Genomic DNA, 466,942 nt, shown 5'->3' on the forward strand with positions numbered 1-466,942 from the left:
TTTTTATAATATGAGAAAAGTAAATTCCAAAGACATATGGAAACAATGGGATTTACAGATTATGGGGGAAGGAATATATTTTAAAAAGGATGGAAGGCTTGATCAAGGGGGGGCCGTGTAAGATCTAAAAGATATACCTTGTGAAACAGACTTGGGGAAACAGCTTCTAGCCTGCTGTTCCAGTAACCAAAGTTGTGTTCAAAGGCCTTTGGAATTCCACTGTTGAGTGAGTGCTGTGGTAACCTTGCTGAATTGCCTCTCTACATTTAAAATCTATTTTGGACTGTTGCCTTAAAGGGGTTGTATCATTGGGAGTCAGGTTAATTAGGAATTTTGAGATTTGTTGTAATATTAAGTAATGGTGTAACTGCAATCTTGTATATGTGTTTTAATTCCTTCCTTTTGCTAATAAATGTTTTAATTTTATTTAAAATCACTAAAGGTGTTAGTGGACTCATTACTTCTGAATGCAATGCACAAAACTTCTCGTAATAAATACAAATTGCAAAACCATTGTAATAGCATGGCCAAGTTTCTCTTGTGGATTTGGTCAGCCTGGCAAATACCACCTGCCACATCATAATAAAATTGACATCTCAAATTGATGGAAAATTATTCTTGCAGATAATATGAACATGAACACATTCATATTGAAAACAGCTGAGAATTTAACTGCTTTGCTGCTGCCCTTAAATGTGCAGTCCTACTGCATCAACATAAAAGTGACTTTAACTGAGCACAGCAAATTTCTGAGGTAAAGACACATTCAGGTCACCCCACACTGAATCCAATATAAAATGAGCCAGTGGGGGAGTGCAGAGGCATAATCTAGTTTCTGTTTAATACTGTTGCTACAGATTTCATTATTCAGTATTGTTGGACTTTCATCCAGATTAGTGCTGATTTGCAGAAAGCTGTGATTTGGAATATCATGAAGTGAAGCAATTATACCTGGGCGAAAAGAGCTGAAATCCACATATGAGGTGAGAATGACTGTGACAAGTGCGCATTAAATCAAGTGTGGCATCAACGAGCTCAAGTAAAATTGAACTCAAGTGGGAATTGGGGGAGAACTCTCCAGTAGCTGGAGTCATAGCTAGCACAAAGGAGTACGGCTGTGGTTATTGGAGGTCAAGCACCCAAGTCCCAGGACATCGCTGCAAGAGTTCCTCAGGGTAGTGTCCTAGACACATATCTTCAGCTGCTTCATTGGTGACCTCTCTATTGTAAAGTCAGAAGTGGAGTTGTTCACCTATGATTTCAGTGTTTGGCTCCATTCACAATTCCTCCATTAATGAAGCAGTCCATAATCATGTGCAACAAGACCTGAACCATATTCAAACTTGTGGTGATAAGTGGCAAGGAACATCTGTGCCACACAAGTGGTGGGCAATGACCATCTCCAACAAGAGTGAGTCTAACCATCTCCTTTTGACATTCAAAGATATTGACATCAACAAATCCTTGACCAGTAACATCACGAGGGTCACCATTGACCCAAAATTTAACTGGACCAGCCACATAAAAACTGTAGCTTTGAGGACATCAGAGGCTGGGAATTCTGCAGCAAGTGAGTCACCTCCTGACTCTCCAAAGCCTGTCCATTATCTACAAGTGTGATGGAATGCTCGGCACTTACTTTGAAGAGTGTAGCTCCAACATCACGCAAAAAGCTTGACACAATCAAGGACAAAGCAGCCCACTTGGTCAGCATCCCATCTACGACCTTAATCATTCACTCCCGCCACCACCGGTGTGACTTGGTCATAGTGTGCATTATCTGCAGTAGGATGCACTGCAGTATCTTACCATGGGTGCTGCAACAGCACTTCTCAAATCATGGCCAGAATTTTATGTCCCGCGGGCGGACATGCGCCCGACCCGAATGGGCGCAAAATCGCGCGAGATGACGTTGGGCGAGCATCCCGACGTCATTGCGCACTCACGCAATAATTCGCTTAGCGGGCAAGTGCGGCAGTTGGAAGAGCGTCCATCGATAACTATGCGGGCGATTAAGCTCATTAATGGCGCTATTGTCAGTGATTTTTCGTGGTCCGTCCAACATTACGGTTGGCGGACAGGCCAGTCGGCCAGGCGGCCTTTACATTTTTGATGAAATCTCATCCAAGGGTAGGATGAAATCTCCGTTAGGATATAAAATAAAAAGAAATATCTGGGGACAGCATTTTTTTGAGGTATGCTTTCAGGTGCTTGATTATGCTACATGGACATTTTTCACAGCATTTTTGTGTTTTTTTTCATTATTTGGAGATCTGCAGCTCCCTGAGGCAGCTGTCTGCCTTCAGAGAGCTCAGTGGAAGTGCTCACCAGCACCCGCGGTGACATTGGCACCCACCCTCTTCCTGCCCCCACCGGCAGTGCTGAGCCATTCTAAGGGAGTGTTTCACGCTGGCTGGCCGTTAATTGGCCATCCAGTGTGAAATCACGGTTAGGGGCTGATCGCTGACCGGGACCATTTCCCCTCCGCTCCCAGGCCCGCCGATCATGCATGCCCAACGAGAGCAAACTTCAGGCCCATAACTTTTATCACTTAGAAGAGAGAGGGCAGCAGGAGCATGGGAACACCACCACCTCCAATTTTCTCTCCAGGTCATTCACCATCCTGACTTGCAAATATATTGTCATTCCCTCATCGTTGCCAGGTCAAAATCCTGGAGTTCCCCGCCTAACCGTATTGTGCCAGTACCTTCACTTCATGGACTACAGAAGGTCAAGAAGACAGCTCACCAGCACCTTCTCAAGAACTATTAAAGATGGACAATAAATGCTGACCTTGCCAGCAATATCCACATCCTGTGAATGAATAAATAAAAAAAAGTAACAATGTAATTATGTTTACATAATATATTTAACACCAGCAGTTAGGGGATTACAAAACATTTACTGGTTTAACCTGAATGATTTGTTCACCACTATCTTGGCTGATGATTTTCAAATAACTCCAGAAAGAGAACTGTTCTGTGCAATTGAAACTATTTTCCCCCTAGATGCCTTTTATTATGTCACTTAAAAATGCAATATGCATCCATCCAGTAAACCAATTGTAATATGGTTCAAGATATGAATAACTACTTTTTATTTTATTTGCCTCTTTACCACTCACATAGTTGATGAAGTTCCCTACATTTCAATAGAGATTCATAATCAGGTCTGGCAGCATCGGCGGAGAAGAAATCTAACTATGCTTCAGTTCTGCCGAAGGGCCATGAAGGCTCGAAATGTTAACTGATTTCTTCTCCGCCGATGCTGCCAGACCTGCTGAGTTTTTCCAGGTAATTCTGTTTTTGTTTTGGATTTCCAGCATCCGCAGTAGCTTTTAGCTTTTTGTTTTTATCTTTGAGATTCATAATCATTTTGGATTGGATTGATGTAGAATCTGTGTGGGTAGAGTTGAGGAACCGCAAAGGTAAAAAAACCATAATGGGAGTTATGTACAGGCCTCCAAACAGTAGTCAGGATGTGGTGCACAAGATACACCAGGAGATAGAAAAGGTGTGTAAGAAAGGCAAGGTTACAGTGATCATGGGGGATTTCAATATGCAGGTAGACTGGGAAAATCAGGTTGGTAGTGGATCCCAAGAAAAGGAATTTGTGGAATGTCTACGAGATGGCTTTTTGGAGCAGCTTGTGGTGGAGCCCACTAAGGAACAGGCAATTCTAGATTTAGTGATGTGTAATGAGGCAGATTTGATAAGGGAGCTTAAGGTGAAGGAACCCTTAGGAGGAAGTGACCATAATATGATAGAATTTACCCTGCAATTTGAAAGGAAAAATCTGGAACCAGGTGTAACGGTATTACAGTTGAATAAAGGCAACTACAGAGCATGAGGGAGGAGCTGGCCAGAATTGATTGGGAGATAAGCCTAGCAGGAAACACAGTGGAACAGCAATGGCAGGACTTTCTGGGAGCAATTTGGGAGACACAGCAAAAATTTATCCCTAGGAAGAAGAAGCATACTAAAGGGAGGACAAGGCAACCAGGGCTGACAAGGGAAGTCGGACAGCATAAAAGCTAAAGAGAAAACATACAATGCGGCGAAGAGCAGTGGGAAAGCAGGGGATTGGGAAGCCTACAAAGACCAACAGAGGACAACTAAAAAAGAAATAAGGAGGGAGAAGATTAAATATGAGGTAAACTAGCCAGCAATATAAAAGAAGATTGCAAGAGTTTTTTTAGATATATAAAGGGTAAGAGAGAGGCAAAAGTGGACATTGAGCCGCTGGAAAATGACGCTGGAGAAGTAGTAGTGGGGAACAAAGAAATGGCAGAGGAACTGAATAGGTACTTTGCGTCAGTCTTCACGGTGGAAGACACGAGTGACATCCCCAAAGTTCAAGAGAGTCGGGGGCAGAGGTGAGTATGGTGGCCATTACCAAGGAGAAAGTGCTAGGAAAACTGAAAGGTCTGAAGGTGGATAAATCACCTGGACCAGATGGATTACACCCCAGAGTTCTGAAGGAGATAGCTGAAGAGATAGTGGAGGCGTTAGTGGCGATCTTTCAGGAATCAGTGGAGTTAGGGAGGGTCCCAGAGGACTGGAAAATCGCTAATGTAACCCCCCTGTTTAAGAAGGGAGTGAGGCAAAAGACGGGAAATTACAGGCCGATTAGCCTGACCTCGGTTGTTGGTAAGATTTTAGAGTTCATTATTAAGGATGGGATTTCAGAATATTTGGAAGTGCATAGTAAAATAGGGCAAAGTCAGCATGGTTTCATCAAGGGGAGGTCATGCCTGACAAATCTGTTAGAATTCTTTGAGGAGGTAATGAGTAGGTTAGACAAAGGAGAGCCAATGGATGTTATCTACTTGGACTTCCAGAAGGCCTTTGACAAGGTGCTGCATAGGAGGCTGCTTAGTAAGATAAGAGCCCATGGTGTTAGAGGCAAGGTACTAGCATGAATAGAAGATTGGCTGTCTGGCAGGAGGCAGAAAGTGGGGATAAGGGGGTCCTTCTCAGGATGGCGGCCAGTGACTAGTGCAGTTCCGTAGGGGTCAGTGTTGGGACCACAACTTTTCACTTTATACGTTAATGATCTAGATGAAGGAACTGAGGGCATCCTGGCTAAGTTTGCAGATGATACAAAGATAGGTGGAGGGACAGGTAGTATTGAGGAGGTGGGGAGGCTGCAGAAGGATTTGGACAGGTTAGGAGAATGGGCAAAGAAGTGGCAGATGGAATACAACGTGGGGAAGTGTGAGGTCATGCACTTTGGTAGGAAGAATAGAGGCATAGACAATTTTCTAAATGGGGAGAGAATTCAGAAATCTGGAGTGCAAAGGGACTTGGGAGTCCTAGTCCAGGATTCTCTTAAGGTTAACTTGCAGGTTGAGTCGGTAGTTAGGAAGGCAAATGCAATGTTGGCATTTATTTCGAGGGGCCTAGAATATAAAAGCAGGGACGTGCTGCTGAGGCTTTATAAGGCTCTGGTCAGACCACATTTAGAATATTGTGAGCAATTTTGGGCCCCGTATCTCAGGAAGGATGTGCTGGCCCTGGAGAGAGTCCAGAGGAGGTTCACATGAATGATCCCAGGAATGAAAGGCTTAACATATGAGGAACGTTTGAGGACTCTGGGTCTATACTCAATGGAGTTTAGAAGGATGAGGGGGATCTGATTGAAACTTACAGAATACTGAAAGGCCTGGATAGAGTGGACGTGGGGAAGATGTTTCCATTAGTAGGAGAGACTAGGACCCGAGGGCACAGCCTCAGAGTAAAGGGAAGACCTTTTAGAACAGAGATGAGGAGAAACTTCTTTAGCCAGAGAGTGCTGAATCTATGGAATTCATTGCCACAGAAGGCTGTGGAGGCCAGGTCATTGAATGTATTTAAGACCGAGATAAATAGGTTCTTGATTGGTAAGGGAAACAAAGGTTACGGGGAGAAGGCGGGAGAATGGGGTTGAGAAATTTATCAGCCATGATTGAATAGCAGAGCAGACTCGTTGGGCCGAATGGCCTAATTTATGCTCCTATGTGTTGTGGTCTTAAGGCCTTATGTTTTAACTGATGAAAGGGAGAATTGATATTTTAAATATCTGATTATCTATAATCCTGGAATAGAGCTAAAATTTGGACAATACTTGTTATTATCACAAGGCAATCATGTTAACTAGTATTTTTCCCTTCCTTATCCATGTAAAATGTGGCCCTGCAGAGCTTTATGAAGGCCCTACTAAAATAGATATGAACATAAACTCTTCACTTTAATTAACAACAAGCATACTTAAAATTATTATACCATAATTACTGTTACCCTAATTTTGATGTCGTATTATCAATGTGGTGTACTTTGTGAGTGCTCAATGCATGACAAAACAAAAGGACCTTGTTAATAAACAAACATATTAACTCAAAGGTTAAATTAGGCTTCAAACTCGCTATCTGACAAAGACATCTAACACCTAAAAGGTGTTGATTTTTCCGCTACTTCACAGGTCAGTAATTACTGTCATTCTAAGACTAAAAGGATAAACAATAGTTTCATTATGGTATTAATAAAGGCATATTATGTATATATTATACAATGTATAGACTTGTATATAACCAATGTAAGACCTCATACATGCCCATGCTTTATTCAATATCAGCCCTTATTATTTTCTTTAATTTATTTATTTTATTTATTTAATTTGTTTATTCCAGAAATGGTAAAACAGTTGTTAATCATTTTTAAATAAATCTATTCCATTTTGTAGTACATATAATCAATTGTTAAAAAGAGTTGTGAATAATGATTACAACTATTGTATTGATAACTATATGAAGTTCTTAACCATTCAATATTATAAATGAATAATAATGCAATAAAATGTAGATATTTAGGCATGGGAAATGGTATGGATAGAATTAAGGAATAACGAAGGATGCAATACTCTGGTAGGATTTGTCTAAAGACCTTTTAATAGCAATGTAGTGGGAAAATGTATAAATATGGAGATTATGGAAGCATATAGCAAAAACAATATGGCTATTATTATGATATTTCAATTTTCAGTGAGATTGAAAGAACCTGAACAGCTTTAGTATTAAAGAGATGAATTTCTAAAATATATTCCAGGCAGTTTTCTGGAATAATATTATTCAGAACTGATAAGTGAACAGGCAGTACTAAATTTAGGGATGAATGACAGACCAGAATTAGTCATTAATCTAATGGTAAGGAGATATTAGGAACAGATCGCAGCTGATCACGTACCTCTTACACCATTTTTCCTCACTAACCCCATTTCTAAAGCAGCTAATGGATTGCAAAGTCCTTTGAGATGATATGACAGTGTGCTATAAAATGCCATTTTCTAATTGGAGAGCAGAATTGGATATATTTGAAGGATTTATTGACATCACTGTATCGTGGGTATAATGACCAGATTATGATTGAATTTGATGTTATATTTAAGAGGGAAAGGGAAAGTTAAAGCATGTCTTAAGTTTAAATAAGAAATGAGAAATGCATTGAGCCCTGTGATCTGAGCCGAATTGTTAATGGGTAAGTCTATGAACAAAGAGTGGAGATATTCAAAGAAGTACTTGGAATGAAAACTAGTACATGCATTAACTTATGTAGTTAAACAACCACAGAGTACAAACAAGGGATACTATTAAGCAAAGAGAAATGCAATGCTGCCTCAGGGAGATTTGAAGCGCTGTTTAAAAAAGATATTGAAGAGAGTAAAAATTTAATAAAACACATCCCCTCCTGTGACTCTGTCACATGAGCTGGGGCATGTTTTTAATTCAAAAATAAAGTTTTTATTTAATGTTTATTTGCTTTAGGAAACCTCATTCTGCTCATGGATGAGGTTTACTAAAAAATGTAAAGGCCGCTTGGCCTTTTTACCTGCCCGCCAACCGTGAGGTTGGATGGGCAGCGTCAATTTGAATTTAAATTAGATTGTTCATGGCCTTAATAGGCCTTTTAAGTATCAGCGGGTGGGCAGCCGACTCCGGCACGCGGCCACCGAACAAAATATCGCGATGACGTCGGGATGTACGCCCGACATCATCATGCTTCATTTTATGCTCGGGCATGTCGTAATATTCTGCCCCATGTTGCCAGAACCCTGTAGGAATTCAAAACATCCAACAGACACTACAAGTGCTCTTAAAGTAGTCTGAGCAGCCAAAACGTACAATGTAATAGTAACAGAATGCCACCCCAAATTTTCCAGTGATTTACTCGCGAGCAGCTGAGGAACCTGTTATATACTGCTGAGTAAGGCCTCTCAGCTTTACTGTCTTTGGATCGTGGGAGGGGTGAGGAAGCAGCATGGGTGGGGGTGAAAATGGTGTCAGGGCCCTGGCAATATAATTTGACCCTGATTATAATATATTTATTAGATTATTGGCTGTGTTTTGGGCAGGGGCACCCAAAAATTGGAAAGCATAAACCTCAAGCAGAATGTTGGCACTGTTCAATTTTAAATTCATCCTGGTACTACCCCAAATTGTGCTTAAAATCAGGACATAGTGAAACAATAAGCAGCTGCCATAAATTTACAATAGAGGAAGAGATTAGAAGAAATGCTTTTATGTAGAGGGTTTTTAAGGCATGAAATGCTCCTACCAGGAACAGGAGTGGAAGTAAGATCTATAATAGCTTTCAAATGGGAAGTTAATAACTATTTGAAACAGTAATCACACAGTTGAATTGGACTAAATTGATTTCTCTTTGGTACAGGCAGTAAAGTTCTGCAAAGCTCAGGGAGAATTTTCCGGTTGGCGAGCAGGGGCAGCGCCCGCTCACCAATGCGTAAAATGATGCACAGTGACATCGGGCGGGCGTCCCGACATCACCACACGTCATTTAGATTTTCAGCTCGGCGGGCGTGCAGCCAAATCGGTTGCACACCTGCCAAACTGTCAAAGGCCTATTAAAGCCTGTTTAAAACTAATTAAATCAATTAAATGAGCTGCCTGTCCAACCTTAAGGTTGGTGGGCAGGCAAAGAGCCCAGGCAGCCTTCGCATTTTTCATGGAACCTCATCCACAGGCGGGATGAGGTTTCATGAAGTGCTTATAAATTTTAAAAATGTTTTAATTAATGTCCCTTGACACGTTCCAGCTCATGTGACACTGTCACATGAGGGGACATGTCTTAAAATATTTTTAATTCTTTATTTACATACTTGAAACTTAAACAAATAAAAAAAAAGCGCAAGAGCTCAGGCCTGGACTCAAGGAATCCCCTCCACCCCCGCCCGCACAGGGAGCGCTCAGTGCTTCCGGGCGAGCGTCATGCTGGGCGGGCCTTAATTGGCCTGCTCACGTAAAATGGCGACACGCACCCGACTGGGGGCACCGATCAGGTTCGCGCTCACTCCCGCCTGCCCCTGCACACACACACACACACCCCCCCCCCACCCCACCCCCAATCGGGGGGGAAAATTCAGCCCTATGATTCTATAAGTGTGTATCATGAATCGCTAATCATTACAAACATTAAAATGATTTCATCCCACCAGAAGTCTGCCTGCATAAAAATAAACCTCCTACCTGATCCAAAAAAATAGCTTGGGGCTCACATTAGAGTCAAGGTAATGGGTGGACGTTTTGCCCTGACGATTAAATTCAACCAGGATGAAAGTCCAGCCCTAAATATCATTACATTGTCTACAATGTCAGCCAGATAGCCATTACTCACTAAGCACCATCCCATGGAGAAATGAACCGAGAAATTTCAGCTGTCCTGTTGCACCGCCAGAATTATTGTGGGTCAGGAGTTTTGCTTTCTGGTCTGTCCTCCCCAGGACTCCAACTCAAACCCAAGGACAGGGTCATTTATACTTTAGGGTTGGGAGCCCATGACTGTACCGGCATTACTCAAGTGACCATCTCATAGGGCTGGTCAGATATTGAAGTGACTCCTGTCATTCCGTGTGGAACAGGGCTGGAAGGGGGGCCAGTCCTATCCGGCTGGAGAGTTGCTTGTTTCCAAAATGCTGTGCTAATCCTTCCATGCACAAGAGCCGTGCATGACTCTTGGAATGATTCCAATAGTATTGTGGGACTCACAGCTGACCTTGCATAGTAAATTGATCAGATTGGAGATCTAAGTCACCAGGGATGACCTGGAATCCCACTGGATGCTTATCCAAAAATGAGCTTGGGATGGAGTTTAAGTGTACAAGAAGATGAGCCCACACCCCATCCACCAAAAGATAGCATGAGATTGGTAAAGGATGGCAGTCCAGCAGTGACGGATTCTTCCCCAATTTCCTTGTCCTACACTGCCACAATACCGGAAAGTCAGTTCACAAAAAAGTGGGACTTTTGGCTATGGTTGTCAATTCTGGGCACACAAGGATGAGTTAGGGGTATGATTCCAAATGAAAGCTATAACGGATATGTCAAAGTAAGCCCATTGATTTGCTTAATCAAACAATGTTTATCAGTGTTAAAAATTTGACTAATGGCCATTTTAAACAATAATTATGTCAACTATGCTTTTGGTGTCATTTTGGAATGTTTTCCAGACATTGGGTGGAATTTTCCCAGAATTGCACTAAGTGTGGAAGCTGGCAGGTAAAATGGAGTCCTACCTGCAAATGAAAATGGCAGGTCTTAATGCCGTATCATTCCAAACCCGCCTCATTATTTATTCACTCCTGGGAAACTCGCCATTTCCATGGTGAGCGGGCTCTCATTCACCTGCCAGCCATCACCCCGCTGTTGCACCATGCCGGCTGCCATCTTTAAAAGGCAGCCACCTTGTGTTCATCGCCACCAGCCCACCACCACTGCCTGGGAGACATGGCCAGCAAAGGCAAAAAGACTGCAGCCCCCCCACTTCAACAAGAGGTCCCTTGAGCAACTGCTGGACACCGTGGAGGCCCGCTGGGATGTGCTCTACCCCCACTCTGGGCGCAGGATGGGCAGCAATGTCACCAACCCGGCTTGGGAGGCAGTGGCAGCGGTGGTCAGTGCGAACGCCCTGCAGAGGAGGACAGTCACCCAGTGCCGCAAAAGGATGAATGATCTCCTCTGTACCGCCAGGGTAAGTCACCCTTCTTATCACTCCCAACTCACACACTCACAAACCCATCACACATCCACAGGGCCCTCAACCACTGCCAGTGCAGTGGACATCACCATTCACTCTCTCACACACACCTTCATTGTTCTCATCCCATCCATGGGACCACTCACCACCCACACAGGCCAGGTATACTTATCATCTGGCCCGGCAGGCATCCTGGTACACCCTCCCGATCTCTATCCATACAGGACAAACTGGCAACCAAGAGAAGGGAATGGTCACAGACAGATGGAGGGATGCTGGAGATCAAAGTTCTGACAGAATTCGAAAACAGAGCCATCCAGCTGGCTGGCGATGACTGAGACTGGTCCTGTGCTGACGATGAGGTCAGCGCTTCTCTACCATGTGAGGATCCAGCAGCTCAACATCCATCAGACAACCATGCTGTGAGTGATGTGTCCTCTTTCACAGGCCACTGCCATGCACTAATTATCTCCCCTTGCTTTTGCAGGCCCATCTGCCAAACGGCCGACAGAGTCCATGACCCAGGGCCTCCAATCAGGCCCCAAAGAAACCTCTGAAGAGGAATCTGGAGGCATCCTCCCTGAAGTCCCATCAGAGCGCTCACCCACACCCTCCACCAGCGCAGAGACACACACCTCGGTGGGACCTAGCTTTAGAGTAGCCTCAGGATCACAATCTGGTGAGCACATCACACTTTCTGATCCACAGCAGGTGGAGGCAGGGAGGACTGCTGGAGACCAGAAAGTTGCTGAGTCCAAGTCAGATGATGAGTCTCTGGACTCGGTCAGGTCACAGTTGCTGGACCTGCAAAGGCAAGCTTGGGAATATCAGGAAGGGATGTCCGCTGCACTCCTCAGATTGCAAGGCACGATGGAGGAGCCCATCGGCCTTCAGGCTGAGGTGATAGCGCCGGCATGTCAGCGCACTGAGGTCAACACTGGCAGGTGGCGGCCGCCATGGAGACCTTGGTCCAGGACGTCACTCCTGCACTGCTGCGCTGGCTTAACTCCATCACTGATGCCATAGTTGACCTCCAACAGTGCGTACTGGAGAGGGGCCCTGGGCAGCTTGATCGCACTCCAGCTAATCCTTCCGCTCACGGAGTCAGCCAGGGGCCCTCGGGCACCCATGGGGAGGAAGATCAGCAGGTGCACACTCCAGGGCCATCCACCCAGGTGACTCTGGGTGTCCGGCCCATCCGAATCCCCTCTTCGGGTGCCCCCCGCAGCTCCAGCTTCACAGGCCGAGGAGGGTGCCACTGCCACACAGCAGGACCCCAAAAGCAGGCCGGGGCCCTCCAAGTCTTGAATCTCTAGAGGGCGCCTGCCAAAGTCATCACAGACAGGGCATCGCAGTCAGCAGGCTGCCTCCACCTCCACTGTGGATGTCCGGGGAGTACCAAGACATAACAGCAGGGTTAGGAAAGTTAGGTAAAAGTAGTTGCACAGCCTAACCATGGGTGTTGATCACTTGTACATACTGTTCACTATTGTCAATAAACTCCCCAGAATGTCTCCCTGCCTATGGCTCCTTGTTCTGATGAGCAGTGTTCTTGTCACTCAGATGTGAAACCTTTCTGCACAAGATAAAGGCAGGTGTCTCGGACCAGGACCTTTTTCCTGTGCGCTGTGCAGCCTTCAGACCACAGTGATGGTCCAGCCTCACACTCCCTGGAAACATTACTGATGTCTGCACCTTGGCAGTGCTGGTCATTGCTGCCAGAATGTAGCAAGCAGGCGTCACAGAGTTCTCTCATTCTCTATGTGCTCTCAGCACCTTTAAGGTGGGGCTGGCCCCCCTCACACCAACATCTGCGACCAGTGACGCTGTGCACCAGCTCCTGAAGAGCTGAGGTGCTGAAGGCAGACACAGCATAAGAGGCGTCTAAAGTTTCATGGCTGCATCTCTGAGATGGCCCTCATCATGGAGCGCAAGCGAGCTGCCCTCATCCAAACAGGAGTCAGACATTCTCAGAGGCCGTGTGAAGAGCTATGGAGTGTCCTCATTGCATGTTGTCATCATCCCTCTGCAATTGGGAGACTATTAAGGCCTCCACTGCGTCTTCATGACAGAAGCATTGTCACAAAGGGCATTGGCGCTGCCATAAGCCAGACTGGAGTCAAACATTCATAACTGCGATGTGAGGATCTATGGTGTCACCTCATTGTATGTCGCCATCATCCTCCACAAATCTAGCAGCTACGAGGGCCTCCCAAGCACGCCTGCCTCATCTAGCAAGTGCAAGAGCGTCATCCCCATCATCATCACCACCTCACCTTCATCCCCGCCAGAGTCCTCCGCATTGAAGGAGACGTGCAACTCCTCCATCTCCTCCTCATTCAGCTCGTCTCCCCATTGCAGCGCCACCAGACCAGTCAGGCACTGGAACCTCATCTTCAACATCCTGATGGTCTGCTCCACCAAGTTGCGAGTTGCAGCATGAGCCTCATTATAGCATCGCTCTGCTGCAGTCTGAGGCCGCCGCATGGGAATCATCAGCCATGGCTTCTGTGGGTAGCCCTTGTCCCCGAGGAGCCATCTCTGCAGCTTCTGTTGACTCTGGAAGACATCAGGAATCTGCAAGCAACTCAGGATGTAGGCGTCATGCACACTCCCTGGAAACCGTGCGCACACCTGCAGGATGTGTTTCTGGTGGTCGCATACCAGCTGCATGTTCAGTGAGCGGAAGCCCTTGAGGTTGATGAAGTCCATTGAGTGTAGCGATGGAGACCTGAGCGCCTCATCGGTGCAGTCAATCACACCCTGCATCTGTGAGAACCCTGAGATCAGGGCGAATCAAATGGCCCTTGCATCCTGGCTGTCCCATTCCCAGGTGAAATGCACAAAGTTGTGTGCCATGGAGAAGATGGCATCTATGACCTCATGGATGCATTTGTGGGTGGCGGCTTGTGAAATCCCACAGAGGTCACCTGTGGATCCCTGAAAGGAGCCACTGGCATAGAAATTGAGCGCTGCAGTGACTTTCACAGCCATTGGCAGTGGATGCCCTCCATGTCCCCTTTGCGCCAAGTCCTACAGTAAGTGGTAGATGTGGGCAACCAGGTCCCTAGACCAGTCGTCGGCGACAGTAGTTCTCATTCATCTGCAGGAATGGCAGGCAGCGTCTATAGGCCCTGGGCACTGACCAGCCATAGCTCACTGTCGCTCCTGGGCAGCATGCGCAGGAACCCCTGCTGCCCCTGAGGTTGCTGTTCCTGTCTTTGCATGACCCTCAGTCGCTCTCTCTCCTCCATCTTCTATGGTTTCTGTAGGCCATCAGGCACACAGCTAGGTCACCAGGATCCATGATCCTGACGTGGTCCTTCTGCAGCATGAAAGAGAGAGAAACGTGGTTATCAATGCTGCCTTTCGCAACTTTCCTGGTCCTGTGTGATTGCCCTCTTACGCTTCCTGGACAGTGCTGGTCACCCCTCGGATGGCCAGAGATGAGTGCGCTGCATGGCTGCCCTGTCAACCTGTGACATGGGGGACTCTGGTCCAAACCGGAATGCTGAGATTACAAGGGGCTGTGAGCACCTCCAGCAGTGACTGCTACATGGCCAGCGTTGGTGAGGAGATTGTACAACGTGTGCAGCCCAACTGCTCCACGGTCCAATAAAGTGGTGGCGGACTCGAAGTTTGTGTGGGGGCGGTGGGGGAGGGGTGGCAGTGGCTGGGAGGCAAGGTATGGAGCACTTGGTGGCCCTTTGGTGTCTCCACGTTGTTTGCATGGGCAGACAGGCCAGGAGCCTGACCCCAATCATATCACTGTGGCTGCACCTGATCTGTCTCAGTTGCAGAGGCATGGTCAGTTTATACAGGTGTCCCTACTGCGTGGCCATTTCCCTCACTTACCCTGCCACCCACCTGGATTGCCCATGCACGGGATGCAGGGCCAGGGCAGTCCTTGCCACCACCCCCCTCCCCCCATCCCCCCCAATGACAATGGTCGCCTCCGAGGCTGACCAGCACTTGTCCCCGGACAACAATGCCCACACCCCAGCAGTCGCCTCCGAAGCTGGCCAGTACTTGCTCCTGAATGCCTCCCCCCCTCAGCAGTTGCCTCCGAAGCTGGCCAGCAATTGCCCCTGGACACTCCACCCCCCCCACCCCCGGCCTCCCTTAGCAGTTGCCTCCAGAGCCAGGCATCAGGTCCCCCCCCCGGCCCCCCCCTCCCCCCCCCCCCCCCCCCCGGGCACCCTTGAGTAAACAATAGGCGAGCTGTGGAGAACGCTGCTGCTCACTCACCTCAGTTCCCCCAAAGTGAAGGTCGCCAAGTGCTGCGCGCTGTTGTGAAACATGTCGATGTGCTTTCCCGCTAACGTGAACAGACGATACGGCAGGGTTCCAAGGGCCTGGCGGAATGGCCTTTTAATTTTATGCTGATGTATTACAATTAGCCCCCTGCTGACCAATGGTGGGAAACGCGGCCCGCCGTCAGTGGGCTGAGCAGACAATCATGGCCTGCCTTCATGTCACCGTGAAGCAGGTCCCGCCATATTTTCCGCACACGCCACCTATCAAACCCACCTCCAGCAGGCGCGGAAAATTCTGCCCATTGAAACACATCACAAAGCAATATGAAAGATTTTCCTTCCTTCTTGATTATCAAACCAGTTATTATAAGAAGCTTTCACATTAATTCCATAATCGTGAAATTAGTGCTAAATTCCCTCTCTGCAATTCCCATTCAAAACTCCTGAGTGCCACTGCTGGTGCTCACAATAAAGGTAATCTGATTAGTAGTGTTACGAGCAGGTAAGGAGGGGTTTTCTCCCTCCTCGTTTGGCTGCAAAAGTTCTTTTTAAATTTTCAAATGGATATACTTGCCAATTTGGTGAATTCTTAACTGTTGACATGTTATGATTGCAAAAGAACCAATTGGACAGGTTTTCTTGAGTTTAACAAAGAAAGAGGTTAGCTTTATTATACTTAAACCAAGCTAAGTAAAATAATAAACTTCGCTCTGACATTTGTACACACACACTCAAAGTTCACACACACACAAATACAGATTACAGAGTAGGGGAGGATAGGTTTGCTAAATTAGAGTCCATAAAAAGTGAAAGGAATATATGGTCTGTAGTTTGGTGACTCAGCTGCTTCAGGCTGAATTGGTGATCTTACAACTTTCCTTCAGCGGTCCTGAACCTTCGGATTTAAAGAGGTAGACGGCTGAGTTTGCTGTTCTGGAGATTATAGTGCTGAGTTGAATTCATTTAACAAATCTCTGTCTGCAGCTGTGGCATCCCTGGATGGTCACAGTCGGCAAACAGGGCTCAAAGCTTGCCAGAACATTTGAAGAGAGAGAGAGAGGCAGGAGGGACCCCATTTGGGTCTTCTCTCTCAGTGCCTCAGCTACTTGTCCTGAGTCCTGCAGAGAAAACATGTGCTTAAAATATACAAAGGGTTGTCAATGGAATGAGCAAACTTTGTGGTTCAGTGAACATTTGTTCATATGACCTTCCATCTGCAACTGTCCATTTGTCTGTGTATTCCAAGGGCCATTTGATTAGATCATGTCTGGGAAGCTATCGTAGCCAGGGTCCCTTTGTCCAAGGCTTAATGGTTCAACTCCAACAGTCGAATACCTCAGGTGATTGCCTTAATGCCCTGTTAATGGGGCAGGTGTTTCACATTCCCCAGGTGATCATTGTCTTTGGTGGGTTTTACAGACATGCTGCCTCCATTCCAATGAATTGTAGTGTGGGATGTACAGTAATGAAAATTGGGGTAGCCATCTTGGACTGTGATCTCAAGTTACATTTAGACTCTCTGTTTTAAAAAAGTCTGTTCTTATAAGTTCAATTCATGTTTCCAGCCAGTGGGTTAAACATCATTATTTGACATAAAGCACATCTTCATGACAGAATGAAGTTTTGAATAATTATATCTTGAATCAATATTTTCACCATTAGTCAAAAGAATGAGCAAACTTTGTGGTCAGTGAACATTTGTTCATGTCCATTCTGACACTATTTGGGTCTTATTCAAATTTGACAAGTACTGGTCTATTGTAGGTTATGCAGTAATATTAGTTTTACAATACTGGATGGCTGATCTTTCAAATATATTCAATTCAGGGGGATCCAGTAGGTCAAAAGGTTGAGCGCTTGACTCCAAATCTGGCTTTTACAAATGCAAATACTGTCACTGCATCTTATTTAGCTCGGTTGCCTGGTGGCTTTCGGAAGCACCACGTGACCACCAGATGGTCCATCTGAAGGAAAAGGAAACAAGAATCAGTCAACCTGTTTGAATTACACCCTGCTGCTGCACAATTATGGTATTGATGACTACAAAAATACAGCAATACCCAACAGAACATCACAACCTCCCAGCTACAAGAGAATTCAGAATGAGGGGGGAAAAAGTGTGCGAATCTAAGAGATGAAATATCCTTTTTAAAACTTCCGTCATTCCATGGTAGGTATGTGCATTGTGATGTGTTGTAAGTAAGAGAATAAAATCAAGGTTTCTTTATCCAATATGCAAAGCTTGAGTGCATTTTTTCTTCGTTTAGTAAAGAGATCAGATTACTAGTGTTTGCTGCGAGTAAACCCGTTATCTCATAGCGCGAGACCGATAAGAAGTTTATTCTGTCGACTCCTGAAAGAAAACATTTCACATAACACACCCACTGAAAAATTCAAATGTTGTCAGATGTACAAACACGCGTAAAGATTTTACTCACTCTTGATCAAACTCTTAATCGCTTCTTTTTGCTAGCTGCCCTTAATCACAAATTTTTCACTTTCCCTCATAATCACAAACCTTTCTTTAAGTTTGAACATTCCTGTGAATTTTATTCACTAGCTAAGCTTACAAACATCAATATCTTGTGACAAATGTGAACTCAAAGATATACGTATGTGTTTTAATCTGCAAGTGAAATATTTGAAAGCAACTGTATATTTTTTAAAATGCAAACTAGAAAGGAAAGAACATCCTCAAAATCTATAGCTAAACGGGAGAAGGGAATGTTTACAATCGTATCCTCCGAGGTCAGAAAATTGAGTTACTTTGTTCTTTGGAATTGTCTAAAATAAAGACGATAATAGTCATTTTAACAATTATGAAAATTGCAGTAAACAAATCTCAAATTTCCAACATCTGCAATATTTTGCTTGTCTTATAATTACACTGATGTAATTCCTTTTACATTAACTTTCTTCAGTGGGGAACTCGTACGCATTCTTATCTGACGTTTCTGATGTGTAAACTGTACCGCTATGTATTCTTCCGACGCGCATTTTTCCTTTTAAATTATTAGTTTCTTTTCACCTTAAACTAAATAAATACAGACTGGATCACATAAAATTATTCTAATATTAAAGGGGCAATATTGCAGTATTAGCTCATTTTGGCTTGGTTCCCTTCCTCAGACTATGGAACCTCGACAGTTAATGCTGTGGAAAGTTAATAGAGTGACAGTCTTTGTGAAACCTTTTCAGCGTGGGTCAACTTTTTTAATGCACAAAACATCAAAGGATACTTTGATTAATACCCAACTTCGATTAATACCTCAGCCCCCTGTCAAGATGTAATGCAACTTCAATCTTCTACTCCCCAAATTCACTGCTGTTAATTAAAACTAAGCTAAAAATATATAGAATCAGAGGTAATTGGGAATGTTATGTTATGTTATGTTGTGTTATCAACTGTTGTGCCATTCCATCCTCTTTATAAACATGGTAAAGTATGCAAGACAGTTATTGCCTACAATTACAGAGCAGTAAACGGGTGATGTAATTAAGTAATAATGAACAACCATTACATTCAATTTGGAAATGATTGATAGACAGGTCCGTTTCAAAGGCAGGGCAGATCATTCAGTTCTACAAGTGGCTTGTAGCCCTGAGTTCCATTGTATGGTACAGGTCGTAGGATTGCTAAACTTCCAGGTTTGGCCATGAGTCTCCAGGGATTAAAGAAGAATGTCCAGGACACTGTTGTGAGCAACCTAGAAGAAAAATCATTGGATTATTTAAAAAAAACATTGTATGTCACTTACATTATCTTTGCGATTTTTCAATGATTATTTGTAAGAAAAATAATGGAGTTGGCAATAACAGGCTGTTTGACAGAGAGTCAAGAAACATTCAATTGAGTAATAAACAGGTTGATTTTTAATTCAAAAGAAATGTGTAGGTTTTGATTGGGTGGGAAATTAAAATGTAAAAACCTGAAACCTCTCCCCAACTGGTCTCAAACCCACTCACTTTTGGTTTCAGTGAGGTGGGACAGGGGTGTGAGTGACAATCCCACTCCAGCAGATGGGTTGGTCATTTAAATATTTTAATAAGGCTGTGCTTCTTAGCATTTATCTTTCTTCCAACTGACTGTGTATACCTGGCTTCAGGAAACCCGACAACTAAAGGGAGGCAAGAATTCCTGTGCAGGACAGATAAGTGTTTCTCCAGCATTACTCGTAAGCAAGGATGAGCAGCAGTGCTCCCCCAGTCCTCCAAATTCCACATGGTCAGACCCCTTGCCATGAACTGCCACTTGCCTCCCCAGCACCACCATGATCACTGAACAGTATGATCACTGGCCCCTGACGTCCCCCTCGCCCAGTCTCTGCCTGACTTTCCACAATCACCCCTCCCCCAACTCTCCAAACCATGCTGCCTGCACTGTCACCACCCTCACTGCTTCCACCACCTCCCCCCTGCCCCCTGCTCCCACCCACCTTACATGCCCACAGGCAATCTCTGCTCCAAGCAACAGGAATTTTCCTGCTCCTGGGCTGTGACTCCTTCTGGATTGTTTCCAACATCACCACACGCACGCACCCCTCCCCCACCCCCCCCCCCCCCACCCCACTACCCCCTCCAGCTCTCTGATAGGAGCCAAGCCCATCAATCAGGCCGTCTTCCTTAAACTTGTTTAAAAACACATACGCATACCACCTGGAGTTATAAGTCCACAGCATTCGTGACCAGAATTCCACCCACCTCCACTTGGACATTCTGCCCCAGTAAATATCAAGGTCAAAAGGTCCCTTAAGGTTACACTTGAATATAGGAGGGTGGTGAGTTCCAAGGACAGACATGTTGGGCAACCAGTGGTGGAAGTATGGGGACAGGGCCATTGAAGGCAAGAGATCATAGAGTATGTCCAATCAGATTTGGCAACTTTAAGTGCAGGATCAGTCCAATATTCAATCACAGGTTTGTTCTTTTAGTCTTCTAACTTTGAAAACTTATCACCCAGGCTTAAACAGTATCAGAGAACTCTATTACCATTCATAAGGTAGCGGTGGATTGACATCCTAGCACAGGTCAGGGTGCACCTTTAGGCTTGCATCTGATTATCCTCATGTGTGTTTACATGGGCAACATTCTGCCACCCAGAATGCTGTACTCTCAGACACTATTATTGAATAGCAGATTATGACTGTAAGTAATGTTGAAAGCAATGTTTGTGTCACCACACAGTAACAAGCAGCAGCACAGAGCAGAATTTAAGAAAGAAAAGTCAGCCAAAAATGAATACAACTTGTTTGCACGTATGGTCCTGGTTATATTCCAAACTGGCAACAAAAGGGTTCAAGGCTTGTTTGCTCAGTACAATGGTTGAGTATAAGGAGGAAGCAAGATCCACTGGCACTCCTCTATATTTTACACTCTCATAAACCATTGTGTTTGACACAAAAATTTTGATACAAAAAAGGATTAGGGATCACTTTAGGTTTGACCTTCTGCCTTCAGGGACAAGTTCTTTGATGTGGCATTTGGTCCATGCCAATAATTTTGTACTTTTTAAAATTATATGTTGCTAATTAGAGGTCAGCCTTTTTTCACCAAACAGTATTACTTTGAAATATCTCCAACAGGCTTCTTTACAGTATCTTGTTTCTTCACCTGAAGGAAGGTGGTTCAAGCCATTCCTATTAAAACCAGTAGAAAGAATACTTATAACTTGTTTGAGGCCGAGAGCCAGGTTCTGGCTACCTTAATCCAGCCCCCTATTCTGGCTTGAAATTTTTTTTACACAAATTCAGAGGCAGAATTAACTTGGCATGTAGGAACATTGAAGCAATGGTGCCTCAACATTCATTATCATCTGTTTCCAGAACATTTCAATTGTGCATTCGAAGTAGCCCTAAAAGTAGCCACTTGGTTGCTGATTCCTATCATGATATAGCAATTTTCAATCACTTCTACTTACTTTGCCTCCACTGGAAGAATTTAGCAAGTTTTCTATTCGGGTGGGAAGCAGCATGTCTCAAAGAAAAAAAGCGTTCCTTGTCAGGTGAACTTTACAAGGTTTAGCTCACCCACTTAAATGCTATTTCCTGGTGGCTGATATTGGAAGTCAGGGGCTGCCCTTTCCCACAAGGCTTCAGGGGTGCAGGAGGTGGGAAAACCAACAGGATAGAGAAAAAAAGAAGAAAACATAAATATGAAAACCGTATTTAATATGATTTTTTATTTATTTATTGATGTGAGGGTCGCTGGCAAGGGGAACATTTATTGCCCATCCCTGGTTGCCCTTGAGAAGGGAATGGTGAGCTGCCTTCTTGAACCGCTGCAGTCCATGTGGTGTAGGTACAACCACAGTGCTGTTAGGAAGAGAGTTCCAGGATTTTGACCCAGCGACGGTGAAGGAACAGTGACATATTTCCGGTGTCCTCGTACGCCAGTCACTGAAGGTAAGCATGCAGGTGCAGCAGGCAGCAAAGAAGGCAAATGGTATGTTGGCCTTCATAGCGAGAGGATTCGAGTACAGGAGCAGGGATGTCTTGCGACAATTATACAGGGTCTTGGTGAGACCACACCTGGAATATTGTGTGCAGTTTTGGTCTCCTTATCTGTGGAAGGATGTACATGCTATAGAGGGAGTGCAGCGAAGGTTTACCAGACTGATTCCTGGGATGGCGGGACTGACATATGAGGAGAGATTGAGTCAGCTAGGATTACCTTCATTGGAGTTCAGAAGAATGAGGGGGGATCTCATAGAATCCTATAAACTTCTAACTGGACTAGACAGGGTAGATGCAGGAAGGATGTTCCCTATGGTGGGGGAGTCCAGAACCAGGGATCACAGACTAAGGATACGAGGTAGACCATTTAGGACTGAGATGAGGAGAAATTTCTTCACCAAGAGAGTGGTGAGCCTGTGGAATTTGCTACCACAGAAAGTAGTTGAGGCCGAAACATTGTATGTTTTCAAGAAGGAGTTAGATATAGCTCTTGGGGCGAAAGGGATCAAAGGGTATGGGGAGAAAGCGGGAGCAGGCTATTGAGTTGGATGATTAGCCATGATCATAATGAATGGTGGAGCAGGCTCAAAGGGCCGAATGGCCTGCTCCTGCTCCTATTTTCTATGTCTCTATGCAAGTCAGGATGGTGAGTGACTTGGCAGAGAACTTGCAGGTGGTGGTGGGCCCATGCACCAGCTGCCCTTGTTTTTCTAGGTGGTTGAGTTCGCTGGTTCGGAAGTTGCTGTCAAAGGAGCCATGCTGAGTTGCCACAGTAAATTTTGCAGATGATGTTCACAGCTGCCACCATGAGCCAGTGTTGGAGGGAATAAATGTTACAGGTTTTGTTGGAGCTGCACTCATCCAGGCAGTGGAAAGTATTCCATTACAGTCCTGACTTGTGCCTTGTAGGTGGGGGACAGGTTTTGGGGAGTCCCTGACTCTGACCTGCTCTTGTAGCCACAGGGTGGAATTTTACGGCCCTGTCATGGCATGGGCGGTGCCATAAAATGTGGTGAACTGTTCAAAAGTCCAGTGACTTCAGCGGGACCGTAAAATCCCACCAACAGGAGGGTCCGTAAAATTCCGTCAACAGTATTTATGTAGTTTCTCTAATTAGGTTTCTAATCAATGGCAACTCCCAGGAATTTGATGGTAGGGATTCAGCGATGGTAATACCATTGAATGTCAAACTGAAATGGTTAGATTCTCTCTTGTTGGAGATAGTCATTGCCTGACACTTGTCTGGCATGAATGTTACTTGCCACTTATCAGCCCAAGCCCTATTGCATGCAAGTATGGACTGCTTCATTGTCTGAGGATTTGTGAATGGAATGATTACTACTCAATCATCAGCAAACCACACCTCTGACCTTTTGGTGGAGGGAAGATCATTGAAAAGCAGCTGAAGGTGTCTGGACCTAGGATACTATGCTGATGAACTCCTGGGACTGGGATGATTGACCTCAACCACAACCATCTTCCTTTGTGCTAAGTATCAATCCAACCAGTGGAAAGTTTTCCACAATTCCCATTGATTTCAATTTTGCTTGGGCTCTTTGATGCCACACTCAGTCAAATGCTGCCTTGTTTTCACCTCATCTCTTTTGTTCATCTTTTTTGTCAGTGTTTGGACCAAGGCTGTAATGAGATCAGAAGCTGAGTGTCCCTGGCAGAATCCAAACTGAATGTCAGTGAACAGGTTATTGCTGTGTATGTTCTGCTTGATAGACTTTCAACAACACCTACCATCACTTTGATGATTGAGAGTAGACTGACAGGAAGGTAATTGTCCAGAATGTATTTGTCCTGCTTCTTGTGGACAGGACATACCTGGACAATTTTTCACTTTGTCATATCAATGCCAGTGTTGTCACTGTACTAGCGCAGCTTTGTTAGGAGTAAGGCCATTTCTGGAACACAAATCTTCAGTGCTACAGCTCCGATGCTATCAGGGCACATAGCCTTTTCTGCATCCAGTGCGTGAAGCCATTTTTTGATATCACATGGACTGAATTGAGTTAGCTGGGTATCTGTGATGCTGGGGACATCAAGAGGAGGCCAAGGTGGATTATTCACTTGGTATTTCTGGCTGAAGATGGTTGCGAATGCTCCAGCCTTGTCCCTTGCATTGATGTGTTGGGCTCTTCCACCACTGAGGATGGGAATGTTCATGGAGCCTACTACTCCTGTTTAGTTGGTTAATTGTCCACCACCATTCATGGCTAGATGTGGTAGCACTGCAGAACTTTGATATGAGATGCTGGTTGTGGGATTGCTGAACTCTGTCTAAAAACTTGCTTTTATGTACTACCTTTCTGAGGAGGTCCAAAAGTGCTTTAGACCCAATGAAGTACTTTTGAGGTGTAGTAATGTAAAAAACACGGCAGCCTAATAACACATAACAAGCTCTCACAAGTATTAATGTGATAATGATCAGATAATCAGTTATCATAGTGCTTTTGGTTGTGGAATCATGGTCAGGACACTAAGAACTCCTCTGCTCTTCTTTGAATAGTACCATGGGATCCTTTCTATAAGAAATGGGAGCTGGAGAAGGCCACTTGACCCTTTGAGCCTGCTCCACCATTCAACAAGATCATGGCTGATCTTTTACCTCAGCACCATCTTTCTGCACTACCCACCTGAGAGGGTAGAAGGGGCTTTAGTTTAATGCATGTCTGAAAGAGAGTACTTTGGACTGTGTAGCACTCCCTCAGTATTATACTGAAGTGACAGCGTAGATTTTATGCTTTTGTGATACTTGAACCCACAATCCTTCTAACTCAGAGACGAGAATGCTACTGTTGAACCATGGCAACGGCTAGGTACAAAACATCCACAGATTTATATAATTATTATATATTATATATATAATTATATATATATTATTATATATAATTATATATATAATTATTGGCATGAAAAGCTGAACGAGCAAGAGATTTTCAAAAGCTATGGAAAAGTGCTATTTACATTTTCACAAATATGTTTTAAACATATATGACCTCTGGTTTCTGAGGCTGTGGAGGAGCAGCTTGGTTCCTGTATAAAATCCATCACAGAGAAGAAAACAACGATGATGCACTGCTAGGTGTTTCTACAGTTTTTTTATGGACAACATTGTTCAAATGTGAAAATGGGCTAAATTAGTACTCAACAGTGGGGATAAATAGTTGTTTATTGCATTTCTAAAAGGACAGTCAAATTGACTTGAAATTTGACTGAAGAATTTGAACATTTGCACAAACTGAGTTGTTAAACATCCAGGCCCTGAATTTTCCCTGGACCTGTAGTGCCATGTGGGGATGAAACAAGCAGAAGAGGCCAAGTGGGAACAGAAAATCATACACAGCCCATAAAAGTCTGATTTCTGCTCGGGGTAACAGCCAAGCTGAGTTTCCACTGGGATCTCAAGCAGGCAGAAGTTAGATAAATCCTCCCCAGAAAAGCCTATGGCATCACAAAGAGGCTGTGGGGACCAATGTCAGTCCTGTCTTACTTTACATTTGGTGACCTGGACACTGGAAAGAAACTAGACCTTGTAGGGTTGGAAATGGGAGCCATGGGGTCACCAAGCCAAGGTAATGATTTGGAGGCTCCCAGAAATCACTTCCTAATTTTGTTATATCAACTGTCTCACAAATGAGGCCAACCGCTTGGCATTTGGTAGAATCTTGCCAACCTCAATGCTGTAAAGGGTTAACTCTAATGATAGCTACTGAGCATGTGCATAAGGAGCTATGTAACAGTGATGTCACTCACTAAAGGACAATGACAGAGTATCTTAAGAAAGTATCTATGAGCTATGCCTCATTCTTGTTTAACCTTTGTAAATAGTTACTATGTGAATAAATGGGTTTTCAACAAAAAACCATCGCCTCCAATAAGATCCCTTCTCGATTAAGAAGCTAATGAATCCCACCAGAGATTTTACCTTTAAAAGAAGAGACTTTGGAGGGAGGTGTTGTAGGGAAATGTGTATATAATAGTATGGGGATAAAGACTCGGGGGAGATGTAGAGTAAAGGGTTAACTGCATGCGCTTAAGTTGCTGTGTCACATTGATGTCACTTACTGGGAGAAGATGACTGAGAAGCTTCTTAGAGAATAGTTCCAACTATCCCTTCTCCTTGTTTAACTTTTGTAAATAGCTAGTATGTAAATAAATGTGTTTTCAACAAAAGGCCATTGCCCCCAGCAAAATCCCTTCTAGTGTAAAGTAGTTAATGAATCCTGAGATAAAACCATGATAACAGAATTAACACCCAACCAATCCCCACTCCAGCAGCAGTAGGTTCCCAAAAAGTGTCCATAGTGATCCGAGAGTCCAGTAAAAATGCCTTACCCTATTGTCAGCTTGATACTTTGGGAAGGTCAGGAGCAGGATTCCCACTCTGCTAGAGTTATGGAGCACAATGGGTCCAGGGATTTTTCAGCCCCCTCTTAATTAAATACATTAATGTGCTGTCATAGAAAGAAAGCTACAAAATGTGAATAAAGCAGTTGCATTATTATGTATTTAGAAAACCAAAAGCTACAAAGAATTATCAACATTTTTTTGTTTTTGCTATTTTGGTGGTCTTTTAAAAGTTATTTAAGATTGAGTGTTTATGGTATCATGGGGGTCATAAGCATTGTGAGGGAGCTGCAGTGGCATAAAGTATTGCTGAATCATCTCTGGGTTTCTGACCATAATTCAGCTCTTTCCTAGTTGGGTTCAATAGTTCCTTCAAGACAGTATATTCTGTAATGTTATTAGTTTACTGCTTAAATAAAGAATGATCAAAACTTGATAGCGATAGATTGAAAAGGATGTTAATGTTAATCAAAAACAGAATTACCTGGAAAAACTCAGCAGGTCTGGCAGCATCGGTGGAGAAGAAAAGAGCTGACGTTTCGAGTCCTCATGACCCTTCAACAGAACTGAAGTATAGTTAGGAGAGAGGTGAAATATAAGCTGGTTTAAGGTGGGGGGTGGGGGGAGAGAAGTTAGGGATGGGGGGGTGGTTGTAGGGACAAGCAAGCAGTGATAGGAGTAAGTAATCAAAAGATGTCACAGACAAAAGGAACAAACGGGTGTTGAAGGTGGTGATATTATCTAAGAAAATGTGCTAATTAAGAATGGATGGCAGGATACTCAAGGTACAGCTCTAGTGGGGGTGGGGTGGAAAGACTAACAGGGTATTAGTTGTAGATTTAAAATAATGGAAATAGGTGGGAAAAGAAGAATCTATATAAATTTTTTTTAATAAGGGGCGGGAGGGAAGAAACGGGATGGGGATGGGGGGAGGGGGAGTTTAAGATCTAAAGTTGTTGAATTCAATATTCAGCCCGGAAGGCTGTAAAGTGCCTAGTCGGAAGATGAGGTGCTGTTCCTCTAGTTTGCGTTGGGCTTCACTGGAACAATGCAGCAAGCCAAGGACAGACATGTGGGCAAGAGAGCAGGGTGGAGTGTTAAAATGGCAAGCGACAGGGAGGTTTGGGTCTTTCTTGCGGACAGACCGCAGGTGTTCTGCAAAGCGGTCGCCCAGTTTGCGTTTGGTCTCTCCAATGTAGAGGAGACCGCATTGGGAGCAACGAATGCAGTAGACTAAGTTAGGGGAAATGCAAGTGAAATGCTGCTTCACCTGAAAGGAGTGTTTGGGCCCTTGGATGGTGAGGAGAGAGGAAGTGAAGGGGCAGGTGTTGCATCTTCTGCGTGGGCATGGGGAGGTGCCATAGGTGGGGGTTGAGGAGTAGGGGGTGATGGAGGAGTGGACCAGGGTGTCACGGAGGGAACGATCCCTACGGAATGCCGCCAGGGGGGGTGAAGGGAAGATGTGTTTGGTGGTGGCATCATGCTGGAGTTGACGGAAATGGCGGAGGATGATCCTTTGAATGCGGAGGCCGGTGGGGTGATAAGTGAGGACAAGGGGGACCCTATCATGTTTCTGGGAGGGAGGAGAAGGCGTGAGGGCGGATGCGCGGGATATGGGCCGGACACAGTTGAGGGCCCTGTCAACGACCGTGGATGGAAAACCTCGGTTAAGGAAGAAGGAGGACATGTCAGAGGAACTGTTTTTGAAGGTAGCGTCATCAGAACAGATGCGACAGAGGCAGAGGAACTGAGAGAATGGGATGGAGTCCTTACAGGAAGCGGGGTATGAGGAGCTGTAGTCGAGGTAGCTGTGGGAGTCGGTAGGCTTGTAATGGATATTGGTGGACAGTCTATCATCAGAAATTGAGACAGAGAGGTCAAGGAAGGGAAGAGAAGTGTCAGAGATGGACCATGTGAAAATGATGGAGGGGTGGAGATTGGAAGCAAAATTAATAAATTTTTCCAGGTCCCGACGAGAGCATGAAGCAGCACCGAAGTAATCATCAATGTACCGGAGAAAGAGTTGTGGGAGGGGGCCGGAGTAGGACTGGAACAAGGAATGTTCCACATACCCCATAAAGAGACAGGCATAGCTGGGGCCCATGCGGGTACCCATAGCCACACCTTTTATTTGGAGGAAGTGAGAGGAGTTAAAGGAGAAATTGTTCAGTGTGAGAACAAGTTCAGCCAGACGGAGGAGAGTAGTGGTGGATGGGGATTGTTTGGGCCTCTGTTCAAGGAAGAAGCTAAGGGCCCTCAGACCATCCTGGTGGGGGATGGAGGTGTAGAGGGATTGGACATCCATGGTGAAGAGGAGGCGGTTGGGGCCAGGGAACTGGAAATTGTTGATGTGACGTAAGGTGTCAGAGGAATCACGGATGTAGGTGGGAAGGGACTGGACAAGGGGAGAGAGAAGGGAGTCAAGATAACGAGAAATGAGTTCCGTGGGGCAGGAACAGGCTGACACGATCGGTCTGCAGGACAGTTCTGTTTGTGGATTTTGGGTAGGAGGTAGAAGCGGGCCGTCTGAGGTTGGGCGACTATCAGGTTGGAAGCTGTGGGAGGAAGATCTCCAGAGGAGATGAGGTCAGTGACAGTCCTGGAAACAATGGCTTGATGTTCTGTGGTGGGGTCATGGTCCAGGGAGAGGTAGGAGGAAGTGTCTGCGAGTTGACACTCAGCCTCCGCGAGGTAGAGGTCAGTGCGCCAGACAACAACAGCACCACCCTTGTCAGCGAGTTTGATGACAATGTTGGGGTTGGACCTGAGAGAACAGAGTGCAGTAAGTTCAGAGAGAGACAGATTAGAATGGGTGAGAGGAGCAGAGAAATTGAGACGGCTAATGTCACGCCGACAGTTCTCAATGAAAAGATCAAGAGAAGGTAAGGATTCAGAGGGAGGGGTCCAGGTTGAGGGAGAATATTGGAGGTGGGTAAAAGGATCCGTTGAACGGGGAGAGGACTCCTGCCCAAAGAAGTGAGCACGGAGACGAAGACGGCGGAAGAAGAGTTCAACATCATGCCGAGCCCGAAATTCATTGAGATGAGGGCGTAAGGGTATGAAACTAAGTCCTTTGCTGAGCACTGAACGTTCAGCATCGGAGAGGGGAAGGTCAGGGGGTATAGTGAATACGCGGCTGGGGCTTATCACCCCACCAGCCTCCGCATTCAAAGGATCATCCTCCGCCATTTCCGCCAACTCCAGCATGATGCCACCACCAAACACATCTTCCCTTCACCCCCCCTGGCGGCATTCCGTAGGGATCGTTCCCTCCGGGACACCCTGGTCCACTCCTCCATCACCCCCTACTCCTCAACCCCCACCTATGGCACCTCCCCATGCCCACGCAGAAGATGCAACACCTGCCCCTTCACTTCCTCTCTCCTCACCATCCAAGGGCCCAAACACTCCTTTCAGGTGAAGCAGCATTTCACTTGCATTTCCCCTAACTTAGTCTACTGCATTCGTTGCTCCCAATGCGGTCTCCTCTACATTGGAGAGACCAAACGCAAACTGGGCGACCGCTTTGCAGAACACCTGCGGTCTGTCCGCAAGAAAGACCCAAACCTCCCTGTCGCTTGCCATTTTAACACTCCACCCTGCTCTCTTGCCCACATGTCTGTCCTTGGCTTGCTGCATTGTTCCAGTGAAGCCCAACGCAAACTAGAGGAACAGCACCTCATCTTCCGACTAGGCACTTTACAGCCTTCTGGGCTGAATATTGAATTCAACAACTTTAGATCTTAAACTCCCCCTCCCCCCATCCCCATCCCGTTTCTTCCCTCCCGCCCCTTATTAAAAAAAATTTATATAGATTCTTCTTTTCCCACCTATTTCCATTATTTTAAATCTACAACTAATACCCTGTTAGTCTTTCCACCCCACCCCCACTAGAGCTGTACCTTGAGTATCCTGCCATCCATTCTTAATTAGCACATTTTCTTAGATAATATCACCACCTTCAACACCCGTTTGTTCCTTTTGTCTGTGACATCTTTTGATTACTTACTCCTATCACTGCTTGCTTGTCCCTACAACCACCCCACCCCCCCAACTTCTCTCCCCCCACCACCCACCTTAAACCAGCTTATATTTCACCTCTCTCCTAACTATACTTCAGTTCTGTTGAAGGGTCATGAGGACTTGAAACGTCAGCTCTTTTCTTCTCCACCGATGCTGCCAGACCTGCTGAGTTTTTCCAGGTAATTCTGTTTTTGTTTTGGATTTCCAGCATCCGCAGTAGCTTTTAGCTTTTTGTTAATGTTAATCCTTTTTTGTCTGCATGTTTTGTCTTAAATGGAAGCAACCTTCACCTAATCGGGGAAGAGAGAGTGAGAGGGCGATGAAACATTAGGCCGTGGTGGGCTGGGGGGAGGGGGAGGTGGCAACACTGGGGAGTGCGGGTGTTGGCGGGGAGACATTGGTCCATGTCATTTTAATGTGGAGTCGGGAGGAACACTCAGGTCAGCGAGGGAGCATTCCTGCCAGTTAGCACCACGTGGTGCTGTGGGAGTTCAGCATGTGACGAGTGAACCGGAAGGACGATTAAAAATTACAAATGAGTCCTGTAAGATTGTTCTGCACTTTAAATATCATCAATGTGCTCTCTTGCTGTCAGCGCATCTACCTTATCAAATATTGCAGGTGACAGACTTCCAGATGAAACCATGCTTACGGTTCCTGCTCATCATTTTAGGAGTCTAGTAGGCCATTTATTCTAGAGAAGAGGCACTTAATGGCCAAACGTCTAGGCCACTGATCTTACATTTTCCTACTGACGTTTTCAGCGGGGTCTAATACTCTTATACCTTCTCTCACACTGCTCCTAGGGCCACTTCACTGTGTTTGAAACTCTGCAGTTTTCTGTCTTGTTAAATGCCTCTTCACACAGGGCTGTTTTGTTTTCCAAAATTTATCTACAGTACCACACAGCCTCTGCCCACCTCATCATCACGGTACAAAAGGAAAATACACCAGATGCTGGACATATTAAATAAAAGTTAAAAAATGCTGGAAATACTCAGCCGGTCAGGCAGAATCTCTGGAGAAAGAAAATGAGTTAACAGGCATTATTTAATGGTTGCAATGGTGGGCCCGTCCACCAGCTGGTAAGCTAGTGGCAACCAAAATACATGAAGGCCGTGGGCGAATTTGCCTTTGAAAGTGCGAAAAAATCAATGACGGAGGCGAGAATTGAGAGAAGAGTCGTCCCCATATATGCGAGAGACAGAAACTATAAGAAGTTGCTCCTCCAGTCACAGGTTCTGTTCCTGCCACGCTCACTGCTTTGGCTTCTCCAATAACAGGATCCTTTCCTCCCACCCTTGCTGATCCTCAAGAGTCAGAATCTATGACTTGAGGAGCAGCAATAGCTGGAGGGAGGGAACCAATGATTAGAGAAGCTGGAGCAGTTATTCTGACCAGTTCTGCTGCCACCATCACCAATCACATTGAGAGGAGGCCATTTTGAATGGAGTTAAGAAATGGTTTCTGCCCACCAAAACCTGCACCTGGACCCTCAGATGCACATCCCCAAAACCCTCACTTGGGTGGGAGAAGACAGAGAGTGGTAGTGGATGATTGCTTCTCAGACTGGAGGTCTGTGACTAGTGATGTGTCTCAGGGATCTGTGCTGGGACCATTGTTATTTGTTGTCTATATCAATGATTTGGATGATAATGTGGTGAATTGGATCAGCAAGTTTGCTGATGACACTAAGATTGGAGGCGTTGTGGACAGCGAGGAAGGCTTTCAAAGCTTGCAGAGAGATCTCGACCAACTGGAAAAATGGGCCAGAAAATGGCAGATGGAATTTAATGTGGAAAAGTGTGAGGTGTTGCATTTTGGAAGGTCAAACCAAGGTAGGACATACACAGTAAATGGTAGAGAACTGAGGAGTGTGGAGGAACAAAGGGATCTGGGAATTCAGATACATAGTTCCCTGAAAGTGGCGTCACAGGTAGACAGGGTTGTAAAGAAAGCTTTTGGCATACTGGCCTTCATAAATCAAAGTATTGAGTATAGGAGTTGGGATGTTATGGTGAGGTTGTATAAGACATTGGTGAGGCCAACTTTGGAGTATTGTATGCAGTTCTGGTCGCCTAACTACAGGAAGGATATCAGTAAGATTGAGAGAGTGCAGAGAAGATTTACTAGGATGTTGCCGGGTCTTAAGGAGTTGAGTTACAGGGAAAGATTAAACAGGTTAGGACTTTATTCCTTGGAGCGTGGAAGAATGAGGGGAGATTTGATAGAAGTTTACAAAATTATGAGGGGTATAGACAGAGTAAATGCGAGTAGGCTCTTTCCACTTAGATTAGGAGAGATAAACACGAGAGGGCATGGCTTTAGGGTGAAAGGGGAAAGGTTTAGGGGGAACATTAGGGGGAACTTCTTCACTCAGAGAGTGGTGAGAGTGTGGAACGAGCTACCATCTGACATGGTAAATGCGGGCTCACTCTTAAGTTTTAAGAATAAATTGGATAGATACATGGATGGGAGAGGTCTGGAGGGTTATGGACTAGGTGCAGGTCAATGGGACTAGCGGAATAATATTTCGGCACAGACTAGAAGGGCCGAATGGCCTGTTTTCTGTGCTGTAGTGTTCTATGGTTCTATGGATACCCATAATCCAGCCGCTAATCTCCAAAGCCCCAATATGGGACAACCAAAACTCAGGCATCTCTAAATCATGGATGCTGATCATGCTAAAACCCTGACCGAACCCCAGAAAATCTAGACTCCAAACCCACAAAACACATACCCAGACTCTCCACAGCCTGGACCTAAACTTGGATACGGAGCACAGAAGATCCAGACCTGGATGCCACAAAAGCTGGACCTGAGTGCCCAAAAGACCAGCATGGATCATCTGAAACATGGAACTGAACCACCCAAAACACAGAATGCCAAAACAAGGACCAGGAACCTCCAAAACCCAGATCCCAAACCACCAGATCCTGAATGTCCAAACCAGGACCTCCAAAACCAATTCATAGACTACCTAAAACTGAATCCAGACCATCCAAAACCCAGGCTCCAAAAGCTGGTCCCCCTAAACCCTGGACCTGGTGTCCCCAAATCTAGATCTCCTAAAACCTGGACACAGACACACCAAAACCCAAATCCAGAGCAGCCAAAAACCACAGCACCACAAATCTGAACTAGCCAAACACAGACCCGGATTTTGACCTAGACTCATTGAAACTGGGATTCAGGCCTTCAAATCCCACACGTAGGTCCAGACCCAAAATATCCAACAACCCAAAACCTGGACCTGACCCTCAAAACCCAGTCCCACCAAAACCGAGAACCCCCCAGAACACAAATCCACATGTCATGCTGGGGAAATTTATTAACGATATTTCAGACAGACAATATACCTCTGCCTGTTTCGAGATTTCAATGTCCATTATAAAAAGCATGGCATTGGAGGATACAGTTATTGAGTTAACGATCCCTATCAAGTGGTATGTGTCTTTAATGTAACTATGGTGCTCCTGTGCTAAGGGGTTCCAATCTATGTCTCATTAAAGCACAGATGATCATGTGAAGAGCTGCTTTAGCTCAGAAAAAAATCACTGAAATTTGAAGTATATATAAATTAAACCATTAATTTAAAAACAGCTTGGTGTTGCACTGTTGGACCTTTGGAAGTCAGTATCCTGATGTGTTTGTCAGCACTCAGTTTAAACAGAAGTTTTAAGGGGAAAGAAACCTGAAATTGGCACAACAAAACCGAAGAATGTTGGAGAGTGCTAACTGCTTGCAATTATTTTTTTAAAGAGGCCAGAGATGTGAGGCTCAATCCCAATAAGCTGCCTATGCCAATTAGAATGTTCATTTTGGAAATGGAGTATGGGAGATTTATTTCTAATAAATTAATAAAAACACCTTATTTATAGATTCCAAGATTTAATTTATGTATATGATATATTATATATATATTATATATATATACAGCCTTCACTATTTGTGCTACCTTAACTATCTAAAGAAGGAAACCTTTAAAAAATACAAATTCAAAAGGTTATGTTACAACATGACTTCAGCATCTAATGAAGGAGTTGGTGAGAATGAAAGAGACAGCCCTGAAAATCAAAAAGTGGCCCCCCAAAATGAAAAGGTAACCCTCAAGAAAATCTCAAGAACGGCCCTCGAACAAAACAATATTTTGACCCCTGCTGGCAACCCCACCACAGCCATTCCTAGGAGCCCCTTCCGAATTAAACCCCAATTAGGCATCCTGCTGGCTGCTGTCGGGGTTCCTGGCTCCACCAGGGGCAACTTTCTGATGTGTGGCGGTTGCCTCGCCTTCGAGAGCTGCTGACCAATCAGAGACTGACAACTCCCCAGTCCTGGCTGTGCCACTGGGAGTGGTGGCCGCTGCTGGCATTGCAGGAGGCCCGAGGCCGAAGCCCCCAGATGAATGTGAGCCAGTCATGGAGGGGGGTCCTGGCGAGAGGGGGAGAAAGGTCAATGCAAAGAGCAGGGGTGGTGTCTTTCCCTGGGTCGCTCACTTGCCACCAGTGGATCATGGTTGGCACCGAATGTCCGATAAGCGATAAGGAGCACCACCCCCCACCACCCACACACCAAGCCGCAGACATACCTGCCAGGGTTTACATAGTGGTCTTCTTACATGGCGTGGCCCCGTCCACCACTGGTTGAATACCAGCAGTGGCTGGAATGAGGCCCTTAAGTGGACACTTAATGGCTTTATGGGCTTCAATTGGCCTACAAGTGGGAAGGTGACCCTCATCCCTTCTCATCCCAGACTTAATTGGGGAGAGCCAGAAACGTGACAGGGTCTCCACTCCGTACCTTCTTGCCCCATTATTTATGCCCCCTCACCAACCCTGCCACCTCCCAGCTGGGGGAAACATTAAATTCTGCCCAACATTTCAGGACTGATTAAAGGAAAGCGACCTGAAATATTAACTTTGTTTCTCTCTCCACAGATGCTATCCAGCTGGCTGAGTATTTCTAGTGTCATGCCAATAAAGGCATGTCATATTCATAACTTTTAAAATATGAACTTATCTCAGTGTGGAATTTTTTGGATTCAACTTTTCTTTTAAAATGGACTACATGTGCTGCAAAAGGTGCCTTCTGGGGGTCAGATGACCTGATCTGTGTGTTCAAGAATGAACTCACAGTCTGACTACACCCTAAAGACAGACAGAGAGGCATTCCAAGCTAAAAGGTGTTAATTACACATATTACACCTAATACATCTTCCCTTCACCCACCCCTGTTGCCATTCCATAGGGACCATTCCCTCCGGGACACCCTGATTCACTCCTCCATCACCCCACTACACCTCAACCCCCTCCCACGGCACCTTCCCATGCAACCGCAGAAGGTGCAACACCTGCCCCTTTACTTCCCCCCTCCTCACCGTCCAAGGGCCCAAACACTCCTTTCAAGTGAAGCAGCACTTCACTTGCACTTCCCTCAATTTAATCTACTGCATTCACTGCTCCCAATGTGGTTTCCTCTACATTGGAGAGACCAAACGCAGACTGAGTGACCGCTTTGCGGAGCACCTTCGGTCTGTCCGCAAGCATGACCCAGACCTCCCTGTCACTTGCCATTTCAACACTCCACCCTGCTCTCATGCCCACATATCCGTCCTTGGCCTGCTGCATTGCTCCAGTGAAGCTCAACGCAAACTGGAGGAACAGCATCTCATCTTCTGATTAGGCACTTTACAGCCTTCTGGACTTAACATTGAGTTCAACAACTTCAGATCATGAACTCTCTCCTCCATCCCCACCCCCTTTCCGATCCCCCTTTTTCCAATAATTTATAATTTTAAAAATATATATTTTTTTTAATATATTTTTTTCTTTTCCCACCTATTTCCATTATTTTAAAATTTATTTCCACCCATTGTTTTATCTCCACCTTTTAGCCTATTTTGATCCCTTCCCCCCACCCCACCCCCACTAGGGCTATCTGTACCTTGCTTGTCCTGCTTTCTACCCTTAATGTCACCATTAGCACATTCCTTAGCTAATATCGCCACCATCAACATCCCTTTGTCCTTTTGGCTGTGACATCTTTGGCAATCTCTTCTTTGCCTCCATCTATCACTGGCCCTCTATCTAGCTCTACCTGTCTCACCACCCCCTCAACCAGCTTATATTTCACCTCATTTCTATTTTTCCTTAGTTCTGATGAAGAGTCATACGGACTCGAAACGTTAACTGTATTCCTCTCCGCATATACTGTCAGATCTGCTGAGTTTTTTCAGCTATTTTTGTTTTTGTTTCAGATTTCCAGCATCTGCAGTATTTTGCTTTTATTTTAATTACACATATCCTACAGTCCATCAGAAGACATTCCTTAATTGAATGGGTCTTTTTGAAACAAAGAAGGTGATTGTCTTAACCCCCTCAGGATAAATGTCTTCAAACAATAAACCAGGATGTGGTTAATATCACCATATTTGGGAAAGGAACTGTGAGAAGTCAAATGGTAAGGCAGCCATGTTTGTCCCTTTGTAATTTTAAAAATGCAGACTGTAGAAAGTAAGACACAGCAGCAGCAGAAAGGGCAGTAATATCTATGCCTTAAGAACCGGAGGCTGTAACATCACAAGGCCTTCAAGCCTATTCCTTTTCAGGTCCACCAATACAGCAAAGTGACCTCCTGGTTAAGAACCTACTAGCAACTATATTTGTAAACTGCAGAAAGTCCATCCCTTCAAAAGAACCCTGAACCGACTTTGGCATTCAACTTCAGCTGTTTAATTCACCTAAATTACCCTTCAGGAGTGAAAATACCTTCTTCATCGGGCCTGCAACGTATGTTTTCCAAAACAAGACAATCGTGTGAATTATGAACTACTCTTTTTGCTTTTAACCTGTAAAAGTGCACTAATCTCTTCAACTGTACTTTCCTTGAGTGTGTTTGTGTGTGTGACTTTGTGCGTTTGATGAAACCTATACTTCCTTGTTGGGTTCCTGACAAACCTTAGGCCTTTCACGGATGTATTGGCTGGGAACTGGCCTCACATGCACAATTCGGTTATTTTACTTTCTTCAGGCTGAGGACTGGCCCTGAGCACCTGCACAGAAGAGAGAAAGAATGATGGCCTGAAAAACCCAGCTTTGATGATCTGGTACAGTGTGCCATTGTTGAGTGAGTGCCCCAGGGAACGGGACACAGGAGGGAGATAGGGAGAGATCCCAAACCAGAGAGGGAGACAGGGAGAGGTCCCAAAAAGAAGTCCCAGGTAAGAGATAAAGACAGGGGCAGAAGTAGGTCACCCCATTAATTTAGACTAAAAGAAAGGAGCAGAGAAATAGGCCCCAACTTTAAAAAAGTGCTGCAGGGAGCAGACTTTAAACGAAGTGAGCTCCAGAGAAGCGCTGAAGATCCAAGGAGGCAGCCGAAGGTTGTTAAATCTGTGCTGCAGGCCATTGGGGCAAAGGTACCGCTTTAGAGCAGTGGTGTTCTGCTTGGCAGATCCGAAGATCTGAAATTGTGCGTGGAAGATGAGGTTTGAGTGTACTCTGATATCCAGGGGAAAGGAATCTAGTAAGGTGAGGTTGAAACCTTGAGCGGGAGTCGGAGCTGCGCCCGCCATCAATTATGAGGCCAGTTAAGGCCAATAAAAAGGCAATTAAACTGTATTTTTCATTGCCCATGCAATTTTGCACTCATCGCACGGGCAAATTGGGCAGGTGGGCAGCCGACAATTTCAAAAACCCCATCCAAGGGTGGGTTAAAAAGGGTCAGCAGCATTGCCGGTGTGAGTAGTGAGGAGTTTAGGAGATAGTTTGCTGCTGGTTGCTTACTGGTACTTGACAACTTCATCTCTGTTCGGGACTTCAGTCTTAGCATTTCCAGGCCTCATTTCAGGAATTATTGGTGTCTCCAAGGCCCCTGGAGGATTCAGACCGTGTGAACCATTCCAGGTTTCAAACAGCCTCTGTTACCCTGGTAATGGGGATTCTTGTTTCCGCTGAGGAGGAAGAGAGGGGCAGAAGGGAGAGGAGGCCAGATGCCCCAATGCAGCCTCCAGGGGAGGGACCTGTGGGAAGAGGCACTAGGGGCGCAGGGCCAGCAGGAAGGCCAAGGTGGAAGGGGCCACAGAAGGTGCCACTATCCTGCTGCCAGGGTTTATAGGCGGCGATACAGCTACTTCAATATGTCTGAGGTGCAATGCCGAAGGAGAATCCGCTTCTCCAGGGAGACAGTGACCTCCATTTGTCAGATGATTAGGCCTGAGATCAGCTCCAACTGTGTGGATGGGTACCCATGCCAGTGGCACTGAAGCTCACAGTGGCCCTCAACTTCTATGCCTCCAGCTCTTTCCAGAGGCCGGTGGGGGATCTGTGTGGAGTCTCCCAATCAGCTGTCCACAGTTGCATCAAGCTGGTGACAGAAGCTCTGTTCAGGCGGGTATTGACCTTTATTCTTTACTGTACGGATGAAGCCAGCCAGGCTGAGCAAGCCAGAGGCTTCGCAGCCATTGCTGGCTTCCCCTGCATCCAGGGTGCAATAGGCTGTACACATGTGGCCATCAAGGCGCCAGCAGGTGAGCCCGGTGCCTTCGTCAACAGGAAGGGCTTCCACTCCATGAACGTGCGATCACGGGATGCAGATTCTGCAAGTTTGTGCAAGGTACCCAGGCAGCTCCCATGATGATTATATCCTGAGACACTCCCAGGTGCCGAGGCTCTTCAGTGCTCCAACCCGACTGGATAGATGGCTGCTGGGTAACAAGGCCTATCCATTGAAGAGGTGGCTCATGTTGCCTCTCTGCCACCCAAGAACAAAGTCAGAGCAGCATTCACATGCCTCCACAAAGGCGGTGGGAGAGAGGACCATAGGTTTGCTCAAGATGTGCTTCTGATGCCTGGATGATTCAGGGGGAGCACTACAATACCCCCCAGAGCAAGTGTCATTGATAGTGGTTGCATGCTGCACTCTCCACAATCTGGCACTGGCAAGGGGGACGCACTGGAGGAAGAGGATCTTGACGCAACTCCACAGACCACAGAGGATGAATCTAGTGGTGAACCAGAAGAGGAGCACGGTGAGGAGAACGCTGAGGGTATGGAGGCAGACCTCTGGATCCTTCAGGGAGGCAGGGACACCATGGACACCTTGATCCAATGCTCCTTCAGCTAGGCTACCAAAGATCAGCTTCAACCTCATGCCAGGGCTCAACCAGATGTCTGAAATGAGCCTTTCATTTGCACCCAAAGTCCGCTCAATGCCTGTGCAATAAACTATCCAGTCACTCACGTCCAGCACGGCATACTGGCCTACTCTGCACCAAAAAGAAAAAGGTGAAGCATACTCAGGCCATCAGAACCAAAGTAAATTTAATGTTACCGTCACCTCTATTGAAAGCATAATGATATTACCATTACTGATGTTGATGTCCACACCAGCAGACGTATAAACCAAACATAAATGAACGGAAAATCACTCATAAACCATCCCTCTTGTGCTCATGGTGCCTTTAGCTTAAGTTTCTGAGTGCTAAGCCTTGGTGCCCCCCACCCCGACCCCCAACCCCTCGCTGGCACCAGCATTGGAGGCAGCCTGCTCCCTGCTCCCTTTTTGGCCTTGATGACTTGGCAGTTGTCCTCTGGCCAGTGGAGCCTGTGCTGGCCCCGCCTGGGAGGGAGTGGCCAGTGCCACAGCTAGTATCTCCCCAGTCATCGCAGCCTCATCAGATGCTACGGTCATTGGTGGAGGGTCAGAGGAGCTGCTGCTGTCACCCTGAGAGGACCCTGCAGAGACAACAAGCAGCTCGTGTGCCCTGGACTTCCCTGCTCATCATTGATGGCCAGGCACCTAGCTGGGGTACTGGGTGCCTCATCCATCTCTCACACTGGCACTGACCACCTGAGGTCATTACCTGTGTGAGGGCTTGCAGGTCCGAGTGCAACCCCAGGAACCCCTGATTCTGTCCCTGGAGATGCCTCCCCATGAGAGTCGCCACCCTCTCAGTGGAGGAGGCAGTGCGCTCGGCCATGACGGTCAACGCAGTGCTCATGCTCCGCATGGGCTCCTCCACGACGGAGACCATGGCACACAGACCCTCATGGATCTCTGCCAGATCCTCTCCCACATCCCGCTGGACATCCAGCATCTGTAGCCTAATGGACGATTCCAGAGGCCCATCATCAGCCTTCGACTGAGCATCGTCCTGGTCTCCAGCAGTCCTCAGACTGCCAGCGTCCTGGGCTGGCTGCTTCTGCCTGCTCCTCAAGCGAGTGTGAGGTGCCCTCACCAATGTGTACCGATATTCTAGCTGTCGGTCTAATGCCCACCGAAATGCTGGTATCTGCGCTGGTGCCTGGTTCAGAGAGTGGATGTGGCACAGGTGCAAATGAAGTCCAGTGGTATTCTGGCATCAGGGGTCCAGAGAGCAACTGCGTACTGGTGAATCTATGTCATCAGTTAAAGTCATCACACTGTCACTGTGCATGCCAGGCACCCTGCTGAGACAATGGAGATCTGCATCATGGTGCCAGTGTCTTTCAATGATCAATGGGGAGTCCAGGTTTGAGGCTGCCATCAATGAAGAGACTACACTAGAATGTTTGCACAATCTGAAACTCTCACCTCTGTGCACTGTGGTCTTACCTTCGTCTGGTACCCATGCCGGGTTGCACGTGGAGCATGCTGGCTCTCCAGCTCAAAGGCGTCCTGCTTGAACCTGGTGAGCAGCAACAGGTTGGGCGGGTCTCCGCCTGTACGTCACCTCTCCAATTGGTTATGGCTAGTCTTCTCCTGAAAGGACAGAGGAGCATGGATTAGTCCACTCTCCACCTGCAGCAACATTGCAGCCTGGCCAACCCCAGCTGAGGAACACCTGGCAGGGCACATCCGAGTCGTGGCCTTTGAGCCGCAAGGCACTCAGTCCAAGCAGCCAAGGGCGCACCCATTTGGCCATCTCCGGCATCACTGACAGTTGGCACTCAGACTCTAGCACCCCGGAGGTCCATGGGGTATGGCCATGCCTTAACACTTCTGCACACTGACCCATGCCAACATGGTGCTCACCATTCCTGAGCGCCAGGAGGCCGTTGAACCTCTTCTGCCACTGTACCCATGTGCGCCCCACCACGTCATGGCTGCTAACCAGCGCTGCAACCTCCTCCCATGCCCTCTTTGTGAGGTGCGGTGGCCTCCTCTTCCCATCTTTGGAGACAACGGTGTCCCTCCTGGCAGCCACCTTCTCCAGGAGGACCGCGAGGCACTCATCCAAAAAGCGGGGGCCGAGTGCCCACCCGACTTTCCCTCCCGCCTGCCGTGTCCAGCTGCACTTGACTCCATAACTTGAATGGGGAAGACGCAGAGGAGACGTCCTTCCATTTTTAAATTGGCTGCCGGGTCGCCATTGGACTTGGCGGCTGACAGGCACCTGCCCCCGGCTGCCCCTTTCCGACCAGTGAGGAGCCGCGTTTCACGCTGAATGGGCCTTAATTGGCCAGCCAGTGTGAAATCACAGTTGGGGGCTGATCACAGGGGGCGGGCTGTTTCCCAGCCGCTTCTGGGCCCACCGACCACACCCGCCCACCAACCTCAAAATTCTGGCCCCAGTGTGCGCACAAGTCAGAATAAGTCAAAGGATAGTCCAGAAACAATTTAATTGCTTTCATACTTTTTGCTGTTCACACATGTCTGCTTACAGGAAAATATACAGACAAGGGAGGCAGAAAATGCAGCAAAATTGTATGACGTTCAGAAAATATCTGTTCAGGATTTGGGAGCGTTAGTGGAAATAACCATGTAACAAGACTAATGTGGCCACATCTTAATAGAGGGGATGTTATTCTTTAGTGTAGACTTGTAGAAGTTAGCACTAGTAAAAATCAAAGATTCCACTTACAAACCATTCATCTTCATTGGATTAACTCTCATGAATTATTTCATTTAATAGTAAACGTGGCCTTTAATTTCCATGCATAAATGATCAGTTAGCGAGAGACTTTCATCCTGTCAGCCTGCCCTGGATTTGAACCCTAGCACCAGAGCTGAAAGATACGGGCAACATTTTAACTGATCCACAGGATTAGCATCCACCTCTGGGTTTCTTCGTCAGTCAGAGTGGGTGGGAAGACACTGCGAATCTGTCAAAGGAAGGATTTCTAACTAAAGGGACCCCCAGCAAGGTTCACAATGGCTGAACTGGGAAAGGATTACTGAGGCTGCAGAAACCACAGGAATGGAGAGGAGATTGGGGAATTTTCCCCCCTTGGGTTCTCTCACCCTTACCTGCATTCCTGCTGCAGGTTCTAAGGGACTGCGGTAAGGTAACATTTGCCAAGGACCAGAGGAAGGGGCCAGGTGTGCATGGAAGAGGCGGAGTTTGCGAGTGGCAGGTGTGTGGTCCATCCAACCTGGAGACAGTGCACGAAGAGTATTCAGGACCTCAGGAGGCGTGAGGGGTGAGTAACATAACACTTTCAGGTGCCAAGTCACACACTCCTACTTTCCCATGATTTCACTGCACAGCACTCCTCGTTGCAGCTCCACTCATTTATCTCTCCAGGGCCTCACATCCCTGCCTGGACAGCCAACACTCACATTCACCCTCATATTTGTTTCACCTCACACCCATACTTCACAGTTACCTTCCACAAATGTTGCCCTTGCCTCCTCTTCACAGAAGCCATTTCCCAACTCAAAATTCTTTGCTTTCTCTACTTGCAGAAGAAGAGTGTACATAATTTTGGGAAGAAGCAGAGACCCTGGGGGAGCGGGTTGCCCCTCCAGTCACATTCACTTTGAAGGCCCCTGGCAATGCATGCCCACCTGGTCCACTGGGAAGGAGGTCTTGTTTCAGGAGGCTGTATATGTCAACAAAAACCTCTCGTGACAGCCTGAGCCTCCTGAGGGATTAAGGAAGGGAGAAGGAAGCAATACTGCTCTTCCAGACTCCACATTCATTCAAGTATATTTTTTAAATGTACCTTTCAGTAGTGGTCTCCAGTCGTCCACTTAGGCAATCTTTTACACAACTGACCTACTGTCTGCTACATTCAGGGTAAAACCATTTGATTCGGATTATTTAATAAGCATTAATTTCCATTGCCGGAATTTTACAGCCCGGTCATGGTGAGAAACGAGCCATTAAATGTGGCAAGCCATTCTAAACTCCATTGACTGCGGCCATAAAAATTCCACCCATATTTGTATTCTCAATGACACTCTGCAGTGGCACATCTTTGGAATTCATCCAGCTTGGAATGAAGAAGGCCCAGATTCTTGCGGGACAGGATTTGACCATAAAAAATGTGATGTGTGGATTGGTTTTGAGCAGTTTTGGAACACCTCAATTCAGTATTGGTTGACAGAACCTAGCAAGCATGTGCCTTTATTAAGTAAATGTGTTATCTCTATTCCAGACATCAGATTATGCTAATTCTGCCCCGCCTGATGTGTCACTTGCCATATCATGCCTGAGGACGTAGAGGTGGGAGGAGGAGTCAGTCAGTGTGGAGAAACTGTTGTGCCAAGCTGTCAGACACGGAGTGTCATCATCTCCTAAACTCCAAGCCTATTCCTAACAACAACTTTGAACTGAGGTTGGGGTTGAAAGAACTGAACAAGTATAAAAGGGAAAGGTGAAAAGAAGGGCATGTTGTTGGAAAATGAAATGGCATTTCTCAGTGTAGGAGGAACCTCTTGGTTATATTTCACCACATTTCTATTTCTCTTTCGTTCTGATAAAGACTCGAAACGTTAACTCTGTCTTCCTCTCCATAGATGCTGTCAGACCTGCTGAGTTTTTCCAGCGATTTTTGTTTTTGTTTCAGATTTCCAGCATCCGCAGTATTTTGCTTTTACTCTTGGTTCGATGGCTGGTTGACATTAAAGAATCAGTATTGTAGATGTGCTGCGACAAACTGCTCCATTTTTTGTAGCCATTACCAAAAACTTGAAAGACACGTTTCTGTGATTTTGTTAGTCATTTATTAGTTCAAATTTGGCAAACAAAATATTGAGCTGCCGTTTCCTAAAATACAGATACATATTTTCAGTTTTGATACATTGATGCCTCATTCAAAATGAGTATCCATAAAATGTTGCTGTTCACCGCTGGGAATCGCTATCAGTTGTAATGATTCATTGAGTTGCTTTAGGTTACCAGACAATAGGTGGACCTGGTCAGTTTTGATTTAATGATTTAATTAGTGTTAGTGATTAGCACTAGGAAATTAAAGGGAAAATGTTTGTAGTCAGCATGTATTTTAATCATGAGTTTTCAAAGGCATTGCTGTAATTAATGCTGAAAAACCAACAAGATGAGCAATAAGATTACTGTAGAAGTAGCTTTGTTGATGCATTACTGTGTATACTTCACTCACTGCTCCCATTAATATAGGCATCCTGCAAAACAAAATCAATGAAGGTTCTGCAACATAGTATTAAATGTTCTTTTAATATTTATATACCAACCATAGAAGTCTGCCTATGGATAAAAATCCTCTCTAAGCTTGTTAAGTTAAAACTATATATATAAATCTGCAACGGAAACAGTATATGTTAGAAATATGTAACAGCTCACTCATTTTCTGTAAAGGAAAAAGCAGAATAATATTTCAGGTGTAAAACCCTGTTGTACATTTGGATTTGTTTTCCCTTTTTTACTCTTGATACTGTTGGCTTCTGTGTTTCAGGCTACATTTACAACTGAATCTTAGTTTCCTTCATCCTCCAAAGTGCTTCCACTCCCCCATTATCATTAAATAGGATACTTTTTTAGATTTCTTTTGGTACCGTTAAATACAAAACAAATGCATTAGGCAGTATCAGAACAAAAGAATAATAACAGAACTATAATGCATACACAGTGTCTCAAATGCGTCTATCCAAAAACTGGCAATGTCCAAAAATCAGACTTTTTTAAACTGTCAAGCATGAATTTTAATTATTATTAGATGAGCAAAATGACTGACCGGCTTGTTGGACGAGGTGCTGCATTAGCACTGTAGCGAGCCCACTAGCTATTGGTTTGGCATGCCTGCTTTTCCCATGGTCTGAGTGGTCTGAGCTACCCTTGATGCCACCTGACTTGACCCAAACCACCAGAACCGAACCACCCGACTTGAAAACCAGCAAAATGCAAAATCTGGCATGGACTCAGTCCTGAGTTTGTTGGTTTTGAGAAATTGTACCTGTGTTTACATTGACTGTTAAATTTTACTACCTCCTATAATATAAATAGCCTGCAACACTAATGCTAAAGTTATGACTAAGCATACTTTTTTTTGCATGTAATTGCTCTTTAATTTTGACCTTATCAAATGTAGAAGTCATTTGGCTTACCTTGTTCTTTTCAGATGGGTTTTCCGGTCACATAGTCTCTCAGTACAGTCTGCAGATCAAACTGAAATATTTAAGTAGAAACAGTTTGAAAATATATCTACAGCTGGGCAGATTTTAAATGACTGTTCTTTTAACCTCAATATTTGAAAAGCACCCGGAGCATTGTGACATTTCAATCTCCCAAAGTTTATTTAAACAAGACCATTTCAGGGCTCTTCCTAATGGTTTCATTGCTAAATGCACTACCCTTTTCTAGAACTGAGCCATACATTTAAGAAAAATACTAAATCAGATCCGTTCTGCAAATTTCTTCAATGCTACTGGGTTAGGAAAGAAATAAATTAGCCAAGATCACTACTTATGTCCACACTGGAGTCATCTCTGCCAGAAAGTACATTTTGCTGAGGATAATCAGCTGTCATGTCCACATGGGCAAATAACCAGTTAATGCTCACATTTTAAGTTCACAAATGAAGAACAACCAGAAATAATTCACCTGATACCTCAGTTAGAAAAGACAGCTGACCTCAACGAATCGTGAAGGTCATGGGTTCAATGGTCTGTTCTGCCTCAGCTGATTTGATTACAGTCAGAGTGGGGGCACTGTAATTGGCTTTACTGTCCCCTTAGTTAGGAAAGGAGATAATGAGACTGGGGGCAGAATCTTTCTGTGGTGTCAAGGGCCATGAGAGCGGGACTGGAAGTGCACAGCATTTCTGCTCATAGGTGGGATGGCTTGCCACGCACGATCACATGGCAGCCAACCAATTAGATAGTCATGTTCAAGGAGCCCAGCCAATCATGTGGTGGGGGTGGGAAGGAAGTCAATGGCCCCACTGTTACCTCACAGGATCAAAGGTCCAGGCACCATATTTAATGGGCACCTGGACAGGCATTAATTCCCTGCAAACCAGCAACATCAGTGTGGCTGGTATGTGTATATCAGTATGAGTGGACACATTTAGACTACAGCTTCTGCTACCATCTGATCATCTTTCTCCTCCTGGATAATCTCAACAGTTGCTCCTCCCTCAATCACCTTTGACCTTCTCTCCATAACCCTCACTCCATCCACTCTTGCCCTGCCTTCAGTGACCCACATGCAATCTCCCATCACTCTTGACCAACTACCATTCACCCTAGTGTTTCCCTCTGTCACTATCAGTCAGTCCCCCTGGTGTACTGGAGCTGCCCCCTTACCCTCGATCTGCCATCCATCATCCACAACCCTCCCTCTGTCATCATTGACCTTCCCATTGTTGCCCTCGAATTTCAGGACCTCACCATTGACCTTCCATCTATAATTGTTGATCTCCCCATAATCATGCTTGACGTACCACCTTTAGACATTGACCTTCCCTATATAGTTCTGTTTCCTCCCTCTGCCTCCCATGAGACTTCATAGGCTGCCACCTTCTTCCCTCCCTCCCTCACTCAGTCAGCCATGCCCTGTTCCTCTTGCACAGCTGCCACCTGATCTCAATGCATCAAAGCCTCCTCTTCCCTGGTTCAACAAAGCTCTCCATACAAGAAAAAGCAGCTCCTACTCAGCCCAAATCCACCAGGAAGACTATCTCGCCTGTCGCATGCCAAGTTTACACAGTTGCGAATCTAAAGCTACGTCATTCTCGTTTGTTCATTACTTAATTCAAAATGTACACAAAATTCTGGCAAGGGTGTGTCTTAATGAGCATGCGTGACATGCTAATATATTAAAAAGAGGCTCCCAGTGCTTGCTGCCAGGTAGCTCGATCCATTCTCAATCTGCCACCAACTTTCATCTGGCTGCTGGGAAGCTGACATTTTGCTTTCTGCTCAATTAAGTGCCCCCCACTGGCCTCATTTCCTGCTTTCAGGAGCTTCACAAGATTCTGCCCTTGGTTTCCAATGTTGATTGCTTTCCAATGGTGGTCATCTCCAGGCTTCAGATGAGGGAAGGATTAGGCTTAGCTGCAATAATCTTTCACCTGAAAAACTTTTAAACTCTCACTATCCAGGCTAAGACATAAAGAATGACGCCTCAGCAGAGGTGGCTGGAGTCACCAAAATGCACCCAAGCGTAGATCAGCAATTCCTAGAGAAGAAAAAGGTGAAAAATAAAGAATAAAATAAATAAAACTGTGTATATTTAATACAAAAATACTGTGGTAATTTTGAGTATCAATATATCATAGGAGGCACCACCAAATCATCATGTGGGCTGTGGTCAGTGATCATTATTCATGCATTTCAGCACAGCAGATGCATCTATTCAGTCCATCTTATAGTGCCATGCATTGCTGAAGCACTGAAAATGGTTAGACAAACATAAATTGGAACAAATTCAATAGGAGGCACTTTAAATGTCAGTTGCCTGTATTGTGATGTATTTTCCCATACTGAAGTGGGCCTGAATCACGCAGCCAGAATTTAAAATGGCTGGCGTGACCCGAACCTGGGATTCCCATCCCATACCTGCATCAGCAACACAGGAGAAGAAGGTGGGTCATGTGTCCACATGTAGCTGTCACATTGTTGCCAGTAGAAGGGGGCATTTCAGCTCTTCCACAACTTTCTTTGAGTCAGGCCAGTTTTGGAAGGCAACATGTTTCACACCAGCACAGAGGTGTTGTGAACCATGAGGGAACTATGGTTTGGAGGTGGGAACTATACGAAAGATAAGGACCAAAGGTGTTGCCAGCTTCACGTCATAATGAAGTAACTGTATCATGACTTATATATGTTTGTAATAGAGTGAGTGATAATAGGGCTATGTTTTGAAAATGTAGGTGATCATTAAATGATGCATTTATCAAGTTGTTACTTCAGACATCTGGTAAGCTGTGAAGGCAATGGACAATATTGTGAAAGTGGAAAAGTCTTCAAATGCATTACGGTACATTATCCACTGAATAAAGTGCTGTTCTGCAATTTACAATTGTGAAATCCAGAGATGGTGGTGTGAAATGATCCCAGGGCCTTGATTATTTACCTGGAGGTTCGGTTCAAGTCATTTGTTTGGCTATTTCAAAGCTTTGGCAGATGGCAGGCTGCAAAGGCTTTTGTGTATTCAGCTGAAGTTGTTATGAGGATTATTGGTTTTAAGTGGATATTCGGGTAAAGTTTGTTTATTTTGACAGATTTATAAGCTTCTCAAAGACCTCCCAATTTTATTATGGGGCCTGTGAGTTCTGTTTATAGTAGATACTGGGTGATGCGAGTGGTGGGTATGGATGGTGAGGGACGTATGGAAGTGTGCGGGTGCAGGAGGTGAAGAGGAGATGAGTGTTGGTGTGGGGGGTAAGGTTAGGTGGGAGGGCATAGGCTGTGAGGGGGAGAGGGGAAACATTGGGGCTGAGGCGGGTATATGGCACCTCACATTCATTTCCAGAGCTCAGCCGATGTCTCAGAGAACAGAGGCCAACCTTTAACCCTGGCCACGTTATCATTGGCCTGCCTCCGTCTCGGCCTCAGGCCTGCTGCCAGAGGAGGCTGGCCCAACTCCAGCCTGTGTCCCCCCTCTATGTCATGAAAATATCATGGTGGTTGGGGGTGGGGTACTACTGGACAGCTAGTCAGGAGGCAGGATCACAACATCAGGAAATCTCCTGACTCTGATACCCACCTCCAAGATGACAATCTGGTCCATTGTGTAGAATGCTCGTTAATGATATGTAGTACTGTTACAGGACTTTTGTTGTAAATTTACATCAGTTCTTTTTTGGAATACAATGACATGACAACCTCATCATGCAACAAATTTACATGGTAATCAATATTCTCAGAAAAATTATAGGCATATTTGGCCACTTGGAGTCAGGGAAGGTTTTCCACACAATTTAACTTTGATGCTTTAAAAATTGATTTTTCCTCTCCAATTTTCCCTTCTGATTTTCTCCGCTCCACCTCCCTGCCCACCCCCCACTCCTCCCCACCCCCAACACTCAGTAGTTGTCCTCCAGTACATTGTCCAACTGCCATAATCATGTATGATCTTCTACAGTGATGGTAGGCAGTTATGTGCTTATAAAGGACATTGCAGCTAAGTTTGATCCTGTCCTTATACAACATCCACACTCACTCAGGGTTTCCACTCGGGCTCGTTGTATGGTCCTGTGAAGAAAGAACTGGGCCTAATTGTCATGCCTCTAACCCCGTCCCATGTGAGTGCCACTAACCCAGCACACATTGAACATTAAACCAGGGACCTCACTAGTCTATGGAAAGGGACAGCAACTCTGTACTTAGTCATCAGGGCAACTCATTAAATTTTACTTCAATGAATGAGGTATGTGCAGTATCCCTAGCGTCCAGAAGATAGGCTTCAATTTAGTAAACAATTTGCACCGAATTAGTGCAGGAACCTGACATAGAAAATTGTACATTTACATTACTTCCACCCATTCACCCATGCATTGGCATCTCACTAGGGTCTCATTCATGATATGTAGGCAAATTTCAGACAAGTGTAAAAGTAATAGGGTAGTAATAGTGGGGGATTTCAACTTCCCCAACATTAACAGGTTAGTCAAAGTGTGATAGGTTTAGAGGGAATAGAATTCTTAAAATGCATCCAGGAGAGCTTTTTAAGCCTGTACGCAGAAGGTCCTACAAGAGAGGGGGCAGTCCTGGACTTATTTTTAAGGAATGAAATCGGGCAAGTGGTAGAGGTATCAATGGGGGAGCATTTTGCAGATAGTGATCATAACTCCGTTAGATTCAAGGTTGTTATGGAAAAAGACAAGGATGGGCCAGAAATCAGAGTTCTAAATTGGGCGATTTTAATAAGATCAGATATGATGTGGCCAAATTGGACTGGGAGCAGCTGCTTTTAGGTAAATCTGTGTCAGACCAGAGGGACTCATTCAAGAAGGAAATACGAAGAGTACAGGGCCAACATATTCCAGTAAAGATAAAGGGTGGGACCAACAAATCCAGGGAACCCTGGATGTCGAGAGATGTACAGGATTGGATAAAGAGAAAAAGGGAGGCTTATGGCAGATACCGAGGGCTCAAAACAGCGGAAGCCCTAGAGGAGTATAGAATGTGCAGGAGGGAACTTAAAAAGGAAATTAGGAGAGCAAATAGGGGGCATGAAAAAACATTGGCAGGTAAAATAAAGGAAAATCCAAAGTTATTTTACAAGTATATTAAGAGTAAGAGGATAACCAGGGAAAGAGTAGGGCCCAATAAGGACCATAGTAGTAATTTGTGTGTGGAGCCGGAAGACCCAGGTAGGGTCCTAAATGAATACTTTGTGTCGGTGTTTACAAGTGAGAGGGATGACGTGGGTATGGTAATCAGGCAGAAGGACTGTGATATAATTAAAGAAATTAGCATGGAGAAGTAGGAGGTTCTAAATGGCCTGGCAGGCTTAAAAGTAGATAAATCTCCAGGCCTGGATGACATGTATCCCAGGCTGTTGCGTGAGGCAAGGGAGGAGATAGCAGGGCGCTGGCAATAATTTTCAATACCTTTCTGGCCACAGGAGAGGTGCCAGAGGAGTGGAGGACAGCCAATGTGGTACCATTATTCAAGAAGGGAGTAAGGGATAAACCAGGGAACTACAGGCCAGTCGGTCTAACCTCAGTGGCGGGGAAACTATTGGAAGCAATTCTGAGGGACAGAATTAATCTACACCTGGAGAGGCAGGGATTAATCAAGGACAGTCAGCATGGCTCTGTTAAGGGGAGGTCATGTCTGACCAATTTGATTGAATTTTTTGAAGTGGTGACCAGGCATGTAGATGAGGACAATGCATTTGACGTAGTCTACTTGGACTTCAGCAAGGCTTTTGATAAAGTCGCACATGGGAGACTGATTACAAAGGTAAGAGCCCATGGGATCCAAGGCAATTTGGCAAATAGGATCCAGAATTGGCTGAGTGGCAGGAAGCAGAGAGTGATGGTGGAGGGGTGTTTTTGTGACTGGATGCCTGTGTCCAGTGGGATTCCACAGGGATCAGTGTTGGGTCCCTTGCTGTTTGTGGTATATATAAATGATTTAGACTTGAATGTCGTTGACAGGGCCCTCAACCGTGTCCGGCCCATATCCCGCGCATCCTCCCTCACGCCTTCTCCTCCTTCCCAGAAACATGATAGGGTCCCCCTTGTCCTCACTTATCACCCCACCAACCTTCGCATTCAAAGGATCATCCTCCACCATTTCCGCCAACTCCAGCATGATGCCACCACCAAACACATCTTCCCTTCACCCCCCTTGACGGCATTCCGTAGGGATCGTTCCCTCCGGGACACCCTGGTCCACTCCTCCATCACCCCCTACTCCTCAACCCCCACTTATGGCACCTCCCCATGCCCACGCAGAAGATGCAACACCTGCCCCTTCACTTCCTCTCTCCTCACCGTCCAAGGGCCCAAACACTCCTTTCAAGTGAAGCAGCATTTCACTTGCATTTCCCCTAACTTAGTCTACTGCATTCATTGCTCCCAATGCGGTCTCCTCTACATTGGAGAGACCAAACGCAAACTGGGAGACCGTTTTGCGGAACACCTGCGGTCTGTCCGCAAGAAAGACCCAAACCTCCCTGTCGCTTGCCATTTTAACACTCCACCCTGTTCTCTTGCCAACATGTCTGTCCTTGGCTTGCTGCATTGTTCCAGTGAAGCCCAACGCAAACTGGAGGAACAGCACCTCATCTTCCGACTAGGCACTTTACAGCCTTCCGGGCTGAATATTGAATTCAACAACTTTAGATCTTAAACTCCCCCTCCCACCATCCCCACCCCGTTTCTTCCACCCCCCCCCCCACTTTTTTTTTTCCAATAATTTATATAGATTCTTCTTTCCCCACCTATTTCCATTATTTTTAAATCTAAAACTAAAACCTTTAGTCTTTCCACCCCACCCCCACTAGAGCTGTACTTTGAATATCCTGTCTTCCATTCTTAATTAGCACTTTTCTCAGACAAAGACCACCACCTTCAACACCTCTTTGACCCTTTTGTCTGTGACATCCTTTGATTATCTGCTCATCTCCACAATCATCACACCACACCCTCAATGTGTCTCTTCCCCCCACCCCCCACCTTAAACCAATTTATATTTCTCCCTTGTTGAAACTATGCTGCAGTTCTGCCGAAGGGCCATGAGGGCTCGAAACGTTAACTGATTTCTTCTCTGCCAATGCTGCCAGACTTGCTGAGTTTTTCCAGGTAATTCTGTTTTTGTTTTGGATTTCCAGCATCCGCAGTAGCTTTTAGCTTTTTGTTTTTATCCTTGAATGTAGGAGGGTTGATCAGTAAGTTCACAGATGACATGAAAATTGGTGGGGTGGTAAATAGTGAGGAGGATAGCCTTAGATTACAGAAGGATACAGATGGGCTGGTCAGATGGGCTGATCAGTGACAAATTGAATTTAACCCAGATGAGTGTGAGGTGATGCGTTTGGGCAGGACAAACAAGGCACCGGAATACACGATAAATGGTAGGATCCTAGGAAGTACTGAGGATCAGAGGGACCTTGGTGTGCATGTCCACCAGTCCCTTAAGGTAGCAGGACAGGTAGATAAAGTGGTTAAGAAGGCATATGGGATACTTGCCTTTATTAGCCGAGGCATAGAATATAAGAGCAGGGAGGTTATGCTAGAACTGTATAAAATGCTGGTTAGGCCACAGCTAGGGTATTGTGTGCAGTTCTGGAATCGGCATTATAGGAAGGATGTGATTGCACTAGAGAGAGTGCAGAGGAGATTTACCAGGATGTTGCCTGGGATGGAGAGTTTTAGTTATGAGAAGAGATTGGATAGACTGGGGTTATTTTCCTTGAAGCAGAGGAGATTGAGTGGGGACATGATTGAAGTGTATAAAATTATGAGGGGCATAGATAGGGTGGACAGGAAGGAACTTTTCCCCTTGATGGAGGGATCAATAACCAGGGGGCATAGATTTAAGGTAAGGGGCAGGAGGTTTAGAGGGGATGTGAGGAAGATTTTTTTTCACCCAGAGGGTGGTGGGAATCTGGAACTCACTGCCTGAAAGTATGGTAGAGGCAGAAACCCCCCTAACATTTAAGAAGTATTTGGATGTGCACTTGTGATTCCATGGCATACAAGGCTATGGGCCTGGTGCTGGAAAATGGGATTAGAATAGTTAGGGACTTGTTTGACTGGCGCAGACTCGATGGGCTGAAGGGCCTTTTTCTGTGCTGTAGCCCTCTATGACTCTATGACATACTGGTAATATGCATTACTATGGGCTTTTAACAATAAATGATAAGCAGCCAATACTCACAGTACTGTTTTCCTTAAGAACCCACACCCTTGCTAACACAAATAGGAAATTCTGGCCTAAAATCTCCATAAAGTATTTAATCCAATTGCATGTAATGTGAACAGAGGCTCTGAGTTGTGCATTGGGTTTGCAATTTAGCCTTTCTCCTCTGGAACCTGGGTTGAAATGCAGCCCTGGTCGAGCCTCCTCTGCTGACTGTAAGCATCCTTTGTGAAAGGAGTTTACACAATCTCAATCTAGCTCCTAGTGCGCATGGACCTACTCATTTGGCTTTATATGAAAACGTAACTCAGTAAAACTACTGTACAAAATGGAAAAACAATCTCTCTACGATAGTAAAGGGTATTCTTTTTTTTCCTGAGGGATACTGTTAGGCCGGAGTAGAGGAATGTTTGAAGCTGATATTTGGGGGAATTTCTCCTTTTTGATCCTGATTTTGATGATTTTTTTTTTCTCTCATGGTGGAGAATAAAGAAAAGTTCAGCCCGGGAGACCTCTTGCTGCTTCACTGGGCTGACTGGCATTTTTGTCCCTTCTGCCCCTGTCACTGGTAGTCATTTTCTCCATGCTTGCTGCTCGCAGGAAGATCCTGGGTCCCTGGAGAATTTCCTTTCAGTCCACTCAACTTTCTGGCACGTTCTGGGGCCCCCACATGGACGTTGATGGTATTCCCAGAAAAGTGATGCTAAAGGCCTTGCTATTCTGGCCCCCCACAAATGGAAAGGGCTTCTCGAGGCCTTGTCTCCCTGCAGTCAAACCCATAGTCAGATATTGGATGGGCTGCTTGCTATGCACACCACTGTTATCCTGGCTATTAACTTAATTGGAAAGAAAATCGGACCGGGTGTACAACAGGCGGATGATCCAATACCGCCAGTTACCCACCCTTCTCCCTGGAGTCGAAAGTTACTGACAAAGCTTGTCAGTGACCTGATGAAAAGTGTGAATTTTCAGCAATTTTTCACAAGTTGCCATGGGAAGGGAAAATATCAGTGAACAAATCAGCACATGCACTACAAATAGGGTTCAAGCCTATACACATGGACCAAGATTTCACCTTGATAGATTTTGGCATTCCCAGGACTGTGAACAGGACTCAAGCTATGCACATGAATCAGAATTTGATCTTGATAATTTGTGGCACTCCCAATTAGAGAGGGAACAGTGCAGTGCTGACCTTCGCTTAAATGTGAAAGCTGCACAACTATACATAAAAAGAAACCTTTTGATTGAGGGACATGAAAATAGCTGACAGTTTTACTTTGGAATCCCAGGGAGGTTGGATTCTCCCAACTCTCTGTAAACCACCACTGGCGGCTGTGCATTTAGCCATCTAAACCCTAAACTTTAGAATTCCATCAGTAAACACCTCTGCTTCTTGACATTGCTCTTTTCATTTGACCCCCCCTTATAACCCACTCTGACTAAACTTTTAGTCACTTCCTCCTAATATCTCTTTGACGAACCATCGATTTTTGTCTGGCTACACTTCTGTGAAGCAGCTCAGGACGTTTTTCTACACTGAAGTCAGTGAAAGAGAAAATTGGATGGGTGTATAACCGGCAGTCAATCCATTGGTGCCACCTTCTGTCCCACTGAAGTTAGAAATTACCCCTATAGGATCCAGGCATAAGAGTATGCTAATGCTATCCTGGTCTTGGGAGATGTCTCTTTCAGAAGTCCAACTAAATTCAATCCTGTAATATGCAGGACAGAAAGGTACTTATGTAACCCTATTCATTATATGGTTCAGGTCCTCAATGAAGCGCCTAAATGATAAAATTCATATGTGCTTCAGTGCCTGTAATGTAGGAATAGTTTATCGGTTTGTAATTTTAATATAATTTTAATTCAACATTACCCTTCTTTTAGTATCCAGTCCACCACTTCACTCTCACATGCTGAATTTGTTTTTTTTATTTTTGTTGCTATATGATTGTTAAATGCTTGCATGTTTTAATCTGATTACTTGGTTTACATGTGAATTTTTCCATCGAAGTTGCACTGCGATTCAGCCTTCAGGCTGCAAACATGTTTCTTGAATAAAATGCCATTATTAATTAATGGAGGGAGGTGGCTGACCAATGAGAACATCAGGTTCCTTTGTACCTGGCTGGAAATGGGGAAGATATTTGCTAGGAGAAGGAGAAAAACAACATGTCTCCTTACTTTTAGTCACATATTTTGTGAGGTCCTACGGCACAAGCCAAATTTGGAAATTCCTGCTGCCTGTAGGAATTACAACTTCAAACAATGTGCAAACTATTGCCCATTTGCACACACTCTTTAATGTTTCCCAAGCTCCATGGAAAAATGTTCTTAAAGGTGGAAGTGGGACATATGAGGCATTCAAGCTGACATGCTCCTCTGCTGTTAGAAGTGTCAGCACTTGTGGATGCAGCAGATATCTCTGTTGTCCTAACAGCAATCTGTCAAATGTTTATTCTCCTTCAGATAACGCATGTGTTACGATCCCCGTAGAAACCTATAACTTTTAAAAAGAGATATGAATTTCCTAGTGACCGACTCAGAGGTTCACGTGACAAGATTTCAATTTTAAAACCTTTACTGTAACAAACACATTAAAATAAACATAGACTGAATGCTACTAGGCAATTAATATGCTAAACTATAGGAAAGGTGTTTCCTCGTAACTTCTTAACACAACTGAAAACCCCACAGCGCATTTATGTATTACTTTGCACTCTCTGCAGACATGTAGTCTTGAGTTTAAAGTCCAAAGCTCCTCTTGGCTCTAACAGGATCTCTTCTCCCTACTTCACCATGTGAATCTTCCAGTGCCCTTTCAAACAAAGTGCCCTTCACCCAACCCTATGGGCATAATCAAATGGACTTCCCATTGCAAGGTACCCTCTAGTGATTCCATGGCCTTTAATTCTTCACAATCCTTGTTTCCTCGAACAAGTGTTCCGCCCTCACCATCCCTCCTCTTGGTTGTTGCCCCAAAAGCAACCCTTTTCTTCTGCCTGGCATAGCAGCACCTGTTGTGGGTCTTCTTCTCCAAAACTCTTGGGCTAACTAACCCTAGAGAGTCAGTGAGTCTGGGCAGCAGTCAGGCTAGTTGCTTCTTCCTTTAAGTCCAGGAGGTAAAACTTGTACCTGATTTTTTACCAATTTTGATTTGAATTTCTGTCTCCATAGTAAGCAGGTCATGCGAGGTTGTCTCCAGGGGGACATAGTATGAAGACACATGGTATTATCTCCAGGCAGAATTAGGAGGAGGTCCCATCCCTCACTATCCCATTTTACCTTGAATTAAAGGAGACAGTTTAAAACATAACGATCTTTAACGTCCAGCAATCCTAACATGTGTCACTGTGGAATGCGCCATGGAATATCACAAATTGAACCAGAATTTGCTGATGTAGAGCATCTAATAGCTTCAGCAATTGGTTAGACTTGCCCTGCACCTTTAGGCTCAAAATATTTTTTCCCAAAAAGCTGCTGGAAGTGTGAGCTGATATCAGGACAGGTGAGGGACAAAGCATATCTGAGACCTAAGTAAACAGGGCAATGAGTAGGGTGGCTACATAACCAATCAGACTGATGGACTGGGAAATAAACAGTGGAAGAACTGAGAAGGAGGGTGAATAAAAAGGGGTGAATTCAATAATGAAAGAATTTATATTTATATTGCGCCTTTAACATAATGAAACGTCCCAGGGCACTTAACAGGGACTTTAAATGTCAAATCAGTTACAGAAATAAAAATAAAGAAAGAACGATTGGATCAAAAGAAAGGGAAAAAACAGACAGAAAGGAAAAGTATAAAAGAGATTAAAATTTAAAACTTGGGATTTTTAAACTTTCCCTGGAAAATTCAAAACCTGAAGGAAAGATCCACATTTGTAATAATTAATTTTCCATACCAGAGACATTGATTTGCAATCATCAACAAGTAACATGTCATTAAAAAGCAGCTGAATCACAGCCTTTCCCGCTTCTCGTAATATCCTGTGGCAGCGGGAAGATGCTGACACCTTCCACTGCCTTTTACCACACCTCCCACATCCCAGTACATCTCCAGAGGATTGGTAAAACCCTGGCCTGCCAATATACTACACAGTGTAGTATTGATCCATAGAGACCAGTGATGTCCGAGACTCCAATCACTGGTTGATGCTGAGTTCAGAAAAGCACTGGTGGAATGGCATTGCTACAATTGGATAGCAATTCTTTTTAACCAGAAGGCATTTATGTTATAAAATGACTTAACATAGAAGGCAATTGAATCAAGCAGTATTGGATTCAGAGACCATGAGATATTCTTGAGAGATAAAGGACTAAGAGATATAGCAAGAAGACAAGTAGGTGGGATTGATCTGTGAAAAGAGGCAGACTTGTTTAGATCTATGGCCCTCTTGGCTCCTAAATACCACAATATATTCATTAGCAGCCCTGGGAGACTGTTTATCTCTTAATGTCTCTTAATATGCCATTCATTATCTTCATTCTGACTTTGTTGGCAGTCAACTGCAAAATCTAATGGCCATTTGGGTGGTTCAATGAAGTTGGTGCTGTAACTTCAGAAAACAGTAGAGATGGATTTACTCAGTACAGCCACTGATTTATTATCAGCTTGGTTCATTTGCCAGCACATTTGCCTCTGGTTATTTGAAAGAGCAGAGCATTCTCTTAGTCTTCTGGACAAACCATTCTGCCTTCAATCAAACATTACCAAAAACAAATGAACTTTAAACATCCTTAATGTCCTTTAGCTATTGTCTGACGATTAGTATGCTCTTTACTAGCAGATTGAAATATTGAACATAGGCAGAAGCTCAGTTGTAACATCTAATTTAAAGGACAGTGCAGCAGTTTCCTCAGTATTGCACTGATATGCTATCCAAGATTATGGATGGGAATGTCCTTGGAGCTATAGTCACTCCACTGCTGTAACCTCAATGTGGTGGAACCTCATTAATATGCATAAACTGGATTTCTGTTGAATTTACACAGGAGGCAGCTATGAGGAATTTCCCACTCCACGTGACAAGGCCTGGAGTGAGTCTTGAACATGTAACCTATTGGCTCAGAAATGCATATGCTACCATTTGAGCAAAACGCAAATTCTTTCTTATCTTTCAGGTTTTTATATTCTTTCGTGGGATATGAGTGTTGCTAGTAAGGAAGCAATTGTTGCCCAACCCTAATTGCCCTTAAGAAAGTGGGTGGTGACCTGTCTTCTTCAACTGCTGCACTCCTTTCTTTTATTCTTTCTGGGGTAAGAGCATTGCTGGCAAGGCTAGCGTTAGTTGCCTATCCCTAATGTGGTGTAGGTACACAGACAGTGCTGCTAGGAAGAGAGGTCCAGGTTTTTGACACAGTGACAGTGAAGGAATGTCAATATATTTCCAAGTCAGAGTGTTGTGTTGTGGTGGGGTTCCCATGCTTCAGCTCATTCTCCACTGTTAATATGTATAAATTAATTATTCATTTCTAAAAGTGAGTTAATATTGACTTCTGGTTTCCTCCTTCACAAAATGGTTGTAAGAAGTTTAATATGATAACTGAGGAAAGTTTGACCCTTCTATTAAGTTTCACAGATGAAATTTACAAAAGATGATTTAAAGGATGCCCACAATGCAATGGTCAGACTTTGACAGATTTCAAAAGATGAACGGTCATTCCATGGAGGAATATATCATGGACTTTAACAGTCTGTATAGAAGATTGCAGAAATTCAATTTGAATATTCCATGTCCAGTGCTTGCCTTTAAATTACTGGATTGTGCTAAGGTGTCACATATGCACAGGTTCCTGGTCTTAATTGGGGCTTGGTTCTCAGAAAGAGGTTCCCTTTTGGAGCAGATGCCTGCTGCCCTGAAAAAATCATTGGGAAGCCATCATTTCCAGCAGCCTTGATGGCACAAATGGGACATTCCGCAGTGTCACAAAGATTGGTGGACTCTATGATCAGGGCATTTCCAGATATTAGACACAGGTGCCAGTATTAAGGGAGAGCTACAGACAGAAGGAATGAGGATGACAGCATTCTTAGCAGATCTGGATACCACAAAATGCTACAGATAACAGGTTTGAAATAGTAATATTAGGCGAACAAACCCCAGGAATGCCCAGGGAATTGTTAACAGGCTGTTCATGTGTGACTCAAAATATCATTATGTGATGAACTGCCTAAAGCCAAACAGCAGGAATCTTGAACTAACACATCATACAAAGAATTTTGAGGATGAAGATAATGATAATGATCAGAACTGAATTGTACTAGTCACAAAAAGCTTTAGAAGGGTGAAGAGTGTTGCAAATTCATTTAACTGCAGTATTAGAGAATTGTTGCACCTCAACATTGTTTGGAACTGATTGGCTAAATTGTTATCTAGTTTCATTCAGTAGTGAAGATTGATGTAAGATCAGGGAGAATGAAAGTTCTATTTGTTTTGGGTTCAGGGATGACAATATCTTGTGGTCACTCAAAGGAGTGGTGATTCCATGCAAAATAGCTGGAGTAAACCACTTTATTAGTTTTGGTGTAGTCTCCAGTGAGATATCTTTGCTGTTATGTAAGCCTTCCATGAAAAAGGCACAAGTGCAACTGGATATGGAGCACAATAAAGCAATTATTTTTGGAAAGTCAGTGGATCTGCAGTTTACCCAATCAGGGCATTAACAGAATCTGATGTTTCTATCAGAATGTTAGAAAAGTATTAATGGAATCAGGTGATTGGAATCAGACAGACAAAAAGCAAATTGTCTTAAAGCTGCACAGATAATTTGCTTATCCTTCTTCTCAAAGATTAAAAATCCTGCTGAAGGATGTTGGTATGGCTGATGAGGAGTATACAAGGCTCATTGAAGAGATTAGTGCAAAGTGTGAATATGTAAAAAGTATCGGAGGACACCACCACATCCTATTGTAAGCCTCCCATTGGCATGTGACTTTAATGTGGTAGTTGTCATGGATCTAAAGGTATGGGATAAAGACAGAAATATTTTCATTTTCATCCAATGTTAGAGCAAAAAGAAAATCTCTAAGATCAAAGAGGTTGATGCAAGTCATCAATTATCTGATTGTTTCACAAAAAGGATTGCTTATACCAAAAGACTACTGGGGATCCTAGAAGTCTTGTAATTAACTACTTTATAGAAAATATGGAAAGTATTTTTTTCTTCAATTTGTTTTGAAATATTGCATGTGAATATTATTTAAATGTTATTTTTTAAGAAGAGAAAAGGAACCTGTTAATTGTATAAATTAAAGTTAAGTCTATACAGGTGGTGGGCACTCATTGGATAGTTACTTGTGTACATCCAGTGACTGAGGAGCATTGTTTCTATAGTGCAGTGGTTATCATGTTTGATCTACATGTGATAAGTTCTGCAGTTTGAAAACAGCCAGACCATTATCAAAGCTTGCTCATGTAAGTGTTTCATGTAAAAGTTCCAGTGAGTGAAACGGAGCAGCTTTAGTGGATACTCTGCATTTCTGTAAATCAACTGACTGAAAATTTAGTTGAGAATTGCTGCTTGCGTGTGGAAGAGCAGATTTATTTATTTCTCGGTTCGGGGATCATTATTTTCCAACAACAGGCGCTCTGGACTAGCTGGAGCACAGCTGACTACATTTATTCACCAATACCCGAAGGCAAGGCCAAACATTGCTGCTGCTGCTGTCTAGAATCTGAGGCCTGGAGCCTAAGGGGAGAGAGAGGGACAGGTATTAACCTATTTGCCTCTCCAAAGGGAGTGGGCTGCTGGAGGAGAAGACAGCAACCCCAGAAAGAACATCTGCTGAAGGAGGAAGGAAGCAGGAAACAAGAAGGGCATTTTAAAATCTAGAGATGGGCACTTTGTGCACTTTGATATCAAAGACTTTTGTAACAAGAAAGGAGGTAAATTATAACATCTTGAGGGAGGGAGTGTGTGAGTGACTATATTGCTGCTACCTAACCTAACTGCTGGACTAATTAAGGATCCTTCCCTCCCTCATTGCCTGGCCTGGGACAGCTGGAGCTGCCAGGCTGAAGATTAAACTGATTTAACCTATAAAGGCTTTGTGGAGCGTTGTGTACTGGGCAATTCCAACTGCCCCTGATGAAGACATCTCCTCCCTTAAAGGAAGAGCAATGACTGACTAACATCGACAGTGCACTTGTGCAAGTCCAGAGCACCCACCCAGCTTTTGACCTTCTTCCCTCCCTCCCTTTTCTCTGTGTGCCTCTTTCTCTATTTTGAGGAGAGATCCAGTTCCTTCCTAAGGGAGTGGTCCTTATTCCTTATGCCTTTCTGTACGGTCCGAGGTTGTCAAACCAGGCGCTAGGGGTGGGTGTGGCTCTTTTAAAACCCAATGGCGACACCATCTTCACTGGTGACAGGGTCTCCAAAGACCCATGTGGGAGTGGCTGCATCTTCTGCTGCCGTGGCCCTGTCACCTTTCAAATTAATAACTAAGAAATATGGGGTAAAGAGCTACATCCATGCCAGCATGACCATCGAGGCGTGCGTTAAAGCCCTGGCTGGGGTAGTTGGCCCTTCAGCCATCAACGCAACCTCAAACGTACAGAAAGGCCATATTTTCCCTGAGTACCAAGCAGGCGATGCACCTGGCCCTTGAAAGGGGGCTCACAGTGGGTAGGGAATTCCTGCTGGTGGACCCTAGAGGCCGATGCACAGCAGGTCACCTTGTCAAATGTCCCACCCTTCATTTTCAGTGAGCTCCTCCTCCCCCACCTCCATCAACTGGGGTAGGTGGGGTCGGAGGTAGTGCTGATCCACTCAGCCTCAGGAGACAGGCCTATGTCATCTGTACTTCTTCCGGCACCAGGTTTTTAGCGAGGTTGCCCAGGAGGAGTGCACAGAAGGAGGTTTTAATGTCAAACACAAGGGGGGTATCTACCCTTTACATCTCCTGGACATTGGACGGTATACGGTGCCATAACTGTAGGGAGGTGGGGCATATTAGAAAAAAACTGCCTTGCCTCCAAGGCTACCAAATCTATCCAAGGACCAAGGCTGGCACTGCCACACCTCCCCCCACCACCCCATCCCAAACCCCGTAAGGGGTGTCAATTCTGATGGATAATAACGCCGCAGCTGCCAGCATGGAGGGCAGAGGACATCTATGTGGAAAGAAGGGGCAGCACAAGAGCAGGAACATCAAGGCGAACCCCCTGTAAATAACCCTGTGCCCACGAGCAAGCCCAAACGTGATCCCATGCCCATTAGTGACCCATGATCGCGCATGACCCTGTGCGTATGGAGGAGTCCTTGTGTCCCTCTGCACCTGCGGGTAATCCCCTTGCTACCGCACCTGAGCCTGAGGCCATGCCCGCTCCAGCGGGAGCTATTCCTCCTGAGGCCATGCCCGCTCCAGCGGGAGCTATTCCTCCTGAGGCCATGCCCGCTCCGGCGGGAGCTATTCCTCCTGAGGCCATGCCCACTTCGGCGGGAGCTATTCCTCCTGAGGCCGGACGCAGGTACGGAAGCACAGAAGAGCAGGAAGGTGTAAAGCATCTGGCCTCTGATGAAATGGAGGTCGCCCTCCCTCCAAGAAAAGGAGGAGGTGCCGCTCCTCTGAAGCGGAGGAGGGCAGTGATAAGATTGGGCCCTCCGTGGAAGAGGTGCTGGCACACCTACCCCCTGCCCCTAGACCCTTCACCCTGCTCCAATGGGGCAGAGGGTCCGTCAGCTTCACCATGATTACCTGTAACTGGGTTGGGCGCCCCGAAGGCTGAAGCGGATGATGTCTTCGTGCTTGAACTAGCCCGACAACAGCTTAACATCCCTGAGGTCCTGCCCAACCCGGCCAGGGACATGGTGACTATGCTTCATAAACGGAGTCACTGGGCGGTGGTAGGGAAGGCTCCCTCACTCTCTTAGCCTTTTTGCGGCAGGCACATTGGTTTTCAGTTCTGACCTCTTTCCAGAGATGCCATGTGACACACAGCCAGAGGCAGAGCTGGTTCCCCAGTGCTCTGGCGGGGGCTATTTCTCCTGAGGCCAGAGCCCATAGAGGACCCCAGAGAGGACCCCTCTATTATTGATCCTGGGGGGGGTGGAATCATGGCAGAGTTAGGGCTGGTTGGTGGGTCCGGGCCACCCGCTGCACCCGGTGTGGTGGGGCTACTGGGAAGCTGACCATGACGACCTGGAGGAAGATGGAGGCTCAATGGAGGGCATTGGGGATGATTTTAAGCCTGTTTCCAGTGAGGCAATGGTGCCCTCATGCCAACAACTGAGTCTCCCCTCATTCTTCCCAGGGTAACTCTGGGAATTCCTCGCCAAGTTTTTGGGTCGCCCTGAAAGAGTCCAGTTGACCCTTGACCATTGGTTGGAGCTGGTGCTGCTCATCTGGTCTGTCCACTTCACCCTAAAAGCCCTGGGCATGAGCCGGAGTGAGCAGCGCCAGCTGAAGTTTTTCCTCACTGGGCTCCTGAGGGAGTGGAGAGCTACTTATGTCTTTGCTCCCTCTGCACATTAAGAGTGATGGCGGGTGATGGCTTCACAATGCTTTTGTCATGAAGATAACCTCACGCTCCTCAGTGCCATTAATGCGAGCGAGTGCATTTTCCTTAGGGGGAGTTTCAACTGCACCCGTGATGGGAGGGACCATGCCAGTGCCCTGCACCACTTGGCATTGGTGGGGAAGTTGCAGTACCTGATCAGGTCCTTCAACTTGTGGACGTCTGATGAAATCTTTGTCCTGACTCTAGTGTTTTCACGCTTGTGAAGCCTGGAGTTGGAGCATTCAGAATCAACCATCTTTATACCTCCAAGGCGTTTGTGCCCTGTGTTCTGGTGGCTTCAGTGCAGCAGACGCCATGCTCGGACCACCATCTGGGTGGCTCGTCTTCCAGCCAGCTGCTGGAAGACAAGTGGTTCCGGGACTCTTCCATCGTTTCTGGGCTGGCTAGAGAAGGAAGCAGGGAGGCTTATACGAACACATGAACATAACGAATTAGGAGGAGGAGTAGGCTACTCAGCCCCTCAAGCCTGCTCCGCCATTCAATAAGATCATGGCTGATCTGAATGTAACCTCAACCCCACATTCCTACCTACCCCCGATAACCTTTCACCCCCTTGCTTATCAAGAATCTATCTAGCTCTGCCTTAAAAATATTCCAAGACTCTGCTTCCACTGCCGTTTGAGGAAGATAGTTCTAAAGACTCACGACCCTCTGAGAGAAAAAAATGACTCCTCATCTCTGTCTTAAATGAGCGAGCCCTTATTTTTAAACAGTGACCCCCTAGTTCTAGATTCTCCCACAAGAGGATACATCCTCTCCAAATCCACCCTGTCAAGATCCCTCAGGACCTTAAAAGTTTCAATTAAGTCCCTCTTACTGTTCTAAATTCCATTGGATACAAGCCTAACCTGTCCAGTCTTTCTTCATTGGACAACCCACCCATTCCTGGTATTAGCCTAGTAAACCTCCTCTGAACTGCTTCGAATACATTTACATCTTTCTTTAAATAAGGAGACCAGTACTGTACATAGTACTCCAGATGTGGTCTCACCAATGCCCTGTACAACTGAAGCATAACTTCCCTACTTTTGTATTCAATTCCCCTCACAATAAACGTTAACATTCTATTAGCTTTCCTAATTACCTGCTGTACCTGTATACTAACCTTTTGTGATTCATGCACTAAGACACCCAAATCTCTCTGAATCTCAGAGCTCTGCAATATCTCATCATTTAGATAATAAGCTTCCTTTTTATTCTTCCTGCCAAAATGAACAATTTCACATTTGCCCACCTTAAATTCCATTTGCAGATCATTGCCCACTCACTTGACCTATCCATGACACTTTGTAGCCTCCTTAAGTCTTCTTCGCAATTTACTTCCCTACCTGTCTTTGTGGCAGCAGCAAATTTAGCAACCATTCCTTCACTTCCTTCATCCAAGTCATTTATATAAATTGTAAAGAGTTGAGGCCCTAGCACTGATCCCTGTGGCACACCACTCATCACATTCTGCCAACCAGAAAAAGACCCATTTATGCCCACTCTCTGCTTCTTATTAGTCAGCCAATCTTCTATCCATGCCAGTTTGTTAACCCCTACACCATGAGCTTTTATTTTCTGCAATAACCTGATGTGGCACTTTATCAAATGCCTTCTGGAAATCTAAGTACAGTATATCTACCGGTTCCCCTTTATCCATAGCACGTGACCCCTTCGAAGAACTCCAATAAATTAGTTAAACATGATTTCCCTTTTACAAAGCCATGTTGACTCTGCCTGATTGCCTTGAATTTTTCTAAGTGCCCTGCTATAACATCTTTAATAATAGCTTCTAACATTTTCCCTATGACAGACGTTAAGCTAACTGGCTTATAGTTTCCTGCTTTCTGTCTCCCTCCTTTTTAAATAAAGGAGTTATATTTGCTATTTTCCAATCTAATGGAACCTTCCTGGAATCTAGGGAATTTTGGAAAATTAAAACCAGTACACTAAATATCTCATTAACCACTTCTTTCAAGTCCTTAGGGTGAAATCCATCCGGATCTAGGGATTTGTCAGCCTGCAGCCCCAACAATTTGCTCAATACCATTTCCCCTCCTTGACGCTATGATGGGATGTGGGCATAGCTCACATCCGCTCCTTCCGCCAGGACTACACAAAGGGGTTGAAAAAAAGATGGAAGTCCAGTGTTGAGAGGTTGGAGTAGGAGTTACTCCACCAAGAATCCCGTCTCGATCAGGCCGTCGAGGACCCAGCCCTGTGGAAGGTGTATGCAGAGAAGAAGAGCGTGTTGACAGACCTGCAACTCATCAGGTCCTGGATCTGGTTCCTTCAGCTCCCCCTTATTTTACTCGGTGGAAAAAAAGCCAGGGGGTCCATAAGCAGCTCTTTACACTGTCAGCCAACAACAACGGATCCCTTGTCTCGGATCTGGGGGGTATCAGGGCTCAGATCCAAGCATTTTATAGGGCCCTGTTCTCTCCAGATAGGTCCAGCGAGGATGCTCGCAGAGTTTTGTGGAGGGCCTGCTGTAGGTCAGCCCAGAGGGCGCTGAGAAGCATGATGCTCAGCTCAGCTCATCTGGGCTGAGCTCACTGGCACCCTCAACAACCTCTCGTGGGGCAAGTTCCTGAGGCTGGACAGGCTGACCATTGCGTTCTATAGGGCATTGTGGGACATCCTGGGGAATGAATACATGCAGGTACTGGAGGAAAGTCTAGTTACTGCGGAGATGCCCCTCTCATGGTGCAGGGCTGTCATTGTCCTGCTGCCTAAGAGGGGGAATCTCCAACTCCTTAAGAGCTGGCTCCTGGTCTCCCTCCTCAGCACGGATTATAATGTCCCTGCCAGAGCTATCGTGCTGGACCAGTGATCCACCCCAATCAGTCCTACATAGTCCCCGGCTGGGCTACCACTGGTCTGGGGCATGATCCATCATTCCCAGAGGTCTGGTCTGTTGATCATCTTCCTGCTCCTTGGTCAGGAGAAGATGTTCTACCAGGTGGATCACAAACATTTATTTGGGATTCTGTGAACATTAGAGTTCGGGATGCATTTTATGACTGAGCATATGTGTGTGGGAGTGAGAGTGGGTGACTGAGTGTGTGTGGGATTAAGAATGAGTGACTGAGTGAGTGTGTGGGGGGAGTGCGAGAGACTGAGACTGAGTGTGAGTATGTGGGGGGAGTGCGAGAGACTGAGACTGAGTGTGAGTATGTGGGGGGAGTGCGAGAGACTGAGTATGTGTGGGGGGAGTGCAATTTTCATGTTGGCCAGATGTAATGAGTGGAGTGCCAGAGGAATCAGTACTGGGGCCTCAGCTATTTACATTTTATATCAATGATTTGGATGAAGGGGCCAAATGTATAGTTGCTAAATTTGCTGATGACACAAAGATAGGTAGGAAGGTAAGTCGTGAAGAGGACATAAGGGGTCTGCAAAGGGATATAGATAGCTTAAATGAGTGGGGAAAAAATTGAGATGGAGTATAACGTGGGAAAATATGAACTTGTCCAATTTGGTGGGAAGAATAAAAAAACAGCATATTATCTAAATGGAGAGAGATTGCAGAACTCTGCAGCACAGAATGACCTGGGTGTCCTGGTACCTGAATCACAAACAGTTAGTATGAAGGCACAGCAAGTGATTAGGAAGGCAAATGGAATGTTGTCATTTATTGCAAGGGGAATGGAATATAAAAGTAGGAAAGTTTTGCTGCAGTTATACAGGGCATTGGTGTGACCACATTGAGAGTACTGTGTAAAGTTTATTTCAGAAAGGACATAATTGCATTAGAAGCAGTTCAGAGAAGGTTCACTTGACTTATTCCTGGGATGAGGGGCTTATCTTATGAGGAAAGGTTGGACAGGCTGGGCCTGTATCCATTGGAGTTTAGAAGAATGAGAGGTGACCTTATTGAAACATATATGATCCTGAAGGGGCTTGACAGAGTGGATGCTGAAGGGATGTTTCCCATTGTGGGAAAGACCAGAACTAGGGGGACACAGTTTAAGATTAAGGGGTCTCCCATTTAAGATAGAGATGAGGAGAATTTTTTTTCTGAGGGTCATGAGACTTTGGATTTCTCTTCCTCAGAGATTGGTAGAGGCGGGGTGGTTGAATATTTTTAAGGCAGAGGTAAATAGATTCTTGGTTAACAAGGGAGCTGAAGGGTATTGGGGATAGGCAGAAAAGTGAAGTTGAGGCCTCAATCAGATCAGCCATGATCTTGTTGAATGGTGGGGCAGGCTCGAAGGGCTGAAAGGCCTACTCCTGCTCCTAATTCGTATATCTGTATGTATGTTCATAGGTCTCTGTTATAGCCACATGGCTATCTGCACCTGTAACTCTCCAATCTTATTTACCACACTCAGTGCATTCACACTCCTGCACAGTAACACTGACTTAGACTTTAATTTTTTCTCCCTTATCTGGCCCTACCTACTAAATTACTGTTCCTATATAGTGCTATCTATCTCTCCCACTTTGCTAATTCTCTCAGATATTACCCCCTGGTTCCCACATCCCTGCCGAGTTAGTTCAAACCCTCCCCGATTGCATTAGCAAAACACCCCGCAAAGAACTCAGGCCTGGCTCTATTTCAGTGCAACCCATCCCACCTGTTCAGGTCCTACCTCCCCCAGAGTCAGTCCCAATGTCCCAAGAATCTAAAGCCCTCCCTCCTGCACCTTCTCTCCAGCCACACATTCATCAGCTTTATCCCCCTACTTCTGCACTCACTTACGCATGGTACTGGGAGTAATCTGGAGATTACGACTTTTGAAATCTTACTTGTTAATTTTCTACCTAGCTCCCTAAATTCTGACTGCAGGGCCACATTCCTCTTTCTACCTATGTCATTGGTACCGATGTGGACCACGACTGCTGGCTGTTCACCTTCCCCCATCAGGGTGCTCTGCCACCGCTCAGTGATATCCTTGACCCTGGCACCAGGGAGGCAACATGCTATCCTGGATTCATGTTTGTGGCTGCAGCAATGCCTATCTATTTACCTAACTATTGAATCACCTACCACTATTGCTCTGCTAGTCTTCCCTGTAGCCCCCTGTACAGCTGAACCAGCCGTGGTGCCATGGACTTGGCTCCGGCTGCACTCCCCAGATGAACTATCACTCCAATCAGTATTAATACTGGATGGAGAGTGAGGTGCACTCACTGCCTATTCCTTTTGATTGCTTAGTAGCCACCCATTCCTTCTCTCCCTGTATACTCATAAGGTGTGGAGTGCTCACATAAATGTGTCATCCATGGACGCACCAACCTCAACCTCATGGATGCACCACAGTGACACCAGCTGCTGCTCCAGTTCTGAAATCCAGAGCTTGAGCTGCTGCAATTGAAGACACTTCCTGAGCAAATGGTTACCAGGACACAGAAAACATCCTCACGTTTCCATACATCATGGGATGTGCACTCTCAAGGTTGGAGCAGCCCTGCCATTCATTTCTTTTAGTTAACCGCACGACTACTAAAAAACCTCACCAATACTAATAAACATTAGAAATATTATAAGCCTCACGAATACTGATAAATCCTACCACCACAGCACAACTTACGAGCAGTAATAAACCTTACTTAAAATTAAACATGAGGTAATGTTCACCAGCTATTCGCTCATTACTTATTATTACTACTTATTATTTTTCATTGGTTTTAATTTCCCATTTGTTTAGAATCAGACAGCTCTCACTGAACTCTCGCAGCTTTTCTCTCTCTCTCTCACTAAACTCTCATTGCTTCTCTCTCTCTCTCCCTGAACTCTCGCTGCTTTTTTCTCTCTCCCTGAACTCTCGCTGCGTTTCTCTCTCTCTCTGAACTCTCGCTGCTTTTCTTTCTCTCACTGAACTTCTGCTGCATTTCTCTCTCTCTCACTGAACTCTTGTTACTTTTCTTTCTCTCACTGAACTCTCGCTACTTTTCTCTCTCACTGAACTCTCGCTACTTTTCTTTCTCTCACTGAACCCTCGCTGCTTTTCCCTCTCACACTGAACTCTCGCTGCATTTCTCTCTCTCTCACTGAACTCTCGCTGCTGTTCTCTCTCTCACTGAACTCTCGCTGCTTTTCTTTCTCTCACTGAACTCTCGCTACTTTTCTCTCTCACTGAACTCTCGCTACTTTTCTTTCTCTCACTGAACTCTCGCTACTTTTCTTTCTCTCACTGAACTCTCGCTGCTTTTCCCTCTCACACTGAACTCTCGCTGCATTTCTCTCTCTCACTGAACTCTCACTGCTGTTCTCTCTCTCACTGAACTCTCGCTGCTTTTCTTTCTTTCACAGAACTCTCGCTACTTTTCTTTCTCTCACTGAACTCTCGCTGCTGTTCTCTCTCACTGAACTCTCGCTGCTTTTCTCTCTCACTGAACTCTTGCTGCTTTTCCCTGTCTCACTGAACTCTTGTTGCTTTTCTCTCTTTCACTGAACTCTCGTTGCTTTTCTCTCCCTCACTGAACTCTCGCTGCTTTTCTCTCTCACTGAACTCTTGCTGCTTTTCCCTGTCTCACTGAACTCTTGTTGCTTTTCTCTCTCTCACTGAACTCTCGTTGCTTTTCTCTCCCTCACTGAACTCTTGCTGCTTTTCTCTCTCACTGAACTCTTGCTGCTTTTCCCTGTCTCACTGAACTCTTGTTGCTTTTCTCTCTCTCACTGAACTCTTGCTGCTTTTCTCTCTCACTGAACTCTCGCTGCTGTTCTCTCTCTCACTGAACTCTCATTGCTTTTCTCTCTCTCACTGAACTCTCATTGCTTTACTCTCTCTCACTGAACTCTTGCTGCTTTTCTCTCTTTCACTGAAATCTTGCTGCTTTTCTTTCTCGCTCGTTGAAGTCTCACTCCTTTTCTCCTCGCTGATCTCACTCCACTTTTAATGTATTCCTTTCCATCTAGCCTTAGGATCAACTTGGGATATTATTCTGCACTCCTGTTCAGTCTGTGGTGAAAGGAGTTCCTCCTGGAGGTGATCTGGCCTTTTACCCAGAGGATCACTTATCTCCTCTACTTGGCAGAGGGTTTATCCTGACCTTGCTGAGGGATTCTGGCTGACAGAACTGGCAAGAAGCGCATCAACTTCTTCTGGTACAAAGGGATGCACTGAAAGTGAAAGTCACCATAGTTCCAGAGGACCGTAGGCTGCTCTCCTATTAGAGAGACACGACTGGTGGCGAGTTTAGCCTGAGGGCCACCACACCTCATATGAGGGGCGAGGTTGAGAATGCATGGCCTTCATGGATGACACCAGCTGTCCAATCAACTGAGCTATCTGACCCCTAAAGAGATGCACTGAGCCTCTGCTGAGGTACTGAGTCTCCCACTTCGGGACAGCAGTCAGGTACTGGTATGCCTTCACACCCAGAGGATGACTTTCCACCTTCAGACCCTGCAGAGGTACTTGTACATCAAGGCCCCTCACAGGTAGTGTTCACTGGTGACGTATTTGTTCCACCAGGTGCATGGCCTCCGTTACAGCTTGCAACTCCAGTTCGCAGACCTGAGTGGTCTCCGTCACTCTTTGAGAGAGATGCTCGTCTTTTACCAGAACCTGATCAAAGTTTGGAACATGGTTGCCTCCCGCCAGCTTCTCTCCCTTCAGGAGTAGTGGCTGTCATCAGAAAGCCATTATTCAGGAATCCGCACCTACTCCAATTTGGATTCACGTGGCTAGAGGACGAGAGGGCTTAGGCTGCTGGGGTGACCAGAGTCAGGGATGTGCTGAATGGCAGAGGAGCAAGCTGGATGATGCCAATAGAACTTGGGCATTGTGCATCAGTGTACATCAAGCTCGCTGCCAAATCTATCCACGGCGTTAAAACTGTAGTGCTCGTCCCCGACAGCACTTATGGTGTCGAGGCGGCTCAAGTGTGCGGAGCACTCTGTCCGACCTGACCCCTGTTCGGATGGAATTTCTCATTGGCCCCAGGTCCTGAAACCTCCCTCAGGATCCTCAGCCCCATAATTTGAGCTGCCTCACGGAAATCCCCTTTGTGCCATTCCACTCTGCATAGAGGGGTTTCCTGTATGTGCTGATGCGGCACACCTTCCTCTTCCTCATCCTTGTTGACCAGTCTAGACACACTGTGATCCTCCAGCCTACCATCCGGAGGAGGTGGGAGCCCCCAGTGGAGGACCCTGTACATGGGAGTCCTCCCCTTTTCCATCAGAGATTTGGTGTGGAGGGTCTTTGCATGCAGCAAGTCTGTGCAACCGTAGATTACGTCAATTCACAAACTCCCAGGTTGCTTCTAATTTCTGTGGCCTTGATCAGTCTATGTTTCATGTCTTCACTGGATGTATGAAGTTTTATTATTTGGAGGGGCTGCTCCTCAGATTTTGTTTGCAGTTCAACCCCATGCTCCGGATCTTTGGCCACCCATTGCAGAATAAGGCAGACAGATCGGAAGACCTCCTGGTTAGCCTGCTCCTGGGCCTAGCCAAGGTGGCCATTAACAAGCCCAATACATTAGGTGGTTGAGGGGGTTATTAGATCCAATTGCCTGCCTCTCTTTCATGATCACATCCATGCCCAGTTATCCTTGGAGAGGGAGCACACAGTGTCCATTGTTACACTTGGGGCCTTCTGTGACCAGTGGGCACCTGAGGGGCTGGGGTACATCGTTAGCCCCAAAAATGTTTGAAAAGTTTCCTTTAAAGTTTTGTTTTTATGTTACAGGGCACCAAGGGGGCTGTCAACTAGTTAATTAGTTTATTTGTTATTTGTTGCCAAAAGAGTATAATGAGACACTTATTGACACTGGCCGTGGGTTGTAGAGTTAGGAGCTATAAGTTTGTCATGTCTCACTTTGTGAATGAAACTCAAATTGAGTAAAGATTGACTTCTGCTCTCCTCCTTCCCCAACTGGCTATAAGAAGTTTAACACTCTTGTCCTTCCCTCTAGGCACTAGATGTCATGGGTTGGAAGGTGCTGTTGAAGGAGGCTTGGTGAGTTGCTGCAGTAGATCCTACAGGCGGTGCACCCTGTTGACACTGTGTGCTGGTGGTGGAGGGAGTGACTGTTCCGCCATATTAAGGTAAGCACATGGCACAATTGTGACATTGGCATCCCAAATGGTAGACAGATTAGGTGAGGATACCAGCTTGAATGGCAAAACCGATAACCCAGATTGTCTGCTATCTTCCCTTCTATCCTTTTCATGATGTTTACATCATACACCATTGACCAGCAATCCTACTCCTCTGACTAGTTAAATAGGTCGCTCTTTGTAAAACTCTCTGATTCATAAATTCTTCTGTTATTCACCTCTTGCTCACAGCCATATTCCAGTGTTACACATAGGTCACCGGATAAATGCACCGATAATTCCACTACTTTCTTTTAAATGATCCAAGGATGAGTATTAAAGCCAATCAGAGCTTATTTTTTAATGTTTCCTTATCCTAAAGGTTGCCAGCAGGTTATAACATTTATAGTGCTAGCATGTTATTATGGGTTTTAAACATGTACACGCATCCTTCTTTATTGCTTATGTCTGCACCTTTTGCAGACTTTCACAGCCAGTTACACAACAGTTTATGTGAATCAAACTGCATTGGGCGTGGGGAATGAAGTCACTAACGAGAGTAGTGCATCAAGCTCTGACAAGAAATGGAAAAACATTTCAAAGAAGTGATTTCAAACCACTTTTCACACTGATAATGGACTGGTGCAAAGTTATCTACAAAAAAACCCCCTAAATAAACAAAATTGGAAAATGCTGCAAACGCTTTGCAGGTCAGTCAGCATTTGTGGAGAGAACAGAGTTAAGATTTCAGCAATGGACCCACATCGGAACTGGTTCAATGAAAGGTCCACACTTGGTACATTAACTCCTATGCTCTTTCCACAGTTACTGACTGTCCTATTAAATATTTTGAGCATTTTTTGTTTCAGTTCTTTGCTTTTTATTAATCTTTGAACGTGAAAACGTTCCAGGCAGGAAACCGCACCTCACATTAAAGGGCACATTTTTATCTTTAATACTTCCAGTGCATAACTGCACATTCTGGGAGCAAATATTGGAAACCAGGGCAAGCACCACTCATGATATCTGCCTGTAAAAGAATGGAAAGAAAATATTGGGTGATGTGCAGACAGCTTCCCGATAGGCACCCCAGTAAACCTGGAAAGACTAGGGGCTGCATTTTGTGTGTTCTTGCCACATGTGTTTCCAGCAGGGGGGCACATAAAATAGGGTGGGTGTCCACTCAACCACCTTCCCACCCACCCCCGAGCTCGCCCCCATAATACAGGGGGCGGTGGTGGGCTGGTGCCGAAATCAGCAGCCCACCAATCATATTTAAATAAGTAATCAAGGGTCAATTAGGCTTGTTACCAAGTCAATTGACACTGATAATATGCTGCCCATGCCATAAAAAGTTTGGTGTGGGCAGCCAAGCGGGAGCAGGTAGCCTGATTTTTTTTAAATGGAATCTTCAAAGGATGGTTCAATCTTCAATCTTTGGGGGTGCCCTTTGCAGATTGGGGGCGGCCCCTTTAAAATCAAACCCCTCCCTTTCTTCCTAATCCACACCACCCCCAGCCTTCAACCCCCTCCCCCAGCCCCCTCCATGACCAAGAGCCCTTACATATTGGATTCAGGGAGCCCTCGGCCTTCTCCGCCTTCTTCTTGCAGTCTTGGCAGTGGCCACTAACGCACACTTGGCACTGCAGGGATTGACGGAGCCACCGGCCAATCAGATTGGCTGACAGCTCCAAGGGCAGGGCTTCCTCCCCACTGAGGGGTCAAACTCCCACTTGGCCCTTGTTAAGCCCGCCTACAGTGCATTATGGCTGTGGAGCAGGTCGGCTGGATGCCAACTTTATTTCCAGGAGTGTGAGTCATCTGACCCCCCCCACCCCCCCCCGCCCCATATTATTCAGCCCTAGCATTATACAGCACCTTTCATGAAATTTGGCTGTAAAGCAGTCGTTTGGTAGCACAGAACTTGAGTATCACTGAAAAAAGACATATGCCAAAGCTTTTCATCTTGCACTCATCATGACATTCACAAGAATACCAAATGTAAAGGGAACAACAATTTATACTTCATGAGAAGAGAGTGCTGATTGGTTGGCAAGTGAACTCTGGCTGGTGGAGGCTTTGCCATGGAGAATGCACCAGTTAACTGCCCAGCTTTGTTCAAATTCAAACCGAGTTCTTTGACTCTGATTGGTCAAGGCATTGCCCTGGGGAATGAACCACAGGATGGCTCTCGCCTATTTTGTTCATTTGAAACAGGTGCAATGTGAGTACATGTTCTTCCTGACTGCAAATCTGACAATCAATTTGTGAACAGCAAGCCTCCATGAACAGCAGTGTGACAATGACCAGATAATAAACATTGGCTAAGACAGAGGAAGAACTACCTTAAAACAGAGGGGTTACTGTTGACCAGAAACTGAACTGTACCAGCCATATAAATACTCTGGCTACAAGAGCAGATCAGAGGCTAGGAATCTTGTGGTGAGTAACTCAGCTCCTGACTCCCCAAAGCCTGTCCACCATCTACAAGGCACAAGTCAGGAGTATGATGGAAAACTCTCCACTTGCCTGGATAAGTGCGGCTCTAACAACACTCAAGAAGCTTGACATCATCCGGGACAAAGCAGACTGTTTGATTGGCACACCATCCACACCTTAAACATTCACTCCCTCCACAACCGACGCACAGTGGCAGCAGTGTGTACCATCTACGAGATGCGCTGCAGCAACTTACTAAGGCTCCTTCAATAGCACCTTCCAAACCCGTGACCTCTACCACCTAGGACAGGGGCACAGATGCATGGGAACATCCCTACCTACAAGTTCCTCATCCAAGCTACTCACCATCCTAACTTGGAACTATATTGTCATTCCTTTGCTGTCATTGGGTCAAAATCCTGGAACTCCCTCCCTAACAGTACTGTGAGTGCACCTACACTACATGGACTACAGCGGGTTCAAGAAGGCTGCTCACTACCATCTTCTCAAGGGCAATTAGGGATGGGCAATAAATGCTGCCCTAGCCAGCAATACCCATACCCCCCTCAAAGAATTTTTTAAAATGCAAAGAAAAGGAAACAAAATAGGGCGACAGAGATTGCAGTCTGAAATTGTTGAACTCAGTGTTGAGTCTGGAAGACTCAAGTGAAAGTGCCTAATCAAAAGATGAGGTGCTATTTCTCAAGTCTATGTTGAGTTTCACAGGAACATGCAGCAGGCCAAGGACAGAGATGTCAGTGTGAGAACAAGATGGAGAATTAAAATGACAGGTAATCTGAAGCTCGGGGTCAGGCTTGTGGACTGAACTGAGGTGTTCTGCAAAGCGGTCACCGAATTGATGTCCCCAGTTTTGAGGAGACCATATTGTGAGCAGCAAATTTAAAGTAGTACACATAAATTGTTGCTTCACCTGGAAGAAGTGTTTGGAGCCTTGGACAGTGAGGAGAGAGAAGGTAAAAGGGCAGATGTTACATCAATGGCGCCTGTATGGAAAGGTGCCATAGGAAGGGATTGGAGGTGATTGAGGAAACTCTGGATTTTGCGGGGTGCCATATTCAGCACCCACGACTAAAATGTTGGTTGGGAGCCAGCCACCAAAAAGCCAGCTGTCGTACAGCCGTTTTACATTATGTTAATTGGCTAAGGGCAAGGCTTTCACTTCCATCCAGGGAGGAAGTCCCGCCTCAGAGAGCTGACAGCCAATCAGATTGGCCAGCAGCTCTGTAATCCCAGGAGCGCCAGATTCAAGCGCTGGCCACTACTGGGACAACAGCCAGTCCCCGATGGAGGCCGGACTTCAGCTAAATCCACAATATTGGCAGGGCCTGGCTGGCAGACCCCAGCAAAGGGTTAAGGGGTAGGGGAGTCAGGTTTGAGAGAATGGGGAGGAGGGTTAAAGGTGGGGAGTATGTTCTTGGGTGGGAAGGATGCCTTCGTTGGGCAAAGGGGACTCTCAAAGGAGCTTCACCCCCTTGCCTGACACTAGCTCACTCAGTAAAAGCTGTCGGACTACCTGCTTAGTGTGAGCCTCCCTTTGTCATGTAAAATAGAGGCGGAGTGGGATGAGGCATTTAAGTGGCCTTAATTGGCCCCCACCGCAACACCCCCCTTTAAAATGGGAGACAGATCAGGGCAGGCAGGAATGCAGTTTGCAAGCCTTGCATTTCATTTTACAAGCTCCCCCCTCCTTCAAGCACACTGGCAGGGGCTCCCCACTCCTTCAAGCACACTGGCAGGGGCTCCCCACTCCTTCAAGCACACTGGCAGGGGCTCCCCACTCCTTCAAGCACACTGGCAGGGGCTCCCCACTCCTTCAAGCACACTGGCAGGGGCTCCCCCCTCCTTCAAGCACACTGGCAGGGGCTCCCCACTCCTTCAAGCACACTGGCAGGGGCTCCCCACTCCTTCAAGCACACTGGCAGGGGCTCCCCCCTCCTTCAAGCACACTGGCAGGGGCTCCCCCCTCCTTCAAGCACACTGGCAGGGGCTCCCCCCTCCTTCAAGCACACTGGCAGGGGCTCCCCCCTCCTTCAAGCACACTGGCAGGGGCTCCCCCCTCCTTCAAGCACACTGGCAGGGGCTCCCCCCTCCTTCAAGCACACTGGCAGGGGCTCCCCCCTCCTTCAAGCACACTGGCAGGGGCTCCCCCCTCCTTCAAGCACACTGGCAGGGGCTCCCCCCTCCTTCAAGCACACTGGCAGGGGCTCCCCCCTCCTTCAAGCACACTGGCAGGGGCTCCCCCCTCCTTCAAGCACACTGGCAGGGGCTCCCCCCTCCTTCAAGGACACTGGCAGGGGCTCCCCCCTCCTTCAAGGACACTGGCAGGGGAGGTGGCTTTAAAATCCAGCCCTACATCGCCATTTCTCCACTGTCACTGGGTCAAAATCCTGGAACTCCCTTCATAACAGGGTGTAACCACTCCAGATGGATTGCAGTTTTTCAAGAAGGTGGTTCACCACCGCCTTCTTTGGGGCAATTAGGGATGGGAAACAAATGCTGGCCTAGCCAGCAACTTTCACATTCCATGAATGAATTAAAGGATTCAGCTTGGTTCTCACTGTTATATACCAACCCTACGTCTGTCATTCCCACCCCTTTTTCTGCTTCATCAACTCTCTGGGCAAGAATTTCAGCCCCCACAGGGGCCAGGAATGGAGGTAGATGGGAGCTAAAAATAGCCTGGCTGGCCAGCATGCCAATTCCCCAGCTGCATCCTGCCTCTGGGCCACTTTTGTGGCAGGTAGCCAACTCAGGTCACCAAGGGCCACTTTAAGTCAAATTAAAGCAGGCCGACTGGGATTTTTCAGTTGACCTGCGGGTTCCCATAGGCAGTGAGGGTCAATTTATGCACCTGGAGATGTCCTTTCGGTGGCAGACCAAATAACTTATGTCCTTGACTCCTCCGGAGCATTGTCTCTTTTCAGCACTGTAATATTATCCACCCTGCCTCCCTTCCTCTCCCCTATCTTTGCTGAACACCTTATATCTAGGAATATTTAGTAACCAGTCTTGCCCATTTTTGAGCCAGGTTTCCATTATCAGCCCAACATCAAATTCCCATATGGTTATTTGCCCCTGCAGCTCACCAACCTTATTACCATGATTTTTGTATTTATATATATGCACTCTAAACCTAAGTCAGACCTTATGACATTTCCTCTTGGTCTGACATAAGATTATATTGGGTAAATAGCACAGAAACTGGCCATTTGGCACAGCCAGTCAATGCAGGCAGTTATGCTCCACTCAAGCCTCCTCATCTTTTTTCATCTAAGCCTACCATCGTAACCCTCTATCTCCCATCTCCCTCAAATGCTTTTCTAGCTTCCCCTTAAATGCATAAATGCTGTAATATTTGCTTCAATCACTCCCTGTGTTAGTAAGTTCCACATGTCCTGCCTCCAGTAGCCTACACAAGGAAGGTTTCCTGCAGCTATTCTGGCCTCTGCCAGGACCCCTTTAGATGGAGAGCCTTCATTCATACAACGCAGGTCATCATCACGCCTGCACTCTGTAATTGGTCGGGAAACTCAGAAGTGCATACAAACGCCTTGGCTGAGTTAAAGAGCCAAAATCCACTGCCAGAACAAAACTTCTGCTATCAGCCTCTCCACTGCTTGTGAGTCTGTCAATATAAAATTCAGCCTTATTGTTTCTGTAAATACCCCTCTATGTATAGCTGGAAGGCAACATCTACCAGCTATTTGCTGAATGTCGCTTTGCTCTGAAGAAGGATCATATGGACTCAAAATGTTAACTTTGTTTTTCTCTCTCCACAGATGCTGTCAGACCTGCTGAGTTTTTCCAGCATTTTCTGTTCCTGTTTCTTCCCAACACAACTGGGATGAGATGTTCTCTCAATTACCAGAACAAGCTAATAAATTACTTCCCATTTCCAGTCTTTGGGGAAAGCTATTGGTATTACCTTTCACCCAGCTGTATTTCCTCACTTGCGTGTTTTTGCTTTAAATGCAACAGTTAAAGGTAACTTTTTTCTTCAAACCCTCTTTGTGAAAAATATGTCAAAAGACCCTGAAACATGACATGTTTGTTGCAGTGTATGTGGGTAAGTGAATGAGTAATTGAGTAAATAAATGGAGGAAGAATAACAAGAAAATTATGAGACAACTCTTTTTTTGGTGAATCCTCCAGCTTGCCCACTATCTCTACATACTTAAATACAACCAGGTATAATGTAGACTGCTCACATGGGCCTAAAATTAGGAGCTCCCTCTACCTGGAAAGTATTTCCACATTTGTACGTGGTTTTGCCAAACAATCTGAAATGTAGTGCTACACTGTAAGAAGGTTGGAGAGCACACTGACATGTGAAAACCAAATGGCCACCCTATGTTGCACTTTGCTTGTGACTAACTGAGCGTGCATCTTGCAGGTGAGGTATGTATTAAACGTTTGTGAAAACCTAATTTCAAATGGTCAAATTACGAGGGTTGCAGTTTTAAAGTGACAGTGATAGCGTATGTTTTGATGCAGTGGAGGAAGGCATGCAAAGCGTTAAAAAAAACCTCTTCTGAGGAGCTTCAGTCACGGAGTAATAGAGTTAAAAAGAAACTATCAGTGCCCTAGAAATTTTGTCCATCTACTTGATATGGTGAAATACTGGCTAGTATTACCTTGGTAAACTTCCTCAGACTAGTATCTTATATTTGTCATCCGATTCCAGTTTCTCTGGCCATTGAAATTTGCTCTACCCAGCACGCTAAACATCATGCACCTTTGTTTGCTGAGCAAAGTACAACAGAATAGTAAAGAGGACCACACTTTTTCATGACACATCTACAGAAAACTCAGATTTGCACTAGAAAAGGGGAATGACCTGTCATTTCTTCCTTTACTGTTTGGCAAATATCTATCACCTCTTTAAATAACAGCTGCAGCCTTTATGAGATGTTACTATGGACTATTTCCTTAAGCCCACACTCTCTTCCTCCCCCCACCCTCCACACCCCCAACCCTATGTCATTGAGCTACCAGCAATTACCTTGCTCTGAACGTTTAACAGGCTGTCTCTTGAGCAAATTTCAGGGTACTTCCAGCAAACTATCGGTTCACCACTCCAAAGCCTCTCTGCTTCAACACCCCGAGTGGAAAATTCTCTTAAGATCCTTATGAGCCTGATGTGTGTGAAATGTGCACAGTTGCACAAGTAACTAGATCCTGGAAAGTCCCTGTCTCAATGCTATTAGAGAGTCATGTGTTGGAAAGCCCCCTCTGGAATGCCCATACACTAGATCGTGTACATGTAGCTCTGGAAAACCCCTCAAGCCAGACAATGCTTTGTATAGAGGGTGAAGATAAAAAGAACATCGAGAGAACAGAAGGAGCCAGAGTGCATCATTTGCCACAATGGTGCATGGGAAAGAAAAAAAAGTGGTCAGGGCCCATGCCCGAAACTCGTGTTAGGGTTTTTGCATGTACAAAGAACGCATATTTGCTCAGATTACAAAACATTGAGAGCTGTAATACAAGTTCTCCCTTCTCTTCCTACAGGTGTACCAGAGAAAGCACAGTCAAGTCCCAGTGGCTCACAAGAGTTCAGCACATCACAGCACCCTGCATCACCCAGTTCTTCTGGTACCACACAGGTACGTTCACCCAAGGAAGGAGAGATAGAGAATTACAGGCAGGTGATACACAGAGCCTGAGTGAGAAGAAGCAGTGGAGGAGGGATTGCTCCGCGCCATTCTTAATCCTTTTGCGTTGCACAATCTTAGAAAATCAACTCCAGCCTGCAGAGAAGAAATCCTAGATAGAAGACGGCAGATAATTTTAGTCTTGGCTGAATTTGTGTGAATCATTTGGCAGCACTGAAGGTGATTCATCATTTGTGAAACAGCCTTATCCTGAATAAACAATTGTTTTGGCCAGATACTCTGGTCGTTGGTTGGGTGGTATGCATTTGTATGTGATGTCATGGGGGAAAGAGTCTGTAAAGGCAGAAATCATTAAAGCACTGCTGTGTACAAAACACATGTTGTATAAAATTCTAGTAGGATCTTTTCACCCTGGACGGCAATCTGATACTACCTGAACCCACTTTATATAAAATACACTGAAGGAAAGCCTCATCTGCTATAAAAAATAAAACTTGGAAAATATCAGAAATTAAGGTAATGAGGAAATAGTATTCAAGTTATTTCTTAATTACTTCAGTATAGTATTTAAAAATTACATTAGCAGTTTGTGATATTCCTATACTTGGAGTGATTCTGGTTTTCTAGATAAGAAACAGTGAAACAGGGACACTTGAAACTTGTCTTAATAACCAGTGCACCACCTAGAGGTTGAGCTCTAGTTGCAGTTACTGAACAAATTAGAGACAAGGATAATCTGAGCATAGGGATTACTGCCTGCAATATTAACACAAAACTGCTTAATATATTTGTACGACATTCTTCTGTCAACCATTTTGTGGAGCATAAATCTGTGTCTTATAAATGGGCTAATTCAGCTCTAAGGGCTGTTCCCAGGGATTCACACCAAGGCAAACATCAACTGCTGCTGGAGGACCATCAACTTGGTGAAAGATGCTCCTTGATCTGCCCAGAACTTTCCGGTCTACCAGTGCAAAGAGCTATCGGTGACAGACTGCTGCAGACTGGCACATTCCAAGGCCCAGGCCTATGTACTGAGGGATGCGCTAAAGTTTGGGGCAGCCACTGCAAACACTCAATGGGGAAAAGCCACAGTCTAAGGCCCTCCTGCCATAAGATACCAAGGGATTGGAAACTTTGTAAAACCTGTAAGGCTTTATGGTTGACATGGAATGTATATTGTAAATATAATCTGTAATTATATGTGCAGTGAGGCACCTCAGAGTGCCACATACCATATTGGAAGAAACTGATCCGTGTTGCATTTTATGTAATGTCAAATCTGAACTGTTATGTATTGAATTTTTAAAAATTTATGAATAAAGTATATTTTTGAAAAAAGAGACTGGAGAAAACTGAGAACTTCCAATTCTGTCTGGTTTAGTGGAACATTAAGCATTACATGTTGAATTGCTGAGGTAACTTATTTATTTTAATATTTTACTTTATGAACACACAACAAAATTCAACAACAACTTGGGGAGCTGAAAGAATAAATATTCAATGGAAAAACTATTGTGGATTATTGTCATCTATCCCTGATATGTCAGTAGTGGCTCAGTGGTAGCATTCCTGCCTCTGAATCAGAAGCTGTTGAGTTCATAGTCCCTGTTCAGAGGCTTGAGTACAACAATCTAGGCAGTACTGGAAGTGCCAACTTTTGAAAGTGACACTAAACTGAGATCACAGCTGTCTCTCAGATGGATGTAAAAGGTCCCATGGGACTATTTGAAGAAGAGCAGGGAGTTATCCCTCATGTTCTAGTCAATATTTGTCTCCCAATCAACTCAACTAAAATAGATTGGGTGTGAAGTGCATTCGTCCTGATTTTTGGGCGTGGGAGCCACAATGTGACATGTGCCACCTCCCATTGAAAATGAGATGGTACAACACAAAATTCATCTACTCAGCTCATTTCCACGGTTGTAGCATGGCCATGAGTGGTTCTCATTAGCCCCCAACTCCATTTCTGTGTTGATCTCCTCTGTAAACTCCAGGGGGCTGAATAGCATTGTGAAGAAACGATGTGCTCCAGACAGCCTTCCCTTCTTAAAGGTGCAGTCCTTGTTGAACTGCATGTTATAGATGCATTTATGGGGAAACTGGACAAACATGCAAGGGGGAAAGGAATAGAGGGTTACAATGATAGATTTAGATGTGGAAAGATGGGAGGAGGCTCAATTGGAGCATAAATGCCAGCATGTTGGCCTGAACAGTACGTTTCTGTGCCCTATATCCTATGTAATCTTATGTATAAAAGGTTTTTTTTTAATCATTCGGGGACAAAGTAGGGCACATCAGGGAAAGGAGAGAACTCCCTGGTTTAGTGCTTCTGCCCTGGATGCACTGTGTCAGAGGTCAAGTCCAGGAAGGGAGCCTTGTTTCTGTTGAGTGGGGCAGGAAGTCCTCAAGAATAAGCCTAAGAATAAGAATAAGTGAATGGAAGCAGGTGACGAGGGTGGTCAATGTCCAGGGCATGCCTCCATGAATCTAGCAGCAGTTCCACAGAAACCTAAATGACCTCACTCAGGTGATCAAGGTGGGTGAATCACGGGCAAATCGCATCATGGACCGAGCACAGCACCCATCCTGCTCAATGGACCACACCCTCACCATTCACCCATCAGCTCACCCTGGCACTCAGGACTCACACCTAACACCTTTCTACTTAAACCTCACCCACACACACCGACCTCCAATGCTGCCAGCTGCACACGCATCCCTCACTGCTTTCACCAGCTATTCAATTTTGGCAGCTACATCAGCCAAACACACTGGCACACAGTCACTGACATTCTGCCCTCTCATTGCAGGAGAAGGTCAGATGACCAACGGAGGATCACCATGAATCCATCCCCTCAGCGGCCTCGAGCTGATGGTCCTGTGGATCAAGGGCACCAGTGCCAATGGCACCCGACATGCAGTGGCCATCCTGAATGATAGTAAACATAGAAACATATAAAACAGGAGCAGGAGTAGCTCATTTGGCCCTTCGAGCCTGCTCCGCCATTCAATATGATCATGGCTGATCCTCTATCTCAACACCAAATTCTTGCGCTCTCCCCTTCTACCTTATGCATCCTCTCCACTCACTCCTCATCCTCACTGAAAATTGCAATGAAATGGTAACTGTTGATGGAGTGTGTGTGGACCTTCTCCCATCCTCCCGCACCCCCCTCCCCCTTGCTTTACCCCTTATACTTTTCTGCTTTCGGATAGTCAAGAGCTGCTGGCTGCTCCCTCCCTGCAGTCTCAGGCAGCAGTGTAAGAGGAGGAAGGGAGCTCTGAGGAAAAAGCAACAATACTCCACATAACACAGGCAGCAGCTCAGATACTGGCAATTCGAGGCTAGTTTAGAGTTGGGATCTGCATGTGGTGCATGAAGGCCAGCGAGATGACCCTCTGTCTCAACGCTATATTCCTGCACTCTCCCCATACCCCTTGACGCCTTTAGAGTTCAGAAATCTACCTATTTCCTTCTTAAATATATTCAGTGACTTGGCCTCCATAGCCTTCTGTGGTAGAGAATTCCACAGGTTCACCACCCTCTGATTGAAGAAGTTTCTCCTCATCTCAGTTCTAAATGGTCTACTCCGTACCCTGAGACTGTGACCCCTTGTTCTAGACCCCTGCCCCCCACAGCCAGAGGAAACATCATCCCTGCATCCAGTCTGTCCATCCCTGTAGGGATTTTATACGTTTCAATGAGATCCCCTCTCATTCTTCTAAACTCCAGTGAATACAGACCTAGTCGGCCCAATCTCTCCTCATACAACAATCCTGCCATCCCAGGAATCAGTCTGGTGAACCTTCGCCACAGTCCCCATATGGCAAGTATATCCTTTCTTAGGTAAGGAGGCCAAAACTGCACACAATACTCTAGATGTGGTCTCACCAAGGCCCTGTACAGCTGCAGTAAGACATCCTTGCTCCTGTACTCAAGTTCTCTCACAATGAAGGCCAACATACCATGTGCCTCCTTAACTGCTTGCTGCACCAGCATGCTTGCTTTCAGTGATTGGTGTACAAGGACAACCAGGTTCCTTTGTACATCAACATTTCCCAATCTTTTACCTTTTAAATAATATTCTGCCATTACGTTTTTCCTACCTAAGTGGATAACTTCACACTTATCCACATTACACTGCATCTGCCATGTATTTTCCCACTCACTCAACCTGTCCATATCACCTTGAAGCCTCTTAAGACCCTCCTCGTCACTCACATTCCCACCAAGTTTTGTGTTGTCAGCAAACTTGGAAATATTACATTTGGTTCCCTCATCCAAATAATTGATATAAATTGTGAATAGCTGAGGCTCAAGCACTGATCCCTGCGGTACCCCACTAGTCACTGCCTGCCACTCCGAAATAGACCCATTTATCCCTACTCTTGTTTCCTGTCTGCTAACCAATTCTCAATCTATGCCAATATATTACCCCCAATCCCATGTACTTTAATTTTACGCACACACCTCTTATGTGGGACTTTATGAAAAGCTTTCTGAAAATCCAAATACACCACATCCACTGGTTCTCCCTTATCTATTCTGCTAGTTGTGTCCTCAAAGAACTCCAGTAGGTTTGTCAAACATGATTTCCCTTTCATAAATCTATGTTGACTTTGTCTATTGATATTTCCTAATGTCCTGTTATTACATCCTTTATAATAGACTCTAGCATCTCTACCACTGATGTTAAGCTAACCGGTCTGTAATTCGCTGTTTTCTCTCTCCCTCCTTTTTTATATAGTGCGGTTACATTTGCCACCCTCCCGAATCTATAGAATTTTATAACGCATCCACTATTTCCATGGCCACCTCCTTTAGTATCCTAGGATGTAGATTATCGGGCCTTGGGGATTTATTGGCTTTCAGTTCCATTAATTTCTCCAGTACTATTGTTTTATTAATACTAATTTCCTCCAATTCTTCCTTCTCATTAGACCCTTGGTTCCCTAGCATTTCTGGGAAGTTATTTGTGTCTTCCTCTGTGAAGACAGGACTAAAGTTGTTTAATTGCTCTGCCATTTCCTTGTTTTCTATTATAAATCCTCCCATTTCAGACTGTAAGAGACCTACAAAATAAAAACAGAATTACCTGGAAAAACTCAGCAAGTCTGGCAGCATCGGCGGAGAAGAAATCAGTCAACGTTTCGAGCCCTCATGGCCCTTCAGCAGAACTGAAGCATAGTTTCAACAAGGGAGAAATATAAATTGGTTTAAGGTGGGTGGGGGGGAAGAGACACATTGAGGGTGTGGTGTGAGCAGATAATCAAAAGATGTCAGAGACAAAAGGGTCAAAGAGGTGTTGAAGGTGGCGGTCTTTGTCTGAGAAAAGTGCTAATTAAGAATGCAAGACAGGATATTCAAAGTACAGCTCTAGTGGGGGTGGGGTGGAAAGACTAAAGGTTTTAGTTTTAGATTTAAAAATAATGGAAATAGGTGGGGAAAGAAGAATCTATATAAATTATTGAAAAAAAAGGCGGGTGGGGGGGGAAAAAGAAACGGGGTGGGGATGGGGGGAGGGGGGTTTAAGATCTAAAGTTGTTGAATTCAATATTCAGCCCAGAAGGCTGTAAAGTGCCTAGTCGGAAGATGAGGTGCTGTTCCTCCAGTTTGCGTTGGGCTTCACTGGAACAATGCAGCAAGCCAAGGACAGACATGTGGGCAAGAGAACAGGGTGGAGTGTTAAAATGGCAAGCGACAGGGAGGTTTGGGTCTTTTTTGCGGACAGACCGCAGGTGTTCCGCAAAACGGTCGCCCAGTTTGCGTTTGGTCTCTCCAATGTAGAGGAGACCGCATTGGGAGCAACGAATGCAGTAGACTAAGTTAGGGGAAATGCAAGTGAAATGCTGCTTCACTTGAAAGGAGTGTTTGGGCCCTTGGACGGTGAGGAGAGAGGAAGTGAAGGGGCAGGTGTTGCATCTTCTGCGTGGGCATGGGGAGGTGCCATAAGTGGGGGTTGAGGAGTAGGGGGTGATGGAGGAGTGGACCAGGGTGTCCCGGAGGGAACGATCCCTACGGAATGCCGTCAAGGGGGGTGAAGGGAAGATGTGTTTGGTGGTGGCATCATGCTGGAGTTGGCGGAAATGGCGGAGGATGATCCTTTGAATGCGGAGGCTGGTGGGGTGATAAGTGAGGACAAGGGGGACCCTATCATGTTTCTGGGAAGGAGGAGAAGGCGTGAGGGAGGATGCGCGGGATATGGGCCGGACACGGTTGAGGGCCCTGTCAACGACCGTGGATGGAAAACCTCGGTTAAGGAAGAAGGAGGACATGTCAGAGGAGCTGTTTTTGAAGGTAGCGTCATCAGAACAGATGCGACGGAGGCGAAGGAACTGAGAGAATGGGATGGAGTCTTTACAGGAAGCGGGGTGTGAGGAGCTGTAGTCGAGGTAGCTGTGGGAGTCGGTAGGCTTGTAATGGATATTGGTGGACAGTCTATCATCAGAAATTGAGACAGAGAGGTCAAGGAAGGGAAGAGAAGTGTCAGAGATGGACCATGTGAAGATGATGGAGGGGTGGAGATTGGAAGCAAAATTAATAAATTTTTCCAGGTCCCGACGAGAGCATGAAGCAGCACCGAAGTAATCATCGATGTACCGGAGAAAGAGTTGTGGGAGGGGGCCGGAGTAGGACTGGAACAAGGAATGTTCCACATACCCCATAAAGAGACAGGCATAGCTGGGGCCCATGCGGGTACCCATAGCCACACCTTTTATTTGGAGGAAGTGAGAGGAGTTAAAGGAGAAATTGTTCAGTGTGAGAACAAGTTCAGCCAAACGGAGGAGAGTAGTGGTGGATGGGGATTGTTGGGGCCTCTGTTCAAGGAAGAAGCTAAGGGCCCTCAGACCATCCTGGTGGGGGATGGAGGTGTAGAGGGATTGGACATCCATGGTGAAGAGGAAGCGGTTGGGGCCAGGGAACTGGAAATTGTTGATGTGACGTAAGGTGTCAGAGGAATCACGGATGTAGGTGGGAAGGGACTGGACAAGGGGAGAGAGAAGGGAGTCAAGATAACGAGAAATGAGTTCCGTGGGGCAGGAACAGGCTGACACGATCGGTCTGCCAGGACAGTTCTGTTTGTGGATTTTGGGTAGGAGGTAGAAGCGGGCCGTCCGAGGTTGGGCGACTATCAAGTTGGAAGCTGTGGGAGGAAGATCTCCAGAGGAGATGAGGTCAGTGACAGTCCTGGAAACAATGGCTTGATGTTCTGTGGTGGGGTCATGGTCCAGGGAGAGGTAGGAGGAAACGTCTGCGAGTTGACGCTCAGCCTCCGCGAGGTAGAGGTCAATGCGCCAGACAACAACAGTACCACCCTTGTCAGCGGGTTTGATGACAATGTTGGTTGCATCAAACCCGCTGACAAGGGTGGTACTGTTGTTGTCTGGCGCATTGACCTCTACCTCGCGGAGGCTGAGCGTCAACTCGCAGACGTTTCCTCCTACCTCTCCCTGGACCATGACCCCACCACAGAACATCAAGCCATTGTTTCCAGGACTGTCACTGACCTCATCTCCTCTGGAGATCTTCCTCCCACAGCTTCCAACTTGATAGTCGCCCAACCTCGGACGGCCCGCTTCTACCTCCTACCCAAAATCCACAAACAGAACTGTCCTGGCAGACCGATCGTGTCAGCCTGTTCCTGCCCCACGGAACTCATTTCTCGTTATCTTGACTCCCTTCTCTCTCCCCTTGTCCAGTCCCTTCCCACCTACATCCGTGATTCCTCTGACACCTTACGTCACATCAACAATTTCCAGTTCCCTGGCCCCAACCGCTTCCTCTTCACCATGGATGTCCAATCCCTCTACACCTCCATCCCCCACCAGGATGGTCTGAGGGCCCTTAGCTTCTTCCTTGAACAGAGGCCCCAACAATCCCCATCCACCACTACTCTCCTCCGTTTGGCTGAACTTGTTCTCACACTGAACAATTTTTCCTTTAACTCCTCTCACTTCCTCCAAATAAAAGGTGTGGCTATGGGTACCCGCATGGGCCCCAGCTATGCCTGTCTCTTTATGGGGTATGTGGAACATTCCTTGTTCCAGTCCTACTCCGGCCCCCTCCCACAACTCTTTCTCCGGTACATCGATGATTACTTCGGTGCTGCTTCATGCTCTCGTCGGGACCTGGAAAAATTTATTAATTTTGCTTCCAATCTCCACCCCTCCATCATCTTCACATGGTCCATCTCTGACACTTCTCTTCCCTTCCTTGACCTCTCTGTCTCAATTTCTGATGATAGACTGTCCACCAATATCCATTACAAGCCTACCGACTCCCACAGCTACCTCGACTACAGCTCCTCACACCCCGCTTCCTGTAAAGACTCCATCCCATTCTCTCAGTTCCTTCGCCTCCGTCGCATCTGTTCTGATGACGCTACCTTCAAAAACAGCTCCTCTGACATGTCCTCCTTCTTCCTTAACCGAGGTTTTCCATCCACGGTCGTTGACAGGGCCCTCAACCGTGTCCGGCCCATATCCCGCGCATCCTCCCTCACGCCTTCTCCTCCTTCCCAGAAACATGATAGGGTCCCCCTTGTCCTCACTTATCACCCCACCAGCCTCCGCATTCAAAGGATCATCCTCCGCCATTTCCGCCAACTCCAGCATGATGCCACCACCAAACACATCTTCCCTTCACCCCCCTTGACGGCATTCCGTAGGGATCGTTCCCTCCGGGACACCCTGGTCCACTCCTCCATCACCCCCTACTCCTCAACCCCCACTTATGGCACCTCCCCATGCCCACGCAGAAGATGCAACACCTGCCCCTTCACTTCCTCTCTCCTCACCGTCCAAGGGCCCAAACACTCCTTTCAAGTGAAGCAGCATTTCACTTGCATTTCCCCTAACTTAGTCTACTGCATTCGTTGCTCCCAATGCGGTCTCCTCTACATTGGAGAGACCAAACGCAAACTGGGCGACCGTTTTGCGGAACACCTGCGGTCTGTCCGCAAAAAAGACCCAAACCTCCCTGTCGCTTGCCATTTTAACACTCCACCCTGTTCTCTTGCCCACATGTCTGTCCTTGGCTTGCTGCATTGTTCCAGTGAAGCCCAACGCAAACTGGAGGAACAGCACCTCATCTTCCGACTAGGCACTTTACAGCCTTCTGGGCTGAATATTGAATTCAACAACTTTAGATCTTAAACCCCCCTCCCCCCATCCCCACCCCGTTTCTTTTTCCCCCCCCACCCGCCTTTTTTTTCAATAATTTATATAGATTCTTCTTTCCCCACCTATTTCCATTATTTTTAAATCTAAAACTAAAACCTTTAGTCTTTCCACCCCACCCCCACTAGAGCTGTACTTTGAATATCCTGTCTTGCATTCTTAATTAGCACTTTTCTCAGACAAAGACCGCCACCTTCAACACCTCTTTGACCCTTTTGTCTCTGACATCTTTTGATTATCTGCTCACACCACACCCTCAATGTGTCTCTTCCCCCCCACCCACCTTAAACCAATTTATATTTCTCCCTTGTTGAAACTATGCTTCAGTTCTGCTGAAGGGCCATGAGGGCTCGAAACGTTGACTGATTTCTTCTCCGCCGATGCTGCCAGACTTGCTGAGTTTTTCCAGGTAATTCTGTTTTTATTTTGTTTTGGATTTCCAGCATCCGCAGTAGCTTTTAGCTTTTTGTTTTTATCTTTGTGTAAGAGACCTACATTTGTCTTCACTAATCTTTTTCTTTTTACATACTTATAAAAGCTTTTACAGCCTGCTTTTATGTTCCTTGCAAGTTTACTCTCATACTCTATTTTCCCCTCTTAATCAATCTTAGTCCTCCTTTGCTGAATTCTAAACTGCTCCCAATCCTAAGGCTTGCTATTTTTTCTAGCAACTTAATGTTACTCCTCTTTGGATCTAATGCTTTCCTTAATTTATTTTGTTGGCCATGGTTAGGCCCCTTTCCCTGTTGTTTTTTGCGCCAGAAAGGAATGTATAACTGTTGCAATGCATACATTCATTTCTCAAATATTAGCCATTGCCTATCCACCTTTTAATGAAGTTAAATTGCCTTTTAATGAAGTTCCCCAATCTATCTTAACTAACTCATACCTCATACCTTCGTAGTTTCCTTTGTTAATATTTAGGACCCTAGTTGCAAATTGGACTACTTCACTTTCCCACCTAATGAAGAATTCTATCATGTCATGGCCACTGTTCCCTGAAGGACCCCGCTCAACAGGATTATTAATTAAAACCTTCTCATTGCACAATACCAAATCAAGGATAGCCTGTTCCCTAGTTGGTTCCTTGATATACTGGTCTAAAAAACCATCTCGTGCACACTCCAGGGATTCATTTGCCACAGTATTATTGCTAATTTGGTTTGCCCAGTCTATATGTAGATTAAAGTCACCCATGATTACTGTGGCACCCTTGTTATACGCATCTCTAATTTCCTGTTTAATGCCGTTCCCTTACCTTACCATTACTGTTTGGAGGCCTATAGACAACTCCCACTAACATTTTCTGCCCTTTGTTGCTTTTTAGCTCCACCCAGGTTGATTCTACATCTAGATTTTCTAAGCCAATATCCTCTCTCACTATCGCGCTGATTTCATCCTTAGCTAACAGCGCCACCTCCTTTTCCTTTTTGCCTGTCCGTCCTAAATATCAAGTACCCTTGGATATTCAGTTCCCAGCCTTGGTCACCCTGCAGCCATGTCTCCGCAATCACAATCAGATTGTACCCGTTTGCATCTATTTGTGCTGTTAATTCGTCTACCTTATTGCAAATGCCCCATGCCTTCAGATGCAGTGCCTTTAGACTTGTCTTTTTAACACTTTATACACATTTCTGTAGTACTATGGCCCTATTTGCTGCTACCCCTTGTTTCTTCTGCCTTCCACGTTTGCTTTCTACTTATCTGTCTTTCATTCCTATCTTTGTTTCCCTCTCTTGTGTCTCCACACTCAGGTTCCCATCCCCGCCAATCTAGTTTAAACCCTCTCCCACAGAACTAGGGAATACCCCTGCAAGGATATTGGCCCTGGTCCTGCTGGGGTGCAACCCGTCCAGGTCCCTGTACAGGTCACATCTTCCCCAGAATTGGTCCCAATACCTCGGGAATCTAAATTCTCTTATACCATCTCTCCAGCCACGCATTCATCCAGTCTATTCTCCTATTCCTGACCTTGCTGACACGTGGCACTGAGAGTAATCCTGAGATTATTACCTTTGAGATCCTGCTTTTTAATTTATTTCCTAGCTCCCCATATTCTGCTTTCAGGACCTCATCCCTTTTTTTACATATTTTGTTGGTACCAGTATGGACCACAACCTCTGGCTGTTCACCCTCCCCCTTCAGGATGCCCTGCAGCCGCTCACTGACATCCTTGACCTTGACACTAGTGAGGCACCATATCATCCTGGTGTCACATCTGCGACCGCAGGAACATCTATCTGTTCCCCTTATGATAGAATCACTTATCACTATTGTTCTCCCACTCTTTTTCCCCCACTTTGTGTAGCTGAGCCACTCGTGCCACAGACTTGGCTCGTGTTGCATTCCCCTGAGAAATCATCCCCCCCAGTAGTATCCAAAATGGAAAATCTGTTTGAGAGGGAGGTGGACCCAGGGGACTCTGGCACTACTTGCGTAGTGCTTTTACTCTATTTGGCGGTCACCCATTCCCGTTCTGCACTCTTTACCTGCAGTGTGCCCACCTCACTGTACGTGCTATCCACGAAGATCTCATCCTTGTGGATGCTCCAGAGTGACTACAGGCACAGCTCCAGCTCCAAAACATGGATTTCAAGTAGCTACAACTACATGGTACATGTCATCTCCTCCCTTTCTCCTCCTGCTCTCCCTCCCAAAGTAGCCTCTGGATTCCACGAGATAGGGACTGGCTTTCATAATTGCAAGGCTCCGGAGGACGCAGCCCACCACCACAAACATGGAGACCTTCTCAGGGCTGTCCTGCAGAGAAACCCCTGAGTGAACTCAATGGCGAACTCTCTGCTTGAAGAGGCCAATGCCTTGGTCCATGGTGTTGTGAGCCACTTCAGGGCTCAGGTTGAAAATTCCCTGACCTCGCGTGGTGGCATGACAGAAGAAGATCATGGACCATGTGTAGTGGGAGTGTCCCATGTCACTGTGCAGCCATTTTGTTGGCTGTCTTGGAAGCCCAAAGATGGTGGGAATTGCTGAGTGTCGTAAGATCAAAGCATCCTAGGTGCTGCCAAGATAGTGGGCATTCTCAGGGCTGAATTTCTTGGTGTGGTTACACAGGCGTTGCATGTTCACAGAGTAGTAGCCCTAGCAACTGTGGTATTGGTCCATGTTGACATGTGGGCTTGCAAAGCTGTGTGTGTGCAATCATTGGTAATCTGCACCATTCGGGAATCCCACTATCCTGGCAAGGTGCCAAGGAAGGTGCCCTTTCATCCTGCTGTTCCTATGTCAGGGAGAACAGAATGATGTCCCCTCTCCTCCTGTAGAACACATCTGTCACCTCCTGAACAAAAACAGAAACAGAAATACCTGGAAAAACTGGCAGCATCGGCAGAGGAGAACACAGATGACGGTTCAAGTCCTCATGACCCTTCAACAGAACTAAGTAAAAATAGGAAAGGGGTGAAATATAAGCTGGTTTAAAGTGGGGGGCGTTGTTGGGACAAGCAGCCAGTGATCGGTGGAGATAACCAAAAGCTGTCACAGACAAAAGTGCAAAGAGGTGTTGAAGGTGGTGATATTATCTAAAGGAATGTGCTAATTAAGAGTAGAAGGCAGGACAGATAAGGTACAGATAGCTCAAGTGGGGGTGGGGGAATACTAAAGGTAGAAATAAACAATAGGTGGAAATATATTTAAAAATAATGAAAATAGGTGGGAAAAGAAAAATCTATATAAATTATTGGAAAAAACAAAAAGGAGGGGGGAGAAACGGGAAGGGAGTGGGGATGGAGGAGGGAGTTCAAGATCTAAAATTGTTGAACTCAATATTCAGTCCGGAAGGCTGTAAAGTGCCTAGTCGGAAGATGAGGTGCTGTTCCTCCAGTTTGCGTTGAGCTTCACTGGAACAATGCAGCAAGCCAAGGACAGACATATGGGCAAGAGAGCAGGGTGGAGTGTTGAAATGGCAAGCGACAGGGAGGTCTGGGTCATGCTTGCGGACAGACCGAAGGTGTTCCGCAAAGCGGTCACCCAGTCTGCGTTTGGTCTCTCCAATGTAGAGGAAACCACATTGGGAGCAACGAATGCAGTAGACTAAGTTGAGGGAAGTGCAAGTGAAAAGCTGCTTCACTTGAAAGGAGTGTTTGGGCCCTTGGACGGTGAGGAGAGAGGAAATAAAGGGGCAGGTGTTGCATCTTCTGCGGTCGCATGGGAGGGTGCCGTGGGAGGGGGTTGAGGAGTAGGGGGTGATGGAGGAGTGGACTAGGGTGTCATGGAGGGAACGATCCCTACGGAATGCCACCGGGGGGGGGATGGGAAGATGTGTTTGGTGGTGGCATCATGCTGGAGTTGGCGGAAATGGCGGAGGATGATCCTTTGAATGCGGAGGCTGGTGGGGTGATAAGTGAGGACAAGGGGGACCCTATCATGCTTCTGGGAGGGAGGAGAAGGCGTGAGGGCGGATGCGCGGGAGATGGGCCGGACACGGTTGAGGGCCCTGTCAAACACCGTGGGTAGAAAACCTCAGTTAAGGAAGAAGGAGGACATGTCAGAGGAACAGTTTTTGAAAGTGGCATCATCAGAACAGATGCGACGGAGGCGAAGGAACTGAGAGAATGGGATGGAGTCCTTACAGGAAGCGGGCTGTGAGGAGCTGTAGTCGAGGTAGCTGTGGGAGTCGGTAGGCTTGTAATGGATATTGGTGGACAGTCTATCATCAGAAATTGAGACAGAGAGATCAAGGAAGGGAAGGGGAGTGTCAGAGATGGACCATGTGAAAATGATGGAGGGGTGGAGATTGGAAGCAAAATTAATAAATTTTTCCAGGTCCCGACGAGAGCATGAAGCAGCACCAAAGTAATCATCGATGCACTGGAGAAAGAGTTGTGGGAGGGGGCCGGAGTAGGACTGGAACAAGGAATGTTCCACATACCCCATAAAGAGACAGGCATAGCTGGGGCCCATGCGAGTACCCATTGCCACACCTTTTATTTGGAGGAAGTGAGAGGAGTTAAAGGAAAAATTGTTCAGTGTGAGAACAAGTTCAGCCAGACGGAGGAGAGTAGTGGTGGATGGGGATTGTTTGGGCCTCTGTTCGAGGAAGAAGCGGAGAACCCTCAGACCATCCTGGAGGGGGATGGAGGTGTAGAGGGATTGGACGTCCATGGTGAAGAGGAGGCGGTTGGGGCCAGGGAACTGGAAATTGTTGATGTGACGTAAGGTGTCAGAGGAATCACGGATGTAGGTGGGAAGGGACTGGACAAGGGGAGAGAGAAGGGAGTCAAGATAGCGAGAAATCAGTTCTGTGAGGCACCAACAGGTGACACGATCGGTCTGCCGGGACAGTTCTGTTTGTGGATTTTGGGTAGGAGGTAGAAGCGGGCCGTCCGAGGTTGGGCGACTATCAGGTTGGAAGCTGTGGAAGGAAGATCTCCAGTTGAGATGAGGTCAGTGACAGTCCTGGAAACAATGGCTTGATGTTCAGTGGTGGGGTCATGGTCCAGGGAGAGGTAGGAGGAAGTGTCTGCGAGTTGACGCTCAGCCTCCGCGAGGTAGAGGTCAGTGCGCCAGACAACAACAGCACCACCCTTGTCAGCGGGTTTGATGACAATGTTGGGGTTGGACCTGAGAGAACGGAGTGCAGTGAGTTCAGAGAGAGACAGATTAGAATGGGTGAGAGGAGCAGAGAAATTGAGACGGCTAATGTCACGCCGACAGTTCTCAATGAAAAGATCAAGAGAAGGAAAGAATCCAGAGGGAGGGGTCTAGGTGGAGGGAGAATATTGGAAGTGGGTAAAAGGATCCGTTGAACAGGGAGAGGACTCCTGCCCAAAGAAGTGAGCACGGAGACGAAGGCGGCGGAAGAAGAGTTCAGCATCGTGCCGAGCCCGAAATTCATTGAGATGAGGGCGTAAGGGTATGAAACTAAGTCCTTTGCTGAGCACTGAACGTTCAGCGTTGGAGAGGGGAATGTCAGGGGGTATAGTGAACACACGGCCGGGGCTGGGATTGGAAGACAGAGGGACAGGCAGGGGTGGTGGGTCCTGGATGGGTGTTGGTGTCGATCCGTTCCTTAGCACTTGAGAGAAAGAGAAAAAGTTTCTTGTTGAGGCGTCGGATGAGACAAAGAATAAAATGAAACTGGGGGCACGCACAGCTTTGAAAAAGGGTGCGGCGGTGCTGCTGGAGGGAGAGGTCGAGTGTGTTCATATGGCGGCGCATGGCACTGAGTGTGAATCTCAGTACACGACAGGAACAGCAGTCCGAAGAACGTTGTATGTCCTGGAGATACCTGTAATCCTGGGTGGGTTCGAAACATGAGGGATGGAATTTCAGTTGAAATCCACGTGAGGTAAGTCGGAGACGGAGAAAGTCACTGAGAAAGGAAATATGGCTGTGAAAGCGGGTTTTAGTAAACAGTAAAATGTTCCCGTCGCATTCTGAGATCCACACTCAGTGCCATGCGCCGTCATATGAACACACTCGACCTCTCCCTCCAGCAGCACCGCCGCACCCTTTTTCAAAGCTGCGCGTGCCCCCAGTTTCATTTTATTCTTCGTCTCATCCGACACCTCAACAAGAAACTTTTTCTCTTTCTCTCAAGTGCTAAGGAACGCAAGCTCCAACAACTCATGGACACCAACACCCGTCTGGGACCCTCCACCCCTGCCTGTCCCTCTGTCCCCATCCCGTCTTCCAATCCCAGCCCCGGCCATGTATTCACTATACCCCCTGACGTTCCCCTCTCCGACGCTGAATGTTCAGTGCTCACCAAAGGACTTAGTTTCATACCCTTACGCCCTCATCTCAATGAATTTCAGGCTCGGCACGATGCTGAACTCTTCTTCCGCCGCCTTCATCTCCATGCTCACTTCTTTGGGCAGGAGTCCTCTCCCCGTTCAACGGATCCTTTTATCCACCTCCAATATTCTCCCTCCACCTGGACCCCTCCCTCTTGATTCTTACCTTCTCTTGATCTTTTCATTGAGAACTGTCGGCGTGACATTAGTCGTCTCAATTTCTGCTCCTCTCACCCATTCTAATCTGTCTCTCTCTGAACTCACTGCACTCTGTTCTCTCAGGTCCAACCCCAACATTGTCATCAAACCCGCTGACAAGGGTGGTGCTGTTGTTGTCTGGCGCACTGACCTCTACCTCGCGGAGGCTGAGCGTCAACTCGCAGACACTTCCTCCTACCTCTCCCTGGACCATGACCCCACCACTGAACATCAAGCCATTGTTTCCAGGACTGTCACTGACCTCATCTCAACTGGAGATCTTCCTTCCACAGCTTCCAACCTGATAGTCGCCCAACCTCGGACGGCCCGCTTCTACTCCTACCCAAAATCCACAAACAGAACTGTCCCGGCAGACCGATCGTGTCACCTGTTGGTGCCCCACAGAACTCATTTCTCGTTATCTTGACTCCCTTCTCTCTCCCCTTGTCCAGTCCCTTCCCACCTACATCTGTGATTCCTCTGACACCTTACGTCACATCAACAATTTCCAGTTCCCTGGCCCCATCCGCCTCCTCTTCACCATGGACGTCCAATCCCTCTACACCTCCATCCCACTCCAGGATGGTCTGAGGGTTCTCCGCTTCTTCCTCAAACAGAGGCCCAAACAATCCCCATCCACCACTACTCTCCTCCGTCTGGCTGAACTTGTTATCACACTGAACAATTTCTCCTTTAACTCCTCTCACTTTCTCCAAATAAAAGGTGTGGCTATGGGTACTCGCATGGGCCCCAGCTATGCCTGTCTCTTTATGGGGGATATGGAACATTCCTTGTTCCAGTCCTACTCCGGCACCCTCCCACAACTCTTTCTCCGGTACATCAATGATTACTTTGGTGCTGCTTCATGCTCTCGTCGGGACCTGGAAAAATTTATTAACTTTGCTTCCAATCTCCACCCCTCCATCATTTTCACATGGTCCATCTCTGACACTCCCCTTCCCTTCCCTGACCTCTCTGTCTCAATTTCTGGTGATAGACTGTCCACCAATATCCATTACAAGCCTACCGACTCCCACAGCTACCTCGACTACAGCTCCTCACACCCCGCTTCCTGTAAGGACTCCATCCCATTCTTTCAGTTCCTTCGCCTCCGTCACATCTGTTCTGATGATGCCACTTTCAAAAGCAGTTCCTCTGACATGTCCTCCTTCTTCCTTAACTGAGGTTTTCCACCCACGGTGGTTGACAGGACCCTCAACTGTGTCCGGCCCATATCCCGCGCATCCGCCCTCACGCCTTCTCCTCCCTCCCAGAAACATGATAGGGTCACCCTTGTCCTCACTTATCACCCCACCAGCCTCCGCATTCAAAGGATCATCCTCCGCCATTTCCGCCAACTCCAGCATGATGCCACCACCAAACACATCTCCCCTTCAGCCTCCCTGGTGGCATTCCGTAGGGATTGTTCCCTCCATGACACCCTGGTCCACTCCTCCATCACCCCCTACTCCACAACCCCCTCCCATGGCACCCTCCCATGCGACCGCAGAAGATGCAACACCTGCCCCTTTATTTCCTCTCTCCTCACCGTCCAAGGGCCCAAACACTCCTTTCAAGTGAAGCAGCTTTTCACTTGCACTTCCCTCAACTTAGTCTACTGCATTCGTTGCTCCCAATGCGGTTTCCTCCACATTGGAGAGACCAAACGCAGACTGGGTGACCGCTTTGCACAACACCTTCGGTCTGTCCGCAAGCATTACGCAGACCTCTCTGTCGCTTGCCATTTCAACATTCCACCCTGCTCTCTTGCCCATATGTCTGTCCTTGGCTTGCTGCATTGTTCCAGTGAAGCTCAACGCAAACTGGAGGAACAGCACCTCATCTTCCGACTAGGCACTTTACAGCCTTCCGGACTGAATATTGAGTTTAACAATTTTAGATCTTGAACTCCCTCCTCCATCCCCACTCCCTTCCCATTTCTTCCCCCTCCTTTTTTTTCCCCAATAATTTATATAGATTTTTCTTTTCCGACCTATTTCCATTATTTTTAAATATATTTCCACCCATTGTTTATTTCTACCTTTTAGTATTCCCCCACCCCTACTAGAGCTATCTGTACCTTATCTGTCCTGCCTTCTACTCTTAATTAGTACATTCCTTTAGCTAATATCACCACCTTCAACACCTCTTTGCACTTTTGTCTGTGACATTTTTTGGTTATCTCCACCTATCATTGGCTGCTTGTCCCAACAACCCTGCCGCCCTCCCCCCCGCCGTAAACCAGCTTATATTTCACCCCTTTCCTATTTTTACTTAGTTCTGTTGAAGTGTCCTGAGGACTCGAAACGTCAACTGTGCTCTCCTCCGCCGATGCTGCCAGACCCGCTGAGTTTTTCCAGGTATTTCTGTTTCTGTTTTTGTTTTGGATTTCCAGCATCCGCAGTTTTTTGCTTTTATCCCTGTCACCTCCTGGATACTTCTGCGGGTGCTAAACTGCATCACGTTGCTGATGTCACCAGCTGCAGGCTGGAAGGATCTTATTGTGCAGAAAGAAAGAGCAATGGTGATCGTCACAGCCACTGGGAAGGGCATCCTCGCCCTGGTTTGAGGATCCAGGTCATTGTGAAGGAGGTGACACAACTCTGTCACTACCTCCTTTTCAAAGCGAAACCTCCTGAAGCATCTACTGCACCGCAACTTAATGACATCAAGGGACATGGAGATAGAGCAGGAAAGTAGCATTCAGGTAGATGAACTGAATGGCGGAGCAGGCTCGACGGGCTGAATGGGCTACTCCTGTTCCTATTTTCCTTTCACAGTCGTGTGTCTGGAAGGCCTCTCAGTGCAGGGCCTTGACAAAACCTCCCTCCTTCTCCTGTCTCCTCATAGAAGTTCCCTTTTCAGCCTCACCCTCTGCATGCCCTGCTCATGTTGCACAAGCGGCACTTAAACTGCTGCTTCCATACCTATGCAAGACAACCTTTCTGTGATCAGCAGAAACCTCCAAACTCCTCCAGCAACTCACCACAGTGCTTTCACTAACATTGCCCTGGGTTCAAGTAAGTCACAGGCACCTCAGCTGCAACTAGTGGACTGGCCCTTTAATTAGTGCCACAACAGGGCCCATCATGTTTCCTGGTACATATTGTTTGAGAAGTGATAAAGGTGTTGCCTGCAGGGTTGTTGGCCGATTTTGATATTCTTGTGTTACAACAGCCTGTTGATGTCATGATCATGCATGTTTAGTGATTTTGGGCATGTGCATGTGCCGCTCCAGGTGACTCGCGCTGTGCAGGAAGCAGCCAGTGACACTTTTTGTGCTACCACTCTGCAGTTAGGCCTGCGTAGCTCTGCTCGTAGCAGCATTACACAAATGAATTTCACGCCCTTTACTGCTCATTATCATATTGCTATTTGTGGGAGCTTGCTGTGTGCAAATTGGCTGCTGCATTTCCAGCATTACAACAGTGTCTGTATCTCAGATGCACCTCATTGGCTGTAAAGAGCTTTGGGACATTATGACGTTATATAGATGCAAGATTTTCTTTTTGTTCTTTATAATTCCCATTTAAAAATCTGTATGATGATCATTTTTAAATTCACAAACATGATCAAATACACAAATCTACAATGGGAGTCATGAGACAAGAATGATGCCCAGCTCATCAGGCTCATTTCCTTCTTTGAAATAAACAAATAGAAATAAAAGTTTCCCAAACTTTTTCAAACAGACTGAGCTCCTTTAAATCAAAGAATGTAAAATGTAGTTTGATTCAAAAGTAAAACAAATATCTACATTTTGTTTCATCCAACTCTTTTGAATTTGATTACTCTGGATAATCTGTAATCAATTCTGTCTTTTCCATTTCACTTCAAATGATACGTCAAAGAATGATACAGTTCTTGGCAATCTAAGGATTGTCATTGTGCTACACAGCGCAGTTTTAAGGCAAGTCTTTTACAATAAAATGCACAGCAAGTCCTCTACATTGTCACTTTGTTATAACTGTAACTAATTTGTGTTGAAGTGGCCAAATCTGAAAAATTGCTTATCAATAATAGACAATTGCAGTACTTACGAGCAAGCAATCCTAGCAGTATATATACTCAGTGCTGCTCTCTGCTGGCAGCATTGTAAATGAGTCCACATACTTCCACAAAGTAAACATCTTGGGGTAATTTCTCTGGGGTTTCCACTGATCTTCTTTCAAAGTCACAGTGAACAATGTGGAGAATTCCCCTCGCCCTGTAAATTCCAGGCAGCTATCCATACATAGTTAGTAAGGGAATAGGAATTTTTCTTAGATATACATCCACGTGTGAGTTACTTGTATGTATTTCAATCTGCGACTCAGCCTGGTTTTAATTTTTTGTGGTTGTAACATATGAACATAAGAAATAAGAGCAGGAGTAGGCCAAATATCCCCTTGAGCTTGCTGTACCATTAATAGGATCATGGGACTCAAAGGATACAGGTTTAAGGCAGGAAAGTGGAGTTTAGGACAAAGATCAGTCACAATCCTTTTGACAATGCAGCAGGCTCAAGGGCTCCCCATAATTCTGAGCATTGAAGACTAAAGCCGACTCCTCATATTTTGCCAAGTGTGGCCTAATATGATGGATAGCATGTTGGCAGCTCATGCAACATTACTGCACTGGACTCATTTAGCCCAAATGGGGCTTGAATGGTTGATTGGTTTTCCAGGCCTTGAGCGTGGCCACAGAAGAAGAAACTCAATTCAAAGGAAAATTCCCAGGTGGCTGTGATTTTGCGCCAACCTCTTTCCTGTTTTGTTGATTTCAAAAGACCTTTTCTCTCTGGCTCAGGCTTTTCCGTCTTCCTCAAAAAACATTTCTTCTTTAAACATTGACTTCAATGGAAATAAAAACTGAGGGAGATGTATCATGGCCTGCTGACTTACTATCACATGTATTGCACTATTGCACAAAGTAAAGATCTACCTCAATCAGTTCTACAACCCAGTGCAGCCTCTAGCAGACTTTGATTAGTGTTACTTAATGCCATTATCTTCCTATGTTCCAAATTCATGAAGACTTTAAGGAATAAATGGCTATCTGTCTAAAGTAGATCATACCAGGAGAAACTCCACTTTCCTGCCTTAAACCTGTATCCTTTGAGTCCCATGATCCTATTAATGGTACAGCAAGCTTAAGGGGATATTTGGCCTACTCATGCTCTTATTTCTTATGTTCATATGTTACAACCATAACCAGGGTGTAATATAACAAATTTCAATGTAATGAGGACATTTCTTTATCCACAGGACGCGTTTGACCGTATTTCATTAATGAGCTAATTGCCGAAGGTTGTGTTGCACTTTCATTAAAATAATGTTGAAAATTAAGATCATCCATTGTATGGAAGTGACTCAGCAGCATTTTTAGAGAAATGAAAATATAAGATGATATCACATGATATACAATATTTGTACAGCGTGGCTTCCTTCAAAAATGGATTGGGGCAATAAGGTGAAATCGTGCTGTCGAATGTAATTGTCCTTCTACCATTAAATTTAATGGGCAACAGAGTAAGACAAGAGTTCATTACCATTGCCCTGTTAAACTAAGGCTTAGATTTTGTGGCCAGCAGAGAAGCAAAAGCACTCATCGCTGACCTTAAAGAAAGCTACTCACAAAGATCTAGTGATCTCTGGCGCAAATGTCCCCTTTCCAAGTTTAAACCTGGCACCAAGTCAAGAGCGCTTCAAGTTGCGCAGCTGCAGTGATATCATCAAGCAGGGTAAGCAACCAACCACATTGAAGCATTCTCACAGAAGCGAACCAGGGAATTAAAAGCACTGAATCCTTTCAGTTTTAGTCTAAATTTTTAGCTAACAAAATAAATGATAAAATTATTGGATTAAACTAGAAGCTAAACTAAAGATAAATAAACTTTAAAAAATTAAAATTTGGCTTTTTTTTATAATGGAGAAATTTGACATTTCACAGATTTCTTGTTAGCTTTTCAGCGCCAGTGAGCGTGTTTGGTAGCAATTATAGAGTTAGCATGCCGTTAAAAACTAGGTATACGTCATTCAACAAGTGTAACTTTTTCAAGGGTTTTTACAGTGGGAGGAACAATGTAAAAGAGGATGTTTTCATCAGTTCACTGAGTGCTTACAGATTGTACTCTGGAGGACCACAACAGTGCACCTCTGGAAGGTTATAGAATCACTGACAGCTACTTCTAGATTTCCCCATTATTCTGCACATATGTCGACTCCTAAAGTTGCTGTCACTTTCAGGGAGTAATAACTGAACTCTGGCAGTTTCAGCACGGCCATGTAAAAGACATCTCCTTAAAGTGGTCCCTGAGCTAAGAATTCGTATGTATGAATGTAGCCCCTTTTTAATTTCACTTAAAAATAACCCAGCAGATACATTTTAGTCTTAAACAAGATAAAAGTTAGTTTATTACAAAAACTACTGCTGGAAGTTACTTAGGTAAAAGTGATAAAATTATGAACTAAAAAATACAGATACAAAGGTTAAAAGCAGATAAAGATAAAAAAGATACTTAAAGATGAGATTTCAAGTCAGTCTCTGTGAGATATCATTGCAGGTCCATTGCTTGAGTTCCTGAAGTGAAGGGGTTGAAACTTGAGATTTAGTTCAGCAACTGCGATGGCATCTGTAGTCAACCAGTCGGTGTTTGCCTTTTTCAGGTAGACTCAGCATGCTTTTGGGAGAGAGAGAAGGTTTCCTATTCCTCACTAATTCTGCGGTTACAGCACTTGCAGGTTGCCTGGATTATTATGGCAGAAGCAGCAGTTGGTTTCTTGATACCTTTTATCTTTGTTCTCCCTTGGCCAAGAGCCCTTTCTGAAGTTATTCCTCAGAATTCTTCTGGGGCTGTGCACACAAAATGGTTATGTGCAGCCTGTCCTTATAAAGTTCAAAAGCTTAAAATGGTTGCTATCATGTAATCTGGGCAAAATGCCAAGTCATCTTCCAACGAAGGCAAGTGGTAATCCCATTTAGGAATCTGATATCCCCTTATCAGCTGCAGTGTTCAAAAGGAGCCAAGGTTTTCAAACCTCCAGGGAAAGCCATTGTTTGAGGGCCCATTGAATTTCAGAAGTCTTTTTGTTTCTGGGTGTGTCTGTCTGCAATCCACTTACAGCTTTCTGGAAACTTGACCACCCTGCAGTTGAAAAGATCAGGTGACTTTTGCAGCCACCTTTAATGTTTCTTGTGTCCATTTAAAAAGGAAGATTAGTTTTTTTTTCCAAAACCTATAATATTGCAGCTACAGATTCATGACATCATCATTACTACCCGATAATCTAGGCCTTAGGTCTATGGTAGAAGAAGTAATACAACCAAGAAGGGATAACTTATACTTTCACACTTTTGGCAAAATGCCTTGCCTGCTGGTAACACGATATGAAAGTTCAGTCATACAATGCAAATGGTTTTCTGACCATGGCTTTCTGTCATAGAATTTTAGAATCATACAGCACAGAAGGAGGCCATTCAGCCCCTCATGTCTGTGAAAGTTCTTTGAAAGAGCTAGCCAATTAGGCCCATTTCCCTGTTCCTTTCCCATGCCCTGTCTATTTTTCCTTTTCAAGTATATATACAGGTTGGTGACATGGGCGGACAAGTGGCAGATGAAAATTAATGCAGAGAAGCATGAAGTGATTAATTTTGGTAGGAATAATGCAGATAGACAATATAAAACAAAGGGGCTGCAGGAGCAAAGAAAACTGGGTATATGCATAATATCATTGAAGGTGGCAGGAAGGGAAGAGAGAGTGCTTAATAAAACATATGGAGTCCTGGGCTTCATAAATAAGGAAACCAAATACAAAAGCAAGGAAGCAATGTTAAACCTATATAAAACACTGGTTTGGCCTCAACTAAAGTATTGCGCCCAGTTCTGGGCACCACACTTTAGGAAGGATGTGACGGCATTAGTGAGGGCACAGAAAAGATTCACGAAAATGGTTCCAGGAGTGAGAAACTTCAGTTATGCAGATCGATTGGAGATACTGGGACTGTAAGGCCCCTTCTATGTGAGTGTCAAGACAGGAATTTATCCTCTTAGTGCATGCTTTCAGGATTGAACTTTGTAATGTGTTACAGTGTCTAACTTGTGCATTATCCTGTAACAGACACAAATAGAACAGCAAGGGAATGAAATTGCTCTACAGTAGCAGTGCGAAACATACTCAAAGTGAATTGGCAACCAAGTTTTCACAGCAGTAGTTTTTATTTTCCATTGACTTAAAAAATATCGTCAAGATTTAAAATTTCAAGCCTAGTAAAAGTGACAGTGAAATGAGGAAATCAGTCCCCAACAAGAATTTGAACTATTGTTCAAATATTGGGATTCAGTGGAAAGAGGATTGGGCATGGTGCAAACTTGGCAGCCCATTCCCTATGCACCCATCTCATGATGCTGGTAAAGACCAATTTCACCCTAAATCTTAATAATGTTCACTCACAATGGCATTTTTAAATAAGAATGCAAGGGCATGCAAATTGTTGTTAATACTTTACTATATAACAAGTAAGTTCAAAAAAACTTCAGGAGCACACGGGCCTTGGCCTGATAATGCAAATGAGATTGCCAGTGGCACTTCCATACAAGAGGCCTTACAATCCCAATATCTCCAATCTATCTACGTAACTGAAGTTTCTCATCCCTGGACCCATTTTTGTGAATCTTTTCTGCACCCTCATAATTATAGGTGTAAATTTCAATGGCATTGGCAGGTTTGATTTTCTTTCGCAAAATAATTTTCTTTATATTGTTGCACCTTGACCTTCCTGAGCCAGGATCACTGGTGTTTCCCATTGCAGCTTGCTTCCTTCCCCCACCCCACCGAATTCTCGTGAGGTCATGCAAGGCGGCAGCGGGTCATGTGAAAGCAATGGCTTTTGTAGAATGGAGATCTTTTTACCCAGCATGCATGACAGTAGAGAAACCGCTCTATCTCTGGAACTGAATGCTTGCCCAGCTCTATCCCAGGGATAGAATGATTTTTCAGTGACTACAGATGCTGGATAAAAATTTCCCCATTTTTCTGAAACCTTTGGCTCACCACTACCTACTCAAGGGCAATTAGGGATGGGCAACAAATGTTGGCTTCACCAGTAATGCCCACCTCCAATGAAAGAATAAAAAAACATACAACGAGCATTTTGAAACTAAGGACACCCACGAAAACAGCACAGCTGTTGTCAGTCCCTAAGGTGTCCATAATTTACAGGTTTAGCTGTAGAGCACACTTTAAATAAGGAGCAGAGTAAAGTCCCCTCTACTCTAATACAACAATGTGCCTTAACGATAACCTCTCCAGTACCATTTTCCACATTAACTATCCTTATGGTCAATGCTGTAACTTTTGCTCCAATTTGTGCCAAAATGAAAACAGTTTTGTGCCCAGCAAAGGAAACAATTGCATTGATTATTGATGGAATAAATAAGAGTGCAGAAAATCATTGTGGGGTAATGTTAAGGGATCTTGTCAGGGTAGGCTAGCCTGAAAATGAATGCCTAGGACCCTTATCTAAAAGAGCTTGCTCACTGAGTCATTGTAAATACTTTTAGATGTCAAGTTATAGTTGGGCAGCATGCAAATTAAACACATTGATAAATGCATTGAATACTAATTGTATTGAAGCACCTCAGAGTGCAACATGATGTATGTTGATAACTTCAATACCATTGTCTGATTGTCTGTAATGACCATATTGAAATGATTGTAATAGTCATTGATTGTATTGAAGCACCTCGTGATCCATGTGTAAAAGTTGAATCTGATTGCACTTTTTGTGTTGGTGATTTAGAAATGTTTTGTAATGTTCTTCCAGATATTTTATGAATAAAGTATATTTTTCCCAAAAAAAGCATGCAAATTAAACGCTTGAATTTTTGCAGCCTTGAGACATTGGTCTGACTCAGCTCTGAAGCAGAAAGTGATGGATTGAAGTCCAACTCTAGGACTTGAGTATGTAATTTTAGGTAACACAACAGTGTAATACTGAGGGAGTGCTGCACTGTTGGACATGCTGTGCTGGACTTAATGCAGCCTGTTGTGGCGGAAACCATGGTGGCCGGGCCTACTTAATCGCGGGAGAGGCTCTACATCAGCCTTCCAGCAGCAGGAGAACCTCCCCCAATTAAGTCAGAGGGTGCAAGAGGCAGACACAGAATTCCCGGCCACCGGTGGTGAGATGTCAATTAGGCTATTTAATGAGCCAATTGATACCCATTATCTCTAAACCCACTGCAGGTTAGTGGTGCCTCAGGAATTTAATGAGAGCCACATTTGGCTTTCCCGTACTCTTGGAAGGCCACCCGACAAACTCTACTGGGTTTTCCAGCGACCTCCTGGGAGGGGGGTTCCATTTGGGTCACCCGGCATCCGGACGGGGAAGGGCCAGTGAAAGCCAACCCCTTTCCCTTGTCTCCGACCCCACCCTGCAACTCCCATCCCAGCTTCACTCCACTTAGGGTCCCATGACGTTCCTGGACCTCTGCTGGGTGCAGTTGCTGTCAGCACAGCACTCCCACTGGTGCTGGCTGTGACAAGCAGTTGCTGGCCTCTGATTGGCTGGCAGCTCTCGGTGGATGGGAGTTCTCAATCACGGGGCCTCTTAAGTGCCTGAAAGGCACTTGATTGTGCTTGGCCTCCCCCACATAACTGAGGGGACTTCCCCACCGGTTCTCCAACAAGTGGGCAAGAACTCCAACAACCCCACAAAATCCAGTCCCCCTCTTTTGTATGAGAAATTAAACTGAGATCTCTCATACCCACTTAAGGTGGGCTGAATAGACACAAAAAGAGCAAGGAGTTTTACAGGTGGTCTGGCCAATATTTATCCCTCAAACAACATCACAAAAAAGAGTATAAGTGACGATTTATCTCATTGCTGATTTTGAGACCTTGCTGTGCACAAACTGGCTGCCCCATCTTCCTACTTTACATCAGTAACAATACTTCAAAGTAGTACTTTGGTTCTGAAGGGATTTGGGACATCCTGAGGTCATGAAATTCGCTATATAAATGTAATTCTTCCTACCCTAAAGTGACATGAGGTTGATTTGAGTGGATGATCTAGGTACGGTTTTTAGAGAAGCAGAACTAAATAAGATAGAGGAAGGTAGTTGAGTAGGTGCATGTAGAAGTCTAAGTTAGTAGAGGACCAAAGTGAGACCAGAAGACTAAGCTGGGGGTCAGCTTAAAGCCAATAGTGGAGAAAGATTCAGGCCACCAAAGAATTCAAGTTTGGTTCACCAACAAGTATATTAACTATTTTTATTGATTTACTACCAAGTAACTGCACTAAACAAAACCCCTTTATTGTATTTTTGAAAACTTTGGAACAGCTCAGTATACACTTCAGAGCATACACACCCTAGATATGGAGGCTAAAATCATGCAACTAACCCCCATACCTAAATTATCCTTCATGTACTCCAGCAAGGGACCAGGAAGTGCAGCAATGCCTCATAACTGTGTTGATGTTATTGGTATGAGGAGAGACCTTCTTTCTGCTGAATGTCCCGTTCAGTCCTCCCCTCATCTGGTGCAGTCGAAAGCACTCGGCCATGCTTTCTGTGAATGGATTCAGAACTGGAATGGATAGGTTCCTTCAATACAAATTCAAATTTTGATTTCCAGTCAAGTGCAAATGCAGGAAGTAAACTTTATGTAATGTTATGTAAGCTAAATTTGTAATCTTAAAATCAAGACATATGGAAAAACTGAGTTGAAATGGATGATATGATATGAAAAAAGTGTTTAAGGCATTAAAGAGTTGGGGAATTGTAAATAAATTGAAGGACAGGAAGAAAAAGGAAATTGTGAAGTTAGTAAAAGCAATTGCAGGTCTACACTGTTTTGTTATTAATTAACTTTCCTGTAAAGTAACATTTTCCACAGTCAATTCAATGGAATGGGCATAACTTCAATTATATTAGGACTTTGTTGCAACCACATTTCCAGCTGGACCACAGCAGGAGTAACCAGTGTGAAAAATAAAAAGATCGCACTAATGCAACAGGGGATCCTCATCTAATACATTGTGGGGGTTGGGGTGGGGGTTGGTCAGTTGCGGGAACTTTGCTTGGCTTTCAAACACCTTTTCATCACCTGAAAGACATTGATACTAACACTTGAGTACACAAAATGGGAAAGCACTGTCACCTTAACAAGTAAGAAAAAAAAGCAGAATTCTTAAAACCAAGAATGTGGTTGGTTTGAGGAAGCACTCTGCATGAAGTTGCGACAACTGATGTGGAGCTGGTAAATTTCAGGAAATACAAACATATCTTGTACATTATATTATCACCCATGATGAAATTTTTAACACTACCAACACTCCAGATCAGTCTATGGGGGAAATAACTTGGCAAAAACTGTGCAGTCCTTGTTCTGGATGCACTGCCAAGACCAATGCACAAAGGATTCAAGACCAGATCATTATATTCTCAGAATGCCTCTCCCAGCATATAGTACATAGGACACAGGAAGTGCACTGAGTTCATGAGGCAGGATTTCAGGCACTCAATACCTGGAGTGCTCTGTGACAAACCAGGTAGAATATTAACTAATAAAAACTAATGGCGGAATCATCCCAGATTTGCACTAAGTGCAGTAGCTGGTGGGAAAAAAAAGCGTTTTTCCTGTTGGCTGCAATGGTGGGTTTTTGAGCATTTCATCCCAATCCAGCCTCATTAATCATGCATTCCCAGGAAATACGCCACCCCATCACCTCGCCACTTGTGAGAATCTGCATCACATCATCCCTCTCTCAATGCAAATGTGAGTGCTCTCTCTCCTGCTTTTGACTCTTTTGACATGCGCTAACTATCTCTACTTTGGTTCACTCCATCACGGAGTGGGTGAGTTCCTGCAGTAGAGACACAAGAGGGAAACAGGGCACTTTGATGTCCCCCTATGTGCTCCTTCCCCTCAAAGAGTCAAGCCGGGACCATCCGACACCCGAGGGGAGGAGGAGCGGCAGCTGAACACCTCTGGGCCCTCCACTCAGGAATCTCAGAGGCTGTCCTCTCCCTCTGAGTCCCCTTTGCCTGTGACCCCCTCGACCTCATCCTCTGTCAATGCAGAGGGAGCAGCTGGCCCACAGAAGGACAGTCAAGCGACCGACACCTTCAGCCAGCCAGTCCCTCAGCTTCATTCACATCCTCATCTCCAGCCAAGAGGACACCTCCTCCATTGAAGGGCTGAAAATAAGCAGCCTGCAAAACCCATCACAGTGCTTACCCACGCCCCCCACCAGCGCAGAGACACACACCTCAGTGGGACCTAGATCTAGAGCTGGCTCGGGTTCACAATCTGGTGTCCATCACAACATGGACATGCGTCCGCAGCAGGAGGAGTCAGGTTCAGTCAAGCTCCCTGGCACACGGAGGACTGCTGGGGAAGAGGTCAATGCAGAGGGAGCACCTGGCCCACAGGAGGTCAGCCAAAGCAAGCCGGGGCCTTCAAGGCTTCAACTCTCCAGAGGACCCATGCCAAAGTCATCAGGGGCAACAGGGCCAACCATTGCACTGGCTGTCTCCACCCCTGCTGCGAATGTCAGGGCAGGACCTGGAGGTCTAAGGTGTTCAAAAGTTAAGAAATTCTGATCACAGTTGGCTGCACAGGGGAACACATTTTATACAATCTGCAATTATAATCACTTTCACTGAACAATGTTTAATGGTGTCTTTCGGCTTCATTAACAGGCCTCACGAGTCCACCCACTGCATAACCCCCCACCAGCAGTTCAGCTGCATGCAGCCGGTCCACAAGTGATTCTGGAGGGAGAAGTGTGTATGTGGCAGGGCCTTTCAGAGCCTCGTACGAGCACTCTCCCATGCACGCAGATCCTTCCTGCATCACACTCATCTCAATATCCTGAGCATTTTCAATGCTGCCTGCTGGGTTTCACTTTCAGTTGTCCATCTGAGCTGAGCTGCATCTACGCCCACCCACTGATCACACTCACATGTAACACCTGTGCCCGTCCAACACGACTCTCGTTTCATTTTTGGATTTGCAAGCGTGGTGCATTTAATATGCACCATCAGCTCCCCCGTCCTTTCCCCTTCCCCAGTCACCCATGTTCTTTCCCCATCGACCTGCCTGACATCACCTTCCACCTCCCCACCACCACCTTTTATTTTGGGGATGTCCAGGTGTACATGCATACTCCCTTCCTTCCCGAAAATCTCACCCCCATCCACATTAACCTCCCCAACCTCCTCCCTCCCAACTCCAAGGCCCGTGTCTGCCTCCAAGTCCCTACCAACCACCCTCGCCATCCCTTCTACTGATACCATTGCACCCTCACCCTCCCACCCTACCATCTTAATCTGCCCTTGGTCATTCTCACCATTTTCTCCTACCAGGCCCACCCTCAGTTCACCCTCCAGGAGGCAGCCATGGACTCAACAGAACCATTCCTTGCAAGTTCACCTGGACATTCCCCCTCTCCTGACTCTTTCCCCTCTTGGAACTCCTCCCCCTCTTAGAACTCCTTACCCTCCCCACCTCTTGACTCCTTCCCCCCTTGGATTCCCCTTTGCCCCCCACAGACTCCCCCCTCACCACTTAACCCTTTTCCTTTCCTGACTCCTTCCTCCACCCTTACTCCTTCTTCTCTCTGGACTCCTTCCTCACCCCACTCCCCCTGGACTCCTTCATTCCCCACCGTGCCCCCCAGACTCCTTCCTTCCCACCCCCAACTCCTCCCTCCCTCCTTTGGACTCCTTCCTTCCTTCCCCTGGACTCTTTCCCCCCTCCGAACTCCTTCCCCTATGCCTTCCTCCAACCTTACACCTATCTCCCTAGTTGCCATGTTCTCCCCCATTATCCTCTACTCTCCCCGTAGTCCCTCCCCCCTCCCAACGTCAACCCCCCCAACACCTTCGTTCTCCCACCAACCTCTCCTCTCCCCTGACCCCTTTGCTCCCCACCTCCCAATCTCACACCTCCCCAACACACCTGCCTCTCTCAGTTGATCCTAGGCCTTCCTCTCCCACCCCTGGTAGATCTCCCTCTCCCAAACACAGCTGGACCTCCCTCTCCACCCTTTCGATGATCATCCATTGTGAGCAGACCCTCACGGTGACTTTCCACCTTCCGTGAGCTGCTTCGAGGCGGAGCCATGTCCATGAGAATTCACCCGGCATGCGATGGATGTTCCTCCAGGATCCCGTTGCTGTTGGGCTCCAGCACTTTCTGATGTCCGCGATGTGAGCAAAGCCCTGACAGCAAGTCCCAGCTTCTGCACGTCACACTTGTGAAGACGTGTTCCACACCGATGTGCAATGACACCAACGTGGATGGACGATCCAGCAGCGGGGGCGGGGATGATTCCGGTGGACTGGGCTTATAATAATATGCAGATGTATTACACTGAGGTTCCTGATGTCCGACGGCGAGAAATGGGGCCCGCCATTGAATGCCAGAGCAGGTGATTGCAACCTGGTTTCACGACATTGTGAAACCGATTTTTGGTCTTCTTGCCATATTGTCCGCTCATGCCACTGAACACACTCAACGTCAGCGGGCACGGAAAATTCCACCCTAAGTTTTTTGTCGTGGAAAATTATTAAAACCTATTCATTTTTTCCAGGTTTTAGACGGTTTAACCCACTGAATGAAAATTGCAAGCAAAGTGCATATTGTATTTCCACAGGTATAGAATGAAAGCTCCACATCTAGGCAGCACTCCTTTTCCCTCACTGGAGGTAAAGATTAAAGGAAAAAGATATGCAATGTAAGTAACTGGGACTAAGGGAATTTAGCAAGGGAAGAGCAAAGCTATTTGCATCTTAAGCAAGCTTTCTAGAGGGGTGTTTATGTAACATTACAAATACTATAGCTTTGAAATTATTCAGTGTTGATTTCCGGTGGTTGGAGGGATATGCTTTTGGACAGAAACCAGATGAACGACTTTCTACGTCTCATTAGAAGTGGAGGGCACTTCCTTTGCTTGCTACTAATAAGCCAAGTTTGGCCTACATCTGCTGAAAGAAGGCATAGATTCCCCTGTCGGCCTACCGAAGAACCCAACAATGTGCTTCATGGTTCAAGCCTAAAGAAGGAGATATTTAAAAAGTGGTTTAATCAAAGAGATGGTTTTAAAGAAGTGGCTTAAATAGAGGTGGATGGTGAAGGGAATTCCAGATCATGGGGCCTTCATGGCTGAAGGAACAGCCTCCCTTGTGGGCAAAGCAGGAGTGGGCAAACGGGTTGTACAATGTGAAGAAACAGAGAATAAGGAAATGAGGTTGGGGTAGGTTACAGGGATGGGGGAGGGAGGGGGGGTGAGTGCTAGCATATTAAAGGATTTAAATACATGAGGCGTTGGTGGGGCTGGAAGCCAATAAAGATCATTAAAGACAGGAGCTATAGGTCTTAGAGTGAGATAGGATACAGGCTGCAAGAATTTTGGAGCAGCAGCAGGTTATGGAAGGTGGAGAATTGGAGACTAGGCAAAATAGCATTGAAAAAATGAGTGGATATGGCAAAGACAAGGTTGAAGTTTCCATCAGCAGATGGCCTGAGGCAAGGCAGTGGCAGGCAAGGTTATAGCTCAGTTTGGATAAGGCACAAAAGTTGCAAAGAGTCTGGGTCAACCTGAGAGGACAGCTCGGGAGAGAGATGGAATCGGTGGCAATGTGGGTGGCAAAGAAGGTGGCTTCAGTTTCCTAATGGAAGACTGTGGCTCATCCAAGACTGGAAGTCAGGCAGGCAGTCTGAGAACATGGAGGCAGTTAAGGAGTTGAGAGAGCTAAGGGAGAGGTAGACCTATGTGTTGTTAGCGCACATATTGAAGCTGGCCCCATGCCTGTGGATGATGTTGCTGAAAGGCTACATGTAGATGAAGGAGAGAAGGGGACCAAGGTTAGATTCTTGGGAAAACTCTGAAGGTAACTGTGTAAGGACAAGAAGAAAAGTCATCACTGGAGATGCCTCCTCCCAACCCTGTATTTAGTGTGCATTAAGCCAGTCCTATCATTCATTTATATATAAAAACAAAAAACTGCGGATACTGGAAATCCAAAACAAAAACAGAAATACCTGGAAAAACTTAGCAGATCTGGCAGCATCGGCAGAGAAGAGCAAAGTTGACGCTTCGAGTCTTCATGACCCTTCAACAGGACTAAGTAAAAATAGGAAAGGGGTGAAATATAAGCTGGTTTAAGTTGGGGGAGGGTGGGGGGGAGAAGGGGGAGGTTGTTGGGATAAGCAAGCAGTGATGGGAGGAGATAACCAAAAGATATCACAGACAAAAGAACAAAGAGGTGTTGAAGGCGGTGGTGTTATCTAAAAGAATGTGCTAATTAAGAGTGGAGAGCAGGACAAGCAAGGAAGCTCTAGTGGGGGTGGGGCGGAATACATGTAAAAATAATGGAAATAGGTGGGAAAGAAAAATCTATATAAATTATTGGAAAAAACAAAAAGGAGGGGAAGAAACGGAAAGGGGGTGGGGATGGAGGAGGGAGTTCAAGATCTAAAATTGTTGAACTCAATATTCAGTCCGGAAGGCTGTAAAGTGCCTAGTCGGAAGATGAGGTGCTGTTCCTCCAGTTTGCGTTGAGCTTCACTGGAACAATGCAGCAAGCCAAGGACAGACATGTGGGCAAGAGAGCAGGGTGGAGTGTTAAAATGGCAAGCGACAGGGAGGTCTAGGTCATGCTTGCGGACAGACCGAAGGTGTTCTGCAAAGCAGTCACCCAGTCTGCGTTTAGTCTCTCCAGTGTAGAGGAAACCGCATTGGGAGCAGCGAATGCAGTAGACTAAATTGAGGGAAGTGCTAGTGAAATGCTGCTTCACTTGAAAGGAGTGTTTGGGCCCTTGGATGGTGTGGAGAGAGGAAGTGAAGGGGCAGGTGTTGCATATTCTGCGTTTACATGGGGAGGTGTTGTAGGAGGGGGTTGAGGAGTAGGGGGTGATGGAGCAGTGGACCAGGGTGTCATGGAAGGAACGATCCCTACGGAATGCCACCAGGGGGGTGAAGGGAAGATGTGTTTGGTGGTGGCATCATGCTGGAGTTGGCGGAAATGGCGGAGGATGATCCTTTGAATGCGGAGGCTGGTGGGGTGATAAGTGAAGACAAGGGGGGCCCTATCATGTTTCTGGGAGGGAGGAGAAGGCGTGAAGGCTGATGCATGGGAGATGGGCCGGACACGGTTCTACCGTGGGTGGAAAACCTCAGTTAAGGAAGAAGGAGGACATGTCAGAGGAACTGTTTTTGAAGGTAGCATCATCAGAACAGATGCGACGGAGGCGAAGGAACTGAGAGAATGGGATGGAGTCCTTACAGGAAGCGGGCTGTGAGGAGCTGTAGTCGAGGTAGCTGTGGGAGTCGGTAGGCTTGTAATGGATATTGGTGGATAGTCTATCACCAGAAATTGAGACAGAGAGGTCAAGGAAGGGAAGAGGAGTGTCAGAGATGGACCATATGAAAATGATGGAGGGGTGCAGATTGGAAGCAAAGTTAATAAATTTTTCCAGGTCCCAACGAGAGCATGAAGCAGCACCAAAGTAATCATCGATGTACCAGAGAAAGAGTTGTGGGAGGGGGCTGGAGTAGGACTGGAACAAGGAATGTTCCACATACCCCATAAAGAGACAGGCATAGCTAGGGCCCATGCGGGTACCCATAGCCACACCTTTTATTTGGAGGAAGTGAGAGGAGTTAAAGGAGAAATTGTTCAGTGTGAGAACAAGTTCAGCCAGACGGAGGAGAGTAGTGGTGGACGGGGATTGTTTGGGCCTCTGTTCGAGGAAGAAGCGGAGAGCCGCCAGACCATCCTGGTGGGGGATGGAGGTGTAGAGGGATTGGACGTCCATGGTGAAGAGGAGGCAGTTGGGGCCAGGGAACTGAAAATTGTTGATGTGACGTAAGGTGTCAGAGGAATCACGGATGTAGGTGGGAAGGGACTGGACAAAGGGAGAGAGAAGGGAGTCAAGATAGCAAGAAATGAACAGGCTGACATGATCGGTCTGCCGGGACAGTCCTCTTTGTGGATTTTGGGTAGGAAGTAGAAGCGGGCCATCCGAGGTTGGGCGACTATCAGGTTGGAAGCTGTGAAAGGAAGATCTCCAGTTGAGATGAGGTCAGTGACAGTCCTGGAAACAATGGCTTGATGTTCAGTGGTGGGGTCATGGTCCAGGGAGAGGTAGGAGGAAGTGTCTGCGAGTTGACGCTCAGCCTCCGCGAGGTAGAGGTCAGTGCGCCAGACAACAACAGCACCACCCTTGTCAGCGGGTTTGATGACAATGTTAGGGTTGGACCTGAGAGAACGGAGTGCAGTAAGTTCAGAGAGAGACAGGTTAGAATGGGTGAGAGGAGCAGAGAAATTGAGACGGCTAATGTCACGCCGACAGTTCTCAATGAAAAGATCAAGAGAAGGTAAGAATCCAGAGGGAGGGGTCCAGGTGGAGGGAGAATATTGGAGGTGGGTAAAAGGATCCGTTGAACAGGGAGAGGACTCCTGCCCAAAGAAGTGAGCACGGAGATGAAGGCGGCGGAAGAAGAGTTCAGCATCGTGCCGAGCCCGAAATTCATTGAGATAAGGGCGTAAGGGTATGAAACTAAGTCCTTTGCTGAGCACTGAACGTTCAGTGTCGGAGCCTTTTGGCAGCTATCATGAAACTGCAGCTTTCAGTTAGTTACCTTGTTATCTCAAAGCTCCTGTGAATGTTTGTGTGGTAGGGGCCCAATATATAACTTTCTCCTATTCTACAGAAGTCTCGTATATAGTTCTATTATGTCAGCTGTAGGGATTTTACATTTTCCACTTTATCTGTCTAACATAAATATTCCCTACTGTTTTTATACAAAAAAATCCAAAACAAAAAAGCAATGCAAAAATGGAACAGAAGTGAAATGATAGGAGCTCCATCATATATTGAGTTTCCTTTATACTAATGCCAAAAAGGCAGCAGAACACACAGTGCAATCCCATCCTAAAGAGATGGGAAATTGCACTGTCTTAATTTAAATTAATTCTAATATTTAAAGTAAACTTACGTGTGTTTAGTGCAAGGACTTTAGATTCCTGGGACATTGGGACCAGCTCTGGGGGAGCTGAACAGATCAGGCCTGTTGTACCTAAACAAAGCCGGGACCAACATTTACTTGTGGAAATATTTTTTAGCACTATTGTGGAGGTTTAAACTAACTTGGCAGGGTTGTGGGAACCAGGAGGTAATATCAGAGAGGAACACCAACGTGCACAGAATACTGGGAGAGAGAGATAATATTGAATAAGAAATAAGTTATTGGGTGGGTTCAGAGTAAGGCAGAAAGTAATAAAGTCTAAATTAGGGTTACTGTGCATGTATGTGAATGTGCAGGAGTGGTAGGATTGGTGAGTTACAGTTGCAGATTGTGTTATGATCCCAGCTGATGGGCTGAATTTTGCATTTGTCAGGCGGGCGGGCCCGACTGAATCGGCGGCAGGCGGAGAGCTGATCGCCGCCGCTGAAATGGGCCGCACCGCCATTTTGCGTGGGCAGGCCAATTAAGACCCACCCAGTGTGTTTCAGACTCCCGTGTTCAGCGGGAAAATTAAATCGGCATCGGGCGTGTTCAGATCGCTGGTTCCAATGGGGAACTGGCAGTCTGTATAAAGAATGGCCAGGCAGCCACATTTAGGCTGTTCACCATGGCCAGTCACCGGGCAGCACAGGAGGTGAAGGCAGAGGAGGAGGAGGGGGGCAGGCTGCAGGGTAGGCCAGCAGGGGGCCACTGTGCCCCTCGGTTCTCCGATGCCTGCCTTGCTGTCCTCCTGGAAGAAGTGTCAAACCATCGGAGGATGGGAGGAGGAGGGCCCCCCACGTGACCAGGCAGGCGTGGCAGGAGGTGGCAGAGGCTGTAATCTCTCAAGATGCTGTGCGGCGCACAGGGACCCAGCATACTCAGAACTCCAACATATGTCTTATTGATGGTGTTGAGATGGTGGAAGGGGAGCCTCAAGGTGTCGTGGCCAAGAGCCATCTGCTGGCCTCGGCGCCACACCCAGTTGCGCCTCCTTGCCATGGGCGCTAAGACCAGTGTGTTATTCAAAGTGATGGACGCCGAATGTGTCCAAGGCGGCCGTTGGGGGAGGGGGTTGGGAGCAGCCGTACTATCTTCTGGGGACTGATCACCAGTAGTGTGGACAGGAGCCGCTGGAGGCCTCAGATGGGCCACTGTGGTTGGGGTGCAGCATGCGCGTGCAGAGTACATGAGCGATCACCCCCAATAAATGCCCTTCTCTGTTCTGCAGACAAAAACTGAGAGCAATATCCAGGACCATCAGCGGACTGGTGGTGGGCACGCCATGCTGCAGCACCTCACCACATATGAGGAGCAGGCCATGGAGCTGGGGAGGAGGCAGGCGGCCAGGTCGGCAGGTGTCAGCGAGGCTGGGGCACAGCGGCCAGGTATTTGAGGGCCACAGTCCCATCCACTCTGTCTCCCCACCATCCAAAGCACTGATGGTTGCTGCAATCGTTAACGCAGCAACACTGCTCATTCACAGACTGATAGTCAGGCATGTGGGTCATACACAAAGCTTCCTCAGCCCCTTGAGGATGCGTGTCTCTAGTACCTTCCAAAGTCACCTTATCCCATTTGTGGCCACTATCCCCAAGGCCTAACATGCCATGGCATCGCTGCTGCACAACCAAAGACTTATTGCATCTTAGGAGGGTTTGTACCTCCACCACCCTTTCAGCCAGTGGGTCCCACATTACTCTGTCCAAAAGGTCCTCAGCACCTCACCTGTCAGCCTCATGGCACTCAACTTAAATAAATGCCACCACGTTAATCATCCCTGCGCCAAGGGGAAATGTTGCCTTCTGCCCACCCGTTCTATGCCCCTCATAACGGTATGAAGGTCAATAATGTGACCTGTCAATCTCCTGTGCTCCACGGCAAATGTCGCAAGTGTTTGCAATGTTTCCTCATAACTCCAACTCTCCAGGCCAGCATGCGTCCAGGTCAGGAACCTCTGCACTCTCCCCACTCCAATGCCATCCCTCCCATGAAGCGCAGGTCACAACTGGATGCAGAAGTGCAGATGTGGCCTCGACAGCGTTTTCTGCACTTGCAACATGACTTCCCTTTTCCTACATTCTGTTCCTCGGCTAATGAAGGCAAGTCTGGCTTCGGCCTTGTTAAACGCCTTATGTTCCTGTTCTGCTACCTTAATGGGTCTGCCCAGCAAGGTCCCGGTAATCGTCCTGACTTCCCACGGTCCTACCATTACTCATGTATTCCCGTATCTTGCTTGTCTTGCCCAAGTGCTTAACCGCACACATTCCATGTGGCATTCCTTAGGCCATCTGACCAGCCTGTCTGTATGCGCGTGTAATGGTTGGGCCTCCTCATGACTATATACCACCCCACCAATGTTCGTCTCCTTAGGTTCTTGAAGGGTGAGCGACTTATGAGGCTGGGGGGGAAAGGGATGAAAGGTGTGACTGACTGAACGCCAACTGATGCACTGTCCTTGTTAATTTCAGCATCACCACCGCATGGTCGCCACCAACAAGTCCAGAGCCCCCCCTCCACACCTGAAGGCCAACACTTGCAACTTGCGTCGCATCCTTTCAGCGCAGCGACAAACACTTCGGTGGGGATTATGACGTCGGCTAGTGTCCCGGGGCACAGTGGAGAGGACACTTCACAATCGCTGGAGGAGATGGCACGGACAGAGAATGCCGAGGGCGCCAGCAGCTGGAGGACTGCAGGGGACCAGGCACATGCTGAGTCAGGCAGTGATGATGGGCCTCTGGAGATGTGAGCCATGCAGCAGCTGCAGGACAAGCGGCCAGGTGCGCGGAAGCATCTGGCAGGGTTGCATGAGGGTGTGCTTCACTTGGTCTCTGTGGTGGAGGCGTCCAGGCAGAGTGTAAGTGAAGGCATGAACCTCAGGACAAAGCTTCAGGCTTCCTCCACTGAGAGGTTGGTGACTCTCATGGAGAGGGGCTTCGATCGGATTGAGAGTCTTCTGATTGGGTTATGCTCTGACCTGCAAGCCCTCACAGCTTGGTGATCATTCACAATGTGGGAGATGTTCTGGGCACCAAGTGTCCCAGCTCGGTGCCCATTCATCTGCGGTGAGCAGGGAGGTCCAATGTGACCTCATGTCGGTGCAGCAGCTGCCTGTCGTCGCTGCGGGCTCCTCTCAGGGCGCTCCGGATCAGGGCAGCAACTCCTCCGCCCCTCTGCCAGTGACCGTTGCATCCGTTGAGGCTGCGACAACCAGGGAGGTGCCAGTTCTGGAACTGGCCACTCCCTCCCAGGCGGGGCCATCATAGGCTCCACGGACCAGAGGACGCCCAGCAAGGTCATCGAGGCCAACAGGACAGCAGAGTCAGCAGGGGGTCTCACAAGCCACTCCGAGCGATGGGGCGGCACCTAGACGTAGCACCCGCAAACGTAAGCATAAAGCACGTTAGGCACTCCACGGGTTTGTCACCGGCCAGGCCAGGTAAGCGAACCAGATGGGTTTTTATAACAATTGGCAATGGTTTCATGGTCATCGCCAGACATTTTTAATTCTAGATTTTTATTGAATTCAAATGTCACTGTCTGCTGTGGTGTGATTCAAACCCGGGACCACAGGGCGTTATCTTGGTTCTCTGGAATACTAGTCTCGTGATAATACCACATGCCACCACCTCCCCTTGATATCTCCCTTGAGATCAAGAACTCACATGACATTCACTGTTACTTTAACTTTAGAGTGACTCATCTAAGATTCTTAGACTTATTTCCCTCAGCAGTCTGCCAGTATGTCAGCTGGAGAGAGACTTAAACTGCTCCATTCAACTTACAGCATAACGAGCAACTGAACTTAAACTGCTTTTGATTTTAGTTTTTTCTGTGTGTGTGTGTGTGTGGGGCCTCCCTCTCTGGACCCCTGTTACTAGGCAACAGCACAGTTTTTCTACTCTTGTTTGCTTGAACTCTCCTTCAAGAGTCATAAAAACCTCACTAGAAATGCAAACATCTTTTAAAGTGAAACTAAAACTCAACTTCTCTTCTTAAGAGACAAATACAGAAATACCAATCAAACTTAAACATTAAAGATATACCTTATTCTTAATACCCCCAAATACACATATAATTTATTTAAACTATCTCTATTTGCTAACAATTGCAAGGTGGAAATCTGGTGGTGTGGCTATAACAGAGATCTGGCTCAAAGAAGGGCAGGACTGGGTATCAAAGAAAGGGCAGGACTGGGTATTAAATACTTCTGGCTACAAGGTGCTCAGGAAAGAAAGGAAAGGAAGAAAAGGGGCAGGGTTGGCACTATTCAGTAAGGAGAACATTGCTGTGCTGGGGAGAGATGTCCCTGATAAGCCAAGGGCAGAATCTATTTGGCTAGAGCTAAGGGACCAATCACATTGTTCAATTAGTCTGTCGGCCACCAACTCGTGGGAAAGATGAAGAGGAACAAATTAGCAAGGAAATTGCAGAGAGGTGCAAGAATTATAGTGTAGCTATAATGGGGGACTGTAATTACCCATAGACGGGCATAGTAGTGGTGTAAAGGGCAGAGAGAAGCAAGAGTTTCTAGAGTGTATTCAGGAAAATTTTCTACTGCAGTATGCTTCCAGTCCAACAAGAACGGAGACAATGCTAGACTCGATTTTTGGGAAGGAGGTGGGCCAAGTGGATCAAGTATAGTAGAACATTTAGGGGACAATGATCATTGTAACATATAAGGTTTAGGTTGGCTCTGGAAAAGGACACGGAACAATTCAGAGTAAGAATAATTAACTGGGGGAAAGCCAACTTTGATGGGGTAAAAAGGATCTGACCCAGATAAAATGGAATCATAGATTGGCAGGCAAATCTGTAACTGAAGAGTGAGCTGCCATTAAAGAAGATATAATTCTGGTACAATCAAGGCATATCCCATGAAGGGGAAAGGTAGGGCAAACAAAACTAGAGCTCCCTGGGAGAAAACAGATGTACAGGTTAAGAAGAAGAAAAAGAATGTGCTGCTGACAGATATCAGGTGGACAATAGAGCCAAGAACCAAGCTGAATATTGAAGGTGCAGAGGGGAATTGAAAATGCAAACATGAGAAGCAAAGAGGCAGTATTTAAAGATCTGGAAACTAACACAAAACAGAATCCAAAGGTCTTCTATAGGCATATAAATAGTAAAACGGTGGTAAAAGGAGGAGAAGGGCCGATTAGGGACCAAAAAAGGGATTTACGCATGGAGCCGGAGGCATGGCTGAGGTATTAAATGAACACTTTGCATCTGTTTTTACCAAGGAAGAAGATGCTGTGCAGGCTATGGTGAATGAGGAGGCAATTCAGACCCTTGAAGATTTTAAAATCAGTAAGGAGGAGGTACTGGATAGGCTGTCTGTACTTAAAGTTGATAAGACACTGGGACTGGGTGAGATGCATCCAAAGATACTGAAGGAAGTGAGATTGGAAATTGCATAGGCGCTGGCCATAATTTTCCAGTCTTCCTTAAACTCAGGGGTGATGCCAGAGGAGTGGAGATTTGCAAATGTTACATACTTGTTCAAAAAGTGGTGTAAAGATAAGCCCAGCAACTACAGGCCAACCAGTTTAACCTGGGTGGTGGGGAAACTTCTAGAAATGAAAATTCGGTTCAAAATTAACAGTCACCTGGGCAAATGTGGGTTATTTAAGGGAAGCCAACATGGATTTGTTAAGGGAAAACTGTGTTTAACTAACTTGCTGGAGCTTTTAATTGAGGTATCAGAGACGTTTGATGAAGGTAATGCTGTTGATGTGGTGTACAAGGACTTCCAAAAGACATTTAGTGAAGTGCCGCACAACAGACTTGTGAGCAAAGTTAGAGCTCATGGAATAAAAGGGATATGAGCAACACGAATACGGAATGGGCTCAGTGACAGAAGCAGAAGTAATAGTTAATGGATGTTTTTCGGACTGGAGGAAGGTTTATTGTGGAGTTCCCCAGGGCGTCAGGAACCCTGCTTTTCCTGTTATTTATTGACAACCTAGACAGGCCTCAATTTCAAAATTTGTAGACAATGCAAAATTTGGAAGTATTGTGAGCTGTGAGGAGGATAGTGTAGAACTTCAAAAGGACATGGACAGATTGGTGAAAGGATGGCCAAGCGGTAGATGAAATTTAATGCAGAGAAGTGTGAAGTGATTCAGTTTGGTAGGAAGAATGTGAAGAGACAGTATAAAATAAAGGGAACAATTCTAAAGGAAGTGCAGAGGAACCTGGGTGTATATGTGCATAAATCATTGAAAGGCTGAGAGAGTGGTTTGTAAAGCATTCAGTATCCTAGGCTTTATTAATAGGAGCAGAGGGTACAAAAGCGAGGAGATTATGTTAAACTTGTATAAAACACTGGTTCAGCCTCAACTGGAGTATTACATCCAGTTCTGGGCACCTAACTTCAGGAAAGATGTGAAAACAGAGAGAGTGCAGAAAAGACATCCAGCCCACAAAAATGATTACAAGCCTTACTTCCAGCTACAACTCACAAGGCTACAGATCATTCCACTGAGCATATAACATGCTGAATCACTCATGCTGCTGGCCTGCAATGCATTTATATAATTATTTTAAGAGGTTACCCTGAACAGTGGATTCCCATTATTCAGGGCATCCATTTGTAAGCAGTCTTTCATTGGTATCATCTTGCTAGGCCTAACAAGAGCTGCATTATCCAAGTAGATCTAACACCCAGCATCACCTGCTTGCACTGCGTGTGTGCCAGTTGTTGTAACAGACTTTGATACCCAGGCCCATGTAAATGATGACAAATGATGTGCAGAATAAAACATTTAGAATTGTCACACAATCACTACATGTTTATCTAGTCTCAATCCTTGCCTTAGCCCATCTAACCCTGCTGTAACCCTTTGTTATCTCCAGTAGCAATTCGACTATTTCAACGCTATCCTGGCTGGTCTCTCATCTTCCACCTTCTATAAACATTAGCTCATCCATAGCTCTGCTGCTCATATACTGACTCACACCAAGTCCAGTTCACCCATCCCCACTGTGCTCACATTGGCACCCTGTTCGGCAGCACCTCAAATTTAAAATCCCCACCCTAGAGTTCAAAGTCCTCCATGGCCTTGCCCTCCCTATCTCTGTAAACTCCTCAAGCCCTACAACCCACCAAGGACACTGTGCTCCTTCAATTCTGGCTTCTTGTGCACTCCCCGATTTTTGTTGGGGGCTGCGCCTACAGCTGCTTAGCCCCTAACCTCTGGAATTTCCTCTTTAAATCTCTCCGCCTCTTTACCTCTCTCTTAAATGCTCCTTAAAACCTACCTCTTTAACCTAGCTTTTGGTCATCTTTCCTGATATCTCCTTTTGTGGCACGGTGTCAAGTTTCTCTAATTACATATCTAGGAAGCACCTTGGGTTGTCTTACTACATTAATGGCCTATATAAATGCAAGTGATTGCCATTGTCATAATAATCAATAGTTAAGAATATGGAAATAACGATCAATGAGTTTCTCTCCGTAACATTGCGCATGTTAAATCATAGAATATGGTCTCTGCTGACTTCATGTTGCTGTTTTCTGTCTCTCTGTTTCTGTTTCTCTCTCGTTCCATTTCCCTTTGTTCCTCTCTCCTTAACCTTTTTGTCCTTTCACTGTTCTCCCCTATGTCCCTGTCTGTATTTCTTTTCTTTCCTTTAGGCGAGCAGTGCTGTGCAATGTAGCATAGAATATCAGGAAAGTAGCAGCAATGGCTAGAGGCTGCTTAAGGGTGAGATTTGTGAGGAAACTGTGTCTCTCAGTTGCATCCATCCCATTTACTCCCCAATAACTTGTGCTTCCCCAACACATTCACTCCTTTTGTGTTTCCTTCTTTTCCCACTACTCCATCCCCTTTTCAATAATCTCTCACTCACATCTGTACCCCTCCCTCTTCCTCTTCAAACTACCTGTTCAACCCTTGTCTGAACCTCTGGACCTGTTACTGACATAGCTCTTAACCTTCCATCCACTGTCCCTTCCCATTCAACACTCCATGGATAGGTGGCAAGGTGGCTAAAGACCCAACATACTCAACCTGCTTCTCTCCCCTCCTCTTCTCCTGCCATTCCTTTTTAATTGTTTCCTTCAAAGAGACTTTGCTTGCTTACAAAATTCAATTTTAAAAAAATTAAAATTAAGAATGCACTCTCTGTATTTCCGCTCTCTCTCTCCTTCCCTCTCTGCATGCCTCTAACTCTTGATAGTTTTTACTTGTGTGAAAGCAGCTCGATGAACAATTCCATTTTCTCAGTCAACAAAACATTAACACTCAGTTAATGTCAAAATTCAACTGGAGAATCTTTTGGAAAATTGAACCAACATTAGCGTGAGCAGATATTTTCTCAGTTTAACATGCTTTGTTCAGTTTACAGAGAACAAAATAAAGGCTACAAGTGGTGCAGAATCAATATAATATCATTTTTCTCACTTTCCAACACAATGAAAACACACAAATGCACAGGGCCTGTCTGTTTTAAAGTAACACACTCAGGAGAACATTACCTGAACATAGCTTTAGAAATTTATCCTATAGCTTTTCTTCAGATTATTTTGAGAAGCAACTGATCAGAAACGATCAGAAAGAAAACGATTCCACCAGTACAGCTGATTGAACTGTAACAACGTAACCCTCGACAAAGGGTTACACTGCATGGTGCAAATTTAGCTCACACTGACACTACTGTGGGTTAAACCTAAACCGTAACTTCCAAGCTCCAGGGCAGTGTAACTGGGGGAGGACCCAGGGATATGCTGGGGAAACCCCCTTCCCCAACCCTGCGGAAGTTCCCAGGTAAGAGTTGCATGGCAATTGCCCGGAAAGTGCAAACTTCTGACACTGGGAACCATCTGAAAATGCAATTCAAATCGCAAACTTTTAATGGTTCCAACTGAGTTACATCAATAGTCACGCAGAAACAGTTAGAAGAATTGAAACCACTTCTGGTTGTTGGGTAACTATTGTACAGACACACAATGACACCCCAAGGAACTCCCCCACCATCACCACCCCGAACCCCCAGGGGACACCCCCACCCCCCACGGAACTGCTCCCAACCCCCAAACCCCCAGGGGCTCCCCACCGCCCCTGAGTAACCCACCCCAACCATGGTACTTCGCCCCCCCCCCCCCCACCCCCATAGGATTCACCTAGGATTCCTCAAAGTCCTCCCCTGCCATGGGACTCCCCCCAACCCCCAAACTCCCAGTGGACTCCCACCACACCCTGACTACCCTCCACACGGGAGCCCCCCCAGGACTTCCCCCAAACCCCCAAGGGATACACTCCCCGACTACCCCACCATGGGACAGCCCCTGGCAGCTCCCCCAACTCCCAACAACACCTCCCTGCCCTGACTCAACCCAACATACCCACATCGACTGCCCAACTTGCTCCTCCGCCAATTGCCCGCCCCTCCCCTCTCTACCTGACTGTCCACCCCCCAACACCTCCAGGCTGTTGGCCCCATCCCCCAACTGTCAGCCCTCCCTCACCGACTGTCCGACCCCCTTCCCCGACTGTCCGGCCCCCTCTGACTGTTGACACCCCCTGACTGTTGAAGCCCCCAGACTGTTGTCCCCCTTACCCCCAAATGTCCCACAACCCCCCGACTGTCCGATCCCCCCACCGACTGTCCAATGCCCCCCCCCGCTCCCCCCCCCCACCCACGACTTTCCAACAAACCCCTTCCCAAAAAATCCTCACCACTTATGTGACAAACTTACCTTCTCCCTTGCTTGAAAGTGGCGGCTGTACCTTTAAAGTAACCTGATTTATGGCAGCCAGTGCCAGAAAAAAAGGGAGTGCTGTCTCATTCCATCCGATTCTACAGCATTTGACTGAAGGCCTCAGGAGCACGTTGCCCTGCGCGGTTCTGACCCGGCCTGAGTCAAAAGGTCGGGCAAGACAGGATCGAGAAGGTGTCCAGCTAAGAAAGTAGGAGCAGAGTGGCAATCCCACTCTGATCGCCACTGCGCGGAAGTTCAGGCCCAATCCAAGCCCAGCTTTTTGGAAGAAGCTGAAATATTCAAGTGAAAACTTTAATGATGGCATTAAAAATACTTGATTGGTCATTGTGAAATTTTCCTTTTTTCATGTTTTAAGGTTTTATTTATACCCTTACTTTTAATTTTAGAAAATCAGTCACTGGGCAAAACGTGGTGATGAAAATTTCTTCAGAACACATTTTGACATAACTTGTGGGGAAAAGACAGATATGAGCACCCAGGGCAGATATGATAACTTTAATATTGAAAATATTATGATAATGTGACATACAGAGTTAACAAGTAATTGCAGGAAAATGAGGGCTTTTTCAATGAAATTTTCAATAAGAGCAGGTTTACATAGGGGTTTTCAATTGAACACAAATCCCATACACTGGCGTTACTATAAATGAGCATATGGTGCATCCTCCGCATATCAGCACAGGTTTTTTTATTCATTCATGGAATGTGGGTGTCACTGGCTAGGTCATCATTAATTACCCATCCCTAATTACACTTGAGAAAGTGGTGGTGGTGAGCTGCCTTCTTGAACACCCATAGTGCTGTTAGGGAGGGAGTTCCAGGATTTTGACCCAGTGACAGTGATATATTTCCAAGTCAGGATGGTGAGTGGCTTGGAGGGGAACTTCCAGGTGGTGGTGTTCTCATCTATTTGCTATCCTTGTCCTTCTAGATGATAATGGTCATGGGTTTGGAAGGTGCTACCTCAGGAGGCTTGGTGAATTCCTGCAGTGCATCTTGTAGATGGTACACACTGCTGTTATTGTGTGTCGGTGGTGGAGGGAGTGAATGGTTGTGGATGTGGTGCCAATCAAGTGGGCTGCTTTGTCCTGGACGGTGTCAAACCTCTTGAGTGTTGTTGGGTGGAGGAGAGCTTCCCTCTTTGTACGTGAATCATGGAAATTGGCAGAAAATTTCCAAGTTTCAGGCTTTATTTTACAGCAAAATCCTAGGGTTAGGATTGAAGACAAGTGCAATACAAAGAACAAACTAAATAACCAACTGTAATAGATTAAGAAGTCTGACATCCACTAATGCTCCAGCCATGTCTTTTGTTACTTGTATAGTACTTATTTTTAATCTGATTCACGCACTCATATTATAAACTTGGTCGAGTTTTCATTTCAAATGGAAGTCTGAAAACAAAATGTCAGGACTGAACCAAACTGGTCTGCCGCCCTGCTTCAAAGATACGAAAATGACAGGCAGAGAAAAACCAACTGGTCCATCAACCCTACCTGCAGTCATGATCCCTGGAGAATAATGCAGACACTTTCTGCACTGCTTCCCCCAACCCCCTTAGTCCTTCATCCCACAGCCATGTAATCTCCTGGGAAAGATCTTAAAAAGGGGAATAAATATGGCCGATAAGGGGGGGGAACTCTGGAAAATTCACCTCTGATCCCTTCAGGTAAGCGTAAACATCCAAGGACATAACATGGACTAGAAAGATGTTACAAAAACAGAAAATGCTGGAAAAACTCAGCAGGTCTGGCAGCACCTGTGGAGAGAGAAACCGAGTTAAGTTTTCAAGTCCATATGAAGAAGAGTCACTCTGTTTCTCTCTCTGCAGATGCTGTCAGACCTGCTGAGCTTTTCCAGCATTTTCTGTTTTTGCTTCAGATTTCCAGCATCCGCAGTATTTTGCTTTTATCTACAAAGATGCTGTCTGTTAATCCACTCAATTTGTACGTGATGCCATCTCCGCCTTGAGCCAAGGGCCAGTCCAGCTCCCTCTTGGAAGCAGCCGGACGGCGCATTGCAGCGGTCACTACTTTCTGGGGAAAAAGGTCCAGGCTATTCCTATTTCTGTTAAAATGCCTGTCCCCACGTCCTCCCCAAGCTGTCAAAACTGAAAGAATCTATCAGCCAGGGAAACCGGCCCTTCCATTTTTTTACACACTTCTACCAAGACACTATCTACTGCTCTAAAATTAGCAGTGCCTCTTCTTCTGAGCAACGAAGGCTGTTTAAGCTGCACATCTACCTTATAGCTCTTCTCTGAACTGTCTGCAAGGCTAGTGTATCACCCGTGTCACCACATTGACGTTTTACTTTCTGTCAAAATACAGCTGTGCTTAGCGTTTAATAAATTATTTTTTTTTAAAAGCAAAGTATTATCCATTTCCAAACAAACCGCATGCCCTTATCAAAACAAATCTGGTTTGCAGCAGCGGTTGTTTGAAAATATCTCTTTCAGATGAACGCTAGGTGCTTTTTGCCCTTTCGTTATTTCCTGAGTGAGTGTGTACTTTTAGAAATCAGCCGCGCCTCAAGAAATTGCTAGAGCTCTTGTCCAGAAACAAGACGCTCTCCATACATGGGAGTCCTGACGTCAGGCTTCCTGAGAAGCGTGGGCTGCTTTAACTTCCTCAGAAGCCTCTGTGGAGAGAGCTGACTTTAAAGTGGAGACTGCTGAAATCCGAACTTAGCCCACAAATGCCTGGGAACAAGGGATCGGCCAAGGAGCCCGCCCACATCAGGTAAATAAGCACCCGTTTGCCTGACCCTCCGTTGCTGGTGGCTCGAAATGCCACATCTCCGATCTTTGTTGCTTCGTTGCTGACTGGCAGAGGGACATTGGCGGCGGGGACATGGGGTTGATCCGCTGTGGAAATGTCAGTAACACGCTTCCTGTCACTGACGAGATCAGGAAAAGGGAGCAGGGCAGATACAAACAAAGGAAGGCGCAGCAGGGGCGCCGGGGTTGCGAGGGTTCGAGCGGGCTCATCGTTGCAAAAAGTCGCAGGCGAGCAAACTACTGCAGATGCTGGAAATCTGAAATATAAACAGAAGATGTTGGAAGTAATCAGCAGGTCAGGCAACATCTGTGGGGTGAAACGTTTCAGTTCCTCAGGTCTGATGAGCTGATGAAAGATCCCTTTTAAAAAGTGCCAATTTCACAGGAATGGGAATAAAATATCGTAGAAAGTTGGAAGATAGAAATACTTGTATCCGGCTAGCATTTTACCACATGCCTCATTCACTCATGAATTATTTTGAAATATGTAAACAAATTTAACAATTATTTAGTGCACTGGGAGGTCCCACAAGCAGCAATGAGATGTTCAGATAATGCTAGTTAGTGCTAGATAATGCTGGGCGGTGGGGGGTGGAATGTTGGTCATTTGGATAAATCCTTGTTCTGCTTCAGATATTGCCACAGGAGATTTAATGTCCATCTGAAGGACAGGTAGATGCAGACTATGGTGACCAAGTGTTCCTGACAATTGCAGCTTTCCCCTCTTGACATGAACCATATCAGGGATTTCTGTCAGCGTTTCACTTTTTCGCACAGTATCACTGCCTCTTCACTTCTTTTCTCTTCCCCTTCACCTCGTGCTTCATTTACTAACGGAAAAACCAAAAAACAAGCTTGTTGGCTGCATCCTGCCAATTGGAATATCACCCACTCACCGACCATTAACAGCCATACCGGCATGCTCCCATATGCTCCAAAATCCTCCGAGCCAATGCCAGGGACAGGTTTCTTTCCCCCAAAATATACTGGTTCTCAATGGGACAGCTTTTCCCTGCCCTGGTTGGTTCGTCTTTCAATGCCCTAATTGACCATTCCATCAGAACATTCTGATTGGCCAGTCAGGGATTCCATGGAGGAAGCCAATGGGTTCAGAGAGTGGGAGAGCCGGAAGCCAGTGTGGGAGAGCTGGAAGCCAGTGGGGTGAAGTGTGAGAGAGTCAGTGGCCAGTGGAGGAGAGTGTGGGAGAGCCGGAAGCCAGTGGGGTAGAGTGCGGAAGAGCCTGAAGCCAGTGAGGGAGAGTGTCGGAGAGTCAGAGGCCAGTGGAGGAGACTGAGGGAGAGCCGGAAGCCAGTGGGGGAGAGTGCGGAAGAACCGGAAGCCAGTGGGGGAGAGTGTGGGATAGCCGGAAGCCAGTATGGGAGTGCTGGAGCCAGTGGGGCAGAATCTGGGAGAGCCGGAAACCAGTGGGGCAGAGTGTGGGAGTGCTGGAGCCAGTGGGGCAGAATGCAGGAGATCCGGAAGCCAGTGAGGGAGAGTGTGGGAGAGCCGGAAGCCAGTGGTGGAGAGTGTGGGAGAGCTACAAGCCAGTGGGGGAGAGTGTGGGAAAGCCAGGAGCCAGTGGGGGAGAGTGTGGGAGAGCCAGAAGCCATTAGGGAGAGTGTGGGAGTGCCGGAAGCCAGTGGGGGAGTGCCGGAAGCCAGTGGGGTAGAGTGTGGGAGAGCCGGAAGCCAATGGGGGAGAGTGTGGGAGAGTCAGAGGCCAGTGGGGGAGACTGTAGGAGAGCAGGAAGCCAGTGCAGGAGAGTGTGGGAGAGCAGGAAGCCAGTGCAGGAGAGTGTGGGAGAGCCGGAAGCCAGTGGGGGAGTGTATGGGAGAGCCGGAAGCCAGCGGGAGAGAGTGTGGGAGAGCTGGAAGTCAGTGGGGGAGTGTATGGAAGAGCCGGAGGCCAGTAGGGAGAGGGTGGGAAAGCCAGAAGGCAATGGGGTAGAGTGTGGGAGAGCAGGAAGCCAGTAGGGAGAGTGTGGGAGAGCCGAAGGCCAGTAGAGTGAGTGTGCATGAGCGGTGGCCAGTGGGGAAGGCATTGATTTATAGGAGGCACTGGGGTTAATTTCATAGAAGTTACTGGTGGTGATGGGGGTAATTTACCCCCATGACCACGTAGATAATAGCCCTATGAGCACCTGGGAGCCAGGAAGGAATCAGCCTCTGGTTGGTGACAGAAGGTTGAAAGCAGTATCAAGTCACAGTTGAAGAGTTGTCAGATAGTGCCCATCAGTAAACCACCAATCAGCGTTGAAGAAGGTGGCAGGCAAGTTTTTGGCATGTTCAACCAAGCTTCTCATTGAAGGATTGCCTGCTTTCCTGCTTGCAGCTCCTGTGCAAAGAAAATCGCCCACACTTGAGGCATATTCGCTGGTTTAAATCCAGCTTCTGGCTGAAAATGTCTATTGTTAGAACCCAGTGTGCAAATGAAAATGAACAAGGCTTTTACATGAGGATTGGCCTTACCATTGTGCATTTGCACAGTAAAGGTGGAGTGGATTAGAGGATTCTGCCTGGGAGCTTGTGACAAACAAAGCCTTGGTTCAGTATTTTTGAGAATCTGGAGCAGAAATGTCATTGAAACAGAAAGCTGGTTTGTAACCGTTGTCTTCAATAATTGTGTATCTTAATAGGATTGCCAATTCCAGTTGGACATATCCTGGGAGTTGTCATCAAATGACCTCCTCTCTTCAACTGCCCATCCCCCAGACTCCTGCCATTGGTCACCCAACATATCAATCATCACAGAGCCCCGCTTTCCCAACACTTTTCAGTGTGTCCCAGTTTTGACTTCTGAAAATCTGGTCACCCAAATGGAGACTCAAGTTAACATCGGCCAAAGGCAAAAATATCACACTAAACTATCACCTAAATTATATATCCTGGAGCAAATTTTGAATTCCCAGCCTTACAGTTTAGAGGGAACATGTGCATACGAACTAGGAGCAGGAATAGGCCACTTGACCCTTCAAGCCTGCTCCGCCTTTCATTAAGATCATGGCTGAGCTGAATGTAACCCACATTCCTGCCTAACCCCAATAATCTTTCATCTCCTTGCTTATGAAGAATTTATCTAGCTCTGCCTGAAAAATATTCAAAGACTCTGCTTCTACCGCCTTTTGAGGAAGAGAGTTCCAAAAACTCACCGCCCCCTGAGAGAAAAAAATTCTCCTCATCTCTGCCTTAAATGAGTGACCCCTTATTTTTAAACAGTGACCCTTGTCATGATGTTAGTTGATTGTGTTAGTGGACTCCAGTATTAGATACTATACGGTACTCTGTACTAAATAGAGGGTCACCTGACCTGGGGGCTGAAGATCAGATAGCACATGTTGGAGCCTATCTAGATAGAATTCAGTCACTGCAGATATGTGTCCATATTAGAGCTCAGCTACAATGTCACTGGCCTGTGTGCATCTACAATGTCACTGGCCTGTGTGCATCATTGAAACAAAAAACAAGACATGGTGTCAGAAGTAAACTAAACGCAACAATGGAGGTTCTGAAACCACTGACAGAGCTCAGTTTGGAGGAAAATCTCGCCAAAAACTGGAGGAGGTTCCAGCAGCGACTCGAGCTGCACCTCACAGCGACTGGCAATGATAAAAAAGACTCTCAGGCACAGTCTTCTATCTTTCATCACATAGCAGGGGAAGCAGCCCTATAAGTCTATAACACATTCAGGTTTGAAAGTGATGAGAAACAAAATGACTTGAAAGAAATAATGGAAAAATTCGAAGCCTACTGCAGCCCTAAGAAAAACATCACATATGAAAGATACCGATTTTTTATGTGCATGCAAGGCAGTGACAACATTAGTCAGCAGTAACTGAGCTGAGAAAATGAGCTAAATCGTGTGAATTTGGCAAGCTTGAAGAATCACTCATCCAAAATAGAATAATTTGCGAAATCGCAAATGACACTCTGAGAGAACGGTTTTTGAGAGAAATTGATCTCACGCTGGAGAAAGCAATAAATATCTGCAGAGCGGCAGAGACAACAAAATGCCAGAGAAATGACAGGAGATGATAAGCCACACACGGTCAAGCAGTTAGATACAGTTAAACAGAAACCGCCTCAGGAAAGAACAAATAGACAGTCTGAACATAAAAAGAACAAAACTGCTATTAAAACATTTAAATACAGTCGATGTGGAACAGAGCATTTACCACGTAGTTGTCCAGCCTATGGAAAGCATTGTAAGAACTGTGATAAACTAAATCAGCTCGCTAAGATGTGGAAATCGAAGAAAGTGCACATGATTGACACAGATGCTGAAACTGTGCTTCTCGTTGGTGCAGTAACAACAAATTTCAAAAAAGATGAATGGAAGGTTGATTTAAAAATTGCCAACATGACGGTGAATTTCAAACTTGACACAGGTGCACAAACAAATGTCATTCCCATAAGCCTGTATCATAAGATAAGCAAAGAAAAACAGCTAACTAAAATAAAAGTGAAGCTGTCTACTTATACAGGTGAAAAAATTGCAGTAGAAGGCAAGTGCACACTTAAAGTGAACTACAAAAAACAGTCTCAAGCACTTTCATTCATAATGGTGAAAACTAATGCAAAACCCATTCTTGGAATCAAAGCTTGTGAAAATCTCAATCCAGAGAATAATGATTATCACCACTGATGACATCCTGAGCGAGTATAAAGATGTGTTCCAGGGGATTGGTTGCCTAAAAGGAGAACACACCATCAAGATTGATGAAACTGTGACACCCAAAATACACCCACCCAGGAAAATGCCAGTAATGCTGAGAGACCAACCGAAAGCAGAGTTGGACCGAATGGAGAAACTTGACATCATCAAGAAAATTGAAGAACTGACAAGTCCAATTGTAACTGTAAAAAAATCAGATGGGAATCTGCAAGTCTGGATCCCAGAGACCTAAACCAGGCAGTACAAAGAGAGCAATACCAGCTGCCCACAGTAGAAGAGATCATGTGTAAGCTAGCTGATGCTAAGTACTATTCAGTCTTGGATGCGAGTTCAGGTTTTTGGCAGGTCAAGCTGGATGAACGCAGCTCCTATCTCTGTACCTTCAACACACCGTACGGGCAATACGGGTTTTACGCTTACTTTTGGTATTTATTCGACTCCGGAGGTGTTCCACAGAACAGTGAGGCAGCTGTTTGAAGGGTTAGAGGGTGTGGAAACCTATATTGATGATGTGCCGGTCTGGGGAGCCTCATGAGAAGAACACGACCACAAACTGAGGCAGGTGCTGGCCGGAGCTAGAGAAAAGAACCCCAAGTTGAAAAAGGAAAATTGCAAAATAGGTCTTCATGAAATCAAGTATTTGGGACATGTGCTAACAAGCGAGGGACTGAAGCCGGACCTGAGTAAAATCGAAACAGTCGTGAACATGCCACCCCTAGAATGTAAGAAAGACTTGGAGAGGCTTTTGGGAATGGTGACCTATCTTTGGAAATTCATTCTGAACATGTCAGACTTGACAGCACCTCTCAGAGAACTTCTACAAAATGACGTGGAATGGCACAGGGAACAAAGTCACCAGGAAACTCTGACAAGTCTAAAGAGAACACTGACCCAGGCACTATTTTTAATGGTGTTTAATGGTGTTTACATGTTTAAGTATTACGATGTCAGTCAACATCTCAGTGGATGCTTCAAAAACTGGCCTGGGAGTTGTCCTCCTGCAAAATGAGGCACCAGTGGCATACGGTTCAAAGGCAATGACTGAAACACAGCAGCGGTATGTCCAAATAGAGAAAGAAATGCTAGCATTTGGGTTTGGCCTAGAACGTTTCCACCAGTTTGTCTATGGCAAAGACGAAGAGGTAGAGTCTGATCATAAGGCTTTGGAAGCTACACTTAAAAAGTGCCTGAACTATGTCCCATCAAGAATCTAAAGATTACTAATGCGTCTGCAGAAGTACCAGGTCAGAGTTAAATACAAACCAGGCAAGGAAATGTACATTACAGACACTTTGTCACATGCATATCTACCCATCACAGAGGAAGAGGATAAAGAAGCGGAAGTACAGCTTCCCATGCTGACAAAGAACTTACCTGTGGCTGTAACCAAACTGAATGAGATCAGGGAAGCTTACCAAGAATGATGCCATCCTGATAAAACTTCAGCAGGTTGTGCAAACTGGCTGGCCCACACATCGGAGCGGCAAGTACTAGAGCTTTCGTGAGGAACTTCATGTAGCAGAAGGAATACTTTTCAAGGGAGAAAAGATCATAATTCCTGAGGAGAGAAATGCTGCAGCACATACATGGAAGTCACCTCGGCTTAGAAACATGCAGGAGAAAAGCTCGAGATGTAATATATTGACCTGGAACGGGAGCACAAATCGGGAAATGGTGAATGCGTGTGCAGTGTGTTAAAAGTACAGTAACTCGCAACAAAAAGAACCACTTCAACCACACACTCTTCCAGAGAGGCTGTGACAGAAAATTGGAGTGCATCTGTTCACATTTGACAACAGTGAGTACCCACTAGTTGTAGATTATTACTCTGTGCTGCTGAGAAATGATAGTAAAAGCATCACTGTAATAAATCATTTAAAATCAATTTTTGCTCACCACTGCATACTTGAAGTGCTCATCTCAGATAACGGTCCATAATTCTCAGGCACTGAGTTTCGCAGATTTGCACAGCACTGGGAGTTTTGCCACACTACGTCAAGTCCCAAATATCCACAATCCAACAGAATGGTGGAACGTGCTGTACAGACCCTAAAACACCTGCTCAAGAAGGCAAAGGTGGACAGAAGAGACCCCTACCTGGCTCTGCTGGATTTCAGGAATACTCCATTAGAAAGCATTGGATAATCTCCAGCACAGCTCCTGATGGGGAGAAGACTAAGAGCTAAGCTTCCAACTGCAGCCCAACTGTTATTTCCACAGCCAGTGAGCTACAGCGTGCAGGACCTGCTCAAACTGAGACAGCAGAAGCAGAAACAGCAGTTTGATCGAGGTGCCTGACCTCTGCCTGACCTGAACATGGGCGAGACAGTGAGGATTCAGCATGAAGGGATCTGGAATCCTGCTTTTGTCACAGGAATCAAAGGAGAACCAAGGCCTTACATAGTGCAGACTCCAAACAGACAACAGTACAGGAGAAATCAGAAATTCTTACGGAAAACAAATGAAACGCAACCCTGCTCTGGACCAGAAAGTATAGTTGAAGACCAAAAACAGAATGCACCAGTGAAGCAACAGATAACCAGACAAAGCCTGAGAGTCCTGAAATCTATCCAAAGGGTGATAGTGACTCTGAGCTGGAGAAGGCCCCTTGTCCTTCAAATTCACCTCTGTCACCATTCAAAACATCCAAAATTGTGAAAAAAACCACAGAGATACTTGGATAAGTAAAAGACAAAACACACTGATCAAAACAGAGTGAAAAAGAATACATAAGAGACTTTGTGAACTTGAGTTGCACAGAAGTTTTTTTTTAAAAGGGAAATGTCATGATAATAGTTGATTGTGGTAGTGAGCTCCAGTATTAGATACTATACTGTACTCTGTACAAGATAGAGGGTCACCTGAACTGGGGGGTTGAAGGGTCAGATAGCATATGTTGAAGCCTGTCTTGATAGAACTCAGTTGCTGCAGATATGTGTTCATGTTAGGAAAATGTGTTATCAATAAAGTTAGCTCAGCTACAATGTCGACGGCCTGTGTGCATCTTTGAAACAAAAAACAAGACAACTCCTAGTTCCAGATTCTCCCACAAGAGGAAATGTCTCTCCACATCCACCCTGCCAAGACCCCTCAGGATCTTAAAGGTTTCAATTAAGTCGCCTCTTATTCTTCTAATTTCCAATGGATACAAGCCTAACCTGTCCAGCCTTTCCTCATAAGACAACCCACCCATTCCTGGTATTAGCTTAGTGAACCTTCTCTGAACTGCTTCTGCTGCATTTATATCTTTTTTTAAAGAAGGAGACCAGTACTGTACACAATACTCCAGGTGTGGTCTCACATGCCCTGTACAACTGAAGCATAACCTCCCTACTTTTATAATCAATTCCCCTCACAATAAATGAGAACATTCTATTAGCTTTCCTAATTACCTGCTGTACCTGCATACTAGCCTTTTGTGATTCATGCACTAGGACACGCAGATCCTTCTGAATCTCAGAGCTCTGCAATCCTCACCATTTAGGTAATAAGCTTCTCTTTTATTCTTAATGCCAAAATGAACAATTTCACATTTTCCCACATTATATACCATTTGCCAGATCATTGCCCACTCACTTAACCTATCTATGACACTTTGTAGCCTCCTTATGTCCTCTTCACAATTTACTTTCCTACCTGTCTTTGTGGCAGCAGCAAATTTAGCAACCATTCCTTTGGTCCCTTCATCCAAGTCATTTATATAAATTGTGAAGAGTTGAGGCCCCAGCACTGATTCCTGTGGCACACCACTCGTCATATCCTGCCAACCAGAAAAAGACCCATTTATGCCAACTCTCTGCTTCCTGTTAGCTTGCCAATCTTCTGCCCATGCCAAAATGTTAGCCCCTATACCATGAGCTTTTTATTTTACGCAATAACCTCTGATGTAGCACTTTATCAAATGCCTTCTGGAAATCTAAGTACAGTACATTCACCAGTTCCCCTCTATCCACAGCACATGGGACTCCTTCAAAGAATTCCAATTAATTGGTTAAACATGATTTCCCTTTTACAAAACTATGTTAACTCGGCTTGATTGCCTTGAGTTTTTCTAAGTGCCCTGCTATAACATCTTTAATAATGGCTTCTAACATTTTCCCTATGACAGATTTTAAGCTAACTGGTCTATAGTTTCCTGCTTTCTGTCTCCCTCCCTTTTTGAATAAAGGAGTTATATTTGTTATTTTCCAATCTAATGGAACCTTCCCTGAATCTAGGGAGCTTTTGAAAATTAAAACCAGTGCAGCAACTATCTCACTAGCCACTTCTTTCAAGACCTTAGGGTGAAGTCTATTTGGACCTGGGGATTTATCAGCCAGCAGCCCCAACTATTTGCTCAATACCACTCCTCTGGTGACTGTAATTTTACTGAGTTCCTCCCTCCCTTCCATTTCCTGATTTACAGCTATTTCCGGGATGTTACTTGTGTCCTCTATTGTGAAGACCGTAGAAAAATATCTGTTTAATTCATCCGCCATCTCCCTACTTTCCATTATCAATTCCCCAGATGCACATTCTATAGAACCAACGCTCACTTTGTTAACTATTCTTATTTAAATATCTACAGAAACGCTTACTATCCGTCTTTAGCTAGCTTTCTCTCATACTCTAATTTTCCCTCCTTATTAATCTTTTCATCATTCTTCGCAGTTCTTTATATTCTTTCCCATCTTCTGACCTGCCACCCGTCTTTGCATAATTATATGCATTTTCTTTAAGTTTGATTCTGTCTTTAACTTTTTTCGTTAACCACGGATGGTGGGCCCTCCCCTTGGAATTTTTCTTTCTCATTGGAATGTATATGTTCTGTGTATTCTGAAATATCCCTTTAAATGTCTGCCACTGAACTTCTATTGACATATCCCTTAACCTCATTTACCAGTTCACTCTAGCTAGCTCTGCTTTCATGCCCTCATAACTGCCCTTATTTAACTTTAAAATACTAATCTTGGACACACTCATTTCTCCCTCAAAATTAATGTAAAATTCAATCATATTATGATTGCTGCTACCTAGGGTTGTCAATTAATCGTACCTCGTTGCTCAGTAACCGGTCTAGTATAGCATGCTCTCTGGTTGGCTCCAGAATGTGTTGTTCTAAGAAACTATCCCGAAAACACTCTATTGAACACCTCCTCTACGCTACCTTTGCCCATCTGATTTTTCCAGTGTGTATGTAGGTTAAAATCTTTCATGATTCTGGCAAGCTCCCATTATCTCTTTTATATTCTGTCCTACTGCGTAGTTACAATTAGGGAACCTGTACTCCACTCCCACAAGTGACTTCTTGCCTTTATCATTCCTCATCTCAACCCAAACCGCTTCTACATCCTGGTTTCCTGAACTTCGATCTTCCCTCGCTAATGTGCTAATACCATTATTAATTAACAGAGCCAGGCTATGCTTGTATGTACAGGAGTTTAGAAGAGTAAGAGGCGACTTGATTGAAACATATAAGATCCTGAGGGGTCTTGACAGGGTGGATGTGGAAAAGATATTTCATCTTGTGGGAGAATCTAGAACTAAGAGTCACTGTTTAAAAATAAGGGTCGCCCATTTAAGACAGAGATGAGGAGAAATTTTTTCACTCTGAGAGTTGTGGGTCTTTGGAACCCTTGTCCTCAAAAGGCGGTGGAAGCAGAGTCTTTGAATATTTTTAAGAGAAAGGTGGATAGATTCTTGATAAGCAAGAGGGTGAAAGGTTATCGGGGGTAGGCGGGTATGTGGAGTTGAGGTTACAATCAGATCAGCCATGCTCTTATTGAATGGCGGAGCAGACTCGAGGGGCCAAGTGGCCTACTCCTAATTTGTATGTTTGTATGTCATGTGTTCATATGTTCATGGTAAGTAGCTGAAAAGGGGGTGCAAGCGAATTTCTATCCCATCAAATATATTTGCTTTAAGGTCACAGATGTATATGCAGTGAAGTTGAGAGGTCAGTTGATTACAGCAGCATTCTAAGAAAGGAAGAGATTGACAGTAGCTTTACATTTGGTCCATTTTGCAACACACGTCAGGTGTATTGAGAATCACTGGGGGAACAATGCACTAAAGTTGGAAGATGATATATTCTTGAATATGTCAAAGTTTGATTCTTAGCAAATAAGCAGTGCACTGGTAAGACTACCTCCTGGAGTGGGTTTGAATACAAATCTGTCTGATGCAATGGAAATGTTTTCTTCCTGCTGACCATAGAACTTTCTGTTCAGTATCCTCTGGTATTGTCCCTCTTCAAATCCACTGACATCATCTCCTTTCCTCAAAAAACCTACTCTGACCTCTCTATCCTTGGAAACTACTGTCCATCTCCAACCTCCCTTTCCCCTCCAAACTAATTGAACATGTTGCTCCCTCCCAAATTCATGCCTACGTTTCCTGCAATTCTATGTGTGAACCCCTTTAATAAGGTTTCTGCATGTCACAGTACTGAAACAACCCTATCAAAGTCACAAATTATGTACTATGTGACTATGACCATGGTAAAATAACCTCCTTTGTCCTTATTAACCCATCTACAGCCTTTGACATGGGCTTAGTGGCTTTCCTTTGTCATCCAGCTGTGTGGGTTTGCCCTGCCCTGGGTCCATTCCTATCTATTTAGTTCTTTCCAGAGAATCACCTCCAATACCTTCTCTTCTCTCTTCCACCAAGTTATCTCTGGTGACCCCAAAGTACCTATCCTTGCCCCACTTCTGTTTCTCATCTACAAGCTGGCCCTGGGCAACAACATCCAAAAGCACAATGTCAGCTTCCACATGTACACTGATGACATCCAACATTAGCTCACCACCTTTCTTAACCTATCCACTGTCCCTGATGTGCCACGTTGCTTGTCTGCCATCCAGCGTTAGATGAACCAAAGCTTTTTCCATTTAACTTTCGAGAAGACTAAAGCCGTTGTCTTCAGACCTTATCACAAAGTCTGTTGGCTAGCCACTGACTCTATCCCTCTGCCTGTTCAATGGCTGAGGTTGAACCAGACTGCTCACAAACTTGTTATCCTATTTGACTCTGAGCTGAGTCTGATCCCATATCCTCCCCATCAATAAGAAAACCTACTTCCACCCTTCTCTGCTCCAGCCTCAGCACATCTGCTGCTGAAACCCATATGCCTGCCTTTTATTACCTTTAGACTTAACTATTCCTTTGCTGGCCTTCCAACCTACACCCTCTGTAAACTTGGACGGAATTTTACGGCTCCTCCTTCCAGCGGGATCTTCCAGTCCTGCCGAAGTCAATGGACTTCTGAATGGCTTGCCACATTTCCTGGCATCCCCACCACCTACAGGGCCATAAAATTCTGCCCTTGGGATCATCCAAAACTCTGCCGCCTGCAACCTAAATTACCCTGAGTCCTATTCACCCATCATCCCTGTGCTCACTAATGAACATCAGCTGCTGATTATGCATTGTCTCCTTTTTAGAATTTTCATCTTTATTTTCAAATTCCTCTATGATCTCACTCCTCCCTACCCCAGTAACATCCTCTAATTTTACAACCCTCTGAAATCTCCTTCAATTCTGGCCTGTTGCATTTTCCAATTTTCTTTTCCAAAAATATACTTTATTCGTAACATTTATAAAAGTACATTACATGACATTCAAAGTTGACATTATGTAAAGTGCAAACCAAATCAGTTTCTTCCAATAATGTATGTTATCCACTATATTTACAATTACAGTTAATTGTTCTTGTTCCACCATTGGCAGCTGTGCCTTCAGCTGCCTGGGCCCTGAGCTGTGGAATTTGTTCCCTAAGCCTTTCCGCCTTTACCTCTTTCTCCTCCTTTAAGGTACTCCTTCAAACCTACCTCCTTGGCCAAGCTTCAAGTCTCTCCTATTAACTCTTCATGTGGTGTAGTTTCAAATTTTGTTTCATAATTCTCCCGTGTGGTGCATTGAGATGTTTTACCATGTTAAAAGCACATATAAATGCAAGCTGTTGTTATCAGGGTCCAAGGCATAATAGCCCATCCACTCTCAAACCATTTTTGGTTGGAGCAAATCTACAGCGTAAGAAACTGCCTATAATGTGACACAAATTGGTAACCCCAAAGAGGCCAAAAACAAGGTTGCTATGAGAAAGAGAAATGCAACAAAGATAATTAGGATTGCTGCACTTAACCTTGGTTTAAGAGACCGGTGTAACTTGAAGTTCTATTATCAGTGGAAAACAGCCAATAGCAAATTGGTCATCTGCTTCACACCTTGCCTGATTTTCTTTTCTACAGAATTAAAAGAAAAAAATTAGGCAGAATGTAAAATGGGTGACCGATTCACCATCATCTGTTCTTTGCCCAACAATTAAAGTTAAAGTTACCCCAACATGGTGAAGATCTCCTGTGTTTGAATTTGTAGTGAAATTGTAAATATGGATATAAAGAATGTGTTTATTACTTCACTTCAAATAACAGACAATGGAAATGTTTCCCGATTGTCGAGGTAGTATAGAGGGAGTTTTATCCTCCATCTAAATCATGCAGTGTCTGAGCTGGGAGCACTTGGTGTTGACCTAGAATAATTGTTGTACTTACCATTAGTGGGGCCTGTTTTGATGAATACAATATATACTTTTTAATTTAAAGAAGTGCAATTTATGGAAAGTCTTTAGCTGCTACTTATGAATTCTAAAAGTACTTAGCTTCTTTCAGAACTCAGGATATATTTACCTTAAGTCATGATCACTGCAATCCTCATGTTATCTTAATGAATGCACAGCAACTACTTGCCAATGCTTTACCGGATACAGCTCCCATAACCATGACGTCTACCACCTAGAAGGACAGGGGTAGCAGGCACAGGGGAAGATCACTACCTGCAGTTTCCCTTCTGAGTGACACAACATTCTGCCTTGAAATATATTGTTATTCCTCCTTCTTCGCTGGTTTGATGCCTGATACAATTCCCTGTGTGAGTACTTTCACCACATGGACTCCAGGGGTTTATGAAAGTGGCTTGCCACCACTTGTCTTCTCAAGAGCAATTAGGGATGGGCAATCAACGCTGGCTTTGCCAGAGATGCCCACATCTCAAGAATGAATTAAGAAGTATAATTTTATCATCAATTTGATTTAATGATTTTAAAGGGACAAAACTGAGCCAAGCTGAAACAATGTGAGGGTAAAGTAATAATACAATCAAAAACTGGTAGATTAATGGGTTATCACTTCAGAATTGGTGGTAGTAAAAGTTTGAAAAAGCTTTGAATTGGTCCTACTTCAGATGTGACATTTCAAACTTTGTTATAAAAACAGAACAATATATGAAGAAAAGAAAGCCAATCAGCTTCTACTGTGTCTTCTGACCTTGAAGAAGAGCCAGGAATTTACAAACAGATATCAAACCTCAAAGCCCCCTAACTGACTTCAGGATATACTTGTTTACGGTTATTAGACCTTTGGCCTGAAGGGAGAATGTATCCTATCTTAATTCAACATGCTCACCCTGCAGTGTTCCTTGGCTGCCGCTTAACTGTATTTCTATTTTTGATAGATTGATAAAGAGGAACTAGTAGTTTAAAGAAGTATAGCTTTGGAAGTTTCAGAGTTTTCCTGTCAGTTACAAGACTAAAGCAACATGAACTATTCACTGATTAACCCTTGCAATGTGGAACTGCTGCGGTCAAAAGCGGCACTAAATACCCTGCTGTACCTTATAAAGAGATTATCATAGAAACTTCCGAAAGATTTACAGCACAGAATGAGGCTGTTCATCCCATCATGTTCTTGCTTGTTGACAAAGGGACATCCAGCCTATTCCCACTTTCCAGCTCTTGGTCTGCAGCCCTGTAGGTTATGGCACTGCAAGTGCATATCCAAGTGTGTTTAGTCATCTTATAAAATGTTTTATGTTCAGCTGATCTTATAAATCAGAAAGATTTTTTTTGCCAGGGCAAGCTGTTGAGAAATGTATACCTTCCAGGGTCTTTGACACAAAGCCCTGTGGAGCATTGGAACAGATAGTTAAGCAATCTTACAACACTAGGAATGGTTACATTTCGCTTATTCCACTTGTTATGGGGGTCAAAGGTTAAGGGCAGAATTTCAGAAGAAAAGTAGCTATATACTCCATGAAATTAGTGGGGATGCGTTAGTGGAGACAGCGGCAAGGTTAATGTTTGCTGTTATTATGTGTAAATGGTACAGCAACTTCAGCAAGGGGCAGGTGCATGGTTAAACTCAAAACTTGAAGTTGCTGACTATGGCACATGACTATGCTGCTCCTCCATTACCTTTGCATAAACAGCATCATGCTGTCTGCTTCCCTAAAGTTATTGCATATGTATGGTAGATACAAACTAAATTTGCCAAAGGAAGACAAGTCTTGCCACTTCCCTTCTAAGTACCCTTTTTTTCCCTTTATTCTTTCATGGGGTGTGGGCATCTCTGGCTCAGCCAGTATTTATTGCTCATCCCTAATTGCCTTTGACAAGGTGATGGTGAGCCACCTTCTTGAACCACTGCAGGCCTTGTGGAGTAGGGGAGTAGGTACACACACAGGGAAGAATTTTCCCATCGGCGAGCGGGGGCAGGGCCCGCTCGCCGACGCGTAAAGGGCGCGCGGTGACGTCGGATGGGTGTCCTGACATCATCGCGCGTCATTTAGATTATCAGTTTGGCGGACGCGCAGCCACATCAGTTGCGCGCCCGCCAAACTGTCAAAGGCCTATTAAGGCCATTAACAAAGTCATTAAAGCTGTTAAGAATGCTGCCCGTCCGACCTTAAGGTTGGTGGGCAGGCGAAGAGCCCAGGCGGCCTTCGCATTTTTCATGAAACCTCATTAACGGGCGGGATGAGGTTTTGTGAAGGGTTCATTAATTAAATAAAATTTTTTCAAAAATTTAATGGACATGTCCCAGCTCATGTGACAGTTTCACATGAAGGGACATGTCCTTAAAATTTTTTTCACCTTTATTTCATTTTTCAAGACTTAAACTAATTTCCCTGAAGCACCTCTGTGCCTCAGGGAGATTTCTGCACTCTTTCACGCGCATGTGCGAAAGAGCTTAGGGCCCCGACTCAGGGAATCCCCCCCGCCCGCACAGGGAGCACAGTGCTTACAGATGTGTGTCACGCTGGCAGGCCTTAATTGGCCCGTCCACGTAAAATGGAAGCGCACACCCAATTGGGGGCGCCGATCGGGTTCGTGCTTGCACAACCCCGCCCCCCCCCACAACGGGGGGAAAATTCAGCCCACAGTGTACCTACTGTGCTGTTAGGAAGTTCCAGGATTTTGACCATAGTTAATGATGTGATAACTGTTAATTACTGCCAATCCACTATTCTGACACTGAAAATTACTATTAAAAATTTAGAGTCTTATTCCTTCAGGTTTTGATCATTGTCGGAGATTTCAAAATTGTCAAAGTTAAAATTGAGATGTTTATTTTCCTTTTCTTTTCTGTCTCTTTTTCTATATATCATATTTCAGTCCTTCCCTCTCTTTATTTTCAATTATGCACCTGATTTTACATTGAGTTCATGCTCTCTAATTTAACTTCCTTCTCAGTCGTTGCACTGTTAATTTCACAATCCTCCAATCTTATTGGTTAAGGAGATACAAAGTTTCTTACCCTGTTCGCTCAGGCCCCATTTCCATGGTTTCCAACTCGCCATGCAACAAATTTAAAAATCTAAATGTGCAATGGAAGTCTAAATAATGGCACATGCTTTTAGATGCCCTGCCATTACAAAATATGGCCAATTAACTATATGTTCAAATCCCTATAGGACAATTGAATAACATTTTGTAGGAGGTTTGTGAAGAGCCTAATAACAAACCTTCACAAACCTAAGAACCCTTGCCTGAATGGAATCATTAACCAGGTAAACAGCCTGCAGGCGCCGATACAGTAATCACAGCACAGAATAAGGCCATTGGTCTACAGTGCCTCTACTTGTGTTGTTATTGGGTCCATATCAGAGTTGCCTACTCTCATCTCATTCCGTGTATCCTTTAATATTTTTCACTTGCAAGTGCTTATCTAACTTTGTCTTAAATGTCATGTGTGAGTTGGCTGCAGTAGTCGTCCACTCAGCTTCAGTAGCCATAGAAACACTCCAGTGATTCTAAAGGCCATTGGAGCAATGCACACCGGCAGCTATAATGTTAGCAATTCGGTACCTTTGCTTAGGAAGAGCTCTGAAACCCAATTCACCTTTGTCCAAATGTTAATTAAATATCCAAATGTTAAAATTTGACTGTCTGCTTTCAAAAACTTTTTAAAATGAAGATCAGAAAGTCCTAGGCTTAAGTGTCACCGCCCTACAGAGGCAATCATACTGCAGCTGTTGCGATCGTACTGATGACAAACTCTCCTCGGAAGCTGGTCTGATGCTACTTTCTTGAATTCAATGCATTGTCAGATTTTATGCCACAATTCCCCAATTACATGGCAGTTTTTGTATTTTCCGACTTTATTTGGGTCATATTATTTGTAGTGGAAGCGGTAGCAGAGTGGTAAGGTTACTGGATTTATAATCCCGAGGTTAATGTTCTGGGAGCACGGGCTCAAATCCCGCAGCAGCTGGTGGAATTTAAATTCAATTAATGAATCTGGAATTAAAACCTTGTTTCAGTAATGGTGACCATGAAACCAATGTCAATCATTGTAAAGACCCATCTGCTTCACTGGTGTCCTGTAGGGAAGGCAACTTGCCATCCTTGTCTGGTCTCCAGACCTGACTCTTAACTGCCCTCTGAAATGGCCCAGCAAGCCACTCAGTTGTATCAAAACACTATGAAGTCTCAAGCTGGATGGACCACCCAGTGTCTAACTAAGCACTGGAAATCACAACAGCAAACCCAGCCCAGTCCAACTCTGCAAAGTCCTCCTTACTAACAACTGGGGCTAGTGTCAATATTGGGAGAGCTGTTCCATAGACTAGTCAAGCAGCAGCCTGACAGTCAGACTCACGGAATCATATATTAAAGACTGTGTCCCAGACACCACCATCACCATCCCTAGGTATGTCCTGTCTCAAGCAGGACAGACCCAGCAGAGGTGGCGGAACAGTGGTATACAGTTGGGAGGGAGTAGCCCTGGGAGTCCCCAGCGTTGACTCCAGGACCCATGAAGTCTCATGGCATCAGGTCAAACATGGGCAAGGAAACCACTTACCACACCACTCCCCCTATCCCCCCATCAGCTAATGAATCAGTGCTCCTCCATGTGGAACACCACTTGTGGGCATAGAGTGTAATCTGGGTGGCAGACTTAAATGTCCATCACCAAGAGTGGCTCAGTTGCACCTATTCATCAAGTTGGTGGGTCCTAAAGTACCTAGCTGCTAGACTGGGTCTGTGGCAGATGGTAGGGCAGCCAACAAGAGGGAAAAATCTACTTGAACTTGTCCTCACCAATCTACCTGTCGTAGATGCATCAGTCCACGAGAGCATTGGTAGGAGTGACGACTGCGCAGTTTTTGTGCAGATGAAGTCCCATATTCACATTGAGGATACTCTCCATCGTGTTGTGTGGCACTACAGCCATGCTAAATGGGATAGGTTTCAAACAGATCTAGAAACTCAAAGCTCACATCCATGTGGCACCGAGGGCCATCAGCAGCAGCAGCAGAATTGTACTCAACTACAATCTGTAACCTCATGGCCCGGCATATCCCCCACTCTACCATTACTATCAACCCGAGGGATCAACACTGGTTTAATAAGGAGCGCAGGAAGGCATACCAGGAGCAACACCTGGCATGCCTAAAAATGAGATGTCAACCTGGTGAAGCTATAACACAGGACTACTTGCATGCCAAACAGCATAAGCAGCAAGTGATAGACAGAGCTAAGCGATCCCACAATCAATGAATCAGATCTAAACTCTGCAGTTCTGCCACATCCAGTCATGAATGGTGGTGGACAATTAAACAACTCACTGGAGGAGGAGGCTTCACAACTATCCCCATCCTCAATGATGGGGGAGCCCAGCATATCAGTGCAAAAGAGAAGGCTGAAGCATTTGCAACCATCTTCACGATAATCCACCTCGGCCTCCTCCAGAGGTCTCCAGCATCACAGATGCCAGTCTTCAGCCAATTTGATTCACACCACATGATATCAAGAAACAGCTGAACGTACTGGATAGTGCAAAGGCTATGGGCCCTGACAACATTCTGGCAATAGTGCTGAAGACTTGTGCTCCAGAACTAGCCACGCCCTTAGCCAAGCTGTTCCAGTACAGCTACAACATTAACATCTACCCAACTATGTGGAAAATTGCCCAGGCATGTCCTGTCCACAAAAAGCAGGACAATTCCAACCCAGCCAATTATCTCTCCATCAGTCTAATCTCAATCATCAGCAAAGTGATGGAAGGGGTTGTGGACAGAAATAAACCTGCTGGCTGATGCTCAGTTTGGGTTCCATCAGGGCCACTCAGCTCCTGATCTCAATACATGGACAAAAGAACTGAACTCAAGAGGTGAGTTAAGAGAGACTGCCCTTGACATCAAGGCAACATTTGACCACATGTGGCATCAAGAAGCCCTAGCAAAACTGGAGTCAGTGGGAATCAGGGGAAAACTCTCCACTGGTTGGGGTCATACCTAGCACAAAGGAAGATGGTTGTGGTTGTTGGAGGTCAGTCATCCCTGTTCCAGGGCATCACTGCAGGAGTTCCTCAGGGTAGTGTCCTAGGCCCAATCACATTCAGCTGCTTCATCAATGACCTTCCTTCCATCATAAGGTCAGAAGTGGGGAAGTTTTCTGATGATTGCACAATGTTCAGCACCATTTGCAACTTCTTAGATACTGAAACTGTCAGTATCTAAATACAGCAAGGCCTGGGCAACACTCAGGGTTGGGCTGATAAGTGGCAAGTAACATTCACACCACACGAATGTCAGGCAATGACCATCTCCAACAAGAGAGAATCCAACCATTGCCCCTTGATAAATACTGTGGCTACAAGACCAGGTCAGAGGCTAGGATTTCTGAGGTGAGTAATTCACTTCCTGACTCTCCAAAGTCTGTCCACCATCTACAAAGTACAAGTCCGGAGCGTGATGGAATACTCTCCATTTGCTTGGATGAGCGCAGCTCCAACAACTCTCATGAAGCTCAATGCCATCCAGGACAAAACAACCTGTTTGATTGGCACCCTCTCCACCACCTTAAACATTCATTTCTTCACCACCAATGTACAGTGGCAGCAGTGTGTACAATCTACAAGATACACTGCAGCAACTCATCAAGGCCCCTTCAACAGCATCTTCCAAACCCCTGACCTCTACCACTAGAAGGACAAGAGCAGCAGATACATGGGAAGATCACCACCTGCAAGTTCCCCTCCAAGCCACACACCATCCTGACATGGAACTATGTTCCCGTTCCTTCACTGTTGCTGGGCCAAATCCTGGAACTCCTTCCTAACAGCACTGTGGGTGTACCTACACCACATGGACTGCAGGGGTTCAAGAAGGCTGCTCACTACCACCTTCTCACAGGCAGCAATCAATGCTGGCCTAGCCAACGATGCCCACATCCCGTGAAAAGAATTTTAAAAAGTTCACTGGCGGCATAGTAAAAAAAAAATCTTCTTTGAAAGTACCATTTCACATTGGAAATAAATGATGTTATGATTTTTTTTAAGCAAAATCACGGGGCAGAATTTTTAGGTCACCATGCGGGCGCGCCTCTGACCTGATTGGACGCGCAATCGCTCGCGATATGTCAGTCGGCGAGTGCACGTGAGTGTCAGAAGCGCGCCCACCGACAATTAAGAAGACAAGTAAAGCTGCTGAAGTTCCAACTGTCCCCAATTTTTTGTGGTCCATCCAACCTTATGGTTGGCAGTTGAGCAAATCTGCCAGGCGGACTTTGCATTTTTGATGAAACCTCATCCAAGGGCGGGATGAGGTTTCTGTTATTAAATAAAAGAAAAAGAAAAATCTATGGACAAAGTTTTTAACATGCATATGTTCAGGCAACTGATTGTGATGCTTGGATTTTTTTTTTGTGATTTTAAAACCTTTAACTTTTGCCCACATTATGTCAGCGCCCGCCCTCTTCCTGCCCCCACCTTGGCAGCGCTGAGCTTCTCAGCGTGCCTTTCACACTGGCCAGCCAACGCAAAATCGTGGTTGGGGGCTGATCGCGGTCGGCAGTCCGTTCCCCAGCTGCTCCCGGGCCTGCCGATCGCACCCGCCCGCCGACATAAAAATCCTGCCCATAGAATTACACAACACTGACAGAGGCCATTCAGCCCTTTGTGTCCGTGCCAGCTCTCTGCAACTTAATACCCCCACTTCCCTGCCTTTACCCTGTAGCCCTGCAAATCTTTTCTCTTCAGATAATTATCCAATTCCCTCTTGAAAGCCACCATTGATCCTGCCTCCACCAAACTCTCAGGCAGTGCATTCTAGATCCTAACCATCCACTGTGTAAAGAAGTTAGTCTCATGTCACCTCTGGTTCTTTCGCCATTCACATTAAGTCGGTGTCCTTTGGTTCTCAACCCTTCTGACAATGGGAACTGATTCTCTCTATCTGCTCTATTCAGCCTCCTCATGATTTTGAAGACCTCTCAACCGCCTCTTCTCTCAGGAGAGTAGCTCCAGCTTCTGCACTCTGTCCATGTCACTGAAGTCTCTCATCCACGGAACCACTTATTTTAAATCTTTTCTGCAGTCTCTCCAGGGCTGTCATATCCTTTCTAAAGTGTGCTGCTCAGAATTGGACGCAGTACTTCAGTTGAGGCCGAACCAGTGTTTTATAAAGGTTCACCTTTGTACTCTCTGCCTCTATTTATAAATAGAGAGGGTTACCATTTAGCAGAAACTGAACTGGACCAGCCATATAGGGCAGAATCTTCGGGTAGTGGCAAAGTTGGCGGCAGCGGGACAGGAAGTGCACAACCCTTCCGCTTGGGGGTGGAATGGCTGGCCATACAGTATCATGCAGCGACCAGCCAATTGGCTGTGGACTGGTGAGGACCGCAGTGAGTCATGCGGTGGGGTGGGCAAGAAGTCAACTGCCCGACCATTACCTCACAGAATTGAAGGTCCAGGCATCATATTTAAAGGGTCCCCGGAAACTCATTCACTCCCTGCACGCCAGGGGCACTCTGACTCTCTGAGTGGGCACCTGCAGTAAAATCTGCTGGTCCTTCCCCCTCCCCTTCCCCCCTGGGTAACCTCAATGGCTAGCTTCTTTCAGGAATGGTGTCACACAGAAGTCAAAGAGTGGCCCCACGGTTCAGCAATGCCTCGCTGCAGGGTCCCCTTCAGGCCCTCCAGGAAAAGTGGGCGGTTCTGTCTCGCTGGGGAGCAGCAGGAGGTCCTCCCGTCTGATCAAGGCAGCCTGGACGGAGGTTGCAGCATGGGTTAGCTCCCATGGGGGCCAACTCTAGAACCTGGGTGCATCACAGGAAGAGGGTAAACAATCTGCTGCGCTCCCGCCAAGGTAAGTGGCACCGTAGAGTCATTGCAAGGCAACACTCAAAAGGGCAACAAGCAGTGTAAGTGTGAGAATGCAGAGGGATGTCAGATAAGAGTTTGTGCTGCAGGCCTCACTATCAAATGGAACATGCGGAGTGTGTGGGAGCCACTTCATGCTGTGAAGTTGCAGGGCATGTGGGTGTCAAACACTTACTGAAGAGGGCTCAGCTACTGTCATAGGCATGCATGCTCATAAAGTGGTCATGCAGCCATTGAGATGAGATTCAATCATCCTGTCTGTCTGCAGGAAAAAAATATTCATAATACAGGGGAGTGTTCTAAGACTGGAGGAGGAGTCCCAGACATCCGAATCCTGACCCCAGCTGAGGAGAAGGTCGCAAAACTTGCCAGGAAGGACAGAGACAGAGCATGTGCTGATGGAAAGACCGGAGTTTCTCAACCTTCCAGTGAGGTTGCATACAGTCCAGTGTTGACAAATGGACATACAGGAGTAACGCCTGAAACGTAGTTGAGAAAAGGGATTGTGCATAACTATCAGCTAATTCTTTTTGCTCTCACTGCAGGTTCTCATAAGCAAGTCAAATTCCAGGATGAGAAGACAGCCTTCCCCCAGCTCCACCTCCACCTCCTGCTCCACCTCCACCTCAAGCACCACCTCTAAGGATATGGCACCGAACCCTCAGAAGATGCACCGCCACGACTTTCCCCGGCACCCTCCACCAGCACAGAGACATTCGCCTTGGTGGGCATGCATTCTAGATTAGGCTCGGGGTCACAATCTGGTGAGCACATCACTGACGTGTGCTTACAGCTGATGGGTGATGTGACAGCCAAGATCTCTGACAATTGGAGGACTGCTGGAGACCAGGCCCAAGCTGAGCTCCGTGCGGGTGACAAGCCTCGGGATTCAGCCATAAGAGACCAGTTGGAGATGCAGAGACAGGCAGGGGAACATCAGGCAGAGATGCCAGAGGCCATGCGCAGACTTGAGTGAAAGGTGGAGGAGTCAGTCCACGTTTTGACTGCTGTCATGGCCCCGGCATGCGAGTGTGTGGCTGCCTCCATGGAAAAAGTCGCGACTGCCTTGGAGAGCCAGGTCCAGCAAAACATGCAGTGGCTACTGGATATGCACCCAGACCTCCACTCCATCATTCTAGCCATGGGTGCAGTGCAGGTGTGGCTTGGCGAGAGGGGGATGAGACAACTCCACCCCTCCTCCAGGTGCCTCTCCTCTTTGAGGGGGTCAGGGAGGAGGAGCGCCAGCAAGGCACCCTGACGGCTTCATCACGGGCCACTCAGAGTGCCTTGCTGCTCGACCTCCCCTCTGACAGTGCCCCCATCACCTCCAGCAGGCCAGGCTGAGGAGGGTGCACACACACCTGTGCCGGTGGCCCTCAACAGGCTGGAGACCTCTAGGCCTCAGACAATCAGAGGTCGGCCACCAATGTCATCTCAGGCAATGGGGTATAGCAGTCAGCAGGCTGCCCCCACATCAGCTGTTGATGTCGGAGATGCACTTAGGTGCAGTGATAGGAAAAGAAGATTAAGAAATTGTAACATGGGGCATGTGTCTAATCACTGTGTACACAAAATACACTTGTAAACATATGTTTAATTTCACTTCATTCATCTATGTTATACTTTCATTATGTTGCAAGTTGCTACAATGGTTTTAAGGGTGTTGCACATTGTTCCTGATCTGTCTTAGATGAAGTGGGCCTATGGACACACCATTTATTGTGTCACATTGTCAGTCGTGGCATCTCTGAGTACCCTGCATGTATAGGATTGAACCTTGGGCATCATTTGTAAAGTTGGTGGCTTGGAACACATCTAGCAACCCAGTTCAGGTAGTGTTCACCCGACTACCATCCCTGTGGGGCTGCGGTATGAGCAGTATCTGCAGCTGAGTCATTGCATGTCTTGCTGGTGTCCACATGACAGAGTCCTCTGCAAGGCATTGCCCCCATTTGGAAAATATGTCAGTGAGACATGTGTGACTCCCTGCTGAATTACAAGTGTATGTGGCTCCCAATTTAGCATGCATATGGGCCTGCTTGTGCCAAGGGACAGATGTCAGAGGTTGTGGGAATGTACAGTGTTCCGGTTCTGCTGTCATCGGCGCTGCGATTTTGTCTTAATTGCAGCACATCTAGTGCCAGTAGAATGTGTCTTATTTCAGATTGGCAAATTCACAGGATCACAATATCAGCAGTGTTAAGGTGAAAACATCAACTTTATTGCAGCCACCAAATCAAAAGTGCAATACCATAAAACAAAGGTGTCTGTGCCCTTGAGAGAACCCCAGGCTTCCAGCCACCAGAGGGTGATGACCTATTGTGGCGTACTGATGTTGCAGTGCCTTACTTGGCTTGGAATCTGGTGCCAATGATGGTGTCACGGGCCTGCCTGCCGAGTTGCATCATCGCCTTGGTTTCTTCTGTCGCATACGCACCACTCACTCCCTCATCAGCAGCATCATCTTCTCATTCCTCCTTGTCAAGGAGGAGGCAAGAGGCCCCTCCATCTGCCCCTCTGCAAATTCTTCCTCCCTTTGCTGAGCAAGGTTATGCAGGGCGCAGCAGACCAGAATGACCCTGGGCACTCTCGCTGGCGAGTACTGTAGCACTCTGCCTGAGCAGTCCAAGCAGCGGAACCCCACCTTTAGCAGTCCAATAATCTGCTCTATTGATGCCCTTGTTGAGGCATGGCAGGCATTGTGCCTCTTCTCTGCTGCACTTTGTGGGCTCCACACTGGTGTCATTAGCCAGGTCCTCTGTGGGTATCCCCTGTCATCAAGGAGCCAACCCTGCAGTTAATGAGGGGGAGGAAACACTTTTGGCACCTGTGAGTTAGTGAGGATGTATGAATGGTGAGAGCTCCCTGGGTAGCACACACACACCTATAGGATTTGTTTCCTGTGTTTACAGGTGGCGTAGAGTGGCCAAGTTGTACTATTAGTGATAGAGTTGAACTGCAAACACGTCTTGAGTGGAAACATTCAGTTTTTTTAACAATATACTCAACAGCACCTACACATGTACTTTCAACTCCAACTCTAACTCTACATTGTCTGCTGAGGTAGCCCATGCTACTCTCCTATTGGTTACTACGGATCATGTGATCTTCCCTAACAAGTATTATTCTTAAAGGTACATTATACACTAAATAAAACCAGAATTACTACAACAGACGAGCTATAAATTCAGAGAGTGAAACCCCTTTCGATTTATGAAGGCTGCTGGCTGATCCCAGGGAGCTCGCAGTGCCATGTGTGTGCAGTCAATTGCCCCTTGCAAGAGCAGAAATCCTGCTCTGGCAGAGAATTGCTGCTTGGCTCTCTGGGTCTGATGTAAATCTTACAAATGCATTCTCTCTTCTGAACAGGGCATTGGTGACCTCACTCTCCCAGACAGCTCTGCCCCATGCCCCTTAGACTGCTTCCTCCCTCCCTCCCTGCCTCAGACAGCCCTGCCCTGTGCCCCTTAGAATAGAGCATTCGTCCCTCCCTCCCTGCACTGCTCAGCCCTGCCCCATTGCCTTTTGGCTGCTGCCACCTGATCTCAATCATGACCTGTTGCAGAACAGGGAAGAAGTAGCAGCTACTCACTCCAACTCCAGCAAGTACACTACCTTGCCTGACTGGGGTATTCCATGCATGTCCCCAGTGGAGGCGTGGAAGGAGTCACCAGTGTAGAAGTTCAATGCCAAGTTAACCTCCAACACTGCCGGCATTGGATTGCCTCCCATCCTCATGGATGCAGTTCTTCCTGGAGGAACTGGCATATGTGAGTGGTAGCAGCCTGCAACATCTCAGCTACGTTCGACATTGCCTCTCCAACATTTGCAGGTAACTGCATTGCCTGCGGTCTATTCGATTGTGCATCAATGCTTTGCACAGGTCCCTGGTTGCCAGCATCCTGAGCTGCTTGACCCTCTGTTGCTGCTCCCTGCTGCTGTCCTGGATGCTGATCTGCCTGGCCCCAGGTCACTCTACGCCAGTTCCTCCGTAGCTGCACCAGAGATAGCACAAGCATTGAGTTGACTTGACACATCACCAAGTGTACATCTGTGAACAAACTGCATGGAATGCTCTGGTCAGCACAGTCTTTGAGGCATTCCCTACTGCCCTTCTCCCAACTGGGATCTCAGCTGAATGAGACCCATGGGTCAGACAGCAATGCTACTGTGCTCAAAGGTGCACCATAGAGATGAAAACCTTACCATGGTTCCCATCCATTTAACTCATGATTATCAGGGTGTCCCCTTTAGTCAGCAAAGTGGGCTCACGATTAACTCCACCCCACAAAACGACCCTCCTCCCACTTCGAAGGAATGCACTTTCAGAATGACTGCGTTTCACGTAGACATTTTAAAAATGGTGCATGTCAGATTCCAGAACACCTTCTACCCTCCCCCTACCACCCACCAACTTCCTCCCATCACACTTGACCCACCCAACATAACCATTCCTCTCCCCCCATTACCCTTAATCCTCCCATTAACCTTGAGCCTTCTGACATCCCCCTGCCCTTCTGAGCCTACACCCATTACTGTCCCCATGCCCACTCTGACCCTGACTCTCCCATTATCTGTGGCACTTGTTCTATTCAATTCCATGCCCCCCACCACCCTCACCCCATGAGACCATCTGGTACCTGACCATGACCTTGGAATTCCCACTCTACCACATCCCACTTCCCTCTGCTCTCTCTGTTCCCTCCGCTGCCCACTACCCTCAGTTCAACTCCAAGAGCCCTAATATTGACAGCACCGACCCCACCCTTTAGGACCTTCTCCCTCTCAACATCCGTGCCCAGAAAGCCCCTCCCCACACCCAATGTTCTAGGCCTTTCCATCCTCTGCACATCCCTGCACCCTTGCCTTCTGTCTCTGCCTTGGACAATCTCCTTCATCCCTCCCTCCCTCTCCCGGACAGCCCTGTCCCATGTCCCTTAGACTACATCCTCCTTCCCTCCCTGTCTCAGACAGCCTCCCTCTCCCTGCCTCAGACAGCCTCCCTCTCCCTGCTTCAGACAGCCTCCCTCTCCCTACCTCAGATAGCCTCCCTCCCTGCGTCAGACAGCCTTCTTCCCTGCCTCAGACAGTCTCCCTCTCTGTGTCGGAGAGCCTCCCTCCCTGTCTCAGACAGCCCTGCCCGGTGCCCCTTAGAATGCAACCTTCTTCCCTCCCTCCCGGCCCCGCTCAGACCTGCCCCATTGCCTTTTGGCTGCTGCCACCTGATCTCAATCGTGGCCTGTCGCAGAACAATGCTCCCCAAAGGGAAGAAGCAGCAGCTACTCACTCCAACTCCGGAAAATACACTACTTCGCCTGCTGTAAACCACTTATATGCAGTCATGAATCTGGAGGCATGTATTTCTTGCTTGCAGAGGACTTAATTTGAAAGGTGCACTTAATTCTGACGAGATTGCCTTTTAAGGAGCATGCATGACATGCAGATGCATGCAAAAGGGCTTCCAGATGTTTGCCACCTTCAAATTTCTGAGTACATAATCCCTTAGGTAATCCTGCCATCGGGATGCTAATTTTTGGCCTCGCACACAATTAAGTTCCCCTGCCCACCAAACTTCTCATCCTCGAGAGTAGCTCAAGATTCTACCTCTTAAATACTTCGGCTACAAGAGCAGGTCAGATGCTGGAAATTCTGTGGTGAGTAACTCACCTCCTGACTCCCCAAAGCCTGTCCACTACCTACAAGGCACAAGTCAGGAATGTTGAGGAATACTCTCCACATGCCCGGATGAGTGCCGCTCCAACAATATTCAAGAAGCTTGACACCACCCAGGACAAAGTAGCCCACTTGATTGGCACCCCTTCCACCACAATAAACATTCACTCCCTCCACCACCGACACACAGTGGCAGCAGTGTGTACCATATACAAGATGCACTGCAGTAACTCAGCAAGGCCCCTTTGACAGCACCTTCCAAATGTGAAACTAAAAGGACAAAGGCAGCAGATGCATGGGAACACCACCACCTGCAAGCTCCCCCCAAGCCACACACCAACCTGACTTGGAACTTTATTGCTATTCCTTCGCTGTCGCTGGGTCAAAGTCCTGGAACTCCCTTCCTAACAGCGCTGTTAAGGAATGTTAACTTCTTATTCTATATTGTGTTTTTTAGGATCTAGCATGGGTAACACTTTGCGGGTATATATGTCACTAGAAAGTCATGTAGTGTACAGTATGTGACACCTCTAAACAATGTGCATGTGTACTAACTGAATTGCAACCTCAAAAGTGAATGATAGGTGTCATAGTGGCTCTTTGAGAAAAGCGTAAGTTTTCATTTTCTCCTTGCTCTTAAAGTGTTGTGAAATATCTTCATGCTGCGAAGATATGTAGCTGTAAGCAATCAGCTTACAGCTTTGAGCTCACCTGAACATAACACAAACATTGAATAATTATCCTCTCAGGCTTCAACAGCAGAAAGATATTCCAGACGGGAAAGTGTGTCAAAATCAGGTTGCACAGCCAAAACAAACCTTGTGCCAGTAAGAGAGAAAAACTATTTTCAAATATCGAACACTAGACACACAGAGCCATCAGACCCTTTTCCCCTTAATGCACTAAAATGCAACAAAAGCAAGTTCCTATTCTATCAAAGCATAACTTACTGCATAATAAAAATCATCAGTTGAGAATCATCATAAATCCATTACGGGATTTATTATAATTTAACTGAATGGGATTCCATTTCTTGTGAAATATTTAATTTGCAAACCCGTGCTTGCAAAACTCAAAACAGTGTCAAACATTAGATATGAATTTTTGCTAAATAATCCTCCAGTGTGCTAAGAATTACACTGGCAACCAATTTGAGATTGTCAGTCAGGCTCGCAGTGTGGTGCATTTGTGTGTACTGGAAGATACATATATTAATACACAGGGCCCTGTTCTTTGCAGGCAGAAAGAAGATGTGCACACAATGTGCCTGTTTCAGCTAAACAAAGTAAGTGACAGCCATTCACTGGTTCATTCCTCAGGGCAATGTCTTGACCAACCAGAGTCAAGCTGCCTGTTTTAAATTTCAAATAATGCTTGGAAGTTAACTGTCAGTTATGCTCAAATGGTGCATTCTCTATGACAATGCCTCTGCCAATCAGAGTCCACTTGCCAATCAATCAGCACTCTCCTCTCATACAGTATAAATTTGCTGTTTCTCCTGACATTGGTATTTTCTTGCAAATTGTCCTGATGAGTGCAAAACAAAAAGGATGTGTCTCTTTTGTCTGCGATGCACAAATCTTTAATTATTTATTTTGATTGCATAATATGAAAAACATGATACAACTTGACAGGCTTTCAATACTTACTAAAATCTTCGATACACTGTTTTTATTCCTTTGGGGTATTTCTTCATTGCTTTTGCTCTTTGTTGTTATCACCATGGAAACTACAGCAGTAGCCAACTGAAAGCACTGACCCAATTTATATGTAGATTTAGTGCAAGTTTGGCCTACAATTGAGTAATCCCTAGTTTCTAGGATTTTTATAAATAGAGGAAAATATGTGAAGCTGAGGGATGAGCTATCGGCTCCACTTCTGGAGTCATTGGACTTATAAACAAGTGACCAGGAATTCAAATTTCAATCTAAAATGCCATTTGATCACTCCTATTTTAGTTAGACGTGTACAACCAGTGCTTGGCTGACTCATTAGTTCAGCGCTCCAAAGTGAGAGTATTAGAAAATTGTCAAGACAGTTACGATTGTAAAGGCTCCCCTCCTGACATGTGTTTATAATACGGCATTTATGAGTGAGTAAATAGCTGAAACAATTCCGTTCTTTTAACTGAAACATGGTGGCAGTGCCAACCATGAGATTGAAAAGAGACAAATATGTAAATGGTAATTAAAAAAGACAAGAGAAGTCATCATCAGTGTTTTCAGGCCTTTTTTTTATTACTGTGAAAGAGCCATTTAACTCCCTCCAAATGTTATTATGCATTCATTATTATCTGCCATCATGAAGAAGCATCACCCAACTTCCACTGCTCTGTTCCCTAGTACTAGATTTTGCTGAGCTAGTTAATCTAATGCCCATTTTAAAAGCAATTTGAAATTGGTTTTGTTTTCTTTTTCTCAGATATGGGTTGAAGATCTGGTATCTTTTCACATATAATCTGATACAGTTCTGTGGATACTCATGGATATCTACAAATATAACTGCCAGATTCTTAACATTTGGTGAAGGTAAGGACCTTCTTGCTGTATATGTTTTCTTATATCGAATACTGGGGATGCTTTCTGTAGAGTTTGCTTTCTGTGGGGATCATTTACTGAAAGCAGATATTCAAATGTATTCTCATAAACTCTTCAAACTTAAGGCTTCAAACCATTCAGGCAATCTATGAAATTGTCAATACTGAATCTACTGGGGGCTTTTAACATGGGGTGTGTGTGGGTTTGAGTGCAGATGCAGGGGATAGGGTGGTTAAAGTAATCAAAAATGCAACTGTTGAGAAGCTGTTTCCAACCCACTGATTTCCAGGTTTAACTCTGGCACATTATCCTGATTGTGTGCAACACCCTTGGGAAGATGGTTAGCCAATTATGGTAATCTCTCAACCAAAACAATGAGCAGAATCTTGTTGAGGCGTTGGGGGTCTTGCCTGCCAGCTGTAGAGCCAGCTGCCTCTTTCCAGAAAGGCCTGCCTAACCACAAGCCTTTCAGGCAGTGCGAGGCCTTCCCCGGAATCAAGACCCGGGGGCAGAATTCTCGCCTCCCGAGAGCTGCTGGCCAATCAGAGGCTGGCAGCTCATGTGCTCAGCAGCGCCACAGGGGAAGTAGTGGCTGCTGCCAGAAAAACACCTACTGGACTCCCAGGGATGAGGGTCATGGGAAGGTGGGGGGTGAGGCAACAAGGGCAGAGGGGTGGCTCTTAGTGGGCCCTCCCACTTTCCCATTGTTGAGTACCTTAATTAGGCATTGGTGCCTTTGATCAAGGGCCCCCTCCGCTGCTGCAGGTGACAAACAGCCTACAGATGATGAATCTTCAAAGGAGATGATATCTTCTCAGGGTCCAGCATCATGGGACTCATGCTTACCATGCACCAGCTCAGATACTAACATGTAAATGGGACCAGTTATGCAGATGGTTGGACTTTCATCTGGTGACTCACTCTTCACAATTAAGCAAGAGAAGACAGTGTTGTCAGGAACAGCAGTGGACAGTCCACCTCAGAGACCGCAGGCCCCTTCAAGCTCTACTCAGCTGGACACAAATGCTGTAAGCTGCAGACTATCAATGAAGGGGATAATCATTGAGGAACAGCGGAAAATCTAGGATTGAGGCACAATGCTCCTGAGGCTGACCTCCTGGAAGATCTCCAGTTACACTTTCTTTTGCCCCCACCTCCCCCCACCCTGCCGCACTGCTAGGGAAGAGTATTTCTCTCCAGCTCCTCAACACCCCCCCTCCCATACCATCCTCAAGCACTATACCAAGGGAAGCATCATTAAAGTGGGAAGCAACCTTTGGTCATCCTGAATCTATTCTCACAGTTTGTCTTCTCATTTTCCAAACTCTCAACTCCTTCAAGTTCCACCTGTCAATTGTCCCTTTAAATTTCATAGGATTACATAGGATATACGGCACAGAATCAGATAATTTAACCCAATCAGTCCATGCTGGTGTTTATGCTCCACTCAAGCCTCCTCCCATATTTTCTTATCTAAATCTACCATCATAGCTGTTATAGAGTTGATTTTCCAGGCAGCTTTTCTTGGTGAAAACGTTGAACTTTATTTACAAGACAGCAACAGCAGCTACATGTGTGCATCTAACTCTATAACTAAAGAAGAAATCCTCCTAGAGGTTCCCCACACTGCTAACACATTGGTTTACACAGATCATGTGATCTTACAACAGGGGATTGTCCTTAAAGCTACAGTTCTAACTTTTATCAAAACTATAATTACTACATTCCTCCTCCTTTAAATTTTCTGTACATTTTGTATTTACAAGGATGATTACCTCATGACATTTCAATATTTACACAGGTAATGAAATTACAAGTTCAGTCTTTCAGGTGGTTTCCTGATGCGTGTGGAACGTTGTAGCTCCACGGCTTCCAGTTCTTTGACAGGAACCACATTCTCTGGAACCGCATTAACATCAGGTACCTCATTAGGCACAGCCAGTTCAGTGTCGTCCACTCCGACAGAGACATCGGGCTTGTTGATCCTTGCTTGAGGGATTTTAGCAGGAATCACAGGTTCAGCAATGGTTACAGGTGGAATATCATTTTGCTGGGGTATCTCTCTTCTTCTTAAATGATCTACATGCTTGCGGGTGATCCAGTCCTCCACTTCCATGTGTACAACAATGGTCCGGTCACGGAGCTTACTTTACCAGGTTACCACTTCGGTCCTCCACCAAAATTCTTTACATACACTGCTTCTCCAACATTAAATTGTTGCTCACAACTCAGCAAATCATGAGCAGCTTTTTGGTTCCTTTGATTTTTCTCCACCTTCCCCTTAAAATTGGGAAGTATCAGGCTTAGTCTTGTTTGAAGATGGCGCTTCATCAACAATTCTGCTTGTGTTGCACTTGTCACAGTGTGGGGGGTTGTTCTGCAGTGAAATAGGAAACGAGCAAGTTTTTTAGTTTCCAGCGATTCACCTGTTAACTTTTTCATTCCCACCTTTTATTGTCTTTTCGGAACCTTCTTCCTTTTTGTCTTCTTTCTATGACAGAGTTTAGTCTTGGCCTTCTTTTTGACTTCACTGTTGGCCAGACTTCTCTCAGGTGAAATTTCAACTTGTCTTAGTTCAGTAGTTGAGCTACCCATGATTTCATTATCTACTCCCCTCTTGGAAAGTTCTATGCCTTTTGCTTTCAAAGCCTCTTTAGCTTCATTCAGCTGATTCTTCAACTCTTCTGTTTCCTTTTCGTATCTGTTGGCTTCCTCTTGGCACCTTGAACATTGCTGCATCTTCTCTGCCAATTGGTTCTTCAGTTTGTTCAGAGTGACGTTAAGTTCTTCCTGTTTCTCTTCATAATTTTCCAGAGGTACAAACTTTGACCTGAGGGACCCTCGTATTGTGTGAAGGTCTTTCAACAGGTTTTCCTTTTCTTTGCGAAACTCACTTGCTTCATCTTGAATTCTGTTAGCCAGCAGAGTCTCCTTGAGTTTCTTCTGTTGTTCTTCCCTATTGTTGTTTAAGACAATCTTCATTTCTTCAGGTTGCTGAATGGTTTTTCATCCGGTTGCATTCCTTGGAGTCTTCAGGCTCTTTCTGAAGTACCTTGCCTTGTTCCATTTCCAATTCAGGAACCCTTCCTGCTTCCTTTTGAAATCTCACTGGCCAATCAAGGTTAATTTCCCTCAACCAATTTCGACCTAGAAGGTTTGGTCTTCTACCTTCTAATACCATCACTGATAGTTGTGCTGTTTGGTGTCTATAATAGACATGTACTCTGGTGATACCTTTTACCTGGATTTCTTCACCTTGGCAGAAGTTTGTTCCAAATTTAATTGTCGAGCACCTTTATTTAAATATCTGAAAGTGTGTTCTCCTACTACAGTGGTAGAAGCACCCGTACCTACTTCCATTTTTAAGAGTTTACCATTCACTTGCAATGTGACAGTAATTTGCTCTGCCGTCCCAACTTTCGTGTTGAATCAGGAATAAATGTCAGAATTGGTTGTTTCTAGCTCTTCCACACTATATACTTCATTGGACTTTGTTTGTTGCATGGAAGCTTGTTTTAATCTTGCTTTGCAATGTTTCCGTATGTGTTCTCTTTTGTGACAAAAATAACACTCCACCTTTTTAAATTGCCAATCGTTAGGAGTAAGATTGTTTCCACCTTGATAAAAATTAGTTTTCAAATTTGCTGCTAAACTGTTTTCTCTAAATTTTCGGTTAGCGGGGTCTGTTTCCTGCTTCGCAGTGGAGTCCTGGCTTTTTGTACCACCTTCAGCTGACCACCCAACTAGGAAAATGGCACCATTTTGTGCACCTTGAATCAATTGTGAATCTCTTACAGCGCTTTAATTCGCAAGTGCTATTTCTAACAGTTTCTTAAAATCAAGATCCACTTCAGCCAGCAATCTTCGCTGAATAGCATCCTCTCGGACACCACAGACCAAACGATCCCTGAGCATATCATTCAAGGTTTCACTAAAATCAAAATATTCCGTTAGTTGTTTTAATTTTGCCATGTAGGTAGCAGGGTCTCCCCCGGGGCTCTATTCCATGAATTGAACCTGAACCTCTGCATTGTGACTGAGGGCTTGGGTTGAAAATGTCGCTGAAGGTCTTTGAATCTGGGGCACCAGGGGCCATCAAGCTTTGAATTAAACTGTAGGTCTTGCTTCCACAAATACTCAGGAGAATCACTCTCCTCTTTTCCTCTCCCGTGATTTCATTGGCTTGAGTATATCTTGCTTTCTTTATTTAATTATCTTAGATACTCACAATTGCTGGGTGAGGGACAGCGCCAGATCTCATTTAACCTCATCGCCAATTTGTTATAAAGTTGACTTTCCAGGCAACTTTTCTTGGTGGAAACATTGAACTTTATTTACAAGACAACAGCAGTAGCATCTACATGTGTGCATCTGACTCTATAACTAAAGAAGAACTCCTCCTGGAGGTTCCCCGTGCTGCTAACTCATTGGTTTACACAGATCATGTGATCTTACAACACAGGAATATTCTTAAAGCTACAGTCCTAACGTTTACCAAAACTATAATCACTACAATGATCACCTACTCCCTTCTCCCTCATATGCTTGACTGGCTTCCCCTTAACCACATCTATGCTCATCACTTCAACCACTCCTTGTGGTGACAAGTTCCACATTTTTACCACTCTCTGGAAGAAGTTTCATATTGGAGTTAAACTTGTGTTATGTGGGTGCTCATCATGTCCACTGGTGTACATTGGATACCGAACCCAAAAGTAAAATGATAATGAGGAGCTGGTATTACAATGCTACTGACAGGTGCATTGAACTTACTTCCGGGTTAACAATATTACATCAAAAGCCACCTCCTTATCATTCCACCTGTTCCCAATGTGCTTCCAAGTTAATATTGAGGCCTAACCATCTCTAAATACTTGCTGTGTATGTATAAAATAATGCATAAGCTAAGCCTTTAAGTTCTTGTGTTGCTGGAGCAAGAATCCAGAGTATGAAAGTTTAAATGCCAACAGGGCAATTTGAAAATTTGAATACAGCTTAAAAAAGCCAAAAGATAAAAAAATAAAAACAGTAAATGCTGGAAACACTCAGCAGGTCTGAGATCATCTGTGGAACGAGAAACAGAGTTAACATTTTGAGTCCACATGACTTCTTCAGAAATAAAAAAATTGGTGTCAACATAAGTGACCATGAAGCTACTGGATAGTCATAAAAACCAAACTGGTCTTTAAAGAAAGAAAGATTTGCATTTCCAAAAGGCTTTTCATCAGCACCAGATGTCTTAAAACACTTTACAGCCAATGAAGTGATTTTTGAAGTATAGTCTCTGTAGGAAACCCAGCAGCCAATATGACTTGGCAAGCTTCCACAAACCAGAATAGTAGTGATCAGACCATCTGTTTTTGTGATGTTGTTGATAGTGAGACATAAATATTGGACAGGACACTCAGTTCAAAAAAGGTGTCATATTTGACTCGAAACATTAACTCTGTTTCTCTCTCCCCAGATGCGGTCAGACCTGCTGAGTTTTTCCAGCGCTTTCTGTTTTTATTTCAGATATTCAGCATTCGCAGTATTTTGCTTTGATATATACTTGGGATAACTCCCTGTTTTTCTAAGAAATAGTACCATAGGATCTTTTATATCCACCCAAACAGGCCTCGGTTTAACGTCATAACCAAAGGATGGCACCTCTGACAGGGCAGTGCTCTCTCAGTACCACACTGGAAAGTCAGCCTTGGCTTTAGGAATCACGCCTACTGTCCTTACCTAGTCTGGCCTATACACGCAGCTTGCTCCACTTTCTGAATAGGCTTAGCAAGCCATTCAATTGCAACTAGGAATGGGCAATAAATGCTGACCTTGCCAGTGATGCCCACATATTAAGGGTGAACACAATCGAGAAAGATTTTCCATAGCAATTCTTACCCAAGATCTGCTTCCAGCCACACGGAACATTGCAGGTACAGAAAAGGTAGGATTTACTCCTATTAGCTTTAGAACATTAATCCAGGGTTTAAATTCAAAGGGAGTGTCCATAGAATCACCTGAAAAATGGCACACACTGTAGGCTTGCTCTTACCAGCAGCTCAAAGGGTGGGACATTCTGACTTTCCTAATAGGAGCTCCTCCCCCTCATTTGAATTGGCCACTTGCTCATGTAAAACTTGTCCAGAGAACAAAGCAAGTAGCAAACATGGCTGGGGAATATGCAGTTGAAAAGCAGCAGTTCCTACAGAGCTGCTGGGCATGATTTTCTGACTCACCTACTCTTAGTGGGGCAATAGTTCCAATTAGAACTTTGAAATATCGAGACTAGAATATACTTTAAGAGATAAGTTTATTCATTTATAAAAGTGCCAGTTTATCTTTACAATGATAGAGTTGTTTTGTACACTTTAGAAATATATTATGAAAATTTAAGATATTCAGCTCTCTCCTTTTGCAAAAGCTAAAGGGCAGAATTTTCCAGTGCCGCCAACAGTGGGGATCGTGCCAGGTGGGGGCACAAAATTTGGCGTGATGGCAAAAGCGAGTTTTCCGTCGGCGGGAAAGTAAGTTGGAATCTTCCCTTCCTGGCTTCCATGGCGGGTCGAGTTTCCCGCTGCTCCAATTCGGGATCCGCACTTGCACCCTTTGCATCTCATGAATGCTCATTAAAAACCCAGCTCGCTGGAATCATGTTCTCACTCCGAATCTAATTGCCCCACTAATGCATAATTAGACCAGGCTGATTCACGAACGGATATAAGTGGCATGCCCCCGGAGACGTGCACTTCACTCACGACTTTGAAGTTTATACACGCAGCATTCACCTACCTTTCACTGCATTGCTGCCATAACTCACGGCTGTTCCATCTCAGCGCCAAGGCTGCTCACCATCAGGCAGGACCAGTAGGCAAGGAAGGGGTGGCAGGCAGAGGCATGACCGGAGCGGTTGGGGGGGTGGTGGGGGGTTGACTAAACAGAGGCAAGGGAAGGTGTGGAAGGTAGGCATATGACTTGAGGAGGGGTGGCAGTGATTGGAGCCTAGGAGGGAAGGGGTGGACAGAGACACATGACTGGGGGAGGGGTGACTGAAGACAGGTGGGAAGGGGTAGACAGAGACACATGACTGGGGGAGGGGTGACTGGAGACGGGTGGGAAGGGGTGGACAGAGACACATGACTGGAGGGGGTTGGTGTTTAAAGGAAGGGGGGGGAGAAGTGTGAGTCAGTCCTGGGGCAGTGCGGACCACATTGTCAGGGGCAGAACTTAAAGGCTGTCCTGGGGCAGTGTGCACCTTGCTACAAGGCTGTGCCTGGCACGCATGTCTTGGTCCCAGTCCAGGGAGGGGGAAGGTCCTGTCTGTGCTGTGTCAGTCATGCACATCATGGTGTTAAGGGCACGGTCAGTCCCTCACACATTTGGGTCCGGGGGTTGGTGGCTTGGTACTGGACAACAGGTGGCACTGTCATGGTTAGGGGAGACATCTGCAGCCTGTAAATGGGGAACTGGGAAGTCAGAGGTGGATAATTGATGGCCCCTTAGGGGGGTGTCCCTGTAGGTCACTGTGCATGGGGCCTGAAGATGGGGAGGGGTGAGTGCAGCAGGGGGCATGGGGGCATCAACAGAAAACGGTTCAGGGGAGGACAGGGATATCGACTATAATAATGCAGGGCTTCAAGGTTAAAGGTGGAGGCAGGAGAGTGATTGGGGGAATGGAAATTTGCACATGATGAGCCTCGAGGAGGATAGGAGGGACTTGGACGGTAACAGAACGGGGTTGGAAGTTGGTCTGCGAGTAGAATTGGAGCAGCACCATCTCGATTCCCTGATGCAATGACGCGGGGTAAAAATAACTTTGGGAAAAAATTGCTCAGGGAGGGGTCTAAGGGTTTGTGGGAGGTGTGGACTACTGCACTTTTGGGCCAGTTGAAGGGGCACGCTAATAATTTCTGCCTCAGGACATGGAAAGCAAGGCTCAGCTGAGAGATGTTAGGCAGAGTCAAATGCCAATTGGAGGATTTGGGCACCTTAACTTGCAGTGCGCTTTCTTGTGAGGATCCATTAGAGCCTGGGGCAACCTTCGATTTGGTTTGAATGACCATTTGTCCATCATAGAGAATTGTGAAATGTTCAGAAGGGTCAAACTATTAAGGGGCCATGGCTGCAGTACATATGCAACATGCTCCGGACAACTCTACACATTGTAGTTGGGATGTTCAGGGCTTACAGGGCACACATTTGCAGTCATTAAATTAGTGCAAGGCTGAGCTCTAGTCTACTCAAAAGGAGGCAGCCTGACAGTGCCCTGGCTGTGACTGATGGTGCATGACTGTACTCACCCACATCCAACCCCCTTAGTGAATGTGCTGTCATGCCTGGGACCGGGGTGAGGGTTAACCTCAGCCGCCTGTGATCCTTTAGGATGTGTTTCAGCTGCAAGGGTGGATCTGGGGATGGAATGAGGGTGGCCCAAGGGATTCAAATTACTCCCTAGCTTGGCGATGGAAGGTGACCATTGCAGGGTAAGGTTCAATCATGTGTCTCATCTATATTACCACAGAAACAAGGAGGAGTGCAGAGTGCAGGCTGCAGGCAACGCTGCCTTTATCATGGCTTTGATGCAACTGAGGAGGAGAAGAAGGGCAAAGGGAAGACCCTCGCATGGAAGAACATGGGCCAGTGGGGTCCCATGAAGACCTTGGAGATGAGGAGGAGAGACCAGTTCCACAGAGGCATTTGGCATGACCCGGAGTGTAACGAAGATGCCTTTCATACTTGGAGACGGGCGAGAGACAGTGCCTTAGATGCCTTCGCTTGTGAAGGGATGTGGTGGCTCACATCTGCCACATTCTTCGGAAAGATCTGACATCACAGGGGCTGGGAAGCCGTCCATTACCAGTGGCTCTAAACGTGAATACTGCACTCAGCTTTTTTGCATGTGGCACATTCTAGGCCTCCACTGGGGACCTCTGCGGAATATCACAATCCTCCACTCTTAAATATGTAAGGGAGGTCACTGACGCCCTATTCAATAGGGCACACAATTAATCCAGGTCACCTTGGTTGAAGCCAGCCAGGCTGCCAGAGCAGTGGGATCTGCACCGATCTATGGCTTCCCACAGATGCAGGGTGCCATCAGCTGCACACCTGTGGCCTTAAGATCTCCCTGGCAGTAGCCAGTAAGATTTATCAATAGAAAAAGCCTCTGCTCTCCCAACGTGCAGCTGATCTGTGATCACCAAAAGCAGATTATGCAGGTTTGTGTGAGGTACCCTGGGAGCTTACATGACTCTTACATCTTGAGTTGCTCGTAAGTGCCACAGATCTTTGAGCAGCCTCAGCACATTCAGGGTTGGCTCATTGGTGATAAAGGTCACTCAAAAAGATGTGGCTAATGGTGCCTGTTTGGTGGCCACAGAGTGCTTCAGAGGAGGGTACAATGCGGCACATTCTACAACACACTCCTTGATCTAGCAGACCTTTGGCATACTGAAGATGCATTTCAGCTGACTGGGCTGGTCAAGCGGCACTCTCCAGTACTCTCCACAGAGGGTGTCCCGTGTCATCGTGGTTTGCTGTGCCCTACACAACCTGGCGCTCCAAAGAGGGGGGATGAGTTGTCAGTTGGAGGGATGGAGAAGCTGTATGTCTCTTCCAATGAAGTGGACTGGTGTAGGGTATTGGTGAAGTGTATTGGTATAGGGATGACAGCGAAGAGAGAGAGGATGATAATGCCCAATAGGAAGAGGCGAGGCTATTGCACAGGCAAAATGCAGCAGGTGTGCCCATGAGGCCCTTATAGTGACAAGGTTCCAGGGCAATGAAGAAGACTAGTTCATATGAGTGCATTTCTCCTATCCTTTCAATGCAGGGCACACATTAACACCTTTGTAAACCCTCAGCATCTCAATGAAGGACATAAATCTCAGAATGAGTCGTCACAATCTTGCATGATGATGGCTTCACCCTTGGAAGGCTAAACAGCCTCTGGAGCATGTGGCCATTCTGTAAGAACTTTACTAGCGCTCAGTCTGAACCAAATACACATTGCCCAGTACTTTCAAGCACCACACCAACATTTCATTGCCTACAGCAGCCTTCAAGGGACAGGAGCATCATTACAAACCTTAGTGCACTCATGGCAGTATGTCTGGAGCATTGAAAGGTGCCTCAAAGAGGAAAATCACCAATCACTGGTTCTCGCTTGACCATCTAAGGACTGATCTGAAATCGGACTGCGGCATCTCTCCAAAGGCCATCTCTCATGCATGAATAATGTTCAGGACTCATCCTAATACTGAGCCCCCTGGATGACATCACTCTTCAGCACTGTGACCTGTCACTCTACATCATGGAAGTGAGTTTGTGAGCCAGGTGACTTTTGTGTGCACAGAGAGAGCTTCAGAAGCACCATCACGTGATCACTGATAAGCCCTCATGACCCAGCTTTGTCGGGAGCTTACCAAATTCACGTCCAGCATTGCCATGGCATCAGGGCGTGATATGGCCCAGTCAGTCTCGACACCGCACTTAAGCATTACTTAGGAGCTTCACTAATACTAAAGACCACACAGCAGGTGTACTGGAGCTTCACTCTCATCCCACATTTTTATTCTACCAGATTAAGATATAAATGAGGAAGCCTAGGACACTGATGGCACTGTCACAATCAGAGAACCATGTCGATTGCCCTTCTGAGAGCTAGCACAGCCATCATGTCAAGCCACACGAGCCAGACCTTCAGGTGCAAACCAGAATCCTCACATGGAATAGGCCGGCATCATGAGGCTAGACAGACACCTATAACATCGCATCGTCGTTGCCGTCTAGCAGGCATTTCAGGAGTCACCAAGTGCTAACTGGCTTCATTACTCTGCATCCTGCAGGTGGAGAGTGGGAACTATTATAGGGTAATGTTTGGCCATAAACGCGGTCGCAAGTTAATGCTGCAGCCGACAGGAAAGGCCAGGGTCCTCGATGATTACTTAAACTGTAACCCACACTCAAACTTGATAGCAATTACATGGAGGCTATTAAAAAGTTCGCTTGATTGGAATGACTCCAATGCAGGCTGTGCTGAAAACCTATAACATCTACAGAGCACACACTTCAATGCAGCAGCATCAGGATAATAAAAAACTTTCCAAGATCTATACTTATGAGGCCACATTATATGTTCCTCGGACACAAATCTTACATTTGCATTGTCCAAGCACCATTTTCATATAGGAACTGCCTTTGTTCATGTCATTTCTATGGACATAAAGGGACTGACTGAGCTGAGATTGAGCGAGACACCATTGATCTGAGGGACACGATGGGAGGTGCTTGAGGAGGGGGTGGGGGGACATCGATTACACTTGGATGACCTCGGAATGCATCACATGGAAGAGCCATTCACCACCAGAATGAATTTTCTGCCTCTTCTTTGAGAAAAAGCAAAACGTACTTTGTACCTGTGCAAAACATATACAGTGAGAGGACACCCGTGCCACCATTGGAGGTCATCCAGAGGGCTCAGTATTAGGATGAGTCCTGAACATTATTCATGCATGAGAGATGGCCTTTGGAGAGATGCTGCAGTCCGGTTTCAGATCAGTCCTTAGATGGTCAAGCGAGAACCAATACTTCTCAGTACTTCTTAATTTTTCTTATCTTACCACTGCGTCTAGTTACATCCCCGACATCACAGCAGTGCTGACTGCTATGCCCTGTTGTCTGGGATGACCTTGGTGGGTGTCTTCTGGAGGCCTGGGGTCTGGAGGACCCCAGCCTGCTAAAGATCTCCTGCTCTGTGTCCAGTTCACCCTCCTCAGCCTGACCTATTGGAATAATTAGGTCATAGGCAAAGGGGATTTGGAGCGGCTGGACACCCTTGGAGTGTCCTATGTGGAGGCCCCTGGGGTGTCCGGCTGCTGATCCATCTCCTGTGGGTGCCCAAGGGGCCCTCCCTGACTCCTTGAGGAGAGGGGCACCAGGAGGGAGATTGAAGTGTTCCATCCCCCTCTTGCCTAGCCACTGATGGATGCCATTCATGGCTACAGCGATGGTGTGCAGGCCTGACCGCATATTCGGCAGAAACTCAGCATTCTGCTGGACCAGGGTCTTCACAGCGGCTGCTGACCTTCCAATGGTGACCTCAATGCGCCCTTATGCCGAAGTCACAAGATCAGACAAAATGTGGATGGATTCCTCCATCCATCATTCTAATCTGCTTATGGCCTCTGACAGCCCTGCCTGCTGTACGCCTGCCTGTCTTTGGAGTTCTGAGGGCTGATTCCAGAGGCTCATCATCAGATTCGGAATTAGCAGGAGCTTGGCCCCCTGCAGTCCACCGAGTGTCGGAGACCTGAGCCTGGGTCTTGCGTTCCGAGGTTGGGCATGCGCCTGACCCGAGCGCACATAAAATAACGCAAAAAGACATTGGATGTGCATCCCGACGTCATCGCGCACACGTGCAATATTGAGGTTGGCGGGTGCATGCAGAAGTTGGAGCAGCGCTCACCGACAATTAAAGGACCAATCAAGGTCATTTAAAAGCCTATTGACCGCAATTTTAGGTTGCTCTTGTGACTTTTAGCTCATCACATGGGCAAAGCGAGTGGGCGGAATTCACGTTTTAAACATTTCCTCAGCCAAGGGCAGGATGAAATCTCCGTGAGGATATAAAATAAAAAGGAATACCTGGGGACAGCATTTTTATGAGGTATGCTTTCAGGTGCTTGACTGTGCTGCATGGATATATTTTGCAACATTTTTGTGCTTTTTTTCATTATTTGGAGGTCTGCAGCTCCCTGAGGCAGCTGTCTGCCTTCAGGGAGCTCAGCGGAAGTGCTCACCAGCACCCGCGGTGATGTTGGTGCCCACCCTCTTCCCACCCCCATTGGTGGTGCTGAGCCTTCCTCAGGGTGTGTTTCACCCTGGCTGGCTGTTATTGGCCGGCCAGTGTGAAATCACGTTCGGGGCTGATCGTGGTCAGGGGCCCGTTTCCTGTCCGCTCCCGGGCCCGCCGATCACGTGCGCCCAACGAGTGCAAAATTCAGGCCCTTGGCTGTTACTGACTCTGCCGTTTACTTGCTGTGCTTACCAGATAGTGACCCCAAGCCTGCTCCAGAACTATGTCCCACTGAGGTGTGTGTCTCTGTGCTCGTGGGGGGCACAGGTGAACACAATAATGGGTCTTCCTCGGATGCTCCCTCAGGATCCTCATTTGAGGAGGGGCTGAGCTGGGGCTGATGGCCTGGTTGGTAGTGTCTCTCCGTCTTTCCTTGCTGGTGGCTATAATAGAGAAAAGAGGTCATTAGAGATTGGCTGGAGCATCACCTACATTAAATAACACAGTCATTGTCAGCGAGTGGCCAGTGACTCCTGTATGGATCCTCACTGGCTTGTTGGGAGATGCTGATCTCACCTTCCGAGCAGGAATGGTTTCTGTCACCGTCAGCCAGCTCTGCCGGTTGTTCCTCAAAATGAGTGAGTGGCCTCAACTCCGGCATCCTCCCTCTAGTCTGGGATCTTTCCCTCTTCTTGTGGGCAATCTTGCCCTACATAAAGACAGATGGACGGACTGTGAGCACCACAGATGAGAGAGCAGATCATAAGCATACACACCTGCAGTGTGTGCTGAGTGCCTCCTAGTAAGGACTGAAGATGCAACTTGTGCAGGATGTTACAGGAGATGATGATGTTAAAGTGTCTGTGACACAATCAGTGTTGATGCCCTTTCTGCTGGTAGTGTGTGAGATCCCTGTGGACTGTAACCTCTCGAGTGGCCTCATGAGAGTGAGAGTTGGGAGTAAGGAGAAGGTTGGCTTACCCTGGGGGAGTGAATAAGACCATTCATCCTCTTCCTACACTGCAGGGCAGCCTTTTTCTGGGGTCCACAGGCACTCTGGCGACCTCCTCCCAAGCCGACGTGGTGAGGTTGATGGACCTCTGGCTTCCACCCAGAGGGTAGACGACCTCCCAGTGCTCCTGGACTGCCTGGAGGAGTCTCTCCTGGGAGATATCACTAAACTTGGGAGCAGAAAGGGCTTGTTTCTTCTGTGGGCCATCACTCGCCACAAGAGATCCTGGGCTGCAGAGAGTGAATGTGTGTTTGGGTGCCGTTTAAATATGGTGCTCAGACCTTCGACCCTGTGAGGTAATGGTGGGGTGGACAAATCCCAGACCGACCTCCACCCAACGAGAATTACGCTGAGTTTCGCGCCAGTTACCACAGTTCAGAACAGTCTGCAGAGCTGACAATTCCGCCTAAAGTGTTTTTCTCCCAGTGCTTTTTAAGGCCCTTAGTTGCTGCATTCCTAATTATCCATTCAAAAGCAACTAGTTTATTATTAGTTGCCCCCAGAGCCGGAGCAGTCCCTAGGCACGACTGGGTCCCTCAATGCAGATGGAGGCCAAAGTGTGCATCCTTCAGCTTTGTGATGCAGTGCACCAGAGAACAAACTGCTTGTTTCAGTACAAACTCTCTCTTGTCAGACTCTAAGGCCTTGATTTTAATCCCCCCTCCCCTGACCCTATGCCACCCATCCAGTGGGGTAGGGATAGGGGGTTAAAGTATTCAAGGTACTCAATCGCAACCCAACCTCATTCTTGTCCTTCAAATTTTAAGGTACTGAAATCAGGCATTAGCGGTGTTCCCATAAAAGGCAGTTAGTAGCCTGATTAATCTTCCAAAGTTGCGGCCTGATGACATCACCGGTAGCTTGATTTAAATTTAAGTGGAAGTGAGGAGCAGGCCTAAACTGGAGGTTCCAGGGCAATGAAGAAGACTAATGAGTGGGCAAAAACGTGGCAGATGGAATATAATGTGGGAAAATGTGAGGTTATGCGCTCTGGCAGGAAGAATAGAGAAGCTGAATATTATTTACATGGAGAAAGACTGCAGAAAGCTGCAGCACAGAGGGATTTGGGGGTCCTCATGCATGAATCACAAAAAGCTAACATACAAGTTCAGCAGGTAATGGGGAAGGCAAATGAAATGTTGGCCTTTATTTCAAAGGGAATGGAATATAAAAATAGGGAAGTCTTGCTAAAACTATACAAAGCACTAGTTAGACCACACCTAGAATACTGTGAACAGTTTTGGTCCCCTTATCTAAGGAAACATATACTGGCATTGGAGGCAGCCCAGAGAAGGTTCATTAGGTTGACCCTGGGGATGGAGGGGTTTTCTTATGAGGAGAGGTTGAGTAGGTTGGGCCTGTACTCATTGGAGTTTAGAAGAATGAGAGATGACTTTATTGAAACATATAAGATTCTTAGGGGGCTTGATAGGATAGATGCTGAGAGGTTGTTTCCCCTTGTGAGAGAGTCTAGGAACACATAATCTCAGAGTTAGAAGTCACCCATTTAAACAGAGATGAGGAGGAATTTCTTCTCTCAGAGGGTAGTCAATCTGTGGAATTCTTTACCACAGAGGGCTGTAGAGGCTGGGTCGTTAAGTATATTCAAGGCTAAGGTAGGCAGATTTTTAATCAGTAAGGGAATCAAGGGTTATGGGGAAAAGGCAGGAAAGTGGAGTTGAAGATTATCAGATCAGCCATGATCTCATTGAATGGTGGAGCAGACTCGACGGGCCGAACGGCCTACTTCTGCTCCTATGTCTTATGGTCTTTGAACTTCCAGCTGCCCATTGCTGATTCAAGGCTAGAGATGCTGATTTCCAACTTCCAAAGGTAAATGCTAACGTTTTGCTCTTCCGGGCCCCGAAAGGAAGGCCTGGAGCTGAATTTCCCTTTTAGGTCAGGGACCGTCCACCCAGGTCCCTGTTTCCAGCTTCCTGCCATAGGGTTCCCTCCTCTCCGACATTCACACCAAGAAGGTTGCCTTCGGATAGGGAGCAACCTTGAAATGACAGGTCTGCAAGAAACTAAAGCAGATGAATCAGTTGAAGGTAGGAAGTAATTAGATGGTTTACTTTTCATTCAGCAGATGAGAAAGTACTTTGTATTGAATGCACACATTCTAACCTTTCCTTCTGGTTAACAGTATCAGAGTGACGCTTTTGTAATTAATGTTGATAACTTTAAAATAAAACAGTGAACAAGTGTTCAGTGTGAGTAACAACTGTGTCGGAGAATGGAACAACCTTTCACTTTTCGCATTCAGCATCAATAACCAGCACTTCCAGATCAGATGAGTTGCCTCCTCACTGCAAAACAATCGAAATATATAGCTTCACTTTACTGAGGGTCCATTGGAAACACTTCAACAGCTGAACTACAGATATTCGAAGTACATCTAAAAGCAAGTTAGCATATTTAACAAAATAAAGGAAGTCAATTGCAGCACGTGGAACACATTGCATAGTAGATGTACTAAGCAGCTGAGACAGCTGGCTGTTCCTGGACATGGTTTTAGGTGCTAACAGTAACTAACACTTGCTATGCTGGCCCACTGTGTTGGTGGTTAGTGGGTTTTGATCATGCCATCAGGGCTTTCACAGTGATGTAATCTGGGTGAGATATGGCAGTCTCTACAGTTGATGTTCCCAATGAACTAGGAGTGGGGACTAAATTCTGAACATTTATTTGATCTCAGAGCGGGCTATCTGTCATAATGCCTCAAACCACAATGTAGGGGCTGTGAGAGGATCTCCTGTTGCCACCAATTTATTGAATGAACCAGGAGTGAAGGCACATCTGTGTAAGAAATTGAAATAAATAGTGTTTGGAAGATGGCACCTTTTTTATGTGTGTGTTGTTTGTCTTTATTTGTTCATGGATATGGGTGTCACTGGCTAGGCCAGCATTTGTTACCCATCCCTAATTGCCCTTGAGAAGGTGGTGGTGATCTGCCATCTTGAATCGCTGCAATCCATGTGGTGTATCGGGATACTCACAGTGCTTTTAGGAAAGGAGTTCCTGGGATTTTGACCCAGCGATAGTGAAGGAACTGTTAGGGTTTGAAGATCAACTTGTGCTACATGCTTGAGATATGAAGATCCTGTCTAGAGAACATCAGGGGCTTTGTCACTACATTCCTGGGTCCTGCTACACGCTGATAGGTACAAGGTAGTAGGAGTCAACAGGTAGATTAAAAGAATGGCTGACATCACTGAACTGAGCAGATATCTGTGACACAACCAAAGTCATAATACGAGCCACTTTGTTGTTTTTACTCTTTGCCAAATCAGGGCCCTCTGCATTATATACCAGTCCTTAGTAGAGAAGGTAAGACAGTCAGTCTGCTGCCAGACCTCTGTCAATGTGACTGTAACCAAGTACTGGGAGGAATGTGAGAGCAGCTATTTTGGAGCATATTTTTTGCTGCAGCTGATTGCTGGAACTAGGAAATAACAATATTTAATTTCTTGTGGTTTCATTGAAGACAGCCTGGTGGACACATACCATTCCATAGGAGCTGTGATGTGTTTCTGCCAATTGTTATCAATTCTGGAATTGATCCACATACTCACAGGCATTGAACAGAGCCTGTTTCTTCCCCGATTCTTACAGGTAGGATTTGAAACCTAAAATAAACCAAATTCATTATTTTCCTGTGCGACCTTGTGATTTCTGTTTCTTTATTAAATCCAATGACTGACCTTCCTCAGATAGGTACTTTGACTGAACAATGTGATATCCAATCTCTTGGACTCTATTGGGTTTGAGGTATTATTTATTAAGGGAGGTGCATGTTATAAATGCAGCTTGGGTGAGGCTTCATGAGAAAGGGAGTTTCTGAAATACTTATAGCATTTCCAGCAGGATTCACTTGTTCTGGCAACGTTATATATCATGATTCGAAAAAAAAAATGTAAGGTTTGCAATCGTTACATAATATTATACAATTATAGAATCTCAGTGCAGAGAAAGAGGACATGGCGCTTGTGCTGACTCTTTGAAAGAGCATAACAATTAGTTCCACTCCCCTTCTCTTTCCTCATATAGCCCTGAAAACTATTTGTTTCTTAAGTCCCAAATGCAAGTTACTCTTGAATCTAGCTTCCTTTTACGTATTACACTCCAGGTACAACTCTTTGAGTTAAAAAAAATTCTCCTCATCTCCAATCTGGTGCTTTTGCCAATTATCTTATACTGGTGCCCTCTGGTTAACAACTGTCCTGACAGTGGAAACAGTTCCTTACGACCTATTGTACCATAAGCCCTCAATATGCTGCCTAGCTGCTTATTTGGAACTTTTTTTTTGCAGAAATCAGGTTAATCAAACCAATTTTAAAAAAACAACTCATCTAAGTAAATGATATTTTTATCACAGATTCTTTAAATTAACATTGAACATCAGTTTAGTGTGACCTGGTCTGGTCTGTCACAGTGTAACAATTCTGAATGATCTTAGTCCACAGTTTCAGAGTTCAGCCAATTTCAGTCACTCTGATTAATATTGTGCATTGCAGCTAGAGAAACAGATGTAATAAAAAGGCAAGCTCTGGGATGAAATTGTTTCCTTCTTTCAAATTGTCAGATCATTTGTGTGAACTTCAAATGTGAGCTCAATGAGTGGAAAGCTCACAGATTTATAGTCTGCGTTTCTGATTTATAATTCCAGGTTACCGAGAGGAACATAATCCTTTTTGTGGTCATCACCAGCCAAGAGGAGATGCAGTCTAAACATGTTGTTTGGGCCTTGTTTTCCCTCTGGGGCACCCTGGATGTGATGAAGTAAGTAATTGGGCAGTATGATTGACCAATAGCCTATACTGAGTGAAATCTCTATTAATCTTTGTATATAAGAAAATAAATTTCTACAAGGCTGATACCTAGAAAAGAAAGCTCATAAAGCACAACTTCAGAGTGAAGCCTCAACTTGTCTGTTCTTGGCTGCAGAACATTTTGGATCATGGTTGCCAGCTATTGATGCCTCATATTAACACTCAGCATTTTATGGACCTAGTCACCCAGACAAGAATCAGCAAAGCTGCTCCCCTCTCCCTTGGGTCACACTCCTCATGAGTGTGGTGATTAAATCATCAGAATAGGCCCCTATCTCTGCTCCACAGCAGGGGCAAGCATGGAAGGCCGTGAATGGGGAGAGCGCGAATGAATGGCAATAAAAGCAGAGGGGTGAGAATAGACAGAAGTGGAAAGGAGGAGAAAGAATGGGTGGCAGTGTAGGTGAGAAATGAAAGGTGAAAATGAAGGGGAGGAGGAAGGTGAAACATGATGACAATAAAGGGGAAAGAAATGTATGATAATGGAAGGGCAAGGGGAGAAGCTGAGTGTGTGCATTAAAGTTAGTCGGGAAAGAAAATGCCAGCATTAAATGAGAGAGAATGGGCTGGGTGAAGGCTGGAAATCAGGAGGACTAGGTGGAGGCTGGAGATCGGGAGGACTGGGAGGAGGCTGGAGATCGGGAGGACTGGGTGGAGGCTGGAGATCGGGAGGACTGGGTGGAGGCTGGAGATCGGGAGGACTGGGTGGAGGCTGGAGATCGGGAGGACTGGGTGGAGGCTGGAGATCGGGAGGACTGGGTGGAGGCTGGAGATCGGGAGGACTGGGTGGAGGCTGGAGATCGGGAGGACTGGGTGGAGGTTGGTGATTGGGAGGACTGGGTGGAGGCTTGAGATCGGGAAGACTGGATGGAGGTTGGAGATCAGGAGGACTGGGTGGAGGTTGGTGATTGGAAGGACTGGGTGGAGGCTGGAGATCGAGAGGACTGGGTGGAGGGTGGAAATCGGGAAGACTGGGTGGAGGTTGGTGATTGGAAGGACTGGGTGGAAGATAAAGGCTTCCTGGCCTACAAAGATGTTAAAAGAGCTATTTACCTTGAGGAACCAATTGCTCCCACCTTGGATCAGCTGTTGGGAATCCCACAGTTTGGCCCTCTCCCTCATTCACTGTGAAATATAAGTCACACGTTGATCATGTCATTAGGCCATCACTGCACGAGCAGGAACCTCACCCATGCCTTGATTTATGCACTTCAAAATGTAAAGGGAGGGAAATGAGGTCAGGTTGCTTGATCCTAATATCTTAACCCCTTTCCCTCTCCCACCCATTGTTGGAGCCGGGGTTTGGGGGGACATTAAAATCAAGACCATGCTATTTTCCAACCCTGGCAGGTGTCACCTCCATCTGTAGTAGTGGGGATTTAAGTCATTCCACTGTCCTAAACATTTTTATCTTACATTCACTCTGTCTCTTAGGTTTACTTAACACCAATGTGTTGGAACTTTTGACAAGTTAGATAGGCACTGAGTGAATGATCACTTTTTTCAGAATAATACTTCAAAAAACGTAGTGACTTACAAATCCGACTTGGCCACATTTCCAAATATGTTAGATTTATGTGCTTACCTTGCAAAGAGGGTACTCTTTTAAGCTGCATTCATACATGCATTCTGGCAAGGTACCAGAAGACACATGCATAAGTGAAGTGATGAGTTAATGCTTTTCTGTCCATAAATTATCTTTGCCAATAATAATGTTTGTCAGTATAAAATGTAGTCTGAATAAAATGTCACTTCACTGATTTTTTGGGTCATGAAGACTCTGAGAAAGAGGAAGCTATTTTGTCAAATGTTACGTAACATATCATGAAGCATGCTAGAGAATGACTTTTTTCTGTATCGGGGGAATTGTACTCATTTGGATCACTACGTAATCCTAGATACTATATCGAGAGTTTTCTGCATATTTATATTAGACTCTAGGCCAGAATTTTATGTTCAGCAGGTGGGCGCGCACCCGACCCGAATGGGCATAAAATCGTGCGAGATGACATCGGGCAAGCGTCTGGATGTCATCACGCACTGGCATGACATTTCGCTCAGCGGGCGCACGCAAAAGTCAGAAGTGCGTCCACGGACAATTAAGCGGGCAATCAAGTTCATTAATGGCCCAATTGTAAGCGATCTTTCGTGGCCCGTCCAACCTTACAGTTGGCAGACGGGCCAATCAGCCAAGCGGGCTTTACATTTTTGATGAAGCCTCGTCCAAGGGTGGGATGAAATCTCTGTTAGGATATAAAATAAAAAGAAATATCTGGGGACTTTTTTTTTCTGAGGTATGCTTTCAGGTGCTTGATTGTGCTGCATGGACGTTTTTTACTGTATTTTTGTGCTTTATTTTAATTGGTGGAGGTCTGCAGCTCCCTGAAGCAGCTGTCTGCCTTCAGGGAGCTCAGTGGAAGTGCTCAACAGCACCCGCGGTGACGTCGGCGCCCACCCTCTTCCCGCCCCCACTGGCAGTGCTGAGCCTTTCTCAGGGCGTGTTTTGCACTGCCCGGCCATTAATTGGCCAACCAGTGTGAAATTACTGTCGGAGGCCGATCGCTGTGGGGGGCCCGTTTCCCATCTGCTCCCGGCATTGCAGATTGTGCGCGCAGGACGAGGGTAAAATTCAGGCCTAGGTTTTTTTGCTCCTTCATTTGAATTCTGAGGCAGCCCTGGATGCTGGCATTTTGTATAAAATATTCCCTTCACTGACACTACTGTGGTTGATTAGTTTGTGAATATTCATTGTTAAGGCTTATACACTAACAGAAGACATTTAGTTCAGGAACTTGAGGACAATCAACATCAATAAAATCATACCCAAAAAAAATTATATCAAGTTTCCAGCTCAGAAACAAACCATTTGGCTCTATTTGTCTACACTGGTGTTTATGCTCCACCCAACTCCGCAACGGCACCCCCCCAACCCAACCCTGCAAACCCCACCTCCTGCTTTCAGCATATCATTCTATTACTTTCTCCCTATCTAGCTTCTCCTTAAATGCGTCTGTGCTATTTGTCTCCACTACTCCTTGTGGTAGAGAGTTCCACATTCTAACCACTCTCTGAGGAAGTTTCTCCTTTGTTAGTAACTATCTTAAATTTATGGTCCCTAACTTTGGTCTCTCCCATAAGCAGAAACATCTTGTCGACGGCTACTGTATCAAACCCTTGCATAGCCTCAAGGACATCTAACAGGTCACCTATCAGCCTTTCTCTAGAAAAATGACCTCCAGTCTTTCAGCCTTTCCTGTTCTGGTGAAGATGAAGCAGGGGAGAGGAGGTTGAAATGCACAGGAAAGTATGCAAGGGAAAGAAAATAGCTGAAAACTTCTATTTTGGTAATATTTACAAAGCAAAGGGCTACAATTTACTGTAGCAGCTTGTCTAGTGGGTGGCGGTGGTATAGTGGTATTGTCACTGGAATAGTGCTCTAGAGACCTAGGGTAACGCTCTGGGGACCTGGATTCCCACCATGGCCGATGGTGAAATTGACACTCACTGATAGTCATAAGATGGTGAAATTTGAATTCAATAAAAATCTGGAATTAATAGTTTGATGAAGCCATTACTGATTGTTGTAAAAATCCATCTGGTTCACTAATGTTCTTTAGGGAAGGAAATCTGCTGTCCTTACCTGGTTCATGACTCCACATCTGATTGACTCTTAAATGCCCTCAAGGGATGGGCAATAAATGCTGGCCTAGCCAGTGATGCCCACATCCAACGAATAAAAAAAAAATCTGCTGTTGCCCTTGTGTGTTTAGGTTTTTACATTTTTTGCATGTCAAGTTGCTGAAAGTGCAAGTGGATAATGGACTAGGGAAGAAAACCAAACATCTGAGAAATGAATGAACAGGGCACACATCTGTGTATCTCCTAAAGGAACCAGATTGAGGGATTGAGAAATAAACAGCACAAGGGCTGAGAAGGAAGTGTAATTTGGTGAAATCAATGTCAAATCAGGTACAGGTAGAGAAATAAATGAGGGGAAAGCAAGAGAAGATTAAGAGAAAAGGCAAGAGAATGGAAACATTAAAAAATTAATTTTAAAAAAATCTCTAACAACTAAAAGCGGAGGAAATGAGACCCTATATTTGTAATAATTAATTTTCAGTGCCAGAGGGGTTCACTGGCAATACTTACAGTGTATTAAAAGTGTATTTAGAATGAAATGGGCAAGACTTTACTTTTTGTAGTGAGTTTAATTTGTATCTGCCGCAAATATACTGCAACGTCATGTCATTCAATGATGAGGCAGACAGCAAAATGCTGATTTCAGGAAACTAATGGTGGAGCAGCGCAACTCAAACAGCAACTTTTAGATATTTGAGTTTAACCATGCTTCAGCCCCTCACTTTAAGTTACTGTACCATTTGCTTATGAATATCGGTGAGTGTCAACAATCTCACTGTAGAATGTATTTAAAGTTTTGAAAGTCTGTTCAGGCTGATAAAAAGAAATAAGGAGCAGAAATAGGTCACTCAGCCCTTTGAACCTATTCCACCATTCAGTAAGATCGTGGTTGATCTGATAGTGGCCTTGCCTCCACTTTCCTGCCCATCCCCATAACTCTTGACTCCCTTGTTAATCAAAAATCTAACTGAGCCTTGAATATATTCAATGCTCCAGCCTCCACTGCTCTCCATGGAAGACAACTCCAAAGACTAACGACACTCTGAGAGAAGAAGTTCCTCCTCGTCTCTGTTTTAAACGGGAGACTCCTTAAACTGTACCTCTTAATCCTAGATTCCCTCACAAAAGGAAACATCCTCTCAGCATCTAGCCTGTCAAGCCCCCTCAGAATCTTATGTTTCAATAAGATCACCCCTCATTCTTCTAAACTCCAATGATTATAGGCCCGACCTGCTCAACTTTTCTTCATAAGACAACCCCTTCATCCCAGGAATCTGCCTCGTGAACCTTCTCTGAGCTGCAACCAACACAAGTACGTCTCTCCTTAAGTAAAGTGACCAAAACTGTACACAATACTCTACATGTGGTCTCACCAATGCACTGTACAGATGTAGCAAGACTTCCCTACTTATACTCAGCCCCACTTTGCAATAAATGCTAACATTCCATTTGCCTTCCTAAATATGTGTTGTATCTGCATGCTGACTTCTTGTGATCCATGTACAAGGATACCCAGGTCCCTCTGGAATATACATGTCGACTGTTTATGAGTAACTCTGTGAAAAGCATTTCAGACTAGGTGACAGCATGGCTTTCTAAAAAAAATCACCCTGAAACTTCAATGTTTTTCTGTAAAATTGAAACTATAGATAGTGTGTAATTAAATGAACAGACTGTAACACTGCAACACCATCATAAATTACAGATATCCATATCGCATGTTGTCAGTCATAGGAACTGATTTGCATATTTTGTCATGGATTCATCATCGCCTTTGGATACCTCTGTTCCCTTCAATAGTGCTGACTGAAGGTATGTTTGCTCACTCAGCATATTACCTTTCTTAAACCTCGGTTATGAATTTACATAGAATTTATTTGTGCTCTTCTCAATTCTTTTTACCTATTATTTTCTTCTATTATTTTTTTCCGTCCTTTTATCTCCCACTATAGTCTCTCTGCAACAATGACCTTGCCTCGCTGAGGGCAAGTTAGAGGCATTCTTTCAAGCCTCTGCCAGCACAAGGCCTTGGTTAAGCCTCAATTAGAATACAGCTGTCGTGCTCTCTCACGGTCTACTGCCACCACATATGTTGAGGGTCTTGATGTAGACCTCAAGGACCTGTCTCTATGCTATCTATGCTAGGCAAGATATTGAGACTGATGAGGGTTCTGATCGAACACAATTACATGAAGTTTATTACTAGCAATAACTATACACAGCTTTGCACAGGCCCTGATCTAGCCCGGGTCCCAACGGTTACACAGGCTGATTACTTGACTATATGCCTGACTCATAAAGTCTTACTGATACAAAGTCACAGACGGTAGTGAACATCTGCAGTACAGATCACAGGCAATCATGAACATCTTACATGGAGGCTGTACCTTTTAACTTCCAGCCTTACATGCGGTGATGTCACTATGCAGCTTCTTAAAGGTACAGGTCATTGTCTGCACTGGCGTACATACAATATGTCAACAACAGTGCCCAGTTCTGGTCCCCTTATATGGTTGTTGATATTGAAGCTATGGAAAAAGTGCAGAGGACTGCCACAAAATTAATTCCTAGTTTAAAACATCTTAGTTATGCAGATTGGCCCAAAGTGCTTTAGAGAAGCATAGACTTAGGGATGATTTAATTGAAGTTTAAAGGATATTGAAGGGACTAGATCATGTTTGTGTAGACCAGTTGTTTCAACCGAATAGGTTAGAGAGGACTGGGGTCAAAGTTTTAAGTTATGTAAGGTCAGAAATAGCCTAGATGTTAGGAGTTTCATATTTTCCTACGGGAACTGTGGCCCTATGGAATAGGCTGTCTGCTCATCTGGTAGGGTAGCCATGCATCTGGCTTTACACAGGATAGTCCAGTTTTCTATTGGTCAGCCCCCTGTCCCATACTGGATGCCCTTATGTCTGATATTTTTACTTTGGGGTCACTAACAATGCAAATGGCCACTACCCTGAACAGGACTGCTCTGCTACAGTGAAGCACTGCCAGGGGCCTGTGCTCGTTGTTTCTCGGCCAGCCTGGCACAACATATTTGTTCAGCCGTTGCCCAGACCTGAGGAGACTTGGCCCCAGACTGTGCTGCTGGCCCACAAACGTTGATGAATTCACCTCGCCGGTTGCCGGCCTGGTCCCGGGCCCCAGCAACATGCCTGACTTGAAGAGTGATGGGCTCCCAAGCACAGAGGCTATCCATGGTAACGAGGTGCAGAATTAGGGCAGCCATTCATCTGATTTTATACCAGACAGACTGGTTTTCAGCTGGTCTGGTGTCTGGTATTCTTGAGATACATCAATGGCCACCCTACCATCTATGAAAGTTGAATGCCTCCAAGCAAGGGCTGGACCTGTTCCTAGATAAGACAGGAATCACCTCATACAAGATTTGTCTTGTACTGTAAATCAGGGCTAGGGTGGTCTCATGGGCTAGATTCAGTCACCTAAGGGGGCTAGAGAGGAATTTTAAAGTTTTCTTTCCCTCTTAATTGGCCTGTATTTTTATCTGTTTCTCACTTCTCCCAAGAGACTACATAACTCCGGGTTGGGTGGAGGGTGTACGTATCAGCAAATCTGAAAGTACACACCAAACCTCTCTGCTCTCCAGTGCTATAAGTGGAGGAAGAGGAGTGAGCAATGGATAAATGCAGGCAGGTTGATTATAAATGGTAAACTATAAAAGCTAATAGTATTTTTTTCTATTTAAACCCGGTTAGCAATTTAGTTGTTAATTTAATGGTACAGCAGGAATTTGTGACGTATTATTCAGCAGCTTGTGCAGTGTGTGTGGACAAGGGAAAAATCTGAAACTTTCAAGCTGTCAGGTATGTTATCACACTGATAAGAATGGCTATTACAAGTGAGTTATTTGCAATAAAGTCTGATGAATGTGACTTTAATGATGGAAAAAATGACAGCGTTTTAAAACTTAGCAATAATGCCATTTTTGGTTTTCTAACAAATTGATTTGAGAAAAGATATGACAGAATTTGGAGATGATGTTGATAGCATGACTTCCTTAATCACTGATACAATCAGAGGAGGAGGAGGAGGAGGTGACACCTTCAAGAGAAAATATAGTAAATGAGACTGAAAGTGCCATATTTTTTAATGCATTGCTTTTACATCTGCAGACTATATCTTCAGTGTTATTTTACAGTTTGGCTTTCCACTTGTTCCTCCGTGCTGCTCTGACCTGTCATCATGATTGCTTTTCAACCCTAGCTTCAGAGGCGTGCCCTCAGCTATACAAGCATGACATTTCAATTCTCCACAGTCTGGGCCTGTCAAATAAGACTTGTCATATTCAACAGTTCATTCAAAGCAGTTTTGTAGTGTGGATTTATTTTGACTGGAAACTGGGTGGAGTCTGTCACAACTCATTTGTGACTCTGAGTGACAAGACTTTCATCCTTTATCTCTGGCCAGGATCTGAACCGGAGTCTTAAAAGGTGAAAGGCATTTTTAAATACACTCCGTTGCTAAGTACCGATAATGTGCAATATGGAATTTGTACAAATCCTTTAAACTTTCTTGTGCTCAATGCCCTAAATCAGATTACTGCATCCAGCCCAGGGTGGCTCTCCCTCTGATTTTTCTGGTGTCTCCCCTGTAGGGAAATACCAAGCCTTTGCTTTGTATTTCTCCAGAGACATGACACAGATTGGTTCACCATGCGGGGGAGTGCAGGAATGAATCTGCATCCGACTACTCTGTGCTGCAACACATTGGGTTTCTAAAATCATCATGCCATGCACTAACAAGCATTTCTTGATTCTATGTTGTCAGAATAAACTGGGAAATTAAAAGCCCCATAAGTGTGCTATGTTCTGTGGTGTACAAATACCACACCAGCACTCAAGTTAGTAAAATAAAGCCGTATGTACATCTTTAATCTCCTCAATCAAGGTTTCAGTATTGAAGTTACTAACAAACTCTTTCTTGTACCCCAGTAATTGCCATTTACCAGTCGCTGCCATATTTTGAAGCCCTAGGAACCTATTCCTTTCTGTTACCTGGACCTATTGCCATGCCAATACATTTTCCATATGTACTGCAACTCTACTGTGTAATACTTGTTGTAGGTAAGTTGAAACTCTTCTTGCTTCTGATTAATATATGTATGAAAGCAAATCAAATCAAAAGCTCAAGATGGCATAAACACAGAATGATGGCATTCTAACACACTGTCTAATGGAATACTGCAATGTAGATTTGCAACTCTAGTTTGGCTGAAAGGGATCTTACTGATCTTAATCTTGAGGGTGTATCTGGATGGATAAGGGTCAAATAGCCTTCTTCATCCATAATTATCTTGTGATCTGTGTAACAAGAGGGAAAAAACTGATCAGAAATCAGGCACTTTCCTATAGGCAGAGGGCTTTGCCCCGAGTAAATCAACCTAGTGTTACCCTCATGCACTTCTCAGCAGTTGCTTGAAGAGCAGTACTGGTGGAAGAGTAGGGGCAGTTCTCTTGTCCATTGTCTTTGCTGGGAGCTTGACCAGGGATTGAGGAGGGAAGAACTGAAGAGGGAAGAAAGTAAATTAAATGTAAAACTTTGGGTGATAGGTGTATCATTAACAATAAAGTAATATATACTATGATGAAATAAACACATGGTGAATGTCATTCTGAATACAGTATCACTTGGATGCTTTTCAGAAGATTTACGTTTCAGCAAAAATAACCGTGGGTGGAATTTTGATGGAGCCTGCTGGAGCAGACATGTTGGTGGGTGGGCAGGGGGGAGGTGCTGGGAGAATCGGGCAGGGATGCCCGCATCGGATTCCTGGTAAACTGTCCTTAATTAAGTTGGGGGTGAGACGGGCCTGACACAGGAATCCCACCCACCACTGGTGGGGTATCAATTAGGCTCATTAATGAGCCAATTGAAAGCAATTATCCCTGAGGCCACGGGAACTTAGCGGTCTCTGAGGGATTTAATGGGACTTGCATGGCTCTTCTGTGCCTCCTGAAGGCCACCTATCGGGTTTGCCTGTGGCTTCATTTTGGGGGATCCCGCATTGTCAGGCACTCAGTGCTCAATCGAAGGTCCTGGCATCGGGGAGGGGCACTGAAAGGCCCTGCTTTTGCCTCTGACCACCCCACCCCTCTCAAGTGACCCGCTCACCTGTGTCCATGGATTCAGAGGTGATTCTCAGGCTGGATCTTGGAGCATTACCAGCAGCAGCCACCACTTCTGGCGGCAGAAATTCTGCTCCACTGGGGGTCTGGTTGCATGGAAGGCCCAAAACAGGCCTGAGGGCGCTTAAATAGTGTCAGGCCTCCCCCACATGTGCCGCAGGGTTCCCACCTTTTTTACATCCAGTATACATCTGTTAGATATCTATGTACAAAGTACCTTGTCAAAACAATGCAAAAGACTGAATCCGATGTGTAGAAAGGTGTTAATACTTTTAAAAACAAAAACAATAAATATGCAGAATTTGCTGCATTTCAGCTGTTGAGTTCTTCAACTTTCCTAAATACATACATTAAATAGACACCAAGTGATACTGCATTCATGCATTTTCCCCAGAATGCATTAGTTGTAATTTTTTATTGCTTTTTCCTGTTTAATTTAGGCATGTTCAGCATCTGCAGACAATTCTATGAAGAGCTAAAACAGAACACAAGAAGATGCACAATGAAAGTAAAGCAAAACTAATGAATTTGAATCGCTGCCCATGTTGTTCACCAGGATTGGAAAAAGCTGCTGGAAATTTGGAGTCAGTGCTTTCACCCAAAGAGTCTGAGCTTGCTTACAGAACTCATAGAAACTCTTCCAAATCACATCATACTAAATGCACTGCAATGCTCAATGCTAGTTAATACTGCACAACATGGGCTGAATCTCAACTACCAAAAATGGGTGGGTTGATGTTAGGTTAAAATTCCAAAAATCTGAAACAGGAATCCATCTACCTCCAACCTGCCCACTTGCAGTTTTGATTAAGTTGAGGCAAGGGACATAAACCGAACTCATTCGCTGGGGGTGGGCTGTTCATTTATATATTATAATGAAGCTGGATGATGGATAATTTTAACATTGAGGGGTTTTTGTGTGAGATCGGGATCAGTCCCTTTCAGTTGGCTGTTTGGCCACTTTTCTGTTTAGTGAGGATGCTGGCCCGCTAAGCTTCTGCCTCCTCTCTTTTGACGATTGTGTTGTGCCGGCAGCTCCCAGTGCCTGGTAATGTTCTGCGCCGCTGATTGGGTGCTGGGTTTGCCACCAGCCCAATTAAGGCATTTTAAGATAGCGTCGGGTGAGTGACACCGATGCAGCCAGGACCTGGAAATTACACGGGCGCCAGATTCCCAACACCGGATCGAAAATCAAATCCCGGCAGTCAGCTTCAGTAATTTAGTCGCACCACTCCTGAGACACTCACTGCACAAATGAGGCGTTTTAACTCCAGCAAGCTGTCGACATCTAACAGCGACAGCAGTTTGCAAATTAAATCTTCTAAGTTCCCAAAAATTGCCAAACTGTGAATTGCACGGGAATGATTTGTTGTTTAAGAGTCTGCACATAGTCATTGTTTTGCATAAGCATTTTGAGGTCCTAAACTGTAATGGAATGCCTTTGAATGTTTACTGCCTTTCTCTTGCAGAAATTGTTGGTTGATTGTTCAACATGATGTAAATCTTGATAGTTGGTTATGTACCAGATGTGAACAAACATTCGATTCCGGTGAGGTGAATGGTAGGATTTTATTAGTGCACCACTGAACTGTATCGCCCTGTACTTTTATCAAGTTATTTTCCAACATCGAGTTACAGTTGGTTAACTCGGAGGTGGTATCATTTAGCAGCATTCCATTGAACATTGCCTGCTGAATTATCCAGATTTATTTGTTCTCCAGGCTGATTAGTATTCATTAGAATGGAAAATAGTTAAACAACTAACTTCTTTTTGCGAACTCTACCTGCCAAAAACGCTGGTTTAAAGTCCAGACTTAACTCGCATAAAATTTAGAGGCTCATTCGGAATGGAATGCCAGTTCTCACTTTGCCGGGAGAGCTGGAGTGAAACAATCCGGGGGAAAAGGACTGTTAATCATCATTCTAAAAAAGCGCACCTTGATTAATTGAGTAGGGGACTGCAAGTAACTGTAATTCCAAGACAAAACTGGCCCAATCTATCAGTGATAGAAGGTAGCATGAGTATAGGAAAGCAACAGAAATGAAGATCTTACAGTGCATTTATACTGCAACTGCTGCTCTTAGGCTAAGGGTTGCAGCTGAGGCTCCCGATAGCTGAACTGTGTTCACATTGCTTGGCTTCTTCTTGGCTGGAAATTTGACAGTCTTGTTCAGGCAAGAGCTCTCTGTGTCGGACTTGATACATGCGCACACATAGCTCCCTTCCAATAGTTGGATATTTAAATATCTAGAAAAGTTAGCTGGGGGCAGACGGGGAGGTGGGGGCGGGGCATGGGAACCCCCCTCCCTCTGCTCATGTAACATTTAAATTGGGGTCAGTTATGTTTAAAAAGTGCCCAGGAGATCCAGTAGACCTCTACCTGAACACTTGGTTTGTATAGTTTAATACCACATTGGCCTTGCACTCTAATCTACCAAACCTTAAACGTGTTAAACAGTTTCACTAATTGTTATTCATAGTGCATCATTATAAACTTCTGTAACAAGTGTGATATTGTATCAAAAAATCTTTCTCTGCTCATCTAAACAAATCTAAAAGGGGTAAGATCACTTAGGGCAACAAAAGGTTTCTGGCTATCTTTTTCTTAGTTGTTGTTACACACTATAACACAAACGTGAGGTTATTGTTAACCAATCGTAATAATTTTCATTGTAGGTCTATATATGTCTATTCAAAGCAGTACCTTTGTTTTACATTTTAATGTACTTTTTAACTAAGTAAAATGGAAACCAGTAAATAAAATCAGCTATAGTAATCAAAAATTGCCTTTATGGAGACTTCTTTCTAATATATATATATTTATTAATACATATTTTTTGAAATTCAAACATTCAGTTTATTTTTTAGAATGTGTTTTAAACACAGGTTATATCATGTGAGTTGGAAAGTAGCTCTTTTAAGGAAATAAAATGCTTAATTTTCAACACTCAGCAATTTAAGAATCAAAACTGATTTAAGTATTTGAACTTCATGGAACAAAATTTTGACTTCTTACTGGTGCTTACTGAGATGACGAGGAATTTCTTCACTTTGAGGGTGGTAAATCTTTGGAATTATCCATCCCAGAGGGCTGTGGAGGCTCAGTCATTGAGTATGTTCAAGATAGTGATAAATAGATTTCTAGATAGTAAAGACATTAAGAGATTTGGGGATAGTGCAGGAAAATGGCATTGGGGTAGAAGATCAGCCATGATCTAATTGAATGATGGAGCAGGCTCGAGAGGAATGGCCTACTTGTGCTCACAGAATCACAGTGCAGAAGAGGCCCTTCGGCCCATCGAGTCTGCACCGACACGTGAGAAACACCTGACTTACCTACCTAATCCCATTTACCAGCACTTGGCCCATAGCCTTGAATGTTACGACGTGCCAAGTGCTCATCCAGGTATCTTTTAAAGGATGTGAGGCAACCCGCCTCCACCTTCCCCCAGGCAGTGCATTCCAGACCGTCACCACCCTCTGGGTAAAAAAGTTTTTCCTCACATCCCCCCTAAACCTCCTGCCCCTCACCTTGAACTTATGTCCCCTTGTGACTGACCCTTCAACTAAGGGGAACAGCTGCTCCCTTTCCACCCTGTCCATGCCCCTCATAATCTTGCTCCTATTTCTCATGTTTCGATTTTCTATACGAGATGCCATGTGGCTATAGTTCTATATAGTTCTGACAAATCTGGGACTGAGGTTTGAAATGGGGATTTATCAAGTAAGTTTCCTTTCTCTGGTGGCCGGCTGAATTCACTTTAATTAATATTATTAAAAGGGCTCCTAACAAAGATAAAATGAGCAGCACCAAATATGCAGATTGAAACAATCTAATCTAATATCACAGTGAGACCCATGTACGTGGGGATGAGTTGAGGTCTCCCTGACTGAATGGATGCCTTGTTTAAAATGTTGCTTCTCAATGGGCTGGCTCCACAATGGCAGTGGGCAATGTCAAAAGCTCACACGCAGATTGCAATTTAAAGGCCTCGATTTTGGGTCAGTTGCAAAACAAGGACACTCGACACTGACCTTAAAAAAAAAGCTGCCTGTAAAGATCTAGGGATTTTTGTGGCAGGAATTTTTTCTTTCCCCATGGCAGTTTATTCCGGCACCTAGTCAAGGGAATCTCCATGGGCAGAACTTTATGGTCCCACCACGGCGGGACCGGAAAAAGCGGCAAGCCATTCAAAACTCCATTGCCTTCAGTGGGACTTGAAGACCCCGCAATGGGGGGGGGCGTAAAATTCTGCTCCATGTGTGGAGCAGCAGAGATGTCAGCAGGCAGGGTGAGTAGCCAATCAAATTGAAATATTTAGATACAGCAAACCAGGAAGTTAAAAGCATTTAAAATCCTTCACTTTTAATTTAAACGTTCAGATAGCAAAATAAATGCATGACTGATTAAGGTAAAATAAAGGTAAACAGGCATTTTTTTTAAAAGTCTTTCAAAATGTGGAATTTTGTTTACCGTTATGGAAAAATTTGACATTCCACAAATATAAAATTAGCTTTTCAGGACTGGTGAGAGTTTCCAGCAATAATTGTGAACTTAACATGCCATTAAAAGCTCAGTTACACCTTATTGAACAAGGTGTAACATTTTCAGGGGTTTTTATAGCATGACTAACAACATAAAAGTGGAACTTTTCATCAAATCATGATCGAAATGGAGACAGCCGTTTGTGGGAATCAATACAGGATACCATCTGGAAGAGCACAGACTTACAGTAACTGACACCAATTTTGAGACTCCGCACATGCACAGAATGACATGGAAATCCAGAAGTTGCTGTCAATACTGACAGCAAAATCCAGTTGAAATGTAATGTCAGCCCATCTAAGTTAGGAATGGCATGTCTGTCTTTTAAAAGGGAACATGACAGGTGCCTGAGGGGCAATGAGAATGGCCAGTTTTAAGGGTAAGTTGCTAGTTTGTTACTTTATGAGGAGTCTCAGGCTATCATGGCCTCCTGGAGCTTTGCTAGATTGCCTTAGTGAGTCAGAGAGGAATTTCCCGAGAGCTTTTCTTGAATTGGCCACTGGCATTTATTTTGCATCTTCCAGGACAGTGTGTACTGACTTAATGATGTGCATTATTTCCTGATGGTGTGGGCTTGATGAAGCTCTTTACTGCCCTACTTTCCCTACATTATTATAAAACAGTGGAGTATATTTTACTTGGGTTACATTTTAGAGTTCAGTCAGAAAAGAGTTCCAAAATGCAGTGAAGGATGCTGCACAGCAAAGCTTTGCCAGATGCTGTGGAATATATAAGTACCACTCCAAAAAGGTAGATGGTGCTCTTGGGTTTAGAATAGAGAAGCTTCAGGTTATGCTTGATGAGTGATTAAGGAACTTCTGATTATGTCGAATAACTGCTTGGTATATTTTTAAAAAAGATTTCAGTATCACTTTGCCTTGTGCCTTTATGGAGGGCAGGGGAGGAGGGGGAGTTCTGAGTACACAGTGCAGAAATATTCTGCACCCCAGCACTGTTATCCTTAAAAACAGATGCACAAGAGAAACATCTGTTTAAGAAACTAGTTGATGTTTTAATTCAATTTGGAGAGTTATTATTCTAAAGGCAATATGTGCCTTTAACATAAAACAAGTGCAAATACTGTAATATTTTTCTGCAACGTTCAGTAAGATCGAAAACTAATGAATTTTAAAAGAACATGTTTCACTTTAGGTTTGTATCATGGCACTGTGCTTGACAGTGCTAATCTCAGTTCCGCAGGGAGAGTCATTACTGCAATCCTCCATTGCTTAGTTCCTAATCCAACTCTGTGCTAGCTTCTTCACAGGTGATTGTGTCAAGAGAGATAGGAACCAATGTGTCCAAAAGGTCAATATGAGGGTCTAGTATGTGGCTGAAAAGTTACATGCTTTCCACTTTTGTGTACTAGTTTACTCCTCATTATCAGCCCACACTGCTGACTAGCAGCAATGTGAAAAAAAGAGCCAAGTGTGCAAGTTCCACCCAGTCAGTACACAGCCTCTCCATCAGCAAGTCCTCATCTGTGTCTCTTCATCGTGACAAACAGAAACTAAGTCCCTTGCTGCACAAGGCTAAAGCTTCAGAGGAACTCGGAGGAGGCTTGGCCTCCAGACATGCAGTGTGCAGGCCCACTGGCATGTGGACACAGCCTGGCGCTCATGAACCAAACTTCCAGCTGTGGGAAATAGCTCTACTGACTTGTGGATACCTCAGGCGAGTTGAAGGCTAAGGGAGTAAACTCTGACAAAAAATCTGGAGTGGACACCAAGGGCAGACTGATGTCTAAATATATCATCTTTCCGGCAACTCCTGCAACCAAGCCAGTACCAAATGTAGTGCTTTGCATTCCACTGCACTCAACTGGGGAGGCTGAGAGAGAGACCATGACGTCTGGGCAGTCCAAGGTCTCAATAAATTTTGCCCAGCTTGTGCCCTGAAGAGGACACTTCAGTTTTGCTGCAGAGTGTTAACACAACACAGGAGAAAGCAGTTGTGAGTGATAAACCCAGCTCGATTGATTGTTTCTATGGGCTGTTTCCAAAGGTGGAAGGGGTCATTGTGCCCCACTGGTCACAAGTAAGGCGCTGACCCTCCACGGTTCATCTGCTTCAATGGGTGCTTGGCGCTTAGAGTCTTTGCTCAACGAATGGACAAAATCCATCGCACCAAGCAAACAAACAAAAAAATAAAAATGCCAACTCTTTGATTGGCAAACTGGAAAGTCAGGGCCACGTGCACAGGGTTGACAGACGGCTTGTAGCTGGTCAATAACATGAGCAAGACAACTGTGATTGGCACGGAACTTGATAGGCTGAACATTGACATAGTATCCACACAAGAGACCATGCTTGCAAGGTGTAGGCTTTGCTGTAAGGAACCCCCCCCACAAATGGTTCAGAACATGTTCTCCATTTGCTTTTCAACTCAAACAGGGCCAATTAATCTCATGAGTATCTATGCTCCAGGCTGTGCTCCGCTACAGAGGCAAAAGACCAGTGAGAAGCTTGGTACTGTTATCAGCAGAATCCCTAAGTCAGTCATCTTAAGACCATAAGATGTAGAGGCAGAAGCAGGCCATTCAGCCCATTGAGTCTGCTCCACCATTCAATGAGATCATGGCTGATCTGATAATCCTCAATTCCACCTTCCTGCTTTTTCTCCATAACTCTTGATTCCCTTCCTGATTAAAAATGTCTACCTCAGCCTTGAATACACTTAACGAATCCTCTGCGGTAGAGAATTCCACAGATTAACTGCCCTCTGAGAGAAGAAATTCCTCCTCATCTCTGTTTTAAATGGGCGCCCCCTTACTCTGGGATTATACCCTCTGGTCCTAGACTCTCCCACAAGGGGAAACAACCAATCAGCATCTATCCTATCAAACTCCCTAAGAATCTTATATGTTTCAATAAGGTCACCTCTCATTCTTTTAAACTCCGTAAAGGCCCAACCTATTCAACCTCTCCTCCATACCCAAGATCAGCCTAGTGAACCTTCTCTGGACTGCCTCCAATGTCAGTATATCCTTCCTTAGATAAGGGGACCAAAACTGTTCACAGTATTCTAGCTGTGGTTTAACTAGTGCCTTGTATAGTTTTAGCAAGACTTCCCTATTTTTATACTCCATTCCCTTTGAAATAAAGGCCAACATTCCATTTGTCTTGCCTATTACCTGTTGAACTTGTATGCTAGCTTTTTGTGATTCATGCATGAGAACCCCCAAATCCCTCTGTGCTGCAGCTTTCTTCAGTCTTTCTCCATTTAAGTAATATGCAGCTCCTCTATTCTTCCTGCCAAAGTGCATACCTTTCCTACCTTATATTCCAACTGCCATGTTTTTGCCCACTCCGTTAACCTGTCTATATCCCTCTGTAGACTCCTTGTTTCATTCTCACCCCTTGCCTTCCCACCTATTTTTGTGTCATCCGCAAACTTGGTGATAGCACATTCATTTCCCTCATTCAAGTTATTAATATATATTGTAAATAATTGTGGCCCCAGCAATGGCCCCTGTGGCATTCCACTAGTTACAGGTTGCCATCCTGAAAATGCCCCCTGTATCCCAACTCTCTGTCTTCCATTAGTTAGCCAGTCCTCTATCCATGCTAATATACTACCCCCAACACCATGGGCTCTTATCTTATTAAGTAGCCTTACGCGTGTTACCTTATCGAACGCCTTTTGGAAATCCAAATATATTACATCTACTAGTTCCCCTTTATCTTTCCTGTTTGTTACCTCCTCAAAGAATTCTAATAAATTTGTCAGGCATGATTACCCCTTCATGAAGCCATGCTGACTCTGCTTGACTAGATTATGCATTTCTAAATGTTCTGCTATTATATCCTTTATAATAGACTCTAACATTTTCCCAATGACAGATGTTAAGCTAACTGGCCTATAGTTACCTGTTTTTTGTCTCCCTCCCTTTTTGAATAAGGGTGTTACATTGGCAGTTTTCCAATCCTCTGGGACTTTTCCAGAATCTAATGATTCTTGAAGATTACTACCAGGGCATCCACTATCGCTGTAGCTATTTCCTTTAATATCCTAGGATGCAACCCATCAGGTCCAGGTGACTTATCAGTCTTTAGCCCCATTAGTTTCCCTAGTAATTTTTCTTTAGTGATAGTTATTGTATTTATTTCCTCCCCCCATTTTGCCCCATGATTATTTAGTATTTTTGGTACGTTATTAATGTCTTCTACCATGGAGGCTAATGCAAAGTATTTACTCAACTCCTCTGCTATTTCCTGGTTCCCTATTATTATTTCCCCAGCCTCATTCTCTAAGGGACCTGTATTGACTTTGGCCTCTCTCTTCCTTTTTTATATATTTAAAGAAACTCTTACTGCCTGTTTTTATATTATTTGCTAGTTTAGCCTCAAAGTTTATTTTCTCCCTCTTTATTTGTTTATTTTTTTGGTCATCTTCTGTTGGTTTTTAAAACTTTCCCAATCCTCTGGCTTATCACTAATCTTTGCCACATTGTATGTTTTTTCTTTCACCTTGATACTATCCTTAACTTTCTTGGTTAACCATGGTTGGTTTATCCCTTTCCTACAATCTTCTCCCTCACTGGGAAATATCTTTGTTGTGAGTCATAAACTATTTTCTTGAACATTTGCCATTGTTCATCAACCATCTTTTCTGCTAAACTCCTTTCCCAGCCCATTCCAGCCAACTCTGCCCTCATTCCTTAGTAATTATCCTTATTTAAGTTTAGCACAGTTGTTTCCGAACTAAATTTCTCATTCTCAAACTGAATGCTAAACTCCACAATGTTATGGTCACTGTTTCCTTACCTACTGGAGGATATCAACACAACAGTGGGCATGGACCATGAGGCATGGCCTTCCTACCTCGGACATCATGGCCTGGGAAAGATAAATGAGATAAAAGCAAAATACTATGGATTCTGGAGATCTGGAATAAAAACAGAAGGTGCTGGAAAAACTCAACAGGTCTGGCAGCATCTGTAGAGGGAGAAAAACAGAGTTAATGTTTCAAGTCCAAGTTCTTTGGAACTGATAAATGAGAGTTAAGACCAACTTTGCAGAGAGCTTTGTACAAAATTTGGAACCCACCCTTTCCAGCATGGAACTGGTGGCCAACCCCATTGAGTTATGAATGCAACTTTATGAAATGGTTGTTTTAAACCGTCTCTTTTAATTTAAGATAAAACAGGTTGTCTTGGAATGGGGAATAGTGATCATACTAATTCTAATCAGAGACAGGCCCGTGTGATCTGTAACCAAAACCCATTGAAATTGAAGTGACAGGTTTCACACCTTAACACAAAAGTCAGGGGGTAGCTAGTTTTGTAAAGACACAAAGGATAAAAAGGATTTGCTGCTGCGGGGAGAAGCAGCCTCTATTGCTGTGAAGAGCAAAGTGAACAAGGACACCGGATGATTTGACCTGCTGTGGCAAGAAGAGAACCTGCTGGAAGATGGACTGTCTTGAGATTTAATCTTGCATTGCTACCTGCAACTAGGAATGGGCAATAAATGCTGGCCCAGCCAGCGAAGCCCACATCCCGTGGATAAATAAAAAAAATACCCATCTGCCAGAAACATGGGCCTGAATTTTTAGGTCGTCGGGCATGTACGATTGGCAGGCCCGGGAGTGGCCAGGAAGCTGGCCCCCGACAGCAATTTCATGCTGGCTGGCCAATTAACAGCCAGCGTGAAATGTGTGCTGAAAAGCTCAGCGCTGCCGGGGTGGGGGTGTGAAGAGGGCAGGCGACGACGTCACCATGGGCGTGGGTGAGCGCAGCGAAATAGCTTCCTGAAGGCAGACAGCTGCCTTAGGGAGCTGTAGGCCTGAAAATGATGAAATAAAGTCGTAAAATGTTGCAAAAACTGTCCATGCATCACAATCAAGCACCTGAAAGCATACCTCGTAAAAATGCTGTCCACAGACATTTCTTTTTATTTTATTTCATAACGGAGATTTCATCCTGCCCTTGGACGAGGTTTGATGAAAAATGTAAAGGCTGCCTGGCTGATTCTCCTGTCTGTCAACCGTAAGGTTGGACGGGCCATGAAAAATTGCAGACAATTGCATGGTTAATGGGCTTAATTGCCCATTTAATTGCCGGTGGGTGCACTTCCGGCTTTTGCATGTGTCCGCCGAGTGAAATATCGTGCAAGTGCACAATGACGTCAGGACGCTCGCCCAACGTCATCTTGCACGATTTTACACCTGATGGATTCGGAACCATATCCGACCACAGGCATAAAATTAGCTCCGTGGTGTAAAGTGAAAATGCATCATTTGGCTTATTTCGATTGAATTTACTAGTCAATGTGAAAGTACCTTTTTCTTAATAAAAACAAGAAGTGCTGGAAAAACTCAGCAGGTCTGGCAGCATCTGTGGAGAGAGAAAAACAGGGTTAATGTTTTGAGTTCAAAATGACTCTTCTTCGGTCCAAAGAGTCATATCGGAGTTGAAATGTTAACTGTTTCTCTCTTCACAGATACCGCCAGACCTGCTGAGTTTTTACAGCACTTTCTATTTTTATTTCAGATCTGCAATATTTTTCTTTTATTTTACCTTTTCTTTAAGTTGGCATATTAGTTGCCTGTTAAGTGGTGTTTGATCTATGTATATCTGTGTTGAAGGTGGTGATATTATCTAAACGAATGTACTAATTAAGAATGGATGGCAGTAAATCTGTACTTTTAATGCCTTGTTAGTCTTTCCACCCCACCCCCACTAGAGCTGTACCTTGAGTGTCCTGCCATCTATTCTTAATTAGCACATTTGTTTTAGATAATATCACCACCTTCAACACCTCTTTGTTCCTTTGTCTGTGACATCTTTTGATTATCTGCTCCTATCACTGCTTGCTTGTCCCTACAACCAGCCCCCCACCACCCAACTTCTCTCCCCTCACCCTCCCACCTTAAACCAGCTTATATTTCACCCCTCTCCTAATATTACTCAGTTCTGCTGAAGGGTCATGAGGACTCGAAACGTCAACTCTTTTCTTCTCCGCCGATGCTGCCAGACCTGCGGAGTTTTTCCAGGTAATTCTGTTTTTGTTAGTGAACCAGATGTGTTTTTATGACACTCGATTCATGGTCATTAGACTTTTAATTACAGATTCTTTATTGAATTCAAATTTCACAATCTAACATGGTGGGATTTGAACCTGGGTCCCCAGAGCAGTACCCTGAGTCTCTGATTACTAGTCGAGTGAAAATACCACTACACCATCGACAATAAACTAAGATGCTACAAATATCTCCAGCTCCTGTCTGGAAATTGCCCGATATTTAAAAGTTCCTCGTCATAGCACCTTTGCAGCCACTGGCGATACAGTCCCACCCTGCTCAAGATTGCAGTTGTGACTACAGCTTGTGGCGGGTTTCAGTGAAGTGCAGACAGCTCACACACCATTCATCACTGAGGTTCAGGTAAGTGTGGTCCCTGATCAGTAAGAGCAGCTATGACCTTCTGCTGAGAGCCCTTCTTCCTTTCCTCCATACTCTTCTACTAGCTTGTCCTGCTGTGTGTGTCTTCTACTCATTCCCTCAGCTGTCCTGTATTCCAAGAGGAATGCTTACTACTCACCCATTTCTATCAGAAACTGGTTTATGCCAAAACCTTGATGTCAGGACCAAGTCCTTCAGCATCAGCCGCACAACTCCCTGCAGATTTTAGCAACTCTAAAGGATTCTAGGCTTGTGCATTGTAACAACAGCCAGTGGAAATCAATCAGCTTTGAATCTGAAAGTAAGCGATGATTCCATCACATTGTGCTGGTGAAGTGGCAGGTGGGGTCCTTTCTGCTGCTGAACATGTGTTCAGCACATGCGATTATGAGGTAGTGTTAGCTGGAGCACTGAGTCTTAAAATGGCAGCACTGGTGTCAAGACACATGCTAATTGACGTCATGAAGTGCCATACATCTGGGGGACACTCACTGTGGTGAAGCTAATGCTGTCACCAGTACTGCATCTGATGCGGCTTGCATCAAAACTGTGCGCACGCACTGGCCATAGATGCCATTTTGGACCTCCATGGGCGCTCCCAGTGTCCAAAAAACAGGTGCCAAGCATATGAAGTTTGCACTTTAGTTCTTCATATTGCAAACTCTAGTTTGATGTAAGAAAGCCCACTTCAAAGCCCCAATATATTTTCTGCGTAATTGAATATGCTAAGGATATATAATGAGTCTGAGCCCTGCTCTTTCATTGCTTAACAAATAAAAGTGCATTGCACTGATCAATGACACATTTCCACCTGCACTTATCTAAATTTATGTTTCAACAAGTGCACCTTATATAGCATGAAACAACTTGCATTCACACAGTGTCTTTTAGGTATAATAATGAACCAAATTGCTTCACAGGGGTTTAGTTTTTTAAAAATGGGTTCTGAACCAATGAAGGAGATATTGGGAAGGGATGTGGCCAAAAGGTTGATCAAAGAGGAGACTTTAAGAAGGGTCCTAAGAGGTGAAGAGGCAGAGTAATTTGAAGAAATTCCAGAGCATAGGGTTTAGTGAACCCGAAGTCACAGCCGCCAATGGTAAGTGAAGGGAGGCAGATGCACAATTAGACAGAGTCAGAGAAATGGGGAGTTTGGGAAATTTGTAGGACTGGAGGAGGTTACAGAGCTGAGGAAGGACGCTGTCACAAAAGCTGCTAAACTTTAGGATGCAAGTATTAAAGTTGAGGCATTAGAGGACCAGTGTAGATCAGTGAATACTTGAGTGATGGGTGGGCAGTTCTAAATTGCGATTGAAATAAATTTCATAATGTTATATTTTATGATTGTGAGAGAGGTATTTATGGAGTCAGGAGGCCATTTGGTCCATCATGCTTGTGAAAGAGCTCAACCAATAGTTCCACTTCCTTGCTCTTTCCCCATAGCTTCGTAATTTTTTCCTGTTAAATTAGAGCTCCAATTCACTTAAAAAAATTATAGTGAATCTGTTTCAGTACATTTTAGCTCACAACAATTAATAATATTTAAATAAGAATTTTAGCAAGAACAGAAACATTTCTCAACTTTACACTCAAAACTACACAATGACCTAACGGCACTGTTCCGAATTGATCAACATGGCCAGAAGTGGCTAGGGACAGGTTTCATTGCTATTTGGACAGCGACTGATCCTTTTGAAAAGAAACTTTAATTGTAGCTCAGTAACAATAAGAAGCATCCATCTGTACACGGCCCATTTCAGTTGATGCATGCAATCTGAAGTAGTACAATGCACAGAATGTTTCAGGATGAAACAGCTTTTAATCATAGTTCGAATCAACATTCACACAAGAGCTTCAAATTTACCAGTTTCTGGACATAAATGGATGCTTTTATTTCATCAATCTGATTTGCAGTGGCATTTCTTTTTTGTAGCCAACAAAATGCTGGCGTGAAATGGTTAGAACCACAACACACTCTTACAGAAGCTATTTGTTCAATACCTTAAAGGGCACTCAAATCTTAAAGGGTCAGGGAACAAAACTTCAACCCACAAGATAAATGTGTCTGCCTTTAAATGTATTCCTTATACATTGGTGATACCTTGAAGAATGCAACAAATCACATTAATATCATTGTAGTTCTATGCACTGTTTGAGGTGATTTGTTTCTGTAAACAAATAGCATAAGATATCTCTGACATACGCGGTGGTGTGATAGACATGCAAGTTCTACAGCCACTTATGCATTGTCAGTAGCTAACAGCTTGTCTTTCAAGGCTTTGTAATACATTTGGCTTCTTGCCGCGTGAGTGCATTATCACGTCGGTACTTCCTTTCCTTTCCACCCGTGGAGTCTTAGCTTGCTGGCGAAGGCAGGCCCCTGCTTAAAGCTGATCAGATTAGCCGTCAAAAAATTGGCAGCTACCATCCATATGCGCGAGTCCAGATGGCTTTCTTCCTGTACTCAGGCAAAAATCTCAGTGCCAGCAGCGTAGCTATGCGAAACAGAAGAGGACACTTGTTACATTGCACGAAAGATAAAAGGCACAACTTAACCTAAAACCATCTCCCAAGGTGCGACTAGTCCAATTGGATTGTTTAAGGGTACCAGGGTTAATTAATCAGCACAAAGATGCATATTTTTCAACATCTGACTTGAAATAAGAGCATACATATTCTAAAAATGAAAATAGATTACAGTTTAACAACCAAATTTTTACAATATAGTGAGTTGATAAGTTCTTTCTAAAACATTGGGAGTCAGTAATTGTTTGATAATGACTGTTTAATATTAATAAAGTATAATCTTATTTCATCCAGATATATTCGACATAACAGTAGGTCAGATTATTTTGCAGTTTCTCACAAATGTATCAGCATTTTTATTAGGGAGTTACCCAATTTAGCTGAAATACTTGGTTAAACATTGCACACAAACCTTTATACTGTGCAAAATCACACATAATAAATACTTGTTTTATTACTGCAGTTGCTCTGGTTGGTTTCTGTGTCAATAAAACCAGCAGTAAGTTCCACCCCTACAGTCAATAACTGGTACTTTATTGAGCAGATCATTAACCAGCAGTTTACCCCAGAAAACAGCTTGTTTTTGATGAAGTTGAGAGACAATTGATTGTAAGCTCAGAGTTTACATCTGATTTTCAGTGGTGTGTAGTCTAAACATGATTTGTAACCAGGCCACAGAGTGGGATACACGTGCAGCATTAATCTGTCAAGAATTCTAACTAATTACTCAACCTTCCAAAGCAGATGAATAAACACAGGCAAAATTCCAAAAGAAACCCAGAAATTTCTATGAACTCCAAAGACAATCAAGTAGAAGCTCAAAGATGTAAATGTAACACCACGATCAATGTTACTCAATTGTAACCAGGTCCACTTCACAATTGCAGCATGTGAGTGACAATGTTCCAGGCAGAATCAGAGTAGGCAACATATTATATGTAACATTTCATACAACATATGTCTGAATTTACCACCACAGCCTTCAAAACCATTCCTAATCAGATATTAGCCATTTTTTTTTAAAAAGCAGTTCATTGAAACATTAACTGGTTTCACTGGATGTTTATAGCCTGTACTGGAAAGAAATACTCCCAATCTTCAGTCTCACTTACCAATTAGACCCTGGCATTCATGATCCTGTAAGCATAGTCTAATTTCTTCTCAAGGGCAATTAGGGATGGGGGCAATAAATGCTGGCTTAGTCAGCGACGCCCACATCCAGTGAAAGAATATTTAAAAATTGGTACTTCTAATCAGTCATTTTAAACAACAAAATAACTAAGTGACAACCCAAGATTACCTGTTTATTCAGTAACAGCCAGGGCATTACACAGTACAACTATTCGACTATATATATTTTACAAGTAATCACAAATTTTCATCATTTAATCTGTTCAAAGAACTTCTTCTCAAATAGCATAACCATAATTAGCAGTGGTGGCAGTATCGCATTCTATCTCAGTATATTTTAAGAGCCTTTTCTTCTGTCACCAAATCCAAGAAAATGTACATTTGTAACAGTGAATCTAGTTTTGGTGTTGTCAGTTGCCAAGCGTGCCAAGAATGAGGAGTGGATATATTGTGATGCACACAGTATCACCTTTCTATGGGGCAGGCTTGACAGGCTACAGGGTCCTTTGTCTGTCATTGTTCGTAACACCTGCTGCTTGTGCTCACATATGAAGAGTCTCAGGCCTCTCGGCTGAAGTACAGGAGGATGCCCAGCATCCATGTAGCCCCAGCAAGATATAGTTATACATCCTAAAGTACTTGGCACTTCACAGCTAGAGGTCAAATCCGTGGAGGAGTAAAAAATAAAGAAGTTGGAAGACTGCTTTAAGGGGTTTTGAAGATGGGAGAGATATAATCAGGAAGAGAGTTCCAAATCATGGAGACAAGGCTGCTGAAGGCTCCACAAACAACAAGAGGCTGGGACTGGGGCATGGCCGGGGAAGTACAGTAAACAAATTGGAAGAGTATGGAATACAAACAGGGATTGCAGGGCTGGAGAAAGTTACAAAAGGTGGGGTGGAATTAGGAAGTGGAGGGGGTCATAAACCAGTATGAGAATTGTGAAGTCAATAGGATTTTGATAAAAATGCAACTGTGAAATTTCCATACAATTCCCTCTTGAACTGTGAAAAACACCACCTAAATCTTATGAGATAATTTTCTGCTTCTGGGACAAATTTTACGTTACATATTATACAACCTTATCTGTCAAGCTTCTCTTCTCTCCTTTCCATTGCTCAACGTGTTGACTGCTTCCTGGGGTTCCGAGGATGTTGGGCACCCTACAGTACCTCAACCAAGATGCATACTCTTCATATCTGAGCATTGGCAGAAAGTTCTGGAATGTAATTCTAACCAGCATCAACAAAAATATGCTAACTGGTCATTGATCTTTTGCTGTTTATGGAGTCCTGCTGTGCGTAAATTAGCTTCTAGGTTTTCCCTACATTAAAAAAGTGACTGCAGCTCAAAAGCATTTCGAAGCATCCTGAAGATTTGATAGGGTGGTTAAGTAAGTTTACATTTTTTTCCTTTCGATTAAGCTGTGGCGAGGCGGTGCTAGGGGTGGGGTGAGGATGTGATGATCGAGCCTAATTCCATCCTCAACCGACACCCACATGTGCATTTTCCAGTAAGGGAGCAGCTGGTGGATCATGATCTGTCGTGAAAAATCTGGTTAATTCCTTCCTCTCACCCAACGGCTGTGGCCAATTACAATGCGCCCCTCCCCTCACCTCATCCACCACCACCAACCATCCAGGACTGTCAGTTAAGCCATCACAGATCAGTGATCAAAGCTGCAACCTTTCTGGGGAGGGGCCTGCCTTGTTTAGAATATCAAGCCATCAAGGAACCACAAACTCAAAGATCACTTTAACTAACATCCTGACAATCTAGTTGTTGAGGTTGTACCTAATCATGATTCGCAGCTTTAATCTCTGTTGATCAGATTTTCAAACTAGCGGAATACTGTTCTAAGGTAAATGTATGTGGTGGTTCATGAAGCCCCCTGGCTGTATTAAGAGTTCCCTCTGCCTGTCAAATAATTGAGCACAAGTAAATCACAGAGCAGTGAAATCAAACTATCAGATATTCATGTACTTGGATCTCTCCTCCAAATAATATCAGAACTCGATAGTAAGTCGCCTTACCCTTATGCAACTGATCCAGGCCTGTGCTATTTGCAAGTTATTTAGGATCTCATCAGTGAGGGGGCAAATAATAATTGATCGTCTAACATGGAACAATTTAAGCCACAGAGTGTACTGATAATTTGCATCCAGATCAATAGTCACAACCAGCACAAAAACTGACAAAACAACAGAATAATTAACCTTCTCTTGCCTCATTTATATTTTGTACTGCATTCAATTTAATATGAACAACAAGTGACAGGAAATGATGACAGAAAACTGGGTTGTATCATCTTCTGAACTTCTCAATCTGATTACTATCTCGCAATCAATGTCTGGTGTTCATTATTTTTCTAAATAATTCCATATTCTAAACAAAAACACGTGCACACATGAATGTGCCAGTATTGTAAGAATATACTTGCTGGGAGATAAAAGCATGCTTTTAACAATGCTTCATTCTACTAGATTTCAGAAGCAAAGTACTAAATTATCACCTGATTAAACAACAAACAATTCATCCCATTATAAAAGGTCCAGCAGCTGCATCAATAGTTAAAGTATGGGGATAATTTTACCCTAATCCACTCGACAGGAAATGGGTGGGTTCAGGACGGGCGCCTATTCTTCACCCATCTGATTTTACACTTTGTTGAGCTCAACAGAATGTGAAACTAGGCAAAGTGTAAAATGCAGGGCCCGGGGGCTTGGGTTCATTATTGCAAATGTTGTTGTTGTCAAGTGAGGCCGAGCAGAGAGAGACAGCTGATCCCGGGCAATCTGCAGTGCACTCTGGTCTGACAGCGATTCTCCTCCTCCTCTGCCGTTGTTTTGATAGGAAGATAGCCAAGCTGAATCGCTTGAGAGAGGAGCAGTGTTTCTATTTACAATGCTGCAATTTCATCTCAGGGAGGGCATGGGGCTGAATGTTTTAGTGTAAGGCCAAGAAAGAATTGAGCTGTGGAACAACTCCTGACAAGACACCGGGACACAAAACTCATATTTCAGTCTCCTGACAGTGAAATGACATTTAGCCACTACATCAACCTCCCTAAGGCAATGGAAGATGACTGTGGTAATGGGGAATTTAGGACACGAGATACAAAGCTTGCACTTTTGGCAAAAATCTTGAGGATGGTTTTTTTGAGTAAATAAAACTCAGAATTCAAACTCTAACCTTCATCGCTTGCCTCATGTGTTTTTTTGACTTGGCAAATTCCAAAAACATTACTGGGCCAAACAAGAGGGAGCCCTTACTCTGAATTTAAATATGCTGCATCTGATCTAATAGAGCTTAATGATATTATTACATACTATCCATAGAAAACATGTCATTCATCAGCACATACACAATCTGGTTCAAAACTTTCAATTGATTCAGAACATGCATTTTTGCATTGTATGTGTATATGTAAATGGTGTGATGTAGTTGTATTGTCGCTGAACAGGTAATCCAGAGAGCCAGGATAATGCTCTGGTGAAAACTAAATTTACTGAAAACACCGTCGTGAAGTTCATGAAACCATTGTTGATGTAAAAACCCATCTGGTTCATTAATGTCCTTTCGGGAAGGAAATCTGCCGTCCTTACCTGGTCTGGCCTACATGTGACTCCAGACCCACAGCAATGTGGTTGACTCTCAACTGCCCTCTGAAATGGTCCAACGAGCCACTCAGTTGTGTCAATCCATTAAAAAGTCGAATAGGGGTGGAACTGGGCAGACCGCCTGGCATCGACCTAGGCACTGCAAACGACAACAGCAAAGTCCTCCTTACTAACATCTGGGGGCGAGTGCCAAAACTGGGGGAGCTGTCTCACAGACTAGTCAAGCAACAGCCTGACATAGTTATAATCACAAAATCATACCTTACAGATAATGTCCCAGACTCCACCATCACTTTCCCTGCCGCAGAGGTGGTGGCACAGTGGTATACCTCGACTCCAGACCCCATGATGTCTCATGGCATCAGGTCAAAAATGAGCAAGGAAACCCGCTGCTGATTACCACGTACCACCACGCACCCCCCGCCCACCCTTCCTCAGCTGATGAATCAGTGCTCCTCCATGTTGAACGCCACTTGGAAGAGGGTGGCAAGGATGCAAAATGTGCTCTGGATAGGGGACTTCAATGTCCATTACCAAGAGTGTCTCGGTAGCACCAAGACAGGCCGAACTATCCGAGTCCTAAATGGCATAGCTGCTAGACTGGGTCTGCAGCAGGCAGTGAGGGAATCAACAAGAGGGAAAAACATACTTGACCTCATCCTCACCAACCTGCCTGCCGCAGATGCATCTGTCCACGACAGTATCGGTAGGAGTGACCACCGCATAGGTTTTGTGGAGACAAGCGGCGGGAATTTCTGCACCCGCCCGCTGCCGCGATCTTCCGGTCCCGCCATAAGTCAATGGACTTCTGGCTGGGGCACCGCCTCACTCACAGCAGGTCCCACTGTGACAGGGCTGGAAAATCCAGGCCAAGGTCCCATCTTCACATTGAGAATAGCCTCCATCGTGTTGTGTGGCACTACCACTGTGCTAAATGGGATACATTTTGAACAGATTTAGCAACTCAAAGCTGGGCATCCATGGGGCCATCAGCAGCAGCAGAATTGTGCTCAACCACAATCTGTAACCTCATGGCCCGGCATATCCCCCTCCCTGTCATTACCGCCAAGCCAGGGGATCAACCCTGGTTCAATGAAGAATGCAAGAGGGCATGCCAGGAGCAACAACAGGCATACCTAAAAATGAGGTGTCAACCTAGTGAAGCTATAACACAGGGCTACTTGCATGCCAAAGAGCACAAGCAGCAAGTGATAAACACAGCTAAGCAATTCCACAGCCAATGGATCAGGTTTAAGCTCTGCAGTCCTGCCACATCCAGTTGTGAATGGTGGTGAATAATTAAATAACTCACTGGAGGCGAAGGCTGCACAAATAACCCCATCCTCAATGATGGGGGAGCCCATCAGTGCAAAAGATAAGGATGAAGCACTTGCTACAATCTTCAGCCAGAAGTGCGGAGTGGATGATCCATCTCGGCTTCCTCCGGAGGTCCCCAGAATCACGGATGCCAGTCTTCAACCAATTCGATTCACTCTACATGATATCAAAAAGGCACTGGATATGGCAAAGGTTATGGAACCTGACAACATTTGGGTAATAGTATTGAAGACTTGTGCTCCAGACCTTGCCACGCCCTTAGCAAAACTGTGCCAGTACAGTTACAACACTGGCATCGACCCAGCAATGTGGAAAATTGTCCAGGTATGTCCTGTACACAAAAAGCAGGACAAATCCAACCCAGCCAATTACCGCCCCATCAGTCTACTCTCGATCATCAGTAAAGTGATGGAAAGGGTCTTCAACAATGCTATCAAGCGGCACTTGCTTAGCAATAACCTGCTCACAGATGCTCAGTTTGGGTTCTGCCAGGGCCACTCAGCACCTGACCTCATTACAGCCTGGGTTCAAACATAAACAAAAGAGTTGGAACTCCAGCGAAACTGGAGTCAATGGGAATCAGGGGGGAAACTCTCTGCTGGTTGCAATCATATCTAGCACAAAGGAACATGGTTGTGGTTGTTGGAGGTGGATCATCTCAGTTCCAGGACATCACTGCAGGAGTTCCTCAGGGTAATGTCCTAGGCACACCCATCTTCAGCTGCTTCATCAATGACCTTTCTTCCATCATGATGTCAGAAGTGGGGATGTTCGTTGATGATTGCACAATGTTCAGCACCATTCGCGACTCCTCAGATACCGAAGCAGTCTGTGTCCAAATGCAGCAAGACCTGGACAACATCCAGGCTTGGGCTGACAAGCGGCAAGTAGCATCTGCGCCACACAAGTGCCAGGCAATGGCCATCTCCAACAAGAGAGAATCCAACCATTGCCCCTTGACATTCAATTGCATGATCAATGCTAGATCCCCCACTGTCAGCATCCTGTGGGTAACCATTGACCAGAAACTGAACTGGATTAGCCATATAAATACTGCGGCTACAAGAGCAGGTCAGAAGCTTGGAATCCTGTGATGGTTAACTCACCTCCTGATTCCCTAAAGCCTGTCCACCGTCTACAAGGCACAAGTCAGGAGTGTGATGGAATAATTTCCACTTGCCTGGATGAGTGCAGATCCTACAACACTCAAGAAGCTTGACACCATCCAGGACAAAGCAGCCTGCTTGATTAGCACCCCATCCACAAACATCCACTCACTCCACCATCAACACACATTAGCAGCAGTGTGTACTATCTATAAGATGCATTGCAGGAATTCACCAAGGCTCCTTCAACAGCATCTTCTAAACCCATGACTCTTGCCATCTAGAAGGACAAGGGCAGCAGATACATGGGAACACCAGCACCTGGAAGTTCTGCTCCAAACCACTCACCATCCTGACTTGGAAATATATCGTTGTTCCTTCACTGTCGCTGGGTCAAAATCCTGGGACTCCCTCCCTAACAGCACTGTGCGTGTACCTGCACCACATGGACTGTGGCAGTTCAAGACAGCAGCTCACCACCATCTTCTCAAGGGCGATTAGGAATGGGCAATAAATACTGGCCTAGCCAGCGACGCTCACATCCCATGAATGAACAAGTTTTTTTTAAAAAAACATATGAAGGGGATATCTGGGAGTTTCAGTACTGGACATGCATTCTTTAACATAATGCTGAATAAATACCAAGTAGACCAATGAAGGTAAGGTTCTGCTCCATGTCGGTGAATAGCAAGTTCGGCATTTTTTATAAAAGCGGAGGTGCGCAGAGAGAGACAGCGAGAGCGAGAGGGGGCTGAGCCCAAAGGAAGCATGAAGGAATCCGACAAAAGCAAGGGGTTGGGGGGCATAAGGAGGGAGAGGGGGAGAGGCAGAGGGGGATATGTAGAGGCAATCAATCCCTGAGGGATAAAAATCCTGCAGACTGCAGAGCATCTGATGCCCTGTTGGTAAGTAGCCATTCTTTTTCTGAAAGATTTGACCTGTTAAAGACATTTGCCTATTGGAATGATAAGGTGCTGCTTCGATTTTCTACAGACAGGTGCCCTCTTCCCCAATATTAAAGGATCCATATAATGTGACGTTAAGTCCCAGCCAGAATGGAAATGATAGGGCCATTCCCCCATCAATCACACCTGGAGTCCCCAATTCTCTAAGTAACTAGGCTTGATTTGATGTGCCTAACTTGTATCAGGTAGCTATCCTTCATTTATTGCATTTTGCTGGAGAAATAATCCAGAAGACAGAGTCGGGTTTAATGGGTCTTTTTCAGGTTGGAAAGATGTAACTAGCGGAGTGCCACAAGGATCAGTCCTAGGGCCTCAATTATTTGCTATCTATATTAATGATTTGGAGGAGGGGGCAGAGCATAATGTGTCCAAATTTACTGACGATACAAAAATAGGTGGGCGGGCACGTTGTGATGAGGGACATAAGGAATCTGCAAGGGGATATAGACAGGTTGTGAGTGGGCAAAAGCTTGGCAGATGGAGTTTAATGTAGGAAAGTGAAGTCATGCACTTTGGTAGGAAGAATCAAAAGGCAGACTATTATTTAAATGAAAAGAGGCTCCAAAAAAGTGCAGCACAGAGGGATCTGGGTGTTCTTGTGCATGAAACACAAAAAGTTAGCATGCAGGTGCAGCAAATAATTAAGAAGGTAAATGGAATTTTGGTCTGTATTGCTAGGGGGTTGGAGTTTAAAAATAGGGAAGTCTTGTTACAACTGTACAGGGTGTCGGTGAGGCCGCACCTGGAGTACTGTGTAGTTTTGGTTTCCGTATTTAAGAAAGGATATACTGGCTTGGAGTTCGAAAGAGCTTCACGAGGCCGATTCCTGGCATGAAGGGGTTGACTTATCTAGAATGGCTAAACAGGTTAGGCCTTTATTCATTAGAGCTTAGAAGAATGAGGGGTGATCTTATTGAATTGTACAAGATTCTGAGGGGGCTTGACATGGTAGATGTTGAGAAGGTGTTTCCACTAGTGGGGGAATCTCAAACTAGGGGACATAGTGACAGAATAAGGGGTCACTCATTTAAAACTGAGATGTGAAGGAATTTCTTCTCTGAGGGTAGTGAATGTCTGGAATTCTCTACTCAAAGTTGTGGAGGCTAGATCACAGAGTATTTAAAGAGGGGGTAGATAGATTTTTTGAAATATTGGGGAGTTGACGGCTGTGAGGAGCTGGCACAAAAGAGGAGTTGAGGCCTGGGGCAGATCAGCCATGATCTTATTGAATGGTGGGGCAGGCTTGAGGGGCCGAATGGCCTACTCCTGCTCTTTTTTCTTATGTTATGCTGCAAACTGTTATTTTGCTCAGGAGTTCAAAGACTCCCAAGTCCTGCCCTGTCTCCATCTCGCTAGCTGACACAGTAGAGTCAGTATTCTGTTGGAATATTAAAATAACCCCTTCACTGAGTTTATGGATGTCATCAACTGCCTGGCACCTGGCAGACAGAGATCTCTCTTTCTCACTTCTGGTGGCAGAGTGGTAACCTAGCAATTTTGGGCACATACTTATTCAAAGGTACAATGCTGCTGTATTCTCATCAGTGCAACCAACAAGGATCAAGGGTGGAGAGTGCACAGCCTATCAGAGGTGGGAGGTATCTCAAACTGCTACAGTGTAGCTCGCACAGCCTGAACCCAAGCTGTCTTCAATGCAACCACAAGATCTATGTAGACTTGAATGCGGGGTCGGTCTGGAATGTCTCACCCTGATCGAGGTGAGAGAGAGTTCAGTGCACCAAATATTAAATTCTGGACATAGATGTGTTGGCTAAAGTACTGACCTCATTCAGGTACTGATGCAGTTGAAAGTCAAACAACCAGGAACTATTACAGATAGGGGAGGCAGTGGTGTAATGGTATTGTCACTGGGCTGGTAATCCAGAGACCCAGGGTAATGCTCTGCCATCAGGGTTCGAATCCCATCATGGCAGATAGTGGAATTTGAATTCAGTAAAAGTCTGGAATTAAAAGTCTAATGATGACCACAAAACCACTGAGCATTGTCGTAAAAACCCATCTGGTTCACTAATGTCCTTACGGAAGGAAATCTGCCATCCTTACCTGGTCTGGCCTACATGTGACTCCAGACCCACAGCAATGTGGTTAACTCTTAAAATGCCCTCTGAACAAGGGCAATTAGGGATGGGCAATAAATGCTGGCCTAGCCAGCAACACCCACATCCCATGAACGAATAAAAAAGATAGGAGTGTGTAAGTGTGGCAAGAGAGGAAATGCTGGAGTGGGATCGAAGCAGCAGAGGAGAGGCTCCATGGGTGGCAGCCCGAACCCAGGGCAGTGTCTGGCTCCTGGTAGACAATCCTGGGGCCGTGGACACCCCCACTTCCTTTATCTTCTGGTCCCAGTGTGAGAGGGAGGCCGTGAGTACAGTGACGGCTGTGGAATGGAAGCCCAGAGCCGGTTTGCCAAGATGGCTAAGCTGGGGTGGGGTTTCTGTATAATGGATAGAATATATATCCTCAGCAGCTCATCCTTCCTAGCCTCTCCAGTGACAGCAGAGTATGGCTCCGCTTGGCTTCTCTCTCTGTGGCCCCATCCCATCAGCGACATGGCAGGTTCGACGGGCAGAGGTGAAACAGTGAGCCACCTCATTAGCCGCTCCTGCCCCGGGAGGGAGGGAGGGGGGAGCTCAGGCAGCAGGAAGTGAATGGGAACGACCCCTCTCCTCCTCCCCTCCCTTCTCCAACTCCCCCACAATGAAACAATGTGAGCTGCAGCATGGAGATGGTCTTTCTTTTTGATACAGAACAGGTAGTTGAAATATATATAACAAAATCTGAAAGGTTCTCTTGCAATCTGGCTTGTCAGTGTTGAATCTATTCCCCCAAATATGAAAGGTCATCAACCCGAAATGTTAACTGTTTCTCTCCACAGCTGCTGCCTGGCCTGCTGAGTTTGTCCAGCATTTTTGCTTTTTAGTTCCGATTTCCAGCATCTGCAGTATTCTGCTTATGAATTTACTGTCACTGTGTAAGGTGACAATACAATATGCTAATGAGGCAACCACTGAAATCAGTGTTATCGTCTGCACATTATTTTGAATAACTAATGGGATGTTTCCATGCCAAATTAACAATATTGCATAATGCTGTTAAGATAAATGTGCACTCTCTGGTTTGTTTCATAGTCATGGTGGGATCATCTATAGAGTGCACACAAACTAACACTATTATTTTGTTGCCGCTCTTAATATTAATGGCCCATACTGCATATATATCGGATGATATTTGTAATCAGATGTCAACAATAGGCACAATCAATTTACTAGGACCTTATGTGATTGTTTGGTGAATTCATTGGTGAATCTTGAAAGGGGAAAAAAACAGGCATATCTGAGGGGGACAGTCCACCAGGGAAGGGACCTGGAAACAGGAGAAGTGCCAGGATCCATGGTTCTCTTCCCGGCCCTGGTAAAATGAGCATCCAACTCAAGACCACCTGTTTCCCACTCAGCGGATTAGGTTAAAATTAGCCCTATAGTTCCCAACAAATACTTAACTCAATAAATATAGGTCAAATCCCACTTGGTATTATTTTAAAGAAAAACATCTTGCAGATAGTGCAAAAGCCCCTGGCAGTGCAACACTACCAGAAAGTTACAAGTTTGACCATTTAAATGGACCCCTCCTCACTGGTGAGTTCTGATTATTTTCAGCCTCTTTTAAGCACAAGAGCTCTTCATTCTGAGAGTGGGAAAAAGGGTGAAAAAAATGATACTCAGCAATGGAGAGGTATCTTCTATCATGGGTGGTTGGGACTGCAGGCATGAGGAACTTGCAGTCAGGGTCCTCGATCTCCCAGTTAATTGAGTGTAGTAACATATTGGGGGAAACTACCAATTGAATACAAAAACTCTGCTGCAGGAACTGAAGATATTAATTGGTGCACCCACAGTCTACTGACAGCAGCCTCAGATTATTGAAGGCACACTTCCTGTGCCTATAAATCTAGTTTTTGTCACTACAGATATATAGCTCGTTAAATCATATTTATTTACCTCGATGGTTATAACCGGCGGTTTTCCCTCTGGTTTGTTACAGGATTTGATAAATTTTAAGTGCAATTAAGGCACATCTTTGCTAAATAATTGAAAGATGAAGAAAACTAATGAGCACAACTAGTCTATCAAACCTGTTCTGTACACGAAGAACCTTTTCTCCATTGCTATGCTTCACTTCCACTGGCACAACATGATATGGGTGGTCTTGGCATCTGACCAGAAGGGCTTATATGCTCACATTGGAATGCAGCGAACAGCACTGATTATTTCATGCCATTGTACATGAATGCTTTGTGCACGCATGACCATAGTAAATACCAGATGATGTTTGACCCCGATTTTCAGCTTTCACTGTTATTTTAATAAGGGATATATTCTTTATACAGCTTGTGTCCCTCCTGGAGGCCATGGGATGGGGCAGGGATGGGAGAAAGATGCATTCTGAAAGACACATTCGTGCCTCACCCTCTAAAGGTGACGAGCTGCCATATTGGTAGCGGATTGGGTAAAGAAAAAATCTCCGACAGACCAAAATAAAAGAAAAACTTGGTGTGTGGACCTGGTTCCAGAGTTTAATTCTAATGCTTAGTGATAACTATACTATTGAAAAAGAAAAGCTTAAATATTAGCTTTCTGCTTTCATGTCAAAAATGGCTACAGTTGGTAACACACAGAAACAAAATACTGCAGATGCTGGAAATCTGAAATAAAAACAGAAAATGCTGGAAATACTACACAGGTCAGACAACATCTGTGAAGAGAGAAACAGAGTTAACATTTCTACTCTGTGAGCTGTGTCAGAACTGGGAAAAAGTTTTAAAATGTAATGGATTTTAAGCAAGTGAAAGGGGGGAGGGTGGGACAAAGAAGAAAGGGGAAGGTTTACGATATGATGGAAAGCAGGAGAGACAGCAAGGCTGAAGGGAGGCCTTGAAGAGAAGCAAGGTCAAAGGGAGTAACGGGACAAGAAAAGAAACAAAAAGGTGTGTCTGGAGGAGGTGCAAATGGCAGAATCATGAACATCTGGCATTCTGGCACTGGGGGCAGACAGTGAAGCGGAGCTGACACCACAACCAGATCAGCCATGAACTTGGTAAATGAATGGTAAAGCAGGCTCAAAGGGCCAAATGGCCTATTCCTGTTCCTGTGTCCCAAAGCAAAACAAAAGAACAACAGAGAAAAGCCAAAACCAGCAAAGAAAAGGGAAGCAAAATGTGGGCAGAGGTTATCTATAACGGTTGAATTTAATGTCACGCCTGGAAGGCTGTCAAGTGCCTAATCGAAAGTTTGAGGTGCTGTTCCTCGAGCTTCCATTGAGCTTCACTGGAACACTCCAGGAGGTGAAGGACAGATAGTAAGAGTAAGGCGGAGAATTAAAAATGACAGGTGACTGGATGCTCAGAGTCACACTTGCAGACTGAATGGTGATGTTCCGGAAAGTGGACAATCAATGTGTTTGGTCTCTCCAATGTAGAAGAGACCGTATCGTGAACTGCGAATACCGTATATTAAATTGAAAAAGTAAAATGCTGTTTCACCTGGAAGGAGTTTGTGGGGCCCTGAACAGTGAGTTGGATGGAAGTAAAGGGGCAGGTATCGCATCCCCTGTGTTTGCATGGAAATGGATCTAAGGAAAGGTTGGGGGGGGTCACAGAAGAGTGGTCCAGGGTGTCACAGAAGGAATGATCCCTGCAGAATACTAAAAGGGGAGGGAAAGACGTGTTTGGTGGCATCACGCTGAAGGTGGCAGAAATGGTACAGATTATCTGTTGTATATGGGAGCTAGTGAGCTGGAGGGTGAGGACAAGGGGAGCCCTATCATGGTACTGGGAGGGAGGAGAAGGGGTGAGAGCAGAATTGTGTGAAATAAGCAGATATGGTTGAGGGCCTTGTCAACTACAGTGGGATCGCGGTTGCATGGGGTGGGGGTTGCTGAGGAAAAGGAAAAGATTAGAGAAGTGCTAGCACCCAAGGTTCCATCAACAGACAAGACAGAGAAGTTGGAAGAATGGAATACAGGAGGCAGGGTGAGAGGTAGCTGTGAGAATCAGAAATAAAAACAGAAAATGTTGAAAATACTCAGCAGGCTAGGCAGCATCTATGGAGAGAGAAACAGAGTTAATGTCACTTTTGATTTTAAATATATGACAAAGAGGCTAGGTCTGGTGTTCCTTCATTCTGGACTACTGGTTTGGCAAATGGAATCCTCCCACTGATGGAAAATAATCAGTGTAAGTCCTTGCCTACTCTCACAGTATTTTGATGCAAATCTGTTACACTGTTTTATTATGCAACCAGCGTTTCACCACTGATATGAGGAGAACATAATTATACTGCCTATTGGCATCACTGTGAAGCAAGGGCTCCATGGATGCAGGCTCAAGGCACACACACACAAAGCTGTTTACCTGCTTCTGACTGGGGTCAGTTTTCCCCCAGCTACAGACTTGCAGGACTGTTGATGCTCTTCAACCAGCTGAAGCTGTTGAATAGAGACTACCCGAGTTTGAATTTTTAAAAAGATGGGTCAGAAGATGCAAAGTCAGCTGTTGCAGGTAGAGTTCTGATGGAAGTGTCATTGACCTGAAATGTTAACTGTTTTTCTCTCTCCACAGAGGCTGCCTGACTATGTCCAGCATGTTCTGTTTTTATTTCAGATTTTCAGCATCTGCAATATTTTGCTTTGCACCATTGCAGGTTATCTGGTTTACAAGGTATCAACTGCCCTGAACTTATGCTATCAGTGCATCCCAAGTCTTGATGTGGCCTATTCTTGCTGCTATAGTACTGTAGTCACCTTAGTGTGGGCTAGGGAATTCGGAAGCACATGTAGTCTTGAGTAGCAGATTAATATTTCTAGATGCTCACTGGTTTTATCACCAACAGCTCCCTTGACTCATCCAGCAATGACTCGGAGCAAAAATATACCGTGTTAACATTTGAGGAACCATGAAATGTGAATGGCATGCTGAAAAATTCAGCATGCATTAAATTGCATTTCTTCCGAGTATTATCCCAAGACATAAAACTCAACCCAGTGTGTGGTACGGCTCATCTAACAATGTGTGGTCCATGGCCGACTAGTTTATTTTCTTCTCTGTCTCAAGTTTCAGAAAGTTATACATGTAACGCCTGACTTTATTTCAGCTTTGTATGAATCTAGATATTCCTGATGAAGTAACAGCTGTCTGCAGCATGAAGGCATTCAGGCTGGATCCTCCTCTTCATGACAGCAAAGTGGTGGGACCTCCACCTGCTGCTGTCCAACACAACTCCAAGCTGTTTTTCTGTTTATACTTGTTTTTTTTAAATTTCTCTCTCTCCATGGATGCGGCCCCTCTAACTTTTCCCAACTCTGATGAAAAGTTACAGGCCTGAAACGTTAACTCTGTTTCTCTCCCTACACAGATGCCGTTTAACCTGCTGAGTTTTTCCCCACCATTTTCTGGGTTTTATTTCAGATTTCCAGCATCCTCAGTATTCCGCTTTTCCAAGGTTGGCGATCATGTTTTATGCAGGGCGGGCTGCTGTTTGGCTGGATGAAGTTGCAGCTCACCAGGACTGATTGTCAGGTAAGCGGAGGCAAGGAAAGGTTGAGACAAGCATTGGAGAGGTGGAGCTGAATGTTGAAGGCTTACAGGCGGAAGCTAACCCTTTGCGGATGATTCCACCAAGGAACAGTATGTAAATAAAGAAGGGGAAGGGGGCCAAGGAGAGATCATTGATGGGCTCCAGAAATGACAAGAGAAGCTATTGCTGGAGATGCTCTGGCTACAATTGCATAGTTAATAGAAAGCTAATCAAGACCAGTCCCAATAAGTTGAATAACAGAGAAGGATGAGCAAGGGTCGTATGTCATGGTCATAGTTACAGAGGATGTCTTCTGTAACTTTGGTTGGGGTTGCTACAGTGCTGCAGCAGGCTGGAAACCTAAATGGAGAGAGTCAAACTTGGAGGAGATGTGGGGAAGATAGGCATTTGAATGGTGACAGCACTTTCAAGGACTTGAGAGGAAAGGGGGTTGAAGACGGGGTTGTAGTTCGCAAAGACATAGGGATCAAGGGTGGATTTTCTTCAAGGAGGGGGTGGTGACGACAGATTTGAAAGGGAGGAATGCAGACCTGAGGGGAGACACGAAAGTATGGATGCCAGGAAGGGAAGTTGGGTGGCCAGCAGCATCTCAAAGCCAGGGGTGAGGGAGTGCCTGAACAAAGTGACAGCTGCAGATGTACAACAGTGCCAAAAAAAAAAGGATTAAACAGACAGTTGGAAGCTTGAGAGGGCATTTTTAAAAATATTTTTTATTCTTTATTTTTTAAAAGAAAAATAAGTTTAAAAACAGTCATAATGAGTAACCATGCAAAAATAAAGCTTACAGTACAGCAGTTTTAAGTGATCTGGAGGAGACCTTTATCCTGAGATGGACACAGAAGGAAACGGGTTTGGAAGTGGGTAGGAGGTGTGAGTGCTGAGGTACAAGAAAGTGGTCTGAGATGGTCATATCAGTGACCAGAGATCATGGGAGTAGAGAAAAGGTGAGAGCCAGTAAGGTCGGGAGGCCATGTATTTGGGTAAGTGAGTTTACATGGACGGAGAGGTTTAGGTTGATCTGAAGAGCAGTGAGTTCAGAAGAGACAGTAAATGAGCTGAGATCCAGATTGAGTTCACTAAGGATGATAAGTTGCTCAGTGCAAAGGCCCAGGGGGATATCTCGGAGAAATTCTGGCTGTGGCCTGGACACCAGACAATGAGGATTTTAAAGGAGACAAGAATTCTGGGACAAGGTGAGATGCTTGAGGAAGGTGGTACCAAAGCAGTAAGAATGTCTAAGCTGTGACTTGGTGATAAGGGCCACACTGTCACGGTAGGGGATAGATGGAGGTTCTTCGGTAAGGGGCAAGGCATTCATACCAATTAGCTAAGTTTCATTCAAAACCAGATTGTCAATATAATCATCCATGGTAAGATAATGAAAGGCAAAAGCATTTTTTGAGTGAACAGACATTCTGAATGAAGAAATGTGAATGTTTGTTGATCTGTCAGAAGAGTCCAAGAGTGCTGAGTTGCGATGCAGTGGGACAAGAGGGTTGGCGCTATTGGCCCCAAGGGGCACACTGGTTTAGAAAGTTGGCAACAAGGATGAGGAAGTTAGGGTTCCTTCCCATGAGAAGGCAGTGATGGTTGGCTCAATGGGCTCTGGAGAATGTATTGGCAGGACAGTTTGAAGGTAGAGCAGTTGAGGTGGGAATTAGGGGTGGGAAAATTATCCAAGGAGGGTGGCAGGAAGCCAAGATGGCTGGAGCAAAGCGTCAGAGAGAGGTAAAGAAAGAAAGAGATCAAAACAATAGACTCAGGTCTGAAATGACAGCTAAAATGTACATGAAAATGGACACAGAGGGAATTCAAGTTAAATAGGCATGATAGAAATTAAGAGACACAAGTTTTGGTCATAAACAGCAGCCATTTTCCCAGTCCCTTGTACCACATGGATCAAAAATCGCTTCACAAGTAACATCAATAAACACAACAAGTGTGGTTAACCAACTGTCAGCCCACCTTCACTTGATCGACAATGTCATCAAGAGAGCTTTGTATATTGCCTACTCCTTTGACACAAAAACTCCTTTATGGATACAGTCATTCGAGGATTTTTTTAAAAAAAATTAATTTACCCTGTTTAAGTTAAAATTATATAATCAAAAGGTAACAAAGATATCCCCCATTTGATACAGAAAGTAGCTCAACTTCCATAACAATGAGCAAATGTCAGCATTTCCCAAGTTTACTTAACTTTGTTCTCCTGGAGTTAAGACAACTCTTCCTTTGTGCCTTTGGTCCAAAACCACAACCATGCTACTGCAATGAAACAGCCCTAATCATAGCTAATGGAGCTGTTCCGAGAGTCGTGGGACTCCTCCCCAACAATAGCATTGCCAGAGCAGCCCCTCAGCAACAAGATATAAGATCAAGCCATAATCTTACTAACAATTTTTTGGATAGGATACTGGAAAGGAAGAGCAAATCCTTCTAACCAAAAAAAATTCAAGCTGCCAGCCTTGCTCTTCAACACTACACAGTGCTAGAGAAACTGACCCCAAAATGACATTAGCCTAATATTTAAATTATGTTTAAGGATTAACTATCCAGTATGAATTAAGAACACACCGTCTCCAAATGCTTTGTTAAGGATGTCTAAGATTTTAGGTAAAAGCAGTAATAATACCTTTGATTATATTCAACTTATCCAATGATAATGCTTCATGTGGACTTTCTGCTATGGTAAACAGCCAATCAATGAACTGCAATGGAAACAGAAATATAAAACTCAATGCAAGATTCTGATCAACATAATGCATCAAGCAGCTTTTCTATGAACTGGCATTTACTCCATTTCTGTGGAGTTATTTTTAATAGTTTTCAGTTTTATGTGTGTAAACAGCACTTTTTAAAAAAATTCTGAAGCAATGCTTACCGTGCTGCCTCAATTTATTCAGTTATTTCCAAGGAAATATAAAGAACAGCAGTAGAAGTTTATTTTCTGGGGACACAATAATTGGGAATTTGAGTTTCAAAATTTACTGGTTCATAGAAATGAGCTGCTGCTTTCCAATAATAATAGACGAATAATAACCAAGAATAGACATTTTACTTGAATTCTTTCTGTATTATATATGATGTTATACCACCTGATAAATCTGATGTTCAGACTTGTGTGTAGTCCTTGTAAGTCTAATGCTTACTTCATGCTCAAACCTATTTATTATACTCACCTTTGATTAAGTCTTCCCAGCTCCATTACCAGCTAAGTGCTGCTGCACTTCAATTTTCTTCACTCACCTCTGAACCCAAACCACCTCCCCCCGCCCCCAGCTCTGTCTCCAAGTTCAGTGGTGATCATCTTCACAGGGCCAATTGTCTGAAGCCTCTTCCCTGACTCTCCCTCCCATCATCAATCCCATTCCTCTATTTTTCCTCATTTCCAATCATCTCTGAGGAAAGCCCCTCAGAAAAAAAATACAAGGAGTGCTTTAATAAACTTACGGCCAGTTCTTGGGTCACAGCCAGGTACACGGCCAAGCATCTTTTCTTAAGGGCACATTTCTACAAATGGATTTACCAGTACTGAGTCAGGAGCCAGGTGTAAAGTGTTTAGTACGTTTACCCTGTAAATTATATCAACATACACTAGGAAACTGCAGTTAAAGTATCTTAAATAATTAAAACAGAATTCCTGGCTTAGAGCTGAGAAACCCACTGGGGGTGGGAGAACTGCACTGGGTAGCAGCCAACTCTGGGACAAAATGGGTGGTGCCTGTACTCCTTTGACACCATAAAGACTTTCCCCACTGCCCTACAAAATATTTACAGCCACTAAAATAGACACCATTTTATCCTGCACCCTTCTCCCTATCAATCCTCCCAGATCACAAAACGTCTCTCTAGTTATCTCATAGTTTCACAGTCTGCTCGCTAGCCATTAGGTACTATACAACCACTGCTAAAATATCCAGTGACCTTCTCATTGATTCACCAATTACAGTACCCCACCTCCACCTTCCGAATCCCAAATCTATGCACTCCCTTTCCCAATGCTCCCATACATTCATTGTCCTCAACATACACCTTCCAATGCTCTCATATTCCCGAGACATTACTCTCAAGGCTGCAATATCCCACATGCTATTCTTTAGCATCCCTTTCCCAGAACTCGCAAACCCAACAACTACACTCCCCAACTCTTGCCCATCCCAAAACCACTCTCCCACATCACCATCACTTGTAACATCAGTACCAGCACACTCCCAACACACCAGACTCAGATCCCAAAACTCCTCACACTATTTCCTCTACAATATGCCATTACTTTTGTACTCCTCTCTTCCCCCAACACTGCTGGACCACTCTCCCAACATTACCAAGCCATATGACCACCACCTCTTTCTCAATATTTCTACAATCTGGGATAGTATCTTTACCATGTTTCTCTGAATATCAGCTTTTAAGAAAAAAAGTAATACATAGAATTGAATGTGTAATGATTATTCAAATTGGGGATTTTTTTTTTTAAAAAAAGGAACAAAGCTCATCTGTTGATGATCTGGTGAGAACCTGGTTTCCAGTGGTGTTGTCAGGAGTTAATACCTTGCAAAGGCCATTTGAGAAATTGGAGAAGCATCTTGAATTCTTCAATGGAAACTACAGCGTTCAAAGACAATATACCTGAAAGTGGAGGCCTACAGGCATCACACCTTCAAATGTCACCTGACTGTAGGACAGAAATAAATGATTTGCTAAAACAAGACCTTAACTGTCTGGTATTAAATGTGCATTAATAAATAACAAAACACATCCACTAGGAATGGACAACTAGTAGAGAACTGAGCAATTAAATCTCTCAATTCCTTTTTAAAGCAGCACGACTTACCTTTTCTGCCGAAACTACCATTCACTAAGCTGCAGGTACAGCAAAGTCAGCCAAATTGCTAAGATAATTGTTTCACATGGCTTTGTGTGTGTCAGAATGATGAGTCACAGCAATTGTAATTTTCACTCTGCTCTTATTGATCTACAACACCCAGATTAAACAGTAATAACCCAAGTCATATAAAAACTGGATAAAAAAGGATGGCAATATTCTAGCTGCTGTGGTGAAAGAGAGGGTGAGAGAAATATATTCAAAATTTATATATTCAAAATTTATATATTCAGCAATTAACTATGGTATCTGTAATTTAGCTGCTAAAATTGTGCAGTTGGTGCTGACGGGAACTTTGCTGAACTTCAGCATTGTTGTATAAATGCTGCATTCTTTATGAGAAAATAAATGAGTTCTGTACTATTTTGGAAGGTCAATAAATATAAAGAGAAAATTTATGTGAAAAAAAAATCATTTTTTTTAACTACTTACTTAATTATGCAGGCTCTGTTTTTGGCAATGAACTGTGTCTGCATTAGTTGGGCTATGTGGGACTCCTAGTTATAATCCACAGGGGTATGTTAATAGCTGACCTACAACTTCACTCCATTTAACCACCTCGGTTTCATCTCCCTCAATACTCTTAGCCAACAAAGATGTCCTCCTGGGATAACAAGGGGTCTGGAGTTGCGGCCTGGCCTGCACGAGCATTAGAGTACAATTGGTGGGATGCCAGAAAGGGACAGATAACGTTATACTCATCATATCGATGGAAGTGTCAGGATTGAACTCCCAGGATTTAAAAAAAATAAGCTTTAAAATAAGCTTTAAAAAGAACTGTTGAATTTTTTGTGTCTAAGGGTGATAGAACTGTGAGACCCTCACCACACTATACACTGCTGCTCCAGACACACATGCAGCATGCGTAGAACCAGGTACCAGGCAGTGAACACACACGGTCCATTTACTGCATATGTTCAAGTAAACAGGGTCCCTGCATTATTATAGGTTGCCAAATATCCATAGATAATTTATTTACAGGTCTTAATATCCAGAAGGAAAAATTGGAACGAGGTTGCTAAACAGCGAGGCTGGTCAGCCCCGAGATCTTTTATGTGGAGTTCTGAAAAATATTAAGGAGGAAGGCTAAGCTGGATAAGTAAGTTCTATTAAAAGGGTCAAAGCAGAAGACTCAACTCTCGAGGGCGTTGGCAGAAACAGTTCTTGTATGGATTTCCAACAGGATATCGGCAATCTGGTTACTTTAGGCAGTTAACTGAAAAAAACAATATCTGTGCTCCAAAACAAAATCAGACAATTGTTTTGAATATTTTGGTTTTGCATCAGTTGTTAGTTTGTGACTGTAGTTTGTGACTGGTAGCTTTGTAAAACAAAAAAGGAATAACTAGTTGATAGGTAACTTTTCCTATCATTCTAGTCAATACAACTGTTGAGCCTTACAGAATATTTAACTTAACTATTTATTTGATCCAATCCAATTTTCACTCTACAGACATTCAACATCTTTCAGACTCAACAGCCAGCAGATCCATTTTAGCTGCGATAGTCTTAACTGGGTGGGAATGCAGGAAATTTAAATAAATTCTAGAGCACCCTTGCAATAATAGCACTGTAACTACCTGACAGGAGTGGTCTATGTAGAAATGATAAAAAGGCTGGCTGTGCAATTTGAATAAAGTCTCTGTACAGAGACAGACTGAATAACAAGAGTAGGTTATGGTTACCTCAGGAGTACAGGTATTTATCACATTATACTGATGACCATTAAATATTCTACTCATAGGAACATTTCAACTGAAAAAAGTTAATTTTAAAGCACAGGAAAATTGATAGAAGTTACTCACGATGTGGTAATATAATTCCAACATATGACAAGAATAGACAGAAATTGTTAGCAATCTGATATATAACTACAAATCTCAAATAAATCATGAGCACAAGATTTTTAAAAAATCATTCAGCCAGGGTTCTGATCACAATGCAGTGTCCTCTACTGGAAAGTGCACCTGTGGATTTTTCAAAGGAAAAAAATTGGTATCAGCCAATGGGTGACGACCTTCATAATCAAAATACACACATGATAAATGAGGACCTGTGGGATATGGAGTAGCTGCCCTGGAATTATACCTCAAGAATTAGTCAGGAAAAGGAGAGAAATTGGAAGAATGGGGAACCAAACAAATTCTAATTTGATGTTCATTTAGTCAGTACCATTGCAGCTATTTATAGATTTTATTTTAATCCATTTTTGAATATGAGGATCGCTCACAAGACTCACATTAATTGCTCAACTATTATTTGCAAGTATAACCCTAAGCCACTGTTTTTAGTCTCTTTCAACCCCAGCATTATGTAGTCTGAGCACAAACTCACCTTTTGTGTTTGGTCTTTCCATGGGTCCTTACCCAGTAATAAGAGAATGCTTTGTGGTAGAAAGTGAAAACATTGTTCTACGGACAAGGAATCCACTGAACTTCTGCCGAAAGGAGACTGCTTGCAGTCGAAACTTTTCCCTTCCATCCATGGCAACCAGTTGGCTCGAACGCCAAGCATCAGCGGTGTAGTGTGATCACTCCATGCAGCAACAGCAGCAGCAAATATGCTCAGCAGAAAGTCCACAGCCTTGAAAAAAAAACAGAAGTCCAGTAAATCTACTGGACATCATGGGCCAAAGGTTGCTCATTGTCGAACCATATCAAACATTTTAAAAACAGCATTTTCAGTTGTTACTTCTTGAATTAGGCTGGTTTCAGGGTTTGTTAGATTTCAGCAAATACAAATTTGCAGCTTGTCTTTCATTCCATCAGTTTATACATTTTCACTGCAGGAACAAATAGCATTAAAAGTTAAAATACAAAATCAATCTGCTGTCTTTTGATAGAATGATTGTACGATGATTTTTGATAGAGTTAACTAAACGGTGTTTAAAAGTAACCTCAGGACCACATTAATTGTATAATAGCACATTCTAGACTTATATAAAAAACATATTTTGAAACTGTCTTACAGACATGATATGCCACTCTACAGGATATACAAGTTTGTACCATTTTATCAGTTTATATTGTATATTTGTTTGACAAGTGGCTGTGTTTCTGTGCCACAGTGGACAGAAGGAGAAATCCTTTCATTTGTACAACTACAATGTATTCTGGCGAGTCCATAATAGACTTATTCTAGCTCAAACTTGCTTCTGTAAATGGTATTTAATCACTACAATGTCCTTCAGTTAACATCAAGATTCCTAAACAATGCAAGTGTTGGCAATTTCCAAGTGGTCTCTGCAGAATTTCCTTGGAACAGAAAGCATTTCAAGTTTAAAAAGCAAACCTCCCAACAAGGATACCTCTTTCGGATCTGCATTCTGCATGGGAGCTGACCCATAAGCAACATTTCGGATGTGTCCCATGAGCTCCAACAGCCATTCCATCCGTTTTATTACACCTGAGTAAAAAACAGAGCACATTTGTTACTTTGCTCATTTTGCTTCTTCATGATCATGACTACTTATACAGCACCGAGAGGTACCTGCTTCTTCCCTCAGGTTCCCATTATCCAAATAAAATGTTGAGTGTATGAGCTGTTCCTGTGACTCTGTAACCAGAGAGGTGATGTCCGAGTGCAGCCCAAGGTGATTTGTCTATTACAACGGGTGCTTTATTGTGAAGATTGAGGAGTTAAGCTCTGGCAATATGTCATGCTGTAGTAGACTGCAAAACCAACATACTGTGCTACATCAAATAGAACAGAATTAATAATAATTAATAGCCATAATTGGTGTGACTGCCCTCTGGTGGATAATGGAAATTAGCTAATTATCAAGAGTCTGATATACTGGGCACAAAAATACACAATCTATCTGACACATGCCTACTGCAGCCCTGGTAAGAGTGAGGATGAAAGGCTGCAAATAAGGGTGAGGTTCCTTGTTTCCTGGCTCTTGGGAGTGGAACTCCACCTGTCCCAGACAAGGCGGTACTAGTAGAGTTGAGGCCTTATGTTGGGAGTTCTTGCATACCTGCCATCTCAGAGATCTGGCAAGGCATTGACATCCAGTCAACCAGGTGAGCCCAGGCCACTGGGTGACAGAGTTAGGGCCCCACAAGACCAGGAATATGGCCTACACCCAAAAGAGGGGGGTGGGCAGTGGGAGGCAATTTTATTTTTGTTTGCACAACAATTTTTAAGTGGCCCATCTGAAAGGAAGTCACTGGGGCTACTCCAATCTTTCTGGGAAGGGACTGAGCCAACAGAATTTCCTGTCTCTAACATAGCAGATACTCCAAATGCACCCTTTAAATTGTCAGGCTGTTTGTCCGACATCCAGTAATGGATGAGCAGAAATGTCCTCCAATATTGGGAAGACCAAAGCTACTGGGCTGAATCTTCTTTGGAGACAGGCTGGGAGGCAGGAAGGGTGGAAAAATGACAGCGGAAGGTGACATGAGGGAATGTGATGTTTTCCTGCCACCAAAGGCAGTGGCTCAGTTGATTGGAGACGGGGGGTGGGGGGGGCTGCTGGGCAGCCAATTAATCAGCCACCTGACTGCCATCTTCTGGCCCTGCCTAGACTTCATGAGCCTCAGAATGCACTGCCCCTCACCCGCAAGCCCCTCAACCTACAACGAGGCTGCCTCCCTGTGGGTTCAAGGGGCCATGGGGCCTCCATTGTTGGGGGCTTGATAATCCAAGGATGGGCCCTTGGCAGCAATGGCCAACCCCTCGGCTGCCTCTGGAGGGTTCAGTCCTTCGATTGCTGGGGCCTGCCTGCCTGGTCCCAGCACATCCATCAATCACTAATCAGCCCATCTCCTCCTCCCTGCACCCTCAGCAGTGGCCAACTCTAGTAATGGTGCTGCCAAGGCCGCCGAACTGCTGGTCCTCTGATTGGGCTGGCAGCTTGGAGAGGCTGTCCTTAATTGGGGGGGGGGGGGGGGCGGGCTCAGTGGTGGTCAATCCCTGGAGATTGACTCGGTTGGCGGGGGTGGGGGAGGGTGCGGAATTGGTTTCACCTGAGTGCTGATACGTTCCATCTAAACTGTTTTAAGTTTAATCGCTTTTTTTGAGATGATAAATTATCTATGACATTTCAGCTCCTTGCACCACACAGATTTTGTTTAAATGCACTGGAACGTTAACTATCTGCATTCTCGATTGTCTGCAAGAATTATTTTGCAAGGCAGTGGCCTGTCAGGTAGTTTGTCACTGTTATTACACAGGAGGAGCACAGAGATCTCAGAGGGTTATAGAGCTGGAGGAGGGTGCGTAGTTAGGGAGGCATGGAAATGAAGGGCTGTGTTTGAGTTAGGATACGACAGGCAGGTAAAATACTGGCCATTTTCTTTGCTCCCTGTCACAAACTCTGTTCCCTTGCCAGTGACTCCATCCCTCTCTCCCTGGCAACTGGCCGTGGCTGAATATGACGGTTTGCAACCTAACCTTGTATCTGACTCCAAGCTGAGTTTCCAACCACAGATCCACAGCATCACTAAGGCCACAAATTTCTAGCTCTGTAACATTACCTGACCTCAACCCAGCCTCAGTTTATCTGTCGCTGAAACCCTTACCCATGCCTTTGTTACCGCTAGACTTGACTATTCCAACACATGCCTGGTCGGCCTCCCATTTTTCACCCTCCAGAAACGTAAGTTTATTCAATTTCTGCCTGTCGTATCCTAACTCACACCAAGTCCCATTCACCCTTCATTTCCATGCCTCCCTAACTACGCACCCTCCTTCAGCTCTTTAACCCTCTAAGATCTCTGCTCCTCCTGTGTAATAACAGTAACAAAGTACCTGACAGGTCGCTGTCTTGCAAAATAATTCTTGCAGACAATTGAGAATGCAGATATTTAACGTTCCAGTGCATTTAAACAAAATCTGTGTGGTGTGAGGAGTTGAAACGTCATTGCTAAATTTATCATCTCAAAAAAGGCAATGAAACTTAAAACCGTTTAGATGGAACGTATCAGCACTCGGTGAGCTTCTCAGTGGTAACACTTGCCTCAGAGGTGACCTCAAGAAGGTTAAGCGGTATTTTTAATACTGATTTTTCAGAATAATATTAACGCCATGCATCATAGGCTATGTACCCATCTAGTCCGAGACAGGACAGTCCTCAAATGCTCAATGTTCCATTACCCCAGCTTACCTGTGTTCTGGTGGCTGACAAGTCGAGACTGGTAAAAGCTCTGCAACATAATCCAGACGACAGTCTCCATGTGACAGCTCCCCATTGCAGTAGCGATGATGTCATTAAAGCACAGCAAAGGAACTCGGCCCTGGGAAACCAGGTAAGCTCTGACAAAGGTGGCCTTTGCAATTGTATTCTGCAACAAATTTCAGCCAGAGTTACTGAGTTAAACAAGTGTAAATTAATCTAAATTTTAAATTGCTAAGTCATATTGGCACCCAATTCCTTATCTTTGTATTAAGATGATTTCATATCTATTTAATCTTGCACAAAGGCTGTGATCTATTAAATTATTACGTGCTGCAAAATTACTGCAATCTCCTTGAATTTGGGCTCCTGTAATCTATGCAGTCAAGTGAATAACTCGATCCATTTTATAAAGCTTGATTACCAAAGTGACCAGGTAGCCTAGGTTACAAAAGGTGAATGCAGATTCCAAAGGTTGCCAGTGCCATCTGATAAGGTTGTGCATTTTATTACAGTAATAGCTGCATTGGTGCAAACCCAAGTTGCATCAATGGACAACAATTCCCTCTCATTTATAGTCTCAAAAATGTTTAACTTTTTGGTTAGGTGCATGTCATTATTGCCACTAAACTTTGCTTTTCCTCCTCCCTCCGAAACCCAAGTGGAAGTTGGAGGAAGAGATTCATTTGGTTCCTATCACATATGTTAAGGTTGACAAGAGAGTTACAAAGATTACTCTGGTGGACAGGATCAGAGGGACTAGGAAGCCGAAGATTGAAAGGTTTTAGCTAATAGTGACATGCAGGTAAGTCTGCCAGATGAGACAGTAAAATCCTGTTTCAGGCAATGGTCATGAGGTCAGAGATAAGTAAACTCTCTGGGACCGTACTGTGGGGAATCTGGAGTACAAGGTAAGTCATTGATAGTGCTGAGTGAAGCGGCACTAAACATCTGTAGCTGCGAGATTGGAGTCAGGTGCAAAGTGCTCAGTGTGGAAGCTCTGTTTTTGCTTGCTTGTGTGCACAAAATTCCTTCAGGACGGCCAACTCCGTGTCCAAATAATCCTGCCAAGTTTGGCTCAGTCTTCCGTTTGCCTCCATTTTCAACAATGTGATATCATGTGCACTTCTGAACAAAGGTCTTCTTGACCTTTGACACATCACCTATTTTGTTGCATAGTTACTTATTCTTATTCGCCCCATTCGTTAGTCAAGGTTGTCGCACCTTGAATTACAGGTTAGGAAAATGTGGCAGTGATTGGGGGAAAGGACAGAGATGGCATTTGACTGGGCATTTAGCAAAATTGCAAAACATTATGGTGAATAAATGCAGCTGCACCAAGAACAGCAGTTCACCGTCTTTGCTTGGTTCTTTGTGGGTTTTGTGCCAGTAATTTGTTTTTCTTTGAAACTATTTTCTTCATTATTATTCCATTTCTTTCAAAATGGCTTGAAAATAACTATAAATTTCAGATAAAAAGAAAGCAAATTTCCCGGTGTATTTTTCAGAAAGTACCATGAGAGAAAGTGCCCAGTCACTTAAAATATTTATATGCATCCCTTCATCTGACAAAGAAAAAATATTCTCAAATGCTGGAAATCAGAATTAAAAATAAACTGTTGGAAATAAATGGGACCTCTATAGATAATTGAAAAGAGAAAACCACAGTGTTGTTTTGAGAATGTTGACTACCCTAATCCGAAATATTAACATGGTGACAACTGTCGCGCATTTCCAGCATTTCTCCATTTATACTAAAAGTATAATTGTTGAGGCTGTGTACTTGTCGTTAATTTTAAGTGCTCTCAACTGATCAGAATATTCACGAATATTCTATCATACTTCAATCTCATTATATAATGCGGTTCTCAAATAATAAAATTGCAGATTTATGATATTTTGGATGCTCCAAGGAGGGATAGGCTACAGGCTGTGCCCTATCTACAAAATGTTAAAACAGGATATTAACTGAAGAAAGCAGATAAGAAATGTAAAAAAGTTAAGCATCAGAACCCTCACAATTATGGGTGGCATTTACCACTCTCAGTCCCGGCCGAAATGGTGGGATCTGCACCAGATCTGGAACCCAACTGTTGCAGAAGTGGGCACTGCCGCAGCTGTTAAGCCAGCATTCTACCGGGTCAATAAAAGCAAAATACTGTGGATGCTGGAAATCTGAAATAAAAACAAAATGCTGCAAAAACTCGGCAGGTCTGGCAGCATCTGTGGAGAGAGAAAGAATTAACATTTCGATTCTGTATGTCTCTTCTTCAGACTCGACTGGGTTTCCTGGCCAATCAGAGAAGGCCGGCAGGATCACGTGCCAAATCTGTCAATGAAGCCTCTCTACTTGAAGGGACCCTGACAGGAGTCTGAATGGTTGCAGGGAATCTTGCAGGAAAAGGAACCAGAAAGCTGCATGATGGAAGGAAGGCGGAGGAAGGCTGCCCCTCTCCTCAGACGCATCGCTGGAGGTAATGCTGGAGGGCAGTGAGGGGCAGGAGAGAAGTCTTCTTCCCTGAGAACAGAAGGAGCCAGCCTGACCATGCAGGTGCGGCTGGAGATAGCCGAGGCTGTAAGCAGCAGTGCTTCGTTGCCCAGGCTCGATCCAGTGCCAGAAGAGGTTTAATGACCTCATTAGGTCTGACAAGCTAAGTGTCCTACAACTCTCAGGTGGCAGCCTATGACCTCCCCAGCACTGTCCTGCACAGCACTCTTCTGACTGGCACACCTTGCAGTTACACTCATTCCTCTCTCTTCAGCCTCCTCCACAAACATCCTTTTCAACACACGCCCTTATATTATTGCCCTCTTGTACCTATCCCTCACAGTTACCCACTGCAAATGTTTTCATTCCAACCTCAACACATTCCACTTCTCACATTTGTAACTCTCTGCTTTCTCTCATTGCAAAAGAAAATGCACAACTTCAGGGAGAGGCAGAGAACCAGGGATGGACCTGCAGCCATAGCCATCCTTTCCATTGGACGAGGACACCATGGAGATTGTCAAGGTGGCACAGGCATTGAGTATCTGTGAAGTGAGATCGGGGTGGCCCACAGACCTGGCGCATTAGATGGTGCAGTGCTACTTGGCACTTACCTGTCACTTATGTTGATTTGATGTCCACAATGACAATCTGTCGTGGTTTGCACTATGTCGAGTTTGTGGCCTTTCTCACAGTCAGTACTGACTCACGTCTTTCACCTCTCACAGACCCTTCACTGGTGACAACAGAGATGATGAGGGTCCAACCCGAAGAGTTCTCAGGAGGGTGAGCACTCTGAGGAAGCGCCATCACATGACTCCTGTTCGTTCTCCACCAGCCGAAATACATACACCTCGATGGGTCCAACCTCACAAATAGGGTGGCACGTGGTGAGACCCACATCGCACCAGAGCAGTAGGTGCTGGAGGCAGGGACAGCACTGGAGAATCCCAGTTGGAGAGTGTAGGATACTTCAAGCTCCACTCAGTTGGATGCGGATACTCAGACTTAGGAGTCATCCAAGAAAAGGGAACACATACAGCAGCAATGGGAAATGTGTCCACTTCTGTCAGCATTTCCAGAGGCAGTATGCACCCTTGCAGAGAGATTGGAGGAGTCCAACTCTAGCATGAGTGCCATGATGTCTCAGGCATTTGTGCTGATGACCACCTCCATGGGAGAGTGGTCATCCTGATGGAGCATTAGATGTGACAGGCCACTGAGTGCAAGCTGGTCCAGACCAATGGCCTGCATGCGCTATCACTTTACACAGGATGGGCAGGCTTTCATGGGGTCATCAAGGTGCGCAAAACCCACGTCTGCCACAGGCATCTCATCAGTCAGAACATGGGAATGAGCAGCCTGCCTCCAGTTCTGCTGAAACCACAGGGATAGCTCAACTGAGGAGTGATAGTTGCACAAGGGGATTCACTTCTGCGATTATAACAACGCCAAGAAGTAATAATGATCTTTATCTCAATGCATAACTTCGTGTGAACGCCTTATTCTAATAGCTTCCACTTTGTTCCATCCCCCATTTACCCTGGTCAGCCATTATGTGGGGGAAAGGCGAGTGTGATGGTTGGTTTGCTGATTGTTGGAATGAGGTGTGCTGGGGGGTTTTGATGGAACTCTTGAGTTGATTGCATACACGAAGTGAAGCATGGATGAGTCTGTTGGGGGCTTCTCTGGCAGCCAGGTGTGCAGCTGCTGAAACCATGGGCATATCAGGCTCCGCTCTAGCTTCCTCCTGCTGCAGTTTCACTCTTCTCTGCAGTGTCATGTAGCGAAAGGAACAACAGACCACATCAATCCTGGATATCATTGCTGGGGAATTCTGAAGGCTGCTCCCAGATGTGCCCTGAACAACATCGTGAGCAATATCTTGTTCTATTATTGCGATGATGTGGCTTCTGTTAGATCTCTTCCCCGAGTCAGTGGTAAGGGTTCCTCATAGCAGCCAGGTTGTTAGTGGGTAGCCCTGGTCTCCCAGTCGCTGAGGCTGTGGGGAAGAGAGAAAACCTGCTATGAGGTGATTGATGAAGAACGAAGGAGTGGTGGCAGCTCCCTGGATACCGGGCACAGACATGCACGATCACCTTGCAGAGGTCACAAAATAGCTGGACATTACAGGAGTGAAAGCCCTTCCAATTCATAAAAATGCCTGGTTGATCTGAGGGTGCCACATGCATACAATCAACCATATCCAAAGCCTGTGGAAATCCAGTCACTGCAGCCAAACCTATCAACCTCTGGATCTAAGTGGTGAATGTGGACAATGACACTCTGATGCTCCTCACTGTTCCCATGTGCCCACGTCAAATTTAACCCATTACTGGACTTATGACTTCAATTCTAGATTCTCCCCTATTGTCTTTTATTTATTCTCTATTCACTACTAGGTTATATACATCCTAATTAATGCTACCTTACTAACCAACGTAACTTGAGTTTTGCCAGTGACCATTCACATGCACACTTTGGCTGCTGCTCCAGGCCCAAGCCCATCACTTCCATTTCCACTTTATTATTTTCCTCCCTTTTTTTACTTTTCTTTCTAGCCCTTCTAGACCCCACACTCTTCTACTTTCATTCTTCCTTACAATTCTCCCCTCCTAGGTACACTGCCTTCCCAAATTCCTACCCCATCCTCTCAATACTCCTCGACCTTCCTACTTTCCTGCCGCATCCCAGGCTTGATCCTCTTAGATAAGCCAATGGCATGCTCTCTTGGCATTCTTCAAAGAGCCCATCAATGTACTCGTTGCTGCCTCATGGGCAACCCCAAATGCCCCATTCTACTCTCTTGCTAACTTTCCCGCCCAGCTCACCAGCTGTGGGTGACTGTGCCAATCTCTTCCCTATTCAACTCTCCCTTTCCAGTGTTGATGCTGTGGACTTTACCAATGGTTCAGCTATCATCGCCCTCCAGAATATCTGTTTACTGGTGAAGAAAGCCCTTGCAATCCATGATATTGTGGTTGATTGCACTGGCATCATGGCCTTCATAGAAACCTGCCTGAGGGATGATGACACTTACCCCCAAAATGAAGACCCCCCCACTCCTGGCTTTCCCTTCCACCACTTGCCTCGCACAGACCGTCGCAGTTGTTGTGATCTGCCTCTTATCACTAAATCGCACCTTAGCTCTTTTGCATCTCATCTTGTTCCACCCTCTCACCTCTCATTTAAAATCCTTCATTTTCTAACCAAGTACCAGACCAATTTTCTCAATGGTATAGTCACTGATCTCCTCCCTCAGCTTCTGCACCAAGTGACTTCTAATCCTCGCAATTTCAACCTCCATCTCAGTTCATCATGCTCTCTCTCCTCAGAGGTCACTGCCCTCTTATTCTCCCTTAATCTCTCCTTCCATCTAAACCCCCAATCCATATATCCATATTCACAGTCATCCCCTAGAATTTGCCACCTCTCTACCTTCTGTAAAGGCATTATGGCTTCGTGATCCAGATGGTTTTTTGGGCAATGGCTTCATCACTTTTAATTCCAGATTTTTATTGGATTCAAATTTCACCATCTGCTGTGGTAGGAATCGAACCCAGGTCCCCAGATCATTATGCTGGGTTTATGGAATACTAGTCTAGTGACAATACCACTATGCCACCGCAGAGAAGGCAACTGCTGCTGGTGGCATTGATACTCCTGGTGCTGCTGTTGCCCGTTTGATGATGTTGCTGGTGTGGTTGCTTCTGGTGCTTCTCTTCAGAAGTCCAGGTTATTGCTGCATATGTTGCTTCCATGCAGCAGTGAAAACTGACAGCAGGAAAGTCAAGCTGCAGGTGAGTGAACTCCAAGGCGCTTGAAAGTAGCTCCAAAATGTTCCAATAGATTCAAACTTGGCAAAGTAAGTTCAACACAAATAAATGTGAGGTGGTACATTTTGGTAGGAAGAATAGGAGCTTGCCTAATTCTTGGACGATGCAAGTCTAGGAAGGGTAGAGGAACAAGGCGATCACAGAGTACAAAAACACCAATCATTAAAAGTTGAGCCATAGGTTAGCAAGGCCACAAAAAAGAAAGCAAAACAATTGGCTCTATTGCTAGAGGCATAAAGGAAGTTATGCTAAACCTGCATTGACACTTGGTTAGACCACATTTGTCTGCCGTTCTGGTCGCCAAATTATAAAAAAGGTATAGAGGCACTGGAGAGGGTGCAGAGAAGATTTACAAGGATGATAGCAGTAATGTGTGGGTATACATATCAGGAAAAGATTGACAGGCTGAGTCTCTTTCCTCCGAAAAAATGACAGCTGAGGGGCCACCTAACAGTGGTATTTAAAATTATGAAAGGTTTTGATAGAATGGACACAAAGAGAATGTTTACTCTTGTGGGGAAGAGCATGACTAGAGGTCATCAATATAAGATAGTCAGCAAGAAATCCAATGGGGAATTCAGAAGAAATGTTAAACTTGCCACTACAGGGAGCGGTTGAAGCGATTAGCATCGATGCATTTCAAGGGAAGCTGGATAAGTAAATGAGGGTGTTGGGAATAGATGGTTATGATGATAGATTTAGATGAGAAAAGATGGGAGGGAGGAGCCTTGACTGACATGGATCGATTGGGCCAAATGGCCCGTTTCTGTGTCACATATTCTATGCAATCCTATGTCATGATTTCAGGCTGACAGAAGTGATCTTGACAGCACAGGCCTTTCACAATGTCTAACCAATTTCAGTCTTTAAAGCCTTCTAAGCATGGTAATTTCGGTGAGCAATCACTGCCCCATGCACTTGCCTCCTGCACCCTGGCGAGATGCAGAGAGCTCGGGAACCCATATGTTGGCCATTAAGGCCAGAATGTTAAATTGCGAATTAGTTAGCTCTTTGAATATGTTAATTCGCTTCCAACCCAATCATGGTCGGGAGTGGGGAGGGGGCAGCCCTGCTCACCTCCAAGCCTGCCCAGGTCAAACCCGGAAGTGAGCAGATGATGAGGAGTTGCCAAACAGATGCCACTTCTTGGGAATTTCCCCCTGTGCCTGCACATGTGCCCTTGCCCATTAAAACTCCCCCCATGTGTTGGAATGGAATACTGAGATGCTTTACAAAATACAGTTGTCATCTTCCATAATTAACAGATAAATTCAGACCTACTCAAATAGGAAAACATACAAAGGTCACATTGACCATTAGCTCTTAGGTTATGACTTCTGTGTATTGTATTCTGAAATGAGCATTACCTTGGTAGACTGGGTTATTCTGTCTATCTCAGTATCACCTAGTTCAGAAAGGCATTTGGCAATCCCAACATAAAACTTCAGCTCAGTGACCTGAAAAGGAATAAGGGCATATGAATGTGATTAACTGATAATTAACTAAGCCTCAAATGTAGTGATGGGCTCCTTCTTAAAATGTCAAAATTATAATTAACGTGAATATTCTTCTGCTTTTCTATCAATAAAATTACATTACATCCAACACTATATAAAAGATGAGTACTGATGATGTGAGCAGAATTGGCTTGAAGGAGAGGCTGAACTCAGTGCAGAAGCTAAATGAATTGTTGTAATAATAGTTGTTACAGGCACTGTATTGCAAATTCTGCTATTGACACTCGCACCAAGCCAATTGTCCGAAGGAGTCCTGAGTTTAATAACACTTAAAAACATAAAGACCACCCTGATTGCTCAGCATGTAACTGAGCCCTAAAGACAGAAGCTGCCTGGTTTGATTGCTGGTTAGCACCGAACTAGCTGATCTTAACCAGGATGTTAGTAGGAGTGCTATAATTGGCCAAAGCACATCTAAGCAGTGCATCACAACCCAGCAAAGGAATAACATCTTCAGAAGAGAAAAGTGTAAAATTGGGAAAAGAATTAAATTCTATCATGTGAAAAATATGGTGCAATGGTTTCACTGTACAGTGTAATAGGTTTGTATAAATGTGGAGTTGTATTTATGCTTTTTGAATAAAAGCCAAGGATATTCATGGGGAACAAAGTGGTATAGTGGTTACATTATCAATAAATAATTAAATTAATTATTAAATAACAAAATGTTTGCATGTTTGGCCATGCACCAAATTGCCTGATCTCAACCATTCCATCTGGAGAAGGAGCCAAGCAATGCTCAGACAGTATTCCACTGGAAGGAAAGAAAAAAAATATCAAAAGGAAAGTTGAATCAGACTATGGCAAGTGTCCTATTGGCTGGTTACATAGTGGAAAAGATATGTTAATAGTTTCTGATATGCAAAAATCTGAAAAGAAAATAGAAAAGATTCTACAGATAGGCAACTTCCCATTTAAAAAAAAGAGATTTTAACAAATTGATGAGCGTTCTTTTTACATGATTCATTTTTAAAGGCAGTACTGATGATAAAACTGTCTCATTTATGTTTTTAATACCCAGAATTTCCAACAAGTTCTAAATTTTCCAGTTTTAAAGTTTGTATCTTCAAGGGATAAGTAAAGCCAATAGATTTTCATAAAGCAATTAAAAAGAGAGCAAAGGTACAATGAAAATGATACCTTTTTTCCCAATATATATACCATTCTAGAAAATAAAATACCCAATTAACCAATAACATACGAACATACGCAACAGAAGTAGTAGGCCATTCGGCACCTCGAGCCTCCTCTGCCATTCAATAAGATCGTGGCTGATCTATTTGTGTTTTGAATTCCACATTCCCATCTACCCCAGATAACCTTTGATCCCCTTGCCTAATGAGAATTATCTACCTCTGGCTTAAAAATATTCAATGATCCCGCCTTCAAAACCTTCAGAGGCAGAGTTCTCCAAAGTCGCACAAACCTCAGAAAACATTTCTCCTCATCTCTGTCCTAAAAAGGCGGCCCCTAATTTTAAGATAGTACTCCCTAGTTCTGGACTCACCCACCAGAGGAAACATCCTTTCCATGTCCACCTTGTCAATACCATTCAGGATCTTATATATGTCAATCAAGTCACCTCACTCTTCTAAACACCAGTGGAAACAAGCCCAGCGTGTCTAATCTTTCCTCATAAGACAACCAGCTCATTCCAGGTTTCAATCCAGTAAACCTCCTCTGAAGCGCCTCCAACGCATTTACATTCTTCCATAAATAAGGAGGCCAAATCTGCACACAATATTCGAGATGTGGTCTCGCCAATGCCCTGTATAAGTGAAGCATAACATCCTTACTTTTATGTTCAATTCCTCATGTAATAAAGGATAGCATTCCAATAGCCTTCTTAATTATTTGCTGTACCCTCATGCTAATTTTTTGTGACTCATGCACAAGAACACCTGGATCCCTCTGCACCTCAGAATTATGCAGCCGTTCTCCGTTTAAGTAATACTCTGCTTTTTATTCTTCCTGCCGAAGTGAACAATTTTACATTTTCCTACATTAAACTCCATCTGCCAGATTTTTGCCCACTCACTCAACCCGTTTATATCCATCTGCAACCTCGTGTCCTCTTCACATACTTTCCTACCTATCTTTGTGTCATCTGCAAATTTAGCTACCATGCCTTCATTGCCCTCATCTAAGTCATTGATATAAATTGTAAAATGTTGAGGCCCCAGCACAGACTCCACTTGTCACATCCTGCCAATCAGAAAAAGACCCATTTATGCATACTCTCTGTACAAAGTTCCTCCCAATTCTGGAGAATCGAATTCTGCATGATAAAACAGAATACAGACCTCATTAAAATTAAATAAAGTTACAACTAACTAAAAAGGCAAGTGGCTGCCAACTGTAGTGAGATTCGGGTGGACCAGAGCCATTGAGCAGCATCACTCTGAACTGGTCAAGTTCACAACTGGCTTTCAAACAATACACAACAGCTAACAGCTGTGCTCCTGGTTATAGTTTTTTTTTGAAAAGGTTGAAACCATTGCATTAATGTGGAATATTGTGGAAGTGGATAAAACGTATTGCTGCATTATTCTTGGAAAAAAGAAGGCTCTGATTGTGAGTTATGGGATTAAAACACACAATCCATAGTTGTACTTATGGAAGTTTATGTGGTCTGCCCCATTCCATGAAAATAAGTCGGACTGTCCCAGAACATTTGAATTCCATGATTCATACACAAAAACTTAAAAATATGATTTTTGTTTTACTTTTCCTAGTTTTCCTTCCACAACCCACAGCTTTTAAAAATACAAGCTTGGCATCACCTAAACAATACTTCTTTACATAGCCTATCTTCTCTTTTATACTTTAAAATCTTGATTTGGTCTGTTTTGGAAAACTTGATCCTTCACCTAAATTTCTCCTCAATAGTACTGAATGCCTAAGTATTAAATAGAAGGATAGCCATAAAGGTTGAAGCCACCTATGAATGAAAAGGATATACTAAGTCCTATGTTCCTATCTTCTCAAGGTCAATAAATGATGGCCTTGCCATTGATGCCCACATTCCATCAATGAATAAAGAGAAATTTGCAAACTTCTCCTTCCAACTTAGCCATCATCCTTTTCTTCACAACCCTCCTGCAAACTACATCCTCTCTCTCATTTATCTTCCCGAGCCTTCGTCAAACGCATGTCCTCAACTCGCTCCCAAGCCAGTTTCTGACTAACGAATTTTCACTTCAAGGCTAACCTCATCCCTTTCAAAACTGCTACAATCCCTGCCTTTCTGAAGGAATCATTCCCTCTATTTCTACTAATCACTGCCCTATCTCTAATCTACCCATCTCTACAAGATCCTTGGACCTATTGTTCCTCAGCTAATTAGTCACCTCCCTCACCATTCGCTGTTCTTCCCCAACCACAGGACCTAGGATGCCCCAATCCATGTTACCACTATTCTGTTTGACTGTGGTTCATGGTCACTCTCTCTGCCGTTAATACTGTTGATCCTTCCACACTTTTCATTTCCTCTCTTCTGGGATCCATTTCTAGTTTGGCATTTTTCAATTCCATTCACAACTGCCTCACAGACATCCTCAAATACCTATCTGTTCAGGTCTAAACATTCATCGTTGATGTACACTGATTCCATCTTTTATATCCTATTGATCTCTTACATGTTGTTTGCTTATATGTTTATCCCTGATCCAGTTTAAAGATCAATTCCTCTAATGTGTTCCTTAATAGTCTTCCTGCCTCCACAATTTATTGATCTGGAATTCGGTAGCCCTCATCTTTTCAGTTAGAAGATCTTAGAGTTATCATTCTGACCCACACCAAGCTCAATGGCTCCGTGCTTCATTAGGTCAACTTTTAAGATTCTCATTCTTGTTTTCAAATCCTTCTGTGGTTGTCCAGCACCCAAACTAAGCAATCTTTTCTGGTCACATGATCTTTAGCAATCTGCTCCTCTGTCTGCGCCACCGCTTAAAATTGCTCAGTCATTGCATTAACTACACTCTGGAATTCTCGCCCATAAATACTTTGCCTTGATACCTTCCCCTCTGCCTTCAATAGCCCCCTAAAATCCAGCTGATTGTGTCTTCAGTCCCCTCTCGCCATGCACCAGGAATCTCCCCTTTTGATAGGTATCCCTCTCATTATCTCATTAAGCACTTTGACATGTTCTTTTATGTGAGGCACACAGTATCAATGAAATCTGTTGTTGCAGAAAAGCTGTACCTGGATTTCATTCGGTAGCATCTCAAAAATCGCCTCAACACTTTTGCACAACATGCTCCAGCTGTGCTGTACTTGAGTTGGAACCTTCATCGCTTCATTCAGACCTTGTAGAACAGAATGACAAAGTTCTGGGCTTTTCTGCCTGTTCTCTGTTGTAAAGTACTGGATTGCAAGGACTTCAACAAATGTCTGAAGTTTATCTTCTGGCACATGTTTCATCCAGGAAGCAAGAGACATAAAGAGATATTTTCTTGTCTCCAGCTGTAGGCAAAGCAAAAGTACAGAATATAAAACTTGATTGAAATGAAGTCGTTACTGGCCGCAGGAAGGAGCTTACTTTCGAGTTTTAAATTTATTGTATACTTTGGAGATCTCATGTGGAATTCCTCACTGTAAGTCAATTGATTCATTGCTTTATAACGATAGTAAGGATATATCTTGTAACACACAATGAACCAGTCTGCTGCTGCAGCAAACCTGTGCGCCATGAATCATGGTTGGGCTCTTGATGAATTTTGTTAGAACCCAGGCTGCTGGTTTGACATTGCCTTTTTAAAAAGTAATGGATAAAATTAATTAAGAGACTGCAGACAATGTGGCTCAGTTTTTCCTGTTCTTAAATAATTATTCCATGCATTACAAATGAATACCTTTATTTTGCTTTAGAACATTTTTTGTTTATGATATAGAGACTTTATCATGCTAAGAAAAATACAAGAGACAGGGAATATGTGTCAGCATACTGGCAGGAGATTGCAAAGTCTTCTGTCCAGCAGTAATAGGTGGTGGGAATGATTACTGTCCAGTTCCTGCTGTAAGCTTCACTGAGTTTACTGGAGGCAGCCAAAATATCTACGCAAGTCAGGCATTTTGACCCTTTTAACGTGTGAATTGGGGTCATACGGCATACAAAGCATCTATTTGCTATTTTAGGACAGTACTGGGCAGAATTTGCACCACACAATCTGAACCCAATGTCAATTGGTAGTCTAAAGGGAAAATAATGCGGATGCTGGAAATCTGAAACGAAAACAAAAAATGCTGTAAAAACTCAGCAGGTCTGACAGCATCTGCGGAGAGAAAGACAGAGTTAGTGTTTCGAGTCCGTGTGACTTCTGAAGAAGGGTCATACGGACTCAAAACGTTAACTCTTATCTTTCTCTCCACAGATGCTGTCAGACCTGCTGAGTCAGCTGGTAGTCTAGCTGAAAAACAGCCTAACACTATGGGCAGAATTTTTCGCTTGGCGTGCAGATGCGTGCCCAACACGTTCGAGCATAAAATAGCGCGTGATGACGTCAGACGAGCGTCCCGATGTCATCATGCACTCGCACGATATTTCAGTCGGCTGGCATGTGCTAAAGTCGGAAGTGCACCTGCTAACAATTAAGAGGGCTACTAAACCCCTTAACAGCACAGTTAACTGGGATTTTTTCGCTGCCCGTCCAACCTTACGGTTGGCGGGCGGGCGAATCGGCCTTTACATTTTTCAGGAATCCTCATCGAAGGATGGAATCATTAATTCCATCATTAAATAAAAACAAATAACATTTGGACACAATTTTCATGTTGTATATGTTGAAGTGACTATCTGATGCGTGGGCATTTTTCTCCTGGTTTTTAAAATCTTTATTTTTTGTATTTAAATTCTTCAGCTCCCTGAGGCAGCTCTCTGCCTTCAGGGAGCTTGGTTGGTAGTGGATCCCAAGAAAAGGAATTTGTAGAATGTCTACGAGATGGCTTTTTGGAGCAGCTTGTGGTGGAGCCCACTAGGGAACAGGCAATTCTAGGTTTAGTGATGTGTAATGAGGCAGATTTGATAAGGGAGCTTAAGGTGAAGGAACTCTTAGGAGGAAGTGACCATAATATGATAGAATTTACCCTGTAATTTGAGAGGAAAAAGCTGGAATCAGATGTAACGTTATTACAGTTGAATAAAGGCAACTACAGAGGCATGAGGGAGGAGCTGGCCAGAATTGACTGGGAGATGAGCCTAGCAGGAAAGACAGTGGAACAGCAATGGCAGGAGTTTCTGGGAGTAATTTGGGAGACACAGCAAAAATTCATCCCTAGGAAGAAGAAGCATACTAAAGGGAAGACGAGGCAACCATGGCTGACAAGGGAAGTCAGGGACAGCATAAAAGCTAAAGAGAAAGCATACAATGCGACGAAGACCAGGGGATTGTGAAGCCTACAAAGGCCAACAGAGGACAACTAAAAAAGAAATAAGGAGGGAGCAGATTAAATATGAGGGTAAACTAGCCAGTAATATAAAATAAGATTGCAAGAGTCTTTTTTAGATATGTAAAGGGTAAGAGAGAGGGGCAAAAGTGGACATTGGGCTGCTGGAAAATGTCGCTGGAGAAGTAGTAGTGGGGAACAAAGAAATGGCGGAGGAACTGAATAGGTACTTTGCGTCAGTCTTCACGGTGGAAGACATAAGTAACATCCCCATAGTTCAAGAGAGTCAGGGGGCAGAGGTGAGTATGGTGGCCATTACCAAGGAGAAGGTGCTAGGAAAACTGAAAGGTCTGAAGGTGGATAAATCACCTGGACCAGATGGATTACACCCCAGAGTTCTGAAGGAGATAGCTGAAGAGATAGTGGAGGCGTTAGCAGTGATCTTTCAGGAATCACTGGAGTCAGGGAGGGTCCCAAAGGACTGGAAAATCGCTAATGTAACCCCCCTGTTTAAGAACGGAGTGAGGCAAAAGACGGGAAATTACAGGCCGATTTGCCTGACCTCGGTCGTTGGTAAGATTTTAGAGTCCATTATTAAGGATGAGATTTCAGAATACTTGGAAGTGCATGGTAAACTAGGGCAAAGTCAGCATGGTTTCATCAAGGGGAGGTCATACCTGAAAAATCTGTTAGAATTCTTTGAGGAGGTAACGAGTAGGTTAGACAAAGGAGAGCAAATGGATGTTATCTACTTGGACTTCCAGAAGGCCTTTGACAAGGTGCCGCACAGGAGGCTGCTCAGTAAGATAAGAGCCCATGGTGTTAGAGGCAAGGTACTAGCATGGATAGAAGATTGGCTGTCTGGCAGGAGGCAAAGAATGGGGATAAGGGGGTCCTTCTCAGGATGGCGGCCGGTGACTAGTGGAGTTCCGCAGGGGTCAGTGTTGGGAGCACAACTTTTCACTTTATACATTGATGATCTAGATGAAGGAACTGAGGGCATCCTGGCTAAGTTTGCAGATGATACAAAGATAGGTGGAGGGACAGGTAGTATTGAGGAGGCAGGGAGGCTGCAGAAGGATTTGGACAGGTTAGGAGAATGGGCAAAGAAGTGGCAGATGGAATACAATGTGGGGAAGTGTGAGGTCATGCACTTTGGTAGGAAGAATAGAGACATAAACTATTTTCTAAATGGGGAGAGAATTCAGAAATCTGGAGTGCAAAGGGACTTGGGAGTCCTAGTCCAGGATTCTCTTAAGGTTAACTTGCAAGTTGAGTCAGTAGTTAGGAAGGCAAATGCAATGTTGGCATTTATTTCGAGAGGACTAGAATATAAAAGCAGGGATGTGCTGCTGAGGCTTTATAAGGCTTTGGTCAGACCACATTTAGAATATTGTGAGCAATTTTGGGCCCCGTAACTCAGGAAGGATGTTCTGGCCCTGGAGGAGGGTCCAGAGGAGGTTCACGAGAATGATCCCAGGAATGAAAGGCTTAACATATGAGGAATGTTTGAGGAGTCTGGGTCTATACTCGATGGAGTTTAGAAGGATGAGGGGGGGATCTGATTGAAACTTACAGAATACTGAAAGGCCTGGATAGAGTGGACGTGGGGAAGATGTTTCCATTAGTAGGAGAGACTAGGACCCGAGGGCACAGCCTCAGAGTAAAGGGAAGACCTTTTAGAACAGAGATGAGGAGAAACTTCTTTAGCCAGAGAGTGGTGAATCTATGGAATTCATTGCCACAGAAGGCTGTGGAGGCCAGGTCATTGAGTGTATTTAAGACCGAGATAGATAGGTTCTTGATTGGTAAGGGGATCAAAGATTACGGGGAGAAGGCGGGAGAATGGGATTGAGAAACTAATCAGCCATGATTGAATGGCGGAGCAGACTCGATGGGCCGAATGGCCTAATTTCTGCTCCTATGTCTTATGGTCTTATTCCGCGCTCCCCTGCGCCCGGGCTGACTTCAGCGCTCGCCCTCCTTCCACTCTCAACTCCGGTAGCACCGATTGTATCAGCGTGAAATTGCGATCAAGGGCCAATCGTGGTCGGCGGTCCGTTTCCTGCCCACTCCCGGGCCCGCTGACCCGCTTGCAGAGCTGAAAATTCAGGCCTATGTTTTATTGTATATTGTAGGGCTGGGAGGAGCAGGAAAAGAGTTCCTTGGGGACTCCACACAACAAGCCTGGGGCGACTGTACCTCAGGTGTCCCCCTTCCCTGCCCAAGATCAGCTGCCACGCCCCTAGGCTAACCTTACTCTGTCCCCTGAAACTTGTCGGGGAGCCTGATAATGTGACAGCCTGGAATGTCCGGGGGTGGGGGGTGGGGGGGGTGGGGGCAAGGGGTGGTGGTGGTTTGTGGGGTTGGACATGGTTGACTGCATTTTGTCAGCAGCTGAATACAGAAGAAACCTGGCCCCCAAAGCGGACCAGGCTTCTCAACTGGACTATTGGACGTCGAGCAGGCGCATTCCAATGGCCAACAGTAAAATGTCTGCACCAGGTCAAAATCTCTCTTACTGTTCCTGTCCTCCTTGATGGAAAAGGTTCAGAAACGTGATATAAATTCTGCATTTGTTACAGAAAGGCAGCACTCTAGTTGCAACACAGCTGTAAACTTCCATAAATATATGCATTATACATTCATGTGTGCTCTGCCCGAAGGCAGGTCTCTTGGCTCTTCATCTTGAGCTATTTTCTTGGTGGTTTTTGTCAGCAGTGGTTTGCCATTGCCTTCCACTCTCAGGGACAGGGCAAGGAGGAAGGTCCCAAGTCTCTTAGCTGGAACAGGAATCAAACCCATGCTGTTGGTGTTAATGTGAAGCACACACTAGCCATCTAGCCAACTGAGCTAACCAGCCTCCCCCATATGCATTATAACCAAAGGAAATAGAAAAATCATAACTTATTGAACAAAACTGTTTGCATCTTTCATAAATTCACCATCCATCACTTCTGGAATTTAGTGTTTGCCTCAAACCAACTTCCAGACAAGCTTTGAAGAAACAGTTCCTACTGAAAATAGCTACTACACTGAATTGTAAGATATGGGCCACAGAGACTGAAGAGACACCAGCAGCAAAAGGTGAGGGTGGGAAAGTGTTGGCAATGAGGAAAAGAAAAAAAGAGAATGAGTGAGAATGAATTAAATAACTGAAAACAAACTGAACTGAAATCAAATGAATCAGAATGAATGGAAAAGCAAGACAAGAAGAATAATGAAAGTAATTTGGCAACCTCAGCACTGCTCACTGCAGGACACAGGTCGATCAATATGACTCAGAGATTTCAAAGATAGTTGGTCTGCAATATAGAAAACAGAAATTCTCCTTGGTCTTGGGCATATTGGGGTCAATTTTTCCTTTGGCTTCTAGGGTAATAACCCTTGCCTGTAAGAGTCCATTCAATAAATTCTACATGCTCTGTACCGGACGGCTGACCTCCCCACGCCCACACAAAACAACAAAAATTTACCTCATTTGTCTCTGGTTCTGCCACACATAGTCAGGTAATGCCTAAAACTGGAAAGTGTTTCCTTCATTTCAGCAGCAACAATAACCTGTGTTTGTATAGTGCCTTCAGGGTAATAAAATGTCACAAGGCACTTCATTGGACCATTGCAAAGCAAAATTTGACACCAGGCTACATAAGGAGCTATTAAGGCAGATGACCAAAAGCTTGGTCAAAGGGATAGGTTTGAAGGATCATTTTAAAGGAGGCAAGTGAAGTAGAGAGGCAGAGACGTGAAGGGAGGGAATTGCAAAGCTTCAGGCCTAGGGAGCTAAAGGCACCACCGTCAATAGCAAAATGATTAAAACTGGAAATGCTCAAGAGGCTGGAATTAGAGGAGTGCAGATATTACCCATGGGGGAGATTATAGAAATAGGGATTCAAGGCCATGGAGCGATTTGAAAAAAAAAGAATGAGAATTTTCGAATTAAATGTTGCCTAACCTGGAGTCAATGTAGTTCGGTGAGTGCATGAATGAACAGGACTTGTCATAAGTAAGGGCATGGGTAGCAGAGTTTTGTATGTACTCAAGGTTATGGATGCTAGAAGCCCACCAAGAGTGAGGAAGAATCATCAAGTCTAGAGGGAACAAATGGGTTCCTGAAAGAGATAAGCTGAAGTAGAGGTTGGGTCCAGTACTGATGTCAGATAGGCAGTCTAAAAATTTAGAAATATAGGAGAGGTCAAGAGAGGTGGTGGTGAGGCAGAGCTGGGTGTCTAGCTAGGTATCATCAGCTTGCATGAGAATCTGCGCTGTTTCTTTTCAGGTGATGTTGCCTAATGTACACAGCATTGGTGAGACCACATCTGGAGTAGCGTACAGCTTTGGTCTCCTTATTTGAAAAAATATATAATTGTGTTAGCAGTCCAGGAAAGTTCACTTGACTCATTCCTGGAATGAGCTAGGGGCTTATCTTAAGAAAGGGTGAACAGGTTGGGACTCTACCCATTGGCATTTAGAAGAATGAGAGTGATCTCAGTGAAACATACATGATCCTGAGGGGATTTGATAGGTCCTGGGAGGATGATTCCACTTGCGGCAGAGACGAGAACCAGGGGAATAACAGGTCCACCATTTAAGGAGGAGATGAGGATTCTTTTTTTTTCTGAGAGTCGTTAGTATGTGAAATTCTCTTCCTCAGAAAGCAATGGAGGCTGGGTCACTGAATTTATTCAAGGCAGACTTAGGTTTTTGATAGACAAGGGAGTCAAGGGTTACGGGCAGCAGATGGCAAAGTGTTGAGACCACAACCAGATCAGCCATGATGTAATTGAATGGCGAAGCAGGCTCAAAGGGCTGACTGGCCTACTCCTGCTCTCAAGTCCTGTTCCTATGTTTGTAGGGGAAGCAAAAACAAAAGGGGTAATGATGTGTGTGTGGAAATAGACGCCATTGCAGGTAATTCTCTGGCTACAAATAGATAGCAAGTGCAGTCCCACCCAGCTAGAATACAATGGAAAGGGCTTGGAGGAGGATGGTGTGATCAACTGTGTCAAAGCCTGCAGACAGGCTGAGAAGGACGAGTAGAGAAAGTTTACCTTTGTCACAATCACACAGGATGTCACTGGTGACTTTGATAAGAGCAGTTTTGACACTCTGCCGAGAGAAACATTATTGGAGGGAGGGATTGAAGCATGACATACCGGGAAAGATGAATATGTGTTTGTTTGCTGGGGGGGGGGGGGGGGGGGGGTGGGGGGCGCAATTCATTCAAGGGTTTTGGAGAGCAAAGGGAGATTGGAGATGGGGCGGTAGTTTGCAAGGACAGAGAGGTCAAGGATTGTTTTTTGAGGAGAGGCGTAATGACAGCAGGTTTGAAGGAGAGAGGTACTGTATCGGAATAGAAAAACTTGACATATGAGCCATTGCATAAGGAAAGGAAAGAAAGAGCGATGGCCGGGCGGGGGGGCCCAGAGAAGAGCTTGGTCCAGTGGGCTAGGACAAAGAGGGGAGTGGCAGAGATAGATGAACAGATAGTTGCAATCCATGTGATAATGAAGTTCATCAGCTTCTTGCACTTGTTGAAGGTAAGGGTGGTGGAGATAGGAAGAGGGATTTAAGAAGATGGCTTGCAGCCTGAAAAAGAAGCCAGGGTTATTTTTACTTTCCATGATGATCCTGGACTAGTGAGCAGTTTTGGCTGATGAGAGCAAGACCCGATAGTGCTTTAATATAACACATTAATAAACCCTGCAACCACAGTCAAAGGAAAGGAAAACTACAAGTGACTTATCATTTAAGAATATCACCAACATTATCTGTATGTATGTTGTACAGACTTCCTTTCTAAGGAAGAAAAAATACAGAGTAAAGTTTCATACATGGACTAAAAATCAATACATACATTCAGGCTGTGCACTAATGGTGGTGCTACCCACATTCCTAAAAACATTGCAGCACTCTGTGATGTCTGAGCCTGGGTAACTGCTATTTCAATGCAGTGCTGCTGAATGTCCTCACCTATAGTGAAGAAAAAAAATGGTATTAAAGCTGGTATACTAAAGCATGACCACTGCATGGCACTGTTTACTTTATGAATGGCTGCAGAGTTGGGTGCAATCTGTAGCTGTTTCCCTACACAATTAGAAGATACTGACAAATCTTGATTTCCAAACTTGTTTCCTTAGCTAATTTAAGATGAGGCCAGAGCACCACGATGGACTGTGATTACCAATGACTCCTGCATTCTTAACAACGTAGCAGTGCAACGAGCTCGGGGAGCAAGTTCCAGCCCAAAAAGGTTTGCATTGCAGGACTGTGGCATTTAAAAGAACATAACTTAATAGCAGTGGGGGAGTGGGGGGTCGGGGTGGGGGGGGGGGGTTATAAATCATTGTCACGGTACTTCTAATCCTTGCCATAATTTTAGAAAAAGGCACATTAATTTACCCCTGCACTCATTAAAAGAGACAAATCTAATGAATGCAACAGCAGGAACTTCCATGGCACAAATCAGCAAGAAGTCCCAGTACCCACAGATAGTTCATTTGACAAGAGGGGGTTCAGTGTCAAATTTGAATGGCTAAGTAGCACATCTGACACAGAAACTAACCCCTCATGACCTTGGAGTGCTGGACCTCTCATCACTTCAGGTTTTTTTTCCCCAGGATAGAACCCATGTAAGCTGGCAATGGATTAACTACTTAGTTGATTCTTGGCTTTGCTGAAAAGCTGAGTTTTAAAAAAAATTAATTTGTTAAAAGGAATTGTTCGAAGGAATATTCCAACGTAAGATACTACAATTATCTTACCGTTCAGCACTCGGGAGAAAATACATCATAAAGAATGATATTTGCTTAAAATTACTAATTAAATTCACCACTTGGTGACTGACTTCCCATTCAGAGACCAACATATCTCCATAACATTTGCAAAGGTTTTTTTTGCAGAAATGTAATTCTTTAGAAATGTAAAACTTCATATAATCTCCCTGTAATCTCCCAAGCATCAATCCCCTCTGTGCATTCAAAGCAGGTGAGGCACAAGGCCAGGTGAAGGAACATAATCTTTGCTGTACCCAGCCTCAGAAACACTAGAAAGATCATGACCCTGACTGAAAGACCAACCGTTTTAAAGTCTTAAATATAAATGAAATTATTGGGTATTTCTCCCACAATATAAGTTTAAGGCAGTTGTAGATAGGCCATTGTCATTGAATATCCTTTTAAAAGGGAAGAAAATAGCCAAATACCTCTCATCAAATAATGGACCTTTCACAGCATTGTCTTATAATCAATCACTACACCTTGTATGACTTACCAAAATTCAGTCTCATAAGTGGAGAAAGTATGGAAGCCCAATTAACAGGGGGATATTGATGACTGTTCCCACATCCAGCGATGGGCCCCAACAAAACCTTTACTAGCTGGGGAGGAATTCTCTCAGGGCCTGAAAACGAAAGAAGAAAACCAGGCATAAGAAACCAGTGCAGTGGTAGCATGGTGTGTTGACGTGGATTGTAGCGGTGGACTGATTTTGAGTTCATTTATGCTGTTAGAAATAGCACAAGACACCTAACAGCAATTCAATGTGTAGTAGATACACCTTCCTAGCAACAAACTGCAGATCATTTTATAATCCCTCTTATACATATATAAATATATATGTCCAAAACTCAAATTTCTGAACTCCTCATTTAACTTGATGTTTGCATTCAGTCCCAGCTGCTTAATAGTCTAATAGCTGCTCTGAGGGCATCTTGTTGAAACCTATATACGGGATTGTCCCAGTAAACGGGTTAATGACTATCAGACCCTTGGAAATATCTGATTTACACAGCGCACATGCATCATTTAAGAAAAGCCTAATGGAGCATTTTCATCAAGCTAAAAATTTTTTTTACTTGCTATCGCAGAAGCACCACGTTATACAAGTTTTGGGTATATCATATATCTGTCCTGGAGAAACTCTATTGATATGCACAAAAGTCAGTGCTTTGGGCTAGTTGGAATCAGATTTGGGGATGCCATGGCTGATTACTGTTGTATTTGACTTCAGGTATGTGTCCTTTGCTGCGTGTTGTGCTGGCAGGAGCTGTTGCTATGAACCGGGAATGCTGGTGCCATTCTCAGTTTCGATGCATGATCCTGTTCAAATTGTATGCTTGACGACTGTGACAATTGGCCCCGTTGTATCCCAACACACTCATCTCAAGATCTGCATCCCAGCTGTGAGAGTGAATGGGGCAGTTCAGAGAAGCAGGCATTCTGCCCAGTAATCCAGATCAGAATCAGCTGCAAGCGCAAGCAGATCTGAAATGGGAGTTTCCATGGGAGCGAAAAAAAGTCACAATAACTGACGTAGCTTACAGATAGCCGTGGCTTTATTTAGTAAATGAGACAGGGGTGGGTGCACCTCATACTCCCCCCAGGCTTTCCTTCTCCTCTGGGTGATACAACAAATTTGTTTATGGATAACATGCTGCAGTACAGTAAGATCTCGCCCCAGAGGTGTTCCACTTATCAGGCTTCTCCTTATAGGGCAGAATACAAATAAGGGAAGCAATTTCAAATCATCCAATCCAAAAAGAGAAAAACCTACAGTACCCATTACACCACCCAACAGAGTCTTGAATAAGGGTTTTAACTGTGAGTATTGCTGGGGGAAAAAAAAGAGGCATATCATCATGAACTCATCAGAGCAGGTGCAAAAGTACCATTTCAAAGGGAACAACAATTTATACTGCATGAGAAAAGTGTGTGGATAGGTTGACAAGTGGACTCTGGTTGGTCAAGGTGTTGCCATGGAGAATGCACCATGGAACAGTTATCCCCATGCTTTTGTTTAATTGAAAAAGGTGCAATGTCTGGAGATATGCAGATTTTCATCTTCACTATACTTCTTGGAAGTTTATTCTAATGTTTGATTTAGAAGGTCAGCGTCACATTTATATAGCACCCTAGCCTATCTCATTCTAATGCATTTTACATACAACTAATTCCTTTGAAGGACAGCTGCTGTTGTCATGTGGGTAAATGTGGCAGCCATTTTACACACAGCAATATTCCCCAACTCAGAACGAGTTAAATGGCCAATTAACCTAGTCTCAAAAGTGTTGCCAAAAGGAGAAATGTTGGTCAGGACAATACCTGCTCGTCTTCAAATAGTACCTGGGGTCTCTAATTTCCAACTGAACCTCCAGAACCACTAGAACAGGCAAACATGGCCTCAGCTAAACACCACAAGTCCAGCACCTCCAAAAATGCAGCACAACCTCAATGCTGAAGCTTCAATTTTGTTTCAAGTCCCAAGGTGGGGTTTGAATCCCCTATCTTATGTGACTTGGTGATTATGCTTTATGAAAATAAATTCTTCCAGACATTAGTTCTGGATTTACCCTTCATCAGTTTGGACCCTTTGCCTCCTTGTGTTGATTTACTAATGCTTCAAATTTACCAATTTTATACCATTTAATATCGAACATTAATGCTAATCTCCAAGTCCTTGGTTGCCTCCTTTAGAGGCTGATCTGCACTCATAGCTCAGTTCCCTGATTCAAGGGGTCAGCCTCATGATTTTTCTCTGAACTGCGGCCACAACTTGCATGTCAGCGACCAATGTTGGACCACTGCACTTGAGGTGCAGCCTGAGCAGAGCACTGGGCAGTTTTAGCAGCTTTAGTTAACCATGATTGCAGTATTTTCACAACATAGTTCAGCATTCAGTTTACTTGATTTAGTCAAAAACAATGAATGACTTAATTGATTTTAACTCAAGGAACAAGAGTTTGAGAATGTGTCTGCAGATTCTCAGGTACTCATAAGTTATCCATGACTAAGTCTCATTGGTAATCCTGACAAAATATTCACACCCAAAACAATAACTAATTTGTTCACGCCACAGATGCGCCTGGTAACTGAGCAGCTCCAGCATTTTCTGCTTTTGTTTCAAATTTTCAGCATCTGCAATTTTTTTGCATTATTTTGATATTGCCAATGGTTTATTCAGATTAAAATGACTAAGGCTGTCAGCACCACTGGGTTCAGAAGGATAAAAGGAAGAGTTACTGAGTAGAAAATGAGGTCTGAGCTGTTGAACATTCTTGAGAGAATGCCACACGTCCTTTCCTAGCGTGCTTTTAACTGAAGCCAATTACATTAGGTTTCAGTTGCACTGTTGCATGTGCCATCATAAGCTTTTTTAAAATATCAATACCATTTCAGAAGGCAGTCAAAGGTCAATTAGAGCCTAATTAGATAAGGCAGATTTCATTTTGGTGGTGTTAAAAAAGTTGTGTTAAGTGTTATCTTTTTCTTTGTATAAGGCTTACTAGATCTGAGAGTTGAACAGGATCTAGGGCACATCAAGATCCTGTGTTGGGTCAAGAATTTCAATATGAAATGAAATGAGCCCAATCTTACAGCCAGCCTTTAATTCAGAATTGCACCTTCACAGTGTTCTTCAGCTGTAAAGTAATGCCACCTTCAGGCAGGCTCACACCCCTTATGAAATAAAGTTCGATGTCAGTAGGAAAATTATGGAAGCTATTGATATTGAACATTTCAAAGCACAAACCCAGATTTAGGTTTAAACAAAGTGACCTTCCAGAGGCCGCTGGTTAATACTTTTGTTTGCAACAAAACATCACAACTGTACGGCATTTTGTGAAGCAGTGGGTACAATTTAATAATAACTCTAGCAAAACAGGGTGTTACAATCATTATAAAACACCACCTAAAAGAGCACCTTCAACCCAAACTCAGAACTGTTCCAAGGGCATCAAATTAATCAGAATTGAACAATGAGGAAGTTAATTAGCAATTTTTTTTGAAAGGGAAACAATTTTTGATACAATTAAATACTTTTGATATCATACCTTTTTTTCCCGCTTCAATGATATAGTCAGTAGCAGACCTGATGACACTCTTTTCTGGCAAATAGCCAAAATCTGGAGGCACTGCAAAAACGATTGATCTCATTAGGTAAAGAGCCAGATATGTTAACTCCACAAACAATGTTTCCCTGTGTTATTGGTCAGCATATCACTCACTGGTTTCAAAAAGTGTGAAACAACACTCAAACAATCTGTAGTGCTTCGTTAACCAGCCAACCAAGCAATTAACAAAAAGAAAAACCACTTAGATCTGCATGAAAACTGCTGGACACAACACAGCACTTCACACAAAACTGACAGTCTGATTTTTAAAAAAAACTCAGTTGTAATTAGATGACAGATAGATGGCTAAAAGAAAATACATTGGAAACACATTTCAAAGTTGATGTTAGCTGACAAGTAAAACCCTGCTGTCATATTCAGTTTCAATGGTCTGCTTTCCAAACTCTAGCAAAATGTACGACTCAGTCGCCTGGCAACGGGGTAAGTAGTCTCAGCATCCTGGTAGCTTAATCACTTGAAAAATGTGGCATCTACAGATACACAGCATGTATGCTGTACTGCAGGTCACCGTCAAAGGAGATGCTAAGTGGAGTGTGGGGGGTGGTGGTGGGGGGTGGTTTGGCGGGCTGTGGCAGAAGGCAAGAAGTGACAGTTTTCAATATAAAGCCCTTGATCAAAAAAGATTTTTTTAAAAACCTATTTGGAGAGTCTTGCACCTTGTAGAAGATACTTAACATTCAAATTATCATTGTTGCTTCCACAAGATCGTCACATCAGGTCTCCAGCAAGGTCTTGTGGATTTGACATTAGTTATGAGTGGCAGCTCCAAATGAGGTAATGCAGTTCAGAATTCCTTCCAGTCCTGCTTGCTGATCCAGGTGGTGTCCAAAATAGGCAATGCCTAGACTGCATGGAGGTTGTGTGATTGTTTTCAAAAGTTACTCAAATTTGAGACTTAAAGAAAGTAATCCTTCCATACGCATTTCTCCTTAAATGCATCCCTTTCAATTACTAAAGTTTCTAATCCTATAAAATGAATATTTAAGAGAAGAAAGGCAAGGATCAGAAATTGCTAAGATTTTCTGTAAAATGTTGTCTTCAAGTTTATCTCACCTTATCAAATTCTCTTCTTTCTTCCTGCATGTCCATCTTCCCCAACCACACTCCACCCACAAAGTATTTCCCAATTGAGTAGTAATGCAGGGACATGAACTAGATTTCTACAGGACACTGTTGGATCAGTCACAGCAGTAAGGGTTAACATTTTTTCCCTCTACCGCTCCTCCTCACCCCCACTTTGGCAATACAACTGAGATCAGCAATTCAATTTGTAGGGAACTGCAAGGGAGAACTCTACATCTCATCACTCTTTGGTGCAGCATGTTAAATGCACTGCCATAGCATGACCATATGTTCAGTTCTAAAGGGAGCTCATGAAAATAAGCACAATCTTCATTTTTATTAATATCAGTCCTCTGCCAGTTACACTCAGTATCGAGTCACCAAGGGGTGCACAAGGCTAGATGAGATAATTCACCCTCCATTTTCACTCTATCCTTGTTGGGCCAATTCTTAGCTCAATATCTCCTCTAAAGGTGCAGACAAGGCTTGGAGCTTACTATTTGCGGAATCATGGTGCACACTCACTCGAAGGCAAGCTGTAGCATTGTGTTACAAATATCAGAATGAGCTAAAATAAGATTTAACAATAATCCTCTTACAAGTACCTGCTAATTAAGGCAACTAACTTCAATTCTAATTAGCTCGGTCCATAAAAAAGACTTAGTAACTGACCATAGTGGCTCTCATCAGCAAAGCCACTAATAAAATATGCACCAAGCCTCGTCTCAGTGGTAGCTCTCTCACCTCTGAGTCAGAAGGTCATGGGTTCAAACCCCACTCCAGAGACTCGATCACCTAATCCAGACAGACGCCTCAATGATGGAGGGAGTGCTGCACTCTGTCAGAGGTGAGATGTTATAACCAAGGCTCCATTTATCCTCTCAGGTGAGCATAAAAAATTCCACAGGATTATTTCAAGAGTACTTAGGTGCTGTTCCTCTATTCTAACTATTATTTCTAAACCAACATTTATCTAATTTTTTCTGTGACTTCACTCTGCGAAAGTAGCCAGCTGTGGCCTTTGATAAAACCTTCTCTTTCCAATGACTCGACCTTACTACAGTTCAGCATTATAATGTTGTAAAACACCCTTTAAGATCTGTCACCAAGAAGAAACACAATAAAATGACAGCAATGAAGAATCCCAAACATAAGGCTCAAAATAAACAGAAATAGAATGTCGATAGGGATACTCATATTTTGCTTATCATATGATTTCCACACCCTCAACTGTGGATCATGACAGATGCCTAATGTGTGCGCCTCTGGGCCTCTATTCATGGCCGGTCAGCTCTGGGATTTTGGAGAAGCTGTCATGGAGCTGTCATAAATGGCAATCAACAAAAAATTAACTCACATCTTTCTTCAGTAACATTCTCAAGAGTTTGTTCTCCGTGTAACCCACTGAAGCTTTGTGTTTCAACTTTAAAGGATATTCAATACTTTTAAAGTATGCTATGTACTCAAGACATGAGTTACTTTATATATTGAAGGCACATACCCATGGGAGATTTATAAATTTGTAGAATTTTTCTATCAGATGTTGAATTTTAAAATTCTCATCTATGTTTTCAAATACTTTCACAGCTTCATGCTTTCCTACCTCCATAACCTCCGACATTCCTACAATCCTCCAAAATCTCTGTACTCCTCCAATTCTGGCTTTTTCCACATCACGGGCAGCTGCACCTTCATCTGCCGAGACCCTAAGCTCTGTAATTCTCTCTGCCTGTGTCTCTTCCTTTAAGATGCTCTTTTAATCCTAACTCTTTGACCAAGCTTTTGACACATGTTCTCATCTCTCCTCGCGTGGCTCAGTGTTAAATTTGTTTGATATTCACTTCTGCACAGTGCCTGGGCATGTTTTACTACCTTATAGGAGCTATATAAATGCAAGTTCTTGTTGTTGAAATCTTCACTTTTGAAATGGGCAAATAAAATATTGGCAGCATTGCTGGGTTTATATAATTAATAAATTTTCACAATGTGCATTAATAGTACTAACCTGATGTTCTACTCTGACTGGATGACATGTTGGTCAAGTGAAGATGTCCTAAAGCATAGGCAGCATTGGACTGGAGTCCAATGACTCCAGAAAAGCTAATTATCTGTGATAAGGAAACACACAATAGGTGGGTAAATTTTAAAAATGCACACAAAATACTGTAAGTCATGTAACTGAGCAAGTGTAATGCCTAAAACAATTTTTTTTGTAGATTTCACAGAAATATTCTTCCATAGCTTTACATGAAAATATATTTTTAATATGGCAGCTTTATTTTTTTTTAAAACCCCTTTTAGCTTCCCATCTCTATACCTCACAAGAAGCTGACAATTTAAAAGCTGGAAACAATTTGTCATAATTATTGGTTGGCAGGCTAGCTGCTAAAGTGACCATGTGGAAGAAATATCAGCTTTGAGCTGTTCTAACCATAAATAACAATGGCTCATTCATTTAAAAGGAGGATAATTCCATCCACCATCTAGAGGGTGTTCTTTCAGGGTCTCCACACACAGGTCAGGTTCAATTGGCTGCTATCACCCACCAATGAAGTCCACTGATGAGTAGTTCAGCAGAAAGCAGAAAATGACAACAAATCAGCATTCAAGGTGACTCTGAATGCTGATCAGAAGGCATCACAGATCTAAAACACAATACCTTCAAAATCTTCCAGCAAGTATTGGCCTTATGAGTTTATCATTGTACCTAACATTGGATCAGTGGTTGAATAATTTATATTCCACATGTTTTCTCCACAACATTCTGATGGAGGGTCATAAACCTGAAATGTTAACTTGTTTCTCTTCACAGATCCTGCCTGACCTGCTAAGTCTTTCCAGCATTTTCTGTTTTATTTCTATACAACGCTCTTCCTCTTTTGAATATTTTTAATTAACTTATGAAACCAATGATTTCCTGCATTTCTATAACAAATTACATGATATCAATCATTAAGGTTGAAAATAGTGGTAAAGTAACAATTTACTTAACCAAGTATAATTGATGCTAATATGAGAGGCACAGCATTCAGGAACCACAAGTTACGTATCTGCAAGATGTCTGAAATGAATGAGGGAGAAGCAAGACCTGCACAGTGAGAGATTTGGTTTCACTGCTGCTCGATGTTACTTTACAGCAATACCATGTTCCAAAGTTGTCACATTCCATCAGTGTTACACATACAGTTTAAATGAAATGGGCATGAATCCAAATAATTTGATGCAAGATAAGTTTTCATTTGACATCAAGGTATTTTGTTCAACACGGAGCCTGCTCTGATATCTATTTGTTCATATTTTGACAAAATGAAAAGTGGGCTGTTCGTACTGACCAACTGCTCAATGAACATAAATTTCCAGTGGCCAATTTCGAGACTCACGCATCCAGGATTATGCCAATCTCAATCCTGGGTACATAAAAGCAATTTCCTGGTCATTATATGAAAGCAATTTTTCACTGCTCCATGTGAGAAGAGGTTAGAAGCTATTAAGCCATAAATTTGTCCAGACTAAAACTTAGCATGTGGAGAACAGTGAGGCATTCTATGCCAACATGTTTATCGACTGAAATTTAGAGCAGATTTCTCCAACAAGCAACTGAACATAATGGACACCACATTGAGAGATAAAAATATTACTTTTTTCCTCTAAGAAACGTCAAATGCACAGATGGTTGATAAATAAATTGATGTTTTTTTTTCCCCGACTACTTGTACTTAATTTTGTATTGTCTTAAGATTTATTGACACCTCAGAATATTGACTTACCTGTTATATTTCTGATCTCATCTGTGTAACAGGTAATATATGCAACAAACTTGGCTGCTTACTTCAACAAACTTCCATGATTTGTTGGCATCAGGAAAATTAAAGTAGCCATATTTTTATTGGCAAAATTTTAACAAGTCTACTTTTTTTTTTTCTTTTTATAATTTGACATGTTACATTAAACATGAAGTAAATATCAGTTCCAAATTGTACCATCACCTGAACTAGTTATCAGCATGCTAATTAGTCAACAATAGATTTGTTGCTCAACTATAATTTTATGTAAGTAGGCTAAAGTTGATTACCAGGCTTAAGTACAGACCCAATAAAGCACAAGTCACTTGAACGTATGAAAAAGGTACCGTAGTAATGAGTTCTGGACTAAAAATGAATTGACATATATAGAAATACTCATACAGATCTCGCAAAAAGGGCTGGTAGGAAGTTTGGAAATTATGCTGAAAGAAATTAAAAAAGCATGAGAAGAAGTGGACACAAATATTAACCCAAATACAATTTAGCACAAATTTTTCATCTGCTTGCAAAATACTTTTGTGCTATTGAGTGTTGGTGTGTTATTTCGAAATCCATTCAGCCGCTTTCATTTGAAGAGTGTTTATTAGTCACAATGGAGTGGAGTCCATGCTAAACTGGTAATGGAAATTGATAAATAACTAAGAATCTCACCAAACTACTTTCATGATTCTGCTCTGAATTTTGAATGCACTGTCTCGTCCCTAAATCTTCTTCAGTAATAAGCCATTGCATTGCTCCACTTGTCAAGACGACCAAATGATCTCACAGGCTCCACCATATGCTCGATCGTGACTCCAGCCACCAGACCCACCACAGATTGGCAATCTCTACAGAGATCAATGTTGCACAGGTTTCAAATTTGAAATTGATAAAGAGACTTCTACATAAATGAGCTCCTGTGCTGGTATGCAGGTTCCACGTTGAGCATGTCGTCAGCTGGTACCAATTCACTCAATAGCACAAGGCCCTGTTTAAAAGGACAGGCTTTGTACTGTTTTTAAAACTGACAGTACCACCGAAATCAGTGCTGTGGGAGTTGCTGACAGGATCACCAGGGGCAATGGCAAGCTGCCTTTAATGCTCAGCCTTTTAGCCTTGGCTGGTGCTGGTGAAGTATTTTTGACCATCCCTCGGTGGCTGAAGTTGCAAACAGAAAAAAAATAGAAACCATACAAAAGTTACGGCACAGAAAGACCCAATTCAGCCCATTGTGTCTGTGCTGGCTGAAAAAGAAAACATTTTTTTAAAAATCTAGCCACCCCTTCTAATCCTACCTTCCTTACAGACCTACTGGTCTGTAGCCTTGCAGGTTACAGCACGTCAGGTGCAGATCCCAGTGGAAGAATTTTGAGATTGAGTATCAACTATTTGATTATCAGTTGATGTCCCTGCATGCAGAGCAACAGAGCCCAGTGGGAAAAAAACAAAATAATATTTGCAGCCTCAAATCTTGTTGACCTCCCATTTCTTGTGAAAATTCTCTTGGATAACCAAGAATGCAGGCAATGATGGAATCATAATGGTTGTACTGTGTTTGCTGTAGTACTGCACAAATTTAGCATTAAACACAAGGGCCAGGATTTTACGGTCCCGCCAAATTGAATGGAGATTTAAATGGCTCGCTGCATTCGCTGCGGGGAGACATGCCGTGGCAGGGCAGTAACATCCAAGCCAAGGAGCTAAATAAGAACCTGTACACAATGCCAGCAAATGAACAGCCAAATGGTTTAAGCGGTCTTTCTCTTCACTGGGTATTAGTTTCACTTGCAGCCTAGACTGATGGGTAGATTTATAATGTCTCTTAGCATTAAGGAATCTACATACAATAAGTGTGCCACTCAATACCATTTTCAATGTGCATGAATATTTCACTGGTCATCCTGCTGCAAGCGCCTAGAAGGATGACTGCGTTAGAATAAAATCACAATGTTGCAGTAATGGGACATCGGTAGGACAGAGTTAAAAGAAAGCTTTACCACCATCTGGCCTACCACACATCTAACCTTGAACCTTGTTGTTGATGTTGACTAGAAAAATGTTTGATTCCCATTTTGATGCACACCAAGAAAATATAAACTATCAAAAAATCTGAATAATCAAGTTAAAGCAGCAATGCTTTGCAATATGAATAGAACAGCCTTCAGTAAGAATGAGTTCTAAAATCTGTGCAAATACAAATGTAATTTTTGAGTTGTGAGGTGCTATGGACAGCAATAAAAGTGGCTGCTTTTGGAATCCCCCATTAACCCATGAACAAAAGATAACAAGAAAGTGCATGCTAACTTCGAGTTTGGTGAAAATTTAATTAAAAGATTGCAAGTTATTGAAGTAGAAAGAAACTACTCCAAGATCTAGCCTGTTATATTTGAGAAGCAGTAGGGGAAATAATTCTGGTTCAAAAAGTTATTATGCTGACGCCATCTCTTACCCCTCTATGAAGTGTACGGGCAGGCAAATGTGAATGCACCAACTCAGGATGGAGCCAACTGTCAGATAACTGGAGGATATCTGTGAAGTTGGTTTAAATTGTGTTTCTTAAAGTTATTGATGTGGCAGTGCTGTCTGTCTGCGAACACAATTCTAACAAATCTGCCTGGCACAGTAGGGGTGTGGAGAATGGGAATTAAAAGGCAAACACTAACTATGATTCAATGGTAGTTCAATCTACTCCTCAGACTGTTCAATATTAAAATTATAAATTAGCAGGCATCTGAAACTCACCTGAGTCATTGCTCTGATAACTTCATTCATCTTGGATTGAAACTGGGATGACTGGATTGTTTCTGACTTCAGCTGCACATCAAAGAGTCAACAACAGATGATCGGACAACGTTAGATTCATAGGTTGACTGAGATTTGCAAAAGTTTGACAAACACCAGTGATGTGCATTCTATTGTGCTTGTGTTTCACAAACTAGATCTGTTAACTTTCTTTAAAGAAATTTCAAAGATACTTCCATATTCACAAAGGTATTTTGTTTATTTTGATTAAATCTGAAAATAAATGTTAATGAGGCATCACTTTGTCAGAAGTGAAAAAGCCATTACAACTAACCCTATTCAAACATATCAGGTTAGTGAAAATGGTTACTGGGGAAAATATGGGCCTTTAAGAGATTGCTTCACATTTCCAACTAAAAACCTATTTTTAATGGTACTGAAGGTGTAGCTTTGCAATAATTTGCAACAAATAAATCTGATCTGCCTGCTTCTCACCTACAATATTTTTGTCTGAAAGCAACACATATTATACTCACACTCTTCCTAAATCCATATTTATCAAAATATAACTATCAACATTGCTACATTGATCCAGTTTTCATTAGTCTACTGATAATACATTAAATCTTCAGTATTAGGGAAGGAAGGAAATTTATCTATAATCTTCAAATGTGAGCCTGCTATGTCCATTGCACATTCCTATCTTTATACCTTACACTTATCAAGTGCTTTATCAAAACTGATCAAACTCCTTCTCCATTAACCAAACTTAAAAATCGAGTTGAAATTAAGATGACAAATTTGAAGGTGGCAAACATACTCCAGTGCTACTCAAAACACCAGCTAAAGATTATGGCCATGAGTAACAGCATTAAAGATCTAATGTGCCTTCTTCAAACCTACCTTCTAATACACTCCAAATGCTCAACAGATTAAACATAATTTTCCAACCTTTGTGATCAAGGCACTTCAAATTATCCAATATTGCTTGGTTCCAATTAGCCTTAGATGGAGGGCCGTCAGCTGCTTAGTGATCTTAACAGGGGTAATAAACATATGGGCCAAATCTTACGGTCTCCAGATCATCAGAGGCTGTACTTACGACTGAGATGTGCGTCAGGACTCTGTGGAAATCTAAATGCTTGGACATCCGTGGGAATTGCCCAGGAAGTTTCAATTCCCCTGCTACCCGGGGCCTCCATGAAGGTCTCTGACTCTGAATAGAGTCAGTGACTTGGGACAGGTTTGATGTACTTACCAAGGTAGTTACCCAGGAAATGTTAGACAGATTAAAACCTAGTCTAACTCCTGGATAACTACAAAACTGGCCTCTAATCACTCTCCCATCACCCGACTAACCTCTCGACCTGATTACCCTCCCAACCTGATCTGTCTACAGTCATCATCCGACTACCCACTTACCCATTTATTCATTAATATTCAGACTGGACATTTAAACTTGCCATATGGTAATTCGTACCGTAGATTAGGGCTGTAGTCTTCCCCTGATGCTAGTATAATCTGATGGAGTTCTCCAAGGGATACCGTGCTCTGCATTCCTGGTGTAGCTTGTTTCAGAAGACCCCAGCGGAAATATGGAGCAGTGCCGGGTCAGGGAAATTTTTGGATGCAGTGGCAATATGAGGATGATTGCTGCTCCTCGGAAAATCTGGACCATGATGAATTGGTTAGGAGGTTAAGATTTCCCAAGTGGCTGAGGAGACCTGTCTCCTCTTAAAACTGACCTGGTGCTTATGAGTAGTGCAAGTGGCTCAATATTGCTCAGAAGCCAGTAGTGACAAGGACAGGTGCACCCTAAGTTGTTGCCCCACTATTTCTCAGCTTTGCCCTTCCACTTGTGGAACTTGTCTTAACATGAACAGCACAAGTCCCGTTTGGTCTAAGCAATGCATCCTGAGTATATTTGAGCTGAGCTGAGCTGGTTCTTTGACATCTCTTAGCTATTTTTTTTTTTAAAACAGGTGACGAATCCAGGCTTTCATTATTGCTTTGAGCAACTGCACCTAAACAGCTAATTTGGGAGGTGAAAGAACTTCGAATTTCTGCAAATAACGCATCTACCTTGCAAACAGAAAAATGTCCAAATATAAGTGAAAACATCCCATTCAACATTTCCTATTTAGTCCTTGCACATGACCTGCAGAGTTCCTTAGCTCCTTGCTGCCTTACCGAATGTGAATTTTTTTTTTAAGACCAATCCCTTCTCGCTCTGTAAACTCATCCCTATTAAGGCCAGTTATACTCCCTTTAATATTCTTCTGGGGTAACCATATGAGGACTGTAAGTGGAAAAGTTACAGTCACGTTTCCTTTTGAGCCCTAACTTTCTAATTTTTAACTTGCGTCCCTGTGAATGTGAGCCAGGCAACTGGAGAAATTCTAGTGAGGACTTTAGTTTCTAATTACAGTATACTTTTAGGAAAACTGGGCAAATCTTGTCACAGCAAACTGTCCAGCCTAGAAGCGCAAGGGATTTGACAGGGTGTTCAAATGAACCAAGTGGGGAACTTAGAAAGGCTCTGCTGAGCCAAAACAGCCTTCATCCAATTGTACTATCTGTTGAGCAGTTTTGTAGGGCAGACAGTTGTGCATTGAAATTGTTAGTTTTAATTTTATGCAGAACAATATCCAACCAATTACTGACATCTCAGGTTCCAAAATTCTTCTGGGTCCAAAAATAGGAATATTATCCCAATCGTATTCAGGTGTATTGCAGATGTTTGCAGATGACACAAAGATTGGCCGGGTGGTTAACAGTGAGGTTGAGTGTCTTGGGCTACAGGAAGATATAGATGGGATGGTCAAATGGGCAGATAAGTGGCAGATGGAATTTAGCCCTGAAAAATGTGAGGTGATACACTTTGACAAGGAAATATTCAATGAACGGCATGACACTAGGAAGTTCTGAGGAACAAAAGGACCTTGGCGTGTATGTCCATAGATCTCTGAAGGCAGAGGGGCATGTTAGTGGGGTGGTGAAAAAGGCATATGGGACACTTGCCTTATCAATCGAGGGATAGATTATACAAGTAGGGAGGTCATGTTGGAGTTGCATAGAACCTTAGTGAGGCCACAGCTGGAGTACTGTGTGCAGTTCTGGTCGTCACATTATAGGAAGGATGTGATTGCACTGGAGGGGGTGCAGAGGAGATTCACCAGGATGTTGCCTGGGATGAAACATTTAAGTTATGAAGAGAGGGTTGATAGACTTGGGTTGTTTTTGTTGGAGCAGAGAAGACTGAGGGGCGACCTGATCAAGGTGTACAAGATTATGAGGGGCAAGGACAGGGTGGATAGGGAGCAGCTGTTCCTCTTAGTTGAAGGGTCAGTCACCAGGGGGCATAAGTTCAAGGTGAGAGGCAGGAGGTTTAGGGGGGATGTGAGGAAAATCTTTTTTACCCAGAGGGTGGTGACGGTCTGGAATGCACTGCCTGGGAGAGTGGTGGAGGCGGGTTGCCTCACATCCTTTAAAAAGTACCTGGATGAGCACTTGGCACGTCATAACATTCAAGGCTATGGGCCAAGTGCTGGTAAGTGGGATTAGGTAGGTCAGGTGTTTCTCACGTGTCAGTGTAGACTCGATGGGCCGAAGGGCCTCTTCTGCACTGTGATTCTGATTCTATGATTCTGTGTAATATTGAGACCACTTGACCAGGTTATGAATGCCCTTTGTTTTCTTTATTCTTTCATGGGATATGGGCGTCACTGGCTGGGCCAGTATTTGTTGCCCATCCACAATTGCCCTTGAACTGACCGTGCTAGGTCATTTCAGGGGGCAGTTAAGAGTTAACCACATTGCTATGGATCTGGAGCCACATGTAGGCCAGACCAGGTAAAGATGGCAGATTTCCTTCCCTAAAGGACATCAGTGAACTAGATGGGTTTTTTTTAAATGACAAACAATGATAGTTTCATAGTGGACTAGCTTTATATTCCAGGTTTATTAACTGAATTCATATTCTACCAGCTGCCATGGTGGGGTTTGAACCCATGAACCCAGAGCATTAGCCTGCATCTCTGGATTACTAGTCCAGTGACATTACCGCTACGCCACCCTCTCCCCTTATTTATCACATTAATCTGGAGACTGACCTTGTAGGAACTTTCTCCCTTCGTCCCCTATTTATCAAGTTATTTCAACAACAAATTTCTCCACCCACCAGCCCTCTAATAGTCTGACCAAGCTCCATATATAGGTTATGGGCTCCCCCGTTCACCTAAAGTTCATCCCATCTATTCTCTCCAGCTATTCCTTAAACAGGACAAGAAATTTATTTGAAATGTGTAGCCACTTCGTGTCACAATTAACCAAATAATTACACGGTATTTTCTCTCCAATAAACTATTCAAATGGATTTAATTTTCTTATTTAGGATTTTGAATTGTTTAGTTCAAACATTTTTTGCACTGGTAAATAATTTCAGAATAGTAATGCATACCTGTATCAGGGAACTTTCAGATCCCACCAAACCAACAAGACCATTTACCGCAGCTAATCGATGCATTGTGGGACAACCCTTTAAAAGATGTAAGGAAATGAGGAGGATAAGCTAAACTGTTTTGATAGTTATATAGTTATACAGTGCAAAGTTATCAATCTGTAAAAATAACTGACTTCAGGACATAATGGGGAGATTATCTGTAAATATTATACTCATGCATATAGGGTATTAGGAGGCTTTAAGCTGTACAAGTTACCTTGATATCACTACACAAATCAACATCAGGTAAGATGCTCTTTCAAACACTCTCTATTGGAGCACATATATCTGAATTATCCAAAAGGAAAGAAAACATCTGGGTCATATTTGAAGGCTGACATTGTCTAATGAGAGGTCAGGAAATCATTTTATATCAGATATACACTAGTTTTTAACTAGTTATTTCTAGATCATTGGAAGATAAGAGATAAAATTACACCAACAATAAGTCAGTAGAATATACTAATAAAAATCCCTTATTCAACTGTCATCAATCAGTAGCTCTGACAATATATTGCACATTATAAAGGGATAAAACAGCATATCCTCCAACTCATCATGAGCAATGCCATGGGAGATCCTTGGCAATGTTAAAAAGGCTACATATACTGTGCCAACATATACTTTGCCACGCTTTTGTGTACAATTCCTGTGACACCATTCCCACACTTATGCATCAAGAACATTTATGCAGATTAACTCACTTTATTGAAATTCAGCACAGTGGGAGTAGTTGGCATGCAGTCAGCAAATGCACCAAAGGCACATTGAGTGTTTTAATCAATTAACAGCCAGTTCCTGGCTTTCTAAATTTTTTGACTGAGGAGGAGAAGGCTGAAGGCTCTGTATCCATTCTGATATACCTTCAAATATACTAACTCAGCACCTCAAACACTCCACCTGTTTCCCAATACAAGGCTTGAGCATCTCCAACTAGCCCCATCTTGCAAACACTGACCCTCTTCAAAATCCTCAAATACCCTAAAGACCACTTCTGCTTCTCCCAGATGCCTCACTCCTTCCCAGCATTCCCACAACTACAGTCCCATTTTTCTTACAAACTCCCAACCGCTCCCACTGCTTCAGCAATCAACCAATCATTATTGCCACACCATAATCAGAAGGCGGGTCTATTAGATTTGGATACCAACATGCAAAGAACCGATCTGGTCTTAATTATACCAAGAGTTACTAACAAACAGGTTTATTTCTTTATACAACAGAAAGCATACATTTATTTATACATAACCAGTGTGCCTAAAGTATGGCTCTGTCTCATCACATGTAAAGATACTGTAACATCACAGAATAATACAGCAGAATGGCACCATTCAGCCCAGTGTTCCTGTGCCAGCACTTTGAAAGAGCTGTCCAATTAGTACCATTCCCCAGTCCTTTTCTCAAAGTCCTGCAAGATTTTTCCTTCAAGTAGTTATCCAATCTGTCCTTTCAATATATTATTCAATCTGCTTCCACCACCCTTTCGGGCATTATGTTCCAGATCATAGCAACTTGCTGTGTGAACTCTCCCCCATCATACCTCTAATTCTTTTAACAATTAAATCTGTGCCCTCAGGTTACAGACCCTTTGGCCACTGGAAATAGTTTCTCTTTATTTACTCTATAAAAAACCTTCTTGACTTTGATTACAATCTCCCATTAACCTTTCTGTTCTGGGTAGAACAACCCTAGCTCCTCTGGTCTCTGCATGTAACTGAAGTCTCGCATCCCTGGTATCATTCTAGCAAATCTCTTCTGCACCCTCTTAAAGCCTTTGACACCCTTCTTAAAGTGCTAAGCACATAACTGGAAACAATACTCCAACTGGGGCGTTTTACAAAGGTTTGGCATAACTTCCTTGCTTTTGTACACTATATGCCTTTGTATATAAAGCCAAGGATCCTGCATGCCTTTGTAAATAGCCTTCTCAACTTGACCTGTCACCATCGAAGATTTGTGTACGAACTCCCCACATCTCACTATTCCTGCACCCTTTTAAAATTGAACCATTTGCTTTACATTGCCTCTCATCCTTCTTCCAACCAAAATGCATAACTTCACGTGTTAATTTACAAGTATATTCTCCTGAGGTTTGTTATTATCCTTTTCGATGTTCACCCTTTTCATTTTCTTTTGTCTGTAATGCATAGGAGACCAATGAATATTTAACAGAGATAAAATTAGCATCAATTCATTGAACTACAGATCATTTTTATAAACAACATCCTACTTCAGATAGAAGAATCTTTAGCCAAGCAGGAAGTAGTCGGTTATTAAGGTCTTCAGCCTTGCCATGTCCACAGACCGCCAAGCCATGAGCCATATTCCCGAGAGCCATGGCAAAACCTGGAGTCTGAGAATAAAACAAAATCAAATTTAGAACTTTAATATTCAAAGGAGCACAGTGCACAAGATATGCCCATGTGCGTGTGTGTGTGGGTGTGCATATTTGATGGCTTGGTCCAGTTAACAAAGAAGCAGAATTCACGAGTCTGTAGAACAAGCTCTCAGAATCATTATTTTTTTATTCGGTGTTAGATTCCTACACTTCCACATGGTTGGTAGTGATCCACTCTCTGGCTAGACATTTCATCTGATTAACTGAAGGCACATATAATCAACATGCATCAACACAGATGCTCCGAATTTCCACACAGCAATGTTAATGCAAACTATGTCATGGGCAATTGGTGCAGGTTTCCCCACACAGGGTCTGCATTCACACTGTGGACCAAACATGTCAAGGTTTCCTAATATGAAAGCTACAAGTCTACCCTACAGGACCCCAGTCAATGACTTCAGATTGTGTGTGTTGATGCTGCTACCTAAATACAAGCTTTCATATTTCTGCCAGATTCTCGTTTACACAAGGAGTTAATCCCATGTTTTGATCCATGTGATCTCAGACTGGTTTTGATCGTGTGCTGGTGTCGGAGAGGAATTTTCCAGAGTGCTTTTTCCCCTTATTGACCCAGGACTTTTCTATATATTTTTGTTTCCCACAAAAAAGCGACACAGCTGTGTGTGTGTGGGTGGGGGAGGGAAGAAGTACTTAGTCACAATAGTTGATGGAACCGCTGGGCTTCTCCTGCTCATCAAGTGAACATGTTATTAAAAATTATGGAAAATCGTGAACTTGAAATCTTGTGCAAGTCTGATTTTAAAAAGGACAGAGTCTCAAACTTGTATTCTAATATTGCTAAGGCTTGGATTTGTATCAGTTTGGCATAGCTAGTTCCACATTGCTTTAGAAAGCTTTTTACTTTTCTTCCTATTGTCATGAAAAGCATTAGGAATCAAAGCTGCATCACTATTCACTAGTCATCCAGCCACCCAAGTGCATAATAGTAATTATTATTACTTTTTCAACCCACATGTTCTACTGTTTACACTACCTGGCTTGCACGCTTTCAAGTTTAAACATTGACATCTCCTGGTCTTAACAAATCACAGTTAAATATATTCACTGCCACGATGAGCTGTATTTCTTCTTCTTTGTGGGCTCAGGGGAGAAAACTAAAATGACCTTATTTAGTTTTATAACATCAGTGGGGGATCATATGAGTCATAAGACTAGAAGACAAGTGAAGATAACCCAAAACTTAATTTTCATTTTCAAACCTTTCTGCAATCATGTTACCAGGCTGAGAAAAATGTCTGACAAGTGGTGGAGTTATTGAGAGCCCTAATGATGGTCTGTTGTGCAGCTAACCTGTACAGGGCAGAGAGGTCCATTCTCTGTTGAGCTAGTTGGTTACAGCAAGGACAGGAGTAGAGGTGATATAACTGACACAGCTGAGCTGGAGTATAGGAAAAAAAGCCAGTGTTGTTGCCCAGAGAGAACAGGCTCTGGTCAGCTTTGATACAAATGAACAACCAAGGATAACACAATGACCAGGCCTGTTATTTTTTTATTATTTGATCATGGCTAGGCAACCATTTATTGCCCATTCCTACATGATCTCATTCAGAGGGCATTTAAGAGTCAACCACATTGCTGTGGGTTTGGAGTCATGTGTAGGCCAGACCAAGTAAGGGCAGCCTAAAGGACATTAATGAACCAAATGGGTTTTTACAACAATCGACAACGGTGTTATGGTCAAGAGGCTTTTTAATTGCAGATTTTTTATTGAATTCAAATTTCACCACCTGCTGTGGTAGGGTTCAAACCCAGGTCCCAGGGCATTATCCTGGGTCTGTGGAATACTAGACCAGTGACAGTCCCCCTACCAAAGGGCAGTCAGAACTTGTGTAAGTCTGCACTGGAAGAAAAGAAAGACCTTTCATTTTTAAGCAGTGTCCAATTAGATTCTCAGGAAGTCTCAAATGGTTTCAGAATTACAAATTACTTTATTAATATTGTGGCAGTGTAGCAAGACTCAGTGGGTGAGACAAATCAGTTTATTTTTGGCACTCTTGGTTTGGGCAGGACATCTGCTCTTTTTCCTAATAGTGTCATAGGAAAATCTGGTTCTAACTAAATAAGCAGACGGATTCTCTGTTTAATGCTTCATCCAAAAGATGGAACCTCTGACAAGGAGGTACAGAGGCACTGAAGTGTGAACCAAGATTGTGTGCTCAAGTCTTGGAATCATGCTTCTGAGTCAGAAGCAAGAGTGTTACCACTGAGCCAAACTGAATTAAATATATATAAAAGCCCTTTGGCACATTAACTTTAAAACGCATCAGCTTTATGTTACCTCATATTAGCAGATTGATTTATATGGAAAGTAGCTATGATTCGAGTTGAAATATGCAATTGGTCCTGTCATGTTTTAAGATTTCTTCGACCATTTTTCCCACTAAAAGCATTTAGAACTAAAAGAACTGTTTAAGTGCTGGGTTTTAAAACAAGCAAATTTACCCAGGTTTAAAAAGGAAAGCCACAGGGTACAAGCATTTACAGAAAATGTATTAAAGTTAGACAAAGCTATTCTGGACCAGAACAATCAGGAACAACAGGGGAGTCATTATGTCAAGCCAGGAGCTAATGACAAACATTCACATCTTAGGGTGATGAAATATCTCTTCCTTTTGGGCTTTGGAAGCTAATTTAAAAGAGCAGGTACTGTGCCAAGTTTGATTAGCAGTTCTCTGGCCAGCTCCTGGAAAAAGGAAGAACTCAGAAACAAAGTCCCTACTTCCTGTGAGGAAGAAAGAATGGTGAACAAATCCTCACAAGTTAGCAATCTGGTTTTAGGGATATGAGTTTTAAACAGCCCAGAAAGGTGGAGGGATAGCTAGAAGGCACCATGATCTACTGATGTGGGGCAGCCTGCCGTGCTCTTCATTTTGTATCATGACACAAATGTAAACAGTAATTAAACTAAGTGAATTATAACTGCTGTGCTGCATGTTTACCTGCTGTGAAATGAAACAGTTGAAGACTTTGTACGAAGCTTCACCTCACTAAGTCTTTGCTCGGTGTACTTTTGTAGCAACTGAAGTAGTACTTAGGGAAAGACACAAATATTTGGTTTGAGCCACAATGGTGGGTTATTGTTCTAACTCCTAGTTTACACATCGTATAAATGGAGATGATGGGCAGTATGAGTTGACTCCCATAAAAAGTAAGAAATTAACATCTGTTGTGTGTGCAAATAAAGCCACTGAACTTAAAATATCAGCTATGGCAGGCCTAAATGTGAAACAAGTCCATTCTGTTGCAAATGTCTTTTGGCATCAATATTTCTGATCAGAGAATATCATACATAAGCAAACTTGGCTCAGTGATTGTTCTTTCAAAATACTGCAGATGCTGGAAATCGGAAATAAAAACAGCAAGTGTTGGAAATACTCAGCACACCAGGCAGTGTCTGTGGAGAGAGACAGTCATTATTGGCCTGAAATGTTAAATCTGTTTCTCTCCACAGATGCTGCCTGACCTGTTGAGTAGTTCTAGCATCTACAGTTCAAATCCAGTTCACATTGATGCACTGAAAGTCTCTGCTGCTAGCTCTAAGGCTCCCACTGGTAACCCAATTTTGGATGGTCCCAACCCCAGTTACTTTGGGATTTGGTTACAAAACATGAAATTACCCACAATTCAGCACAAATTGACAATACCATTCAGACAAGCTAGAAGGACAGAAATAAAAACAGATGCTAGAACTACTCAGCAGGTCAGGCAGCATCTGTGGAGAGAAACAGATTTAACATTTCGGTCAATAATGACTGTCTCTCTTCACAGACACTGCCTGGTCTGAGTATTTCCAACACTGTTTTTATTTCCGATTTCCAGCATCTGCAGTATTTTGCTTTTCTAAAAGGATAGATGCTTCAGAAAATGGTTGAGTTTACTGTGCTATGGTAGAGCATTTTCTCCTAAGGATAGGATGAAGTGCACTTATAAATCCACTTGATTGTGCTCAGTGAATCCATTTAAAAGTCAAGATGCAGCTCCATATAAGGAGCAAGGCACAAGCTCGGTCCCTCACTTTCCTGAGCGGCCAATCACAACAATGCTGCCAAACAAAAATTCCTGGAAGAGGTCTTCTGTCTGCAGTCTTTACTTACGAGCTGGCTAATCACAAGGGTGGGTGGTGGGAGGATAAAAATATAACAAGATAAATAAATTTCACTCACTCTGTTCATCCAGGACAATTTTGGTTTATGCCATCTTTCTCTGCTTTTCTCTCTTCCTCTTCTAAAGATATTGGCCCTGAAATTCCATTTTTGGTTGGGGTGTGTGGGGGCTGGGGCGGGGAGGGTGTGTGGGGGCTGGGGCGGGGAGGGTGTGTGCCCCAGATCTCCGACTGCAACAGCAAGAGACTGAGAGAACGGGGTATTGACTGAAAGTTTCAATGCTGTTCTATAAAGTTGCATTTCGTAACTTTGGGCATTTCAACATAGTTGACTGATCACTGACCTGTTGGCTCTGTTCTGTCAGAGTCCGCAACTTGTTCATGATCTCTTCAGCCTCATTAGCTTGTATGATACCAGCACTGAAAGCAGAAACACTCACACATGCCACTGAATAAGCCAATACCTGAAAAACATGAAATTTATGACCATTGTTTTACTGTTAATTGCCTTACATCCTACAGAAAATTGAGTATGACAAATAGAATTCATAACTATCAGTATATAGTCTACGGGACTTATGCCAGCATATTTATTTAGCTTAAATTAAGGAAAATTAAAAGGTTACTTGACAAAGGAATGCTCCAGTCCTTCCGATTTTCCAATAATTACTGTGCACTCGAGACTAGATGAAGGGGGAGGGGGGGGAGAAGAGGTGCTTTAGTTAAGGTTTACACCAAGTAGTGAAGTGTGCTGAGTGAGAGTTTGGTGAAGAGTGGGGAGGAAGTGCTTTTTCTCTTCTACTCTTTTTCAGCCTCCAGTATTTGATTTCAACTTTGGTGTTGCAGAAGGAAAAGGTAAACCAATGACCGGTATTAGTTTTATCAATTTTATAAGTACTGTATTGTTTTATCAGTACTGTAAAGTGTACTGGTGGTGCCAAAACCTATTGGGAAGTGTAAGCTTTATTAATTATAATTAATTAGCAATCAATTAAAACATATTGGAGATGGCAGGACAGGTGATGTGCTGCGATTGCAGGACGTGGGAGCTTCTGAATAGTGGTGTGTTCCAGGGCAAACACACCTACAGTAAGTGTTTGCAGATGCAGGAACTTCAGTTCTGAGTTATTAAACTAGAGGCTGAGTTGCAGACACTGCGGCATATCAGGGAGGGAGAACTTATCTGGACACTTTATTCCAGGAGGTGGTCACACGCCTTAGAGTGGAGTCTTCTGATTTGATCAGTGGTAGGGATAGGAGGGTGTGACTTCAAGCAAGGCAGGTAAGGGGACCCAGAGGGCAGGTGGTTTAGTTATTAGATCATAAGGAGAGTCACATTGTCTTACTGAAAGCGAGGTGCTGAATGTGAACACCTGGGGATAATGATAGCTATTTCGAAGTCCACAACAAGAAAACCTTAAGTCTCCGAGAGCCTAATAAGGTGTGCTCGGCATCAATTTGGAAATAGATGGGCTGGAACCTATCCCTTTGTTTCTGAGATGAAAACCGGTGGTAACCGGAAATAGAGGATTACCACTTCTACTTGTGCACAGGGCTATTGTGGCTCTTGTTGCCATGGAGAGGAGGGTAGAAGAAGCCATTTTGAGATCAGACTACAGGCTTCCCCAAAAACCCAGAAATATCAGGCAGAAAGCGTTGCAGATTTTGGTCTTTAGCGATCAGCAGCCGACTGGCAAGGGCCCAGGAAGAAGATAGACGTTGACCAGACCTGCACCTTAAGGAGAGAAATGGTGACTCTAACATTCACCACACAGAAGAGGGTAGGGTCTCATGCCCAGTTTGAAAACTTAAATCGTGAGGAGTTTAGATAAGGCTGGAGTGTTTGCCTAGCTGAAGCTAGAGAGAAAATATGCCCAGGAAAAACTCTCAAGGTTGAAGCTTGTTTCAGGAACGGAAAAGAGAAGTAAAACCCTTAGGAGCTGCGAAACACTTTGGATTGGCTCCAGAAGTGGCTCCAGATTGACTCCTTAGGAGACTGAGCAACAGAACAAAATTGGGGCTTTTGGTTATCAGTAAAAGTAGAAAGGGACAAATTCTGTTGGATTGTTTAAGTATATGTTGCCTACAAAAATAAAATAATTTGTAATCAATAGTGTTTTGTCTTTAGTCATTGATACAGTAAAAGTTCTTTTAAAACATGAAATCTTGACATGTCATCTTTTCAGATAATAACTGGAAGTTTGGGTTTCTCTTTAAACTGTTAGCGGTCTCTATGGGTATTGCAACACTATAAAGCATTGAAAAGCATGGATAGATGAGATAAATCCAAAACATTGCATCAAGGCATTCCAGGAAAATAGGATTAGATAATACACAAGAAAATTTGAGGAAAGTAAATTTAGAAAACATATTGGAGAAAACTGATTTATTGAAACAGTTATAAACATTTGGAATAACACACCACTCAAGGTAATAAAAGCATGACATAATTAGTTGCCATGACAGCAGTATTAATAAAAATGGGTGAGCTACAATGGACCAACTATCATTTTCTCCCAATGATTACTCTTATACTCTTAGGTCTGTTGATCTGACCGGACAAAATGGAGTTTGATTGCACCTTTTTTTGGGCATTATGAGTGCCCTTAGATCTCCCAAATGACACCCACAGTGTGCACGTACATTTTGTGGGTAAACTGCACCAGGCGCCATATTGACAAGGGCATCAGCACATGCACAGTGAACGCCTGCCAGAAGTATGCAGACTGGCCATGAGGTCAAAATTTGACACTAGTGGTGCCATTTTAGAGTTCAACCTTCCAGCTAATGCCCTGTCTTAACCTCATACAGCTAAAAACACATTCAGCACCAGCAATATTCAAAGGGTTCTGAACTACTGACAAGTCAGTTGCAGATTTGTTTCTTCTGACTGTTGTGATGATTCTACAGGTATTTGGTCCTTACTTGCTTTAAGTTACAAGAGTCTACAGGGAATGATGTGGTGAATAACCTTTTGCTGACTTCAAGACTTCTGCAGTAACCTGTTGCTCCTACACATGGCTGCACTAATAGGCATTCCTCTTGGAATACAGCATGACTTGGAGAATGAACAGTAGCAAGGCCGAGCAGGATAAGCTGCTGGAAGGGGAGGCAGGGGGAAAAAGGTTCTCAGCAAGAAGTCATATTTGCTTAGAGAGGAAGCGATTCTCCTTCCTAAACCTCAGTGAGGAACAATGTTTGCAACGTTTTCAGTGAGGACGTTCTCACTGAAATATGCCCCATGCTGCAGTTACAAGTCCAACCTCAGAGCGGGACAAGGACTGGATTGCCAGCGGCTGTGAAAGCATCCGAGGCAATAAACAGTCGTGCATCTGACTCCTTCCAGGCTGAAGCTGGAGATATTTGCAACATCTAGTGTTGCATAAGGGAGATCACTGAGGCGTTCTATTCAAAGACTGCTAACGACATCCCACTGTCTGTTCTCAGAGAGAAACAGGTGGAGTGAGCACAGGGCTTTGCTGGGGTTGCAGGTTCCTCACGGTGCAGGGTGCACTGACTACATGCACATCACTTTGTGGGCTCCGTCTTACCTAAGCCCAAAGAGATTTCGCTCTCTATGTCTAGCTGGTGTGCAACCACAGGAAGTGAATCATGCAGGTTAGTGCCTGGTATCCTGGCAGCAGTCATAATGCCTTCATTCTGCAGCAGTGTGGTGCAACTGCTGTATTTGATCCACAAAGGGCTAACCAAAAGGTGGCTATCAGGGGACCCACTGACCGCATGGCTGATGATCTTAGTGAGCAACCCACTCACACATGAACAGCTTGCATACAATGAGAGGCATGCTGTCATATGATTGTGTCTGCTGCCTGGGTCACTTGGGAAAAGCTCTCCGATAATCAGCAGAGCAGTTGTCAAGGTTCAGGGTGGTCTGCTGCATGCTGCACAACCTAGTCATTATGTTGGGACAGCCCTTGGGTGGCAGTTTTAGCAGATTGGTCTTGGTATTTGATGGGTGCAAATAATAGTTTGAATGTGAAAGCTTGCTTTCCCTTACTAATTGTAGTGAGTTAAGTAACTAGCACAGCTTTGCAATTAACTGTTCCTGCAATTAATTATTTTGAAATTCTAAATATAAACTCAGTGGAAAGTGGTCTTAAATTTTCTGACCCCGAAGATCTGCAGGGACTCTGTGAACCCATCGGAAAATACCTGGAGCATCGGGGATGGGGGTGAGGGGGGGGCAATGGTGTTAGAAACAATGTCAAACAGAGAAGAAGCCTGGGCTCTTGAGGTGAGGCTGGAATTTAATAAGGAGCAATCAATCTAAGCCCATTACACTGGGGCTAGCAAAAGACAACACAAATTCCCACCAACCACACAACCCACAACACTCCATTTCAGAGGGCGTTTAAGAGTCAACCACATTGCTGTGGGTCTGGAGTCACATGTAGGCCAGACCAAGTAAGGACTACAGATTTCCTTCCCTAAAGGACATTAGTGAACCAGATGTGTTTTTACGACAATTGATGATAGTTGTCATGGTCACCATTACTGAGAGTAGCTTTCAATTACAGACTTTATTAATTGAATTTAAATTTCATCAGCTGCCATGGCGGGATTGAACGCTACGCCACCATTTCCACATATCGACACTACCATTACCACCAAGCCAGGAGATCAACCCTGACTCAATGAAGAGTGCAGGAGGGCATGCCAGGGGCAGCACCAGGCAGACCTAAGAATGAACAATCAACCTGGTGAAGCTACAACACACTACCTGCATGCCAAACAGTGTAAGCAGAATGCAATAGAGAGAGCTAAGTGATCCCACAACCAACGGATCAGATCTGAGCTCTGTAGTCCTACCACATCTGGTCATGAATGGAGGTGGATAATTAAACAACTAACTGGAGGAGGAGACTCCACAAACATCCCCCTCCTCAATGATGGGGGAGCCCAGCACATCAATGCAAAAGACAAGGTTAATGTATTTGCAACCATCTTTAGCCAGAAGTGCCGAGTAGACGATCCATCTCAGCCTCCTCCCGAGGTCCCCAGCATCACAGATGCCAGTCTTCAGCCAATTTGATTCACTCTGCATGATACCAAGAACGGTTGAAGACACTGGACAGTACAAAAGCCATGGATTCTGACAACATTCTAGCAATAATACTGAAGACCTGTGCTCCGAAACTAGCTGCGCACTTACCCAAACTGTTCCAGTACAGCAACAACACTGACATCTATCCAGCAATGTGGAAAATTGCCCAGGTATGTCCTGTCCACAAAAAGCAGGACAAATCCAACTGAGCCAATTACTGTCTCTTCAGTCTACTCTTGATCATTGTGATGGAAAGTGTTGTCAACAGTGCTATCAAGAGGCACTTACCTGCTCACTGGTGCTCAGTTTGGGTTCTGCCAGGGGCACTCAGTTCCTGACACCATTAAAGCCTTGGTCCAAACATGGACAAAAAAACTGAACTGAAGAAGTGATGTGAGAGTGACTGCCCTTGACCTCAAGGCAGCATTTGAGCAAGTTTGGCATCAACGAGCCCTAACAAAACTGGAGCCAAAAGGAACTGGGGAGAAAACTTGCAGCTGGTTGGAGTCATACCCAGCACAAAGGAAAATTGCTGTGGTGGTTGGAAGTCAATCATCTCAGTTCTAGGTCATTGCTGCAGGAGTTTCTCAGGGTAGTGTCCTAGGCCCAACCATCTTCAGCTGCTTCATCAATGACCTTCCCTCCATCATAAAGTCAAAAGCAGGGGTGTTCACTGATGATTGCACAATGTTCAGTTCCATTCGCAACTCCTCAGATACTGAAGCAGTTCCGTGTCCACGTGCAGCAAGACTTGGATAACATTCAGGCTTGAGCTGATAATTGCAAGTAACATTCGTGCCACACAAGTTCCAGGGAATGACTGTCTCCAAAAAGAGGGAATCTAACCATCGCCCTTTGACATTCAATGGCATTACCAGCTTCTCAAGGGTGATTACAGATGGGCAATAAATGTTGGCCTAACCAGCGAGGCCCACATCCCGTGAAAGAATAAAAAAAGTCTTAAGCTGCTGTGAAGTATTTAAAGATTTGGTCCTTGAATTCCAAGTGTCTGGCTCCACTGTCACAGTGTGCAGTAAACTGGAACTCTCATTCGCCCAAGCTCAAAGCTGCAAATTGTTTGGACATGGTATTTACTTGAATGGAGCAGCCCATTGGCACCTGAAAGAACACTTCTGCGGTGCCTACCAAAATGTAGCCTTGAAGGCAGAGCTGCTCACTGCTGATGCATCATAAGTGCCCTTAAGACCTTTCTTGAGTCATAGACATATTATAACAGTCTTCAGCACCAAGGGGAGACATTGGCAGAACTCATGCAGGATCAATGACCTTTTCATGTAATAAAGCCTCAAAAGAATGCTCCAGCACACTCCAGAAAAATGGCTTCTGGCATGAAAAGGAGCCAAATCCTGGCAGAATGTTGCTTTGTCCTAGGCCTGATCAGGATTTTGGGCCTATGTATAGTTATTGTTTGTTAGAGATTTAGTTGCTTCAGTTCAATTGTAATACTGATAAAATGTACATGATTCTATAAAGATTCAAAGTAAGTGATTCTATAAAGATTCAAACAATTATTTATCCTGCACATGAACATGATTATTTCTGAACCATCCTACCTCTTGCAATACCCTGCTCTGAGTCGTACTTTCATCCAAGCTGCTACAGAGTTTACCAAGAGTGACAGAGACATGCACACGGGACTCTGTTTGGTTGCTTTGGCTCATTAGGGACAGAACCAGCCCCACTCCCAGGATGCATCCTGTACTGCAAAAATAAAAAAACAACACGCATCATGAGAATCGTCGCTGGAGCCTGAAAGCCTGTTTATTCTCCATCTTCTGCATGGCTGACATTGGTTATTCCATATTTTTATCAGACATAAAACAAAGCTTACTATTGACAGGCCACAAAACTTAACTTAGGAACTACTATATGTAATTAATCCTTTTACGTGATATTATATTGACAAGTAGTCACTCCAAACCCTGGTCCCAAAAGAGATGATGGTTAAGTAACTTACAATTTTTTCACTGCAAAACAGCTGGATGTAGTGAATGGAGCAGCAGAGCAGTGGAGCAGAAGCTGTACAGTAGTACACTCCTGAGTCTCATTAGACGAGGGCAAGGAGTAGCTGTTCTACTTTCAGGCTTATGAATCCCTGTAGACAAGGTATTGCTCGTCAGCACTAAGTATTTTGAGCTCAGTGAAAAGGGACCAACAGGTGAGACGGCTAATATTTTGGAAAACAAAATGAGGTCCACGTTCTGAAATGTAAAGCTCCACAGGTTTCAAACTATTTGAACTACACGCTGAGCTGATGACGTGGCAGTAATAATCCTGTCAAAATCTCTAATCCAGGCTGTTAGCAAAGACTTCAGAAACTCTGAAGAAGCACGCACAGCTAAACCTGCAGCACTGCCATGGCTACCATTTCGTCTGCAACTGAGTGATGCTGGCAACAAGTTGCCCCTGGGACTAAGTAGAAGGACAATAAGGGTGGTGGGCAGGCAGATTGTTTCAGTTGTGTTACTAATTCACAACCTAACTTCCCCCTTTTTAAAGTTGGTGCAACAGCAAGTGTGAGGCAAAGGGAAGGCTGATCTCTTATCCCTGAGCTGTTAGCTTGACAGTGGCCTGACATTCTCTACTCTGTGCTACAATGCTTAAGATGTGCATCATGTGGGAACATTGTCTTCTTAATTATTTTCTCAAACATTAATATATCTACTGGCTGCATAAGTGGCATTGCCCGAAATGCCTTTGTTCAGTGGCAGCCAATTAAATGGCCACTATAGTACATAAAATACATGTAAATACAAGGCTACAATTGGGTGCCCACTAGCAACAAGCAAATTGCTGATAAATACCACCTGCCAGAGGTAAAATTGTGAATCCAGATTATCACCAAATGAAACACTTCCCACTTTATAAAATTGGGGAATACATTTATTTACATCAGGGATTATTTGCTGAAAGCATTGCTTGGGTTATACTGGTGGTTTCCACATTTAGATATCTTCACCTATACATTCTAGGAACTCAATGTGCTGAATTTAGCTTGTAAAGAACGGATTCATCTATCTGACAAGATCATTATTACTTACTGGTTCTAAGACCATTCCTTAAGGTAAATTAAAAGAAAGTTAATCAAACCGCACTTGTATTCCAAGTTAGTATCAAAGCAACATTGCTCCAGAGCATCGAGGGACTTCATGAGCAGCAAATTCATCTTCTGCCCCGAGACATCACTGCCAAAAAGATGATAGAAGACATCAAATTTACATACATCACCTCACGCTCAAAAACGGATTTTGTATATTCTGCAAATTCAAGCATGAAATAGTTTAAAATAATGCAAGCTGTGCTCAAGAACCCCAAATGGGCCTATATAAATTTTGACAGGGCAGAAAGGGTAAAAGCATTCACAGTTCAACATCAACTCTAATTCCAAATGGCTGTTCTTGCATATATCGCTTCTATTAGACACAAAATTCCCGTACATTCATGCATTATTGAATATTTTGCCTGCAATACCCCCATAGGGGAGAATCCATTACAGAAATGTTGTGTATTTAAAATGTTAATTTCCTGCTGATTTTCAGAAATACAATTTAAGATTTATTTTATCTGCGTTTTCCCAGTTACCAGAACAGTCACATGTTTTTGATCTTCACTTTCTGTTTGCTTTAAACTACGAATGATGTTTGAATTTGAAATTACAATGACTTCAAAGAGCACCAAGTAATAGCTCTGCTGAAGTTATTAAATCTTTCCACCTGAATTGCAGCACGAAGGTCACAAGGGTGGGTAAGCAGTTCTCACTAATACATCAGACTGTTATTGTTAAGAACTCAGCTGTGATGAAATATCCAATATCCTGTCAATTCATCTGATTCTCACCTGGAATCCTGTGTAATCTTTAAAAAAAAGAAGTACTTTCTTTGATTCATCCCTCTCTTGAAGCCAAAACAGTGATTCATACTTTAAGGGGTTCGAATTAACATTTCATATCGAGCAAGATCGCCTTCTTTGGCTCCATTTCCATTTTTATCTGTTTACACCTCTGTTAATTTAGATCCTTTTCTCTGCTAAGGGTGCTCTATACACACAACTTGAAAGGACTGCCTTAGCTCACTACAGTTTTTCATTGCTCTCCACAGAGTGTACCATTAACCAGGTGCACTGCAGAAATTTGCCAAGCCTCCTTCGATAGCACCTTCCAAACCCACAACCTCTACCACCTAGAAGGACAAGGGCAGCAGATGTAAGGGAACACCCTCATCTGAAAGTGCCCTTCCAGGCCACACACCATCCTGACTTGGAACTATATTGCTATTCCTTCACTGTCACTGGGTCAAACTCCTGGAACTCCCTTCTGAAAAGTACAGTGGGTGTCCTTACACCAAATGGACTCCAGTGGTTCAAGAAGGCAGCTCGCCACCACCTTCTCAATGGAAATTAGGAATGGGCAATAAGTGTTGGTCCTTGCCAGCGACCTTCACATCTCATGAATGAATAAAAAGAGTTCTCTGAAGGCCCATTTAAAATTGGGAATGAGACAGAATTGAGGAATGTCCAAAGAAGCATGCCCCCACCAGCTTGTGGTACAAGATTTTAGCACACCAATGTAGCCTGTTAATTGACAGTCATAAGAATAATACAGAAAAAACATCATTATTCACAATCAGTCCTTCTGCACAATAAAACTTTTGGTCAACTCACTGCCAAGTTATGGAACATTATACGTTCTTGTGAACGCTCAAAAGGCTGAACATATTTCTTCAATTGTTACCTCATTCGTTCCTCATATAAACGGGACAGAAACATTCCAGTGGCCAATCCCATGTGAAACTGAACAGCTTGGGAGGGGTCAGCATTTGGTTTTCCTGGTAAACCTGCAACGAAAATGCCCAAGACCTCCTCGATGCTCTCTTTGCTTGACGTGATGAAAACAGGTACAAGAAGCGTCAAAGCAGTAGCAGCACAGGAGCGAGCTATGGCACTGGCTGTGTTCTCTCCAGAGTAGGATTTCTGTGAAAGCCATAAATCAATATTAGTGACCCACACTAATATTTCATTAAGTTCTCCTTCTTTGGCTAAGCAATCATTTTCATTGGATTATGCCTCTGTGCAGAGCCTTAGGATGCTTTAGTGCATTAAATCAAAGTTGTTGTTGTAAAGGTCTCATTGCAATCACCCTGTGAACACAGAACCAAAGGGGGTTTATAGAACAGGAGGAGGCCATTTACCCATTTTTGCTGGTTCTTTGCTGGGACAATTCAAAACTAATTCCAGGGTCCTGATCTCTTCTCTTAACCAAGTATTACTATTTGTGACGCTGTTTCTCCTTCCCGAAATTCATTTGGAACAAGTATCAGCATTTAATTAAGGTAAGAGTCAAGCACCAAGACCTCTGCTGTAAAGGAGATGCACAAGAGTGATGTCCTCTCATACCACAAGATATATATCAGTTTAGCTTATTAGTAACACTTTCACCTTTGAGTCAGAACCTGAGAACATAATGTGGGCTGATACTTCAGTGCCGTTTTAAAGAAGGGCTGTATTATCAGAGGCCGTGTGTTTTGGATGAGAGGTTAAACCATAGCCCTGTCTCCCTGTTCAGGGAAACTTAAAATATTTTATGGCTCTATTTAAATAACAGCAAGGAGTTCACTTATCACCTCTGTGCTCACTAACCTACATCGGTTCCCAGTCAAGCAACATCTCAATTTTAAAATTCTCATCCTTGTTTTGACATCCCTCCATGGCCTAGCCCCTTCCAACCTCTTCCAGCTCCATAACCCCCTGAGATATCTAGGTGCACCTATTTTTGACCTCTTAAGGATTTCCAATTTGAATTGCTCCATTACTGGTGGTCGTGCCTTCAGTTGCTTTGGCCCTAAGCTCTGGAATTCTGTCTAATTTTTGCTTTATAAAACTGCTGTGAAACGCCTTGGGGACATTTATTATATGAAAGACACTATATAAATATAAGTTGTTGTAGTGTCCTGATTAACATTCCTCCTTCAACCAATACCACTCACAGCAGATCACCTGGTAATTTATTTGATTTAATTGCTGCCACATTTGCTTAAATAACAACAATGTCTGCAGTTCAGAAAGTCAGCCATTGTGATGTCCTCTGGATCCAATAAGGTGCCATACAAGTTTTTATTCTTTATTGAAAATGCCTACATGAACTTCTGAGAGAAACTTGCTTAGTTAGGATGTGAATATCTACATAATAGAAATCATGTTCAGTAGATCAGCTGATGAGACACCAATTTTTGACCCAAATGAAGCTGGGAACTAACCTTGGTAAAGACACCAGGTGAGCACTAAACGCCACACAGTCAACATCAAAGACAGCTGATCTACAGCAAATCTTTCAGTTCAATAACTCAGTTCTGAAGGAAAACCTAACCAGTTTTCCATGTTATGGGGAACTTCAACATCAACTGCAAAGTGGTTTGAACAGTGGACATGTTAAGTTGTGAATAGCTAAATTAATCTCTCAGTTGGGAAGAGGAAATGCACCATCAGATACATTTCCAAACAGCTCTCATTAAATAGGACACAATCAAGTGATTCTCTAACAAAACAAACCTAACAGGACATGAAGGACTGAAATGGAACAAAACCGAACTCAATTTTATCTCGAGTTGCTCTCTTATCTCACCTCATGCCCTCTCTCCAAGGCCACCATGTCCATGAGGCCCACCTCTTACACCCTTGACGTTATTTCCAAACTGCTGACTGTCCAACTTCCCTTCCTGGTCCCCATGTTAGCTGATATTGTTAACAGCTCTCGCTCCTCAGGCTCACCTTTACTCAGTCACACCATAGAGGAAAGCACAGATTCAGGAAGGGAAGGGTGTGGTTGTCAGGGTGTGGGTAGCGAGGACTTAGGAGAGGTTGAAAAGGAGGCCCCAGAGACCCCTTGGTCCTGTCCAACAGTTATGATGTATTAGCTACCTGTCAGGGCAAGGCTGAAGGAAGGGCAGTCAAAATGCAGACCAAGGCATCATGGTTCAGAAGGCTATCAGGGAGGGGAAAAGACCAGCACAGAAAATGAAGTACCGATGGGGAATTTTGTAATTAGGGGAATTGATAGCATCCTCTGTAGCCATGAATGGGAGTCCTGAATGATGTGCTGACTACCCAGTGCCAGGGTCACAAGGTAGCTAGAAAGGAATTTGGAAAGGGAGGGAGAAAGTTCAGTTGTTATGGTTCATGTCAGAACAAATGGCATAGGTAGAACAAGGAGGAGGTCAAACTGAAGGAGTATCAAGTGTTAGGAACTAAATTGAAGAAAGAAGGGCTTCAATGGCAATAACCTCTGAATTATTGTTCAGATCACATGCAAAATGGCACAAAGCCAGACAGATCAGGAGTACTAACATACGGCTAAAGGGCTGGCGTGGGGAGAAAGGGGTTCCTTTTCATGGGACACTGATAACAGTACTGAGACAGGAAGGAACTGTACCAATAGGGTGGGCTTCATCTCAACCGGAACACAACCAGTGTCCAGCAAAAAGGATAAATACAGAGGCAGCAGAGGTTTTAAACTACTAAGATGGCGGGGGAGGGCAGGAGGGTGTAGAGTTGAGGAACAATTTACAAGAAATTAAACAAGCCTGAACATAAGCTAAAAACAAAAAACTACTGCGGATGCTGGAAATCCAAAACAAAAACTGAATTACCTGGAAAAACTCAGCAGGTCTGGCAGCATCGGTGGAGAAGAAAAGAGTTGACGTTTCGAGTCCTCATGACCCGAAGGTGCTGCCAGACCTGCTGAGTTTTTCCAGGTAATTCTGTTTTTGTTTTTAACATAAGCTAGGCAGGAAGGAACAGGCTAGACTAAGGGAAGATATAAATAGCTTGGGAATAAATAGAATTATAGAACAGGTATCTAAAAAGTTAGATAAAAATAAAGTGAAAGAAACAGTTATTAAAAATGAGTTAAACTATTGTACAGCAATCCTCAGTGTCTGAAAAACAGCAGGGAACCGGAGCCAACAATGGCTGGATTAAGTTCTACCATACCGGCACCTACCAGTGAGCCCAGAAGTCGTTGGGGAACTGGCACGAATCCATGAATCGGCTGAAGCCGGTTACATGGCGACAAGCTCATGAAAATGGGTGACATGGGCTTGCCGCTGGATCATATGGCACAGTGGGTGGCTCTGACATGGGGAAGCACCTGATGGCCGTGCAGGAGCAGGTGCTATATTTAAAGGGAAGCCACCCTGATGTTCCAGTTGGAAATCAGCTCTCAGGTTTGTTAAGAAAGTTCTGTAGTTTAAATTTATAGCATCTGAATTCTTCTTGCTCCAGCACAAAAAGATGTTCCAAAGTCCAGGGAGAAGATTCCTCTGCATCACAAGATCATTTGGTGACACCAATGGGTTCAACTGAGGTCTGAAATATCAAGGTCCAGCCAGCGCATCCCCTCCAGCACTCAATGATGAAGGAGGACAGGGTGGATAATTCCCATACTGCCATTACCTCTCACTTCCCTTGCTGGCAGCCTCCAAAGTGTCCACCTTAGGGACTCAGATGTGTGATGCCATTTTAAGGGGTGGACCCTCTGAACCTCAATTGTGCACTTCCCCTTTAAAATATGGACCTGGTATTTCTGGGTTCTCAATTTCCTGCAAGATTTTATACAGATTTTTTCTCCAAGATCACTCCAATGTCCTGCGACTCAGTCCTCTGGAAGTCCAAAGGACACTCTCAGTGACTCTACTCACAAGAAACAATAATCCAGGATAAAATTAATAGTCACACGGACAAACGCAGGTTAATTAAGGAAAGCCAGCATGGCTTCCTTAACGAAAACCATGTTTAACTAACTTGGAGTTTTTTGAAGAGGTAACAGAGACAGCTGATAAGGGTAATGCTGTTGATGTGGTGTACATAGACTTCCAAAAGACATTTGACAGAGTGTTGCACAAGAGACTTGACAGCAAAGTTATAGCTTATGGAATAAAAGGGACAGAAGTAACATGGAAATAAAATTGGCTAAGTGACAGGAAGCAGAGAGTAGAGGTTAATGGATGCTTTTTGGGCTGGAGGAAGGTTTGTAATGGAGTTCCTCATGGGGTCAGTGTTGGAACACTTGCTTTTCCTGATATATCTTTATGACCTAGATCTTGGTGTACAGGGCACAATTTAAAAGTTTGCAGATGATACAAAACTTGGAAGCACTGAGCTGTATGGAGGATAGTGTAGAACTTCAGAAGGACATGGACAAGTTGGTAGAATGAGCGGACAGGTGGCAAATGAAGTTCAATGCAGAGAAATGTGAAGCGATTAATTTTGGTAGGAAGAACATGGAGAGACAATATAAAATAAAGGGTGCAATTCTAAAGGGGTTGCAAGAGCAGAAGGATCTGGGTGTATACGTGCATAAGTCATTAAAGGTGGAAAGACAGGTTGAGAGGCCGGTTAATTAAGAACACAGTATCCTAGGTTTTATTAATGGGACAGAGAGTACAAGGGCAAGGAGATTATGTTGAACTTGTTCGACTTCAGCTGGAGCATTGCATCCAGTTCTGGACGCCGCACTTTAGGACAGAAGTGAAGGCATTAGAGAGCGTACAGAAAAGGTTCACAAGAATGGTTCTAGGGATGAGGAACTTCGGTTGTGAAGACAGATTGGAGAAGTTAGGATTGTTTTCCTTGAAGAAAACAAGGCTGATAGGAGATTTGTTTGAGGTATTCAAAATAGTGAGGGGTCTGGACAGAGTAGATAGGGAGAACTGTTCCTACTTATGAAAAGATTGTGAACGAGAAGGCACAGATTTAAAAAGTGTTGGCAAAAGAAGCAAAAGCAAGAAGAGAAAATACTTTTTCATGCAATGAGTGGTTACGGTCCGGAATGCACTGCCCGAGAGCGTGGTGGTGGTAGGTTACACAGAAACACGGAAAATAGGAGCAGGAATAGGTCATACAGCTGTACAGCTGCAGTAAGACATCCTTGCTCCTGTACTCAAATCATCTTGCAATGAAGGCCAACATACCATTTGCCTTCTTAACTGCTTACTGCAGTTTGGAAGCATTCAAAGGGAATTGCTCATTCAGACAGCTGGTGCAGACATGATGGGCCAAATAGCATCACTCTGCGCTGTAACAATTCAGTAATTCTATGTCAAAGCCACATATAAGTCACCAGCTTTCAGTGGATGGGTTACTGAAGGCACAAGGAACATGTGTAAGTTTCATTAAATTGGTGAGGCAGGTTTAAATTACTTTGAATTGTATTTAAATTTTATGCAGTTTGAACATGTCAATGAGTTTCTCAGCACTAACGAGTGAGGTTCCTGTTTTGTTAGCTCTTGCCGCTGACTTAATCGCTTATGGTTTTCCTATTGCCAGGAGTCTAATGGATGACGTCCCGCGCAATTCCTGGCCCTCAGTTGCAATCTTGCCTGCTCCAGCAGACTCCACAAAATCCAGCCCAATGTGTTGTGAGGAGCCAGACACAGTAGAGATTACTGAGGTGGCTATAGAAAAATTAGGACTGGCAATTAAGCAGTGCAGGATAGAAAAATTAGACAGGAGGTGGAGTAGCTATACTTATTCGGAATAACATAATTGCAATAACAAAAAGAGACGCAGCTATCTGTATAACAGAAATAGAATCCAAGAGGAGAGAGATAAAAGATTATGAAGGATCAATCACAATAAAAGGGGTAGGCTACAGATCACCTAAAAATGGTAGGGAGATGGAGGAAGAACTGTGCAAGCTATTTCTTTTTTTAATTCATTCATGGGATGTGGGCGTCGCTGGCTAGCCAGCAGTTATTTCCCATACCTAACTACCTTGAGAACTTGGTGGTGAGCCACCTTCTGAAACTGCTGCAGTAGGGGAATTAGTAATAAACCCATGGCCCAGATTTTTCAGCAGTAATAACGGCAAAAGTGTCAGTGCTTGCCGTCATTACTTCTCCAAAACTGAAAGCAACTTCTGGAGTCTGCACCATGCACAGTTAAATTAATAAATCCAGAAGTTGCTGTCAGTGATTCTACACTTCCTTAGGAGGTGTTGACGTCCCTGTAGAATGCAATCAATTACAAATCACTGAAGTGATATACTACTAGTCTTGTTGAAAAATGTCTGAAAAATTATCCCTTGTTAAATGAAGCATAACTGGATTTTTAATCGCATACTTAGTTCATGATTACTTATGAACAACCTCTTTGGCCCTGAAAAGCTAATTTTATATTTGTGGAATGTCAGATTTTACTATTATATTAAAAAAAATCCACATATAAAGTACTTTTTTTTTTAAAGTTTATGATATTTCAGCCTCCATCTTAACCCTATATGTGTTTTCCAATTTTTAATTTGGTCTCTGTAGAACAGCATTAAAAAGCAAAGGCTGAACAGTGCTTTTAACTTGCTGGTTTGCTGTCAGTGAAAATTCTTCAAAATGATTGGCTTTTTACCCTGCTTGATGATATCACTGTTGCTGGATGCCTGGATATTCCCTTGACTTGGTACCAGATTCAAGTAATGTCAGGACAAGTAAAATCCATTTCTGAATTTGTAGGTGCCACCAAATGTTGGGGGAGGTGAGTAGGACACTGGGGCATATTCAATACTGAGAAGGGTTCAACAAATTGCAAGAATATTAATGAACTTGCAGAATGACCAGATAATTGGCAAATGAATTTCGACAAAGTTAAGTTTGAGATATTACATATACGGTTAAGATCATAGATTACTTGGAAAGTCAGAATCTAAATGGTATAGAAGAGCAAAGGGATCTGGGAGTACAAATAAACAAATCACTAAAAGTAGCAACACAAGTTGACATAGCCATAAAGACGTAAATCAAACACTCATCTTTATATAAAATTGTGGGTCACCACCCCAGCCTGAAACAAATCTTATCTTTGAGCTCTCTGTTCTTGCAAACTACCTCCCCATGTCCAACCTCCCTTTTCTCTCCAAAGGCCTTGAATATAATATATCACTAATGTCAGCTTTGGTTCAGTGGTAGCACTCTCACCTGATTCAGAATATCATGGGTTCAAGCCTCAGAACAGGGCTTGAGGAACTCATCCAGTCTGACACTTCAGTGCAGTGCTGAGGAAGTGCAGCACTGTCAGGTATGCTGTCTTTCAGAAGAGGCATTAAACCAAAAGTGATTTCATTGTTAGGCTCTCATATTTCATGAATTTTAAAATTCTCATTCTTGTTTTCAAATCCCTCCACATCCTCACCTCTTCCTATCTCTATAATCTCCTCCAGCCCCACAACCCTCCCAAGATATTCGCACTCATCTAATTCTGGCCCCTTGAGCATCCTCAATTTTCATTGCTTCATCATTGGTTGCCATTCTTTCAGTTGCCACGAGTCTGTGGTCTGTGCTCTCGAATTCCCTCCCTAAGCCTCTACACCTTTCTTGCCTCCTTTAAGGCATTATTTAAAACCTACATCTTTGGCCTAGCTTTTGGCCATCTACCCTAACATTGCCTTTTGCAGCCTGGTGTCAAATTTTGCTTTATAATGTAATAAAATGCCCTAAGGCGTTTCACAGGAGCATTAACAGGAATGCAAGTTATTGTTGTTGTTTTATTTGAGGGGGGTCTTACTTTTTATGTTTGATGAGAGTATTGTCTTTTTGTGCAAAGGGTCTCAATTCTCTGTAAATGGGATGGGGTCATATGTAATCATATGCAGCCCACCCACTGCTTTTGCCACATGTATCTGCTGCCAGCTTCAATAAAGTGAATACACGAATGGTGCAAGGACCTGAACTGTATTTGTTTTTTTTTTAGAACTACTCGGGCACTGTGACTGGATTTAATAGAACAGCAAGAAAATTGAAACTAAACAAAAGGACCTAACCTTTTTGACAGTGGTGATGTGATTTTTTTTTTTGCTGAATGTGTGTGAATACAGATGATGTTTGAGAAGGAATACCTCCGATTGCATATAGTGAAGACGTTATAGCTTTAAACTACCTGCTTTCAGACTGAAAGATCAAATTTTAGGCAAGACTGGTTCTTAAATTATATGCTTTCAATATTTCAGATTTTGCTCTTTTACCTTCTGTTCACTAATGTAACCAAATTCCCATTACTGTACTATAAAATTATCAAACACATCATAAAAATGTTACATAACCCGTGCCCTTGTCTACTTGGTTCTGCAAATACTTTACTGTTCATCCAAGAAAAGAAACTTACATGTTGGAACCATGGGAAGATACGCCCCTTTGGACGATAGTGACTGTCGACAATGCTCAGCAGCGTCTCCATCACCATTGATATCCAGTGTTCTGTTGGTAAAATATCAGCCCCAATCTACATAGATAAGAAATGAGAATGTGACCAGTGGACCAAAAAATGAATATCCCATGTCTCTTCCTCTATTTCTTTGAACTTTTCTGACTATATCGGTTGTGCTAAGGAGAACAGCGCATACAGTAGTTTGAGAAAACATTTTAAAAACACAATATGTTTTTATGCAAGAAATTTCAAGCCTTCCTCCTATGTAAGATTAATGGAAAGCATGTTATTTTTATCAGAATTGATTTATTGTTTGTCAATTTGAATAAACAGGATTTTCACCATACTACAACGACCAGTCTCAATCCACTCTTACCAAAGCCTGTCTCACTACTCAGCATGAAGGCCCATTATTGTTACCTTTCTATATACCTTTGGAGTATAGTGTGGGAAAATGTGGAAGTTCTTCACTTTGGAAGGAAGAACAAAAAAGCAGAGCATTACTTAAATGGAGAACAACTGCAGAATTCCAAGGTGCAGAGGGTTCTAGGTGTTCTAGTGCATGGGTCACAAAAAGTTAGTATGCAGGTACAGCAAGTAATTAAGAAAGCTAATGGAATGCTATCCTTTATTACGAGAGGAAGTGAACATAGAAGGAAGAATGTTATGCTTCAGGTGTACAGGGCATTGGTGAGACCATGGGCCTTAAATTCCGAGCTCTCCAATGCTGGATTTGGGAGGGAACCCCAAAGGTACGCTGGCGAATCCCATTTGGAAGTTCACAGGTAAGGTTTGCAAGGTAATTGCCCAGAAGGGCAAACGTCCCCTGAGCAATTGCCCTGCACTGGGAACAATCTGAAAACCCGATTTAAATCGCAAACTTCAGGTGCTTCCGACTGGGCTACACCATTAGTTACCCAAAGAAAGTTAGAAATATTAAAACCACTTCTAACTTCTGGGTAACAACTGTACAGACCCAGACCGACTCCCCCACGGGACTCGCCCCATTCCCTCCTACAGCTAGCAGCGCCCCCACCTCTCCCCCAGGGGTCTCCCAACATACACTGACTACTCCCCCAACCCAGGAATTCTCCTGCCTCCCTGACCCCTCTGGGGTCTTCCTCCACTCCCCAACTACCCTCCCCCCTCCCCCCCACCCCCTCCCTCTCTCTCTCTCTCTCTCTCTCCTCCCCCCGCCACCTCATGGGCCCTCCAGGGGACTCCACCCACTCCCTGACCTACCACGTCCCCCCACGGGACTCCCTCGCTCCCCAGGGGTTTTCCCTATGGGCTCCCTCCCCACCTACCAGGTCATCTGTGGGCCTGACTCTCACCTACACACATTCCCCCCTCACCCCAGGACAAACGCAAGGCCCGGTTAACTCCGCCACCTCACAAACGAGGCCTGACATTCGCCCCCTCACCCCCCCTCTTCCCCCCCACCCCGAGGCACACACTGACAGCACCCCCCACTCCCCCTACCAAGCCCCGACGCTCCCACCCCCAACCTTCCCCACCCCACAATTCCTATCCACTTACCTTAGACACTTATCTTCTCCCTGGTCTGTCAAGGACCTTTAACTTTCAATGGACTTTTAAACTTATCTGGCTTACAACAGCTAGTGCTGTAAAAAGGTGGTGTGGATTCCTTCGCTTCGACTCAGCTGCCCTTCAACACTGGACCCTCCGGGACAGGCTACAGGCTTCACTGCCTAGGTCCCGCCCAGCTGGAGTCGGAAGGTCGAGCGTGACAGGCTAGGGAAAAAAGATCAGTTACGAAACTGGGCACGGAGTGGCAATCTGACACTGACTGCCACTCTGAGCAAGTTCAGGCCCCACATACTATGTGCGCGTTTGGTCTCCTTATTTAAGGAAGGATGTAAATGAGTTGGAGGCAGTTCAGAGGAGGTTTCCGAGATTGATACCTGGGCTGAGTGGGTTGCCTTTTGAGGAAAGGTTGGGCAGACTGGGCTTGTTTCCACCGGAGTTTAAAAGATTGAGGGGTGACTTGATTGAAGTATATAAAATCCTGAATGGTATTGACAAGGTGGACGTGGAGAGGGTGTTCCTCTTGTGGATGAGTCCAGAACTATGGGCACTGTTTTAAAATTAGGGGTCATCCTTTTAGGACAGAGATGAGGAGAAATCTTTTCTTTCAGAGGACTGTGCGACTTTAGAACTCTGCCTCAGAAAGCAGTGGCGGCAGGGTCATCTGAATATTTTTAAGGCAGAGGTAGATAGGGCCTTGGCAGGCAAGGGAATCAAAGGTAATCAGGGTGTTTGGCAATGTGGAATTCAAAGCACAAACAGATCAGCCATGATCTTATTGAATGGCAAAGTAGGCTTGAGGGGCAGAATGGCCTACATCTGCTCCTATTTAATATGTTTGTATGTGCACATACTTACAAATGTCTACTAGGATTCAGGAGATGAGAGACCAAGAGGCAGAAGAGGGTCAACTGTACAGTTTTTGCCACAAAACACTGGCATAATCTACCCCAAAACACTGACAGCTGGCATGTGCAGAAGGAAATGAAAATAGTTAATGAAACAAATCATGGCATAAACTTACTTCAGGTGCATCATTAGCTTCTGAGGGCAGGCTGCTTTCATATTTGGCCACTGTTACAGCAAGTCCAGTCAAAGCGAGGATGGAATTTCCCTGCACAACAGGGCTGTCCCTGTTGATCAAACAGGAGATAAACAGGAAATGCACAATTCTGTTTTTTAAAGCTACTACCATCATATAGCAACAAAAAGACATAAAATGCAAAAACCATCACAGTCATCATGAAATAGATTGATTCCCACTTTAGAAAAACAAACTGGGGACTGTGTGCTGCAGTTAGTTAGCACACAATTCTTTCACCTCAATCTGTATTCAGTCATACAAAAGGATTGAAAGCATCTTTTCTGTACAAGCTCGAAGGGTCCTATGCGACCTAAATGCAGATAGTTTACGTTTAAGCCCCCACTGGTCGGAACCCCCTAAACAGACTGTTCTGCAATTCAACCATGCTACTCAGAGAGCATAGGAATAGCAGGGGAATGGCTATTATGGCAGTAAAGGACTGGGGTTAAGACACATTGTGATAAAGCAGAGGGAGGGCCATGGGATAATTGAACCAGGTTTGCTCGATGTTGACAAGGGTTACTCAAAGTAGAAATATACAAATTTAGTCAACTACCTACATATTGGAACCTTTTTAAAAAAAAATTATTTCATGGGATGTGTGTGTCACTGGCTAGGCCAGCATTTATTGCCCATCTCTAATTGCCATCGAGAAGGTGGTATGTGCTGCCTTCTTGAACCGCTGCAGTCCATGTGTTGAAGGAACACCCAAAGCACTGTTAGGAAGAGAGTTACAAGACTTTGACCCAGTGACAGTGACGAAAGGGTGATACAGTTCCAAGTCAGGGTGGTGTGCAACTTGGAGGGGAACTTGTAGGTGGTGGCGTTCCCATGCATCTGCTGCCCTTGTCCGTCTTGGTGGTAGAGTCATGGGTTTGGGAGGTGCTGCCGTGCATCTTGTAGATGGTACATACTGCTGCTACTGTGGTCAGTGGTGGAGGGAGTCAGTGTTGAAGGTGGTGGATGGGGTGCCAACCTAATGGGCTGTCTTGTCCTGGGTAGTGTCCAGCTTGAGTGTTGTTGGAGCTGCACTCGTCCAGGCAAGTGGAGGGTATTTCATCACACTCCTGACTTGTGCCTTGTAGATGGTGGACAGGCTTTGGAGAGTAAGGAGGGAAGTTACCCAGCCTCTGATCTGCACTTGTATCCACAGTATTTATATGGCTAGTCCAGTACAGTTTCTGGTCAATGGTAACCCCAAGGATGTTGATTAGTGGGGGATTCAGTGATGGTAATGCCATTGAACATCAAGGGGCGATGATTAGATTCTCTCTTGTCTGAGATGGTCATTGCCTGGCACTTGTGGTGTGAATGTTACTTGCCACTTGTCAGGCCAAGCCTGAATATTGTCCAGGTCTTGCTGCATTTGGACATGGACTGCTTCAGTATCTGAGGAGTTGCGAATGGTGCTGAACATTGTGCAATCATCTGCGAACATCCCCACTTCTGGCCTTATGATGGAAGGAAGGTCATTGATGAAGCAGCTGAAGATGGTTGGGCCTCGGATACTATCCTGTGGAACTCCTGCAATGATGTCCTGGGGCTCAAATGATTAACCTCCAACAACAACAACCATTTTCCATTGTGCTAGATATGAATCTAACCAGCATAGTGTTTTCCCCCAATTCCAAATGACTTCAGTTTTGCTAAGTCTCCTTGATGTCACACTTGGTCAAATGCTGCCTTCATGACATGGGCAGTCACTCACCTCACCTCTTGAATTCAGCTCTTTAGTCCATGTTTGGGCCAAGGCTGTAATGAGGTCATGGCCTGAGTGGCCCTGGGGAACCCAAACTGAGCATCAGTGAGCAGGTTATTGTTGAGTAAGTGCCACCTGATAGCACCGTTGCTGACACCTTCCATCACTTTGCTGATGATCGAGAGTAGGCTGATGGGGCAGTAATTGGCCAGGCTGGATTTGTCCTGGGCAATTTTCCACATTGCTGGGTAGATGCCAGTGTTGTAACTGTATTGAAACAGCTTGGCTAGGGGTGTGGCAAATTCTGAAGCACAAGTCTTCAGTACTATTGCTGGAATATTGTCAGGGCCCATAGCCTTTGCAGTATTCAGTGCCTTCAGCCATTTCTTGACATCACATGGAGTGAATTCAATTGGTTGAAGACTGGCATCTGTGATGCTGAGGACATAAGGAGGAGGCCAAGATGGATCATTCACACGGCACTTCTGGCTGAAGATGGTTGCAAATGCTTTAGTCTCGTCTTTTGCACTGATATGCTGGGCTCCCACAACATTGAGGATGGGGATATTTGTGGAGCCTCCTCAGCGAGTTGTTTAATTGTCCACCACCATTCACGACTGGATATAGCAGGACTGAAGAGCTTAGATCTGATCCATTGGTTTTGGGATCGCTTAGATCTGTCTGTCTGTCTATCATATGCTGCTTCTGTTGTTTGGCATGCAATTAGTCCTATGTTTTGGCTTCACCAGGTTGACACCTCATTTTTAGGAATGCCGGTGCTGCTCCTGGCATGCCCTCCTGCACTCTTCATCGAACCAGGATTGATCCCCTGGCTTGACTGTAACGGTCAAGCGGGGGATATGCCAGGTCATGAGGTTATAGGTTGCGGTTGAGTGCAATTCTGCTACCGCTGATGGTCCACAGCACCTCCCAGGTGCCCAGTTTTGAGTTGCTAGATCTGTTCAAAATCTAACCTATTTAGCACAGTGATAGTAGTAAATACACAACACCATGGAGGGCATCCTCAATGTGAACACTGGACTTCATCTCCACAAGGACTGAGTGGTGGTCACTTCTACCAATATTGTCATGGGCAGATGCATCTGCGACAGGTAGATTGTTGAGGACAAAGCCAAGTAGGTTTTGCCCTCTTGTTGATTCCCTCACTTCCTGCCACAGACTCAGTCTAGCAGCTATGTCCTTTGGGACTCAGCCAGCTTGGTCAACACTGGTGCTACCGAGCCACTCTTGGTGGTGAACATTGAAGTCACTCACCCGGAGTTCCCACTCTGAGTGCTTCCTCCAATGGTGTTCAACATGGGGTAGTACTGATTCATCAGCTGAGGAAGGGATGGTAGGTGGTAATCAGCAGGAGGTTTCCTTGTCCATGTTGGACCTGATGACACGAAAATTCATGGGGTTCAGAGTTGATAATAAGAACTCCCAGGGCAATTCTCTCCCAACTGTATACCTCTGTGCCGCCACCTTTGGTGGGCCTGTCCTGTCTGTGGGACAAGACATACCCAGGGATAGTGATGGTGGCATCTGGGACATCGTCTATAAGATATGATTCCGTGAGTATGATGTCAGGCTGTTGCTTGACTAGTCTGTGATACAGCTCTCCCAATTTTGGCACAAGCCCCCAGATGGTAGTAAGGTGGACTTTGCAGGGTCAATAGGGCTTGGTGTGCCATTGTTGTTTCTGGTGCCTAGGTCGATGCTGGGTAGCCCGTCCAGTTTCACACCTTTTTTTAGACTTCATGGTGGTTTGATACAACTGAGTGGCTTGCTAAGCCATTTCAGAGGGCATTTAAAAGTCAATCATATTGTTGTGGGTCTGGAGCTACACATAGGTCAGACCAGATAAGGACAGCAGGCTTTCTTCCCTAAAGGACATTAGTGAACCAGATGGGTTTTTACAACAATCAACAATGGTTTTGTGGTCACCATTAGGCTAGTTTTTAATTCCAGACTTTTATTAATTGCATTTAAATTCCACCAGCTGCTGTGGTGTGATTTGAACCCATGTCCGCACAGCATTAGCCTAGGCCTCTGGATTACTAGTCGAGTGACATTACCACTACGCTACTGCCTCCCCGTAACTGATCGTTAGATCTTCCTGTGTTGCAATATACCAACATTCTTGGAGTAATTATTTAGTGATTATGTAATTCCAACCATGCACATTAATTATGTCCTGCTGTCAGGATCATTATATTCCCCAAGCCATTTCCTCTTGTTACACCACTGGTCCCCAACTGTTTAAAAAAAACAGCAAAAAATACACAAAAATCCAAGTAAGCAAATCAGAAACTGAGACGAATGAGTGTTAAATTTAAATACCATTCCTTGTGACTATTTGTCTTTTTTTGGAAAGGGGGGTTTTCTTGGCAACATCTTGTCTTTATAGTATTATCTGTTTCACATGTAACTGAGTGCTTTGTGTAAAGGGGATTTACGTTAGTAGATATGCAAAGGAACACAATAATCCATTAGGGCACAGCAGTGGCTAAGTAACACAAGCATCACTTACTTTGAAGCTGATTTAACTACATCAGTCAGCAGGTCCCTGACCCTGTTAAAGAGAAGCAACCGGGTTAAGATAATTTATATGTATTAATCAGGTGTATTCTTCTTGAACTGTCAAAAATAAAATTGAAATGGCCAGTTCTTTCTTTTCACAACACTACTACATACACCATTCCATTCACCTGATTTTGCGGTGGTGGTGGTGATCGTCAAAGCAGCAGGAGTCCTGATTTTTCACATGCTAACATATGAAAACATCATATTTGGTAGTTTGTCCTGTTTTACACTTACAGAGACCATACAGCACAGAATAGAATGCTCCATTGGAGTCTCTTAGACAAATATTTAATATGACAGCCATGAAATCGTTTGAAAAGACCTAAGATAAAGAGTATGTGTGACTACTAAATAGTCCCAGGTGTTTAAAAATTCATAGTAAATATAAATGTTATAATTTGCATGGTGGGCTCCTCAGAGTGTGATGGATTACAGCAAATAGCATTTTCTTGTTCACTAGTTCATTATAAAAAATGGAAAGAATTAACTGGAATAGGTTTGAGGGAGTATTACTTTTGGGGATTCCACAAGAAGTCAAACTGCAATGCAATTATAAGGTGGCAAATGAGTATTGCTGTTTAATATACAAAACAAATATGCATATATGTGCTTTGAAATTCTTCTTACCAGAGCCAGGATATAAACTTTTTGTACTGCAACTCCTCAGGATCATCCTTTCCATGCTTCTGCTGCATCTCCAGTTCAGCCTGTCTCCCCTATAGACAAAGGCATCAATCAACTACACCATCCCACAATGAAACTATTAGCAATCAGTGAGTGCAGACAGGAGGAAACTGTACATCAGTTGACACGGAGAGAGGCAGACTAAATTTAAAAGCAAGCAACTGTTTAAAAAAAGGAACCAACATGTGGCACTTTCCTAAAACCCTCCTTTCTTAGACATGTGCCATTTCCCCAGCTGGATGCAGGGAAACCAACCTGCTTGTTAAGCTGTGCCAATATCATTCTGCAATTGAGAACACAGAGGTGGATAAGAGGCTCTGCCAGTGCTTTTCTGATCCAAACTCCATGGAGGCACCATACCATGGAATCTGTCCGATAACTGTATCTTGAACCCAGAACGACCCTTTCTCTAACAATGTCTCTAAGAGGCGAAGGTGACAAGAAAACACTGCACACCTCCTCAAACTCGCTTGTGAAAGAGGGAATTCAGGAGAATGAAGAGTAGGAGTTAAAATGAAACCCAAGAGCTTTGACTCTTTGTTCGTGTTTTTATGTACTCACTGTAGCAAAAACACCTGGGCCTGAATTTTCAGCTCGGCGGGCGGGCGCGATCCCAGTGGACCTGGGATCGGCCGGGAAACGGGCCGCTGACCGCGATTTCACACTGGCTGGCCAATTAATGGCCAGCCAGCATGAAGCGCACGCGCTGAAAAGCTCAGCACTGCCAGGGTGGAGCGGGAGGAGGGCAGGTGATGTCGTCAACGCAGGAACAGGCAAAAGCTCCCTGAAGGCAGAGTGCTGCCTCAGGGAGCTGCAGACCCGAAAACTACGAAATAAAGTTTTGAAAAAAATGTCCAAGCATCACAATCAGGCACCTGAACATACAGGTGATAAAAATGCTGTCCACAGGTTTTTATTTTTATTTTATTTAATAATGGAAACCTCATCCTGGCCTTGGATGAGGTTTGACGAAAAATGTAAAGGCTGCCTGGCCGATTCGCTCATCCGCCAACCGTAAGGTTGGACAGGCGACGAAAAATCAGAGACAATTGTGCTGTTAAAGGGCTTAATTGCTCTCTTAATTTTCAGCAGCCACGCTTCCGACTTTTGCATGTGCCTGACATCTTCCCACAATTTTACGCCTGATCGGGCTGGACGCACACCCACCCGCGGGATGTAAATTCAGCCTCTGGATTCCAAGATGTTTCATTCAAGAAAACATGAAAACAGTGGGAGCCAAGAGCACCCAATTAGTTTGTGGCAAAATGATGTGCCAATGTCCCCGAACCGGTATGGTGGCATGACAAATATTCCTCATTTTTTTTTAGATTAATTGCTGGACTTTGCACGGCAAGTCTGTAAAAGTGAAGATTTATCACAGGATCACACAGTGCAGAAGAGGCCCTTCGGCCCATCGAGTCTGCACTGACACGTGAGAAACACCTGACCGACCTACCTAATCCCATTTACCAGCACTTGGCCCATAGCCTTCAATGTTATGATATGCCAAGTGCTCATCCAGGTACTTTTTAAAGGATGTGAGGCAACCCGCCTCCACCACCCTCCCAGGCAGCTCATTCCAGACCGTCGCCACCCTCTGGTTAAAAATGTTTTTCCTCACATCCCCCCTAAACCTCCTGCCCTTCACCTTGAACTTATGCCCTCTTGTGATTGACCCTCCAACTAAGGGTACTTACTAAGGTAAGCTGCTCCCTATCCAATCTCGTACACCTCGATCAGGTCGCCCTTCAGTCTTCTCAGCTCCAACAAAAACAACCCAAGTCTATCCAACCTTTCTTCATAACTTAAATGTTTCATCCCAGGCAAAATCCTGGTGAATCTCCTCTGCACCCCCTCCAGTGCAATCACATCCTTTCTATAATGTGGTGACCAGAACTGCACACAGTACTCCAGCTGTGGCCTCACCAAGGTTCTATACAATTCCAACATGACCTCCCTACTTTTGTAATCTATGCCTCGACTGATAAAGGCAAGTGTCCCATATGCCTTTTTCACCACCTCACTAACATGCCCCTCCGCCTTCAGAGATCTATGGACACACACGCCAAGGTCCCTTTGTTCCTCAGAACTTCCTAGTGTCATGCCATTCATTGAATGCTTCCTTGTCAAATTACTCCTTCCAAAGTGTATCACCTCACACTTTTCAGGGTTAAATTCCATCTGCCACTTATCCGCCCATTTGACCATCCCGTCTATATCTTCCTGTAGCCCAAGACACTCAACCTCACTGTTAACCACCCGGCCAATCTTTGTGTCATCCGCAAACTTACTAATCCTACCCCCCACATAGTCATCTATGTCGTTTATATAAATGACAAATAATAGGGGACCGAGCACAGATCCCTGTGGTACACCACTGGACACTGGCTTCCAGCCACTAAAGCATTCTTCTGTTATCACCCTCTGCCTCCTACAACTAAGCCAATTTTGAATCCACCTTATCAAATTACCCTGTATCCCATGTGCATTTGCCTTCTTTATAAGTCTCCCATGTGGGACCTTGTCAAAGGCTTTGCTGAAATCCATATAAACTACATCAACTGCACTATCCTCATCTGCACACCTGGTCACCTCCTCAAAAAATTCAATCAAATTTGTTAGGCATGACCTCCCTCTGACAAAGCCATGCTGATCAAACCTTGCCTCTCCAAGTGGAGACAGATACTCTCCTTCAGAACTTTTTCCAATAGTTTTCCCTACCACTGACGTGAAACTCACTGGCCTGTAGTTCCCTGGCTTATATCTACAACCCTTCTTAAATAGCGGAACCACATTAGCTGTACTCCAGTCCTCTGCTTCTTTGTATCAAAGTTTGATTATATACAAACTCACCACTTTTAATGAAATACAAGCAAATGTTTGTTATCTACATTGGCTATACTTAAACTTATTTCATGTGAAGCAGCTGCATTAAAAAAACTGTTGTAAATATGTGATTCTTTTAAAATATTAAACAGGATATTCAATCTGAAAGGAAAATGTTTCTCATGCCTTTCAAAGAAATGAACAGCTGTAGTTCAGAGTAATCAAGAAAACTATTATTCAATCCTCTTAAGAATTTGACAACAATTAAAAAACACAGAATCATGGTGAATTGTGTTGCAACCTTGGCATCCTACTTGATCCTGAGCTCAGTTTCTAATTTCATGTCCCACCCATCAAAAGATTGCCTACTTCCAAATCCATAAAATCTCCTGGCTGGAAATACCCTCCTAAACCACTCCAACAATCTTAGCTGCTCCTTAAAATGCATCTCTTTGGCCAAGCTTTTGGTCACCTCTCGTAATGTCTCCTCAAAGTAGCTTGGTGTCAAATTCTGTTTGATAATGCTCTTGTGAAGCAACTTAGAACATTTTACTATGATAATGGCGCTATATAAATACAAGTTATGATTGTTGGTGAATTTAGTTTCACAAGCCACAAACCGCACTTTCAATTGTTATCCACTGGAAAGGGAAAGTGGTATAACATATAGCCTAACATGAAAACAGTTAACAAGTGATAAATTAAAAAAAAACGAAAATAAAGGAAAGAACTAGGATGGCTGGACTATCCCAAAAATAAGTCTGCTGTGTGTTTCTGGAAACAGCTACAGAAAAAGCAAAACTGGGCACTTTAGTCTAATCAGATTAAGATTAATTCAAAAATCAACCCCCGACAGGTATTGAGTTAACTGAGCTCAGCAGCAATGCTACAGTTGCCCACAGTGCTCCTATGGTGGAGGAGGAGTATACAGCAAGAACTCAGAAAACCTTGTTGAAAACACATGCTGTCAGGACTCCCATATTTACATAGCCTGTTGACCTTGTCAAGGCTCAAATATGAGCAGAGGCCATCGGGGGAGTCACCAAGATGGTGACTGGCAATTGTTGAATCAAAGCCCAGAAAGGACTCAATATCTTGAGGAGATGGGAAAGTAAAGAAAAACCTGGAATGTCTTAATGTTTTTAATCAATTAACTAAATCAAAAGGTCCTTAAATAGTTTAAACAACTGCCAATTAGTGCACAGGGGATCATGCAAATACATATACTACGAGCAGAAGATAAGCAAGCCTTTTCTGGAGCAGAGGGTGTATATGAAGGACAGAATCTATATTGTTCTTACTGTTTACTTGGTTCAAAGAAGCAGCATCAGACCTAAATTTGCTGAACCATTTTTTCCCAACTCATCAAAATGGACTCAAACCATTGAAATAAGCAAAGCAAGCACAAATAAAGCAACTGGAGAACATTTGGTGCAGCGTGTAGTTACTTAATTACAAAACAGCTACGGTCCGCAGACTAGTCTAACACAGCGTTTTCACTGACCTACATTTAACTGCTGTGAGCAGTACCACAATATGATTTTTAGTTGCTCCTGCAACTCTCCTTAAGAATCTAATCTCAGTAACCAGAATAGAAAATAAAATATGAACTACAAAGGTAATCAGCCCTACCAGGAAACACAAATAAAGTTGAACACTTGAACCACAACCTCAAATATCCAGGTCCCAGGGTTGGGAACATGCTAAATAAATCGTCAAGCATGATTGCAGTGATTCTCTTTGTACTGTAGTACATAATTTGCAAAAAAGTCCTCAATATTTTATTTTCTTTCATTCAGTTATATTGCTGCCCAAATTACAACAGCATATAAATAGAATATGATAGAGGTCCCAGTGTGGTAACATATCTAAGCAAATCATTCACCTGGTCACTTGTAGCTTGCCTTCAATGCTATGCAGTCAGGTTCCCCCATTGTTGATGTATGATTGCATATCAAGATCTGTGTTCTATTTGCCCTACTCTATGATTAAAATTGGTGTCAATTATTTTGCGGCAAAACACACCTGGTTTCCTGTAACGTAAACATATTTTACTGTGGTGTAAAGTAACTTCCCTTAGGTCTTCTGTTTGCCACTGCACATTTCTTCTGGGAAACAATGAAAATTAAGGGGCTCGGCATTAACCCTACTTAAAGATGGTGCACAGGCCCTGATCCCTCTATTACACAAAACTCCACTCTGTGGTGCAGTACCACCAGTCTCATCTTGAATCATGTACAAACTTATCAATTGAACAGAAAAAAGAATTATACACTTTCTTTATCCATTTTTAAGAAATTTCCCTTCAAGTTTTTACATTGAAGAGAGAATGGCTGCAGCCTTTGAATCATACCATGCAGGATAATTTCTTTCAGAATACTGAAGGAGAAATCACGCCAGAAGTCCATTTAAATTAGGTTTTAACACATATTCTGTGCTTAACTGAAACAATGCCCTGAAGGTACAGTCTGTCTGTAGCCACACGGATGCACTAGGTAAAATTTATTCATGCAATTCCAACATGCAACAAATTCTAGCAGAAATAGTCCAGGGCTTGGTAATTAACATGGCGATATTGAAAATAGGATTAGGCCAATCAAAGCAGTAAAATTAGAAACACATTGATCTCAAACATATCTGGTAATAATTCCAGAAACAGATTTCACCTGTGTCTGCACAGTATTATAAGTTACTTTTACTGCACATCTTACAAACTGATTTCAGTACAGGATAATAAATGCATAGCAAAGAAGTTCAATGGGTCTCATTTCAAGTTGGGCTATTGGGAGTATGACTACCTCCAGGGGTGGTCTCTCGCCACTTTAACTTCACAAGAGCCACTGGATAATTACAACGTGATCTTTTACAAAGACCCCAGGTAGTCCACTGGACTGTATTGAGGTTTTTATGTTAGTAAAGAGCCAACAGGATCTTTGGTTCTTTTGCATCATTGCAATTTATCAGACCACTGTGTAAGTACACATGAACAACATTACTTTCTCCTCCAAGTGGATAGCAGTACAAATCTTGGAATTTTAGCACTGTAACTGCACCTTGCCAGCTCATAACACTCCAAAATAGGTGCCTAGAGCATATAGGCAACATTAAAACACGTGCATTTCACACATGTTGGAAACTTACAGGCTATGACTTGAAAATCTATTCTAAACACTGCAAAATGAACAGCATCATGCTGAATAAATGAAGATATTGTTTGAAAGTCAGTTTTAAAAACATAGAAAATAGGAGCAGGGGTAGACCATTCAGCCCCTTGAGCCTGCTCCACCATTCAGCTAGATAATGGCTGATGATCTACTCAATGCCATTTTCTTGCACTATCCCCATATCACTTGATGGTATTTACTATCTGGAAATCGATGGATCTCTGCTTTGAACATACTCAATGACTCAGCCTCCACAGCCCTATGGGGCAGAAAATTCCAAAGATTCACCACCCAACCCCCACCAGGCCAGGGGAAACATCCTTCCTGCATCTACTTTGTCAAGTCCTGTAAGAATTTTGTGCGTTTCATTATCATCTCTCATTCTTCTGAAAAAACATTCAATCAGCAAAAATATTTTGCAAAATTTAAGATGTAGAGTTACTGGTCATGATTATTAAGTTTTCATTTTGGAATGGGTAGGAATCTATTGCAGTCTCAAGAATTCTTAACTAGGACACTTACCTGCAGAACTGCCTGGTATGTTCTTCCCATAAATCCTAGCCATGCCTGGGACAGCAAAATCGATTTATGCCACTCAGAAGGTTGGATAGGCACCTAAAAGTAAAGAGGTCATTAGGAGAAACACAAATTTCTATCATAATGGAAATATTAAAGACTGACAAAACAATAATCAGCAATTTTCATGCACACAATTGTAATTTTTGATAATGTAGAAAATATTCACATCTTAATTTCAACCTTCACAGTTATGATGGTCACAGAATCTATTAATGGAGTTGACAAAATGTCCTAGAATGCCAACAGAAGTACTAATTGGAGTCTTTTTTTTTATTTCCCCCTCCAATGACTCAACAATATTCCACATTTCCTTGAAACATTTTGGCCATTCATTTTTATTAATGAAAAGAGAAAGCTTCTTAGATCTATTCACACTGGCCCCAGAAGTCGTTCCACCAAACCAGTTCTGAAAGGTGCATGTGTCCTCTGAAGAAGCTCCCACAAATGCCCCGCTTCATAGAGGTTGAATACATCTTGAAACCCGCACTTTTCAAATAATGCAGACAATGTTGAAGAAAGCCGTTCATTTGTTATTTCTCGGGTGAACGCATTGTTTTCTTCGGCTATTTCCTGATGAGTTATGGCATGAACTTTATTCCCCCCTCATCTCTTCATCTTTCGCAAGGTGAATTTAGAGGCATATGAGAAAAAATAGAATGGTAGTTAATACAAAAATCTTCTACCAGCATGTAAATAGTAAGCGGGCAGCAAGAGGTGGGGTGGGTTCTATGAAGGACAAAGAGGGTGATATAGGCTTAGGGGCGCAGGGTAAAGCTAGAACATTTAATAAGTACTTTGTATAAGTATTTACTAAGGAAGAGAATGCTGACAAAATGTCAATAGAATCTATACCTGTAATGCCCTGTCAGTCTTTCCACCCCACCCCCACTAGAGCTGTACCTTGAGTGTCCTGCCATCCATTCTTAATTAGCACATTCTCTTAGATAATATCACCACCTTCAACACCCCTTTGTTCCTTTGTCTGTGACATCTTTTGATTATCTGCTCCTATCACTGCTTGCTTGTCCCTACAACCACCACAGCCCCCCAACTTCTCTCCCCCCACCTTGAACCAGCTTATATTTCACCCCTCTCCTATTTTTACTTAGTTCTGTTGAAGGGTCATGAGGACTCGAAATGTCAACTCTTTTCTTCTCTGCCGATGCTGTCAGACCTGCTGAGTTTTTCCAGGTAATTCTGTTTTTGAATAGAATTGAAGTTGGGAGAGGTAATGGATGGGGTGAAAATTGATAGGAACTATGTACTGGAAAAGCTGGCCATGCTTATATTGGTGTCACCTGGTCCAGATGGCTTACATCTCAGGTTGCTAAGGGAAGAGGGGGTGGAGATAGTGAGAGGGATTGCCATAATCTTCCAACCTTCCATAGATAAGAGGGAGATGCCAGAGGACTGGATAGCAGCACATCAGATATCCTTTTAAGGTATAAGGACATTCTAAGTAACTACAGGCTTGTCAGTTTAACATCAGTGCTGGGTAAGGTTTTAAAAACAATAACCAGGAGAAAAAAATTAAAATGAGCACTTGGAGAGATTTGAATTAAGGGGAGCCAGCATGGGTTTGTAAAAGGCAAATCAGGTTTCACTAATCTAACTGAATTTTTTGATGCAGTAACAGAGAAGGTTGATGAGGGGTATGTGGTGGGTGTGCTTTACATGGATTTTAAGAAAGCATTTGACAAAGTACAATGTAAAAGGCTGCTTACCAAAATTATGGATCATGGAAAAAGAGGGCTTGGATAAAAACTCGGCTTAAGGACAGAAAAGACAGTATATCATGGTAAGTCATTGTTTTTCACACTGGAGGATAGTAGATAGAAGTGTTCAGGACAAAAAGTAGAATGGACAGACAAACAGCAGATGGAATTTAATACAGAAAAGTGCGAGGTGATGCATTTTGGCAGAAGGGATAGAGAGTGGTAATAAACACTTGATAGCACAGTTCTAAAGAATGTGCAGGGACTTGGGGTTCACGTGTCCAGATTTTTTAAGGTAGCAGGACATATTGAGAGAGTAGTTAACAAAACATATGGTATCTGGGATTTCATAAGTAGAGGTACTGAGTTCAAAAGCTGGTAAGTTATGCTAAACCTTTATAGAGCCGTGGTAAGGCCACAACGAGAGTATTATACCCAGTTCTGGTCACCACACTTTAAGAGGGATCTGAGGGCCCTTGAGGGTGCAGAGGAGATTTGCCAGAACAGCTCCAGGGATGAGGAATTTTAGCTACAGATTAGGTTGGAGAAGCCGGGGTTGTTTTCTTTGTAGTAAAGGGGGTTTGATTGAAGATTTGATAAAGGTGTACAAGATTATGGCAGATTTAAATAAGGCAGACAAAGGAAAGCTGTTATAATTTTCTGATGGTACAAGGACTAGGGGACACAAATTTAAGGTTTTGGGCAAGAGATATGGGGGATGGGGGGGGGTGGGAATGTGGGATGGAACTTTTTATGCAGAAATGACCTGGAATTCATTGCCTACAAGGGTTGTGGAAGCCGAGACAATCAATAAATTTGCGTTTTTATTTGTGTAATTTGCATAATGAGTGAGCACTATAAGCCAACTGAGAGCTAAACTGCGAGGTTTCTTTTCCAAGTAAACTTTCAGCGAATTAGAAAAATACCAGGGAATGAATTACACCTTTGTCCACTGAACCCTCAAAGGGTGGGCCTTGCTTTGAGGAGTGTTTTAATGTTTGGTGAGGCTATTGATCCAGTAAATTTTGCACCTATGGGAAGACAGCTGCTTAATTAGTTATGGTAACATTTTATATTAATATTCAAGCATTGAGTGTATCAAGTGCAACCATTTTGAACCGAGAGCATGTACCTTGATGAGGGGACCATGGCATCTCATCCACCTCCACCATGAAACTCACTGTTAACTGAATTATGATACAATATTATTTGCTGTTCGATATTTTGTTAATTCTCCTTACTCTTGAGGATGATCTTGGACAGCAAAAGGGAGAGGCAATATCTTGGAGATTGTAGACTAGACAGAGTAGCGGATGACCAGACGGTTCATGGTGGAAGTAAGCTTAAGCCTGCCACCTTAAGAGTTGAGGTGATGTTGGTGGATGTTGTAGTGGGAGAATGTGAAAGATGGAAATAAGACAGCTGGTGAGCAGGTTGCAACACTTCAGCAGTCAACTACCAGAGCAGGGGGAGCTGAGAGTACGAGCATACGTTGGCCAGAGTAGGGACTAATCCGTCTTTATTAAATCTTTTTAAATACTTGTGTAAATGGAGTAACATTTTACTGATTAAGTCCAAATCATACATGGAAGGACAAACAGTAGGAGGGTAGTTGCAGTCAGACAGTGGAGGCAGTCCCAGTGGCCCACTTTCTAAGTGGCCAGGTAACATATTTGTTAAAATGTGCTGCTCTCTGGGATACAGGCCTTGATCGCAGTCTGGACTCCCAAGGGTTTCAACAGCCACTTGTTGTTGGGGAGACACACCTGAGCATACATCAAGCAGCAACAAAAGTCTGGACTGCAGGAACTCTGACATGTGAAAAAAACTATTTTAGATTGTTCTACTGGCCAACAGGCAATCACACGTGGAAAATACACTCATTCAATCAGGTGCAATTCTGTGCAAAAACAAATGTTTCTTTATGTATATTTCATGAATGACACAAAACCTTACCTCATGGATAAGGGCCGCAAGCATCTGCTGGTAACTACGTCCTCGACTCACAAGAAAGCGATTAATAGGCTTGCCATCTTTATCTGTCTGAACGTGTAGATCAAAACAAAGCAATAAGCCAGCTGCAAGAAAACAGTAAAAGCTTTAACTGGATGACTAACGTTCAAGAGATATAGTGGAATGTAAACTGCAACCACATAGCATCTCACTTAGCCCAACTATGAGGAAACTATGAGTGAGTTATAAACATCTTCATCACAAATAGTATAAACTGGAAATCCAGAGTTAAGCACCAAGAATATGAAGATACAGACGAACATAGAAATTAGGAGTAGGCCACTCGACCCCTCTAGCCTGCTTCACCATTCATGGCTGATCGGGTTTTTACCTCATCTGCCATTCCTACCTACCTCTGATGACCTTTCACCCCCTTGCTTATCAAGAATCTACCTACTTCTGCCTTAAAGATATTCAAAGACTCTTCCTCAACCACCTTTTAAGGAAGAGAATTCCAAAGTCTCTCAACCTTCTGAGAGAAAGTTTTTCCTCATCTCTGCCTTAAATAGGCGATCCCTTATTTTGAAACAGAAAACCCGAGTTCTAGGCCAGAATTTTACGTCCCGTGAGCGGGCACGCGCCCAACCCAAACAGGCGTGAAATCGTGCCAGATGACGTTGGGCGAGCGTCCCGACGTCATCGCGCACTCGGGCGATATTTCGCTTGGCGGGCGCTCTTCTGGCTTTTGCGCATGCTCGCCGAGGTGCTTGATTGTGCTGCATGGACATTTTTTGCAGTGTTTTTGGGCTTTATTTTCTTATTTGCAGGTCTGCAGCTCCCCAAGGCAGCTGTCTGCCTTCAGGGAGCTCTCTCGAAGTGCTTACCCATGCCCGTGGTGACGTCAGTGCCCACCCTCTTCCCACCCCCAACAGCAGTGCTGAGCCTTTCTCCGGGCGCATTTCACGCTGGCTGCGGGTGGAAGTGCATTCCGCTTCCACTTCCGCCCAACAAGCACAAAATTCAGACCCTAGATTCTCCCACAAGAGGACACACCCTTTCCATATCCATCCTGTTAAGTCCCCTCAGGATCATATACATTTTAAATGCTGCTACTTTTACACAATAATCAACTTCTTATTCTTTGTTCAGCCTTCAAAATAAAAAAATAGAAACACTGACTCTTTAAGAAACTAGTGTTGGGGATGGTCAGAAAACCCTCTTACTTTTTGTTCCCTGAAACATGCCAGAAACATGTGCCAAGAGTTAGTGGTGCTTTTAGAAGCTCTGTGTGTTCTTGGTTACCAGAAAACAGCTGCTCCATCAGCCTTTTCAGCAAGGCCGAATGCCAAACCTGATATCCTTAAGTGGCCTGGATTTTGTGGTAGAAATAACCTTGAAGTTAGCAGCTCTCACCATTATGAAGGAGCATAATCAGACAGCAACTTCCTTTTGGCATCTGCACATGGAGTAGAACGCAGAATTCTGGATGTTGCTGTTCAATTTGCTCTGCTCCTCCACAAGTTTCACTCTAACAGTACCTCACCAACAAAAAATCTTGGCATTAAAATACATATAAAGGAGTGATTTTGCTGTACACTAGATACCCACTTAAGACATCAGAAAAGGTTAGTGTTTGTCCATTCAAACACAAATGAAGTTTTAACTGCGTGCTAAAACTTTCTGGAAATGAAAATTTAATTTTAAAAACTTTGCAGTCGCATTCCTTCAGATTTAAATTATTGTTGGAGATTCTAAGAAATTTTTTTTCCACAAAAAAAAATCCTTTCTATTTCTTTCACCTCTCCTTAATCCCATCTTTTTGTCTATTTATTTTACCTTACACAATTTTACACTGAATTAAATATCCAAACTTTCACTTCCTGGTTCAGACCCTGCGTAGAATTCTTTAATGCGTTTGGGTCATAGAGATACACCATTGCTTGCCCTGTTCACCCAGGTCCCTGATCCCCTGTAGATTGTGCCAGGCTTTATCAGGTGCTCAATGACAGTAAGTTGCCACTCAAAGTCCACAAAAAGTCTGTAGGCAGCTGTAAGCATAATAAAAGATGAGTGCTGTTCCTTTCCCACAAGCTGCAAAAATCCAGGCTACTGAATTGGCATAAGACTTGCTATCCTGACCTCTTGAATCTAACAAATCCATGGCTTATCCTAACCATTATTTCACCAGTTTTCCGAAAATTATCTGCATTAGCCTACACTAATTCCTAAGAAATAAAGGAACTAGGAAGTAGTTGGGGAGCTTATGATAGGCTCCTTGTCTCCCAATGTTTATACCTCTCTGGAAAACTAGAGTTTTCTTTCTTAACGGGGGAGTTGCAATATATTTTCTGCATCTGAAAGATAAAAGGCAGGCTAGCGAGAGTCTGAGTAAATAGAAATCCCCAGACACTTTGGGGATACAATAAAAACCAAAAAGTCTGAACGGGAGATACAACCTCAAATCAATTCATGCAAAATTACTGTTGATGTGATGTATTTGCATGAGGATGAGAACTGATGATTAAAAACCTGAAAACTTTTGCCTTCAGAAGTGTCCACTGGGGAAATTACTGCACCCTTTCATGTTCCAGTACATCCTTATGTTCAACAATCTACGGAGGAGCAATCCTTGTTTTGTTCTCATGGAATCAGATGTGTGCTCTGAATCAATACTACATCATCCCATAATAGCCTGAAATACCTTCTCCTCACGAAGGGTAATGCAAAGTATTCACAGGCCTCAGGTGAATCAGAGAAAGGCAACACTCACTTGGGAGGGTGATAGCATAGTGGTACTGCCGCTGGACTAGCAATCGATAGATCCAGGGTATGCTCTGGGGACCTGGGTTCGAATCCTGCCACAGCAGATGGTGGAATTTGAATTCAATAAAAATCTGGAATTAAAAATCTAATGATGAACATGAAACCATTGTCAATTGTTGTAAAAAAAAACCCATCTGGTTCACTAATGCCCTTTAGGGAAGGAAATCTGCCGTCCTTAACAAACCGCTACAAAGACACAAAAAAGGAACGAAACCGGACGGACCACCCGGCATTGACCTCAGCACCGGAAACGACAACAGCAATCTCAGCCCTGTTGACCCTGCAAAGTCGTCCTTACTAGTGCCAAAATTGAGAGCTGTCTCGCAGACTAGTCAAACAATAGCCTAACATAGTCATACTCACGGAATCATACCTTACAGATAATGTCCCAGACACCACCATCGCCATCCCTGGGTATGTCCTGCCCCACCAGCAGGACAGGCCCAGCAGAGGTGGCGGCAAAGTGGTATACAGTCCTCAACATCGACTCCGGACCCCATGAAGTCTCATGGCAAGGAAACCTCCTGCTGATTATCACGTACCGCTCTCCTTCAGCTGATGAATCAGTGCTCCTCCATGTTGAAAACCACTTGGAGGAAGCAATGAGGGTGGCAAGGGCGCAGAATGTCCACCACCAAGAGTGGCTCGGTAGCACCACTACTAACCGAGCTGGCCGAGTCCTAAAGGGCATAGCTGCTAGACTGGGCCTGTGGCAGGTGGTGAGGGAACCAAAAAAAAGAGGGGAAAAACATATTTGACCTCACCCACCTACCTGCTGCAGATGCATCTATCCATGACAGTATCGGTAGGAGTGACCACCGCACAGTCCTTGCGGAGACAAAGTCCCGCCTTCACATTGAGGATACACTCCATCGTGTTGTGTGGCACTACCGTCATGCTATATTTCGAACAGATCTAGCAACTCAAGACTGGCATCCATGAGGCACTGTGGGCCATCAGCAGCAGCAGAATTGTACTCAACCACAATCTGTAACCTCACTTCTCAGCATATCCCCCACTCTACCATTACCATCAAGCCAGGGGATCAATCCTGGTTCAAAGAAGATTGCAGGAGGGCATGTCAAGGGCAGCACAAGGCATACCTAAAAAAAAATGAAAATGAGGTGTCAACCTGGTGAAGCTATAACACAGGACTACTTGCGTGCCAAAGAGCATAAGCAGCAAATAATAGGCAGAGCTAAGTGATCGCACAACCAATAGATCAGACCTAAGCTCTGCAGTCCTACCACATCCAGACGTGAATGCTGGTGGACAATTAAACAACTCACTGGAGGAGGCGGCTCTACCACAAATATCCCCAATGATGGAGGAGCCCAGCACATCAGTGCAAAAGATAAGGCTGAAGCGTTTGCTACAATCTTCAGCCAGAAGTGCCGAGTGGATGATCCATCTCGGCTTCCTCCAGAGGTCCCCAGCATCACAGGTGCCAGTCTTCAGCCAATTCGATTCACTTCACGTGATATCAAGAAATGGCTGAAAGCATTGGACACTGCAAAGGCTATGAGCCCTGACAACATTCTGGCAATAGTACTCGACTTGTGCTCCAGAACTTGCCATGCCCCTAGCCAAGCTGTTCCAGTACAGCTACAACAATGGCATCTACTCGGCTATGTGGAAAATTACCCAGGTATGTCCTATACATAAAAAGCAGGACAAATCCAACCCAACCAATTACCGCCCCATCAGTCTACTCTCAATCATCAGTAAAGTAATGGAAGGGGTCATCAACAGTGCTATGAAGCGATACTTGCTTAGCAATAACCTGCTCACTAACGCCTAGTTTGGGTTCCACCAGGGCCACTCAGCTCCTGACCTCATTACAGCCTTGGTTCAAACATGGACAGAAGAGCTGAAGTCCCAAGGTGAGGTGAGAGTGACTGTGCTTGACATCAAGGCAGCATTTGATCGAGTGTGGCATCAAGGAGCCCTAGCAAAACTGGAGTCAATGGGAATCTGGGGGAAACCTCTCCACTGGTTGGAGTCATACCTAGCACAAAGGAAGACGATTGTGGTTGTTGGAGGTTAGTCATCTCAGCTCCAGAACATCACTGCAGGAGTTCCTCAGAGTAGTGTCCTCAGCCCAATCATCTGCAGCTGCTTCATCAATGACCTTCCTTCCATCATAAGGTCAGAAGTGGGGATGTTCACTGATGATTGCACAATGTTCAGCACCATTCGCGACTGCTCAGATACTGAAGAATCCATGTCCAAATGTAGCAAGACCTGGACAATATCCAGGCTTGGGCTGACAAGTGACAAGTAACATTCGCACCACACAAGGATCATTGCCTGACATTCTCCAACAAGAGAGAATCCAACCATCGCCTCTTGATGTTCAATGGCATTACCATCACTGAATCCCCCACTATCAACATAAGGGTTACCATTTACCAAAAACTGAACTGGACTAGTCATATAAATACTGTAGCTACAAGAGCAGGTCAGAGGCTAGGAAAAGTGTGATGGGTAACTCACCTCCTGACTCCCCAAAGCCTGTCCACCATCTACAAGGCACAAGTCAGGAGTGTGATGGAATACTCCCTACTTGCCTGGATGAGTGCAGCTCCCACAACACTCGAAGCCTGACACCGTTCAGGACAAAGCAGCCTGCTTGATTGGCAACACATCCACAAACATTCACGCACTCCACCACTGACGCACAGCAGCAGCAGTGTGTACCATCTACAAGATGCACTTGAGGAATTCACTAAGGCTTCTTTGACAGCAACTTCCAAACCCACGACCACTGCCATCTATAAGGACAAGGGCAGCAGATAGATGGGAACACCACCACCTGGAAGTTTCCCTCCAAGTCACTCACCACCCTGAACTGGAAATATATCGCCGTCCCTTCACTGTCGCTGGGTCAAAATCCTGGAACTCCCTCAGGGTCCCAAGCCTGTTCAGTCTTTTCTGATAGTCATACTCTCTTCATTCTCAGTCTCACGCTTGTGATTGTTTTATGTACTCTCTCCAATGCTTCTATATCCTTTTCATAATATACAGATGGGAACTGTGCACAATATTCTATTTGTGGTGTAACCATGGTTCCATAAAGTTTAACATAATTTCTCTGCTTTTGAATTCTATTTCTCTAGAAATGAAACCCAGTGCTTTGTCTGTACTGTTCATGGCTTTGTTAACCTGCATCACTGCTTTGTGATTTGTGGACCGTGAGATCCCTTTGCACCTCTACCCTATATAGGCTCTTATTTTCCAAGGAGTATGTGGCCTCCTTATTCCTTCTACTAGAACGCAACAACTCACCCTTATCTCTACTGAAATTCTTTTTATACAACCATTCTGCAAGATTGCTAATGGTATCTTGTATTTTATTGCAATCTTCTTCAGTATTAACTATACCCTCACTCCATTTAGAATCACCCACTAATTTTGATACCAGACATCTGATTCCCGAATCCATATTACTCCTGAAAACGGTGAGCAATAGTCCCAGCATCAATCCCTGTGGAACATCACTTGCCACCTTGCACCAGTTTCTATGTCTCGTCTATATGTTTTCTGTTTTGTAGAGAGTTAGCCATGTATTCAGTTACTTGTCCTCTGACTCCACATGCTCTGACAGTCATGAGTGCATGTGATACATTAACAAAGGCCTTTGAAAGTCCATATATAGTGCATCCACTGTATTATTTTTGTCTATTCTGTTATTTTTCAAATAATTCACTGTGGTTGGTCATGCATGACCTTCCCTTTTGAAATTAATGCAGATTTTTCTTCATTACACTTTCAGCTTCTACATGTTCCATTATCTTTCCTAGCACTGACATTAAGCTAGCTAGTCAATAGTACCCTGGATTCATTCTATCTCCTTTTCTGAATATAGTAATAACATTAGCTGTCTGCCAGCCCTCTGGTGCTTCCATTTCTATTAATATACATGCAGGCTAGCGCACCTGCTGTCTTTTCATTTCGCATCTACTGATTTACTAAACTGCACCCTTACCTCCACCTTGAATGCGCTAGTACTCAATAAAATCCTTATTCTCTCTCAATCAATCCATGCAGCAGTCCATGTCCAAATGCAGCAAGACCTGGGCAATAACCAGGCTTGAGCTGACAAGTGGCAAGTAACATTTGCATTACACAAGTGCCAGGCATGATCATCTCCAACGAGAGAGAATCTAACCATCTCCCCTTGACATTCAATGGCATTACAATTGCTGAATCCCCCATTATCAACATCGTGGAGGTGACCATTGATCAGAGACTGAACTGGACTAGCCATATAAATACCACGGCTACAAGAACCAGTCAGAGGTTGGAAATCCTGCGGTGAATAACTCACCTCCTGAGTCCCCAAAGCCTATCCACCATCTACAAAACACAAGTCAGGAGTGTGATGGAATACTCCCCACTTGCCTGGATGAGTGCAGCTCCAGCACCACTTAAGCAGCTTGACACCATCCAGGACAAAGCAGCCCATTGATTGGCACCACATCCACAAACATTCACTGTCTCCACCATCGACGAACAGTGGCAGCAGTGTGTACCATCTGCAAATACACTGTAGGATCTCACCAAGGCTCTTTCGACAGCACCTTCCAAACCCACGACCGCTACTATCTAGAAATGCAAGGGCAGCAGACACATGGGGGCACCACCACGTGGAAGTTCTGCTCCAAGCCACTCATCATCCTGACTTGGAAATATATTGCCATTCCTTTGCTGTGACTGGGTCAAAATCCTGCAACTCCCTGCCGAACAGCACTGTGGGTGTACCTACACCACATGGACTGGAGCGGTTTCAGGAGACTGCTCACCACCACCTTCTCAAGGGCAATAAATGCTGGCCTAGCCAGCGATGCCCACATTCTATGAACGCATAAAAAAAAAAGCCCATTCCCCCGGTACAGCCCTCATCTCCGCTCCTTTAAGTCCTCGGGATGCACTTGAAAAAATGTGGACAACTGATTTAACCATTCAATGCCAGATCTGGCTGGAGAACATACAGCACAACTTGGTCCAGTTCTCATTCATTATTCCAGGATCATCCTGGAATGCAAAGATAATCCCTGGCTTCTTTTCTGTACTGCTTCTTAAACCCCTATCCCCTCCTCTTCTACCCTTCAACAATAAGTCCAAGGAGCTCATGGACTTCTCTGTCACTAAGAGCTAGACCATCCTATCAGCTACCTCTGCCACATTCCTCCCTTCCACTAACTGACAGAGCAAAACTTTCCCTAAATCTCCCCCTGCTCTAGCACTAAACTTGTATCATTCTCTTGGGTTTCTACTATCTTCCTTCAGGCGCTCTCCAAGGTCATCTCACCATGAGGCTCAACTGCTGTCTAAACTATTCCTACTAATTGCTGACCAGCCAGTTTCCCCTCCTATTCCGCATGTACCATATGATTAATGGTTCACTCTGTTCGGGTGCTGTTCCTCCCTCCTTTACATCTAACATCATCACCTCTCTCCTCAAAAGAGCAACACTTGACTCCACTGACCTTGCAAACCAACACTCCGTTTCTAACCTCCCTTTCCTCTCCAAAGGCTTTAAGTGGATTGTCACCGCCCATTTTTCGCAGAACTCCATGTTTGAATTACTCCAATCAGGCTTCTGCCCTTCCAAAATACCAAAACAACTCTTAACAAAGTTACAAATAACATTCTTTGTGACTATGATAAACTTAAACCTTTCCTCCTCGTCCTTCTCAACCTGGCTGCAGTCTTTGACGTGGTTGGCCACACCATCTTCCTCCAGTACCTCTCCACTGTCATCCAGCTGGGTGGGACTACACTGACCTTGGTCCATTCTTATCTATCTAACTGTATACAGAGTAGCACATACAATGGCTTCTCTTCCTGCTCCTGCACTGTTACATCTGGTATCTCCCTAGGATCTTTGACCCTCTCTTTTTCCTCATCTACATTCTGCCCCTCGATGAAATCATCCGAAAGCACAATGTTACTTTTCACATGTACACTGATGACATCCAGCTCTACTTCACCACCACCTCCACTGTTGCTAAATTGTCAGACTGTTTACTCATCATCCAGTACTGGATGGTACACATTTCCTACAATTAAATATTGGGAAGGCTGAAGCCATTGTTTTCAGTCCCCACTCCAAACTCCATCCTCTAGCTACCGGCTCCATCCCTTTCCCCGGCAACTGTCTAAGACAAAACCAGTCTGTTTGCAACTTCATTATTGTACTTGACTCCAACATGAGTTTCCGATCAAATATCACCTATCTCCACTTCTGTAACATTGCCCATCTTTTCACCTGTCCCAGCTCATCTGCTGCTGAAGCCTTTGTTCTTGCCTTTGTTACCTCTAGACCTGACTACTTCAATACATTCCTGGATTACTAGCTGATCTCCCACATTCTACCAACCCCCACCACACTCAGCCACACCCCATAAACATGAGGTCATCTAAATCTTTGCTGCCTGCATCTTAACTTACCAAGTCCTGATTACCCATCCCACCCCCCCACCGCACTGGCTGACCTACATTGGCTCCCGTCAGGCAAAGTCCAAATTTTAAAAATATCATCATGGTTTTCAAATACCTCCATGGCCTCACCATGTAATCTCCTCCAGCCCCGCAACTTTGAGATATCTGCACTCATCTAATTCTAGCTCTTCTCATGCATCCATTATTTTAATCACTCCACCATTAGTGGCTGTGCCTTCAGTTGCCGAGCTGAAGCTCAGGAATCCCCTCTCCACCTCTCTGCCTCTCTACTGTGTCTTCCTCCTTTAAGACACTCCTTAACCAGCCTTTGGTCATCTGACCTAATATCTCCTTCTGTGGCTCATTGACATATTTTGTTTTATAACGCTCCTGTGAAGCATCTTGGAGGGTTTAATTTTGCTAAAGGCTCTAGATAAACAGGAATTGTTGTTGTCACTTGCTAACAACTGAACTTCCATCTGATTTGAGAGCATTCATGTGTCTTGGGGAAACTAGGTGAGGGCATTCTTATAGCCAGTAACTCATTCCAATCAATGAGTCAGCTGGAGGCAGTCCTTGATGGATAAGAATGCAGACAAGTAGTCAAATTTCTTATGATTTGATCGCTGGGAAGAATCCAATGTATTCAACTCATTTTTAAGTGAGCTTTACAGAGTAAGGCCCTATACGCAGCAAAGTAAAGTAGGATCAATCAAAAGCTGATCACAAATTTCTTAGCATAATAGTGTTTCCAGATGGTTTTGTCCTGCAGGAATGGTAGAAGTAGCATAGCTAATGAGAAATCTTTTTATACAATGTATTTTTTAGTATATTAAGTAACCAATACAGGACTTTAAACCATACAGGGAACGAGGGGGATAGGAGCAGCTTTATACGCTTTGAGAGCGCAACTTTCTATTATCACGTGTCGTTTTTATTGGATTACATGGATATATGTAAAATGGCAATGCAGCAATTAAACTGATTTGATTTGTGAAACTTCTGGGAATACAGATAAGGCGACAGCCCTGCCTAATTGCTTTGTCAAAAAATTTTATTACTAATTCACCTGCCAGGCCAGACTTCAGTCCAGGTTGTTTGTTCTTCTCATACGTCTTGAGCATGAAGTTAGGAATCCCTGCTACAGTCTTCCCTTGGTCAGAGCGTACAGTTCCGCCTCGGAGTGCCGAATAATACACCCCACGGGGCATCGCAGTTAATTCTTGGGTCACAAGGGATGACAAAAACTCTTCAAAAGCTGCAAGGAAAAGGGCAAAGAATTACTACTTCTGTATGTTATGATGGACAAAATTAGTAACTGCAAGTTCAAATTTAAATAGTATGGTCAAGACAATTGCTCCCATGTGTTATCTTGACTTCGAATTCACCTCTGCCTAAACTTTTATTCAGGAAGCTACTAGTAAGCAATGTCAGATGCTCCATTGGAGAGACAAATGCTTTTAACTCTTTCCTCCTCAATGATTAATTACTACGTTGCCAACACTCGCCTCAGGGCAAACAACCCGTAGTAGACACAGAAAAGAATGACTGCATTCTGCCTTTCAAAGCAGCCAGGACGGAATTTAGAGAGAAACTTTATTTAAAATTAAAGCAAAATTGAGACTTAAACACACAAGTTCAGATACAAGGATGTGATTAATACAAGTTATGGAATTGTGTTTACAACAATGAAAATCTGAAAGTAATTCTTTGCACCACATTGTCATGTTACAAAGTAAACAAGAAAGGTACATAAACCAAGCACTTAAAAATTGGCAGATTTATTGGTGTAAATCAGCCAAACCATTTATTTGCTGTCAACTTTACTTGTGACCACAATAATTGGCATTTGATCAGAATATGTATTTTGTAAAAAGGCAATTTACACTTAACATTACCCCAGGGTTAAAAAAAAGAAAAAAAACTGAAATATGGATCTGGTAAGGAAAGGAGGGATCCCAAATTAAAGTTTAAAAGGCACTCTGTGAGCAATAGGTTAACATTCACACTAACTGAGGATAGTCTGCATGTTTCAAGATGGTGCATAATTTTGGGTCTCTCACAGCCTAATAACCATGCATGCAGTAAAACAGAAGATGATGATCTAAGCTGATACACCAAATCTACTATTCCCCATAAGAGAAGTAGGCCATTAAACTCCTTGAGCCTGTGCCACCATTCAATGAGATCATGGTTGATCTGTGACCTAACTCCATATACTTACCTTTGCCCCATATCCCTCAATACCATTGGTTAACAATAATCAATCTCAGAATTAAAACTGAAAATTGACCTAGCATTAACAGTTGTTTGCAGAAGAGTATTACAAACTTCTGCCACTCTGTGTAGAAATGTTTCCTAATTTCACTCCTCATTTTTAGACTATGCCCCTTCAGCCTAGAGTCCCCAACCAGTGGAAATAGTTTCCCTACCTACCCCACATGTTCCTCTTAATGTCATGAAAACTTTAATCTTAATGTTCTAAATTCCAGGGAATTGAACACGAATGTGTGTAATATTTGTTCATAATTTGGAGTCCAGGTATCATTCTGGTAAACTGACACTGCGCTCCCTCCAAGGCCAATATATCCTTCCTAAGGTGTGGTGTCTGGAACTGAACACAATACTCCAGGGGTGGTATAACCAGGGCTTCATGTAGCTATAGAATGACTTCTATGCCTTAGTTGTCAAGATATAGATTCTACATCTCCTGGTGGGAAGATTAGTGGAGAGGCTGAAGCGAGACTGGCATCTCTTCCACACTTTCTGGTACTGTTCTCAAATATAATCATTTTAGGAAGTGTTCTGGCAACTACAAAGGTCATGGCCAGCACCTAGATCCTCTGGAGTTCAATTTTCTGTCTATGGATTTGAGGGTGTCCTGAGATGGCAGATCAGCAAAATTTTCACTCTTAGTGGCAATAAGATGCACTCTCCCCACAAAGGCAAAACCCCAATACAAACATGAATTGGGTTGCTATGACATCAATGTCAGTGTGATCTTGGTGTATTGCCAGGATTGGCTTCCTGGAGAAAGATATCAAGTGCCTTGGGACATTTTTCTATGTTAAAGGCTCTATATAAATGTAAGCTTTTGGTGTTGCAGTAAATGACAAAATTCCTTTCAGTGACTGCACAATACACCTCTCCAGAACCAGGGGCAGTCTGAATTCACAATGAACATTAGTGACCCAATCGAACGACGCCACCAGAAAAAGCATCAGCTTTACGCCTCTACCAAGCTGCCACATTCCCCCATTATGACTATCTCGATCTTGGATCATGAAAACCACTGCATCAAAATGAACAATGCATGCATGTTGGTTCCTACAAATGCAATGAAAAAAATATACACCCCTGCACCACTTGGGGTAAAGGTATGTACAATCTTGTTCTTAATGTAAGTAGATTTCTATAAAAAATACTGGAAAATGCTGAACTGCATTTTAACAAATCTTTTTAACTTATGATTAATGATGGAATTTATTGCCATTAAGTCTTTTGAACTTGGAGTCAATTGAAGTGAATTAAATATCAGAGCATAAACCCTTTTCTTGACTCCACAGTTCACTTCAGTGAACTAGCCGGGTTATGTCATCCATTGCTTTGTACTGCTTAATGTTTCCAATCTAATGCTGACACAACAACTTAGATTAAATCAGAATGGCAGTTCCAGCATGCTTAGGTAAACTTTTGTTCTGATATAAAATCCTAGCTTTTTTTTTTAGTGGTACAGGGTTCAAAGGGCCTGCAGGGGAAGGCAGCAACACATCATAAGAATTCATCTCGGCCCATTTTGTGTTTCTCCATTTGCCCCATTACCACCCCATTTTGCCTTGTACCATCATTCCTATTGCCATTTAATCACTCCTGCCTTCCTCCCTGTCAGGGACCTTCTCCTGCATCCTTTCCTCCCCCCAAATCCCTGCCATTTCACTTGTTCCCTCACTCTGTACTGGCTTTAAAACTTAAATCTCTAACTTCTTCCAACTCTGATGCAAGGTCATCAACCTGACACATCGATTCTTTCTCCACAAATGCTGCCCGAGCTGCTGAGTATTCCCAGCTTTTTCGGTTTCTGCTGCACATCATGCAGTTTTGGAGGAAGCTAGCATGACATGAAAACACTAGATAAAATCAGTTGGAGCACTTCCGGAGGATTGGAGGGAAGGACACTAAAAGGGTCAGGCTGGAGGCTGCAGTGCATCAGGAGAGCTGGTAAAATATTTCTATTAAATTTCTTAACAGAATGTCCCAGAAAGTTGAACATGGACTGTTCGCTTCGAGGTTCTTCTCTCTTTTGAATGGGCATTGGTAATCATGGATTTCCACGTGTTGGTCCATGGTTATGCTTGGCAATGTATTGCTGTGGTTTGCCATTACTATCTGCAGTTTCTGGTTGACCAGGAGACTCTCCCACTCTTACTGCCTGTCATAGACATCTTGGAAGTATTTGCAGGTTGACCATCAACCTGTTTGGCCATTCCATTAATGCACTTTCCATGGCCATCAAGTTCCAGATTGGGACTCAAACCCAGAGCTTCTGGCTCAGAGGCAGGGATGCTACCCACTGCACCATATGACCTCCCCCTCCTCAGTACTGCACTGTTCAAATAGCCCTTCCTTATATTGTCTGCTTCAATTAATAGCACACTGCCATGACCTCACACCATATTCCTCAACCCTGAACCTCCATGTTCAAAAAGAGGTCTGTCTGATTATAACATGAACATGCATTTTCTAGGGGTTGGCATCTGTCAGTGTGCAGAGGGAGTTGATACCCAAATTAGCTTCATGGAGGTTCTCTTTTAATCCTTAGTCCTTCCCAAGGTTATTCAGTCTTCCAAACAAATAACCTTCAGAAAACTAAACAGTTAATGACTGATTTTTCTAACTGCTGTTTTCAATGCTTCTGGAGAAATTCAACAATACTAGTGTAGACTATGGCTTGAAGAGCCCCGAAGGGATTGGTAGCACTTCATGAGTTAATAGTGCTAATGTTCAGAAGCCTTGAAACTTATTTACCAGAATCAATGTTTTAAACTGATTTTTTTGAAAAAAAAATGTTGTTTTTCAACTAAGAATAATGTTGCTTGTAAATTTTGAAATCAAATAGTTACAAGTCTCAGAACATACCAGTGGACACAGGAAGAGGGGTCATTAAGAGCAGCTTCATGTAAGATGCACCTGGGACTGAAAGGTCTTCTTCCTTCTCTTCTTCTCCTTCCACATCCATTTCCAGGTCATCATCTTCATAATCATTTGTTTTTTCTGGCCTTACCTACACAGAAAATACAACACGATTTCACTATGAACATCTGACTCATTTTCAAACTACAATTTGACTATATAGACATATATATTTCCAGTGCTCTACAAAGCAACTTAACCAAAAATTGCCACATGATTACTCATTTTCATCTTTGATCACCATAGGTCATCGAAGCAAAGAAATAAAGAAAGAAAGAAAGGGCCCAATTAAAAATTTTTTAAACAACGTTTAAAGAACACAAAATCCCTATTAATTTCTCAGCAATTGTTACTGGAGCTGTTGTGCTATCATTGCCTTGCCTCAGAGGCTGGTATTTCTCAGGTACATGCTAAAAATATCTTTGAAAATGTTAGGCCTAACCTTTAGGTCACCTTAAGTGGGAATCACTTCAAGAAGATAACAGAGGCCCAAAAAGCCCCCAGTGAGGCTATTGTGCTACTGGAAGGGAGGTGTAGTGAAATTTCAACCTGCCACAACGCCATCATAAATTACAAAGTCAGCTAACTTAAACAGATAGAAAACTGGGAAAGGGATGTGAGTTAAACTCCTTACAGAATCCAAAATGGTCAGCAGTAGGATCAGGGATCACAAAATACCTGAAGAGGAGGCAGGGACCTAATGCAATAACACACTGCAAATTGGCTGCCATGTCATCCTACGTTACAATAGTGCTTACATTTCAAAAGTATTTCAGACTGTAAAGCTCTTTGGGTCATTTGCAAATTATTGGCCTTCAGCCAATTCGATTCACTCCGCGTGATATCAAGAAATGGCTGAAGGCACTGGATACTGCGAAGGCTATGAGCCCTGACAATATTCTGAGAACAGAACTGAAGACTTGTGCTCCAGAGCTTGCCGTGCCCCTAGCCAAGATGTCACCAATGCAGCTACAACACTGGCATCTACCCGGCAATGTGGAAAATTGCCCAGCTATGTCCTGTACACAAAAAGCAGGGCAATTCGAACCCAGCCAATTACCACCCCATCAGTCTACTCTAAATCATCAGTAAAGTGATGGAAGGGATCATCAACAGTGCTTTCAAGCAACACTTGCTTAGCAACAACCTGCTCACTGACACAGTTTGGGTTCCGCCAGGGCCACTCAGCTCCTGACCTCATTACAGCCTTGGTTCAAACATGGATAAAAGAGCTGGACTCCCGAAGTCAGGTGACAGTGACTGCCCTTGACATCAAGGCAGCATTTGACCAAGTGTGACATCAAGGAGCCCTAGTAAAACTGGAGTCAAATGGGAATCAGGGGGAAAACTCTCCACTGGTTGGAGTCATACCTAGTACAAAGGAAGATGATTGTGGTTGTTGGAGGCTAGTCATCACAGCTCTAGGACATCACTGCGGGAGTTCCTCAGGGTAGTGCTTTAGGCCCAACTATCTTCAGCTGCTTCATCAATGACCTTCCTTCCATCTTGCGGTCAGAAGTGGGGATGTTTGCTGATGACTGCACAATGTTCAGCACCATTTGCGACTCCTCAGATACTGAAGCAGTCCATGTCCAAATGCAGCAAGACCTGGACAATATCCAGGCTCGGGCTGACAAGTAGCAAGTAACATTCGCGTCGCACAAGTGCCAGGCAATGACTGTCTCCAACACGAGAGAATGTAGCCATCTCTGATTTAAATGGGCAATCCCTTATTTTTAAACAGTGACCACCTAGTTCTCGATCCTCCCACAGGAGGAAACATCCTCTCCACATCCACCCTGTCAAGACACCTCAGGATCTTATGTTTCAATCAAATCACCTCTTACTCTTTTACACTCCAGCGGATACAAGCCTAGCCTGTTCAACCTTTCCTCATAAAACAGCTCGCCAATTCCAGGCATTAGTCTGGTAAACCTTCTCTGAACTGCTTCCAATGCATTTACATCCTTCCCTAAATAAGATGATCAATAGTGTAAACAATACTCCAGATGTGGTCTCACTAGTGCTCTGTATAACTAAAGCATAACTTCCCTACTTTTGTGTTCAATTCTCCTCGCAATAAATGATAACATTCTATTAGCTTTCCTGATTACTTGCTGTACCTGCATACTAACCTTTTGCGATTCATGCAGTAAGATACCCTGAGCCCTCCCAAGAATGTCTCCCGGCCTATGGTTCCTTGCTCTGATGAGTAGTGTTCGTGTCACTCAGATGTGAAACCTTTCTGCACAAGATAAAGGCAGGTGTCTCAGCCCAGGGCCTTTTCCCCGTGTGGCCTTCAGACCAAAGTGATAGCCCTGCCTCACACTCCCTGGACACATTACTGATGCTTGCACCTCGATGGTGCTTTTCATTGCTGCCAGAATGTCATGGGCAGGCGTCACAGAGTTCCATCATTCTCTCTGTTTGCTCTCAGCACCTTTAAGGTGGGGCTGGCCCCCATCTCTTCAGCATCTGTGACCAGTGACACTGTGCTCCTGAAGGGGTCAGGTACTGAAGGCGGACAAAGAATCAGATGCTTTTAAAGTCCCATGGCTGTGATATGACCCTGATATGATATGATATACGATATGATATATGATATGATATGACATGACATGACCCTGATCACAGCGCAAATGAGCTGCCCTCGGACAGACTGGAGGAGTCAGACATTCTCAGAGGCAATGGAATGTCCTCACATCATGTCAATATCATTCTCCTGTAATTGAGAAACTATTAGGGCCTCCACTGCATCTCCATCATAGGAGCATTATCACAGAGGGTGTTCGTGCTGGCATAAGCCAGATGGGAGTCAAACGTTCATAGATGCAATGTGAGGAATGTGAGGATCTTATGGTGATCTCACTGCATGTCGTCATCATCCTCCACACATCTAGCAGCTATGAGGGCCTGCCTCGTCTGGCCAGTGCGAGGGCCTCAACATTATCACTTTCAACGACCTCCTCGTCCTCATCACTATCAATGTCCTCCTCATCAGAGGGGACCTCCAGCTTGTGCATCTCCTCCTCAGCCCTGTTGCAGCACCAGGTTGTAAAGGGTGCAGCAGGTGACAATGATGCATGGCACACTCTGTGGACTACATTGCAGGGCTCCACCAGACTGGTCCAGCCACCGGAACATCACTTTCAGCATCCTGATGGTTTGCTCCACTAAGTTGTGAGTTGCAGCATGAGCCTCGTTATATCTTCACTTTGCTGTAGCCTGAGGCCGCCGCACTGGTGCCATCAGTCACATCCTCTGTAGGTAGCCCTTGTCCCCGAGGAGCCAACCCTGCAGCCTCTATGGACCCTGGAAGACATCAGGGATCTGCGACCAACTGAGAATGTAGGAGTCCTGCACACTCCCTGGAAACTGTGCGCAGACCTGCAGGATGCGTTTCTGGTGGTCGCATATTAGCTGCACAATCAGCGAATGGAAGCCCTTGCGGTTGACATAGTTGACTGCATGTTATGATGGAGATTAGAGTGCTATGTGAATGCAGTCGATGACACCCTGCATCTGTAGAAAACCTGGGCAAATCCTGGCTCTCCTGGTCCCAGGTGAAATGCACAAAGTTGTGTGCCCTCGTGAAGATGGCATCCATGACCTCATGGATGCATTTGCGGGTGGAGGCTTGCGATATCTCACAGAAGTCACCTGTGGAGCCCTGAAAGGAGCCACCAGCATAGAAATTGAGCGTTGCTGTCACTTTCACGGCCACTGGCAGTGGATGCCCTCCATGTCCCCGTGGCACCAAATCCTGCAGTAGCTGGCAGATGTGACTGGCCAGTTCCCTAGACACGTGCAGTTTTTGGTGACACTGGTTATCGGTCATCTGCAGGAATGAAAGGCAGCACCTATAGACATGGTGTCGCTAGGCGCTGACCAGCGACGGCTCGTTGTGGCTCTTTGGCTACATGCGCGGAAGCCCCAGCCGCCCCTTCTTCTTGAGGGTGCTACTCCACTCTCTGTGCAGCCAGGAGCCACAGTCACTCTCTTCTCCATCGTCTTCACTCTCTGTAAGCCACGAGGCATACAGCTAGTTCACCAGGCTCCATGATCCTGATGTACTCCTCCTGCAGAATGAAAGAGAGAGACACGTGGGTTAGCTTGGGTGTACTAAGAACCTGACTTGGTTAAGTCTGAGGGCCCCCTAGCACATCCCGGCAAGTGCTGGACACCACTTGGATGGTCAGAGATTAGTGCACTTAAAATCCCACCTTCCTCCGCTCCACACCACCTGACCGATTGGGGCAGCTTTGCCCACTGGACTGCATGCTGTGCTCTCAGCTCAGGCGCAGGCATTCTCCTAACCCGCACTGCAAGGCTGCACTGTTAGCTTGAACCATGGAGGAGACTGGCCCAAACTTGGATGATGACATTGCAAGGGGCTGAGCACCTCCACCAGTGACTGCTCCATGGCCAGCTTTAGCAAGGAGGTTGTACGACGTGCCCAATTGTCCAGTTATTCTGCAATCCACCAAAACACTCATTAGTTTGCAGTCTGTACCTGAGGGATGAAAAGCTCTGAAGAACCTGATGGCACTTTCATGCCTCTATGTTGCTTGAGTGGGCAGATATGCTAGAGGTCTGATTCCAATCAAATCCATGTGGCTGCGTCTGGACTGCCTCAGCTGCAGAGGAATGGTCATAAGAACTAAGAGCACGGGGAGGCAATTCAGCCCCTCGAGCCTGCCCCGCCATTCATTACGATCATGGCTGATCTCATTTCGGCCTGAACTCCAATTTCCCGCCTTCTCCCCATAACCTTTCAACCCATTACTAATTAAAAATCTGTCTATCTCCTCCTCAAATTTATTCAGCGTCCCGGCATCCACTGCACTCCAAGGTAGCGAATTCCACAGATTCATGACCCTTTGAGGAAAGTAATTCCTCCTCATCTCTGATTTAAATCTACAACCTCTTAGCCTAAAACTATGGCCTCTCATTCTAGAATGTCCAAGGGGAAACATCCGCTCCACATCTACTTTGTCTATCCCCTTTAGCATTTTATATACCTCAATTAGATCTCCTCTCATCCTTCTAAACTCTAGCGAGTATAGGCCTAAACTGTGCAATCTCTCCTCATATGACAAGTCCCGCATCTCTGGAATCAATCTAGTGAACCTCCTCTGAACCGCCTCCAGTGCAACTACATCCTTCCTCAAGTAAGGGGACCAAAACTGTGCACAGTACTCCAGGTGCGGACTCACCAATGCCTTGTACAGTTGAAACAACACTTCCCTATTTTTATACCCTATTCCTTTAGCAATAAATGCCAAAATTCCATTTGCCTTCCTTATTACCTGCTGCACCTGCATACTAGCTTTCAGTGATTCATGCACGAGGACCCTCAGATCCCTCTGCACTGAAGCATTCTGAAGTTTCTCACTATTTAAATAATAAGTCGCCTTTTTATTCTTCTGACCAAAATGGATAACCTCACACTTATCCACATTAAACTCCATCTGCCAAATTTTGGCCCATTCACCTAACCTGTCCATAACCATTTGTAAATTTCTTATTTCTTCATTGCAATTTACTTTCCAACCTATTTTGGTGTCATCTGCAAATTTAGCTATAGTACTTTCTACCCCTGAATCCAAGTCATTAATAAAGATTGTAAATAGTTGGGGCCCAAGGACCAAACTCTGTGGCACCCCATTAGTTACAGCTTGCCATCCAGAAAAAGACCCATTTATCCCAACTCTCTGCTTTCTGTTGGTTAGCCAATCCTCTATCCAAGCTAATATATTACCCCTAACTCCAAGTGATCTTATCTTGTGTATTAATCTTTTGTGCGGCACCTTATCAAAGGCCTTCTGGAAGTCCTTTACTACAGTCCATACTACATCTGCAGGTCACTTTATACAAGAGTGAATGGTCACTTTATACAAGATGTCCCTAATGCATGGCCACTTCCCTCACCCACCACCCCACAGCAGGGCAGCCTTTGCCCCTACCACTCCCAATGCCCCTCAACCGTGAAGTCCAACAGGCATCCCTCACAAGCGCTTCACAACATTACTATGTACTCACCTCCAAATTCCCCTCAAAGTGCAGCCCGCCAACTGCATGCCTTTATGTGCTGTTGTGAAACACAACAGTGCAATCATGTGACCTGGGCGGACAATCCAGCTGGGATGTGTGGGGTGGGGGGAGGAGGGGGGAGGATGAGTCCGGCAGGCTAAGCTTATAATGATATGCTGATGTATTACAAAGAGGTTCCTGACGTCCGATGGCGGGAAACACAGCCCGCCATCGACAGGCTGAGTGAACAATCCCAGGCTGGTTTCACAGCGTTGTGAAACCAATTTTTGTCCTTCTTACCATATTGTCCACTCATGCCCCTGAACACATCAGAGACCAGCCGGCATGGACAATTCCACCCATAGTCTCGGACCCATTCCTCTCCCTCGAACAGAATGTAAAATTCAATATTCTGGTTGCTGCTACCGATGAGGCCATTAATTAATCCCGTCTCGTGCACAATACCAGGTCTAGTATAGCCTGCTCTCTGGTTGGCTCCAGGACATGTTTTTCTAAGAAACTCTCTCAGAAACAGTCTATGAACTCCTCATCTCGGCTACCTTTGCCCATCTAACTTTTCCAGTCTGTAGGTAGATTCAAAGACCCCCATGATTATCACCTGGCCTTTCTGACAAACTCCCATTATTTCTTCCTTTATGCTCCATCCCACCTTGTGTTTACAATTATGGGGCCTGTACATGACTCCCACAAGTGACTTCTTGCCTTTACCATTTCTCATCTCTACCCAAACTGTTCCCACATCATGGTTTCCTGAACTTAAGTCATCCTTCTCCATTGTGCTAATACCATCATTAACAAACAGAGCCACCCCTCCACCTTTTCCTCACTTCTTGTCCCTCCTAAATGTCCTCACCCTTTAATATTCAGGTCTCAAAGCATGTCCTGCACAGCCATGTCTCTGTAATGGCTATCAAAATCGTACTCATTTATTTCTACGTGCACTCTCAGCTTATCGGTTTTGTTTTGAATGCTCCATGCATTCAGATACGGAGCCTTTAGTTTTATCCTTCTATTCTTTTTATAACCTCTAGTCTCATCTGTTGATTTACTGTTAGATTTGTACACTATCCCTTCCCATCATGGTCTGTTTCTCGTTTCCCGTAATAATACCTTTCTCTTTTGCCTTATCTCTACTCTTAGATTTACCACATCTTCCCAAATTTGTACCCTTGCCCCCACTACTTAGTTTAAAACCTTCTCTACTTTCCTCGTTATGCAGTTCTCATAACTCAAGATGATTGACACCATCCAGGACAAAGCAGCCCCTCAATTGGCATCCCATCCTAACAGCACTCTGGATGCACCCATGCCGCATGGATTGCAACGGTTCAAGAAGGCAGCTCACCACCACCTTCTCAAGGGCAACTAGGGATGGGCAATAAATGCTGCCCTAGCCAGCAACACCAGCATCCCACGAATGAATAAAAAAAATCCCATCCATAAACATTCATTCCCTCCACCACCAACGCATAGTGGCTGCAGTGTGTACCATCGACAAGATGCACTTCAGGAACTCACCAAGCCTCCTTAGACAGCACTGTCCAAACCCACAATCACTACCAGCTAGAAGGACAAGGGCAGCAGATAGATGGGAACATCACCACCTGGAAGTTCCCCTCCAAGCCACTTACTATTCTGACGTGGAAATATATCGCCATTCCTTCACTGTCGCTGGGTCAAAATCCTGGAACTACCTCCCTAACAGCACTGTGGGTCTACCTGTACCAGCAGTTCAAGAAGGCAGCTCACCACCACCTTCCCATGGGCAATTAGGGATGGGCAATAAATGCTGCCCTAGCCAGCAACACCAACTCCCATGAATGAATAAAAAAAGGTTTTAGATCAATGCAAGTTTTCTTTTTTCTTTAACAACCTCACCAGAGCAGCCAAGTTGAATTAACTACTTCTCTCGACCTTTCCTTAAATATTAAAGGTTATTTGACATTTCAACAAGATAGGAAGCTTGGAAATGGTGGTGGAGTAGCTCTGTTAATTAAGGATTACATTAGTACAGGAGTGACAGATGACCTTAGCTTGAAAGACCAAGATGTAGAATCAGTTTGGGTAGAGATAGGAAATAGGAAAGGTAGGAGGTTAATTGTCGGTGTAGTTTATAGGCCCCCTAACAGTAGTTACCATACGATAGAGTTTAGAGGAATAAATAAATGGGACGTTTAAGTACTGCAATAATCACGGGTGACTTTAATCTACACGGCCTAGAAAATAAGTTCATTGAGTGCATGCGAGATAATTCATTAGTTATGATCTTTCAAAACCCCTTAGATTGTGGAAGGGTCCCAAGGGATTGGAAAATATCTAATGCAACACCTTTAATTCAAGAAACAAGGGAAACAAAAAGCATCAAACTTTCGGCCAGTTAGCCTAACATCTGTCACAGGGAAGTTGCTAGAATCCATTATTAAGGAGGTAATAGCAGGACACTTAAATCAAAATGTGATCAGGCAGAGTCAACACGGTTTTGAGAAAAGGGTAATCATGTTTAACTAATTTATTAGAGTTTTTGAGGAAGTAACAAGCAAGGCGGATAAAGAGGAACCTGTAGATGTGGTATACTTGGGTTTCCAAAAGGCATTTGATAAGGTGCAACATCAAAGGTTACTACACAAGACAAGATTACTTGGTGTAAGGGTAACATATTGTCACGGATAAAGGATTGGTTAGCTTACAGGAAGCAGAGAGTAGGGATAAATGGATCTTTTGTGGGTTGACAAGCTGTAACTAGTGGACTGCCACAGGGATCAGTGCTGAGGACTCAACTATTTACAATCTACATCAATAATTTGGATGAATGGGCCAAATATATGGTTGCTAAATTTGCTGATGAGACCAAGATAGGTAGGAAAGTAAGTTGCCAAGAGGAGATAGAGTCTGCAAAGGGATATAGACAGGTTAAGTGAGTGGGCAAAAATTTAGCAGATGGAGTGTAATGTGGGTAAATGAGAACATGTCCACTTTGGCAGGAAGAATAGAAAAACAGTATATTACTTAAATGGAGAGATTACAGAACTCAGTAGTACAGAGGGATCTGGGTGCCCTGGTGCATGAGCCACAAAAAGTTAGTATGCAGGTACAGCAAGTGATTAGGAAGGATAATGGAATGTTCTTTATTGCAAGGGAATGGAATATAAAAGTTTGGGAATTTTACTACAGCTATATAAGGCATTGGTAGGACCCCATCTGGAGTAGTGTGTGCAGTTTTGGTCTCCTTATTTGAAAATGGATATAACTGCTTTGGAAGCAGTGCAGAGAAGGTTCACTCGACTCATTCCTGGGATGAGAGGCTTATCTTATAAAGAAAGGTTGGGCCTATATGCACCGGGGCTTAGAAGAATGAGAAGTGATCTTATTGAAACATTTAAGATCCCAAGGGGACTTGGCAGGGTAGATACCAGGAGGATGTTTCCACTCGTTGCGAGAGGTTGGGTGGGTGGGGGAAACTGAAACTAAGGGGCCCAGTTTAAGAATAAGAGATCTCTCTTTTAAGACTGGGATGAGGAGAAATTTTCTCTTGAGGGACGTTCGTATGTGCAATTCTCTTCCCCAGAGAGCAGTGGAGGGTGGGTCATTGAATTTATTCAAGGCAGGGGAGACAGGTTTTTGATAGACAAGGGAGTCAAGGGTTATGGACAGCAGACAGGGAAGTGCAGTTGAGACCACAACAAGATCAGCCATGATTTTATTAAATGGTGGAGCAGGCTCCAAGGGCTGAATGGCCGACCCCTGCTCCTAAATCCTACGTTCCTAAAATCTTTTCTGTGAACTCGGCCATTTCCTGGCTTCTTTCCTATAGGCTTAAATCAGGTGCAATTAAGAGTGATGAAATTCCTGAGGTGCTAACTTTGGGTCTCATTAAATGATCATGAAGTTGCTGGATTACTGTAAAAACCCAACTGGTTTATGTGTGTCCTTTAGGGAAGAAAACTAGCTGCTCTAACCCAGCCTGGCCTATACGTGACTCCAATCCCCACCAACGTGGTTGACCTTCAATTGCCCTCTCAAATGGGTGCACAGGACACTTGCAGTTCAAGAATTCCGACCACCACCTTCTCAGGGCAACTGCAGTTGGGTAACAAACCAAAATTACACATACCAAGAGTTATTTTTACTAAATCTTGGTATTTGCATATATGGGCCACTTTCTGCCTAAAGCTAATTCTATCAGAATTTAGATTGCAATTTAAAACAGCTACAATTCTGACAGATCCCATCGCCCTCCAAATTTGAGATCCCGGCACTTGAACTACACCCACTCTCCTCCGAAATCATGGTGTTTCCAGACCTAATTTCCTACAATATCAAAAGTTTCTTTGTTGCACAGTGGAAGGCCAGGCTATCAACAAGTGACCTATGTCCTGGATCAAAAGGAGAAACTGCTTTATGGTAAAAGTGAGAAAAGAAAGCTAGAAGTTTTAAATCAATAAAAGTAGAGCAAAAAAAAAGCAACACCTATGCTTTAAATTAAAGCTGATAATTTAGAAAATCAAAAACAAATAACAATAAGTGATCAAATTGCTTCAAGTCCTCAGCTTTGAAGCATTCTCTGGGATTAGGGGGAGAGGTGGCGTAGTGGTACTGTCACCAAACCAGTAATTCAGAGACCCAGGGTAATGCTCTGGGGTTTGAATCCCACCACGGCAGATGGTGGGATCAGAATTCAATAAAAACCTGAAATTAAAAGTCTGATGATGAACACAAAGCCATTGCAGATTGTTGTAAAAACCCATCTGGTTCACTGCTGTCCTTTAGGGAAAGAAATCTGCCGTCCTTACCTGGCCTGGCCTACACGTGATTCCAGGCCCACGGCAATGCCCTCTGTTTATGGGCAATTAGGGATCGGCAATAAATGCTGGCTTAGCCAGTGATGCCCACATCCCACGAACGAATAAAGAAAAAAATTATAAATCCTTTTGCATCTTACACTCCTTTGCTTCTGACCTTTTAAATATCCTCCACTGTGTTTGGCCCATTATTGACAGTGAAGCAATCAGCTGCTCAATCCCTAATCTCTAGAATGCCCTCCCGAAAACCTTTCACCTCTCTACCACCCTTTCCACCTGTGAAATCCCCATCTTCTTGATCGCATTTTCAATTAACTCTCGCACAAGAATCACTCTGTTAGTTTTTTAAACCTCTCTCTGCAAAGTGCCTGGAGTCAATTTTCTGTTAAAAGTGACAATGAAAATGATTGTGCTTCTTACTGGACATGTCCAGGGCATCAAGGTGTCAATTGCAAACAGCATCCAGAAGTGGAGACGGCGTCTGAATTAGTACGTTTACTGATACCCCCAATTATGTTAACATTCGGTCCCTAACTTGTACACTTCAATGATACATTAGAACTGAGTGTATTAATAACCCATGCTTTAAGTTGGTGCCTTCTATGCCAAAGTCAAAAATGTAAATTGGCCTATAAAATCATTTACTCAAAAATAAACTTGCTGTTATACTACTGGCAGTAGGACAGAGTTTAATTAAACAACTACACCTATGCTTTCATCCTTCAGTCACATTATGTATGGCAGATGCAGTATAACGTGGATAAGCGTGAAGTGGTGTGGGCACCTCCCTGCTGCTGGTAACAGGAAGGAGCCCTTAAGTGGCCATTAATTGCCCACTTAAGAGCCTCAATTGGCTCAAAGGTGAATACGACTCCCCCATCAACCTCCTACAAGCCTGTCCTGTTCAGTTTCAATGTGTGCTTGAGGTGTCAGCTGTGGCTCAGTTCATAGCACCCTCGCCTTTGAATCAGAGGGTTGTGGGTTCACATCCCACTCCCGGAAAACCAAGAACTGTGATTGTACTCGAAAGAGTTGCAATCTGTGACTGTTGATAACTCGAAAGAGTTTCAATGTGTGCTTGGGTAACTTTAAAATCTAGATGCCATAAAACACAAAAAATGTTGTAGCATTTTCTTCTACCTTTACTTGTGTTCCTTCGTTTGATTAACCAGCAGCATCAATAATCTGGGAGTTAAGGCACAATGAGCACCCAGGCAACTATTGTGATTTTTATATTTTAATAGATTCGGAGCTTTGCGTTGATAAAAGTCTCTTTTCGAAGAGCTACTGGCCAACAAGGGAGGTCAGCAAGTCTGACTGCATCACAAATTGTTGAATGTTTATCACTGATCACTTAAAATAACACCTGCACAATTAACTAATTGCCTACCATTGAGATACTTTTAACTCTCAGTCCACTTTTGTCCTTTTTCAGGCTTTTGCACTGCCTGATTAAGATGGATGTTAGTCCATAATCTTATCAGTTGAAACAAAAGTTATCACTTCAGAAAGAACCTCTTTCTCAACTACACGATACAGAAGCAACTTCCTTCACTGCTGCTTTCAGGGTTACGATAGACTTGTGAAGGTGTCAGAAACCAAATTATCATCTTCCATTATTCATTAACTAACAAATCATTGTCACAGAGCATGGACATTACCTGTTACCAAACAGTCACCGCAATGATAAGAATCTTGTTTAAATGCCATTTCAAAAGGCTATGCACTTGATCACCAAGTTACTAAGGTTACCTCAGCTTTAGTGTTCATAAGGTTGCAAAGCATTTGGTGGTTCTAACAAACTGTTCAGTAGAGCTGTAGGATGCCAGTTTTTGTCTGTGATTGTCTCCAATCATCATCATCATCATCATCATTACAATTTTGGCAGTCCTACCTCCAGCTAACAAACAAATGAAGAAAGAAGGAAAATCAGTAGCCAAATTGTTACGAACCAACTCCAGAACTGAGAGTTTTGAGTAAGAGAACAAGATGTGATGCTGGGAAACTTAAGGGGGCATAAAGCAAAAAGTAGGAATTATAAATAGCAAACCAAATTTAAAATTTAACTTTTCACTTAACTATTGAATAGCTGGAAGACATGAAAGAAAAACATTTGCATTTATAAAGCACCTTGAACAACCACAGGGCACCCCAAAGCACTTTACAGGCAATTAAGTTCTTTTTAAGTATCATCACTGTTGCATTGTAGTAAATGTGACAGCCAATTTGCACACAGCAAACTCCCACAAACCACAATGTGTTCATGACCAAATAATCTGTTTTTGTGATGTTGATTGAGGCATAAATATTGGTCAGGACACCAGGGCTAACTCTCCTGCTCTTCTTCGATTTGGTACCATGGGATCTTTTCTGTTTGAGGTGCTGTCTTTTGGATGAGGCATTAAACCAAGCCACAACTGCTCTCTTAGGTAGAAATAAAAGATGCCATGACACTACTTCAAAGAAGAGCAGGGGAATTATCCCCAGTGTCCTGACCAACAGTTATACCTCAATCAATATCAAAAACAAACCAAAACAAACAAAAAACTACTGCGGTTGCTGGAAATCAGTTCTGCTGAAGGGTCATGAGGACTCGAAACGTCAACTCTTTTCTTCTCCGCCGATGCTGCCAGACCTGCTGAGTTTTTCCAGGTAATTCTGTTTTTGTGTCAAAAACAAACCATCTGCTTATCGTCAAATTGTTGCTTGTGGGAGTTTGCTCTGCACAAATTGGCTGCCAAATTTCCTACATTATGACAGTGACTAAATTTTCAAAACTACATCATGGGCTGTAAAGCACTTTGAGACATACTTTGGTCATAAAAGGTGCTGTATAAATGCAAATCTTTCTTTTTCAAAACTCAGCAAGAAAACCATCACATTTTTTTTCAAGTGTTATAATTAAGTATTGCATAAAGATAAATGTGGTTTACCGATGAGTAGGATCTGTTCCATTCTCCAAATGTTATTAATCATAGGTATACAACCTACCTGGACAGGTTACACAGAATTAGACAAAATTTAAAGCACAGAAGCAGGCCATTCAGCACAATTGCTCTATGCCAGTCTAAACTCCATCCAAGCCTCCTTGTCTAACTCTATCTGCATGTCCTTTTTTCCTTTCTTCTTCACATACTTCTCCAGCTTCCCCTTTACCTCAACTACTCCCTGTGATAATGAGTTCCACGCTCTCTGGATTAAGAGGTTCTTCCTGAATCCCATATTGGATTTGAGTATCTTATATTCATTATCACAGCCATAGGACATCACTGCAGAAGTTCCTCGGGGTAGTGTCCTAGGCCCAACTGCTTTCAGTTGTTTCATCAATGACTTTCCCTTCATCACAAGGTCAGAAGTGGGGGTGATCGCTGATGATTGCACAGTTCCCATTCACAGGCCTGTGCCTGAATGCAGCAAGACCTGGACAACATTTAAGCTTGGGTTGGTGTGTGGTGTGAATGTAACCACTTAAGTGACTATCTCTAACAAGAAAGAATCTCACTATCTCCCCTTGACATTGAGTGGTATTACCATTGCTGAATCAGCTTCTATCAACATCCTGGAGGATAGCAGATTAGAAGGATGAGAGGTGATCTTATTGAAACATACAAAGATCCTGAGGGAACTTGATAGGTGGATGCTGAAAGGATGTTTCCCCTTGTGGGAGAGGCTAGAAAATAGGGCACATAAATATAAGGGGTCTCCCATTCAAGACGGAGAGGAGGAGAATTTTTTTCTCTCAGAGGCATGAGTTTTTGGAACTCTCTTCCACAGAGAACAGCGGAGGCAGCATCAATTAATATTTTTAAGGCCGAGGTAGATAGATTCTTGACTAGCAAGGGAGTCAAAGGTTATAGAGGATAGGTAGGAATGTGCAGTTGAGGCCACAATCAGGTCAGGCATCATCTTATTAAATGGCGAAGCAGGCTCAAGGGGCCAATTGGCCTATTCTTAACTCTTATATTCGCACCATTGACCAGAAACTCAACCGGACCAGCTATATAAATACTGCAGCTACAAGACCCGGTCAGAAGCTGGGAATTTGGTGGTGAGTACTCGCTTGCTGACTCCCCAAAGCCTGTCTGCCATATACAAGGTAGGAGGATGATGGAATACTCTCCATTTGCCTGGATGAGTGCAGCTCGAACAGCACACAAGAAACTTGACACCATCCAGGACAAAGCAGCTTACTTGATTAGCAGCCCGTCCACCACCTTCAACATTCACTCCCTCCACCATCAACACACAGTCGCAGCAGTGTGTACCATCTACAAGATGCACTGCAACAACTCAGCAAGGCTCCTTTGACAGCACCTTCCAAACCCACAACCTCTGCCACCTTGAAGACAAGTGCAGCAGATGCATATTCACTCCAAGCCACTCACCATCCTGACTTGGAACTATATCACCGTTCCTTCACTGTCGCTGAGTCAACATCCTGGAACTCCCTTCCTAACAGCACTGTGGGTGTACATGCAACAAATGAACTGCAGAGGTTGAAGGCCTTCACCTTCTCAAGGGAAATTAGGAATGGGAAATAAATGATGACCTAGCCAGCGAGGCCTACCACCTGTCAAAGAATTAAAAAAAGAAACTGAACTGGGCTAGCCATATAAATACTGTGGCTACAACAGCAGGTCAGAGGTTGGAAATGTTGTGGTGAGTAACTCATCTGCAATGGAAAACCACCACACGCAAGTTCCAATTCAGGATGGTGTAGAATTATCTCACCATTCCTTGATCATTGCTGTGCCAAGATCATGGAACCCTACCAAACAAGCACTATGGAAGTACCTTCACCACTTAAACCGCAATGGTTCAGGAGGTGACCATCACTCTCTCAAGGTCAACTAGGCATAGGACACAAATGCTGGCCTTGCCACTGACATCCACATCCTGTGAATAAATAAAAAGGCAGCAGAGTTTGTTGAAGTACCAAGACCTACACCATAACAGCATTTCATTTTGGCCTGTAACTAATCATTTATCATGAATGCCTGCTCCTACATAAAAAAAAAATACCCCAGCTAGCTCTAGATGGATGGGACACTTGCATGTGGGGAATGCTTTTTGTCTGAAGGGTTTAGGTAACCAGGTAGATACTCTATCAATCTTTTGCATTCGTCACAAGTTAGATGTGAGGATTGATCCATAAGGCAACTTTGCAATGCTATCTACTGAAATCTGATGCTTGATAGGCAGGCAGGGGATTGAAGAAACAGCCTTGACCTAGTAGACTTCCTTGTAAGATGTTAGCAGTGTAAAATGCACTCACTCACCCATTTGGCTATCCACTGCTTGGTCAGCAGTTTATCTCTTGTTTCCTGTGCTGTGAAGCAACTCTGAGTAGCTTAGGGTACTACCAGCAACTACATAGTGGAATTGGAAGTGAGTGGCTGCACATAAAGCGATAGGTCAAGAATTCCATGAACAGTCCTGGAATAATTTTTGGAACTGAGAATCTTTGGGAAAAGCTATAGATCAGCCATGGAGATTTCTTAGTCAGAATTCCCAACCAACGGTAGCTTTTAGTTCAGTATTACTATGTACTTACTGGAACTCATGCTGACAGGAGTACAGTTTACCAAGAAAGAAATTTAAATACATATTTTCAGAGGCTCAAATGGTGGGTTAATCAGTTTGTAATGAACTAAGTTAAGGTTCAATTAATAACCAGTAGACCATAAGACATGGGGGAAGAAGTAGGCCATTCAGCCCATCAAGTCTGCTCTGCCATTCAATGAGATCATGGCTGATCTGATCATCCTCAACTCCACTTTCCTGCCTTTTCCCCATAACCCTTGGCTCCTTTACCGATTAAAAATCTGTCTATCTCAGCCTTGAATATACTTAACAACCCAGCCTCTACAGTAAAGAATTCCACAGATTGACTACCTTCCAAGAGAAAAAATTCTTCTTCATCTTTGTTTTAAATGGGCAACCCCTTACTCTGAGATTATGCCCTCTGGTCCTAGACTCTCCCACAAGGGGAAACAACCTCTCATCATCTACCCTGTCAAGCCCCCTAAGAATCTTATATGTTTCAATAAGGTCGCCTCTCATTCTTCTAAACTCCAATGAGTACAAGCCCAAGTTACTCAACTTCTCCTCATAAGAAAATCCCTCCATACCCAGGATCAACCTATTGAAACTTCTCTGGGCTGCCTCCAATGCCAGTATATCTCCCCTCAGATGATGGGGCCAAAATTGTTCAGAATATTCTAGGTGTGGTATAATTGGTGCCTTGTAGTTTTAGCAAGACTTCCCTATTTTTATATTCTATTCCCTTTGAAATAAAGGCAAACATTCCATTTTCCTTTCCTATTACCTGTTGAACTTGTATGTTAGCTTTTTGGGATTCATGCACAAGGACTCCCAAATCCCTCTGTGCTGTATCCTTCTGCAGTCTTTCTCCATTTAATAATATTCAGCTCCTCTATTCTACCTGCCAAAGTGCATAACCTCACATTTTCCCACATTATATTCCATCTGCCAAGTTTTTGCCCACTCACTTAACCTGTATATGTCCCTCTGTCGACTCCTTGTGTCATCCTCACCACTTGCCTTCCCACTCATTTTTGTGTCATCTGCAAACTTGGCGATAGTACATTCACTTCCCTCATCTAATTCAATATATATTTTAAATAATTAAGGCCCCAGCACTGACCCCTGTGGCACTCCAGTAGTTACAGGTTGCCATCCCGAAAATGCCCCCCTTTTCCCAACTCTGTCTTCTATTAGTTAGCCAATCCTCTATCCGTGCTAATATACCACCCCCAACACCATGGGCTCTTATCTTATTAAGCAGCCTTATGTGCGGTACCTTACTGAATGCCTTTTGGAAATCCAAATATATTACATCTACTAGTTCCCCTTTATCTATCCTGCTCGTTACCTCCTCAAAGAATTCTAATAAATTTGTTAGGCATGATTTCCCCTTCATGAAGTCATGCTAACTCTGCTTGATTAGATTATGTATTTCTAAATGTTCTGCTATTATATCTTCTATAATAGACTCAACATTTTGCCCAATTTCCAACTGAAACCAGACTCCAAGAGGTGATGGCTCACAATGATCCAAATATAAAAAGAAAACCATGAAATGCTCAAATAGCCCCTATTTCAAACCAAACAGAGCTATATTTTAAATGTCCAACTGTTACTGGAAATACTTGGATACATGGAAATAACTTGAAATAGGCTTAATTGAATTAGTAGAACAGCCTTGCACAAAATGTTTCTATTTCACGTTATCAGCAATGAATAAAATGCCAGAATTAGAAACATATGTAGTAGAAAGGATATATGGTGTCTCAAGGGTTGTGGAAGCATGGCATGTGCAAAAAGAAAAAGGAGCAAATTCAATATGCAGGGGTAAAGTTTATTCATGATGGATATAGTTGCAGGTTGATTGGAAGCGCTGCCTTTTGGATTAGACATTATATTGACTGAACAATGATGCCAGATTTGTTGGTTGTCTCAAATTGTCCTCCCAGAAGAGGAGGGACCACAGAAAGTTGAACTGCATCTATTTTTGAAAATGACATGTATCAAATTGGATTATATTTATCAGCTAAAATGGAGTGAATCACTGTTGGTTCCTAGTAACTGAAACTTGTAAATTTGCCATTCTGTGCCAGCAGATTGGTTCAAGTTATTTATAATTACTACTGAGTGTATTGGTGCATAAGTACAGGAATTTCTTTGTCTGATTTCAACCATGCCCAGATGAATTTGTAAACCTTCAGCTAAACAAATAACAGCACAGTGTCTGTGAATTCTGAATGAACAACTATGTTGCTGGACATATTTAATCATAGCTACAAACTAGGGTAGGCCAAGGAAAATCTATTTAATTCGAACATTGCACAATGAGGCATCTCTAACTGCAGAACTGAAAATATGTTGAATCATTCACCTTTTCCTTGACAATGGTGAGTCATAGCAACTGCTTATCGTCCTCTTCCAGCTTAGTTAACAACCAAAGTTATTTTCAGAGTGAAGGCCTCTAGGGACAATTTGATCTAATTGTTCAGGGGCCAGCTAAGTGATATATGATTAAGAGTTAACATGGACTCCACTAAAAATAGGTTAAGAACATAAGAAATAGGGGACGAATAGCCCCTTGAGCCTACTCTGCCATTCAGTAAAATAATGACTGATCTTCTGTCTTAATTTCACTTTTCTGCAAGCTTCACATATACCTTGCTGTCGAGTGATCCAAAATCTATCTCTCTCGGCCTTGAATATACTCAATGATGGCAAATCCACAACCTTCTGGGCTAGAGAATTCCAAAGATTCACAACCTGAGTGAAGAAATTTCTCCTCATCTTGATCCCTTACCCTGAAACTGTATTCCTGTTCTCGATTCCCCATCCAGGGAAACTGCCTCTCAGTGTTTACCCTGGGTGGACCATACCCATCTGCTTACATTACATGATCATTGCACATCATTGGAAATCACTGTATTTCCGTATTTTGTTTGGACGGGTAAAGAAAAAAAGAAATCTTTTGACGGATACAATAGCAATGGTACTAGTAAAATGTCAACACCTCCTTTGTGGCATTTTTATTAAGAGAAGGAAATAATGTTTGTGACAGCCAAAATATTTCAACGATATATTTGCAACTTGGTAATACATTGGAATTACACAACAATAACTAGACAGAGTCTTTTTGTACTTAGCACATGGTGGCAGAGCATAAAGCACTGGGTAATGGAAAAAGGGAAGGCTGCTTTGATTCTCAATTCCAGTTTGCCCTGTTACCAAGACAAGCTGCTGTGAGGTCCCACAAAGAGGTTAGTTGTGTCCAGAGAGATTGTGGGGTCGGGGAAGTGCTGGGTGACGGGGGCAGGGGCAGTGAATAACAAAATCTAACTGAGTTGTCTCTGGGCAGCTGTCAGCTGCCTCCTAAAAACTCTGTCGCAAGAGCAGCTGAACCTTTTGCCAAAAATATTAAATAATAATGTTGCAGATAGATATATTAGCTTTCTACATTAAAACACAAATACTTTAAACAAAAAGTACCCTCCCTTAGCTTTTCTTTCCCTTTAAGTGAACCAATTTTTAGGCAATGTGGACAGTGAGTGTATTTCCTCAAAGTGTTACAAAGTAGAGTGACAATATATTTGTCTTTGGTTTTACCTCGAGTTTAACCTTTGGGTTTTCTCAGCTTTTAAATACAAACCTTTCCTGAACATGTGTCACATATTAGAATCAGTAGGTCAGCACATATTTTAAAATGCAACATCTGTCAATGGGAGTATTTATTAAAAGCATGTACACATTTACCTGCAATACCCTTTAAATAGCACTGCGACAACGGTTTCCAATATTAAATGTTGTCCTTGTAAAGTAACACAATATGGACAACAGAGCTGCTTATAGCTATGGATTTGAAAATACACAAGACATGATCTTGGTGTGCCTGCCATCTGGTGTGCTCAGCGATGATCCCTCTGGAGCGTGTGGGGCTCAATGGGACGGCACCTAATTTGCATGTAGAAACTCCAGTCAGGCTAGAAACTCTGGTACCCAACGGCTGAGGGGAGTGTTGCCCCACTCCTTCTCTGACACAATTCACGTCTCCCTTTGTAAGGGGTCCAATACCAAAACGTACTTGATCTTCAGGGTCCAAACAACCATAGAAGTTTATAAGCGGAGATGACCATTTGGCTGTGTGTGTCAACTTTTCACTAGAGCAACCAAAAACTAATCCTATTGTCCTGCTCTTTTCCTATAGCCATGCATGTTTCTTTGCTCCAAATACTCTAGTTTTCCCTTAATAAACCATGGTCCATCTGCTTCAATGGATGCCTGGAACTTAGAGTATCTGCTCAACAAGTGGATGAAATCCATCGCATCACACAAAACAAAAAAAAAGCCAATTCTTAATTTGGAAGCTGGAACATAAGGACCATGTGCATGGGATTGACATACGACTTGTAACTGGTCAATAAAGCACAAGGCAGCTATGATCAACATGGAACTTGATAGGCTGAACACTGACATAGTAACCATGCTCGAGACCAAGCTCACCAAGAGCAGATCACAAAGAAAAACATCACCCATTCATCTGGCAGAGGAAGAATTCAGAGGATACACGTAAGCAAGGTATAGGCTTTGCTGTAAGGAACTCACGACTCTCGATAGTAGAACTCCCCACAAATGGCTCAGAACGTGTTCTTTCCATTCAACTCTCAACTCAAACAGGTCCAGTTTGCCTCATGAGTATCTATGCCCCAACGCTGAGCTCCACGACAGAGGCGAAAGGCCAGTTCTATGAGGAGCTTGACACTTATCACTGCTATCACTTCCCTAAGACAGAACATCTTTATCTACGGAGGGATTTCAATGCAAGAGTGCATGTGGACCATGAGGCATGGCCCTCCTGCCTCAGACATCATGACACAGGAAATATAAATGAAAATAGACAGAGATTACTTGAGCTTTGCTGCTACTTCGAGCTTTGTGTAACTAACACCTCTTTCAGAACAAACCATGTCACAAGGTGTCCTGGAGACATCCAAGATCAGGGCATTGGCACCAGCTGAATCTGATCACCACCAGATAGGGCACTCTGAACAGCATTCATAATAACATGCAGCGGCCATGATACTGACTGACTGTGATATAGATTATGCCCAGTGTGCTCTAGGGTGAGGATGCAACACGAAGTGTTTTTATTCAAAGCAGAAATGCCATCCGCATATCAATGTCAGCCACACTGCCTACCCAGATAAAAACCACCAGTTCCCCGGCTCAAATGAGCAGGCGCTCTCTGGCATCCCACAGAATGCAGAAGTGAAATGGAAAATACTTCAAGATACAATCTATAATATCACACTGGGAGGCAAGAGCGAAAAAATGCTGACTAGCCCGAGGCTAACATCACTGTGATAGAGCCCATCATTGAAGCCAAGTGGTCCACTCTCATTAATTACAAGAGCAAGAAAATTCTGAATACACTAAGAACCACTCAAGTAAAATCCAACAGACTACAAGGCCTTGCACCAATAACTACAGGTTACAACTTTGCCAGAATATCCAGATGTCTTTCGACACAGGGAATGATTGGAGGACATCAAAAAGACAAAAGGTTCATCAGCAAAGAAAATGGCTCCATTGAAAACAAAAGCTGGGGAGGTCATCATCACCGAGTGCAATGAAGAGTTGAGATGGGTGGAACATTTCCTTGCGTTGTATTCTAGGGAGAACACCGTCACCGAAGAAGCTCTAGACACCATCCTGCCTGTCATGGCAGAGTTGGATGTCAAATATACAGTGGAAGAGCTTAGCAAAGCTATTGACTTGTTTGTCATGGGCAAAGCTCCAGTGCTGGTGCTATACCATCGAAACTCATCAAGCACAGGAAACTGGCACTCCTTCAGGATCTGCACAAACTTTTCTGTCTCTGCTGTAGGAAGGAGACAGTGCCCCAGGTGATGCAAAGATTGTGACCACTGTACAAGAACAGGGGTGACCATAGCAATTATCCAGGCATCTCCATGTTGGGCATCATGAGAAGAGTATTTGCCCTTGCCAGATAGCAGATCCTGGCTGAACGCAGCTACCTTGAATCCCGGTTTCAGAACTGGAAGAACTACAATTGACATGAACTTCTCAGTCTGGCAACTGTAAGAGAAATGTCGTGAACAAAGGAGACCACCATATATAGTCTTAATCGATCTCACCAAGGCATTCGAACATGTGAGCAGACGTGGTCTGTTTAAGCTGTGGAGAAAATTGGCTGCCCACAGAAGCTGCTCAATGAGATCTCTTTTTTCCATGACAATGTGATGGGTAAGGTCAGCTATGACGGGAAAACATCGGAACCCTTTGAGATTCGCGGTGGGGTCAAAGAGAGTTGTGGTCTGGCACCAACACTCTTTGGCACAATCTCTTCTTTGCTGCTGTCATATGCCTTCAGGTCATCTACAGAGGTTGTCTACTTACTTACCAGTACTGACAGGAAACTGGCTTGCCCTGACGATGCCACTCCAACATTCCATACTGAGGAACATCTGCAGTGGCAAATGGATGGACTCTCTCACACCTGTGAAGAGTTTGGTTTGCCCATCAGCATCAGAAAGACAAACATCATGGTCCAGGATGTCCATTTATCAGCATTGACAATGTGATGCTGGAGGTTGTTGATTGCTTCATGCATTTAGGCTCCACAAGCACCACAAATCTGTCACTTCAAAATCAACACAACGCATTGCAAATTGAAGCTGTTATGCCCAAGCAAGACTGAACAGCTTTCCGTCAGTTCTGGTGTGCCAGTAGACACTCAGGTCTCTGACACTGTTCTCTCTCAAAACCATGTTTTGCCCAAACATGGACAAAAGGACTGACTTCCAGAGGTGAGATGAGAGTGACTGCCCTCGACATCAAGGCAGCATTTGACCCAGTGTGATGTTAAGAAGCTCTGGCAAAATTGAAGTCAGTGGGAATCGGGGGAAAACTCTCCATTGGTTGGAGTCATACCCAGCACAAAAGAAGGTATTTGTGGATGTTAGAGGCCAATCATCACAGCCCCAGGACATCACTGTAGGAATTCCTCAGAGCAGTGTCCTAGGCCCAACCATCTTCAACTGTTCCATCAGCGACTTTCCCTCCATCATAAGATCAGAGATGGAGACATTTGTGAATGATTGCACAATGTTCAGTACCATTTGTAGCTCTTCAGGTAATAAAACAGTCCATGTTCGCATTTAGCAAGGCCTGGGCAACATTCAGGCTTGGACTTATAAGTGGTAATTAACATTCAGGCCACACAAGTGCCAGGCAATGACCATCTTCAATAAGAGAGAATCCAACCACCTCTCTTTGATATACAATGGCATTATCATTGCTGAATTCCCCCACCATCAACATCCTGGGCGTTATCATTTTCCAGAAACTTAAATGAACCAGCTGAATAAATACTGTAGCTACAAATGCAGATCAGAGATCATAGATACTGCAGTAAACAATTCATCTCTGGACACCCAACGCCTATCCACCATCAACAAGGCACAAATTAAGAGAATACTCTCCACTTCCCTGGATGAGTGCAGCTCCAAAAGCTCTCAAGAAGCTCAACACCATCAAGGATAAAGCAGCCAGCCATATTGGCACTGCATCCACCACCTTAAACATTCATTCCCTCCAATGCTAGTGCACAGTGGCAGCAGTGTGTACCACCTAAAGGATACACTGCAGTAACTTGACAATATTCCACTGACAGCACCTTATAAACCTGCGACCTCTGCTATGAAGAACAAGGGCATGAGACACATGGGAATACAATCACCTTCAAGTTCCCCTCCAAGTCGCACACCATCCTGGTTTGGGAATATATCACTGTTCCTTCACTGTAGCTAGGTCAAAAGGTGGGTATGCCTACACCAGATCAACTTTACCGGTTCACGAAGGAGGCTCACCACTACCTTCTCAAGGGCAATTAGGGATGGGCAATAAATGTTGGCTTTGCCAGCAATACCCAAATGCCATGAATGAATGAAAAAGTGAATTCTTTTTTCCTCTAATACCAACCATCCTAATGCGGTGGCATTATTCCAAACTTACCCTATGGTTTTAACCACTAAGAACACTGTTACATAGAGCTGTAGAGACTGACAATGTAGTGGTCTGGATACTTTCAGATTCAAGCCTTGTCATGAGGCTATGCCCCTTTATTTTTGAAAATATGAGTTATCAACTTTCAACTGACTGGAAATTTTGCAATTTGAAATGAGACAGAACAAGCTACTTAAAAATGTGAGGCCATCTTCCAAGGTGAAGGTGAAAAACAAACAAATCACCCTCAGGGGAGTGCGGAGAGAGAGGCATAATTTAGAGACCCATCAAAACTTGTCAATGTCTAAGGAAGAGACATTAATATGCGAAGTGCTGGATATTGAAATAATGGTTGCCACAGGCAGATACACCCAAACCCTCTTGGAAAGACACGACAGGTGGAGTATATAAGGGCAAGACTGCTAACCACTAGAGAGAGAGATTGTAAGAAAGCTTTGAGCTGAAGAAACAGGCTGAAAGCTGGGTTTTCACCCTCTCTCTCTTTTGGAACAAGTGTATTACCCAGATTGGAAGCCAATGTTGCTAGAAATCTACCAGTGAACTGAGATCTCATAATAATTACAACATCTTCTACATCTGACTGCATCCACGAAACCAGCCAGTCCAAATCAGTTGCAACATTTAAAAATCTATGCCTGAAGGACAATCAAATGACACTTAACCATATATTCATTTAACTATTTTACTTCTGATATCTGTGTATTTGACGGCATTTTTTCATTATTTTTTCCCTCTGGTTCAGTGGTTAATAAATTTGCTCTTTCTTTGGCTCAAGAAAACATTGTTTGATCGGCTCTTTATTGCTCACAGCTTCAATAGTTAAATACATTCTCACAGTCTGATTTGGAAAAGGTATGTCCTCATGAAAAAGAAATTCAAACCTTTGCTGTGACCAACCGAGGAGGCTGAATAGAGGGGAGACAGTTCACCCCTTCTCACCTGGTCATATCAGCCTCAAAAATTGTGATCCAACTGATTAACCCACACAATCGCCCAGAATTTCTGGTTGTAATGACAGCAAAACTATCAGCATTCATCTTCATTACTGCCTAAAATAGCTTCTGGTATTCACATATGCACACTTAAATGTGGTAATCAGGAAGGTTCTGTCAGAAATAGCCTGCTCCTCCACAGGGTAGCTGTTGCAGTCTTCACAGGTACAATCACCACAGAAATCAGTGAATTGCAACTTTCTATGCAATATTCTCACTGCGAAAGTCACTGAAAACATTATGCCTTGTTGAATTAGGTGTAACTTAAGTTTTTTACCAGTGTGTGATGTCATAATCACTGCTGAACAATCCATCTGGCCCTGAAGAACTAATATTAGAAAACTTGAGTGTCATTTCCTCCATTCCATTTTAAGTAAAAATTCCACATGATTACAATAATATATTTAAGTTTATCATATCACAGCTTCTGCCTTAATCTCATGTTTATGCCCCAGTCTTTATTTTACTCTCTGTAGAATGATTAAAATTGAATGGTAATCAGTGCCTTTTACTTACCTTTTTGCTGTCTGTGAGAATTCTACAATCTAATTGGCTGCTCAGCCTGCTTGATGACTTCACTGTGCCTGGATGCTAGAGATCCCCTACAGATGATGTCAGAATGAAACTGACAGCATAATAGGAGTTGAGGCTACTGATCCAGCTAAACCTTGGTGGGCAGCTTCCTTTGAGGTCAGTGGCGAGTGCCATCCCTTAATTGCTGACCAGAAAATCCTGACCAATATAGTTATCAAATTCTAACAATGTATAACTTTAAGAAAAATGGACAAAAAGTCCAAATGAAAAGAAATACAACAAGTTTGTGGAGCCTTACCTGTTCTGGCAGATGAAGAACTGTATGTTCCTCAGAGTTGAATACCGAAAGAGCCTTGTATGCAGAGCAGGCTATGAGTGAGTTCTACAAGGGACAAAAGGAGTTCCTTTTTGTTTACCATTTAGAAATCAGTAGCTTTTTGTGATATCTGGTTACACTCTATATTTTTAGATCAAGAATTCTTTCTTACTATATCAATTTTAAAATACCATGATATAAAATACATTCACAGAAATTCTAATACTTAAAGAAAATAGTTCCATATGAAAATTGCCATTAAACAATTTTTCAATCATATATAATTGCTTAGATGAATACAGTACTGTAGTGGTTATGTTACTGGAGTAGTAATCCAGGGGCCAGGACTATTAATCCAGGAACGTAAACCTAAATCACACCATGGCAGTTTGAGAATTGAATAATTTGACAACTGTTTCATGCTATATTTCTAATGCAACAAGCTCAACACACAATTGCCTATCAGGAAGACTTCCATTTTCTTCCTTAATACTTGTTCCCAATAATTTGTCAAGCAACTCTTTGCTAGGTTACAAACCATTGATTTAATTAGAAAGATGACAGGTAGTGTGCAATGACATGGGGAGAGTCCTGTGAACTACTGCAGCTATAAACTTAGTTGTCAAGTGCAGAGCTTCCAAATTAGTCATGGACGGATCAATTACAACATAATTCTGGGTAATATTCTGACGAAATATTAATCTTTAAAATACAATTTAAAATGCAAGGCACATCTGCTACGGCAAAAAGTTCTCATTTAGTCAGCAGGATGCGGGTTAATTATACCTTACTCTGGGTGTGGCTCCACAATATGCTTACAACTTGCGCTCTGAATTTCTGTACAGAAAACAAAAAACCCTCATAAATAACTGTAATCTAGAAGTACAGAACAATCCAAAAACATCAGGCTTTGATTAAATTTATAACAAGCCAACAATGGGCATTCAAAACAAATTCTCAACAGTCAAAGCATTTAAGATACAAGCAAGCAGACTGGGTACAATGTCAAGATTCCTCTTAACTTTCCATTACTGTACTTATAAGAGGTATTCAAAGATATCCACTACAATATTAAATATTCTTTTGGTGAGTTTAACATAAGCAGTGCATTTCCAAATCTTACTAGTACAGTATCAAACATAAATTTTTCAACTAATTTGTTACCCAAAAAAAACACTGACTTTAAAATTTCCAGCTGGTCTCAGCACCCTATTGGAAAGTACATGTGTACGGGGATCAAGCGGTTCTGTGATGTCACCAATTATACACAGAGAGCTCGGGCAAGGTTTCAGAGGGAGTTCTGCACTCTGGAACCTTACCCGAGCTTGAGTCAACACGTTCAGGAGCAGAAAACTTAGGATGGTAACGAGTTAAAACTCCACTTAAAATGTCTCTTGGAAGAAAGTGCTGTTAGACAATGCATTAGGTAACAAATGCACTCACATCTGAAGATATCAATTTGCAGTCAATTTGATCTTTAACAGTAATATGGATAGAGATGTCACATTATCTAACTGTGACCACTTGTGAAATTTATTAAAGTGCCAACAGGCAAGTTGGAGAGTTCCTGTGCATTCTGTGGCAATTCTGGTTCAAAAAGTAATAGCTGTTACATTTCAAGCCCTGCATACAACAATTTATATTTAAATACCACCTGTAATATATCAAACATTCCAAGGTGCTTCACAAGAGCATTATAAAGCAAAATTAGACACTGAGCCATATACAGCAGAATTAGGGCAGATGATCTAAAACTTGGTCAAAGAGGTTGGCTTTAAGGAGTCTCAAACGGAAAGAGCTGGGTAGAGAGGCAGTGGGGTTTCGGGAAGGAATTCCAGAGCTCAGGGCCTAGCAGCTGAAGGCACGGCCACCAATGATGGCCGCAATTAAAATCAGAAATGCTCAAGAGGTCAGAATAAGATGAGTGCAAATTTTTCAGAGAGCTGTGGGACTGGAGGAGATTACAGAGATGGGGAGAGACAAGGTCATAGAAAGATTTAAAAACAAGGATAAGAATTTTAAAACAAAAGCTTTGCTTAACCAGGAGCCAATGTAGGTCAGCAAGCAAAGGGTGTTCTATTCCGAAAGCTAGTTGTTGATGGATGGCACTGGAGTCAATCTTCATTCAGTCCTACATTTATTTACAAAGTAAAACATCTCACACACACACACACACACACACACACACACACACAGAGCTGCACAAACAGAAGCGTTATGTGAAACTTCAATCATCATGTTATGCGTGGACTTTTAAGAACAAATAGCACTGAGCAAGAGAAGGCAATTTTATCAAGCTTGCTGCTTCCATTGTCCATTTACAAGACACTCCATCATAGTCATAATTCAATCCATTAAATCTTGAGAAAAGATTGGGCAATATTTCTGTCCAATTCATTCCCCACCCACCAAATAGTAATTCAAGCAAATCTCCAGAATACCTATATCACCTTGCATCCTGCATAATACATGCAGCCTAAAACAAGCTGCTTTCTGTTCCTGGCTGGGCATTCATCCAGCTCTTTCCTAAGTGAACCTAGTATTAAATGCTTCATTTGGTATTTAGTTAAACACAATGTTGAGATACAGTTTTAGCAGCATGAAGGCCTGAGCAATTTTTATAACAATGCTAAGGAAGACGGCACTTCCTATCGCAGATACAGAGATCAGCTTCATGGCTTTAAAATTGTTATATGCCCAGAAATAAGTTAGAATATTCATTCAGAAACTATAGTGCCCCCACCACAGCATCTTTAAATTATTCTTGGATTTTTGCTCCTGTTACTCTACCTGGGAGGCCATTCAATGTGGTGCACATTCTTTAGGTGAAGAAATTCCTGTTGTCAGTCCTAAATTTGGTTTTTGCTACTTTGAATGTTCTATAATCATGGTTTATTTTTTTAAAGGAGTTTTCAGCATTTGTCTCTTCTCTTCCATTTCTATGCATATCTTGGACCATCTCTTACATTAGCTAATGCAAATTACCTCATATTCCGTGGACTTCACATTTAGCAAAGGAACCAGAGCAAATACTTCAGTCAGGGTTTTGACAACCAGAGGTCGTGTGTCACAGCTGAGCTTTGGGGATAAAGCATACCACGTCGAACGAATATCAACCACCTAAAGGGGAGAAAGAAATGGACAACTTCAGCAAAACGCTTGCAGTTCAATACTTTAATATGCAACCGCTATTGCTCACTTCTAAATGTGTCACATTTCCTAAAGCTTTCTTTGATTGTTCTGGAGAAATAATTATCCTCTCAAAACTTCGGCGGGGGGCAGGGGATGAAACGGGGTTCCAAAGAATGTGGTGGCGGTGAGCACACAAGATTTTGGTGAGATGAACAGGAAATGAGCAGTTATGTTTAGGTGAATGCTGAGCAAAAAACAGGAGAAAAAAAAGGTAGAAATAAAATAAGTACTGGGGAGGGAGTCTTGGGAGGTGTGTGGGTCGCTAACAGGAACACAACAGTTGGAGTAGGATTAAAAACAGAGGAGTGGTATTTCATTTGGAATTATTATTGCTACAATTTGTAACTCTGCATCAGGGTAAATTCGTACAGAAATCTGAACTGCAGTCAATTTTTGAACTGCTTATGTACGGTGATTGAATTTAAATCAAAACCAGATAAAATACTGGCTAAATGTTTGTCAGTGACTAAATGAACCTAGTATTAAATGCTTCATCTGGTATTCAGTTAAATGCAGAAGCTTTTATCATTTCAAGTGTGAAGTATCTTCACCTAAGATTCAAAATCATAGCAAAACCTAAGCAATAAAGTTCCAATGATCTCCAAAACATGATGAGTAGGATACTACTTATTCCAAATGTAGTTGAAGCATTTGGCTTGCAGATGCCAACTACTCTTCCATTGGAAGAGCAGAAAGTCAGGATACCTATCCTCCTGAGCTGCTCTTAAATGCCTGCATAGCATTAGTAACGAAAGCTTGTGAGGGAGGGGAGAAGTGACAATTTTTCTTTTTTGGTTAGCTCTCACAAGCACAAACACTTTGCAGAAAGTTCAAAGACTAAGGCTCTGCTCAGCTCTTCTGTATGTGCTGCGGCAGTCATGTTCAACCAAGTAAACCAACACAAGAGTGGAAACAATTCTGTGCTGTTTGACACAGTGATTGAAAATAAAGCAAAAGGTAATGTTCATAATCCAGACTTTAAAAGAAGCACATGCCTGAAATAAGTGCACATGGTCAGGCTAAAGTGGGGAACTGATCTGCTCAGAGTGATTTGCAGACAAAATATTTCAGTCAATGCAACATACATTTACAAGAATAAAAATTTAAAACCCAAGCTTGGTCAGCATGATATTAATTAGTTTTGTTCACTTATCTACACTTCATCTCTTTCAACCTATAGTAACAAAAAACTGTGCAAAGCTAACCCTCAAATCAATTTAAACACAGTGAAAAATAACTGTCAATGAATGCTAACTTCTGGATGGCAGTACTTCAAAAAAAAATCTAAAATTTTCACAGTAAATTCCATGTGCTCCTTACCTCACACTTTAGTGTAAAACAGGATAGAATATCAAGCAAAATTTCAAGCTGCACCAGCAGCCTCCCACCATGAACCAATTTAGTCAGGCTTACCTCAGCTTGACATAATGCATGCAGGCCCTGAAGTGCAAGAACTGTAGGTGTAGCCTGGTCTGGTCTTGTGCATTCATTCATTACTTTGGAGATTGCTGCCAACATATCAGCTCCATGCTGGTAAGATCTACAAAAGCACAAACAAAAAATATGGAAGAAGAAATGTAAGAGAGCATTAAAATATCTAACATAATATTTTATTTCCAACTTGGATTTATCCATTGAACCAGCTCAAATTGAAGTAATTCTCCTCCAAACCTACCAGAGACCTGCTTATCAATTGTCATTCTGGAAAAGACAATCGACTGAGAAACTTTACTGGTTACTGGGCTTAGACTCCAATGAAACACGCATAAGGCGGCTAGACTGATGAATTTAGGTCACAGGCAATTCTATCTTATGTACTACTTCAATCTAACCTAATCCTGTAGAAAGGCTGGATACTATGTCCCAAGCTTTCAGAACAAAAGTTCCAAAACAAGGAATAAAGAATTTTCAGATGGAAAAAAGGCCAAGTCACACAATGGGGATTCACATGGCGTGACAGTAGGAGATCACATGTGCCACTGTATCTGTAACATGAAGACGACATTTTTACAAGAATGCGCAGCATTTGGTTTCTCGAGACCGTACCAAGAAATGCTGTAATCCTATGACAAATACAGAATGAAGAACTGAATTTATTTCCATTTGAGAAAAAACTGAGGACTGACATGAGGATTATTTTACAGCAACTGTGATCAAAGAACTTGAAAAGGTCAGTACAAAATTAATAAGCCTGAAGTGAAATTAGAGATTCAAAGAAACTCTTCCCTTATGAGGAACTGGACAAATTCTCAGCAAGAAAAAAAACTCAACTGATACTGTGCTGATTAATTCCTTCAAAAAGGAGCTTTCTAGATAAAGCAGGAGAAAGCAGCTTCACACAGATTGGTTCCTGGGATGAGGGGATTGTCCTATGATGACAGGCTGAGCAAATTGGGTCTATATTCTTTGGAATTTAGAAGAATGAAAGGTGATCTCATCGAAATATGCAAAATCCTGAAGGGGCTTGACAGGGTTGACACAGAGATTGTTTCCCCTAGTTGGGGAATCAAGAACAAGGGATTGATCATTTAGGGCTGAGACGAGGAAAAGTTTTTTCACTCAGGATTGTGAATCTTTGGAATTCACTACCCTAGAGGGTTGTGGATGCTCCAGCGTTCAGTATATTAAAGGACGAGACAGACAGATTTTTGGCCTCTCAGGGAACCAAGGAATATTGGGAGCAGGTGGGAAAGTGGAGTTGAGGCAGGAGATCAGCCATGATCATACTGAACGGGGGAGCAGGCTTGAGGGGCCATGCTGTCTTCTCCTGCTCCTATTTCTTAAGTTCACACCCATGAACTAAAGTTGGAAAACATCTATCTACACTCAATGCCAAAATTCTTCTGTAGTAATACTTGAGACCTCAGCCCAAGAAAATACATAACATTAACAGTTGCTTGGCGTACAGGACTCGAATATTGTTGAGAAGAGGGACATGTTGCCGAAGCTTTTCATCTTGCACTCGTCAGGACAAATGCAAGAATGTCAAATTTAAAATGATCACAACAATTTATACTACAGGAGAAAAGGGTGCTGATTGATTGCCAAGTCGATTCCGGTTGCTGTCTCCATGGCAACACCTCGGCCCAAGGGGAACTTTAGGCTCCCCATGCTCCCAGGTAATTCAAAAAAGGTGCAAGGTTTGGGCATATTCCTTTTGTTTGCAGAGAACGAGTCCTTGCATATGAAAATATGTTGCTTCTAGCAAGCGTAAATGAGTCATGTTACAAGCGCAACTGTATATCCTAAATTAGCTGTTAGTGTAGTTATTAGCGTACTCAGGATTCTTCAGCGAGGGTTGCCCAATTGCAGAATCACATCTAACAGTAGACATCTTGCTTTTGGTTTTGCAATTTCCAGCTGCATTGCCCATTACGAATAGCCGGAGAAAATGCCTTTTGATTCGATCAGCCAATTACTGACATATGGTCTACTTACCTGGCATTTGACTGACACAAATTCATACATGACATTGCTTAATTACGTGGTAGGTGAAACACATTTTGGATTAACGGCAGAACCCTATTAGTGCAAAATACCACATGCGTCGCCACTGCATAGTAGCAGCGTGAAATGGCTTGCTTAGCACTATTGCTTACATTTTTGACATACATTGCCTTTCCAGAGTAAATTGAGGTAGACCGGGCATACATGGTGTCCTTAAAACCAAACGCAAATGCACGAGTTGCTAAGTTCATAAATCCAATGAATACAAATTCAGAAAACATCAGCACATCTAGATTGTCGTGATATAGCAACACAGTGCAAAAGTTAATGGCTCCCTTATGCGTTCATAAATAAACTTGCAATGTCAAATGAGTACATAGGCAAGGCGTTGCTATCAATATGTAAGTCACATCTAGCCTTAGTGAAGGTGGAGGAATCCTTCGCTGGGCAAGTGGAAAGCTCACTAACAACTCAACCATTTCACTCAATCATGCTGCGCAGAACCGGACATTGATAAAATAGGGTGTGATAGGCCAAAGCTTCAGGACTCTGATCGCTAGTGTCCAGATGTTCTACTGAAGATGTATGTTGCAACCCTGTGGAAGCCCTGACGTGCAAACTTACATGGAAATTGCCCACGAAGTTTCAGCTTCGAATAGGTAATTTCCCTGCTCCCTAGGACCCTCCGCAAATGTCTCTGACTCTGAGCTAGAGTCAGTACTTCGGACAGTTATGTGGACTTATTTGGGGTAGTTACCCAGGAAACATTAGACAGATTAAAACCTAGTCTAACATCTGGATAGCTACACAACTGACCCCCAGGTAACTCCCTGACCACACCCAACAGGACCTGGCAACTACCCCCAACCCAACCCAATGACACGCCTGACCCTCACTATGAACCCCAACTACCCCTCCTCAGATTGCCCCCTCACCCACCTCACCTAACATTGGAGACTGGACATTAAAACTTACCATATGGCAGCCAGTGCCGTAAAAAAAGGGACACGCTCTGTCTTTCCCTGACTCTACTCTGCTGCAACGGAGTTCCCCGAATGACTCTGCACTGTGCATTTCTGTGAAAGCCAGGCTCAGAAGGTCCCAGAGCTGACTAGCCAACCAATCAGCACGCTTTTCTTCTGTAGCATAAATTGTTGCGATTGTTTGAAATTTGGTATTCTTGTGTTTGTACTGATAAGTGCAAGACGAAAAGCTTCAGCAACATGTCTCTCATTTCAGCAATATACAATATTCAGCCTTGCAATAGAGACCATTCTCACCTTTTTTTGCATATGTCCCTGATGGATGCTGCTTTGGCTATCACCTGTTCCCACTGATCTTCCTTAGCAAGCGACATTGATGGCACATCAACTAATGCCATGAACTTCTGCAGTTCTGGATAAACACGGTCCTAAGAAATGAACAAAATCAAACGGTAATTGCAAAGGACTCCATGCAAATAATTAATAAAATAGCATTTGGAAATCCAGAATACCATAAAACTTCAAAACTGAACTTAGTGTATGCTCTATAATAATGTAAAAAAACTCCAAAGGAAATATTGTTCTCCTAAATATTAACACAAAACTACACTTTGATAGGTGTTGGAACATATTAGTTAATGACACACTTTAGGTTTGTAAGACACCAGCCACTGTGTATAATTTTCAATGGTGATTGAACATCTTGATTGTTTTTTATTAATGCATTTCAGGAGAGTATAGGGTACATGAGTAGTTCTACAGCCTGAGGTTTCGCATTCACAGAAACACAGAATTATAGCAATGCACCTAAACAACTGGTCACAACACTAGAGTGCTGTAAATCAGTTTAAAAAAAAGGAGTACCCACACTTAAATACAAGGCGGCATAATTTGGAAAAAAAGTTTTACTTTATGGAAACACTGGATTACATAAAGAACCCATTCAAAATAATTTATGCAACTCGATATCCAAATCAAGCAACATAAAACACTCAAAACTTGATCACTCACGTTACATAGTCATAGTACAATGATTGCAATACACTGATAGCCATGGATTTCTATTCTCTATTTACAAAATGGTCAGTCTTCACTTTGGCATTTGCTGCACATTGCATACTGCTGAAAGTCCACATTGCCAGAACAACTGTGACTACCTGTCAATGAGATAAAACTGATGAAAAATGTTAACCACACATGCAATTTCCTTACCTGATTTTCCCATAGAATTGTCATAAGGCGCAGAGATATGGCTTTAAGTTTTGTTGTTTTCCACAGCATTTGTAAGGCACGAATTATCTGAGCAACACAAATCTAATATCAGAAGGTAAGACAGAGTTAGAAGCCAGTTTTTTGGTTATGTGTGTTCATTTTTTTCTGAAGATACTCAATCAGCCTTCAGAAATTCACTAATATCTGAGCAGGTCGTGGAAAGGACTGCAGTTTCCAAACATTTCATCTTACACCATTTATGAATCCTAACTGAAGCCAAGTTTCATTTACTAATCCTGTAGGTAACAAAATATTTTCATTGATGAGATGAATGGTATTTCTTAACACAAACCTTGTGTGTGCCTAGAGCAGGAAGTGTGTAAAGAATAGCCCGATATAGGGTAGGTTCCAGTGGTCTTCCCAACTTAAACATCAAAACAGAAATGAGATGTGGTACCTGAAAATGAAAAGGAATGCAGGGAACCAGGTCACCTTAATAGTAACAAGGAATTATTCATTAAATAATATGACTCCTCCCTTGACATACAACTAATCAAATCAGAACGGCTGAAAATGTTCTAGACCAAAACAATAATTTAACTGACTCAGTACAAAGTGCTTAAAGTATTACATTTTACTCATTTTTAAAAAAAATTGTAATTAGTGAAGACAAAAATTTCATTTCCTAACAGTCAGCTTGAATAACTATTGTCAGTATTTGAAGCATAAATATTTCATATCTCAGACAGACATTGCTAAGGTGAGTAACTCATTAACTCATTCAAGGTACAAATATGAGCATGGTAAACAACAGTGATTGCTGGCTGCAATGGTAGAGGTGTAAAGTATTTCATCCTGCATATGGTTTTTAACTAACTGTTGTATTAGTGGAATCACTGTCATGTAAACCTGTCCTTTGTTCTTAGACTTTGTTTGGCGGCAACAGAATTGTTACCTGAGAAGCATCGGCTTTAGCCAATTCTGTAGTTGTATCCAAAGCTCTGTGAAGGCACTCCCTATCCTCTTTTAAAATTACATAGGCAATCAGCAGAGTAATGTGTTCAGGAACTTTGTCATTTAGAGCCAGTGTTGATTTGATAGAAGACAACCAAACAGAAGCAGCACTGACATCCATACTGAAAGCATCCAAAAGTTTCCAAGTTGCAAAGACAGTTTTATACCAATTGGTTATCGGAAAGATAAGTTCACAAGAAGGCTAAAAGAGAAAAAAAACATGGTTTTAGCTTTTATGTAATAGAAGAATTTAAAAGAACAATCATGGTACACAACTGTTGACAATGTATTATCAAAAGGAGGTGGTAAGTGGGAATGAAGGGAGAGGAAATGGTTCTTCCCATTTTCTTCTAAATTTAGCTCATATTAACAACAAATTGACAAAAATTCCAACCATATAGGAGCTGTTCTGAATTTAGGTTTCTGTTGTCCCTGCCATGGAGGTACTCCATATTAAATCGCCAGCAGAGACTTAATTAGCCATCCTATGAAACTTAGTTGAAGTCACCAAAGGTTGCCATGCAATGAAATGGTTTTAGAAGGCAACAATATGTGGAAACTCCTCTTTGCCAAAATGAGGAATTGCCACTCCAGGGCTCGAGTAATTAATCGAGGCTGACAATTCCGTGAAGTACAGGGGGTCAGGTGTGCTATATTTTAGAGAAAACTTGGGACTTTAATTCAAAGAGAAGTAGGCCATTCCCCTAGCATCCAAGCCAACATCCATCTCCCAACTTCCCTTTCCAAAACAGATTACCTGGTCATTTGTTGCATTTGTGTTTGTCAGATTTTATTGTGAAGAAAGTTCACTTACATAACAGTCACCACATATTGAAACAATTGATTGAACATGAAGCACTTTGACTTTTGGTGAGAGATGTAAAATTCCTTTAAACATTTTACAGATATTTAAATATAAAACTTATAACCATAGTCTTGTTAATTGCTCTGAAGTATTCGCTCACGCTTTTCCAAATACGTTTAGATATTTAAGCCATGTTAAACATACTGTGTCTGGTCTCCAGCTCCAAGACCCAAGTTCTGGAATTCTCTCCCTAAACCTCTCTGCCTCACTATTGCTGTCTCCTCCTGTAAGATGTTCCTTAAAACCTACCTCTTTGAAAAAGGTTTTGGGCATTTGTCCTAATCTCTCTCTAGGTAGGTTGCTGTCAAGGTTTTTTTTTGATACTACTCTTGTGAAGAACCTCAGGTCAAAATACAAGTTGGTGTTGTTGTTAAAACAAAAATATTAAATATTAGATGAGTTTCCACTAAAATTTAAATTAAAATACGTTTTTTACTTGTTACAGTATAAATCAAAATGTCACAGGAACCATCATCTCTTCCTTACCTTCTGTCTGCTAGCAAAGTCTTTTACCTCCTCATTCTGTATAATATTAAGGAGTTTCACAGCCAGTTGCTGGTTGACTGGTGTAACCTCTGCATCTGACGTACAGTTCATAACCGCTGTAGAAGATACTATCTGCAGTAAAGGCATCACTAGGATCAGAGCTGCCTTGTGTAAATTGTGCACAGATGACAAAGACAGGATCTTCAGTGCTGTCAATATTTTAAAAAAAAGGGCATTTAAATCCTTTCATTAGATTTTCACAATTTTCAGTGCAAAATAGAATGTAAACAATCATAGGTGGCTCCATTACCGAAGAAAAAAGCCTCCAAAGTGCAGAAGATAAGAAAATTGCTCTGACTAATTTATCTTGGATATTGCAAAAAATGTTTCTGGCATTTATGAAGCTGATTTGTGACGAGCGTGATGTTCAATAAAACTACACTCTGTAGTAGTATGTTTCAATACTTTTACTCACACTTAAATTTTAGGCAGATTAGTGGCAATACCAGAGTCATGATTATGGATCGTTATATGATGATAAACAGCATCTTTAGATGAGTTTTTAAACATAGGTGAATCAACAGGGATCACTATAAAAAGAGAGTTTTATCACACAGCCACATGCAGATTTTTTTTTCCCCAAAAGCAACAGTTTATTGCAAGTGGTCTCAATGCCACTCAGGCATTGGGAGTAGAGCGGTGGGTCACAAATAAAATTTTAATCTATACTCCCCTAATTTCCATATACACCAAGCTACTTATGGTATCAGATTTTGGTCTGACCACAAATGCTAAGAACAGTCCTTTTCAAACTTCCAAACCTACGATAATCAAACAAGATATGAGAATTACAGGTACAAACTTTTCTAAATTGCCTTAGCTTTGAAGGTTGATTGCTAAGACTAGAGGGCTACAGATTTGACAGCCTTGATTTCAATGTAATGACACACCTTTATGGAATAAAAGTAATAATGAAAAATCTTTTGCTGTATTCTATTTCATTCTTATTAGTGTAGACACTGCTACTTTGAACGTAATAATCTATTATTCTTAAAATTAAGTAAAACCGTCCCTCATTGTGTTAACAGAAGACGTTTGTCTGTCAAACAGCTTTGGTACATTGCCTCCATGATGTGTCATAGATTCCAATACACTTAAAGATAGAGGAGAACCTCCAACTTGTTAAACAAAACATCTCTTGTTTTATTAAGCAAAATTCAGAATTTTACATGGGAATATGTAGCATATTAACCTTCGGTAGAATAGCCCAGGTCAAGTCATCTTTTGCACAATTGCATTGGGCACCTTCACTGAATTCTGATACATCATGCAGACGCTACAATTTGGATACAATGGTTGGGGTAAAAGTAAGGGAAAGAAAAAGACTTGGTTAAGGGATACAACTGAAGCTGACATTTGGAGGTTGACGAGGGAATCAGTATTTCACAAACTGGAGAAAATAAACAAACCAGGAGACTCAGGTCTCATACTTGGAAAGTGCAAATAAAAACCCAACGTTGAAACAAAAAGAATAAACGCAAAACTAAAAATTTGAACCTATTTTTTAAATTTTAATTTTTTTTGGGAGACTCGGTCCTCAACCTTGCCTACCCTTTCGAATTCCAACTCAAATGGCAAAACCTGCCGGAAAGCTTTCTGATACGAAGGTCTAAAGAATAATCCAGCAGTTCCCTTAATAGCTTTACTCGGTAACACATAGTTTATAGCATAAACTATGATAGAGCATCCACATTGTTGAAAGAACGGATTACACCACTGGATATTCTTGAACAGTCTCCCGATGAAATCCAACCAAGATTAATTTAAAAAGATTTGTTTTTTCGAATGACAAGGAAAGCACTCATTTTTTGAGAGGTAATTTGGAAGAGGCCTAGTTTTTTTTTAATCCAAATCATTAAACCCTAAGATCTGTTAAGTGTAAAGTAAGTCATATTTTGCACTGATCTTTTTAAAACATGAGAAGCTCAATTCAAATAATAAGAGTTTGTATCCAGGGTTTACACCCCCACCTCCCTGTTCCTCCTTCATAAGAAAGCAATTTTCCTGCAGGTTTGTAATCTAAATTTCAAAAGGTTTTAAGTTGTGGTTACAGATAAACTACCATTCAGAAAATGCTTCTGCCTAATTAAATTGTCAAGGGAAATATAGGAGGCATCAGCCTGAAGTATTTCATTCAGGTTTGGTCTTTGCGGTCTAAACAACAAAACTTTTAATGAAAGATATTGCCTGGAATTCTTGATGTAAAAAAATACAATTACAATATTTTATATGCATGTACTTGTATAGGTTTTGTTTTGCAGGAAAATGGCCCATTACCATTTAATTAGTCTCATTTACTGCAATGCATGAGTAGTAAACCACAAATATATTTCTCCCCCTCATAGCCTTGAACAAACTTAATTTTGTAATTAAGGTCTTCACTGAATCAAACAACTAACATTAAACGTTACTCAGATCACATAAGTGGTCTGAACACATGCAAAGAAAAAGTTTCAATATATTGCACTGGAATATAAGTATTGATATTAAGTAATAAACATTTTTATCCTGTCAATAAGTTCTGGATTTACTGATTTAATAATTCCACCCCCAGATATCCCCTCCTCACCAAAGCATCAAAGGCCTACAAATCCTCTACACTTCCATCGTGTAATTAGTAAATATACAGGCCAAGGTGTCAAATATTCCTCATCTTTCCCTTATATGATCCAAGTAATACTGTCTAGTATATCTCTAAATGCCAAAAAACTATGAAGGGAGCCAAATATGATAATGCATATTTCTCTTGAGCTGCATAGGATCAACTCTCTCTCCGGTATTTACCACTGGGGCATGCTAACCCACTGTTTCACTCTTTGGTTTACATATCAAAAACACATGAAGCAAACAATAAAGCGGTTTTCTTACTTGAGTGCAAGCAGGAATTTTTGTTTATAAATTCAAGATTATAATGTAAAATAAAATTACTGTTTGCTCCCACATGAGCTGTATGCTAGAAATACTCTGGCAGCATCTGTGGAGAGAAATAGAGTTAACGTTTTGAACTGTGACCTTGTGGCCTTTCATTAGAACTAAAACTCCCTCCGTGAATGGCATTGCCTCACAAAGCAACTCCCTACAGTCTCCTATCACAATATGGCAAATGCCATCTGTCCCTGGGGACTTATTTATTTTGAGGCTATTAACCTGTTTAGGACTTCTATCTCATTTATAATAAAGTCATTACTTTTGCTTGCAATATCTTGGCCTGGAGAGGGCAGGTTGCTAATCTCCTGTGAGTAGCTGGAGAAATATTTTCTGTTTTGAGGTCATCCTCAGTTTCACGTCTATTTGCATCTTTCATGGTTTTCATCAGATCGTTGACTTCTCTCCTACCGTTGTGGTACAGAAGTTATTTTTTACTTCAATGCTTAGCTTTATCCACCTTGTTTCTTTCCAGGTCACTTTTTACCCCTCAGGTCACATTTTTAACGGTGTATCCCAAAGCAGTGAAGGTTGACTTGTGGTAGCAAATAGGTGAAAGCCCATTAGCAGATTTCTCAACTAGCACATTAAGGAAGGGGAGCTCATTGGATTGCTCCATTTCAAAAGGTGAATTCGAGCGCAGGATGGAGCTCAAGGTGTGTAAGGAAATTCTTACATGCAGCTGCGGATTCAAATAAAGCAAAATGTATCAACTACATATTAGAAACATGCAAGGTCAGGGGTCATCCCATCAAAAACAGGTTTCTCATGGAAACCGACGAAAACGTGAGTGCTGGGCCGAGAGGGGAAACCACGGCAAAACCATCTACTTGGGCATACACAGCGTCATCAAAGCTAAACTCAACTACACAAGTTGCTAAGTTCATATGTTCGATGAAAGCTGATTCAGAAAATGGCAATGCATCTAGATTGCCATGATATAGTGGCATGGCTCAAAAGTTCATGACTTCCTTCAGCAGCACATTAGTGAATAGGCTAGCAATGTTGAACGAGCACATAGATATATCATTGTTATCAATATGCAGGTCACAGGTAGTCTTCCTCCTGAAAGGGAAGGAATCCTTCACCTTATATGTGGAAAACACACTCAGAACTGGTTTCAGCAACTCATTCAACCATTTGGCCAATTCATGTTGTGCAGAACCAGTCGTAGATAAGATAGGGTGTTATGGGACATCAAGTGTGTGTGTGTCTTGGGAAACCCACACACACGTGGGCATAGTGAACCATGAGGACAAATCCTATCATATACAGCAGAAGGCAGCTTGTTACTCTTACACACGTATACTCAAACATTTTTGTGACTTGCTCCAGGGTAGGGCTGTGCAGTCAGGCTTGGCTGCGGATCCAATGGATGTGAATTTGGACTTGTCATGAGGAGTGGCATGCATTTTGTCAATATAGTCATGCTTAAGGAGGACTATTCCAATTCCCTTGTCCAACTTGCAAACATGTATGTCTGCGTTAGCCTTGAGGCCTTGCAATGCCACCTGGCATTTTCAATGTCATATCTGACATGAGATGCGACATTAGATATAATTCAGCAATTGGACTGCATTACTCTAATAACCAAATTAAGATGGTCAGTCGGTCCTGCAATTTGGTTCACTTACACTTGCTAGAAGTTACACATATTCATATGCAGGGGCCTGGAGCAAGTCCAGGCATTGCACATTTTTTGAATTAAACAAAAGCGTGGGGGAAAGAGAGTTCCCTGATGTTTTCTCCAGAGTCGACTTGCCAACAAATCAGCATCTTTTTTTCATGCAGTATAAATTGTTGCTCACTTTGAAATTTAGCATCTGTCCTGATGATTGCAAGATGAAAAGCTTTGACAGCATCACTTTTTTTCAGTAATATTGAAGACATTTCTCTTCATCTCAGTTTTCAATGGTCGACCATTTATTCTGAGACTGTGACCTTGTATTCTGGTTCCCAGAAAAGGATAAATAAAACAAGCCTGTTTAACTTTTGGAGGGAGAAACAGAGTTAACATTTCAGGTTGATGATCTTTCATCAGAAATTAACTCTGTTTCTCTTTCCACAGGTGCTACCAGACCTGCTGAGTATTTCCAGTATTTTCAGTTTTTATTTCAAACTTCCAGTATCGGCAGTATTTTGCTTTTGTAAACCTGTTCAACTGCTGGGTTGAAATGTTTCAGATTTTATTTGATCTGAGTCAGGAGCATAAAGTAATATCTGCAGACAATCCATTCTATTCATGGCCCTCAAGGATAACTAGAGAAGAAAATATTTTTTTCCTCATTTCAATCATTTTTGCTCAAGATTTTATGAATCAACCCAGTTGCCTCAAAAGAATTTGTCTTCCTCACACACAAAAGTGTCTTTAATTTCAATTAATTTCAACATTAATTTCAAGCTTACCGAGATTCAAAATGGGCTCTTGCTGACACACTGGAGTCTGTAGCAGAAGTAAGCTCAGTCCAACAAGCATCTTTTCAGCATGAATACTCTACAAATAGATCATTTTTAAAAAAAAATTTTCTGAAGTTATACTGATTAGCATATATCATACTGCACCAAAACACAAATGATTATGACAAAGATGATTACAATGCACCAAGTCTGGAATACATTCAAAACATCAGAATGACTCCAAAAAATTATCTGACTGACTTATTAATAACTAAAGCCAAGTAAAAACCTGTCATGTTTTTGATGTACAAATGGTGCTTTAAAAAAACACAACCTGATTAAGTTTCTCTCATTGTAAATATGAGCAAACACAAGGGTAAATTGCCATTTCATTCTTTACCAGCAAATGGGTTTTTTTTAAACTAAATGCTTGCTCATACGTTGTTTGTACCTTTTAAGTTTCCCTCACTGTAAATATGAGCATTTTCCTATCCATTCACTTATGGCTATGATAGAACCTTTATAAAACACTACTCTTCATCCACTAGGTTCACTGACCAATATGCCTGATTTAAAGAAGATGACCAAGTTAGAAAAATATACAAACTTTATCCTACGATTGTGGCACTCTATGTATTTAAGTTGCAAATATATGTTGCTCAACAGTTAAAAAGCAATGTATTCTAATTCAAGAATTCACATTGCACATCTAGAAAACAAGTAGATTTATGCTCTTGCAACTTTTGGGGGCACATGAACTATTTGGCATGAAAGACTCTACTAAATTTTTCAACATCCAGTGATGCTTCTGCAGATAACAGCATACAAGGGAGCTTATTGGCACAGGGGGAAAACAAATCCATAGACTTCAGAAAGCCTTAAGAAAACGAGAAGCAAGTTACAGAGATCTAAAGATTGGAGGCTAGCCAACAATTGTTTTATGAATGTCAACCGATAAGGAGCATTAGATTTGATTTTCTTTTTAAAGTGCATTTCAATTCACAACCAGTACCCCTTTTCTAATTAAGGTCATTTGTTTTGGAGCCAAGGACCTGGAAAGGCAGGCATCTTGCTTCCAGAATGCATGAAGTTGGTGGTCTGGCAGTAGCAGACTGTAAGATATTATGTCCCAGGGTTTTTGAAGTCAGTGAGCTCCATATGTGACATGTACATAGTGCAAAATGACCTGACAGTTGAAATGCCAATTGAACTAATCTGAATTCCTGACAGCCCTAATTCTTTAGTTGCAATTCTTGCAAAGGAAGTAATAATGTAATTGAATAAGGATTAAAATTACATTATATAGAGAACAAGGCACCACCTATGATGTATCACACACAAAGAGATATGGTACCAATGTTCCCGCTAAGCGGCACAGATGTGCAGCATCAGCCGGACAGGTACCACACAGGCCTAGTTAAATAATGTGTGCGCGCAGCCATGCAAAACAATTTAAAGGGATCATTCACTCAAAAAAAAATTGCAGTAAAATTAATTTTTAAGGAAAACAAAAGCAAACTGCAGATGATGCTGGAAATCTGAAATAAAATCTGTCCAGTTCTGAAGAAAGGTCACTGACCCAAAACATCAGCAGTTTCTTTCCCCACTGGTGCTGCCAAACCTGAGTATTTCCAGCATTTTCTAAATTTTAATGCAAACTTTTTAAGGCACCATGGAGTTGAAAGGATGTTGTTACACAATGGTGAAGCCCAAGATGCTTATCAGCATTAATTCAATACTAAGACGTACTAATGCTCTGGAAGAAATGTGACAGAGTAATATCATATCCACAATTACGAGAATATATTGCCATTCCATTTTTATAACTAGAGCAATGTTGATGGAGGGAAAGAACACTGCTTGTACTTTTTAATAATAGCATGTCAGGACAAATTTCATTTACGATTAACACTTGTACATTCAAAATCTGTACTGCTTACCTCGGGGACATTGCTGACAATCATCTGAATTTCATGAATAAGGGAAGAGAATTCTCCTGTGATTTTCAGACTAAATTCACAAACACAAAGCAGTTGCAGAGACAGCTGGGCTAGCTCAGACTTCCAAAAATGAGCATGGTGGAGGAAAGCTAGCGATAACTCTTTAAGAAATATAGCAACTTCTGTAACCTGTGCCAAACTAGTTACCTGGCAGGAAAGAAACAGAAATACAACAGTGCTTTTAACATTGTTATTGGACTAGTAATTCAGAGGATCTGAACTAATGGATCAGGGACATGAATTTAAATCCCACCATGACAGCTGGGGGAATTTAAATTTAAATGAATAATAAATCTGGAATAAAATGATCATTAATAATCATCATGAAACTACCAGATTGTCCTGAATCCATCTTGTTCAGCCTGTCCTTCCCGGGGGGGGGCGGGAAATCTGTTGTCCATATACCTGGTCTGAACTGCATGTGACTCCAGACAGCCATGTGGTTGATTCATAATTACCCTCTGCAATGGCCTAGCAAGCCACTCGGTTGCATCAAACTGCTACAGAAAAGCGCCGTGGATGTACTTACACCACATGGACTGAAGTAGTTCAAGGCGGCAGCTTAACACCACCTTCTCAAGGGCAATTGGGGATAGTCAATAAATGATGGCCCCCTCCAGGACCTGAACACACAAATGAAAGTTGATACTCCAGTGCAATACTGAGGGAGGTCTGCACTGTTGGAGGTGGATGAGATGTTAAACTGAGGCCTTATCTGCCTCCTTGAGTGGGTGTAAAAGACTCCCATTACACCATCTTGAAGAGAAGGGGAATTATTCCCAGTGTCCTGGACAATATTTTTTCCCAATTAACATCAGGAAAACAGATTGTCAGGTCATTATCGCGTCGCTATTTATGGGAGTTTGCTACGTGCAAATTGGCTGTTGTGTTTCCTACATTATAACAATGACTACACTTCAAGAAGTACTTCAACGGCTACAAAGTGCTTTTGGACACTTGGTGGTTGTGAACCATCATATAAATGCAAGTCTTAATTATTTATATTTCAGGAATGCTGGTGAACAATGCAACTAACAGCCAAATTCAACCCTGTGCATTACAGTTTGGGCTTATTCTAAAATATTTTTCTTGCAGCTAGAAGAAAGTTTCAGGAACCAAACCATGTCTTTCACAAACTGAAACACATCTCTTTTACTCTCTGCTGTACTTAATTGACGATAGATTGCTTAAATCATAGCCTGCCCCTGATATTTCCTATCAATTTGGAAGGTGGAAAACATTTGTAACATCAAGTCACCTTCTGCAGGCCAAATTAATGTCCTGATTTATTTACAAGTAAAGTGATTCACAGAAGCAAAAACAGGCATAATAGAGTAGAATTAATCATCTGGAGCACATAATAACTGAGGTAACTGATTCTAATTTAATGGAAAATCAGGCAGATTTTATAAGGGGCAGACCATCTGCTCCATTAGATTTTGGTCCAGGCAATGGAGCCTAAAATCTACCCAAAAATTTCAGATGGCAAACATGCAAGAGCCATCTAAGGAGCTCTCTGTAAATTCTACACCTATAATGGTATTTAATTTAATTGCAGATGATTCAAGTTTAGGAAATTGATTTAAATATTCAAACTTGCATAATTGGTAACAATAGGACAATGGCTTGTCACAGTGGTCTTTTCATCTTCATTGAAGTTATTTACCACAATGGGCCAGATCTTTCTGGACCAAAGTATCTCCCGCATATGCATTAGTCAGACTTTTCCCTACACCCTTTAGCTCAAATATTTTTTGCAGCATAACCTGCTGGATGTGCGAGTTGATAACAGTTCAGCAATGGCAACGGGCCATCTGGGACTTTGGTGAATGGTAGGGCCAATGAGATTTAAGGATTGACAAAGAAACAGAGTATTGACCGAGAAAGAAGATGAATTAGTGTCAAATCAGGTACAGAAAAGGAAATAAAGGGCCAGATTTTCGATGAGTTGTGGAGATCCTGAGGACCTTTAGAAATGGTAGACGGGTTCCGGATCTGGAGTCCCACCCCCATTTCTGGCAGAGGAAAGGGGGTGGGGTATGAAGCGTGTAGTGTAAATTAAGAATCAGATGGCCATTTAAACTCCGTGCACAGGACAAGCAGATCTGATTTTCACTCCAGGATCAGCTTCAACCTGCAGTTATCAGGGATAGATGGGAATATGGAATTCGAAACACAAACAGGTCAGCGATGATCTTATTAAATAGTGGAGCAGGTTCAAATGGTCGAATGGCCTACTTCTGCTCCTATTTCATATGTTCATATGTCTGTTCCGTGACTTTACGGTGTTGATAGAAATGCTCATGTAAGCCAGATAAGGTATGTCGAACTGCAAAGCTGTCAAGTTATTTAAATCCCGTTCTTTAAAAATGAAAAAAACTGCCTGCCCGTGTCTGAGAGTTGAAAAAAATCTTTTTTAGCAGTTTCAATACATGTTTGTTGACATAACCCTAAGAGCTATTGTTATAGCATTATTAATGCTTGAATGCTTTCCATAGTCTATTATCACAGTGGAGGGCTGCAAGTTCAGCTTGATTGACAGCTCAGATAAGTTATTTCAGCTGTCTTTGATGTGGGTGATGAATACAAATGTTTGTTTTTAATCGAGGATTAAGTACTGGATGGGATTTAAATATATTGAATGGGCTTTCATGAATGGGATTTTTTAAAAATATAGTGAACTCCAACAGACATTCAGAACTTGATTTTATTTAATCTCAGCATGGCTCCCAAGGTCTGCCTTTGGTGGATGCTGGGTGAGTTGGCATGAAGTGTAAGGGCACTAGGTTGGCATAGGGGCTATAAAGGGCCAAGGGGTGGCATGAGTTGGTATGGATGGGGCATGGGTTGCAGGTGAGGGTGTAATAAGTGAGGACTAGCAGGCTTAGTGTTTAAGAAAACAAACAGGTTCAAGTCCCAGAGAACCGAGACAGGCCCTTTAAACAGCTCGCCTTGGCACATGGCAGCCGTTGTGACTGCCTCAGTCTGCATCTGGGGGCACTGGGCCCAATTCCATCCCGCACTCGCATCACTCCCCCCACACCCAGAATGAAAAAAAACCACACTATTCAGGGCACTTTTTCACCCATGAGCCAGGAAATTTCCAGAAACACCCCCTGGAGATAATCATCCTCCTGGTCTCAGAATGACCCATTCAAGTCAGGAACACAGGGTGGGATGGTTTTAGGCTATGGGTATTCACACTTATTTATTCTGCAAAGTCCCTTTGTCCTGTCAAGGCGGCGTGGCAGCGTTTTCTGGAATCCACAGATAGAGTCAGGTGACCCCTCTGCAGCCATCTTTTGCAGCCCAACAATGTACATTTTCAAAAGCGAAAAACAGCCCCAGAAGCTTCCATACGAACATAGTCTATGTTTGAAATTATGAACAGGACATCCCTTCACTGGGCATGACACGCCACTTCTACCTCTAACATCCCTGATTCCGAGTCTGCCTCAGCTCATCTGCTGCTGAAAGCCTCAGCCGTGCCTTCATCTCTGGACTTGGCCATTCCAATGCTTTCCTGGCCGGCCTTCCATCTTACACCCTACATAAATTTGTACTAATCCAAAACTTTGTTGCCTTATACTAATTTACACCTGTTCACCCATCACCCCTGTGCTTGCTGACCTACATTGACTTCCAGTCCAACCATGCCTCAATTTTAAAATCCTCATCCTTGTTTCCAAATCCTTCCATGGGAGCTTGCTACTCGTTATTTGTGTAACCTCCTCCAGACCTTTGATGCCTCTGCACTCCTCCAATTCCCGCCAAAGTGAACAACTTCACATTTTCCCACATTATACCTCATCTGCCAAATTTTTGCCCACTCACTCAACCTATCTCTATCCATCTGCAATTTCCATACGTCCGCTTCACAAAATACTTTCTTATCCATCTTTGTGTCATCTGCAAATTTCGCTACCAAGCCTTCGCTCCCCTCATTGAAGTCATTATTATGATTTGTAAAAAGTTGAGGCCCCAGCACAGGCCCCTGTGGGACTCCACTCGTCACATCCTGCCAATCAGGAAAAGACCAATTTATGCATACTCTGTTTTCTGCCAGCCAGCCAATCTTCCATCCATGCTAACATGTTACTCCCTAGACCATGATTTTTTATTTTCCTCAATAACTTTGATGTGGCACCTTATCAAATGCCTTGTGGAAATCCAACTACAGCATGTCCACAGGCTCTCCTTTATCCATGGCGCATGTTACTCCTTCAAAGAACTCCAATAAATTGGTTAAACATGATTTCCCTTTCACAAAAACATGCTGACTCTTCCCAACTCCCTTGAGTTTCTCTAAGTACCCAACTATAACCTCCTTAATGATCAGTTCTAACATTCTGCACAACAGACGTCAGGCAACTGGCCTATAGTTTCCTGTTTTCTGCCTCCCTCCCTTCTTGAATAGAGGGGTTATATTTGCTACTTTCCAATCGAGTGAATCTGGTAAATTTTGGAAAATTAACACCAACTCATCTACTACTCCATTAGCCAACTCTTTTAAGACCCCAGGATGAAGTCCATCAGGACTTGTCAGCCCACAGCTCCATCAGTTTGCTCAGTACCGCTTCCCTAGTGATTGTAATTTCACCAACTTCCCCTCTCCTTTCCACTTCTTGATATACAGCTATTACTGGAATGTTTTTTGTATCCTCTATAGTGAAGACAGAAGCAAAATATTTGTTCATTTCACCCGTCATTTCCTTACCATCCACTATTAACTCCTTATTAGTCCTATAGAGAATGACAACACTCGCTTTACTTACTCTTATTTTTTAAATATCTGTAGGAATGCTTGCTATCCGTTTTCACATTTCTAGCTAGCTTCCCCTCATACTCTAATTTCTTGCTCCCAATTAACCTTTTAGTCATTCTGCTGTTCTTTATGTTCTGACCAATCTCTGACCTGCCACTCATCTTTGCACAGTTATATGCTTTTTTTCCTTAATTTTATGCTTTCCTTAACTTCTTCAGTTAGCCACGGATGATGGGTCCTCCCCGTAGAATTTTTCTTTATAGTAGGAATATAATTATTCTGAGTATTCTGAGATACCCTCTTAAATGTTTGCCACTGCTTCTCTATTGTTCTATCCCCAAGCCTAGTATCCTAGTTCACTTCAGTTAGCTCTGCTCTCACGCACACATAGTTGCCCTTATTGAAGTTTAAAATACTAGTCTTAGACACACTCTTCTCCCTTTCAAACTGGGTGTAAAATTCAATCATGTTGTGGTCACTGCTACCGAGGGATGACTTCACTCTGAGGTCATTAATTAATACTGTCACATTACACAATACCAAAACTAATATAAACTGCTCTCTGGAACCTGCTGCTCAAAGAAACTATCTCAAAAGCATATCATGAATTCATCCTCCAGGCTACTACTGCCAACTGAGGGGAAGGCAGTGGCATAATGGTATGGTCACTGGGCTAATAATACAGAGACCCAGGGTAATGCTCTGGGAGACCCAAGTTTGAATCCACCACGGCAGATAGTGAAATTTGAATTCAATTAAAAAAAATCTGGAATTAAAAGTCTAATGATGACCATGAAACCATAGTCAATTGTCATAAAAACCCATCTGGAAAATCTGCTGTCCTTACCTGGTCTGGCCTACATGCGACTCCAGGCCCACAGCAATGCCCTCTGAAATGGCCGAGTAAGGCACTCAGTTCTCAAGGGCAATTAGGGATGGGCAGTAAATGCTGGTCCTGCCAGCGATGCCATGTCCCATGAACAAAAAAAAAAGATTTTTCCAGTTTATATGGAGATCAAAATCACCCATGATTATTACCATCCCCTTATCACAGGCACCCCAAATTTCTTTTTGGATACTTTTTCCGACATCATGGTTACTGTTAGGGGGCCTGTAGGCCACTAGTGACTTCTTTCCTCTACTATTCCTCATCTCCACCCAAACCAATGCTACATCCTGATCTGCTGAACCAGTCATCTCTAACTATTGCACCAATGCCCTCTTTGATTAACAGTGCTACCCCTCCACCTTTACCTAGCTTCCTATTCTTCTTGAATGTCATACACCCCTCAATATTAAGGACCCAATCATTGTGGTCCTGCAGCCATGTCTCCATAATCGCTATCAGGACATATTTATTTACTTCGATGTGTGCTATCAATTAATTTACTTTGTTATGAATGCTACATGTATTCAGATACAGTGCCTTTTAGTTTTTACTTTTTGCTCTCCTTGTAACATCTAGTCTTCACTATTGGTGTTTTCTTATCTCTGTCCTGTCCTGCTATTCGATAATCCTCATTTCCCACATTACTAGTATGGTCCCTTGGCTTGAATCTACCCTTTGATTCGCTACATCTACCTAAGCTCGATCCCTCACCCCCCACTTGTTTAGTTTAAAGCCTTCTCTATTTCCCTAGTTATGCGATTTACAAGAACACTCGTCCCAGCATGGTTCAGGTGTAGACTGTCCCAACGATACAGCCCACACTTTCCCCAGTGCCCCACGAACAGGAACCCACTCCTCCCACACCAGTCTCACCAGTCTTTGAGCCACACATTCATCTCTCTAATCTTATTTGCCCCATGCCAATTTGCACATGGCTCAGATAATAATTACCTTTGAGATTCTGCTTAATTTGGTATCTAGCTTCTTAGAGACTATGCAGAACCTCTTTCCTTGTCCTGCCTTTGTTGTTGGTGCCTACATGGTCCACGACAACTGGATCCTCCCCCTTCCACTGTAAATTCCTCTCTAACCCTATGCAGATGTCTCGAACCCTATCACCGGACAGGCAACACAGCTGTCTGGACTCTCCCTCTTTGCTGCAGAGAGTGATGTCAATCCCCATCACTATACTGTCCCCTACTACCCGTTTGCTCCACCCGCTTGAACGACTTCCTGTACCATGGCCAGCCTGCTCATCCACCTTGCACACCTCACTTACATCCACACAGGTTGTGAGCACCTCAAGCCTGTTTGACAAGTGCAAAGTCTGAGGCTCCTCCATTACTCGGTGCTAGGTCCCATTACCTGCCTCACTCACAGTCACATCCTCTGTCCCTTAGTGCTGACCAAAACAGACGACTCTATTCTAAGAAGCGTGAAAGTCTCCTGTAACAAAGCGTCCAGGCATTTATCCCTCTCCCTTATGTTGCGCAGTGTCTGCGGTTCGGCATCCAAATCAATAATCCTGATCCAGAATTCCTCTAGCTGCTCGTACTTTCTGCAGACATATTTGGCATGGATCGCCTTGGCATCCAGACCCACTCACACCTGTCCTGCCAGTGTTACTTGTGTTAACTTAACTTAATTACTCACTTAATTAACTTAGAATAATTCCTATGTATGCCACATCTCTTTCTTCTCCCCCTCTCCGCCCCCCAATGCATTGAATTCCCACGTAAACCTTCTTTGCTACTCACTTGGTCTCCGTCTCACTGCAGATTAGTCACCTGTCTCCTCGCGTGCCCCAAGTGATTATAATCTATCAAGCCAGATCCTAACAAGTATCCAGCTTGGCCAGTATTCTCATAAGTGGTACAAAAACAGGGTAATGGGTGCATTTTTATACTCCTGAAGGATGATTTCTTTTCATCACATTAACTGGAACAGTTCAGTCAGAGAATGGGCTAGTTGATGCCTTCCAGCTTAATATGTCTCAACAGATACATCACAAGAAGCTGGTGCTCAAGCACTGGAAAGGGACATAATGCCTTAATGGTTTCATTGGAGTAGCAAAGGGCATGGATTTGAATTCCATTAAGAGTCAATACAAGTGGTTATTATCCTGTATTCCATACAAAGGCCAAGCAAGCTGCTGTATACTACAGATGACATTATACTGAAATAATGGATTTCACAATTTTAACTACTGGACCAGTTAAATAAGTGCGCAGCTTGAATAAATAGGAAAAAAAATCAAGGTGAGGGAAAATTTCAGAAAGACTGATCCAGTTGTGAACTAGAAATATGTCATGTTCATAAAGGTATTCATTCATCGTGCACAAGCTCTATTCTGGAACGTGGCCGACAGTAACTATTCCCATAGTTAACTTTATTCCAGCAGAATAATAACAGCAATGTGTAAATCACCTCAATTTGCTCTAAGATTCGCTGTACCTTTGAGCTCAAGCAACATGGAACATCTTGGAGTTGATTAAGCACATTCAAATTCTCATTTTATATCTGTGCAATAAAACCTCGGAAATCTGCACTGGTTGACATCCCAGAATGAGTGGAATAGAGTCACTCACAATACTAATATTGTGATGGTTCAGGTGCTTTTGGGGAAAAAAGGTATATTTAATGTTGGGGTGATGGTCTCTTTAAGGACTAGGTTTCACAGGGGAGCAGTGGGGTGGAACAGCGAGAGCCAGGGGGGCCACAGAGAGAGGGAGCGCTGGGAGGCCACAGAGAGGGGGAGAGTCAGGGAGAGAGGGGGCGAGAGTGAGAGAGAGAAGAGGGGCAAGATAAAAGAGAGGTGGGGCGAGAGAAAAAGGAGTGGCATGTAGTTATTCGTATTTATATTCTTTGATTTTACTGTGGTAATATTCTTTTGTTTAAAATCATGAACCTTGTGGCTTACTTCTTTTAGTAAAATCCTGTGTTTTCTGATTTCTAGAAACAAACATTAATGGCCTCTACCAGGTTCAATACAGCATAAACAAAATATTTGAATCATAATGAAAAAGTATCCTGAAATAATATTACTTGAGAGTAGACGTGTGAATACTCTGCCGATCTTATTTTGGCAATGCTACTTCCCAAAATTGCCTAATTTAAATACTACTTTCTTTTTAAGGAATAGGTGTTTTCAGCTGCTAGGATTTTACAACTCCAACTGATGCTGTTGAGGAAACTCAGAGTCATAACATGAATTCTTCTACTCAATACGACCATTTAACAATATCCACAATGGTGCTAAGAGATCTTACCTGCAAGTGTGGAACAAGATCAAAAAAGAGTTGCAGAGCCTGCTGGAAAAACAGAGTAGGTGCATTCTTTCCCTCTTCAGATTGGGTCTGAAGTACAATCTTAAGAAGACTAAGACGAAGCTCACAGTTGTCTCGCAGGCAGTGAGGTTCACAGTACAGATATTTGAAAAATGGTGCCATCATTGGCACAATGGGTGCATTTGGCCTTTGAGAAACAATCAAAGAAAATTGGACACTTTAAATACCTCTACAATTTAAGCAGTACCATTAGATCTACACTAAAATCTTTTTCAGCATGTTTTATTTATATGCAATTTTCTCCTTTATTATATTCCCCCTGCACTACACTCAATGTTCCTCCACAAGACGACAAGGAACTAACTATCTAGGGCCAATACCTCTGGAAATGACATGCTGTATTCAATTGATAGAAGAATGAGACAGGTCCAAGATGATGTTCTACCTTTCTGTCCTGACAGGTGCCGCTCAGCATTCAACAACTTCCTCAGCAAAGGGTAAGCCAAGATCAAGAGCTCAGCAAGTGAAGAATCACAGGCACATATCCACCTGCCATTCTTTGACATAATACATTTGTGTGCCGAGGTGGTGTGCAACCTGACAGCCTTTCAAGTCTTTTACTTTTAACTAATGTAGCTGTTCCATTACCTATTACATATTTTAAAGAAAAGTTACTCTTGATAATGGATGTTTTATTATTGAACACTTTTACCTCTCTGAAGGCTGTTGAAACATAGTCGATATCTGCTGAAGGAGGAATGGCCAGCTAAGAGGTTTGTTCTCCAATACAAAAATATAAGGATGTGGAGGGCTCCTGTACAAAACAAAACACTATGTTAACAGAAGGAATACTTTATCATCTGGGTCTCCAATATCTTAGATAAACTTTTCAATAATGACTATTTAAAATAAAATAAAAACAAGTTTGCAGTTAGATCATTTTATCTAAACTACAAACAAATGCATACAATAATTACAGTAAGTAAGTCAACAAATCTGCTTGGTTTAATTTTTGTAAATGTTCCTTATTTAGGTTGCCTTTGCAATATATTTAAATATTATTTAAGTTCATAAACTTGTTTGTGAATAAAAAATATTTTAACACTAAACAACACAATCAATTCTCTCTAGGCGATCAAACAGATGAGCAGAGTGGACATAAGCTCAGTATCTACTTCCATATCAAAATCATTGCCAACATATTCCTCCCATCGCAATTTATTAACTCTCATACCCATTTTCACATTATCTAAAAGACAGTTAAATATGCCACTTGAGAAATATTACATAATTAAGTACTTCAAATGTGTAGCTTTTTCCAATGTTTAAGTGCACTGAATCCATACATGCAGCTGAATCAATGTGTGCATAACTCTGCTTTTCCTATTCAGAGTGTAAGCAGATAGCCATGCTAAAATAGTCTGTTCACATTGCTCTCAATAAATTATCTTTCTACTGCACTGCATGTTACATTGTAATTGGGGGGCTGGGGTTTTAATGCCAATAATGAGGTGTTGGAAACAATGAAGTAGAACGAGTAAAAATCTCACCTTCGATACCTAGATTTATGGCTTGTGAGCACAAGGAATCATGCCTAATGCCACTAATTAAATTGTTCATTCCTTGATTGATGGTCACAGCAGGTAGTGCAAGCCTAGCATTATTGAGAGTCAAGCCCCAAGAAGGTGAAGTTTAGCATGTTAGCAAATGATCCTTGGTCTCCACTTTAGCACTGACTAGTCTGACTGTTCGTCAAGTGAATTTTGGAATCAAGATAAACAGGCAACCAGATGTTTTTTCGTTCCATCTTTTATATACCCAGTGCCCCCCTCCTTTCAATTTCTCTTTAGCAAATAACCACCCATCTGCCTTCTTATGCTACTGCCACCATTCATACCTTGAACACATCTAGAACAACTTTTTCTACCTCTCGCAACCTACTCCAAAGTGCCTGTCAAGACACACATCCTTGCCTCCTTAAAAGAAGCAGCCCCAAATGCCCCATTGTCCTCTCTCCCTGACCTTCCTGCCCATCAATACTACTGGGGGGCTAACTCTGACAACCTTTTTCCCATCCCATTCACTCCATCCACCACTTCCTCCTTGGACTCTGCCAGTAGATCAACAATCACCGCCCCCTCTGAATTTAACTCCAGTTTACTCTCACACAAAGCCCTTGTGATTCACAACCTTATTGTGGAAAATTACATTGTCATCCAGACCTTCATGAAAACTGGGATAAATTGGTTGTGATTATGTTACTGGATGAGTAGTCCAGAGGCCAGGACTAATACTCCAGAGAACACAAATTCAAATCCCACTATTTCAGTTTAAGAATGGAATTTAGTTTTTAAAAAATCTAAATAAAAAACAGACATCAGTAAAAGCAGCAATAAAGCTGTTGGATTAATGTGAAAATACAAGTCGTTCATCAAAGTTCTTTAGGGAGGGAAACCCAACATCCTTAATTAGTCTGGCCTATACAGGATCCCAGTGCCATTACAACATGGCTGACTCTTAACTACCTTCTTAAGTGGTCTCATATGCCACGCATTTATATCAAACTACTGAAGAATAGAACCCCCTTGCTTGTAACGCCTTGTGAGATCACCTTCCTCATCAGCCGTTTAGTTTAAGATGAAGGCCCAGAGCAACTGGGAATGGCCTGTCAATGCTGCCCACATAGGAGGGTTTTTTTTGTAGAAAGAGGATCACAGGTGGCAACAGATTTCACCTAACTGAAGGTACCTAGTCTGGCTATACTTCATGTGCATCCCAGCTCTACCTCCATAGTGGTGGTGTGGCCCTGATCACTTCAGTATCCCGCCTTACTTCTCCAGCACTTCACTTTCTCTTCCTTCAAGTCCTGCATTTTGTTTTACCAGTCTCAAATGCCCTTCATCCCACCCCAAAATTTATCTTCCCTCCTTCCTTCCCTCAGCTGCAACACTGAGGGACTGCCTGTAATAAGTTCCAGAGTAAAGTGGTTAAGTCCGAAGTGGAGGCCTTAAATTTCACTAAAGCCAGTTACGTAGGTATGAGGGGCAAGTAAGTTAAGGTAGACTGGAACAATGTATTAAAAGACATAATGGGATAGATAAGCCATGGTGAACACTGAAAGAAATAATTCATTATTCTCAAAGAATACACATTCCCTTCAGAAATGCAAACACCATGGAAAAAGTGGTCCAACTGTGCCTAACTAGAGGAGTTAAAGATGGTATTAGATTAAAAGAGGCTTACATTGTTGCCGAAATGAAAAGTGAGCCTGAGGATTGGGATGGTTTTAAAATCATCAAAGGATGACTAAGAAATTGTTCAAAAGGGAGAAAATATGAGAGCAAACCAGTGACAAAAAACAGATTTTGAGAGCTTCCACAACCTTGTAGAAAGGAAATGATTAGCAAAAGTAAATATATGGGTTTCTCAGAGGTGAGGACAGGAAAATTTCTAATGAGCAATAAGGAAATGACAGGGATGATCAACAATAATTTTGTATCCATCTTCATGGAAGACAAAAAAATTTTCCAGAAATAGTGCAAAACCAAGGGTCCAATGAGAGTGAGGAACTTAAAGTAATTAATATTAGTAAAGAAAAAGTACTGGAGAAATTAATGGAACAAAAAGCCGATGAATCCCCTGAACTTGATGGCTACATCATAGGGTATTAAAAGAGGTGGTCACAGATATAGTTGATGCACTGGTTTTGATATTCCAGAATTCCCCAGATTCTACAATGTCCCCCGTGAATTGGAAGGGAGTGAATGTAATTCTGCTGTGCAGGAAAGGAGGGAGAAAGATAGCAAGGAACTATAGGCAAGTTAACCTGACATCAGTAGTTGGGAAAATGTTTGGAGGTCTGGTAATAGGTTGCTTAGAAAATCATACTATGAATCAGCAAAGTCAACATGAAGGAAAATCACATTTGGCAAATCTGAGTTTTTTCTTAAGAGTATGACAAGCAAGGTAGATAAAGAGGAACCAGTGACTGTAGTAGTTTTGGATTTTCCAAAGTCAAAGGGGCCATTAAGAGATTATTACACAAGACTAGGGCTCATGGGAATGGGGATAATATACTAGCCTAAATTGAGGATTGGCTAAAGAACTGTTATAATTCCCATAGAGATCAATGAGTTTTAAAAATAGAGATGTGAATTTCCAGTGATCAACTCAAAGGATCAGATGGCAAGATTTCATATTTAAGATGTTTACTGTAACAAACACACTAAAATCAACATCAACTACCCTCAACAACTTAACACAATGAAAAATTCCACGCCACATTTATACATTATACCACACTCAGCAGAGACGTAGCCTGATAGATTCAAGTCCATGTCCTTCCTAGCATTTTGACAGGCTCTCTTCTCCCTGCCACGCCAGGGGGAGTCTTCCAGTGCCCTTTTTAAACAAAGTTCCCTTCACTCAATTTTCTGAGCATAATCAAATGGGCTTCCTTCCAGCTGCAAGGTCCACTTCAGTGACTCCTCGGTTCTTAAGTTTCCAAAAGTCCCATCTTTCCTGTCTTCTTTCAAAACAAGAAACCAACTCTTACAAGCATCCTGCTCTCACAGCTGCAGCTTCCCTGCTTTGTACACACAGCATCTCTCTCTTTCCAGAGTCTCAGAGTCTGTAAATATGCCAGCTGTAGAGCCAACTGCCTTTCCCTGTGTCCCCCGGTGTTAAACCTGGCACCCGACTTTCAATAAGGCTTGACCTAGGCCCTCTATTCCCATGGCAACCAGATCACAAAGACTAATCGCTAGGCAGAACTAATAGGTGGTCACATGCCCCACTCCACTACTCCATTTTACCTTGAATTAAAGGAGGCAGTTTAAACATAGTGACCTTAAAAAGCCTCGTATTTGTAACAGGACAGAAAAGAGACAGTACAACTAAGTAGGTCATTCTTTGAATTGGCAGGTTATAATCAATGGGATTCCCCAAGGATCAGTGCTTGGATCTCAGGTATTTACAATCTATATCAATCACGTGGATGAGGGGCCAAGTGTTATACAGCCAAATTTGCTGATGATACAAAACTAGGTGGGAATGTAGGCAGTGCAGCTTCCTTACATCCTTCTCAAAAGGGCTACAAACCAGGTAAGGTGAGTGGGCAAAAAGGTGGTGCATGGGGTACAATGTGGGGAAAAGTCAAAATGTGTAGTTTGGTCGGAAGAAGAATAATTTTTAAAAGGTGAGGGACTAGGAAATGTTGGTATGCAGAAGAATTTGGACGATTTTGTACACAAGTCACAGAAAGTTAACATCCAAGTACAGCAAGGAATTCGGAAGACAAATAGTAAGTTAGCCTTCATTGTGAAGGGGACGGGTATAAGAGTGAGGAAGTCTTGCTGCAAATATACAGGGCTCTGATGAAACTACACCTGGAGTATGTGCATAGATTTCGTCTCCTTACCCAAAGAACGATATGATTGCCTTAGAAGGGATGCAATGAAGGCTGACGGGGCCGATTGCTTGGACAAGTGGTTTTTCTAATGAGGAAACATTTTGTAGGATGGGACTATATTGTCTGGAGTTTACAGGAATGAGAGGTGATCTCATTGAAACGTAGAAGGTTCTTAGAGGACTTCACAGGGCGGATGCTGAGAAGTTGTATCCCTTGGCTGGAGAGCCTAGCTCTAGGAACATAGTCTCAAGACTAGGAGCCAACCATTTTGGGCTGGGATAAGAAGAAATCTCTTATAAGCTTATTTAGAACACAGTAACAGGCAATTTTGCCCAACAGGTCCATGCCAGGATCTGTGCTCTACATAAGCCTCCTCATCCCACCCACCTTCATATAACCCCTTCTGTTCCTTTCTCCCTTGTGCGCTTATCTCTGTGGCCTGTTTTTTAAATCTTTTGAACACACTATGCTTTAAAAGTAACTCAACACCACCCCCAATCTCCCCCCTGCCAACTGATTTCTATGGAAAACTGATTGAAAAACCCCGAAATGGGTCAAGCACTTTTCCCAGCAAGAGAAGTTCCGTTTAAAACATTGGTTGGAGCTGATGATACTCAGCCACAGAGGGTGGCCACGTTTCAATAACAAGTCACAGATTTGAACCATCCCCTTCCAAATAAGGACCCAGTGTTCTGCTTGCTGAATAACTGACTGTTACTATTTGCTGTTGAAATCAAATCATCCTGCAGTTATGATACTGTACAATATGCTGAAAAATAAGAATGCATTACCAAGGTACTTGATCTAATGCATCAGCAAGATTTAATTTCAAAAGTTGATATGAAAGTGCCTAGGATAAAGGATATATCCCAAGGTTCACAGATACTCAAAGGCTTCCAAAAGGTCAACAATACAGAGTTCAAAAGGTCATGTTCATCTAGAATTTGTCACTTTGTATGACAGAGTGACCAGTTACAATCTGCCTGACCATCTCTGTCCTCAGAGAGGTTCCCATGGAGATTTGTCACATTAAGCAGTAGAAACCTATCTAATGTCATTGTATGTAATTTGTCAGTTCCACAGTTAAGGTGACTGCTTGAACAATATCATTTGTTGCCAAAGAGTACCTTTGTGAGATAAGTTAACCTTGCCCTTTCACCGGTCAAATACAAGTTAACATACACTGCATTGACAGGGTTGAAGTGATGCATGAAATGAGGCATGAACTTCTAAAAGAATTGCTTCAGTAACCACAGAACCCATCTACTGGCCATGCTCAATGTTAACCTGTTCCTATCTACATAACAGAAAACACAACAGGCTTATTTTTAGTCATTTGTGTTAAGGGATAAAACTGTAGAAATGCAACTCCACTCCCCAAAAAAATCCAAAATTTGCACATCTCCAACAATTGCACATACTTCCATATTACCAAACAGATAATGAATACACCTGTCAACCTCACCCCTATTAAAAAGTCTAATACCAAGCAAAGCACCAGAAGATAACGAGTTAAAAAAACAGCAAATAGTCAAGATGAAAGGGATAAGTAGGACACTATTGGTCTAACCTCAGTCAGGCCATTTGCTGTATGTCTCTCAGGACTATTTAACACAAAGGGGCAATTTGCTTTCCTCTCATTTATCCACAGGATAAAGTCATTATAGCTTAGATTGAATGCTTCTGTCTGACAGGACCTTAATGATGCTTCAAACAGTGTCTTCTGAGAAATGGTATGGTTTTTAATTAAAGGAGGAGACACTAACAAGACAAATGTTGAACTTGATTACGCTGTAAGCTAAAATCAATAGCTAACCTCACACGCTATGTCTCCATATTATTTCTCACCTCTCAACCCTATCAGGTCAACAAAAAAAAGAGTTCAGTTGTATCACACCTACTTTGATTTTCTCTCCTTATAAAATAATGAGTATTTGGTCCAATACAATAATCGTTTTAGGTTGCAGCAAAGCCTTCAACATTTAAAAGGACAGCCAAGTCTCACAGCAGGGAAGCAACAACGTAGCAGAGGATGTCAAGGCAGTTGCTGAAAATAGTCAACACCTAACCTAATTTCATTAATGATGCTCTTTCAGAAAGAAGTTACGGAAGATAATTCATAAGTCAGACACTTCTATTACACAACAGTGGATGCAATCTTCATTCACGAGTTTTCAGAGAATGAGCATTACTGGGAGGACAGGAAACAACAGCAGATGCTTGGATCACCACTTCATTGAATGCTTTTAAAGGATAATGAGAAACACAAGCACTAAACCATTGATACTATAATATTCCATTCTGTTAATTAATGCTGCATTATCCTGCACATTTTACAGTTCAGTATTTGAGTGTGCAACAATTACTTACAACACAATGTTACTATCTCTGTAGAGGCCGATAACATTTGAAAAAGAAATTCAACCTTCCAGTTAACAGCTGAAAGAATGACACGGCAAAATTTCACGTTTTAAAACGTTTACTGTAACAAATGATGAAAATGACTATTGAGTAAACACTTTTATTTTTATAGGCAACTTATACTTCCAACTCCAGAAAGGAACATTCCCCTTTTAGACTTATTACACATAGCATTCTCCAAGGAATTACAGTCTTTTTAGCAAACAGTCCACAGTTGCTCCATGGTTCCCATGTCCCAGATTCACCGAGTAGTAACTTCAAGCGTCCATCTCCACAGGTGTTCCTCAGTTTTCGGACAGCTTTGTAAATCAACTGTCAGCAGTAAAATCTGTTCCGTCAATCCTTCTTGCCCCTGGCCATGCCAGATGAATCTCCCAGAATCCTTAGATGGCTACAGCAGGTGTCTCTTTGACGAGAGACCATCTCTCCAGCATCTGGCTGTGGTAGCTCAAAGTCAAGCAGCCTTTTTTCTCCGTTGAACACACACAACCTCTACCGTCTATCTGTAATATTAATTGATTTGTGAGGAAGCCTGGAACTGGATCTCAAAGATGGCTTCCTCTGCCCTCTTCCCTATGGCAATGTGAAGCATATTAACTTTGCATCTGGGTAGAAATGCCAATTAGCTATCCTTGATCCCAACTCCTTTCAACCTAGAAATAAATGGGTCAGTTTGCAGCACAACTGGTGAGATGAGAGTGAGTGCCCTTGATATCAAAACAGCACTTGACAGAGTGTGGCATCAAGGAGCCCTAACAAAACTGGAGTCAATGGGAATCAGGGGGGAAACTCTCCGCTGGTTGGAGTCATACCTAGCACAAATGAAAATGGCTGTGGTTGTTGGAGGTCAGTCATTTCAGCTCCAGTACATCACTGCAGGAGTTCCTCAGGGTAGTGTCCTCAGCCCAACCATCTTCAGCGGCTTCAAAAATGACCTTCCACCATAAAGACAGAAGTGGGGATGTCTGCTGATGATTGCACAATGTTCAGCACCATGCATGGCTCCTCTGATACTGAAGCAGTCCATGTCCAAATGCAGCAAGACCTGGAAAATATCCAGGCTTGGGCTGACAAGTGACAAGTAACATTCACGCCACACAAGTGTCAGGCAATGATCATCTCCAACAAGAGAGAATCCAACCATCTCCCCTTGACATTCAATGGCATTACCATCATTGAATCCCTACTATCAACATCCTGGGGGTTATCATTGACCAGAAACTGAGCTGGACTAGCCATATAAATACTGTGGCTACAAGAACAGGTCAAGAGGCTAGGAATTGTGCAACGAGTAACCCACCTCCTGACTCCCCAAAGCCTGTCCATCATCTACACGAGGCACAAGTCAGGAGTGTGATGGAATACCCCACTGGATGAGTGCAGCTCCCACAACACTGAGGAAGCTGGACACCACCCAAAACAAAGCAGCCCACTTGATTGGCAACACATACAAAAACATTTGCTCCCTCCACCATCGACGTACAGTAGCAGCAGTGTGTACCATCTACAAGATGCACTGCAGGGATTCACCAAGCCTCCTGAGACAGCACCTTCCAAACCCATGACCACTGCCATCTAGAAGTACAAGGGCAGCAGATATATGGGAACATCACCGGCTGGAAGTTCCCCTCCAAGTCGCTCACCATCCTGACTTGGAAATATATCACTGTTCCTTCACTGTCGCTGGGTCAAAATCCCGGAACTCCCTTCTTAACAGCACTGTGGGTGTACCTACACCACATGGACTGCAGCGGTTCAAGGCAGCAGCTCACCACTACCTTCTCAAGGGCAACCAGGGCTGGGCAATAAAAATGCTGGCCCAGCCAGCAAAGCTCACATCCCATGAATGAAAAAAAAACCTGATACCGACAACACCTTTCTGGGGCCTTGGGAGACTCAAGCATCTACTCATGGTAAACTCAGACACTGTTGCTATTGTCTCCAAGCATAAATACCTTGCACCACCTTCTCAATAAAATAATCTAAGCCTTCTTTTGATTTCAAACAAACAATCAAAACATACAGGCTTACTGTTGGGCAGACTTCATGTCACATGACCCTCTTCATTTACCCTGAATTTAAAGCTAAACAAAAAAAAAGGAATCTTGTTGGAACTGTGAGATTTATAAGATTACTTTTTTTTCACAACTACGTTGCCATTTAGATTTGTTGACTATTTCAGTTTTTGCAAAATTGGTTCTAAGTCTCAGGATGCACACTCTGAGTGTCACAACAATGACATATGTACCTTCATGCGTGCATGCACACATCATACCAAAAGCAAGCAAGGAAGCCACTTTGCATTGCCATAGTAAGAGGCAGCATGGCTATAACTAAAGTCAAACGCTAAACAATGCTGCTAATTAATGAGAAGAGACTGTAGCACACGATAAGAGGTAAATTAGAACTCCACATATCTGGTTATCACATGTCTACCCTGATAATCTATCTCAGCCATGGAACAGTCCACAACTATGCTCCACATTTTTAATCTCTCAATTGCTCTGCTTCACTGGCCATTAATTTAACAAAAATAAATTATTTTAGCATGACCATGTTATGAATGGGTCCTCTAAATTGTTTTAACTGGAGATTTTTTTTTAAACCCAGATCCTACTTGGACAACACTTCAGAACACATTCTGCAGTAAAACTATTATTTTGTCATAAACCGAGACAACCTTGACCACACACAATCTCTACTGATAACCTTTGATGTAAAATAAAAAGTACTGAATTTTAATCAGAAACCATTTTTATTTGTTTCTACCAGATACTTTAAAAACAAAGAAAGCTATACTTTGCAATTCTAAGTGGAAATATCATACATAAAATAACTTGGTATTAAGTTCCAAAGTTAGGTTGAAAAGAAAAGTGGAAACATCTCATTTTAAAAAGAGCATGCAGAATGGCACTCTGGAGCATTGAAATGCTCCAACAGAGAAGTGGCCATTGATTGCCGCACTTGCAAATCTCAGAGTCTTTGAATCCCAGGAGTCAATGGCCGAAGGAGGTGACTGGACCCAAAAGAAAGAAGAATCAGATGCACTCATGGGTATTCCAGCATACTTTGCGTACGAATTCGCACTAGCACCAGCAGAAACCCATGGCCAGGTCAAATTCTTGCCTGATCACAAAGTTTTGTGGAGACCAAAGTGGAGGGGAGTGGGGGGGGTGCGGGGGTGGAGATGGAGAAGCAGGAGGAAGTTTCACCTTACAATTAATGTATGGACATTCAGAAAGCTATTCCAGAAAATTAGTTTTTTTTTAAAAACACTGTCCAGGGTCACATCCTTCAGACTAATAACATCAGGATGCTGACACAAAACAGCACCATCATGATGCAGTAAATGCAACTTGAAGGGTGTGCTTAACCTCCGGTTCACCTTAAACTCTGGTTAGGATCGCAAAGCTTCTTAGGAGACTGAATTTGATTTACGTTCATAGGTCCCACAATAAATAACCACCAATGGGGTTTGAACATAATTTATTATACAGCTACTGATGCACAAAAGAAAATACAATTTCACAGAACAGCCAAAGCCTTTGGTCACAACTCCAGGTGTATATTTCTATTAGAATAAACAATTAGAACAAAGAATTTATTTCATTGCTTTTCAACACATTATGTCAAGCATGAATTTTAATAATTCTTACATTTGAAATTATATGCTTTAAAATAGCTTGCTGTTACATTTCTTTCTTTAAAAAATTGGCCCTGGAATCACTGCTGTAATTACTACATCAGAATTAAATTTAAAAGGTTCTCCAAGCTGAATAATTATTGACAAAAGGTTCTGGCTCACTAGGCTCTACACTAAGTTTTAGTGTTCACCATCTGGTTACTTGCATCTCCTGTAAGCCAAGGCTTGCCTGCCAAATTCAAAATATGCTTGGCAATCCAATGATCTTCCCTCAGAAAATATCAATAACACTGAAGGCTACAGAACTTGCAAATATTGCCAATTTTATATCTTGCATGTTATATATCTCATAAAATCCTACAGCACAGAAGGAAGCTATTTGGCCCAATGTGCCCATACTGACTCAGAGCGCTATCCAATCAGTCCTATTTCTCTGCCGTTTTTCAGTAACCCTTTCAATCTTTCCTCTCAAATTTACATAAACAATTTCGTTTTGAAAGATGTCACCAAATCTGCTTCCACCACTGACACGGCAGATGATGTGTGCCAGGCGGATCAAATCCATGAGGGAAACTTGATCACACGGTCACAATGATTTTGCAATTTGTATTTTATTTCAAGATGCATGCCCTGAATTCAGTAGTAATAAGTCCACCAAGATTCTAGAGATTTTTTACAAAACTAAATTAAACATTTATTAACAAAAGAAAAGATTTCAAGCACATACAGAGGTCTACAAATTACTACTATAACAACTCCTAAAAGCCCTAGGGGCAAGATTTTCGGGTCATCGGCAGGCACAGCGGGTGGCTCGGGAGCGGCCAGAAAACAGTCCACCGCCAGTGACCTCGATTTCGCGTTGGCTGGCCAATTAACGGCCAGCCAGTGTGAAATGTGCGCCGAAAGGCTCAGAGCTGCCAGGGTGGAGGCAGGAGAAGAGCGAGTGCTGAAGTCTGCGCAGGCATGGGTGAGCACACAGTGAAAGCTCCCTGAAGGCAGAGAGCTGCTTCAGGCAGCTGAAGAATTTTAATATCAAAAATTAATATCAAAAACATTGGAGTCACTCACATGAACTTAATAATAATGTCAAAACATTTATTTTTTTTTAAATTTATGTCGGAAACCTCATCCTGCCCATGGATGAGGTTTCCTCAAAAATGCAAAGGCCAATTTGCCTGCCTGCCAACCGTAAAGTTGGAGGGCAGTGAAAAATCTGTCTTAATTGCTAATTTAATGGCCTTAATAGGCCTCTTAATTGTTGGCGGCAGCTCATGCGTGCCTGCTGATCGAAATACCATGCGAGTACGCAATGATATCAGGATGCACACCTGACATCATTGTGCGCTATTTTACGCCCGATCGAGTCGGGTGCATGCCCGCCTGCAGGATGTAAAATTCTGCTCCTAATTAATATGGCTTCCAATTACACCCCCATTAAGGCAACAGTAAAATAAATAGATTTAAACAGATGCAGGCAAGTCAACACAATACCCTGAACAGAATTCAAAGTGGCTTTTCCCAGCTTTGGTTTCTGTAGACAGCAGCCTTAATGCACAAATACTGGAGATTTTTCACACTTCTGGTAAATCTTAAAATGCCTTCCAACACGTAGCCTCATTCCCCTTTATACATGTTTCTCCCTTTAAATGCAAATTGCATTGTTCCCATATGTCTTTGGAACTTTGCTTTTCTCATAATATAAATCATTGCATGGTGCTAATATTATCAGTAACCTTTGATAAAAATAAACACACTGCTTGGCCTAGCTTCTCTGGCTAGCTGTAACATCCTACCATCACATTGAAATTAAAACTACCCTGATATATCTAAAAATGCAAACTCTTCTCACATGCTAAAACTTCAGCCACATTTACATATTCAGCATTTGAAACCTAGCTTCTTTTGATGAGTCAAAGCCTCCATACCATCTGTGTCCAACTCAGTTAAGACACACACGACACACACACTCCAAACCCCACTATTAATCTTTTACAATAAAATTACAATATTATGAGAATTATTATCCTTTCATGACAACCACCATTTCAGATAGTGCATTCCAAATCCTAACAATTTCTCCTCATCTCCAGTTTTCACCACCACTGCCCCCCACCACTTTCCAGGTTTAACCCAGTTTTGGTGGGTTTCCGAGGCATTCAGGAACCCAGCGGGCAAAGGACAAGAACAGCTTCGGAGACAATTTAAGTGCTTTTCCCCTGCCCCTTCAAGCTCCCCTACCATCAGTTCCAGCATTCAGGCAACTTGTGTGCGGCTGCAACCAGGCACTAGAGTGCATTCTGCCCATCTAGAAGCCAAGCCTGTAAATCTGTCACAAATCCATAGCATGTGGGGGAGCCTGAACTTCCAGGCAGAAGCTCCACCCGCAACACCACCCATCCCACCCATCCACGCAGTCTGCCCTGGCAGGATTCCCTCAGCCCTCATAAAGCCCTCAGCTTTATTTATAAAGCCAAGGGTCCTGTATGCTTTTTTATATCACCTTATCAACTTCTCATGCCACCTTCAAAGGACAATCATATTAGGAGCTATAAAGTTTCATCATCAAATTACAATATTGTACAGGCACAGCATACACTAGCTGGATTTTCTTCATTATTTTGAAGAAGTTCAAAATCTGTGCCTAACACAGAGACTCAGCAAAAGTAGAAACCAGAACTGTGGGGTAGTTTCTGTTCATTAGGTTGCTATAGGGAAAACGAGTTAGAGATTTAGGTAGTATTTCTGAGACTGTTGAGTGCAGGACAAAAGGAATTATACTTCAGCTAGATAAGGCTCTGGTACATTCACACTTGGTGTGCTGATAACCCCTCATAGTGATGGATATCAAAGCTGCGGAGGGAATCTAGCGGGGGAAGTGGGGCAACCAGAATGGCATCAGGTCATAGAGTTGTTAATTATGAGGTTAGGCTCCAAAAATTAGGAGTATTTACTTTGGCAGATTGATCATATCCCCTCGGAGATGGCAAAGTGTTTTTTAAAAATCGAGAGGATTGTATGCAGTTCAGTTAGCAAGGTTATTTGAAGCAGGTGGGATGAAGAACTGGAGATTATTCCTATACACAATTTGGAGACAAAGATTGGGATTAGATGTCAAAATCTATTTCTTTTTGCAGAGAGTCATTACCCTTTAGAATAAATTGCCAAGACATGCAATGAGCATGGAGTCGATGCAGCCCTTTAGAAGGACACTTGATAACTCCTGCAAGGGAGCACCATTTCCAATTGGAGGAGATAAGATACTATTTAATTGTGATGAGAAGAGTTGAGCATGTTTCAGGAGTTTTCAGCATATAATCTCACATCTGCAGCCACCCGCCTCTGTATTCCTGCCACTGATCGCCCAGCATACCCACCCTCGGAGAGCACTGTCTTCCCACTGTTGATGGGAGATTTGACAGAGGTGTTCAAAATCCTGAGCCATTTTGAGGGAGAAAATAAGAAGCAGCGGTTTCCAGTGGCAAAAACGCCAGCCACAAGAGGACACAGATTTAAGGAAACTGACAAAAAGAACCAGAGGCCACGTGAGGAAGAAAAATTGTGCAGCGAGTTGTGACCTGGAATGCAATGCCTGAAAGGGTGGTGGAAATGGATTCAGTAATAACTTCCAAAAAGGGAATTGGATAAATACTTGAAAAGGAAAAAAAACTGGAAAGCTCTTGGGAATAGCATGGGAGTGGCACTCCTAATCATGTTCCTATTTCTTTTGTTCTTATGTCACGACTGTCTTTGGAAACACGATTGCTGCCCTAGATGTGAAATTAACCCATTGACTGACATCATATCCATTTCCCCAACAACTTTATAATGCACATTCACTCAGTGAAATTGGCAAGGTAGAAGAACGATCAGGTTTGTGGGCAGTTTTGAGCTGTGGGATCTGGATTGACAGCCCTAAGATTGTTTCACATCAGACAGGAAAAACATTTATCCCATAAATTTATGTTGAATTCCAGTCCTGGGCAATGTGGAGATTTAATTATTTCATAACAGTTGATGTATCTCACAGCTATAGAACGCACCATGGCATTGAAATAATCAATATGTCAAAATATAAATTTTTGTAATCCAAGATTTACCTGATGGCATAGGGGCACGAATACACTGTTTTCTTACTTTGTTCAGCTCCCTGTGCTTGCATCTGTAGCAATTTACCAATACTTCTAATCAAACCTTGGACATTACTGCAAAAGAAAATTGGTGTTATTCCATGTATAACATTGTTGAAGCAAAATTAACATCCTGAACATTATACCTGCAATGAAATTTAAATTCCTAATTTTGACACTGGGGAACTAGCAAACTGGAAGGCATGAGTGGAGAACATGGACCTTTTGAGACATCAAGCCAGTCTGAGGAAGCCTACCTTACACATACACGCTTTTTTTTTTGGGGGGGGGGGGGGGCGGCAGAGGATGGATTAATTTATTTACAAGGATATTGCAAATACTGGGACGATTTGTCTCTGTACACTAATAAAATCAGAAGAGACATTCTGATGAGAACCAGTATTTTTCCAGCATGTAAGCATAGATTTTTAAACTGCTTTAAAAAAGCTCAATTATATTCCTTTCATTATTAACAGCGGCGTACTTTGGGGCCAAAATCTGCTATTGTAGGTTTAATCACAGCGGGTTTAGGAGCATCAGAGGTAACCTGCGCTGGAAAGGCAGTTAGGTAACAATCATATTTAAATGAGGCTCCGTTCCTCAGATTTTGACAACCGTTTGAAGTTAACAGCCGTGGGCCAGGTTTCCCCAAGGGTCGGGAAGCCCAGCAGCCGAAAGGAGGTGGCAGCTGCCAGATCCAGAGTTAAGTGCTTCTCCAATACTGCTTGTGCGTCAGGAGGAGCATGAGTGCTTCCCTCTGCCAGACGCAAACCTACTGCTACGAATCGCTCCCTCTCAACACTCCACTTTCCCACTGTTGTCAAATTTCCTTGCCACTAACATGCACCCAGCTCTCTCCCTGTAAATATCAGGGCCTAGGTGTCTGAAATAGGAAGAATTCTATTCTCCAGCGCTAACATCCCTCACTTTAATGCACTGAACAAAATTTTTTTAAATCACGTATCCAGCTTCACGGAGGCATCGATTTAAGCTTTGACCTCAATTTTAATAATGTATTGCCCAAACACAATCATTCCACTCTCATAATATGCTCACAACAACCTCTCTCAAATCTGTTCTTTGCATTGAATTTTGATCTTACATTGTTTTGAAATGCTAACTATTGCATGGTCAAGTTTTAAGAGCAGCAAGCCTAATCTTTCTTAGAAATGTGTAGTTCTTTTTGGTTGTAAATTTGATGATACACTTATTCCAGGTCAGGTTTTAAGTATTAAACTGGTCTACCTGTACTCAATAACAGCCAACTCCAAGTGAAGGAACAGCCTAAATCTCACTTGGAATATTGGGCAGAATCCTGGCTTTGCAGACATGTACTGGGAAATGTACAGGAGCTTGCAATAAAGTAAAAAATGATTTCAATAAAGGTATATTATAAAATAGCATCAAAAAGGCAAACAGTATGTTATTTTGAAAGTCAAGTCAGTAGCAGATGACAAGCAAAATCAGTGGAGAGCATTTTAAAAAATTTTGTAAGAGTAATAAACATTTGGAATGAACTACCAGGTAAGGTAGTGGAAATAAAGACATTAGGACAATGCAAGTTATCATAGGAGGAGGACTGGAAGGTTAACTATTTTACATCCTTTACATTTTGTTGTTCTTAACTCTGAAGGAACAATATTGCAAATAAATTAAATATGCAGCTGATTCGGGAAAAAGTCAGTCGTTATAGTAATGGCTATGGACATGTGACTGGAAAACCTGAATTTTAGCACTTTGGCCATAACATCCTTTACACTGGCTAGCCCACGGGGCAGCAGTTCTGTATTTTCAAAACACTGCTCAAGTTTCACCCCGTAAATATTTTCACTCCCTTCTCAAAAAGAAAACAAGAGGATCAATCATTGGTATCCACTTGCACAGATACAGAGGAGAACCCAGAGCTCTCCAAGTAGTCAGGTGTGCACTGCTGCTATGTCATGCTGCCATGGTCATGGGTTCAAAACCTAGAGCATCCCAGCCAGTCCCTGGGTCATGTGCACCCTTTAAAGGCTCTTCTGCCAACAGCGAAGTCAATCAGGGTGTACATTTCTCAGTAACTCCCAATAAATCAGCAATATATAACATAAAAGTCACTTCAAGGCAAGATGACAAAATGTCATTTCTCCAAGATTGTAGAGGCCAATCTCTCCCTAAATCTGGTTAAAACTGATAATAAGGGGGTGGGTGAAGTGGAAACACCTTACGCTCTTCCAAATGTTATCCTCATCCACAGTATTTTTGCACATAAAAGGCTAAGCGCCTTCCCAAACTCACATCAGTCATGAATGTACATTTACATGGATTATAAGCTTTTACAGTTAAATCCAATGCTATGACAAAGGATATTATCCGTGAAAGCAACTGAAATGTCTCGGTCCAACGAAAAGGTTACTCAAAGCTCGCTTAATGATTTCTGGTACCTGGCAGAGGGAATTAGCTTCAAAATTCCATTGAGCACATAATTAAAATCAGCATGGTTCCGTGCAACAAGTGCAACCAATGCCTCACAGCAGGCTGTCCGAACCACCACATTGTCACTGCAGCACTTCTCCCACAACAAGTTCAATGCAGGGCTCTGGAAAAAAAAAATGATAAGAACTGTATCACAATGGTCAATTAAAATGCTTGGCTTATCACTCCAGCATACTAGCTAAGCATTTCCATCAGATAAGCAAGCAAATTGAGACTGCCCTCAAAAGTTTAATTAATCTTGCTCACTTAATTATCATTAATAACTTCTTGAAAACTATCATAAACATAAACTTCGTCAGGTTTTCAGAGAACACTCAAAAACTCTGTTAATGCGCTCATTTCATTTTCAAAAACTTCAACATTTCTTTGATTATTTTGTAGAACTGAAGAATTTCACTCAACATTTGTGGGGCTGATTTTTTTCTGACCTTCTGCCACCAAACACTGATACCCAAGGTGCAAAAGATCAGATAAAAAGGGATCAGAGATCTGAGATATGAGGTTTCAACCCCTTTAGAGAGTCCTAGGCTTTAAGGACTTGCATACGACAAATGCAAGCCCAATATTCCTATTTAAATGAGGTTGTAAAGGAATTCCCAGACTCCCACTTAATCCTCCTGGCCAGTTAGGTTACTAAAGAAAGATGACTTTCGGACTTACACCCGAGACCATCTCAATCCAGAGGGTTTGAGGGGCCAGGCAGTAAGGACAAGTCAAGCCACAATGAATGAGTGGCCGTTTTTTCAGCGTCACCTCCATTTTCATATCCATGTTTCTTCTCTTCTTTACAGTTTGCCCACTTCCATTTGGCATCTTAGCTTTTGATGTCTGTATCTTTTCAATGTCTTTACTTAATACTTTAGCTATTTTAAAATCATTGTGTCCTTTTCATGCTTTTTCATTTCCTCATTCAAGTGGTCATTGTCTTTCATCTTCCAGTTTTCACAAGTGGCTCTTGTAACATCCCAGCCGAGAGAAATACAGCAGCACTTTTTCAGTGATAAAAACAAAAAGCTAAAAGCTACTGCGGATGCTGGAAATCCAAAACAAAAACAGAATTACCTGGAAAAACTCAGCAGGTCTGGCAGCATTCTTCTCCACCGATGCTGCCAGACCTGCTGAGTTTTTCCAGGTAATTCTGTTTTTGTTTTAGCACTTTTTCAGTATTGTACTTAAGTATCAGTCTGGATTATTTGCTCAAATCTCCAGAGTGGGGCTTGAACCCACAACCTTCTGACTCAGGGATGAGTGCACTACTACTGAGTAAAGACTGACACTTGACTGGGTAAAACCAGTTCCATTGTTCTCCATTCATTCAAACTGATGTAAAACTAACAGCAGCTAGACCATTCCCCTGCCTTCTCCCCATACGTCTGCACATTCTTCCTTTTAAGATAATAATTCAATTCATTTTTGAATGCCTTGATTGAACCTGCCTCCACCATACTCGGGCAGCGCATTCCAGATCTTAACCACTCGTTGTGTCTTCATTGCTGCTTGCGCCAAAACATTAAATCTGTGCCCTCTCATTCTCGATCTTTCCACCAATGGGAACAGTTTTTCCTTTTTCATGGTTTGAATACCTCTATCAAATCTCCTCTCAACCTTCCCTTCTCCAAGGAAGCGTCCCAACTTCTCCAATCTATTAATGTGACTGAAGTTCCTCATCCCCGGAACCATTCTTGTGAATTGTTTCTTCACTCTCCATAAAGCTGCATGTTTTTCCTAAAGTATGGCACCCAGAACTGGACACAATACTCCAGTTGAGGTTGAACTGATGTTCTATACAAGCTTAACAAAACTTCCATGCTTTTGTACTCTATGCCCCTATTAATAAAGCGTAGGACACTCTGTTTTATTTATAAACTGAGCTCTCAACCTGTCCTGACACCTTCAATTAATTAGGCACATATACACCCAGGTCCCTCTGTCCCTTTATCTCTTTTAGAATTGTACCCTTTATTGTATATTGTCTCTGTGTTCTTCCTACCAAAATGAATCAATCCACACTTCTCTGCAATAAATTTCATCGACCACTTGTCCGGCCATTCCAGCAACTTGTCTACGTTCTTTTGAAGTTCTACATTATCCTCCTCACAGTTCACAATGCTTCAAAGTTTATCATCTGCAAATTTTGAAATTGTGCCCAGTAAATTAAGGTCAAGATAATTAATATACATATCTGGAAGAGCTAACGTCCCACCACCGACCCTTGGGAAACTTTACTACAAACCTTCCTCCAGTCTGAAAAACATACATTAACCACTACTCTGCTTTCTGTCACTCAGCTAATGTTGTATCCATATTGCTACTGTACATTTTATTCCACGAGCTCTAACTTTGCTCACAGGTCTGTTGTGCGGCACTGTATCAAATGCCTTTCGGAAGTCCATGTGCACCACATCATTAGCAATGTCCTCATCAAACCTCCCTATTACCTCTTCAAAAAACTCCAGCAAGTTAGTTAAACATGATTTGCCCTTACCAAATCCTTCTGAACCTTCCATAGTCAGCCTGGTTCTCGGTTGTAGCATTCACCTGACATCTCTCAAAAGCACATCTTTTTCTTCTTCATCTTAATCTCTATCTCTTTCATCATCCAGGGAGCTCAGGTTTTGTTTGTCCTCCCTTTGCCCTTCATGGGAATATAGTCTGACTGTGCCCGAACTCTCCCCTCTTTAAAGGCAGCCCATTGTTCAGGTTTGCCTGCCAATCTTTGATTCCATTTTATTTGGGTCATATCCATTCTTACCCCATTGAAGTTGCCCTTCCCTCAGTTAATTATTCTTACTCTGGATTATTCATTGTCCTTTTCTTATAATACAATGATCTCTGCCCCCTAAACATTCCCCGACTGACACTGGGTCCACTTCATTCCCAAGAACCAAGTTTAACAGTGTCTCCTTTCTCATTGGATGGAAACATACTGCTGCAGAAAATTTTCCTGAACACACTCTAGGAATTCTTGCCCTCTCTGCCCTTAATACTGTTATTATCCAGTCTATATTTGGATAAATAAAGTCCTGCGTAATTCTTGCAACTCTCTTTTAAATTTGCATTTTCTTAATTCCAATTTTAGGTAACCAGCACAACTCAGTGAAAAACAATTTCACATTTGCAGACAATCAGGTGACTTAAAATTACACAAGTGTGAAGATGTTTTTTTTTATATTTTGGGAATATGGTGATACTCTGTAAAGAAGGATCTGTGTGTGTGTGTGTGTGTGTGTGTGTGTGTCCATGATTAAACAAACTGGGGTGGGGGTCGGGGGAAGGTTCATAGAGACAGCTCGACAGAGAGTTAAGAGATAAAAGGGTAAAAGGTGGTAGGTGCATGCTTTTGTAATGGGAGGTTATGGTGAAGTTGGTTTTACAATAAATAGGCCGGGTTTTTTTAAATTTGCATTATAAGATAAGTAAGGACTTGACTTTTCAGCTGTTAAATTTCAAAGGAGAGTTTGGAAGTGACAAGGGACTTTTACAAATTGCAAATGATTCATAAGTAAACAAAATTTTTATATTTTGGAAAAGTTGAGTTCAAACAGATGTTTAGGACAATGGAATCTAAGATGAAAGGGGAAAAGGATATTTAAGAAAAGACGTTGAGCTGAGTTGTGGCAGCTGTGTGGAGGAAATGTCCAGAGACCAGCTCCGTGCTGAGAAAAGGTGTGAAATCTGAAACAGCCAGTCAAACCAGGAAAAACTGTTTCAGAAAGCAGTTTATGTTATGAACTTTCTTGGATTTCCACAGCAGAGTGAAGTGTTTGAATCGTAATGCAGTATACCTTTCCTAAAACAACAGCAGTTTTGCCTTTGGATAATATTACTGGATTTTTATAATTGAAATCTGTAAAGATGATGTTGCCAAGTAGTTTACTTGTGTGTTCTGACCACATGTTTTTTTTTGGGGGGGGGGGGTAGGGGGGGTGTTGGTGGTAATGTTGTGTAAGACTGTTTTAAGTGCGTAACTTTAATCTTGTGTGCTTAAGTTTTTTTTCTTCTTGTTAATAATTCTTTTAGCTTTAAAATCCTAAAGGTGTTACTGGGATTCTATGCTTCTGGGATCAGTAGTTCTTACCCTTGTTTTCAAAATACAACAAAAAGGTTATGATCAGTAAGGCAAGTTTCCCTCTGGGATTTGGCTTGCCTAACAAACATCAACTGTGGTCATAACAAATTTGAAAGCTCTTTGCAGGATTTAAAATTCCTTGGTTGAATTGGGATTTGTAAATTTAAAGGATATGAGTACGAGGAGAGCACTGAACTCGGGAGTTTTGCGTTGAAGGATTTTAAAGTGGTTGGACTGCAAATGGCTTTGCCATTTGCTAAGACTTTTCTGGGAGTGGAAGATGTGACTGTGGAGTATTTGAAATCTCGGACTAAAACTCAGCTGAGAGAGTAAGCAGATGAAGTGCAGCTAGAAAGAAAGGCAGAATTTTGTAAGGCTGATGTGGTTCAAGTACTTACTCAGCATTTAAAGTTAGAGGGGGTGACACCTGAAACTACTGTGTCACAGCTAGAGGTAGTAAGACTTCAGTTGCAGATGAAGCATCTTAAACTCAAACAAGAAATTGAACTGAAAAGACTTGAATTAGAAGAAAAGGAGAAATGAAAAACTTGAAATGTGCAGATTAAAAGAAATAGAAATAAAAATGCTTGCATGGGAAAAGAGGAGCAAGAAAAGGAAAAGATTGCAAGAAATAGAAATGCAAAAGCTTGAACTTCAGTTTCAGAGAGAGAAGTTATCAAGGAAGGAATGACAGAAGGAAAAATAGATAGAGAGCTTCAGAAAGAGAAAGAAGCCAGGCAATATGAATTGTCTAAAATGAAGTTTAGAATAAAGGAGGAAATGAGAGTTAGTAATTAAGATGGTGACTTTGATTCCTTTGAAGAATTTGATTTAACTAAATATTTCAGTTAGTGCCTAAATTTATGGAGGATGGAGTTGGAAGATATTTCACCTCATTTGAAAAGATAGTTATGAAATCGAATTGGCCAAGAGATGCTGGCCTATAATGTTAAAGAGAGTGTTTTGTCGGGTACAATAATGTGTGTATATGCTAGCTTATCAGAGGAACAGTCTGCAGACTATGAGGTAGCTAAAAGAGCAATACTAAATGCTTATCAGCTTGTCCATGAAGCTCATCAGTTGAAGTTTAGGACTGTAAGAAAGAGACCTAATCAAACATTTGTAGAGTTTGCAAGAGAAAAGGAAATTCTCTGGGATCAATGGTTTAAGGCATTGAAGTAAGACAAGACTTTTGAAAATGCAGAGAAATTATGATTATGAAAGAATTTAGAAATAGTATTCCAGTAACTATCAAGACATATTTAGCTGAAAGACAAAGTAAAAAAATCAGGGAAGCTGCTGTTGTAGCCGATACTTGTGATATTTCACACAAACAGTTGAGTGTAGGAAAAAGATCATACAGGGCTCAGCAAGGAAATTAATTGGAAGTATAGAAAACTTAATGATGGTAAAAGTGTTAGCAACAAGAAGCAAGTTGAAGGATGCCAGTCTATTAAAGATAGAAAGGTAGAAGGCAGAGATGAAGGAAGAAAAGTAGTATGTTACCATTGTAACATACAAGGTCAAATTGCAGGAAGTTAAATGGGAGAGCGATTTCTGAGTTCCTATCATGCAGAGTTCTGTAAGTAAAAGTGCTGTGGGCTCTGAGACCCAAATGCAATGTAGACCAGTAGCCTTTGTACAGGTGAAAAATAAAAAAAGTCAGTATTAGCCAGAGACATGGGAAAGTGTTCACAGCCTACACAAGAAAGTTCTGAAGAGCAAATTACAGAGGTGTTTAAAGACTTATTATGTGAAGGGGAACTACATCCATGTGTTTCAGGGACAGCAGGAAAGACTATTAAGTCAAGTGCAGAAAGAAATTGAATTTATGCGTGAAAATGACATCATAGAGCCCAGTCACAGTAACTGGAGTTCAACCATTGTAATAGTGCCAAAACTAGATGGATCATAAAGATTATGTATTGATTACCACAAAGTAAATGCAGTAACAAAGGCGGATTCATATCCTATCCCACAATTAGAGGATCCAATCGAGAGACTGGGTCTATCAGTGTTTATCATAAAAACTGACTTACTGTGAGGATACTAGCAAGTATCCTTAATGGAAAGGGCAAAAGAGATATCAGCTTTTCTAACTTTGGATGGTCTATATAAATCCCCTTTGGCACAAAAAATGCACCAGCAACATTTCAGAGACTAACAAACAAAATGATCGAAGGACTAAATAATTGCGCTGTCTATATTGATGACTTAGTGGTGTTCAGTCAAACCCGAGAGGAATATCTAGGACATTTAAAGGAGCTGTTTGACCGACAGCTGGAAGCCAATTTGGTGCTAAATTTGGCTAAAAGTGAATTTGCAAAAGCAGAAGTTACATATTTAGGCCACACTGTTGGACATGGGTGAGTGGCCCTACGAGATGCGAAAGTAAAAGCTATTGTAGAGTTCCAAATGCCTAAAACAAAATGGGAAGTTGCGAGACTTCTGGGCATGAGTAAATTTTATAGGAAATTTGTGCCAAATTTCAGCAGCGTAGTTACTCCGCTGACTGGGTTATTGGAGAAGAACAGGAGATTCCAATGGACACAGGAGTGTCAGACTACGCTTGACAGCTTAAAAGCTGTCCTAACGACTACACCTGTTCTGGCAGCACCTGATTATACCAAACAGCTTAAAATGGCTGTTGACGCCAATGATGTGGGTGTTGGTGCTGTGCTACAAAATGATGATGAACTGGGGACTTGAGAAGCCAGTAGGTTATTTCTCAAAGAAGTTCAATGCGCATCAGAAGAAATGTTCAGCGATAGAAAAAGAGACTAAGTTTTGTTTTAGCTTTGCAGCATTTGAAATGTTTTCTACTTGGGAGCTGAATAGAGACAGTCGGGAGTTGGGAGCGGCATAAATAGAGCCCGAGGATCGGATCATGGCCTTTCCTGCCTGGGAGCGGAACAGAGGCAGTTGGGAGCGGCACAAATAGAGGCCCAGGATCAGACCACGGCCTATCCTGCCTGGGAGCTGAACAGAGGCAGTTGGGAGTTGGGAGCAGCATAAATAGAGGCCGAGGATTGGACCACGACCTTTCCTGCCGGGGAGCTGAACAGAGGCAGTCGCGAGTTGGGAGCGGCATCTCAGCTGCTGAAGAAACTGAGTTGAAAAAAACCAATTGTGACATCACAGGAAAATAGTACGTTAATTGGCCGCTCAGTACTTGGTGTAAGGGGCAGTGCATTAATCGCCAGCTTAGGACAAAAGAGTTAAGGTAGATCTATAAATAAAAACTAAAGCTAAAATAAAATCAAAATGAATATAAAATAATATAGTTAAATTAAGTGTTAAATCAAATAATGAAAACAATACCCAAAACACATACCAATGCAATTCAGAATCGTAAAACCTTTAGTTTTATTTGTGAGTGGTACTAGCAATTAGTAAACACAGTAAATTGCAGTATATATAGGAATTATTCTAAATTAAATAACATACAGAACAATAGCAGGACAGGTGTTATGTTGCAGCTGTGGAATGTGATCAATATTGGTCGCCAAGGCGATCCAGGACAAACATCTGCAGGAAGTGTAAACAGCTAGAGAAATTCTGGATCAGGGTTATTGATCTTGAAGCCAAACTGGAGACACTGCGCAACCTAAGGGAGGGGTAGAAATACCTGGACACTTTCTTCCAGAAGACAGTAACACCTCATAAAATAGGCTCGTCTCTTTTGATTAGAAGTGAGGGGCAGGAGGAAGTGACCATGACTGAGGCAGGTACAGGGGCCGAGCAGACAGGAGTGTGCGAGAGGAGGACCCTGGGACAGGCAGTCAGCAGCATCTACAGGAGAGCAGTGGAGCAATAAAAACAGCATGAGAATTGGCGAGAGTTCGAGAGCAGAGGTGACTGAGGGAGTTCCGTGAGGAGGGAGGAGGTGCTCCTTTCCTTTTCCACCTTTCGTCAGAAAGAAGAGCGGCAGCCTTAATAAGCAGGACCTAGCGAGTAAATTTAACAAGGCGTAATATTTTTAAACTAGTAGCTATACTTGGATTTAACTGAGAAGCACCAAGAATAAGGGAAATTTAAGGCCAAAATGATAAAGTAATACAAATAATCCAAAGTAGAATAAAGTTAAATGTAAGAGAAGTAGAGTTAAGACATGGCAGGGCAGCTTAGTCGAATAGAATGCGTGTCCTGTGATATGTCCGAAGTCATGGACGTTACCGGTGTCCTAGATGCTAACATGTGCCAGAAGTGCTGCCAGCTGCAGAAACTTGGGCTCCGGGTTTCAGAGCTCGAGCAGCGGCTGGAGTCACTGTGGCGCATCCGTGAGGCTGAGAACTACATGGATAGCAAGTTAAGAGAAGTGGTCACACTGTAGCTTAAGGGCCTGGAGACAGAGAGGGAATGGGTGACCACCAGGCAGTCCAAGAGAAGTAGGCAGGTAGTGCAGGAGTCCCCTGGGGTCACGGTCACAAATCAGTTTTCCATTTTGGAAGCTGGCGAGGATGCTGGTTCTTCAGAGGAGTGCAGTCAGTGCCAAGTTTGTGGCACCACAAGCGGCTCGGCTGTACAGGAGAGGAGGAAGAAGAAAGAGCGAGCAATTGTGATAGTGGATCCATTAGTTAGGGGAACAAACAGGCATTTCTGGGGCCGTAGACGTGACACCAGGATGCTATGTTGCCTCCCTGGTGCCAGGGTCAAGGATGTCACAGACCGACTGCAGGACATTCTTCTGGGGGAGGGTGGCTATTCAGAGGTCATGGTTCATATTGGGACCAATGACTTAGGTAGGAAGGGGGATGGCGTCCTGCAATCAGAATTTTGAGAACTAGGTAGAAAATTAGCAAACAGGACATCAAATGTAGTAATCTCCGGATTACTCCCAGTGCCACGTGCCAGTGGGTACAGAAATAGGAGGTTAAGGCAAATTAATGCCTGGCTGGAAAGATGGTGCAGGAGGGAGGGCTTTAGATTGCTGGGACTGGCTCTGGAGAAGATGGCACCTGTACAAGCCTGAAAGGTTGCACCTGAACAGAGCCGGGACTGAGTTTGTTGAGGGGCGTTTTGCTAGTGCTGTTGGGAAATCTTTAAACTGACTCGGCAGGGGTATGGGAACCAAGAGAAAATATTAGAGAGGAATATCAGGGTACACAAAATACTGGGAGGGACAGATAGCACTAGTGTAAGTAAGTTACTAGGTGAGGGAGAAGTAACAAAATGTAAATCAGGGTTACTATGCATGTATGTGAATGCACTGAGAACAGTAAATAAGATTCAGGAGTTACAGGCACAGGTTGCCATGTGGAAATATGATGTGGCTCATAACAGAGACCTGGCTCAAGGAAGGGCAGAACTGGGTATTAAATATTCCAGGGTACAAGGTGTTCAGGAGAGATAGGAAAGGAAGGAAAGGAGGAGGGGTGGCAGTACTGGTTAAGGAGAGCATTGCAGTGAAGCTGGGAATTTTCCTAGTCTACATAGAAATTAGGAGCAGGAGTAGGCCATTCGAGCCTGCTCCGCCATTCATTATGATCATGGCTGATCATCCAACTCAATAGCCTGCTCCCACTTTCTCCCCATACCCTTTGATCCCTTTCGCCCCAAGAGCTGTATCTAACTCCTCTTGAAAGTATACAATGTTTTGGTCTCAACTACTTTCTGTGGTAACGAATTCCACAGGCTCACCACCCTCTGGGTGAAGAAATTTCTCCTCATCTCAGTCCTAAATGGTCTACCCTCTATCCTCAAGACTGTGACCCCCCCTGGTTCTGGACTCCCCCACCATCAGGAACATCCTTCCTGCATCTACCCTGTCTAGACCTGTTAGAATTTTATAGGTTTCTATGAGATCCCCCCCTCATTCTTCTGAGCTGACCTTAACAACATTTATCCAAGACATCATGATGTCATTAGTTATCAAGCCATAATTCTTGCCCATTTCTTCAATGGTCTCTCCCTTTACACTGGCTCATCAACAATCTTTCCATAGATTAACACAACATGCAATGATTAAATAGGTTTGTCATGTAGTGCTGGTACAAAATGGCTGCCACATCTGCCTATATAACAAGGCTGCTAAATTGCTGTCCATCAGCTCAGTGCAACAAATTAATTTAGTCCACTGTTGCCTTTCTGAATGGCACTGCCTACCTTCATGGCACTGCCCCAACCTGCCCCGTGAATGACACTGCCCTGGCACTGCTCCCAATTGCATTTCAGACAAAGGTTCTGAACTGGAGTCGATCAGGCTCTCAGATCATAGTATGTCTGTCCCAGCCATTTCATTCAATAAAGATTGCAACAGATTACATCATACAAATCCCACCGTACCTGCAAACTGTAAGCCACATCGTACAGTTATTCAGCTAAGTTTTATACAGTGCTGGAGAAAGAGGATGTGCCAAAAGGTTCAAGGACAGAATCAATTTGGCTAGAGGCTAAGGAACAAAAAGGGTGCAATTACCAAGCTCGATGTCTATAGACCATCAGTTACTGAGAAAGACGTAGAAGAACAAATCTGCAGGGAAATTGCAGAGATGCAAGGCTTAAAAGTGCATAAATCTGTAGGCCCAGATGAGATGTAAGCCAGGCTGTTGAGGAAGGCAAACGAAGAGTTATCAGGGGCCCTGGCAACAATTTTCAAATCCTCTCTGGCCAAAGGTGAGGTACCAGAGGACCGCTAACATTGTTCCATTAGTAAAAAAAGGGAGGAAGGGATAGACCAGGAAATTACATGCCAGTCAGTCTAACCTCGGTGGTGGAGAAGTTACTAGAAAGAATGTATCTGCACTTGGAGAGACACGGATTAATCAGGGACAGTCAGCATGGATTTGATAAGTGAAGGTCATGTTTGACAACTTTGATCGAATTTTTTTGTGGAGGTAGCCAGGAGTGTTGATGGGGGTAATGCATTTGGTGTGGTCTACAAGGACTTTAGCAAGGTTTTTGATAAGGTCCTTCATGGCGGACTGGTCAAGAAAGTTTGAGTCCATGGGATCCAAGGCAAAGTGGCACATTGGATCCAAAATTGGCTGAGAGGCAGGAAGCAGAGGGTGATGGTAGAGGGATGTTTCTGTGACTGGAAGTCTGTTTCCAGTGAGGTTCCACAGGGCTTGGTGCTGGGGCCTTTGCTGTTTGTGGTGTACATAAATAATTTGGACTTAAAACGTAGAGGGTAAAATCAAGAAGTACACAAATGACACGAAAATTGGTAGGGTGGTAAATAGTGAGGAGGATAGCCATAAACTGCAGGAGGATGATATCAATGGACTGGTCAGGTGGGCAGAGCAGTGGCAAATATAATTCAACCTGGAAAAGTGAGAGATAATGCACTTGGGGAGGGCTAACAAGGCAAGGAATTACACTATGAATGGTCAGACCCTGGAAAGTATTGAAGATCAGAGGGACCTTGGTGTGCATATCCACAGATCCCTGAAGGTAGCAGGGCAGGTAGATAAAGTGGTTAAGAAGGCATATGGGATACTTGCCTTTATTAGCTGAGGCATACAATTCAAGAGCAGGGAGTTTATGCTGGAATTGTATAAAATGCTGGTTGGGCCACAACTGGAGTACTGCATGCAGTTCTGGTCACCACATTATAGGAAGGATGTGATTGCACTGGAGAGGGTGCAGAGGAGATTTACCAGGATGCTGCCTGGGCAAAAGAGACTGAACTATGAGGAAAGATTGGATAGGCTGGGGTTGTTTTCCTTGGAGCAATGAAGGTTGAGAGGGGACCTGATAGAGGTGTATAAGGTTATGAGAGGCATAGAAAGGGTGGATAGGAAGGCACTTTTTCCATTAGTGGAGGGGTCATTAACCAGGGGGCATAGATTTAAGGTAAGAGGTAGGAGGCTAAGAGGGGAATTGAGGAGAAATGTTTTCACCCAGAGGGTGGTGGGAGTCTGGAACTCACTGCCTGAAAGGGTTGTTGAGTCAGAAACTCTCGTAACATTTAAGAAGTATTTAGATATTCACTTGCATTGCCATAGCCTCCAAGGCTATAGGCTAAGTGCTGGAAAATGGGATTAGTGTAGTCAGATCTTTGTTGACCGGCATGAATGGCCTCCTTCTGTGCTATAAACGCCTGTGAGTTATGAGTCTATGCAAGCATAATAGAGTAGTTATAATGGGGGACTTTAATTACCCAAATGTAGATTGGGACAGAGGTAGTGTAGTGTAAAGGGCAGAGAAGGGCAAGAGTTCCTAGGTTGTGTTCAGGAAAATTTTCCACAGCAGTATGTGTCCAATCTAACAAGAACAGATGCACTGTTGGACCTGGTTCTTGGAAATGAAGTGGGCCAAGTAGATCAAGTATCAGTGGGGAAACACTTAGGAGACAGTGATCATTGTATTGTACATTTTAGGATGATGATAGAAAAGGATGATAGGTAATCCAGAATAAGAACTGGACAAGAGCCAACTTCGATGGGGCAAGAATGGAACTGGGCCAGATAGACTGGAATGAAAGATTGGTGGGAAAAACTATAGCTGAACAATGGGCTACGTTCAAAAAAGAATTGCTTTGAGTACTGTCAAATCTATTCCATTGAAAGGGAAAGGTAGGGCAAACAAATCCAGAGCTCCCTGGATGAAAAAGGAGATGGAAATTAAGAGTTAAAAAAAGTGTGCTTATGACAAGTGTCAGGTAGAAAATACAATTGAAAACCAAGAGGAATACAGAAGGTTCAAAGGGGAGGTAAAAAAGCAAATAAGAGAAGTCAAGAGGGATTATGAGAAAAGACTGGCAGCTAACATAAAGGGGAATCCCAAAGTCTTCTAGGCATATAAATAGTAAAAGGGTGGTAAAAGGAGGAGTAAGGCAGATTAGGGACCTAAAAGGGAATTTAGCCATGGTCCCTTTGTCCATGTGTGAGGTGTTAAAAGAATACTTTGCATCCATCTTTACCAAGGAGGTAGATTCTGCTCAGGCCATGACAGACAAGGAAACTCTGTCACTAGAAGAGTTGAAAATTGATAAGGAGGGAGTGTTGAATGGACTGTCGGTACTTAAAGTTGACAAGGCACCGGGACCAGACGAGATGCATCCAATAATACTGAAGGAAGTGAGAGTAGGAATTGCAGGGGCACTGGCCATAATCTTTCAGTCTTCCCTAGACTCAGGGATGGTGCCAAAGGACTGGAGAATTGCAAACATTACTCCCTTGTTCAAAAAAGGCTGTAAGGATAAGCCCAGCAATTACAGTCTAGTCATTTTAACTTCAGTGGTGGGCAAGATTCTAGAAACAATTATTCAGGATAGAATTAGTAGTCACATGGAAAAATATGGGTTGATAAGGAAGAGCCAGCATGAATTTCTAAAGAGGAAATCATGTTTAACTAACTTGGAGTTTTTTGATGAGGTAACAGAAAAGGTCAATAAGGGTAATGCTGTTAATGTGGTCTATATGGACTTTCAAAAGACATTTGAATCCGTGCCACACAACATATTTGTGAGAAAAGTTATTGCTCATGCAATAAAAGGGACAGTAGCAACATGGATACAAAATTGGCTGAAAAAGAGGAAGCAGAGACTAATCAATGGATATTTTTTGGGCTGGAGGAAAGTTTGGAGTCCAGTTCCCCAGGGGTTGGTATTGGGACCCTTTCTTTTCCTGATACATGTTAATGATCTAGGTCTTGGTGTGCAGGGAACAATTTCCAAAGTTTGCAGATGATACAAAGCTTGAGAGTGTTGTGAACTGCGAGGAGAATGATGTGGAACTTCAAGAGGACATAGACAAGTTGGTGGAGTGGGCAGATAGGTGGCAAATGAAGTTCAATGCGGAGAAGTGTGAGGTGATGCATTTTGGCAGGAAGAACATGGACAGACAATATAAAATAAGGGGGGAACTTTTGAATGAGGTGCAGGAGCAGAAAGGCCTAGGTGTATATGTGCATAGGTCATTGAAGGCGGCAGGACAGGTGGAGAGAGCAGCTAATAAAGCATATAGTGTCCTGGGCTTCATTAATAGGGGCATAGAGTACAAGAGCAGGGAAGTTATGCTGAACTTATTTAACACATATGTTAGACCTCAGCTGGAGTATTGTGTACAGTTCAGGGCGCCACATTATAGGAAGGTTGTGAACACATTGGAGAGAGTGCAGGAGAGGTTTACAAGAATGGATCCAGGGATGAGAAACTTCACTTATGAAGATAGATTGGAGAGGTTGGGACTGTTCTCCTTGGGAGAGAAGGTGGCTAAGAGGAGATTTGATAGAGATGTTCAAAATCATGAAAGGGAGATGGAGTAGATAGGGAGAAGCTATTCCCGCTCGTAAGAGGATCAAGAATGAGGGGTACAGATTTAAAGTGATTTGCAAAAGAAACAAGTGTGACGTGAGAAAAAACTTTTTCACACAAGTGGTTTGGGTCTGGAATGCACTGCCTGGAAGTGTGGTGGAGGCAGGTTCAATTGAGGCATTCAAGAGGACATTAGATGATTATTTGAATAGAAACAATGTGCAGAGGTATGGGGAAAAGGCAGGACAATGGCACTAAGTCATAATGCTCATTTGGAGAGCCGGTGCAGACACAATGGGACGAATGGCCTCCTTCTGTGCCATTAAAATTCTATGATTTTGAGGGGAGGTGCCTCAGATGTTGCAATTCTCAAATAGGTTTGAGGTGCTTGAAACTTGTGGATGAAAGCGAGGTCTACAAGGTGGATGAGCAGGCTGGCCATGGCACCATGGTACAGGAAGCCATTCAAGCAGGGGGAACAAATAGGAGTGCAATTGTATTAGGGGACGGTATAGTGAAGGATACTGACGCTGTTCTCTGCAGGAAAGGGCAAGAGTCCAAGTGGCTGTGTTGCCAGCCTGGTGCCAGGGTTCATGACATCTGCTCAGGGCTGGAGGGGAACTTACAGTGGGAGGGGGAGGATCCAGTTGTTGTGGTCCATGTGTGTACCAATGACATAGGCAGAACGAGGAAAGAGGTTCTGCAAAGTCAGTATGAGGAGCGAGACATCAAACTGAGAAGCAGAACCTCAAAGGTAATAATCTCTGGATTATTACCTGAGCCACTTGCAAATTGGCATAGGGCAAATAAAGATCAGAAAGATGAATGTGTGGCTCAAAAGACTTATGTGGGAGAAGTGGGTTCCAGTTCGTGGGGCACTGGCATCAGTGCTGGGGAAAGTGGGGGCTCTACCATTGGGACGGTCAACACCTGAACCATGAGGGACCAGTGTTCTCACGAGCCGCTTAACTAGGGAGGTAGAGAGGGCTTTAAACTAAACGGGGGGGGGGGGGGGGGGGGGGTTGGTCTCAAGCTTGGGCAGATGTTGCAAATCTTGGGGTAGAGTCAAAGCAGGAGAGCAAAATAGTAATATGGGAAATGAGGGTCAGAGAATGGCAGGAAGGGAAATAGAAAAAAAAAACCTAAGAATGCGCCAGCAAAAAGGCAAACTAAAGGCTCTGTATCTGAATATGCAGATCATTCATAAAGTAAATGAATTGATAGTGCACATTGAAGTAAATAAATATGATCTGATAGCCATTACAGATGCAGGTTAAGAAGGATTGAGTCCTGAATATTGAGGGGTATATGACATTCAAGAAGAATAGGAAGCTAGATCAAAGGTGGAGGGGTAGCACTGTTGATCAAAGATGGCACTTGTGCAATAGTTAGAGATGACCTTGGTTCAGGCGATCAGGATGTAGAATCAATTTGGGTGGAGATGAGGCATAGTAGGGGAAAGAAGTCACTTGTGGGAATGGTCTACAGGCCCCCTAACAGTAACCATAATGTAGATCAAAGTATACAAGAAGAAATATTGAGTGCCTGTGATAAAGGGACAGCAATAATAATGGGTGATTTTAATCTACACATAAATTGGAAAAAATCAGATTGGCAGTAGTAGCCTGGATGAGGAGTTCATAGAATATTTTCTAGACAGTTTCTTAGAGCAGCATATTCTGGAACCAACTAGACAGCAGGTTATATTAGACTTGGTATTGTGTAATGTAACAGGATTAATTAATGGCCTCAGAATAAAGACATCCCTAGATAGCAGCAACTACAACATGATTGAATTTTACATCCAGTTTGAAAGAGAAAAATGTGGGTCTAAGACTAGCATTTTAAACTTAAATAAGGGCAACTATGTGGGCATGAGAACTGAGCTAGCTGAAGTGAACTGGGATACTCGGCGAGAGGATAGATCAATAGAGGGGCAGTGGTAAACTTTTAAGAGGGTGTTTCAGAATACTCAGAATAATTATATTCCTACTTTAAAGAAATATTCTAAGGGGAGGAACCACCATCCTTGGTTAACAAAAGATGTAAGGAAAGCAAACTTAAGGAAAAAGCATATAACTGCGCAAAGATGAGTGGCAGGTCAGACGATTGGTCAGAATGTAATGAACTGCAGAGAAGGACTAAAAGGTTAGTCATGAGAAAGAAATTAGAGTATGAGAGGAAGCTAGCTAGAAATGTAAAAATGGATAGCAAGAGTTTCTACAGGTATTTAAAAAGAAAAAGTAGTGAGAGTCGGTCCTCTAGAGAGTGAGAATGGGAAGTTAATAGTAGATAATAAAAAAATGGCGGATGAAATGAACAAATATTTTGCTTCTGTTTTCACTACAGAGGATACAAAAAACATTCCAGTAATAGCCATAAATGAAGAAGTGGAAAGGAGAGGGGAACTTAGTGAAATTACAATCACTAAGGAAGCCTCAGTGAGCAAATTGTTGGAGCTGTGGGCTGACAAGTCTCCAGTCCAGAAGGACCCCATTGTCGGGTCTTAAAAGAGTTGGCTAATGAGGCCGTAGATACATTGATGTTCATTTTCCAAAAAAGAAAAAAAATTCAAGAAAGGAGGGAGGCTGGTGCATCAACTTTTTACAATTGATATCAATGACTTAGATGAGGGCAGCGAAGGCATGGTAGTTAAATTTCCAGATGGCACAAAGACAGGTAGGAAAGTACGTTGTGAAGAGGACATGAGGTGGTTGCAGACAGATATAGATAGGCTTAGTGAGTGGGCAAAAATCTGGCAGATGGAGTACAATGTGAGGAAACATACAGTTGTTCACTTTGGCAGGAAGATTAAAAAAGCAGAATATTACTTAAATGGAGAATGACTGCAGAATTCCAAGGTGTAGAGGGACCTAGGTGTTCTTGCACACGAGTCACAAAAAGTTAGTATTCAAGTACAAGTAATTAAGGCGGCTCATGGAATGTTGTCCCTTCATTATGAGAGGAATTGAACATAAAAGAAATAATAACAAAAAACTACTGCGGATGCTGGAAATCCAAAACAAAAACAGAATTACCTGGAAAAACTCAGCAGGTCTGGCAGCATCGGCGGAGAAGAAAAGAGTTGACGTTTCGAGTCCTCATGACCCTTCAGCAGAACTGGCTCAGTTCTGCTGAAGGGTCATGAGGACTCGAAACGTCAACTCTTTTCTTCTCCGCCGATGCTGCCAGACCTGCTGAGTTTTTCCAGGTAATTCTGTTTTTATAAAATAAATAATGTTATCCTTCAGTTTTACAGGACATTGGTGAGACCACATCTTGAATACTGTGTGCAGTTTTAGTCTCTTTATTTAACGAAGGATGTTAATGCACTGGTGGCAGTTCAAAGGAGGTTCACAAGATTGATACCTGGAATGAGTGGGTTGCCTTATGAGCAAAGGTTAGACAGACTGGGCTTGTTTCCACTGGAGTTTAGAAGAGTGTGAGGGGTGACTTGATTTAAGTATATAAGATCCTGAACAGTCTTGACAAGGTGGACGTGGAAATTATGTTTCCTCTTGTGAGTGAGTCCAGAACTAGGGGGCACTGTTTTAAAATTAGGGGTCATCCTTTTTGGAAAAAGGGATGAGGAGAAACTTTTTCTCAGAGGGTTGTGTGACTTTAGAACTCTCTGCCTCATAAGGTGGTGGAAGTGGGGTCATTGAATATCTTTAAGACCAAGTAGATAGATTCTTGTTGGGCAAGGGAATCAAAGGTTATGGGAGGTAAATGGGGATATGGAATTAGTAATACAAACAGATCAGCTACAATCATATTGAATGGTGAAACAGGCTCGACAGGCCTAATGGTCTACTTCTGCTCCTATTTCATATGTTGCAAACAACTCTTCAGAGACAGCTGTATATATTGACCACAATCCTTTGAAGTTTCTGGAAAAGTTGAGATAAAAATCCCAGACTGTTCCAGTGGAGTTTGTTATTGCTACTGTTCAATTTAAAAATTATACATGTGGCTGGACAAAAGAATTGAGCTGCAGATGTGTTGTCAAGAGCTCAAATTTAACAGGACTTGGATGTTGGGAAGTTGAGAATGGATTTTATTCTAACAAAAGACATACATATTTGCACGGTTGATACATCGACACCATAGTGTAATGGTATTTTGTATAGATAGGTTTAGTAAGTAATACAAAGTAGGTTGAGAAAATGAAAGATACTTTTTGGACTATGATGTTTCATTTTTTTTCATTGAGGGAGGTGTGAGGATGGATTTTTTTTATTTTTTTGGAAATATGGTGATATTCTATAAAGAAGGGTATGTGTCTGTGTGTTTGTCCATGATTAATTAAACTGGGGGAGGGGGAAGTTTCATAGAGACAGCTCATCTGAGAGAGTTGATGGATAAAAAGGATAAAGGTGCTAAATGCATGCATTTGTAATAGGAGGATAAGATGAAGTAGGATTTCCAATGAATAGGTTGGGTTTTTTAAATTTGCATTATGAGATAAGTAAGTCTTGGCTTTTCAGCTGTTAAATTTCAAAGGGGAGTTTAGAAGTGACAAGGGACTTTTACAACTTACAAATGTTTTATAAGTAAACAAGGGAAGGGATTATTAAATTTTATTTGATGCAAAAGTGGAGGCACCAGGAAAACATGAAAGGTTTTTATACGTTGGAAAAGTTGAGTTCCAAAAGGTGCTTAGGACATTGGAATCTAAGATGAGAGGAGAAAAGAATAATTTAAGGAAAAATTTTGAGCTGAATTGTCGTGGCTGTATGGGGGAAGATGTCCAGAGACCAGCTCTGTGCTGGGAAAAGTTGTGAAATCTGAAACAGCCATCCTGTCAAACCAGGAAAATCTTTGTTTCAGATAGCAGTTTGTGTTCCAAACTTTCTTAAATTTCTACAGCAGAGTGGAAATGTTTGAGGAGTCGTGTGGTATACCTTCACTAAAACAACAGCAATTTTGTCTTGAGGTAATATTACTGGTTGAAATCTGTAAGGAAGGTGTTGCCAAGTTGTTTACTTCTACATTCTGACCAAGTGTTTTTTTGGGGGCGGGGTGGGGGGGGGGTGGTGAAGTTTTGTAAGACTGTTTTAACTGTATAACTTTAATCTTGTGTGCTTAAATTTTTTTCCTTCTTGTTAAAAAATCTTTTAATTTTAAAATTCTAAAAGGTGTTACTGGGATTCTATGCTTCTGGGGTCAGTAGTACTTTCCCTCGTTTTCAAAATGCAAAACAAAGTTATGATCAGTAAGACAAGTTTCCCTCTGGGATTTGGATTGCTTAGCGAATAACATCAGCTTTGGTTGTAACACAAGACAACAAATGGTCAACAAATTGCATTTATCTTGCACTTTTAACATAGAAAAATACTTAACTAAGATGTTTTACAGATGCATTTTCAGAAAGAAAAAAAATGAACATTGAGCAGCTGTTCAGAAGGATAACCAAAACCTCAGTCAAAGAAGTGGATTTTAAAAAACAGAGGATCGTGGAGGTAATTCTTGAGTGTGGGGCCTAGGCAATAGGCGGCATGGTCACGGACAGAAGTAAAGTGAGGTGAGGGGGGCGGGGGACGGTTGCTGATGATTTGGAGCAATTGAGAATTCCAAGTGGGTTGTAGGGTTGGAGAAGGTTACAGAGAATGGAAAGGGTAGGGCAGTGAGAGGACTTAAGCATCAGGACCAGACTTTTAAATTGGAGGTAGCAGGGGTGGGCGGGGGGGGCGCAGGACTCAGTGTAGGTCAACAAAGGCCAGGGCCAAAGGTGAAAACTTTGGTCTCAGTAAAGTTTAACAGGAAGAAATTGTAGCTCACCCAAGCCTGGATGCCAAGCAAACTGTCTGCCAACACAGACTGTGCAGAGGGAGGGAATTAAAGGTTCAAAGCACAGCATAGTCTGCTTCAGCACAGCCGTACAAGAGAAATGATACAATGAAGAGACTCCAAAGAAGATTCTACTGCATTTAATTTCAAACAGAATTCCTACTGCACAGCATAATCTTCAATTTCTGCGTTCATTGATTTTTTAACCCCTCAATCACTAATATGCCATTAAGATCTGTCAACATGAACAAAACACATACATTTCAAAACAAAAGTTACATGGGTTTCCACATTATGCCCTCAATAGATTTAGCACCATATTTGGAGTCTTTAAAGAGCAATTACTATTATACAGACTATCAAATACTTAAGGTCAAAACTAATCTTCCTAAATCCAAAGCATCCAAAGACAATGCAATAACAACCAGGTCTCAAAGAGAAGTTTTGCAATTTGTAATTCAAAAGTTTCAATAATATATTGAATGTTACGGTGATAAATTGCCTTGAGCCACCTTAACTGTAGTATTGAACACAAACCTGATCTGAAGAATAGTTTATCAGAGATGACGGCCCCTTTTCTTTTAACACAGCAGCAACCAGGTGTCCCACAGCCTATACAAAAATAAACATATTAAATCTGCAGTGATCACATAAGAATCTAAGTTTTTTAAAAAAATATAAGTTTCAAAATGGTGAAGTATCATACCTGCGACTGGATTACTGAGTTTTGGAATTCAAATCTCCTCTTCAAATCCTCTGACATTGTTGCTGCGAATTATTACTTCATTTTTCAAATGAGGCCTATAAAATAGAATGATGGACTGTTAATATTGCAGTTCAAAGAGAATGTTGTTGGAAGGCCTGATGGGATACTAGTTATTACAACAATCAAAGCAGTTGAGCAGGATTAGCAAACAGCCATGATGGCAAATATCTCACCAGGTGTTACTTTTCAAAAACTTCTCATTTGTTCAAGTGATATTCTTCTAGACAATTTTAAATTGTTTTCAATAACAACTAGCATTATATAGCACCATAGTAAATAAAAACATAAGAAATAGGAGCTAAGAAAGCTATAAGACTCCTCGAGTCTCCTCTGCCATTCAATAAGATCATGGCTGATCTGATCTTGGTTTCAACTCCATTGTCCTACCTGTTCCCCATAACCTTCGACTCCCCTATAGTTCAAAATCTGTTTTATCTCAACCTTGCACATATATTCAATGATTCAGCCTCCATAGTTCTCTGGGGTAGAGAATTTCAAAGATTCTCAACCCTCGGAGAAGAAATTCCTCCATCTTAAATGGGAGACCCATTATAAATGCTCCAAGGTGCTTCATAAGAGTGTCATCAAATTAAGTTTGATACCGAGCCACATTGGAGGATATAAAGGCAGATGGCCAAAAGCTTGTCCTTAGAGCTAGGTTTTAAGCAGTGCCGTAAAAGGAGGAAAGAGGGATAAAGAGATTGAGGGGTATAGGGAGGACATTCCAGAGCTTAGGGCCTCAGATGCTGAACTGCTGATGGTGGTGATTAAAATCGGGAGAATCTAAGAGGCCAGAATTGGAGCAAGATTGATATCTGAGGGTTATAGAACTGTAGGAAGTTACAGAGATAGGAAAAGGTATTTGAAAAAAAAAGGATGAGAATTTGAAAATCAAGGCTTTGCTTAACCAGGAGCCAATACAGGTGAGTGAGCACAGGTATAATGGATGAACGTAACCTGATGCAAGTAAACTTACGGACACCAGAGATTTGGTGAGGTTAAGTTTATGGAAGATGGAAGATGGGAAGCTGGCCAGAAGTATGTTAGAATAATCAAGCCTAGAGATAACAAAAGCATTGACAAGGGTTTCAGCAGCAAATGGAGTAGTCAGACGATGTTGTGGAGGTACACATAGTACTGATGACACAGATATGAAGTTGGAAGCTCAACTCGGGGTCAAATATGGCACCAAGATTGCCAACAGTCTGGTACAATGCTCACTGACCTACTGCAGCTGCAAGTTATACAACACCTCAATTTTTAAATTCTCATCCTTGTTTTCAAATCCCTCCAGGGCCTCATCATCTCCTTAGCCTCTTCCAGCCCTACAAACCTTCAACTGCCAAAGCCTGAAGCTCTGAAATTCTCTTCCTAAAGTTCTCTGCCTTGTTACCTTGCCTTATCTCTTTAAGACGCTCCTAAGGACCATAGGTCCGAGAATAGTCACATTGGACTCGAAACGTTAACTCTGTTTCTCTCTCCATAGATGCTGAGTTTTCCCACCACTTTTTGTTTTCATTTATGTTCCTAAAGGCCTACGTCTTTGACAGGGGTGTAGTACCAAATTGAGGTGCCGAAGCTCTCAGAAAATGTATTGGCCATATCATTTCTAAATGCACTATTATGTTGTTTTCCCATGTATTAATCATTTGAGTCCCCAATCATAAAAGTGAAGCTATGCTTTTTAAGTGAAAAATATTAGTGCTGCTAGACATTTTATTTTGAGCCATGTGGCATTTTGAATCATTAGTCATTAGCACAGCTAGAATTTCATTATGCAACAATTTATAATTCAAGCCTTTAAAAACATGAATTACAGAAAACTTTACCTACTTCTGACTGGGGGATGGTATATAGAGGGGCCACTGCTTTTCTTCATTTATATTAACAACATACACCTGACTGTACAGGGCACAATTTCAAAAGTTGAAGATGATGCAAAACTTGGAAGTATTGTGAACAGAGGAGGATAGTGATAGGCTTGGACAGGCTGGTGGAATGGGCAGACACATGGCAGATGAAATTTAATGTAGAGAAGTGTGAAGTAATACACTTTGGTCAGATGAAAGAGAGGTGACATAAAACGAAAGGTACAATTCTAAAGGAAATGCAGGAGTAGATTGGACTGTGTGTATATGTGCATAAATCATTGAAGGTGGCAGGGCAGGTTGAAAAAGCATTTAATAAATTATACTGAATACTGGGCTTTATAAATGGGGGCACAGAATACAAAAGCAAGAAAGTTATGAACTTACATAAAACACTGGTTCAGCCTCAAAGGAAAGGATGTGAAGGTTTTATAAAGGGTGCAGAAAAGATTTACGAGATTACGAACGTAAGAATTAGGAAAAGAAGGCCATTCAGCCCCTCGGGTCTGCTCCGCCATTCAATAAGATCATGGCTGATCTGATTGTAACCTCAACTCCACATTCCTACCTACCCCGGATGACCTTTCACTCCCTTGCTTATCAAGAATCCATCTAGCTCTGCCTTAAAAATATTCAAAGACTCTGCTTCCACAGCCTTTTGAGGAAGAGTGTTCCAAAGACTCATGACATCCTGAGAGAAAAAATTTATCGTCATCTCTGTCCTAAATGGCGACCCCTTATTTTAAACAGTGGCCCCAGTACTAGATTCTCCCACAAGAGGAAACGTCCTCTCCACATCAACACTGTTGAGACCCCTCAGGATCTTATATGTTTCAATCAAGTAATGGTTCCAAGGATGAGAGACTTCAATTATGTGGATAGATTGGTGAATCTAGGGCTGTTCTCCTTGGGGGAAAGAGAAGGTTGAGAGAAGATTTGTTAGACGTATTCAAAAACATGAAGGATCTGGATAGATAAATGGGGAGAAATTGTTCCCATTAGCAGAAGATTGAGAACCCTAAGGTGATTAACAAAAGAACCAGAGGCAACATGAGGAAAAAAGTTTATGCAACAAGTGGAATGCACTGCTTGCGCATGTGGTGGAAATAGATTCAATTGCGGTTTTCAAAAGGGAACTGAATAATTATCTGAAGAGGAAAGATTTTACAGGGCTACAGGGAAAAAAGGTGGAGTTGCTGTTGCAGAGAGCTGGCACAGAGACAATGTGCTGAATTGCCTCCTTCTGTTCTGTAACAATTCTATGATTCTAGTATAGTTACACACAAGGAACTTGATAAACACAGAGGAAGAAAGAAGGTTACCCTGATAGTGTGGGAGGCGGCTTGTGTGGAACATAAACACTAACATAGGTGAGGTGGGCCAAATGGCCTGTTTCTGTGCTGTAAATTCCATGTAAAGCTGCCAGCAGGGAATACAAACATTACATTGCGTTTCACACACTCAGGCCATCACAACCAAGGAATTAATGTTCAGTAGGCAAATGCAGCAGGGTGTTTGGGCATCTTGAAGCTGCTTTAGATCCTGGGAACCTTGAGCTTCAAAGGCCATGAAATGTCTGTTTATAAGAAAGCTGTGTGCAGGGAGTTATAAGGACTGTATTTTTTTTATTACAGTCAGAGAGCTGTACAAGAGGGTTACTGCTGCACACTGACTCAGACAGACATTCAGCAGCAGGCGTGTGTGGCCCGGGGCTCTGGGCCCAGGCTTCCCTCTATCACCTCTTAACCTCCCCATGCTCCAAATTCACTGCCACACCATGAGCTCGGACATTCCAGCCAACTCTTACCATCTGGCCTGAACTCAAACTTCAGGAACTCATGGCCAAACTTGCCCTTGTGCCGCGCATAACACAGGTAGAATTCACTCGACATGACCCCTGCGCCGGCCACCTCTGTGTCACATGTCACACAGCCCCACGTGGTTGCGAGAGAATTCCCGTCCAGCTCTGATTGTTGCCATCAATGAGCCAAATCCCCGTGCACATGTTACACCTGGAAACAAGTAGCTTCAATATTGGAGGCAGTGAGGATTAAAATCAACATCAATCTTACAGATTGAAAATCCAGTCAGACAATTAATGGAATGGATTCCACTGAGATCAGTGGAAAGAAAAATCAAGTGGGACATATAATGGATGGCCAATCAGCAAAAGAGATTTTACCATCCAGTGGTGAATATTAAAGCCTTTAAATAGGAGGAGGTGCCAGAGCGGCACTTCAGTGCGCTCCAACAGCAATACACCCCTGCTCTTTGACCAAGATTTTGGTCAGCTGCTCCAATACCTCTATGTAACTCAGTATGAAATTTTGTTCGATAGCGCATTTACTATATGTATGCAAGTTGTTGGTATTGTTACTGTCGCCAGCATTAATTATACTCAATATACAAGTAATCAAATATTATACGTTAACTTGGTGGTTACAGCAAATAGCTACACATTATGTATTAAAGCAGAAAGGAAATTGAAAACACCCACATATTGCCATGTGTCACGATGCTAAGTGAATCTCGAGGACCATGTGGAATAACAGTTGGTTCTAATTACACTTGTCAAGCTCAGTTATCTCACCAGTCTATGCGAGAAAACACAAAAGGTATCTGATCGTGCAACAGGCCCGGGTTATATGAAAGCATTACTTCGCTCTTTTGTTCTCAATTTTTTTTCATACCACAGTTTGTCAACACCAAGCTATGCCTTCTCAGAAAGAGGGTAGTTCAGTCTGCTTTAGATGATATAAGAACATATGGTCTAGGGTTTTGCACCATGTTGTGAAGAATGCAAGGATACAACCACAATTCACCACATGGGTGAGTTACTAACGTGTCTTTAGAGGGGTGAGTTCAGCGGAGGTCATAAAAGGGAACAGTCATCCCATGTTTGCGAACAGAGAATCCTCGGTATGAGGTTGCATACAGAGCAAAGTGAGAGGAAAACATATATCGATATGAAAGGGTTATACACACTAGAAGGGCATTTCAAATTACTTCCTGAAGTGAAAACTATTCTAATATTTAGATCTGAATAAAAATAAATGGGCAAAGATCAAAACAAAAAGCTAAAAGCTACTGCGGATGCTGGAAATCCAAAACAAAAACAGAATTACCTGGAAAAACTCAGCAGGTCTGGCAGCATCGGTGGAGAAGAAATCAGTTAACGTTTCGAGCCTTCACGGCCCTTCGGCAGAACTGAAGCATAGTTAGGAGAAAGGAGAAATATAAGCTGGTTTAAGGTGGGGGGGCGGGGGAGAGAGAAGTTGAGGGTGTGGTGATTGAAGATCAAGGCAGTTTTAACTGAAATACAAACAAAGTGCTGGCAAAAACCAAAGTACAAAATTGGTATGGTTTCAAGGTGGCTTACTTTAGAGCCAACCCCCAAAAGTGTAGCTCTGCTGGAAATCCACCCGACAATTGCTAACATTACACAGTACAATGCCTGGTCTCTACTTAGCATATTAGGCACTCTAAAATCTCGTAATGAAGGTTGCATGAATAGACGTAGTCCATGCTCAGCCTCTCTTGTCTTTGTATCAGCTTTGGTAGCACTCTTACCCCTGAGTCAATAAGTCATGGATTCAAACCCCACTCCAGAGTCTTGAGTGCATAATCTAGGCTGACATTTTAGTGCACTACTGAGGGAATGCTGAGCTGTTGAAGGCACTGCTTTGGATCAGATAAAAGATCCCATGGCAATATTCGAAGATGACCAAGTGACTTCTCCCAATGTCCTGGCCAGTATTCATCCTACAACCAACATCACTAAATCAGAAGAAGTCATTAATCTCACTGCTCTTTGTGGGATCTTGCTATGCAATTTACAATTTCCCTGCCTTACAATAGTGACTACAATTCAAAAGTGCTCCATTGGATGTGAGGCACTTTGGGTATCCTAAGGTTGTTAATGGGCCAAATAAATGCAAAGTTCTCTATTTCTTTCCAAAACATTGGCCCAGAAATTGCTGGAGCAAAATATCTCATACCAAGCACTCAGAACTGGATGTTTCTCCCCCTCACACTTCAGATAATATTTTTCACCCATAAATTGCTGAAAGTGCGAATAATGGGAACAAGGGCAACAGAACATCGGGGACCTCATGAATGTTGGGTATAAACTTTGGTGGTTTTTCATTTGCATGACTAATTTTTGGCCTAATCCACAGCCAAATTACTTCAGAAGGGAAACATTCACCATCAAAAACACAAAAAAAAATTCGCCCAGTGGCTAGGAATCATGCGACGAGTAACTCACCTCCTGACTCCCCAAAGCCTGTCCACCATCTACAAGGCACAAGTCAGGAGTGTGATGGAATACTCCCCACTTACCTGGATGAGTGCAGTTCCCACATCACTGAAGAAGCTTGACACCATCCAGGACAAAGCAGTCTGCTTGATTGGCACCACATCCACAAACATTCACTCCCTCCACCACTGACACACGGTAGCAGCAATGTCTACAAGATCTACATCTACAAGATGCACTGCAGGAATTCACCATGGCTCCTGAGACAGCACGAAAATCCACGACCACTACCATCTAGAAGGACAAGAGCAGCAGATACATGGGAACACCACCACCTGGAAATTACTCTCCAAGTCACTCACCATCCTGACTTGAAAATATATTGCTGTTCCTTCACTGTCGCTGAGACAAAATCCTGGAACTCCCTTCCTAACAGCACTGGGTGTACCTACACCACATGGACCACAGGGGTTCAAGAAGGCAGCTCACCACCACCTTCTCAAGAGTAATTAGGGATGGGCAATAAATGCTGGCCCAGCCAGAGAAGCCCACATACCATGAATGAAGAAAAAAACCATACCAGGATGCTGGTTCTTGATTGAAATACTATGATTGAAAAGGCAATGAAATACTATGATTGAAAAGGCAAAGCTATATTAGAAAAATACTAAACACCTCGCCAAAAATTAAAGTTCGGCCAGTATAGCTAAAGTTGTCTCATTATCCTTCTATAAGATGCCTTGGGATGCTTTTCTTTGTTAAAGGCACTATATAAATACAAGTTGTTGCCAATGTGTAAAGAATATTAACAAAAAAGTGTGATCAGCTGCACATTTATAAATTCAAATAATTTCTACTTATAAATTCTACATAAAGTCATGACATAATTTCACTTGCAATTTGGAGCTGATGAGATGATGTTTTTTAAAGTATGCAAAAAACATACTTAAATTGGAACTGGGCTTGAAAAACCCAGATTATTTTAAAATGTCACCAATTCTTGTGCCTTTTTTTATTCTTTCATTAGATGTGGGTGTCACCGGCTAGGCCAGCACTCATTGCCCATCCTTAATTGCCCTCGAGAAGATGGTGGTGAGCCGCCTTCTTGAACCGCTGCACTGCATCACTTTCATAAAGGAATCTTTGTATATTAGTTCCAAAAATACCACCCACCCCGTCAATTACCTTGAACTAATAGTTTCTAATCACGATTTGTGCCATCCACAGAAGCACTAATCTCAATACTTCCATGAAATTATGCACTGTGGATCATGTAATATACGTTTTCTGCTTTCTGAATATTTCTACTTCACTCACAATTAACAGCAATTAAATATTTTACATATTCAGATATCTCCAACAAAACATTAGATACTGCAGAAATAAATATAATGAAGGCAAATTGGGTAGTACCCATAAATGTACATTAGGTGCAATAGAAAATGCTGGAAGTACGCAGCAGGTCTGGCAGCATCTGTGGAAAGAGAAAGAGTTAATGTTGCGAGTCCATTTCGAGCTCTGAAGAAGTCATGTGGACTCGTTAACTCTGTTTCTCTCTACACTGATGCTGCAAGACCTGCTGAGTTCTTCCAGCATGTTTTTTATTTCAGATTTCCAGTATCCACAGTACTTTGCTTTTATATTATTGCAATAATTACAGACTTCATATTCCTCTAAAATATAACTGGGATTTTTCACAATAGCTGCTGTGCAAAGTTTGCATTGATGTTTAAACTTCAATTTCATGCAACATGCTTAAGCCAATTACTAAATTACCCACCAATTTGCCAGGAATCACGTTAAGTATTTTGTTTCCGCCCATACCTGATTTACATTTACAAGAAATGCATGAAATCAATCTATTTCTAAAATGGATTTGTGATTACTTTTCTAATTTAGTGTCACACAGTTGGAGTTACTGTTTATATTTCTGAGAAGTCCACTGGGGAAAAAAGCATCTACATCCTTCGATTTATAGCACAAAATAGACAACTCCACAAAAAATATCAATATTTGGGATTAGAAGCTTCGAGGTTCACCATGAACAAAGCAATTGCATCACTGTGGGAAAGGAAAGTGATATATACATTTGAATTCTCCTCCAAAATTCCCCTCCATTTCTTTCACGCAAGACAGCACTTGGCATCACAACACTTCCACCAACAAAACAGTTTGTATGGTCTGGGCTGTGAACAGTTGCTTTTAATAGCCTTCCGGTCAGTAACTCAGGAACATGCATGAAGAGATCTCTCTGGAACGTCAATGAGTACTGTTTCAAAGAAAGGATATTTTCTACTTATCGCCATCCTCTTCTGTTGCTGAAGCCAGCGCTCAATGCATCTAGACAATCTATTTTATCAATTTTTCCTTAAGCTTCATTAGTAGTTTCATTAGCAACCTTGTCAAATGCCTTGGAAAATTCAAGTAACATTCATCCACTATCTCCATCACCCCCCTCAAATAATTTCAGTATGTTCTCAAAGCACAATTGTAGCAGTAGAAAGAAGGGATTTCAGCAATGGTGAGCAAGCAGTGGAAACACTTTAGGTAGAATTAACACATAGTAAAAGGGTACAAGATATTCATGGGGGTGGTCTGCAGACTTCCTGATAACAGTGACAGGATGTATAAGTGCAGAGATCAAAGAAGCCTGGAGAAAAATTAATCCAGTTATAATGGGTACCTTTTGATTTTCAATAGCCTGTACAAGAATAGCTTAATTCATAAAGGCAGTAAAGTTTTGAGTTGGGGCAGCTTTCTGGAACAGTATATTTTAATACAGACAAAGGATCAGGCAATATTTGGTTTAATGATGAGCAACAATCCAGAATTAGTTAACAATCTGGCCGTATGGAAACATCTTGTGAACAATGGCCATAGTATGACAAATTTTATATTAATTTTGAGAGGGATAAGAGAGTCACAAACCAAGATTTTAAATTTATGTAAGGCAAATTTTGATGTGATGAATAAATTGGGCTGAACTGTTAACTGGTAGTGGGAAATACTCAAAGAAGTATTTCTGAAGGTTGAGGGATGATCTAACCAAAGTATTTAAAATGACATGAAGGTCAATAGAGTAGAGAGAAACTAATTCCTCTGGTGAGGAAATCCAAAATAGGAGCCACAATCTTAAAATTAGAGCTTGTTTCATTTAAGAATGAAACCAAGAAGCACTTTTACCATACAAAAGGTAGCGGAAATATCAAACAAAAGGCTGTGGATGCTGGGTCAAATATAATTTTAAGGACTGCGATTAATAGATTTTTCCTAATAAGGATGTGAAAGGAAATGGATCAAAGGCAGATAAATGGAGTTAAAATACAGGTGTTATTAAATTGTCAAGCAGGCTCAAAGGGCTGAATGGCCTATTTTTGCTCCAATTTTTCAAATTCTTGGGACGTGAGCATTGGTGGAAAGGCCAGCATTTATTGCCCACCTCTAATTACCATAGAGAAGGTGATGGTGGTGAGCCAGGCTTCAGTACATACGACCTTAACAAATAGGGAAATTACATTTGTGTACAAATTCAAAGGACAGCTGGATTCTTCTTCTTTCAGCTTTTCCCATTTTACTCGGGGTTCTCGTTGATCACACTTCTCCACCTCACCCATTCTTTTCCAATCCCGCTGCATTCAAGTCCCTCACCAACACATATTTCCATCTGATCTTAGGCCTTCCTCTTCTCTTTCTTCCTGGCAGTCCCATCTCCATCACTCACCTCAGCAGGTCCTCTCCCTCTCTCCGCAACAGATGACCATTTCAATCTCTTCTCTGCTTTTTCAATGCTTCCACAATCTTCACTGACCACCTCCTTATGTACCAATTTCTGATCTTGCCTTTTCTCATCACTTCACACATCCATTTCAGCATCCGTATCTCTTTAGTACCCAGTCGTCATTCCTCTCTTCTTGATGTTGCCCAAGTTCCTGTGCTATATAAGGCCATAATGTTGACGGTACTCCACTGCACTTCTTCCAGTTACTCCAATGAGAGGTAATCGATTGCTTAAATTTCCATTCCCATACTTCCATTCTCTGCCACCACTGACCCCAGGTAATTAAAGCTACTCACTTTCTCCAGGTCTTCACCCATAATCTTTACACCTTCACTCCAATCCTCTTCCTTACACTCAAACTGACAATCCAACTATTGGGTGTTTGATTTACTGATCTGAATACTCCTGTCTTCTAGTGCTTTTCTCCAGTTCTCCAGATATTCAGTCATGTTCTCATCATCCTCACCACATAGCTAAATGTCATCTGCAAGCATCATTGGCCATGACACTTCTTGTCCTACTCAATTATCACATGGGGAACAATCAAGAAGAAGAAGGGGCTCAGTGTCAATTCTTGTCCTAATCCAATTTTGAATCATTCACTTTCCCCCACACTCAAGGGCAATTATCAAGTCGGATTATCACCAAGACGACATAAATGAGCCACAAAATGACGGCCAAAAGATAAACCTCTGGAAACTGCCCTTTACAGTTTGGGGTAGGACCAATTAACTTTCTAAAGAGTATAAGTGGCCAACGTAGGACCATAAAATCAATAATTTAGCTGTGATTAGGAAAAACAACTCCAAAGGTTTGTTTCATAAGAAAATGCTGCAAGATACGGCTGGTCTGAAATACCACAACTACTGGAAAGAGAAAGATAGGTTAACACTTTGGAGAGGGCCCTTCATCAGAATTATTTAGTACTGACTGTTTTACTGGTTAAATAGGAAAGAAATCTGTATCATGACCTCTATACAAAGTACAGTACTGAGCTAAACAGATGTTAGCAATCGATAACAAGTCACAGATCGAAATCTGACTAGATATGTCACAGAATCTCAGTGCAGTATTGTACATGGTCCTGTGTATCAAGTACTGCACATTTCTTTCATAGATTCTCACAAATTGTTTCATTATGGACAGTTTTGTGTTGTGTTCTCTTTCTGCAAGGAACTGAATTAAAGAACTACATAACTGGTCATTCAGGATTTATCTTACAGATGCCAGCCGTTATGTCTTTTGGTTCCTAGAAGTTTGAAATAACTTCGTTTAAACTCAAAAGCTGGAGCTTCTTTGAATGTATAGCTCAGATGCTGCGGTCTGATATATTGTTGGTTTGGTACACAGATTGTAGTGTGGTCATGAATGATGTGGCACTCTGGATACTTATGTATACATACACATGAACATAGAATTCCTCAGTTATATTGGAAAAATACAACAATATAACACCAAAGAAAGGTATGATGGGCAGTAAAATCCCACCTTCCGCAACTTCCTTGTTTGCGTTTTCACTTATCCGCACTTTGTACACCGCATCGCCCATCGCGTGAGCAGTGTTCACTTATCTGTGTTTGAAATGTCTGAATACCTGCGCTGATTCTTTGACAGGTACACCCTTTGGGCATAGCTCAAGTGTGCAACTGGTTAATTTATTATGAAAGAGTAGGAATAGACTGGATATCTGCCTTTTCTCAGATAGTAGTGAGGCTCTGGAATACAATACAGGCTGGTGTGGTAGGTGCTGACTCTCGAATGCCATCAGAGTGAACTGGACTAGTTCCTGCCGAGGACAGAAATCACATAAAACAGAATGCAAGTGTCTTTATAAATCTTTGTAATCCTTGGTTCATGAGACCACCTTAGCTGATTTCAATGACCTGAGGTGGGTGGGGGGGAGAAATTGGAGAGGAATTTTCCAGGATATTTTTTACCCCTTGTTGACTCTGGGTATTATACTTTTTCATTGACCACGATTTTTACATGGGCTGCAAATAAAACTGCCAGTGCTGGAAATCAGGAACAAAAAGCAAAAAAGTGGAGTACCTGTATACACAGCAGGTCTAGCAGTTTCAGTGAAGAGAAACACAGCTTTTTGTAGGGTACTGTAGCCGCCCATAACAATGCTGCCCTCGCATTGATGCAACCTATCCAATTGAGTTCCATTCAAAAGCATGTTCCTCCTTTGCGATTTCACCACTTACAAGGTTTCACGAGAATGTAACCCCTGCAAATGGCGGGACTTTACTGTATTACAGAAACAAAAAATTACTTTCATGGATTTGTTTCCTGGACATGGAGGCTATAAAAACAGCATAATTATATTGCATTAATGTTGGAACCAAACAAAATGGAAACTACAAAGCGATTCGTAAAGTAAATTGTTGGTACAATGGGCAATACTATGATAAAAATGTATCGGTAGCTTTTACCTCACTGGTACTGCATCTGGTGCATGATAATCAAACTGCATTCAAAAAAATTGTCAAATTCGATTAGGGTGTTTAATACAGAGAAAAAAAGTGCCCTCTTAAGAAAAGTTCCCTTCCCTGAAAAGGACAGCTATTATTTTGAAGAGGTTTGCCTTTGATACAAGTCCAGAAGTATTTTTTTTCAAAAGCTATAAATTGGGGGGATAGTTTATGTACAGATGTAATATATTTCTCCTTGAAGTATCCATCTAATTCCCTTTTGAAAGCTACTACTGAATCTATTAAGAAGTGTATTCCAAATCCTAACCACTTGTTGCATCAAAATGTTTTTCCTCATGTATCTGGTTCTTTGGGCAATCACCATCAATCTCAGCCCTCTGATTATTGACCCTTCAGCCATTGCATACAATTTCTCTTTGTTTATTCATCTAAACCCTTCATAATTTTATACATTTCTCTCAAATCTCCTCTAAGCCTTCTTGCTGTTAAAATTATGATTACTTCATACATATCTACCTGTAAGGACAGCAACTTCACACCATTCAATGCATTTCAATGGTGGCTAGGCAAACAGCAAGATGCCATTTTCGCAAAGCTAATGGCGGAGCAACACAACTTGGACACAATGTTTGGATATTCGCATTTAACCTCACATCTACCACTTGCAAGAACAAAGCAAGTGCTAATTACCTCACTGTTACGCTCACAGCAAATTCTGACCTATTAATGTGACAAATACAATTTAAAGTGCATTCACTGACCTATGACAAGAACTTGGTTCTACAAATATTTTGTCTGCCAAGATGCAACAAATGAGTGATGACATTTTTCTGGCAATATAACAGATCACTTTATGCAAATACAAATGCAGCCAATTCACCTTACTAGTGGGAAACAAAATGATTGCTGCAGGCACTTACTGACTTAGAAAACAAAGAGGACTGTTTCAATATTCATCACAAAACACGACATTCGGGTAGTCAGGCAATGGAACTAAATTAAACATCCTGGTCAGAATTTAATTATGGCCATTATTACACCATTTAAAGCTGTATTTTCTGCCTGATAGCAAAACAGTAGCAACAGATAAATATGCATGTAGTTATTATCTGTCATGATGGAAATCACAATTCATGTCAGCAAAGCTGGGCCAACAGAAACCAAAACTATGGAAATAATTCTGTGAAAAAGCTTGTAAAGTTACTGAGGGACTCGTATAATGTTAGATCAAGGTAGGGTTGCATTTGGTGACAGGCATTTAACCTTTAACTAAAGTTCATTGTAGAATCATCTAAACTGCATAGGTTTTGAGGAAAACCCCAGTTATCCTGGAAAGAGCTTAGTTTGAAACATAATTAGTCAGAAGAAACAAAAACCACTGTGCCCATCTAGCTTGCCATTTTAATTAGCTCCATGTTCAGCACCGTGCCATTATTCCATTCATTAGGAGTACATTATTTTCCTTCAGTGCTTCTAATTACAAAATAGACTGCCATTGAATACGTAAAATAGCTACTTAACTTCTGTACTACTCGTACCTTACATAGCACGTAAGGCCGAGTACACTTTCATGCGAGGACAAAGAATTTCTCCACATCAAAATTTTAGAAGATTTAGCAGCTCCTAATTTAACTATGTTCACTTGTAGAATACTGAGTCGTTATGGCACAGGAGGTCATTCTGCTCATCGAGTCCATGCTAGCTCTCCATAGAGCAATCCAAGTCAGGCCCATTCCCCAATCTATCCCTTTAGCCCTGCAAGTTCATTTCCTCCAAGTGCCTGTCCAATTTCCTTTTGAAATCACTTATCTTCCGCCACCTTTCTAAGCAGTATATTCCAGGTCATTACCACTTGCTGCTTATGAAAGTTCTTCCTTGCATTCCTCCTGCATCTTTTGCCCAAAACTGCAATCTGTGTCGCCCAGTCCTTCTAGGATCAGCTAATGGAAACAGCTTTACTTTGTCTACCTTACCTAAACCTGTCATAATCTTGTACAACTCTATAAAATCTCCCTTCAATCTCTTATACTCCAAGAAGAACAATCCCAATTTCTCCGATTCCTTGCAGCTAAAATGATGAATAAAATAATGAAAATAATAAAAGATGGCATTGTCATGGTTGGAAGCGAGGCATTAGAGAAGGTAAGAATGCCCATAGACCATAAATGATCAGATGCTCCAGAAGAATCAATGAAGGTCTGGAAATCAATGGATAAACATACCTGTAGGCTGGATTTTGTGATCCCCTGCCAGCAAGTTTGAAGATGGGGGGAGGCATGTAAAATCCAGTGGGTGGCCTTCCCACCATCTACCTGTTACAAGGGAAGGGGAAAGGGGAGGCATCTGGTGGCTTGCTCGCCCTTGGGCCTATTAAGGCCCTTAAGTAGCCAATTAACAGCCACTTACAGGCTTCATCCCGCCACTGCCAGTATTTTACCCACAATAGGGGGAGGGACACATCATGTGGGAAGGCCGGCTAGTGTCGGGCAAGGAGGAGGGGTGGGTGGCAGCGGGGAGGGAGAGGGGATTTGGGGATTTGGGGGGGCGGGGGGGCTCCTTTGCAGGGTCTCTGAGTCCATTGAAGGCACCTCCGCAAGGACCTTCTCCCCCCCTTCTACCCACCGGCCTCCTATCCAATTCACTGAGACCCTGAACACCAGACTTACCTACACTCCTCAGCACTGCGGACTACAGAGCCAATCTGATTTGCCAGCAGCCACGAGGCAGGACTTCCTCCTGAGAAAGGGGCAGAGTCTCACCTTAAGGCAATTAGCACTGCTCCCAGAGTAAATTGCTGTGCCATTGGGATCCTGGGCTGCCCACCTCCCACCAACCTTTGAGCTGAAGGGATGGGGGTGAGGCGCAGGGCGACACCCTGTAAAATCCAGCCCCATGCGACAATGCTGTTCGCTAAATTTTCTGTCACAGAGTTGAGGAGTAACTGGACCATAACTTGGTGACCAAATTCAATAAGCTAATAAGGTTTTATATTCCTCTACAGGGAACAGTTGGCTTTCTTTGAATGGAGAATTGACAGAAAAAAATATTAAACATGCAAATAATAAAACTTATGCCAGTCTATGTCTGGACTTGGGCTAACAAGTGGCAGATAACATGAGTGCCACACAATGATCATCATGACCTTCCCCTGAACATCAAAAGCATCACCATCCCACTGACTGTTAATACTTTGAAGATGGGTCATCATTAACCAGAAGATGAAATGGACTATCCACATCCTAACTGGCTATAAGAGGAGAACAGAGATTGGATATGTTGACAGGGTGAGATTAAGTAAAATAGGAGGAGACTTGTGTGGAACATTAACGCCGGCATAGACTTAGTGGGCCAAATGGCCTATTTCTGTTCTGTAAATTCTATGTATACGGCACACTATACAATTGCATTTGTAACAGTGTATGCCCCATGGATAAGTTTTAATATACAGTCATCATGGACAATAGCACTTATAAAAACAACACGTCAGATATAAAGTTAACCAAATTTGCAATAACTCTCATTAGACCAGTATAATACAGAATATTATCTAATACGCACCAAGAAAGCATTTATGGCGCTCTCACAATGGAAACCAAATAAAATGCAACTCCTAAAAAAAAATTGTGCATCGATACTAAACGTTCATCATGAGGTGGGTTTATTTTAGATACAGAGCTTAGAAATGTCAGTAATGAACCCCTAAATCTGTTTCAAAAACAGAAAATGCTGGAAAAACTCAGCAGGTCGGGCAGCATCTGTGGTGAAGAGAAACAGAGTTAACGTTTCAAGTCTGTATGACTCTTCTTCAGAGCTTAAGCTTATTTGTTAAATGCTGTTGGCATGGAGAACGCAATTCTGGAAATAGTGGAACATTTGTAGAGCAAATTCCTAAAAGTGTTGCACAGTTGACTTCTTGCACTTCTGTCAGGGAGTCACTTTCAGTCCTACAATGCAGTAACTGAAAATTATAAATAACCTTTTTACTTTTAATGTGATTTTAATCAAGTAACAAATATTTGGAGGCAATTAAAAGGCAGTAATATCAAGGGTTTAGATAATATCACATACCAAAAGATCGAAGGGTGAGTTATAACTAACTAATTTAGCTTCCGTTCTCCATAATATAAACAAATCAGCCATTAACAGTTCAAATAAAGCTTGTATAAATGACCAAATTGGAGACAAGCTCGAAACTCAGGTCATTTAATATTTTTTCCTCAAGATGAAGAATGCCAGGATGTGAATCAGGTACTTTTACATCAAGAATAACTGGGTCCGATACAAAGTAAAGCTCCCTTTACTCTGGCCAAAATCATGCTTTAATCCTTCTTTTGTGCCAAAAGACACCTTTATTTCTTCCACCAGTCTCTTTTATTCTAAGTGAGGCTGCCAATTTGGGTCTAACTGTCAGGAGATGGAACTTCAGGCCTCATCCTCACCATGAGCTGGGTTGAGACGAACTGAATGGATTTCACACGAGATCTATTCAGCAGCAGAGAAGAAATTCTCATCCCATCAGTCTGGGCTAGATTAAAATCCAGATCCCAGAGGTGACAGGAATGAGTGCTGGCCTATTACAATATTTGCAACAGGACCCGACAAAGAAGCATTTAACAACTATTTCCCTACACACTGTGCTTTCACTAGCCAAAACAAATGAGATAACTGTTGCAGGTTCGGTGCAAAATGCAACCAAATTGAATAAAGTACAGTTCCATCAAAACTACTACTTTTAGCTTCAAAAATCAGTGATATACCAAAATTTAAAATTATTTACATCGTTAAAAAGTTACACCAATAATGTAAAGGCAACAAAGTAAAATGCATCAGCCATAAAGGCATATAGGTGGACAGGGGAAGGAAGAAGAAAGGGTTTAAATTGTTAATATTCCATGAGGTAGGCAATGAAAGAAATTATAGTGCACGTTACATATAAATACTGCAATTCAAAACCCACAATACAATAATACAATAGTAATACAGTTCAAAGTTATTCAATTACATATACTTGCTGCTCAGTGTCTAGAAAACCCAGCAGCAGAAAATATATACACTCCCCAACAAACTCCATTTGTTTACACTATTAAGACACAAAGAAAAATCGTTGGTGATACTGGCCCAAAAATTGCTCGAGCTGCATCGCCGAGTGCATGAATTGGATTTTTTACCTCACCCTTCAGATTATATTTTTGTACCATAAATTGCTGGAAAAGCGAATTTGTCATGGCAAGATCAACAGGGCAACTGGGATATTATGAACCTCAGGTCCAAATGTCCATATCCTTAACCAGCGAAACAATGACAGAAACATGTTAACTGTTGAAGGAATAGGGGACCAAATACAGAACGAGAAATAAGACAGGGAAAAAAAAATTGGATCAAAAAAGTGACAAAAATGAGACAGGAGGGAAGAGTAAATTTTTTTTGAAGAGAAGACTTTTACAAGTTTTAAGAGTCTCTAGGAACAATTTCCCAGCCACAGGAGTGAGACTTCAATTTCAACGGTCCCCTTTCTGGGCCTCCAAGGTGGAGTTTCACATCAGGACCATAAATCACATCACTTTACAGGCTCCTAATGACATGAATTACCAACGCTAAATGTCAAAGGTGAGCTTCATTCACATTAACAGCGCAAATGCACCTATTTCTTGGCATTCAGGGGGAGATTAATGGCAAGCTCCAGCAGCAGCTACAAAAAAAAAACGCCCAGCAATTTGTGACGATTTGCAACTCACGGCATCTCTTCCTCACCACAAATGATGTTTTTTTTTAAAAACACATTAATAATTGCTGACACCATGATCTCATTGTTATTTTATGTTTGAATAACTTTTCTGTCCGCTGAACTTTTATATACGTCATCTTTTAACTAAAATAACCTACATATATAGCATTTAAGATTGTAAAGCATCTTAAAGCACTTCACAGGGGAGTCTGAGTCACAGTCCTAGAGTCTGAATGAGACAGGAGGAGGACATTTGGCCCATCAAATGCATGTCAGCTCTCTGTGGAACAACCTAATCAGTCTCAAAGAAACTTTGATACTGAACCACATATTAGGGCAGATGACCAAAAGCTTTGCCAAAGAGGGAGGTTTTAAGGAGGAAGAGGTATAGAGGAAGAGAGGGAATTTCTCAGCTTAGGGCCTTGGCAGTTGAAGGCACAGCTGACAATGGTGGAGCCACTAAAATTGGGTATGCTCAAGAGGCCAGAAGTGGGGGAGCACCAACATCTCAATGGGCTGTAGCTTTGGAGAAGATTACAGTAATAGGAAGGAGTGATAGGTTTGAAAGCAAGAATGAAAATTGTAAAATTGAGGCATTGCTTAATCAGGAGAAAATATAGATCAGCAAACATTGCTATGATGGATGAACAGGAAACCAACTCCAGTTTGTGTTTTCAAAACAATTAATGGCTTTCCTGTGGCATTGCTTAAATGCATTAGAGAATATACACTGGGAATTTCCTCAGAGGTTTTTCTGGTCAGCCTCTGTAATGTCAGTGAAAATACCAATTATGTGGCATAAACAGGATTTGTACCTAGCTTTAGTGTCAGGAATTTTCATAATGTTATTTGGAATTTATTGTAGAGTAATAATGGGGTCTGTGTCTATGTATGTGTCTCTCTCTGTTGGTATGGAACTTAATTAAATTAGAGATAGCTGGTCTAAAGGCTTTGATGGAAGAGAAGCAAGGTTTGAAATGCAAAATAGGTAAACATGGGTGACGTTTTACAATGTGAGGTGTAAAGGGAACATTTGTATTTTTAAATAAACCAGAGTAGTTTGAATTCAAAAGAGGGGGTGAAATGTTTCAACTAGCCAGCAGAAGTTAAGAAACAGCGTGTTTATTTTTCCCAAAGATTACTGGTAAAATTGGTACTATGATAGATTTTTATTATTAGAGAGGTAAAGTCCAAAGACATTGTGAAACAATGGGAATTTGCATTCAAAGGGGAAAATATGTATAAAGGAGAGAAGGCTGCGTGCAATAGAAGGAATTCTGAGATCTAACAAATGTGAAAAAGCCTTCAGCCTCCATGCTCAAACTGCTGTCTGCAAGAACTGAAAGTTAAGAAAACTCATTCTGAATTCAACTATTCAGGGTATTGTTACTTTGCCTGGGTCTTTTGAAATCTGTGTGTTTCATAGTTGCCTTAAAGGAAGGGTACCTGGGAGTTAGATTAATCAGGGGAGCTGGGGGTTATCATAGTAATAACTTGTAGACCTGTGTGTGTGCTTAAAATCATTTCTCCTATTAATAAATGTTTAATTTAGTTTTGTAAAATCCCTCTAAGCCTCGGAGGCCTTCTTTTTACTAAATTCAAATCCTGCATCTTGAAATAAATATAAATTGCAAATAGTTGTGGCACCTGCTTCAAGTTTCCCTCTGGGATTTGAGTAGCTTGGCATTTACCATCCACCTGCCATAACATCAGTTAAAACTAAGATGACTGATACAGAGAACCCCTCAGCATGTTCTATAACAAATCCCTCAGCACATTCTATAACAAACGTGCTTATGCCATTTAAGTTAGAACACAAAGGCAACTTCATATGCATTAACATGGTATTCTCAAGTTTTTACTGGTACTTAGTTAATCAACTTCAAATCAAGCTTTAAATTAATATTTAAACGTTGCAATTAAAAATAAATTTAAACTTTAATATTGCAATCCAGGCAATGATAGATGATACATTATTGTACTAAAGAGGTTATAAATTTTAAAAAAGGTGCATTATTTTTGTGAAAATCACACTGAGACCCTTTTGTTATACGTATTTTTTAAACTTGATGATGATTTTTAATCAATTAACATGTCTAAAACAGAGGTCAGATAGCAAGATATACCAGCAGAGATAAGTACCTGCATTTACCAGTACTGTACTTTGGAAGAGTCTTGGATTTGCTGCAGTTGGCAGGCAGGGAATTGGGGGAAGGCGTTCCTGGACTATGGTACCACTGGGGGTGCATGGGGACATGATTTTTCTTCATATAGTACTGAAAAGATGGTCCTGTAATTTAGGAGAACTGGTGTGGGATTCCAGAAGTTTAGCAAAACTGTGGTGGGGAATCCTGGAATTTGGCAGCATTAGACCTGCGGATGTCGGGCCTCAGCTATTTCTAATCTATATCAATATATATTGATCGAGTGTAATGTATCCATGTTTGCTAACAATACAAAGATAGATGGGAAAATCAGCTGGAAGGGCAAAGGATTCAGAAAGATGGGGCAGAATCTTCCAGTCCCATCAGCAGCAGAAAGCTTGGTGGGTGGGAGAACTTAATTTGGCGAGAGGCCAGAAATCAAATCCCCGACGGCGGGATGAACTTTAGCAATTATGTTCTCAGGACTTTAAAGGCAGGTCAAGTTTCCCAACAAACAATGTCAGGAAGCCCTTTGGCACGCAGTAACATGTCGTGCATGCTCATTAAAAGGCCACTTCACCAGAATTAAGTTCACCCTCCAAATTAAATTCCCCGCCAGTGAGAAATTAGAACATTCACATTCACAAATGTACATGAGTGGCGTGCACCTGGTGAGGTAGACTTCTTTCATGATTAACGGTGAGTTGCCCGTACATTATCCTCTTTGGGAAGCATCTGTAAATGCCAGCCTTTGCTTGAGACTGGGTGACGGCAGTGCAAGTTGCATGGAGGAGGACCAAGCAAGGCCGGGGGGTGGGGGGGTGGCGTGGCGCGCAGGGGTGCGGAGGGTCGAGCAGTGATCATGCAAAGATGGAAGGGATAGTGCAAGCTGTCTGGGTGCCCTATAAATATGGCGCCCGGACCTTCAACCTCATGAAGTCATGGCAGGGACTTCCTGCCGCAAGAATCAGCGAGCTCCTCGCGCGTGCATATGTAATGAGCTGAACAGCACAAGATCAGCCATCCCGTCCCACTGTGGAAATCACTCACTTCCATGCCCACCACCGAACTTAGACTCCAAAACGGAAGATTCTGGCCATTAAGTGAGTGGGCAAGAATGTGGCAGATGGAATAGAATGTGGAAAATGTAAAGTTACCCACTTTGAAAAATTAGAAAAGCAGAATATTTTTTAAATGGCCAGAGACTGGGTAATGTTGGTATTTAGAGAGATCTAGGTGTCTCAGGATCACAAAGTTAATATGCAGGTATAGCAAGTAATTAGGAAAGCTAATGGTATACAAGCCTTTATTACAAAGGGATTAAGTATGAGTAAAGAAGTCTTGGTGCAATTATAAAGAACCTTAGTGAGACCACACTAAGAATAACATGTACAGTTTTTGTCTCTTTACTCAAGGAAGGATGCACTTGCCTGAGAGGGAGTGCAACAAAGGTGCACAAGGCTGTTTCCTGAGATGAGGGGATTGTCCCATGAGGAGAAATTGAAGAGAGTAAACCTATATTCCCTTGAGTTCAGAAGAATGAGAGTTGATCTGATTGAAACATAAAATTCTAAAGGGCTCAAAAGGGTAGATGCTGAGAGGATATTTCCCCCGGATGGAAAGTCCAGAACTAGAGTCATAGCCAAGGGATCTGCAATTTCGGACTGAGATGAGCAGAAATTTCCTCAGTCAAAGGGTGGTGGACCTATGGAATTCTGTACCACAGGGAGCTGTGAATGCCTCAGTCATTAGTATAGTTAAGCAAGAGATCAACGGATACTGTAGGAAGATGTAGCTAAGGTAGATGAGAATGGCAGAGTAGACTCGAGGGGCTGAATGGCCAAATCCTGCTCCTATTTATGTTCCTATGTTTAGCTGCAAAAAGAGGAGCCGGTGGTCCTGCACCACTGTGGAAGAACCTGGGACTTGACTGAACAGGGAGAAGGAAAATGGATTTTTGAAATCTGTAAGCAGTGGAGGGAGACGAATGACCTGGGTCTCACAGTCCTGATTACCAGCTCTGGTCGCACTGGTTTGTAACTTATGGAGTTTACAATATGTGGTTTGCAGTACACAAACAGGTCATTCAACCCAAACTGGTTCATGCTGGTATTCGTTTTCTTCACAAACTTCCTCCCAACTGATCCGCATATGCTTCTGTTCCTTTCTCTCTCATGTTCTTATCTAACTTCCTCTTAAATGCATCTATGCTTTACATCTCCACTATTTCTTGTGGTATTGAGTTCCATGTTATAACCACTCTGAGGAAAGAAGTTGCTCCTGAATTCCCCGTTGGATTTATTAGTGACTATCTTATATTTATGGCCCTTAGTTTTGGTCTCCTCACAAGTGCAAATATCTTCTCTCGGTCTACCCTAACAAACTCTTACCTAATCCTAAAAACCACCATCAGGTCATCACTCAGCCTTCCTTTTTACCCAGATAACAGGCTCAGCCTGCTTAATCTTTCCTAAGGATTGTAGGTTCTCAGTTCTGGTATCCTCAGAAACTTACTGGACCAGCCATAGAAATAATGTGGCTACAATATCAGGTCAGAGTAAGTCAGAGAATTCCTCTTGGAATTCTGCAGACAAGAACTCACCTTTTGATTCCCCAAAGCCTGTCAACCATCTACAAAGCACAAGTCAAGAGTATGATGGAATGCTCTCCACTTGCCTAGATGAGTGCAGCTCCAACAAGACTCAAGAAGCTGGACACCATCCACCACCTTCAAAAATATTCTCTCCACTACCAATGCACAGTGGCAGCAGTGTGTACCACATACAATAGGTACAGCAGCAACTCACCAAATCTCCTTTAACAGCACCTTTGGTAGTCACGCTTTTAGTGGTCTGGGCTCCATGTTCTGAAATTCCCTTCATTCGATATTAAAAGCACAATAGAACTGCATGTTGTTGTTAGAATCTCATAATTCAGGTGGGCTCCCTGCAGTGTTTCTGTGCTCAGCCTGCCTCGAGCAAGGAAAAAAAATGATTGCAGCATTCACCCGAGTGGGGCGGCACGCGGTGAGGATGACAGAGTCTACAGAGGGATATAGACAGGTTAAGTGAGTGGGCAAAAAATTGGCAGATGGAATATAATGTGGGAAAATATGAGATTATGCACTTTGGCAGGAAGAATAGAGGAGCTGAATATTATTAAAATGGAAAGACTGCAGAAGGATGCAGCACAGAGGGATTTGGGAGACCTTGTGCATGAATTACAACAAGCTAGCATACAAGCTCAACAGGTAATAGAGAAGGCAAATGGAATGTTGGCATTTATTTCAAAGGGAATGGAGTATAAAAATAGGGAAGTCTTGCTAAAACTGTACAAGGCACTAGTTAGACCACACATGGAATACTGTGAACAGTTTTGGACCCCTTATCTAAGGAAAGGTATATTAGCATTGGAGGCAGTCTAGAGAAGGTTCACTAGGTTGATCCCAGGTATGGAGGGGTTTTTCTACAAGGAGAAGTTGAGAAGTTGGGCCTGTACTCATTGGAGTTTAGAAGAATGAGAGGCGACCTTATTGAAACATATAAGATTCTTAGGGGGCTTGACAGGTTAGATGCTGAGAGGTCATTTCCCTTGTGGGAGAGTCTGGGGCCTGAGGACATAATCGCAGAGTAAAGGGTTGCCCATTTAAGACAGAGATGAGGAGGAATTTTTTTCTCTCAAGAGGGCAGTGAATCTGTGGAATTCTTTACCACAGAGGGCTGTAGAGGCTGGGTCATTATAGAGATTTTTTTTCAGTAAGGAGATCAAGGGTTATGGGGAAAAGGTAGGAAAGTGGAGTTGAGGATTATCAGATCAGCCATGATCTCATTGAATGGCAGAACAGACTTGATGGGCCGAATGGTCTACTTCTGCTCCTACGTCTAATGGGGCATGGAAAGAGGTCGCCTCACACACACATTTTTCAAACTCCCATATTGCCTGGTGGAGTTGATTACTCTGTTATCAACTGAACTAGGCAAAAGAAGTCCTGTAAAGTTTAAACACAAGTCATTAAAATTTAATTCTGCCAGCCACCTTAGCGAAGCTGAGCTTCAGAAACACACTTTTGCCCAGCACCGCTATGGCACAAATGATAGGCAACACAACATAAAAGCTACTGTGTCTTATTCCACTATCACTTCCATTTGACCAGTACACATAACCACAACTTATATTTGTGTATAGCGCTTTTAAAAAAAATAAACATCCCAAGGCACTTCACAGGAACATTATAAAACAAAATATGACATCGATCCACATAAGGAGATATTAGATCAGATGACTAAAAGCTTGATCAACAAGTAGGTTTTAAGTCTCTAAAAGGAGGAAAGTAAGGTAAAGAGGCAGAGAGAAGCCTGATCAAACAAGTAGGTTTTAAGTCTCTAAAAGGAGGAAAGTAAGGTAAAGAGGCAGAGAGGGGTAGGGAGGGAATTCCAGAGCTTTGGGGCCTAGGCAACTGAAGGCAGGCCACCAATGGTAGAGCAATTAAAATTGGGGATGCACAAGAGGCCAAAATTTGAGGAGCACAGTTATCACAGAGGGTTGTGGTCTGGAGGAGATTAGAGATAGGGAGGGGCAAGACCATGGAAGAATTTGAAAACAAGGGTGAGAATTGTAAAATTAAGGCGTTGCTTGACGGGAGACAGCATAGGTCAGTGAACCCAAGGATGAGAGGGGAACAGGACTTGCCAGGAGTTAAGCACGGGCAGCAGAGTTTTAGATCAACTCAAGTTTACAACAGCACGAGCAAACAAAATTTGACATCAAGCCACATAAAGCATCCTTACTCTGCCCAGAGATCACCTTGGTTCCCATTGTGTGATTTTTACCAAGAGAGTTCCCTTCAAGTTTTATCACCATATTTGACAATTCCTCCCAGTCTGTCCCTACTTCACCGGCCCTCCCCCAGCGTGTATCCACCTTAAACCTCTGTAAATAATTGAACTTCCTCTTGACCACATTGCCACTGCTGCAGCAGGGTTTTTCCAGCATCTTAATGACCAATGAAGGCCATTTTTTTTCTTTCATGGGTTGCGGGCATAACTGGCAAGGCCAGCATTTGTTGTCCATCCCTAATTGCCCTTGAGGTGGTGGTGAATCACCTTCTTGAACCACTGCAGTCTGCCTGGTGTAGGTAAACCCACAGTGCCGTTTAGGAACAGAGTTCCAGAATTTTGATCCAGCCACAGTGAAGGAACAACTATATAGTTCCAAATCAGGTTGGTATATGGTTGGAGGGGAACTTGCAGGTAGTGTTGTTCTCATGCATCTGCTGCCCTTGTCCTTCTAGGTCTCAGGTCTGGGAGGTGCTGTCGAAGGAGGTTTGGTGAGTTGCTGCGGTGCATCTTGTAGATGGTACACATTGTTGCCACTGTGTATTGGTGGTGGAGGGAATGAATGTTTGTGGATGGGGTTCCAATCAAGCAGGCTGCTTTGTCTTGGATGGTGTCAAGCTTCTTGAGTGTTGTTGGAGCTGCACTCATCCAAGCAAGTGGAGAGAGTATTCCATCACACTCTTGACTTGTGCCCTGTAGACAGTGGACAGGCTGTGGGGAAGTCAGGTGGTGAGTTACTCGCCTCAGAATTCCCAGCCTCTGACCTCCCCTTGTAGCCACAATATTTATATGGCTGGTTCAGTTTAGTTTCTGGACAATGGTAACCCCCAGGATGTTGATAATGGGGGATTTGGCAATGGTACTGCCATTGAATGTCAAGGTCTTGCTGCATATGGACACAGACTGCTTCTGTATCTGGAGTTGCAAAATGGTACTGAACATTGTGCGAACATCCCTACTTCTGGCCTTCTAATGATGGGAAGGTCACTGATGAAGCAGCTGAAGATGATTGGGCATAGGCACTACCCTGATGAACTCCAGCAATGATGTCCTGGAACTGAGATGATTGACCTCCAATCTTCCTTTGTGCTAGGTATGACTCCAATTAGTGGATGCGACATGGTCAGGGCTGCCCTGGTATTCTATGCGTGAGAGGAAAACAAGGCTGAAGAGTTTGCAACCATCTTCAGCCAGAGGTGCTGAGTGGATAATTGGCATCCTTCGCAGGCCCCCAGCATCACAGATGCAAATTGGATTCATTCCATGTGATACCAAGAAATGGCCGAATAATACTGAGTCACTGCACCATCTACCAAACAAAACAATGCACAAATGCTCCAGATTAATGATCTAACAACGTATTAATATTGCCCGACTCGTCTTTTCTCAGCTCATCTGCTGCTGAAACCCTTGTCCGTGCATTTGTTACCTCAAAACTTGTGACTATTGCAATGCACCGCTGACCGGCATCCCATGTTCTACCCTCTGAAAATTTGTCAGTCAAAACTCTGCTGCCTGTGTCCTAACTCACACCAAATCCCACTCACCCATCTCCCCTGTCCTCGCTGAGCTACATTGGCTCCCAGTTAAGCAACATGGAATTTTAAATTTTCATCCTTCTTTTCAAATGCCTCCATGGTCTCGGCCTTGCCAACAAAGGGAAGGTTTTGTATCCCTCTAGCCTTACAGCCTCAGATCTCCGCGCTCCACCAATTCTAGCCTCTTCAGCATTCCCAATTTTAATCATCCACCATTGACAATGCCCTCAGCAGCCAAGGTCCTAATATCTAGAATTCCCTCCCTAAATCTGTTCACTTCTCTACCCTCCTTTTAAGATGCTCCTTAAAATTTACCCCTTTGGCTAAGCTTTTGGTTATCCGGCCTAACATCTATTTGGTTCATTGTCAAATTTTGTTTAATAATGCTTGTAAAGGTCCTTGGAAGTTTTCTTAGATTAAAGGCGCTATACATATGCAAGTTGTTGTCATCTGTAGCAAGTTGGTTCCCTCTCCTGACTGCTATCCAATCACCTCATTTGGAAAGCACAAACATGTAAATATGGGGCAAGGACACAATTGGGCAAGGCAATGATCTCTCATTGCTGAATGTCTTACCAACACTTAGTTACACATGCACAGCTGCTGACCCTGTCCATACTTCCATCTTAAGATATACCAGGTCTATGTTTTCAAATAGCTATATGTTTTGATATCAGACTATCCTCACCATATTCCTAAAGTTTATAATCTGAACCTCAATAACTGAACTTTCTCCAGTATAGACAAACACATCAATGTCATTGAGGTTACTACTCTGCATCAAGTGTTAAGGATACAGTCTGTTGTGTATGAGAAATTTGATAATGTTGCAGTTTAACAAGTGACAGTTTAAATGTGAATTTCCTGAGACATGACTTTATTATGAAAATAAGATCTAGCACACTAAACTGTGTTTATTAAGAACATAAGAAATAAAAGCAGGAGTTGACCTTACAGCCCTTCAAACCTGCTCTGTCACTCAATAAGATCATGGCTGATCTTTAACCTCAGCTCCAGTTTTCTCCCAATCCCCAAGTTCCTTCTTTCCCTTAAGTGTCCAAAAACCTATCACTCAGCCTTCAATACACTCAATGGCTCAGCTAGCACAGTCCACTGAGAATTCCAAAGATTTACAAACCTCTGAGCGAAGAAATTTCTCCTCATCTCAATCTTAAAATAATCAGTCCCTTATTCTGAAATTATACCCCCTATTTTTGACTCTCCAACCAGATGACAGTCTTTCAGCACTGACCCTATCAAGGCCTCTCAAAATCTTATGTTTCAATGAGATCTCCTTCTAAATTTCAGAAGTACAGGCACATTCGACTCAGTCTTCCCTCACTGGGCAGCCCTCTCTTCCAGAAAGCAATCCAATGATTCTTATTTGCACCATCTGTACAGCAAATATATCCTTCGTTCGACAGAGACCAAAAATGTACAGTACTCAAGGTGTGGACTCACCAAAGCTCTGTACAATTGCTGGAATTCTTCCCTACGCTTGTCCTCTAATCACCTCGCCATAAAGGCCAACATACCATTTGCGTTACTAATTGTTTGCTGTACCTGCATGTTAACTTTGTACGTGAAACACACAAGGACATTCAAATCCCTCTGAAATCCCCATTTAAAAAATATTCTGTTTTACTTCATACCAACCGCACATTTCCTCACATTGTACTCCATCTGCCACCTTCTTGACCCTTTGTTTAATCTGTCCATATCTCTTAGCAGACTTTGTACCTTTTTCACAGCTTACTTTCCATCATCAGCAAACTTGGATAAATTAATTGGTCCCTCCATCTAAGTTATTAATATGGATTGTAAATAGTTAAGCACGGATTCATTAGTAACTGCCTGTCAACTGAAAATGACCCATTTATTCCTATTTTCTATCCTTTAACCAATCTTCCATCCATGTTAACATATCGCCCCAACCCCCACGGGCCCTATTCTGAAGTTCGTTAAATTCTTTTAATCACAATAAATTAGACTTCATGCGCTCAAAAATTAAAACCTCAAACTGTAGATCCTTAACCAGAAATTGCCATTAAAAAGTCGTTGAAAATTTAGTTGGGTTTTAGAACTTGAGAGCTGGGGAAAACCCAAGCTCACATTTCTTAGTGCCTATAACAGGAGCCAATTGATAAGACTTTTCAAAAAAAAACAGCTGGAGTTGGAAATTCTGGAGGCGTTAGTAATGTACAAGCCCCAAATATCCAAAAGTCACAGTTCTCAAGAGGGATAACTAAGCTTTATCCCTTCAATGTCAGGCTCCTTCCTGCACGTTGTACTATCAGGCCTCTCTCTCTCGCTCGCTCTCCCCGTGGAAGCCACAGACCGGTGTAAAACACAGTAAACAGTCGTCCCAAGATGACAGACCGCGCATCACATTAAACCCGGGCCTTGTGTCGGAGAATTCGACCCATTGAAACTTCAAGAACTGAGAATTCGAATGGAACGCCCTGCAACGTTCCAGAATACTTTACCGGGAACCCGGATGCCCAATTCAATCGCTGCTCTCCGCCGCTCTCACTGCGCAGCCGCGGCGCCCCTCCGGCAGCCAGCCTTGACGTGGAGTGATAGATGTCCCTGGAGACTCCAGCCAGCGTCCAGCTGTTGGCTTTCTCAGTCCGGCACCCTCCAGTCATTGTCGTTACAGAGACTGGTGTTAAATACAATGACATGATTAATCTTGGCAAGTATTTCTATCGCTGGAGACGTTAATGGCTCATATTCAGCCCTGTCTCCCCAACCACCACCACCGCCCCCCCCCCCCCCCACAAACACGTTGGGAGATGTTAACCCATAAAGATAACACGCATTCTTTGCAGGAGGTAATTATGCTTTCATGTTAATTTTATATGCCAAAAAAATTAAAGGGTTAATACAAAATGGTGGAGCTCAACGCATTGTATATAACGGATATATTCCATACATCATTCCCAGTGGCATTTCTCCTGGCTAGCTGAAGGGCAGACTATAAAGCACAATACTTGGATAAAGTGGAAATTGAAGGGTATGGAAATGGGAGCCTTTTTTTGTCCAAGTCAGTGGGGTGTTGTAGGACATGCCTAGTGCCACATGGATGTCCAAAAGCACGCTCCTAATTATAAGGTAGGCCATTCATTTTTTTTAATGACCAAAGTAAAGCAAGCCCATGTAAATAAATCTTTTTTATATCTAATCGGAAGTTTCCGAACTCATCTTGTCCGTGAGACCGACCTGGTCCCACAACCTTCTTCCCACCAAAATGTGAATCAACCAACCTCCATCCCTGGCCCCCATGTTAACTGACATTGTTCACAGTTTCCTCTTCGAGTGTGCTATCAGCTTCTTCTTCAAATCTGCTGACATCACGCCCCTTAAAAGAACCCACTCATGAGCCCTATGTCCTTGCAAATTACCACCCCAACCCATTCTTCAAATTCCTGGAAGGTATTTTCACCTCTCAAATCTTTTCCACAACTCCTGAGTTTGAAACCCTGCCATCAGGTTTTGTACTTCTCAACATGTCTGCAGCTTTTGACAAGGTGACTGCACCATCCTCTTCTAATGTGACTCCTCTGTTGGAGAGATAAATGGGCTGCTCTCACCTGGTTCCATTCCTAACTAGCCAGTTATAGTTAGAGAATCACCTGCAACTGGCTTCTATTCCCACTCCTGCACTGTTAACTCGAATTCTCCATTGATTGATCCTTGGCTTCCTCATATTTCTCACCTACATATGTTGGCAACATTATCCAAAACACATCAACTGCCACATGTACGCTGATGGCACCCAGATCTAATAACCACCATCTCTCTTGACCCCTCCACTTCCTCTGATTCATTATGCTACTGATCCAACACCCAATATTGAATGAGCAAAAGTTTCTTCCAATTAAATATTGGGAAGACCAAGGCAATTGCCTTCAATCCCAACCTCAACCTCTGTTTCCTACCTACGGACTTCATTGTTCTCCCTAGCCACTGTCTGAGGCTGAAGCAGACCGTCCACAAACTTGGTGAGCCTGAACTGAGCTAGCAATCCCCTGTCCTCTCCAACAACACAACTGAATACTTCCACCTACACAAAATCACCCATCTCTGCCCCTGCATGAGCTCATCTGAAATCTCATCCATGCCTTTGTTACCTCTAGACTCGACTATTCCAATATTTTCTGAGCTAGTCTCCCATCTTGCACTCTCCATAAACTTGACCTCATCCAAAATTCTGCTGCCCATATCCTACTTCACACTGAGATTCATTCACACACCATTCCTGTGCTCGCTGACCTATATTGGCACATTGGTTTGTTTTCTAATCTCTCCATGGTCTTCTCCTTCCCCATCTCTGTAGCCTCCTACAGCCAGTGTTCCCTTTAATTTCCCTTTGCTGTGCACAGCCAGAATTTTTGCACTGTATGGTCCCTTTAAGATTGCCGTGCAGTCAAGGATCTGAGCATGTAAAAGAGAATATTGGTTGTGCGTGGCCTGATTGTTCCCTATGCAGTATGTCCTGGATTGTTGTGCAGCCATACACTCATGCAATTTAGAGAGGACATTGCCTACAACCATTCGAGACCTTTGTGCTCATCCAACCCTGGACTCTTGTGCATCCCCAATCTTAATCCTTCCACCACTCATGGCCAGGCTTTCAGATGTCCATAGGCCATAAAATTTGGAATTCCCTCTCTGAACCTCTCCGCCACTCTACCTCTCCTTTAAAACATTCCTTAAAACCTACCTCTGACCCAAGCTGTCAGTCATCTGTCCTGATATCTCCTTATGTGGTTAAATGTCAAATTTTATTTGATAACGTTCTTGTAAAGTATCTTGGGTATTTCACTTATGTTAAAGGCATGAGACAACACAAGTTGCTGGTGTTGTTGATATCCTGAAGTGTCTAGTCACTATGGGAACTTTATACTTTGCAATAGTTTTGCGCCAATTGATTATTGATAAACTGTCCATTAGAAGGTTTTTACTTTGAAATTACTTTAAAATAGTTACCAAAAACAGAGATGTGACACTAAGAAATAAGTAGATAATCCCAAATTCTGATATCTTCTGATCTTTGGCCAAGGAATTTTAACTTGTAACAGTCGAGTGAGTGAGAATTTAGTGCAAAGCATTCAGTATTACATCTCGACAATCTGCCTCAACCAGAACTTCAGAAGAGTACCTCCTATTGTGGCAATGTGAATTTTTAAATATCCAATAGTAGCTATCCTTAATATTCATCAGCGAGAGACTGGAAATTTAGTTAGAACTTGAATTTAGTCGGAACTTGTAGCATGCTTCAAGCAGTTTTATGCTTGTAAACCTAATGCCCACTAATAATGAGGAAAATGTCTCTCAGACCCTTTGCATGAGCTGAGTCTTGGTCACACCCATTCATTTGCATATTCTAAAGTTGTTTAATGAAGGCTGGATTCGCTTATCCATTCTGATACTGTAGAATTCTCTTTCTACTTCCAATTACAGTTTCATCCCTCCACAGAGATTGACTTTCAGTATAAATGTTGGGCCATACATCTGCTTGATGGACTCCTTGTCCTTTCTTCAACTGTTTCTTCTCTAGTGGAAAAGCGATATCATCTGGCTTCCTCTTGTGATGCTGTGATGTGGTTCTTGTTGAGACATTATCTGCTCATATGTCCCAGCTGGTTGGGGGAAGTTTTTGCTGCTAATATGCCAGCTGGGTCTCTACCAATTGTAGGAGAAGTGAATGAGGGAATTGCCAGGAATATAAATCACCATCACACAACATGGTTATTATGTTATGACTATTTTGGAACAAGGGGTTGTATATTTTGGCATCAGTGTATTTTTGTTGCTTGATATTATGTTTTTACAGATTGGCAAAAAAAAAATACATTTTAAACTTAACTCATAGTACTTCTGGTGGTATATATAATTTGCAGAATTTCTGTATTTGTAATTCTTTTGAAGAACAACAACATTTATGTTGCATCTTTAATGTACAAAATATTCCAAGATGCTTCATAAGAGCAAAATGTACAATGAGCAATAATGGAAGGACAGTTGAAAAGATATATTTTAAAACAGTTGTAAGGAAGGCATCAACTGGAGACTTCAGGGGCAGAGTAGGACCAAAAACTTAAGAGTCCAACGCTGAAAATTAACAGAAGGAAGGAGTGATACACGGGAGTAAGAGAGAAAACTCACGATAATCCAGTTAGCGTGAATGTGGGGCAAGCTTGATGGACCAGCTAGTCTTTTCCTGTCTGAAAATTCTCATGTTCGTATAGGTGAAGGTTGCAACAGTGCTTTTGAATGAGGCAAGAGCACAGATGGCTGATGTTGTGGAGGTGAACATGGCAGTCATGCTAATGTGTAGAATTTGGGGATTGAAATTCCACTGTGGGTTGAACATGGCATTGAGAATGCAGTTCCTCTGGTTCAACCTGAGCAAGCAGTAGGAAAAGGGGATGCTGTTAGAGTTTGCAAGGTGCAAGAGTTTTTGTTTGCAAACTAAGTGTGATGTCTTTGGTTATTGCAGTGTTCAGTTGGAGGAAGCTCTAGCTTGTCTGTGTTTTGACCTGAGTCAGACTTTGGGCCTGAACTTCTGCGGAGTGACAATCAGAATCAGATTGCCACTCGGCTCCTACTTCCCTACCTTAAAATTTTTTCAATCCTGCCTCGCCTGAGTTTCCATCTCAGGCCAGGTGAGAACTGTGCAGTCCAGTGCGTTCCTGAAGCCTTCAGCCGAGCGCTGCTGAATCGGAAGCATGGAGGCCAGGCCCCCTTTTTTATGGCACCAGCTGCTGTAAATCAGGTGAGTTTAAAGGTCCAGCCACTTTCAAGCCAGGGAGAAGGTAGGTTTGTCGCGTAAGTGGTTAGAATTTGGCAGGTGGGTGGGGTGTCGGGGGTGGGGGGAACACGGCCAGTTGGGGGAGGTGGAGGGAGTCCCATGGGTGGGGGTCAGTATAGGTTTGTACAATAGTTACGCAGAGGCTGGAAGTGGTTTTAATGTTCTAACTATTTCTGGGTAGCTATTGATGTAACACAGTCAGTGCCATCTTCATGATTTAAATCGCAATTTTAGCTTGATTCAAAGTGCAGGGCAATTGCCCATGGGAAGTTTGCACTTCCCAGGCAATTGCCGTGCAAACCTTACCTGGGAACCTCCTGAGGTTGGGGGGGTGGGCGGTGGGTTCCCTGGAACATCTTTGGGGTTCCCCCAGATACGTAACAGTAGAAGAGGTGGTTGTGGAATCAAGGCTGATGGTGCAGAGGTAGAACATGGCTACAAGGTGATTTGAACTCTGCACCTTGGGAATAGTGATCATAGTGTGTAAGATTTTGATTAGTTATAGGAAATGACAAGGAACAATCTAGGATAAAAATGCTTAACTACAGGAGGGATACTTTCAATACATTGAGGAGGGATTTGACCCAGGTAAATTGGAGCCCACGACTGGCAGACAGAAATGATATAGTGCAATGGGCAGCCTTCAAAAAGCCGATGGTTTGGGTAAAGTTTAGGCACATTCCCACATGGGGGAATGGAAGGGCAACCAAAGCCAGAGCTCCATCTATTAATGATGAAGGAGTTAGAGAGTAAGCTGAAGCAGAAAAAGGAGCCATGTGACAGATGTCAGCTTGATCATACAAATATGTAATATAAAATATAAAAAGGCAAAAGGACAAGTGAAAAGGGAAATTTGGGGGAAAAGAGACAATACAGGAATAGATTGGCAATTAACATTAAAGAGATTCCAAAGGGATTCCAACCATACACCTGTACAACCAACCATAAGTCACCCAGTACTTGGGATGCATCATTGGTTGCTGTGAAAAGTGGGGGTAGAAATCTTCGAATCCTCCTTAGGTACAGAATTGGTACCAAAGGACCAGAGAATTACAGGTGTTGCATCCTTGATCAAAAAAAGGGAGAAGGATAATATACAATATATATTGGTATATTAAAAATAATACAGTAGTCAAAAGAGTGATGGGCTGATTAGGACCAAAATGGAAATCTATCGGTGGAGGCAGCAGGCTTAACTGAGGTACTAAATGAGTACTTTGCATCACTGTTTTCCAGGAAAAGACAATTTTGTTAAACCTGTAGTAAATGAGGAGATTGCCAGGATTCTGGATCAGATAAAAATAGATAAAGAAGAGGTACCAGGAATGCTGGCAGTACTTAATATAGGTAAGTCACCCAGTACTTGGGATGCATCATTGGTTGCTGTGAAAAGTGGGGGTAGAAATCTTCGAATCCTCCTTAGGTACAGAATTGGTACCAAAGGACCAGAGAATTACAGGTGTTGCATCCTTGATCAAAAAAAGGGAGAAGGATAAACCTGGCTATTATAGGCCAGCCAGTTTAACGTCAATAGCAGGGCAGCTTTTAGAAACAATAATCAAGAGAAAAGTAACAGCCACTCAGGCAAGCCTGGACTAATAATGGAGAGTCGACATAGATTTATGATTGGAAAATTGCGTTTGACCAACTTTATTGAGTTTTTTTGTTGAGATAACAAAAAGAGTGGCAGTGTGGTTGATGTTGTGTATATGATCTTTTAAAAGGCATTTGATAAATTACCATTTACGAACAAATGAACACATGAATTAGGAGCAAGGAATAGGCCATTCCGCCCGTTGAACCTGCTCTGCCACTTAATATGATCATGGCTGCTCTAATTGTTGCCTCTACTTTCAACTCTACTTTCTTGCCTACCTCCTATAACCTTTGACTCTCTTGTCAATCAAGAATCTCTCTAACTCAGCCTTAAAGATATTCAATGACCCTGCCTCCAGTGCTCTCTGGAGAAGAGAATTCCATAGACTAAAAAGTGTCTAAATGAAAAAAAGTCTCCTCATCTCCTTCTCAAATGGAAGATCCCTTACACTTAAACTGGATCCCCTAGTTCTAGCCTCTGTCACAAGGGGAAATATCCCCTCAGCATCCAACTTGTCAAGTCCCCTCAGGATCTTATATGTTTCAATAAGATCACCTCTCATTCTTCTAAACGCCAATGGATATAGGCCCAACCTGTGCAAGCTGTCTTCATAAGATAACTCCTTCATTCCAGGAATCAGTTGAGTGAAGCTTCTCGGAACTGCTTCTAACGCAATTATATCTTTTCTTAAGGAGACCAAAGCTGTACACAGTACTCCAAATGTGGTCTCACCAAAGCCCTGTACAACTGTGGCAAAACTTCTTTATTTTTATGTTCCTGATCACTTGCTGTAGCTGCATTTTTATAATGTACCAGGACACCGATCTACGGCTTGTTAGCAAAACCGAAGCCCATGGGATAAAAGAGGCAAGAGCAGCACGGATGCAAAATTGGTTAAGTGATAGAAAACAGATCATGTGTATCGATGACTTGGGACACAATTTTGAAATTTGCAGATGACATGCAAATTGAAAGTGTAGTAAAATAACAAGGAATCTAAGAAAAGACTTCAAGGGGACGTAGAAAGGGCACAGAAGAACTTTACTAAGATGGTTCCAGGGATGAGGGATTACAATTTTGTGCATAGACTTGAGAAGCCGGGGTTGTTCTCCTTAAAGCTGAGGGGCCTAAGAGGAGATTTAATAGAGTTGTTTGAAATCATGAAGGGTTTAGCTAGTGTGAACAAAGAGAAACTGTTTCCAATAGCTGAAGAGTTGATAACCAGGGAACACAGATTTCAGGTGATTGGCAACAGAACTACATATGACATGAGGAAAAACATATATGTGACAAATGGTTAAGATTTGGAATATGCTGACTGATAGGGTGATGGATGCAGATTCAATAGTAGACTTCAAAGGGGAATTAAATAAATACTTGAAGGAGAAAAAATTGCAGGATATGAGGTAAGAGCAGACAAGTGGAACTGAAGAACTGGTGCAAATTTGAAGGGCTGTATAGCCTACTTCTGTGCAGGACTATTCCACGATTCTATGACTAAGAGACAGAAAGTTACCAATAAACCAAAGGTTCATTCCAGGAATATAAGTACAGTAATTGCTACAAGTTAACTGGCTACACTGGAACATGTAGGCATTAAACTAAACAAAGGCAGTTGAAACAGAGGAGAAGCAGTGGAAGAAATCAGAGTAACAATAACTTCCATTTGTATAGTTTTTAACATACCAAGGCATTTCACAGAGGCATGACAAAAGAAGATGTCAAGCCAAAGGCGAACATATTGGGAGGAATTTTAACCTTGAGGAACACATGGGTTTAGGTACAGATAGGAGGTTAAATGCGTGGAAGACAACTCCAGTGGGCCAGTTTCCAGGTTTAACTAAGGCACGTTCAGCTACGAGTGAGCAATCATCTCTGGAGAGGCAGGTGAGCAATTAGAATATTTAAATCAGTGTAAAGCAACAATACTTTAGCCAGCATTTAAATTGAACAGGCATACTAGGACCACTGTGGTTCACTATTTACATAAATGATTTAGACTTGGGAATCAGAAGTGGAATTTCAAAATTTGAGCACAATACCAAATTGTGGGGTATAGTTAATACAGAGGAGAGCTACAACAAAATACAGGAAGACAATAATAAACTTGCAAAATGGTTGTGTCCTTGGCAAATGAACTTCAATATAAATAAAATCAAAATACTGTGGATGCTGGAAATCTGAAAAAAAAACCCAGAAAATCTGGAAATACCCAGCATGTCTTGCAGCATCTATGGAGAGAGAAACAGAGTTACTTCGAGTTTCAAGTCCATATGACTCTTCTTTAGAGCCCCAAAGAAGAGTCATACGGACTCGAAACGTTAACTCTGTTTCTCTCTCCACAGATACTGCCAGACCTGCTGAGTTTTTCCAGCATTTTCTGTTTCAATATAGATAAGTTTGAGGTGATCCTTTTTTTAGGAAGACTAGGGAGGCCATATATTCCATAGAAAATAAGTGTCAATAATGTGTGGAGGAGCAGAGGGACCTGTGGGTACTGGTACACAAATTGTTAAAAGTAGCAGAACAGATCAATAAGGCCATAAAAATGCAAAAAAAAAAAACCTGTGATTCATTTCAAGAGGGATAGCAGAAAAATTGTAGTTAGATGAAACGTGGGGTATCTTGAATGATTCTGCTCTCTATATTGTTACAATCCTGCTAGAGTCCATTGATGTTTAAAGAGAAATCCAAACACCTTGTAATTAACTGAAAGAACTATACTACGAGATGTCACATTTTTAAACAAAAATAACCTTTATTTTATATAAGAATTAAACAAAGCAAGCACTATTAACTTAACACAATAGTTTATAATTTCTTATGCTATGAACTCAGTTCTACTTTTTAGTCCCCCTCGCCCCCCCCACCTCCAACAGTTCCCTTATACATTACAGTAATATTGAAGGGTTATTCACTTCTTTAGAGGCCAAACCACAAGGTATGCCACGTCTCTCCGGAATTCATTTTAATTCTCCTCAGTGTTTCAGCTAAGGTATGAAGAAAGAGTTGTCTAAAGTGGGCTGGGAAAATAGACTGAGGGGAAGATCAGTGGATGAGCAGTGGCAGACATTTAAGCAGATATTTCCTAATGCTCAGCAAAACTTTATCTTGGTCACAAAGAAGGGCTCGATGAGAAGGATGAATCACCTGCGGTTAACAAAGGTGGCCAAGGAGAGTATCCAATCAAAACCTAAGGCATACAAAGAGGCAAAAACTAGTGGTAGGCCAGAGGATGGGAGTTTTTTAGGAACCAACAGCAGGTGGCTAAAAAAGAGGGAGAAAATTGATTGTGAAAGTAAATTGGCAAGAAATATTAAAACAAACAACAAGAGCTTCTACAGGTATATAAAAAGAGAGTGGCTAAAGTAAGCTTGGGACCCTTGGAGGATGTAAGTGGAGAATTGGTAACAGGGAACAGGGAAATGACAGATAATTTAAACCAATATTTTGCATTGGTCTTCACGGTGGAGGACACTACAAACATCCCAAAGATATCAGATGAGCGAGGAGCTAATAGGAGGAAAGATCTTGTAACAGCCTCTATTGCGAGGGACAAAGTATTTGACAAACTAATGGGGCTAAAGGCAAACAAGTCACGAGGACCTGATGGCCTGTATCCAAGGGTTTTAAAGGAAGTGGCTGCAGAGATAGTGGTGGTATTAGTCAGAACTCACTGGATTCTGGGAGGGTCCCAGCGGATTGGAAAACCGCCAATGTGACACCCCTGTTCGAGAAAGGAGGGAAACAAAAAGCAGGAAACTATAGGCCAGTCAGCCTAACATCTGTCATTGGGAAAATGCTAGAGTCCATCATTAAAGAAGAAATAACAGAACATTTAGAAAAGCTTAACACAATCAAACAGAGTCAACCTGGTTTTGTGAAAGGGAAATCATGCTTGACAAATTTTCTAGAATTCCTTGAGGATATAACAAGCAGAGTTGATAAAGGGAAACCGGTAGATGTAATGCATTTGGATTTTCAGAAGGCATCCGATAAGGTGCCACATAAAAGGTTATTGCACAAGAAAGGAGCTCATGGTATTGGGGTAATGTATTAGCATGGATTAAAGATTGGTTAGCAGACAGAAGACAGAGAGTTGGGATTAATGGGTCTTTTTCAGGTTGGAAAGATGTAACCAATGGAGTGCCACAAGGATCAGTCCTAGGGCCTCAATGATTTGGAGGAGGGGACAGAGTGTAATATATCCAAATTTGCTGGCAATTCAAAAATAGGTGGGAGGGCATATTGTGATGAGGACACAAGGAATCTGCAAGGGGATATAGATAGGTTGAGTAAGTGGGCAAAAACGTGGCAGATGGAATTTAATGTAGGAAAGTGTGAGGTCATGCACTTTGGTAGGGAAAATCAAAAGGCAGACTATTATTTAAATGGAGAGAGACTCCAAAAAAGTGCAGCACAGAGGGATCTGGGTGTTTTTGTGCATGAAACACAAAAAGTTAGTATGCAGGTGCAGCGAGTAATTAAGAAGGCAAATGGAATTTTGGCCTGCATTGCTAGGGGGTTGGAGTTTAAAAATAGGGAAGTCTTGTTACAACTATATAGGATGTTGGTGAGGCCGCACCTGGAGTACTGTGTGCAGTTTTGGTGTCCGTATTTAAGAAAGGGTATACTGGCATTGGAGGCGGTTCAAAAGAGATTCACGAGGATGATTCCTGGGATGAAGGGATTGACTTATCAAGAACGGCTAAACATGTTAGGCCTTTATTCATTAGAGTTTAGAAGAATGAGAGGTGGTGATCTTATTGAAACATACAAGGTACTAAGGGGGCTTGACAGGGTAGATGGTAAGAAGATGTTTCCGCTAGTGCGGGAATCTCCAACTAGGGGATATAGCTATAGAATAAGGGGACACTCATTTAAAATTGAGATGCAAAGGAATTTCTTCTCTGAGAAGGTAGTGAATGTCTGGAATTCTCTACCCCAGAGAGTTGTGGAGGCTAGATCACTGAAAATATTTAAAGTGGAGGTAGATAGATTTTTGAAATATCAGGTTGAGGGCTATGAGGAGCTGACATGAAAGAGGAGTTGAGGCCTAGGGGAGATCAGCAATGATCTCATTGAATGGTGGGACAGGCTTGAGGGGCCTAATGGCCTACTCCTGCTCCTATTTCTTAAGTTCTTATGTAATATTTTAGGAGGATCTTTCAGTTAACCTTTTGGCTAAGCAACCCTCCAACTTTTATTTGATACCTCACAATTGTGGACACTTTGGCTCCTTGTTCTAGTTGCCAGCAGATTCCCTACTGCCTTCTCACAGTTTCCAAGCTAACTGCTGACAGCTTTGTGCCACAAGACTCTATAAAGACCACTGTAGACCTCTCCCTCTAGCTACGAGCTAGGCCAAACTTTCAGAAGCTTTTCCCCTCATGAAATCCAAACTGCGCTTGAGCCCCACTCACATTCTGTGCAGTGAATGATAAAGTTGGTATTTTCTCTTCTTAAAGCGCAAGCCTCCTGGTGGCTCTCTCAATCCAGTGAGATGCAGCCTACACCAAAGCAAAACTGCAATTGCTTACTTTCTGAGCAAACGCACAGACAACTTAAACAAAAGAACCTTTTACCCCACAGCCCATCTGTATGATAACATGACATGCTTTGGTATGTCCTCAAACAAATTAACTATTTTACTTTCAATACAATTCTTTGATTCTGTAACTTATATGAATAATTTATATTTCTAATGAGTGTAATTGCCCGTCTCTAGGCTCTCTGGGTTTATGAGGAAACATCCGTGTTCACAAAGCTGCTTTCAGATTCTTTTATTGAGATAACAGTAGACAACCTAGCTCTACCAAGAGGTCCAGAGATGGGTCATCCATGGTTCAAGTCCTCTCACTTCTAAGTCTGACCTCATTAGACATTGAACTGTAATTAGCCCAGATCTATTTGAATTGCATTTACTTAGGGGTTGTTTATGAGTTTCTCAATGTAATGTCCAATTAACACTTTACCCTCCAATCTCAAAGTTGTATTCCTAAAACTAAGAGTTATATTCTAAAACATATTAATTATGAACTAGATTTTCACCACAAATTTATTAGAAGAATATAGAGGCACTGGGGAAGATACAGAAAACATTCACTGGGATGATACCAGAAATGAAAGGTTATGTCTATCATGAAAAATTCAATAAGATTTTCTCTAGAAAAAAGAAGACTGCATGGACTTGATCAAGGTCTTTAGATTATGAAAGGTTTGATAAGGTAGACATGGAGAAGACCTTTGTACTTGCAGGGCGAACAGAAATAAGAAAGTTATGAATAAATCCAATAGGGAATAAGGACAAAATTTACCCAGAGAGCAGTTAGAATGTGGAACTCACTACCAAAACTTGTAGCTAAGGTGACTAGCATTGATGTAGCTAGATAAACACATGAGGGAGAAAGGAATAGAAAGATATGTTAATGGGGTGAGATGAAGAATAGTGGGAGGAGACTTGTGTGAAGCATGGACCTGTTGGGCTGAATGGGTTGTTTCTGTGTTGTAAATGCTTTGTATTACTATCTCATGGGGATAATGACTGAGCAAAGAGAGCTGTTTAGGTCTGAACCTTGGTTCAGTGGTACACTCTCAACTCTGAGTGAGTAGGTTATAAATTCAAGATCGTCCAAGAAATTCTTGGAGTTTTCAAAGGATTTGATCTTTTCCTTCTTATTTCTTAGGCAGTCCTGCAGGATCAAGGATGATTTGCTTCCACTTCAGTTCAATGGGTTCCGAGATGGTTGATGTCCCATGTGTGATCTGCAGATTCTGCCACGTGGGGCAGGTGGTGCACGGAAGGTCAGGTAGATGAGTTATTTGGAGCTTTGAGCACTCTCTGCAATACCTCAACTTGCCTCTGTGTGTTCCCAATGAACTCTCTCAATGTGTTCTGTGCCTTCCTGAATTAGCTTTCTTCATTTTGGTCGATCACAGGCGAGGGGCTCCCATGAGCGGGGATGTTTGACCTCTCCAGGAATGCTCTGAGGGTATCCCTAAATTGTTTCCATTGTCCTCCTGGGATTATCCCCCACGACCAAGTTCCAAGTAGAGCAGTTAATTTGGGAGTCTGGTGTCAGGCAGATAAATGACATGCCCTGCCCAGCGGAGCTGGTTTTGAGTGATTAGTGCCTTGATGCTGGACATGTTGCCTTGGGAGTGGAGTTAGACTATCTTTCTTCCAGCCACATTTGGAAGATCTTGCAAAGGCAACACTAGCGGTACTTCTTCAGTGTATTGGGGTGAGTGCTGTAGGTTGACCAAGCTTCTGAACCATATAGGAGTGCGGGGATTTCCACTGCATGGTAAATCATGACCTTAATCTCAGGTTTGAGATCCTGGTCCTCAAATATTTTTTCCTCAGTTAGCCAAAGGCTGAGCTGGCACATTGGAGGTGATGGCATATTTCATCATCTGTGTCTCCCTATGTCAAGGGGAGACTCCTAAGATATGGAAAAAGGTCCACATTTTCCAGGATCTCACTGTTCATCTTACTCGAGGTGTTGTGCTATGGGAGCTGGTTGGTAGAGGACCTTAGTTTTCTGGGTGTTTAGTGAAAGGCCCATTTTCTCAAATGCTTTGGAGAAGGAATCGATGATGACCTAGAGCTCAGTTTCTGAGTGAACACACACACAAGCATCATTTGCATACTGGAGTTCAACGATTGAGGTTGGAGTGACTTTGGGTTTGGATTGAAGGGGACATTCATTGAACAGTTTCCTGGCTGTTCTGTAAATTATCTCCAGTCCTGTGAATAGTTTGCTGGAAGTAATAGCTCCTTTATCTTACAAAATCTTGAAGGCTCAGTCACTTTTCCTGATACCAACCAGATGTATGCTACAGCTCTCTTAAGTTCATTTTAATTCTTCTCAGTGTCCCAGCTATCCTCTGAGGTAAGATTCTATGGGGTCCTTCCATTAGCTTTTTGGCTACACAGCCTTTTCTTTACAGACATCACAACCGTGAATCCCTCAATTCCCTGTTGTAGTTGCCAGCAGATACCCAACTGCCTTCCCATAGCTTTCCAAGCTAACTTTGTTGACTGTTTTCTGACATAAGTTTCTGTGAAGACACTAGATTTCTTCCATTAGCTTAAAGCTAGAGCAAACCTTCTAGCTGCTTTTCCCTCACAAAATCCAAACTGAGGTAGAGCCCCACCACATGGGGAACGATGAAGTTAGAATTTCTCTGCTTGAAGTGCAGGTCTAACTGGCTAGCATTTATTTTCTTTGGCTTTCCCAACTAAATGAGCTGCAGCCTACATCCAGTCCAAAACTGCATCTGCCTCTGTCTGTTCCCAAACTGAACTGCCTGCTTCTGTCAGCAAAAACACTCAGATTTAATTTATCAATTAATAATTCTAACCAAGGCTCCACCCTGAATTATTTTCCAAATGGCAATGTAGTATGCTTTGGGATGCAAACAAATTATTTTCCTTCAACACAAACCATAGGAATAATTTATATATCTAATGAACATAATTGACTTCTCTCCAGACTCCCGGGCTCCATTACAAACTTAGAGATGGATCATTCATTGTTCAACTTTTTCACTATTAACTCTGACCTTGCAAGACAAACACAGGCTATCTTTTAGCTGTAATTAACCCCAAGCTTGTTTGAATTGCATTTACTTTAGAGTTGCATTTATCAGTTTCTTAATCAGATGCTTCTATTAATCTACAGTCAAGACTTTAATTCCTAAAACTACAATTTATATTCTAAAATATATGAACTATGAACTGATTTTTGCAACAATATTCAAGGCTGAGTTTGACAGATCTTTGATCTACAAGGAAGTCAAGGTTTATGTGGGGCAGGCAGGAAAGTGGAGTTGAGGCCACAATCAGATCAGCCATGATCTTGTTGAAAAGTGGAGCAGGCTCGATGGGCCAAGTGGCCTATTCGTGCTCATATTTCCTATGATGTTATGATTTTATGGTGAGGGTAATGTGGGCATCTCTGCGGTCCCTTGCTTAGGAGCAGGAGTAGGCCATTTGATCCCTCGAGTCAGCTCGGCCATTCAACAAGATCATGGCTGAACCAGTTGTGGTCTCAACTCCACTTTCTTGTCTGTTCCCCCATAATCTTTGACTCTCTTATCTACCTAAAATCTATCTAACTTTGCCATGAAACGATTCAATGACCCAGCCTCCATTACTTTCTGTGGGAGAGAGCTTCATTAACTAATGATCCTCTGAGAGAAAACATTTCTTCCTATCTCTGTCTTAAAAGGGAGACCTCTTACTTAAGCTGCGTCCCTTAGTTATTGTGAATATTTCTCACAAGAGGAAACATCCGCCTTGATTCCACCGTATCAAGTCCCCTCAGGATCTTATATGTTTCAACAAGATCATCCCAACATGTGGGTTTGTAAGGCCAAATAACAATTTCCTGTCCCTAAAAGTCCGTATGTCCCCATTCAGAGTCCATTGATTCTGATTCAGGGTGCTCACATTTGCTGAGAGAAGATTAATCCAGAGCTGCAATGGGGAAGGAGAGAAGAGGAAGTAATCCCTACATAGCCAGCAGAGCAATATTTTAAAAATGTTGTCCTGAACTTACAGGAATTTCTATGGTTTTACTCAGCGTCTCTCTTAAAACTGGTGTCCAAACTTAAAAAGATTATATTCTCCAGCAGCGACAATCTTCAGATTTCAATTGTCTTTTTTGAAAAAAGGCAGTTATTAAACAATGGAATAAGATTTACTGAAAAGAAGCTGAATAGATGGCAGATAGCCATTATTTTATTAATTGATCAAAACATGTTATAAACAAATTAAGAAAGTGAAGCAACATGATGAAGCACTTCCGATTTGGTCTAGATTGTGATATAAAATTGATTCATTATACACTGATCTTCACTTTTTCTTTTGTTTCCAGATACTTTTCTGTTACTTGATCCTGGAGTATGGGACATAGTATCCCCAACTCCACTGTGTTTTCCATCTCAACATCTTGGGAATATAATGTACAGAATTCAAGTGTCTCCTGATTGTTCCAAGAAAATTGGATGAAAACTCTATGGTTGGTTGCTCTCCAAGAGCCAAGAGTGTAATTGACAGGCATAAACACTGCTTCTACCGAAGTCTCTTGGATGCAGGAGATGCATAACCTGGAGAATTGAGATTGATAGATTTTTGTTAGGCAAGGGAATGCAGGATTACAGAACCAAAATGGGTAGATGGCATTAAGATAAAGACCAATTACAATGTAATTGAATGGAAAAACAGACTTGAAGGGCTGAATGGTCTACTCTTGCTCTTATGTCCTTAACTACTGAGGGAGAATAAGAAGATGAAAAACATAGGATATATGTCCTCAAACAAAAAATGTTAAAAGTTTCAAAAATGTTAAAGTGCTTTTCTTACATCTTAACAAAGCATGGTGATGTGTCCCTTCATGGTCAAACTTGAAGTGCAACAGCCAAACATCTTTTTGTTTTCTACCATTCTACACTTCAATGTTATTGTAACAGTGAAGGAAAATAATGATGTTGCCTCATTGGTAGAAGATGTTTCAATGTCTTCTCAATTTTCTATTATTCTTATAACCAGATCACGAATAATTGTATGAATGTCTGGCCAAGAAGATATATAGGTTTCCTAATATCGGGCCTTTGCTAATGTCATACCGATCCAGCTTGAAACAGACTCACAATAAAACCTGAACATGACATTCTTGTCATTTTTTTTCTCCTTAGCATTTAGCACAGCACCTTCTTACAGTGACACAATTGAGTTCAAGAACTCAGCAATGAAGAGTATTGATCATGTAATCCATCAGAACATTAATAAAAAACAAGGACATTCAATCTATCTTAGCTCATGCCATTCTGAGGGAAACTCCTGTCCATTCTCCTTTCTCTTCAACCTCACCTCATACAACAGCATCCATTTCTTAGGTAATTACAGGATTTCTAACTTCAATATCCTATCCAAAAAACTGACATTTAAAATAACAAAGTTTGGTTCAGCAATAAGCTTCCTATAGTTAGTGGTTTGCTGATACTTAGTGTTAAGGTTTTCATGAATAATGACAACTTACACAAGATGCCAGCATTGTGGCATAAAATGTTTGCTTTTAAAGGCTGAATTTTTAACACCCCTGCCCCTGCAGAACGTGGCAACAGAGGCCAAATATTTTGGAGGAGATAAGTTTGGGCCCTGGGAAGGCTCCCCGATGCCACAAGGCAGGCAGGAAATTAGGCTCATTGAGAGCTTTGTTAAAGGTGAGTTTAGAAGGCTGATGGAACTTTCCAGTTAGCCTCCAGCTTCCCAAAGTAACAGAGGGAGTGGGTTGGCAGATCAAATGCCTGGAGGCAGGAACCCAGTGGCAGGCCAGCATACCGGCACTCTTGGCAGGCCCACATGCCCACTCTGCCTGTCTGTGTGGGGGTACAGCCAAAGGCCACCCTAAGAGGGACTCAACCCCACCCCCTCACCCCTTCCCCTACAATGGTGACCTGGCTGCTTTTACTGTTTTTTATTAAAATTTTTAAAGGTGGCTGAGGGGGCATCTTCTGTTTGAGGCACCATCTCAGCTACTTAACTGGTACTGCAGGCAGGTGCTCCTCTGAAGCAAGAAGGCTCTGATTGGTCCTCCAGCTTCAACAGCTCACCAACTGCCCTTACTTGGACAAGAAACCCATCTTCTTGCCAATTAAGAGCTCACCCACTCAAAAATTTATCTTTAATTATATCCCCCTCCCAACCCTGAAGTGGGTCTCTGACCCAAAGATAGTCCCAGCTCCTATTTCTCACCTCCATGGCAAAATTTCAGCCCTAAGTATTTAGACAGGAATTCTCATAATTTTTTTTTGAAGTACGGGAATGTGATAGTAGTAACTGGTGGTTGTGATGGTTGTAGAGTTTCTTACGTTGGCATTCCATTAAAAAAAGTCTGAACTCAGCTCATACATTTTGTATAGATGCCACTGTTATATAATCTAGTGACAATACTGATCATTGCCTGTTTATTAAACTGAGAGAATGCCAATTTTCAAAGGGAGCAACAATCTATACTGCATGAGAAAAGGGTGCTGATTGGTAGGCAAGTCAACTCTCTCCGTATTGCCATAGAGAATGCACCAGGATGCTATTGCACCCCACGCTTTTGTTTAATTCAAAAAAGGTGCAATGACTCAACATGTTCCATTTGCCTGCAGAGGACAGGATCCTGCCTATGAATATATGTAGCTTCTAGAAAGTGGAAGTGAGCCACATTGTGAGCCCAACTGATGATCTTAAATTAGTTGTTAGTTTAATCCTTAGTTCGCTCGGGATTGCTCAGCAATTGCTGTCTAATCGCAGAAACACATCTAATGTTAGACATTATGTTCTGAATTTTGCAAGCATGGGCTCGTTGAATACAGTCAGTACTCTGCCTTTTGAGAACAGATGAAGGGACGTACTGTTTGATATGATCCGCCAGTTATTCAGATGTATGGCCTACATACATTGCATTGCCTTGGCTCTGAAATTCATATACTACACTACTCAATTGTGTGGAAGGCAGAACCTCTTTTTGGCATGATGGAAGCATCCTGTTAGTAGAAAATACCACTCGTGTTGCTACTACATAGTAGCAATGTGAAATGGCTGGCTTCACCTATTGCTCAAGTTTTTGAGATGCCTTACCCTTCAAGGGTAATTTGAGATAGACTGGGCATTTTTGGGTCCGAAAGTGAAAGCCATAAGCCCATTTATGAGTATGCATGATACACAATGAACAATGATCTGATTGGGGTAATCATTATCCCACAGGATAACTTTGATGTGCCCTACTTCAGTGTCTATCTTACACAGTGAGCAAATGGCTTGAGCCCTATTTACAAGATTGCCAATGAGACCAATCTTATAGCACATGGAGCTTTCAGAATCCCAACTTGTATATTGACCAGTGAAGGTAGGCTTGTAGTAGAGGCTAGTAGAGAACCCAGTGAATTTCTCAACTAGCATGCTGAGGAAAGGGAGCTCATTAGACTGCTCCATTTGAATGGTGAATTTCAACACAGGATGGAAGGTCATATGCAGAGACCTGTTCTCTGCAGGCACAAGGAGCATGTCCAGGCAATGCACGTTTTTTTGAATTAAGCAATAGCATGGGGGACAATAGTTCTCTGTTGCATTCTCCATGGCAACATCTTGACAAATCAAAGTTGACTTGCCAACCAATTGTTACTCCCTTGGAAATTTGGCATTCTTGCATCTGTTCTGATGAGCGCAAGACAAAAAGCTTCAACAGCATGTCTTTTTTTCAACAATACTTAAGTTCTGTACTTCTAGGTGACTATCTGTATAATAATCAGTGTGTAAGTTACAACTGTAAGTAAGATTCACAAACCCCTTCCTCCATTTACTTACTAAAATTTTACAAAGGTAAATCATGTTTTTTAAAATTATACCTATTTCTTGCTGAAACAAATACAAGTACTCAGTCTGTGTTTGAAATTATTCTGCTTTTCGCTCAGCAGTTTTCAAAGAATTATGTTCATTTGTAGCTGTAATTATTGGCAGCAGAACTGGTATTATTAGCTTAAACTCTCTTTCTTTGGAACACAAATGTTCTATTTTACTTACAAAATATTTACCACTATTTACCTATTTTCCTGTTTTACATTGAGTTGTTAAACATGAAACTTGCAGTTTATCAGTTCTGTATCATTTGTATCCTTTTGATATTTTTGGCAGATGTACTTCCCCACAAAGTTCCAACATTATACCGCTGGAAGTTCTTTTAGTTCTCCATGCTGCTTGCATCTGTCTTTTCTGGAAATCTTAGTCTTTTTCCTTTTCCTAAACAACTGCAACTGATTCCTTCCACTTGTCAGTCGTCAACTCTTCTCAGTTTGAATTTCTGTCTTGTCTTGCATTTCCTTGCCAATAACTGTGAATTCAAAATGTCAGCTTAAAGTCAACTCCAAAATCTTGAAGGTGCCAAAATGTCAGGAGGCAGAAGATGTGTGACCTGAAATGGCATGGAAAGATTAATCCAAATCTTCTACGTTTTTATCTGATGATCTAAAACATTGATTCATTTAATAAGATTGCTTGATTTTGTTCAGCATAGTATTAATTTGCACTTACAATTTTGCTCTATAAAAAGCTATTTCTAACTAAACAGCAACTTTAATTGGATTAATTCAATATCAGGGGAAATGCTAAACCTAATCTTCTCCCTTAATCTTGGCACTTGCTTTCTTAATTTTTTCCCTGCATTTGTCAACCATTTTGTATTGCTGTCTATTTAGTATATTTCATATGTTTCTGTCTTAGTCTTCTAGTTCCATGTTTCCAATTTTCCATATTGAGCTCTGATATTAAAAAGTCTTACACCGATTTCTATTATCTTGTAACCATTTATAATACACTGTGGTCTTAAAAGAGAACATAAGTGTTGAATGTAAAGTATTTCCTACATGTAAGTAAGTTATTTTAATTATATCCTGAATAATAGAGGATATCCTAGAAATTATTATTTTTGATATCAGCAAACATTTAATATGTTCATTTGACGTTCCTCTGACCACCAAAATAACAGATAGAAGAATATCACATGAGCATATTAGGCAATCATCCACTAATATTGCCAATAATTATTTTCATTTTGTTGCATTTAAAAGATTATTAAAAGATTCCTTTAGTATATCTTCCTGGCAAAGTTCAAGTGTTTTATTAAAGTACTATGCAAATTAACAGCTATGAGTTTTTGAGGCAGAGTGTATTTATATCTCTGGAGATATTAGTAAGACAGAATTAGTGTGGGAAAATAAATCCAATGAGAGTTGATAATCAGATTCTGCCAAGTTTATAGTTCTGTTTCAATGCAATTTTCTCCATTCTGCCATATCACTGCACATTTCTGACTGGTAGATTCTGCTTCACTAAAATCTTATCACTTGGTCTCGATCTATCCACCCACATCCTTATTGTTCCATTTCTGTCCAGAACTTCAACATGAATTCAACTGTTTTGTGACCTTTATAACAAATATGTATTTTTGGCAGCTACTTTAAGAACATCCCTATGATATCAACACAGCTGCAAAAACACAAACTGAGCTCTGAGGTGCGATCACCCAGCACTGAACTAAGCACAGAACGCTACAAGCACAGTAA

At 43.2% G+C, this 466,942-nt stretch overlaps 2 protein-coding genes and 1 long non-coding RNA gene across 12 annotated transcripts; 1 reads left to right on the forward strand and 2 right to left on the reverse strand.

Annotated features, from left to right (window-relative positions):
- Positions 1-44,033: 44,033 nt before the first annotated feature.
- Positions 44,034-45,798, reverse strand: LOC144690591 (uncharacterized). The gene is made up of 3 exons (XR_013578909.1): positions 45,755-45,798; positions 45,397-45,457; positions 44,034-44,457 (listed from the first exon to the last, which is right to left on the reverse strand). It is a non-coding gene; the product is annotated as an uncharacterized LOC144690591 (long non-coding RNA).
- An 83,795-nt stretch (positions 45,799-129,593) lies between these two features.
- hacd4 (3-hydroxyacyl-CoA dehydratase 4) lies at positions 129,594-191,341 on the forward strand. Its single transcript, XM_078569473.1, has 7 exons — positions 129,594-129,796; positions 160,026-160,132; positions 177,422-177,549; positions 178,604-178,716; positions 184,111-184,217; positions 187,364-187,495; positions 188,998-191,341. The coding sequence occupies exons 1-7, from the start codon at positions 129,753-129,755 to the stop codon at positions 189,078-189,080; spliced, it is 714 nt and encodes a 237-aa protein (XP_078425599.1). The 5' UTR covers positions 129,594-129,752; the 3' UTR covers positions 189,081-191,341.
- A 10,966-nt stretch (positions 191,342-202,307) lies between these two features.
- On the reverse strand, positions 202,308-445,954 carry focad (focadhesin). Of its 10 annotated transcripts, none has more exons than XM_078569505.1 (45): positions 445,895-445,954; positions 439,843-440,003; positions 416,768-416,862; positions 416,599-416,673; positions 395,953-396,107; positions 393,500-393,604; positions 378,641-378,742; positions 377,911-378,115; positions 368,928-369,134; positions 366,997-367,084; positions 361,606-361,814; positions 360,196-360,456; positions 359,593-359,697; positions 359,241-359,342; positions 358,326-358,456; positions 355,012-355,138; positions 353,392-353,526; positions 351,193-351,243; positions 350,389-350,472; positions 324,071-324,215; positions 320,004-320,192; positions 309,668-309,789; positions 305,940-306,032; positions 299,371-299,459; positions 298,691-298,732; positions 294,399-294,507; positions 291,785-291,901; positions 283,374-283,612; positions 281,740-281,829; positions 280,198-280,345; positions 273,903-274,022; positions 269,265-269,387; positions 266,993-267,070; positions 262,534-262,605; positions 258,015-258,117; positions 254,867-254,947; positions 251,311-251,439; positions 249,896-250,011; positions 241,858-242,118; positions 237,505-237,594; positions 229,805-229,982; positions 227,000-227,097; positions 226,027-226,275; positions 221,440-221,515; positions 202,308-203,003 (listed from the first exon to the last, which is right to left on the reverse strand). In XM_078569505.1, the coding sequence occupies exons 3-45, from the start codon at positions 416,822-416,824 to the stop codon at positions 202,930-202,932; spliced, it is 5,430 nt and encodes a 1,809-aa protein (XP_078425631.1). In that variant the 5' UTR covers positions 416,825-416,862; positions 439,843-440,003; positions 445,895-445,954; the 3' UTR covers positions 202,308-202,929. The 10 variants fall into 10 exon arrangements, with proteins under 10 accessions (XP_078425631.1, XP_078425622.1, XP_078425648.1 ...); XM_078569496.1 differs by lacking the exon at positions 439,843-440,003 and adding an exon at positions 428,781-428,981 and having other exon boundaries at positions 445,895-445,949; XM_078569522.1 differs by having other exon boundaries at positions 439,843-439,911; positions 445,895-445,949.
- Between the last annotated feature and the right edge of the window lie 20,988 nt (positions 445,955-466,942).

Source organism: Cetorhinus maximus, chromosome 2 (genome assembly GCF_964194155.1).
Source record: "Cetorhinus maximus chromosome 2, sCetMax3.hap1.1, whole genome shotgun sequence".
In the NCBI taxonomy this organism is placed as follows: Eukaryota; Metazoa; Chordata; class Chondrichthyes; order Lamniformes; family Cetorhinidae; genus Cetorhinus; species Cetorhinus maximus.

Excerpts from the sequence above, each read along its gene's own strand:
- hacd4 (XM_078569473.1), top strand. The coding sequence starts at position 129,753 with ATGCCTGGGAACAAGGGATCGGCCAAGGAGCCCGCCCACATCAG. Across the intron at positions 129,797-160,025 it reads AAGGAGCCCGCCCACATCAG|ATATGGGTTGAAGATCTGGT; the intron begins GTAAATAAGCAC and ends TCTTTTTCTCAG. Across the intron at positions 177,550-178,603 it reads TTCTTCCCCGATTCTTACAG|GTTACCGAGAGGAACATAAT; the intron begins GTAGGATTTGAA and ends TTATAATTCCAG.
- focad (XM_078569505.1), bottom strand. The coding sequence starts at position 416,824 with ATGTCAGAGGATTTGAAGAGGAGATTTGAATTCCAAAACTCAGTAATC. Across the intron at positions 378,116-378,640 it reads TTTCAACAGCCTTCAGAGAG|GCCAAATGCACCCATTGTGC; the intron begins GTAAAAGTGTTC and ends TGTTTCTCAAAG. Across the intron at positions 309,790-320,003 it reads ACTGAAGTCTGGCCTGGCAG|CTGGCTTATTGCTTTGTTTT; the intron begins GTGAATTAGTAA and ends GTTTTCTTGCAG.